Source organism: Meles meles, chromosome X (assembly GCF_922984935.1).
Source record: "Meles meles chromosome X, mMelMel3.1 paternal haplotype, whole genome shotgun sequence".
NCBI lineage: Eukaryota > Metazoa > Chordata > Mammalia > Carnivora > Mustelidae > Meles > Meles meles.
This window is the reverse complement of record NC_060087.1, coordinates 51,119,563-51,696,278: the sequence shown is the minus strand read 5'-3', so window position 1 is coordinate 51,696,278 and position 576,716 is coordinate 51,119,563. Positions and strand designations below refer to the sequence as shown.

Sequence of the window (576,716 nt, the reverse complement as noted above, 5' to 3'; positions counted from 1 at the left end):
TAAATGTCTGGTGGGATTCCCCTGGGAAACCATCCAGCCCTGAACTCTGGTTTGTTGGGACATTTTTGATTAATGATTCCATTTCTTTGCCGGTTATGGGTCTGTTCTGGTTTTCTATGTCTTCCTGTTTCCATTTTGGTAATTTATATGTTTCTAGGAATTTATCCATTTCTTCCAGGTTTCCCAGTTTGTTGGCATTTAATTTTTCACAATATTCTCTTATGCTTATATTTTTGTTGTGTTGTGCCCTCTCTTCTTTCATTTGTGATTTTACTTTGTGGGAGTCCTTTCCTTTTCTTTCTGGTAATGTCTTGCTAGACTTTTGTCAATTTTGTTAATGCTTTCAATGAAACAGCTCCTAGTTCTATTGATCCCGTGAGACCCACATGGCCCTGAGCAGGGGGGACCTGTCCAGGCTGAGGAGGTGTCTGGCAAGTCCCACTTGCTTGTGCTCTTCAGCCTGTTCTTTGGGCTCTTTGTGTCCATCTGCTGGGTCATCTATGAGGTGGTGGCCCTCTACCTCCCCTGAGAGCTGCTGCCTTCTTCAGGGGTTCTGGGATCTACAAGGACACACAAGTTGGACAGACACCCTCTGTGGACTTTGATCCTTGCCAGTGACAATCTATTGGCTACAGAGGAGCCCATGGGCCAGAACAAAGTGGGATGTGCATCCCTCGGCACACCTAAAGCTAGGCCTCAGCCCCTACAGGTGGCCTCAAGCAGCATCGTAACCTGAGCTCCCTCGAGGACCCAGGTGCACTGGAGCCCCCATCCTCTGCTTCCTCTTGAGGTCTTCTGGGGTTGAGTTGGTTGAGCCCCCAGGGCCCTTGCCTTCACTTTATACCTGGGAGACCATCAAAGGGACCAGAGCTCTCCTTTTCCTCAGAGTCACCTGGAAGGACCTTCCCAACTCTGGCCTTCTCCCACCTGCAGCCTGGCCTGATGGCTGTAGGGAAAAGTTGCTGGTGTTTTTTCTTCCCTGTGGGGGAGCTGAGTGGCATCCTCTCTCCTCGGTAGCTTCTGGTTGATCATTCCAAGGCCCTTTCCTGTCCCAGGGACAACTGCTCTCATGCTGACTCCGTGTTCAGAAATCAAGATGCCATTTTTAAAATCAATGCTGCACAATTATTTATTTTCATTATTAAATGACACATTTAGTTTGTTGATTAGGTAAATACATATGCATATAGTCAACCTTTAATTTTCCCATATAAGACATTATTGAACACCTGCTATATGCAAGCCATGGTTATATGTGGTAGAGATAGAGCAGGGAATGAAACACACAAAAAACTCCATGCTCTTGGCACTGACATTCCAGAGGGGTAAGATAGACAGCAAATAAGAAAATACAGTGTATTAGATGATCAATCTATAAAGACAATTAAACAAGGTGGCAGTTAAGAGTGCAGGGTGTTCTCTTTTCTTTTGGATTAGTTTGACCAGTGGTTTACCAAACTTATTGATTCTTTCAAAGAGCCAGCTTCTAGTTTTTTTTTTATGTGATCTACATACAGTATCTCTAGTTCCTAACTCATTGATCTATACTCTCATCTTGATTATTTCCCTTCTTGTGCGTGGGGTTGGTTTAATGTGTTGTTGATTTTCAAGGTTTCTAAGATGTAAAGAGAGTTGTTTTATTCGGGGTTTTTCAATTTTTTGCATGTAGCTTGGATGGCTATGGACCACCTTTGCTGTATCCCATCAGTTTTGGACCAATGTGTCTCCATTCCATTGGTTTCTATGAATTGTTTAAGTTCTTATTTGATTTGTGGTTGATCCAAACATTCTCGAGCAGTATGGTGTTTAACTTCCAAGTGTTTGAATTCCTTGCAAACTTTTTCTTGTGGTTTATTTCCAGTTTCAAAGCATTGTGGGCAGAGAATAGGCATGGAATACTCTCAGTCTTTTGGTATCAGTTGAGCTCTGATTCGTGACCCAGTATGTGGTCTCTTCTGGGAAAAGTTCAATGTGTGCTCGAGAAGAATGAGTATTCTGTTGTTTTAGGATGGAATGTTCTGTTTATATCTTTGTGATCCATCTGGTCCAATGTGTCATTCAAAGCTCTTATTTCTTTATTGCTTTTCTGCTTGGATAATCTGTTTATTACTGAGAGTAGTGTGTTAAGATCTCCTACAATTAATATGCTTATATAAATATGACTCTTTATTGTGATTGACATTTGGCTTTGGTAGTTGGTTGCTCCCATATTGGGGGCCTAAATATTTACAATTGTTAGATCTTCTTGGGGGATAGACTGTTTAAGAATTATGTAGTGTACACCTATATCTCTGACTACATCTTTAGCTTAAAATCTAATTTATCTGATATGAGAATCACTAACCCAGCTTTCTTTTGAGGCCCGTTGGCATGAAAGATACTTCTCCATCCTTTCAATTTCACTCTTGATGTATCTTTAGGTTCCAAATATGTCTCTTGTAGACAGCACATGGACGGGTCCTGTTATTCTATCCAGTCTGCAACCCTGTGCCATTTTATGGGAGCATTTATGGGAGCATTCATGTTGAGGGTGATTATTTAAAGATAAGTTTTTATTGACATCATGTAGCCTGTGAAGTCCTTGTTTCTGTAGATTGTCTCTGTAAATTTCTGTTCTATGTCACTCTTGGGTTCTTTCTTCTTTTGTTGAACATCCCTTAATATTTCTTGTAGTGCCAGCTTGGTGATCTCATGTTTTAAACCTTGCTGGTGTTGGAAGCTCTTTATCTCTCCATCAATTCTGAATGTTGTCCTTGCTGGATAAAGTGTTCTTGACTGCTTGCTCTTCTCATTAATTCCCTAAATATGTCTGGCCAGTCCTTTCTGGCTTGAGAGATCTGTGGACAGGTCTGATGTTTTTCTTATGGATCTCCCTCTGTGCTTCAGGAATCTCTTTCCCCAGCTGCCCTTAATACATGGTCTCTGAATTTATGTCTCGGGAATTTTGCAATCATGTGCCTAGAGATCTTTCTAGCTACATTGACCTTTGGTGTTGTCCTCTCTGCCTCTAGGACATGAACACTTGTTCCATTCCCCAGATTGGGGAAATTTTCATGCAGAATTTGTTCAACTATATCTTCTAGTCTTCTCCCTTTCTCCACGCTCTCAGGGATCCCATATTAAAATGGGATCCCTGATGTTGGAATGTTTTATGACTTCTACTATTTCCCTCATTCTGTTTTCATTGCTTCCAAGCTATTTTTTTCCAGGCCTCCTCCTGATCCTTTTTCTCTAGCAGTTTGTCCTCTAGATCACTAATTCTATCTTCTGCCTCAGTTACCCTAGCTGTTAGAGTATTTAGATTAGATTGGATCTCACTGATAGAATTTTTAACTTCTGCAAGGTCAGCTCTCACTTCTTCCCTTAGAGATTCTATTTTGTCACTAATAGTTTTCTCCAACCTAGCCATTGCCTGGATAATTGTTATCCTGAATTCCCTTTCTGACATCCTGTGTATGTCCATATCCAATAGTTCTGTTGCAGAGGGCACAGTCTATGAATTTTTCCTGCATTGGATGTTCCTCCTCCTAATCATTTTGATGAGAGGTGGTTGAGGGGATGTATAGCTTAATATATCAACTACAATCCAGACAATGTTCACCCTGGAAACTTTCAGAGCAATCAGAAGTCCCCACCAAAAAGAAAGAAAAAAGAAAAAGAGAGAGAAAGAGAACAAAAAATAAGATAGAAAACTGCCACAATGAATCTCAAAAATTAGATTTATAAGGTACATAAACAATAACGAACAAACAAAAAGACTAACAAAAGTAAGTGACAAGAAAAAAAAAGAAGAACCCAGCCAAAATGAACTCCAAGAATAAGATTTGTATAATACCAGAACAAAAACAAATAGAAATACTGACAGAAGAATAAGATGGGGGGGGGGTTATAAACCCTTAATGTGGTTGAGGAAGGTTATTTCAGTTCTTCCTGGATGTATCTTGTTAACTTTATTAAAAGACTCAACTTTCCAGAGATACAGGAAATTAAAATTGGTTTATATATAGGGGTACTATTGAATAGGAAAAAAAGGATTACCTTGAGGCTTATATCTATATGTATATTTTTTAAAAAGAAAAGAAAAAGAAACACAGGTATATGTGTGAAAAAAGTGCAAGTTAAAAAATTATTATGGAATATGTTTTATTAAACCTCTATTTGTAATGTTAAATAGGTTCAAAGAATTAAAAGAATCATGATAATGGATTTTAAAAAAAGAGAGAAAAGTTTTATCTATTTAATATATAGGTTTTGGGGCAATACTGAGAGCTTAATATATTGTTTTCCCCAGATGCTGGGGTTTTACAGTTTTATGGGGACCGTTTGGTGGTTGTCCTCTTGTTATTTTGGCTTTTATTCTGAGGGAGGGGCCTGTTGCATTGTTTTCCTTTCAATCTTTCTTGGGTTGAGTTGCCCTGCCAGCTATGAAGGTGATGGGCTCTGTGGAAACCAGTTTTCCAGGCTTTTGTTCTCTGGACGTTTTTGGTCTTTGGCAGCTTTTTGCAGGTTTTCAGAGGGTCAGAGCAAAGAAAGAATCTGTCTACACCCAGACTTCCCCCTCAGAGAGAAGCCTCAGACTGTTTCCCTCTATTTGTTCCAGAACACACAGACTACCTCTCTGCAAACTTCACTAAACACCGCAGCCTCCCACAGGTGGTGTGCACACCCAGCCACCATCTCAGTCATCACCCGAGGCCTCCACTTGTCTCTGCACCCCTGTGCCACTAAAATCATGAGCTATATTGGTCTGGGGATCTTGCTTTCAGTGGCTGCCTTTGCCATGACTGCTGTCTGAAGTCCAGGCCCACGCTGGGGCACTCAGACTCTGGAATCACACAGGTCGAGGAATGCTGCAGGCTCAGACCCCTTGGCCAGTCGCAGAAGGCTGTGGTCTACAGAAGTCTGTGGCTAGGGGCCACAGACTGGAGGTCCTGCTGGACTCTCTTTGGCACAGGTGGTTTCTGTTGGTGACAATCCTGGGAATGTGGACTTAGGCCCTTGCCCATGACTCCCTAATTCCACCAGTTGCCCCTTAAGATCTTTTGCTCTTTTTGAGTGCTTTTAACCAGACTCCAAGTTAATGCTGGTTCCCAATCACAGGCCACTTTCGTATTGGGATATTACTTTCCAATGGCTCACTTCTGGTGGCTCCCTCCCCCTTTTGTTTATCCTTTGATATCAGTCCAAATATTCCCACTCCACTTTACCTCTCCACTGATGTCTTCTGCTCCTGTAGAGATTCAAAAGTGTGTAATCTTACATCACAGGCCGATTTCATGGGTGCTCAGAGTGTTCTGGTATTTAGCTCACTTTATGGGACCAGTTGAAACAGGGTCTCCTACTTCTTTGCCATCTTGCTCTTCCCTCCTCACAAGATTTCAACAGATCTCACAAGATATTCTCCAAGATAAAATGACTTCTGGCTAAGGAAGAAGTTACTTTTTTTTATGGGGTGTTGTGAGGCAAATACAGACAGTTTTAATGTGTTGAAAGCCTGAGAAAGCCCCCCAGGGAGCTGTCCATGTGCTCACTTTTCCAGCTCGGGGGATAAAACATTGCTTCTTCTTTCTCCTCATGCTCCCTTGTTTCTATCACCTCTGGTTGAGTGTGAATAAGGTCCACAGGGCCCATTAATCCTGAATTCAATTCTACCATCTTATGTGCTCTTCATTCTGGATGCTCTAACACTAGATTCTTAGGTGTGAGACACCTTATGTCTTCCTGCAGGTTTTCTGTGGGAGCAATTATGGAACCAGAAATCCTGAAAACTCTGCCCATCCCTGGTATGTGAGTTCCCTACTGACATAAGGATTGCAAAGCAGGCCCTGCTAGGGAGTGCCAGATACTCCGAAGGGCCCAGAAGTTTGTCCACTGATCCAACAGGTTTGGGCCCTAGATCTTGCTGGCTAGGTCCCAGATCTCCTGAGATTTGGATGTAATCTCTTGAGATATGGATTGATATCACAACAGGTTCAACCTTGTGTCTCACAGACCGTTCCTGAAATCCCAGGGTATTTGAGTGAGTTTTCTCAGGGTGTGAATTGAGATCAGGTGAGATGTGCCCCTTGGAGATCTCATGAGATTCAGATGCATCCTCCTGATATTCAGACTGAGATCATATGAAGTTTGATTCTTTTTCTCACAGAATGGACCTGAGATCCCAGGAGGTTTGAATGGGTTCTTCTGAGTTTTGGACTGACATCATGTGAGATTTGCCCATGAATCTCACCGATCTAGCTCAAGATATCATGAGATTTCGATGAGTCCTCCCAAGATTTAGACTAAGAACATGTGATAATTGCCCCTGGATCTCACTGACTGGGCCCAGAATATCACAGGATTTGGATGAATTCTCCTGAGATTTAGACTGAAATCAGGTAAGATGTGCCCTAGATCTTGCTGACTGAGCTGGAAATATCATGATATTTGGAGGAGTTCTCTTGATATTTGGACCTAGATCATGTAAGATTTGCCCCTGGATCTCACTGACCAGTCATAAGTTCTCACAAGATTTGGAGAGTTCTAGCAAGATTTGGACTGAAATCACACAAGATTTGCCCCTGGATGTCACTGACTGGGCCCAAGATCCCCAGCTTTTTTGTTTTAGGAATGCCAAATATTTACAGAGTCTGCAAAGCAGGCATCATCCAGCACTAGCTATGAAGCTGCATAGGAGTCAAGGCTAGGGTCTCCCACCTCCAAAAAGATCCCATGAGATTTCCCCACAGCTCTCTTGAAATTTTGCCACAGATATTGTGAGATTAGGCCAAGCCTCTCAGGAGATTTTGGCCACATTCAAACCAGTTGCCTTTGAATCTCACAATTCTATCTTACTGAATGAAGATAAAAGTTGGATGATGTTTTCTATGCAGCATTCTTTCCTGGAGATAAAAACATATGGCACTTCCCTTATACTTCAAGACATACATTTGACTATGCCCCCTATCATCATGAATCAAGGTATCAGTGGATGGATATCCAGGATCTATAAAGAACTCCACAAACTCAATACACAAAACAGATAATCATATTAAAAAATGGGCAGAAGATATGAACAGACACTTCTCCAACGAAGACATACAAATGGCTATCAGACACATGAAAAAATGTTCACCATCACTAGCCATCAGGGTGATTCAAATTAAAACCACATTGAGATACCACCTGACACCAGTTCGAATGGCCAAAATTAGCAAGACAGGAAACAACGTGTGTTGGAGAAGGTGTGGAGAACGGGGAACCCTCTTACACTGTTGGTGGGAATACAAGTTAGTGCAGCCACTTTGGAGAACAGTGTGGAGATTCCTGAAGAAATTAAGAATAGAGCTTCCCTATGACCCTGCAATTGCACTGCTTGGTATTTACCCCAAAGATACAGATTTAGTGAAAAGAAGGGCCATTTGTACCCCAATATTTATTGCAGCAATGGCTACGATCGCCAAACTGTGGAAAGAACCAAGATGCCCTTCAATGGATGAATGGATAAGGAAGATGTGGTCCATATACACAATGGAGTATTATGCCTCCATCAGAAAGGACGAATACCCAACTTTTGTAGCAACATGGACGGGACTGGAAGAAATTATGCTGAGCGAAATAAGTCAAGCAGAGAGAGTCAAGTATCATATGGTCTCACTTATTTGTGGAGCATAACAAATAACATGGAAGACATGGGGAGATGGAGAGGAGAGGGAGTTGAGGGAAACTGGAAGGAGAGATGAACCATGAGATACTATGGACTCTGAAAAACAACCAGAGGGTTATGAAGGGGCGGCGGGGGGGTTGGGTGGGGTGGGAGGTTAAGGAACCAGGTGGTGGGTAATAAGGAGGGCACGTACTGCATGGATCACTGGGTGTGATGTCAAAACAATGAACACTGTTATTCTGTAAATAAACAAATAAAAATAAATTTTTAAAAAAATTGTTCATCATCACTAGCCATCACGGAGATTCAAATCAAAACCACATTGAGATACCACCTTACACCCGTCAGCATGGACAAAATTAAGAAGAGAGTAAACAGCGTGTGTTGGAGAGGATGTGGAGAAAGGGGAACCCTCTTACACTGTTGGTTGGAAAGCAAGTCGGTGCAGCCACTTTGGAAAACAGTGCGGAGATTCCTCAAGAAATTAAAAATAGAGCTTCCCTATGACCCTGCAATTGCACTGCTGGGTATTTACCCCAAAGATATAGATGTAGTGAAAAGAAGGGCCATCTGTACCCCAATGTTTATTGCAGCAATGGCTATGGTCGCCAAACTGTGGAAAGAACCAAGATGCCCTTCAACGGATGAATGGATAAGGAAGATGTGGTCCATATACACAATGGAGTATTATGCCTCCATCAGAAAGGATGAATACCCAACTTTTGTAGCAACATGGATGGGACTGGAAGAGATTATGCTGAGTGAAATAAGTCAAGCAGAGAGAGTCAATTATTATATGGTTTCACTTATTTGTGGAGCATAACAAATAACACGGAGTACATGGGGAGATGGAGAGGAGAAGGGAGTTGGGGGAAATTGGTGGGGAAGATGAACCATGAGAGTCTGTGGACTCTGAAAAACAATCTAAGGTTTTGATGGGGCGGGGGGGGGTGGGAGGTTGGGTGAGCCTGGTGGTGGGTATTATGGAGGGCATGTATTGCATGGAGCATTGGGTGTGGTGCATAAACAATGAATTCTGGTATAATGAAAAGCAATTTAAAAAATAAAAAATAGAGGAGTCAAGATGGCGGGGAAGTAGGAGGAGGCACCATTTCAACCTGTACCCTAAAGTGAGCATATTACCTACCAAAGAACTCCAACCACACATGAAATCAGCCTGAGATCAGAATTATACACGTCTGGATCTCTACTGGAGCAGAAGGTGCCAGTGGCAGGTAAAGCAGACTGGGAGCATCGGAAAATATAGGAAGATAAACAAAAGGGGAAGAGAGCCACCAGAGGTGACCCATTGGAAAGTAACACCCCAACACGAGAGTGCTCTGCGTCTGGGGACCAGCGTTAACTTGGAGTCTGGTTGAAAGCACTCAAAAAACAAAGAGCAAAGGATCGCAGGGGGGGTAATAGTGGGAACCTGGGTGGTTAGGGTCAGGGACCTAAGTCCCCGGACCCAGGAAAGCCTCCCCTGGTGCTGAGCCAGAGAGAGTGCGGCGGAGAAATCAGGTCTCCGTCCCTGAGCCTCCAGTGCACCTGAATACCAGTGCGCCCGAGAACGAGTGGGGTCTGGCTCCCGTGAGGGGCTGGGAGCCTGGCCAGACGGCAATCCTGAAACGCGCGTGTCCCACACCCTCCCTTGGGATAAGTGCTCATAGGCGCTAGCCTGGAGCTCTGGCAGCCGGAAAAACCAGACATTACCAGCCCCGGACAGCGGGAAAATCTCAGTGTGCGATCTCTGCTCGGAACCTCTCTGGCGGTCTGGAGCTACCTAGACAGCCACCACTGCCCTGGTTTTGGGTACAACGAGGAGCTCCTGCATCCCCAGGGACCAAACCAACTCTGCCAGCAGCTTTTGCAAAACAGTCTGAGGCTTCTCTCTGAGAGGGAGGTTGGGGTGCTGTTTGCTCTCCTCTAAACCTCCAAAAACCATCAAAAGCTGTCAAGGCGAGAGAAAGCAGATGAAAGAACATAAAAACCCCCAGAGAACAAAAGGCTGAAAAAAACAGTTTCCTGAAAAAAAAAGAGCTCACCCCCTTGAGGGGAGCAGGAGTACTTAACTCAGGGAACATCATTGTCTGAAAACCCATGTGGCAGGCCCCTCCCCCAGAAAACCAACCAGGAAGGAAGAAAAAACAAAAAGACTACAAGAGAACAACCACCACTACTTCATAAATACAACTTTTATTTTTAAGTCTTTACCAATATTCTGGTTCTTTTTTTTATACATACAGATAATTTGTTAACATATTTACCATACACTGAGATGTCCAGTACATCAACTTCCTTAATAACCTTCTAACCTGAACTTTTTGATACATACACCCGTGTTTTTCTTTTGTTTTTCTATTTTTTTAATTCTTTTTAATTTTAACTTAGTTTAGTCTAGTTTATTCTTTTTTAATTTTTATTTTCTACTATACATATAGAGTTAAACTTCAAGGTAATCCCCTTTCCCCAATCAATGCTACCCCTATAGGCAAACCAGTTTCTAATCCCCCTGAAACTTAGGAAAGTTGAGTCCCTTAACAAAAACATCAAGATACCTTCAGGAAGAATCAAAATAACATTCCTCACCCAAACTGAGAATCTATAACCATTCTCCCAATTTTTCCTTCTGTCAGTGTTTCTGTGAATTTGTGTTTGTCTTGATAATATATAAATCTTATACTTGGGGTTCTTTCTGATGAGGTTCTACCCTTTTTTTTGCTTATATAAACATATATTTTTCTCTTGTCATATACTTTTATCACTCTTTTTTTCTGTCTGTTTTTGTTTGTATACTCCACAAATCTTACCTTGTGGCCCATTTGGGCTGAGCCTTCTCTTTTATTTTCCCTTTTTTTCCTATCTCTCTCTCTCTCTTTTTTTCCCTTTTTTCTTTCCCCCTTTTTTTTTCTTTCTTCTTCTCTATTTCTTTTTCTTTTCTTTTTTCTCTCATTTGGGTGGGGAATCCTGATTGCACAGAAGCGTTCCAGGGTGCACATTGACTGCACCACAATCGATAAGTCCAGCTGCATCTGTTTAGTCATCTCTTACCAAAATGACTAGGAGGAGGAATACCCAACAGAAGAAAAAAACAGAGGATGGGCCTTCTGCAACAGAGCTAATGGCTATCGACATAGACAATATGTCAGAAAAGGAATTCAGATTAACAATTATCCAGGCAATAGCTAGGTTGGAGAAAGCATGGATGACCAAACAGAATTGATTAGGGCAGAATTGAAAGCCACAAGGGATGATGTTCACAATGTTAGGGCAGAACTGAAAGCCACCAGGGATGATGTTCAAAATGCTCTCAATGAGTTCCAATCCAATCTAAATTCTCTAACAGCTAGGGTAACTGAGACAGAAGATAGAATTAGTGATCTGGAGGACAAACAGATAGAGAGAAAGGATAAGGAGGAAGCCTGGAACAAACAGCTCAGAAGCCACGAAAACAGAATCAGGGAAATAAACCATGCCATGAAACGTTCCAACATCAGAATTATTGGAATCCCTGAAGGGGAAGAAAAATAAAGAAGTCTAGAAGATATAGTGGAAGAAGTTGTTTATGAAAAATTTCCCAATCTCACGAATGCAAACAACGTTCATGTACTAGAGGCAGAAAGATTTCCTCCCAAGATTTTAGATTCTTGAAAGTCCTCACGGCACCTTATAGTTAGAATGGGGAATTATGTTTCAAGAGAGACCGTCTTAAAAGCAGCTAGGACAAAGAAGCTTCTTACATACAGAGGAAAGCCCATTAGAATAACGTCAGACCTTTCCACAGAGACCTGGAAAGCCAGGAAGGGCTGGCAAAATATATTCAGAGTACTAAATGAGAAGAACATGCAACCAAGAATACTCTATCCAGCAAGACTGACATTTAAAATGGATTGAGAGATAAAGAGTTTCCAAGAACGGCAAGGCTTAAAAGACTATGCAACCACCAAGCCGACGCTGCAGGAAATATTAAGGGGGGTCCTATAAAAGAGAAAAAATCCTAAGAATATCATTGAACAGAAATATAGAAACAATCTACAGACAGAAAGACTTCAAAGGCAACACGATGTCAATAAAAACCTATCTCTCAATAATCACTCTCAATGTGAATGGCCTAAATGCGCCCATAAAACGACACAGGGTTGCAGATTGGATAAAACGACAGGACCCATCCATATGTTGTCTACAAGAGACCCATTTTGAACCTAAGGATACACCCAGACTGAAAGTGTAGGGATGGAGAAGCATCTTTCATGCCAATGGGCCTCAAAAGAAGGCCGGAGTAGCGATTCTCATATCAGATAAATTAGATTTTAAACTAAAGACTGTAGTCAGAGATACAGAAGGACACTACATAATTCTTAAAGGGACTATCTGCCAAGATGATCTAACAATTGTGAATATCTATGCCCCCAATATGGGAGCACCCAATTACATAAGAAAACTATTAATCAAGATAAAGAGTCATATTGATATGAATACAATAATAGTAGGAGATCTTAATACGCCTCTCTCAGAAATAGACAGATCATCGAAGCAGAAAATCAGTAAAGAAATAAGAGCATTGAATGAAACATTGGACCAGAGGGATCTCATAGACATATACAGAACATTCCACCCTAAAACAACAGAATACTCATTCTTCTCAAGTGCACATGGAACCTTCTCCAGAATAGACCACATACTGGGTCACAAAGCAGGACTCAACCGATACCAAAAGACTGACATTATTCCCTGCATATTCTCCGATCACAATGCTTTGAAACTGGAGCTCAATCACAAGGAAAAGTTCAGAAGGAACTCAAACACCTGGAAGCTAAAGACCACCTTGCTTCAGAATGCTTGGATCAACCAGGAGATCAAAGATGAACTTAAACAATTCATGGAAACCAATGAGAATGAAGACACTTTGGTCCAAAACATATGGGATACAGCAAAGGCGGTTCTAAGGGGGAAATACATAGCCATCCAAGCCTCCCTCAAAAACATTGAAAAATGCAGAATATACCAGCTGTCTCTACACCTTAAAGAACTGGAGAATCAACAACAAATCAAACCAACTCCACATGCAAGAAGGGAAATAATCAAGATTAGAGCAGAGATCAATGAGGTAGAAATGAGAGATACAGTAGAACGTATCAATGAAACTAGAAGCTGGTTTTTTGAGAGAATCAATAAAATCGATAAACCATTGGCCACACTAATCCAAAAAAAAAGAGAGAAAGCCCAAATTAATAAAATTATGAATGAAAAGGGAGAGATCCCAACTAACACCAAGGAAATAGAAACAATCATCAGAAATTATTACCAACAGTTATATGCCAATAAGCTAAGCAACCAAGATGAAATGGATGCATTCCTGGAAAGCTACAAACTCCCAAAATTGAACCAGGAAGAAATTGACAACCTGAATAGACCGATATCTAGTAATGAGATTGAAGCAGTGATCAAAAACCTCCCAAAAACAAGAGCCCAGGACTTGATGGATTCCCTGGGGAATTCTACCAAACTTTCAAAGAAGAAATAACACCAATTCTCCTGAAGCTGTTCCAAAAAATTGAAGCAGAAAGACAACTTCCAGACTCTTTTTATGAAGCCAGCATTACCCTGATCCCCAAACCAGGCAAAGACCCTACCAAAAAGGAGAAAATCAATCAGTGTGATAGAACACATCAATAAGAGAAGAGAGAAGAACCACATGGTCCTCTCAATTGATGCAGAAAAAGCTTTTGACAAAATCCAGCATCCGTTCCTGATGAAAACGCTTCAAAGTATAGGGATAGAGGGAACATTCCTGAACTTCATAAAATCTATCTTTGAAAGACCCACAGCAAATATCATCCTCAATGGCAAAAAGCTTGCATCCTTCCCGTTGAGATCAGGAACACGACAAGGATGCCCACTCTCACCACTCTTGTTCAACATAGTATTAGAAGTTCTAGCAACGGCAATCAGACAACAAGAGAAATAAAAGGTATCCAAATTGGCAAGGAAGAAGTCAAACTCTCTCTCTTCGCAGATGACATGATTCTTTATATGGAAAACCCCAAAGACTCCACCCCAAACTACTAGAACTCATACAGCAATTCAGCAACGTGGCAGGATACAAAATCAATGTACAGAAATCAATGGCTTTCTTATACACTAACAATGAAAATACAGAAAGGGAAATTAGAGAATTGATTCCATTTACTATAGCACCGAGAACCATAAGATACCTGGGAATAAACCTAACCAAAGAGGTAAAGGACCTGTACTCGAGGAACTACAGAACACTCATGAAAGAAATTGAAGAAGACACAAAAAGTTGGAAGACTGTTCCATGCTCTTGGATTGGAAGAATAAACATTGTTAAAATGTCTATACTGCCTAGAGCAATCGATACTTTTAATGCCATTCTGATCATTTTCCACCAATATTTTTCAAAGAGTGGAGCATATAATCCTAAAATTTGTATGGAGTCAGAAGAGACCCCGAATTGCTAAGGCAATGTTGAAAAACAAAAACAAAACTGGCGGCATCACGTTACCCGATTTCAAGCTTTACTACAAAGCTGTGATCACCAAGACAGCGTGGTACTGGCATAAAAACAGACACATAGACCAGTGGAACAGTGTGGAGAGCCCAGATATGGACCCTCAACTCTATGGTCAAATAATCTTCGACAAAACAGGAAAAAATATTCAATGGAAAAAAGACAGTCTCTTCAATAAATGGTGCTGGGAAAACTGGACAGCGATATGTAGAAGAATGAAACTCGACCATTCTCTTACACCATACACAAAGATAAACTCGAAATGGATAAAAGACCTCAACGTGAGACAGGAATCTATCAGAATCCTAGAGGAGAACATAGGCAGTAACCTCTTCGATATCAGCCACAGCAACTTCTTTCAAGATATGTCTCCAAAGGCCAAGGAAACAAAAGCAAAAATGAACTTTTGGGACTTCATCAAGATCAAAAGCTTCTGCACAGCAAAGGAAACTGTCAACAAAACAAAGAGGCAACCCACAGAATGGGAGAAGATATTTTCAAATGACAGTACAGACAAAAGGTTGATATCCAGGATCTATAAAGAACTTCTCAAACTCAACACACACAAAACAGATAATCATATCAAAAAATGGGCAGAAGATATGAACAGACACTTCTCCAACGAAGACATACAAATGGCTATCAGACACATGAAAAAATGTTCACCATCACTAGCCATCAGGGTGATTCAAATTAAAACCACATTGAGATACCACCTGACACCAGTTAGAATGGCCAAAATTAGCAAGACAGGAAACAACGTGTGTTGGAGAAGGTGTGGAGAACGGGGAACCCTCGTACACTGTTGGTGGGAATGCAAGGTAGTGCAGCCACTTTGGAGAGCAGTGTGGAGATTCCTCAAGAAATTAAGAATAGAGCTTCCCTATGACCCTGCAATTGCACTGCTGGGTATTTACCCCAAAGATACAGATGTAGTGAAAAGAAGGGCCATTTGTACCCCAATGTTTATTGCAGCAATGTCTACGGTCGCCAAACTGTGGAAAGAACCAAGATGCCCTTCAACGGATGAATGGATAAGGAAGATGTGGTCCATATACACAATGGAGTATTATGCCTCCATCAGAAAGGATGAATATCAAACTTTTGTAGCAACATGGACGGGACTGGAAGAAATTATGCTGAGCGAAATAAGTCAAGCAGAGAGAGTCAAGTATCATATGGTCTCACTTATTTGTGGAGCATAACAAATAACATGGAGGACATGGGGAGATGGAGAGGAGAGGGAGTTGAGGGAAACTGGAAGGGGAGATGAACCATGAGAGACTATGGACTCTGAAAAACAACCAGAGGGTTATGAAGTTGCGGCGGGGGGGGGGGGGGGTGGGGGGTGGGAGTTTGAGGAACCAGGTGGTGGGTAATAGGGAGGGCACGTACTGCATGGATCACTGGGTGTGATGCCAAAACAATGAACACTGTTATGCTGTAAATAAACAGATAAATATAAATATATAAATAAATTAATAGAAATAAAGAAATAAAAAACAATTAAAAAAAGAATAAAAATTGAGAAAAAAAAATAACAAGTACTCAAATAAATAAATAAATACTTAGCTATCCTATGACCCTGCAATAGCACTACTGTGTATTTACCCCAAAGATGCTAATGTAGTGAAAAAAGGGCCCTATGTACCCCAATGTTCATAGCAGCAATGGCCACAGTTGCCAAACTGTGTGTCAAGCCAAGAAAACCTTCCACAGATGAATGGATAAAGAATATATGGTCCATATATACAATAGAATATTATGCCTCCATCAAAATGAATGAATGAATATGCAACTTTTGTTTCAACTGGACGGGCATGGAGGAGATTGTGCTGAGTGGAATAAGTCAAGCAGAGAGAGTCAATTATCATATGGCTTCACTTACTTGTGGCACATAAGGAATAACATGGAGGACATTAGGAGAAGGAAAGGAAAAGTGAATTGATATAAATCAGAGGTGGAGACAAACCATGAGAAATTAACTGTGGGATTTGGAGGGATTGGGGGTTGGGGAATGGGTGAGCCTGGTGATGGGTAATAAGGAGGGCACATGCATGGAACACTTGGTGTGGCGCAAAAACAATGAATCTTGGAACACTGAAAAAATAAAATGAAATAAAATATTAAAAAAAGAAGAAGAAATGTTGTGGTTTTGAAAATATGCGAGGAATAATACCCATTTTTGTTTGCAGTTGAGACATGATTTGTGACCAAGAGTGTGATCTATTTGGGAGAAAATTCCATTTGCAATCAAGAAGAATGTGCATTTTGTTGTTTTAAGAGGGTATGCTCTGTATATATCTGAAGTCCCTCTGGTCCAGTGTGTCATTTGAAGTCCTTGTTTCCTTGTTGATCTTCTAATTATATGATCTGTCCATTGCTCTGAGAGGGGTGTTAAAGTAACTACTGCTATTATTATCAATGTGTTTTTTTAGCTTGGTTATTAATAGGTTTATATAATTGGGTGCTATTAGGGGCATAAATACTTAAAATTGTTAGATCTACTTGTTGGATAGAGCCTTTCAGAATGATTTTGTGTCTCTCTTCCTCCCTTAATACAGTCTTTGATTTGAAATCTAATTTGTCTGATATGAGTATTGCTACCCTAGCTTCTTTTGATGCCCATTATCATGTGAAATGTTTCTTTACCCCCTCAATTTCTAATCTTGAATTGTCTTTAGTTCTAAAATGAGTCTTTTTTAGACAGCATATTGATGGGTGTTGCTTTTGTAATCCGTTCTGATACACTGTGTCTTTTGATTGAAGCATCTATCCCATTTACATTCAGAGTAACTATTGAAGGATATGAATTCAGTGCCATTGTTTTACATGTAAATTCCATGTTTCTGTAGATTGTCTCTGTTTCTTTCTGGTCTATGTTACTTTTGGGCTCTCTCTTCACTTAATGGGTCACCTTTAATATTTCTTGCAGGGCTAGTTTAGTGATCACAAATTCTTTTTTTTTTTTTTTTAAAGATTTTATTTATTTATTTGAAACAGAGAGATCATAAGTAAGGCAGAGAGCAGACAGAGAGAGAGAGGAGGAAGCAGGCTCCCCCCGGAGCAGAGAGCCTGATGTGGGGCTCGATCCCAGGACCCTGAGATCATGACCTGAGCCGAAGGCAGTGGCTTAATCCACTGAGCCACCCCGGCGCCCCTAGTGATCACAAATTCTTTTAGTTTTTGTCTTTCCTGGAGTACCTGTATCTCTCTTTCCCTCCTCAATGACAATGTTGCTTAATAAAGTATACTTGGATGCATTTTTTTTTCTTATTTAGTAACCTGAATATATCATGCCACCCTTTCTGGCCTGCCACATATCTGTGGATAGATCTTCCACCAGCCTAATATTTCTACCCCTGTAGTTTAAGGATCTTATGTCTTGAGCTGCGTTCAGGATTTTATCTCTGAAATTTGCAAGCTATACTATTATATGCTGGGTATGTTAGTCTATTTGTGTTGATTTTGATAGGGATCCTCTCTACTTCTTGGGCTTGAATTCACATTCCTTCCCCAGATTAGGGAAATTATCAGCTATGATTTTCTCAAATATACTTTCTGTCCCCCCGTCTCTTTCTTCTACCTCAGGGAATCCAGTAATTCTTTTTTTTTTATTTGTTTATTTACAGCATAACAGTGTTCATTGTTTTGGCATCACACCCAGTGCTCCAGTAATTCTAATATTGTTTTGCTTTATGGTATTACTGATTTCTCAAAGCCTCCCCTCATGTTCTTTTAGTTATTTTTCTCTTTTCCTCAGCTTCCTTCCTTTCCTTCAACTTGTATTTTATGTCACCAACTCTCTCTTCTGCTTCATTGACCCTAGATCATCCAATTTAGACTGCTTCTCATTTAAAGATTTTTAATTTCATCCTGATTAGATTTTATTTCTGCACTACGAGATTGTCTAGCGTCTTTTATGGTTTTTTCAAGCCAAGCTAGTAACTTTATAATCTGTATTCTGAATTCCAGCTCTAACATTTTACTTATATCTGTATCAGTTCTGTGGAAGACAGCATTAGCTCTGGTTCTTTGTTCTGGTGTAAATTCTTCCTTCCAGTAATTTTTTCCAGAGAAGAAAGGAATGAACAGGAGAACAAAATGAAAAATATCAACTATAACCCAAACAAAATACACCTTAGACAAATTGGACGAGGTCAGAAACCAAAAAACAAATGAAAAAAGAAAAGAAAAATAAATAGTGCAGAGAGAAAGAGGGAATGCATTCTCAGGTTGATCCACTTGGTATTGGGCATATTTTGGTCTGTTTGTTACAAGACACTCAGCCACAAAATTGTAAAGAAAACAAAACTAACATATACACAAAAAATAAAATTGAATATATTGAAAAGAAGCCAAAAATGAAGACCATATCTATAAAATGTAAATTTAAAAATTAAAGTTAAGATACAGTTAAAAATCAGGAGTTGATAAAATAAGAAACTAGTTGAAATGAAAACAAGAAAAAAGACAAGGAAATTTTTTTTAAAGATTTTATTTATTTATTTGACAGAGAGAGATCACAAGTAGATAGAGAGGCAGGCAGAGATAGAGAGAAGGAAGCAGGCTCCCTGCTGAGCAGAGAGCCCGATGCGGGACTCGATGCCAGGACTCTGAGACCATGACCTGAGCCGAAGGCAGCGGCTTAACCCACTGAGCCACCCAGGCGCCCAAGACAAGGAAAATTTTAAAGTAAAAGATAAACATGTCTGGAAAAAAACCCTCAAATTCAATATACTATTTTTCCCTATCGCTGGATTTTTGCAGTCCTGTGTGTTCTGTGAACTTGGTATTTGCCTTTTGTTTCAGCTGGTCTTCTGCGGAAGGGGCTTGCTACTCTGATCCTCATGTATCTTTGCCTGGGCAGAGTTGCACCACCCCTTGCCATGGGGCCAGACTCAGTGTAAGCTGCTTCTGGTTGCTCTATGTGACTTTTGTTCCCTAAAGGCTTTTTGCAGCACTTTAGAAGATGAAAAAAAGGTTAAAAAATGGTGCAGTGATCTCCAGCCCCAGGGCTGAATAATCATGTCCCCACTCTTTAGTGCACCTTAAAGGAAAGGCAGTCAATCCCTCTTGGTGCACCAAACTCTGCAGACTCTTGTGGTGCACACTTGCATACTCTTTAGAGTATGAAAATACAAATGGCCATGCCCTGATCTCTGACCTCAGAGCTGAAAAATTCTGGTGCCCTCTCTTCAGTAAAGCCTCAGGAGTAAGTGGTCTTCACTTTTGTGTGTGCCAAACTCTGCAGACTCCTGCTGTGCATGCCCACACTGATCCTCCTGGGGGGACGCAATGGGTCACTGCATGTCTGCCCTTTGTAGGACCACAACACGGAGAATGTTGGCCCAGTTGTACCAGGGTTCACTGTTCTTAGTGAACAGAGCTGAGAGGTCCATCCTGGGGTGGCTGATCCTAATTAGTGTCTTTGTTCCAGTGCTTAGGAACTCTGCCAGCTCAGGCACCCTCATTTGTTCTGTGACCCCTCAGGGGATCCTAAGACCCTGCCCCACCCAGAATTCTGCCCTTCTTTACCACTTGAACACTTTTCAGGAAGGGGTGTCTCTCACTGGAGCAAATTTTAAATGTTACAATATTGTGCCCTGGAGGTTTATCACTTTCTGGTAGCTTGTTTATGGAGGCTTCCTCCTCCTGCTTTATATCTTCCAATATATCCTCCCAGATTCACTTCTCTGCACCTTGCACCTTGCAAAAAGTGGTTGATTTTCTATTTGTAGAATTCCAGCAACTCTTTTCTTATATCTAAGTTTGAATTCATAGGTGTTTAGAATGATTTGTTAGTTATCTAGCAAAATTCAAGGGACCAGATAAAATAAGGTCACCTACTTTTATGTCATCTTGCCCCCTCAATGCCTAAGTGTTCTATATTTTTTAGTACAGATTGTTTACCTCTTTTGTTAGGTTTCTTCCAAATTATTTTATGGGTTTTGGTCCAATTGTAAATAGGATTATTCAATATCTCTTTCTTCTGCTTTATTATTGGTGACATGAAACTGACTTCTGTATATTAATTTTATATCCTGTGACTTTGGTGAATTCCTGTATAAGTTGTAGCATTTTTTTGGTGGGATTCATAATTGTTATTTGACATAGTTCTGGAAGTCTCAGCAATCAGACAACAAAAAGAAATAAAAGACATCCAATTTGGCAAGCTAGAAGTAAAACCCCCACTCTTTACAGAAGACATTACGCTCTATTTAGAAAACCTAAAACTTGGGGCGCCTGGGTGGCTCAGTGGGTTAAGCCTCTGCCTTCAGCTCAGGTCATGTTCTCAGGATCCTGGGATCGAGCCCCTCATTGGGCTCTCTGCTTAGTAGGGAGCCCGCTTCCCCCTCTTTCTCTGCCTGCCTCTCTGACTTCTTGTGATCTCTCTCTCTTTCTCCCTGTCAAATAAATAAAAAAAAATTAAAAAAAAGAAAAACATAAGACTACACACACACACACACACACACACACACACACACACAAACTGTTAGAACTGATACTTGAATTCAGTGAAGTCGCAGGTACAAAATCAACTTACAGAAATCTGTTGCGTTTATATACACAAATAATGAAGGAAAAGAAAGGGACAAAGGAAATCAATCCCATTTACAATTGCACTAGATATAAGATACCTAGGAACAGACATCTTGTATGAAAACGATAATATACTGATGAAAGCAATAGAAGATGACACAAAGAAATGGGGAAAAAAACAGTCTATGATCGTGGATTAGAAGGACAAAAATTCTTGATAACTTTTGTGGGTATAATGTGGTTAAACCACTTAGTCTTTCTGGGCCTCAGTTTCTTCATCTACTAAATTATGGATTAGATTAGATAAGCTTTAACTCTGCCGTTCTACTATTGGTTTACAAACCACTGTTGGGTTTTAGATAAGAAAGGACTATGCATGCAGCAACTTGTGCCCTGGGTGACAGGGTTTTATAGGAAAGGGAAACTGAAAGAGTCCTGAATTTAGCAATATTTTAAGATGGGCAAAATAATATTGAAGGGCAAGCAAGTCATCAGCAACTAGAGGCTTTCAGCCTTCCATCCTCTCTGAGAATGTGTCTGATGGAGATCTTTGGCCGTGTCTCTACTGGTTTCCTGAGTTGGTCTGTGTTTTCATCCCTCTCTCAGGCTAAATCAGGCTCTCTGTGCCCCCCAGGGCCTTAGACACCAGGTGTTTCTTCTTAAGACCAGACAGACAGGCTGATGAGGATGTCACTTATCAAGGAAGCACCTCAAAGAATGTATACCAGAGTGCACTGGTATTACTGAAAATGGTCCAGATTCACTGTCCACTTGAGCAACTTTATGAAAGGTGGAGTTTTCATCCTGATATTTGTTGAGTTAAGACTTTATATTGAGGGGCGCCTGGGTGGCTCAGTGGGTTAAAGCCTCTGCCTTAAGATCAGGTCATGATCCCAGGGTCCTGGGATCAAGCCCCACATTGGATTCTCTGCTCAGCAGGGAGCCTGCTTCCCCCTCTCTCTCTGCCTGCTTCTATGCCTACTTATTATCTCTGTCTGTCAAATAAATAAATAAAATATTTTTTAAAATACTTTATATTGAGGACTTTTGGCATGTTATCACTTTGAATCCTCATACCAGCTTAATGAGGGGAACATTTTCCCTCATTTTACAGATGTAGAAACTAAGGCTGGGAGAGAGGAAGTGGAATTCCCATCATCATAGAAAGGATGTGATAGGACTGAGTTATAAGTTTTGTGCCTATAACTCCATGATTTGAAACTAAATCTAAAATGTAGGGATAGACACCTGCATTGCTCAGTTGGTTAAAAGTTCAACTCTTGATTTCACCTCAGATGATCTCAGCATTGTGATATCAAACCCTGCATCCAGCTCTGCACTGGACATGGATCCTCCTTAAGATTCTCTCCTCCTCTCAGAGATGAACCATGAGAGACTATGGACTCTGAAAAACAACCTGAGGGTTTTGAAGGGGCGGGGGGTGGGAGGTTGGGGAAGCAGGTGGTGGGTAATAGAGCACGTATGGCATGGAGCACTGGGTGTGGTGCAAAAACAATGAATACTGTTATGCTGAAAATAAACAACAACAACAAAAAAAGATTCTCTCCCCCTCTCCCTCAGTCCTCCCCATTGCTTGTGCTCACTCTCTCTCTCCCTCTAAAAAAAGTTCAGAAAGGTAGTCAGGTAACCTATTTTTCCTCTCTGCTGAGGAAGAGTAAAAGTAAGTCATATGAGACAGATGGGATGATTAGCTATGAGCCCAAATGAAGGAATCCACCACCACCATTATTACCTTCTTCTTAAACAGTCTTTAAAGCACTAGTTTCCTGTGTCTTGTTCTTATGATGTGGATTAGCCTATTTGTCTTTCTACAGAAAGTGAAAAATCTAGAAACAGCCCATACTCTACTGGAACCATTTGGAGGAAAGTGGGCATTATTCCCCCAGGTCTCATTTGCCCCAAAGCTCCATTCTCTTTTCCTTATACCACACTGTCTGGAATGGGAGAAGGGGTCATGATCTACTTACTAGGTGGTTTTCCAGATTTCCTTAAGGCCTGAATCTAATGCCTCTCCTCCTCTAGAGTATCAAACACATTGCTAGTGCCAACCTTCTGCTAGCTGTGTTACTTTTGTCACGTTTCTTAGTCTCTCAGCTTCCTCAATTGTGAACTGGAGATAATAATTCCAACCTCTTGGTGCAGTTTTAAATGTTCAGCTAATTAATACATAGCAAAATCTCTGCTATGTAGCAAGCATTCAATAAATGGAGATAGGTACTTATAAAATTAGAAAGTAAAACATAATCTAGGAATTGTTAATTGAGTGTTTTGACACGCCAAACACTTTTGTACTTCGAGGGACAGTGTGGGTGGTGATTAAATAACATAAGCTCTGGCATCGAATGCACCTTGTTTGAATCCTGGCTCTAACTGTGACCTTGGGTAAGCTCTTGATACTCTCAGCCTTCTTTTCTGCATTTAAAATGGGGATCATGAGGGATGCCTGGGTGGCTCAGTGGGTTAAAGCCTCTGCCTTCGGCTCAGGTCTTGATCCCAGGGTCCTGGGATCAAGCCCCGCATCAGGCTCTCTGCTCTGAAGGGAGCCTGCTTCCTCCTCTCTCTTTGCCTGCCTCTCTGCCTAGTTGTGATTTCTCTCTGTCAAATAAATAAAATATTTTTTAAAAATGGGGATCATGATAGCCATGTGAAGAGGATTAGTGAGATACATATAAATAAAGTGCTTAAAACAGTGCAAGTTTCAGAATAAGTGCTGAAGATATATTACTCATTATCACCCTTATTGTGTTTAGGCATTATCTCAGTTAACACTCATAGCACTTATATAACGCAGAAAGCTGATTGCAAGATTGATATTTATTTATTTTTTTAAGATTTTTTATTTCTTCATGTAACAGAGAAAGAGAGATCACAATTAGGCAGAGAGGCAGGCAGAGAGAGAGGGGGAAGCAGGCTCCCTGCTGTGCAGAGAGGCCGATGTGGGGCTTGATCCCAGGACCCTGGGATCATGACCTGAGCTGAAGGAAGAGGCTTAACCTGCTGAGCCTGGCCAGACGGCAACCCTGAAATGCACACGTCCCACACCCTCCTTTGGGAGAGGTGCTCATAGGTGCTAGCCTGGAGCTCTGGCATCCAGAAAAACCAGACAATCCCAGCCCAGGACAGCGCGAAAATCTCAGTGTGCGACCTCTACTTGGAACCTCTCTGGTGGTCTGGAGCTGCCTAGACAGCCGCCTCTGCCCTGGTATTGGGTACAACGAGGAGCTCCTTCATCCCCAGGGACCATGACTCAGAACTGACTCTGCCAGCAGCTCTGCAGAGCATTCTGAGGCTTCTCTCTGAGGAGGAGGTCGGGGTGCAGTTTGCTCTCCTCTAAAACTCCAAAAACCATCAAAAGCTCTCAAGGCGAGAGAAAACAGATGAAATAACATAAAAAACCCCAGAGAACAAAAGCCTGAAAAAAACAGTTTCCTCAGAGTCCATCCCCTTGAGGGGAGCGGGAGGACCTAAATCAGGGAACATCATTCTCTGAAAACCCACATGGCAGGCCCATCCCCCAGAAAACCAACCAGGAAGGAAGAAAAAAGAAAAAAAAGACTACAAGAAAACAACCACCACTACTTCATAAATGCAACTTTTATTTTTAACTCCTTACAAATATTCTGGTTCTTCTTTTTCTAAAACGTACAGATACTTTTTTAACCTATTTACCATCACACTGAGATGTCCACTACATCAACTTCCTTAATAACCTTCTAACCTGAACTTTTTGATACATACACCCGTGTTTTTCTTTTGCTTTTCTATTTTTTAATTCTTTTTTGATTTTAGCTTAGTTTAGTCTAGTTTATTCTTTTTTAATTTTTATTTTCTACTATACATATAGAGTTAAACTTCAAGGTAATCCCCTTTCCACAATTAATGCTACTCCTATAGGCAAACCAGTTTCTAATCCCCCTGAAACTTAGGAAAGTTGAGTCCCTTAAAAAAAACATCAAGATACATCCAGGAAGAATCAAAATAACCTTCATCGCCCTCACTGAGAATTTATAACCACTCTCCCAATTTTTCCTTCTGTCAGTGTTTCTGTGAATTTGTGTTTGTCTTGGTAATACATAAATCTTATACTTGGGGTACTTTCTGATGAGGTTCTTCCCTTTTTTGGCTTATATATATATATTTTTTTTTTTCTCTTGTCATATACTTTTATCAGTCTATTTGTCTGTTTTTGTTTGTATACTTCATAAATCTTACCTTGGGGGCCATTTGGGCTGAGCCTTCTCTTTTATCTCCCATTATTTTCCTGTCTCCCCCTCTCTCTTTTTTTTTCCTTTTTTTCCTTTCTTCTTCTCTATTTCTTTTTCTTTTCTTTTTTTCTCTCATTTGGGTGGGGAATCCTGATTGCACAGAAGCATTCCGGGGTGCACCTTGACTGCACCAAAATCGATAAATCCAGCTGCATCTGTTCAGTCATCTCTTACCAAAATGACTAGGAGGAGGAATACCCAACAGAAGAAAAATACAGAGGATGGACCTTCTGCAACAGAGCTAATGGATATGGACATAGACAATATGTCGGAAAAGGATTTCAGACTAAAAATTATCCAGGCAATAGCTAGGTTGGAGAAAGCCACGGATGACCAAGAGAATTGATTAGGACAGAACTGAAAGCCACCAGGGACGATGTTCAAAATGCTCTTAATCTAATCTAAATTCTCTAAAAGCTAGGGTAACTGAGACAGAAGATAGAATTAGTGATCTGGAGGACAAACAGATAGAGAGAAAGGATCAGGAGGAAGCCTGGAACAAACAGCTCAGAAGCCACGAAAACAGAATCAGGGAAATAAATGATGCCATGAAATGTTCCAACGTCAGAATTATTGGAATCCCTGAAGGGGAGGAAAAAGAAAGAAGTCTAGAAGATATAGTGGAAGAGGTTGTCTATGAAAATTTTCGCAATCTCACGAATGGAAACAATGTTCATGTACTAGAGGCAGAGAGATTTCCTCCCAAGATTTTAGATTCTCGAAAGTCCTCACGACACCTTATACTTAAAATGAGGAGGTATGTTTCAAGACAGACCCTCTTAAAAGCAGCTAGGACAAAGAAGCTCCTTACATACAAAGGAAAGCCCATGAGAATAACGTCAGGCCTGTCCACAGAGACCTGGCAAGCCAGGAAGGGGTGGCAAAATATATTCAGAGTACTAAATGAGAAGAACATGCAGCTAAGAATACTCTATCCAGCAAGACTGACACTCAAAATGGATGGAGAGATAAAGAGTTTCCAAGACCGGCAAGGCTTAAAAGACTATGCAACCACCAAGCCGACACTGCAGGAAATATTAAGGGGGGTCCTATAAAAGAGAAAAAATCCTAAAAATATCATTTAACAGAAATATAGAGACAATCTACAGAAAGAAAGATTTCAAAGGTAACACGAATTCAATAAAAATGCATAGCCATCCAAGCCTCCCTCAAAAAAATTGAAAAATCCAGAATACACCAGCTGTCTCTACACCTTAAAGAACTAGAGAATCAACAACATGTCAATCCAACTCCACACGCAAGAAGGGAAATAATCAATATTAGAGCAGAGATCATTGAGGTGGAAAACAGAGATACAGTAGAACGTATCAATGAAACTAGAAGCTGTTTTCTTTAAAGAATCAATAAGATTGATAAACCCTTGGCCACACTTATCTGAAAGAAAAGAGAAGAGGCCCAAATTAATTAAATTATGAAAGAAAAGGGAGAGATCACAGCTAACACCAAGGAAATAGAAACACTCATCAGAAATTATTACCAACAGTTATATGCCAATAAGCTAAGCAACCTAGATGAAATGGATGCATTCCTGGAAAACTATAAACTCCCAAAATTGAACCAGGAAGAAACTGACAAGCTGAATAGACCGATATCTAGAAATAAGATTGAAACACTGATAAAAAACCTCCCAAAAAACAAGAGCCCTGGGGCGCCTGGGTCACTCAGTGAGTTTTAGCCTCTGCCTTCAGCTCAGGTCATGGTCTCAGGGTCCTGGGATCGAGCCCCGAGTCAGGCTATCTGCTCAAGCGGGGAGCCTGCTTCCTTCTCTATCTCTGCTTGCCTTTCTGCCAACTTGTGAGCTCTGTCTGTCAAATAAATAAATAAAATCTTAAAAAAAAATGAAAACAAGAGCCCAGGCGCCAGGGTGGCTCAGTGGATTAAGCCACTGCCTTCAGCTCTGGTCATGAACTTAGGGTCCTGGGATCAAGCCCCGCATCGGGCTCTCTGCTCCGCAGGGAGTCTGCTTCCTCCTCTCTCTCTCTGCCTGCCTCTCTGCCTACTTGTGATCTCTCTCTCTGTCAAATAAATAAATAAAATCTTTAAAAAACAAACAAACAAAACAACAAAACAAATGAACAACAACAACAACAACAACAAACAAGAGCCCAGGACCTGATGGATTCCCTGCGGAATTCTACCAAACATTCAAAGAAGAAATAACACCAATTCTTCAGAAGCTGTTTCAGAAAATTCAAGCAGAAGGAATACTTCCAGGCTTATTATGAAGCCAGCATTACCCTGATCCCCAAACCAGGCAAAGACCCTACCAAAAAGGAGAATTTTAGACCAATATCACTGATGAATATGGATGCTAAAATTCTCAACAAGATCCTAGCAAACAGGATCCAGCAGCACATTAAAATGATTATCCACCATGACCAGGTGGGATTCATCCCTGGTTTACAAGGTTGGTTCAACATTCGTAAATCAATCAATGTGATAGAACAAATCAATAAGAGAAGGGAGAAGAACCACATCATCCTCTCAATTGATGCAGAAAAAGCATTTGACAAAATGCAGCATCCATTACTGATTAAAACGCTTCAAAGTATAGGGATAGAGGGAACATTCCTGGAATTCATAAAATCTATCTATGAAAGACCCACAGCAAATATCATCCTCAATGGGAAAGAGCTTGCAGCCTTCCCGTTGACATCAGAAAACGACAAGGATGCCCACTCTCACCACTCTTATTCAACATAGTATTAGAAGTCCTAGCAATGGCAATCAGACAACAAAGAGAAATCAAAGGTATCCAAATTGGCAAGGAAGAAGTCAAACTCTCTCTCTTCACAGATGACATGATTCTTTATATGGAAAACCCCAAAGACTCCACCCCCAAACTACTAGAACTCATACAGCAATTCAGTAACGTGGCAGGATACAAAGTCAATGTACAGAAATCAGTGGCTTTCTTATACACTAACAATGAAAATACAGAAAGGGAAATTAGAGAATCGATTCCATTTACTATAGCACCAAGAACCATAAGATACCTGGGAATAAACCTAACCAAAGAGATAAAGGACCTGTACTCGAGGAACTACAGAACACTCATGAAAGAAATTGAAGAAGACACAAAAAGATGGAAGACTGTTCCATGCTCTTGGATTGGAAGAATAAACATTGTTAAAATGTCTATACTGCCTAGGGCAATCTATACTTTTAATGCCATTATGATAAAAATTCCACCGGTATTTTTCAAAGAGCTGGAGCAAATAATCCTAAAATTTGTATGGAATCAGAAGAGACCCCGAGTTGCTAAGGAAATGTTGAAACACAAAAACAAAACTGGCGGCATCACGTTACCCGATTTCATGCTTTACTACAAAGCTGTGATCATCAAGACAGCGTGGTACTGGCATAAAAACAGACACATAGAACAGTGGAACAGATTGGAGAACCCAGATATGGACCCTCAACTCTATGGTCAAATAATCTTCGACAAAACAGGAAAAAATATTCAATGGAAAAAAGACAGTCTCTTCAATAAATGGTGCTGGGAAAACTGGACAGCGATATGTAGAAGAATGAAACTCGACCATTCTCTTACACCGTACAACAAGATAAACTCGAAATGGATAAAAGACCTCAACGTGAGACAGGAATCCATCAGAATCCTAGAGGAGAACATAGGCAGTCACCTCTTCGATATCAGCCACAGCAACTTCTTTCAAGGTATGTCTTCAAAGGCAAAGGAAACAAAAGCGAAAATGAACTTTTGGGACTTCATCAAGATCAAAAGCTTCTGCACAGCAAATGAAACAGTCAACAAAACAAAGAGGCAACCCACTGAATGGGAGAAGATATTTGTAAATGACAGTACAGACAAAAGGTTGATATCCAGGATCTATAAAGAACTCCTCAAACTCAACACACACAAAACAGATAATCATATCAAAAAATGGGCAGAAGGTATGAACAGACACTTCTCCAACGAAGACATACAAATGGCTATAGACACATGAACAAATGTTCATCATCAATAGACATCAGGGAGATTCAAATTAAAACCACATTGAGACGCCACCTGACACCAGTTTGAATGGCCAAAATTAGCAAGACAGGAAACAACGTGTGTTGGAGAGGATGTGGAGAAAGGGGAACCCTCTTACACTGTTGGTGGGAATGCAAGTTAGTGCAGCCACTTTGGAGAACAGTGTGGAGATTCCTGAAGAAATTAAGAATAGAGCTTCCCTATGACCCTGCAATTGCACTGCTGGGTATTTACCCCAAAGATACAGATGTAGTGAAAAGAAGGGACATCTGTACTCCAATGTTTATTGCAGCAATGGCTACGGTCGCCAAACTGTGGAAAGAACCAAGATGCCCTTTAAAAGATGAATGGATAAGGAAGATATGGTACATATACACAATGGAGTATTATGCCTCCATCAGAAAGGATGAATACCCAACTTTTGTAGCAACATGGACGCGACTGGAAGATATTATGCTGAGTGAAATAAGTCAAGCAGAGAGAGTCAAGTATCATATGGTCTCACTTATTTGTGGAGCAAAACAAAGAACATGGAGGACATGGGGAGATGGAGAGGAGAGGGAGTTGAGGGAAACTGGAAGGGGAGATGAACCATGAGAGACTATGGACTCTGGAAAACAACCAGAGGGTTTTGAAGGGACGGGGGGGTTGGGGTGGGATGTTGAGGAACCAGGTGGTGGGTAATAGGGAGGGCATATACTGCATGGAGTACTGGGTGTTGTGCAAAAACAATGAACACTCTTACGCTGAAAATAAATAAATAAAAAAATAATTTAAAAAAGAAAAGGACAAGATAAAAATATACATATGGAGAGAGAGACAGGGATAAAAAGAAAGATAAAAGAGAAGTCTCAGCCCGAATGGGCCCCATGGTAATATTTATGACATATACAAACAAAAACAGACAAACAGAAAGACTGATAAAATGAGAAGAGAATATATATATATATATATATATATATATGCAAAAAAAAATAAAAGAATGAACCTTATCAAAGAAAACCCCAAGTATAATATTTATATACTATCCAGACAAACACAAATACACAGAAATACTGAGGAAGGAAAAAATGGGAGAGTTGTTATAAATTCTCAGTGTGTGTGAGGAAGGTTATTTTGATTCTTCCTGGATGTATCTTGATATCTTTGTTAAAGGACTCAACTTTCCTCAGATAAAGGGGGATTAAAAATTGGTGTACTTGGGCACCTGGGTGGCTCAGTGGGTTAAGCCTCTGCCTTTGGCCCAGGTCATGATCTCAGGATCCTGGGAACGAGCCCCGCATCGGGCTCTCTGCTCAGCAGGTAGCCTGCTTCCTCTCTCTCTCTCTGCCTGCCTCTCAGGCTACTTGTGATCTCTCTCTCTCTCTGTGTGTCAAATAAATAAATAAAATCTTTTAAAAAAATGGTGTACCTATAGGGGTTGCATTGATCGGGGAAAGAGATTACCTTGAAATTTATCCCTTTGTGAAAGTTAAAAATAAAAATAAAAAACAATAAACTAAACTAAACTAAAATTAAAAAAAATTAAAAATAGAAAAGCAAAAGAAAAACACGCATATATGTATTAAAAACTTCAGTTTAAAATGTTGTTATGGAATTTGATGTTCTGGATATCTCACTGTGATGGTAAATAGGTTAAAATTATTTATATAAAAAAATGAACCAGAATAGTGAGAACAAATTAAAAATAAAAGTTGTATCTATGAAGTAGTGGTGGTTGTTTTCTTGTCATCATTTTTTCTTTCTTTTTTTTTTCCTGGTTGGCTTGGGGGGGGGCTGCCACATGGGTTTTCAGGCAATGTTCCCTGAGTTAAGGCCACTTGCCCCCCTCAAGGGTGTGGACTCTGAGGAAACCAGTTTTTCAGGCTTTTCTTCTCTGGAGGTTTTTATGTTTGTTTGTTCGTTTCTTTTTTCTCTTGCCTTGACAGCTTTTGATGGTTTTTGGAGGTTTACAGTAAAGCAGAATGCACCCAGACCTCCCTCTCAGAGAGAAACCTTGGTCTGTTCCCCTCTGTGTGCTTCAGAGCACAAAAGATCCCTCTCGGTCGCTGGCAGAGCAAGTTCCAAGTCACGGTACCTGGGGACACAGGAACTCCTGCTTATACCCAAATCCACGACAGTGGTGGCTGACTGGGCAGCTCTGGACCACCAGAGAGGTTCCAAGCAGCGATTTCACACTGAGATTTTCCTGGCCTTGGCTGGGAGTGCCTGGACTTTCTGGGTCTGAGAGTTCCAGGCTGGCGCCTGAACAGACGTCTCTCAAGGAAAGGCATAGGGTACAAATCAAACTCTGATAGCACGGCATGGCATGGAGAATGCAGAAAGGCTGCACTTCTGCTGGCTGGTGAGGCTCCCAGCCCCTCACAGGAGCCAGACCCCACGTGTTCTCAGGCGTTCTGTCAGCTCGGGGACCAAGACCTAGTTTCTCTGTCGCACTCTCTCTGACTCAGCACTAGGGGTGGCTTTCCAGGGTCCGGGGACTTAAGCCCCTGTATCTAACCACCCCGATTCCCACAATTTCCCCCCACGATCCTTTGTTCTTTTCGAGTGCTTTCAACCAGACTCCAAGTTAATGCTGGTCCCCAGATGCAGGGCACTCTCGTTTTGGGGTATTACATTTCAATGGGTCGCCTCTGGTGGCTCCCTCCACTTTTTGTGCATCTTCTGATATCAGTCTGACGTTCCCACTCCGCTTTACCTGCCCACTGGCATCTTCTGCCCCCGTAAATATCCAGTCGTGTATAATTCTGACCTCAGGCTGATTTCATGGGTGATTGGACTGATTTGGTAGGTCATCAGCTCACTTTAGGGAACAGGTTGAAATGGTGCCTCCTCCTACTTCCCCGCCATCCAATTTTCCAGTTCTTTAAGGTGTAAAGAGAGCTTGTGCATTCTTGAATTTTCAATTTTTTTTTTTAAAGTCAGACTTGGATGGCTATGTGTTTCCCCTTTAGGACCACCTTTGCTGTATCCCATAGGTTTTGGTCCGTTGTGTCATCATTCTCATTGGATTCCATGAATTGTTTAAGTTCTTCTTTGATTTCCTGGTTGATCCAAACATTCTTAAGTAGAGTGGTCTTTAGCTTCAAGGTGTTTGAATTCCTTCCACACTTTTTTCTTGTGGTTGAGTTCCAGTTCCAAAGCATTGTGGTCTGAGAATATGCAGGGAATAATCTCAGTTTTTAGGTATTTTTTGAGCCTTGATTTGAGACCCAGTATGTGGTCTATTCTCGGGAAATTTCCATATGCGTTCGAGAAAATGAGTATTCTGTTGTTTTATGGTGTAATGTTCTTTATATATCTATGAGGTCCATCTGGTCCAATATTTCATTTAAAGCTCTTGTTTCTTTATTGGCTTTCTCCTTGGATAATCTGTCTATTGTTGAGAGTGACATGCTAAGATCTTCCACAATAAATATGTTCATATCAATATGACTCTTTATCTTGAGTAACAGTGGTCTTATGTTGTTGGCTGCTCCCTTAAATATTTACAGTTGTTAGATTGGAGGAGTCAAGATGGTGGAGAAGTAGCAGGCTGAGACTACATCAGGTAGCAGGAGATCAGCTAGATAGCTTATCTAAACATTGCAAACACCTGCAAATCCAATGGGAGATTGAAGAGAAGAAAGAACAGCAATTCTAGAAACAGAAAATCAACCACTTTCTGAAAGGTAGGACTGGCAGAGAAGTGAATCCAAAAGGACAGGAAGATAGACCGCTGAGGGAGGGGCTGGCTCCCGGCAAGTAGCAGAGCAATGGAGCACAAAATAAGGACCTTTAAAAGTCTGTTCCACTGAGGGACATTGCTCCAGAGGCTAAACCGGGGTGAAGCCCATGCAGGGTCAGCGTGGCCCCAGGTCCTGCAGGGTCACAGAAGGATCAGGGGTGTCAGAGTGTTGCAGAGCTCGCAGGTATTAGAATGGAGAAGCTGGCTACAGAGACAGAGACGAGGACTGAACTCTCAGCTCGGGGTTGCCTTGAACCGGTCACAGGCTGGGTGAGATCGGAGCGCAGCTGGAGGCCAGGGATATGGGAGTGATTGGGTGCTGTTCTCTGAGGGTGAACTGAGGAGTAGGGCCCTGGGCTCTCGGCTCCTCCGGGCCGGAGACTGAGAGGCCGCCATTTTCATTCCTGTCCTCCGGAACTCTACGGAAAGTGTTCAGGGAACAAAAGCTCCCGAAAGTGAACCCGAACCCGAGTGGATTACTTAGTCTGGCCCTCGGCATGGGCGGGGCAATTCCGCCTCAGGCAAATACACTTGAGAGTCACTACAACAGGCCCCTCCCCCAGAAGATCAACAAAAAATCCAGCCAGGATGAAGTTCATCTACCAAGGAAAGCAGGTTCAATACCTAGGACAGCATCGGAATTCCAGAGGAGGAGAAAGCAAAGGACGGAACTCATGGCTTTCTCCCCATGATTCTTTAGTCTTGTGGTTAATTTAAATATTTTATTCAATTCTTTTTCTTTATTTTTTCTTCTGCTAAATTTTTTAAACTTTTACACATTTCTTTTTTAACGTTTTTAAAATATATTACCTAATATATATATTTTTTCTTTCTTATAATTTTTCTTTATTTGTTTTCTTTTTTTAATATTTTTCTTTTTTTTTTCTGAACCTCTTTAATCCCTTTTCTTCCCCCAGTGATTTGCGGTCCTTCTGATTTGTTTAGAGAGCATTTTTCTGGTGTCTTTGCCACACTTTTAGTATTTTACTTGCTCCTTCATATACTCTTATTTGGTCAAAATGACAAGGCAGAAATATTCAACACACAAAAAAGAACAAGAGCCAGTACCGAAGGCTAGGGACCTAATCAATACAGACACTGGCAATATGTCAGATCTAGAGTTCAGAATGACGATTCTGAAGGTTCTAGCCGGGCTCGAAAAAGGCATGGAAGATATTAGAGAAACCCTCTCTGGAGATATAAAAGCCTTTTCTGGAGAAATAAAAGAAATAAAATCTAACCAAGTTGAAATCAAAAAAGCTATTAATGAGGTGCAATAAAAAATGGAGGCCCTCACTGCTAGGATAAATGAGGCAGAAGAAAGAATTCGTGATATAGAAGACAAAATGACAGAGAATAAAGAAGCCAAGCAAAAGAAGGACAAACAGCTACTGGACCACGAGGGGAGAATTCGAGAGATAAGTGACACCATAAGACGAAACAACAATAGAATAATTGGGATTCCAGAAGAATGAGAAAGAGAGAGGGGAGCAGAAGGCCTATTGGAGAGAATTATTGGAGAGAATTTCCCTAATATGGCAAAGGGAACAAGCATCAAAATCCAGGAGGTGCAGAGAATCCCCCTCAAAATCAACAAGAATAGGCCCACACCCCGTCACCTAATAGTAAAATTTACAAGTCTTAGTGACAAAGAGAAAATCGCGAAAGCAGCCCAGGAAAAGAAGTCTGTAACATACCATGGTAAAAATATTAGATGGGCAGCAGACTTATCCACAGAGATCTGGCAGGCCAGAAAGAGCTGGCATGATATATTCAGAGCACTAAAAGAGAAAAACATGGAGCCAAGAATACTCTATCCAGCTAGGCTATCATTGAAAATAGAAGGAGAGATAAAAAGCTTCCAGGACAAACAAAAACGGAAAGAATTTGCAAACACCAAACCAGCTCTACAGGAAATATTGAAAGGGGTCCTCTAAGCAAAGAGAGAGCCTAAAAGTAGTAGATCAGAAAGGTACAGAGACAATAGACAGTAACAGACACCTTACAGGCAATATAATGGCGCTAAATTCATATCTCTCAATAGTTACCCTGAATGTTAATGGGCTAAATGCCCCAATCAAAATACACAGGGTATCAGAATGGATTAAAAAACAAAACCCATCTATATGTTGCCTACAAGAGACTCATTTTAGACGCGAAGACACATCCAGATTTAAAGTGAGGGGGTGGAAAAAAATTTACCATGCTAACGGGCATCAGAAGAAAGCTGGGGTGGCAATCCTTATATCAGATCCATTAGATTTTTAGCCAAAGACTATAATAAGAGATGAGGAAGGACACTACATCATCCTCAAAGGGTCTGTCCAACAAGAAGATCTAACAATTTTAAATATCTATGCCCCTAATGTGGGAGCAGCCATCTATATAAACCAATTAATAACAATAATAATATAATAATAGTAGGGCACTTTAATACTACCCTCACTGAAATGGACAGATCGTCGGAGCAAAAGATCAGCAAGGACATAAAGGCCTTAAATGAAACACTGGACCAGATGGACATCACAGATATATTCAGAACATTTCATCCCAAAGCAACAGAATACACATTCTTCTCTAGTGCGCATGGAACCTTCTCAAGAATAGATCACATCCTGCATCACAAATCAGGTCTCAACTGGTATCAAATGATTGGGATCATTCCCTGCATATTTTCAGACCACAATGCTCTGAAGCTAGAACTCAATCACAAGAGGAAATTTGGAAAGAACCTAAATACATGGAGACTAAACAGTATCCTTCTAAAGAATGAATGGGTCCACCAGGACATTAAAGAAGAATTGAAAAATTCATGGAAACAAATGATAATGAAAACACAATGGTTCAAAATCTGTGGGACGCAACCAAGGCAGTCGTGAGAGGGAAATATATAGCGGTACAAGCATTTCTCAAGAAACAAGAAAGGTCTCAAGTACACAACCTACACGTAAAGGAGCTGGAGAAAGAATAAGAAAGAAACCCTAAACCCAGCAGGAGAAGAGAAATCATAAAGATCAGAGCAGAAATCAAGGAAATAGAAACCAAAAAAAAAAAAAAAAACCACAATAGAACAAATCAATAAAACTGGGAGCTGGTGCTTTGAAAGAATTAATAAGAATGATAACCACCTGGCCAGACTTATCAAAAAGAAAATAGAAATGAGGGGGAGTGAAGATGGCGGGGAAGTAGGAGGAGCCACCATTTCAACCTGTACCCTAAAGTGAGCTGATTACCTACCAAAGAACTCCGACCACCCATGAAATCAGCCTGAGATCAGAATTATACACGTCTGGATCTCCACAGGAGCAGAAGACGCCAGTGGCAGGTAAAGCAGACTGGGAGCATCGGACTGATATTGGAAGATAAACAAAAGGGGGAGGGAGCCACCAGAGGTGACCAGTTGGAAAGTAATACCCCAACACAAGAGTGCTCTGCGTCTGGGGACCAGCATTAACTTGGAGTCTGGTTGAAAGCACTCAAAAAACAAAGAGCAAAGGATCATGAGGGGTAATAGTGGGAATCTGGGCTGATAGGTTCAGGGACCTAAGTCCCCGGACCCAGGACAACGCCACCTGGCGCTGAGCCAGAGAGAGTGCAGCAGAGAAATCAGGTCTCCATCCCTGAGTCGCCAGTGCACCTGAACGCTAGCGTGCAGGAGAACGAGTGGGGTCTGGCTCCCGCGAGGGGCTGGGAGCCTGGCCAGACAGCAATCCTGAAAAGCGCTCGAACCACACCCTCCCTTGGGATACGTGCTCATAGGCGCTAGCCTGGAGCTCTGGCATCCGGATAAACCAGACATTACCAGCCCCGGACAGCGGGAAAATCTCAGTGTGTGATCTCTGCTCGGAACCTCTCTGGCGGTCTGGAGCTGCCTAGACAGCCACCGCTGCCCTGGTTTTGGGTACAACGAGGAGCTCCTGCATCCCCAGGGACAGTGACTCAGAACCAACTCTGCCAGCACCTTTGCAAAACATTCTGAGGCTTCTCTCTGAGCGGGAGGTCGGGGTGCAGTTTGCTCTCCTCTAAATCTCCAAAAACCATCAAAAGCTGTCAAGGCGAGAGAAAGTAGATGAAAGAACATAAAAACCCCCAGAGAACAAAAGGCTGAAAAAAACAGTTTCCTCAGAGCCCACCCCCTTGGGGGGAGCAGGAGGACCTAACTCAGGGAACATCATTGTGTGAAAACCCACGTGGCAGGCCCCTCCCCCAGAAAACCAACCAGGAATGAAGAAAAAAAAAACACTACAAGAGAACAACCACCACTACTTCATAAATACAACTTTTATTTTTAACTCATTACCAATATTCTGGTTCTTTTTTTTCTAATACATACAGATAATTTTTTAACCTATTTACCATCACACTGAGATGTCCAGTACATCAAATTTTTAATAACCTTCTAACCTGAATTTTATTTATTTGTTCATTTGTTTATTTACAGCATAACAGTGTTCATTGTTTTGACATCATAACCAGTGTTCCGTGCAGTATGTGCCCTCCCTATTACCCACCACCTAGTTCCTCAACCTCCCACCCTCCCGCCCCTTCAAAACCCTCTGGTTGTTTTTCAGAGTCCATAGTCTCTCATGGTTCATCTCCCCTTCCAGTTTCCCTCAACTTCCTCTCTACTCCATCTCCCAATGTCCTCCATATTATTTCTTATGCTCCACAAATAAGAGAGACCATATGATACTTGACTCTCTCTGCTTGACTTATTTCGCTCAGCATAATCTCTTCCAGTCCCGTCCATGTTGCTACAAAAGTTGGGTATTCATCCTTTCTGATGGAGGCAAAATACTCCATTGTGTATATGTACCACATTTTCCTAATCTATTCGTCCGTTGAAGGGCATCTTGGTTCTTTCCACAGTTTGGCGACCGTAGCCATTGCTGCAATAAACATTGGGGTACAGATGGCCCTTCTTTTCACTACATCTGTATCTTTGGGGTAAATACGCAGCAGTGCAATTGCAGTGTCACAGGGAAGCACTATTCTTAATTTCTTCAGGAATCTCCACACTGTTCTCCAAAGTGGCTGCACTAACTTGCATTCCCACCAACAGTGTAAGAGGGTTCCCCTTTCTCCACATCCTGTCCAACACACGTTTTTTTTCTGTCTTGCTAATTTTGGCCATTCTAACTGGTGTCAGGTGGTATCTAAATGTGGTTTTAATTTGAATCTCCCTGATGGCTAGTGATGATGAACATTTTTTCATGTGTCTGATAGCCATTTGTATGTCTTCGTTGGAGAAGTGTCTGTTCATATCTTCTGCCCATTTTTTGATATGATTATCTGTTTTGTCTGTGTTGAGTTTGAGAAGTTCTTTATAGATCCTGGACATCAACCTTTTGTCTGTACTGTCATTTGCAAATACCTTCTCCCATTCCGTGGGTTGCCTTTTTGTTTTGTTGACTGTTTCCTTTGCTGTGCAGAAGGTTTTGATCTTGATGAAGTCCCAAAAGTTCATTTTCGCTATTGTTTCTTTGCCTTTGGAGACATAACTTGAAAGAACTTCCTGTGCCTGATATCAAAGAGGTTACTGCCTATGATCTCCTCTAGGATTCTGATAGGTTCCTGTCTCACGTTGAGTTCTTTTATCCATTTCGAGTTTATCTTGTTGTACGGTGTAAGAGAATGGTCGAGTTTCATTCTCCAACATATCACTGTCCAGTTTTCCCAGCACCATTTATTGAAGAGACTGTCTTTTTTCCATTGTATATTTTTTCCTGTTATGTCGAAGATTATTTGACCATAGAATTGAGGGTCCATATCTGGGCTCTCCACTCTGTTCCACTGGTCTATGTGTCTGTTTTTATGCCAGTACCACGCTGTCTTGGTGATCACAGCTTTGTAGTAAAGCTTGAAATCGGGTAACGTGATGCCGCCAGTTTTGTTTTTCTTTTTCAACATTTCCTTAGCAATTCGGGGTCTCCTGATTCCATACAAATTTTAGGATAATTTGCTCCAGCTCTTTGAAAAATATCGGTGGAAATTTGATTGCAATGGCATTAAAAGTATAGATTGCTCTAGGCAGTATAGACATTTTAACAATGTTTATTCTTCCATTCCAAGAGCATAGAACAGTCTTCCATCTTTTTGTGTCTTCTTCAATTTCTTTTGTGAGATTGGGAAAATTTTCATAGACATCTTCTTCCACTATATCTTCTAGACTTCTTTCTTTATCCTCCTCTTCAGGGATTCCAATAATTCTGACGTTGGAATATTTCATGGCATCGTTTATCCAGATCTGTTAGGGCAGAACTGAAAGCCACCAGGGATGATGTTCACAATGCTCTCAATGAGTTCCAATCTAATCTAAATTCTCTAAAAGCTAGGGTAACTGAGACAGAAGATAGAATTAGTGATCTGGAGGACAAACAGATAGAAAGGATCAGGAGGAAGCCTGGAACAAAAAGCTCAGAAGCCAGGAAAACAGAATCAGGGAAATAAACGAATGCAAACAACGTTCATGTACTAGAGGCAGAGAGATTTCCTCCCAAGATATTAGATTCTCAAAAGTCCTCACGACACCTTATAGTTAGAATGAGGAATTATGGGGCACCTGGGTGGCTCAGTGGGTTAAAGCCTCTGCCTTCGGCTCAGATCATGATCCCAGGGTCCTGGGATCGAGGCCCATATCGGGCTCTCTGCTCTGCAGGGAGCCTGCTTCCTCCTCTCTCTCTGCCTGCCTCTCTGCCTAGTTGTGATTTCTCTCTGTCACATAAATAAAAAAAAATTAAAAAAAAAAGAATGAGGAATTATGTTTCACGAGAGACCCTCTTAAAAGCAGCTAGGACAAAGAAGCTCCTTACATACAGAGGAAAGCCCATTAGAATAACGTCCGACCTTTCCACAGAGACCTGGCAAGCCAGGAAGGGCTGGCAAAATATATTCAGAGTACTAAATGAGAAGAACATGCAACCAAGAATACTCTATCCAGCAAGACTGACACTCAAAATGGATGGAGAGATAAAGAGTTTCCAAGACCGGCAAGGCTTAAAAGACTATGCAACCACCAAGCCGACACTGCAGGAAATATTAAGGGGGGTCCTATAAAAGAGAAAAAATCCTAAGAATATCATTGAACAGAAATATAGAAACATTCTACAGACAGAAAGACTTCAAAGGCAACACGATGTCAATAAAAACCTATCTCTCAATAATCACTCTCAATGTGAATGGCCTAAATGCGCCCATAAAATGACACAGGGTTGCAGATTGGATAAAACGACAGGACCCATCCATATGTTGTCTACAAGAGACCCATTTTGAACCTAAGGATACACCCAGACTGAAAGTGAAGGGATGGAGAAGCATCTTTCATGCCAATGGGCCTCAAAAGAAGGCCGGTGTAGCAATTCTCATATCAGATACATTAGATTTTAAACTAAAGACTGTAGTCAGAGATACAGAAGGACACTACATCATTCTTAAAAGGACTATCCGCCAAGATGATCTAACAATTGTGAATATCTATGCCCCAATATGGGAGCGCCCAATTACATAAGAAAACTATTAATCAAGATAAAGAGTCATATGGATATGAATACAATAATAGTAGAAGATCTTAATACGCCTCTCTCAGAAATAGACAAATCATCGAAGCAGAAAATTAATAAAGAAATAAGAGCATTGAATGAAACATTGGACCAGAGGGACCTCATAGACATATACAGAACAGTCACCCTAAAACAACAGAGTACTCATTCTTCTTAAGTGCACATGGAACCTTCTCTGGAATAGACCACATACTGGGTCACAGAGCAGGACTCTACCGATACCAAAAGACTGACATTATTCCCTGCATATTCTCAGATCACAATGCTTTGAAACTGGAACTCAATCACAAGGAAAAGTTCAGAAGGAACTCAAACACCTGGAGCTAAAGGCCACCTTGCTTAAGAATGCTTGGATCAACCAGGAGATCAAAGATGAACTTAAACAATTCATGGAAACCAATGAGAATGAAGACACTTCGGTCCAAAACCTATGGGATACAGCAAAGGCGGTTCTAAGGGGGAAATATATAGCCATCCAAGCCTCCCTCAAAAAAATTAAAAATCCAGAATACACCAGCTGTCTCTACACCTTAAGGAACTGGAGAATCAACAACAAATCAAACGAACTCCACATGCAAGAAGGGAAATAATCAAGATTAGAGCAGAGATCAATGAGGTAGAAACGAGAGATACAGTAGAATGTATCAATGAAACTAGAAGCTGGTTTTTTGAAAGAATCAATAAGATCGATAAACCACTGGCCACACTAATCCAAAAGAAAGGAGAGAAAGCCCAAATTAATAAAATTATTAATGAAAAGGGAGAGGTGACAATGAACACCAAGGAAGTAGAAACAATCATCAGAAATTATTATCAACAGTTATATGCCAATAAGCTAAGCAAACTAGATGAAATGGATGCATTCCTGGAAAGCTACAAACTCCCAAAATTGAACCAGGAAGAAATTGACAACCTGAATAGACCGATATCTAGTAATGAGATTCAAGCAGTGATCAAAAACCTCCCAAAAAACAAGAGCCCAGGACCTGAAGGACTCCCTGGGGAATTCTACCAAACTTTCAAAGAAGAAATAACACCAATTCTCCTGAAGCTGTTCCCAAAAATTGAAGCAGAAGGAAAACTTCCAGACTCTTTTTATGAAGCCAGAATTACACTGATCCCCAAACCATGTAAAGACCCTACCAAATCAGAGAATTTCAGACCAATATCACTGATGAATATGGATGCAAAGATTCACAACAAGATCCTAGCAAACAGGATCCAGCAGCACATTAAAAAGATTATCCACCATGGCCAGGTGGGATTCATCCCTGGGTTGTAAGGTTGGTTCAACATTCGCAAATCAATCAATGTGATAGAACAAGTCAATAAGAGAAGAGAGAAGAACCACATGGTCCTCTCAATTGATGCAGAAAAAGCATTGGACAAAATCCAGCATCCATTCCTGATGAAAACGTTTCAAAGTATAGGGATAGAAGGAACATTCCTGAACTTCATAAAATCCATCTATGAAAGACCCACAGCAAATATCATCCTCAATGGGAAAAAGCTTGCAGCCTTCCCGTTGAGATCTGGAACACGACAAGGATGCCCACTCTCACCACTCTTCTTCAACATAGTATTAGAAGTTCTAGGAACGGCAATCAGACAACAAAGAGAAATAAAACGTATCCAAATTGGCAAGGAAGAAGTCAAACTCTCTCTCTTCGCAGATGACATGATTCTTTATATGGAAAACCCCAAAGACTCCACCCCCAAACTACTAGAACTCATACAGCAATTCAGTAACGTGGCAGGATACAAAGTCTATTTACAGAAATCAGTGGCTTTCTTATACACTAACAATGAAAATACAGAAAGGAAGTGAGCCTGGATGGCTCAGTGGGTTAAGCTGCTTCCTTCTGCTTAGGTCATGATCTCAGGGTCCTGGGATCGAGTCCTGCATCGGGCTCTCTGCTCAGCAGGGAGCCTGCTTCCCTCTCTCTCTCGGCCTGCTTCTCTGCCAACTTGTGGTCTCTCTCTGCCAAATAAATAAATAAAATCTTTAAGAAAAAAAAGAAAATACAGAAAGGGAAATTAGAGAATCGATTCCATTTACTCTAGCACCAAGAACCATAAGATATCTGGGAATAAACCTAACCAAAGAGGTAAAGGACCTGTACTCGAGGAACTACAGAACACTCATGAAAGAAATTGAAGAAGACACAAAAAGATGGAAGACCGTTCCATGCTCTTGGATTGGAAGAATAAACATTGTTAAAATGTCTATAGCAATCTATACTTTTAATGCCATTCCGATCAAAATTCCACCAGTATTTTTCAACGCGCTGGAGCAAATAATCCCAAAATTTGTATGGAATCAGAAGAGACCCCGAATTGCTAAGGAAATGTTGAAAAACAAAAACAAAACTGGCGGCATCACGTTACCCGATTTCAAGCTTTACTACAAAGCTGTGATCACCAAGACAGCATGGTACTGGCATAAAAACAGACACATAGACCAGTGGAACAGGGTTGCGAGCCCAGATATGGACCCTCGACTCTATGGTGAAATAATCTTCGACAAAACAGGAAAAAATATTCAATGGAAAAAAGACAGTCTCTTCAATAAATGGTGCTGGGAAAACTAGACAGCGATATGTAGAAGAATGAAACTCGACCATTCTCTTACACCATACACTAAGATAAACTCGAAATGGATAAAAGACCTCAACATGAGATAGGAGTCTATCAGAATCCTAGAGGAGAACATAGGCAGTAACCTCTTCGATATCAGCCACAGCAACTTCTTTCAAGATATGTCTCCAAAGGCCAAGGAAACAAAAGCAAAAATGAACTTTTGGGACTTCATCAAGATAAAAAGCTTCTGCACAGCAAAGGAAACAATCAACAAAACCAAAAGGCAACCCACGGAATGGGAGAAGATATTTTCAAATGACAGTACAGACAAAAGGTTGATATCCAGGATCTATAAAGAACTTCTCAAACTCAACACACACAAAACAGATAATCGTATTAAAAAATGGGCAGAAGATATTAACAGACACTTCTCCAATGAAGACATACAAATGGATATCTGACACATGAAAAAATGTTCATCATCACTAGCCATCAGGGTGATTCAAATTAAAACCACATTGAGATACCACCTGATACCAGTTCGAATGGCCAAAATTAGCAAGACAGGAAACAACGTGTGTTGGAGAGGATGTGGAGAAGCGGGAACCCTCTTATATTGTTGGTGGGAATGCAAGTTAGTGCAGCCACTTTGGAGAATAGTGTGGAGATTCCTGAAGAAATTAAGAATAGAGCTTCCCTATGACCCTGCAATTGCACTGCTGGGTATTTACCCCAAAGATACAGATGTAGTGAAATGAAGGGCCATCTGTACCCTAATGTTTATTACAGCAATGGCTACAGTCGCCAAACTGTGGAAAGAACCAAGATGCCCTTCAATGGATGAATGGATAAGGAAGATATGGTCCATATACACAATGGAGTATTATGCCTCCATCAGAACGGATGAATACCCAACTATTGTAGCAACATGGACGGGACTGGAAGAGATTATGCTGAGCGAAATAAGTCAAGCAGAGAGAGTCAAGTATCATATGGTTTTACTTATTTGTGAAGCATAACAAATAACATGGAGGACATGGGGAGCTGGAGAGGAGAGGGAGTTGAGGGAAACTGGAAGGGGAGATGAACCATGAGAGACTATGGACTCTGAAAAACAACCAGAGAGTTTTGAAGGGGCTGGGGTGGGTGGGAGGTTGAGGAACCAGGTGGTGGGTAATAGGGAGGGCACGTACTGCCTGGAGCACTGGGTGTGATGCCAAAACAATGAATACTCTTATGCTGTAAATAAACAAATAAAAAAAAGAAAAGAGAAAGGACTCAAATAAATAAAATTATGATTGAAAGAGGAGAGATCACTACTAACACCAAAGAAATATAGACAATTATAAGAACATACTATGAGCAACTCTACGCCAACAAATTTGACAATCTGGAAGAAATGGATGCATTCCTAGAGACATATAAACTATCACAACTGAAGCAGGAGGAAATAGAAAACCTGAACACTCCCATAACCAGTAAGGAGATTAAAACGGTCATCAAAAAATCTCCAAATAAACAAAAGCCCAGGGCCAGAGGGCTTCCCAGGGGAATTCTACCAAAATTCTACCAAAAAAATTCTTTTAAAGAAGAACTAATTCCTATTCTCCTGAAACTGTTCCAAAAATTAGAAATGAAAGGAAATCTTCCAAACTCATTTTATGAGGCCAGCATCACCTTGATCTCAAAACCAGACAAGGATTCCACCAAAAAAGAGAACTACAGACCAATATCCTTGAGGAACACAGATGCAAAAATTCTCACCAAAATACTAGCCAATAGGATTCAACAGTACATTACAAGGATTATTCACCACGATCAAGTGGGATTTATTCCAGGGCTGCAGGATTGGTTCAACATCTGCAAATCAATCAATGTGATACAACCCATTAATAAAAGAAAGAACAAGAACCATATGATACTCTCCATAGATGCTGAAAAAGCATTTGACAAAGTACAGCATCCTTTCCTGATCAAAACTCTTCAAAGTGTAGGGATAGAGGGCACATCCCTCAATATTATCAAAGCCATCTATGAAAAACCCACCGCAAATTCATTCTCAATGGAGAAATACTGAAAGCTTTTGCGTTAAGGTCAGGAACACGGCAGGGATGTCCATTTTCACCACTGCTATTCAACATAGTACTAGAAGTCCTAGCCTCAGCAATCAGACAACAAAAGTTATTAAAGTCATCCAAATCGGCAAAGAAGAAGTAAAACTATCACTCTTCGCAGATGATATGATACTATATGTGGAAAACCCAATAGAGTCCAGTCCAAAATTGCTAGAACTTGTACAGTAATTCAGTAAAATGTCAGGACATAAAATCAATGCACAGAAATCAGTTGCATTTCTGTACACCAACAACAAGACAGAAGAAAGAGAAATTAAGGAGTCAATCCCATTTACAATTGCACCCAAAACTATAAGATACCTAGGAATTAACCCAACCAAAGAGTCTAAGAATCTATATGCAAAAAACTATAAAGTCCTCATGAAAGAAATTGAGGAAGACACAAAGAAATGGAAAAATGTTCCATGCTCCTGGATTGAAGAATAAATATTGTGAAAATGTCCATGCTACCTAAGCAATCTACACATTTAATCCCTATTAAAATACCATCCATTTTTTTCAAAGAAATGGAACAAATAATCCTAAAATTCATATGGAACCAGAAAAGACCTCGAACAGCCAAAGGAATATTGAAAAAGAAAGCATAGGTTGGTGGTATCACAATTCCGGACTTCAAGCTCTATTACAAAGCTGTCATCATCAAGACAGCGTGGTCCTGGCACAAAAACAGACACATAGATCAATGGAACAGAATAGAGAGCCCAGAAATAGACCCTCAACTCTATGGTCAATTAATCTTCGACAAAGCAGGAAAGAATTCCCAATGGAAAAAAGACAGCCTCTTCAATAAATGGTGCTGGGAAAATTGGACAGCCACATGCAGAAAAATGAAGTTGGACCAGTTCCTTACACCACACACTAAAATAGACTAAAAATGGATGGAGGAACTCAATGTGAGAAAGGAATCCATCAAAATCCTTGAGGAGAACAGAGGCAGCAGCCTCTTCAACCTCAGCCGCAGCAACAGCTTCCTAGGAACATCAGCAAAGGCAAGGGAAGCAAGGGCAAAAATGAACTATTGGGATTTCATCAAGTTCAAAAGCTTTTGCACAGCAAAGGAAATGGTTAACAAGACCAAAAGACAACTGACAGCATGGGAGAAGATATTTGCAAACGACATATCAGATAAAGGGCTAGTGTCCAAAATCTATAAAGAGCTTAGCAAACTCAACACCAAAGAACAAATAATCCAATCAAGAATTGGGCAGAAGACATAAACAGACATTTCTGCAAAGAAGACATCCAGATGGCCAACAGACACATGAAAAATTGCTCCACACCACTTGGCGTGTGAAATACAAATCAAATCCAAAATGATATATCACCTCACACGTGAAATACAAATCAAATCCAAAATGAGATATCACCTCACACCAGTCAGAATGGCTAAAATTAACAAGTCAGGAAATGACAGATGCTGGTGAGGATGCGGAGAAAGGGGAACCTTCCTACACTTTTGGTGGGAACAAATGCTGATACAATCACTCTGGAAAATAGCATGGAGGTTCCTCAAAATGTTGAAAATAGAAATATCCTATGACCGAGCAATTACACTACTGGGTATTTACCCTAAAGATACAAACGTAGTGATCCGAAGGGCATGTGTACCCGAATGTTTATATCAACAATGTCCACAATAGCTAAACTATGGAAAGAACCTAGATGTCCATCAACAGATGAACGGATAAAAAAGAGGTGGTATATATACACAATGGAATACTATGCAGCCATCAAAAGAAATGAAATCTTGCCATTTGAGACAACATGGATGGAACTAGAGGGTATCATGCTTAGTGAAAGAAGTCAATCGGAGAAAGACAACTCTCATATGATCTCCCTGATATGAGGAAGGGGAGATGCAACATAGGGTGGTTAAGGGGGTAGGAGAAGAATAAATGAAACAAGGTGGGATTGGGAGGGAGACAAACCATAAGTGACTGTTAATCTCACAAAACAAACTAAGGATTGCTGGGAGAGGGGTGTTGGGAGAAGGGAGTGGGGTTATGGATATTGGGGAAGGTATGTGCTATGATGAGTGCTATGAAGTGTGTAAACCTGGTGATTCACAGACCTGTACCCCTGGAATAAAAATACATTATATGTTTATAAAAAAATAAAAGATTAAAAAATAACTACATATATTTGATCAATTGCCAAGATCCAATAATAATAGCTTTAAGTTACATCCCTCTCAAGTACATTTGTATTTAAATACTTAAATGCAAACCTTTTGCTTTCCTTGGTACAAAGGATTAGCTGTGATCTTCTTCAATCTTAAACTAGTGGAGTCCAAATTAATGAAGTTTTATTTTGTAAGTTCCTTAATATTTGATGGCCCAGTGTGATAATGTATATTCTATGCCTTTGATAATGACAAATCTGTAAGGAATGCTGTTTGTGACTTGGTCTAATCTATCTCTCCTGTCTTTCTCCCCTTCAGCTGGAAATAACTGGCCAGGCCTCCTTCTGTGCCTTTGTGCCCCGTCCCTTGCCCTGACCATGGAGACTCTCCACAGCTGCCTGACTGCCTCTGTTTCTAAGCTGGTGCCCAGTGGTTACATGGTTCCAGGCTTCCCAGGTCACCCTGATATAGAAGATCTGGCTAGGGCGGTAAAGCTAGAGGAATCTGAATATTGTGACCAGGGTGACTTGAGTCTCAGGGAAAAGAGTGATCAGAATAAGAAGAAAAGCAAGGCCAACAAGATCTGAAATTTTGTGAGCCCCAGAAAAGGACCCCCTCAGTCAGGGGAACTGACCACAGTCCATGATTTTACTGGAAGCCACCTCCAGGCCATCAGAATTGAGAACCAAAATCACATTACTTGATCAAATGAAATTATTTGAGAGGCTGTAGACTTCAACTGGAGCATCTAAGAATACTCCTTTTAGGAACAGAAAGGCCCTGGAACCCCCCAAAGCCTCAGGTATCTACCAGATGAGGAAGGCAGAGGAGGCCATAAAGCCCTTCTGGCATTCCTATGCTGGCCACTTTGAGGGCTTGGAACCCTTACTTGCATGTGTGCAGAAACTGGTGCACACCTCCAAGGAGGTGAATCAGAAAGTGCTAGCTTTTGATGGCTGTGGCATCCAAGGGAAGAAGACTCTTGGGAGGAAGAGGACCCTGAGCAGCCCAGTGGCAGCAGGCAGCCCAGGAGCTACCTGAAAAGCATATTCCCTGCGGACCATTACTACCTACATACATATGGGGACTCCGGAATCCAAGAATTCAAGTCTGCCATCAAGGGCCCCACCTTGGGAGGGCATGTGGAAGGAAGCAATGAAGCAATGAGGGCAACACTGCGCACCTACGCCAAGACAAGACCATGTCTTTTGGTGCTGTTACCAAGTTCTTCGGTGGCCCAGAAGTAGAGGGCATTCTCCCTGCAAGAGTTGCAGGTGGGTCACTACCCTGAGTCTTATTTTGTCAGTGGCAGTAAAGGATTCATCCTGGAGGGTGCCACCTCTCAGGTCCCCTATCCACTCGACCTGCCCTTCTAGCCCCTGTGGGACAGTGTCATTGGGAGGTGCTCGTGCTGCCAATGCAAGGCCTTGCATGCCTCACCACCTTCAAAAATGAGCATTGAGAGTGAGGAGATGCCAGGCAAGGCCCTCATCACTTCTGCTTTGGCTTCAGCCTTGGCTTCAGCTCTCTGAGTTCCAGGATGATGCAATGGCACAGAATGGCTTCAGCAGCCACTACTGTTGTATGAAACTACTGTTTCATGAGGGAACACTCTTCCTCCAAGGAGCTCAATGAAGACACTGAGACTGTGGTCAGCTTCCTCAAGGAAGGTGACATCCCTGGAGAGTCCCCTGAGATGGGAAACCTGTGTCAGGAGGGTCACCACTGATGCTATCATGGAGAAACTATAGGAGAAGCCTACTAAGATGGAGGAGCAGGAGATCTGCAGGGTGCTTAAGGGGTACAGCCAGGCAGGGCAGATCCAGGAGTCCAACTTGGATATGGGTGCAGTGAAGGCAGAGAGTAAAGCCAGCAAGGCTTATACTGGAGTCCCCAGTATTCAGGTGAAGTGGAAGATGGCTCTTCCCAATCACTATTTGAAGCATTCAGAACCCCCAAAACAGCTAAACTCCCATGGCCTCCCCATAGCCCCACCTTTCAACAGGAATATCCCAGGAGGAATCGGTCTACCAGTCAGGTGTCTGGAACTTGATTGATACCAAAATCCTGGGCAATTTTTGCTCTTTCTTTGGACATAATTCCTGTAGTTACACCTCAACTCAACCTAGAACCAAAACTGAAGCTCTGGGAATGGAACCCGTGTGACTTGGATCACATAATGATGCCTAAGACAACTATTTTCCTTAGGCTGTGGGACATTTCCCTGGCTTTGCAATCTTCTCCTCCCCCACCAGCAGGAAATGAGTCCAGAGACTGGGGAAGAGGAAAGTCTCTGGGCTGAGTATCAGGAGACCTGGATTTATGTCCCAGCTCTGTGCCCTGTTGTCTGTATAACTTTAAGACAAGTCCTTTCATCTTTCTGGACCTCAGTTTCCTTATGGAAGGGAGGGTGCTGTCTAGGTATCTCAGAGATCTCTAGGCACCTTCTGGTAAAGCACTGTATGCTATTTGACCTGAATAATGTAGGCAGAGGACAGCCCTATAACATTCTTCTCAGAACATTCATTGAGTGGAAGCTTTATGTCTAGTATTTTTCAGGGTGTTGTCATGTACATTGTTTCGATTTAATTCTTAAAATAACCTTGTGTAATGGGAGTGATTATCATCATTTTGTCAGTGAGGAAACAAACTTAGAGAAGTTCAGTAACTTGCACAAAGTCATTCACACTGTGACAAAATTTGGATTCAGACCTCAATTTTGACTCCAACTTTAGTGCATTTGTCTAGCTCACTAGTTTTCAGAGGGTTCAATTTGAGTGGTGACAAGTAGGTGCTAGAATTATAGTAGGAGGAATGTTGAATAAACAACAGAAGGAAATTTCTGGCTTTGAGACTTAAGAATGTTGATAAAGGGATACTCTATAGTTTCTACAGATAATTTTAGGGTAAAGCATTTTTTAAGGGAAATTAATTACAATTCTTATTCAGGGAAATAGGAGGTCTAGCTTGATAGTTTTCAATCAATCTCATCTTTCACATTCCACTTTCAGAAAATTGGACCCCATCAGGAAAGAAGCAATAAGTCTTTTTTTAAAGAAAAGGATATTGGGGCACCTGGGTGGCTCAGTGGGTTAAGATTCTGCCTTCGGCTCAGGTCATGATCTCAGGGTCCTGGGATTGAGCCCCACATCAGGCTCTCTGCTCAGCAGAGAGCCTGCTTCCCCTCTCTCTCTGCTTGCCTCTCTATCTACTTGTGATCTCTCTATATATACCAAATAAATAAAATCTTAAAAAAAAAGAAAAAGAAAAGGATATTAATGCATCTAAAAGCACTCTTTTCTATATTTATAGTTTTCAGTAATATTTAAAGACACAAAAATTAGAATAATGCTATTGGAAGCAAATTTAATTGCAGTGGTTTTATAGACCAATCAAGCAAGTAGACAAACATACCTAATGACTCCATTGGCTGATAGTTAAAATTTGTTAGTTTATGTCAAGGTTACCAGTCACTAGGAAGAGGGTCACAGATGAGTGTACCTTACTAAGGGACTGTGTGGACTAGGTGCAGAGATGCCTTGTTGGTTCTTTAAAAGAACATGCTTTGGAGTCAAAATACTTGAATGTGATTTGCCTTCTAATCAGTGAAATGGGACAAAGCACTCCATACCTAAGAGGGCTGCTATGGGGATTCAAATGAGCCAGAGTATGTAAGGTGCCTAACCTAGCACCATTTGTGACATGTTGAAGGCATCCACAGAGTGGTATCTCTTGTCATTATTGAAATTTGGTAAATTATTAGCTGAACAATGTGCCACCAGAGAAATAATTCAAGACAGTACTATGCCAGCAGTTGGTTAATGCAGTTGAAGGAGCAGTGTCTAAGTTCAGAAAATTGGCTTCTAGTTTCATTTCCACCCCTGATTTGCTTCGTGACCTTGAGAAAGATTCTTTCCATCAGTTTCTCCATCTGAACCAGAGAATTTGCACCGGATAATTCCTAAGGATCTTTCCAGCCTATCTCTAGTTATTTCCTCCCGCCTAAGCCCTTAATTGTTTCTCTGAGTCCAATGGGAGATTCCTGCTGCCCAGTAGCTTGTTTCAGAATAGCTTTTCTGGGCAGGTTTCCTATGCCCTCTGCTGGTTGCTGAGAGATGCTGACTATCATTCCTTGGAGTGCTATAAGCACCTATTCAGATAGGGACTGGAGTCCAGGGAAAAAGCGAAGTGGAGTGGAAAAACTGAATGTTAGGGGGCATTGATGCAGGTCAGGGGTACAGTTGACAATATGGTTCAATCCCTTCATTTTATACTGAGTCCCAAAGAAGGGAAAGAATTTCCCAACACAGAGAAACTGGAAGACAAGAGGATCTGAGAGTTTTAGTGTTGGCTCTGCCACAAATCCTGACAAAATCCCTTCTATCTTTGGGTTTTAGCATTCTTCTCTGCTGACTGGAAATCCTCATCCTACTTTCAGGCACCTTGCAGGTCTACTATGAAGCTAAGTTGAGGTAATGAATATAAAAACAATTCATTGTTAACTAAGAAAGGCTACATGATTGCAATATACCATTATAAGAAAATGGATTTGCATTGACATAGATGGCACTGGAGGGGATTATGCTAAGTGAAATAAGTCAAGAAGAGAAAGACAATTATCATATGGTGTCACTTATATGTGGACCATAAGGAATAGCATAGAGGACATTAGGAGAAAGAAGGGAAAAATGAAGGGTGGGCATCAGAGGGAGAGATGAACCATGAGAAAATATTGACTCTGGGAAAATAAACTGAGGGTTTTAGAGGGGAGAGTGGTGGGGAGGATGGGTTAGTCCGGTGATAGGTATTAAGGAAGGCATGCATTGCTTGGAGCACTGGGTGTTATACCCAATGAATCATGGAACACTACATCATCAAAAACAAATGATGTACTGTGTGGTGATTAACACAACATAATAAAATAAAAAGAAAAGAAAATAGAAGTGAAAAACCTGACTAGCAGAATGGCTTAGATCCATTTGTAATTGTATTTCCCAGGGAAACAGGTTTGACTGACTTCATCCAGAGTGTTTTATTTTTGAAGTCTATTCATCTGACCTTCCAGAGCTAAGTGGCTCCTGAAACTATAGCTGTTTTGGCCCAGATTTGGGTGTGGTCAAGCCCAGAAGGTGGTGCAGCTTCAAGAAGATGATGTGAGAAGGCAGGGTGGGTTCCTCTTCAGAGCTTTTCATTTGAGGAGTTTTTCAAGGGTCAATGGGGACTGTAACTTCTTTGTGTGTCACTCCTTGAATTAGGAAAATGAGGAAAGTAATACCAATGATTGTACCTAAAATTTACACAGTGCTCATTATGTTCCCAGGTACTGTTGTCAGCCTTTTACATGCATGAGCTCATTTCACCACGTAACTACCCTATGAGTCAGGGACGATCGCCTGCCTTATAGGGTTGCTCACATACTTGTAACTACTTGTAACAGTGTTTGGCCAAGAATCATTGAGACATGCTGTTAGCTATTTGCATTGGTTATTAAAGGCAAATGCCGCAGAAAGGGACTGTACTTCAAGTCTGTTATTAGCTAACACCTTAGTGAGAATTAGAATGCAAGTCGAGGGAGGGAGAGGAAGAATAAGCATTCTTTAGATTTGTATAGAAATTTATACTTTGAAGATTGTTTTCTCATATATAAATTGACTTGTAAAACTATTATCATTATTTCCATATGATATGAGGAATTTGACTCATGATATATGAGGGGCAAAACAATAAAGTTGACGTCAAAATGCCTAGATTCAACATTGAGATACCACCTGACACCAGTTCGAATGGCCAAAATTAGCAAGACAGGAAACAACGTGTGTTGGAGAGGATGTGGAGAAAGGGGAACCCTCTTACACTGTTGGTGGGAATGCAAGTTAGTGCAGCCACTTTAGAGAACAGTGTGGAGATTCCTCAAGAAATTAAGAATAGAGCTTCCCTATGACCCTGCAATTGCACTGCTGGGTATTTACCCCAAGGATACAGATGTAGTGAAAAGAAGAGCCATCTGTACCCCAATGTTTATTGCAGCAATGGTCACGGTCGCCCAACTGTGGAAAGAACCAAGATGCCCTTCAACGGATGAATGGATAAGGAAGATGTGGTCCATATACACAATGGAGTATTATGCCTCCATCAGAAAGGATGAATACCCAACTTTTGTAGCAACATGGATGGGACTGGAAGAGATTATGCTGAGCGAAATAAGTCAAGCAGAGAGTGTCAAGTATCATATGGTCTCACTTATTTGTGGAGCATAACAAAGAACATGGAGGATATGAGGAGATAGAGAGGAGGAGGGAGTTGAGGGAAATTGGAAGGGGAGATGAACCATGAGAGACTATGGACTCTGTAAAACAACCAGAGAGTTTAGAAGGGGTGGGGGTGGGTGGGAGGTTGAGGAACCAGGTGGTGGGTAATAGGGAGGGCACATACTGCATGGAGCACTGGGTGTGGTGCATAAACAATGAACACTGTTATGCTGAAAATAAACAAATAAAAAAAATGCCTAGTTTCAAAGCCCTGGCTTTTTTACTTTATTGGGTATGAGAGTTTAAAAAAAATAAAAATAAAATAATAAAATTTAAACTCAATTAGACAAGTACATCATTAATTTCCGATGTATGTGATTTTTGGTAAGTAATTTAACCACTTTGATTCTTGGTTTCCTTCATTTGTCTACTGGAAATAAGAAGTCTCCCCTCTTTCCTTCCTAGGAAAGAAAGAAAACGTAGATATATTGAATACCTACTATGTGTTTTTACTTCTATTATCTTATTTGATCCCCTCAGTGTCCCTGCTTTATTGATCTAATCACCACTCTAATTTATTATGCTTCTGCCTACAGATGGTAATCATGACCATATTCAGAAGCAGCTAGGGCAGTGGCTATTGTTCCTGTCTCACTGTTGAAGAGATGGATCCTTGTTTAAAGATGCAATGTGATAGATGTTGGATAAAGACATAAGGATCATGATCTTTATGTCAGTGCTGGATCTCTATACTGCCTGTCACTGCATTCTGGGATTTCTTGAGAATTTTTGATCCCAATTTCCCCCTTCTCTTAGCCACTATACATTTCAAAGTGGTGGCACAAAATTTGGACTGTGAAGGAAATTACAGTCAGGATTTGCTGACCAATTTGCCAGCTATCCTTGCCTCTCTCATCTGCTCTCCTTGCCCAGCCATTGGCTCTTCTACTCGTTGTGGGTTCAGCTTCTTTTTCATGGTGAAGAAGCAGGGAGGACTGGGCAGGGTACTTCCTGAGTGAGCGAGTCTGCTTCCCTGCTGTAGGTTCTGCTATCCAGACTATAAGGGACATTTAACAAAGTCCAAAATGAGTATCAGATCAAGATATTTCTGGACACCCAAAATTATGAAGTTGATGCTATAGGAGCTTCAGTTGGGGCAGGAAGGTAGTAAATATCCTTTAAGAACATTAGGGGTCACAGCGATTGTAACCTTAATTCAGGATGGGCTTTCGCAAAAGTATGAGTGGCTGCTTTCCACCTTTCTTTTCTTTTCTTTCTTTCTTCCGGCTTTGGGGGCCATTGCCCCTGCCCTCTGAGCTTCAAGCTGCTTTGTTCTGGTCCCTTCCCAAGTTGCAATTTCCAAAAGGTTTTGTCTTGTATCAGGTAGGATGTGTCTCTCTAAATATACCTTCAAGTCCTAATCCTCAGTAAGTGTGCATGTGACCTTATTTGGAGATAGGGTCTTTGCAAGTTAAGATGAGGTCACACTGAATCTTATTACTGGTGTCTTTATAAAAGAAGAATTTGGACATACAGATAGAGACAGACACAGGGAAGAAGGCTATGATATGATGGAGACTGGAGTGATGCACATGCAAGCTAAGGAATTCCAGAGATTTCTGGGAGTCACCAAAAGCTGGGAAGCAAAGCAATATCTTCCCCTAGAGACTTCAGAAAAAGCACGGCCCTGCAGACACCTTGATTTCAGACCCCTGGCCCCCAGAACTCTAAGAAAATAAATTCTGGTTGTTTTAAACCACTGAAGTTGTGGTAATTTGTTACTGAAACTTTAGGAAATTAATATGCCTTCTGTCACATAAAGCAGATCTCTGACTTCACATACAGTCTGGAAAGCAATCTGCTTAGGCTAATTCATGTGGAGATCTGTTTTCATTCTCACAGAGAAGTGTAAACCCCTACCCCCACAATGATGCTGCTGAAATTGGTGGACTTTCAACCACTGTGACCAGTGAGATGGAGATGGTCAAGTCAAATAAAAGAAAGAGGATTTGGGTGTATCCCAAAAATCTCACCACAGAACTTGATTGCGTGTTCTGTAGGTAGTTGCCCTTCCTTCTATCCAGAATCCGGTGCTCTAGTGGCTTCCACTAATGGACCTCAGGCTTTTGTGTTTGCTTTTTTTGTTTTTGTTTTTGTTTTCCCATCTAGTCAATGAGAGGATTACACTGTATGACCTAAAAGAGGGCTTTCAATCCTAACAGTTTATGTATCTACAAAAAAAGTAAATAAGTTAAAATTAGGGGAATGGTGAAAAGCAGATGTGCATACATGTCTTAGGATTCATACAGATTCAGAACAGTCTCCCGTACCTTTCATGACTCTATTTTCAGTACTCCCCAGTGACTTTCACTGTGCGTAAGGATGAATCAACTTTGGGAGCTGGTATTTGCCTTTGGAAATTGGGTTAGCAATTGGGCTGAGACCCTTCACTGAGTCATCCAAACTTATAGATGCCCCACATCCAGTCATCTCAAAGGTGAATGATACATGTGGAAGAAACCTATACTGCATTCATAGTGACTTAAGAGTGTTGAGGAGGGGGGCGCCTGGGTGGCTCAGTGGATTAAGCCGCTGCCTTCGGCTCAGGTCATGATCTCAGGGTCCTGGGATCAAGCCCCGCATCGGGCTCTCTGCTCTGCAGGGAGCCTGCTTCCTCCTCTCTCTCTGCCTGCCTCTCTGCCTACTTGTGATCTCTCGCTCTCTGTCAAATAAATAAATGAAATCTTAAAAAAAAAGAGAGTTGAGGAGGAACTTGAAGGATGTAGGTGTCCAGGAACTACTTTTATCTTGTCTGGAAAGTCAGAGTGGTGGGTCTGTGGTCAGAAAGGCCTACCACTTACTAGTTATATGACACTTGGACAACTCACTTATCCTTTTTGAGCCTTGGTTTCCTTATTGTAAATTGTGCTACTATCTCTTATGGAATAGCTGTGAAGACTGAATGAGATAGTGTGCATAAATATCTTCAAAATGATATCTGATACATACTAGGAATTCCATAGATATTTCACAGATGTTAGTTTCTTTACCCTTTTTTTCCATTTGGAGGTCAGGATTTTGGAAAATGAAGAACTTGGGATGAAAACAGCTATGTTGCTAACAAAGGATAATTGAATTTAGCTAAGATGTCTTTATGCAAGAAAGTTTTTTTTTTCTCTGTCTCTCTGACTCTCTCGCTCTCTCATTCTCTCTCTTTCACACATACACATACACATTTTAAAGAACTTTATTATATATTTTAATATATGTGCATTATCTCATTTTCTCATCTTAACAACTCTGCAAGGTAGGTATTATTACTATATTATTAGTATTCCTTTCATGCAGATGAGGGAAATGAGACTCTGAGAGATGGAATCATTTGTCCCAGGTCTCACACTGAATAAAGGTTAAAGCCTATAACAAATGCAGAATCCTTACTCCTTCTTACTCCTTGTATGGTATACAATACAAACCAAGCACACATATACACAAAAAATGCCTTTAAAAAGCAGAAACAAACAGATTTTTTTTTAAATTTTTAAAGTAATTTTATCTTTTTATTGATATATGAATGACATGACATTAGATTAGTTTCAGGAATACAATGTAATAGTTTGATATTTGTATGTATAAATATTGTATATATTTGCATATATTGTACATACGATATTTGTATATATTTAACTTATAACATATATATAACTTAATTTATATATTTATATAAATTTACATTTATATATTTATATATACAATATATAACTGAAATATATTTCCATTATCAGTCCAGTTAACATCTGTCATCATATATAGTTACAATTTTTTTTTCTGATGAGAATTTTCAAGATCCTCTCTCCTAGCCACTTTCTATCTACAGTTTTTTTAATACTTACAGTAAGAGTAGTGTTTTAGTGTCCTGAAGGCTGAAAATGTCATAGAAAAATTTGTAATAATACCTAATATGATGATTGGATGTGGGGTAGCTATGAGTTTGGATGACTCAGTGAAGGGTCTCAGCCCAATTGCTACCTCAATTTCCAAAGGCAAATGTGAATTTCAAATACTTTTAGCATTGAGCATTTATTTTCAAAACACTCTTTAAATACATAAAAAAAAATATCAAGCAATCTGATCCGCCCCGTTTTGTTTTTCTTTTTCAACATTTCCTTAGCAATTCAAGGTCTTTTCTGGTTCCATACAAATTTTAGGATTCTTTGTTCGAGTCCATTGAAAAATGCCAGTGGAATTTTGATCAGGATGGCATTGAAAGTATAGATTGCTCTGGGCAGTATACACATTTTTTTCTTTCTTTTCAGCTTAACAGTATTCATTGTTTTTGCACCACACCCAGTGCTCCATGCAGTACGTGCCCTCCCTATTACACACCACCTGGTTCCCCCAACCTCCCACACGCCGCCCCTTCAAAACACTCAGGTTGTTTTTCAGAGTCCATAGTCTCTCATGGTTCATCTCCCCTTCCAATTTCCCTCAACTCCCTTCTCCTATCCATCTCCCCATGTCCTCCATGTTCTTTGTTTTGCTCCACAAATAAGTGAAACCATATGACACTTGACTCTCTCTGCTTGACTTAATTCACTCAGCATAATCTCTTCCAGTCCCATCCATGTTGCTACAAAAGTTGGGTATTCATCCTTTCTGAAGGAGGCATAGTACTCCATCGTGTATATGGACCACATCTTCCTTATCCATTCGTCCATTGAAGGGCATCTTGGTTTTTTCCACAGTTTGGTGACCGTGGCCATTGCTGCTACAAACATTGGGGTACAGAAGGCCCTTCTTTTCACTACATCTGTATCTTTGGGGTAAATACCCAGCAGTGCAATTGCAGGCTCACAGGGAAGCTCTATTTTTAATTTCTTTTCTTTTCTACTTAAATATTTTTTCTTTTTTTTTTAAATTTTATTTTTTTATTTGTTTATTTACAGCATATCAGTGTTCATTGTTTTGGCATCTCACCCAGTGCTCCATGCAGTACGTGCCCTCCCTATTACCCACCACCTGGTTCCTCAACCTCCCACCCCCCACCCCTGCCCCTTCAAAACCCTCTGGTTGTTTTTCAGAGTCCATAGTCTCTCTCATGGTCCATCTCCCCTTCCAGTTTCCCTCAACTCCCTCTCATCTCCATCTCCCCATGTCCTCCATGTTCTTTGTTATGCTCCACAAATAAGTGAGACCATATGATACTTGACTCTCTTTCCTTGACTTATTTCGTTCAGCATAATCTCTTCCAGTCCCGTCCATGTTGCTAGAAAAGTTGGGTATTCATCCTTTCTGATGGAGGCATAATACTCCATCGTGTATATGGACCACATCTTCCTTATCCATTCATCTGTTGAAGGGCATCTTGGTTTTTTCCACAGTTTGGCGACCGTGACCATTGCTGCAATAAACATTGGGGTACAGATGGCCCTTCTTTTCACTACATCTGTATGTTTGGGGTAAATACCAAGCAGTGCAATTGCAGGGTCATAGGGAAGCTCTATTCTTAATTTCTTCAGGAATCTCCACGCTGTTCTCCAAAGTGGCTGCACCAACTTGCATTCCCACCAACAGTGTAAGAGGGTTCCCCTTTCTCCACACCCTCTCCAACACACGTTGTTTCCTGTCTTGCTCATTTTGGCCATTCTAACTGGCGTCAGATGGTATCTTAATGTGGTTTTAATTTGAAACTCCCTGATGGCTAGTGATAATGAACATTTTTTCATGTGTCTGATAGCCATTTGTATGTCTTCATTGGAGAAATGTCAGTTCATATCTTCTGCCCATTTTTTGATATGATTATCTGTTTTGTGTGTGTTGAGTGTGAGGAGTTCTTTATAGATCCTGGATATCAACCTTTTGTCTGTACTGTCATTTGCAAATATCTTCTCCCATTTCGTGGGTTGCCTCTTTGTTTTGTTGACTGTTTCCTTTGCTGTGCAGAAGCTTTTGATCTTGATGAAGTCCCAAAAGTTCATTTTTGCTTTTGTTTCCTTGGCCTTTGGAGACATATCTTGAAAGAAGTTGCTGTGGCTGATATCGAAGAGGTGACTGCCTATGTTCTCCTCTAGTATTGTGATGGATTCCTATATCACGTTGATGTCTTTTATCCACTTAGAGTTTATCTTTGTGTACAGTGTAAGAGAATGGTCAAGTTTCATTCTTCTACATTTGGGGTCCAGTTTTCCCAGAACCATTTATTGAAGAGACTGTCTTTTTTCCATGGTATCTTTTTTCCTGTTTTGTCGAAAATTATTTGACCACAGAGTTGAGGGCCCGTATCTGGGCTCTCCACTCTGTTCCACTGGTCTATGTGTCTGTTTTTATGCCAGTACCATGCTGTCTTGGTGATCACAGCTTTGTAGTAAAGCTTGAAATCAGGTAACATGATGCTGCCAGTTTTGTTTTTGTGTTTCAACATTTCCTTAGCAATTCGGGGTCTCTTCTGATTCCATACAAATTTTAGGATTATTTGCTCCAGCTCTGAAAAATACTGGTGGAATTTTGATCGGAATGTCGTTAAAAGTATAGATTGCTCTAGACAGTATAGACATTTTAACAATGTTTATTCTTCCAATCCAAGAGCATGGAACGGTCTTCCATCTTTTTGTTTCTTCCTCAACTTCTTTCATGAACATTCTGTAGTTCCTTGAGTACAGATCCTTTACCTCTTTGATTAGGTTTATTCCCAGGTAGCTTATGGTTCTTGGTGCTATAGTAAATGGAATCTATTCTCTAATTTCCCTTTCTATAGTTTCATTGTTAGTGTATAAGAAAGCAACTGATTTCTGTGCATTGATTTTGCATCCTGCCACATTACTGAATTGCTGTATGAGTTCTAGTAGTTTAGGAGTGGAGTCTTTTGGGTTTTCCATATAGAGCATCATGGCCTCTGTGAAGAATGAGAGTTTGACTTTTTCTTTGGAAATTTGAATATTTTTATTTCTTTTTGTTGTCTGATTTCTGTTGCTAGGACTGGTAGCACAGAGAGGGAGATGAACCATGAGAGACTGTGTACTCTGAGAAACAAACTTCGGGTTTTGGAGGTGAAGGAGGTGGGGGTTAGGTGAGCCTGGTAGTGGGTAATAAGAAGGGCATGTATTGCATTGAGCGTTGGGTGTGCTACATAAACAATGAATCTTGGAACACTGAATAAATAAAATAAAATTAAAAAATAAATACATAAAAAAGAAAAAATACATTAAAAAGGTTTTATTTTGCATGGGATGATGAATTACTGCATTTAAAGTGCTATCTTGGGGTGCCTGGGTGGCTCAGTGGGTTAAACCCTCTGCCTTCAGCTCAGGTCATGATCTCAGGGTCCTGGGAGAGAGCCCTGCATATGGCTCTCTGTTCAGGAGGGAGCCTGCTTCCTCCTCCCTCTCTCTGTCTGCCTCTCTGTCTGCTTGTGATCCCTGTCTATCAAATAAATAAATAAAATCTTAAAAAATAAAGCACTATCTTATGAAGTTTTCTTATTTCAGTTCTAGTATAGTTAACATAGAGTGCTATACTAGCTTCAGGTATACAATATAGTGATTCAACAATTCTATACATCATTACACAGTGCTTATCATGATAAGTGTCCTCTTAATCTCCTTCACCTATTTCAGCCATCCCCTTTTCTTCCTCTCTTATATGCTTTATTTTAAGTGAGTACTCTCAGTTAACGTTATTTTTTTCAACAAGAACATTTTTCACTTGAAGTATATTTCAGAATACACGGTTGCAAAATATATATATAAAACATCCTATCCAAGAAAAAGAGAATACACATTCTTCAAGTACACCCGGAAGAATACCCTGGTTAAATCACATAAAAGGAGACCTAACAAATATTATAAATTTAAGAAAACTGAAATCATATTTCAAGCCATAATGGTATAAAATTAAAGATCAAGAATAAAACAAAGCTGGAAAATCTGCAGTATAAATTGTGGAGGCTGAGAAAATTAAGGCCATGACATTCCTCAGACACCTCTAACTGCCCTAAAATAAAAACAAATAGTTAACTTGCAGAGATTACAATCCTGCAAGACCGGAGTCTCCCTTGGTTTACAAATGTCCTTGAGATGTACAACAAAGAAGTTACCTTATCAATAGCCCAATTTCCAGAGGCACACATAACTCAGTTACTCAAGCCCTAACATCACCCTCCCCTCCATAAAAACTGAAGGAGGCTGAGGCTGAGGCAGAAGAAAATGGAAACAAAGTTAACCCTAAATCTCATTAACAAGAACACTTGATAGGAGAAATGTGACATTCCACCAGGAAACTCCCAATTGTCGTCATGTTAGTGCTTCATCAAGGGAGAAACGGCCTTGATTTGAAAATAACCAGGCCTCCAATATCCTGACAGTCTTTTCTACCCTGATAGCCCTTCTGAACATCCCCTTTGTCCTCACTTCCTGCTGAGCCAGCAGTCGTGGCACAATTATCTACTGCCAAGTCCACCCCCACTCTGCCTTTAAAAACTCTGACTGTAATCCGGTTCGGGGTCCAAGTCCCTACTCCGCTGTGTCAGGTATACTTGTGCCCAAGCTTAAGCTTCTCAAATAAACCCTCATGTGATTGCATCGGTGCATGGCTCCTTGGTGGTCTCTCAGACGCGAAAACTCAGGCATAACATAAATATTAAATAATTAATAGGTAAATGTTACCACACCACTGCACAAGCAATCAGCCACATAACAAATCAAATGTCAAATCAAAATATGTCTCAAAACAAAAGAAAAAGAAAACACAATATATCAAAACCTATGGAATGCATCAAAAGCAGATGTTAGAATGAAATTTATTCTGTAAATGCTTATATTGAAAAGGATTCAAAAAGCAATTTAACATTATACCACAGAGGACTAGAAAAAGTACTTAGCTGTAATTTATTAGAGGAAAGAAGTAACAAAGAAGAATCAGAAATAGAGAACAGAATCAACAATAGCATAACATTGAAAGTAACGACTTATTTTTAAGATTTTTTTAATTTTTTTTTTATTTGACAGAGAGAAATCACAACTAGGCAGAGAGGCAGAGAGAGAGGAGGAAGCAGGCTCCCTGCTGAGCAGAGAGCCCGATGCGGGGCTCGATCACAGGACCCTGGGATCATGACCTGAGCCAAAGGCAGAGGCTTTAACCCACTGAGCCACACATGAGCCCTGAAAGTAATGACTTTTTTATTAAAAAAAAAATGGCAATGCTCCCTAACAAAAAGGAGAATTTCAGACCAATATCACTGATGAATATAGATGCAAAGATTCTCAACAAGATCCTAGCAAACAGGATCCAGCAGCACATTAAAAACATTATCCACCATGACCAGGTGGGATTCATCCCTGGGATCCAAGGTTGGTTCAACATTCACAAATCAATCAATGTGATAGAACAAATCAATAAGAGAAGAGAGAAGAACCACATGGTCCTCTCAATTGAAGGAGAAAAAGCATTGGACAAAATCCAGCATCCGTTCCTGATTAAAATGCTTCAAAGTATAGGGATAGAGGGAACATTCCTGAACTTCATAAAATCCATCTATGAAAGACCCACAGCAAATATCATCCTCAATGGGAAAAAGCTTGCAGCCTCCCCACTGAGATCAGGAACACAACAAGGATGCCCACTCTCACCACTCTTATTCAACATAGTATTAGAAGTCCTAGCAACGGCAATCAGACAAAAAAGAGAAATAAAAGGTATCCAAATTGGCAAGAAAGAAGTCAAACTCTCTCTTGTCACAGATGACATGATTCTTTATATGGAAAACCTCAAAGACTCCACCCCCAAACTACTAGAACTCATACAGCAATTCAGTAACATGGCAGGATACAAAGTCAATGTACAGAAATCAGTGGCTTTCTTATACACTAACAACACTAACAATGAAAATAAAGAAAGGAAAATTAGAGAATCGATTCCATTTACTATAGCACCAAGAACCATAAGATACCTGGGAATAAACCTAACCAAAAAGGTAAAGGACCTGTACTCAAGGAACTACAGAACACTCATGAAAGAAATTGAAGAAGACACAAAAAGATGGAAGACCGTTCCATGCTCTTGGATTGGAAGAATAAACATTGCTAAAATGTCTATACTGCCTAGAGCAATCTATACTTTTAACGCCATTCCAATCAAAATTCCACTGGTATTTTTCAAAGAGCTGGAGTGAATAATCCTAAAATTTGTATGGAATCAGAAGAGACCCCGAATTGCTAACGAAATGTTGAAACACAAAAACAAAACTGGGGGAATCACATTACCTGATTTCAAGCTTTACTACAAAGCTGTGATCACCAAGACAGCGTGGTACTGGCATAAAAACAGACACATTGACCAGTGGAACAGAGCGGAGAGCCCAGATATGGACCCTCAACTCTATGGTCAAATAATCTTTGACAAAACAGGAAAAAATATACAATGGAAAAAAGACAGTCTCTTCAATAAATGGTGCTGGGAAAACTGCACAGCGATATGTAGAAGAATGAAACTCGACCATTCTCTTACACCGTTCACAAAGATAAACTCGAAATGGATAAAAGACCTCAGTGTGAGACAGGAATCCATCAGAATCCTAGAGGAGAACATAGGCAGTAACCTGTTCGATATCAGCCACAGCAACTTCTTTCAAGATATGTCTCCAAAGGCCAAGGAAACAAAAGCGAAAATGAACTTTTGGGACTTCATTAAGATCAAAAGCTTCTGCACAGCAAAGGAAACTGTCAACAAAACAAAGAGGCAACCTACAGAATGGGAGAAGATATTTGCAAATGACAGTACAGACAAAAGGTTGATATCCAGGATCTACAAAGAACTTCTCAAACTCAACACACACAAAACAGATAATCATATCAAAAAATGGGCAGATGATATGAACAGACATTTCTCCAACAAAGACATACAAATGGCTATCAGACACATGAAAAAATGTTCATCATCACTAGCCATCAGGGAGATTCAAATTTAAACAACATTGAGATACCACCTGACACCAGTTCGAATGGCCAAAATTAGCAAGACAGGAAACAACGTGTGTTGGAGAGGTTGTGGAGAAAGGGGAACCCTCTTACAATGTTGGTGGGAATGAAAGTCAGTGCAGCCACTTTGGAGAACAGTGTGGAGATTCCTGAAGAAATTAAGAATAGAGCTTCCCTATGACCCTGCAATTGCACTGCTGGGTATTTACCCCAAAGATACAGATGTAGTGAAAAGAAGGGTCATCTGTACCCCAATGTTTATTGCAGCAATGCCCACGGTCACCAACTGTGGAAAGAACCAAGATGCCCTTCAACAGACGAATGAATAAGGAACATGTGGTCCATATACACAATGGAGTATTATGCCTCCATCAGAAAGGATGAATACCCAACTTTTGTAGCAACATGTACGGGACTGGAAGAGATTATGCTGAGCGAAATATGTCAAGCAGAGAGTGTCAAGTAACATAGGGTCTCACTTATTTGTGGAGCATAACAAAGAACATGGAGGACATCGGGAGATGGAGAGGAGAAGGGAGTTGAGGGAAATTGGAAGGGAAGATGAACCATGAGAGACTATGGACTCTGAAAAACAACTGGAGGGTTTTGTAGCGGAGGGGGTTGGGAGGTTGAGGAACCAGGTGGTGGGTAATAGAGAGGGCACATACTGCATGCACTGGGTGTGGTGCAAAAACAGTGAATACTGCAAATAAATAAATAAAATATATTAAAAAATGGCAATGCTTTAACTACATTAACTAAGAAAAAAAAGAGAGAAGACTCAAAATCAAAATGAAAAATAGAAAATACAGCAGATAACCACAGAAATATAGTGTGATAACTTTACTGTATACTGACTGATCAGATAACTCTGAGGGGAGAAAAACGGATAATTTCTAAAAACACACAAATTGGGGTTCCTGGGTGGCTCAGCATGTTAAGCCTCTTCCTTCAGCTCAGGTCATGATCTCAGAGACCTGGGATCAAGTCCCACGTCAGGCTTTCTGTTCAGCAGGGAGCCTGCTTCTCCCTCTCTCTCTGCCTGCCTCTCTGCCTATATGTGATCTCTGTCAAATAAATAAATAAAATCTTTTTAAAAAACACAAATTATCAAGATTGAATCATAAATCTTGAATTCAAGAAAGAGGAAATCTTCTTAGACCAATAGCAAGAAGGAAAGCTAAATTAGGAATCAAAAGTCTCCCAGCACAGAAAAGTCCAAGATCACATGATTTCCTTGGTGAATTCTCCCAAACATTTAGTACTAATAGAGACAATCTTTATCAAAAGCTTACAAATAATGGAATAGAAGGAATACATTAAAAATCATTCAGTTAGCCCAGTACTACCCTGATATCACAGCAGGATAAAAACAATACAAGGACAAAAACGTCTAGTTTGTCCCATGTAAGTATCACTACCCTCTTTCTTTTTATTTTGTCATCATTTATTTTTGATGTAGTGTTCCATGATTCATTGTTTGCATGTAATATCCAGTGCTCCATGCAAATCATGCCCTCCTTAATACCTGTCACCAGGCTAGCCCATCCTCCCTCCCCTCTAAAACTCTTAGTTTTTTTTTTTTTTTAAGATTTCTTTATTTGACAGATAGAGACCACAAGTAGGCAGAGAGGCAGGCAGAGAGAGAGAGAGGAGGAAGCAGGCTCCCAGCCAAGCAGAGAGCCTGATGCGGGGCTCGATCCCAGGACCCTGGGATCATGACCTGAGCTGAAGGCAGAGGCTTTAACCCGCTGAGCCACCCAGGCGCCCCAAAACTCTCAGTTTTTTCCCCAGAATTCATAGTCTTTCATGTTTCGTCTCACCTTCTGATTCACCCCCCCTTTATTTTTCCCTTCCTTCTCCTAATGTTCTCGATGCTATTCGTTATGTTCCACAAATAAGGGAAACTATAAGATAATTGTCTTTATGTGCTTGACTTATTTCACCCAGCATAATATCCTCCAGTTTCATCCATGTTGATGCAGAAGTTGGGTATTCATCCTTTTTGATGGTTGAATAATATACCATTGCATAGATGGACCACATCCTCTTTATCCATTCATCTGTTGAAGGGAATCTCAGCTATTTTCACAATTTGGCATTGTGGACATTGCTGCTATGAACACTGGGATGCATGTGGCCTTTCTTTTCACTACATCTGTATCTTGGGGGTAAATACTCAGTAATGCAATTCCTGGGTCATAGGGTGCTACCCTTTCTTTAAATCAGTTGCCTGATTTTCATTTTCTCCACTGCTTGATGTCTTTTAGGCTTTTGGTAGTTGGATATTTGCTTGCATTTGTTGATGATACATGGTAACCCTGCCTGGATTTGGGAACTGGACCAGATGATATTTTAAATTCTGAAGCTCTGCTCTTTAAGCCAAGTTTCAGCCCACTTTCTGTCTTCATTAACTAAACCTAATTGGTTTTCTTGCAGACTTTCCTTCCATTACTGAACCATCATGAAGGACTTCACCCCTCAAAACCCTCTTGGAGAAATGACATTCTCTGCCCATCTTGCAGAGGATCCTCATGGAGCTGGAACACATGAGCTTGAGAAGAACCAGGAAGCTTTGCACGGGTGTGCTTTTTATGTCCTGGTTTCTGTGATGGGACAGAACAAGGAGTCCTTATGCATAGACAGCTGTCTTGAAATTTATCCTCCTTCATCATCTCTCCCCCATCACACAGTGCTCTTCCTCAATGGTACCTGAAAATCCACCATTAGCAATGCCTTGTTATAGACTTTTTTCTCTTCATGCTCTTCTATTAAAATGTGAATTTCCTTATTTGGGGAGCCCTTTAACTCAAAGCACTCAAATATACCATCTTCCTAAAGCCTATTTTCCCCAGTCGCTCTGTACCTAACAGTTTCCAGGTCTCATAAGATCCAGTTATGTCAGCACGCCTGTGTGGCTCAGTGGGTTAAGCCTCTGCCTTCAGCTTAGGTCATGATCCTGGGGTCCTGGGATCAAGCCCCACATTTGGCTCTCTGCTCAGTGGGGAACATGTTTCCCCCTCCCCATCTGCCTGCTTCTCTGCCTACTTGTGATCTCTCTCTGTGTGTCAAATAAATAAATAAAACCTTTTAAAAAATCCACTTACATCCTCCACACTTTCCTCAACACTCTTTTATACATACTCTTGACCTCAAAGGAACCAGTATGTAGTCCCCAGGCCCCATGGGACCATCCTAGCCCTGCCTCTCTTGCATCTTGCCTAGACTTACTCTTTGTGGATCCAGGTTCTTTCCTCTCCTCCACTGACCACTGACCATGGAAAACCCCTCAAGGTTCAAGGCAGCTTCATTTCACCCACTCAAAACGTGGAGGCTTCCCTGGCCTTAAATGTTGGAATGAAAAGCCTTGGTTCCATTTAAACTCACCTGTACTGGAATTGCCAACCACCTCCTCCCCCCCAGAAGGACTAGGTGGTGGACACAAACCAAGTCATCAATCAGCAGCAGATGCTGGTCCTGTTTTGAAAGTCCTCTGCCTTGGGAATAAGGCACTTTCTCACAACTCCTGGGGAGGTCAGGACTGTAGTGCAATGCAGGTTTTCTGGTCAGAGTTTTTCCTCTTCTCCCTTCTTGGGAAGTGATCCCAACCACTGGAAATTTAAAAGTGTGTGTGTGTGTGTGTGTGTGTGTGTGTGTGTGTGTGTGTGTTTAAGCAGCCATTAACCACTTCACTACCAGTTTATCAAAGTGCACCCGTCTCCCCCCACTAGCCCTCTGATGTCGGGAACAGACGACAGCCCCCTTGGGGAAATGCCTGGCAAAGCTAATGTTAATACCTACCTTGTGGAAATGTTCTGAGGTTATTTATAAATAACCCCATGGGTGGGAAAATGTACTCCTGAGATTGGCACAGGTCCTGACATCACCTTAGCAGCCACTCTCACCTCTGGGATATAAGTAGCTCCCACATTGTGTCTCTGCTTATCAAGGTCCCAAACAGACACTTGGGCTAAAGATATCACTAGGAAGGAGGATGACATCAGGATCCTATTTCAGAAGCCAGTTGTCATTTATCTCCTCTTATATCCCTGACCCTGCTGGCAATGGGATCCAAAGATCCCATTCCCATTATGTTTAGTAACTTTTTTTACCTCTATCTTGCTCAGATTCTGAAAGATTCAGCTTGTTTTCTAGTGCTCAGTCTCTGTCCTTCCATATTCCTCCACATATACATATACCAGTCCCTCCCTCTCATCTTTTAACCTGAAGGTTCCCAGGACAAACCAGTATAGTGGAAATAGGATCAACTTCAAGTTGGATAGATCCAGGTTCAAATTCCTATTCTGCCACCTTGGCAAGTTGCATAATTTCTCTGAGCCTATTTGCCCACCTGAAGAATGAGATGTTGGATAACATTTGCGTGGGATCATTGTGAGTATTGAATGATATAGAGTCTATGAATGTCTCTGCCACAGTTTCTGGAATGCAGGGGTACTCAGTCATGAGATATTCCTTCTCACCACTGCCTTTTACCAATTCTATGTGCCCAAGGACTTACCCAAAGACACACATACACACTATCATGGGGTTCAACCTGAATATGCCCTAGCACATGAACTACTTGTTCTCATTATTCACTCATTCACTCAGCAAACATTTCTTGAGCAGAATCAGAAACGTAGTGAAGTTTGCCTTCTGATAGCCTGCTGTGCTGGAAAGGGCAAAAGTTTTGAAGTCGAACATATCTGTATTTGAATTTTGGCTCTGTCATTTACTAACTGTGTGACCTGGAATAAATCATTTTATCACTTTGAGATTCAATTTTGTTATCTGCAATTATTAGAGTAGTAATTTGAACCTTATAGGGAATATTTTAAGGCTTGATAGGGCTAAAAAACATAAAAAAATTTTATCAGTTCTGCATTGCTATACTACTAGATGGGAATGATAATGGCAATAACAGTAAACCAGTTAGAGATAGGAAATATGTCTTATACCAATCCAAGCCCATTAAATAGTTGATAGTCTATAAATATCTGTTGATGCCAATGTCAGAGCTCAGGATTTACTTTCCAAATTAAGTGGAGGGGTTCTTCTACTTGAAAGGATCAGAATCCTATAAGCAGCCCCACTACACGCGTATTGATGGATACACAGCTCTCTACATATTGCTGAGCTCTGTTCAAACCACTTGAAGATTGACTATCTCAGAGGCCTATTCTGGCAGAGACGTTCAGATCATTCCCCACTTAGGCCCTGTCCCTCCCAGTAGGGGTTGGTGTTAATCTAAAGGGTATAGCTAGACAAACCTAACACCACTTGAATGAATGGTCCTGGAGTAGATGGAAGCAATCTTATGCAAGACACTGGTTTCTGAGAAGGTAAGAAGACACTGATATATTTACCCATTATTTGAGTATTTCTGTAGTGATGGTATCATTTAGCCAAGTTTGATATTTGAACTGGGTTGTCAAAAGACCTGTGTCCTCTTGTTGGGCTTCTGTATATAATCATGTGTAATCAATTTTAATTATTCTACTTCTGTGAGCCTCACTAATCTCATCTTGAAATTGGGGGCAGTGTTGTTTGGCTGTTCTGAGATTTTACAGATTTCTGTCCTCAGATTTCACCTCCTAATTGGGTCTGATTGGGTACTTGGTTTCTCCTTTTACTCCTTCCTACCTTCCTTCCTTCCTCTTTTCTTTTCTTTCCTATCCTTTCCTTTCTTTTCTTTTCTTTTTTTTTTTGACACATCCACTACTCACATTTACTCTTAACAAGTGGGTTTACAGAAAGGTATGAAAATTTACAACTGTTTATGTCACTTTTTGTAAGTGTTCAGAGAGGCAAGAAATTAGATCTAATGGTGGAAACAAAGTTTTAACAATATGTTTTAATTAGCTAAGCCCTCCATATCACATAAGACTTCAAGTACTAAGGAATTGTGCAGACCTGGAATTCTTACTTTGTAATTCGAGACAAGAGCCCGAGGTTCATCCTTTTCCAAGATATTCCCTGAACAATGTAATGGGTTTTTTCTTGACTAATTTCAACCCAGTTTCCCCCCCACCACTGGCCTCATGTAAATATAATCTTCCCTTCTATTCTCCAATCACTTCAGTCCTGGTCGTTCTGAAATATGGGCCAGGGTGACCAGCAGTCAGCCCTCTCTAAAAGGAGCTGAAGTCTGGACTCAACCTAAAGGGTATTCTATCACCATAGGTAATTTGGACTAAGACTCCAAGACACTAGAAACCTGCAGGAAAATTGGTGGGTACTGGAAGCCCAGTGGACCAAGAAAACAAGCAAGTTAATAAAGTAAGACCTCTTTCTTAGTTCCATTAGAACTTGTCAGGCCTCTAGAACCATTTATTTCCACCTAGCTTTCCTTTTTCTAGACATATTACAACTGTTGAAATTTCCAACATGAGGAATGGAAACAATTTAAAAAATAGGTTTCTGGACTATGTTATAGCTCTGTAAAAGTTGGAAGCATTAAACTTTTTCCCTGAAGTTAAGTTTTCTGAAATAAATCAGTAACTTTTTGTGGCTTTCAAGCAACCTACTGCTGCTGTTGTCTTTGACTGCCTTTCCCATGGCATATGAGGGAGCTATAAGATTTTAAACCCTGGGTACCTTGGTTTGCTTTTATTACACTCTTTCCATTATCATCTTCAGTACTAACCAGTGACATATTTATGGGTATTTCCTTGGAGAAAATGTTTTTTTATAAATGCAGATATAATACCTGGTGTTTAATAATAAACTATATGTTAATTAAATGAATTTAAATAAAATAAAAAAGCAAAGGTTCACATAAATACTCAACAAATGTGGATTTAAAGACCTGGAGGTAAAGAAGCCTGCAAACACTGTATTCCTAGCTTCTGAGGTAGAGTTCAGGGATTCATCAGTTGGATATAACACCCAGTGCTTATTATATCACATGCCCTCCTTAATGCCCATCACTTGGTTACCTCATCCCCCAACCACCTCCCCTCCAACAACTGCTTGTTTCCAATAGTTTTTTATTTTAATTTTATTTTTTCAGTGTTAAAATATTCATTAGTCATGCACCACACCCAGTGCTCCATGCAATACATGCCTTCCTTAATACCCAACACCAGGCTCACACATCCTGCCATCTCCCTCCCTTCCAACCCTCAGTTTGTTTCCTATAGTTAAGAATTTCTTATGGTGTGGGAGTCAAGACGGCGGGGAAGTAGGAGGAGGCACCGTTTCAACCTGTACCCTAAAGTGAGCTGATTAACTACCAAAGAACTCCGACCACCCATGAAATCAGACTGAGATCAGAATTATACATGTCTTGATCTCTACAGGAGCAGAAGACGACAGTGGCAGGTAAAGCAGAGTGGGAATGTTGGACTGATATCTGAAGATAAACAAAAGGGGGAGGGAGCCACCAGAGGTGACCGATTGGAAAGTAATACTCCAATAGGAGAGTGCCCTGCATCTGGGGACCAGCATTAACTTGGAATCTGGTTGAAAGCACTCAAAAAACAAAGAGCAAAGGATCGCAGGGGGCGAAATAGTGGGAATCTGGGCAGTTAGGGACAGGGACCTACGTCCCCGGACCCAGGACAGCCTCCACTGATGATGAGCCAGAGATAGTGAGGTGGAGAATTCAGGTCTCCGTCCCTGAGCCGCCAGTGTGCCTGAACGCCAGAGTGCCCAAGAACGAGTGGGGTCCAGCTCCCATGAGGGGCTGGGAGCCAGGCCAGACAGCAATCCTGAAATGCGAGCATCCCACACCCTCCCTTGGGAGAGGTGCTCATAGGCATTAGCCTGGAGCTCTGGCATCCGGAAAAACCAGACATTCCCAGCCAGGGACAGCAGGATATTCTCAGTGTGTAATCGCTGCTTGGAACCTCTCTGGCGGTCTAGAGCTGCCTAGACAGCCACCGCTGCCCTGGTATTGGGTACAATGAGGAGCTCCTGCATCCCCAGGGAAAGTGACTCGGAACCGACTCTGCCAGCAGCTCTGCAGAGCATTCTCAGGTTTCTCTCTGAGAGGGAGGTCTGGGTGCAGTTTGCTCTCCTCTAAACCTCCAAAAATCATCAAAAGCTGTCAAGGCGAGAGGAAACGGATGAAAGAACATAAAAACCCCCAGAGAACAAAAGAACTGAAAAAAACAGTTTCCTCAGAGCCCACACAATTGAAGGGAGCGGGAGGACATAACTCAGGGAACATCATTGTCTGAAAACACACGTGGCAGGCCCCTCCCCCAGAAAACCAACCAGGAAGGAAGAAAAAAAAATAAAAGAAGAAAACTACAAGAGAACAACCACCACTACTTAATAAATACAACTTTACTTTTTAACTCTTTACCAATATTCTGGTTCTTTTTTTTAATACATACAGACAATTTTTTAATCTATTTACCATCACACTGAGATGTCCAGTACATCAAATTACTTAATAACCTTCTAACCTGAACTTTTTTATACATACACCCGTGCATTTTTTTTGCTTTTCTAATTTTTTAAAATTCTTTTAAAATTTTAACTGAGTTTAGTCTAGTTTATATTTTTTTAATTTTTATTTTCTACTATACATATAGAGTTAAACTTCAAAGTAATCCCCTTTCCCCAATCAATGCTACCCCTATAGGCAAACCAGTTTCTAATCCCCCTGTAACTTAGGAAAGTTGAATCCCTTAACAAAAACATTAAGATACATCCAGGAAGAATCAAAATAAACTTCCTCGCCCACACTGAGAATTTATAACCACTCTCCCAATTTTTCCTTCTGCCAGTGCTTCTGTGAATTTGTGTTTGTCCTGATAATATATAAATCTTATACTTGGGGTTCTTGCTGAAGAGGTTCCTCCTTTTATTTTCCTTATACATATATACATTATTTTTCTATTGTCATATACCTTTATCAGTTTATTTGTTTGTCTGTTTTTGTTTCTATACTTCATAAATCTTACTTTGGGACCAATTTGGGATGAGCCTTCACTTTTATCTCCCCTTTTTTTCCTCTCTCTCTCTCTATTTTTTTTCTTTTTTCTTTTGCTTTTTAATTTCTTTCTTTTTCTCTATTTCTTTTTCTTTTCTTTTTTCTCTCATTTGGGTGGGGAACCCTGATTGCACAGAAGCGTTCCAGGGTGCACCTTGACTGCACCACAATCGATAAATCCAACTGCATCTATTCAGTCATCTCTTACCAAAATGACTAGGAGGAGGAATACACAACAGAAGAAAAATACAGAGGATGGACCTTCGGCAACAGAGCTAATGGATATGGACATAGACATATGTCAGAAAAGGATTTCAGACTAACAATTATCCAGGTAATAGCTAGGTTGGAGAAAGCCATGGATGACCAAACAGAATTGATTAGGGCAGAACTGAAAGCCACCAGAGATGATGTTCACAATGTTAGGGCAGAACTGAAATCCACCAGGGATGATGTTCAAAATGCTCTCAATGAGTTCCAATCTAAACTAAATTCTCTAAAAGCTAGGGTAACTAAGACAGAAGATAGAATTAATGATCTGGAGGACAAACAGATAGAGAGAAAGGATCAGGAGGAAGCCTGGAACAAACAGCTCAGAAGCCACGAAAACAGAATCAGGGAAATAAACGATGCCATGAAACGTTCCAACGTCAGAATTATTGGAATCCCTGAAGAGGAGGAAAAAGAAAGAAGTCTAGAAGATGTGGTGGAAGAAGTTGTCTATGAAAATTTTCCCAATCTCACGAATGCAAACAATGTTCATGTACTAGAGGCAGAGAGATTTCCTCCCAAGATTTTAGATTCTCGAAAGTCCTCACGACACCTTATAGTTAGAATGAGGAATTATGTTTAAAGAGAGACCCTCTTAAAAGCACCTAGGACAAAGAAGCTCCTTACATACAGAGGAAAGCCCATTAAAATAACGTCAGAACTGTCCACAGAGACCTGGCAAGCCAGGAAGGGCTGGCAAAATATATTCAGAGTATTAATGAGAAGAACATGCAACCAAAAATACTCTATCCAGCAAGACTGACATTTAAAATGGATGGAGAGATAAGGAGTTTCCAAGAATGGCAAAGCTTAAAAGACTATGCAACCACGAAGCCGACACTGCAGGAAATATTAAGGGTGGTCCTATAAAAGAGAAAAAATCCCAAGAATATCATTGAACAGAAATATAGAAACAATCTACAGACAGAAAGACTTCAAAGGCAACACGATGTCAATAAAAACCTATCTCTCAATAATCACTCTCAATGTGAATGGCCTAAATGCACCCATAAAACGACACAGGGTTGCAGATTGGATAAAACGACAGGACCCATCCATAGGTTGTCCACAAGAGACCCATTTTGAACCTAAGGATACACGCAGACTGAAAGTGAAGGGATGGAGAAGCATCTTTCATGCCAATGGGCCTCAAAAGAAGGCCGGGGTAGCGATTCTCATATCAGATAAATTAGATTTTAAACTAAAGACAGTAGTCAGAGATACAGAAGGACACTATATAATTCTTAAAGGGACTATCCACTAGGATGATCTAACAATTATAAATATCTGCACCCCCAATATGGGAGCACCCAATTACATAAGAAAACTATTAATCAAGATAAAGAGTCATATTGATATGAATACATTGATAGTAGGAGATCTTAATCAGCCTCTCTCAGAAATAGACAGATCATCGAAGCAGAAAATCAATAAAGAAATGAGAGCATTGAGTGAAAGATTGGACCAGATGGACCTCATAGACATATACAGAACATTCCACCCTAAAACAACAGAATACTCGTTCTTCTCAAGTGCCCATGGAACATTCTCTGGAATAGACCACATACTGGGTCACAAAGTAGAACTCAACTGATACCAAAAGACTGACATTATTCCCTGCATATTCTCAGATCACAATGCTTTGAAACTAGAACTCAAGCACAAGGAAAAGTTCAGAAGGAACTCAAACACCTGGAAGCTAAAGACCACCTTGCTTAAGAATGCTTGGATCAACCAGGAGATCAAAGATGAACTTAAACAATTCATAGAAACCAATGAGAATGAAGACACTTTGGTCCAAAACATATGGGATACAGCAAAGGCGATTCTAAGGGGGAAATACATAGCCATCCAAGCCTCCCTCAAAATAACTGAAAAATCCAGAATACACCAGCTGTCTCTACACCTTAAAGAACTGGAGAATCAACAACAAATCAAACCAACTCCACATGCACGAGGGAAATAATCAAGATTAGAGCAGAGATCAATGAGGTAGAAACGAGAGATACAGTAGAACGTATCAATGAAACTAGAAGCTGGTTTTTTGAAAGAATCAATAAGATCGATAAACCATTGGCCACACTAATCCAAAAGAAAAGAGAGAAAGCCCAAATTAATAAAATTATGAATGAAAAGGGAGGGATCACAACTAACACCAGGGAAATAGAAACAATCATCAGAAATTATTACCAACAGTTATATGCCAATGAGCTAAGCAACCTAGATGAAATGGATGCATTCCTGGAAAACTACAAACTCCCAAAATTGAACCAGGAAGAAATTGACAACCTGAATAGACCGATATCTAGTAACGAGATTGAAGCAGTGATCAAAAACCTCCCAAAAAACAAGAGCCCAGGATCTGAAGGATTCCCTGGGGAATTCTACCAAACCTTCAGAGAAGAAATAACACCAATTCTCCTGAAGCTGTTCCCAAAAATTGAAGCAGAAGGAAAACTTCCAGACTCTTTTTATGAAGCCAGCATTACCCTGATCCCCAAACCAGGCAAAGACCCTACCAAAAAGGAGAATTTCAGACCAATATCACTGATGAATATGGATGCAAAGGTTCTCAACAAAATCCTAGCAAACAGGATCCAGTAGCACATTAAAAAGATTATCCACCATGACCAGGTGGGATTCATCCCTGGGTTGCAAGGATGGTCAACACTCGCAAATCAATCAATGTGAGAACAAATCAATAAGAGAAGAGAGAAGAACCACATGGTCCTCTCAATGGATGCAGAAAAAGCATTGGACAAAATCCAGCATCCGTTCCTGATGAAAACGCTTCAACATATAGGGATGGAGGGAACATTCCTGAACTTCATAAAATCTATCTATGAAAGACCCAAAGCAAATATCATCCTCAATAGGAAAAAGCTCGCAGCCCTCCCGTTGAGATCAGGAACACGACAAGGATGCCCACTCTCACCACTCTTGTCCAACATAGTATTAGAAGTTCTAGCAACGGTAATCAGACAACAAAGAGAAAGAAAGGGTATCCAAATTGGCAAGGAAGAAGTCAAACTCTCTCTCTTCGCAGATAACATGATTCTTTATATGGAAAACCCCAAAGACTCCACCCCCAAACTACTAGAACTCATACAGCAATTCAGTAACATGGCAGGATACAAAGTGAATGTACAGAAATCAGTGGCTTTCTTATACACTAACAATGAAAATACAGAAAGGGAAATTAGAGAATCGATTCCATTTACTATAGCACTAAGAACCATAAGATACCTGGGAATAAACCTAACCAAAGAGGTAAAGGACCTGTACTCAAGGAACTACAGAACACTCATGAAAGAAATTGAAGAAGACACAAAAAGATGGAAGACTGATCCATGCTCTTGGATTGGAAGAATAAACATTGTTAAAATGTCTATACTGCCTAGAGCAATCTATACTTTTAATGCCATTCTGATCAAAATTCCACCGGTATTTTTTAAAGAGCTGGAGCAAATAATCCTAAAATTTGTATGGAATCAGAAGAGACCCCGAATTTCTAAGGAAATGTTGAAACACAAAAACAAATCTGGTGGCATCACATTACCCTATTTCAAGCTTTAGTACAAAGCTGTGATCACCAAGACAGCATGGTACTGGCATAAAAACAGACACATAGACCAGTGAAACAGAGTGGAGAGCCCAGATATGGACCCTCAACTCTATGGTGAAATAATCTTCGACAAAACAGGAAAAAATATTCAATGGAAAAAAGACAGTCTCTTTAATAAATGGTGCTGGGAAAACTGGACAGCGATATGTAGAAGAATAAAACTTGACCATTCTCTTACACTGCACAGAAAGATAATCTCAAAATGGATAAAAGACCTCAATGTGAGACAGGAATCCATCAGAGTCCTAGAGGAGAACATAGGCAGTAACCTCTTCGATATCAGCCACAGCAACTTCTTTCAAGATATGTCTCCAAATCCAAGGAAACAAAAGCAAAAATGAACTTTTTGGACTTCCTCAAGATCAAAAGCTTCTGCACAGCAAAGGAAACAGTCAACAAAACAAAAAGGCAACCCACGGAATGGGAGAAGATATTTGCAAATGACAGTACAGACAAAAGGTTGATATCCAGCATCTATAAAGAACTTCTCAAACTCAACACACATAAAACAAATAATCATATCGAAAAATGGGCAGAAGATATGAACAGACACTCCTCCAGTGAAGACATACAAATGGCTATCAGACACATGAAAAAATGTTCATCATCACTAGCCATCAGGGAGTTTCAAATTAAAACCACATTGAGATACTACCTGACACCAGTTAGAATGGCCAAAATTAGCAAGACAGGAAACAACGTGTTGGAGAGGATGTGTAGAAAGGGGAACCCTCTTACACTGTTGGTGGGAATGCAAGTTAGTGCAGCCACTTTGGAGAACAGTGTGGAAATTCCTCGAGAAATTAAGAATAGAGCTTCCCTATGACCCTGCAATTGCGCTGCTGTGTATTTACCCCAAAGATACAGATGTAGTGAAAAGAAGGGCCATCTGTACCCCAATGTTTATTGCAGCAATGGCTATGGTCGCCAAACTGTGGAAAGAACCAAGATGCCCTTCAACGGATGAATGGATAAGGAAGATGTGGTACATATATACAATGAAGTATTATGCCTCCAACAGAAAGGATGAATACCCAACTTTTGTAGTAACATTGACGGGACTGGAAGAAATTATGCTGAGCGAAATAAGTCAAGCAGAGAGAGTCAAGTATCATATGGTCTCACTTATTTGTGGATCATAACAAAGAACATGGAGGACATGGGGAGATGGAGATGAGAGGGAGTTGAGGGAAACTGGAAGGGGAGATGGACCATGAGAGAGAGTTTGGACTCTGAAAAAAACCAGAGGGGTTTGAAGGTGCGGGGGTTGGGAGGTTGAGGAACCAGGTGGTGCATAATAGGGAGGGCAGGTACTGCATGGAGCACTGGGTGTGATGCTTAAACAATGAACACTGTTATGCTGTAAATAAACAAATGAAAAAAAAAAGATTATCTACCATGACCAGGTCGGATTCATCCCTGGGTTATAAGGTTGGTTCACCTTCACAAATCAATCAATGTGATAGAACAAATCAATAAGAGAGGAGGGAAGAACCACATGGTCCTCTCAATGGATGCAGAAAAAGCATTGGACAAAATCCAGCATCCGTTCCTGATTAAAATGCTTCAAAGTATCGGGATAGAGGGAACATTCCTGAACTTCATAAAATCTATCTATGAAAGACCCACAGCAAATATCATCCTCAATGGGAAAAAGCTTGCATCCTCCCCATTGAGATCAGAACCATGACAAGGATGCCCACTCTGACCACTATTGTTCAGCATAGGATTAGAAGTCCTAGCAACAGCAATCAGACAACAAAGTGAAATACAAGGTATCCAAGTTGGCAAGGAAGAAGTCAAACTCTCTCTCTTCGCAGATGACATGATTCTTTATATGGAAAACCCCAAAGACTCCACCCCCAAACTACTAGAACTCATACAGCAATTCAGTAACGTGGCAGGATACAAAGTCAATGTACAGATATCAGTGGCTTTCTTATACACTAACAATGAAAATACAGAAAGGATAATTAGAGAATCGATTCCATTTACTATAGCACCAAGAACCATAAGATACCTGAGAATAAACCTAACCAAAGACATAAAGGATCTGTACTCGAGGAACTACAGAACACTCATGAAAGAAATTGAAGAAGACACAAAAAGATGGAAGACCATTCCATGCTCTTGGATTGGAAGAATAAACATTGTTAAAATGTCTATACTGCCTAGAGCAATCTATACTTTTAATGCCATTCCGATCAAAATTCCACCTGTAGTTTTCAAAGAGCTGAAGCAAATAATCCCAAAATTTGTATGGAACTAGAAGAGACCCCGAATTGCTAAGGAAATGTTGGAAAACCTAAACAAAACTGGAGGCATCACATTACCTGATTTCAAGCTTTACTACAAAGCTGTGATCACCAAGACAGCATGGTACTGGCATAAAAACAGACACATAGACCCGTGGAATAAAGTAGAGAGACCAGATATGGACCCTCAACTGTATGGTCAAATTATTTTCGACAAAACAGGAAAAAATATACAGTGGAAAAAAGACAGTTCCTTCAATAAATGGTGCTGGGAAAACTGGACAGCTATATCTAGAAGAATGTAACTCAACCATTCTCTTACGCCTTACACAAAGATAAACTCGAAATGGATAAAAGACCTCAGTGTGAGACAGGAATCCATCAGAATCCTAGAGGATGACATAGGCAGTAACCTCTTCGATATCAGCCACAGCAACTTCTTTCAAGTTATGTCTCCAAAGGCAAAGGAAACAAAAGCAAAAATGAACTTTTGGGACTTCATCAAGATCAATAACTTCTGCACAGCAAAGGAAACAGTCAACAAAACAAAGAGGCAAACCACGGAATTAGAGAAGATATTTGCAAATTACTGTACAGACAAACGGTTGATATTCAGGGTCTCTAAAGAACCCCTCACACTCAACACACACAATACAGATAAGCATATCAAAAAATGGGCAGAAGATATGAACAGACACTTCTCCAATGAGGACATACAAATGGCTATCAGATATATGAAAACATGTTCATCATCACTAGCCACCAAGGAGATTCAAATTAAAACCACATTGAGATACCACCTGACACCAATTAGAATGGCCAAAATTAGCAAGACAGGAAACTACATGTGTTGAAGAGGATGTGGAGAAAGGGGAACCCTCTTACACTGTTGGTGGGAATGCAAGTTGTTGCAACCACTTTGGAGAACAGCGTGGAGATTCCTCAAGAAATTCAGAATAGAGCTTCCCTATGACCTTGCAATTGCACTGCTGGGTATTTACCCCAAAGATACAGATGTAGTGAAAAGAAGGGCCATCTGTACCCCAATGTTTATTGCAGCAATGGCTATGGTCGCCACACTGTGGAAAGAACCAAGATGCCCTTCAACGGATAAATGGATAAGGAAGATGTGGTCCATATACACAATGGAGTATTATGCCTCCATCAGAAAGGATGAATACCCAACTTTTGTAGCAACATGGATGGGACTGGAAGAGATTATGCTGAGCGAAATAAGTCAAGCAGAGAGAGTCAAGTATCATATGGTCTCACTTATTTGTGGATCATAACAAATAACATGGAGTACATGGGGAGATGGAGAGGTGAAGGGAGTTGAGGGAACTTTGTAGGGGAGGTGAACCATGAGAGACTGTGGACTTTGAAAAACAACCTGAGGGTTTTGAAGGGGCAGGGGATGGTAGGTTGGGGGAACTAGGTGGTGGGTATTTGGGAGGGCACGTGTTGCATGGGACACTGGGTGTGGTGCTAAAACAACGAATACTGTTATGCTGAAAAAATTTTTTAAAAAAGAATATGGATAGGATTGGAATGAAAAAAATGAATGAGTTTCTTATGGTTTGCCTCTCTCTCTGATTTGCTCTTATGTTATTTTCCCCTTCCCCGATGTTCATCTGTTTTGTTTCTCAAATTTCACACATGAGTGAAATCATATAATTGTCTTTCTCTGATTGACTTATTTCACTTAGCATAATACCCTCTAGTTCATCCACATCATTCTAAATGATAAGATTTCATTTTTTGATGGAAGAATAATATTCCATATCACATCTTCTTTTTCTATAGTTTGGCCATCAACATTTTTCACAGAACTGGAATAAATAATAGTAAAATTTGTGTGGAATTATGTGAACATTTTTAAGTGTAGCTTTCTTGCTATATCTCTGGGCATGTGGATGTCTGTCCACATATGCATGTATATGCATTTTAGCCCATCTACATGCCTGTTAAACTACTTCTTTGATGCATTACACGTGTCCCTGAGCATCATGACCATGACTACAATATATGTTTTATTTCTTAACTTAATTCTCTGTGTGTGCCTGTGTTTGTGTATACATACACACTCACACACGCACACACACACACACACACTAAGTTACTTTTGTCTGGGTATATCTTTGGGTGTTTTAACATCTGGTGCTTTTTTGCATATGTTTGAATCTAGTGAGCCTGTCCATTTGCATCTTTTTGCTTGAGGGTGTGTACAAATACCTGCTTTCCAGTGTGTCTTTGTATCTTCATAAGCCCGTCTATCTGGGAGCAAATGTGTTTGGACATATAAGGATACAGCTCTATGGAAAAACCTTGGTGAGTGATGAAAGCTGAGAATGTAACCCCCAGAGATATCTGGCCTAGTAGCTTAGCTTTCCCAACTACCACTCACCCTCTTGAATGTTGCCACTCAGAAATAGGTTTGTAGTCATAGTAGTTCAAGCTTGTTTCATGACAGCTACCATTTAGAAATTCTTGGCCAGGGAGAAGTGTTATGAATTTGAGTTACTTTGTTTTATTTTAGTTTGATAGTTAACGTGATTCCCCATTCCATATTTCAACTTTGGGAAGATTGTAGAATATCTGTAGTAGGTCTTAAAGAAAATAAATCTAGTCATATTCTGCCTCTACCACCCCACCTTCTGGTGTTTTCTCTATGGCTCCAGCTTGGCTGGCCTTGACCTTGGACGACTGAGAATAAGCTGATGGTCTCAGACAGAAAAAAAAAAAAGTGCTATGATACTGACAAGTTAGGAAGCTCTGATGAGGATATGCTGGAGACAAGACCAGTGTCCAGGCCCCCATTTTCTGAAAGAAAAATGTTGTTGGCTTCCATTCAGTGTATTTTCTTTTCTCTTTTTCAACCTTTATGTTTCGCCTGTCAAAAAGCCAGCCAAGCTTTCTCTGAGAAGTTAAGCCATATACATACATTATTGGAGACTTCTACTGTGGGAGTACAAGGCAGGTATTGATGTCCTTACTTGACAGAGGCAGAGAAGTTTAAAGTTTACCTTAGAGAAGTTTAAAAATATTTGTTTAAAGTCATCTAGCTAACTATCGACAAAACCAGAATTGGAACTTGGGTGTCTTGATTAACAGGTCTGTTCTCTTTTTAGTACATCTACCTGGATTATTTTCATGGCCTTGGATTTAAAAGTTCATTTTTTGTAGAATACAGACAATTTTTGGTTAGCGTTATAACTATATAATTCATATATACTAAAATTCACCAGGTTTAAGTCGACAATTTATGTTTTGACAAATATGTATAGTCATCTAATCACGAAAACCATCATGATACAGAAACATATTCATCACTCTAAAAAGTTCCCCCATGTCTGTTTATAAAAGCCCTATCTCTCCACCCTCCTGGCAACCACTATCTTCTATTTCTGTAATTTTACCAGAATGTTAAAACTGAATGGGAAGAAATCAGAGAGGGAGACAAACCATGAGAGACTCCAGGAAAGAAAGTGAGGGTTACAGAAGGGAAGGGGGAGATGGGTTAACCAGATGATGGGCTTTAAGGAGGGTATGTGTAGTGATGAGCACTGAGTGTTATACACAACTAATGAGTCATTGAACACTACATTGGAAACTAATGATGTACTATATTTTGGCTAATTGTACATAATAATAAAAAATATTTTTTAAAAAATAAAGATAAAGAATGTTAAAATTAGAAATAACAAGTTTGTTTTCAAAAAGTTGGGAGGACACACTGGGAGCTTCATGTTGTCTGATTTCAAGCTTTACTACAAAGCTGTGATCACCAAGAAAGCATGGTACTGGCACAAAAACAGACACACAGACCAGTGGAACAGAGTAGAGAGTCCAGATATGGACCTTCAACTTTATGGTCAAACAGTCTTCGACTAAGCAAGAAAAAATATACAGTGGAAAAAAGTCTCTTCAATAAATGGTGCTGGGAAAATTGGACAGCTATGTGTACAAGAATGAAACTCAGCCATTCTCTTACACCTTACACAAAGATAAAATCGAAATGGATAAAATACCTAAATAGGAAGCAGGAATTCATCAAAATCCTAGAGAAGAACATAGGTGGTAACCTCTTTGACATCAGCCACAGCATCTTCTTTCAAGACATGTCTCCAAAGGCAATGGAAACAAAGCGAAATTCAGGGAAACATCAGGGAAATTCAAATCCAAACCACATTGAGATACCACCTGACACCAGTTAGAATGGCCAGAATTAACCAGACAGTAAACAGCATGTGTTGGAGAAGATGTGGATAAAGGGGAACCCTCTTACACTGTTGGTGGGAATGTAAGTTGTTGCAACCACTTTGGAAAACAGTGTGGAGATTTCCTAAGAAATTAAAAACAGAGCTTCCCCATGACTCTGCAATTGCACTACTGGGTACTTACCCCAAAGATACAGATGGAGTGAAAAGAAGGGCCACCTGTACCCCAATGTTCATAGCAGCAATGGCTACAGTTGCCAAACTGTGGAAAAAAACAAGATGCCCTTCAACAGACGAATGGATAAAGAAGATATGGTCCATATATACAATGGAGTATTATGCCTCCATCAGAAAGATGAATACCCAACTTTTGTAACATGGACGGGACTGGAGGAGATATTATGCAGAATGAAATAAGTCAAGAAGAGAGAGTCAATTATCATGTGGTTTCACCTGTGAAGAATAAAGAATAACATGGAGTACATGGGGAGATGGAGAGAAGAAGTGTGTTGGGGGAAATCAGAGGGGGAGACAAACTATTAGAGACTGTGGACTCTGAGAAACCAACTGGGGGTTTTGGAAAGGAGGGAGGTGGGGGGTTTGGTGAGCCTGGTGGTGGGGATTAACGAGGGCACGTACTGCATGGAGCACTGGGTGTGGTGCATAAACAATGAATTTTGGAACACACACACACAAATAAAATAAAATTAATTAATTTAACGTAATGATTAAATGTAATAGTTTAAATGTAATGTAATGATTAAATTAAAATAATGTAATTTAAGGTAATGATCCCTGTTCTAAATCTTGCAAACTTACAGGAAGTGAAATTGTTTTCTCTAAGCCATCTAGTAAGTTTGTTTATTCATTTATTTATTTATTTAGAAGCAGAGACTGTGTTCCAGGAGCTGAGCTGGGTGCTGATATACACAATTTAAAAAGAAATCTGTGCTGGCAAGAAGTTCACAACCTAATCAGAGAAAGAAAAAAAAAAACAAATAAAAAATTTCAAAAAAAATCAAAAACAACAACAACGACAAAAACAAGCCAGTGAGGAATCAGAGCAATGTGATAACCTGAGAAAAAGACTTGAAACGAGGTCTATACAAGAACTGCTTAATTCTGTTTGAAGAAAACATGGAAACAGATTCTGAATCCCAGAGTAGGTGTTCTTTTTTTTCTTCAGCTTTTATTTAAATGCCAGCTGGTTAACATAGAATGTAATATTATATTCAGGTGTACAATGTAGTGATTCAGGACTTCCATTCAACACCCAGTGCTCTTCACAGCGAGAACACTCCTTAATCCCCATCATCTATATAATCCATCCTCCCATCAACTTCTCCTCTGGTAACCATGTTTGTTCTCTATGTTTAATAGTCTCTTTCTCAGTTAGCCCCTCTCTCTCTTTTCCTTTCTTCATTTGTTTAGTTTCTTATGTCCCACACATGTATGAAATCATATGTTATTTGTCTTTCTCTGACTGACTTATTTCACCTAGCATAATACTCCATCCAAATCTTTATAAATGGCAAGATTTCATTCTGTTTTATGGCTGAATAATGTTCCATTGTACACATATACAAGCACTTACTTATCCATTCTTCATGAGTCAGTGGATACTTGGGATTTTTCCATAATTTGGCTAAGGTAATAATGCTGCTACAAACTTCAGGTGCATGCATGCCCTTGAATTAGTGTTTTTGTATTATTGGGTAAAATACCTGGTGATGGAATTGTTGCATAGTAAGGTAGCTCTATATTTATTTATTTATTTATTATTTATTATTAACATATAATGTATTATTTGTTTCGGGGTACAAGTCTGTGATTCCTCAGTCTTACACAATTCAAAACATAAGGTAGTTCTACCTTAAACATTTTGGGGAACCCCCATACTATTTTCCAGAGAGGCTGCACCAGTTTGCATTCCCACCAACTCCGCAAGAAGTTTCCTCTTTCTCCAATCCTTGACAACACCTGTTGTTTCTTCTGCTGTTGATTTTAGCCACTCTGACATGTTTGAGATGCTATCTCATTGTATTTTTGATTGTCATTTCCTTGATGATCAGAGATATTGAGCATATTTTGTTGTGTCTGTTAGCCATTTGTATGTCTTTTTTGGAAAAAATATCTCTTTGCATCTTCTGCCCATTTTTAAATTATTCATTTTGGGGGTGTTGAGTTTTATATATATATAATTTTATATTTATTTTTTTATATTATATTATCTTATATTTATATTTTATATAAACACATATTTATATAAAAATGTAACAATATATAATATTTTATATATTTGTATATAAATATATTTATATATTTAATATATTATTTTATATAAATATATATATTTTAATAATATAAAAATATATAATAACTATAATATATTAAATATATAAATATTTATATATAAAATATATTTTATATATATTTATACATATATTATTTTATATATTTATATATTTTTATATTATGTTATAATATATAAATTATATATTATATTTATATAATCTTTATATATTTTGGATACTAATCCTTTATCAGATATATCACTTCGCAAATATCTTCTCCCATTCAGTAGGTTACCTTTGAGTTTTGTTGATTGTTTCCTTCACTGGGCAGAAGCTTTTTATTCTGAGGTAGTTTACTTTGATTTTGTTTCCTTGCCAGAAGGAGACATATCTAGAAAGATGTGCTGTAGCCAATGTCGAAGAAGTTACTGCTGGATTTGGATGGTTTCAGACATTTACGTCTTTTATCTATATTAAAATTATTTTTGTGTATGATGTAAGAAAGTGGTCCAGTTTCATTTTTCTGCATGTTGAAATCCAGTTTTCCCAAAACAATTTGTTGAAGAGACTGTCTTTTTCCTATTGGATATTCATTCCTTCTCTGTTGAAAATTAATTGACCATAAAGTTATGGGTTCATTACTGGGTTTTCTATTCTGTTCCATTGATCTATGTGTCTGTTTTTCTGCCAGTACCATACTGTCTTTGTCACTAGAGGTTCATAATATAACTTGAAGTCTGAAATTGTGATGCTTCCAGTTTTGCATTTCTTTCTCAAGGTTGCTTTGACTATTAGGGGACTTTCATTGTTCCAAACACATTTTAAGATTGTTTGTTGTAGGGACACCTGCATGGCTCAGTCAGTTAAGCATCTGCCTTCAGCTCGGATCATGATCCCGGGGTCCTGGGATCTGGTCCTGCATCGGGCTCCTTGCTCCGCCGGGGACCTGCTTTTCCTCTGTCTGCTGCTCTCCCTGCTTATTCTCTCTCTCTCTCTCTCCTCCCAACAAATGTATAAATAAAATCTTTTAAAAAAAAGATTGTTTGTTGTAGCTCCATGAAAAATGCTGGTGCTATTTTGATAAAGATTACATTAAGGGCCGCCTGGGTGGCTCAGTGGTTTAAGTCGCTGCCTTCGGCTCGGGTCGTGATCTTGGGGTCCTGGGATTGAGTCCCGCGTCCAGCTCTCTGCTTGGCAGGGAGCCTGCTTCTCTCTCACTCTCTCTGCCTGCCTCTCTGCCTACTTGTGATCTCTCTCCATCAAATAAATAAATAAAATCTTAAAAAAAAAGATCACATTAAATGTGTAGATTGCTTTGGGTAGCATACACATTTTAACCATATTTGTTCTTCCAATCCATGAACATGGAATATCTTTCCATTTCTTTTTGTCGTCTTCAATTTCTTTAATCAGTGTATTATAGTTGTCAGAGTACACATTTTTTACCTCTTTAGTTAAGTTTATTCTTTTTTTAAAAAAAAGATTTTATTTATTTATTTGACAGATAGAGATCACAAGTAGGCAGAGAGGCAGGCAGAGAGAGAGAGAGAAAGAGGAGGAAGCAGGCTCCCTGCTGAGTAGAAAGCCTGATGTGGGGCTCCATCCCAGGACCCTGGGATCATGACCTGAGCTGAAGGCAGAGGCTTTAACCCACTGAGCCACCAAGGCGCCGCACTGGTTAGGTTTATTCTTAAGTATCTTATGGGTTTTGGTATAATTTTAAATGGAATTAATCCCTGTTTTCTATTTCTGCTGCTTCATTATTGGTGTATACAAATGCAACAGATTTCTATACATTGATTTTCTATCATGCAATGTTACTGAATTCATTTATCACTTCTAGCAGATTTTGGGTAGAGTTTTTCATGTTGTCTATATAGAGTATCATGTCATCTGCAAATAGTGAAAGTATGACTTCTTTCTTGCCAGTCCGAATGCTTTTTTACTTCTCTTTGTTGTCTGATTGTTGTGACTAGGACATCCAATATTATGTTGAATAACAGTGGTGAGATTGGACATCCCTGCGTTTTTCCTGACCACAGAGAAAAAGCCCTCACTTCGTCCCAATTGAGGATGATATTAGTTGTTTTTTTCATATATGGCCTTTATTATCTTCAGGTAGTTTCCTCTAACCATAATATGTTGAGGGATTTTTTTTGTTTGTTTATTTACAGGCTAACAGTGTTCATTGTTTTGTCACCACACCCAGTGCTCCATGCAGTACGTGCCCTCCCTATTACCCACCACCTGGTTCCTCAACCTCCCACCCCCCCCACCCCGCCCCTTCAAAACACTCTGGTTGTTTTTCAGAGTCCATAGTCTCTCAGGTTCAACTACCCTTCCAGTTTCCCTCAACTCCCTCTCCTCTCCATCTCCCCATGTCCTCCATGTTCTTTGTTATGCTCCACAAATAAGTGAGAACATATGATACTTGACTCTCTCTGCTTGACTTATTTCGCTCAGCATAATCTCTTCCAGTCCCGTCCATGTTGCTACAAAAGTTGGGTATTCATCCTTTCTGATGGAGGCATAATACTCCATTGTGTATAGGTACCACATCTTCCTTATCCATTCGTCCATTGAAGGGCATCTTGGTTCTTTCCACAGTTTGGCGACCGTAGCCATTGCTGCAATAAACATTGGGGTACAGATGGCCCTTCTTTTCACTACATCTGTATCTTCGGTGTAAATACCCAGCAGTGCAATTGGAGGGTCATAGGGAAGCTCTATTTTTAATTTCTTGAGGAATCTCCACACTGTTCTCCAAAGTGGCTGCACGAACTTGCATTCGCACCAACAGTGTAAGAGGGTTCCCCTTTCTCCACATCCTCTCCAACACAGGTTGTTTCCTGTCTTGCTAATTTTGGCCATTATAACTGATGTCAGGTGGTATCTCAATGTGGTTTTAATTTGAATCTCCCTGATGGATAGTGATGATGAACATTTTTTCATGTGTCTGATAGCCATTTGTATGTCTTCATTGGAGAAGTGTCTGTTCATATCTTCTGCCCATTTTTTGACATGATTATCTGTTTTGTGTGTGTTGAGTTTGAGAAGTTCTTAATAGATCCTGAATATCAACCATTTGTCTGTACTGTCATTTGCAAATATCTTCTCCCATTCCGTGGGTTGCCTTTTTGTTTTGTTGACTGTTTCCTTTGCTGTGCAGAAGCTTTTGATCTTGATGAAGTCTCAAAAGTTCATTTTCGCTTTTGTTTCCTTGGCCATTGGAGACATATCTTGAAAGAAGTTGCTGTGGCTGATATCGAAGAGGTGGCTACCTATGTTCTCCTCTAGGATTCTGATAGATTCCTGTCTCACGTTGAGGTCTTTTATCCATTTCGAATTTATCTTTGTGTACGGTGTAAGAGAATTGGTCGAGTTTTATTCTTCTACATATCGCTGTCCAGTTTTCCCAGCACCATTTTTTCCATTTTATTTATTTTTTCAGCGTAACAGTATTCATTGTTTTTGCACAACACCCAGTGCTCCATGCAAAACGTGCCCTCCCCATTACCCACAACCTGTTCCCACAACCTCCCACCCCTGACCCTTCAAAACCCTCAGGATGTTTTTCAGAGTCCATAGTCTCTTATGGTTCACCTCCCCTTCCAAATATTTTTTTAATAAACATATAATGTATTTTTATCCCCAGGGGTACAGGTCTGTGAATCGCCAGGGTTACACACTTCACAGCCCTCACGATAGCACGTACCCTCCCCAAAGTCCATAGCCCCCTCCCCCTCTCCCAATCCCACCTCCCCCCAGCAACCCCCAGTTTGTTTTGTGAGATTAAGAGTCATTTATGGTTTGTCTCCCTCCCAATTTATTGAAGAGACTGTCTTTTTTCCATTGAATATTTTTTCCTGTTTTGTCGAAGATTATTTCACCATAGAGTTGAGGGTCCATATCTGGGCTCTCCACTCTGTTCCACGGGTCTATGTGCCTGCTTTTATGCCAGTACCACGCTGTCTTGGTGATCACAGCTTTGTAGTAAAGTTTGAAATCGGGTAACGTGATGCCGCCAGTATTGTTTTTGTGTTTCAACATTTCCTTAGAAATTCGGGGTCTCTTCTGATTCCATACAAATTTTAGGATTATTTTCTCCAGCTCTTTGAAAAATATCGGTGGAATTTTGATCAGAATGACATTAAAAGTATAGATTGCTCTAGGCAGTATAGACATTTTAACAATGTTTATTCTTCCAATCCAAGAGCATGGAACAGTCTTCCATCTTTTTGTGTCTTCTTCAATTTCTTTCATGAGTGTTCTGTAGTTCCTCGAGTACAGGTCCTTTACTTCTTTGGTTAGGTTTATGCCCAGGTATCTTATGGTTCTTGGTGCTATAGTAAATGGAATCGATTCTCTAATTTCCCTTTCTGTATTTTCATTGTTGGTGCATAAGAAAGCCACTGATTTCTATACATTGACTTTGTATCCTGCCATGTTACTGAATTGCTGTATGAGTTCTAGTAGTTTGGGGGTGGAGTCTTTGGGGTTTTCCATATAAAGAATCATGTCATCTGCGAAGAGAGAGAGTTTGACTTCTTCCTTGCCAATTTGGATACCCTTTCTTTCTCTTTGTTGTTTGATTACCGTTGCTAGAACTTCTAATGCTATGTTGAACAAGAGTGGTGAGAGTGGGCATCCTTGTCGTGTTCCTGATCTCAACGGGAAGGCTGCAAGCTTTTTCCCATTGAGGATGATATTTGCTGTGGGTCTTTCATAGACAGATTTTATGAAGTTCAGGAATGTTCCCTCTATCCCTATACTTTGAAGCGTTTTCATCAGGAATGGATGCTGGATTTTGTCCATTGCTTTTTCTGCATCCATTGAGAGGACCATGTGGTTCTTCTCTCTTCTCTTATTGATTTGTTCTATCACATTGATTGGTTTGTGAATGTTGAACCAAACTTGCAACTCAGGGATGAATCCCACCTGGTCATGGTGGATAATCTTTTTAATGTGCTGCTGGATCCTGTTTGCTCGGATCTTATTGAGAACCTTTGCATCCATATTCATCAGTGATATTGGTCTGAAATTCTCCTTTTTGGTAGGGTCTTTGACTGGTTTGGGGATCAGGGTAATGCTGGCTTCAAAAAAGATTCTGGAAGTTTTCTTCTGCTTCAATTTTTGGGAACAGCTTCAGGAGAATTGGTGTTATTTCTTCTCTGAAGGTTTGGTAGAATTCCCCAGGGAGTCCTTCAGGTCCTGGGCTCTTGTTTTTTGGGAGGTTTTTGATCACTGCTTGAATCTCATTACTAGATATTGGTCTATTCAGGTTGTCAATTTCTTCCTGGTTCAATTTTGGGAGTTTGTAGTTTTCCAGGAATGCATCCATTTCATCTAGGTTGCTTAGCTTATTGGCATATAACTGTTGGTAGTAATTTCTGATGATTGTTTCTATTTCCTTGGTGTTAGTTGTGATCTCTCCCTTTTCATTAATAATTTTATTAATTTCGGCTTTCTCTCTTTTCTTTTGGATTAGTGTGGCCAATGGTTTATCGATCTTATTGATTCTTTCAAAAAACCAGCTTCTAGTTTCATTGATACGTTCTACTGTATCTCTCGTTTCTACCTCATTGATCTCTGCTCTAATCTTGATTATTTCCCTCGTGCATGTGGAGTTGGTTTGATTTGTTGTTGATTCTCCAGTTCTTTAAGGTGTAGAGACAGCTGGTGTATTCTGGATTTTTCAGTTTTTTTGAGGGAGGCTTGGATGGCTATGTATTTCCCCCTTAGAACTACCTTTGCTGTATCCCATAGGTTTTGGACTGAAGTGTCTTCATTCTCATTGGTTTCTATGAATTGTTTAAGTTCATCTTTGATCTCCTGGTTGATCCAAGCATTCTTAAGCAAGGTGGTCTTTAGCTTCCCGGTGTTTGAGTTCCTTCTGAACTTTTCCTTGTGCTTGAGTTCTAGTTTCAAAGCATTGTGATCTGAGAATATGCAGGGAATAATGTCAGTCTTTTGGTATCGGTTGAGTCCTGCTTTGTGACCCAGTATGTGGTCTATTCTGGAGAAGGTTCCATGTGCGCTTGAGAAGAATGAGTATTCTGTTGTTTTAGGGTGGAATGTTCTGTATATGTCGATGAGGTCCATCTGGTCCAATGTTTCATTCAATGCTCTTATTTCTTTATTAATTTTCTGCTTCGGTGATCTGTATATTTCTGAGAGAGGCGTATTAAGATCTCCTACTATTATTGTATTCATATCAATATGACTCTTTATCTTGATTAATAGTTTTCTTATGTAATTGGGTGCTCCCATATTGGGGGCATAGATATTCACAATTGTTAGATTATCTTGGCGGATAGTCCCTTTTAAGAATTATATAGTGTCCTTCTGTATCTCTGACTACTGTCTTTAGTTTAAAATCTAATTTATCTGATATGAGAATCACTACCCCGGCCTTCTTTTGAGGCCCATTGGCATGAAAGATGCTTCTCCATCCCTTCACTTTCAGTCTGCGTGTATCCTTAGGTTCAAAATGGGTCTCTTGTAGATAACATATGGATGGGTCCTGTCGTTTTATCCAATCTGCAACCCTGTGTCGTTTTATGGGCGCATTTAGGCCATTCACATTGAGAGTGATTATTGACAGATAGGTTTTTATTGACATCGTGTTGCCTTTGAAGTCTTTCTGTCTGTTGATTGTTTCTATATTTCTGTTCAATGATATTCTTAGGATTTTTTCTCTTTTATAGGACCCCCCTTAATATTTCCTGCAGTGTCGGCTTGGTAGTTGCATAGTCTTTTAAGCCTTGCCGGTCTTGGAATCTCTTTAACTCTCCATCCATTTTAAATGTCAGCCTTGCTGGATAGAGCATTCTTGGTTGCATGTTCTTCTCATTTAGTACTCTGAATATATTTAGCAAGCCCTTCCTGGCTTGCCAGGTCTCTCTGGAAAGGTCTGATGTTATTCTAATGGGCTTTCCTCTGTATGTAAGGAGCTTCTTGGTCCTAGCTGCTTTTAAGAGGGTCTCTCTTGAAACATAATTCCTCATTCTAACTATAAGGTGTCGTGAGGACTTTCGAGAATCTAAAATCTTGGGAGGAAATCTCTCTGCCTCTAGTACATGAACATTGTTTCCATTCGTGAGATTGGGGAAATTTTCATAGACAACTTCTCCCACTATATCTTCTAGACTTCTTTCTTTTTCCTCCCCTTCAGGAACTCCAATAATTCTGACCTTGGAACGTTTCATGGCAACGTTTATTTTCCTGATTCTGTTTTCGTGGCTTCTGAGCTGTTTGTTCCAGCCTTCCTCCTGATCCTTTCTCTCTATCTGTTTGTCCTCCAGATCACTAATTCTATCTTCTGTCTTAGTTACCCTAGCTTTTAGAGAATTTAGATTAGATTGGAACTCATTGAGAGCATTTTGAACATCATCCCTGGTGGCTTTCAGTTCTGCCCTAACATTGTGGACATCATCCCTGGTGGCTTTCAGTTCTGCCCTAATCAATTCTGTTTGGTCATCCATGGCTTTCTCCAACCTAGCTATTGCCTGGATAATTGTTAGTCTGAATTCCTTTTCTGGCTTAATGTCTATGTCGATAGCCATTAGCTCTGTTGCAGAAGGCCCATCCTCTGTATTTTTCTTCTATTGGGTATTCCTCCTCTAGTCATTTGGTAAGAGTTGACTGAACAGATGCATCTGGACTTATTGATTTTGGTGTAGTCAATGTGCACCCTGGAATGCTTCTGTGCAATCAGGATTCCCCACCCAAATGAGAGAAAAAAGAAAAGAAAAAGAAATAGAGAAGAAGAAAGAAAAAAAAGGGAAAAGAAAAAAGGAAAGAAAAGAGAGAGAGAGATTAAAAAGGGGAAGATAAAAGAGAAGGCTCAGCCCAAATGCCCACAAGGTAAGATTTGTGAAGTATACAAACAAAAACAGACAAACAAAAGACTGATAAAAGTATATGACAAAAGAAAAAAAATATATATATATAAGCAAAAAAAAGGGTCAGAACCTCATCAGAAAGAACCCCAAGTATAAGATTTATATATTATCAGGACAAACACATATTCACAGAAACACTGGCAGAAGGAAAAATTGGGAGAGTGGTTATAAATTCTCAGTGTGGGTGAGGAAGGTTATTTTGATTCTTACTGAATGTATCTTGATGTTTTTGTTAAGGGACTTAACTTTCCTAAGTTACAGGGGGATTAGAAACTGGTTTGCCTATAGGGGTAGCATTGATTGGAGAAAGGGGATTACCTTGAAGTTTAACTCTATATGTATAGTAGAAAATAAAAATTAAAAATGAATATACTAGACTAAACTAAGTTAAAATTAAAAAAGAATTAAAAAAATAGAAAAGCAAAAGGAAAACATGGGTGTATGTATCATAAAGTTCAGGTTAGAAGGTTATTAAAGAATTTGATGTAGTGGGCATCTCAGTGTGGTGGTAAATAGGTTAAAAAATTATCTGTATGTATAAAAAAAAGAACCAGAATATTGGTAAAGAGTTAAAAAGTAAAGTTGTATTTATGAAGTAGTGATGGTTGTTCTCTTGAGTCCTTTTTTTTTTTCTTCCTTCCTGGTTGGTTTTCTGGAGGAGGGGCCTGTCACGTGGGTTTTCAGACAATGATGTTCCCTGAGTTAGGTCCTCCTGCTCCCCTCAAGGGGGTGGGCTCTGAGGAAACTGTTTTTTTCAGGCTTTTGTTCTCTGGGGGTTTTTATGTTCTTTCATCTGCTTTCTCTCGCCTTGACCCCTTTTGATGGTTTTTGGAGGTTTAGAGGAGAGCAAACTGCACCCTGACCTCCCTCTCAGAGAGAAGCCTCAGAATGTTTTGAAAGAGCCGCTGGCAGAGTGGGTTCTGAGTCACTGTCCCTGGGGATGCAGGAGCTCCTCGTTGTACCCAAAACCAGGGCAGCGGTGGCTGTCTGGGCAGCTCCAGACCGCCAGAGAGTTTCAGAGCAGAGATCGCACACTGAGATTTTCCTGCTGTCCCGGGCTGGGAATGTCTGGTTTTTCTGGATGCCAGAGCTCCAGTCTAGTGCCTATGAGCACCTATCCCAAGGGAGGGTGTGGGACGTGTTAGTTTCAGGATTACCATCTGACCAGGCTCCCAGCTCTTCACGGGAGCCAGACCCCTCTCGTTCTTGGGCGCGTTGGTGCTCAGGGATGGAGACCTGATTTCTCTGCCACACTCTCTCTGGCTCAGCGCCAGGGGAGGCTGTCCTGGGTCCGGGGACTTAGGTCCCTGACCCTAACTGCCCAGGTTCCCACTATTACCCCCCGTGATCCTTTGCTCTTTGTTTTTTGAGTGCTTTCAACCAGACTCCAAGTCAATGCTGGTCCCCAGACACAGAGCACTCTCGTGTTGGGGTATTATTTTCCAATCGGTGACCTCTGGTGGCTCCCTCCCCCTTTTGTTCATCTTCTGATATCAGCCCAACGTTCCCAGTCTGCTTTACCTGCCACTGGTGTCTTCTGCTCCTTTAGAGATCCAGACGTGTATAATTCTGATCTCAGGCTGATTTCATGGGTGGTCAGAGTTCTTTGGTAGGTAATCAGCTCACTTTAGGGTACAGGTTGAAAATGTGCCTCCTCCTACTTCCCCGCCATCTTGACTCCCCCCTGTTCAGGGATTTTATCATGAATGAACATCGTACTTTGTCAAAGGTTTTTCCTGCTTCTGTTGAAGTGATCGTTTGATTCTTCTTTTAATTTTTTTTTGATCATATGGTCCTTATTCTTTCTTCCATTAGTGTGGTTCATCACATTCCTTGATTTGCAAATACTGAACCACACTTGCAACCAAGTAATAAATTCTATGTGATCATGGTGCATGAATTTTGTAATGTATTATTGAATTCAGCTTGCTAGTATTTTACTGAGAACTTTTGCACCTATCCTTATCAGGGATATTGGCCTGCACTTTTTTTTTAAGAGGAGTTTTTACCTGCTTTTGGTACCAGGGTAATGCTGACCTTATATAATGAATTTGGAAGTTTTCCCACCTGCTCTATTTTGTTAAATAATTTGAGAAGAGTAGTTTTGAACTCTTCTTTAAATGTTTGGTAGAATTTGCCTGTGAAACCACCTGGTCCTGGACTTGTTTGTTTGGAATTTTTTATTACTAATTAATTAATTAATTAATTACTCATGTTCAGTTAGCCACTGTATAGTACATAATTAGTTTTTGATGTAGTGTTCAGTGATTCATTAGTTAAGTATAAAACCCAGTGCTCATCACACATGTGCCCTCCTAAATATCCATTACCCTGTTACCCCCTCCCCCCATCATCCTCCCCTCTGAAACCTCCAGACTGTTTCTCAGAGTCCATAGTCTCTCATGGATCATCTACCTCTCTGATTTCTCCCCCTTTGGATTTCCTTCCCTTCCCCTATGGTCCTCCATGCTATTGCTTATGTTCCACTTATGAGTGAAACCATATGGTAATTGTCTTTCTCTGCTTGGCTTACTTCACTTAACATAATCCTCTCAAATTCCTCCCACGTCAGTGCATATGGTGGGTATTCATCATTTCTGATGGCTGAGTAACATTTCATCGTGTATATATACCACATCATTTTTGTCCTTTCATCTGTTCAAGGGCATTTCGGCTCCATCGACTCTGACTAATGTGGACATAGCTGCTATGAACGTTGAGGTGCATGTGCCTCTTCTTTTCACTACATCTGTATCATTGGGGTAAATACATAATAGTGCAATTGCTGGGTCATAGGGTTCTTAACATCTTAACCTCCACAATGTTTTCCAGAGTGGCTGCACAAGCTTGCATTCCCACCAAAAGTGTGAGGGTTCCCCTTTCTCCACATCCTCTCCAACATTTGTTGTTTTTTGTCTTGTTAATTTTTGCCATTCTAACTGCTGTAAGGTGTTATCTCATTGTGGTTTTGATTTGTATTTCCCTGATGGCTTATGATGTTGAACATTTTTCATGTGTGTGTTAGCCATTTGTATGTCTTCATTGGAGAAGTGTCTGCTCAAGTCTTCTGCCCATATTTTTGACTGGGTTATTCATTTTTTTTTCCATTTTATTTATTTTTTCAGCGTAACAGTATTCATTCTTTTTGCACAACACCCAGTGCTCCATGCAAAACGTGCCCTCCCCATTACCCACCACCTGTTCCCCCAACCTCCCACCCCTGACCCTTCAAAACCCTCAGGTTGTTTTTCAGAGTCCATAGTCTCTTATGGTTCGCCTCCCTTCCCCAATGTCCATAGCCCGCTCCCCCTCTCCCAATCCCACCTCCCCCCAGCAACCCCCAGTTTGTTTTGTGAGATTAAGAGTCATTTATGGTTTGTCTCCCTCCCAATCCCATCTTGTTTCATTTATTCTTCTCCTATCCCCCTACCCCCCCATGTTGCTTCTCCATGTCCTCATATCAGGGAGCGTATCATGCTTAGTGAAATAAGTCAATCGGAGAAAGACAACTATCATATGATCTCCCTGATATGGGTTATTCATTTTTTGAGTGCTAAATTTGAGGAGGTCTTTACAGATCTTGGATATCAGCCCTTTATCTGTAATGTCATTTGAAAATATCTTCTCCCATTCCGTGGGTTGCCTCTTTGTTTTGTTGACTGTTTCCTTTGCTGTGCAGAAGCTTTTTATCTTGATGAAGTCCCAAAAGTTCATTTTTGCTTTTGTTTCCCTGGCCTTTGAAGTTGTTCCATGTCTTGAAAGAACTTGTTGTGTTATTCCTTATGTTCCATAAGTGAAACCATAAGATAGTTTAATTTCTGTTCTTGACTTATTTCACTCAGCATAATATCCTCCAGTTCCATCCATGTTGATGCAAAAGTTGAGTATTCATCTTTTCTGATGGCTGAGTAATATTCCATTGTATATATGGACCACATCTTCTTTATCCATTCATCTGTTGAAGGGCATCTCTGCTCTTTCCACAGCTTGACTATTGTGGAGACTGCTGCTATTTACTTTGGGGTGCATGTGCCCCTTCAGATCACTACATTTGTATCTTTAGGGCAAATACCCGCAGTGCAATTGCTGGGTCATAGGGTGTCTCTATTTTCAACTTTTTGAGGACTCTCCACACTGTTTTCCAAAGTGGCTGCACCAGCTTGCATTCCCACCAACAATGTACGAGGATTTCTCTTTCTCTGCATCCTCGCCAACACCTGTCATTTCCTGACTTGTTAATTTTAGTCATTCTGACTGGTGTGAGGTCGTATCTTACTGTGGTTTTGGTTTGTATTTCCCTGATGGTGAGTGATGTTGAACACTTTTTCATATGTCTGTTGGCCACATTCAAATTAATTATTGAGAAATACTTATTTTTTTGCCATTTTATTATTGTTTTGTCGTTATTTCCAGAAAGTTTCTCTGATCCGTTCTTGACGTTTCACTTTTGGTGTCTGTTTTCCATTCAGAGTCCCCTTTAATATTTCTTGCAGGGCTAGTTTAGTGGTCATAAACTCCTTTAGTTTTTGTTTGTTTGTTTTTTGTCTGGAAAAATTTTCTTTCTTTCTATTATGAATGGTGGCCTTGCTGGATAAAGCATTCTTAGCTGCAGATTTTTCCATTTCAGCACATTGAATGTATCACGCCTCTCCCTTCTGGTCTTTTGGATTTCTTTTAGGAGATCTCCAGTTAACTTTATTTTCTTTTTTCCTTGTAAGGTAAGGACTCCTTTTGTCTTGCTTCTTTAAAGGCTTTCTTTTTCCTATATCACTATATTTTACCAATTTAATTACAATATGTTTTGGCTTTGGCCTGTTTTTGTGGATTTTGATGGGAGTTCTCTGTGAATCCTGGATCTTGATGTCTTTTTAGTTACCAAATTAAGGAATTTTTTAGCTATTATTTCCTCAAATAAATTTTCTGCCCCCTTTGCTCTCTCTCCTTTTTCTTGGACTCTTATAATATGAATTTTATTGTTTTTGATGGAGTCACTGAGTTTCCTAAGTACGTTGTTTTGTTACATAATTCTTCTTTCTCTCTTTTGCTCAGCTTTATTACTTTCAATTACTTTGTCTTCTAGGTCACTAATCCATTCCTCTGCTTTTCCAGACTGCTGTTAATTGCATCAAGTGTATTTCTAATCTGGGTGCTTGGGTGGCTCAGGGGGTTGGGTCTCTGCCTTCAGCTCAGGTCATGATCTCAGGGTCCTGGGATCGAGCCCCATGTCGGTCTCTCTTCTCAGTGGGGAGCTTGCTTCACCCTGTCTCTCTGCTTGCCGTTCTGTCTACTTGTGATCTCTCTCTCTGTCAAATAAATAACATCTTTTATTTTTAAGTGTATTTCTAATCTCAGTTATTGCATACTTCATCTCTGGCTGAGTCTTCTTTAAGGTTATAATGTTCCCACTGATTTTTTTTTTAATTTTTTTTTTCTCAAGCCCAGTGAGTGTCCTTATGGTTGTTGCTTTAAATTCCCCATCAGGGATGTTACTTATGTCTGTTTCACTTAGATCTCTGGAATGGTCTTATCATGTCCTTTCATTTGGGATAAATTCCTCTATCCTGGCATTTTGTCTACATCTCTGCCTTTTTTTCTGTGTTAAAAAACCCAGTTATGTTTCCTGCTCCTGAATGTAATGGACTTATCAAGGAGAGGTTATGTATATTACAGGAGCTTCCGATTGTGAGGGACTCAAACATAGGAGTTGATGTATGTGTCATGAAATTGTTATGCTGCCAGCTTTGCTGTAGTTTACTATTAACTTTAATGCTAGATGAACCTCAGTCTTCTGGAAGAGAAGGTTTTCTCACTCAACCACTTGCCATAAGATTCATAAATTGGGTTCTGGAGCCAGACAGGGGTTCCCATCTACAGCTTGGCTAGGATAAGGATCCAAAGGGTCTTTTTTTTCCCCCTCCTGACACCACCCAATTTTTTGATTCTCTAACACCAAATGGGCATCCTACAATTCAATTGTGTAACTAACTACACAGAATTAACATCAAACTACAAAGGTTTAAGATCTCAGTCCCACAAAACTGCTCTCACTTAGAAACATGTCCCTGAGTTACTCAAAATTATGTCCTACTTTGGCATAAATTTTGGGATTCCCACTACCCACCCAAGGTTCAAGAATTCACTAGAATGCCTCACATAACTCAGGAAAGTAATTTACTTATTATTACTGGTTTCTTGCAAATGATATAATGCAGAAACTGCCACATGGAAGATACGTGAAGGGCAAGGGAGGGAAGGAGAAGAGTGAAGCTTCCATGTCTTCTCTAGGCACACTACACTCCCAGCACTTTGATGTGTTCACCAACCAGAAAGCTCTGTCAGTATTATTGTTTAAGGGGGTCGATGGAAGTTTCATCATGTCAGCCTAATTAATTGGCCACTGGTGACTGAACTCAGTCTCAGCCCTTCCCAGGGAATCAGGAGTTGGGGCTGAAAACTTCAACACTCTAATATCATGGTTTGGTCTTTCTGGCAGCCAGCCCCATACTGAAGCTACCTAATCCCCAGCCCCCACTCTCACCTTTACAAGTAATCTCATTAACATATAAAAGATACTCTTGTCACTTCTTACTCTTAAGATCCCAAAGGTTTTAGGAGCTCCTGCACCAGGAACCATAGACAAAGACCAAATATTTATTTTTTTAATTTAAATTCAATTAATTAATATATAGTTCATTATTAGTTTCAGAGGTAGAAGTTAGTGATCGATCAGTTGCATACAACACCCAGTCCTCATTTTTTCAAATGCCCTCCTTAATGCCCATCACCTAATTACCTAATCCCCTCACCCACCTCCCCTCCAGCAACCCCCAGTTTATCTCCTATACTTAAGAGTTTCTTGTGGTTTGCATCCTTCTCTGTTTTCAACTTTTTTAAAGATTTCACTTATTTATTTGACAGAAAAAGACACAATAAGAGAGGGGACACAAGCAAGAGGAGTGGGAGAGGGAGAAGCAGGCTTCCTGCTGAGAAGGGAGCCCAATGCAGGGCCAAATCCAACACCTGGGATCATGACCTGAGATGAAGGTAGATGCTAATGACTGAGCCACCCAAGCACCCCCTCTGGTTTCATTTTGTTTTACTTTCCCTTCTTTCCCCCATGTTCATCTGTTTTCTTAAATTCTATGTATGAGTATTTTTCTTTCTCTGACTGACTTATTTCTCTTTGCATAATACACTTTATACTACAGGACCCAAAGACCTCTTCTGATAACAACCCACAGAAAAAGTAGAAAATAAAGAATGAGGAGCGCTGGGCTCTACTAGTCAACCCTTGCCTTGGGTTACTTGAGGGCTCTTCTTTTCTCTCCCATCCCTATGCCCCAGTTTCTTCCTCTGGACATAAGATCCTTTAAGATTTACCAAATTATGTTCTGGTGGCCAAAGGGGTCCATCATAGCTGTCCTCATAAAGCCAGGACCCACCATTGTCTGGGTTGCTCAGGAAATGGGTGCTCCAGGTCCAGCAAGAGCAGCATTAGACAGAGCACAGAAATCAGAGATATTCTTTTCCTTCTGCCCCACTTAGTCCCAGGGCTGGGATCTCTCCTCTGATCTTGATTATTTCCCTTCTTGTGAGTGGGGTTAGCTTAATTTGTTGTTGATTCTCCAGATCTTTAAAGTGTAAAGAGAGCTGGTGTATTATGGATTTTTCAGTTTTTTTTTTTTTTTTTTGAGTGAGGTTTGGATGGCTATGCATTTCCCTCATAAGACTGCCTTTGCTAAGACTGACATTTAAAATGGATGGAGAGATAAAGAGTTTCCAAGACCAGCAAGGCTTAAAAGACTATGCAACCACCAAGCCGACGCTGCAGGAAATATTAAGGGGGGTCCTATAAGAGAGAAAAAAAATCCTAAGAATATCATTGAACAGAAATATAGAAACAATCTATAGACAGAAAGACTTCAAAGGCAACACGATGTCAATAAAAACCTATCTCTCAATAATCACTCTCAATGTGAATGGCATAAATGCGCCCATAAAACGACACAGGGTTGCAGATTGGATAAAACGACAGGACCCATCCATATGTTGTCTACAAGAGACCCATTTTGAACCTAAGGATACACCCAGACTGAAAGTGAAAGGATGGAGAAACATCTTTCATGCCAATGGGCCTCAAAAGAAGGCCGGGGTAGCGATTCTCATATCAGATAAATTAGATTTTAAACTAAAGACTGTAGTCAGAGATACAGAAGGACACTATATAATTCTTAAAGGGACTATCCAATAGGATGATCTAACAATTATAAATATCTGCACCCCCAATATGGGAGCACCCAATTACATAAGAAAACTATTAATCAAGATAAAGAGTCATATTGATATGAATTCAATAATAGTAGGAGATCTTAATACGCCTCTCTCAGAAATAGACAGATCATCGAAGCAGAAAATTAATAAAGAAATAAGAGCATTGAATGAAACATTGGACCAGATGGACCTCATCGACGTATACAGAACATTCCACCCTAAAACAACAGAATATTCATTCTTCTCAAGTGCACAGGGAACCTTCTCCAGAATAGACCACATACTGGGTCACAAAGCAGGACTCAACCGATACCAAAAGACTGACATTATTCCCTGCATATTCTCAGATCACAATGCTTTGAAACTGGAGCTCAATCACAAGGAAAAGTTCAGAAGGAACTCAAACACCTGGAAGCTAAAGACCACCTTGCTTAAGAATGCTTGGATCAACCAGGAGATCAAAGACGAACTTAAACAATTCATGGAAACCAATGAGAATGAAGACACCTCAGTCCAAAACCTATGGGATACAGCAAAGGTAGTTCTAAGGGGGAAATACATAGCCATCCAAGCCTCCCTCAAAAAATTTGAAAAATCCAGAATACACCAGCTGTCTCTACACCTTAAAGACCTGGAGAATCAACAACAAATCAAACCAACTCCACATGCAAGAAGGGAAATAATCAAGATTAGAGCAGAGATCAATGAGGTAGAAACGAGAGATACAGTAGAACGTATCAATGAAACTAGAAGCTGGTTTTTTGAAAGAATCAATAAGATCGATAAATCATTGGCCACACTAATCCAAAAGAAAAGAGAGAAAGCCCAAATTAATAAAATTATGAATGAAAAGGGAGAGATCACAACTAACACCAAGGAAATAGAAACAATCATCAGAAATTATTACCAACAGTTATATGCCAATAAGCTAAGCAACCTAGATGAAATGGATGCATTCCTGGAAAGCTACAAACTCCCAAAATTGAACCAGGAAGAAATGGAAAACCTGAATAGACCTATATCTAGTAATGAGATTGGAGCAGTGATCAAAAACCTCCCAAAAAACAAGAGCCCAGGACCTGACGGATTCCCTGGGGAATTCTACCAAACCTTCAGAGAAGAAATAACAATTCTCCTGAAGCTGTTCCCAAAAATTGAAGCAGAAGGAAAACTTCCAGACTCTTTTTATGAAGCCAGCATTACCCTGATCCCCAAACCAGGCAAAGACCCTACCAAAAAGGAGAATTTCAGACCAATATCACTGATGAATGTGGATGCAAAGATTCTCAACAAGATCCTAGCAAACAGGATCCAGCAGCACAATAAAAAGATTATCCACCATGACCAGGTGGGATTCATCCCTGGGTTGCAAGGTTGGTTCAACATTCGCAAATCAATCAGTGTGATAGAACACATCAATAAGAGAAGAGAGAAGAACCACATGGTCCTCTCAATGGATGCAGAAAAAGCTTTTGACAAAATCCAGCATCCGTTCCTGATGAAAACGCTTCAAAGTATAGGGATAGAGGGAACATTCCTGAACTTCATAAAATCTATCTATGAAAGACCCACAGCAAATATCATCTTCAATGGGAAAAAGCTTGCAGCCTTCCCGTTGAGATCAGGAACACGACAAGGATGCCCACTCTCACCACTCTTGTTCAACATAGTATTAGAAGTTCTAGCAACGGTAATCAAACAACAAAGAGAAAGAAAGGGTATCCAAATTGGCAAGGAAGAAGTCAAACTCTCTCTCTTCGCAGATGACATGATTCTTTATATGGAAAACCCCAAAGACTCCACCCCCAAACTACTAGAACTCATACAGCAATTCAGTAACATGGCAAGATACAAAGTCAATGTACAGAAATCAGTGGCTTTCTTATATACCAACAATGAAAATACAGAAAGGGAAATTAGAGAATCGATTCCATTTAGTATAGCACCAAGAACCATAAGATACCTGGGCATAAACCTAACCAAAGAAGTAAAGGAACTGTACTCGAGGAACTACAGAACACTCATGAAAGAAATTGAAGAAGACACAAAAAGATGGAAGACCGTTCCATGCTCTTGGATTGGAAGAATAAACATTGTTAAAATGTCTATACTGCCTAGAGCAATCTATACTTTTAATGCCATTCCGATCAAAATTCCACCGATATTTTTCAAAGAGCTGGAGCAAATAATCCTAAAATTTGTATGGAGCCAGAAGAGACCCCGAATTGCTAAGGAAATGTTGAAAAACAAAAACAAAACTGGCGGCATCACGTTACCCCGATTTCAAGCTTTACTACAAAGCTCTGATCACCAAGACAGCGTGGTACTGGCATAAAAACAGACACATAGACCAGTGGAATAGAGTGGAGATCCCAGATATGGGCCCTTATCTCTATGGTCAAATAATCTTCGACAAAACAGGAAAAAATATTCAATGGGAAAAGGACAGTCTCTTCAATAAATGGTGCTGGGAAAACTGGACAGCGATATGTAGAAGAATGAAACTTGACCATTCTCTTACACCGTACACAAAGATAAACTCGAAATGGATAAAAGACCTCAACGTGAGACAGGAATCTATCAGAATCCTAGCGGAAAACATAGGCAGTAACCTCTTCGATATCAGCCACAGCAACTTCTTTCAAGATATGTCTCCAAAGGCCAAGGAAACAAAAGCAAAAATGAACTTTTGGGACTTCATCAAGATCAAAAGCTTCTGCACAGCAAAGGAAACAGTCAACAAAACAAAGAGGCAACCCACGGAATGGGAGAAGATATTTGCAAATGACAGTACAGACAAAAGGTTGATATCCAGGATCTATAAAGAACTCCTCACACTCAACACACACAAAACAGATAATCATATCAAAAAATGGGCAGAAGATATGAACAGACACTTCTCCGATGAAGACATACAAATGGCTCTCAGACACATGAAAAAATGTTCATCATCACTAGCCATCAGGGAGATTCAAATTAAAACCACATTGAGATACCATCTGACACCAGTTAGAATGGCCAAAATGAGCAAGACAGGAAACAACGTGTGTTGGAGAGGATGTGGAGAAAGGGGAACCCTCTTACACTGTTGGTGGGAATGCAAGTTAGTGCAGCCACTTTGGAGAACAGTGTGGAGATTCCTGAAGAAATTAAAAATAGAGCTTCCCTCTGACCCTGCAATTGCACTGCTGGGTATTTACCCCAAAGATACAGATGTAGTGAAAAGAAGGGCCATTTGTACCCCAATGTTTATTGCAGCAATGGCTACAGTCGCCATACTGTGGAAAGAACCAAGATGCCCTTCAACGGATGAATGGATAAGGAAGATGTGGTCCATATACACAATGGAGTATTATGCCTCCATCAGAAAGGACGAATACCCAACTTTTGTAGCAACATGGACGGGACTGGAAGAGATTATGCTGAGCGAAATAAGTCAAGCAGAGAGAGTCAAGTATCATATGGTCTCACTTATTTGTGGAGCATAACAAATAACATGGAGGACATGGGGAGATGGAGAGGAGAGGGAGTTGAGGTAAACTGGAAGGGGAGATGAACCATGAGAGACTATGGACTCTGAAAAACAACCAGAGGGTTATGAAGGGGCGGCAGGGTGGTGGGGGGGGTGGGAGGTTTAGGAACCATGTGGTGGGTAATAGGGAGGGCACGTACTGCATGTAGCACTGGGTGTGATGCCAAAACAATGAACACTGTTATGCTGTAAATAAACAAATAAAAATAAATATATAAAATAAAAAAAAGACTGCCTTTGCTATATCCCATAAGTTTTAGATTGAAGTGTCTTCATTCTCATTGGTTCCCATGAATTGTTTAAGTAATTATTTGATTTCCTGGTTGATCCAAACATTCTTAAGCAAGGTGGTCTTTAGCTTCCAGGTGTTTGAATCCCTTGCAAAAGCTTTCTTGTGCTTGAGTTCCAGTTTCAAAGCATTGTGGTCTTTGGTATCAGTTGAGCCCTGATTTGTGACCCAGTATGTGGTCTATTCTGGAGAAGGTTCCACGTGTACTCGAGAAGAATGATTATTCTGATGTTTTAGGGTAGAATGTTCAGTATATATCTATGAGGTCCTTCTGGTCCAATGTGTCATTAAATGCTCTTGTTTCTTTACTGATTTTCTGCTTGGATGATCTATCTATTATGGAGAGTAGCATGTTAAGATCCCCTACTATTAATGTATTCATATCAAAATGACTCTTTATCTTGATTAATGGATGTCTTAAGTAGTTGGCTTCTCCCATATTTGGGGCATAAATATTTACAATTGTTAGATCTTCTTGGTGGATAGACCCTTTAAGAATGATGCAGTGTCCTTCTTTATCTCTGACTACAGTCTTTAGTTTAAAATCTAATTTATCTGATATGAGAATCGCTATCCCAACCTTCTTTTGAGGCCCATTGGCATGAAAGATGTTTCTCCATCCTTTCACTTTCAGTCTGGATGTATTCTTAGGTTCAAACTTGGTCTCTTGTAGACAACATATAGATAGGTCTTGTTTTATCCAATCTGCAACCCTGTGCCACTTTATGGGAGTGTTTAGACCTTTCACATTGAGAGTGATTACTGAGAGATTTTTTAAAAATATTTTATTTATGTATTTGACAGAGATCACAAGTAGGCGGAGAGGCAGGCAGCGAGAGAAAGGAGGAAGCAGCCTCCCTGCTAGGCAGAGATCCCAATGCGGGTCTCAATCCCAGAACCCAGGATCATGATCTGAGCCTAGGACAGAGGCTTTAACCCACTGAGCCACCCAGGAGTCCAGAGAGCTACGTTTTTATTGACATTGTGTTGCCTGTGTAGTCCTTGTTTCTATAGATTGTCTCTGTAAATTTCTGTTCTATGACACTCTTGGGTTCTTTCTTCTTTTATAGAACCCCCCTTATTATGTCTTGTAGTGCCACGTTGGTGGTTTCATACTCTTTTAAACTTGCTGGTCTTGAAAATGCTATCTTTCCATCTATTTTGGATGTCAGCCTTTCTGGATAAAGTATTCTTGGCTGTATGTTCTTTTCATTAATGCCCTGAATACATCTTGCCAACCCTTTCTTGCTGGCTAGGTTTCTTTGGACAGGTCTGATGTTATTCTGATGTACCTTCCTCTGCAAGTAAGGAATCTCTTCCCCCTAGCTGCTCTCAAGAGCTCCTGTCTAAAATTATGATTCATCAGTTTCACAATGAGGTGTATCAGGGTCTTTCTATATTCTATGATCTTGGGGGCAAGCCTTTCTGTCTCTAGTACACAAACGCTGGTTCCATTCACCAGATTGGGAAAATGTTCATGGAGGATTTCTTCATCTATGTCCTCTAGTCTTCCTTCTTTCTCCTCCCCCTCAGGGATTCCAATAATTCTGACATTGGAATGTTTCATGGCGTCATTTATTTCTCTAATTTTGTTTTCATGGCTTCTAAACTGTTTGTTCCAGGCCTCTTCCTCATCCTTTTTCTCTATCAGTTTGTCCTCTAGATCACTAATTCTATCTTCTGCCTCAGTTACCCTAGCTGTTAGAGAATTTAGATTACATTGGAACTCATTGATAGCATTTTTAACTTCTTCTCTGGTGGCTTTCACTTCTGCCCTAATTGATTCTATGTTGTCATTGATGGTTTTCTCTAACCTAGCCATTGCCTGGATAATTATTAGCCTGAATTCCCTTTCTGACATACTGTTTATATCCATATCTAATAGCTCTGATGGAGAGAGCACAGTCTCTGAAGTTTTCCTCTGTTGGGCATTCCTCATCGTAGTCATTTTGGTGAGAGATGACTGAAGGGATGTGTAGCTCAATGTATCAACCATGATACAGGCAAGGTGCACCCTGGAATGCTTCTGAGCAATTGGGAGTCACCACCAAAAAGAAAGAAAAAAATAGAGAAAAAGAGAGTGATAGGGGAAAAAAAAGAAACAAAAGAGAAGACATAGCCATATTGAGTCCCAAAGCTATGATTTATAAGGTATACAAACAAAAATAGAGCTTCCCTATGACCCTGCAATTGCACTGCTGGGTATTTACCCCAAAGATACAGATGTAGTGAAAAGAAGGGCCATCTGTACCCCAATGTTTATTGCAGCAATGGCTATGGTCGCCAAACTGTGGAAAGAACCAAGATGCCCTTCAACGGATAAATGGATAAGGAAGATGTGGTCCATATACACAATGGAGTATTATGCCTCCATCAGAAAGGATGAATACCCAACTTTTGTAGCAACATGGACGGGACTGGAAGAAATTATGCTGAGTGAAATAAGTCAAGCAGAGAGAGTCAAGTATCATATGGTCTCACTTATTTGTGGAGCATAACAAAGAACATGGAGGACATGGGGAGATGGAGAGGAGAGGGAGTTGAGGGAAACTGGAAGGGAGATGAACCATGAGAGACTATGGACTCTGAAAAACAACCAGAGGGTTTTGAAGGGGCGCGGGGGTGGGAGGTTGAGGAACCAGGTGGTGGGTAATAGGGAAGGCACGTACTGCATGGAGCACTGGGTGTGATGACAAAACAATGAACACTGTTATGCTGTAAATAAACAAATAAAAAAAAAGTCTAGTTAGCAGACTTTTTCTTTTTTAAGATTTTATTCAAATATCCTGGCTGACTTCCTGGACCTCTCATTTAGGTTTGCATATATTTTTCTGATGCCATTAAAGTTGAATCTGAACCAAATACTCAACTATAGAAATGTGAATGTTTAAAATTAAGAATCTATTGAAGTTATCAACTAAACTTTCAAATTTTCTGATAATCTCAAGAAATTAAGAATAGAGCTTCCCTATGACCCTGCAATTGTACTGCTGGGTATTTACCCCAAAGATACAGATGTAGTGAAAAGAAGAGCCATCTCTACCCCAATGTTTATTGCAGCAATGGCTACGGTCGCCAAACTGTGGAAAGAACCAAGATGCCCTTCAATGGACGAATGGATAAGGAAGATGTGGTACCTATACACAATGGAGTATTATGCCTCCATCAGAAAGGATGAATACCCAACTTTTGTAGCAACATGGATGGGACTGGAAGAGATTATGCTGAATGAAATAAGTCAAGCAGAAAGAGTCAAGTATCATATGGTTTCACTTATTTGTGGAGCATAACAAAGAACATGGAGGACATGGGGAGATGGAGAGGAGAGGGAGTTGAGGGAAACTGGAAGGGGAGATGAACCATGAGAGACTATGGACTCTGAAAAACAACCAGAGGGTTTTGAAGGGGTGGGGGGTGGGAGGTTGAGGAACCAGGTGGTGGGTAATAGGGAGGGCACGTTCTGCATGGAGCACTGGGTGTGGTGCAAAAACAATGAACACTGTTATGCTGAAAATAAACAAATAAAAAAAATTTTTTTTCTGATAATATAAAAAAACAGACAAACAAAAAGACTGACAAAAGTAAATGGCAAGGAAAAAAGAACCCAGCCAAAATGAGCCAAAATGAACCCCAAGTATAAGATTTATATAATACCAGAACAAAAACAAATACACAGAAACATTGACAGAAGAAAAAGATGGGACGATGGTTATAAATCCTCAGCAGTGGCAAGGAAGGTTATTTTGATTCTTCCTGGCTGTATCTTGATATCTTTGTTAAAGGACTCAACTTTCCTGAGATAAGGGGAGATTGATACTGGTTTATAAGTAGGAGCAGTATTGATTGGGGAAAGAGGATTTCCTTGAAGCTTATCTCTATATTAATATTAAACAAAATTGAAAAACAAAAGAAAAACAGATGTATATATCCAAAAAGTTCAAATTAAAATGTTATTATGGAATTTGTTGTATTTAACCACTTGTTATGATGGTAAATATGTTAAAATTTTTAAAAAATTAAAAAGAATGAGAATGGTGGGAATGAATTAAAAAAATAAAAGTTGTATCTATGAAATATACAGGTTTTATGTCAATACCGGGAGCTTAATATCTTCTTTTCCCCTGATACTTTGGTTTTACAGTTTTATGGGGACCCTGTGGTGGTTATGCTCTCAGTTTTTTTGCCTGTATTTCTGAAGGAGGGGCCTGCCTCATTGTTTTTCAGGCAGTCTTGCTTGGATTAAGTCCTCCTGGCCCCTATAAAGGGGCTGGGCTGTAAGGAAATGGGTTTTTCAGGTTTTTGTTCTTTGGAGGTTTTTTCTTTGTTTGGTTGTTTGTGTTGTTTTGTTTTGATTTGATTTGTTTTACCTTGGAGGGTTTTGGCAGTTCCTTGGATGTTTAGAGGAAAGCAAACTGCACCCATATCTCTGTTTCAGAGAGAAGCCTCAGTCTGTTCCCCTCTGGTAGGTCCAGAGCACACCAACACCCTCTCTACCTTCTCTCACCAGCAGACATGTCTCCAGCCACCATCTCAGGGGGTGCAAGAGCTCCTGATTGTCTCTGTACCTTAGTGATATTAAAACCACAAGTGATATTGGTCCAGGGAACCCACTTTCAGTGCCTGCCTTTGCCGGATGCTGTCGGGGTTGGTCCAGACAGCCAAAGTGATCCCAACCAGAGATAGAGCACTGAGATTTTCATTTCAGCCCAGGCTAGGAGTGTTCAGACTCTTGGCCAGTCCTAGATACCACTGGTAGCACCCACACAGCCTGCACAGACCTCTCTCAGGGGAGAGTGTGGAGCGTGGCTCAGGGCCCAGTCCCACAGTGTGTGTGCAGAGTGTAAAAGGCTGTGGTTTTAGAGAATGCTGGCTGGCGTCCACCCATACTCTCTCAGTCTACCCAGACTCTCTCACACATACGGGTGGCTCAGGGACCATGGCCTGGAGGCTTCGCTGCACTCTCTCTGGCATGGGTGGTCACCAGCAGTGACCATCTTGGGTCCATCCTCTTAAGCCCATGCCCACGACTGCCCAATTCCACCAGTTGCCCCTCTTTTTGAGTGTGTTTTATTGCACTTTTTGAGTGCTTTTAACTAGACTCTAAGTTAATGCTGGTCCCCAATCACAGAACACTCTCGTATTGGGGTATTACTTTCCAATGGTTGCTTCTGGTGGCTCTCTCCCCTTTCTGTTTATCCTCCAATATCAGTCTGACTATTCAAAACTGCTTTATCTCACCACTTGAGTCTTCTGTCTCTGTAGAGATCCAGAAGTGTATAATCCTACATCTCAGGCTGATTTCATGGGTGTTCAGAGTGTTCTGGTAGATAATCAGCTCACTTTAGGGGACCTGTTAAAACAGGTCTCCTACTTCTCCACCATCTTGCCCCCTCATGTACAGTGTTGTTTGAGGCAGAGAAAGGAAGTACAAGACTTCTGAAAGTTGTTTCCATTTACTATGATGTCTGTGACAAAATAGCTTTCACATTTGGTTGAGAGCCACTATTTTTATTGATCTATCGAAACTAACCCAAAAGTGCTGAATCACGTGATGAAATATTTCTGACACTGTGGCTTCAAGGCCACACTAAGCAGCATAGCCAATGGAACTTTCTTGAGATTCTGGAAGAGTTCCATACTCCACTACCTCCTTAGACTCTGAGCTGAATGGGGCATTGCCCAAATACAGAAATCTGTGAAGCTAAAGACTAAGAATAGGATTGACTGATTAATTTATTTTCATCTACTTGGTAAGCACTGCTTGAGTGTGTCCTTTGTTCCGAGTCCTGTACTAAGTCCTCAGGATACAGGGAAGATTCAGTACTCAGCCCTGACTAAAAAGGGCTTCTATTCTACTGGAGAAAAGAGACATGGTTTCTTCTAACTTGAAATCAGCTCCCCTTTGCCGTTATCTATTAGTCAGAATTCTCCAAAGGAAAAGACCCTATGCATATTTGTGTGTGTATGTATATATATATATATATATATATATATATATATATATATACACATACACACACACACACACACATATATATATATATACACATATACATGAATATAAAGATATGAATTATAAGGAATTGGTTCACATGTTTGTGGAGGTTGTCAAGTCCAATCTGAAGAGTAAACCAGTACGCTATAGACCCAGGGTGCAAGCCTAAGTTATAAGGCCGTCAGAGAAGAAGAGGAATATATAGGCTGGAATATGGCAGAGTAGGAGGACCCTAAGCTCACCCATGGATAAAACCAACTAACATTCACATCAATGTGCATAACCCAGAAAATAATGTGAAAACTGACAAAACAAACTCCACAACTAAATGTAAAGAGGTCATACCAAAGAGGATAGGAAGGGTGGAGATGCAGTGGGGAGCTAAAGGGACCAATGGGACTGTCCACGGGAGGGAAGTCCCCACAGGTGTGGAGGTGAGAGGAAAAGCAGTTATCACATCAGGGAGCAAACACAGGGAAGAGAAATCCCCATAATATTTAGCTTTGAAAACCAGAGGGACCAAATTTCATGAGTTCTTACAACTAGCTGAACTTAAAACCTGGAATTTTAAAAATCAGTGGGATCAGTTTTGGGAGACCTAAGGGTGCAAGATGTAAATGAGACCTTTCCTTAAAGAGAAAGCACAATGTATATCCCCTGGAGATACAGCATAGAAGCAGCAGTTTGAAAAATATCTGGGGTATATGAGGGGGTTGTTTACTATTCTCACAGCATGTCCTGGAGAGACAGAAGTACTTGGGAGATTCCTCCAGGAATAAATGAATTGGCAAGTGCCATTTCTCTATTCCAGGCCCCAGCACAAACAGGGCCACTGGCAGGAATCAGTGCAGCACTGAGACTCACTAACTAACTTGCTAAGAGCATGCCAAGACTCCCCACACCCACAGGTTTGGTGGGTCTTCCCCCTGCAGCCAGACATGCTTCTGTCCTGACACTGCAGATTGACTCCCCCAGAAGACCAACCCAAACCCTGTTAACACTGTGCATCTCATCCCTTCACACACAAGGGATCCACCACCTTCAATATGCTTTTGGCCAAAGCCCATCCAAAGTGGTGTCACAAGCCTGGGAGTGTGCAAACAGCCAAGACAGAGGCCAACATTACTATAAAGTGAATTACGCCCTAGGGATAGGGGAAGACAACAATACACACAAGTCAACTTGGATCGAACAGTGAGCTGGGGGCACACAGGTGGTCTGACTGTGGGCCCACCCACCAATGAAAGTTTCTCAGGAGGAAGCACAGGGAAAGTGTCATGTAGTTTGTTGCTACTGTGTGTCTGACAAATGCCTGGTCTGATGCAACTCAACACCAAAAGTAACCCCAGACTGGGGCATCAGTACCACAGGGAACAAACACTGCCCACAACAGGCAAACAGCCACTGCAGATGATAGGACTGAAGGAAAATGCAGCTCAATCACAACAGCAGGGTGCACTCAACACATATAGAAGACTGCTGAAATACCAGGTTCTGGGGAACAGGGGACACTACACAATAGGGGACTATAGGACCTCTTCTTAATAAAGTCTCTAATTTCAAAAGCAGAGACATAGCTGACTTTTCTAACACAGAAATAGACACAGAAACTTAGATAAAATGAGGAGTCAGAAGAATATATCCTAAATGAAAGAAAAGGACAAAGTCACAACAAGAGACCTAAGCAAAACAGAGGTATGTAATATGCCTAATAGAGAACTTAATAATCATAAAGATACTTACTGGACATGAGAAAACAGTGGAGGACATCACTGATACCCTTAACAAACACATAAAAAAGAACAAATCAGGGGCGCCTGGGTAATTCAGTGCATTAAGCCTCTACCTTTGGCTCAGGTCATGATCCCAGAGTCCTGGGATTGAGCCCCACATTGGGCTTTCTGCTCAGCAGGGAGCCTACTTACCTTCCTCTCTCTCTGCCTGCCTCTCAGCCTACTTGTGATATCTGTCTGTCAAATAAATAAATAAAAATCTTTTTTAAAAAGAAAAAATCAGTGATAAAGAACACAGTAAATGAAATTTTAAAATATACTAGATGGAATAAATAGTAGACTAGGGGAAGCAGAAGAATGAATCAGTAACTGGAGGGCAGAGTAATGAAAGTAATCAAGATAAACAAATGACAGAAAATGTATGCAAAATGAAAATAGTCTTGGGGAACTCAGTGACAACATCAGGCATAATATCATTCACATTACAGGGAACCCAGATGGAGAAGAGAGAAAAAAGAGGAGCATAAAATGTATTTGAATGAGTAATAGCTGAAAACTTCCCTAATCTGGAGAAAGAAACAGAAATCCAGATTCAGAAGGCACAGGGATCTCCCAATAAAATTGAAGGCTACAAGACATATAATAGTTAAAATGTCAAAAAGAGACAATAGAGGAATTTTAAAGGCACAGGAGCAAAAAAAGAAAAAAAATAATTACATACAAAGAAAGCTCTGTAAGGATATCAGGGGACTTTTCTGCAGAAAATTTGCAGGCCAGAAGATGGTGGCATGATATATTTAAAGTGCTAAAAAGGAAAAAAAAATATGCAGGCAATAATTTATCTAGCAAGGCTATCATTCAGAATATAAGGAGAAATAGTTTCCCAGACTCTCCCCCACAAAAAGAATAAAGTTAGAGTAATTCATGACCATTAAACCAGCCCTAAAAGAAATGTTAAAGGGGACACTGATTGGAAATGAAAGACCATAAGTAAGAGTAAGAGAAGTAGGAAGCACAAAAGCCATAAAAGTAAATGTGTCCATAAAGAAAAGTGAAGAGACTCACAAAATGAAAGGACAAAAAATATGATGCCATATACATAAATCATGAGGAAGAAGAGTAAAGAATGGGTTCAAACTTAGGCAACTATAAACTTCATATAGACTGTTATATGCAGAAGATGCTATATACAAGCCTAATGGTAACCACAAATTTTTTTAAAAAAGCAATATATGCAAAAATAAAGTTATATATATATATATATAATATTGTATGTATTATTTTGTATATATTGCTTTATTTTTGTATATATTGCTTTTATATATATATATATATATATAACTGAAGAAAACCAACTAATCAAGAAAGAGTAGAGCAAAGGAAGAAAGGAACAAACAAGTAACAAAATGATAACAAATGCATACCTATGAATAATTACATTGAATATAAATGGACAAAACGTTCCGATCAAAAGGTGACAAAACAGGTTTAAAAAAAACAAGAGCTATGTAAAGATGCCTACAAATGACTCATTTCAGACTTAGAGACATATGGAGTTTGAAAGTGAAGGGATGTAGAAGAATTTATCATGCAAATGTATTTGAAAAGAAAGTCAGGGTAACAATACTTATATTGGACAAATAGGCTTTAAAACAAAGACTGTAACAAGACACACAGAAGGTCACTATATAATAATAAACAGAAAAATCCAATAAGAATATATAACAATTGTAAATATTTATGTACTCAATATGGGAGCACCAAAACACATAAAATAGTTAATAAAAAACATGATGGAGCATCCCACTTCCATCAATGAACAGATAATCAAAACAGAGAATCAACAAGGAAATAGTGTTTCTGTGTGACACACTGAACCAAATGGATTTAACAGCTATATCCAGAACATTCCATCCTAAAACATCAGAATACACATTCTTTTCAAGTACATAAGAGACATTCTGCAGAATAGATCACATATTTAGTCACAAAAACATCTCAACAAATTCAAAATTTTGAAGTCATACCATGCATCTTTTCTAACCACAACACTGTGAAACTAGAAATAAAACACAAGAAAAAATCTGGAAAGACTACAAATACATGGTGATTTAATAATATGCTATGAAGCAATGAATAGATCAACCAAGAAATTAAAGAGGAAATTAAAAACAAAAACACATGGAGAGAAATGAACCATTTGGACCATTAACCATTGTGTTAATGGTCCAAAATCATTGGAATGCAGAAAAAGCAGTTCTGAGGGAAGTTTATAACAATACAGACCTACTTCAAGAAGCAAGAAAAATCTCATATAAATAACATAACTTACACCCAAAGGAGCTAGAAAAAGAATAACAAACAAAACCCAAAACCAGAAGAAAAAATGAAATGATAAAGATCAAAAATAAATGAAATAGAAACTTTAAAAATCAATAGAGAAGATCATTGAAACCAGGATCTACTTCTTTGAAAAGCTATAAATAAATAAATAAATAAATAAATAAATAAAGGATGTGATAGACCGCTACTCTGAAGACTATAAAACTTTTATGAAAGAAATTGAAGATGACAAAAGCAAATGGAAAGATATTCCATGGTCATGGATCAGAAGAACAAATATTGTCAAAATGTCCTACTACCCAAAACAATCTACAGATATAATCCTATTCCTATCAAAATTCCAACAGTAGTTTTCACAGAGCTAGAACCAACAATCCTAAAATTTGTATGGAACCACAAAAGACCCAGAGAGCCAAAGCAATCTTGAAAAAGAAAAACAAAGAAGGAGGTATCACAGTTCCAGACTTCAAGTTATACTACACATCTGAAGTAAACAAATCAAAACAAAACCAGTAAAGCACTGCCACAAAAATAGACACATAGATAATAGAAAAGGATAGAGGTCCCAGACACAAACCCACTATTATATGGTCAATTAATATTTGACTAAAGGACACACTCAACCCGTATCCAATGGGAAAGGACAGTTTCTTCACAAATTGTGTTGGGAAAACGGCTCGGCAACATACAAATTAAGAAACTGGACCTCTTTCTTACACCATACACAAAAATAAACTCAAAAAGGATAAAAGATCTTAATTTGAGACAGGAAATCATAAAAATCCTAGAAGAGAGTACAGGCAGTAAGTTTTCTGATTTGATTATAAATTTTTTGAAGATATGGCAAAATAAACTATTGGGGCTATATAAAATAAACAACTTCCAGGAGAATTTAAGATAGCAGAGGAGTAGAGCACCCTAAGCAACTACTGGAAGAAACAATATAGCTAAATTAAAATGACAAGACCTACATTTATCAACTTGGGTAAACATAAGAAAATCCTATATAGGAGCGCCTGGGTGGCTCAGTGGGTTAAGCCTCTACCTTTGGCTCGGGTCATGATCTCAGGGTCCTGGGATCGAGTCCCGCATCGGGCTCTCTGCTTGGTGGGGAGCCTGCTTCCCCCTCTCTCTGCCTGCTGCTCTGCCTACTTGTGATTTCTCTCTCTGTCTCTTTCTCTCCCTGTCAAATAAATTTTTTAAAAAGTCTTAAAAAAAAGAAAATCCTATATAATGTTTATGGACACAGAAATAAGTAACAAATGTATACATCTCTTCATGGGCATAATAACTACTGAATTCAAGGGAAGTTATGATGGCAGAGGAGTAGGAGGATCCTAAGCTTGCTTTGTCACTCTCACACAGCTAAATAAATATCAAATCATTCTGAACACCTGGGAAATTGATCTGAATACTGAGAGAAAAAAACTGCACAATAAGATGTAGAAAAATGTCCACACCAAAGAAGGTAGGAGTTGTGGAGAGTTTATTTGAGGGATTAAATAACTGCAGGTGCTGTGGAGGGGAGGGATCCCTGATCGTGGATAGAAGAGCATGGGAAAAAGAAACTGAAAGCATGTATATGGGATTGCACAAGAAAAACTCTTCCCCCAAATCATTGACTGAGAAAAGGAGAGGGGCTCACTACAGCAAGTTTTCATAAGCAGCGAAGTGTAAAGTCTGATGTTTTAGAAGTTCATGCCATCACCAAGGTCATGCCTGGTGGGTTTAGCATTGCTCCTGTAGGGAAGGAGGGCAGAGACCTAGGAGTGGGCATCTTGGTCTAAGGATCCCCTGGGTCACATGGGGAGAAACAGTTCCCTTTCTTGGAGTGCACTTGGGAGTGGAGAACAGAGACATTGGCTGAAGGCAGCAAACCTTGGTGCCAGATTTTGCTGCACTTTACTATAAACTATTAACTGCTGTGCAGTTATTTGACCAATTTCTGGGACAAACTGGTACCAGCAACAGCATGGGAGACACTCCCCTAGAAATTCAACGTGGGTCAGCATAATGTGGGTCCCTAAAACTTGGAGTTTTGAAACCTAGCCATGAGTCTGTGATAAAATACAGGAGTTCAGTGCTACCTGGAAGGCAGACAGCTTGGACACAGGTGGTGAAGGCAGGGATAAAAACAAGAGCTAGGGACATGTAAGGGGTGATGAGGGCTTTTGTCCTTATTGCCTTTCTTCTGTGAGGGCTTCTTGAAGAGTAGCAGGCACAAAATTCCCACTTTGGGGACAAGAGAGTGGGTTGACACCATTTTCCCCCTTCCCATCAGCACTGACCAACTTCAGTGAGCAGCACAACACCAACTAGTAGAGGCTGGAGACACTTACATGAAGCTCAGCCCCCCGTGCCCTGTAGGTGTACCTCCAGTAGTGCAAGTCCACCTAAGAATCATGATAACATGTCCCTTCTTCAGAAGACCAGCACAAAAACATTGAATGCACCAAGGGTGCTACTCATAGAGTGCTGCAAATCTTCAGCTCTAGGGGAAATAGGATCTAGTTTCTTTTTTGTTGTTGTTATTATTTTAATCTACCTTCCTTTAACAAGCAGACCAAAACACACCTAGTTAAAACTTGCCACACAGTGAACAAGATCCAAACATCACCTAATGCAGGCAAGGGAAAATGCTGCAGAGGTCTGACCTGAGGAAAGGAACACCAAAACAAAACAGTAGAGTGCACACTTTGAAATGCCTCCTGAAGCGTGAGGCCCAAGACAGTATAAGACCTCTTTTTTTGTTGTTTCTTTTGACCTCTTCCTAATATAACCATTACTCTCAGGAACAGGAATACAACTGACTTTCCTAACAATCATACACACACACAGTGACCTAGACCAAATGACAAGGCAGAGATATTCAGGCCAAATGAAAGAAGAGGAGCTAACAGCCAGGAATTTAATACAAACTGATGTAAGTAAGATACCTGAACCGGAATTTGAAAGAACAATCATAACTGTATTAGTTGGGCTTGGGAAAAGCATAGAAAACATGAGAGAATTCCTCACAGCAGAGATAAAGAAACTTAAAACTACTCAGGCTAAAATGAAAATTGCTATAACTGAGATGAAAGCTGAAGGGATGCAATGACAAGGAGAATGGACAGTGCTTATGAAGGAATCAATGATATAGAAGGTTAGATTATTGAAAATGAAAAGTTGAAAAGAAAAGGTAAAGAAAAGTATTGGATCATAAACGTAGACTTAGGGAACTCAGTGGCTCCTGAAAGCATAATAACATTAATATCATAGCAGTCCTGAAAGAATAAGAGAGTGAAAAGGGGGCAGAATGTTTATGTGAGCAAATTATAGCTAAAAACTTTCTTGACTGGGGAGGGACAATGAAATCCAAGAAGCACAGAGAACTCTCATTAAATTCCACAAAAGCTAGCCATCACCAGGACATATCGTTCTCAAATTCACAAAATACACAGACGAGGAAAGAATTCCAAAAGTAGCAAGGGGAAAAAAGTCCTTAACCTACAAAGGAAGGCAGATTGGGTTTTCAGTAGATTTATCCACAGAAACTTCACAGGACAGAAGATGGTGGAATGATATATTCAATGTGCTGAATGGGAAAAATATGCAGCCAAGGAGATGTAATTCACCAAAGCTGTCATTCAGAATATAAAGAGAGATAAAGCATTTCCCAGACAAATAAAAACTAAAGGAGTTCATGATGACTAAACCAGCCCTGCAAGAAATCTTAAAGGGCACTCTTTGAATGGGGGAAGAAAAGACTAGAAACAAAAAATATTAGGAAGGAACACAGAACATCACCAGAAACATCACTTCTACAGACAACAAAATGGCACTAAATTCATACCTATCAATAATCGCTGTGAAAGTAAAGGGACTAAAAAGACATAGGATATCAGAATTTAAAAAGTTAAGTCCTATCTATATGCTGCCTACAAGAGACTCATTTTAGATTAAAGTTACCTGTAGATTGAAAGTGAGGGGAAGGAGAAATATTTTTCATACACATGGACATAAAAAGAAAGCTGGACTAGCAAAACTTCCACCATATAAACTAGACTTTAAACCAAAGTTTGTAACAAGTGATGAAAAAGGGCATTATATCATAATTAAGGGGACTATCCATCCAGATGATCTAACAATTGTAAATAGTGCTGCCCATAACATGGAAACACCTAAATATATAAATAAATTAATAACAAACAGGAAAAAACTCATTGATAATGCAATAATAGTAGGGACTTTAAAATTTGCCTAACAACAATGGATATATCTAAGCAGAAAATCAACAAGGAAACAATGGCTTTGAATGACACACTGGACCAGATGAACTTAACAGATACATTCAGAACATTTCATCCTAAAGCAGCAGAATACACATTCTTTTTGAAAGTTCATGGAATATTCTCCACAATAGATCACATACTGGGTTGAAAATCATTCCTGAACAAGTACAGAAAGTATCATGCCATGCATATTTTCAGACCACAGTGCTATGAAACTTGAAGTCAACCACAGGACAAAATTTAGAAAGGCCACAAATACATGGAGGTTAAAGAACATCTTACTAAAGACTGAAGGGTTAACCAAGAAATCAAAGAAGAAGTAAAGAAATACATGGAAGCAAATGAAAATGAAAACATGACAGTCCAAAACTTTTGGGATGCGGTAAGGCAGCCCTAAGAGGGAAGTATACTGCAATACATGCCTACCTCAAGCAAGAAAAGTCTGAAATATGCAACCTAACTCTATACCTACAGGAGCTGGTAAAGAAACAGAAAAAAAAAAGAAAAACTTAAAAGAAGCAGTAGAAGGGAAATAATAAAGATTAAAGCAGAAAAAAAATAGGAAAAAAATCAAGTAGAATGGATCAATGAAATTAAGAGCTGGTTCTTTGAAGAGTTAATAAAATTGAAAAACACTTACCTGGACTAATAAAGAAGAAAGAGAACAGATCCAAATAAATAAAATCCTGAATGAAAGGGAGAGAGCACAACAAACAACACAGAAATACAAACTATCATAAGAGAACATTATGAAAAATTATATGCCAACAAACTGGCAATCTGGAAGAAGTGGTTAAATTTCTAGAAACATACAAACTATCAAAGCTGAAACTGGAAGATATAGAAACCTGGACAGACAAACAGCAAAGAAATTGAAGTGGCAATCAAAAATCTCCTAAAAACAAGATTCTAGGGCCAGATGGCATCCCAGGGGAATTCTACCAGATATATTAATAAGAGTGAATACCTATACCTCTAAACTGTTCCAAAAAGTAGAAATGGAAAGAAAAGTTCCATATCTGTTTTATGAGGCCAGTTTTATGAGTCCTGGATTTCAAAACCAAAAAAAAAGACCCCACTAAAAGGAGAATGACAGGCCAATATCCTTGATGAACATGGATGCAAAAATTCTCAATACAATACAGAAAATGAAATCAACAGTGCATTAAAAGAGTTATTCACCATGATCAAGTGGGATTTATTCCTGGGCTGGAGGGGTGGTTCAATACTTGCAAATCAATTGACATGATACACCCCAGTAATAAAAAAAAAAAAGGATAAGATATGATCCTCTCAGTAGATGCAGAAAATCATTTGATAAAATACAGCATACATTTTTGATAAAAACCTTCAACAGTGTAAGGATAGAAGGAACATACCTCAAAATCATAAAGGCCATATACAAAAGACCCACAGCAAATATCATGCTCAGTGGACCTAATAAGATCAGTAAAAAAAACAAGGATTTCCATTCTCACCCAAATTATTTAACATCATACTGAAATTCCTGACATACCAATTGGAAAACAAAGAAGAATAAAAGCCTCCAAAACAGCAAGGAAGAAGTTAAACTTTCATTATTTGCAGACAACATGACATCCTATGTAGAAAACCCAAAAACATCCACCGAAAGATTGCTGGAACTGATACATGAATTCAGCAAAGTCACAGGATATAAAATCAATACTAAGAAGTCAATTTCATTTCTATACATTAATAACAAAGCAGCAGAATAAGAAATCAAAGAACTGATCCCATTCAAAATTTCAGGAAAAGCAATAATATACCAAGGAAGAAACCAAACCAAAGACGTAGAAGATCTGTATTCTGAAAACTATAGAACACTTAGGAAACAAAATGAGGAAGACACAAAGAGATGGAAAAATATTCCATGCTCATGGATTGGGAGAAAAATTTTTTTAAAATGTCTAGGCTACCCAAAGCAATCTACACATTTAATGCAAACCCTATTAAAATATCACCAGCATTTTTCACAGAGTTGGAACAAACAATTCTAAAATTTGTATAGAAGCAGAAAAGATCCTGAATAGCCAACATAATGTTGAAAAAGAAAACCAAACCTGGAGGCATCACAATGTCAGACCTCAAGCTGTATTACAAAGCTGTAATCAAGATAGTATCATACTGGCAAAAACAAACAAACAAAAAGCAGACACATAGATCAATGGAACAGAATAGGGAACCCAGAAATGGACGCTCAACTCTATGATAAGCTAATCTTCAACAAAGCAGGAAAGAATATCTAATGGAAAAAAAGACAGTGTCTTCAAAAACGGTGTTGGGAAAATTGTACAGCAACATGCAGAGGACTGAACCTGGACCATTTTCTTACACCATACACAAAAATACATTCAACATGTATGAAAGAACTAAATGTGACACAGAAATCCATCAAAATCCTAGAGGAGAACAGAGGCACAAACCTCTTTTGACTTTTCCCAAAGCAACTTCTTACTAGACACATATCCAGAGGCAAGGGAAACAAAAGCAAAAATGAATTATTGGGACTTCATTAAGTCAAAAAGAAAAGGAAACAATCAACAAAATTAAAAGGGAGCCTACAGAATGGGAAAATATATTTGCAAATGACATAAGAAACAACAAGCTAGTGTCCAAGATCAATAAAGAACTAATCAAACTCAGCACCCAACCAAACAAAAAAACAAACAATCCAGTCACAAATGAGCAGAAAACATGAACAGACACTTCTCCAAAGACATACAGATGGCTAATAAACACATGAAAAAGTATTTAACATCACTCATCATCAGGAAAACACAATTCAAAACCACAATGAGATAGTTGGCTAGGATGTGGAGAAGGGGGAACCTCATGCATGGTTGGGAGTAATGCAAACTGGTGGAGCCAATCTGGAAAACAGTATGGAGGTTCCTCGAAAAGTTAAAAATAGAACTACCCTGCAACCCAGCAATTGCATAATTGCATTACTAGGTATTTACAAAAAGGATACCAAAATACAGATTGAAGGGGTGCATGTGACCTGACATTTATAATAGCATTATTGATAATAACCAAATTATGGAAAAAGCCCAAATATCATCAACTGATGAATGGATAAAGAAGATGTGGCATATATATATATATATATATATATATATATATATATACACACACACACACACACACATGCACACACACACGTATATATAATGGAATATTACTCTGTCATCAAAAAGAATGAAGTCTTGCCATTTGCAACAATGTGGATGGAAGTAGATTGTATTATGTTCAGTGAAATAAATCAGTCAGAGAAAGACAAATGGTATGATTTCACTTATATGTGGAAGTTAATAAAACAGCTGAACATATGTGAAAGGAAAGAGGGACTCAAACCATAAAAGGCTCTTAATGACAGAGAGTTAGCTGAGGGTTGAAGGAGGGAGGTGGAAGAGGGATGGGCTAAATAGTGATAGGTACTAAGGAGAGAATTTTTGTGATGAGCACTGTGAGTTTTATGTATGTCAGTGATGAATAACTAAATTCAATTTCTGAAACCAATATTACTGTATATGTTAACTAACTAGAATTTAAATAAAAACTTGAAAAAATATTAAAATCTTCTGCACATATACAAATGGCTAACAGACACATGAAAAAATGTTCATCATCATTAGCCATCAGGGAAATTCAAATCAAAACCACATTGAGATACCACTTTATACCAGTTAGAATGGCCAAAATCAACAAGACAGTAAACAACATGTGTTGGAGAGGATGTGGAGAGAGGGGAACCCTCTTACACTGTTGATGGGAATGCAAATTAGTGCAGCCATTTTGGAAAACAGTGTGGATAGTCCTTAAGAAATTAAAAATAGGGCTACCCTATGACCTTGCAATCGCACTACTGGGTGTTTACCCCAAAGATACAAAGTGATAAGTAGAGCCATATATACTCCAATGTTCATAACAGCAATGACCAAAGTCGCCAAACTGTGGAAAGAGCCAAGATGTCCCTCAACAGATGAATGGATAAAGAACTTGGAGGGGGAGATGAGCCATGAGAGACCATGGACTCTGAAAAACAATCTGAGGGTTTTGGAGAGGGGGGAGGTGGGAGGTTGGGTGAGCCTGTTGGTGGGTACTATGGAGGGCATGTATGGCATGGAGCACTGGGTGTAATGCATAAACAGTGAATTCTAGAACACAGGAAAGAAATTAAAAAATAAAGAAAAATTAAAGAAAAAAAGAACAGATGGTGCATACATACAATGGAGTATTATGCCTCCATCAGAAAGGATGAATACCCAACTTTTGTATCAACATGGATGGGACTGGAGGAGATTGTGCTGAGTGAAATAAGTCAAGTAGATAGAGTCAATTATCACATGGTTTCACTTACTTATGGAGCATAAGGAATAACTCAGGGGACTTTAGGTGAAGGAGAGGAGAAGGGAGTTGGGGGAAATCAAAGGGAGAGATGAACCATGAAAGATTGTGGACTCTGAGAAAAAACTGAGGATTTTGGAAGGGAGGGCTGGGGGGTGGCAGAGTCTGGTGGTGGGTATTAAGGAGGGCACGTATTGCATGGAGCACTGGGTGTGGTACATAAACAATGAATCTTGGAACACTGAAAAAATAAAATAAAATTTTAAAAAATATTCTATACAGTGAAGGAAACAATCAACAAAACTAAAAATCAACCTGATGCATCAGAGAAAATACTTGCAAATGATATAACAACTCTGATAAAGGGTTGCTATACAAAATATATAAAGAACTGATAAACTGGGGTTCCTGGGTGGATCAGTGGGTAAAGCCTCTGCCTTCAGCTCAGGTCATGATCTCAGGGTCCTGGGATCAAGCCCTGCATTGGAATCTTTGCTCAGCGGGGACCATGCTTCCCCCTCTCTCTTTCTGCCTGCCTCTCTGCATACTTGTGATCTCTTTCTCTGTCAAATACATAAATTAAATCTTTTAAAAAAAGAACTGATAAACCAACCTCCAAGAAACAAATAATCCAAATACAAAATAAGCATAAGACATGAACAGAAATATCTTCAAAGAAGACATGCAGATGGCCAGTGGAACCATGAAAAGATGTTTAACATAGGTCATCACCAGGGAAATGCGAATTGGTATCACAATAAGATATTACCTAACACTCGTCAGAACTGCTAAAACGAAAAACACAAGAATCAAGTTTTGTCAAGGATGGGGAGAAAAAGGAACAGTGTACACTATTGGTGAGACTGTAAACTGGTACAGTCATTGTGAAAAACAGTATAAATTTTCCTCAGAAATTAAGAATAGAACTACCATCTCTCATGGTTCATCTTCCTCCCTTCAATTTACCCCAATTCACTTTCCCTTTCCTTTTCCTAATGTCCTATATGTTATTCCTTATGCTGCACAAATAAGCGAAACCATATGATAATTGATTCTCTCTGCTTGACTTAGTTCACTCAGCATAATCTCCTCCAGTCCCGTCCATATTGATACAAAAATTGGATAGTCATCCTTTCTGATGGAGGCATAATTCTCCATTGTATGTATGCACCATCTCTTCTTTATCCCTTCATCTATTGAAGGGCATCTTGGCTCTTTCCACAGTTTGGCGATTGTGGGCATTTCTGCTGTCAACATCAGAGTACATATGGCCCTTCTTTTCACATCTGTATCTTTGGGGTGAATACTCAGTAGTGCAAATGCAGTGTCATAGGGTATCCCTATTTTTATTTATTTATTTATTTATTTTTTCAGCAAAACAGTATTCATTGTATTTGCACAACACCCAGTGCTCCATGCAATACGTGCCCTCCCTACTACCCACCACCTGGTTCCCCCAAACTCCCACCCCCGCCCCTTCAAAACCCTCAGGTTGTTTTTCAGAGTCCATAGTCTCTTATGGTTCACCTCCCCTTCCAATTTCCCTCAACTTTCTTCTCCTCTCCATCTCCCAATGTCCTCCATGTCATTTGTTATGCTCCACAAATAAGTGAAACCATATGATACTTGACTCTCTATGCTTGACTTATTTCACACAGCATAATCACTTCCAGTCCTGTCCATGCTTCTACAAAAGTTGGGTATTCATCCTTTCTTTTTTTTTTTTAATAAACATATAATATATTTTTATCCCCAAGGGTACAGGTCTGTGAATCACCAGGTTTACACACTTCACAGAACTCACCATAGCACATACCCTCCCCAATGTCCATAACCCCCTCCCCCTCTCCCAACCCCACCTCCTCCCAGCAACCCCCAGTATGTTTTGTGAGATTAAGAGTCATTTATGGTTTGTCTCCCTCCCAATCCCATCTTGTTTCATTTATTCTTCTCCTATCCCCCTAGCCCCCATGTTGCATCTCCACATCCTCATATCAGGGAGATCATATGATAGTTGTCTTTCTCCAATTGACTTATTTCACTAAGCATGATACGCTCTAGTTCCATCCACGTCATTGCAAATGGCAAGATTTCATTTCTTTTGATGGCTGCATGTTATTCCATTGTGTATATATACCACATCTTCTCTATCCATTCATCTGTTGATGGACATCTAGGTTCTTTCCATAGTTTGGCTATTGTAGACATTACTGCTATAAACATTCGGGGGCACGTGCCCCTTCGGATCACTACGTTTGTATCTTTAGGGTAAATACCCAGTAGTGCAATTGCTGGGTCATAGGGTAGTTCTATTTTCAACATTTTGAGGAACCTCTATGCTGTTTTCCAGAGTGGTTGCACCAGCTTGCATTCCCACCAACAGTGGAGGAGGGTTCCCCTTTCTCCGCATCCTCGCCAGCATCTCTCATTTCCTGACTTGTTAATTTTAGCCATTCTGAGTGCCCTATTTTTAATTTTTTGAGGAATCTCCACACTGTTTTCCAAAGTGGCTTCAACAACTTGCATTCCCACCAACAGTGTAAGAAGATTCCCCTTTCTTCACATCTTCCCCAACACTTGTTGTTTACTGTCTTGTTAATTTTGGCCATTCTAACTGGCATAAGGTGGTATCTCAATGTGGTTTTGGTTTGAATTTCCCTGATGGCTAATGATGATGAACATTTTTTCATGTCTGTTAGCCATTTGTATGTCTTCTTTGGAGAAGTGTCTGGTTTTGTCTTCTGCCCATTTTTTGACATGATTATCAGTTTATTTGGGTGTAGATTTTGAGGAGTTTTTTTATAGATCTTGGATATCAGCCCTTTGTACTGTCATTTGTGAATATCTTCTCCCATTCCATGGGCTGCCTCTTTGTTTTGTTGATTATTTCCTTTGCTGTGCTGAAGCTTTTTATCTGAATGAAGTCCCAGAAGTTCATTTTCACTTTTGTTTCCTTTGCCTTTGGAGACATGTTTTGAAAGAAGTTGCTGTGGCTGATGTCAAAGAGGTTACTTCTTATGTTCTCCTTTAGAATTTTGATAGATTCCTGTCTCACATTGAGGTCTTTCATTCATTTTGAGTTTATCTTTGTGTATAGTGTAAGAGAATGATTGAGTTTCATTCTTCTATACATAGCTGTCCAATTTTCCAGCACCATTTATTAAAGAAGCTTTCTTTTTTCTACTAGATATTTTTTTTCCTGCTTTGTCAAAGATTATTTGACCATAGAGTTGCAGGTCCATAGCTAGGCTCTCTACTCTGTTCCAGGGGTCTATGTGTCTGTTTTTGTGCCAGTACCATGCTGTCTTAGTGACTGTGGCTCTGAGAAAAAAATCTGAGGATTTTGGATTGGAGGAGGTGAGGGGATGGGTGATCCTGGTGGTGGGAATTAAGGAGGTGATACATAAACAAGGAATCTTGGAACACTGAAAAAATAAAATTAAATTTAAAAAAAAGAATAGAAGTACCATATGGTTCAGTAATTGCACTACTGTGCATTTATCCAAAGAATATGAAAACACTAATTTGAAAGGATGTTTGCATCCCTGTGATTACTGAAAAATTATTTCCTATAGCCAATTAACAGAAGCAGGCTAAGTGTCCATTGGTAGATGAATAGATAAAGAAGATTATACACACACACACACACACACACACACACACACACACATATTTCCACCCTAAAAACAAATGAGATCTTGACATGTGCATTTTCATGGATGGCTCTAGAAAGTATAATGCTAAGCTAAATAAATCAGTCAGAAAAAGACAAATTCCACATGAATTCTCTCATATGTAGAATTTAAGAAACAAAACAAATGAAGAAAGGGAAAAAAGAGGCAAACAAAAAAACCAGTCTCTAAACTGTGCAGAACAAACAGATGTTTACCAGAGGGGAGGTTGTTGGATGGTTTGGTAAAATAGGTGAAGGGGATTTGGAGTACACTTATCTTGATGAGCACTAAGTAGTATGTGGAATCATTGAATGACTATATCATACACCCAAAACTAATGTAACACTGTACGTTAAATACACTGGAGTTAAAATTAAAAAGTAAACAAAATGAAAATAAATATAACTTAATAGTAGAAATAAAATAAAATTAAAATAAATAAATAAAATTACATAACAAAAGAAGAAGACTAAGCAAAGTTCCAGGTAATGTCTGAAGCAGTCCTCTGGAGAATTTTTTCTTGGGAGAGGTGTTTTTTTTTTCTTTTCTCCATCTAGGTCTTTAATTGATTTTATGAGGTCCACCCACGTTATGGAGGGCAATCTGCTTTACTGATTAAAATGTTTACCTTGGGGCACCTGGGTGATTCAGTCAGTTAAACATCTGCCTTCTGCTCAGGCCATGATCCCTGGGATCCTGGGATCAAGACCAGCATCAGACTCCCTACTCAGAGGGGAGTCTGCTTCTTCCTCTCCCTCTGCCCACCCCCTCACTCATGTTCTCTCTCCTTTTCTCTCTCAAAATAAACAAAATCTTTTTGAAAAACAAATAAAATGTTAATCTCATGGAAAACACCCTCAAAAAAACCCACTCACACAAACATATTTATAACAAAGTAAGAAGAAATATAACAATTAAAGACCTCATTTCTCTAACTGGTCAGATGCTTATAGCTTATATTCATAACCACCTTCTCCACTATCTCTTCAATATTCCCTTTGCACTTCAGCTGTTTGGGGTTCTTTACCTGATGGGGTGACCCAAACCTTCATTTCTGAAAGGCCATTAGTAGTAGCCCTGCCTGGATTGAGCTGTTAATAGTTTTCCATTGATTCTATTCACAGTGCATGGTAATAGTAAGAGACACCCATAGGGATCTCCTATACTCCAGTAGAGTACTTCCTTACTCTGTTGCAAAGTAACATTACAATTTCTACTTGGTAGTCAGGATTAGTCACCCCAGCAATACATTAATCCCTATTTTTGCTTTTTGTTTTAGAGGAAAATTTAGAGAATCTAAGTAGAAGATTTATATGTGTGCTATGAACTCCCAGATGATGAGTTACATCTGACTGGTGGGGTAAGGGGCAGAGGAAGATCATATAAAATTTCATGGAGGGCTAACTTTTAAGCTGGAACTTGAAGGACCTTCTGGAAGCCCAGTGCTGACTTAAACCAGAGTCTGTGAAGGGTCATTAAAGGGAGGATATTAAGGTCATTAGTTGAACAACTGATATGTGCTCTGCTTTAGCCAAGAGAGTTAAAGCCCATGCTTAAACTGGGAAATCTGAGGAGGTGGAAATCTTTATCTTGCCAGGACCAAGTGTCCTTCACTCCATCTTCTCCCCACCTACAACAGTGCACTTTGGGGGAAAATCTCAGGATCAATCCACTTTTCCTCAATATGGTATACAAAATAATGCCACCCAAATATGTCCTCTCTCCATTCTCCAGAGACGTGAATATGTTAACTTATATGGCAAAAAATACTTTGTAGATGTGGTTATTTTATGGATCTTAAAATCAAGAGTTAGTTCTGTCTTATCCAGATGGGCCCCAAATAAACAAAAGTATCTTTATAAGGAGTAGAGAGGAAAGGCAGAAAGAGATTTTACAAGGGATGCAGGAAGGTAAGAGAGAGATTGCAATATGCTAATTTGCTGACTTAGAAGATGTGAGGAAGGGGCTTTGATATAAGGAATTCATATGTTTTTCAGAACCCTGAAAAAAACAAGAGAAGAGATTTTTCCCTAGAGCCTCCAAAAAGAATGCATGAATGTTCCAGAAGGAACAGCTCCTTGATTTCAGCTCAGTAAGACCCATTTTGGAATTCTTACTTCTAGAATTGTAAGGTAATAAATTTGTGTGTGTGCTTTTTTGTTTTATTATGTTATGGTAGTCACTATATAGTATATCATTAGTTTTTGATGTAGTGTTTCATGATTCATTGTTTGCATATAAGACCCAATGTTCCATGCATTACATGCCTTTCTTAATAGCCATCATGGGGCTAACACATCTCCCACCCGCCTCCTCTGAAACCCTCAGTTTGTTTCCTGTAATCCATAGTCTCTCATGGTTCCTCTCCCCTTCTGATTTCCCCCCTTCATTTTGCCCTTCCTTCTCCTAATGTTCTATTTTTTTTAAAGATTTTATTTATTTATTTGACGGATAGAGATCACAAGTAGGGAGAGAGGCAGGCAGAGAGAGAGAGAGAGAGAGAGGAGGAAGAAGGCTCCCTGCCCAGCAGAAAGCCCGATGCGGGGCTCGATCCCAGGACCCTGGGATCATGACCTGAGTGAAAGGCAGAGGCTTTAAGCCACTGAGCCACCCAGGTGCCCCTCCTAATGTTCTTGATACTACTCCTTATGTTCCACAAGTAAGTGAAACCATATGATAATTGTCTTTCTCTGTCTGACTTACTTCACTTAGCATAATCCCCTCCAGTGCCATCAATGTCAATGGAAATGGTGAGTATTCATCCTTTCTGATGGCTGAGTGATATTCCATTGTATATATGGACCACATCTTTATCCATTCATCTGTTGAAGGTCATCTCAGCTTCTTCCACAGTTTGGCTATTGTAGACATTGCTGCTATGAACACTGGAGTGCATGTGGACCTTCTTTTCACTACAACTGTATCATTGGGGTAAGTAACCAGTAGTGCAATTGCTGGATCATCAAGTACCTCTATTTTTAATTATTTGAGGAACCTCCACACTGTTTTCAAAGTGGCTTTACCAACTTGCATTCCCACCAACAGTGTAAGAGGGTTCCTCTTTCTCCACATCCTCTCCAACATTTGTTGTTTCTTACCTTGTTAATTTTTGACATTCTAACTGGTGTAAGGTGGTATTTCATTGTGGCTTTGATTTGAATTTCTGATGGCAAATGATTTTGAAAATTTTTTTGTCTGTTAGCCATTTCTACTTTTTTTTTAAGATTTTATTTATTTATTTGATGGAGAGACAGAAAGAGAGGGAACACAAGCAGGGCATGTGGGAGAAGGAGAAGCAGACTCCCCACTAAGCGGGGAACCCAAAGTGGGACTCGATCCAGGATACTGGGTTCATGACCTTAGCTGAAAGCAGATGCTGAATGACTGAGTACCCAGGTGCCCCTGTAAGCCATTTCTATGACTTCTTTGGAGAAGTGTCTGTTCATGTTTTCTGTCCATTTTTTTTTATTTGTGTTTTTTTTTTTTTTTTTTTTTTTGAGTGTTGAGATTGAGAAGTTCTTTATACATCTCGGAAACCACCCCTTTATCTATGTTGTCATTGCCAAACACCTTCTCCCATTCCGTGTGTTACCACTTTGTTTTGTTGACTGCTTTGCTGTGCAGAAGCTTTTGATCTTGATGAAGTTCCAACATTTTTCTTGTTTCCTTTGTCTTTGGAGACGTGTCTTGCAAGAAGTTGCTGTGGCCAATGTTGAAGAGGTTACTGCCTATGTCCTCCTCTAGGATTTTGATAGATTCCCATTTCACTTTGAGGTCTTTCACCCATTTGGAGTTTATCATTGTGTATTGTGAAAGAGAATGATCGAGATTCATTCTTCTGTATATAGCTGTCCAGTTTCCCCAGCACAATTTATTGAAGTGACTGTCTTTTTTTTTCCGTTAGATACTTTTTCCTCCTTTGTCAAAGATTACCTGACCATAGAGTTAAGGGTCCATTTCTGGGCACTCTATTCTGTCCATTGGTCTATATGTCTATTTTTGTGCCAATACCATGCTGTCTTGGGGCTCACAGCTTTGTAATATATCCTGAAATCAGACAATGTGATGTCCCCAATTTTGTTTTTCTTTTTCAACATTTCCTTGGCAATTCAGCGTCTTTTCTGGTTCCATACAAATTTTAGGATTGTTTGTTCCAGCACTTTGAAAAATGCCATTGGTATTTTGATTGGGATGGCATTGAAAGTATAGATTGCTCTGGGCAACATAGCTATTTTAACAATGTTTATTCTTCTGATCCATGATCATGGAACCTTTTCCCATCTTTTTCTGTCTTCTTCAGCTTCCTTCATAAGTGTTCTGTGGTTTCTAGAGTATAGATCCTTCCCTTTCTTGGTTCAGTTTATTCCAAGGTATCTTATGGTTTTTGGTGCTATTGTAAATGGAATTGATTCCCTAATTTTTCCTTCTACATGTACATTTTTAGTGTATAGAAAAGCAAAGCAACTGATTTCTTTTTTTTTTTTTTAAATTTTATTTATTTATTTGACAGATAGAGATCACAAGTAGGGAGAGAAGCAGGCAGAGAGAGAGAGAAGGAAGCAGGCTCCCCGCCAAGCAGAGAGCCCGATGCGGGACTCGATCCCAGGACCCCGAGATCATGACCTGAGCTGAAGGCAGCAGCTTAAACCACTGAGCCACCCAGGCGCCCCAAAGCAACTGATTTCTGTGCATTAATTTTTGTATCTTGCCACGTTACTGAGTTGCTCTATGAGTTTTAGTAATTCAAGGGTGGAATCTTTAGGATTTTCCACATAAAGTGTCATTTCTTCTGGGAAGAAAGAGAACTTGACTTTGTCTTTGTCAATTTGAATGTCTTTTATTTCTTTTTGTTATTTGATTGCTGATACTAGAATTTTTGGTACTATGTTGAAAAAGAGTGGTGATAGGGGGCATCCTTTACATGCTCCTGATGGTAAGGGAAAGGCTCTCAGGTTTTCCCCATTGAGAATGATATTTGCTGTGGGCTTTTCATAGGTGCTTTTTATAAAATTGAGGAATGTTCGCTTTACCCCTACACTCTGAAGAGTTTTAATCAGGAAAGGATGCTGTATTTTGTCAATTTTTTTTTCTGAATTAATTGAGAGGATCATATGGTTATTGTCTCTCCTGTTATTAATGTGTTTTATCACACTGATTGATTTGCAAATGGTGAACCACCCATGCATGCCAGGGAATAAATCCCATCTGGTCATGATGGATAGATAATCTTTTTCATGTACTGTTGGATGCTATTAACTAAGATCTTGTTGAGAATTTTGGTATCTATACTCATCAGGGATATTGGCCTGTAATCTTCTTTTTGGTGGGGTCCTTGCCTGGTTTGGGGATCAAGGTAATGCTGGCTTCATAGAATGAGTCTGGAAGTTTTCCTTCTGTTTCTATTTTTTGGAACAGTTTCAGGAGAATAGGTATTATTTCTTCTTTGACTGGTAGAATTCCCCAGGGAATCCATCAGGCCCTAGACTCTAGTTTTTTGGAGGGCTTTGCTCAATGCTTGAATTTCATTACTGGTTATTGATCTATTCAAATTGTCAATTTCGTCTTGTTTCAGTCTTGATAGCTTATTATTATTGGCATATAGTTCTTGATAATAATTTCTGATAATTGTTTCTATTTCCTTGGTGTTAGTTGTGATCTCTCCCCTTTCATTCATAATTTTATTAATTAGGATCTTTTCTGCTTTCTTTTGGAGAAGTCTGGCCTGTGGTTTATCAATCATATTAATTCTTTCAAGGGATCAACTTTTAGTGTCATCGATCTTCTCTACTGTATATCTAGTCCTTAAGTCATTGATCTCTCCTCTAATCTTAATTATTTCTCTTCTTCTGCATGGTTTAGGCTTTATATGTTGTTCTTTCTTCAGTTCTTTAAGGTGTAAAGTTAGATTGTGTATTCAAGATTTATTTTTATTTTTATTTTTATTTTTTGAGAGAAGCTTAGATGACTATATATTTCCCCCTTAGGATCACCTTTGCAGTATCCCATAGGTTTTGGACCAATGTGTTTTCATTCCTCTTTTTTTCCATGACTTGTTTAAGTTCTTCTTTGATTTCCAGGTTGACCCAAACATTCTTAAGGAGGATGATCTTTAGTTTTCAAGTTTTGATTTTTTTCCAAATTGCTCCTTGTGATTGAGTTCCATTTTTAAAACATCGTGGTCTGAGAATATGCAGGGGATAATTTCAATCTTTGGATATCGGTTGAGACCTGATTTGTGACCCAGTAAGTGGCCTATTTCAGAAAAAGTTCTGTGTGCATTTTGAGGAGAATGATTATTTTGTTGTTTTAGGGTGCAATGTTCTGTATATATCTATGAAATCCATGTGGTCCAGGGTGTTACTCAAAGCTCTTCTTTCTTTGTTGATCTTTTGCTTAGATGATCTGACTACTGCTAAGATCAGAGTGTGAGGTCTCCCACTATTAAAGTATTGTTTTTATTATTATTGTTATTATTTTTATTACAGTCTTTTTATATTAACATATAATGTATTATTTGTTTCAGGAGTACAGGTCTATGAATTTTTAGTCTCACGCCCCTAACAGCACTCACCATAGCACATACCTTCCTCAATGTTCATAACCCAGCCACACTACCCCCCACCCCAGGCAGCCCTCAGTTTGTTTCCTGAGATAAAGAGTCTGCTATGGTTTGTCTCCTTCCCTGGTCGCATCTTGTTAAAGTATGATCATGAATATATCTCTTTATTTTGGTTAACATTTGGCTTATGTACCTGGCTTCTCTCGTGTTGGGGGCATAGATATTTATAGTTGTTATATCTTCTTTATGAATAGACTTTAAAAATTATGTAGTGTCCTTCTATATCACTTACTACAGTGTTTACCTTAATATCTAATTTGTCTGATATAAGAATTGCTAACCTAGCTTTATTTTGAGGTCTGTTGGAATGAAAAAATGTTCTCTATCCCCTCACTTTCATTCTATATGTATCTTTAGGTTCAAAAGTGTCGCTTGTAGACAGTATATGGATGGGTCATTTTTTTTTTTTTTTGGAACTGAAGTAATTTTTAATTAAGGTATTTACATTATTTTTCAGACCTAATACTATTGCATACTCAACAGACTATAGTGTAGTGTAAACATAACTTTATACTCACTGAAAAACCAAAAAATTCATTTGACTTACTTGGGGTGCCTGGGTGTCTCACTTGGTTAGTATCCAAATCTTGATTTCAGCTCAGGTCATAATTTTGGCTCAGGTCATGATTTCAGGGTCATGAGATCAAGGCCAGGTACCAGGCTCTGTGTTGAGCATGGAGTCTATTTAAGTTTCTCTCTCCTCCTCCCTTTGCCCCTCTCCTGCCTGCTTGCATGCATGCATGCTCTCTCTCTCTCTTTCTTTTTTATTTCTTTTCGGCATAACATAATTCATTCTTTTGCATGACACCCAGTGCTCCATGCATTGCATGCCCTCCATAATACTCACCACCAGGCTCCTCCAACCTCCCACCCCCTGCCCCCTCAAAACTCTCAGGTTGTTTTCAGCGTCCATAGTCTCTCGTGGTTCATCTCCCTTCCAGTTTCCCTCAACTCCCTTCTCCTCTTTAACTGCCCATGTCCTCCATGTTATTTGTTATGCTCCACAAATAAGTGAAACCCTATGATAATGGACTCTCTCTGCTTGACTTATTTCACTCAGCATAACCTCTTCCAGTCCCGTCCATGTTGCTACAAAAGTTGGGCATTCATCCTTTCTGATGGAGGCATAGTACTCCATTGTGTATATGTACCACATTTCCCTTGTCCATTCATCTGGTGAAGGGCATCTTGGTTCTTTCCACAGTTTGGTGACCGTGGCCATTGCTGCTATAAACATTGGGGTACAGATGGCTCTTCTTTTCACTCCATCTATATCTTTGGGATAAATACCCATCAGTGCAATTGCAGGGTCATAGGGAAGCTCTATTTTTAATTTCTTGAGGAATCTCCACACTCTTCTCCAAAGTGGCTGCACCAACTTGCATTCCCACCAACAGCATAAGAGGGTACCGCTTTCTACACATCCTCTCCAATGCACTATGTTTTCTGTCTTCCTAATTTTGGCCATTAAAACTGGGATTGTTCCTTGCATATTCTCAGATCACAATGCTTTGAAACAGGAGCTAAATCACAAGGGAAAGTTTGGAAGGAACTCAAACACCTGGAAGCTAAAGACCACCTTGTTTAAGAATGCTTGGATCAACCAGGAGATCAAAGAAGAACTTAAACAATTCATGGAAATCAATGAGAATGAAGACACTTCAGTCCAAAACCTATGGGATACAGCAAAGGCGGTTCTAAGGGAGAAATACATAGCCATCTAAGCCTCCCTCAAAATAACTGAAAAATCCAGAATACACCAGCTGTCTCCACACCTCAAAGAACTGGAGAATCAACAACAAATCAAACCAACTCCACACGCAAGAAGGGAAATAATCAAGATTAGAGCACAGATCAATGAGGTAAAAACCAGAGATACAGTAGAACGTATCAATGAAACTAGAAGCTGGTTTTTTGAAAGAATCAGTAAGATCGATAGACCATTGGCCACACTAATCCAAAAGAAAAGAGAGAAAGCCCAAATTAATAAAATTATGAATGAAAAGAGAGAGATCACAACTAACACCAGGGAAATAGAAACAATCATCAGAAATTATTACCAACAGTTATATGCCAATAAGCTAAGCAACCTAGATGAAATGGATGCATTCCTGGAAAACTATAAACTCCCAAAATTGAACAAGAAACAAATTGACAACCTGAATAGACCGATATCTAGTAATGAGATTGAAGCAGTTATCAAAAACCTCCCAAAAAACAAGAGCCCAAGACCTGACGGATTCCCTGGGGAATTCTACCAAACTTTCAAAGAAGAAATACCACCAATTCTCCTGAAGCTGTTCCCAAAAATTGAAGCAGAAGGAAAACTTCCAGACTCTTTTTATGAAGCCAGCATTACCCTGATCCCCAAACCAGGCAAAGACCCTACCAAAAAGGGGAATTTCAGACCAATATCACTGATGAATATGGATGCTAAGATTCTCAACAAGATCCTATCAAACAGGATCCAGCAGCACATTAAAAAGATTATCCACCATGACCAGGTGGAATTCATCCCTGTGTTACAAGGATGGTTCAACATTCACAAATCAATCAATGTGATAGAATAAATCAATAAGAGAAGAGAGAAGAACCACATGGTCCTCTCAATTGATGCAGAAAAAGCATTTGACAAATGCAACATCTGTTCCTAATTAAAGCACTTAAAACTATAGGGACAGAGGGAACATTCCTGAACGTCATAAAATCTATCTATGAAAGACCCACAGCAAATATCATCCTCAATGGGAAAAATCTCACTGCCTTTCCATTGAGATCAGGAACATGACAAGGATGCCCACTTTCACCACTCTTGTTCAACATAGTATTAGAAGTCCTAGCAACGGCAATCAGACAACAAAGAGAAATAAAATGTATCCAAATTGGCAATGAAGAAGTCAAACTCTTTGTCTTCGCAGATGACATGATACTTTATGTGTCATGTCTTTTTAATCCAATCTACAACCCTGTTCCATTTATTGGAGCATTTAGGACACTCATGTTGAGAGTGATTATTGAAAGATATGATTTTATGGTCATCGTGATGCCTGTGAAGTCTTTGTTTCTATAGATTGTCTCTGTAACATTCTATTCTATATCACTCTTGGGATCTTTCTTCATTTATAGATGCCCTGTCATACTATGTTGAACAGGAGTGGTGAGAGTGGGCATCGTTGTCGTATTCCTGAACTCAACGGGAAGGCTACAAGCTTTTTCCCATTGAGGATGATATTTGCTGTGGGTCTATCATAGATAGATTTTATGAAGTTCAGGAATGTTCCCTCTATCCCTATACTTTGAAGTGTTTTAATCAGGAATGGATGCTGGATTTTGTCCAATGCTTTTTCTGCATCCATTGAGAAGACCATGTGGATCTTCTCTCTTCTCTGATTGATTTGTTCTATCACATTGATTAATTTGCGAATGTGGAACCATCCTTGTAACCCAGGAATGAATCCCACCTGGTCATGGTGGATAACTTTGTAATGTGTTGCTGGATCTTATTTGCTAGGTTCTTGTTGAGAATCTTAGCATCCATATTCATCAGAGATATTGTTCTGAAATTCCCCCTTTTTGGTAGGGTCTTTGCCTGGTTTGGGGATCAGGGTAATGCTGGCTTCATAAAAAGAGTCTGGAAGTTTTTCTTCTGCTTCAATTTTTTGAAATAGCTTCAGGAGAATTGGTGGTATTTCTTCTTTGAAAGTTTGGTAGAATTCCCCAGGGAATTCGTCAGGTCCTGGGCTCTTGTTTTTTGAGAGGTTTTTGATCACTGCTTCACACTTGTTACTAGGCATCGGTCTATTCAGTTTGTCAATTTCTTCCTGATTCAATTTTGGGAGTTTATAGTTTTCCAGGAATGCATCCATTTCATCGATGTTGCTTAGCTTATTTGCATATAACTGTTGGTAATAATTTCTGATGATTGTTTCTATTTCCCTGGTTTTAGTTGTGATCTCTCCCTTTTCATTCATAATTTTATTAATTTGGGCTTTCTCTCTTTTCTTTTGGATTAGTGTGGCCAATGGTCTATCGATTTTACTGATTCTTTCAAAAAACCAGCTTCTACAGAGAGAGTCAAGTATCATATGGTCTCACTTATTTGTGGAGCATAACAAAGAACATGGAGGACATGGGGAGATGGAGAGGAGAGGGAGTTGAGGGAAACTGGAAGGGGAGATGAATCATGAGAGACTATGGACTCTGAAAAACAACCAGAGGGTTATGAACGGGTGGTGGGGGAGGGGTGGGGGGGTGGGGTGGGAGGTTGAGGAACCAGGTGTTGGGTAATAGGGAGGGCACGTACTGCATGGAGCACTGGGTGTGATGCCAAAACAATGAACACTGTTATACTGTAAATAAACAAATAAAAATAAATAAATAAATAAATAAATAAATAAATAAATAAATAAAAACCACATTGAGATACCACCTGACACCAGTTAGAATGGCCAAAATTAGCAAGACAGGAAACAACGTGTGTTGGAGAGGATGTGGAGAAAGGGGAACCCTCTTACACTGTTGGTGGGAATGCAAGTTGGTGCAGCCACTTTGGAGAACAGTGTGGAGATTCCTCAAGAAATTAAAATTAGAGCTTCCCTATGACCCTGCAATTGCACTGCTAGGTATTTACCCCAAAGATATAGATGTTGTGAAAAGAAGAGCCATCTGTACCCCAATCTTTATAGCAGCATTGGCCACCATCGCCAAACTGTGGAATGAACCAAGATTCCCTTCAACATACGAATGGATAAGGAAGATGTGGTCCATATACACGATGGAGTATTATGCCTCTATCAAAAAAGATGAATACTCAACTTTTGTAGCAACATGGATGGGACTGGAAGAGATTATGCTTAACGAAATAAGCCAAGCAGAGAGTGTCAAGTATCATATGGTTTCACTTATTTGTGGAGCATAACAAAGAACATGGAGGACATGGGAGATGGAGAGGAGAAGGGAGTTGAGGAAAACTGGAAGGGGAGATGAACCATGAGAGACTGTGGACTCTGAAAACAACCTGAGGGTTTTGAAGGAGCGGGGGTTGGAGGTTGGGGAACCAGGTGGTGGGTAATAGGGAGGGCGCGTACTGCATGGAGCACTGGGTGTGGTGCAAAAGCAATGAATACTGTTACACTGAAAATAAATTTAAAAAAATAAAAATAAATATAAAAATAAGCTATTAATGTAGCAAAAAAAAAGAATATGAAGTGATTTATACTTGGCTTTGGAAAAGCTAGAGATCCTAGCACATAAACAAATACTGCTCTATTTTGTTATTTCACGGTCACATGTGTGATTTTCATTGTCTAATTAAATTATAGACTCCCTGAAGGTGAACATCTTCTCTTATTCTTTGTTTGTACTTTTTGCAGTGCCTTAATACAGGGCAAACAGATTGGATAATGGTGAAATTGTTTTTGTATTGAAATAAATCTTAAAAATGAAAAAACAAAACAAATATTGTAAGTTTGAGTTCTTCCTTGCCAATTTGGATGCCATTTATTTATTAATTAATTAATTTATTTATTTATATAAATGCTGTGGCTAGAACTTCCAATAGTATGTTGAATAAAAGTGGTAAGATGGACATCCCTTTCTTATTTCTGACCTTATGGGGAAAGCTCTTAGTTTTTACACATTAAGTATGATGTTCCCTGTGGGTTTTCATATACAGCCTTTATCATATTGAGGTATATTCCCTTTAAACCTACTTTTTGAAGTTTATCATTATTATTATGAATGGATGTTGTACTTTGTCAAATGTTTTTTCTTTACCTGTTGAAATGATCATATGGTTCTAATCCTTTTTATTACTGATGTGATATATCATTTTGATTGACTTGCCAATATTGAAACACCCTTGCAACACAGAAATAAATCCCACTTGATCATGATGAATGATTTTTTTTAAGCAGGTGGATTTTTTTTAATATTTTATTTATTTGACAGAGAGAAATCACAACTAGGCAGAGAGGCAGGCAGAGAGAGGAGGAAGCAGGCTCCCTGTGGAGCAGAGAGCCCGATGTGGGGCTCGATCCCAAGACCCTGGGATCATGACCTGAGCCAAAGGCAGAGGCTTTTTTTTTGATGTTGTTGTTTATTTACAGCATAACAGTGTTCATTGTTTTGGCATCACACCCTTTCAAGAACCTAAAATCTTGGGGGGAAACCGTTCTGCCTCTAGTACATGAACGTTGTTTCCATTCGTGAGATTGGGAAAATTTTCATAGACAACTTGTTCCACTTTATCTTCTAGACTCCTTTCTTTTTCCTCCCCTTCAGGGATTCCAATAATTCTGAAGTTGGAACGTTTCATGGCATGATTTATTTCCCTGATTCTGTTTTCGTGGCTTCTGAGCTGTTTGTTCCAGGCTTCCTCCTGATCCTTTCTCTCTATCTGTTTGTCCTCCAGATCACTAATTCTATCTTCTGTCTCAGTTACCCTAGCTTTTAGAGAATTTAGATTAGATTGGAACTCATTGAGAGCATTTTGAACATCATCCCTGGTGGCTTTCAGTTCTGCCCTAATCAATTCTGTTTGGTCATCCATGGCTTTCTCCAACCTAGCTATTGCCTGGATAATTGTTAGTCTGAATTCCTTTTCTGACATAATGTCTATGTCGATAGCCATTAGCTCTGTTGCAGAAGGTCCATCCTCTGTATTTTTCTTCTGTTGGGCATTCATCCTCCTAGTCATTTTGGTGAGAAATGACTGAACGGATGGAGCTGGATATATTGACTGTGGTGCAGTCAAGGTGCATCCTGGAATGCTTCTGTGCAATCAGGATTCCCCACCCAAATGAGAGATAAAAGAAAAGAAAAAGAAATAGAGAAAAAAAAAAAAGGAAAAGAGAGAGAGAGAGATAGAGACAAAGAGATAAAAGAGAGGGGGAGACAGGAAAAGAAGGAAAGATAAAAGAGAATTCTCAGCCCAAATGGGCCCCAAGGGAAGATTTATGAAGTATACAAACAAAAACAGACAAACAAAACGGCTGATAAAAGGGTATGACAAGAGAAATATATATATATATATATGCAAATAAAAGGAAGAACCTCGTCAAAAAGAACCCCAAGTATAAGATTTATATCCTATCAGGACAGGGGTGCCTGGGTGGCTCAGTGTGTTAATGCCTCTGCCTTCGGCTCAGGCATTGATCCCAGGACCCTGGGATCAAGCCCCACATCTGGCTCTCTGCTCAGCAGGGAGCCTGCTTTCTCCTTTCTCTCTCTGACTGCCTCTCTGACTGCCTCTCTGCCGGCTCTCTCTCTGTCAAATAAATAAAATCTTAAAAAAAAGATTTATATACTATCAGGACAAACACAAATACACAGAAACACTGGCAGAAGGAAAAGATGGGAGAGTGGTTATAAATTCTCAGTGTGGGCGAGGAAGGTTATTTTGATTCTTCCTGGATGTATCTTGATGTCTTTGTTAAGGGACTCAACTTTTCTAAGATAAAGGGGAATTAAAAATTGGTTTGTCTATAGGGGCAGCATTGACTGGGGAAAGGGGATTACCTTGAAGTTTAACTCTATATGTATATTATAAAATAAAAATTAAAAAAGAATAAACTAGACTAAACTAAATTAAAATTTTTTAAAAATTAAAAAAAAAAGAAAAGCAAAAGAAAAACACGGGTGTATGTATCAAAAAGTTGAGGTTAGAAGGTTATTAAGGAATTTGATATACTGAACATCTCACTGTGATGGTAAATAGGTTAAAAAATTATCTATATGTATAAAAAAATGAACCAGAATAGTGGTAAAGAGTTAAGAATAAAAGTTGTATTTATGAAGTAGTGGTGGTTGTTCTCTTGTCTTCTTCTTTGCTTTTTTTTTTTTCTTCCTACCTGGTTGGTTATCTGGGGGAGGGGCCTGCCACGTGGGTTTTCAGTCAATGATGTTCCCTGAGTTAGGTCCTCCCACCCCCCTCAAGGGGGTGGGCTCCGAGGAAACCGTTTTTTTCAGGCTTTTGTTCTCTGGAGGTTTTTATGTTTGTTCATCTGTTTTCTCTCGCCTTGACAGCTTTTGATGTTTTTTGGAGGTTTAGAGGAGAGCAAACTCTACCCAGACCTCCCTCTCAGAGAGAAGCCTCAGAATGCTCTGCAGAGCTGCTGGCAGAGTAGGTTCCGTGTCACGGTCCCTGGGGATGCAGGATCTCCTCCTTGTACCCAAAACCGAGGCAGCGGCAGCTGTCTGGGCAGCTCGAGATCGCCAGAGAGGTTCCAAGCAGCGATTGCACACTGAGATTTTCCCGCTGGCCCCGGGCTGGGAATGCCTGTTTTTTCCGGGTTCCAGAGCTCCAGGCTAGCGCCTGTGAGCACCTCTCCCAGGGGAGCGTGTGGGACACACGTGTTTCAGGAATGCTGTCTGGCCAGGCTCCCAGCCCCTCATGGGAGCCGGACCCCACATGTTCTCGGGCGAGCTGGCAGCTCAGGGACATAGAGCTGGTTTTTTCCGCCACACTCTCTCTGGCTCAGGGCCAGGGGAGGCTGCCCTGGGTCCGGGGACTTAAGCCTCTGTCCCTAATGGCCCCAATTCCCACAATTTCCCTCCGTGATCCTCTGCTTTTTTTTTTTTTTTTTTTTTTTTTTGAGTGCTTTCAACCAGACTCCAAGCTAATGTTGGTCCCCAGATGCAGGGCACTCTCGTATTGGGGTATTACTTTCCAATCGGTCACCTCTGGTGTCTCTCTCCCCTTTTTGTTTATCTTCCAATATCAGTCCGATGTTCCCACTCTGCTTTACCTGCCCACTGGCGTCTTCTGCTCTTGTAGAGATCCAGACGTGTATAATTCTGATCTCAGGCTGATTTCATGGGTGATCAGAGTTCTTTGGTAGGTAATCAGCTCACTTTAGTGTACAGGTTGAAACGGCACCGCCTCCTATTTCCCTGCCATCTTGACTCCGTTTCCTCCATCTCCTTACTTTCAATCTTCAGGTGTCATTAGGTCTGAAATTAGTCTCTTGTAAGCAGCATATTGATGGCTTTTGGGTTTTTTTGGTTTTGTTTGTTTGTTTTTTGTCCAATCTGATAGCTTTTTTCTTTTATTTGGAGCATTGAGCCCATTAACATTCAGAGTAATTATTGAAAGACATGAATTTAGTGCCATTTTATTACCTGGTAAAGTGGCTGTTTCTGTAGATTGTCTCTCATTCTGGTTTATGTTACTTCTGGGCTGACTCTTCACTGAAGGGATTCTTTAGTATGTCTTGTAGGGCTGGTTTAGTGTTCACAAATTCCTTTATTTTTTGTTTATTCTGGAAATTCCTTATCTCTTCTTCTATTCTGAATTATAGCCTTGCTGGATAATTCTTGGTGGCCTATTTTTCCCATTTAGAACATATTATATATTGTGTGAATATATATTGAATATGAATTCCATAAACATATTCCACGAATATATTATTCCAGTCCTTTCCAGCATGACAAGTCTCTGTGGACAGGCCTTTTATCAGCCTTTTATTTCTACTCTTGTAATTTAAAGATCTCTTGTCTTGAGCTGATTTCATGATTTACTCTTTATCTCTGAAATTTGCAAGCTTCACTATCATATGTCGTGTTTTTCACCTATTTTTATTGATTTTGAGGTGGGTGCTTTGTGCCTCCTACACTTGAATGTGTTTCTTTCCCCAGATTTGGGAAGTTATTAGCTACAATTTGTTCAAATAAACTTTATTCCCTGCTCTCTCTCTCTCTATCTCTCTCTCTCTTTTTCTTCTGGGACCCCTATTATTTAAATATTATTTCACTTTATGGTATCACTGATTTCTGTCTCATTTAGTGATCCAGTAGTTGTCTTTCTCTCTTCTTTTCAACTTCTTTAATCTCCATCATTTTGTCATCTCTATCACTGACTCTCTCTTTTGACTTATTTTATCCTTGATATTACAGCATCCGTATTTTTACTGTATTTCAGTAAAAATATTTTTAATTTTGGCCTGATTAGATTGTAGTTCTATTATTTTTATTATAAGGCATTTTCAAGCATCTTCTATGTTTTCTTCAAGTCCAGCCAGTATCTTTATAATGCTTGTTTTAAATTCTAGTTTGTACATCTTCTTATAACCATATTGCTTAAATCCCTAGCATTGAGTACTACCTCCTGTTCTGTATTTTGTGGTGAATTTCTCTGTCTCATCATTATTTCCAGAAAAGAAAAGAAGAAAGAGAGAGGAGAAAACAGTACCCCCACCAAAAAAAGATTAAAAAAAAATAACAAACCAAACAGGAAGAAAACAAAAGTCAAAAAAATAAGAAAAAATCAAACCAGAAACAAAAGAGAACAAAACAAAATACTAGATCCTGGGTGTATTTTGGTCAGCTTGTTAATAAAAACTAGATCCCAAAATAGGAAATAAAAAATATATATATTTATAAAAATAAATAAAGTAAGATAAAATAAAATACAATGAATGGAAACCAAATTTTTTTGTGTGTGTATATATATATATACATATAAAATATATATAATATAATATATATAAAATATATATGTGTGTGTGTGTGTGTGTGTGTGTGTGTGTGTGTGTAACCCCTGAAACTCTAAAGAATACACTATAAAAACCCACAAATGTGGGGCGCCTGGGTGGCTCAGTGGGTTAAGCCTCTGCCTTCGGCTCAGGTCATGATCTCAGGGTCCTGGGATCGAGTCCAGCATCGGGCTCTCTGCTTGGCAGGAGGCCTGCTTCCCCCCCTCTCTCTGTGCCTGCCTCTCTGCCTACTTGTGATCTCTGTCTGTCAAATAAATAAATTTAAAAAATCTAAAAAAAAAAAACCCACAAATGCTGTATACTGTTTCCCCCTAGAGCTAAAGTTTTGCAGTTCTCTGTAATCAATAAACTTGGTACTAGCCAGTTGTTCCTGCTGATCTTCTCAGGGAAAGGCCAGTTCTGCTGATTCTCAGGTGCTCTCATCCTGGTGGAATTGTGCCTCTCTTCCCTGGGGGCTGGACTCTATTTAAGCAGTTCTGGATTACCCTATGTGGTGCTCTTTTTCTCCCTGGAGGTTTTCAGTAACAATGAGAGAGATGAAAATGGTGGTGCTCTCTCTCTAGCTCCAGAGCTGAAAGTTTCCACCCCCACTCTTCAGTGAGCCCTTAAAGAAAAGCATCCAATCACTTTTGTCTCTCTGCTTTCCGTGTGAACTCTGTGTTCACTCAGCCAGTGACCAAGTGTTTTTATCTCAGGCACACAACTAAGCTTCAAGTTGCCAAATTTTATGAACCCGCTCAGGGCAGGTCCCCCCACAGGGGAGGGGAGAAGGCCTCATCATGGTCTGCTTCTTGCTGGGTCCCTGCCCAGAGAGCAGTGGCACCACTGTGCAGTGGTTCAGTTTATGGCAACACTGAGCAGAAAGCTGGCACCTAGACTTACTGTTTTTCAGTTGGTTTCCCTGTTCCAATGCCTGGGAATTCTGTCACATTCAGGAACTCTCTGTTGTTCTTGTGACTCTGGGGATCCTGAGACCACACTATCCCACCTGGGATTCCACCCCACTCTGCCACCTGAACAGCTTTAAGCAAAGGACATCCCCCACCATAGCAGACTTCTAAAAGTTCCAATTTTGCACTCTGCAGTTTATATAATACTTTGTAGCCTCCTTAAGCCAGCTCCCTCCCACTGCCATATATTCTAATATATCTTCACAGCTCCTACCTTCCAAAAAATAGTTGTTTTTCTATTTGTAGAATTGCAGCATTTCTTTTATTAGCTCTCCCATTGTTTTCACAGGTATTCAGAATGATTTGATAACTATCTAGCTGAATTCCAGGGACCAGACAGACTTAGGATCCTCTACCCCTCCTCCATCTTAATTCCTCCTTCGACCCCACTTCTAATTGTGATTATCTTCCTATGTCTGACACATCTGCAGTTAATGCCTTCAATGAAATCTTGACTCTCTCAATGTCATACATGAATGTTGGAATCAATCTTCTCCAAATTCCTGATGAATGTTGATATTTTGATCTCTTTCTATTAATCACAAATGTTTTTAATATCATCTAGAATGGTGAGTTCTTTCCAGAAGGGTTTCAATTTACATTGTCCAGATCCATTAGGGGGATCACTATCCATGGTAGCCAAAACCTTACAAAATGTATTTCATAAATACAAAGATTTTAAAGTCAAAATTAATCCTTGATCCATGGGCTGTACAATGGATATTGTGTTAGCAGGCATGAAAACAATGTTAATCTCATTATATATCTCCATCAGAGTTCTTTAGTGACTGGGTGCATTGTCAATGAGCAGACATATTTTGAAAGATTTTTTTCTTCTGAGTGGGTCTCAACAGTGGGCTTAAAATATTCAGTATATCAAGAGGAAGAGATAATACGGTGAAAGAGTAGAAGGACCCAAGTTGTCTCAGTTTTTGAGTACAACTAGATAGTTATCAAATAATTCTAAACACCCAGGAAATCAATTGGAGTTCTGACAAAATAAATGATGCAAGTCCATAAGTAGAGAAGTGACCACTTTTAAGAAGGTAGGAGATGTGAAGGTGAGATATAGCTGAAAATAAGCTGGTAGGGAGGGAGCCAGCTTATGGAGGTATTGTAAATTATTATAAGTGGAAGGTAGAGTGCAAAATCGAGACCATTAGAAATCTACAAGAATGGTTAAACTGCCTGTCTTAAAGGTGCTCTGGTAGTGAAGTGACACAGAATCCCAGGCGTGACAGCATGGTCTGAGGATTCCCTGGGTTGCAAGAAGAATGCAAAACACCTAAGTGAGCTATGTTTCCCAGGCATAGGAGCATGGAAGCCAGCTGAGAACAGCCAGTCTAGGTGATGGATTTCTGCTCTGTGTTGCCATAAACTATGAACTACTGCATAGTTCTGTTATTGTTTTCCTGGGATAGGTCCAACAAAATACAGAAGCATGGTTAGACCCTCTGTGGGAGAAACAGCATGGGTCCATGCCAAGTGAGTCCTGAAAATTTGGAGTTTTGAAACTCAGTCACATGTCTGAGATAAAAAAAAGAAGAAAAAAGAAAGAAAAAGAAAAAAACAAAACCCTCAGACACAAGCAGGGTGGCCTCAGAGTTCTGACGGAAAGGGGGAGACATGAGTGATTCATTGCTCTTCTATGAACAATTTTCAGCTCCAGGGTTAGAGAACAGAGAGCAGCAGTGCACTGCCATATTCATCCCACCCAACAGTGCTAGAAGGCTTAAGTGAGCAAAACAGCACCACCTAGTGGTGTCCAGAGCTGCTTACATCACACGCTGTCTCCCTGTGCATTTGAGGTGCATTTCCACTAAGACAAGTCCACCTGAGAATCATGGCAACTGGTCCCTCCCCCAGAAGACCAGCATAACTAGGTCACACCAAATTTACTGATCATAGAGAACTGCAAAGATTCAGCTCTAGGGGAAAAGATTATGTAGCATTCTTTGTATTTTTATTCTTTAGCCTTTATTATTATTTTCCGGTTATTTTCCTATTTCTCAGTCCTTTTTTATTCTTTTGTAATTTTATTTTTATATATACTATATATACACACTGTTTCATTTTTAGTGTAGTTTATTACATATTCTTTCTTTCTTCCTTTCTTAATCTAGCTTCTATTAACAAACAGAACAAAGAACACAGAGGATCTACTTTTTGTTTTGTTTTGTGTTCTTGTTGTTTCTTTTTCTTTCTTCTTTCATTTTCTGGACAAAATTATGAAACAGGAGGAATTTACCCCAAAATAAGAAACAGGATGTATTATTCACATCCAGGGGTTTAATCAACAGAGATATAAGTAATATGTCTGAACTAGAATTTAAATCAATCTTATAAAGATACTAGCTGGGCTTGATAAAAACATAGAAGACACTAGAGAATCCTTTACTGTAGAGAAAAATAACTAAAGTATAGTCACGTTGAAATTGAAAATGCTATAACTGAAAGGTAATTCCAAGCAAAGGATATAAAATGTGTATGAACAAAGCAGAAGAATAAATCATTGATAGAGAAGAAAAAAATATGGAAACTAATGAAGCTGAAAGGAAGAAGTAAATAAAACTCTTAGATAAAAAGGTGGATTTGGAGAACTTAGGGATTCCATAAAGCAAAATAATATCCATTTTATAAGAGTCCCAGAAGAGGAAGAGCAGGAAAAATGGGCAGATAGTTTATTTGAACAAATTGTAACTGAGAACATCCTTAATCTGGGGAAGGAACAGGCATGCAAGTCTAAGAGGCATAGGGAACTCCCCTCAAAATACACAAAAATAGGTCAATGTCATGATATATTATAGTGAAATTTGCAAATTAAAAGATAGAGAGAGAACACTGGAAGCAGCTAGGGAATAAAGGCCCTTAACCTGCAAGGGTAGACACATAAGGCTGGCAGCAGACCCGTCTCCAGAGACCTTGCAGTCCAGCATGAACTGGCACGATATATTCCACATGCTAAATGGGAAAAATATGGAGCCAAGAATACTTTATCCGGAAATTTTGTCATTCAGAAAAGAAAGAAAGATAGAGTTTCCAAGACAAAATAATAGTAATAATAATAATAATAATAATAATTAATAATAATAATAAAGGAGCTTGTGAACACTAAACCACCACTGCAAAATACATTAAGGAATTAAGGGTGACCCTTTGAATGGAAAAAGACAAAAAGTAACAAAGAACAGAAATAAGCAGAGACACTCTATAGGAAAAGAGACTTTATGGGTAATACAATGGTACCAATTTCATATTTTTCAACAATTACTCTGAAAGTAAATGCTCCAATAAAACACATAGGGTATTAGAATGGATTTTAAAAAAAAATGATCAGGGCGCCTGGGTGGCTCAATTGGTTAAGCAACTGTCTTCGGCTCAGGTCATGACCCTGGAGTCCTGGGATTGAGTCCTGCATCTGGCTTCTTTCTCAGCAAGGAGTCTGCTTCTCCCTTTGACCTCTCCCCTCTCATGCTCTCTCTCTCACTCTCTCTCTCAAATAAATAAATTTTTAAAATAATTTTAATTTGTATTGATTTATTAAATTTCTTTTCAGTGTTCCAGAATTCATTGTTTAAGCACCACACCCAGTGCTCCATACAATAGGTGTCCTCCACAATACCCACCACCAGGCTCACCCAACCCCCCACCCCCCTCCCATCCAAAACCCTCAGTTACTTCCTCAGAGTCCACAGTCTCTCATGGATCATCTCCCCCACCAATTTCCCCCAACTCCCTTCTCCTCTCCATCGCCCCATGTCCTCCATGTTATTCCTTATGATCCACAAATAAGTGAAACCATATGATAATTGAATCTCTCTGCTTGGCTTATTTCACTCAGCATGATCTATTCCAGTCCCATCCATGTTGATACAAAAGTTGGGTATTCATCCTTTCTGATGGAGGCATAATACTCCATAGTATATATGGACCACATCTTCCTTATCCATTCATCCTTTGATGAATTCATCGTTTTTCCGCTGTATATTAGTCCAAGATTAGTTGACAATAAAGTTGAGGGTCCATATCTGAGCTCTCTACTCTGTTCCACAGGTCTATGTGTCTGTTTTTATGCCAGTACCATGCTGTCTTAGTGATCACAGCTTTGTAGTAAATCTTGAAACCAGGCAACATGATGTCCCCAGGTTTGTTTTTCTTTTTCAACATTTCCTTAGCAATTCGGGGTCTCTTCTGTTTCCATACAAATTTTAGGATTGTTTGCTCCAGCTCTTTGAAAAATGCTGGTAGAATTTTGATTGGAATGGCATTGAAAGTATAGATTGCTCTAGGCAGTATAGATATTTTAACAATATTTATTCTTCCGATCCATGAGCATGGAGTAGTCTTCCATCTTGTTGTGTCTTCTTCAATTTCTTTCATGAGTGTTCTGTAGTTCCTTAAGTACAGATCCTTTACCTCGTTGGTTAGGTTTATTCCCAGGTGTCTTATGGTTCTTGGTGCTATAGTAAATGGAAGGGAATCTCTAATATCCCTTTCTATATTTTCATTCTTAATGTATAAGAAAACAACTGGTTTTTGTGCATTGACTTTGTATCCTGCCACATTACTGAATTGCTGTATGAGTTCTAGTAGTTTAGGGGTGGAGACTTTTGGGTTTTCCATATAAAGTATCATGTCATCTGCGAAGAGAGAGAGTTTGACTTCTTCATTGCCAATCTGATTACCTTTTATTTCTCTTTGTTGTTTGATTACTGTTGCTACAACTTCTAACACTATTTTGAACAAGATGGTGAGACTGGGCATCATTGTCGTGATCCTGATCTCAAAAGGAAGGCTGTGAGCTTTTTCCCATTGAGGATGATATTTGCTGTGGGCTTTCCATAGATAGATTTCATGAAGTTGAGGAATATTCCCTATATCCTGGTACTTTGAAGCATTTTAATCAGTAATGGATGCTGGATTTTGTCAAATGCTTCTTCTGCATCCTTTGAGAGGACAAGGTAGTTCTTCTCTCTTCTCTTATTGATTTGTTCCCTCACATTGATTCATTTGTGAATGTTGAACCACCCTTGCAACCCATGGGTAAATCTCACCTGGTCATGCATTGGTCTCCTTTCTCAACAAGGAATCTGCTTCTCCCTCTGACCTCTCCCCTCTCATGCTCGCTCTCTCTCTTTCTCTCTCTCTCTCCCAAATAAATAAATAAATAAATAAATAAAATATTTTTTAAAAAATCCAAGACGATTGATATGCTGCATACAAGTGACATATTTTAGACCCAAAGACACCTCCAGATTGAAAATAAGGCTTTAAAGTACCATTTACTATGCTAAAACATATCAAAGAAAGGTGGAATATCCATCCATATATCAGACATACTGGATTTTTTTGGGGGGAGGCAAACTGGATTTTAAATTGAAGACTGTAATAAGAGATGAAGAAGGACACTATATACTAATAAAAGGGTCTATCCAACAAAAAGATCTAACAATTGTAAATATATATGCCCTTAACATGGGAGCAACAACATACCTGAATAAATAAAAATAAAAATAAAACACGTCACTGATAGTAATATGATAATAGGGATTTCAACACCCCACTCAAACAATGAACAGCTCACTCAAGCAAAAGATCAATAAGAAAACAGGGGCTTTGTATGGCACATTGGATATGGTGGACTTAAACAGATATATTCAGAACATTTCATCCTAAATCAGCAGAATACACATTATTTTTTAGTTTTCAGATTCTCCAGAATAGAACATACTGGGTCATAAATCAGGACTCAACTAGTACAAAATGATTAAGATAATACCATGCATATTTTCAAACTACAATGTTATGAAACTTTAAATGAACCACAAGGGAAAAAAAAAACTGGAAATACCCCAGTACATGGAGGTTAAAGAATATCCTACTAAAGAATTAATAGGTCAACCAGGAAATTAAAGCAAAATTTTAAAAAATACATGTAATCAAATGAAAAAAATAAAACCACACAGCCGTCAAAAACCTCTGGGATGCATTAAGAGGGAAGTACATAGCATTACGTACCTCTCTCAAGAAGATGGAAAAGTCGAAATACACAACCTAACCTTACACCTAAAGGAGATATAAAAGGAAGAGCAAATAAAGCCTGAATCCAGCAGAAGAAAAATAATAAAGATTAGAGCAGAAATCAATGATTAAAAATCAAAAACACAGTATTCTACTGAAATCAATGAAACTAAGAGACGGTTATTTGAAAGAATTAACAAGATTGATAAACTCCAAGCCAGACTTACAAAAAAGAAAAGAGAAAGAACCCAAATTAATAAAATCACGAGTGAAAGAGGAGAGATCACAACCAACAACAAGGAAATACAAACAATTATAAGAGCATTTTATGAGAAATTATATGCCAACAAGTTAGGCAATCTGGAAGAAACAGACATTCCTAGAAATATATAAACTCTCAAACCTGAAACAGGAAGACACAGAAAATATAAACAGACCCATAACCAGCAACAAAATTGAAGCAGTAATCAAAACTCTCTTCACAAACAAGATTCCATGGCTGGATAGCTTCCCAAGGGAATGCTACCAAATATTAAAGAAGAATTAATACCTAACCTCTGAAACTGTTACCAAAGAAATGAAAAATGGAAGGAAAGTTTCCAAGCTCATTCTATGAGGCCAGCATTACTTTGATTCCTAAAACAAAGACCCCGATAAAAAGGAGAGTCAAAGACCAATATCCTCAATGAACATGGATGCAAAAATTCTCACCAAGATATTATCTGATAGAATCCAACAGTACATTAAAAGGATTATTAAACAGGACCAAGTGAGATTTATTCCAGGTCTTCAGGGGTGGTTCAACATCCACAAATCAATGTGATACAACACGTTAATAAAAGAAAAGATAATAAATAAAATCTGGAAAAATTTAAAAAATAAAAGATAAGAATATTATGACACTCTCAATATGTGCAGGAAAAACATTTGAAAATACAGCATCCATTATTGGTAAAATCTCCCCACAATGAATGAATAGATGCAACACAATGTAACATTGTAAAAGCCATAGATAAAAAATTCACAACAAACATCATTCTCGATAGTGGAAAAAACTGAGAGCTTTTCCCCTAAGGTCAGGAATGCAACAGGGATGTCCACAATCACCACTGTTATTCAACATAATACTAGAAATCCTAGTATTTCTAGGCAGTATTTCCTCAGCAATCAGACAACAAAAAGAAATAAAAGGCATCCAAATAGGCAAAGAAGAAGTCAAACTCTCACTCAAATTCCAGATATGAATGAAATCATACAGTATTTGTCTTTCTCTGACTGACTTATTTTGCTTAACATAATACCCTCCAGTTCTATTCACATCATTGCAAATGGCAAAATATCATTATTTTTGATGGGTGAATAATATTCTATTGTATATATGCACCACATCTTCTTTATCCATTTATCAATGAACATCTGGAGTCTTTCCATATTTTGGCTGTTGTGGACATTCCTGCTTTCAACCAGAAATATCAGTGTGCATCTGCCCATTTGAATCACTATGTTTGTATCTTTTGAATAAATACATAGTGCAATTGCTAGCTCATAAGGTGGTACTATTTTTTAACTTTTTGAGGAACCTCCTTACTGTTTTCCAGAGTGGTTTTACCAGTTGCATTCCCACCAACAGTATAAGAGGCTTCCCCTTTCTCTGCATCCTAGCCAATATCTGTTGTTTCCTCAGTTGTTAATTTAACCATTCTTACTGGTGCTAAATGGTACCTCATTGTGGTTTTGATTTGTATTTCCCTGATGCTGAGTGATGTGGATCATTTTTTCATGTGCCTTTGGCCACTTTAATGTCTTCTTTGGAGACGTGTCTGTTCATGTCTTCTGCCCATTTATTGACTGGAATTTTTTGTTGTTTGGGTGTTGAGTTTGATATGTTCTTTATCGATTTTGCATACTAGCCCTTTATCTGCTATGTCATTGCAAATATCTTCTCCTATTCTGTCAGTTGTCTCAGTTTTGTTGATTGTTTCCTTAGTGTGCATAAGCTTTTAATCTTGATCAAGTTCCAATAGCTCATTTTTGCTTCTGTTTCCTGTGCCTCTGGAGATGTGGCTAGCAAGAAGTTGCAGGATTCTGATGGATTCCTGCCTCACGTTGAGGTCTTTTATCCATTTCGAGCTTATCTTTGTGTACAGTGTAAGAGAATGGTCGAGTTTCATTCTTCTACATATCGCTGTGCAGTTTTCCCAGCACCATTTATTGAAGAGACTGTCTTTTTTCCATTGTATATTTTTTCCTGTTTTGTCAAAGATTATTTGACCATAGAGTTGAGGGTCCATATCTGGGCTCTCCACTCTGTTCCACTGGTCTATGTGTCTGGTTTTTTTTTAAGATTTTTTTAAATTTATTTATTTGAGAGAGAGACAGTGAGAGAGAGCATGAGAGGGGAGAAAGTCAGAGGGAGAAGCAGACTCTCCAAGGAGCAGAGAGCCCGATGTGGGACTCAGTCCCAGGACTCTGGGATCATGACCTAAGCTGAAGGCAGTCCCTTAACCAACTGAGCCACCCAGGCGCCCTATGAGTCTGTTTTTATGCCAGGACCATGCTGTCTTGGTGATCACAGCTTTGTAGTAAAGCTTGAAATCGGGTAACGTGATGCCACCAGTTTTGTTTTGTTTTTCAACATTTCCTTAGCAATTCGGGGTCTCTTCTGATTCCATACAAATTTTAGGATTATTTGCTGCAGCTCTTTGAAAAATACCGGTGGAATTTTGATTGGAATGACATTAAAAGTATAGATTTCTCTAGGCAGTATAGACATTTTAACAATGTTTATTCTTCCAATCCAAGAGCATGGAACGGTCTTCCATCTTTTTGTGTCTTCTTCAATTTCTTTCATGAGTGTTCTGTATTTCCTTGAGTACAGGTCCTTTACCTCTTTGGTTAGGTTTATTCCCAGGTATCTTACGGTTCTTGGTGCTATACTAAATGGAATTGATTCTCTAATTTCCCTTTCTGTATTTTCATTGTTAGTGTATAGAAAGCCACTGATTTCTGTACATTGACTTTGTATCCTGCCACATTACTGAAATGCTGTATGAGTTCTAGTAGTTTGGGGGTGGAGTCTTTGGGGTTTTCCATATAAAGAATCATGTCATCTGCGAAGAGAGAGAGTTTGACTTCTTCCTTACCAATTTGGATACCTTTTATTTCTCTTGTTGTCTTATTGCCATTGCTAGGACTTCTAATACTATATTGAACAAGAGTGGTGAGAGTGGGCATCCTTGTCGTGTTCCTGATCTCAATCGGAAGGCTGCAAGCTTTACCCCATTGAGAATGATACTTGCTGTGGGTCTTTCATAGATAGATTTTATGAAGTTCAGGAATGTTCCCTCTATCCCTATACTTTGAAGGGAGAAGGTGAGTTCTTTTTTTTTCAAAGATTTTATTTATTCATTTGACAGAGAGAGAGATCTCAAGTAGGCAGAGAGGCAGGCAGAGAGAGAGGAAGGGAAGCAGGCTCCCTGTGGAGCAGAGAGCCCGATGCGGGGCTCGATCCCAGGACCCTGAGATCATGACCTAAGCCAAAGGCAGGGACTTAATCCACTGAGCCACCCAGGCGCTCCCGGAGGCTGGATTTTGTCAAATGCTTTCTCTACATCAATTGAGAGGATCATGCGGTTCTTCTCTCCTCTCTTATTGATTTGTTCTATCACATTGATTGATTTGCGAGTGTTGAACCAACCTTGCAACTCAGGGATGAATCCCACCTGGTCGTGGTGGATAATCTTTTTAATGTGCTGCTGGATCCTGTTTGATAGGATCTTGTTGAGAATCTTTGCATCCATATTTATCAGTGATATTGGTCTGAAATTCTCCTTTTTGGTAGGGTCTTTGCCTGGTTTGGGGATCTGGGTAATGCTGGCTTCATAAAAAGAGTCTGGAAGTTTTCCTTCTGCTTCAATTTTTTTGGAACAGCTTCAGGAGAATTGGTATTATTTCTTCTTTGAAAGTTTGGTAGAATTCCCCAGGGAATCCATCAGGTCCTGGGCTCTTGTTTTTTGGGAGGTTTTTGATCACTGCTTCAATCTCATTACTAGATATCGGTCGATTCAGGTTGTCAGTTTCTTCCTGGTTCAATTTTGGGAGTTTGTAGCTTTCCAGGAATGCATCCATTTCATCTAGGTTGCTTAGCTTATTGGCATAGAACTGTTGGTAATAATTTCTGATGATTGTTTCTATTTCCTTGGTGTTAGTTGTGATCTCTCCCTTTTCATTCATAATTTTATTAATTTCAGTATCCTAGAGGAGAACATAGGCAGTAACGTCTTCGATATCAGCCACAGCAACTTCTTTCAAGATATGTCTCCAAAGGCCAAGGAAACAAAAGCAAACATGAACTTTTAGGACTTCATCAAGATCAAAAGCTTCTGCACAGCAAAAGAAACAGTCAACAAAACAAAGAGGCAACCCACGGAATGAAAGAAGATATTTGCAAATGACAGTAGACAAAAGGTTGATATCCAGGATCTATAAATAACTCCTTAAACTCAACACACACAAAACAGATAATCATATCAAAAAATGGGCAGAAGATATGAACAGACACTTCCCCAATGAAGACATACAAATGGCTATCAGACACATGAAAAAATGTTCATCATCACTAGCCATCAGGGAGATTCAAATTAAAACCACATTGAGATACCACCTGACACCAGTTAGAATGGCCAAAATGAGCAAGACAGGAAACAACATGTGTTGGAGAGGATGTGGAGAAAGGGGAACCCTCTTCCACTTTTGGTGGGAATGCAAGTTAGTGCAGCCACTTTGGAGAACAGTGTGGAGATTCCTCAAGAAATTAAGAATAGATCTTCCCAATGACCCTGCAATTGCACTGCTGGGTATTTACCACAAAGATACATATGTAGTGAAAAGAAGAGCTATCTGTACCCCAATGTTTATTGCAGCAATGGCTATGGTCGCCAAACTGTGGAAAGAACCAAGATGCCCTTCAACGGATGAATGGATAAGGAAGATGTGGTCAATATACACAATGGAGTATTATGCCTCCATCAGAAAGGATGAATACCCAACTTTTGTAGCAACATGGACAGGACTGGAAGAAATTATGCTGAGCGAAATAAGTCAAGTACAGAGAGTTAAGTATCATATGGTCTCACTTATTTGTGGAGCATGACAAATAACACGGTGGACATGGGGAGATGTAGAGGACAGCGAGTTGAGGGAAACTGGAAGGAGAGATGAACCATGAGAGACTATGGACTCTGAAAAACAACCAGAGGGTTTTGAAGGGGCAGGGGTGGGTGGGAGGTTGAGCAACCAGGTGTTGGGTAATAGGGAGGGCATGTACTGCATGGAGCACTGGGTGTGGTGCAAAAACAATGAACACTGTTACACTGAAAATAAAGAAATAAAAAAAATTGCAGCCTGAGTCAAAGAGGTTGCTGCCTGTGCTCTCTTTTGGGTCCAAGGCGGCTCCGGGAATGCAGGAGGAACAATAGAAATGACTGCTGGGCCACCATCTTCAAGCACTCTCCCTTCCTTAACCCTTGACTCTCCCGCCAAAAGTATGTATGCCCACGTCAGGTCTCCATAGGTAACCCGATACCTATGCAGGAAACAGGAGCATCAGGACTCCACCATACCCTCTGATCACCAGATACCTTACCATGTATGGATGTGAACCCATGCCTTGTCTTGGCCTGACAAAAGACCCCGCTGACTCCCTCCCAGAACGACATTCCCGATTCTCCTTTCCAGAGTCGCGGAACCTTGCCCAAGAGTGCCGACCTCCTCCCAGCGCAACTTTCTGGACTCCCCTTCTCCTGAGTCCTGAAACTTCACCAGACAGTGCCTTTAATAAATCTTGCCTTGTGCCTACCTTGCCTGGTGTTGTGTTTACCTTGCCTGTAAAACCTTACACTCTCCTCTAGAATTTTGATGGATTCCTGGCTCACATTCAGCTCCAGCATCCATTTTTAAAAGATTTTCTTTATTTATTTAACAGAGAGTGTTTGTGTGTGGGGAGGGGGAATGGTAAGTAGAGGGAGAAGGAGAAGCAGACTTCCTGCTGAGCCGGGAGCCCAGTGAGGGCTAATTCCAGGACCCTGGGATGATAAACCTAGCTGAAGGCAAATGCTCAACTGCCTGAGCCACCCAGGAACCCTTCCTTCATCTCTTTTGAATTTATGTTTGTATATGCTCTAAGAAAGTGACTTCTTTTAATTCTTCTGAATGTGGCTGTCTAATTTTCCCAAAACTATCTGTTGAAAAGACTGTCTTTTTTCCATTGGATATTATCTCCTGATTTGTAAAAGATAGTTGACAGTAGAGTTGAGGGTCCATTTCTGGGTTCTGTATTCTGTTCCACTGACCTATGTGTCTGTTTTTGTGCCAGGATGATCCTGTCTTGATGATTACAGCTTTGTACTACAGCTTGAGCTCTGAAATTGTGATGCCTCCAGCTTTTCTTTTCTTTCTCAATATTCCTTCGTCTGCTTGGGGTAATTTATGGTTCCATACGAATTTTAGAATTGTTTGTTCCAGCTCTGGTAGTATTTTGGTAGAGGTTGCATTAAATGTGTAGATTCCTTTGGGTAACATAGACATTTTAACAATATTTATCCTTCCAACCCGTGAGCATGGAAATTTTTTTTCCAATTATATTTTTCTTTTTAAATTTATTTTTTCGACAGAGAGAGATCACAAGTAGGCAGAGAGGCAGGCAGAGAGAAAGAGGGAAGCAGGCTCCCTGCTGAGCAGAAAGCCTGATGCAGGACTCGATCCCAGGACCCTGAGATCATGACCTGAGCTGAAGGCAATGGCTTAACCCACTGAGCCACCCAGGTGCCCCAAGTTTTTTTTCAATTCTTAATGTCTTCCTCAATTTATTTCCTAAGAGTTCTATAGTTCAGAATACAGAAGCTTTACTTATTTGGTTAGGTTTATTCCTATGTACCTTTCAGTTTTTGGTGCAACAGTACATGGGATCAATTCTTCAATCTCTTTCTTCTGCCTTATTGATAGTGTATAGAAAAGCAACTGACTCAGTTTTGTTGACTATTTGCTTTCCTGTGAAGAAGGTTTGTTTATTAAATAAACCTTTAATATATAATTTAATTTATATATTTAATTTAATATATAATTTAATATATAATTATTAAATAAACCTTTAATTATACAATAAACCTTTAATTAATAAAATAATTATTGTTTATTATTTTATTTAATTTCTTTTCAGTGTACCAGAATTCATTGTTTATTCGCCACACCCAGTGCTCCAAGCCATACGTGCCCTCCATAATACCCACCACCAGCTCACCCGACCTCCAAACCCCTGCCCCTTCAAAACCCTCACATTGTTTTTCAGAGTCCACAGTCTCTCATGGTTCATCTCCCCCTCCAATTTCCCCCAACTCCCTTCTCTCCATCACCCCATGCACTCCATGTTATTTATTAACCCCACAAATAAGTGAAACCGTATGATATTTGACTCTCTCTGCTTGGCTTATTTCACTCAGCATAATCTCTTCCAGCCCTGTCCATGTTGATATAAAAGTTGGGTATTCATCCATTCTGATGGAGGCATATTACTCCATAGTGTATATGGACCACATCTTCCTTATCCATTCGTGCATGGAAGAGCATCTGGGTCCTTTCCAAAGTTTGGCGACCATGGCCATTGTTGCTATGAACATTGGGGTACAGATGGTCCTTCTTTTCACTACATTTGTATTTTGGGGGTAAATACCCAGTAGTGCAATTGCAGGGTCATAGGGAAGCTCTATTTTTAATTTCTTAAGGAATCTCCACACTGTTTTCCAAAGTGGCTGTACCAACTTGCATTCCCACCAACAGGGTAAGAGGATTCCCCGTTCTCTACATCCTCTCCAACACACATTGTTTCCTGACTTGTTAATTTTGGCCATTCTAACTGGTGTAAGGTGGTATTTCAATGTGGTTTTGATTCGAATCTCCCTGATGGATAGTGATGATGAACATTTTATCATCACATACAAAGGAGATAGCCCTTTATATGTCTTCATTGGAGAAGTGTCTGTTCATGACTTCTGCCCATTTTATGACATGATTATCTGTTTTGTGTTTGTTGAATTTGAGGAGTTCTTCATAGATACTGCATATCAGCCCTTTTTCTGTATTGTCATTTGTGATTATCTTCTCCCATTCTGGGGTTTCCTCTTTGTTTTGTTGACAGTTTCCTTATCTTTGCAGAAGCTTTTGATCTTGATGAAGTCCCCAAAATTAATTTTCGCTTTTGTTTCCTTTGCCTTTGGAAACATATCTTGAAAGAATTTTCTGTGGCCACTGTGAAAGATGTTACTGCCTATGTTCTCCTCTAGGATTCTGATGGATTCCTGCCTCACATTGAGGTCTTTTAGTCATTTCGAGTTTATCTTTGTATATGGTGTAAGAGAATGGTTGAGTTTCATTCTTCTACACATAGCTGTCCAAATTTCCCAGCATCATTTATTGAAGGGAATAATCTCAGTCTTTTGGTATTGGTTGAGCCCTGATTTGTGACTGAGGATGTGGTCTATTCTGGAGAAGTTTCCATGTACACATGAGAAGAATGAGTATTCTGTTGTTTTAGGGTGGAATGTTCTGTATATATGTATGAGGCCCATCTGGTCCAATGTGTCATTCAATGCTCTTGTTTCTTTATTGATTTTCTGCTTCGATGATCTGTCCATTACTGAGAGTGGTGTTTTAAGATCTCCTACTATTAATGTATTCATATCAATATGACTATCTTGATTAATAGTTTTCTTATGTAATTGGGTTCTCCCATATTGGGGGTGTAGATATTTACAATTGTTAGATCATCTTGGTGGATAGTCCCTTTAAGAATGATGTAGTGTCCTTCTGTATCTCTGTATCTTCTGTAACTTCTGTATCTCTGACTATAGTCTTTAGTTTAAAATCTAATTTATCTGATATGAGAATCGCTACCCCAGCCTTCTTTTGAGGCCTATTGGCATGAAAGATGCTTTTCCATCCCTTCACTTTCAGCCTGGATGCATCCTTAGGTTTGAAATGGGTCTCTTGTAGACAACATATGGATGGGTCCTGTCGTTTTATCCAATCTGCAACCCTGTGTCGTTTTATGGGCACATTTAGGCCATTCACATTGAGAGTGATTTTTGAGAGCTACGTTTTTGTTGACATCCTGTTACCTTTGAAGTCTTTCTTTCTATAGATTGTCTCCACATATTTCAGTTCAATGATACTCTTAGGATTTTTTCTCTTTTATAGAACCCCCCTTAATATTTCCTGCAGGGGCTGCTTGGTGGTTGCATACTCTTTTAAACCTTGCCAGTCTTCGAAGCCCTTTATCTCTCCATCCATTTTGAATGTCAGTCTTATTGGATAAAGTATTCTTGGCTGCATGTTCTTCTCATTTAGTGCACTGAATACATCTTACCTTTCTCACTTGCCAGGTTTCTGTGGACAGGTCTGACGTTATTCTGATGGGCTTTCCTCTGTACGTAAGGAACTTCTTTGTCCTAGCTGCTTTGAAGAGCTCCTGTCTACAATTTTGATTCATCATTCTCACTATCAGGTATCTTGAGGTCTTCCTAGATTCTGTAATCTTGGCGGGAGACCGTTCTGCCTGTAATACATGAACGCTGGTTCCATTTGCGAGATTGGGAAAATTTTCATGGAAAATTTGTTCAACTATATCTTCTAGTCTTCTTTCTTTTTCCTCCCCTTCAGGGATCCCAATAATTCTGACGTTGGAATGTTTCAAGGCATCACTTATTTCCCTAATTCTGTTTTCGTGGCTTCTAAGCTGTTTGTTCCAGGCTTCCTCCTGATCCTTTTTCTCTATCTGTTTGTTGTCCAGATCACTAATTCCATCTTTTGTCTCCATCACCCTTGGTTTTAGAGAATCTAGATTATATTGGAACTCATTGAGAACATTGTGAACATCATCCCTGGTTGCTTTCAGTTCTGCCCTAATCAATTCCATTTTGTCATCTATGGCTTTCTCCAACCTAGCTATTGCCTAGATAACTGTTAGCATGACTTACCTTTCTGACATAGTGTTTATATCCATAGCCATTAGGTCTGTTGCAGAAGGCCCAGCCACTGAATTTTTCTTCTGTTGGGCATTCCTCCTACTAGTCATTTTGATGGGAGTTGCCTGAACGGATGTAGCTGAATGTATCAACTGTGGTGCAGGTCTCGTGCACCCTGGAATGCTCTGAGCAATCAAGAGTCCCCGCCCAAAAGAAGGAAAAGAGAAAGAAAAAAAAAAGAGAGAGAGAGAGAGAGACAGGAAGAAAAAGAAAGATAAAATAAAAGAGAAGGCCCATCCCAAATGGGCCACAAGGTAAGATTTATGAAGTATACAAACAAAAACTGACAAACAAAAAGACTGAAAAAAGTAGATGACAAGAGAAAAGAATATATATAAAAACTAAACAAAACAAAAAGAACCTTGTCAAAAAGAACCCCAAGTATAAGATTTATATACTACCCAGACAAAAAGAAATACACAGAAACAGTGGTGGAAGAAAAATATTGGAGAATGATTATAAACTCTAAGTGTGGTCAAGGACAGTTACTTTGAGTCTTCCTGGATGTATCTTGATATCTTTGTTAAAAGACTCAACTTTCCTAAGATAAAGGGGAATTAAAAACTTGTTTTTCTATAGGGGTAGCATTGACTGGGGAAAGGGGATTACCTTGAAATTTAACTCTATATAAATATTAAAAATAAAAATTAAAAAAATATAAACTAAACTAAACTAATACACTAACAATGAAAATACAGGAAGGGAAATTAGAGAATTGATTCCATTTACTATAGCACCAAGAACCATTAGATACCTGGGAATAAACCTAACCAAAGAGGTAAAGGACCTGTACTCAAGGAACTACAGAACACTCATGAAAGAAATTGAAGAAGACACAAAAAGATGGAAGACCGTTCCATGCTCTTGGATTGGAAGAATAAACATTGTTAAAATGTCTATACTGCCTAGAGCAATCTATACTTTTAATGCCATTCCGATCAAAATTCCACCGGTATTTTTCTAAGAGCTGGAGCAAATAATCCTAAAATTTGTATGGAATCAGAAGAGACCCCGAATTGCCAAGGAAATGTTGAAAAACAAAAACAAAACTGGCAACACCACATTACCCGATTTCAAGCTTTACTATAAAGCTGTGATCAACAAGACAGCATGGTACTGGCATAAAAACAGACACATAGACCAGTGGAACAGAGTGGAGAGCCCAGATATGGACCCTCAACTCTATGGTCAAATAATCTTCGACAAGACAGGAAAAAATATACAATGGAAAGAAGAGAGTCTCTTCAATAAATGGTGCTGGGAAAACTGGACAGCGATATGTAGAAGAATGAAACTCGACCATTCTCTTACACCATACACAAAGATAAACTCGAAATGGATAAAAGACCTCAATGTGAGACAGGAATCTATCAGAATCCTAGAGGAGAACATAGGCAGTCACCTCTTCGATATCAGCCACAGCAACTTCTTTCAAGATATGTCTCCAAAGGCCAAGGAAACAAAAGCAAACATGAACTTTTGTGACTTCATCAAGATCAAAAGCTTCTGCTTTTGAAACAGTCAACAAAACAAAAAGGCAACCCACGGAATGGGAGGAGATATTTGAAAATGACAGTACAGACAAAAGGTTGATATCCAGGATCTATAAAGAACTTCTCAAACTCAACACACACAAAACAGATAATCATATCAAAAATGGGCAGAAGATATGAACAGACACTTCTCCAATGAAGACATACAAATGGCTATCAGACACATGAAAAAATGTTCATCATCACTAGCCATCAGGGAGATTCAAATTAAAACCACATTGAGATACCACCTGACACCAGTTAGAATGGCCAAAATGAGCAAGACAGGAAACAACGTGTGTTGGAGAGGTTGTGGAGAAAGGGGAACCCTCTTCCACTGTTGGTGGGAATGCAAGTTAGTGCAGCCACTTTGGAGAACAGTGTGGAGATTCCTCAAGAAATTAAGAATAGATCTTCCCAATGACCCTGCAATTGCACTGCTGGGTATTTACCCCAAAGATACAGATGTAGTGAAAAGAAGGGCCATCTGTACCCCAATGTTTATTGCAGCAATGGCTATGGTCGCCAACCTGTGGAAAGAACCAAGATGCCCTTCAACGGATGAATGGATAAGGAAGATGTGGTCCATATACACAATGGAGTATTATGCCTCCATCAGAAAGGATGAATACCCAACTTTTGTAGCAACATGGACGGGACTGGAAGAGATTATGCTGAGCGAAATAAGTCAAGCAGAGAGAGTCAAGTATCATATGGTCTCACTTATTTGTGGAGCATAACAAATAACATGGAGGACATGGGGAGATGGAGAGGAGAGGGAGTTGAGGGAAACTGGAAGGGGAGATGAACCATGAGAGACTATGGACTCTGAAAAAAAACCAGAGGGTTTTGAAGGGGCAGGGGTGGGTGGGAGGTTGAGGAACCAGGTGGTGGGTAATAGGGAGGGCACATACTGCATGGAACACTGGGTGTGGTGCAAAAACAATGAACACTGTTATGCTGTAAATAAACAAATAAAAAAATTAAATTAAAAAACAAAAAAAATAAAAATTAAATTAAAAAAAACAGAAAAGTAAAAGAAAAACACAGGTATCTGTATCAAAAAGTTCAGGTTAAAAGGTTATTATGGAATTTGATGTACTGGACATCTCAATGTGATGGTAAATCTGTTAAAAAATTATCTATAAAAAAATGAACGAGAATAGTGGGAACAAGTTAAAAATAGAAGTTGTATCTAGGAAGTAGTGGTGGTTGTTCTCTTGTCTTTTTTTTTTTTTTGGTGGCTTTCTGTGGGAGGGGCCTGCTGCGTGGTTTTTCAGGCAGTGTTCCCTGAGTTAAGTCCTCCTGCCCCCCTCAAGGGGGTGGGCCCTGAGAAAACCGGTTTTTCAGGCTTTTGTTCTCTGGAGGTTTTTTTGTTTGTTTGTTCATTTGTTTTTTCTCGCCTTGGCAGCTTTTGATGGTTTTTGGAGGTTTAGAGGAAAGCAAACTGCCCCAGACGTCCCTCTCAGAGAGAAGCCTCAGTCTGTTCCCCTCTGGGTGCTCCAGAGCACATAAATTCCCCCTCTGTGCTGGCAGAACACATTCCCAGTCATGGTCTCTGGGGTCACAGGAACTCTTCCTTGTACCCAGATCCATGATAGCTGCAGCTGTCTGGGGATCTCCAGAGCACCAGAGAGGTTCCAAGCAGCAATAGCACACTGAGATTTTCCTGCTGGCCCTGGCTGGGAGTGCTCAGACTCTCTGGGTCCCAGAGAGTGCAGGCTAGCACCTGCAGAGACCTCTCTCAGGGAGGGGTGTAGGGTGCAACTCAGACTCTGGTAGCGCAGTGCACGCAGAGAGTGCAAAAGGCTGTGGTTTTGCCAGCTGGGGAAGCTCCCTCACCCTCACGGGAGCCACCACCCAGATGCTCTCAGGTGTGCTGGCAGCTCAGGGACCAAGATGGTACTTCTTTGCCATACTTTATCTAGCTCAGCACCAGGGGTGGCTGTCCTTTATCTAGGGACTTAAGCCCCTGTCCCTAACCGCCCGGATTCCCACAATTTCCCCCCATGATCCTTTGCTCTTTTTGAGTGCTTCCAACCAGATTCCAAGTTATTGCTGGTCCCCAATCGCAGTGCACTCTCATATTGGGGTAATACTTCCCAGTGGGTCACTTCTGGTGGCTTCCTCCCCCTTTTGTTTATCTTCCGATATCAGTCCGATATTCCCACTCCACGTTACCTGCCCACTGGCATCTTCTGCCCCATAGAGATCCAGAAGTGTATGATTATAATCTCAGGCTGATTTCATGGGTGATTAGAGGTCTTTGGTAGATAATCAGCTCACTTTAGGGTACAGGTTGAAAGGGAGCCTACTCCTACTTCCCTGTCATCTTGTCTCCCCCTTCATAGATTTTTTTTTTATGATATTGAGGAATGTTCCCTCTATTTCTATACTCTGAAAGTTTTATTAGGAAAGGATGTTGTATTTTCTCAAATGCTTTTTCTGCATCAATTGAGAGGATCATATGGTTCTTGTCTTTTCTTTTATTGATGTGCTCTATAACGTTGATTGAGTTGAAAGTGTTGAACCACCCTTGCATCCCAGGCATAAAACTCAATTTGTCATGGTGAATAATCCTTTTAATGTACAGTTGGATCCTATTAGTTGGGATCTTGTTGAGTATTTTAGCATCTATGCTCATCAGGGATATTGGTCTGAAATTCTCCTTTTTGATGAGGTCTTTTCCTGGTTTTGGAATCAGGGTAATGTTGGCTTCATAGAAGGAATTTGCAAGTTTTACTTCTGTTTCTATTTTGTGGAAGAAGTCCAGTAGAATAGCTATTATTTCTTCTTTAAGTGTTTGGTATAATTCCCCAGGGAATCCATAAGGTCCTGGACTCTTGTTTTTCAGGAGGTTTGTGATCACTGCTTAAATCTCTTTACTGGTTTGTGGTCTATTCAGGTTGTCAGTTTCTTTCTGTTTTAGTCTTGGTAGTTTGTACATTTCCAGGAAGGCATCCATTTCTTCCAGGTTGCTTAATTTATTGGCATATAATTATTGATCATAATTTCTGATGTTTGTTTCTATTTCCTTGGTATTAGTCGTGATTTCTCACCTTTCATTCATAATTTTGTTAATTTGGGTCCTTTCTCTTTTCCTTTGGAAAAATCTGGACAGTGGTTTATCAATCTTATTAATTCATTCATAGAAGCAACTTCAAGTTTTGTTGATTGGCTCTACTGCATTTCTGGTTTCTAATGCATTGATCTCTGCTCTAATCTTAATTATTTCTCTTCTCACACATGGCTTAAGTTTCATTTGTTGTTTTTTCTCATGTTCTTTAAGGTGTAAAGTTAGTTGGTGAATTCGGGATTTTTCTATTTTTTTTGAGTGAGGCTTGGATAGTATGCATTTCTCCCTTAGGACCGCCTTTACCGTATCCCCAAAGGTTTTGGACAGATCTGTTTTCTATGGTATTTATGAAATACTAAGGTATTTCATAATATACTAAGGTATTTCATAAATACCTTACTATTTCATAAATACTATGATGAATGGGTCTGGAAAATTACTAGGGTTTGGGGGTTGGGACAGGTAGGCCCCTCAGGATTTAGTCATTTGGATTAAAGGTGTAGTATGCCTTATTTAGTTGGCTAGGGAGTTCTGGCAAGGAAAGAAAGTTCTCTAAAACAAAGTATAAATGATATTTCTCACACTGGTAACCTGCATCTAGAACCAGAGCAGAGGTCCTAGAGACCAATGAATCAAAAGACTTAAGGGTCCTTGGAGCCACAGAACAATCTAGGAATGGGGGCTGGAAAATCTGTTTATATCATTTTCTCTGCTTCTATATGTGTTTAAATGTTCAAAACTAGATCTCCCTCAATCTAAAGTGGAAGTGGCTTGATCTACCCTCAAGAGAAACTCAAGTAGGCCTGGGTTACTGAAGATAGGATATTAAAGCTATATAGAAACATATCAAAATGGCATTAATGGGATTGATGTAAAGATGGACTTTAAACACCCACAACCTCATATATGAACCTCATAAATACCCCTCCCAGGTATGATTTCAGAATTCTGGAACACATCAAAATCACTGGAGTGATCTATACCTCTTCTTTTTTTTTTCAGTATTTAAATTTATTTATTTTTTTCAGCATAACAGTATTCAGTGTTTTTGCACAACACCCAGTGCTCCATGCAATACGTGCATTCCCTATTACCCACCACCTGTTCCCCCAACCTCCCACCCCCGACCCTTCAAAACCCTCAGGTTGTTTTTCAGAGTCCATCGTCTATTATGGTTTGCCTCCCCTTCCAATTTTTTTTTATAAACATATAATGTATTTTTATCCCCAGGGGTGAGTGCTGTGAAGTGTGTAAACCTCTTCTTTTTTAACTTTTTTTTTTTGGTTTGTTTATTATGGGAACTTTGAAACATATACAAAATAGAGAAAACAGTATAATGAACTCCCACATACTTACTATCCAGCTTTAAAAAAATAGTAATTTATCAATTCCTCCACCCATTTCCTCACCACACTTCTCTAGATTATTTTGAATCAAATCTTTGGCATTCTATCATTTTGTCCAAAACCAGTATTTGTTTCTAAATAACAAGGATTACAAACATTATAACTACAATACCATTATCAAACCTAAAAATATACTAAGAATGATTCCTTAATAACATCCAATAATCAGTGTTCAGATTTCCTTGATTGCCTCACAAATGTTATGTTACAGTTATATTCCCATAAAGATCTTAATAAGTTCCATACATTAAAATTGAATGGCATGAGATTGGATAAAACGACAGGACCCATCCATATGTTGTCTACAAGAGACCCATTTTGAACCTAAGGATACACCCAGACTGAAAGTGAAGGGATGGAGAAGCATCTTTCATGCCAATGGGCCTCAAAAGAAGGCCGGGGTAGTGATTCTCATATCAGATAAATTAGATTTTAAACTAAAGACTATAGTCAGAGATACAGAAGGACACTACATAATTCCTAAAGGGACTATCCGCCAAGACGATCTAACAATTGTGAATATCTATGCCCCCAATATGGGAGCACCCAATTACATAAGAAAACTATTAATCAAGATAAAGAGTCATATTGATATGAATACAATAATAGTAGGAGATTGTAATAAAGGGACTATCCGCCAAGACGATCTAACAATTGTGAATATCTATGCCCCCAATATGGGAGCACCCAATTACATAAGAAAACTATTAATCAAGATAAAGAGTCATATTGATATGAATACAATAATAGTAGGAGATTGTAATAAAGGGACTATCCGCCAAGACGATCTAACAATTGTGAATATCTATGCCCCCAATATGGGAGCACCCAATTACATAAGAAAACTATTAATCAAGATAAAGAGTCATATTGATATGAATACAATAATAGTAGGAGATTGTAATACGCCTCTCTCAGAAATAGACAGATCAGCGAAGCAGAAAATTAATAAAGAAATAAGAGCATTGAATGAAACATTGGACCAGATGGACCTCATAGACATATACAGAACATTCCACCCTAAAACAACAGAATACTCATTCTTCTCAAGGGCACATGGAACCTTCTCCAGAATAGACCACATACTGGGTCACAAAGCAGGACTCAACCGATACCAAAAGACTGACATTATTCCCTGCATATTCTCAGATCACAATGCTTTGAAACTGGAGCTCAATCACAAGGAAAAGTACAGAAGGAACTCAAACACCTGGAAGCTAAAGACCACCTTGCTTAAGAATGCTTGGATCAACCAGGAGATCAAAGATGAACTTAAACAATTCATGGAAACCAATGAGAATGAAGACACCTCGGTCCAAAACCTATGGGATACAGCAAAGGCGATTCTAAGGGGGAAATACATAGCCATCCAAGCCTCCCTCAAAAGCATTGAAACATCCAGAATACACCAGCTGTCTCTACACCTTAAAGAACTGGAGAATCAACAACAAATCAAACCAACTCCACATGCAAGAAGGGAAATAATCAAGATTAGAGCAGAGATCAATGAGGTAGAAACGAGAGATACAGTAGAACGTATCAATGAAACTAGAAGCTGGTTTTTTGAAAGAATCAATAAGATCGATAAACCATTGGCCACACTAATCCAAAAGAAAAGAGAGAAAGCCCAAATTAATAAAATTATGAATGAAAAGGGAGAGATCACAACTAACACCATGGAAATAGAAACAATCATCAGAAAATATTACCAACAGTTCTATGCCAATAAGCTAAGCAACCTAGATGAAATGGATGCATTCCTGGAAAGCTACAAACTCCCAAAATTGAACCAGGAAGAAAAGGACAACCTGAATAGACCGATATCTAGTAATGAGATTGAAGTAGTGATCAAAAACCTCCCAAAAAACAAGAGCCCAGGACCTGACGGATTCCCTGGGGAATTCTACCAAACTTTCAAAGAAGAAATACCACCAATTCTCCTGAAGCTGTTCCAAAAATTGAAGCAGAAGGAAAACTTCCAGACTCTTTTTATGAAGCCAGCATTACCCTGATCCCCAAACCAGGCAAAGACCCTACCAAAAAGGAGAATTTCAGACCAATATCACTGATGAATATGGATGCAAAGATTCTCAACAAGATCCTAGCAAACAGGATCCAGCAGCACAATAAAAAGATTATCCACCATGACCAGGTGGGATTCATCCCTGGGTTGCAAGGTTGGTTCAACACTCGCAAATCAATCAGTGTGATAGAACACATCAATAAGAGAAGAGAGAAGAACCACATGGTCCTCTCAATGGATGCAGAAAAAGCTTTTGACAAAATCCAGCATCCGTTCCTGATGAAAACGCTTCAAAGTATAGGGATAGAGGGAACATTCCTGAACTTCATAAAATCTATCTATGAAAGACCCACAGCAAATATCATCCTCAATGGGAAAAAGCTCGCAGCCTTCCCGTTGAGATCAGGAACACGACAAGGATGCCCACTCTCACCACTCTTGTTCAACATAGTATTAGAAGTTCTAGCAACGGCAATCAGACAACAAAGAGAAATAAATGTATCCAAATTGGCAAGGAAGAAGTCAAACTCTCTCTCTTCGCAGATGACATGATTCTTTATATGGAAAACCCCAAAGGCTCCACCCCCAAACTACTAGAACTCATACAGCAATTCAGTAACGTGGCAGGATACAAAGTCAATGTACAGAAATCAGTGGCTTTCTTATACACTAACAATGAAAATACAGAAAGGGAAATTAGAGAATCGATTCCATTTACTATAGCACCAAGAACCATTAGATACCTGGGAATAAACCTAACCAAAGAGGTAAAGGACCTGTACTCGAGGAACTACAGAACACTCATGAAAGAAATTGAAGAAGACACAAAAAGATGGAAGACTGTTCCATGCTCTTGGATTGGAAGAATAAACATTGTTAAAATGTCTATACTGCCTAGAGCAATCTATACTTTTAATGCCATTCTGATCAAAATTCCACCGATATTTTTCAAAGAGCTGGAGCAAATAATCCTAAAATTTGTATGGAGTCAGAAGAGACCCCGAATTGCTAAGGAAATGTTGAAAAGCAAAAACAAAACTGGCGGCATCATGTTACCCGATTTCAAGCTTTACTACAAAGCTGTGATCACCAAGACAGCGTGGTACTGGCATAAAAACAGACACATAGACCAGTGGAACAGAGTGGAGAGCCCAGATATGGACCCTCAACTGTATGGTCAAATAATCTTCGACAAGACAGGAAAAAATATACAGAGGAAAGAAGAGCATCTCTTCAATAAATGGTGCTGGGAAAACTGGACAGCGATATGTAGAAGAATGAAACTCGACCATTCTCTTACACCATACACAAAGATAAACTCAAAATGGATAAAAGACCTTAACGTGAGACAGGAATCTTTCAGAATCCTAGAGGAGAACATAGGCAGTCACCTCTTCGATATCAGCCACAGCAACTTCTTTCAAGCTATGTCTCCAAAGGCCAAGGAAACAAAAGCGAAAATGAACTTTTGTGACTTCATCAAGATCAAAAGCTTCTGCTTTTGAAACAGTCAACAAAACAAAAAGGCAACCCACGGAATGGGAGGAGATATTTGAAAATGACAGTACAGACAAAAGGTTGATATCCAGGATCTATAAAGAACTTCTCAAACTCAACACACACAAAACAGATAATCATATCAAAAAATGGACAGAAGATATGAACAGACACTTCTCCAATGAAGACATACAAATGGCTATCAGACACATGAAAAAATGTTCATCATCACTAGCCATCAGGGAGATTCAAATTAAAACCACATTGAGATTCCACCGGACACCAGTTAGAATGGCCAAAATGAGCAAGACAGGAAACAACGTGTGTTGGAGAGGATGTGGAGAAAGGGGAACCCTCTTCCACTGTTGGTGGGAATGCAAGTTAGTGCAGCCACTTTGGAGAACAGTGTGGAGATTCCTCAAGAAATTAAGAATAGAGCTTCCCTATGACCCTGCAATTGCACTGCTGGGTATTTACCCCAAAGATACAGATGTAGTGAAAAGAAGAGCCATCTGTACCCCAATGTTTATTGCAGCAATGGCTACGGTCGCCAAACTGTGGAAAGAACCAAGATGCCCTTCAACGGATGAATGGATAAGGAAGATGTGGTCCATATACACAATGGAGTATTATGCCTCCATCAGAAAGGATGAATACCCAACTTTTGTAGCAACATGGACGGGACTGGAAGAGATTATGCTGAGCGAAATAAGTCAAGCAGAGAGAGTCAAGTATCATATGGTCTCACTTATTTGTGGAGCAAAACAAAGAACATGGAGGACATGGGGAGATGGAGAGGACAGGGAGTTGAGGGAAACTGGAAGGGGAGATGAACCATGAGAGACTATGGACTCTGAAAAACAACCAGAGGGTTTTGAAGGGGCGTGGGTGTGGGAGGTTGAGGAACCAGGTGTTGGGTAATAGGGAGGGCACGTACTGCGTGGAGCACTGGATGTGATGCCAAAACAATGAACACTGTTATGCTGTAAATAAGCAAATAAAAAAAAAAGAATTGGACTGACCCTAGGAGGTCATCTTCCTCCTCCAGCCTTTCTAAGAAATCCCACAATTTCTTTACCTTCCAGTTCTGCTTCCTTCTTCACCAATCTTCACTACCGAGCAGTCTTTTCTCTGACTTAACTCAAACTCTTGCTGATAAAGTATAGACCCATTTTCTCTCTCTCTTTTTTTTCCTTTGTGGAGAGGAAGAGAAGCTCTTAGCTGTAGCAAGTAACTGAAGGACCTAGTTCTTAGTTCAGTCCTTCATTATGTCCCAGGCTGATGATTGCACCAATATCTCTGTCTCATTTCTCATTGCTCTCATGATCATCATCCAGTCTGTGTCCAGATTAATCTTCACAAGGTGCAACACTGCTCATGTTAGAAAAGCTGTAAAATATTGTGGTCAGAGTCTGGGTTCTAGAAGCCAGACTTCCTGTTTGAGCAACTATCCTGGTTCAACTTCTTCTTAGCTGTGTGACCTTAACTTCCCTGGGACTGAGTTTCCTCATTTGTAAAATCATATATTGTGATGATTAAATGAGTTGTTATATGTCAGGCACTTAGAACAGTGTCTGGCACATAGTTTTGGCTTTGGTTAATGACATTTCTTCTGCTGGAACTAACCATTGCCTATTATCCTCCACTTGTGTTTTTGAAATCCTACCATGTTTCTAAGGCCAGTTTAAGTGCTGCTTCCTCCCTGAAGCCTTTCCTGAGCTTTTGCAACCTCTTTCTCTGCTACATTTCCAGAGAATTTTTGTGTTTGTACAGCTTTTATGACATCCCCGCATATTGTCATATATTATCCTTGTTTACATGTGACATCTCAATGGTACTCCCTTAAGAAAAATTGCCACACACCTGCCAGTTTGCCCAGTGCTCAATCAGTGGGAATGATATTATTCCTATATGCTTTGTTGTTTAAACAGTGGCTCAGTCCTAGCTGCAAATTGGAATTACCTAAGGATCTTCAAAAACTAGAAATTGTGATGTCATTGCTCTGAGGTGGGGCCTGAGGGTTCGCATTTTTGCAGTCTCCACAAGGTGATTTTGATATATACCCTGGGCTGAGAATCCCTGGTTTAAAAGTTTTAGTAACAATATTGTTCTTATATAACCCTCACAACAACATTGGTGGGTTACACTGTGGAGTAACATTAATAATATTTTATAAATGAATAAACTAAGTCTCAAAAAGGCTAAAATGACTAGTCCAAGGTTACACAGACTTTGAATAGCAGGATGGGGAAGTACAGAAAGAGTTTGTAACTCCAAGTTCAATGCTTTGTCCTTCAGAAGACAGATTTCTTAGCTTCTCCTACCATATTGGTTGCTCCTCAAAAATCAAGAACTGTGTCTTAAAGGTTAGGAATATTTTTTTCAAGGATAAAAACATATCCTCAAGGTCAGAGAATGTGTTTTATTCTAAGTACTCAGAGCATGGGTACTGAGTGGTGAAAGGTGAAGAATGAAATGTATCAATCACTCATGAGGAAAGAATATAGAGAGGAGAGGTGGATTAAGTTGGCACTGGTGAGGAATACTGGGACAAACATTTTTTTAAAGATATTTATTTATTTATTTATTTGACAGAGAGATCACAAGTAGGCAGAGAGGCAGGCAGAGAGAGAGGAGGAAGCAGGCTCCCTGCAGAGCAGAGAGCCCGATGCGGGGCTCGATCCCAGGACCCTGAGATCATGACCTGAGCCGAAGGCAGCGGCTTAATCCACTGAGCCACCCAGGCGCCCCTGGGACAAACATTTTGAAGAGAGACATTCCCTCCTCTCTTAGTAGTCTTTTCTCTGACTTCTTTCCTCTCTCTCTCTCTCTCTCTCTCTCTCTCTCTCTCGCTCATCTGCATTTGTCCTCTTAACTTGGGATAGTACCATATATGCTCTTTACTGTTCACTAAGAGCATACCTCTTCTTATGTCCTGACTTCCACTTTCTCCACAGTTTCAACATGCCTTGACCATTATCCTCTTTCCCTTTTTCATTCTCCATTTATATCTTTAGTCTTGCGTGGACACAGGCAAGTTATTTTATCTTATAATGACTTATAGGTCATAAGTCCCTCCACAGCCATAGCCCCTCCAGTCTAGATATCTTTCGGTAAACGCTCTTCAGAAGCGAGGCCTGTATGCCTGCAAACAGCAATCTCCAATGTGAGGGACATTGCCAAAAAACTTTGTTTTCTTTAGCAGATTATTATGGTGCTGTCATTTTAGCACTTACCTCAAACTAAGTTTCTTCCTTCCTTCTTTCTTTCTTTCTTTCTTTCTTTCTTTCTTTCTTTCTTTCAATACATATCAGAGAGAGGAGAAGAAAGAACTGGAGGGGAGAAGAAGGGAGGGAAGAGGAGAAGATGGAATGGGAAAAGGAGGAGAGGGGAGGGGGAGGAGAGAGGGCCAAAAGCAGGCCTGGGAAGGGGGTTGATATGGCAATCTTGGAATGCTTGATTCTTCTCTCAGTGTGAATCAACACTTGTCAACCCAGTAAAGCTTGATGAAGATAACACTTAACCGCCATCTGATGTCCTTTTTTTTTTTTCAAGTTCACCAAGGAGCCTCAGTGAGATGCTCAAGATAGGGGTTCTCAGACAGATTATAGACACTCTGGAATTGAGTGACCTCTCCGAAGTCACAAGGTGAGTTTATTGCTCAGCCAGAACTAGAACTTCCCTTTCCTCTTAGCCGTCCTGCTCCTCTTTTACTGAACTACTGGGCTTGAAGTGTCCTCTAACCCCCTGCACTTTTTTGGTCTTAAAATCAACCATTGGATCTTCCTTTGAGGAGCCTTAAAGGCATTTTTTTAGGTTGTTATGGCACTAAGAAAATGTAAATATTCTCTTAGAGGGATCACCCCTTAAGTGCATAAGTAGAATAGGGAGAATGCAAGAGACAAACTTTCTTTACAATTTTTCTAAGGATAATATCCCAGACATCAGGCTTTTCTACACCCAGGCATATACTTTCATTTCCTGGGGTCATTTACAGACAGTAACTCTCTTTTGGAGGAATTCTCATCATTGGAATTTCAGCACCATAATAGGCTGAAATATATGGGACATATAGGGGAACTTATCTCATATATCACCTCTTATAGGGAGCTGCCTGTTCCAGCCCTGCACATGGTCAGCTATGATTGAATGCATGGCGGTGATTATCAATTCAGCTATTTTGGGGTTTAGTTTAATTTTGTTTAGTTGCAAGGCCTTGGTAATCTGAATGCTTTCTCTCTCTCTCTCATGCACACACACACACCAACACACACATGCACACACACACACACACACACACACTCATCGTTTCATCCTTCTTATGTGACTTTCTCAACCATTGGCTCTTCTCTGGGTGGTGATTCTTTGAGTCATATCCTCAGCCCTACACATGGTTAGGAGAGAGGGGAGGCAATGGCTCTCTACTTGAAAAACAATTTCAGGTTGGGTGCCATGAATGTGTGTTGGTGAGTGTATGTACCCTTCAAATGTTCTAAGGGGATGGGATATTATGCACTAATTTCCTATATCTAATTTTCCCAGAAGCAAAGTGACTGCATCAGGAATGAAAAAGCCCATTTATTCATAATACAGGAAAAAAGACTCCCTTTCCCCAACTCCCAAGGGCCATTATTTGGTGTAGTGTAGGTATAGTAAATATGCTATCCCTGCTCAATCTATACCCAAAGCAGACATCAATAATCAATGATACGGATGTCTGGGTGGCTCAGTATGTTAAGCAGATGGCTCTTGATTTCTGCTCAGATCACGATCTCAGGGTCTTGGAATCGAGCCCTGCATAGAACTCCATGCTGGGCATGGAGCCTGCTTAAGATTCTCTCTCTCTCTCTCTCTCTCTCTTTCTCCCTCTGCCCATCCCACCCCCACTTCTTGTGCTCTATCTCTCTCTCAAATAAAATAAATCAGTCATAGCCCTCTTTTCCAACAAGCCCTAATGCAACCTTCCAATCCTCAACAAACACTCTAGGCATCCACCATCCAATTGATCAAGAGCTGTATCAGACAAGAAACCCATTCGCTTTCTTTGAAGTGAGCAAAAGGGCAGGGGTTTAGAATCAGAAAGCTTGAGTTCTCCTTTCACTTCTGCCACTTACAAGCTCTATAAACTTTGGCGTTTTACTTCTCAGAGCCTCAATCAGTGAAAAGGGAAATTGGGATGGTCATGAAAATTCAGTGTGATAAAGCACTGGGAACATACTGGATTTCCGTGCCTGATATTGCTGAATTCCAGAATCTCACATTTAACATCTACCTTTTGGGTTTTTCTTTAAAATGGAGCAGGGGCATGTGAGGACTTTTTAGCAGCTGGTGTGGCAAAGACTCCAGGGAAGAGATTCAAGGTCCCAAAAGACAAACCTTACTGATATTAGCATTTTTCTAAAGCCAGACGCTGGCAAAGAGATCTTATTTCCCTTGACCTTTGGGCATCTGAACTTTTTATCCCCAACCTGCTCCTTCTCCAGCATTTCCTAGCTCACTATTTTATTTCCTAAGTAACTAATAAATTTTCAAGAAATTTAATCAGAATGAAACATTACATTGTCAAAATATACTTTCCTGCTTTCTTCCTACATCTTGGAGTGTTCTATTATATGTTCCTTTTCTGGTTTCTCTCATTTTGTCCAACCATTACCTATACAGGTTCCTAGGCCTTATATCCTAGGTTGACTCAATTCAAAAGCTGTCTTTGGTCATTGTCAGCCACTCCTAGAACTTTAACTCCTAGTTGGATAGTTTGCTAAGCCTTCCATTAAAAAGGTCACAACTGGGTGGCTTAAAAAATGGAAACATGCCTTACACCGTTGGAACCTAGAAGTCTAAAATCAAGGAGCAATAGGTTGGTTCTTTTTGAGGGCTATAAGGAAGAATCTGTTCCTTGCCTTTTCCCTAGCTTTTTGTGGTTTGGTGGAAATTTTTGGCATGTCTTGGCTGTTGCTGCATTATCCCTATCTCAGCCCTTCATCTTCACTTGGCATTCTCTCCATGGGTATATCTGTGTTCAAATTTCCCCTTTCTATAAGGACACCAACAATATTGAATTAAGGGCCCACCCTACACCGTCATGATCTTATCTTAGCAATTACACCTACAATGATCTTATTTCCTTTTTTTTAAAGAATTTATTTATTAGAGAGAGAGTAAGCATCATTAGGGGGCAGAGGGAGAGGGAGAAGCAGGCCCCCTGCTGAGCAGGGAGCATCATGTGGGGCTTGATTCCAGGAATGTGGGATCATGAACTGAGCTGAAGGCAGATGCCCAGTGGACTGAGCCAACCAGGGGCCCCTACAATGAACCTATTTCCAAGTAAGTATATATTAATAGGCACTAGAGTTTAGGACGTCAACATATGAATTTGGGGAGGACACAGTTCAGTCCATGGCACCCATCACCCAATACATTTTCCCAAAGGCCATCAATATTATTATGTCTACTGATATTCAGACCCATGTATCAACTGCCTGCTGGACTAGTCCTCTACATGTCTGTCCCTCAGGCATCTCCAACTCAATCTAGATGCTTTTCCTGTTACCACTACTAGTACCTCACTTAACTTGGCTCTCCTGAGTGATATCTGTTTTTTGTTTTATCATTTTCTCAGCCATGTAACTATGAAACCTCACAGTCTTCTCTGACTCCCTCTTTTTTTTTTTTTTTCATTATCCCCATATAATCATTTGGCAGGTATTACAGTTTCTGGCTTTATTATATCTTAATTACATCTTGCCTTGATTCGCATTTGTCCTAATTAAAGGCCTTCATTGCTTTCTCACCTGGAGTGGGACAGTAGCATCCCAGCTGCTCTTTCTGCCTCCCATCCTACCTGGCTCTGGTCTAACTTCCTGACATACAAGGGTTACTATTTTCAAGCAAAATTCTTCCAGTGGCTTCCCTCCTCATAAATAGCTGCTTTACCATTTATTTTCCTATAACAATCCTACTCTCCATGGCGCCCTTTAATTACATTCACCTATTTAGATGGTTAGCTGAAGGCCACCTCTCTAAAAAGGCCCTCTGTCATGTGACCATTTTCTTTCCAGTTGTTTTTTTTTATTAATTTCTTTTAAGCATTGTTTATGTACTACGCCCAGTGCTCCATGCCATATGTGCCCTCCATAATACCCACCACAAGGATCACCCAACCTCCCACCCCCTACCCCTTCAAAACCCTCAGATTGATTTTTAGGGTCTATACTCTCCCATGGTTCATTTCCCCTTCCAATTTCCCTCAACTCCCTTCTCCTCTCCATCTCCCTATGTCCTCCATGTTATTTGTTATGCTCCACAAATAATTGAAACCATAGGATAATTGACTCTCTCTGCTTGACTTATTTCGCTCAGCATAATCTCTTCCAGTCCCGTCCATGTTGCTACAAAAGTTGGATATTCATCCTTTCTGGTGGAGGCATAATACTCCATCGTGTATATGGACCACATCTTCCTTATCCATTCATCCGTTGAAGGGCATCTTGGTTCTTTCCACAGTTTGGCGACCCTGGCCGTTGCTGCTATAAACATTGGGGTACAGATGGCCCTTCTTTTCACTACATCTGTATTTTTGGGATAAATACCCAGTAGCACAATTGCAGGGTCATAGGGAAGCTCTATTTTTAATTTCTTTTTATTTCTTTAAAGCATAACAGTGTTCATTGTTTTTGCAACACACCCAGTGCTCCATGTAACATGTTCCCTCACTAATACCCACCTCCTGGTTCCCCCAACCTCCCACTCCCTGCCCCATGAAAACCCTCAGGTTGATTTTCAGAGTCCATAGTCTCTCATGGTTCACATCTCTTTCCAATTTCACTCAACTCCTTTCTCCTCTCCATCTCCTCATGTCCTCCATGTTATTTGTTATGCTTCACAAATAAGTGAAACAATGATAATTGACCGCTCTCTATTTGACTTATTTCACTCAGCATAATCTCTTCCAGTTCCATCCATGTTGCTACAAAAGTTGGGTATTCATCTTTTCTGATAGAGGCATAATACTCCATCGTGTATATGGACCACATCTTCCTTATCCATTTGTCCATTGAAGGGCATCTTGGTTCTTTCCAGTTTGGCGACCATGGTCATTGCTGTTATAAACATTGGGGTACAGATGGCGCTTCTTTTCACTACATCTGTATCGTTGGGGTAAATACCCAGTAGTGCAATTGCAGGGTCATAGGGAAGCTCTATTTTTGATTTCTTGAGGAATCTCCACACTGTTCTCCAAAGTGGCTGCACCAACTTGCATTCCCACCAACAGGGTAAGAGGGTTCCCCTTTCTCCACATCCTCTCCAAACACACGTTGTTTCCTGTCTTGCCATTTTGGCCATTCTAACTGGTGTAAGGTGGTATTTCAATGTGGTTTTAATTTGAATCTCCCTGATGGCTAGTGATGATGAATATTTTTTCATGTGTCTGATAGCTTTTTGTATGTCTTCATTGGAGAAGTGTCTGTTCATATCTTCTGCCCATTTTTTGATATGATTTTGTGTTTTGTGTGTGTTGAGTTTGAGGAGTTCTTTATAGATCCTGGATATCAACCTTTTGTCTGTACTGTCATTTGCAAGTATCTTCTCCCATTCTGTGGGTTGCCTCTTTGTTTTGTTTACTGTTTCCTTTGCTGTGCAGAAGCTTTTGATCTTGATGAAGTCACAAAAGTTCATTTTCGCTTTTCTTTCCTTTGCTTTTGGAGACATATCTTGAAAGAAGTTGCTGTGGCTGATATCAAAGAGGTTACTGCCTATGTTCTGCACTAGAATTCTGATGGATTCCTGTCTCACATTGAGGTCTTTTATCCATTTTGAGTTTATCTTTGTGTATGGTGTAAGAGAATGGTCGAGTTTCATTCTTCTACATATTGCTGTCCAATTTTCCCAGCACCATTTATTGAAGAGACTCTCTTCTTTCCATTGTATATTTTTTCCTGTCTTGTCAAAGATTATTTGACCATACAGTTGAGGGTCCATATCTGGGCTCTCCACTCTGTTCCACTGGTCTATGTGTCTGTTTTTATGCCAGTACCATGCTGTCTTGGTGATCACAGCTTTATAGTAAAGCTTGAAATCGGGTAATGTGATGTCACCAGTTTTGTTTTGTTTTTCAACATTTCCTTAGCAATTCGGGGCTTCTTATGATTCCATACAAATTTTAGGATTATTTCCTCCAGCTCTTTGAAAAATGCTAGTGGAATATTGATCAGAATGGCATTAAAAGTATAAATTGCCCAAGGCAGTATGGACATTTTAACAATGTTTATTCTTTTGAATCAAGAGCATGGAATGGTCTTCCATCTTTTTGTGTCTTCTTCAATTACTTTCATGAGTGTTCTGTAGTTCCTTGGGTACAGATCCTTTACCTCTTTGGTTAGGTTTATTCCCAAGTATCTTATGGTTCTTGGTGCTATAGTAAATGGAATTGATTCTCTAAATTCCCTTTCTGTATTTTCATTGTTAGTGTATAGAAAAGCCACTGATTTCTGTACATTGACTTTGTATCCTGCCACGTTACTGAATTACTGTATGAGTTCTAGTAGTTTGGGGTTGGAGTCTTTTGAGTTTTCCATACAAAGAATCATGTCATCAGCGAAGAGAGAGAGTTTGACTTCTTCATTGCCAATTTGGATACCTTTTATTTCTATTTGTTGTCTTAATGCTGTCACTAGGACTTCTAATACTGTGTTGAACAAGAGTGGAGAGAGTGGGCATCCTTGTCATGTTCCCAATCTCAACTGGAAGGCCGCAAGCTTTTTCCCATTGAGGATGATATTTACTGTGGGTCTTTCATAGATAGATTTTATGAAGTTCAGGAATGTTCCCTCTATCCTTATACTTTGAAGTGTTTTAATTAGGAACAGATGCTGGATTTTGTCAAATGCTTTTTCTGCATCAATTGAGAGGTCCATGTGGTTTTTCTCTCTTCTCCTATTGATTTGTTCTATCACAATGATTGATTTGCAAATGTTGAACCAACCTTGTAATCCAGGAATGAATCCCACCTGGTCATTGTGGATAATCTTTTTAATGTACTGTTGGATCCTGTTTACTAGCATGTTGTTGAGAATCTTAGCATCCATATTCATCAGTGATATTGGTTTGAAATTCTCCTTTTTGTTAGGGTCTTTGCCTGATTTGGGGATCATGGTAATGCTGGCTTCATAAAAAGAGCTGGAAATTTTCCTTCTGCTTCAATTTTCTGAAACAGCTTCAGGAGAACAGGTGTTATTTCTTCTTGAAAGTTTGGTAGAATTCCCTATGGTATCTCTCAGTTCCTGGGCTCTTGTTTTTTGGGAGGTTTTTGATCACTGCTTCAATATTGTTACTAGATATTGGTCTATTCAGGTTGTCAATTTCTTCCTTGTTCAATTTTGGGAGTTTATAGTTTTCCAAGAATGCATCCATTTCATCTAGGTTGCTTAGTTTATTGGCATATAACTGTTGGTAATAACTTCTGATGATTTTTTCTAATTCCTTGGTGTTAGTTTTGATCTCTCCCTTTTCATTCATAATTTTATTAATTTGGATTTTCTCTCTTTTATTTTAGATTAGTGTGGCCAATGGTTTATTGATCTTTTTTTTTTTTAAAGATTTATTTATTTGACAGATAGAGATTACAAGTAGGCAGAGAGGCAGGCAGAGAGAGAGAGAGGAGGAAGCAGGTTCTGCGCTAAGCAGAGAGCCTGATGCGGGGCTCGATCCCAGGACCCTGGGATCATGACCTGAGCTGAAGGCAGAGGCTTTAACCCGCTGAGCCACCCAGGCGCCCCTGGTTTATTGATCTTATTGATTCGTTCTACTGTACCTCTGGTTTCTAACTCTGGTTAGAACTCTCTGCTCTAATCTTGATTTCCTTTCTTGCGTGTGGAGTTGGTTTGATTCGTTGTTGATTCTCCAGTTCTTTAAGGTGTAGAGACAGCTGGTGTATTCTGGATTTTTCAATTTTTTTGAGGGAGGCTTGGATCACTATGTATTTCCCCCTTTGAACCGCCTTTGCTGTATCCCATAGGTTTTGGACCGAAGTGTCTTCATTCTCATTGGTTTCCATGAATTGTTTAAGTTTTTCTTTGATCTCCTGGTTGATCCAAGCATTCTTTTTTTTTTTTCTTTAATCCAAGCATTCTTAAGCAAGGCGGTCTTTAGCCCCCAGGTGTTTGAGTTCCTTCCGAACTTTTCCATCTGATTGAGCTCCAGTTTCAAAGCATTGTGATCTGAGTATATTCAGGAAATTATCTCAGTCTTTTGGTATCGGTTGAGTACTGCTTTGTGACCCAATATGTGGTCTATTCTGGAGAAGGTTCCATGTGCACTTGAGAAGAATGAGTATTCTGTTGTTTTAGGGTGGAATGTTCTGTATATATCTATGAGGTCCATCTGGTCCAATGTGTCATTCAATGTTCTTGTTTCTTTATTGATTTTCTGCTTCGATGATCTGTGTATTCCTGAGAGCGGCATATTAAGATCTCCTACTATTATTGTATTCATATCAATATGACTTTTTATCTTGATAAACAGTTTTCTTATGTAATTGGGTGCTCCCATATTGGGGGCATAGATATTTACAATTGTTAGATCATCTTGGTGGATATTCCCTTTAAGAATTATGTAGTGTCCTTCTGTATCTCTGACTAGTCTTTAGTTTAAAATCTCATTTATCTGATACGAGAATCACTACCCCGGCCTTCTTCTGAGGCCCACTTGCATGAAAGATGCTTCTCTATCCCTTCACTTTCAGTCCGGGTGTATCTTTAGGTTCAAAATAGGTCTCTTGTAGACAACATATGGATGGGTCCTGTCGTTTTATCCAATCTGCAACCCTGTGTCATTTTATGGGCGCATTTAGGCCATGCACATTGAGAGTGATTATTGAGAGATAGGTTTTTATTGACATCAAGTTACCTTTGAAATCTTTCTGTCTGTCGATTGTTTCTATATTTCTGTTCAATGATATTTTTAGGATTTTTTCTCTTTTATAGGACCACCCTTAATATTTCCTGCAGTGTCGGCTTGGTGGTTGCATAGTCTTTTAAGCCTCGCCGGTCTTGGAAACTCTTTATCTCTCCATCCATTTTGAATGTCAGTCTTGCTGGATAAAGTATCCTTGGCTGCATGTTCTTCTCATTTAGTACCCTGAATATATCTTGCCAGCCCTTTCTGGCTTGCCATGTCTCTGTGGACCGGTCTGATGTTATTCTGATAGGCTTTCCTCTGTACATAAAGAGCCTCTTTGTCCTAGCTACTTTCAAGAGATTGTATCTACAATTATGGTTTTTCAATTTTACTATCAGGTGCCTTGATGGTTTTTTAGAATCTATAATCCTCGGGGGAAACCGTTCTGCCTCTAGTACATGAACGCTGGTTCCATTCGTGAGATTGAGAAAATTTTCATGTAGAACAGTTCCACTGTATCTTCTAGACTTCTTTCTTTCTCCTCCCCTTTAGGGATTCCAATAATTCTGACATTGGAATATTTCATGGCATCATTTATTTCCCTGATTCTGTTTTCGTGGCTTCTCTGCTATTTGTTCCAGGCTTCCTCCTGATCCTTTCTCTCTGTCTGTTTGTCCTCCAGATCACTAATTCTATCTTCCATCTCAGTCACCCTAGCTTTTAGAGAATTTAGATTAGATTAGAATTCATTGAGAGCATTTTGAACATCATCCCTGGTGGCTATCAGTTCTGCCCTAACATTGTGAACATCATCCCTGGTGGCTTTCCGTTCTGCCCTAATCAATTCTGTTTGGTCATCCATGGCTTTCTCCAACATAGCTATTGCCTGGATCATTGTTAGCCTGAATTCCCTTTCCGACATATTGTCTATGTCGATACCCATTAGCTCTGTTGCAGAAGGCCCATCTTCTGTATTTTTCTCCTGTTGGACATTCATCCTCCTAGTCATTTTGGTGAGAGATGACTGAACAGATGTAGCTGATGTATCAACTGTGGTGCAGTCAAGGTCCACCCTGGCATGCTTCTGAGCAATCAGGATTCCCCACCCAAACGAGAGAAAAAAGAAAAGAAAAAAGAGAGAAAGAGAGTGAGAGACAGGAAAAAAGGGAAGATAAAAGAGAAGGCTCATCCCAAATGGGCTTCAATATAAGATTTGTGAAGTATACAAACAAAAACAGACAAACAAAAAGACTGATAAAATAATATGACACCAGGAAAAAAATATATATATAAAAGCAAAAAAAGGAAGAACCTCGTCAAAACGAACCCCAAATATAAGATTTATATACTATCAGGACAAAGAGAAATACACAGAAACACTGGTGGAAGAAAAAGATGGGAGAGGGGTTATAAATTCTCAGTGTGGGTGGGGAAGGTTATTTTGATTCTTCCTGGATGTATCTTGATATCTTTGTTAAAGGACTCAACTTTCCTAAGATAAAGAGGGATTAAAAATTGGTTTACCTAGGGGTGCCTGGGTGGCTCAGTGGGTTAAGCCTCTGCCTTCGGCTCAGGTCATGATCCCAGAGTCCTGGGATCAAGCCCCGCATCGGGCTCTCTGCTCAGTAGGGAGCTTGCTTCCTCCTCCCTCTCTGCCTGCCTCTCTGCCTGTGATCTCTGTCTGTCAAATAAATAAATAAAATCTTTAAAAAAAAAATTGGTTTACCTATAGGGGTAGCATTCATTGGGCAAAGGGGTTTACCTTGAAGTTTAACTCTACCTGAATATTAGAAAATAAAAATATAAAAAAGAATAAACTAAACTAAACTAAAATTTTTTAAAAAATTTCTAGCCCTTTATCTGATGTGTCGTTTGCAAGTATCTTCTCCCATTCTGTCAGTTGTCTTTTGGTTTTGGTTTTGTTAACTGTTTCCTTTGCTTGTGCAAAAGCTTTTGATCTTGACGAAATCACAATAGTTCATTTTGCCCTTGCTTCCCTTGCCTTTGCCGTTGTTCCTAGGAAGATGTTGCTGCGGCTGAGATCGAAGAGGCTGCTGCCTGCATTCTCCTCAAGGATTTTGATGGATTCCTTTCTCACATTGAGGTCCTTCATCCATTTGGAGTCTATTTTCATGTGTGGTGTAAGGAAGTGGTCCAGTTTCATTTTTCTGCATGTGGCTGTCCAATTTTCACAGCACCATTTATTCAAGAGGCTGTCTTTTTTCCATTGGACATTCTTTCCTGCTTTGTAAAAGAATAGTTGACCATAGAGTTGAGGCTCTATTTCTGGGCTCTCTATTCTGTTCCACTGATCTATGTATCTGTTTTTGTGCCAGTACCATGCTGTCTTGATGACGACAGCTTTGTAATAGAGCTTGAAGTCCGGAATTGTGATGCCACCAACTTTGGCATTCTTTTTCAATATTCCTTTGGCTATTCGAGGTCTTTTCTGGTTCCATATAAATTATAGGATTATTTGTTCCATTTCTTTGAAAAAAAAAATGGATGGTGTTTTGATAGGGATTGCATTAAATGTGTAGATTGCTTTAGGTAGCATTGACAATTTCACAATATTTATTCTTCCAATCCAGGAGCATGGAACATTTTTCCATTTCTTTGTGTCTTCCTCAATTTCTTTCATGAGTACTTTATAATTTTCTGCGTATAGATTCTTAGCCTCTTTGGTTAGGTTTATTCCTAGGTATCTTATAGTTTTGGGTGCAATTGTAAATGGGATTGACTCCTTAATTTCTCTTTCTTCTGTCTTGTTGTTGGTGTACAGAAATGCAACTGATTTCTGTACATTGATTTTATATCCTGACACTTTATTGAATTCCTGTACAAGTTCTAGCAGTTTTGGAGTGGAATCTTTTGGGTTTTCCACATATAGTATCATATCATCTGCGAAGAGTGATAGTTTGACTTCTTCTTTGCCAATTTGGATGCCTTTAATTTCTTTTTCTTGTCTGATTGCTGAGGCTAGGACTTCTAGTACTATGTTGAATAGTGGTGATAATGGACATCCCTGCTGTGTTCCTGACCTTAGCAGAAAAGCTTTCAGTTTTTCTCCATTGAGAATGATATTTGCAGTGGGTTTTTATAGATGGCTTTGATAATATTGAGGAATGTGCCTTCTATCCTTACACTTTGAAGAGTTTTGATCAGGAAGGGATGCTGTACTTTGTCAAATGCTTTTTCAGCATCTATGGAGAGTATCATATGGTACTTGTTCTTTCTTTAATTAATGTGTTCTATCACATTGATTGATTTGCGGATGTTGAACCAAACCTGCAGCCCTGGAATAAATCCCACTTGATCGTGGTGAATAATCCTTTTAATATACTGTTGAATCCTATTGGCTAGTATTTTGGCGAGAATTTTTGCATCTGTGTTCATCAAGGATATTGGTCTGTAGTTCTCTTTTTTGGTGGGATCCTTGTCTGGTTTTGGGATCAAGGTGATGCTGGCCTCATAAAATGAGTTTGGAAGTTTTCCTTCTATTTCTATTTTTTGGAACAGTTTCAGGAGAATAGGAATTAGTTCTTCTTTAAATGTTTGGTAGAATTCCCCTGGGAAGCCATCTGGCCTTGGGCTTTTGTTTGTTTGGAGATTTTTGATGACTGTTTCAATCTCCTTACTGGTTATGGGCCAGTTCAGGTTTGCTATTTCTCCCTGGTTCAGTTGTGGTAGTTTATATGTCTCTAGGAATGCATCCATTTCTTCCGGATTGTCAAATTTGTTGGCGTAGAGTTGCGCATAGTATGTTCTTATAATTGTCTGTATTTCTTTGGTGTTGGTTGTGATCTCTCCTCTTTCATTCATGATTTTGTTTATTTGGGTCCTTTCTCTTTTCTTTTTGATGAGTCCGGCCAGGGGTTTATCAATCTTATTGATTCTTTCAAAGAACCAGCTCCTAGTTTCATTGATTTTTTCTATTGTTTTTTTTTTGGTTTCTATTTCATTGATTTCTGCTCTGATCTTTATGATTTCTCTTCTCCTGCCGAGTTTAGGGTTTCTTTCTTGTTCTTTCTCCAGCTCCTTTACGTGTAGGGTTAGGTTGTGTACTTGAGACCTTTCTTGTTTCTTGAGAAAGGCTTGTACCGCTATATATTTTCCCCTCAGGACTGCCTTTGCTGTGTCCCACAGATTTGGAACCATTGTGTTTTCATTATCATTTGTTTCCATGAATTTTTTTCAATTCTTCTTTAATTTCCTGGTTGACCCATTCATTCTTTAGAAGGATGCTGTTTAGTCTCCATGTATTTGGGTTCTTTCCAGCTTTCCTCTTGTGATTGAGTTCTAGCTTCAGAGCATTATGGTCTGAAAATATGCAGGGAATGATCCTAATCTTTTGATACCGGTTGAGACCTGATTTGTGACCCAGGATGTGATCTATTCTGAGAAGGTTCCATGTGCACTAGGGAAGAATGTGTATTCTGTTGCTTTGGGATGAAATGTTCTGAATATATCTGTGATGTCCATCTGGTCCAGTGTGTCATTTAAGGCCTTTATTTCCTTGTTGATCTTTTGCTTGGATGATCTGTCCATTTCGGTGAGGGGAGTGTTAAAGTCCCCTACTATTATTGTATTATTATTGATGTGTTTCTTTGATTTTGTTATTAATTGGTTTATATAGTTGGCTACTCCCACGTTAGGGGCATAGATATTTAAAATTGTTAGATCTTCTTGTTGGACAGACCCTTTGAGTAGGATATAGTGTCCAAAATCTATAAGGAACTTAGCAAACTCAACACCCAAAGAACAAACAATCCAATCAAGAAATAGGCAGAGGACATGAACAGACATTTCTGCAAAGAAGACATCCAGATGGCCAACAGACACATGAAAAAGTGCTCCACGTCACTCGGCATCAGGGAAATACAAATCAAAACCACAATGAGATATCACCTCACACCAGTCAGAATGGCTAAAATTAACAAGTCAGGAAATGACAGATGCTGGCGAGGATGGAGAGAAAGGGGAACCCTCCTACACTGTTGGTGGGAATGCAAGCTGGTGCACCCACTCTGGAAAACAGCATGGAGGTTCCTCAAAATGTTGAAAATAGAACTACCCTATGACCCAGCAATTGCACTACTGGGTATTTACCCTAAAGATACAAACATAGTGATCCGAAGGGGCACGTACACCCGAATGTTTATAGAAGCAATGTCTACAATAGCCAAACTATGGAGAGAACCTAGATGTCCATCAACAGATGAATGGATAAAGAAGGTGTGGTATATATACACAATGGAATACTATGCAGCCATCAAATGAAATGAAATCTTGCCATTTGCGACGACGTGGATGGAAATAGAGCGTAACATGCTTAGTGAAATAAGTCAATCGGAGAAAGACAACTGTCATATGATCTCCCTGATATGAGGACATGGAGAAGCAACATGGGGGGTTAGGGGGATAGGAGAAGAATAAATGAAACAAGATGGGATTGGGAGGGAGACAAACCATAAATGACTCTTAATCTCACAAAACAAACTGGGGGTTGCTGGGGGGAGATGGGGTTGGGAGAGGGGGAGTGAGTTTTGGACATTGGGGAGTGCTATAGTGAGTGCTATGGTGAGTTCTGTGAAGTTTGTAAACCTGGCGGTTCACAGACCTGTACCCCTGGGGATAAAAATACATTATATGTTTATAAAAAAAAAATTGGAAGTGGCGGCGAACCTTAAGAGACTATGGACTCTGAAAAACAACCTGAGGGTTTTCAAGGGTCGGGGTGGGAGGTTGGGCGAACAGGTGGTGGGTAATAGGGAGGGCACGTTTTGCATTGAGCACTGGGTGTTGTGCAAAAACAATGAATACTGTTACGCTGAAAAAATAAATAAATAAATAAAAATTTTTAAAAATTAAAAAATAGAAAAGCAAAAGAAAAACATGGATGTATGTATCAAAAAGTTCAGGTTAGAAGGTTATTATGGAATTTGATGTACTGGACATCTCACTGTGATAGTAAATAGGTTAAAAAATTATCTCTATATACAAAAAATGAACCAGAATAGTGGGAACTATTTAAAAATAAAAGTTTTATCTATGATGAATAATCTTTTTAATGTGCTGCTGGATCCTGTTTGCTAGGATCTTGTTGAGAATCTTTGCATCCATATTCATTAGTGATATTGGTCTGAAATTCTCCTTTTTGGTAGGGTCTTTGCCTGGTTTGGGGATCTGGGTAATGCTGGCTTCATAAAAAGAGTCTGGAAGTTTTCCTTCTGCTTCAATTTTTGGAACAGCTTCAGGAGAATTGGTGGTATTTCTTCTTTGAAAGTTTGGTAGAATTCCCCAGGGAATCCGTCAGGTCCTGGGCTCTTGTTTTTTGGGAGGTTTTTGATCACTGCTTCAATCTCATTACTAGATATCGGTCGATTCAGGTTGTCAGTTTCTTCCTGGTTCAATTTTGGGAGTTTGTAGCTTTCCAGGAATGCATCCATTTCATCTAGGTTGCTTAGCTTATTGGCATAGAACTGTTGGTAATAATTTCTGATGATTGTTTCTATTTCCTTGGTGTTCGTTGTGATCTCTCCCTTTTCATTCATAATTTTATTAATTTGGGCTTTCTCTCTTTTCTTTTGGATTAGTGTAGCCAATGGTTTATCGATCTTATTGATTCTTTCAAAAAACCAGCTTCTAGTTTCATTGATACGTTCTACTGTATCTCTCGTTTCTACCTCATTGATCTCTGCTCTAATCTTGATTATTTCCCTTCTTGCATGTGGAGTTGGTTTGATTTGTTGTTGATTCTCCAGTTCTTTAAGGTGTAGAGACAGCTGGTGTAGTCTGGATTTTTCAATGTTTTTGAGGGAGGCTTGGATGGCTATGCATTTCCCCCTTAGAACCGCCTTTGCTCTATGAAGCAGTGGTGGTTTTTCTCTTGTCTATTTTTCTTTTCTTCCTTCTTCCTTCCTGGCTGGTTTTCTGGGTTGGGTCCTGCCATGTGGGTTTTCAGTCAATGATGTTCCCTGAGTTAAGTCCTCCTGCCCTCCCCCCCTTAAGGGGGTGGGCTCTGTGGAAACCGGTTTTTCAGGCTTTTGTTCTCTGGAGGTTTTTATGTTTGTTTGTTAGGGTTTGTTTGCTTGCTTGTTTGTTTTTCTCTTGCCTTGACAGTTTTTGATGGTTTTTGGAGGTTTAGAGGAAAGCAAACTGCACCCCAACCTCCTTTTAAGAGAGAAGCCTCAGATTGCTACCCGTGGGTGTTGCGGAGCTGCTGGCAGAGCATGTTCAGAGTCAAGGTCCCTGGGGATGCAGGATCTCCTCCTTGTACCCAAAACCACAGTGGCGGCAGCTGTCTGGGCAGATCCAGACTGCCAGAGAGGTTCCAAGCAGCAATTGCACATTGAGATTTTCCCGCTGGTCCGGGCTAGGAGTGCCTGGTCTTTCCGGGTCCAAGAGCACTGGGTGGTGTGCACTGGGTCTAAGAGTGCCATGCTGCCACGCACCTCTCCCTGGGGAGGGTGTGGGGCACGCACGTCTCAGGTTCTGCCATCTAGCTAGGCTCCCAGCCCCCCACAGGAGCCGGACCCCATGCATTCTCAGGTGCGCTGTTAGCTCAGGGAACAAGACATGGCTTCTCTGCCACACTCTCTCTGGCTCAGCGCCAGGGGAGGCTGTCCTGGGTCCGGGGACTTAAGCCCCTTTCCCTAAATGCCTCAATTCCCACAATTTCCCCCCACGATCCTTTGCTCTTTTTGAGTGCTTTCAACCAGACTCCAAGTTAATGCTGGTCCCCAGTCACAGGGCACTCTTGTATTGGGGTATTACTTTCCAATCGGTTGCCTCTGGTGGCTCCCTCCCCCTTTTGTTTATCTTCCGATATCAGTCTGACATTCCCACTCCTCTTTACCTGCCCACTGGCACCTTCTGACCCCATAGAGATCCAGACGTGTATAATTCTGATCTCAGTCTGATTTCATGGGTGATAGGAGTTCTTTGGTAGGTAATCAGCTCACTTTAGGGTACAGGTTGAAACAGGGCCTCCTACTTCCCTGCCATCTTGTCTCCAACGTTTCTTTTTTTAAAACTTAATTGAGTTTTAATTTTTTTTTCAGTGTTCCAAAATTCATTGTTTATGCAACCATACCCAGTGCTACATGCAATACATGCCCTTCATAATACCCACCTCAGGGTCACTCAACCACCCACTCCCCACCCCTTCAAAACCCTCAGTTTGTTTCTCAGAGTCCACAGTCCTCATGGTTTGTCTCCCCCTCCAGTTTTTGCCAATTAACTTCTCTTCTCCATCTCCCAACATCTTCTTTTTGTGTCTTCTTCAATTTCTTTCATGACTGTTCTGTAGTTCTTCTAGTACAGATCCTTTAGTTTTTTGGTTAGGTTTATTCTCAGGTATCTTATGGTTCTTGCTGCTATAGTAATTATAGTATAGGAATTGATTCTGTAATTTCCCTTTGTATTATTTCATTGTTAGTGTATAACAACGTGTTGTCTTATGCTCCACAAGTAAGTGAAATCATAGGATAATTGACTCTCTCTGCTTGAGTTATTTCACTCAGCATAATCTCTTCCAGTCCCATCCATGTTGATACCAACTTGGATATTCATCCTTTCTGATGAAGGCATAATACTCCATAGTATATATGGACCATATCTTCTTTATCCTTTCATCTGTTGAATGGAATCTTGGCTCTTGCCACAGTTTGACTATTGTGGCCATTGCTGCTATAAACATTGGGGTACATATGTCCCTCCTTATCACTGCATCTGTATCTTTGGGATAAATACCCAGCAGTGCAATTGCAGGGTTGTAAGGTAGCAGTATTCAAAATTGCTTAAGGAATCTTCACACTGTTTTCCAAAGTGGCTGAACCAACTTACATTCCCACCCACAGTGTAAGAGGGTTCCCCTTTCTCCACTTCCTCTCCAACACTGTTGTTTACTGTCTTGTTAATTTTGGCCATTCTCACTGGTATAAGGTGGTGTCCCAGTGTGCTTTGGATTTGAATTTCCCAGATGGCTGATGATGATGAATATTTTTTCATATATTTGCTAGCCATTTGTATGTCTTTGGAGAAGTGTCTGTTAATGTCTTCTGCCTATTTTTTACATGATTGCCTGTTTTTTTGAGTCTTGAGTTTGAGGAGATCTTTATGAATCTTGGATATCAACCCTTTGTCTGTAGTGTCATTTGCGAATATCTTCTCCTATTCCTTGGGTTCCCATTTTGTTTTGTTGACTGTATACTCTGCTGTGCAGAAGTTTTTGATTTGAGGAAGTCCCAAATGTTCATTTTCACTTCTGTTTCCTTTGTCTTTGGAGACATATCTTGAAAGAACTTTCTGTGGTCGATGTTGAAGAGATTACTGCTTATGTTCTCCTCTAGCATTTTGATAGATTCCTCTTGCCTCACGTTGAGGTCTTTTATCCATTTTGAGTTTATCTTTGTGCATGGTGTAACAGAATGGTCGAGTTTCATTCTTGTACATATAGGTGTCCAATTTTCCCAGCACCATTTATTGAAGATACTGTCTTTTTTTTTTTTGATACTGTCTTTTTTCCACTGTATATTTTTTCCTGTTTTGTCGAAGATTAGTTGACCATAAAGCTGTGGGTCCATATTTGGGCTCTCTACTCTGTTCCACTGGTCTATGCCAGTTTTTTTTGTGCCAGCACCATGCTGTCTTGGTGATCACAGCTTTGAAGTAAAGCTTAAAATCCGGCAACGTGATGCCCCCAATTTTGTTTTTCTTTTTCAACATTTCCTTAGCAATTCAGGGTCTCCTCTGATTCCATACAAATTTTAGGATTCTATGTTCCAGCTCTTTGAAAAATGCCAGTGGAATTTTGATTGAGATGGCTTTGAAAGTATAAATGGCTTTAGGCAGTATAGATATTTTAACAATGCTTATTCTTCCAAATCATGAGCATGGAATGCTCTTCCATATTTTTGTGTCTTCTTCAATTTCTTTCACGACTGTTCTGTAGTTCTTCTAGTACAGATCCTTTACTTTTTTGGATAGGTTTATTCTCAGGTATCTTACGGTTCTTGCTGCTATAGTAAATGGAATTGATTCTCTAATTTTCTTTTGTATTATTTCATTGTTAGTGTATAAGAGAGCAACTGATTTCTTTGGACTGATTTTGTATCCTGCCACATTACTGAATTGCTGTATGAGTTCTAGTAGTTTGGGGTGGAGTCTTTTGGGTTTCCCACATAAAGTATCATATCATCTGCAAAGAGAGAGAGTTTGACTTCTTCTTTGCCAATTTGAATACCTTTTGTTACTCTGGTTGCTGTTGCTAGGACTTTAGTACTATGTTGAACAACAGTGATGAGAGTGGACATCCTTGTGGTGTTCCTGATCTCAAAGGGAAGACCATCAGCTTTTCCCCATTGAGGATGATATTTGTTGTAGGTTTTTCATAAATAGATTTTATGACGGTAAGGAATGCTTCCTCTATCCCTACACTTTGAAGAGTTTTAATCAAGAACAGATGCTGTACCTTTTCAAATGTTTTTCTGCATCAATTAAGAGGACCATGTGGTTCTTCTCTCTTCTCTTGTTGAATTGTTCTTTCACATTGATTGATTTGAAAATACTGAACCATCCTTGAAACCCAGGGATGAATCCCACCTGGTCATGGTGGGTGATTCTTTTAATGCACTGTTGGATCCTATTAGCAAATCTTGTTGAGAATCTTAGTATCCATATTCATCATGGATATTGGTCTGAAATTCTCCTTTTTGGTAGGGTCTTTGCCTGATTTGGGGATCAGGGTAATGCTGGCTTCATAAAAAGGGTCTGGAAATTTTCCTTCTGTTTCTTTTTGTTGAAAGAGCTTCAAGAGAATAGGTATTATTTCTTCTTTGAATGTTTGGTAGAATTCTCCAGGGAATCTGCAAGGTCCTGGGCTCTTGTTTTTTGGGAGGTTTTTTGATCACTGCTTCAATCTCGTTATTAGATATTGGTCTATTCAGGTTGTCAATTTCTTTCTGATTCAGTTTTGGAAGTTTATAGCTTTCCAGGAATGCATCTATTTCACCTAGGTTGCTTAACTTATTGGCATATAATTTTGGATAATAACTTCTGATGATTGTTTCTATTTCCTTGGTGTTAGTCGTGCTCTTTCCCTTTTCATTCATAATTTTATTAGTCTGGGTTCTCTCTCTTTTCTTTTGGATTAGTTTGGCCAATGGTTTATCGATCTTATTGGTTATTTCAAAAAACCAGCTTCTAGTTTCATTGATGTGTTGTACTATATCTCTAGTTTCTATCTCATTGATCTCTGTTCTAATCTTCATTTTTTCCCTTCTTGTGTGTGAGATTGGCTTAATTTGTTGTTGATTCTCTGTCTTTAAGGTATAAAGACAGCTGGTGTATTCTGGATTTTTCAATTTTTTTGAGGGAGTTTTGGATAACTATGTATTCCCCCCTTAGGACTGCCTTTCCTGTATCCTGTAGGTTTGGGGCTGAAGTGTCTTCATTCTCATTGGTTCTCATGAATTGTTTAAGTTCTTCTTTGATTATCTGGTTTATCCAAACATTCTTAAGCAGGGTGGTCTTTAGTTTTCAAGTGTTTGAATTCCTTTCAAACTTTTTCTTGTGGTTGAGTTCCAGTTTCAAAGCATTGTGGTCTGAGAATATATAGGAAATAATCTCAATTTTTGGTATCGGTTGAGCCCTGTTCTGCGATCCAGTATGTGGTCTATTCTGGAGAAAGTCATGTGTGCTCAAGAAGAATGAGTATTGTGTTGTTTTAGGTTGGAATGTTATGTATATATCTATGAGGTCCATCTGGTCCAATGTGTCATTCAATGCCCTTCTTTCTTTTTTGATTTTCTGCTTCGATAATCAATTACTGACAGTGGCATGTTAAGATCCCCTACTATTAATGATTTCATATCAATATGACTCTTTATCTTGATTAACAGTTGTCTTATATAGTTGGCTGCTCCTGTATTGGAGACATAAATATTTACAATTTTTAGATTTTCTTGGTGGATAGACCCTTTAAGAATGATGTAGTGTCTTTTTTTTTAATCTCTGACTATAGTTTTTAGTTTAAAATCTAATTTATCTGATATGAGAATCGCTACCCCAGCTTTGTTTTGAGGCCCATTGGCATGAAGGATGCCTCTCCATCCCTTCACTTTCAGTCTGACTGTATCCTTAGGTTCAAAGTGGGTCTCTTGCAGACAACATCTGGACGGGTCCTGTTGTTTTATCCAGTCTGAAACCCTGTGCCATTTTTTGAGAGTGTTTGTTTAGGCCATTTACATTGAGAGTGATTATTGAAAGATATGTTTTTAATTGACATCATTTTGACTGTGAAGTCTTTGTTTCTATAGATTGTCTCTGTAAATTTCTGTTCTTGGGTTCTTGACAATCTTGGGTTCTTTCTTCTTTTATAGAACCCCCATTAATATTTCTTGAGGTGCCAGATTGGTAGCCACCTACTCTTTTAAACCTTGCTGGTCTTTTTAAACTCTTTATCTCACTATCCATTTTCAATGTCAGCCTTGCTGGATAAAGTATTCTTGGCTGTATGTTCTTCTCATTTAGGGCCCTGAATATGTCTTGTCAGCTCTTTCTGGCTTGGCAGATTTCTGTGGACAGGTCTGACATTATTCTGATGGGCCTTTCTCTGTACCTAAGGAATCTCTTTCCTCTAGTTGCCCTCAGGAGCTCCTTTGGAAAATTATGATTCTTCAGTCTCCCAATCAAGTGTCTTGAGGTCTTTCTAGATTTCTTGATCTTGGCAGGTGTTCTTTCTGCCTCTAAAACATGGCTGGTTCCATTCCCCAGATTGGGAAAATTTTCATGGAGAATTTGTTCAACTGTATCTTCTAGTCTTCTTTCTTTCTCCTCCCTGCAAGGATCCGTATAATTCTGTCATTGAATGTTTCATGGCATCATTTATTTCCCCAATTCTGTTTTCAAGTCTTCTGAGCTGTTTGTTCTAAGCCCTCTCTCAGTTTGTCCTCCAAATCACTAATTCTATATTATGCCTTGGTTACCCTCACTGTTAGAGAATTTAGATTAGATTGGATCTCATTGATAACATTTTTAACTTTTTCCCTGGTGGCTTTCACTTCTGCCCTAATTGATTCCACGTTGTTATTAATGGTTTTCTCCAACCTAGCCATTGCCTGGATAATTGTTACCCTGAATTCCCCTTCTGACATATGGTTTATGTCCATATCCTATAGCTCTGATGGAGAGGACACAGTCTCTGAATTTTTCCTCTGTTGGGTGTTCCTCCTCCTAATCATTTTGGTGAGAGGTGGTTGAGGGGATGTGTAGCTGAATATATCAACCGTGATCCAGGTAAGGTGCATTCTGAACGCTTCTGAGCAATCGGAAGTCCCCACCAAAAAGAAAGAAAAAAGAAAAAAGAAAGAGAGAAAGAGAGAGGCAGAAAAAACAAAAGAGAAGACCCAGTCAGAATGGGTCCCAAAGGTAAGATTTATAAGGTATACAAAGAAAAACAGACAAAGTAAATGGCCGACTAAATGACAAGGTAAAAAAAAAAAAAAAAAAAAAAAGAACTCAGTCAAAATGAACACCAAGGATAACAATTGTATAATACCAGAACAAAACAAAAATACTGCAACACTGATAGAAGAAAAAGATGGAAGAGTAGTTATAAATGTTTGATGAGTTTGAGAAAGTTTATTTTGTTCTTTGTGGCTATATCTTGATATCTTTGTTAAAGAACTTATCTTTCCAGAGATAAAGGGAGATTAAAATTGGTTTATATATAGGGGCAGTATTAATTAGGGAAAGAGGATTACCTTGAAGCTTATATCTATGTGTATATTAAAAAGAAAAGAAAGAGAACAATACAGGTATATGTATGAAAAAAGTTCAAGTTAAAAGGTTTTTATGTTATATGTTGTATTAAATCTCTAGTTGTAGTGGTAAGTAGTTAAAAAATTAAAAAAGAATAGTGTGAATGAATTAAAAATAAAAGTTGTATCTATGTAATATACAGGTTTTAGGACAATACCGGAAGCTTAATATATTGTTTTCTCCTGATATTGGGGTTTTAAAGTTTTATGGGGACTCTGTGGTGGTTGTCCTCTAGTTCTTTTGGCTGGCTTTCTGGGGGAGGGGCCTGCAGTGTTGTTTTTCAGTCAGTTTTGCTTGGGTTGAGTCATCTTGTCCCCTATCAAAGGGCTGGTCTCTATGGAAACCAGTTTTTCAGGCTTTTGTTCTCTGGAGGTTTTTGTTCTTTTGCAGCTTTTTGAAGCTTTGTGGAGGTTTAGTGGAAAGCAAACTCCACCCAGACCTCTGCCTCAAAGAGAAGCCTCAGTCTGCTTCCCTCTGGGTCACCAAGAACAGAAAGACTCCCACTGTGCAACCTTTGATGAGCTGTGCAACTTCCCACAGGCAGTGCAAATCCCCAGCAACCATCTCAGGGATTGCCCAAAGGACCCACCTGTCCCTGCACCCCTGTGCCAAACCTGCAAGCGATATTAGATATTGATCCAGGGAGCCTGCCTTTGCTGGGACTGCTGTCTGGGGTAGTTCCTTCAAGTCTGGGCTGGGAGTATTCAGTCTCTCAGCTGGTCCTAGAGACTACCGGCTAGCGCCCGCGCAGAGCACTCTCATGAGCAGGTGGGGAGCTTGGTTGAGACCCTGGTCATGCAGTGAGTACAGAGTGCAAAAGCCTGTGGTTCTAGAGAGCACCCACCAGACTCCCTCAAGTCACGCAAACTTGGGGCCTCTGGGACCAGGAATTGTAGGCTCCCTGCCACGCTCTCTCTGGCATGGGTGGTCACCAGCAGTGGCTGACCTGGGTCTCTGGGCTTTGGCCTGTGTCCATGACCACCAGATTCCACCAGCTGCCCTTTAAGATCTTTTGCTCTTTTTGAATGCTTTTAACTAGACTCCAAGTCAATGCTGGTCCCCATTCACAGGGCATTTTCATATTGGGGTTTTACTTTCCAGAGGCTTGCTTCTGGTGGCTCCCTCCCCCTTCTGTTTATCCTCGGATATTGGTCCAATTGTTCCCAGTATGCTTTACCTCTTCACTGGCATTTTCTGCCCCTGTAGAGATTCAGTAGTGTATAATCCTGTATCTCAGGCTGGTTTAATGGATGTTCAGAGTGTTCTGTCAGATAATTAGCTCACTTTAGGGGACCCACTGAAACAGGGTCTCCTACTTCTCCACCATCTTGTCCTTCTCTCCACGTCATTAGTTTTTGCTGTAGTGTTCCAAGATTAACTGTTTATGTATAACACCCAGTGCTTCATGCAATGCATGCCCTCTTTAATATCCACCACCAGGATCACCCATTGCCCCACCCCCTGCCCCTCTAAGACCCTCAGTTTTTTTCCCAGGGTTCATAGGCTCTCATGGTTCATCTCCCCATCCAATTTCCCCCCTTCACTTTTCCCTTCCTTCTCCTAATGCCCTCCATGTTATTCCATATGCTCCACAAGTAAGTGAAATCATACGATAACTGACTTTCTCTGGTTGACTTACTTCAGTCATCATAATCTCCTCCAGTCCCATCCATGTTGATGCAAAAGTTGGGTATTCATCCTTTCTGATGGCTGAGTAATATTCTATTGTATACATGGACCACATCTTCTTTATCCATTCATCTGTTAAAGGGCATCTCAGCTCTTTCCACAGTTTGGCTTTTGCAGACATTGCTGCATATTTTGATTTACTATCCCTGGAATTGTCATTGGGGGAAATACCTGGTCTCTTATCAATCTCTGTTGTCAAGACTTCCTTAGATAAAACCTATTTGCTTCATCCAATTCACTTAGAAATCTTTTTATTTTTAATATTTTATTTATTTGACAGAGAGAAATCACGACTAGGCAGAGAGGCAGGCAGAGAGAGAGGAGGAAGCAGGCTCCCCACGGAGCAGAGAGCCCAACGTGGGGCTCGATCCCAGGACCCTGGGATCATGACCCGAGCTGAAGGCAGAGGCTTTAACCCACTGAGCCACCCAGACGCCCCAATTCACTTAGAAATCTTAAGGCAACTGAAAGTTCTATTGCACTCAACATTTTTTTTTATAAAGCACTCAACATTTTTTAATGTGTTGTGTTCAAGTGATATTCACATAATAATGGTTAGTATCATTGTCTAGTTCAATTATTTCTGGTAACTTTTTAGCAAAGGTTGTGGGGAGGATCTGGGGGCTTGGAATGGGTCAAATTTAAGAGGAAATTCTTTAGAGGGGAGTATAGGAAACAGAGGGCTGATGACAGAATGAGTATAACATTAATCATAGGAAACTTCTATTTTTGAGTTCTTGCAGGTACAAAATATATCATTAGATCTACACACAATCAAATTAGAGGTGTTATCTTTTCCATTTTATAGTGTGGAACAGTGCTGATACACTTTTTTTTTCCATTTTATTTATTTTTTCAGCGTAACAGTATTCATTCTTTTTGCACAACACCCAGTGCTCTATGCAAAACGTGCCCTCCCCATTACCCACCACCTGTTCCCCCAACCTCCCACCCCTGACCCTTCAATACCCTCAGGTTGTTTTTCAGAGTCCATAGTCTCTTATGGTTCGCCTCCCCTTCCAAAATTTTTTTTTTAAATAAACATATAATGTATTTTTATCCCCAGGGGTACAGGTCTGTGAATCGCCAGGTTTACACACTTCACAGCACTCACGATAGCACATACCCTCCCCAATGTCCATAGCCCCCTCCCCCTCTCCCAACCCCACCTCCCCCCAGCAACCCCCAGTTTGTTTTGTGAGATTAAGAGTCATTTATGGTTTGTCTCCCTCCCATGAAACAAGATGATACACTTTTTCTTTAAAATGCCAGATAGTAAATGTTTTAGACTTTGCAGACCAGATTATGCCCTGTTTCGTATTTTTCTTTCTTTTTTTTTTAACAACACTTTAGAAATGTATAAAAACTGGACATGGACAGGATTTAACCCACACCTATTAATGGTTGGTGTAGAGGGTTAAGAACTTGTACACTGGAGACAGCATGTTTAAAATCCTGGCTTGACCTCTAATTAACTGTGCAATTGAGCAAGTCATTCAGCCTCTCTCTGCCTCAGTTTCTTCACCTGTAAAAATGAGATAATTACAGAACTCATCTCACAGGGTTGTTGTGGTGTTTTGATGAACCATTTATTATTTTGTAGGTGCTTAGAACAGTGCCTCACAGGCAGTATTTGTTGAATAAATAAGAAAGCCTAGAACTGGTCTTGTTACAGGAGAGGCATGATAGGGGAGTGAGGCCTCTCTAGTATGTTTCTGATGACACCCTATGCAAAACTACTCCCTCTACATCTGTGACTGGTAGGCCAGTACACTACTCCAGCTGCTCTTTCTGTATCATATGCCTCAGATGGCACATCAACCGTACAGGATTCCTGGCCAATCCAGCACAGGTCCATGTGACTTTCAAACTGGAATGTTGATGCCACACTATCTCTATGCCACTCAGGGAGCTGTTAGTTAAGGAACAAACATTTACTCTTCCCTGAGAACACATTCTACCACTGTATCAGCTTGGCATGGGACTGGCTCTCTGTCTGATCCCTAAAATAACCTTTCTCAGAAGCACTTGGCAAAGTTGACCACTCCCTCATCCTTGAAATGCTGTCTTCCTTGGTTTTCAGAACACCACAATTCTGGTTTCATTCCTACCTCATTGATTACTCCTTCTCAAACTCTTATGCTATTTTCTCCTCATTTCCCCATCCTCTATATGTTAGAAGTTCCCAGGGTGCAGTTCTTGGGCCTCTTCTCCATTTAAATTCTTTTTTTTGGGGGGGGGGGTGACTTCATCTAGCCTCATAGATTTAAATAACACTTATACATTAATGCCTCCCAAATTTATATCTCCAGCATGGCCTCCCTTGACACATATATCTTATTGCCTACTTTACAACTCCACTTGGATATCTAATGAGCAACCTGAGCTCTTATAAAACCCCAGATCTGCTTCTCCTACACTCTTCTCTGCCTCCAATAACAGTAACTTCCAGAGGCTTCTTACTAGATGCTCAGACCAAAATCCTTGATGATTCATTTTTTCTCACACCCCACATGCAATCCCTCCAGAAATCCTATTTGCTCTACCTTTGACATTCATGTAGAATCAATTACTTCTCACAACTCCCCCTGCTACCACCCTAATCTAAATCACCATCATCTGTCACTGGAAGTACATTATTCTCCTTACTGTTCTTTCAGTTTCCCCCCTTTACCTCTTGCAGTCAATTCTTTACACAGAAGCCAGAGTCAAGTTAAATCGTGTCACATGTCAGTCCTCTATTTAAAACCCTTCACATGCCTCCCAACTCCCTCAGACTAAAAGCCTAATCCTCCCAATAAACTACAAGACCCTACATGATCAGGCCTCAGTCACCTCCATGACCTTATTTCCCACCACCGTGCTCACTCCATTCCAGTCACACTGTTCTCCCCTCTTCTTCAAATCCACTGGACATATTCCAGCCTTAAGGCCTTCTTTGCTATTTCTTTCACCTATAACACTCTGGCCTCAGATATCTGCACTGTGTCTCTTTCTTAGTGAAATTTTCCCTCATTATCCTTGTAAAAATTGCACACTTGCTACTCCCATCCTCTCATGGCATTTTTCCCTCTCAACAACAGTTATAATCATCTGACATACCATAAGTGTTATTCATTTGTTTCTTTATTGGTCTCTCCCTGCTATAATATAAGCTCCATGAAAGCAAGGATTTTGACTGTTTCATTCACCAAAAAATCCCCAATGCCAGGAACGGGAAGTGCCTAGCACACAGAAGCTACCCAGTAAACATATTTTAAATAAATAAATGAAAATAACTGCTCTCCCCCAATGCCTCCTTATATTGCTTTCCCTCTCTCCAAGAATGTAAAGTAGACCTAATGATCCTGAAAGGATCCTGGGGCAAGGTCACAGAGGAATCACACCCCAAAAGGAGAGAAAGAGTGATAGGAAATAAGCAAGTGGTCTTATTCCTATTGTATTTCATTCGCCTGGCTGCCAGTGTTTCATGAGACTTTTTCAAACTAGGCCCTGAGCTTTGGAGACTGCATATTTTCACTGCTCCTAACCCCCCAAACTGGGCCCCATTTTCCTCCTGGCCATCCTGGATATTAGGCCCCCAAATCTTGCTCTATGACAGGATAAGATTCCTCATAGTTGTGAAGCAAAATGCACATCTGTCTGCTGGTAGAGAATAAAGGTTGTGTGGAGCCATTAGGTGCATATGTGTGTGTGTGTGTGTGTGTGTGTGTGTGTGTGTGTGTGTGTGAGTGACACTACTGTACATAGTTTACATCATATCTGTATTTATTGTGTATTGGTATTAGTCCATGTGGCCTGAAATAAGTCTAGCAAGGTCTTTCACTATTCTTAGTGTTCTTACTGTAATCCCTTTAACATTACCCCTACCCCAACCCCCAGTTAATCACCATCACCAGAGCTAACTTGTGCCAAGGCACTGGGCTAAAGACTAGTCATTTGTTTACTCCTCACAGTAACAATTTGATACAGGTATTATTGTGGAGGCCGAGAAAATTAAGGCCATCCCACCTCAGGTTTAGCTTTAGCATAAGTACAGCCATCTTGGCAAAGCAAAAGCTGGCACCTTGCACCCCCTCTCCACCCACTCCCCCACCCCCCACCTCCCCACCCCCATAGTATGTGTGACATTCCTTGGCCACCTCTGGCTGCCCTGGGGGAAAAGCAAATAGTTAACTTGCAAAGATCATAATCCTGCAAGGCAAGAGTCTCCCTTGGTTTACAAATGTCCTAGAGATTTACAACAAAGAAGCTATCTTAACAATAGCACAATTTCCAGAGTCAAATAACTCAGTTCTTCAAGCCCTAAATATAGTGTCAGCCGATCATTCCCAAGCATATGACCCACTGATATACATCTAAAGGGTCTCATGAGAAGATCTTTATTATTGGTAATGTATAACCTTTTCTCCAGACAACAGCTAACCCCTCAAGGTCCTGGAGACCTGCTTCCAAAATTCATTAGAGACTTACATCATCCATAACCCCTTTGTCCTCACCCACTGCCAAGTCCACTCTTACTCTGTCTTTAAAAACTCTGACTGTAATCTTGTTTGGGGTCCAAGTCCCTACTCCGCTGCATCGGGTATACTTGGGCCCAAGCTTAAGCCTGTCAAATAAACCCTCGTGTGATTGCATTGATGCTTGGCTCCTTGGTGGTCTCTCAGATGTGAAAACTCAGGCACAATATTATTCCTGTTATCCACATGAAGAAACATTCAGAGAAGTAAAGTAACTAACTCAAGTATTTATCTTGCTGCTATCTGATGTTGGTTTAGTATAACATATTTCTTTTTTAAAATTATGTTATGTTAGTATAGCATATTTCAAACTGTTCTGACTGTGAGACCCACATTAAAAATATATATATTCTATATCACAACTAACATACAAAATTTAAACAGACTTTTCATGGAATAATACTCTTACTATTTGGTTTGTATTCTGGTATTTTCTCTTCAGTTAAAAAAAAAACAACACATGATCAGGACATGCCTAATTGATTTTTACCACCCAAATGGGTCTACTTCACCATTCGTTAAAGGCTTGCAAAGCACCTTTTGTGAAAATCACTGCTTTAGGGTGGGTTTCCTCCTCTTTTAAGCTTATCTGTGTTTCTTAGAGACCTACAAAATGTCTCCAACCTCAAAGAGGGTCATTCTAATCATGGGATGTGAGAACTCAAGAGAGACATGGTGGGGGAAAGATGGAGGCACTTTTAGCGTGCCTCAGAATGCCAGGTGAAACTTGCTTACTCTGCTCCTCTCAGAATCTGCTCAGTCCTTTATGCTCACTGTTATGCCCCAATAATGGGTCCGTGATTAAAGGAGCGAGACTGATATAAAGCGAAGGTCAAGCAAAGCTTTATTTCACGCCAAGCATCAAGAATCTAACTGAATGTTCGGGGACGCACCTCTTACAAGAGAGGGCGACCCTTCTCTGTTTCACAGACTAGCTTTTAAGGGCAAAGGCTATGCGATTGGGCCTGGCCACGCACAGGTGGCCAATGAAAATGTAACACACAAAGGAAACTCCACAGTGATGCTAGGTGACCAACTGAATTACAATTTACCCTAGTAGACATTTGAACAAGTCTATTACACCTTGATTAGGATTGGTGCCAAAAAGGCTCCCAGAGGGCCGGGGTCCCTACTCCTTGGTAGCTAAGGAGACAGTATGCAACCCCCCACTGATCGGATGTCTCCACTGGGCCTGACCCACCCTTATATCTGGGCTTTGTTACCTGGAGCTGGTTTCCAGGACTTGTTTCCAAGTAAATCCCCTGGGGGAAGGGGAGCAGAGACAGTTTCTAAATAGGTCCTTACATTCACTTCTTTGAGCATAAAATCCTTCAACAAGCATTTTCTGAACACCTCAAACTAGGTGCTCTGCTAGAGGCTATGAGGAAGCAAAATTATGTGGGGGAGACAAGCTTTTAAATAGCTAACTACATAAAGTAAGCGGTAGCAAGTGACATAGAAAGGGTGCCCATGAAATGTCATGAGCACACAGGAAAAGGGACATGGATTTTAACTTGAGTTAAAACTTTAGAAAAGAGGTGGCTTTTGAGCCAAACCTGGAAGGGTGGCTAGGATTTACACAAACAGAAACAGGAGAAATGAAATTCTTAGAGTTTTTTTTAAAAAGAAAAGCATATGAGCTGGAAAATGTGGATGTTTAGAAAGACTAAAGAGCATTTAGAAGGGGATTTCAGGCCAGGTTGTGGAGAATTGTGAAATTTTGCTAAGGAGTTTGAACTTTGTCTTATAGGCATAAGGAGTCATTAAAAGTGTTTCTAACTGGCAGCAGTGTGAGAATGGGTAGGAAGGCAGCAAAAAAAGAGGTAGGTAGACACCTAGGAGGCTGATATAATGGTCTAGGAGGGACATAAATGAGGGTCTGACCTGGAGTAGTAGTTATGGGTATGTAAAGGAGGGGGCATACAGAAGAAATGGCATTGGGGTAGAAGCAACAGGACTTTGCAACTAATTATATGTTTATATGTAGAGGTGATATCTTCTCTCCTCCTTCCTGGTTCGCCCCTCCCCTCAGGGCTTCCATAGCAGCCTAATGAACTCTATGAATTCATCCATAGCAGGAAAAGGAAGTGTGGGTATGGGTGGGTGTCTCCTTACCTACAAGTAAGGAAGAGGAGACAGTTCGTCATAGGCAAGCCAGGAGGCCAGGCTGGGTGGAACCAGCTTATCCTGTTGCCATAGCATTTCAGAAGATCATAGATTTTTAGATCTAGAAAGGGACCTCAGGATCCTGCTGTGCGGATGTCTACTGTGAAGAGGGGCAAATGAGAATGGAAGTGTCTAAGGAGGAAGGAACCTTTAGGAAAAGTCTCAGACTTGATACTTGATCCCTTAAGCTCACCTCTTCTCCCTTCCTCCTCTTCTTTCTCCCCCTCTTCCCTCTTCATCTCAATTTCATATTCCTTTTCATCCATCACTGTCTCTTCCACCTCTGTACTCACCTCTTACTTTTCTTCCTTTTCTTCTCATCTTCCTCTTCAACTTCCTCCTCATCTTTTTCTCCTTCTTTGTCTCCCTCCTCTTCACCCTTCTTTCCCTAACCCTCCTTAGGATATTCACCAATGAAACAAGTTCAAATGTCAGCACTTGGAACCTGAAAGGTATCTCAAGCCATCCCAGGTAGGGGAAGACAGATCCCCTAAAATGAGCCTCATTTCCCATTAAACAGATATCTTGCTAACTTTCTTTGTAATGTTTGTCCTGAATAAGCACTACTCTGGCTGGGGAAATCTCTTTTTCTCTTTATACCACTTCCCTGGAGAATGGTTTACTGGGCCTGTTGAACAGAGGTTTAGCGTTCACCCAATGCTGTGAATGAAGGTCAGTGAGAGATGGGGCTAGAAGTCACAGCTCTGCTCTCCACTTCTTGCTCTTTCTACAATTTTCTTAATTCTGAAATTTTGATCCATGAACCAGCAGCATATCACGTGGGAGTTGTTTTGTTTTTTAGAAATGCAGAACTTCAGGACATACCCTGCACTTACTGAATCAGAATTTTCATTTTAACAAGAACTATATGTGAAAATTAAGTTTGAAAAGCCTTGTTCTGCATAGATTATATCCCTTTATAGGCACTGTCATTTCTAGAGCAACACATTCTGGGTTTTCCTGGAACTGTAGAGAGGTAAATAAGCTGAAGAGCCCTGGAGTGCAGAGATCACCCCTCAGGCATTTGTAGAGACTAGGCAGGGGCCTGTAAGCAGGGACTCTGGCTCTAAAGGAGGCTGCTGTTATCCAGCTCCAGCTGATTACTGCAAAGTAGGAATACTAGCCCAGGACTACCAGATTTTCTGATGTCTTAAAAGAAGCTAGAATTCTAGATTATTTTATAAAATATCCTGAATATAATTATATATATATATAATTTATAGTATAGTATAGTTTAACATCCAACAAACTTAAAGCACTGTGGCAAGCTGTGGCCAGACTTTCTGTTTATAGCCTCTGAAGTAGTCTAGGCTTCTTTGTTTGTTTTTAGCAGCAGGGACTCTTTGTTTAATCACAATCTTACCTAGAAGCTTAATGTATTAAACAGATGAAAGAAGAACCACTTTGGTTGAAGTGGGGCCCAGAGATCCTCCCACTCATCCTCCCCCATGTACTACAGGGCAAAAAGTAGCCTCTGAAGGGCACTCCCTACATTCTATAAAAGCACATGTCAGAAAGCATTGAGAAACTCTAGCAATACCATTTGACAAATGAAAAGACTGAGTGTCTTGTCCAGCAATTTAGCAGTCACCAGACTTCCAGTCCAGTGCTCTTCTCATCTTGGTTCACTGACTTCTCTGCATGGTTCTCTAGCGCAACCCTCAATTGATGGAGGATTCATTCTATAGAATAGCTGGCAAGTACTCTCCCAGATTTCGCTTGGATGACTTCAGTGATGGGAAGCTCATCACTTCATAAGATTGCACATTAACATTTGGGTTTGGCTTACCTGAAATCTTCAAACAGATAAATATTGTTTGTGAGCTCTGTAGGTCCTGAATCTGCCCAAGTGGTTTAAGTAGCACTTCAACCTAGATAGGGGTTAAAACTGCTCATCTAATTGAAATTCCTTTATGAAGTTATTTCAGTTTCTGCCTTCATACTGAAAATGAGTAGTGGACTGGAAAGCAAATTCCTTGGATAGACAGGAAGTTGTTGGAGGCCAAAGGCATGACATGGGGGACAAAGAAGAGGGAGCTAAAGAGGAAAGAGGTGAGTGCTAGGAAAAGGGATGGTAAACTTGAAGTCATTTATACTAACTTGATAGTAAAGAACCCATGGATAGCTTAGAGAAGGAGAATAACTACTGCATCCCTAACCACAGTGAAAGGAATATGGTTTTCATCTGTCTGGTCCCTATGATCAAGCTGAAGTGGCCCTGTGGGGAGGACCAAGGCCACTGGCATTCCGAGATAGTTCTTTCTGTAGCAGCCCATTAAGCAGCTTCTCACTCAGTTTCCACACTCTACCTGTTGAGGCTTAAAGAAAGACAAGTATAGCTACTTCTTCCCGGTCCTTCCCTGAGCTGCTTGGAGCTTGCTTCAAATGACTATAGAGTCTTTTCTCTGGCTTGGGTCTCCAAGGTCAGGTAGCTGCTTGGAAAACCTAGGAATGAGGAATTGCATTCCCAGGTGAATGGCTGTTTTAGCTGATATTCCCACAGAGAAAATAAGAGCCCACATGCCCAGCAAATCTTCTTTCCCAAATTAATAACCCTTACTGTCCTCAACATCTCTGACTATTAATGTTCTAAATACAGATGAAGATGTTTCCTATTCTTTTTTAGGCAAAATATTATCTCAATGACTCCAACATAGAGATAGGAGTTTGGTCTAGAGCCAGGCTTCTCACACTTTAATGTGCATGTGTATCACTTGGAATTTTGTGAAAATACTGATTCTAGTCAGTAGGTCTGAGGTGGGCTTTGGATTCTGAACTTCTCATATGATCCCAGGTGATGCTGATGCTGTAGATCTGAAGCCCAAACTTTGAGTAGTAGCTAGGGGACAGACACCCTTAGGAATTTATCCAGCTAAATTTTATTTTTCAAAGTCTAAACTAGATTATGTTTAATCTATACATACTTTTACTATTATACTAACATCTTACTTTGAATTCTTGCCTGTGCTAGCTTATTTGGGATGACATCTATCATGTTTCCCATTTCTTCATCTCCTGCCTTCACAACTCCCAGCTTCTTGGAAGCACATGCCATCTGCCTCAGCCACCCACTATTCCTTCTTTTTGCTTCCATCTCTTGACATTCTGGCCCTGCCTGCTTCTCTGACATCTTCTCCTACCACTATCTTATATTCCACTATATTCTGTCATGCTGACCTTCTTGTGATTTGTGCACATATCAGTTTTATTTTCATCTCTCAACATTTGCTTTTGTCATTTGTTCATGTTTGGAATGCTTTTCCCCCAGATCTTTACATCAATATTTTCTTCTCATCATTCTGGCATCAACTCAGATGTCATCTCCTAAGAGAGGCCCTCCTTGGCCATTTAGGTAAGACAGTGTTTTTCTTCCTCATTTACCTTCAATTATATCACCTCATATATTATTTTTGTAACTATTCAATACCCAAGATTATTTACTGGTTTTTGGGTTCATTGTCTAAATCCATTCATTAGAAATAAGTTCCTTGAAGTTAGAGACCTAGTTTGTCTTGTTTACTACTGTATGTCTACTACCTAGAACAGGACTTGGCATGTAGTAGGTACTTTACACATAATTCTTGGCTGATTGTCTTTCTGGACATTCTTCCTCACTAAATGAAGACTTTAACTCTTGGATTATCACTGTCTTCATCTTTCTCTTGCCTCTCTAACCTCAACACTCCCTATTAGATGGCCTATTCAGCCATGGCCTCATTTTCAACAACCTTTTTCCTCACTTCACTAAACCTGGCAAACTCCTAAGGTAATACCTTAGATCTAGGTTTCTTACAGAATCTTGATTTCAGGCATCTTTTCTCTGATCACTGCCCTACTTTTACATCTCACTTACTCTGGGACCTCTATTCCAGCCAACAATTCTTCCACATCATCAAGATCTCCAGTTACTGATCCTAATGTTCCATTAACCCTACCCCAGTACTCATCATACTCATCATACCTCCTACTGTCTTCTTTTCTTTGTCCAGTTTAGATCCCCTGGTCCATTATTATAATCACTCCCTTGTGCAACTCTATTGTCCATTTATTTTTGCATTATATTTTTCTGGAAAATGTCCCCTAGATTCTACTAAACAACCTATCTTCTCTATACCTGAGGTTAAGCAACAGAATGGACTGGATAAAAGTCCAACAGCTTGGGTGACTGATTTTGTTTTACCACAAGCTTCAGCTGGGCATGCAACACTTCCTGCAAACCCTACAATATGTCACTAATATGTTTGCTTTTCCATTCTCTCTTACAGTGTTTCTCAACCCTAGTTGCACATTTAGGATCATCTAAGGAATTTATAAAAATCCAGATGCCCAGGCTGTATACCTAATTCTGATGAAGTCATAATCCCTGAAGGTGGGATTTAGACAGCAATGTTTTGTTTATTTTGTTTTGTTTTTAAACTCCCCTGGTGATTTCAGTTTGCAGCCAAGGTTGAGAACCACTGTTCTCTTATGCTCTGAACCCCAGCCTCCCAAACTTCTCAAGGACTTTGCTCCTGCAAGTATCCCCTTTGCTACACCAATGCTTTTTCAGACTTTGATTTACATGCAGATCACCTGGGGATCTAGTTAAAATGCAAATTCAGTAGGTCTAAGGTGGAGCCTGAGTTTCTGCATTTACAACAAGTACCCAGGTGATGATGATGCTGTTGATCTGTAGACCATGCTTCAAGTAGCAAGGTTTTATATTTTCAGCCTCTCCTCATTCCCATAATCATATAGGCATGCTCCTAACCTCATGTTAAAAGAAAAAAAAATTGTTTCCTTGACCTCATATACCCATTCAAATATTACCCTATTTCTCTTATTCCCTTCAGAGCAAAACTTCCCAAAGTGTTTTCTGTACTTGTCTCCACTTTACTTCTCATTCACTCTTCAAGTACTCCAGAATGACTTCTGTTACCCTAGTGCCCATGAAACTACTCTTGTTAAAGCCATCGATGGCAATCATGTTGCCAATACATTGGACATATCTGTCATCATCTATTCAACTTCTCAATGTCATTCCTTAAAACTTTTTTTCACCTGAATGTAATTTCTTCTGATTTCCTACCTTACTGACCACTACTTCTCAGTCTTCATTTTTATTCTTTTATTCTTCTTTTTTTCTATTCAACTCTAGTCAATCATTGGAGAGACTCAAGGCTTGGTTCAGGGCCCTTTTCTATTTATACTCTCTCCCTGGATGATCACATCCTGTTGTGTGACTTTATTTATTTTTTTAAAATTTTAAAGATATATATATATATAATTTTTTAAAAAGATTTTATTTATTTATTTGACAGAGAGAGAGATCACAAGTAGGCAGAGAGACTGGCAGAGAGAGAGAGAAGCAGGCTCCCTGCTGAGCAGAGAGCCCGATGTGGGACTCGATCCCAGGACCCCGAGATCATGACCTGTGCCGAAGGCAGCGGCTTAACCCACTGAACCATCCAGGCACCCCTATAGTTTTTAAAAATTTATTTGATAGAGAAAGCATAGGCAGGGGGAGCAGTAGAGGGAAAAGCAGGCTCCCTGCTGAGCAGAGAGCCTGATAATGTGGGGCTTGATCTCAGGACCCAGGCAGATGCTCATCCTGGGATTGAGCCTTGAGCCAGAGGCAGACACTCAACTGACTGAGCCACTCAGGCACTCCCCTATTGTTTGACTTTAAATACCATTTATATGATGTACTCTAGTTGAATTTAAATAAAAATGAATGAATAAATAAATACATGAATACATAAATAAATACATCTATATGATGATGACTCTAAAGTGTATATTTCCAAGCAGATCTTCTCTCCTGAGTTCCAGGATTGTGTATTCAATTGTCTTTCTTACATCTCCTCTAATATGACTAATTGACAGTTCACAGTTTTTAATACATCCAAAATGGGAGTTTTGATTTCTTTCCTTCCTCAAACCTGCACTTATTCCACTCTTCCCACATCAGCAAATGGTGCCACCATCTACCTAGTTGCATAAGCCAAAAACCTGGAATCATCTATTATTCCTCTTTCTGTTCCTTCACATACCACATCCAACCCATTGCCAAGCTGTGATGTTTCTACATCAAAAATATATTCTGAGAATGTTTACCTCTGACTGCTGTCTTCATTGACCTTCCAGTATATTTACATCCTCTCTCTCCTGGATGACAGCAACAGCAACAGTTTCAACTTCTTGTCTCTCCTTTAATCTATTTTCCACACAGGACACTTTTTTATAAATATAAATCAAATCAATGTATTCTCTCCCTTAAACCCACTCAATTCCCTCCCTTCTCTTTCTGTTGCCCTTAGATTAAAATACAAATTTTCTGCTGTGAGTTTCAAGGCTTTATGTAACCTGGTTTCTGCCAAGTTTGTTTCCTATAACTCTCTCCCTTTCTCTCCAGGTTTCAGACTAATTGTGCTTCTAACTCCTAGGACACTAAGCCCATTCAAACCTTTGTACTTTTGGACTTTGTTTTCTGTGCCTAGAAAAATTTCTCCCTACCTCTTTATTTGGCTGGCTTACTTTAAGCCTGTAAGCCTCAACTAAATGTCATCTCCTTGGAGAATCATTCTTTACCTAAATTCTCTCTCCCCTCCCCCACTATCTTTTCACTTTCTTTCATAGCACTTATTACTTATCACCATCTGTATCAACATATTTATTTATTTACCTTATTTACTTGTTTATTTTTAAACTTACAAAAGAATGAATAAGAATAGGTATTGATCTATGTACTAAATAATATCATTTTTTCAAAACAACATGGGTTATAGTACAGATGTTAGGCTTAGGCTCTCAATACTAGCATTATTGTAGTTGTATACTTCTAATTTTTGTCCTTTTTTTAAAACTATTGCATTCAACTCACTGTTGAGAATCAAGAGTCTGAGTTTTCAGTCCAGCTCAGCCACTAATTTTATGACTTTGGATGTCCTGGGTGGCTCAGTGGGTTAAGCCGCTGCCTTCGGCTCAGGTCATGATCTCAGGGTCCTGGGATCGAGTCCCACATCGGGCTCTATGCTCGGCAGGGAGCCTGCTTCCCTCTCTCTCTCTCTCTCTGCCTGCCTCTCTGCCTACCTGTGATCTCTCTCTCTCTCGCTGTCAAATAAATAAATAAATAAAATCTTAAATATATTATTTAAAAATATACCTTAAGGAGGTATATTTTCTTATTTGTAAAATAATAATGTTGGAGGAGATAATCTTTAAGATCTTGCCAACTCTGATTTATGGATAAGTGATTGCTTAACACTATTAGGTATACAAAAATTAGTGTGTTCATTGTTATGGTTGGGGAACCTGAGGCACAAAGAAACTGGGTACTGTCGTAGGTTACCCATCAGTATTGAATTCAGCTTTTCACTCAGTTCTGCACACAGGTAAAGACCAGCTTAGGCTGGTGCCTCTGCCCTTCAGAAGCCACAGAATCACTGTGGACTCAAATAAAAAGAATGTGGTAGACAAGGGCAGACAAGGGTAGACAACTAAGACTGTCTTGCTCCTTAGGCTGCTCATGGCTGAAGAGAGGACAGCATTGGGCACTTGTCCACTAGAGATTTGGTGCCAGGCTAAGTACCAAATAGGCTTCTACGAGATCACAGGGCTTTAAGGGAGAGATCTGGGACAAGGAGATTGTGGAAACCCCTTTCCAAAATGTCTGTTATCCTGTCCTGAATGTTTACTGGTTGCCAGGCCGTGTGGTAGATACTTTTTCTCCACTGATAAATTCATCAAATCTTATGAAGCAGGCACTATTATTATCCCTATTTTACAGATAAGGAAACTTTCAAGATATAGGACATTAAATAACCTTCCCAAGTAAGTAACAAAGCCAATAACTGAATCCAAGCAGTTCTGGCACCAGAGCTTTTAGTCTTACCTACTACATCATATCACCTCTAACTGGTCATAGGTATGTAAGTCATACAGAATTCAATAACCTCTATACTTCTGGGATGAACATTTATTCTTCAGAAAGTGTTTCTAGGCACAAACATTAACATTAACACAGGGCTGTCTGCTCTCAGATCTATTCTCTACTCTTCTTTATCACACTAAATTTCTTAGGCTCTCTTGTCCTCTCACTTCTTTTGTCCAATGGGAGACACCTGAGGGAGACTTGTGAGCAGGTAGAAGGAAGAAACCAGGGTATTTCCTTTATTTCCCACCCCTGTGCTTCAGAGAGATATATTCTGGAAATGGCTGTATCTCCTACACAATTCCAGCATCTGCTTAACTACTCCTCCATTCATGGCTTCTGAACCATCAGGCCACCCACCCCTTGCTTTTAGTTTCAATTTAGCACCAGTTTCCCGGTCCTGGCAACATTACCTTTCACATTATCTATCTAGCCCTATGGGTGGTAGCAGTTTTCTGTGGTTGTTAAATGTTGGCTTTCCTCACCATCTCCTGTTTGATTTTTAGCTCTGCAGGTAAGATATATTTCAAGATATATTTCCTATATTAAATGCTCTTTCTTTAAAAGATCTAGGGTTGTTTCTATTTTCTTGACTGGATTATGCATGATATAGTTGTCTATAACTTGTTGTCTATAGTTGTCTATAATTCTACAATCCCAGGACTATTCACTATCACATAAATTAGTTCATAATCCTTGAAAGTATATATCATAACCTTTAATTATCCTGTTTGTTTACTTATTTGTTGTCTATTTTCCTCTGTTCAAAGTAGATTGTAAAGTTCATGAAGAACTCTGTCTTGCATCCTGAGCTTCTATCACAATTCTTGGCACATAGGGATTCAATATTATTGAATGAATGCATCCCTCAAAAATATCCAAGTTTTTATTACAGTCGCCACTGTAGGAAATACCAAGGTGAATGATGCATTGTCTCTGATTTAAAACAAAACAAAACAAAACATCTTATAATTCTATTTAGCTGTGCTACCTTGGGCAAATATCTTTCAATCTTTGGGCTTCAGTGTTTATGTATTTAACAGGGAGCTAATTAACACTCCCTGTCATGTTCTTCTTACAGGGTAACTGTAAGGACTACATGGAATAATAATGGGTGTGAATGTGACCAACAATGTCAACACTCAGCAGCTTAAAAGTGTCAGCCTGGGTTGCATTGCACAGATTTAGGGACATTATGAACAGGTGGGTGGTTTCTCCGTTTGCCTGTTTTGCTGCTGTTGTTTTGACTCATTCTCAGCAAAATAATTAAATGGAAAATTCATCCATCAACAAGCTACCTTTCACATTCCTGAGGATGTGAAGTAAAATCCTGGAATGGTTTGTGTCCCTCTGCGCGCGCGCCGGAGGGGTGCGCACGCGCACCGGCTCTCTTGCGTTAGCAAAAAGAAGCTTGGAAAGCTGCAGAGGGTAAAGTTGAGGCTTTATCTTTTTTGTGTGACCTTAGATAGGTCTCTTCCATCTTCTAAACCCCCATTTATTTATCTGTAAAATGAAGATACTAATGCCTGTGTTCACAGGGTTGTTCTGAGAAGCGAAAGTAATGAGGATGAAAGCCCCAGAAGAGTACACAATAGGAGAGAGGATCAGAGGGGAGTATGCAGAGGGGAGCTGGGGGAAGGGAGGCAAGAGACTGTTGGCATGGCTACACTGGGGCAGGATCTTATTATTTCAGAGGCTGGCCCAACACCTCTGGCAACTTTAGAGAGGACTTTTAGCTGACTCGACACAACTGACACAACTGGGGAGCCCCACAATAAACAGCATCTAACTACAACACGGGTGGGGAGGCAGGAAAAGCTGGCCTCCGCCTATTCCCCAGTGAAGGTCATTTTCACTCTCCCTCTCCCTGCACCCCACTTCCCAGTTCTGAAGCCTTGGCAGGGGACAAAGGCAGTCGGTTGGGACCCTCCTCCTACGCTTCTCCCAGTCAAGCACCTCTGGAGCTGGAGGGCGGAGAGGCAGAGCCTGCCAGCTGGGAAGGAACAACCTGACTGAAGGGGAGGTCCGGGGCGGAGGGGATTGGGCTGTAGGGCTGTGGAGGAGGGGAGGCGGAGGGGGCGCTTGGGCTTTCATTCGATCCAGCCCTGCCAGCCCAGCCTGCCTGAGACAACTGGCGCCAGCCACGCAGGCCTCAGAGAAGCCGGACTTCACGGGCACCATGCAGTGGATAAGGGGCGGATCAGAAATGGTGAGTGCATATAACCTCGGCTTACCCTCCCTGAACCTCAGTCCTCTAGCCTCACCGCGGGCTTCTACACCCGCCGCCGCCCTGCAGTGAGCCCCCTGGCTTCTGCCCACCGCCCTCTCTGTCACTGTCCTTGAGACAGTATGGAGCTTGCTGTGGCCATTTTAGGAGTCCTTGTTCAATCGCCTGCTGAAGAAAGACCCCTCCTATCCCCGTCTGCATCCCTACCCACACCCCCCATTGGGGTGTAATGAGAGTGGGGGTTACCTGGAAGGCCAAGGAGGCAAGGGGGTGCTGGCAGAGGGTCTCCCTGGGAACAGTGAGTCTTGAAGGTGCCGGTGAGCTGGTATGGGTTTGGGAGGGAGAGGGTAATCAAAAAGCCTGGGATTGTGGAGAAGGCAGTATGGAAGAGCTTCATGGTCCCCCAAATAGGCTGCATGTACCCCTTCACCCTGGCCAGTCTCAGGGCTTGAGGGCCAAGGAGTGACTCTCAAGGATGCTGCATAGGGGGGCCCTGGAGCTCTTTCTTGCCTGGGCTGGAGTCACCCTGTCCACTCGGGGTTTGTAAAGGAGAGAGACCTGCAGAAACCCTCATCCTGGAAATATGTCTGCCCTCTTCAGTTAGAAAAGCTCTTTCTCATTCCCACCCCCATCTAAGGAGTGTGTGCTTGTGGGTGTGTGTTTAGTATTATCTTCCAACAGTTCATTCTATGCTATGGTGCTCCCTTCTCCACCTGGAGACCTTGGAATGACTTCCCTTGAAGAGAGGAAATGGTGGCTGCATCATGATGCGTCTCTCACTCAGCCAGGGGTAGCTCAAATCTGGTCAGGGACTCTAAGGGGTTGGAGGCATGGGCAAGAGGGTCTTAGAGGGCAGTTGCGTTGGGGCAGCAGCCGTTGTTGGCAATCTTAGCCCACACTTCTGCACTGCCAGCGACAACCCACAGCTGAAGGAAAGTAGCCTGAAGCAGTTGGGTAAAAACTGATATTTAACTATTTTTTTACTCCTGTTCTGGAAGGGAAGAGGAATTTGGTATGGATTAGGACTGTATTCAGAGGAGCTGTCCTCCTTTCCTCATGGTTTACTTAGGATTCTATTTCACTGGTTCTTAAAGGCAACCAGTTTATATTCCTATATGCCAGAGCTTTAAGAGACTCTTTCCAGACTTCTCTCCTTCCCTGGGGTCCCATCAAAGCTGTTTCAAATGTTTGTAGAACCAGAAAAGACCTTCAAGTCTTTGTCATCCATTCAGGAAAGCTGCAGCCCAGAGAATGGGAGAGACTTGCCCAGGGCCACACAGCTCCATGAAGGCAAAGCCGTGTCTAGCACAGGAGTCTTCTGTATTTTCATCATTGTCCCTCTCCACTGCTTCACAAAATCATCAGTTCAAGTGGTGCTGATAGGCAGAGAGGAACAAATAGTAATGATCTTGGGAAATATTTCTTTCAGGATGCACTAATGCCATGAAATTTGCCTGAAAAACAAAACAAAACATGACAGTCCTGGTATTTCTGGCAGCTGAGTATGGGTGAGACCTCCCACCTCTTCTAAATATATTTTAGTATAGGGGTCCAGAGCCACCCATTGACAACAGATTAAATTAATGGGAGAAATCTGAAGTTTTGCCAATTGTGTGTGAGAGAACAGATACCTTGTAGAGACTATGGAATTAAAGATTGATTGATGGGGAATTCTTACAATATTCTTAGGGGACTTGAGTGGTGAATATTATATGATGAAAGCATTTATTTAACCATTTGCCAGAATTCAAGAAAATTTATTCCATTCTGGAGGCAGGAAACCTCTAGTTTTTGCCCTGCTATTGTTTTGATGGGAATGTTTGAATCTCAGTTTTCTCACCTGTTAAATGGGGCTATTAATGATGACCAAAATTCCTTGGAGATCTGAGATTCCAGATTCCTAAAAGTAAATGTTGGACAAAATGTAACCAGTGGCTCATTTTGGAAAAAAAAATAGGGACTATTTGTTTAGCAACCATTTTATAATGTGGCCACTCAAAAGGTCTTTACTCCTTGTTCTTTCATTTGCAAAATGCTTGAAATTTGTATTAGGCTTTTTATAACTGGAATTTCTTTTTAGAACATTTGACTACTTTAACTGGTTGCACGTGTCACATGTGAATGAAAGTCCTTGAACATGAAACACCAGTAGGGATTTTACAGAATAAAATCTGTCTCAGTAGAGAGTGTTAAAAAAAAAAAACCTGTGAGTTCACATTTGATGGTAAATTGTTTAGTATATTTATTCATAATTTCTGTTTGCAATGCAGTTTGTGCTGACTTAGGCCTAGAGTGGAAAGAATACTGGTCTCAGAGTCACAAGTCTGAGGCTGAAGTCCTGGCTTTTATACTTCTCAGTTCTGAAACACTTGCCAATTGTCAGACTTCTTTCATCTCAGTTTTCTCATCTATAAAATGGGTGTAAAATACCTTATTTCATAGATGTTATTGAGGTTGTTAATTCATTAAAAATACAGAGTATCTACTATGAGTTGGCACTGATTTTGGTGCTGGGGAGATAGCAGTGAACAAAAACAAGTTCTGCATTCTCATGGATCTTACATTCTGGGAGTTGGGTGTTCACTAAACAATTACACAAATTAGTATGGCAGGAGGTGCTAAGCACTAAGAAGAAAAAGAAAACCCGATAAAAGAATAGAGAGAGGGGCGCCTGGGTGGCTCAGTGAGTTAAAGCCTCTGCCTTTGGCTCAGGTCATGATCCCAGGGTCCTGGGATCCAGCCCTGCATCAGGCTCTCTGCTCAGCAGTGAGTCTGCTTCCTCCTCTCTCTGCCGGCCTCTCTGCCTACTTGTGATCTCTGTCTGTCAAATAAATAAACAAAATCTTAAAAAAAAAGAATAGAGAGAAATAGGGGATGGGATGATATATTAGACAGATGATTTAGAGTCTCTCTGATTAAGTGACATTTGAGCATAGATGTGTAGGAAATAAACAAGCTCTGCGCAGATATTTAGAAGAGGGTTCTAGACATAAGAAACAGCTGGAGAAGGGGGCTGGAGAGAGGTAGAGGACAACTTTCTTGTTTAAGGAACAGCATGGAAGCCAGTTTCCCTGGGGACATTTAATCTGAGTGAGATGGGTAGCTTTTGGAAGGTTTGAATATATAAAGAACATAATCTGCCTTAAAATTTAACAGAATAAATTGAGTGAAGCAAACGTAAAAGGTGTAAGGAACCTCTTAAAATAGTCCAGGTTAGAGGGGATGGTGGCTTGGGCAAGGGTAAAATGGCTGTACCCAGATTCCTTTGTAGATAATTTGTGTCTTTTTCCTTTCATCACCCATCGGATTCTCATACAGCTGAGTGTGGGTCTAGAATGAATGAAGAATGGGTGGATGTAGGCAAAGATATTTCATCTCTAAGTCAATGATCAAATGATCTGCTTTGGGTTTCCGGCCTCTGATGGGGCGCCAGCAAGCCAGTTCCTTGCTTTCTAAAATTCTGTAAAATAAGATTAATTATATTATTACTACTTTAGAGATGTGGTATACTTAGCTTTTGTGATATCTGGAATAACTCATTTTAATATTCTCATTTATATGACAAAAGTATTTTCAATAATAATCATGTAGTAATAATTATTTTATTGTTTTGATTTTAATTTTAAAATAATTAGCAATGAAAAAGAGGAATGAACTTCAGTTTAAATTCAGTAACATCTCACATATAACCTAAAATGTGCACTTACTAAACAAAAATAGTACACATTGCATTTTGTATTCTTTTTGGTGTTTTAAATTTTAAGCACAAATAAAAACTCCAATTGGTCAAATAGAATGACAGAATTGTAGTGACTTACATTCTGTTTCTTTGACTTTACAAACAGTGCTATCATTGTTTACTTTGAACCTACTATTTAAATGATGAAACATGTAATACCAGAGGGATTGTAGACATGAAATTCACCCAAAGCTACCTTGAATAATTCTAAAGATTTGCAAGTGAAAGGAAATGAGGGAACACCTAGAAAGTCTGTGTATATGGTGGGGGGAGGGGAACAACTGAATCCATTTCCTTGTAGAATGCAGTGTTATTAAAGGACAAGTAATATAAGGTGATGATTTAAAACTCAATAATAACAACAGTAGCTTAGAACTTCGACCAACAAAAGGTTTTCTACAGAGAGGTGTATACTATTATGGACATTGTTTAAAATTACTGATTCATAGTGATAAAAATAATTTGACTTTTCATTTTAAAAAAATTCTATAGATAGTGCATTCCTTCATGGCCTGCACTAAGAGTTGCCCACTTCCACTGTCCCACACTTAGTATGCCACTGCTTTGGAGAATATGAAATCATAGACTAAATTCCATGCCAAATTTCATGTGACCTTTATAAAATCCACAATGTTGGAGTTGGTAGAAATCTCTACATAGGTAAGATAAAATGGCCAATTAGTAAGTTTAATAGTTGGCTTGATTCTGCTATGAATAACAGAGTCTAACTACACTGGCTTAAAACACACAGGTTTTATTTTACATAAAGGAAGTCAGGAGATAGGCATACCAGGGCCAGTATGGCAACTTCATGAAGCTTTTAGGAACATCTCTCCTGCACTATCCCAGCATTTGGCTTTCATTGTTGAAGTTGCTTAATGGTCCCGAGATAGATGTGGAAGCTCCAGAATATCTGTTAACATCCACAATTTAAGAAACAGGAAGGTTAAAAGAAGAGGAAAAGAACTTCACTATCCTTTTTAAATAAATCTTCCTAAAGGTCCTATTTAATATTTCTACTTATATCTCATTGGCCAGAACTGAGTTACAAGAATGTTTCCAGCTGCAATGGAAACTTGGGAAAGTAGTCATGTAAACTGGGTGGCAGTGTGCACAGCCAACAATCAGGGGCAAAGTTTCTGATACAAAGGAAGAAGGGGAAAGTGGGCTGTGGAAGACAATCTACAGTCATTGTCACAGTTAATTCACATTTATATCTGCCAGTGTAAAACCGCAGAATCTCAGGACTTGAATTTGGCTTTGGACTATGAGCCATAGCCTGATTGATGCTGCCATAGGCAAAATACTGCCATCAATTTGGTGAAAGATCAATTAAGATGTGACATACCCTAGTCTTCCTTTGCTTCCTCCTAGTGGCAGAGTCTTCTTTTGAGACCAGATGAATAAGGATATCCCTTCCAGAAATGGGGAATGCAAAATGAGGACTAGTGTTTAGGGAAGAGGTGGAGAGAGGAGATGGCGAGTACAGTATGAGCCATGTTTAGTCTGAGATGCTTGGATAGCCGTGTATGGGGCATATCCAATAGGCAGTGGGTGACCTATATATCAAGCTCAGTGGATTGGGAGGTATTAATGACAGTTGAAGTTCTGACAATAGATATATTTCAAAATGCAGTTCAGCCTGGGGAAATGAGAGGTGGGAACAAAATTTGAGCCTCCTCCTTTTTTGAGGTGTTCTCCTAAACTAGAACAGATCCAGTCCACTCTGTTATCTACTTTCCAGAATTTGATGGCAAGTATAGTTTCAAGCTTTATTCTTTATAATACTTATGTTACTTCTGGGATGCCTCAGCTATAATGTCCAAGCTGATGGACACTGGGAATAATTTAGTCCAAGTCCTTAGATCACGGGTCAGCAAACTACAGTCTGCTGGTCAAATCTAGCCTACAGACTAAGAATGGTTCTATATTTTTAAATAGCTGGAAAAAAGAGTGGAAAAAAAAGAATAATACTTTGTGACACATATATGAAATTACATGAAAATTTATATGAAATTCAAATCTCAGTGCCCATAAATTAAGTTTTATGGGAACACAGCCATGCCCATTCTGCTTTTATGATACAAAGACAGAGTTGAGTGGTTGTCAGAGACCACATAGCCTGCAAAGCTTACAACATTCACTATTTGACCCATTACAGAAAAGGTTTGCAGACCCCTTCCTGAATGCCCCTCAGTAACCGGGAAAAGAATCCACATATCTCAATTCTCAGTTAAATGTGCCTTCTGTAGTCTTCGTTAGTAGGGGGCAAGGGAATGGAAGCTCACATGTTTTATGCCAGTTACACTAAATATAATCTCAGCCAATCCTCACATTAGCCCCTACAAAATGGGTTTTAATATCCACATTTGTTAGTTTATAAGGTCTTGTAACAAATATTTGCTGAGCATCTACCATGTAATAGGTACTCTTCTAGTGATTGGGGATACAGCAGGGAATGAAACAGAAAAATATCCCTGCCCTTTGGGAGTTCATAACCTAGTCTGGCTTAGAAACAGGGATAGAGAGTTTAAGTACCTTGCTCAGGGGTAACTAAAGGGCAGCATCAGATTTCAAACCAAGATCTGATTTTAAAAACCTTACTCTTTCCACAACCTACCCACCCAGCTACAACCCATTCACCCCCGTCCCTCTATCCATTCCTCATCCACTCATTGATTTACTCACCCATGCACACATCAATTTATTTGGTCCATCCATCAGTTTATACATTTATCCAATGTATTTATTGATTATTTATAAACTGCTAGGTGCTGGTGATACAACAGGCAGAGTTCTCTAGCTTTCATCACTCCATCTTTGTATTAGCAACTTTGTATAATGTTTGGAAGCATAGACCCTGGAACCAGATTCCCTGAATTCAAATACTTGTTCTGGCCACTTATTGTCTCTGTGGTCTTGGGCAGCCTACTTAACCCCTCAGGGAAGATAGTAGTACATACCCATTTGATAGTGTTGCTGTGAAGATTAAATGAGTGGATGCATATAAGGTACTTTGAAGAATGCCTGGAGGAGAATAAAAGCTATAAAAATATTTATTATTTTAATATTTATATTCCCTTCAGAGCCCAAGCCCATCCCATTTGGCTCAGAACCACAGCTTCATTTGTTTGCAATTGCCAACTAATCATACAACATTTCTCAGGGTCCTTCTAGCTAATCTGAAAAGAAATTTATGTCAATACTTAATAACAACTCAATATGTTCCCCTCCCCATGTAATAGATGCATGACAAAATTTATTTATCCTGAATAGGCAATATATGCACATGGTACAAAATTCAAAAAGCAGGGAAGGGATTGAGGTAAAAATTAAGTTTTCATAAGTTTTTTCTTTTTTTTTTCCCCTGCTCCTGGTCCTTGGTCACACAGTCTATAGACAGCCACTGTCATAAGTTTCTTAGGTGTTTGCATAGATATATCCTACGCCTTTTGAAGCATTTACTTATGTGTGTATATATATATATATATATGTGTGTATATATATATATATATATATGCACACACACACACACTTTCTTTTCTTTATACAGTTAGCATATTCAACAATTCTGTTCTTGCCTATTTTTCAATTAACAATACTCTTGAAGATTATTCCATATCATTACATGCCGATATGCCTCTTTTTGTATGGCTACATAGGATTCTACTGTGTCCTTTATTGATCTCCAGTCATTTGCCATGATAAACAACGCTGCAATGGATTTTAACAGGTCTTTTAAGAAAATGAATGTTTATCAAACAGCTACTTCCAGAGCACTATCTCAGGCTGAGGTACAGGATGGTCAAGACAAGATTACTTTATGCCTTCAGGAGCTTATAATTCAGTAGGAGAGATAAAAGTCAGCCTGGGTAAAATGCTGTAGAAGGTACAAAGATGGTGATATGAGTACAGGAAAGAAAATACATGGTTGAGGGGATTCAGAGGATTGGGCATGACTTCCTAGAATAGAAGTATTTAAGCTGTACTGTCAAGCCTTTCAGATAATAGTGTTGGCCTGGTGTGGAGAGTAGACGTAGGTGAAACAAAAAATGTTCCCAGCAGAGAGAACAATATTAGACAAAGAACTGAGGCATGAAAATGATAGTATGTTCTGGAAATACAATATGGGTGCTCTGGTGTGGCTGGATCCAGTAATTATGGCAAGATGAACTGGGGCTACATCAAGAAGGACCTCGAATCCTTGAATGTCAGGCTTGAAAGCTTTGCCTAGATAGAAGGGGTAATGACATGTTAAGACCGAGTGATGGAGGGTTCCTGTCATTGCACAAATGGAGAGGTAAGAGAAGGGGAGAGGGTGCCTTGATAGCTGGAGGTAGTACACACACACACACACACACACACACACACACACACACACACTCTATCCTAGCCCAAGCTGTCAGGCAGGAGGAGTTCCCTCTTAGCATTTTTGTTTTATTCAGGTATTCAATTGATTGGATGGGACACATCCACATTGGAGAGGACACTCTGCTTTACTCAGTCTGTAGATTCAGATGTTAATCTCATCCAGAAACACTCAGAATAATGTTTAACCAAATGTCTGGGTACCCTGTGGCCCAGTCTAGTTCAAGTTGATACATAAAATTAACCATCACATAGCCTTGCTTATCTTCTGAGTCTGCTGTGAGAATCAGATGAGTGAGTAAACAGGAAAGGACTGTGTGATCTCTGCTATTTTCCACCCATGTAAGGAGTAATTCGTATGACAGGACAGAGGGGTATACACTTGGGTGGGCAGAATACAATCTTTTCTTCTGCCCTGAATTCAGACCTCAGAAGACCAGACCTAACTTTTTGCTGAGTATTAAGAGATGCAATAAGAATTTCATTCACGGGGTGCCTGGGTCCTCAGTGGGTTAAGCCTCTGCCTTAGGCTCAGGTCGTGATCTCAGGGTCCTGGGATCGAGCCACACATCAGGCTCTCTGCTCAGCAGGGAGCCTGCTTCCCCCTCTCTCTCTGCTGGCTGCTCTGCCTACTTCTCTCTCTCTCTGTCAAATAAATGAATAACATCTTAAAAAAAAATAATTTCATTCACTAGGGACAAATCCTCCCACCCAAGCCTGAAGCTTCCTGAATTCTCTGTTTGAGAGATTGAGAAAGGCCCCAAATGCATGACATGATTAAAAGAACTTCTTAGGAGCCCATTGCTTTGAGAAGTTTTCTCATCATGTTATTTTTGATGTGTCTATGTGTGTGTTAGAACATGACTAGTTCTGCAAGTGATTAAGTTGTTCAGTAATGGAAACCAGGCAGTTGGTAGAAATAAATGCATTCAGCTAGGTCTAAGAAGCCCTATTGTCATGAGGAAACATTTTGTCAAAGAGTCTCAGGGAAGTGACATTAAGTTGAGTCAACCGTGTAAAGAATCTGGGAAAGATCCTAATAACTGGATTTTAATAAAAAAAAACAGACAATGAGGTTTGTGGGGGAGTTTGGGGGAGGCAGCAGGAATAGCATGTACAAAGTCCTTGAGGTTGAAATAATCTACTATTCTTGAGGGATAGAAAGAAAGCCAGTATGATTGGAGCACAAGGAGAGAGGGACAAGTGGCATGATAGAATGGTAGAGAGTCAGGCAGGGACCAGCTCACACAGGGTTTTGTAGGCCCAGGGAGGGTGTGCATCAGCTATCCTCAAAGATAGCATAATTCCATGGTTAACAGCACACACTCTGGAACTAGATTGCCAAGGTTCAAATTCTGATTCTGCTACTTAGTTTTGTGACCACGAGCATGTTCTCTAAACTTTCTGTGCCTCAATTATACCCTCTCAAAAATGGGGTTAATAATGGTACTACCCATAGTGTTATGGGGATTGAGTTAATAAGCTTGGTGTATGTGACAGTGCTGGACACTGGCAAGGGCTATTTATTCCAAGTACAATAGGAAGCATTTGAAGCAGTGGAATGATTGGGTTGACTTACTAATCTAAGAAGCTGACTTTTACAAACTCTATAGAGAGTGGATTGAGGAGGACAAAAGTGGAGATGGCAAGCCCAATGAAGAGACTGCTGCAGAAATGAAGTCAGTGAAGTTGGGGAGAGAGGGAAAATTTAATATCAATTCTGGAGATAGAATCAATGGTAATTGCTGCTGGATTGATTGAAAGAGGTGTAGGACAGGAAGGAAACAAGAAAGATGATCCTTAATCCTCTGGCTCTGCCACTGACTAGCCATGTAATTGTGGACAAGGGATTTAACCATTCTAATCTTCAGTTTCCTTTTGTATTAGTCAGTGTTCTCCAGAGAAACAGTAGCAACAGGGTGTGCATGTGCATGTGTGTGTGTCTAGAGGAAGAGGGAGTGAGATTTTAAGGAATTTGTTCATGTGACTACAGAGGTACATGTCCAAAACCTGTGGGGTAGGCCAGCAAAGCTAAGATTTGCAGTCTGAGTCCAAAGGCAGTCAGCTGGCACAATTCTTCCTTGTTCAGGGGAGTTCAGTCTTTGCTCTATTAAAGCCTTCAACTGATTATATTAGCCCTACTCAGATTATGGAATATTATTTTATTCGAAGTCCACTGATTAAGTGTTAATTTCATCAAAAATACCTTCACGGAAATATTCAGAATAACGTTTGACCAAATATCTGGGCATCGAGGCCCACTCAAGTTGACACATAAAATTAACCACCATACCTTATCTATGAAACCTGGTTATTGGTACTATGTGAGGATGAAATGACTTAAACCCTGTAAAGCACTTGGTACAGTGTCTTTCACATAGCAAGGGCTCAGTTGATGATAAGCTTTATTATTTTAATACAATAATAATTTCTCACATTTCTTTTGGTGTTTTGCATTTTCAAAGCACCTTCACACATATGAATTGATTGATATAAGTCTCACAACAGTGTTTGTACTTTAAAGCTGGGGAAACTAAACCTGGGAGAGATGAAATATCTTCTCCACTCACCTATCTCAAAACGGAGTCAGGATGAGAAATAGGTCTGTTAGTTTATAGTAACTCTTCAAGCATTAGTCTCCTCACTTACCAGAAGTGGATGTTTGCATGGCCTCCTTCATTCCAGAGGTGAGGGGTACCAGTGATAGGATCATGAATGCAATAAGGCTTGAGAAAAATAGCTAGTATTTACCAGGCCAGCATTTATTTTGTGCCAGGCACTTTTCTAAGTGTTTTGCATGTGTATGTAATTTTTTCCAAATATCCTATGAGGCAGACACAATTCTGTGGGACTCTCAGGCCACATACTGAGAATTCAAATAACCTTTTCTCCTTTTTCCCTCACCACTATATAGTCCAGAGATGGTGAAAACTCAGGGAAACCTTTTGAGTGTTTATGAGTTTTGGGGTGTGTAAAGGGCAATGAGGCCTGACAGAGCACCTTTTGTGTACATAGCAAACACTCTGAATATTTGTGGAATGGAAGAATGTGCTGATGAAGTAGTGAACCCCAGGCTACCTGTGGCCACCATGCCTGGAGTTGGCCCAGGAAAGGCATTTGTAGTAAATGTTCCCTTGGGGAGGTAAGATGTCCCTGAACCAGCTAGGAAGTAAGGTGAGGGGAATAGACTGAAATGGTGAAATGGTGAACTTCAGAAGTCCTTCCTGGGAAAAATTAACTTCTCTGGATATTAGTTTTCTCATGTGCAAAATAGGCCATTTCTCTCTTTCATTGTCTCTGTCTCTCCTTGTCTCTGTCTCTCTCTTTCTACACCCCCCCATACACACCACATATACATTTATTCATTCACTTATTTGATAACATTTATTGAACATCTGCTATGTACCAGGCACTGTTCTAGGCACTGAATGGCGAACAAAGCAAACAAAAATCCTGTCCTCATGGAATAGATTTCTGTAGGGAAAACCCATGCTAAGCAAATGATTAAATAGTACATACTATGTTAGTTCTAAGTGCTGATGAGAAAAAATACAACAGGAAAGAGGAATAAGTATGTGTGTGGATGGTTCAAATTTTAAATTCCTATTTCCTGCTGTACTTCACTCTGAAGGTTGCCATGAAGTTGAAATGCCATAAAAGGTTGCAATATTTAGAAAGTTGTGAACTTCCATTTAAATGTAATTTGCAGTTATTCTTGGAGAGATAATTTTCTCTTGATTTTTATTTGTTGTTTCCTTCTCTGTCATCAGTGCAGCAAGAGTTATGGTCTGGAGGACAGGAAATTTGGGTTCTAAGCATGGCCCTGGAATGACAGTTTCTTAAAATTCCAAAAGTACTTTTCTAAGAACTTGGTCTTATGACTCTTAATCCTTTGTTCTTTCCATTCTCCCACGAAGGTGTGAGAGCTAGGGTAAGTTACTTTCCCTCTGAGAAGCAGAGTGTTTACCTTCTGTAAAATAGGAATGATTACCCCTCAGCCCTTGATAGCCTTCTTGGGCTGTTATGAAGTATAAACCATATAATGGGGATAAAAGGGCATTATATGTAATAATATGAGCCTGTAAGGGCAGGTTGTCAGGATCTGGAGAATTGCAACTCCTGTTTAAGTGAATTGTATTGTACTTTGTAAACTGGGCATATGTGTGTATGATGGAAATCGATACTTCAGGGCTGGGTGCCACTTTCCTTTCTGAGAAGCTGCTAGGGATGGTGGGGCATCACTGTGCCTCAGAACCTCCTACAAATAGGAACAGTTACATGGAAACACTTGACAATGGAGTGGTAACCACTGGTAGGAGGACACTTTTGTTAGAGAGGTGGGAACCAGGACTCATCTCCTGACATTTAATATACAAAATCTTATGAAAAAAAAATACACAAATAACTCATGGCCTTTAAAGACCTTCATTTACCTTTTAGATGTGATCTCCTTCAGAATGATGTAGGGGGCACTAGGGATCCTTGAATAGGTAGAATCTCCATTTAGTATGCCCCCTAACTTTACTATAAACAATTCTTCACATTTTATTACATTTATTTTATTTTATTTTCAATTTTTATTTAAATTTTACTTAACATACAGCACAATATTTGTTTCAGGAGTAGAACTCAGTGATTCTTCACTTATATACAATACCTAATGCTCATCACAACAAGTGCCCTAGTCAATACTCATCATCAATCTAGCCCATCCCTGACCCAACTCCCTCCATCAACCCTCAGTTTGTTCCTTATCATTAAGAGACTTACAGACTATTTCCCTCTGTTGGTTTGTTTTTCCCCATCCCATATAGTCATCTGATCTCATTTTTTAAATTCCACAGATGAGTGAAATCATGTGGCATTTGTCTTTCACTGACTGACTTATTTCACTTAGCATAATACACTCTAACTCCATCCACTATATTGCATATGGCAAGATTTCATTATTTTTGATGGTTGAGTAATATTCCATTATACACACACACACATACACAGACACACACAGACACACATACACACACACCTTTGTTATCTATTCATTATTTGAAGGTTATTTGGGTTCTCTCCATAGTTTGGCTATTCCTGATAATGATTTTACAAGCATTCAGGTCTTTGCACCCCATCAAATTTGTATTTATTTATCTTTTGGGTAAATACCTAGTAATGAAATTGCTGGGACATAGGGTAGTTCTATTTTTATTTTTTTTCTCTTTATTTTTTTAATTTAAATTCAATTAGCCAACATATAGTACATCATTAGTTTTTGAGGAAACTCCATAATGTTATCCAGAGTGAATGCACTAGTTTCCATTTGCACCAACAGTGCAAGATGGTTCCAGTTTCTCTGCATCTTCCCAACACCTGTTGTTTCTTTTGTTGTTAATTTTAGCCATTCTGACAGATGAGAGGTGGTATCTCATTGTGGTTTTGATTTGTATTTCCCCTATGACTGATGATGATGAACATTTTTACATGTGTCTGGTAGTCATCTGGATGAGATCTTGGATACTAGCCCTTTATATGACATATCATTTGCAAATATCTTCTCCTATTCCATAGGTTGCCTTTTAGTTTTGTTGACTGTTTCCTTTGCTATGCAGAAACTTTTTATCTTCATGAAGTCCCAAAAGTTCATTTTTGTTTCCCTTACCATTGATGATGTGTCTAGCAAGAAGTTGTTGTGGACAAGGTTGAAGAGGTTACTGCCTGTGTATTTTCTAGGATTTTGATGGATACCTGTCTCACATTTAGATCTTTCACCCATTTTGAGTTTATTTTTCTGCATGTTGTAAAAAAATTGTCCAGTTTCATTCTTCTACATGTGGCTGGCTGTCCATTTTTCCCAGCACCATTTAATGAAGAGAATTTTTCACTGGATATTCTTTTTTTTATTCGTTTATTTGTTTATTTACAGCATAACAGTGTTCATTGTTTTGGCATCACACCCAGTGTTCCATGCAGTACGTGCCCTCCCTATTACCTGCCACCTGGTTCCTCAACCTCCCCCCACCCCCGGCCCTTCAAAACCCTCTGGTTGTTTTTCAGAGTCCATAGTCTCTCATGGTTCATCTCCCCTTCCAGTTTCCCTCAACTCCCTCTCCTCTCCATCTCCCCATGTCCTCCATGTTCTTTGTTATGCTCCACAAATAAGTGAGACCATATGATACTTGACTCTCTCTGCTTGACTTAATTCGCTCAGCATAATCTCTTCCACTCCCGTCCATGTTGCTACAAAAGTTGGGTATTCATCCTTTCTGATGGAGGCATAATACTCCATTGTGTATATGGACCACATCTTCCTTATCCATTCATCCGTTGAAGGGCATCTTGGTTCTTTCCACAGTTTGGCGACCGTGGCCATTGCTGCAATAAACATTGGGGTACAGATGGCCCTTCTTTTCACTACATCTGTATCTTTGGTGTAAATACCCAGATTCACTGGATATTCTTTCCCGCTTTTTTGAAGATTAGTTGACCACAGAGTTGAGGGTCAATTTCTGGGCTCTCTATTCTGTTCCATTGATCTATTATCTGTATTTGTGCCAGTACCATACTGTCTTGATGATTACAGCTTTGTAATACAGCTTGAAGTCTGGCATTGTGATGCTACTGGCTTTGGTTTTCTTTTTCAACCAAGAAAACTTTGTTTTCTTTCCCTGGGTGTACATTGCTCTGGGCAGGATAGACATTTTAACAATATTTTTTCTTCCAATCCATGAGCATGGTATGTTTTTCCATTTCTTTGTGTCTTCCTCAGTTTCTTTCATTAGTGCTCTATATATTATCCCTTTGGTTACATTTATTCTTAGGTATTGCACTAGCTGGTGGCAATTATAAATGGGAGCAGTTCCTTTTTTTTTTATTTGTTTATTTTCAGCGTAACAGTGTTCATTGTTTTTGCACCACACCCAGTGCTCCATGCAGTACGTGCCCTCCCTATTACCCAACACCTGGTTCCTCAACCTCACCCCCCCCCCCCCGCCCCTTCAAAACCCTCTGGTTGTTTTTCAGAGTCCATAGTCTCTCATGGTTCATCTCCCCTTCCAGTTTCCCTCAACTCCCTCTCCTCTCCATCTCCCCATGTCCACCGTGTTGGGAGCAGTTCCTTAATTTCTCTTTCCTCAGTTACATTGTCAGTATATAGAAATGCAACTGATTTCTGTGCATTCATTTTGTATCCTGCCTCATTGCTGAATTACTGTATGAGTTCTAGCAATTTTGTGGTGGAGTCTTATGGGTTTTCAACATAAAGTATCATGTCATCTGTGAAGAGTGAGAGTTTGACTTCTTTGCCAATTTGAATGCCTTTTATTTCTTTTTGTTGTCTGATTGCTGAGGCTAGGACTTCTAGGACTATGTTGAACAATAGTGTTGAGAGTGGTCATCCCTGTCATGTTCCTGACCTTAAGGGAAAAGTTTTCAGTTTTTCCTCATTGAGAATGATATTCACTGCGGGCTGTTCATAGATGGTTTTTATGATATTGAGGTATGTTCCCTCTATCCCTACACTGTGGATAATTTTAATCAGGAAAGGATGCTGTATTTCATCAAATGCTTCTTCTGCATAGACTTAGAGGATCATATGGTTATTATCTCTTCTTTTTTTAATGTGATCTATCACACTGATTGATTTTTGAATGTTGTACCACCCTTGCATCCCAGGCATAAACCCCACCTGGTTGTGGTGAATAATCTTTTTAACGTTCTGTTGGATGCTATTGGCTAGGGTCTTGCTGAGAATTTTGGTATCCATATTCCTCAGGGATATTGGTCTGTAATTCTCCTTTTTTATGGGGTCTTTGTCTGGTTTTGGGATCAGGACAATGCTGGCCTCATAGAATGAGTTTGAAAGTTTTCCTTCCATTTCTGTGTTTTGGAACAGCTTCAATAGAATAGGTATGATTTATTCTATAAATGTTTGGTAGAATTCCTCTGGGAAGCTCTCTGGCCCTGGACTCTTGTCCTTTGAGAGGTTTTTGACCACTGCTTCAATTTTGTTACTGGTTATTGGTCTGTTCAGATTGTCTATTTCTTCCTATTTCAGTCTCGGTAGTTTATAAGTTTCCAGGAATGCACCCATTTCTTCCAGATGGCCTAGTTTGTTGGCATATAGCTGCTGGTAATAACTTCTAATAATTGTCTCTTTTTCCTTGGTATTGGTTGTGATTTCTCCCCTTTCATTCATGATTTTGTTAATTTGAGTCCTTTCTCTTTTCTTTTGGATAAATCTGGTCAGAGACTTACCAATCTTCTTAATTATTTCAAGAACTAGCTTCAAGTTTTGTTGATCTGTTCTATTGTTCTTCTAGTTTCTATTTCATTGATTTCTGCTACAATCTTTATTATTTCTATTCTCCTGCTTGGTTTAGGCTGTATTTGCTGTTCTTTCTCCAGATCCTTTGGGTGTAAGGTTAGCTTGTGCATTTGATTTTTCTAACTTTTTGAGAGAGGCTTGGATGGTTCTATACTTCCCTCCAAGGACCACCTTTGCACCGTCCATCTAAGGACCATATGTTCTGAACTGATGTGTTTTCATTTTCATTGGTTTTCATGATTTGCTTAAGTTCCTGCTTAATTCACTGGTTGACCAATTTATTCTTTAGTAGGATGCTTTTTAACCTCTAAGTGTTTGCATCCCTTCCAAATTTTTCCTTGTGGTTGAGTTTGTTTTCAATGCATTATGGTCTGAAAATATGCATGGAATCATCTCAATATTTTGGTACAGGTTCAAACCTGATTTGTGACCCAGTATGTGATCTATTCTGGAGAAAGTTCTTTGTGTACTGGAGAAGAATGAGTATTCTGTTTTTTTAGAATGGAATGTTCTTTATATATTTACAAAGTCCATCTGGTTTAATGTGTCATTCAAAGCTCTCATTTCTTTGTTGATCTTCCACTTAGACTATCTTTTCATTGTTGTGAGTACAGCGTTGAAGTCTCCTACTGCTAATGTATTATTTTCAGTAGCTTTTTAAATTTTGGCTATTAGTTGATTTATGTAATTGTTTGCTCCCATGTTGGGGGCATAGATATTTCTGGTTGTTAGACTTTCTTTTGGATAGACCCTTTAAGTATGATATAGTGTTCCTCTATATGTCTTACTACAGTCTTTGGTTTAAAATCTAATATGTCTGATATGAAAATTGCCATCTTGGCTTTCATTTAAGGCCTGTTGTCATGAAAAATGGTTCTCTCTCCCCTCACTTTCAATCTGGAGGTGTCTTTGGGTTCAAAATGAGTCTCTTATAGACAGCATATGAATGGGTCCTGCTTTTTTATCCAATCTGCAAGCCTGTGCCATTTAACAAGAGCATTCAGTCCATCCACATTAAGAGTAATTATTGAAAGATATGAATTTAGTGGCATTATATTGCATGTAAAGTTCCTGTTTCTATAAATTGTCTGTTAATTTCTCATCAATATTACTCTTGGGGTCTTCCTTCTTTTTTAGAATCCCCCTTAGTGTTTCTTGCAGGTCTGGCTCCGTGATCACATATTTTTTCAGTTTCTGCTGCTCCTGGAAGCTCTGTGTCTTCTGTCCGTGCTTGGGTGTCATTCAGAAAGTCTTGCTAGATAAAATATTCTTGTTTTTTAAAGATGTTATTTATTTATTGGACAGACAGAGATCACAAGTAGACAGAGAAGCAGGCAGAGAGAGAGGAGGAAGCAGGCTACCTGCTGAGCAGAGAGCTCGATGTGGGGCTCAATCCCAGGACCCTGGGATCATGACCTGAGCCAAAGGCAGAGGCTTTAACCCACTGAGCCACCCAGGCATCCCTGGATAAAATATTCTTGGCTGCATGTTCTTCTCATTTAGTGCCTTTAATATGTCTTGCCAGCTATTTTTGGCTTGCCAGGTCTCTGTGGATAGGTCTGATGATGTTCTGATATTCCTTCCTCTTTATGTAAGAAATCTCTTCCCCGTAGTTGCTCTCAGGATAGCTTCCTCGACTCTAAGATTTGAAAGTTTCACTATTATATGTTTGGGTGTTGATCTATTTTTATTGATTTTGGGAGTGGTCTCATTTGCTTCTTGGACACAAATGCTTATTTCCTTCTCCAGAGTAGGGATGTTCTCAGCTATGATTTGCACAAATATACCTTTTAGTCCTCCCTTTCCACCCCCTAGGGACCCCAGTAATTCTGATATTGGAACATTTTATGACATGATTGATCTCTCTAAGTCTGTTCTCATGTGCTACTAGCTGTCTGTTCCTATCTTCCTCAGGTTCCTTCCTTTCCATCAGCTTATCTTCAAGACACTAATTTGTTCTTCTTTATCATTTACCCTGGCTGTGAGAGTATCCAGTTTAGACTGCATCTCATTTACAACATTTTAAAGTTCTGTCTGATTAGATTTCATTTCTGCCCTTAGAGATTCTATATTGTCACTAATGCTTTTCTTAAGCCTAGCTATTGACTTCATGATTGCTACCCTGAAGTCTATCTCTGACATCTTACTTATATCTATATCCATTAGACCTGTGGTAGAAGACATTGTCTCTGGTTATTTTCTTTGTTGGGAGTTCCTCCTCTTAATCATTTCGTTGAGGGATGGTTGAGGGAATGTACAGAATCCAAAATATCAACCACTATCCAAGCGTAATGCACCTTACAAAAAATCCAAAGTGGTCAAAAGCTACCACAGATACAACACCAAATCCAAGATGATCGAAAACAATAAAAAAGAAAGAAAAAAGAAAAGAGGAAATTAAAAAGAGGGAAAGGGAGGTAAATTGTATCTCAGGCTGGACATAGCAAGGTGATCTGCCTGTTCCTGCTTCATTTTTGTTCTCTGTGTTAGAGCATAGTATATCTCAAAATTACAAAGAAATCAGAACTTATATATCAAGATTAAACTGAGTAGAGTGAATAATGGGCTAGTATGGGACATAAATCTAAAAAACATATGTGAAAAAAAAGTTAAGAAGTCACTTAAAAAGATATGTTGCAAATGCACTGCTGGGTATTTATCCCCAAAGATTCAGATGTAGTGAACAGAAGGGTCATCCGTACCCAATGTTCATAGCAGCAATGGCCACAGTTGCCAAACTGTGGAAAGAGCCAAGATGCCCTTCAACAGATGAATGGATAAAGAAGGGATGGTCCATATATACAATGGAATTTTATGCCTCATCAGAAAGGATGAATACCCTTTTGAATCAACATGGATGGGACTGGAAGAGATTATGTTGAGTGAAATAAGTTAAGCAGAGAGAGTCGATTATCATATGGTTTCACTTACTTGTGGAGCATAAAGAATAACACAGAGGACATTGGGTGAAGGAGAGGATAAATGAGTTGGGGGAAACTGGATGGGGAGACAAACCATGAGAGACTGTGGTCTCTGAGAAACAAACTAAGGGTTTTGGAAGGGAGGGAGGTAGATGTTTGGGAGGGTCTGGTGATGGGTATTAAGGAGGGCATGCATTGCATGTAGCACTGGCTGTGGTGCATAAACAATGAATCTTGGAACACTGAAAAAATTAAATTAAAAGAAAAAAATAAAAGGAAATTATTTTAAAAAATACACTGGGATATAATCTATTTGAAATTGGAGCAGGGTTTAAAAAAATAAGAAAAGAAGCTAAAAAAGGAATGTAAAATTTTAGCCTGAAGTATAAACAAGTCATGAGAGAACATCTGGAGCACCCTATATTATTTTTCCCTGGTGCTGGAGTCTTACAGTCCTGTAAGAAATAGGCTTATCATTCATCTGTTCTTGCATTCTGTCCCCCTGGGGGAGGGGCCTGCTGCTTGGCTTCTTTGTCATCTTTGTCTGGGTAGAGTTTCCCCACCCCTCATCACGGGGGGGGGGTAGGCTTAATGTGAGCTGTTTGGCTGGCAGCTCCCCCCCCCATCTTTCTGCTTCTCTTGAGTGAGTCAGAGCAAACATCACTATGCAGGATTCTCCAGCCCAAAGTCAGTCACAATGTCACAGTCCCTGCCCCCCCCCCCCCCAATCAACAAGCCTTCCAGGTCAATCTGTGTCCATCTCTGCACTTACCAAACTCCACAGACTCTAGCAATTCTTGCCCACTGCATCTCTCCCAGGGGAGTCATGGGGACCTGTGAATATCTCTGTGCCTTGTGACTCCACAACTGCCAGTGGCTGTGGGCTTGCACATGTGTACCCTCTTCCACAGCTCCTAGGTCCTGCTGGTGCCACCCCAGCATCTCTTTGTGGGCCACACCACCCTGAGTGCTGTCCCTGTCATGGGCACAAGCCATTCTATATCTCCCTTAGGATCTTAGACAGCCCACACCTTCTAGTCCTTTTCAGGGTGGTCAGGCAGAGGGCTGTCTCCCTACTGGCTCTGCTTGTGGTATGTGGTGCCCAGAGCTGAAAGTCCCCTCTGGGCTCACTGACCTTAACCAGTCTCCCTGCTCCACAGCTTGGGGATTCTATTGGTTCAGTCTCCCCTGTTCTTTCTGAATCTCCTGGAATCCTGAGGGCACAATGATCCCCCTAGAATTCTGCCCTGTTTGTCCCCCTTTTCAGTGGGGGAATGCCTCTCACTACAGTAGATTTCCAAGGGTGCTGATTTTTTTTCCTCTGGGGTTATATCACTTTATGGCAACCAGCTTATGGACACTCCCTTCCCCTCCACTTATCTTTGGATATTTCCCCTGAAGATTCAAAGTTCTTCACCTCCTTCCTTGCAAAAAGTAGTTTTCTTGCTGTGGAGATCCAAATAAATCTTCTCATATCTTAGGTTGAATTCATGTGTATTCAGAATAGTTTGATCATTATCCAGCTAAATTGGAGGGACCAGATGAAATGAGGTCCCCTACTCAGCCACCAACTTGCCCCCCTCCAGGAGACTTTAGTTAGTTTCTTTGCTAGTAATTGGTATGTTTGAATTTCTATTTCTTCCTGTTTTGGTTTTGATAGTTGGTACATTTCTAGGAATTCATCCATTTCTTGCAGATTTACCAGTTTTGTGGCATATAATTTTTCATAGTATTCTCTTATATTTTTTGTATTTCTGTGGTGTTGGTTGTGATCTCTCTGGTTTCATTCATGATTTTACATTTCGGTCCTTTCTCTTGTGTTTTGATATGTCTGGCTAGGGGTTTATTAATTTTATCAATTCTTTTGAAGAACTAGCTCTTCATTTCATTGATCTGTTCTACTTTTTTTTATTATTCCTATATTATTTATTTCTGCTCTAATCTTTGTTTCTTTTTGTGCTGACTTTAGGCTTTTTTTGCTGTTCATTTTCTAGCTCCTTTAGGTATAATGGTATGTTGTGCATTTGAGAGTTTTCTTGCTTCTTGAGGCTTGTATTGCAATATACTTCCTTCTTCAGACTGACAGCCTCTGCTGCATCCCAAAGGTTTTGGACTCCCATGTTTGCATTTTCACTTGCTTCCATGTATTTTTAAAAATTTTGTCTGTAATTTCCTGGTTTACTCACTCATTCTTTTGTAGGATGTTCTTTAACCTCCATGTATTTGTGGTCTTTCCAGATTTTTTTTCTTGTGCTTGAATTCTAGTTTCATAATGTTGTGATCAGAAAAGATGCATGGTATGACTTCGGTCTTTTTGAATTTGTTGAGGCTTATTTTGTGAACCAATATGTGACCTATTCAGGAGAATGTTCCATGTGCACTTGAAAAGAATGTGTATTCTCTTGTTTTAGGATGGAATGTTCTAAATATACCTGTTAAATCCATCTGTTCCAGTGTGGCATTTAAAGCCATTTTTTTCTGGGGCATCTGTGTGGCTCAGTGGGTTAAGGCCTCTGCGGTCGGCTCAGGTTGTGATCCCGAGGTCCTGGGATGGAGCCCTACATTGGACTCTCTGCTCGGCAGGGAGCCTGCTTCCTCCTCTCTCTCTCTCTCTGCCTGCCTCTCTGCCTACTTGTGATCTCTCTCTATCAAATAAATAAAATCTTTAAAAAAAGATAAAGCCATTGTTTCCTTGTTGAATTTCTGTTTAGATATCTGTCTGTTGATGTAAGTGGGGTGTTAAAGATCCACTATCATTGTACTATTATCAATTAATTCTTTTGTGTTTGTTATTAATTGTTATGTATTTGGGTGCTCCCACATGGGTGCATAAATATTTACAATTGTTAGACCTTCTTGATGGATAGAACGCTTAATTATGATATAATGCCGTTTTTCATCTTTTGTTACAGTCTTTATTTTAAAAATCTAGTTCAACTGATGTTAGTATGGGTACTCCAGCTTTCTTTTGACATCCATTAGAATGATAGATCATTCTCTAGCCCCTCATTTTCAGTCTGCAGCTGCCTTTAGTTCTAAAATGAGTCTCTTTTATGTAGCATATAGATGGATCTTATTTTTTTAATCCATTCTGATACCCTATGTCTTTTGATTAGGGACATTTATTTCATTTACTTTAAGAGTGATTATTGAAATATATGAAATTAGTGCCATTGTATTACCTGTAAAGTTGGTGTTTCCAGCAAATGTTCTCAGGTCCTTTATAGTTATTGTTGCTTAGAATTTCTTCTTTACTCCGATAGTCCCCCTTATAATTTCTTTTTTTTTTTTTTACTTAATTTATTTATTTTTATTTGCTTATTTACAGCATAACAGTGTTCATTGTTTTGGCATCACACCCAGTGCTCCATGCAGTACGTGCCCTCCCTATTACCCACCACCTGGTTCCTCAACCTCCCACCCCACCCCACCCCCTCCCGCCGCCCCTTCATAACCCTCTGGTTGTTTTTCAGAGTCCATAGTCTCTCATGGTTCATCTCCCCTTCCAGTTTCCCTCAACTCCCTCTCCTCTCCATCTCCCCATGTCCTCCATGTTATTTGTTATGCTCCACAAATAAGTGAGACCATATGATACTTGACTCTCTCTGCTTGACTTATTTCGCTCAGCATAATTTCTTCCAGTCCTGTCCATGTTGCTACAAAAGTTGGGTATTCGTCCTTTCTGATGGAGGCATAATACTCCATTGTGTATATGGACCACATCTTCCTTATCCATTCATCCGTTGAAGGGCATCTTGGTTCTTTCCACAGTTTGGCGACCGTAGCCATTGCTGCAATAAACATTGGGGTACAAATGGCCCTTCTTTTCACTACATCTGTATCTTTGGGGTATATACCCAGCAGTGCAATTGCAGGGTCATAGGGAAGCTCTATTTTTAATTTCTTCAGGAATCTCCACACTGTTCTCCAAAGTGGCTGCACTAACTTGCATTCCCACCAACAGTGTAAGAGGGTTCCCCTTTCTCCACATCCTCTCCAGCACACGTTGTTTCCTGTCTTGCTAATTTTGGCCATTCTAACTGGTGTCAGGTGGTATCTCAATGTGGTTTTAATTTGAATCTCCCTGATGGCTAGTGATGATGAACATTTTTTCATGTGTCTGATAGCCATTTGTATGTCTTCGTTGGAGAAGTGTCTGTTCATATCTTCTGCCCATTTTTGGATATGATTATCTGTTTTGTGTGTGTTGAGTTTGAGAAGTTCTTTGTAGATCCTGGATATCAACCTTTTGTCTGTACTGTCATTTACAAATATCTTCTCCCATTCCGTGGGTTGCCTCTTTGTTTTGTTGACTGTTTCCTTTGCTGTGCAGAAGCTTTTGATCTTGATGAAGTCCCAAAAGTTCATTTTCGCTTTTGTTTCCTTGGCCTTTGGAGACTTATCTTGAAAGAAGTTGCTGTGGCTGATATCGAAGAGGTTACTGCCTATGTTCTCCTCTAGGATTCTGATGGATTCCTGTCTCACGTTGAGGTCTTTTATCCATTTCGAGTTTATCTTTGTGAACGGTGTAAGAGAATGGTCGAGTTTCATTCTTCTACGTATCGCTGTCCAGTTTTCCCAGCACCATTTATTGAAGAGACTGTCTTTTTTCCATTGAATATTTTTTCCTGTTTTGTCGAAGATTATTTGACCATAGAGTTGAGGGTCCATATCTGGGCTCTCCACTCTGTTCCACTGGTCTATGTGTCTGCTTTTATGCCAGTACCACGCTGTCTTGGTGATCACAGCTTTGTAGTAAAGCTTGAAATCGGGTAACGTGATGCCGCCAGTTTTGTTTTTGCTTTTCAACATTTCCTTAGCAATTCGGGGTCTCTTCTGACTCCATACAAATTTTAGGATTATTTGCTCCAGCTCTTTGAAAAATATTGGTGGAATTTTGATCCGAATGGCATTAAAAGTATAGATTGCTCTAGGCAGTATAGACATTTTAACAATGTTTATTCTTCCAATCCAAGAGCATGGAACAGTCTTCCATCTTTTTGTGTCTTCTTCAATTTCTTTCATGAGTGTTCTGTAGTTCCTCGAGTACAGGTCCTTTACTTCTTTGGTTAGGTTTATGCCCAGGTATCTTATGGTTTTTGGTGCTATAGTAAATGGAATCGATTCTCTAATTTCCCTTTCTGTATTTTCATTGTTAGTGTATAAGAAAGCCACTGATTTCTGTACATTGACTTTGTATCCTGCCACGTTACTGAATTGCTGTATGAGTTCTAGTAGTTTGGGGGTGGAGTCTTTGGGGTTTTCCATATAAAGAATCATGTCATCTGCGAAGAGAGAGAGTTTGACTTCTTCCTTGCCAATTTGGATACCTTTGATTTCTCTTTGTTGTCTGATTGCCGTTGCTAGAACTTCTAATACTATGTTGAACAAGAGTGGTGAGAGTGGGCATCCTTGTCGTGTTCCTGATCTCAACGGGAAGGCTGCAAGCTTTTTCCCATTGAGGATGATATTTGCTGTGGGTCTTTCATAGATAGATTTTATGAAGTTCAGGAATGTTCCCTCTATCCCTATACTTTGAAGCGTTTTCATCAGGAACGGATGCTGGATTTTGTCAAATGCTTTTTCTGCATCAATTGAGAGGACCATGTGGTTCTTCTCTCTTCTCTTATTGATGTGTTCTATCACATTGATTGGTTTGTGAATGTTGAACCAACCTTGCAACCCAGGGATGAATCCCACCTGGTCATGGTGGATAATCTTTTTAATGTGCTGCTGGATCCTGTTTGCTAGGATCTTGTTGAGAATCTTTGCATCCATGTTCATCAGTGATATTGGTCAGAAATTCTCCTTTTTGGTAGGGTCTTTGCCTGGTTTTGGGGTCAGGGTAATGCTGGCTTTATAAAAAGAGTCTGGAAGTTTTCCTTCTGCTTCAATTTTTTGGAACAGCTTCAGGAGAATTGGTGTTATTTCTTCTTTGAAAGTTTGGTAGAATTCCCCAGGGAAACCGTCAGGTCCTGGGCTCTTGTTTTTTGGGAGGTTTTTGATCACTGCTTCAATCTCATTACTAGATATCGGTCTATTCAGGTTGTCAATTTCTTCCTGGTTCAATTTTGGGAGTTTGTAGCTTTCCAGGAATGCATCCATTTCATCTAGGTTGCTTAGCTTATTGGCATATAACTGTTGGTAATAATTTCTGATGATTGTTTCTATTTCCTTGGTGTTAGTTGTGATCTCTCCCTTTTCATTCATAATTTTATTAATTTGGGCTTTCTCTCTTTTCTTTTGGATTAGTGTGGCCAATGGTTTATCGATCTTATTAATTCTTTCAAAAAACCAGCTTCTAGTTTCATTGATACGTTCTACTGTATCTCTCGTTTCTACCTCATTGATCTCTGCTCTAATCTTGATTATTTCCCTTCTTGCATGTGGAGTTGGTTTGATTTGTTGTTGATTCTCCAGTTCTTTAAGGTGTAGAGACAGCTGGTGTATTCTGGATTTTTCAATGTTTTTGAGGGAGGCTTGGATGGCTATGTATTTCCCCCTTAGAACCGCCTTTGCTGTATCCCATAGGTTTTGGACCGAGGTGTCTTCATTCTCATTGGTTTCCATGAATTGTTTAAGTTCATCTTTGATCTCCTGGTTGATCCAAGCATTCTGAAGCAAGGTGGTCTTTAGCTTCCAGGTGTTTGAGTTCCTTCTGAACTTTTCCTTGTGATTGAGCTCCAGTTTCAAAGCATTGTGATCGGAGAATATGCAGGGAATAATGTCAGTCTTTTGGTATCGGTTGAGTCCTGCTTTGTGACCCAGTATGTGGTCTATTCTGGAGAAGGTTCCATGTGCACTTGAGAAGAATGAGTATTCTGTTGTTTTAGGGTGGAATGTTCTGTATATGTCTATGAGGTCCATCTGGTCCAATGTTTCATTCAATGCTCTTATTTCTTTATTAATTTTCTGCTTCGATGATCTGTCTATTTCTGAGAGAGGCGTATTAAGATCTCCTACTATTATTGTATTCATATCAATATGGCTCTTTATCTTGATTAATAGTTTTCTTACGTAATTGGGTGCTCCCATATTGGGGGCATAGATATTCACAATTGTTAGATCGTCTTGGCGGATAGTCCCTTTAAGAATTATGTAGTGTCCTTCTGTATCTCTGACTACAGTCTTTAGTTTAAAATCTAATTTATCTGATATGAGAATCACTACCCCGGCCTTCTTTTGAGGCCCATTGGCATGAAAGATGCTTCTCCATCCCTTCACTTTCAGTCTGGGTGTATCCTTAGGTTCAAAATGGGTCCCTTGTAGACAACATATGGATGGGTCCTGTTGTTTTATCCAATCTGCAACCCTGTGTCGTTTTATGGGCGCATTTAGGCCATTCACATTGAGAGTGATTATTGAGAGAATGGTTTTTATTGACATCGTGTTGCCTTTGAAGTCTTTCTGTCTATAGATTGTTTCTATATTTCTGTTCAATGATATTCTTAGGATTTTTTCTCTTTTATAGGACCCCCCTTAATATTTCCTGCAGTGTCGGCTTGGTGGTTGCATAGTCTTTTAAGCCTTGCCGGTCTTGGAAACTCTTTATCTCTCCATCCATTTTAAATGTCAGTCTTGCTGGATAGAGTATTCTTGGTTGCATGTTCTTCTCATTTAGTACTCTGAATATATTTTGCCAGCCCTTCCTCGCTTTCCAGGTCTCTGTGGAAAGGTCTGACGTTATTCTAATGGGCTTTCCTCTGTATGTAAGAAGCTTCTTTGTCCTAGCTGCTTTTAAGAGGGTCTCTCTTGAAACATAATTCCCCATTTTAACTATAAGGTGCCGTGAGGACTTTCGAGAATCTAAAATCTTGGGAGGAGCTCTTTCTGCCTCTAGTACATGAACATTGTTTCCATTCGTGAGATTGGGAAAATTTTCATAGACAACTTCTTCCACTATATCTTCTAGACTTCTTTCTTTTTCTTCCCCTTCAGGGATTCCAATAATTCTGACGTTGGAACGTTTCATGGCATCGTTTACTTCCCTGATTCTGTTTTCGTGGCTTCTGAGCTGTTTGTTCCAGGCTTCCTCCTGATTCTTTCTCTCTATCTGTTTGTTCTCCAGATCACTAATTCTATCTTCTGTCTCAGTTACCCTAGCTTTTAGAGAATTTAGATTGGACTGGAACTCATTGAGAGCATTTTGAACATCATCCCTGGTGGCTTTCAGTTCTGCCCTAACATTGTGAACATCATCCCTGGTGGCTTTCAGTTCTGCCCTAATCAATTCTGTTTGGTCATCCATGGCTTTCTCCAACCTAGCTATTGCCTGTATAATTGTTAGTCTGAATTCCTTTTCTGACATATTGTCTATGTCGATAGCCATTAGTTCTGTTGCAGAAGGCCCATCCTCTGTATTTTTCTTCTGTTGGGTATTCCTCCTCCTAGTCATTTTGGTAAGAGATGACTAAACAGATGCAGCTGGACTTAGCGATTGTGGTGCAGTCAATGTGCACCCTGGAACGCTTCTGTGCAATCAGGATTCCCCACCCAAATGAGAGAAAAAAGAAAAGAAAAAGAAATAGAGAAGAAGAAAGAAAAAAAAAGGGGAAAGAAAAAAGGAAGAAAAAAAAAGAGAGAGAGAGATAGGAAATAAAGGGAAGATATAAGAGAAGGCTCAGCCCAAATGGGCCACAAGGTAAGATTTGTGGAGTATACAAACAAAAACAGACAGACAAAGAGTGATAAAAGTATATGACAAGAGAAAAAAATATGTATATATAAGCAAAAAAAAGGGAAAAACCTCCTCAGAAAGAACCCCAAGTATAAGATTTATATATTGTCAGGACAGACACAAATTCACAGAAACACTGACAGAAGGAAAAATTGGGAGAATGGTTATAGATTCTCAGTGTGGGTGAGGAAGGTTATTTTGATTCTTCCTGAAGGTATCTTGATGTTTTTGTTAAGGAACTCAACTTTCCTAAGTTACAGGGGGATTAGAAACTGGTTTGCCTATAGGGGTAGCATTGATTGGGGAAAGAGGGTTACCTTGAAGTTTAACTCTATATGTATAGTAGAAAATAAAAATTAAAAAAAGAATAAACTAGACTAAACTAAGTTAAAATTAAAAAAATAGAAAAACAAAAGAAAAACACGGGTGTATGAATCAAAAATTTCAGGTTAGAAGGTTATTAAAGAATTTGATGTACTGGACATCTCAGTGTGATGGTAAATAGGTTAAAAAATTATCTGTATGTATAAAAAAAAAGAACCAGAATATTGGTAAAGAGTTAAAAATAAAAGTTGTATTTATGAAGTAGTGGTGGTTGTTCTCTTGTAGTCTTTTTTTTCAGCCTTCTGTTCTCTGGGGGTTTTTATGTTCTTTCATCTGCTTTCTCTCGCCTTGACAGCTTTTGATGGTTTTTGGAGGTTTAGAGGAGAGCAAACAGCACCCCAACCTCCCTCTCAGAGAGAAGCCTCAGACTGTTTTGCAAAAGCTGCTGGCAGAGTTGGTTCTGGGTCACTGTCCCTGGGGATGCAGGAGCTCCTCGTTGTGCCCAAAACCAGGGCAGCTGTGGCTGTCTAGGCAGCTCCAGACCGCCAGAGAGGTTCCGAGCAGAGATCGCGCACTGAAATTTTCCCGCTGTCCCGGGCTGGGAATGTCTGGTTTTTCCTGCTGCCAGAGCTCCAGGCTAGCGCCTATGAGCACCTATCCCAAGGGAGGGTATGGGACGCGCGCGTTTCAGGATTGCCGTCAGGCCAGGCTCCCAGCCCCTCACGGGAGACAGACCCCACTGGTTCTCAGGCGCACTGGCGTTCAGGTGCACTCGCGGCTCAGGGACCGAGACCTGATTTCTCCACCGCACTCTCTCTGGCTCCGCGCCAGGGGAGGCTGTCCTGGGTCCGGGGACTTAGGTCCCTGACCCTAACCGCCCAGGTTCCCACTATTACCCCCCCCCCCCACCGTGATCCTTTGCTGTTTGTTTTTTGAGTGCTTTCAACCAGACTCCAAGTTAACCCTGGTCCCCAGACGCAGAGCACTCTCGTGTTGGGGTGTTACTTTCCAATCGGTCACCTCTGGTGGCTCCCTCCCCCTTTTGTTTATCTTCCGATATCAGTCCGATGCTCCCAGTCTGCTTTACCTGCCACTGGCGTCTTCTGCTCCAGTAGAGATCCAGACATGTATAATTCTGATCTCAGGCTGATTTCATGGGTGGTCGGAGTTCTTTGGTAGGTAATGAGCTCACTTTAGGGTACAGGTTGAAATGGTGCCTCCTCCTACTTCCCCGCCATCTTGCTCCCCCTCTGAATGGAAAATATCCCCCTTATAATTTCTTGCAAGGATGGTTTAGTGGTCACAAATTCCTTTAGTTTTTGTTTGTCTGGAATAGTCTTTCTCTCTTCTGTATTCTGAAAAATAGCCTCGCTGGATAAAGAAATCTTGGCTGCATATTTTTCCTATATAACATGTTGAATATATCATGCCACTTTCTTCTGGCCTGACAAGTTTTTGTGGACATATTTGCTGTGAATCCTATCTCTCTTCCTTTGTAGGTTAAAGTTTTTCCCCTTTCTGCTTTTGGGATTCTTACCTTTGCTGTGTATTTTGTTCATTTGACTCTGATATGCCTTGCAATGGTTAGCTTTTGATGAATTTAATGGGGGATTTTCTGTGCTCCTTGAATTTTGATGTGTGTGTTCTTCCCCAGATTAGGGAAGCTTTCAGCTATAATTTTCTTCAATAAATTTTCTGCCACTTTTCCTCTTTCTTCATTTTCTGGGACTCTTATGGTATGGATGTTGTTGTTTTAATATGTCACTGAGTTCCTTAAGCCTACCTTCGTGATTTATTACTTTTCTTTCCCTCCTCTTTTCAGCTTCATTATTTTTCTATAATTTTATCACTGATAAATTTTATTCAGTGAATTTTATATCAGTGAATTTTATATCAGTGAAATTTTATATCAGTGAATTTTATGAATCAGTGATTCATCCCTCTGCTTCATCCATCCTCATTTTTTTTTGGCTTCCTTTTGGGGTTGTATCTCAATTATAGCATTTTAAATTGTAGCCTGATGAAGTTTTATTTCTTTTATCTCTGCAGTAAGGATTCTCTAGCATCTTCGATGCTTTTTTCAAACCTAGCTAGTATCATTATAATTGTTGTTTTAAATCAAGTTCATACATTTACTTATATCTGTAGTGATTAAATCCCTGGACATTTCTTCTTCCTGTTCTTTCTTTTGGGGTGAGTTTCTCTATCTCTTCAGTTTTTCCAGAGAAGAAAAGAGGAAAGAAAAAAAATCTAGATCTTGGGTATGTTTTAGTCTGCTTGTTAAAAGAATCTAGAACCAATAACAATAATAAAATAACTGTTAGGGTACGGAGTCGACCACCCCTCAATGAGACAGAGAACACTCTCGATAATGCATGTCACACAGCGAGGTTTATTCCAGCTAGCTGGGGTCCAAGTATCTGCCCGGTGCAGCCGTTTCAACAAGGACCCCGAGCCCTCAAAGCCATGGGTTTATGTAGCATTTTTAAGGCACTTTTTCATAGCTACATACATATCTTGTGCCGCACTTTGACAGTTTAACTTTGTTTAACTTCTTGCCACCCCGGCGTCACCCTGGCGGTTAAGTGAGATTTAGGTTCAGAAGAAATTTAACTTTATTTACCCTTCCCTCCGCCTCAACCTCCTTCAGTTTTATGGTGGGGAGGGTGATCTTAGGCCTCAAGGAGCTGAGCTATTTGTCTCTGGAAATTGGGCTATTGAGAAGATGACTTCTTTGTTGTAAATCAGGTTTGTGATCTCTGCAAGTTAACTATTTGTTTTTTATTAACATCTGGCCCCTGTGGCGCCACCACCTAACCGCCCTGGTGGTATATGATTAAGTTGTTTTCCCAGGTTTTAGCTAGTTTCTCTTATCTCAAGTCACATACGCAGTATGGCCTGTTAGGGATGCTCAGTAAAATGGCTTCCTGGGCTTCAGGATGGCCATTCTTATGCTAACCCACTCTTACAGTGCAAGGTGCCAGCTTTTGTCAAGATGGCTGTACTTATGTCAGGGCTAGACTCAGGTGGGTACAGTCTTGTTTTTCTTGGCCTCCACACCTGGAGCTGGTTTCTGGGACTTGTTTTTAAGTCCTCTGGGGGAAGGGAGCAGGGACAGTTTAAGGGTTAAACAACAAAGTTACTGTTTAACCTCAATTGAAGCCTCTGGCTAAAATAGAAATATAAAATATGTCCTACAATAACAGAGAATGAAAATAAACCAAAAATATATAAAATAAAAATTAAAAAATAAAGGAATTAAAAATAAGAAAATAACTGAGAAAATAATAATTAAAAACATTTTTAAAAAGTAAAGAGGAAGCTAAATCCTATTTCCCCTAGAGCTGAAGTTTTGCAGCATTGTGATCAGTAGACTTGGTGTGAGTGAGTTGTTTATACTGTTCTTCTGGGGGAAGGGCCTATTGTGCTGGTTCTTAGGTGGACTTGCTGTAGTAGAAATGTGCCTTCAGGGCTTGGCAGAGTGGGGCTTGTTGTAAGTGCCTCCAGCTTTCACTACGTGGTGCTGTTTTGCTCCATGATGGCTTTCAGCACTGATAAGCCGGATGAAAATGGCGGTGCCCAACCCTCTAGCCCCAGTCCTGAGAGTTCATGCTCTCCACTCTTCATGGAGCCCTCACAGAAGAGCAATCAATCACCCCTTTTATGTTCCTGGTTTCTGTCAGTACTCTGTGTTCACCCTGACTGTATCCAAGCTTTTTTTATCTCAGGCATGTGACTGAGTTTCAAAATTTGAAATTTTAGAGACTCCCATGGTCTGGACCCACAGTGATCCTCTGGGGGAGGGTCTTGTCATACTTTTGCAATTTGCCAGCCCATCCTAGAAAAGCAGTCGTGTGACTGCACAGCAGTTCAGTTTAAGACAACAGAGCAGAAACCCAGCACCAAGACTTGTTGCTCTAAGCTGGCATCCCCATTCTTATGTCTAGGAATAGCACATTAGCACCATCGATTCTTCTTGTGACCCAAAGGATCCTCAGACCATGCTGTAACTCCTGGGATTCTGCCCTGCTTTGACACTTGAGCACCTTTAAGCCAGACATATCCTCCATGGTAGAAGACTTCTAAAATTTCAGATTTTATGCTCTGCCACATATAACCTTTGGCGGTAGCCTCCATAAGCAGGGCTCCCTCCCCACCATAATACCTGCAGTTATATTGCCCCCAAGTCAATTCTTTGCAACTCTTACCTTCCAAAATGTGGTTGCATTTCTATTTGTGGACTTACAGGTTTTTTTCTCTTCAAATTACAGTATTTGTTAGTATTTACTGAGTGTTATTTTATGCCAGACATTTTTAAATTGCTTTGCATGTATTCACGCTTTAATCCCTCATCAACAACTGTATAAATCTGTGTTTCACAGATGAGGAAACTAGGGTGGTGAGTGTAGGAGCTTGCTGTGAGTGAAGGACACTATACCATTCTCTACATTTTCAAGATGAGAAGAGTGAAGCTCAGAGACATTAAGTAGAGAGAGAAGGAAAGATGGAAGCAGACTATGAGGAACCTAGTCTCACCTCATCAGATGAATACAACTAGAGAGCAAATCATTGTAAATACCCCAGAAATTGACCTGAAGATGGTAGAACAAACTCTACAACTAAAGGTAGAAAACAGGCCACATTGAAGAAGACAGGGTGTGTGGAGATATGGTTTGGGAAAAAAAATAAATCATGGGTGCTGCAGACTAGAGCACACCTAATTAAAATTCACATTTGGGCCAGGGACCAAACAATTCCCATCCCATAACAGGCAAAGAGATCCTCTGCAGACAACTGGCCTGAGGATAAAACAGCCAGAACCCAACAGTAGAGCACATGCAGCATGCATTGGAGATACATAAGACACTACACTTCAGGGCACTATAAGACTCTTCTTCATGAGGCCATTGTGTTCAAGAAGAGGGGACCTAACTGCCTTCCCTAATACAGAGACTTAGACAAATTGAGAGGACAGAGGAATTTGTCCCAAATAAGAGAAGAGGACAAGGCCATGACCAGAGACCTAAGTGAAACAGAAATAAGTAACATGCTTGATAGAGAATTTAAAGGAATAATCACAAAGATACTGGACTTGAGAAAATAATGGAAAGCATCATTGAGACCCTTAACACAGAAATATGGAAAAACATAGCAGAGATAAAGGGCTAAATAAACAAAATGAGATGGAATAAACAGCAGGATGGAAAAAGCAGAAGAACGAATTAATGACCTAGAAGACAGAGTAACGGAAAGTAATTAAGCTGAACAAAAGAAAGAAAAAGTAACTATGCAAGATAAGAATAGACTTAGGGAAATCAGTGAATCCATCAAATGTAATAGCATTCATTATAGAAGTCCCAGAAGGAGAAGAGAGAGAAAGGGGGACAGAAAAATTTTTTTGAAGACACGATGGCTAAAAATTTCCCTAATCTGGCAAAAGAAACAGATATCAGATCGAGGATCACAGAATCAAACAAAATCAAAAAAAGAAGATCCATAGCAAGACATACTATAATTAAAATGTCAAAATATGGGGTTCTTGGGTGGCTCAGTCTGTTAAGCATCTGCCTTCAGGTCAGGTCATGATCTTAGGGTCCTGGGATCAGGCCCTGTGTCAGGTTCCTTGCTCAATTCAGAATCTGATTCTCCTTCTCTCTCTGCCCCTCCTTTCCTCTCATGTTCAAGCCTCTTTCAAATAAATAAATAAAATATTTAAATAAATAAATAAATATTTTGATAATATGAATAAATAAGAATCTTTTAAAAATGTCAAAAATAGTGATAAAGAAAAAAAAATTAAAAGCAGCAAGATGAAACTGGATATTTTTTTTTCCATTTTATTTATTTTTTCAGCGTAACAGTATTCATTCTTTTTGCACAACACCCAGTGCTCCATGCAAAACGTGCCCTCCCCATTACCCACCACCTGTTCCCCCAACCTCCCACCCCTGACCCTTCAAAACCCTCAGGTTGCCCCAACCTCCCACCCCTGACCCTTCAAAACCCTCAGGTTGTTTTTCAGAGTCCATAGTCTCTTATGGTTCGCCTCCCCTCCCCAATGTCCATAGCCCGCTCCCCCTCTCCCAATCCCACCTCCCTCCAGCAACCCCCAGTTTGTTTTGTGAGATTAAGAGTCATTTATGGTTTGTCTCCCTCCCAATCCCATCTTGTTTCATTTATTCTTCTCCTATCCCCCTACCCCCCTATGTTGCTTCTCCATGTCCTCATATCAGGGAGATCATATGATAGTTGTCTTTCTCCGATTGACTTATTTCACTAAGCATGATATGCTCTAGTTCCATCCACGTCGTCGCAAATGGCAAGATTTCATTTCTTTTGATGGCTGCATAGTATTCCATTGTGTATATATACCACATCTTCTTTATCCATTCATCTGTTGATGGACATCTAGGTTCTTTCCATAGTTTGGCTATTGTAGACATTGCTGCTAGAAACATTCGGGTACACGTGCCCCTTCGGATCACTATGTTTGTATCTTTAGGGTAAATACCCAGTAGTGCAATTGCTGGGTTATAGGGTAGTTCTATTTTCAACATTTTGAGGCACCTCCATGCTGTTTTCCAGAGTGGTTGCACCAGCTTGCATTCCCACCAACAGTGGAGGAGGGTTCCCCTTTGAAACTGGATATTTATATATCAAGGAAACCCCATAAGGTTATCAGGAGATTTTTGAGCAGAAACTTTCCATGCTGGAATGGAGTAGCATGATATATTCAAAATACTGAATGGGAAAAATATGCAGCCCAAATTACTCTATCTAGGATGTCTGTCATTCAGAAGAGGAGAGAGAGTTTCCCAAACAAAAACTAAAGAAGTTCATGACCCCTAAAACAGTGAAACAGTGAAAGGAAAATCCAACAGTAAAAGTATGAAGGTAGGAAACACAAAAGCAATAAAAATGAATGTTTTTGTAAAATATCAGTCAAAAACTCACAAAATAGAAAGGTATATGACACCATATACCTAAAAAATTGGGAGGAAAGGAGTAAAGAATGGGTTCAAACTTAAATGACCATCAACTTAATATAGACTGTTTTATGCAGAACAGGTTCTATACAACCTAATGGCAACGATATATCAAAAAATGCCTGGGGTGCCTGTGTGGCTCAGTGGGTTAAGCCTCTGCCTTTGGCTCAGGTCATGATCTTGGTGTCCTGGGATCAAGCCCCACATCTGGCTCTCTGCTTAGCAGGGAGCCTGCTTCCCCCTCTCTCTCTCCCTACCTCTCTGACTACTTGTGATTTTTCTCTCTCTGTCAAATAGATAAAAAAAACTTTAAAAAATTGCCAGTAAATATGGAAAGAATAAAGAACAAGAAATCCAAATATATTATTGGAGAAAACCAGCAAGCCATGAAGGAAAGACAAGAAAGGATCAGAAAATATCTTCAGAAACAACCATAACAAACACATATCTATCAATAATTACTGTGAATCTAAATGACTAAATGCTCCAATCTAAAGACATAGAGTGTGTCTTTCATTTTTGAAAAGATGAGAGTGTATAAGACATAGGGTATCAGAACAGATTTAAAAAAAAAATGACCCATCTATATGTTTCATACAAGAGACTCATTTTAGAACCAAAAATACCAGCAGACTGAAGGTCAGGAGATGTAGAAAATATCATACATATGGATGTCAATAGAAAGCTGTAGTAGCAATACTTATATCAGAAAAAAATAGACTTTAGAATAAAGGCTATAACAAGGGACAAAGGAGGACATTGATAATAAAGGGATCAATCCAGCAAGAAGATACAACAACTGTAAATATTTATACACCCCACATGGGAGCACCCAAATATATAAAAGTTAATAACAAACATGAGGGAACTAATTGATAAGAGTAAAATGACAGTAAGGCCTTTAACACTCCACTTACATCAATGGACAGATCATCTAAACAGAAAATCAACAAGGAAACAATGACTTTGAATGCCACACTGGAACAGATGGATTTAACAGAGAACATTCCATCCTAAAACAGCAGAATACACGTTCTTTTCAAGTGCACATGGAACATTCTCTAGATTAAGTCACATATTAGCCCACAAAACAAGCCTCAACAAATTCAAAAAGATCAAAGCATACCATGCATCTTTTCTGTTCACGACACTATGAAACTAGAAGTCAACCACAAGAAAAAATCTGGAATGATCACAAATGTATGGAGGTTAAATAAAAGGCTACTAAACAATGAATGAGTCAACCAGGAAACAAAAGAAGAAATAAAAAATACATGGAAACAAATGAAAATGAAAACCAAATGGTCTAAAACTTTTGGATGCAGCAAAAGTGGTTCTAAAAGGGAAGTTTAAAAAATATAGCCTTACCTCAAGAAGCAAGAAAAGTCTGAAATATACAACTTAATCTTACATCTAAAGGAGCTAGAGAAAGAACAACAAACAAAACCCCAAAACAGTAGAAGGAAGGAAATAATAAGTATTAGGGCAGAAATAAATGATATAGAAATTTAAGAAAATAGGAGAAATCAATGAATCCTGGAGCTGGTTCTTTTAAAAAAATTAATAAGTTGATAAACCCCTAGCCAGACTTATCAAGAAAAAAAGAGAAAGGACTCAAATAAAATCTCAAATGATAGAGGAGAAATAACAACCAACACAGTAATATAATTATAAGGGAATATTATGAAAAATTATATGCCAACAAATTGGACAACCTGGAAGAAATGAATAAATTCTTAGAAATATCTAACCCACCCAAACTGAAACAGGGAGAAATAGATAATTTGAACATACCTATTGCCAGCAAGGAAATTGCATCAGTCATCAAAAGTCTCCCAACAAACCCAAGTCCAGGATCAGAAAGCTTCGAAGGCAAATTCTACCAAACATTTAAAGAAGAGTTAATAGCTATTCTTCTCAAACTATTCTAAAAAATAGAAAAAGAAGGAAAACATCTAAATTCATCCTATGAGACCAGCATTAGCCTGATACCAAAACCAGATAAAGACACTACTACAAAAAAGAATTACAGGCCAATATCCCTAATGAACATAGATGAAAAATCTTCAACAATGTACACAGGTGCACACACACACACACACACACACACACACACACACACACACACACAATGAGATATCATTCAGGCATAACAAATAATGGAATCTTGTCATTTGCAACAATATGGATGGAGCTACAGAGTACAACGCTAAGTGCAGTAAGTCAGAGAAATAAAAATACCATATGATTTCACTCATATGTGTAAGTTATGAAACAAAATAGGTGAACAAAGGATAACAAGAGAGACAAACCAAAAAGCAGACTCTGAACTATGGAGACTTACTTGATGGTTACCAGAGGAGAGGTTGATGGAGGGATAGGTTTAAGTAGGTGATGGGGATTAAGGAGTGGGTTTATCATGATGAGTACCAGTTGATTTATGGAATTGTTGACTCACTATATTATACACATGAAAGTAATATAACACTGTATGTTAACTAACCAGAATTAACAGAAAAACTTTTTAAAAAGACATTATCTTGTTCCAGGTCACACAGCCAACAATTGGCAGAACTAAGGTTGAGCCTCAGCAGACTGGCTAGTGCCTGAGTTCTCAGCTATCAAGCTACACTGCTTCTAAGTCTAGGGCTGTTCCTGGCCTACTTAATTGAAACAGTAAAGGGGGAGTAGGGAAGAGAGAGAGAGAGTATAAGCAAAACCCTATGCTTAATTTGATAATGAGTTCTTGGTGTCTGACTGCCCAGTAGTTTACTATTTAAGTGAAGCCCATAAATATATAATTTGGACGTGGGGGTAAGAGGGGGTAGCTGGTTGAATGAGTCATGTGTTCCCAAAATGGAACTGTCAAGGAGATTAAGCTACAAAACTAAATATTGGGCCTGATACTAAGGGAAGCATTCACTGGTCATACCACTCTTAAATTGATGCATGATTGGGTTTGGCTGCCCCAGAAAGATCTGAGCCTGATAGAAAAGCATTGTACTTCTTCTGAAGAGGCTTGTAGCCCCTTGTTTCTCTTTTTCAATGAATCCTTTCTACCTTGGGCACAGGCAGATTGTCTGGTCCATTGGCTTACTTGAAATAGAACTGAAATGAGTTCCCTTGGCCTCTCTCCCCCTACAAAACAGGCCTGAAATAAATCCATGGAAGGGAACTGCTGTTCCTAGGCATTTATTCAAATATGTATTCAGTCATTGGTTACATGAAGTTGGTGTAGGCAGTGATTCTTGAGGGAAGGGATTCTGGGTGGTGGTTTTGAGTGGAGTCTTTGCCAACTGGGAACAGAAAACCAAAGAAGTCTGAAATTCTAAGCCTGTACCTGGAACATTGGTATTCACAGGCTGTAGTAGAGAATGCCTTCTTTTTTAAAACTTTTATTTATTTTTTTTAAATTTCTTTTCAGTGTTCCAGAATTCATTGTTTATGTACCACACCCATTGCTCCATGCAATACGTGCCCTCTATAATAACCACCACCAGGTTCAGCCAACCTCCCCACCCCCGCCCCTCCAAAACCCTCAGTTTGTTTTTCAGAGTCCACAGCCTTTCATCTTTCGTCTCCCCCTCCAATTTCCTCCACCTCCTTTCTCCTCTCCATCTCCCCATGTCCTCCATGTTATTCCTTATGCTCCAAAAATAAGCAAAACCATATGATAATTGACTCTGTCTGCTTGACTTCATTCTCTGACACATTTTCTCTACATCCAACATTGTGAGTCAGTAGAGTTATCCTTTTATTCACTCTTTCATTTATTCATTCATTTAGTTATTCAGTCATTAAAAAAAATTTGTTGAATGTGAAGTACTGCTCTATATGCTGGAGATACAACAATGAAAAAATAAATCTCTGCCTTCATGGAGCTTACAGTTTATAAAGGGAGACAATAAATCAATAATCAAATAATTATATAACTTTTCATATAGTGAAAGATCTAGAAAGAAAATCATGATAATAGGATAGTAACGCAGTGATACAGTTTCAAAGAGGGTGGTCAGGGAAGGATTCCTTTTGAAAAGATGAAAGAGCTAAACTTACAGAGGGCTAGGAGAAAAGTTTTCAGACAGAGTCAAATTCTTAACCCTATGTCTGATTCTCCCCTAAAACTCCACCCTTCACAACCAAACAATTCTGTGCATCCTTATTCTTCAATTTAAGCAATCACTCATCACCCTTTCCTCAGGCTACCTTGATACCAACTTCATGCCTTCCACCTTTGGTAAGGCAGCTGAAATTTTAAAACAATGCTTTATATTAAATTACAACTGAAAACAAGTCATAGCTTTTTGAGCTTTAAGAGACTTGTTTGAGGTCAAACCAAGAAGCAGAGGCTGGACTTACATCTGAAGTTTTACCTTCTTATCCATTGCATTTTTTTCACTTTTCCATGAACTTCTCAAGGCATGGTGGGAGCACAGCAGCACACATGAGCATCAGATATTTTAGTTGAATGTGAGCTTACAGGTAGCTCTTCCTAGGATTTAGAATATGGGAGATGATAATTCCATTCCCCGTTGTCACTCCCACCTGGATATGTGTTCTGTGGTATGTTGGACAAATTGATGAGCAACCAGCCTGGGGAGGATTGCAAACCATACCACAAGGAAGAGCTTAAAAGAAATGGTCATGTTTATTTTAGAGAATAAGTGGTGTGTGCTTGTGTATATGGGGGGCGGTAAGAATCAGAGTTTGAACCCATGATAGATATCTTGAAACATTTAAGAAGACTATTGTTTAGTACTTGGCTTTTTCTGTATGGCCAGAGGACAGTGTTCTAACAAATCGTTGAAACCACTGAATGATGAATTTCAACTCAAAACAAATAATAGCTTTGAAAGCTTCAGAGTGAACTTCCTGTTACTGAAAATATTCTGGCAGCTGCTGGACAGAACTCATAAGAGATAGTAAGATTTGGAAATATTTCTTACTTGTGTGGCTATGAGTTGATGTAAACATTCTGAACCTTAGTTTCTTACTCTTTAAAGTAGTGATAACAATTCCTTCTTCTCAGGCTTCTGGGGAAGATTAAAGAAAATGGTATATTGAAAGGCCTATCACCATGCATGCCAAAAGTAGGTGATTCTTCCTTCTCCTTCCATTCCCCCTACCTCATCACATAGTGTAGAGAGGATTCCTATGTAGGGAGATTTTATTTCCATTTTGAATATAAAGATGCAATAATTCATTCTATAGTCATCAACAACTTTATTCATTATCTGATTATGCTTAGGACATTGGAATGACATAGACATGGAAATTATGTGTGTGGCTGTGTCTCCCACTGGACTGGAAGCTTCCTGAGAACATCTCTGTACCCCTTTGCTGTCAGAATAAGTGCTTACTGGGGCACTGGGTTGGCTCAGTCAGTAGAGCATGAAACTCAGGGTCATGAATTTTAGCCCCACATTGGGGTAGAGAGAAGTGAGTTGGGGGAAATCGGAGGGGGGGACAAACCATGAGAGACTGTGGACTTTGAGAAACAAACTGAGGGTTTTTGGGGGGGTGGGGGGTTGGGTGAGCCTGGTGGTAGGTTTTATGGAGGGCACGTATTGCATGGAGCATTGGGTATGGTGAATAAACAATGAATTTTAGAACACTGAAAAAAAATAAAATTAAATTTAAAAAAGATTAATAATAATAATAATAAGTGCTTATTGCATTTAACTGATTTTGGAGGAGCAGTGATCTCTGTGCTGAATAATTGAACTAACCAGGAGTCTTAGTCCTCAGGGAGCTGATTCTCTTAAATAGGGTGGACATGAACAAATATGCAAAAGCATCTAGTCGTATCAGTAGCTGAGACATGAGCATACAAGATTTAATATCTTTAGATTGTGGCAAACGTGGAGATTATCAGGTGGCTTGGGTGGGGCTGAATGGCAATAAGTGAGTAGCAGAGGGATCAGGATAAAATGTGGAACTTTCCTTGGATATACTTCCTGGAAGAAGTGTGACTTTGGGAGCTATTTGAGCCATGAGAGACAAAAGACAACAGACATTGGCTTTTCCCTGAAAGAAGGCAAAGATTTAAGACTTGCACCTGGGAGGTAGGCCACTGGGATTCAGATCAGAACATTGAAATGGCTTATTCCTATGACCCAGGAGACACCTTGTCAGATGCTATTGGAAGATAGGATATGTGTTATTTAGTGGCATTTATGTAGCACAGTGTCTAAGAGTATAGGCTGTAGAGTCAGACTGTTTGGATTTTCATCTGGGCTCCACCACTGACTAGCCATGTGACTTTGGGCAAGTTATTTACCACTGTGCCTCAATTCCCGCATCTGTAAAATAAGGACAGTAATAGTATCTACCTCATAGGACGATTGTGAGGATTAAGGGTTAATATATGCAAAAAGTTTAGTATAGTCCCTGGCATAGAGTAAGCACTTTATAAGTATTATTATCTAATGAATGGTCTTTAGATCCTGAGATATATATTGGGTGCTCATAGTAATTTCAGTGTGAGTTTGGGAATATTTATATTCCATACCATTTCATGGATTGATTAACTCCTCAGCAGTGGCTGTGGCAGAAGTGGTGAAAGCATCTGGCTCAAAGAGATAGAATAACTTTCTGCCAACTGCAATTGTGCCAGAGATGAATGGCACAATGGCACAATGAATGGTCTTAGGAGAGAAGAACCTTTTTGTTGTTGTGGGTGTTAGAGTTGAGACTAGATAACTATTTACTGGGGATACTGCAGGAGGATTGAAAGATGGAAGTGGGATTTTGCTATACCTCAAATTCTCTGATTTCTTGGTACATTGTCAGCAGAAGTGTTAGCTATGGGGTGGGGATACTGCTGCTGAAATATGGGGGACTTGTCTAATTTTTTTTTTTTTATATTGTACGCAGAGTTGGGTGGTCACTTCACTCAGAATGCTAACTGCACATGGATGGAGCTGAGATCAAATTTCATGTTCCAGGGTCTAAAATCTCCCAAAAGTCTTTTGAGACTCAAGTGACAAGGGTTTTTTGGTTTCTGGTTTGCCAGAAATTAGCTGTGTAACCTTGGGCATGTTGTTTCTATTCTCTGGGCCTCAGTTTTCTAACCTAGAACATAAGTTTTAGACTAGATTTTCTCTGTGGTCTCTTCATCTCTGGCTTTCTATGTTGGAAGATATAACTCTCTGAGTGGAAACAAGTGGATGAAGAAGACATTCGTGTATTCAGCAAATGTTTATTAAGCATCTGCTAAGTGGTAGGCACTGTGCTGGGCTTGGGAGAGAAAGCAGTGAATAAGATAGGCGTGGTTTCTGCCCTTTTAGCTCCACAGTCTAGTGCAGGAAACAAAGAAGAAAAAGAAACATTATTATACAGTTTAATAAGTATTCTAAGGGGGCAAATACAGGGTCCTGGGAGAGAAGAATATTATCCAGAATAATTCTGAAGCAAGAACCAGAAAAAACCTAGAGGAGGTGGAATTTGAATTTTGAGATGGGGGCTCAGGAAGAATAGCAGCAGATGGATAGTTCTTAAGGCAAAAGTACTCGATGGTTATGAGAACTATGGTAGGCTCTGTTTAGCTGGAGAGTGCAGAATGAGAAGGAACTGGTGAAATCTGAGGTTAGAAAGACCAAAGGGCACAAGATTAGCAAGGCATTATATGGCATTTGCCATAAAGGCAGTAGGGAAATATGGAAAGCCTTTAAGTAGAGGAGTTATATAATTCAGGTTTCAGCTGCAGAAATTAAATCACTCTAGTTATTTTCAGTAGAAAGATCCCTAATACAGAAAACCAGGTACTTCTAAAATTGAGGTAAGGGCTGGAGGGACAACCTTTAGGCTAGGCTTCTAGGAATAACTCCCAGGATACCAGGGGAACTGTTTTCTGTGCCACAAGCAGGAAGTGAGGCATCAGGGACTTTGGAAACACACCACCTTATCTGAAGCCTAGGAATCAAGAATCTGCCACTGCCTTAACTCTTGAGTAGAGTATCATCATGACTTCTAGATACTCACTAGCAAATAATAATAATTAATAATAATAATATAGAATAAAATAAAATCATCCCATTCTATGGCTCCTCAAATACACAAAGCCAGTGACCAGACACTGGGGCCTTTGGGAAAGTAAAACGGCTGCAGAAAACCCTAAAATCTCCATCACTATGCTTGCCAACAGAAGCAGCAGGAATATGGCTTCTGCGTCATTACCTCCTTCCAAATATTGTGTGTATGCATATGATTACCAGAAATAAATCACATCCAGAACACTGGATGCAAAGGAGCCTAAGAAGTGACAGCCTGTTGTAGGTTTTTGGTTTTGAGATTTTCAGCAATATAGGAGGGCAGGCTAGAAAGAGGGTGGCATGGATCCTGAGCAACCAATCTATAGTAACTAACATAGGACTGATAGCAGCAGAAGTGCTTTTGAGACAGATAATTTGGGCAGGAGAGTAGAGGCTGAATTGGGGAGAGAGAGCAGCACAAGAGATCAAGTAATGGATGGTAATGGAATAAAAAATGATGAGGAGCTGATTAAAAATACTGGTAGCAGGGAGACAAGAGGAAGGACACATGAAGGAGAGTTTAAGGAGGAAGAGAATTACCATGACTTAGGGGACTGGGTGGCTGGAAGCAAGATGAATGAGAAGAAAGACTTATGGATATCTCCTGGGTTTTTGCAAGGAGACATTCCTACAAGAGAGGGAACTCAGGGGGAAAGAGGAAGGTGGCATGGATGGGAAAAGATGATTTCAATTTTAAGTTAGAGGTTCTTGTGACATATTCAGGAGGAGATATCTGTAAGGCGGTTGGAAATTCGTCTTTGGAATTCAAGAGAACTACCTGGAACTCATCAGCAGAGAATTGTAAGGTGTACGCAGGCAAGGATTTTGTTCCCCCTAGTGTTCAGCAACTTCATTGAAAGGAGGTGCATCAATGTGTAACGTAGTTGAGAGTTCAAGCTTTGGGAATGGATGGGTCCACCATTCAGTGCAAGTGTGGAATAAAGATAAGGGGACTGAGATTATAAGAACCCTGAGAAATCATGGCCTTAAATGATTGAATGAAGAAGAACCCAGACAGGAAGTAAAGACTGTATAACCAGACAGGTCATGTGGATGATGTCACCAAGGCAAAGGGAGCATTTCAGGAAGGAGAAAGGCTTCAGTGGAATCAAGAATGAGAGAAGTCAGGGAAAAGAAAGATGGAACATTGGCCATACCATTTAGTAACAAATTGATCATTTGTTTATATTCACAAAAGGTCCTAGTTTCCTATGCAATGATGGGAGTGAAAGCCAGGCTGCTGTGGATTAAAGGGTCAATAGACAATGAAGTGGAGATAGGATATAATTGGACTTTCAAGGGCAAAGGGAACAAGAAACAGTAGGTATTGGCAAGGATATGGAGAAAGAGAAAACCTCTCGCACTGTTGGTAGGGATGCAAACTTATGCAACTACTATGGAAAACAGTATGGAGAGTCCTCAAAAAGTTAAAAATAGAACTACTCTATGATCCAACAATTGCACTACTAGGTATTTGCCCAAAGAATACAAAAATACTAATTCAAAAGGATACATGCACCACAATGTTTATAACAGCATTATCTACAATAGCCAAATAATGGAAATAGCTCAGGTGGCCACTGATTGATGAATGGATAAAGAAGATGTGGTATATATACACAGCCATTACTCAGCCATAATAAAGAAGGAAATATTGTCATTTGCAATGGCATGGATGGAGTTAGAGACTATTATGTTAAGCAAAATGAGTCAGTTAGAGAAAGACAAATACCATATAATTTCACTCATATGTGGAATTTAAGAAACAAAACAAATGAACAAAGAGAAAGAGAGAGAGAGAGAGGGAGAGGGAGAGAGAGAGGGAGGGGCAAACCAAGAAACAGACCCTTAGCTATGGAGAATAAACTCAGGGTCACCAGAGGGGATACCTGTGGGAGGATGGGTTAAATAGGTGATGGGGATTAAGGAGCACACTTGTTGTGATGAGCACTGGGTGACATATGGAAGTGTTGAATCACTATATTGTACACCTAAAACTAATATTACACTATATGTTAAATTATATGCAAACAATGAATTATGGAACATTGCATCAAAAACTAATGATATATTACTGTATGGTGACTACATAACATAATAAAAATAAAATAAAATATAAAAAATAAAGTTTAAAAAGAAATAACTGGAATTCAAATAAAAACTTAAAAAAAACAAGGATAAAGTTTCTAGTTGCTTACATTATGGTACTGTGCTGATCACTACTATCTGTCTCAACATAACCTAGCAGAGTAGCTTTTTTTTTTTAAGATTTTTTTAAATTTATTTATTTGACAGAGAGAGAGAGAGATCACAAGTAGGCAGAGAGGCAGGTAGAGAGACAGGAGGAAGTAGGCTCCCTGCTGAGCAGAGAGCCCATGTGGGGCTCGATCCCAGGACCCTGAGATCATGACCTGAGCTGAAGGCAGAGGCTTAACCCACTGAGCCACCCAGGCGCCCCTAGCAGAGTAGCTTTTAAACTATTTTGGCATTACCTGCTATAAGAAATAAATTTTACAGTGCCTGGGTGGCTCAGTTTGTTAAGCATCTGACTGGTTCAGGTCATGATCTCAGGGTCCTGGGATTGAGCTCCATATCAAGCTCTATGCTCAGTGGGGAGTCTACTTCTCCCTCTCCCTCTGACCTTCCCCCAACCTCTGCTATCTCTCTCTCTCTCTTCAATAAATAAAATCTTTAAAAAATAAATTTTACATCACAATTAACACATTTATATTTATATATAAGTGAAACAAAAGCTTGATTAAACCATAATTATATGGACATTTCATATAAATAGAAATATACAAAAGCCTTTTTTTCTGGCTTTTTCACTTAGCATAATATTTTCAAAGTTCATCTATACTATTGTAGTAACAGTACTCCACTCCTTTTTATGGTGGAATAATATTTCATGGTATGGATATACCACATTTTGTTTATCCATTCATCAGTTGATGGACATTTGAGTTTTTTTCCATCATTTGGCTATTGTGAATAATGCTATTATGAATGTTCATGTACAAGATTTTATGTGTACATTTTTTCCCCATTTCTCTTAGGTATATACACAGAAATGGAATTGTTGGGTCAAATAGTAACCCTATGTTTAACTTTTTGAAGAACTATCAGACTGTTTTCCAAAGTGGCTTCAACCATTTTTACCAGCAGTGTTATGAAGGTTCTGATTTTTCCACATCTAGCTTTTCTATTATAACCATTCTTGGGGTATCTTATTACAAATACTGCTGTAGTAAATATCCTGCATTTGCATTTCCTGCATTTGACTTACATTCTCTTGATGGCTAATATGATGAACATCTTTCCATGTGCTTACTGACTATTTCTTTGGAAAAAAATGTTATTCAGAACGTTTGCCAATTTTTTATTTGGGTTATTCTTTTTATAATTGACTCGTAAGAACTCTTTATATATTCTAGGTATAAGTTCCTTATCAGAGATATAACTTCTAAACGTTTTCTTCCATCCTGTGTGTTGTCTTTTCATATTCTTGATAGTATCGTTTGAAGCATAAAAGGTTTTAATCTTGATGACATCCAATTTATCTATTTTGTTGTTGTTTTTCATGTCATATCTAAGAAACCATTGCGAAATTCGAGATCACAAAAATTATCCCTATTGCCCCCATTTTGTTAAAATTCTCACAATATCATTATAACATCTAACCAAGTAATTATAATTCCTATTATCATCAAGTATCCAACCTGTTCAAATTTCCAGTTGTTTCACAGATATCACAAATGTGTGTGCACAGATACACGCACGTGTGTGTGTGTGCGTGCGCACACGCACACACACACGTGTTCCACCTAAGTCAAAATTTTTCCTTCCTATTTCTTTGTTAAAAATCCAGGTTGTTGGCTCTGTAGTTGCTTTGTTTTTGTTTTTTAATCTTTACCTCCACATTGCAATTTAATATGTTTTTCTGTCCTGTGTGTTCTATAAATTCATTATTGATCTAGAAGGTTGATCTGATTCAGGGTTTATACATTTGTTTTGGCATAGGTAGTGTTATAAACCAAAACCTTTGAAGTGAGAACTTATTTGGGTTTTATTCTATTTTGTAGGGCTATGGGCCATATTGTTTATGACTTGCATTCACTCAGAATTTCCAGTCCTTTATTTAAGATGAGTGACTGTTCTAGCCTCAACGATTTCTAGAGAATAAATAGCAATTCTCATTCCTTTTAGACTCTATAGTATTCTAGGAGTTCCAGAACTTAGCTTGTCCTATTCCTGGCTAATCTAGTTTCTACCTTCTTCCACCAATATATGTCTGCTCACTTTTACAGTCCTAGGGTGTAAGAGGAAGAAGGGCTTAGAGGTTTACTGAAATTGCATGTATTTTTTCTGAGATGAAGTTTCAGAGGTTTCACTGAATTTTCAGGTAGGTCTAAGTCCTCATGTGACAGAAAGGAGATGGAGGCCAGGAGAGGGGAAAGGAGTTGCCTAAAAGTCATAAAGCAAGCTTAAAATAGGTCTGGGAGTAAATCTGAAACCTTCCCACCCAGGGCTTTTTCCTAGTTCCAGACATAGAATCAGGAACATATAGCAGGGCAGTGATTACAAACATATTGCAAGTTTTGTAGAGGCTTTTCAACTGCAAACTTGGCGTCTTTTCATAATACCCAGCTTGCTGGAAGAGTGCATTCATAGTCTAAAGAACCATAAACAGGAAAGAAAATTGACCTGCAAGTGCAGGGATATCAGAGAAGGCCAAACAGAATTGGATTTTGAATAATTTGTAGTGTGTCCTTGTGGTTCTGTCAACAGCACTGTTTTTTGTTTTTTTTTTGTTTTTCTGTTTTTTTTTTTAAATGTGTATAGCTAATTGTGAGTTGCCTGTAAATACTTAGGCAGTGGCCAAAGAAACCTTTGCTATCTCCCAAGTCCAGACTCCAAAATAAGAGGATGCCAAGGCATGCCTCCTCCCCACCCACCCATCTCTTTTTTCTGTTCCTTTTCCCTCTTCTTCAACCTTTTTTTCCCTTATTTTCCTTCACCCTTCTCTTTCTTTACTTTATTCCTATTTCTTCTCCCATCTTTCCTTCTCTTCCCCTTCTATTAGTCTTCCCTTTTATCCTCTTTCCCTCCCTCCTTCCCTGCCACGCCCTCTCCTTCCCTCCCACTTCTGTGTGCACCCTCCCCCTTCTTCTCCCTACATCCTCCTCAACCCACCCCCAACAAGCTCTCCACCCCCACCCCAAACCGGCGGCCATTGGCTCCCGCTAGTGGGGGGTGGGGGAAGGGAAGGCTTGGGCCCTCCGATAGGTTGCCGGGGCTAGCACACCAGCTGAAGTCCCGCCCCACCCAGCGAGTAAACGCACGGCTGCAGCATTTGCTATTGGCCGAGGGGATTGTCAACAGCTCCGGCGGCTCCTCACGCAGGCGCCCACAGTCGCTAGGTGAATAAAAACACCGCCTACGGGCTGCGGGGGGTGGGGAGAGGAGAGGGAGAGAGCCAGCAAGGCTGGATTTAAATGAAAGGCTGGAAGCCGGGAGCCCCGCGGAGACAGCAAGCAAGCAGGCTAGAAAAACGAGGAAACTAGGAAAGCGAGCGACCTAGAGGGAGTAGGGGAGACCGCGACTGACCTCTAGCCAGGCAGGTGGACAGACGCACGCCCGGACAGACAATCGAGCAGGCGCAGGAGAACCTCGCACTGGTTCCTCCCGCCTTTCCCTTGAAAAGCCAGGATTTTGCCTTTTGCTTGGCGCCCGAGAGAGAATGCTGGATTCTGCCGACTTCAGCGCGAGCTAAGATTTCTCAGCTAGGGAAGAAAAATCAGCTTAATCCTGAGAAGGGGGAAAGCAATCTCTCCTGTCCCCATCCTACCCCCCCCCCATACCAACCTCGGGCGCCAAACCCTGCCCTTCCCCAACCATCCGACTCCCTTCTAGCATGGTGGCTGTATGGACAGTCTGACAGAACAGAGACTGACATCTCCCAATCTGCCGGCCCCCCACTTGGAACACTACAGTGTTCTGCATTGCACCATGACCCTGGATGTGCAAACTGTAGTTGTTTTTGCCGTGATTGTAGTCCTCCTGCTTGTCAATGTCATACTCATGTTTTTCCTGGGAACGCGCTGAATGGAGTCCAGCTTCCTGAGCTGTTGCGAACTCTCGCTTTGATTTCATCCTGAGAACCACCGAGAATAAAAAAGAGACAGACAGACAGAGACAGGGAAAGAGAGAGAAAGCAAGCTTTCTTACTCAGGGGGGAAAACGTTTTGAGCTTCAACATGGCCTCGCTGTGATATGTATGACGTTGGTATATTATCTCTCCCTAAATCTTTTGTCATGTCTTGTCTTTTAAATATTCCTGTGAATGTAGTTGCTTATTGCTTGAGTAAAGTAGTTGATAAAGAAATGTATTCTATTTAAGTGTGCGTGTGTGTGTGTGCATTCTCCATCTATGTGGCGTTCACGGAGTAAGATCTGCGTCCTTAAACAGTGGCTTTGCTGTGTGTGGTGTTTATGTTTTTCAGTTCATTTTCTTGAAAACAACCTGTAATTTCCGTCAAGGAATTTTAGTCAAAAATTATCTCTTGGTATCAGGAGTGAATTTGGGTTTGTGTATGGACAAAGATGGTTGTGGGAAGAGCGTTGTGGATTTTTGACATCTTAGGAAAGACAGTCCTGCCCTGGATGTTAAGAGGGAATAAAAATGGAACAAGGAATGTATTCAGGGAAAATGATTCTTTAGTTTCTAATGATAAGTAAGAATTTGAGAAGTGCTATGTTGGGGTGCGTTGAGCTGGCAGTTGGTGACTGTGTCCTTTGACTCAATTTGCTGTCCAGGGTTTAGTTCATAGTTTCCAATTTGGAAATAAGCCATCTTTAAAACATTTCTTAAAGCATTAAATGTCACTTTCTTTGGAATTACAGACTGAGGCATTTAAGTCTTCTTTGATGTTTATGAATTGGCAAGAAGAGATACTGACAAGAGCTGTTTGGGTTCATTTTCCCAAACAAGATTGTACCCCTGGATTTGAGTTTGTGGATTTTCTCTGTGTGTCCTCTGAAAAAACAACAAAAGCCAGCTCTTTACCCACCTTGGGAATAATAGTACTTGTATATGCCTCTTTTGAATAATCTTATTTGCAATGATGTTCTTGAACTATGTTTTTAAATAGAACTTTCTAGTGCTAATGGTAAAGTGGTGGGTTTTGTTTGCTTTCTTGCTCTTTAAAGATCAGAGGTCTCTAACTGAAGGATTTCCATAACAAAATGAAAGTATGTATCATGCTAAATTAAGAGTTTTGAGCACCCCCCCAAAAAAAAAGTCTGCGTGGAATGGCCTGAGAGCTGGGGAGAACAGGAGCTAGAATCAACATTCAATTTTGACATATATTTGCATTTCTGTATCAGATGGTAGTGGTGGTGGTTGCTGTCATTATTGCTCTTATTTTTATATATTTTTTCTGCTGGAAAAGCCAGGAAATGGTCTCTGATGCTAAGGTACATGATACTTATTTTCCCCCTACCTCCTCCCACTGATTGGCAGGTATTCCATTCTATGTTTACCTGACTTGAAATAGCGCTGTTTCTGGCCCATGTAACAATGAATCAGGGTGCATACAGTCTACATGCATGTTCCCCCTACACCCATGGGGATGGTTACTCACATGTGATGTACAAATCTGCTGGCATAATGCTGTCAAGTTCCATGTCTTATTGTTCAATCTCTTTGGAAATGATTATGAAGGGAAAGGGTCTGTGAAGGGGGCACTTGAAATTGTCCTGATCTCAGAACCCAGAGAATATTATTTAATGGCGTCAAAAGAGGTTTTGAGCCTCAGGGTGTGTGCTCTTGGCTCCGTGTGGGTAAAAGCTTTAAAAAAATATTATTAATATTATTCTGTTGGTACCCTGGTATAAGCATGATCTTGGAAGTTTGCTTATTCTTGGGAATCTGGGAAGATTCTTATTTACTCTCTGGTTCCTTTGTTGGGAGGTGGCTGTATTGAACTGAACTTGTTTATTTGCAAAGAGAATCTTGTGATTCCTCTTGCCCCACCGCATACTCTTAGCTCCAGTGGTATTATTTAAAATAAGGTTATGTTGTGGTTGGGCACTTTGTTTTGAGACACGTTGGACAGGAAAATCTCTAGGCTGAGCAGCTACAGACTTGGGTACTCCCTGTTGAGAGATTATTTGACCTTGGGCATTTTTTTTTCCTTCTCAATGTGTTTGGGCTTCCCTGTAACATTGGCATTTGGGGATGATTGGGCTAGGTGGCCTCCAAGTTATTGCATTCGGTGATTTTGGGTGCCCAGAGGTACTTGAAATCAGAAGGGGATGAACTGGAAAGACAAGTGAAAAGGAAAATGAAATATTTATCAATGGGTGATGGGGCAGGTTGGAAATACCTGGTTGCTGGTATCTGGACAAACTTGAGAATTTTTACCTAGCTGTATGGGAAGAAAACTGGACTATAGCAATGGAATGCTTTTTGCTTTTTTCCCCCCCTTTAAGGTGAGAAGGGTTCTCTAAAGCTAGTCTTTGAGCCAGGATTGTGGCAAAGTAGGGTCATGAAATGCCACAACCTTCACCTCTGGGTACCTGACAGACCCTTGGCAGAGAACCTTTGTGACCGTATGTGTGTAGGGTGTGTGGCAGTATGTTTGTGGGTGTGTATGCACACCCTTCTGTGTGTATAGAGGGGAGAAGGTGCACACTCTTGAATGTGGGTGGGGGTTGGTTGTGCTAGGAATGAGGAAAAATAGCAGGGCATGCATTGAGTGTTCCATAGTTCTGAATGGCCTCCTTGTGCTAGGGCCTGTAAGGATTTGACGGGTGCCAGATTGGATGGGTATTTCCCCTACACTTCTCCAACCCCCCTACCCCACAGCCCCTGAGGCTAAAGGAGTTGCTTGACTGAGCCCTTCTATCAGTAATTTAGCTGGCAAAATGGGTAAGCATTTTTCAAATTAACTTATCTCTAGGCAAATAAGGAGATGTTGCTAGCCAGATGGCAGGCCACCCAAGAGCAGCTAAAAGGGAGTTTGGGAAGTAGAGAACCAAAGTTGGCAGCATGACTTTTTACTTCTGTGAATCCTAAAGGTTTGGCATTTCTCCTTCATACTTGTGAGGATATGCAAAAAGAGAAGAGTGGGAGAAAATGAAAAATGCAGCCCAGAGGAGTGGAATCCTCTGCATTTGACTTTTTATTCTTCCCTCTTCTGCCTCTTCTCCCTCTTCCATTTACTCTCCCCTCTGATACAGCCTCCTCTACTCTGCCCCCATTCCTGCTCTAAGTGGGTGGTTGGTGGGAGAAGGAGGAGTAGGAAGAGAAGAGGGGTTTTCATCTCTGATTGTCCCAGCTTTTTCCAACTAAGTTTCTAGCTTCCTTACCTCCTCTCTGACCTCTTTGGGTAGAGGATAAGCTTTTGCTCTTAGAAAGGACAAAATTCCAGCTCAGAAATTTTCCCTCCCAGCTCCCCACCAGGGGATTCAAGAGCAGCCCTTTACCAGTATCCTAGCAACCTCCAGCATCACTCAGCTCCTGCTGAGCTCTGGAGCCCACCCTTTAAAGGTCCAGGCACAAAGTGCTGTAGGGAAAGGGAGCTGGAGCCCAGCAGGACTTGGAGAGATGCTTTTGGGTGGGGTGGTGAACGAAGAAGAAGCGAGATCCTCATTGCCTGCAAATGCCTAGAAAACACATCCAGAGAAGGTATATTAGCCTCATTAACCATACTAGCCTCATTCCAATCATTGGGACTGTTTACTGGAAGGCTCCTGGGTTCAAATTCTTTTCTCCTTTCTTCCAAATGCCTTCTTAAGATTAACTGAGTCATTTCACAATCTAGTTTAGTGCAAGGAAGTCTGTAGACCCTGAAAAATATTTTTTTAACCCTGACTTTTGGCTGAGGCAGAGAGGAGGTGAAGGGATAGTATGGTGGGACAAACTGAGCAGTGTTTTTCCTCTATTGAGACAGCCCCTATCTGTCAGAACCTGTAACATCTACTTGTGTAATGTGCCCCAGTTTTGTCGGTGGCTTAGGAAACTCTGCTCAGGCTGGCTGCTATATGGAATTTAGGGGATTTTGTTTCTATGTCATTGGTTTCTGAGTAGTTTCCAAATGGGAAGGCTGGGCAAATTAGGAAGGCCATTTTGATTGTGGGCCTGGTGAACAGGTTGGGCTTGGCCTTGGCTGATTCTCTCATTCACCACTGTGTGTGATTAAGTGTTGAGAGCTTTGTCTGTTATCTTGGCCTTTGCTCCCTTTGGCATATGGAATGTTTGCTCTGGACTAGGACATAATTGGAAATTGAACCTGTTCTCCCAAAATAACTGGTTCCTTAGAAGATCTCACACTAAACTTCTGGATCCAGCCCCAGTAGCTTTGCCCCCTAAATGATATGGAGGCGAGGGATTTCATACTTTCTGGCTTTTATTTCTAGTTCTGCAACTTGTTCTAGGCCAACTGAGGTTCTGGCTTTCTAAGAATCCTTGATCAAAGTTTAGCTCTTCTGATATCTGCCCAGAGTGTCTTCTGTCATTAGGTGGGTCTAGCTCTCAAGAACATTTAGTTAAGCATGCTTTACCTTGGCATCAAAGTACACAGTGGAAAAGCTATGAAGGGGAAGTGCCTAGAGGATAGAGAAGACTTGGGATGCAATCCAGTAATGACAGTACTAGTAATCCCTTGTCAGTGCATGGGTCTGTGGAATTTACAAAGCAGTTTCACATCTTTTCTAATTTTGTGCATCACATCACCCTTGTGAAGTGGGTAGGGATGATTGTTATTCCCTGTTTTACAGTTGAGGTAAGTAAAGGTCAGAGATATTGGTGCCATGGACATAGGTCTGCCTTTCAAATGGAGAGTGGGGAGAGTCAGAGTTGATCATCCCCAACTAGTGTGAAGCTGAATGAGGTCAGGTGGAGAGGTAGGTTTGTGAGTCATTTCTGAAGTCATACTATCTCCCTCAGCTTACTCATATTTTTAGTGCTTTTTCATATTTTTCATTTTCATAGCAATTTTACACAGAATTTCTCATTCAATAAAATGACTTTTTATCTTAAATATATATCAGGAAATCTCTTTTAGTCTTATGAAAACTCAGTATTTGGAATCTCGAAGGAGAAAGCAATGTGAATTGGTGAAACCTAAAATACAGAATGTTTTGAAGGAGCTGCAGTTTTCATCCAATTGTCTTTCCTTTCAAAATACTCTTATTTTTCTATATTTCTTTATAAATGTGTTGCCCAGAACTGATTATACTACTGTGCTACTCTAGGTGCTACTTGATAAGGATTAAGTACAAAGGGACTTTGATCTGTCTGTGAAATATCTAATAATGTTGCCTTCTACTGGTTCTCAGCTCTCTCTGAATATTCAGATCAGTTGGGGAGTTTTAATATCCATTCCAAGTTCCCACTCTGAAAAATTCTGATTTAATTGGTGTGAGATAGGTCCCTGGCAACTTTTTTTTCCTAAATTAAAAATTGAAGTCTCCCCAAAGTAATTCAAATGTGCAGTCAGCATTAAGGACCATTGTACTACCTTTTTGGAGTGTAGGATCAAAGGCTTTACTGTTTAGCCCAGTCTTCTACTCTGTTGTGGAATTGGTTCTTTGAGACTTTTTGAACCCAATTCATTAAATTTTATTTTGTTTGGTTCGTCAGTTTATTATTTATTTATTTATTTGTCAGTTGCATATAACACCCAGTGTTCATCACATCATGTGCCCTCCTTAATGCCCATCATCTAATTACTCCATCCCCCCCACCCACCCCCCTCCAGAAAAACCTCATTTTTTTTCCCCCTATACTTAAGAGTCTCTTATGGTTGGTCTCCCTCTCTGATGACTTCCCAGGCTGAATTGTTTCTATTAACCCGTGGTTCTCAGGCCTGGCTGCACATTAGAATCACCTGGGAAGTTAACAAGACTAATTCCCAGAATCTCTGGGGGAGATCTGGTGAGGCCCTGGTATCAATATTTTTTAAAAGCTCCATGAGATGACAGGAATGTTCAGCCAGGGATGAGGATGACTGCTATGTTAAAAGGAAATGTCAGATCAGCCTGAATCTAGCTTATCACACACGTGAATAGGCAGGCTTTGCAGATGGTGAGATTTTATTCTAGGATTGTGGGGGCCTTGATGAATTTGCGGGGCTTGTGCCCACTCTAAAAAGGACTCAATCCTAGAGAATGAGTAGTCTGGGGACCTATCTGGATTTAAAATTATTAGTTATGAGATGGTTTGAACCCTTTAGGAAAAAGAGTCCCTGTGCATTTGCTGTAATAGTGGGGAAGATACTGTTTACTGTTCATTTGCTGGCTGACCTTGGGTAAATTACTTCTCCCCTCTGACATTTGGATTCCTCATCTGCAAATAAGATTAGGCAGATTAGATAGTTTCAAAGATTTCGTCTGGCTCTAATGATGTGTGCTTACTTTGTGATTAATAAAAATGATCAAAATGATTAAGAATATTATTATTCAAAACCTGTAGGTAATCCACAGATCCCTTATAGCAGGGTTGGAATGCATAAGGTGATTTTGGGGGTAATAGACTTGCCTTCCTAATTATATTAGGGTTAAGTTTCTTCTAAAACACTCAACTATAGGTTGTATTCATCGTGTACACAGTAGTTGCCAGCAGGGAGGGGAGCCCTACACTGAGCTGAGTGGCAGTGGGATGCCAGTTTGAGATTTAGCAGTCATTAAAAAAACATGTTTTGTGGATAATTGAGAACTGCCTCTTGTAGATAAAATATCCGTCTCATAGCTCTGGGAAAGGAGGATAGGGGCTGGCTGTTTTGACAGCCCAGGACTCCTTCCTGTGGTATTTTAAGTAGCCATTTATTTAGTTAATACCAATATTGTTAATAAGAATTTTTATTTTAACAAATAAAGTTCCCTAGTTATTTCATTGGCTACTTCCAAAATCTGGAAGTGGTTGAGGAAACTGAGGCATAAAGAGATTAAGTGACTTACTCAAGGTCACACAGTTCAAGAGGTGGTAGTTCTTGACCTAGAACCCAGGCCTCTTGATACCACATCTTGCAGTTCTTCTTCCAGTGTAGCCTAATAGTGGACCCTGGTGAGAATATGGTCATGACTCAGAATTGAAGAGGTTCCACTAACATAGAGCAGAACTCAGGAGGAAGTTTAAAAGAAAGGGGGAAAGGGCTAACCTGGAGGAAAAAGGAAACATTAAGAGAGGGATGTGTTTGAGGTAAGTTCTTTCTTGCCCTTATCATTCTTCTGTGCAAGTTTTCCCTGACAAAAATTGACCATTTGGTCTTTGAGCATTAAGGTTAAGCATTGGTAGCAGAGGAGAGGGAAAGTAATGCATCCATAGCAGAGACAGTGTATGGAAGGCGGACCTTCAGTAGGAAATAAAAACACTGGAAGTGGCCTTGGGGCCCCTGGAAGCAAGCCATGATTCTGTTCCTACCTTGCTGCCAGAACTTCATCAAGGCCCTTCCCCACTAGGCCTCAGTTTCCATGTCATTAAAATGAGGAGTGGATTCAGTAGAAGATCCATGTTCTCAAATGAAATTTGAGCCAGAAACTTCTATATAGAACAGGAAAAAGCAGAACTAGTATGATGGAAATCAGCCTAGGACAGAGTCTAGAATTTCAGGTAATCATTTTGCCAGTGTAGACCTTAGTTAGTCACTAGTGGAATTGGGATTAGGAGAGTGGGGATGGCTCTTCCCAGTGCAGACAGACTGCTTGGAAGATGGGGCAGCCCTGGGTGGGAGAGGGGGTTCAGGCAGAGATAAGAATTTACCTTGGAGATCTGCAGCATGCTTCTCCCTTTTTCATTTCCTATTTTACAAGTGAAAAAATTAAGGGAAAAGGGACTTTTCCAAGGTTTCAGAGATGGGCCTGAGATCCTGACCCCTCAAATCAGGCCTTTATCCTCTGTAACCTACTACCTCTGCTGTAGGATGCTGGCTTAGTGCTCCTTTGGCTATATCAGAGACCTAAATGCACTCTCAAGTCTGGCTGGAGAAAGCAAGCTGACACAGAAACTGGGAGAACAGTAGTATTATATAACCTACCAGAGGGAAGCAGGCCTGTTAGCAGACCTTGAGGTACCAGGCAGTGAGATGAGGGACAGAAGAGGAATCCTAGAATCTCCTGCAGGTTACATTAGTTCTCCCAAGGAAGAGAGCCCTGGATGCAGCACTGTGTTGTGCAACCATCTACCCTTAGGACGAAGAAGAGCTCTGGGAATAGTTTTGGCAACTCTGATCTCTCTGCCTGCCTGCCTCCATTAGAGGAGGGGGAGCCATGTACCTTCATGCCCAGCTGGCTGCAGGAAGGATATGCTAAGAGCCCACCCTCCACCCCCTCAGAATGTGGTGCCTAAAGGCAGTAGCTACTTTTAGCTGTACCTCCCACAGCCTCTGTTCCACCCACTCTCTTCCTTCCTCCTCCCTCTGTGAACCCTGCTGGTTGGCAGGAGGGCTGGGCAGTAGTGGGTGCTTTGGTATTACCAAAGAGGCAGGCAAGGGAGAGCCAGGCATCCCTAGGAGTGGCTATGGTAGACCTAGTATAGTGGGAGGGCTCAGAACAAACACAGAATTAAGAATTAAGAATTTGTGGTTAAGGCCCAAAGGGAGTGGAGGGATTTACTAATTTCCTTTGCACTTGCAACCAGTGAGGTGTTTGTCTTTAAGAATATAGGTTGAACTGCACAGGAAGGTTCAGGAAGATTTATTGGACAGAATGCACATAGACACTTTCTGTACTTGGGTTTAGAGAAAGACTACTGAGGCTAGTGATACTCACTTGCTTCTTGACTCTCCTTCTTGAACATTGTTTTACACTGATCATTGGGTTTTACAGATTATCTCTCTTGATCTTCTCTGTGGCCCTGTGAAGTAGGAAGGGCAGGGATTATCATTTTACAAATGAGAAAAATGAGGCTCAAAGAGTTATTGTCATATAACTGATCTGGGCTCAAGCTCTGAAGTTATAGTGCCATTTAAAGTCATTCCAGATAGCTATACCTTCTAGAAAAGGGGTATTGCAGCTGTTCTCAATCTAATTCCTTTATTGTGGAAGCTGGAAAACCAGGCACAGAAAGAGCAAGGACTCATCCAAGGAAATACAGTATGTTTGTAGTAGTACTGGAACTAGAACGTTGCCTAGCAAGGATGTGAGTTCCTGGACCTATGACTTACAAGCTGCTCTTGCCTTTCAGGGATGGTGAGGGAAATCTGTATAGTGTGATGGGAAGCAATAGGTCACTGAACTAGTAATCTATCATTTTTAGCTCTGTGATCTTGGGCAAAGTACTTAGCCTCTCTGAGTTAGTTTTCTGCTAATTGGAGCCGAAAATCCCTGAGAACTCTCTGGGTCAGAAATCTCTGTGTGACTGCTATAATGGAGGGGACTGATGCTCAGTAGCCCTTTACAAAGGTTTTGTAAATGAAAGACAGATGCATGACTTAAGAGAGCCTGCAAATATGAACTCAGTCATTGGGTGACCTTGAACAAATATCCTTGTCTTTTTGCCTTATTTCTGCATCACAGCATGAAGGACTTTTTTTTTTCTTCCCTCCCTTAAAAGTATAAAAGTCCTATGACCTGGCTCATGTCTTGGGTCCTTGGTGGAAAGCTGGATTTTTTTTTTATAGGAAGCTTTCTTTTTTTTTTTTTTTTTTTTTTTCCATTTTATTTATTTTTTCAGCGTAACAGTATTCATTCTTTTTGCACAACACCCAGTGCTCCATGCAAAACGTGCCCTCCCCATTACCCACCACCTGTTCCCCCAACCTCCCACCCCTGACCCTTCAAAACCCTCAGGTTGTTTTTCAGAGTCCATAGTCTCTTATGGTTCGCCTCCCCTCCCCAATGTCCATAGCCCGCTCCCCCTCTCCCAATCCCACCTCCCCCCAGCAACCCCCAGTTTGTTTTGTGAGATTAAGAGTCATTTATGGTTTGTCTCCCTCCCAATCCCATCTTGTTTCATTTATTCTTCTCCTATCCCCCTACCCCCCCATGTTGCTTCTCCATGTCCTCATGCTTAGTGAAATAAGTCAATCGGAGAAAGACAACTATCATATGATCTCCCTGATATGAGGACAGGAAGCTTTCTTTTATTTACCCTCAGCTCCATCTCCCCTACCAGTCCACACACATACTGCTATGAATAGCAGAGGAACATTCTCTCTCCCTGTCTCCTGCAAAGCTAAAAGAAGTTCTTGGAAAAAAGCCAGAATTAACTGTGTTTTTATTTAGTGCCTTCTCAAGTCCATCAAGTCAGAGCCATCTAGGCACTTGGCAATTAAAAATCAATTCTTGGCCCCCAGTTTCTTGGCTAGGACTTGTGATGAGCGTTACTGAGTTTTCATGATATGATTAAGAGTTGTGTTAGAAATTTTACAAGCTTCTGACAAATGACCTGCTTAGAACAAATCAACATCCTTCACCTTTGCCTACATCATTTTATTTGGAATATTCTCATTGCTCTAGGGGTCTGGGTGAGAAGATAAGGACCATTGTATAGTCCTGCCACATTGGCCTTTTCTCCACAATGCTATGAGGTGAGCAAGGCCAGGATTATTTCCCATTTTATGATTAAGGAAATTGAAACTCAGAGAATTGCTCATATTAACTCAGATCAGTGCTGCCTTTTAAAAGCAGTGGTGTGCAAGGAAGAGCTTAGCATGTTATCAACCCATCCATACCAAATGGGCAAGGAGATTGTTCTAAAGATGCCTTCTGTACTTTGTTTCTATCTAAGTCTTTTTTTTTTTCTAAGTCTTGTTATAAAAATTAGTCAGTAGCAGATAGAACCAGGCAGATGTCACTAGATCATTCTGGCTGGTTGGCATTGAACTAATTGGCAATTCAGATACATCTATTTGACCTATGGTATGTCACCTCAAATATCATATCATCCAGAGATGAATGAGAGGCCTTGCCAAATGCAGAAGGGTGGCCCTAGATTTTATGGCCCTTCATGTTCAGTTTGGAAGTTTTCTTTCTGTGAGGTATATTTGGGATACACATGTGGAGTACACTTTCACATTGACATGCTTGGAGCACAAACATTCGGTTAGCCATGGAGTACACTTACACTTGGGCATACTCTCTACAGGCAGAGTATATACACAAAGATACACATGATGCATTCTTATGCAAATTTATATGTGTGGACACACATGGATGCATATAAAGCACAACTGCACACCGAGATGCACATAAGGCATGCTGAGATGCACATTCAGATGTGCTCTTACCCCCAGGACATACACTCTTATTCCTGAGATACACTTTTAAGGAGTTACTTGAACAGACCATCCTCCCCCCATGAGACACATTTGAACACACCTATGGTACACACTCACATGCCCCCCACATCCCTGTGGGACACACTTTGATCCAGAACATATGCTACCCTTAGGACCAGCTTGTTGTCACAGTTTTCCAAATAGGTAGAACAAGGCAATGGCCCCATCAGGAATAAAATGGATACTCAAGATGGTATGTGTTATAGCAGGCTCTTCAAGGCAAACACAGTTTACAACTGAGCCCTCAGATGTTGAACTAATAAGCAGATGGAGAAGATAAATTGGCAGTGATCAATGCAGAAAGATATCCTGCTCTTCCATCCCTGATCTACTTAACAAACCACCATGGAATAATTCGATTTTGAATAATGCCCTAGAAAACATAAAGTAACTGAGTATTAAAGTTCATTCTTTTCTTAGGAATGAAGTAATAACTTGGCCAGATCAAATGTATTTAAGTTGTGGGAGGGAGGATGCATAAGGAGGGGCACAGAGTCCCAACTTCTCCTGTTTCAGTGGTAGGTAGAGAAAACAACCACATTCTTTTTTTTTTTTTAACTTTTATTGTTTTATGTTAGTCACCATAAAATACATCATTAGTGTTTGATGCAGTGTTCCAAGATTTTTTTTTAGTTTTATTTGCATTTATTTTATGCAGAATTTACTATTTACTCCCAGACTATAACTTTTTGTTTCTTCAGTTTCTTCTGGGATATCTTTTTCTTTTGTGCAACCTTCTCTTCTGGTTTAAGAACAGTCTGCTCTTTTTCAGTAAGGATCATCTCAATGTGGCAGGGAGAGCTCATGTATGGGTTAATCCATCCATGAGCCTTGTAATTTCTATGCTGCATCTTGGGAGGGTGGTTGTTCTGCTCAATGACCAGAGAATCTGCATCTAAACCCTAAGTTCAGCATTACTTTCTGCATTTTTAAGCATGTGCAGTAAAAATTCAATACTCTTTTGGGGGCACTGGCCTTGTTTCCAGCCCCACTGTTTGGCCTGGGCACACCTCATCCACCATCTCCACCATTGTAGCGATGGAATGGCAAAGGGGTACATGCTTCTGCAAAGTGACATCCTTCAGATACTTGGTGACTTTTCAGATATGCATATCCTCGAGTGCCTGGGCTGTTTCATGTATGTTCTTGAAGTGAACACAAAGATTTGAACTTCTTGCTTTTTGTGATTTGTTAGGGTTTTCTGTGTCAAATCAACAGTGAGCCATTTTCAGAGATCACTTTAGGCCTCTTGAATAGCCACATTCTTAATGACCACAACCCTGCCCCTAGGCATAACAGCTTGAGCCATCTGGCCCCACTAATGAAGACCTGCTATTTTTAGAGTTTCTCAAGCTGGAAACCAGGTCGGGATGTCCTGGGGAGGCCTTTCTGGCCTTTAATAATCAAAGGCTGGAGCTGAAAGGAGAGAATCCTAGGCTGGGTCTGGATTGAATGGTATGAAGCAGTGAAGAGGTTAGAGTGTGCCAGGTTTGCCCCAGCAAACCTCAGAGCAGCAGCCTCAGAGTCTGAGCAGGATACTGTTGACTGTCACAGCCTTATGCTCATTTCTCAACTTTGGACTTGAGATCAAGAAACATGAATTCCAGTTACTATTCTGCAACTTACAGTGTGCCTCAGTCAGGTTTCCCTCCTCTGTCTGGCTCTTATTTGGCCTGTAGGTAAAATAGCCAGTATATCCCTGAGATGCTGGCAAAACTCAAAGAAAGAGTTGAGACAATGCTTTGCAGATGTACTTATTCTTCACCCACAAAGCTATACCTCCATCCCTAAGCTAGTCTCACCCACCAACTACCAGGCCTGACCCCTCTCACAGTAGCCATAAAAAGAAAATGGGATTGAGGGAAGGAAACCTCATAGCATTGTTGTTGGGCAAAGTCATGCTGGAGTCACCCTCACCGTTATAGATACTTTTCAATGCTAGGTCAATCCTTTCCCAGAGAACAGGTTTGCAACATTTAGGTGATCATATAGTTTTGGCTCCTTGGAAACCCTAGGCAGTGAGGAAAAGTGGAGGACATCAGGATCAATGACTTTTTCCTGTACTAGGAAAAGAAAGGTCAGACCACCTATACCTGCCACCTGCCAGAGGAAACAATTTAGAATGGCAGTTCTGACCCGGGGAGAGTGCCTTATTCCATTTTGCACTCAGGGTCATTTCACCTGCTTTGATGAAAGGCAGTGGGTCAGGAACTACACTATATAGCTCAAGTTCAGATTTCTCTTCACCCCATATATTGTGGGCAAAGTTCTTCTAAGCCTCAGTTTTCTGGTCTGTAAAATGGGCTTAACTGTAAATCTCAGGATTGTTGGGTGCAAGAATTCATCATGGCAAAGGATAAGAAAAGTGCCTTGTAAAATGTTGAACATGTTTTGATGCTGTTTGGATTGTTAAGAATCCATCCAGCTCATTATTATAGGTAGTTTAGAGGTAATTCAGGAGCTTGTCTTTGCTTTTTTTCTCACTCCTTCCCCATGTCCTTCTTTTAAGCCAGTATTGGCTCCATTTTACAGATGGGGATACTGAAGACTAGAGAAGGGAGGGACCAGCCTGATGATGTAGGATTAGGTAGTGGTGGATTCAGGATTAGAAACCATGCTTTCAGATCTATCTAGCTTCAAGCTACCAGCCGGCTTAAGTTAATACATGTTAAAAACTTAGGTTTGTCTCTGAAACATAGTGGTGGGGGGCCGCTATCTGGGGCCCAGCCTTCCCCAGCAGTACCCTGCTTCCCCACAAGAGACACACTGACCTTTTGTCCCTTCTATAGCAGCTCATGTCCTACTCACCTGTGGGTTAGAAGCTGTGAAGTATTGGAGAAGATGCTAAGCTGTTGTGAGAGGGAGTTGTGTTGCCCATTTAAGCTACTTCAGAAGAGTCCCTGAAGGCAATTATCCTCCTTGGCTACCCCCACCTCCTCATAGCTTCCTGGGTACAGAAGCTTTGTGTGGCTGACCTGCATAAGGGCTTGGGTCAAAAGGTATCTGAGAAAATGTTTGAGGGCCTTGTTCTGTGGAGTATTTTGCCAGCTCTTGAGGGAGAAGATAGTGGAAATCCAAGAACCAAAGCTGGAAAATTCCCTTGAGACAGGCTGATTCTCACCTGGCTTTGATGTGGACATTACATCTCAGCTGGGCTGACTTCTCTCATTTAGTGTTTTTCCTTGTACACCACAGACTCTTGAGCTGGGCCAGATTTCCTGGAGCCTTTCTAGATTGTTTATTTTTGCCTTTCTGAGCCCAGGACAGATACATTTAAAAAAAAATTATAATGTTATGTTAGTCATCATACAGTAGTACATCATTAGTTTTTGATGTAGTGTTCCATGATTCATTGTTTGTGTATAACACCCAGGACAGATACATTGGGACTGATTGGTGAGAGGAAGGAGATGGAATAATCTGTGGAGCTCATGCGTTGGTGCTAGACATTGGGGAAGATGGCCTTTTGTGTTTTCTTCATCTGTCCTGCCACTAATACATTATTTTCCTATGGCCCCCTGATTGGCTGTAGGAACCTAATTGAAAGTGTTGTTTTTCACTTGTGCTGCTAAAACCTATAGGCTAACTATGGTAAGGTCCTTTCTAGGGCATTAGACAGTTTCTGGGGTGTGGAAACTAAAGGGAAAATGAGAGAGATACCTTCCATTCTTCAAGTTTGAGAGCCCAAAGAGGTGAATAGGAAAGGGTGAGCTGCCAAAATCCTGCCAAGAAGCAGCCACAGAGTTTCCCCAGCTCTCTTGACTCTAGACATGTCCTTTTTTATTATTTTAGTCTTGAATAAGAAATACATTCATGTGGTCAAAATCTAAAAGATACCAGTGTGTGTACAATGGGAAGTCTCCCTCCTGCCCCTCCCCTTCAGCCACTTGGCTTCCTCTGCGGAGGCCACCAGTGAGTCCTTCCACAGAAATGTTCTATGGATATACAAGCATGTATAGATATATTCATTTTTCTCTTTTTATGGTAATATATTCACTGTTCTATGACTTATTATACTTTGGATGTTCTTTGACCCTGTGGGGCATGAGGATGTGTCATGGAGAGCAGAGGTTAAGAGCACTGGTTCAAAAGTAAAACCACTAGTGTTTTGGTTCTGGCTCTATGTGACCTCCAGCAATCACATCATCTCTTCAAAACTTGGTTTCTTCATTTTTGGATGGGGATCAAATAAGTTAGTTTATGTAAAAACTTAGATTTACCTCTGACACATAGTAAGCACTCAGCCACATTTTATTATTAGAAGAAAAGCATTGTACTATGAGTCAGGAAATCTAGGTTCTCTTCTAGCCTCTGCTCCTGGGATAGCTGAGTGACATCCTTTGACATCCTTTGAGATATTTTCTTATCTTTAAAAATGTAAGATCTCATTCCTACTCTGCTTATCTTCTAGAGTTGCTAGGAGGATCCAGTGAGCTCATGAATATGAAATGATGTGAAAGCAACTTAGAAACTGTATTGTGCTTAAGCACATGGAAATGGTGCTACTTAACTCTTTTCACAGAAGCCACTTTGGATAACTCAAACCCAGTGGCCTGAACTGCGTGGAGAAGGCGTTGCCCTTTCTTCTGACGGTACAACCCAAAGGCTATTCCTGAACTGGAGCTCTGTTCTGGGTCAAGATAGTTCATGGTAAAATCAAGAGTCAAGTTTTGTCTTTTGACCTTTTTTTTTAATCTCACTTCATCCCTCTTCTGAATTCCTTGTTTCCACATTTTCTTTGCCTCCTCTCTGTTCCTTTTACCTCCCTTCTGTCTCTTGTCAAAACCTGCTTATAGCTTATTTTCAAACTTTTTATTTAAATTCTGGTTAGTTAACATATAATGTAATATTGGTTTCAGGAGTAGAATTTAGTGACTTACCACTTACATATAATACCCAGTGCTCATTATAACAAGCATCCTTCTTAATACCCATTAAATAAATAAAATGTATAATAATAATAATAATAATAATGATAATAACAACAATAATAGTAAGAATCCACTGTCAGGCTCTTGAACATGACACAGAGTTAAGAAGAATAGGTTCAAGTTCTAGCACTGTACTGGATGCTTTGTTCCTCAGTTTCCCTGGGCCTTTCTTCCTCTGCCCTCATCTCCTTCACCTAGCTTAAATAGAATTTGTCTTGCATCAGCCTGGATGACCTACTTGAAGTTCTGTTGTTACAAGCACAACTACTTTTTATTCAGACAAAGACCCAATACTATCCCTCCTAGGCCTCGAGGGTGAGTCTGATTGTGCTTGTGTCCTCTTTGACAGCTTAAGTTTAGATGTTACATCCATCCCTCTGCCAGAAGGGAAGCCAACTCAGCCATTTTGTCCTCTGGTGCCTTGTCCAGTTGCTGCTCACCAAACACCCCTGCCATCCACCCATCCACTACTTACCATGTCTGCTGGAAACCCAGGATTGTGCTAGACTCTGCTAGAGACATGGCCCATCCCTGAACAGGAATCATTGCTGACAGAGATCAAAGGCACTGCTTCTTGCCTTGGCCAATGTCTTTTCTCTTACTGTGAGTCAATAGGCAGAGGGAAATCAGTAAGCCACTGGAAACCATCTTCTACTTTCTGATGGGCTCTTTAAACATACATTTCCTTTTTGGGTTGTAAGGACTCCCTAGGAGGATATTACATTCCCTTTGAAAAGGCTCAGAGTCTTTACAAATCTGTGTCCTGGGTGGGCATGCTTAATAGACTTCAAGGTGGTTTAAGTTGATTGAAATATATTTATTTTTCCTGTTCTCCAGATATAGGAGCAAGTCAAAATGCTCCTATAAGTGCTATTCCTATTCTCACCACCTTAGAGCAGATGGCCATGTTTAAAGACCACATTAGAACCATTAGTTCTAACCTATCTCTCCCTCTGCTCCTCCCCCCACCTACAGCCCTCCTTCCCTTAGAATGTTTTAACACGACATCTGTCAAATGAATAAAAAAATGACTTTCCTTTCTTCTCTCTGCCTTGCCTACCCACCCTCTGGCTGTGGTGTTGATGAATATGGAACTATTCATGTGGGAGGCATGGAGGACAGATTCATCATGTAGTTCTAGCCCCCTCCTGCTCCCCTTCTGTAAACCTAGAGGAGCCCCACCCCCACTGCTTCTCAGAAAATTTCAAGGCTGGCCTTCAGGTCACAATCCAAGAGAAGATAAGGATTACAGGGCTGGTCCCAGTAGAACCACATGAAGTAATTCAAGAACCCAGGTTCAGAATCTTAGATAGGTCTAAGTCACCTCAGGGGTTGGGGTTTTTTCGGGCTCCCTGCCTCTTCCCTGGGTCTGGCCTGGCCATTTCTCAAGGATTGAAGGCAGCAAAGAGAAGCTAATGGGTGGCTGGAACTTAGTACCCATGGCAAGACAGCGAGTCCAAGAAGAAGATCACAATGCCCAGGGCAGGAATATTTTGGAGATGGAGCCAAGTCTGCCTCAAGAGACAGGAATGGTCAGGGTAACCTCCAGTTCAAGAAGTATGCTTCTGACTCAGCTCATGGAGAGAGCATTGCTGAGTCATTGTTTCTTTGTTTATTTGTTTTACTAATAATTTGTCTCTTAGAATATTAGAGTCTGATTTGAATAGATTGAGCATAGCTCTTGGAAATTGCTTCTATACTACAGCATAGAGATATCCTGCAAGGATTTTTCCATTAGGGCCACTGGGGGGCCTCAGGGTGAAGATCAGGGCAGGGGTGGGAGGGAATAGGAGTTCAAGAGAGCAGGTGCAGATAGCCTCTCAAGGCAGACCGAGAAGATTCTCCTGGACAAGCTACTGTAACTCCTTGGCCTGCCTGGAATCTAATACAAGGAGAAGCCAGGAGACAGAGTTTCAGAAATTCTGATTTCTTCCAAATGATCCAGTGCAGTAAGAGAAAATTCTTGTATTTCAAACTTTGGCTCTAATAAGTTTAAAACACTTGTTTCAATATGATATATGATTCATGATCACTTGGGCTGCTTTTTAGAAATTCTGTGGTGATTCTGAGCAGCAGGTCTGTGAACCACACATTGAAAGACTGTCTAATGTGCTCAAGACACTGGGGTGATGCCAAAAGATCCAAGAATAACCTGACAGTAACTACTATTTCCAGTGTTTTGGACATTCAAGCTGATGTTTATCAGATTGGGAGGTGCCCTGGGTGAGAGACTTCTCTAGCCAACAGGGGCATGCTTGGTTGGTCATCCAGAAACATGTTTTCTCAGTGATATGTCCAATCCTTGACCTATTTGGCTGCATCTTCTCTAAAGGACTTTATTTCTTCAACAAGACCAAACGCTTAACATCATGAACTTTGGGGCAGTACCTGGGTCTTACTGGGCCTGTCAGGTTGAGCTAGTGGCCAAAGTTTCATATCAGAAGAGTCCATTGCTAAAGTCCAGACCAAGCAAGTAACTCCACTTCTTTCATATATGTTTGGTCACTTATAGCTAAGATCACATGTAATCTCTTTGGAAGAAGTACAGACAGGTGTTATTCTTTGTCTATAATGAGTGAGAAAATGTCCTTCATACCTTAAGAAGCTTATTTTGGCTTCCCAAACTTTTAGGTCCTGACAGGTGTAAGTTGGCTTGCAACCAAAGTACATATTGGCCTTTGGTTCAGGTGATCCATCTTGCTCTTACTGAACCTGACTCTTATCTAGGCTCACCTTTCCAAATCAAGCGATCCAGCTAGGTTTTGTGTCTGCCAGGTGTTGCTGAAACTAACCATTGGTCTTTTATTTTATTTTCTTTTTTTTAAAGATTTTATTTATTTATTTGAGAGAGAGGAAGGAGAGAGTGAAAGCATGAGCCGGGGGAGGGGTCAGAAGGAGAGGAAGAAGCAGACTACATGCTGAGTGGGAGCCTGACATGGGGCTCGATCCCAGGACTCCAGGATCATGACTTGAGCTGAAGGCAGATGCTTAACTAACTGAGCCATCCAGGCACCTCAGATCTTTCATTTTCTTAAAGTGAAAAATGGATGGTACAATGATACATTGAAGGAAGCCGGTGTGCAGTGACTCACAAATCACATGAACAAAGTAGGAAAATATGATCCTGTCATGAAAAGATGATATTTGCATACTTCCTTTCAGTACATTTAGAGCCATCATCATTTGAATTCATTAATTATTCTGCTCAGAAATGAAATTATTTAGTTATGGGTGATAGCAATATCCAGGTTAAAGCTGAAATCAGCCAGGTGTGAATTATTAAGTTGTAGGGAAGAGAAAAATCAATTCTTGGGATTTAAAAAATATTCATAGTGGTGTTTTTCTTACTTGGCATCTTTTCTCCTTTCCCTGTTTTCTTTATCTGCTATCTTCTCCTTTCCCTGATGACCATCCAGCACCTGTGCCCATCTTCAGCAAAACTAGCAGCCCACCCCACAAGCCACTTGGCCATAAATCCTATCAACAACAGACTGTCCTATAGACAACCTGGTACATACTACATAAATAATTTTCTTAGCCCTATAGTATGTTATGCTACCTGACAGATGCTAATTCTGTTGTTGTGATCTGAGAACGTGCCTGATTTTAAGGCTCAGGTTGTAGAGACTAAAAACTGTGCTATGCATTATGAATTAAGCAGATTGTTTAGATCTTCATAAGTGTACATCTGATTGTTTAGAGAATAACACTCTGGTTGACAACTTAAATAAGTCCATATTGCCTCATTATCTTCTTATCCTACTTAAAAATTAGTGAAAGAGGCAAAGGAAGAAAGAATACAAACTGGAGTCATCAGGTGAGGGATTAACAAACAGTCAGGTGAAGATGACACAACTAGCAAGAGGCAGCCTAGCTCTAGTGTTCCTGTACTTAACCATGGCTAAGGCTTTGTCTGAGTCAGAGGCACAGAGGTAAGACTACATCTGCCTGCAAGAGAAACAGTTTGGCCAGAGTGGAAGGTCCCTTCCATGGTAAAGATAAGGGTTGGGGCTTTGAAAAATTGACAGGAGAGTTGTTACGGCTCTGGATATCTGGGATCCACATTTTTTTCTATATTGGCAAGGCCTGGCATTGGGAGTACTCCTTACATGATCCAAAATATCCTTTCTCAGATATATCAACCACTGAAGAAAACCTTTAGGATAGGCAGGGAGCCCAGCCTACAGGGTGCCATGGGGATCCCTGGGAAGAATGAGACATCAGGAGAGGCAAGGATGAGCCTAAACTATGAAGGTCCTCCAGAGCAGTGGTTCACCAAGTGTGTCTCTACACCAGCAGCATAGGCATCACCTGGAGACTTGTTTGAAATGCAACTTCTCAAGTCATACTTAAGAGCAACTGAATTAGGGGTGCTTGGGTGTCTCAGTTGGTTAAGCATCTGCTTTGGCTCAGGTCATGATCCCAGGGTCCTGGAATTGAGTCCTGAGGTAGGCTTCCTGCTCAGTGGGGAGCCTGCTTCTCCCTCTCCCTGTGCCCCTGCCCCCAACTCATTCTCTCCCTCTCACTCTGCTGTCTGTTTCTCTCAAATAAATAAAATTTTAAATAGAGACCAACTGAATCAGACACTTAGACTTGGGGGGCCCGGTATGTTTTAACAAGCCCTCCAAGAGGTTGAGAACTACTACTGAAGGTCATTCACAGGGTGGGCTTGTATCCCTGGAAAGAGAAACCAGCTGGAAGCCTTCTCTCTTTGCTTTCTTGTGGGAGATTGGCAAAAGCCAAGCTATAGAATAGAGTAAGGCCTACTAAAGATTCAAATCTGTTCTACCATCTAGTAACTGGGTTACTGGGGGCTATTTTGTCAATGTCACAGGTTATCTTCAGTAAAGATGGGAATATTAATGCTTATCTTAAAGAGTTATGGAGGCTGAGATCACAAAGCCCCTTGCCCAATGCCTGAAATGTGTGTTTAACAAATACAAGTTTTTCTTCCTCCCCATTTTACTTTGTCACTTCTTCCCTGCCTTCTTTCCTTCCACCTGAAATGGTCCACAGGCCACTCCAAGTTAGCTGTAGACACATGCCACATTGTTGACCAGAGACTAGGCTTAGAAGGCAATCTCTTAGAGGTCAGTGCCTCCAGGGTATGGTGATCACATTTTCAGGGTAAAAATCAGGTAACATATGTCTGATAACAGATGTATCTACTTATAGTATCAGTGGGCTAGAATATTTGAAATTAGGATTATCCTGGGAAATCTAGACAAAAATAAATAGGATCTCATTCCTCTTTTAAGAAAAATATTGTGACTTACCCCTCCCCATCATCTCATTCATATCCAAAGTGTCTTTGGTGTAGGGGTGCAGAACACTCTGTGTCCCACTCACAAGTCTGAGCAAGAATCAACCTATATTTGGTTCTATACCTGAAATGTCCTGGGGATTAGGAATTATTTTTTAGAAGTCACATCAGCACTTTCCCAAGGCCAGGAGCTACTTGGGTACCTTGCTGGAGTAACTTAGCACAATCTCCTGGCTTTATGTTGGGCTTGCAGGATGAAAGCGTGGGGATAATTGGGAAATCAAGGCTTTTTCGGGGGAGAGGAGTATAAAACAGTTTATGATATAATGAATTTAACCCCTGATAGAGCCACTCCCAAATGGCCTTTGTCTTTTTCCTTTTATAGCTCTGTACTATATGGTAATATGATCAGCTCCTGCTACTTAAAACTCTTACTTAAAACTCACTTTCATGAGATTACACTCCTTGGTATCCTAGTTATATACTGAGAGTTTCTTTTGGTTTGTTTTTCTGGCTCCTCTTCTCTTCCCGACCTCCCATTACTGCTGTTTCCCTAGGTTTCTGGTCTTAGGATTTTCTTACAGGGCAAATTCTTTTGTTTCCACAATTTCTGGGCCAGTGACCTCAAAACCTATACAACCAATCTCTCCCGACATCTCTCGAACTTCAAATCTACCTGCATATCCTGATGGCTCTCTATATTCAACACACTGAAGAGAAAATTTGTCATCTTTTTTCCCTGCTCCCAAACCAGCATTTCTTCGTGTAACTTAACCTCATGCTTTAATTATCCCACTTTGGCTTGAAATACCACCTTCACCCTGAAATCAACTTTGACTTCCTCCTTTTCCTCAGATTAAAGAGCCTTCAAAAAGGACTCCAGACTACCTTTCCATCTCTCCTTCCCCAACTCCCCCAACCCCTTCTTCCCAGCCTTTTCCAAACTCTACTACCTGTTTGCCATCAAATTCCCTATAGTCTTTACCTATGAGTCTTTATGTAATCTCATTCCTCATTGCTCTGCCTCAAATTCCTTTCCTTCTCCCTCCTGGATCTGTTACAATCCTACCCATTCTTTAAGGTCTATCTTCAGTGTCACATCACATGTGCTCTTGTTGTCTCTCTGATTTCCTCCCATTCAGTTTTACCTCCCTTCCCCTATGATTCTCTGCACTAGTTCTTAAATTCCACATGTGGGTGAAAACATATAATTGACTTCCTCTGGCTGACTTATTTCACGGAGCATAATACCTTCCAGTTTTTAACACTTTTAAAACAACTCAGAGGATAGGCATGTAGCATACCCTTATTCCTGCTTATATTTGTGATTGGAGACTACAGGAGCCCCATACAGCTACCAGCCTCTTCTGGATTACTCTTCTCTCATGTCTGCACACATATCCATCAACTCTTTGTTGAATATTGTTTAATAGGTAGAGAAACTGACTCAGTGGCACCATAGTTTGTAAGAGCAGAGACTCTAGAGCCATACTGTAGCTACATTTGAATTATGTCTTTAATACTTATTGTCTGTGTAAATTTTGGAAAATTATTTAATCTCTCTGAGCTTCAGTATCCTTACCTGTAAGATAGGAATAATAATACTATTTCCTCGAAGAGCTGCTGTGAGGCTTTAATGAATTAATGTGTGTGAAGTTCATGGACTAGTGCCTGACATGTAACAAGTACTCTATACTAGCTAATAACATCATCATCATTATAATGGCACCTTTAGCAAGTAGCAGAGGAAGGTCTTAAATCCAGGTGTTAACAATCCTACCCATCCTTTAAGGTCTATCTTCAGTGTCTATCTTCTACCTTCTCTATCTATAGTGTTACTTTGAGGAAAGCATGGTCTAGGAAGCTGGCCATCTGATGACTGCAGGCAAGTTCTCTTGCTGTATTGTACCTGATCAATGAAATGGCTTAAGGGTGACAACCTTTGAAATGCTATTTAGTTCTGACTGCTTTTGACTCCAGGTAGGCCCTGACAACAGGTTTACCAGTTGGTTTATAGCCAACGAATCCTGGATTGTCCTTGTCTAGGATATAGCTGAGCTCTATGATCTGAGGGCCCAGGCAGGTAAGCTGGACTAAATGGGGACAAGAATGAGCCCACTGCTGCTGGGAAAAGCCAAACATGAAGTTGGTAAAAAGATGACGGCACTATAGAAAGAGCACAGGCAATGGAATCAGTCAGATCTGGGCCTAGGGTACCTCATACAGCGTCACAGATAGCATCCTGAGCTGAGGGCTGGTAACTGATGCCAAGATATGCTTGACTTTTGGTAAAAAGCCAAGGTAATAGCTTTAAGTCACAGGCCTTCATCGTGCTGTGGGTTGGGGCTGTATGTACTTACTGAGCTCTAACACCACCAGTTGGAACCCATCTCCGGTAGAAGAGGGAATTTTTTTTTTTAATGAAGATTTATGTTATTAAGGCCAGCTACCAGCAAGTCTCCACTGAGACCAGAACAAGAATAAATTAACTTTTAGTGCAATTGGAAGAAAGCAGGTTCATCATAAAACAAAACAAAACAAAACATCTCATAGGCAGGACAATTGGTGACTAAAGGTGGCTGTCCATATCTCTCTCTTTGTAGTTCTTTACAAATAGGAGTCATCTGTTTTCTGATATTATAGATGGAGTTCTATGAGTTCCTTGTAGCATTGATAGTATGGTATCATGGGTATTAGAACACATGTAATCAGAAGGCCAGGCTCCATAATTTATTACTTGTATGATTGAACAAAGAACAGGTCACCTATCTGAGCCTTAGTTTCCTTATCTTTAAAATATGGGTAATACTAAGACCTAGTCATTCAGTAAGGATCAAGTGGTGAAGTAGATATGAAAATACTTTATAAATAGTAAAGGATGAGATCCTTGAAAGATGGTGTTATAAAAGACCCCATTGGAAATCTCATTTGCATCCATGCTGAGGAGCTCCCAGTATGCCTTACCTAACCAACATAATTACTTAACTAAGTAAAAAGATCAGTACGTGGATGTGTTTTCTTATGTATGTAATGTGTTAATTTCATAACCATGGGTTATTCTCCAGTTGGTAGATTGAAAGGCATACCTATGTAAGAGGATGCATGTTTCATATTCTTTCTCTGTTGTTCGAACTGTTTTGTCTTTGGTCTTGTGGAGCTACAGTTACCTTGGGTAATCAGTCCTTCCTCAAAACAGACTGATAGAAAAATTGACTTCTAGAGAACATGTTCAGAAATTTAGTGCTAGAGAAAGAGTTCTTCAATCTTTTGCCTTGACAAGCCATATGTTCTTTGTCCTGGGATCTGTTTCTCCAAATGCCAGGAAGATTGATGGCCTGTATAAGTTGGAACCAGTTGGGGAAAAAGGAGAACAAACAACACAGGGATCAAGATGGCAGCCAGAAATAGAGGCAGACTCTTTCTTCATCTTCATCCCTATCACTGTGCTAAGACAAGTGTTATGAGTGTGTGTGTGTGTGTGTGTGTGTGTATGTATGTATGTAATGTGGTAATGAATAGATGTCTTCCTGTTGTTTTCTGTAGCCCAGTCCCACTTGTCACAAACTTTAATGACCAGGGTTAAGGTCTTTGCACAGCCCCTGCCTTGCTGGGTGATCCTGAACTCAGCCCTTAAATCCACTGTGGCTCAATTATGCCATTCATCAAATGTGGGATTCAATCTAGACTCTTTATGTATCTCACAGGGTGGTGGTAACAAATCACTGAGTGAATCTGTACCAAGGTTGAGTTTCTTGGAAGCAAGGCATCACAGAAAGCCATATTCTTTCATACCCATGACCTCTCTGGATGGCATCATATGTGGGTGAGAACAGGAGGCTGCAGGACTGGAGTCCATTGTGTGTGAGGAATGCCATGGTCTGTAACCCCTTGGGGGTGGGATACAGTAGTGTTCAATAATGTACTACTGGCTTTCAGTTGGTCAGTTCCAAGGAGGAGCAGGACAAGGGGAAGAACACAGAAAATTTAGAGCAAATATGTTTTAGTTTCATTTTAGCCTTTGATTTCAACCTCTTCACCCATTCCAGACCCAGGGGCACCTTGATGCATCAAAGGAAGATGCACTGAACTTTCTTTTTTCTCTGGGGTAAAAACTCATGAGTAGGAGTAAAAACATGAGACCTGTGTAGTCCATATTCACATTCTGGGCCATTCCACCTACTGGCTAATGGAGAGTTGACAAGTATTGTTTGTCTTGTGGTCCAGTGGAGCTTGTGCTCCTAGTGCCATCTTCTTCTCCCCAACCCTTCACCATCAATATGTCAGTATTTCCATAACTACTAGAGTTCTGTGGGTGGGGTAAGGGGCAAGTAAGGTAGCTAGCTGTGTGGACTGAACACATTCTCATTTTGTCTCCTAAGCTGATCACTGGAGATTCCATCGTTAGTGCTGAGGCAGTATGGGATCACGTCACCATGGCCAACCGGGAGTTGGCATTTAAGGCTGGCGACGTCATCAAAGTCTTGGATGCTTCCAACAAGGATTGGTGGTGGGGCCAGATCGACGATGAGGAGGGATGGTTTCCTGCCAGCTTTGTGAGGGTGAGTGTCAGTCTTCACTCCTCTCTCTTAAGCCTTCACTTTCTTCTCCTGTCTCCTTGGCTACCTACCTTTGACTTTCCCCTCTCCAGCCTTTGTTCTTCTCCTCATTTCTCTCCTGGTGGCTCTTCTCACATTTCCCTTACCTTTTTTGGTCTTTTACCCAAGACATGGGCCTCCTTTAATCTTTCCCCTTCTAATTTTGAGTTATTTTCTTTTTTTTTCTCCGTGATTATTTTAACAATCCCCATATTTTGTCTGCCTCCTACCTGTTGTGACTTTGTACAAATCACTTCCCTTTTGGTCTGGATGGTTTTTGAAGTCTCGTTTAACTCTATATTGCTGTGAACTTACATTTTTTTATCTCTCTTCCTTTCTGCTTTTATTATTTTCCTTGTCTCCCCTCTTTTGTTCTTTCTTTTTATAAATCCCTCTCTTCCCTTCCCCTCCCTCCTCACTCCTCTCTGTCTCCTTTGCCTTCTTTTTCTTATTTAGGGAAGTGTGAATACCCCCATGTGTTGTCTTCAGCTGTTAATATAAGACTGTGGGCTCCCTACCCTCTCAGGGGCTACAGTTTACTGATTGCAGATTTTATATTGAGTCAGGTGGCTGGGATCTAAAATGTGTCGAGGGTGGGAAGCAGGCAGCTTGATAGTGCTTATAAGACCTTGGCCCTTTTGACATTGTGCCATGAAGAATCTGGCCTTTAATGGAACAGACTCTTGAGAAAGGGCTCCTTACCAGTTTCTGTTTCTTCTAGGTCACCAATTGGCAAGATACTACAGGGTAAGAGCACTGGCCTGGCATCCCAGCTCTTGCGAATTATGAGCTAGAATCTGTTCTTTGGTATTTGTGAGCTCTGATTTTCCCCATCCACAAAATGATGTTGATAGTTCTTTAATCCCAGTGGATATCACAGTGAATGAGATCATGCACATGGAAACAACTTTGTAGCAGTACAAGTACCCGAGCTACATCAGGATGTCTTATGATCATCCTTACCATAGCTTATCATCTTTTGTTAATTTCTTCTGTAGAATACCTGATGTCAAACAAAAGATGAGAGTAGTTTGGGCTCTTGGAAGATAAAGGGCCTCAAGACTACAATGATGATATTGTGACATGAGTGAATGAGCAGATTATTTGAAATCAGAGAACCTGAAAGGCAATATCACCTTCACTACTTCCCAACTCCTTGGCTTTTGGCAAGACTTAATTCCCTGAACCTTGATTTCTTCATCTCTAGAATAGGGATAACAGACTTTTTATGATGATTAAATGAGATCACATAGGGGAGTAAAGTGTTTAGCATAGTGCTTGGCACACACTGGGTACTTGGCAAATAGTAACTTGCTTTATCATCATTATTAGCCTCCTCATATTACCACCACTACTTTATTAGCCCCCAAAGGTCTATGTATCAAGGCTGGCCTTAATGGTTAAATGAGGCCTCCTTCCTTGGAGGGGTGTAAACCCAAGAAACACTGTTATCTGGTTAGAATGATTTAGATGAGGACAGTACTCAGAAGCAGAGGGATGGACAAAATGATTTCTCATCCTCTTCTGTCCTGGGAATCTCCTAATGAAATATCCAATCCTTTTTCCTCTACCTATGTGACATCTTCCGTCTGAGTCTTCAAATGTTATCTCTGTCCTAGCTCAGCCTTGCTGCTTGATGAATTGGTCTCAGGGGTAGTCAGAAAGAACACATCAGTAACCATGGCCCTTTGGGATGAGTGTGAGGTCCTATAAAGAAACAGCTTGTGTATCTTGGGCTAACAGATCCTTCTTTAAATGGAGGACTAAACTGTCATTCCAATTCAAATGTATTTCACTTTCTGTGGAATGTCATTTTTAAAAATTATTTATTTGAAAGAGAGAGCACAGGCAGGGAAAGCAACAGAGGGAGAGAGAGAACAAGGCTCCCCACTCAGCAGAGATCCTAGGACCCTGGGATCATTACCTGAGCCAAAGGTAGATGCTTAACCAACTGAGCCACCCAGGTACCCCAAAATATCATTTTTTATAATAAACAGGAAATCAAGGGATGGGGCAAAATGATTGAGCAAAGCAGAATGATTCAGAGAGGCAAATGGCAAAGCCAGGCTTTGGCTTACTAATGAACTGACATTTATGCTTCTGCATGCAAGGTCAGGAGAAGTGTTTCTCTAAGCACACGGTCCCAGCAGCCACATGCATGGGCTGAAGCTGACCTTTGAGAAGACTATTGGCTGACTCAGGCATGCATGGTATGGAGTCTAGCCTAGTGGTTTTTCAGTCTTGTCTACATGATGAAATAAATCACTTGGGCAGCTTAAAAAAATCAATACTCAGGCTCCAAGCTAGTTAAATCAGAATCTTTGATGTTAGGAACCACTGGTCTATACTAGCACAGTCCAGTTGAAATATAATGTGAGCCAAAAATGCAAGCTACAAATATAATTTAAATTTTTCTAATAGCCATAGTAAAAAATTAAAGTAAAAAAAATTGCAGGTGAAATTAATTTTAATATATTTTTCTTAGCCCAATGTATCTAAAATATTATCATAGAACATCATATATTATCATTATGAACATTATTTTTTTTTCAAAGATTTTATTTATTTATTTGACAGAGAGAGATCACGAGTAGACAGAGGGGCAGGCAGAGAGAGAGGAAGGGAAGCAGGCTCCCTGCCGAGCAGAGAGCCTGATACGGGGCTTGATCCCAGGACCCTGAGATCATGACCTGAGCCGAAGGCAGCGGCTTAACCCACTGAGCCACCCAGGCGCCCCCATTATGAACATTATTAATAAATATATTTTTCTAAGTATTTGAAATCTGGAGTGTATTCTATACTGACAACAGATTTTCATTCATATTAGTCACATTTCTTTCATGTGTTCATTAGCCACATGTGGCTAGTTGCTACTGTATTAAATAGCACAAGTGTAGACTGAGGACTGTGATAATAGACCAGGACCATTAATGATAGGGCCCAAATTATAACTTAGAGATCAAATATTCTGTCTACTATAGTAATGTTTATTCTTTGAGAAACTAAGATAGCATTTCATGTTGCCTGAGATTGTTTTCAGAATGAGCATTTGATCATTGTGAACCTTTTTGCTTAACAATAGTTGAATGGTCTTTTCATCTCTCCAGGGGAGTACCATAGAACCTTAGGGGCCCACTGTTCTGGTATCATCAGTAAAAAGAAATGGAGTCAAGCTGTTGCATGAATGATATGAATATTATCTCACAGATATAACTTCAATTCTCCTTAATGAGTATTTATGTTTAGGTTTACATTTCTGGTAAAATTCTGTGATATACAAGGTATTAAATGATGGAGGTTATGTAGGCTTCTTCCTAGTAGATATATTTTTTTAAAGATTTATTTATTTATTTATTTGACAGGAGAGAGAGAGAGAAATCACAAGTAGGCAGAGAGGCAGGTAGAGAGATAGGAGGAAGTAGGCTCCCTGCTGAGCAGAGAGCCCCATGCGGGGGCTCGATCCCAGGAACCTGAGATCATGACCTGAGCTGAAGGTAGAGGCTTAACTCGCTGAGCCACCCAGGCGCCCCTTCCTAGTAGATATTTTTAAAGTAAAATCACTATCACCATTATTCTACATTGATTTTCATCGATGGTAGAATGGTCTTATGGAAATGGTAGTAAAAATATTAAGAAACAAGAGACCTGAGTCCTAGTCATGGCTCTCCCAACCATTTAGTATATGATCATGGGCTTTTATTTACTCCATCTCTGAAGCACTCTCTAGAATTTATTCAAGCTCCAACATGTCTTGATAGGACATTGAGAGGAATCATACTGAACTACTGAATCTTCTTTAGTGTTGATTTAGTTGGTAGGTAGATGGGTGATTTCCTGGGATACTGTAACCTTCATGTTATGGGACAGTTGCCTGCTTTATTCAGACTCACTGGGAGCTGAGATTCAGTAGCTCCTTGAAAACACTACCCTAGGTTATTTGGCATATAACATGAAAGTATAGTAGGTAGTAAAACACTTTCTTCTGAATTCCATACCAGCTGGACACCTTTGTAGATCTTTGAACCAACTTGGTCACTGTAGCATCCCCATTCCCTTCCTGGAAGTCCCATTGTTGTGTGAGCATCCCAGTCCTAGGATGAATAATCAAGGGTGCTTAGGGTGGTTTTGTCCAAGCTAGCCCTACTTTTTTTTTAAGATTTTATTTATTTATTTGACAGCGAGATAGAACACAAACAGGCAGAGTGGCAGGCAGAGGTAAGAGGTAAGGTAAGGGTAAGGTAGACTCTCCACTGAGCAGGGGGCCTGATGTGGGGCTCGATCTCAGGACCCTGAGATTATGACCTGAGCCAAAGGCAGCTGCTTAACTGACTGAGCCGCTCAGGTGCCCCTAAGCTAGCCCTACCTTTCATTAAGCAGACTAAATCCAGTGTGCAATCTAAGAAAGCCAGATTCTTTTTCCCCTCAAAGTTTTTCTTTAAATTCCAGCTAGTTAAAATATAGTGCAATATTAGTTTCAGATGTAGAATTTAGTGATTCATCACTTATATACATGACCCACAGCTCGTCACAAGTACCCTCCTTAATACCCATCAACTATTTAACTCATCCTCTCACCCACCTCCCCTTCTGTAGCTATCAGTTTGTTCTCTATAGTTAAGAGTCTGTTTTTTGACTTTCCTCTCTTTTTTACCCCTATGTTCATTTGTTTCTTAAATTCCACTTACTAATGAAATCATGTTATTTGTCTTTCTCTGGCTGATTTTTTTTTTTAAGATTTTTATTTTTATTCATTTGACAGAGATCACAAGTAGGCAGAGAGGCAGGCAGAGAGAGAGGAGGAAACAGGCTCCCCGCTGAGCAGGGAGCACGACGCGGGGCTCGATCCCAAGACCCCGGGATCACGACCCGAGCCGAAGGCAGAGGCTTTAACCCACTGAGCCACCCAGGCGCCCCTCTGGCTGATTTATTTTATGTAGCATAATACTCTCTAGCACTATCCATGTCATTGCAAATGGCAAGATTTCATTCTTTTCTATGGGTGAGTCGTCTTCCATTATTCACACATACCCCCACATCCTCTTTTTAAAATTTTTTCTTACACAGAGAGAGAGAGCACAAGCAGGGGGAATGGCAGGCAGAGGGAGAGAGAGCAGCAGACTCCCCACCAAGCAGGGAGCCCAGCGGAGGGCTTGATTCTAGGACCCAGGCATCATAACCTGAGCCAAAGACAGACATTTAACCGAATGAGCCACCCAAGCACCCTCCCTGCATCCTCTTTATCTATCCATCAGTTGATGGACATTTGGGCTCTCTCTATAGTTCAGCTATTTTTTGAAAATGCTGCTATAAACATCAGGATACATGTATCCCTTTCAGTCAGTAGTTTTGTATCCATTGGGTAACTAACTAGTAATGTGTTTACTGGATTTTAGGGTAGTTCTATTATGAACTTTTTAAGAAACCTCCATACTGTTTTCCAGAATGGCTGTACCAGTTTACATTCCTACCAACAATGCAAGGGGGTTCCCCTTTCTTCACATCCTTGCCAAAACCTGTGGTTTCTTGTGTTGTTAATTTTATCCATTCTGACAGGTGTCTGGCACTATCTCATTGTAGTTTTGTTTGTATTTCTCTGATGATCAGTGTAATTGAGCATCTTTTCATGTATCTGTTGGCCGTGTATGTGTCTTCTTTGGAAAAATGTCCATCCATATCTTCTCCTTATTTTTTACTCTGGATTATTTGTTTTTGGGTGTTGAGTTTTATAAGTTCCTTATATATTTTGGATACTAATCCTTTATTATATATTTCATTTGAAAATATCTTTTCCCATTCTGTAGGTTGCCTTTAGATGGGTGGATCACCCATCTACCTATCATTGATTATTTCCTTTGCTATGCAGAAGCTTTTTATTTTGATGAAGTCTCAGTAGTTTATTTTTACTTTTGTAAGAAACCCAGATTCTTGCTTCTGTTGTGCTGTTAGAAGTGCAGCTTGAGCAGTTTCCTATACATCTTTGAAACTCAGTTTTCCTCCTTGTAAATTGGGGATGATTGAGTCTTGTGAAAACTGTTAATGATATGTTAGTGATATGTTTGTTACCTATAATTAAGAACTTTGGTCCTATTTTTGCTACTTTACAGGAAATTGCTAGGTATATGTGTCTTCTACAATGTCAAATATCTGCCTCTCTTGTTGTTCAGAATTTTATTCTCTCTGTGTGTGTGTTCTCGGATTTTCTCCCTTCTGAACATGGGATAAGGTTTCACAGGAGCACTGCAGGAGTTGATTTACCTTCCCAGCTGTTGGTCAGGTTAAGTAAATTACCACTTGTTGAACATTGGTCCCCATATCTAACTGTTGACATCTTTAGCTGCTTTCCTGGGCTGATTTCCCCCTTGGGAGTTTAAAGCAAGTTGCTGGGATATGATGGTATCTAGAAGTTACAAATCCCACCCCTGTGGTAGGATTTTTACATACTGAACCCTAACCTCAAATCATTCAGGCTCTTTTTCTTTGTCACTGTGTAAAAAAGGGCTTTGTTTCTGACTCTGGGCCATGGTCTCGGGAGGACATACTCCCCACTTGAGGACAGGATGCACACAGGGCACATGACCACCTGTTATTGGTGGTGGTTATGTGAAGCCTGTGTGATAAAACATGGTTTTGGTCAGAAAGTAGAGCCCGTTCAGATGTCATCAGCATGTATTTTCCTTGTTTCCTCAAATTCTAGATTTCTTTGGTTTATGTCCTGGCTTGGGGCAGGGGATGAAAGGATGAAGTAATTAGTTCATTACTGTCATTCCTTGCAATTGTACAGATCAGATGTCACACAAATAGAACTTATGTTTATGGGGAAGCTCACTGTTTTAGAGTGTTACTTGGCTTTTAATTATGTAGAATCTCTTTAACTATATTTTAGGAAAGATAGTCACTTGTATGAAAACTTATACTAAGTAGATTTAGAGATAGAAAGACTCATTTTGGTCAGCAGTGGGCAACTTAGATATTTGTAGGGTCTAGGCCAGTTACTTACATGAGTAAAGCAATCTGAGACTAGAGTATGCATGGCTTTACATCCAGTTGGAAAATCTCTGCCTTCTAAAGTGAACAAAAGTGATTTGGATGGTTCTCATTGGTGAGATAGGGTGTAGGAAGGAGGAAAGTCCAGTGGGCTGACATCCTCCAGTTTTTTTCCAAGAAAATCCAGAAATTGGATTTTATGTAAAAATCTCCATATTTTAAAAATGTTGACCAGTGACTGACTTTTTTTGAAAAGAAACACTGTGAGGGACAAGTGAAACACATCTGTGGGCTAAATTGTCTCTCCAAGTCCTAGCTTGTGGACACTGATCATCCAGACCACCTCACTGTATAAATTATGAGGAGACAAATCCAGAGAATGGAAGTGACTTGATTACTCATGTACAGAGTTAGTGGAAAAGGCAGCACTTATATCTAGACCTCCTGAATTTTAAGACAGTTTAAAATCTTTGTCTAGTAAGTACAGTGTCTCAGCTTCCTTAGATATGATTTTTTATCATTTTTTTATCCTGTGAATGGGCCATAATTTCCTATTTCTTTTATTATTATTATTTTTAAAGATTTTATTTATTTATTTGACAGAGATCACAAGTAGGCAGAGAAGCAGGAAGAGAGAGGGGGGAAGCAGGCTCCCCACTGAGCAGAGATCCCGATGCAGGGCTTGATCTCAGGACCCTGGGATCATGACCTGAGCCGAAGGCAGAGGCTTTAACCCACTGAGCCACCCAGGCGCCCCCATAGTTTCCTATTTCTTTGCATACCTTTGTATGCTTTTATGCATTTCTGAATTTTTTTTGTTAAAACTGGACATTTTGAACATTATAGTGTGGTAACCCTAGAAATCAGATTCTCCACCTTCCCCAGGGTTTCTATTGTTGGTCGTTCTGTTGTTGTCTATTTATTTAGTGAATTCTCCAAACCGCCCCTCCACCGAATAAATAAATTAAAAACAAAACAAAACAAACAAACAAACAAACAAAAAAAATCACAGACTGTATTCCTTATCATGTGTGGTCACTAAAGTCTCTGTTCTGTTTTCTTGTTGGTCAGCCTATGACCTGAGAGATTTTTTTTTAATACTAAACTAAGAAAAAACAACAAAAAACAATGTCCTGGTATTTGCAGCTTAGCTCTGAGCTGGGACACTTCTTCAGTACTACTCCAGGCTGCCCACAGCTCTGCCTTAGTTTTCTTTTCTTACTTTGCTGCTTGCATGGGACCCACAGATCCTCCAAAAAGTGCAAGCCTACAATCTTTTCATGCATCTGGTCCAATGCATGTACCTTGTGCCCCATTTCCTCAGTATGTACAGTGGCCCTTCCCAGTTCTTATTCTCCCAAGAAATGTCTTCTTCAGTCTTTACCTTCCTGTGCTGTGTTGGGTCTGTTCTCTGTTCTCACCTTCTGCCATGCCTAACTCTAGGTGATCAGGAGCAATGTATGTCTTTAAATTTTTCAATAGAGACAGTCACAGGCTAGAAAGCCACTTTAGCTCAAGGGGGTGAGGATACAAAGAAAAGGTCAGCCACTGTGTCTGTCCTTCAGGGCCAAACAGGTCAAAACACACAGCCATAGCATTTTAAGAGTAAGGCAAGACCATTAGTCTGGCACCAACAAGTTGCAAGAGGAATATGGACCACCTTCCTTTCAGCTGCTGGGGTGTAGACAAATGAGCAAAAATGCCTCTATATTCTATTATCACTTTCTAGCTTTCTCTTTCTTTATCAAGAAAATCCCTGGTTACAATAAGTTTTGGATCAGAGTCTGGAATTCTGAAAACGTTGGTTCTGTCAGTCTTCTCTAGCTAAGGATTATTTCAGTGGAGGGACTGTTTTTTTTTTAAAGATTTTATTTATTTATTTGACAGAGAGAGAGATCCCAAGTAGGCAGAGAGGCAGGCAGAGAGAGGAGGAAGCAGGCTCCCTGTGGAGCAGAGAGCCCGATGCGGGGCTTGATCCTAGGACCCTGAGATCATGACCTGAGTCAAAGGCAGCGGCCCAATCCACTGAGCCACCCAGGCGCCCCGGAGGGACTGGTTTTTGTGCATCCTAATCTACAATTTTTAGTGATGTTATGCCCCTCTTGAACCTTAATCCTGTGCCTTCTGGGCTGTTGAATCAGGAAAGGATATACTTGGTCTCCTAAGAAGACTGCTAACACTTGAGGACCTACCTCCCATTCCAGGCTAATGGCAACAGTGTTTTGCTTTCTTGTGATGAGTTCATTTATGTCAGGCCTTGTTTATCCACTCAAGCTTCAAATGGAGATAGGTCTTTGCCTTAACCATCTATGTAGACAGTCTTATTTGTGGTTCTAGAGGTGACTCATTACAGGATCTGTGATATTAGTAGGAAGGTCCTTTCTCCCTAGATTACAGAGATTTATCTCCTCCATAGTAGAATTTCCAATGGCATTATTAACACTTAATATACAGTCACATAATCCATTTTACTGGCTTCTTACTGCACATGCTTTGGATGAGATCATCCAGGGTATCCTTTGGCTAATTAGAAGTGCATTTTTTTAAAATATGGAGACATCTGTAGCTCAATGAATACCTTAAATCTGGCTGTTACCTGACCCAGGGGATTTCCAAATTCAAGTCTCTCTTAGAATCCCCCAAATTTAAAGCAACCTTGAGGGCCATATAGTATATCCCATGGCTTCCAGGCAGGACTTATAACCGAATCATTCTGACCCTCTGAGAACTGGCCAACATCTGTCAGGAAAACCTGAACTACTTGTCTACTTCCTTACTTAAAACTGATAATCCTTATGCTGTAGTCTAAGCTAATTTCTTGAAACACATTGCTTTTTTTCAGTAGGCAAATGATATTTAAGGGCCAGCACCAGTAGAAGAAAGTCTGCATTATTCTCTTGGTGGCAGATCTTTCCTCCTGAGGCCCAGTTCTTGATCCATAAAATGAATCAGTAATTTGATTGGCTACCTGAGTTAAAAGCTGTGATCTGGCCCCGAGGCCTGTTTTTCTCTTTGTATCCAATCCCTGGTTTCATTTAAAGATTACCATGTGCCGACCTAGTAAAATGTCTATACTACCTTGGTGGTATTGATCACCTGAGATGAGGAAGACCATGATTGACTGAATGCTCTTTGAAAAGTAAGAAATTTTGGAAAATAATAATTGTATGTATGATTTTCTTTTTCATCAATACAGATATCATTATGAGTCAGGGTAAACCTCATTTTCTCCTCATGGCTTCTCATTGCTTGTGCTATTAATATCTCCTTGCTGGTATTTACTAAGCCCTGAACCAAAGTAACTGTTCAGCACTTAGCACAGCTGCCTTCTTGGGCCAGGAAGACAAGGGCTAAAAGTATCTGACATCTCAAAAGGCCTCTTTCCAGGTACCCTGTCCTGCTTATTGGAGGATTACCAGAGAAACCATGCTCAGAAGCTCAGGGGTTTCTTTTGTAGTTTTAAGAAGTGAGTCTTCTTTGAAAAACCTTGATTTGGGATATTTTAGTGTTGAATGAGAGAATTGATATTTTCTACTTTAGCTCTGTTCCCAGAATGGATTTGATTCCTCAAGTTGACACAGGGTACTAATTTCTGGAGAACATGAACACTAATTACAAATCTCCAGGATATGAGTGTTGGAGCAAAGAGTTTGGGGGCTCAGTCTTCATATGGACTATTCCTGTTAGAGATCCAGTCATGAGGGGGTCTGACACCTCCTGGTCTAAATACATATAGGTACCATTTTCTTTCAGAGATATATATATGTACTGTTGCCATTCAGAGGATATGGATAAAGCAAAGTAGACTAGAACCTTAAACAAGAAGGCAGATATCACCATTAAGGATGGTACTCCCTGAGCATGGTGGGCTGGACTGATCAATTGAATGTATGTGTCCTTAAGGGACCTAAATATCCTCCCCCTTCCTTGATTAGGATTGGAACTCAGATTCATGGTACCTGAGTCACAGGCTGACTTTTCCTAAGTCTTTTGCCTTAGAAGAACCAAGAACACAGGCAGATGATACTAAGAAGACAGGAGAGGCAAATTAATAGGGAATTTTAGGCAGAAACTATACTAGCCTTTTGAGGTTGAATGGTTTTTCTCTGTTGCAAATGTTCCATGTGTGCATAACAGAGATCAGTTTGTGTGTGTTGAGCAGGGGGTATTCTCTGTAGAGGAATAGGGAATGGTAGAGCTCCTGGGTTTGGAGAGATAAAACATTGGGCATATTATTGTGCAGGAAGAGCACAGTGAAAGTAGCAGGAACACTGGGCTGTGAAGTCATAGACCTGATTTGAAGGGCCAGCTCTGCTTCCAATTCTCTGGGGAATCTGAGGCAGGGAACTTTCCTTTTCTGGGCCTCAGTCTCAAATGACAACTCAAGGGGTTGGACCAGATGGTTTCTAAAGGCATTATCTGCACCAATCTGAGGTTTTTTCATGATTCTAGAGTCAGGATTACCTGTGTTTACCAGTCTGCATCCACTGAGAACAGTACATCAAATTAATTTGATAGAGCTGCCCAATGGAACAGGAAGGATTTGGCTCAATGCTACAGTTGTTGATTAGAGGGTGGGGAGACCTTTGACATATTAACAGGTAACATCTTATCCCCCGGTGAAGAGGCTGTTACTGTGAGGCACCGACCAGTTGGTACTACCTGGGAGGATGACACAGGGTAGCATGATGAACCAGTTCAGCTCAGAAACTGCTTTCCTGTTCTTTGAGCAGACAGACTCTAAGTTAAGAATCAGTTTTCTCTTGATCTCTGCCAAAGTTACCCATATCTATTGACTAGGAAGCTTCCAGAGGTGTGAATATTCAGACCTCAAGTTCACCTCCTTATATAGACCTCTCCCACTGTCTCTCTGAAGCCAGGTTGCTCTTTATTAAGAATCATAGACTTTCATTTTGTAATTATAACTTTGTTTTAGGATATAGACTGTTTGAGAGAAAATAAGTATTAACTTTAGCCTATTCAATCCGAAGTATAAATGATTGATATCAAATCTTTGCCTGAGAATGATTTGGAGAGGAGAAGGGACCATGAGAGAAGCAAGGAAAGGAACTAAGCAAAGAAAAAAAGAAAAAGGTGGATGGAAATAAAAATGTTCACAGAGACACCATGGGAAGAGAGGGCTATAAGCATACACACTTTCCCAGCAGCTCCATTTCCATGGGGGCAGCTCACCTTCCACGTGGTTAAGGCTCCATGCCCCATAGGAAATACTTCAAATTCTAGAAGACTGGACTGAGAGTCAGATAGTAGTGACTTCACATCTTATATCCAGTGCTTGTGAGTGGTATGATCTTTAACATATTTCTTCATATCTTTGAACCTTTAATTTTTCTCATCTGTAAAATGAGTGGTGAGCCCTGCTTTTTCTCAGATATCAGACCCTGACATTTGAAAAACATGCGACAGTTTGATATTGACTTTGCAGACATGGCTATGATTTACCCTCTCTCATGTAAGAATTCTAAGTTTAGCAGAACAGGACAGAGAGGTGCAAATTCTGGTTACAGATGAATACCAGAGTACAGAGACCAACTTCTCCAGAGACCCAGGTTACTTAGAGTAGTTCCTAAAACCTCAGCTTCTTGGGGCTCACAATCCAGTGCTTTCCCCATTCCCCATGAACATGGGGCTCAAAAGACCTACTTGTTATGAAATGAGGTTAGCAATTTTGAGGTCTATGTCCCCATGAGAGACTAGGCTTGCTCTTCCCTTGAAAGAGAAACTTGAAAGTTGAGTTTAGTTTCTTGAGGGCTAGAGGCCAGTGCAGAAGACAGCCACCCAGCAAAAGAGTGCTACTGGTACTGTCAGGACCACTAGATCATGATAGCTTAGCCCTGGCAGTTCTCTTTTGGTTCCTTCTTGTCCTGTGGTTCGAGTTCCAAGATGGCAGGGTTATTAGCTCTCTCATGATGGCATGTTTCTGTCCTCTCCTAGGGCCAAAATTACCCCTGGCTAAGCCTTACAAAAGCCAGGCTTGTCAGTAACATTGCCTAGGCTGCTAGTCTCCAGGCCTCTTTATGACTTTGTAAGGGCCAGCCTTTACCTTTCTTGATCCCCTCAGAGAGATCAGGACACACCTTAGATAGACCCTGGCTATGAAATCTCCAAGTCTACCAAGTTTGGGTTTATGTCTATTTCTTTTTTATCTTTCCTTCCCATCCTTGGTCTTACCAGTTGCAGTCATTGAGATAACTTGTTTCCCAGGGCAGTACATCTGGTCAGGTGATCTGCTTTGCTATGTGGGTATCAAACATGGGTGTGGATGAGTTGGGACTACAATAAGTCAGAACAAAGGGTCAGCACTAAATCTCTGCCAATCTCAAAGATCTAGAATTCTAATCCCTGGACAGCAGTTACTGGTTTAAGTTGGGGTGTCTCCTAAAAGATCCTGAATTTCCTAGCTGATCCCAGTCATAAGTCATCAGTCATAAGATGCCATTCCAAGGAACTATATCATGAAGAGAAACCTCAGCAAACCATCTTCTTCCCTTTGGCCTTTGCTACTTTTCCAAAAGCTTTTCTTCTAGCCTATACTTGCTCTATTTCTCTCTCTCTCTGTGTTTTTTAAGGTTTTGTTTTTTTTTTATTTGAGAGAGAAGAGAGAGAGAGAGAATCTCAAGTAGACACTGTGCTGACCATGGAGCCTGATGTGGGGCTTGATTTCATGATCCTGAGGTTAGGACCTGAGCTGAAATCAAGAGTCAGATGCTTAACCAACTGAGCTACCCAGACGTCCCTTTTCTTTCTTGATTGGGGACATACTGGAGACTATTCCCTGCTTGTCCCCTACTTGTATCTCCAAATACAACCCTTCAGCTCTGGAACAGAAATAACTAGAGTTCACAAGTAGATCCATTCAGCTTAATTTCTATTCCCTCACATAAAACATTAAACTGACATGGCTGTTTGGATGAGGTATGACAGCATTGAGAGGGAGGCTGGGAAGGAGGTTTTCTATAACAGAATGTCTAAAGTGGCGCTAGGCCCAGGTGCTTCCCCCTTGATCCTTCTAGAGGAGTGGTGCTAGAGAAGGCAAAACAAAGGCCTCCTGGAAATGCAGATGATGTCCTAAAAGGTAGAAGGAAGGCCTTATCTATATCATAAAAGGCCAATTCTCTGTTTCACTTTGATTTTCTTATTTTTTGCTGAGAAAATATGCAGCTATATAAGGAGAAATATATTTGAGGTGGTTAGGGCTCAGAGTTCCTTGTTAAAAAGTAGTTGAAGATAACATTTGGGGGATCTAACTTTTCTACCCCTCCTTCACTCCTACCACCAGCACTTCAGAACCACCCACCTTACCACTCATCCATTGCCCCCTACCCAGCAGTAGAAGACCCAGAAGGTATAATTGCCCCTAAACAGATAATAGATAACTAAACAAAATAACTGCATCAGCTTTCTTGGCTTTGCGAAATACAAGATAGAAATTAAACAGATAACAGGGACAGAGGTGGGTAATGGGAGAGCAGAGCCCAAGGAGAAAAGGAGGGAATGAATGGGAAGAGGTAGGGGGTTCATTCCCTGGAAGGACTTCTGTCACTCTCACCATTATTACCATCACTACCAAGTGTTTAGGGAGCCCCTCCTTACGAGTGGACCCTCCATGGCTTTAGCATGCTCAATTAAAAGCAGTATTTCCTCAGCCTGGAATCCCATCCTCCCATTACATTTACTAGCTAAACAGATGTCATAATGGAGAAACCTTTTTATTATGATAGTTCCTTTAATTATCTAGGGGCTTTCTTTAAACTTTCATCCATCACTTAAGACATGTCCTATCTCTTGAAAGTCTCTCATCAGCAGTATTTCTCATCCCCATTACAGATAGGGGATGAGGGAATAGAGGCCTCAAATTAGATATAACTTCCTAGAGTTATATAGCAAGTTAGAACTGCAGAGCAGAACCAAATCTCTAATTTAGCCCTTTTGGTTGTTTAGCTCAGTGTTGTTTCTATTAATCCTAGTAAGCTGCCTACTAGAAGTTGTTTTTTTAATTGCATTTTGTTAGTCACCATAAAATACATCATTAATTTTTGATGATAGAAGTTTTTGCTGTTTGAAAATGCTTAGAAACAGGCCTTAAAAAATAGGATGAATATCACTGTAATTGGATTTGTGCTAATAATATGTCTTGTGGACCATTTATTTAGCCTTCAACATTGATATGTTATCGGTATATTGTTTGTTTTCATTCTCTAGGAGTCATTACCTGTGACTGCCCATGGACCTTGCTTAGGGAAAGAAATTCTTGCTGATGTTTGTGTTTGACTGGACTTGAATTGGATCCAGCCAAAAGACTTGGATTGCATCCTTCTTAAAATGATCTGTGAGCAATGGATGTTGACTCATATAACCAGGGAATTTTAGGGTTTGGGGAGATTTAAAAAAATATCATCGATTGTGGTTCCATACAAATTTTAGGATTGTTTATTCTAGTTCTGTAAAAAATGCTGGTGGTATTTTGATAGGGATTGCATTAAATGCATAGATTGCTTTGAGTAGTACAGACATTTACAATATTTGTTCTTCCAGTCCATGAACATGGAATGTCTTTCCATTTTTTTGTGTCATCTTCAATTTCTTTCATCAGTGTTTTATAGCTTTCAGAGTACAGGTCTTTCACCTCTTTGGTTAGGTTTATTCCTGGTATCTTACAGTTTTTGGTGCAATTATGAATGGGATCTATTCCTTGATTTCTCTTCCTGCTGCTTCACTTCTGTTGTATAGAAACGCAACAGATTTCCATACATTGATTTTATATCCTGCCACTTTATTAACTTTGTGTATTAATTTTAGCATTTTTTGGTGGAATGTTTTGGGTTTTCTATATAAAACATCATGTTATCTGCAAATATTGAAAGTTTTACTTCTTCCTCACTGATTTGGATACCTTTTATTTCTTTTTGTTGTCTGATTGTCGTGGCTAGGACTTCAGTACTATTTTAAAAAACAGTGGTGGAAGTGGACATCCCTGTCTTATTTCTGACTGTAGAGGAAAAGCTCTAAGTTTTTCCCTGTTGGGGATGATGTGGGTTTTTCATATATAGCCTTTATTATCTTGAGATATGTTTCCTCTAACCCTACTTTGCTGAGGGATTTTTATCATGAATGGATATTGTACTTGGTCAAATGCTTTTTTTTTTTTTTAATTAATTTATTTTTATTTGCTTATTTACAGCATAACAGTGTTCATTGTTTTGGCATCACACCCAGTGCTCCATGCAGTAAGTGCCCTCCTCATTACCCACCACCTGGTCCCTCAACCTCCCAACCCCCCCACTCCCCCGCCGCCCCTTCATAACCCTCTAGTTGTTTTTCAGAGTCCATAGTCTCTCATGGTTCATCTCCCCTTCCAGTTTCCCTCAACTCCCTCTCCTCTCCATCTCCCCATGTCCTCCATGTTATTTGTTATGCTCCACAAATAAGTGAGACCATATGATACTTGACTCTCTCTGCTTCACTTATTTCGCTCAGCATAATTTCTTCCAGTCCCGTCCATGTTGCTACAAAAGTTGGGTATTCGTCCTTTCTGATGGAGGCATAATACTCCATTGTGTATATGGACCACATCTTCCTTATCCATTCATCCGTTGAAGGGCATCTTGGTTCTTTCCACAGTTTGGCGACCGTAGCCATTGCTGCAATAAACATTGGGGTACAGATGGCCCTTCTTTTCACTACATCTGTATCTTTGGGGTAAATACCCAGCAGTGCAATTGCAGGGTCATAGGGAAGCTCTATTTTTAATTTCTTCAGGAATCTCCACACTGTTCTCCAAAGTGGCTGCACTAACTTGCATTCCCACCAACAGTGTAAGAGGGTTCCCCTTTCTCCACATCCTCTCCAGCACACGTTGTTTCCTGTCTTGCTAATTTTGGCCATTCTAACTGGTGTTACGTGGTATCTCAATGTTGTTTTAATTTGAATCTCCCTGATGGCTAGTGATGATGGACATTTTTTCATGTGTCTGATAGCCATTTGTATGTCTTCGTTGGAGAAATGTCTATTCATATCTTCTGCCCATTTTTTGATATGATTATCTGTTTTGTGTGTGTTGAGTTTGAGAAGTTCTTTGTAGATCCTGGATATCAACCTTTTGTCTGTACTGTCATTTACAAATATCTTCTCCCATTCCGTGGGTTGCCTCTTTGTTTTGTTGACTGTTTCCTTTGCTGTGCAGAAGCTTTTGATCTTGATGAAGTCCCAAAAGTTCATTTTTGCTTTTGTTTCCTTGGCCTTTGGAGACTTATCTTGAAAGAAGTTGCTGTGGCTGATATCGAAGAGGTTACTGCCTATGTTCTCCTCTAGGATTCTGATAGATTCCTGTCTCACGTTGAGGTCTTTTATCCATTTCGAGTTTATCTTTGTGAACGGTGTAAGAGAATGGTCGAGTTTCATTCTTCTACCTATCGCTGTCCAGTTTTCCCAGCACCATTTATTGAAGAGACTGTCTTTTTTCCATTGAATATTTTTTCCTGTTTTGTCGAAGATTATTTGACCATAGAGTTGAGGGTCCATATCTGGGCTCTCCACTCTGTTCCACTGGTCTATGTGTCTGTTTGTATGCCAGTACCACGCTGTCTTGGTGATCACAGCTTTGTAGTAAAGCTTGAAATCGGGTAACGTGATGCCGCCAGTTTTGTTTTTGTTTTTCAACATTTCCTTAGCAATTCGGGGTCTCTTCTGACTCCATACAAATTTTAGGATTATTTGCTCCAGCTCTTTGAAAAATATCGGTGGAATTTTGATCGGAATGGCATTAAAAGTATAGATTGCTCTAGGCAGTATAGACATTTTAACAATGTTTATTCTTCCAATCCAAGAGCATGGAACAGTCTTCCATCTTTTTGTGTCTTCTACAATTTCTTTCATGAGTGTTCTGTAGTTCCTCGAGTACAGGTCCTTTACTTCTTTGGTTAGGTTTATGCCCAGGTATCTTATGGTTCTTGGTGCTATAGTAAATGGAATCGATTCTCTAATTTCCCTTTCTGTATTTTCATTGTTAGTGTATAAGAAAGCCACTGATTTCTGTACATTGACTTTGTATCCTGCCACGTTATTGAATTGCTGTATGAGTTCTAGTAGTTTGGGGGTGGAGTCTTTGGGGTTTTCCATATAAAGAATCATGTCATCTGCGAAGAGAGAGAGTTTGACTTCTTCCTTGCCAATTTGGATACCTTTGATTTCTCTTTGTTGTCTGATTGTCGTTGCTAGAACTTCTAATACTATGTTGAACAAGAGTGGTGAGAGTGGGCATCCTTGTCGTGTTCCTGATCTCAACGGGAAGGCTGCAAGCTTTTTCCCATTGAGGATGATATTTGCTGTGGGTCTTTCATAGATAGATTTTATGAAGTTCAGGAATGTTCCCTCTATCCCTATACTTTGAAGCGTTTTCATCAGGAACGGATGCTGGATTTTGTCAAATGCTTTTTCTGCATCAATTGAGAGGACCATGTGGTTCTTCTCTCTTCTCTTATTGATGTGTTCTATCACACTGATTGATTTGCGAATGTTGAACCAACCTTGCAACCCAGGGATGAATCCCACCTGGTCATGGTGGATAATCTTTTTAATGTGCTGCTGGATCCTGTTTCCTAGGATCTTGTTGAGAATCTTTGCATCCATATTCATCAGTGATATTGGTCTGAAATTCTCCTTTTTGGTAGGGTCTTTGCCTGGTTTTGGGGTCAGGGTAATGCTGGCTTCATAAAAAGAGTCTGGAAGTTTTCCTTCTGCTTCAATTTTTTGGAACAGCTTCAGGAGAATTGGTGTTATTTCTTCTTTGAAAGTTTGGTAGAATTCCCCAGGGAATCCGTCAGGTCCTGGGCTCTTGTTTTTTGGGAGGTTTTTGATCACTGCTTCAGTCTCATTACTAGATATCGGTCTATTCAGGTTGTCAATTTCTTCCTGGTTCAATTTTGGGAGTTTGTAGCTTTCCAGGAATGCATCCATTTCATCTAGGTTGCTTAGCTTATTGGCATATAACTGTTGGTAATAATTTCTGATGATTGTTTCTATTTCCTTGTTGTTAGTTGTGATCTCTCCCTTTTCATTCATAATTTTATTAATTTGGGCTTTCTCTCTTTTCTTTTGGATTAGTGTGGCCAATGGTTTATCGATCTTATTGATTCTTTCAAAAAACCAGCTTCTAGTTTCATTGATACGTTCTACTGTATCTCTCGTTTCTACCTCATTGATCTCTGCTCTAATCTTGATTATTTCCCTTCTTGCATGTGGAGTTGGTTTGATTTGTTGTTGATTCTCCAGTTCTTTAAGGTGTAGAGACAGCTGGTGTATTCTGGATTTTTCAATGTTTTTGAGGGAGGCTTGGATGGCTATGTATTTCCCCCTTAGAACCGCCTTTGCTGTATCCCATATGTTTTGGACCGAGGTGTCTTCATTCTCATTGGTTTCCATGAATTGTTTAAGTTCATCTTTGATCTCCTGGTTGATCCAAGCATTCTTAAGCAAGGTGGTCTTTAGCTTCCAGGTGTTTGAGTTCCTTCTGAACTTTTCCTTGTGATTGAGCTCCAGTTTCAAAGCATTGTGATCGGAGAATATGCAGGGAATAATGTCAGTCTTTTGGTATCGGTTGAGTCCTGCTTTGTGACCCAGTATGTGGTCTATTCTGGAGAAGGTTCCATGTGCACTTGAGAAGAATGAGTATTCTGTTGTTTTATGGTGGAATGTTCTGTATATGTCTATGAGGTCCATCTGGTCCAATGTTTCATTCAATGCTCTTATTTCTTTATTAATTTTCTGCTTCGATGATCTGTCTATTTCTGAGAGAGGCGTATTAAGATCTCCTACTATTATTGTATTCATATCAATATGGCTCTTTATCTTGATTAATAGTTTTCTTACGTAATTGGGTGCTCCCATATTGGGGGCATAGATATTCACAATTGTTAGATCGTCTTGGCGGATAGTCCCTTTAAGAATTATGTAGTGTCCTTCTGTATCTCTGACTACAGTCTTTAGTTTAAAATCTAATTTATCTGATATGAGAATTGCTACTCCGGCCTTCTTTTGAGGCCCATTGGCATGAAAGATGCTTCTCCATCCCTTCACTTTCAGTCTGGGTGTATCCTTAGGTTCAAAATGGGTCTCTTGTAGACAACATATGGATGGGTCCTGTCGTTTTATCCAATCTGCAACCCTGTGTCGTTTTATGGGCGCATTTAGGCCATTCACATTGAGAGTGATTTCAGATGCTTTTTTTGAGTCTATTAAAATCATCATATGGTTCTTATCCTTTCTTTTATTGATGTGGTGTATCACATTGATTAATTTGAACCACCTTTGCAACCCAGTAATAAACCCACTTGATCATGCTAAATGATTTTTTTATAAATATATTGTTGAATTCAATTTCTAGTACTTTTTTGAGATTTTTTTGTATCGTAACAATCCAAAAACTTGTATGGAACAACAAAAGACTCTGAATAGCCAAAGCAACCTTGAAAAAGAAAAACAAAGCTGGAGGTATCACAATTCCAGACTTCAAGTTGTATTACAAAGCTGTCTGATCAAAACAATATGGTACTGACACAAAAATAGATACATAGATCAAGAGAACAGAATAGAAAACCCAGAAATGAACCCACAACTATATGGTCAATTAATCTTTGACAAAGTAGGAATAGATATGCGTAGGGAAAAAGACAGTCTCTTCAACAAATGGTGTTGGAAAAACTGGTCAGCAACATGCAAAAGAAAGAAACTGGACCACTCTCTTACACCATACACACAAATGAATTCAAAATGGGTTAAAAACCTTAAAGTGAGACATGAAACTGTGAAAGTCCCAGAGGAGAATACAGGCAGGAACTTCTTTGATATTGACATTTGATATGGGAGTATAGAATTCTCTTTTAAATAGTGATTTTATATACTTTGGATATGTATCCAGAAAAATTGCTAGATCATATAATAGTTCTACTTTTAATTTTTTGAGGTACCTCCAAACTGTTCTTGCATAATGACTGTACCAATTTACATTCCTACCCATAGTTCACAAGAGTTCACATTCCTCCACATCCTAACGCTTGTTACCTTTTGACTTTTTGATTAGCTATTCTAACATGTATGAGGTGGTATCTCATTATTGTTTTGATTTTCATTGTTGTTAGAAAAGATACTTGAAATGATTTCAGTCTTCTTAAATTGGTTAAGACTTGTTTATGGCCTAACAACACATGGTCTGTCCTGGAAAGTATTCCATGAGCACTTAAGGAGAATGTGTATTCTGTTGCTGTTTGATGGAATCTTCTGTGTATGTTTATTAGATACATCCAGTCTAAAGTGTAGTTTAGGTTTAATGTTTCTGAATTAATATTCTCTTGGATGATCTATAAATTGTTGAAAGTGGAATACTGAGGTCCCCTACTATTACTTATTGCTGTTTTTCCCTTCAGGTCTGTTAGTATTTGCTTTATATATTTAGGTGTTCAAATGTTGAGTGCACATGTATTCACTATTGTTACTCCTCTTGATATATTTACCCCTCTATGATTGTATTATTACCTTCTTTGTCTCTTTTTATAGTTTTTGACTTCTAATCATTTTTTAAAAGATTTTATTTATTTATTTGACAGACAGAGATCACATGTAGGCAGAGAGGCAGGCAGAGAGAGAGGGGGAGGCAGGCTCCCTGCTGAGCAGAGAGCCCAATGTGGGGCTTGATCCCAGAACCCTGGGATCATGACCTGAGTTGAAGGCAGAGGCTTTAACCCACTGAGCCCCCCAAGTGCCCTGTAATTTTTTTTTCTGATATAGATATAGCTACCCCTATTCTCTTTTGGTTTCCATTTTCATGGAATATCTTTTTTCCATTACTTTACTTTTAGCCTGTATACATCCTTTTCTTTTACTTTTTAAATTCATGTATGATTAACATACAGTTTTATATTAGTTTCAGGTATACAAAATAATGATTCAAAATTTCTATATATTTATTAGTGTTTATCAAGTTTAGTGTATTCTTGGGGCACCTGGGTGGTTCAGTCCAACTCTTGATTAAGCATCCAACTCTTGATTTTGGCTCAGGTCATGATCTCGCGGTCCTAAGATCAAGCTTAAGATTCTGTCTCTCCCTCTGCCCTTCCCCTACCCATTCTCACACACATGTGTGTATACACATACGTGTTCCTCTCTCCAAAAAAAGAAAAACAAAATAAGTGTATTCTTAATCTCTGTTATCTCTTTCATACATAACACATCCAATTCCTTTCTGATGATCACCAGTTGATTCTGTGTTCAAGAGTCTATTTTTGTTTGTCTCTTCTTTCCTTTGTTCATTTGTACTGTTTCTTAAATACCTGAATAGACATTTTTCCAAAGAAGACATACTGATGGCCAACAGATACATGAGAAGATGTTCTACATCTCTAATCATCAGGGAAATGCAAGTTAAGACCACAAAGTGATATCACTTTACACCTCTCAGAATGGCTAAAGTAAACAACACAAGAAATAACAAGTGTCAGCAAGGCTATGGAAAGGAACCTTTGTACAGTGTTGGGGGGAATGCAAATTAGCACAGTCATTGTGAAAACAGTATTGAGGTTCTTAAAAAACAAAAAAAAAAATGGAATTACCATATGACCCAATAATTCCACTACTTCATATTTACCCAAAGAAAATGAAAACACTAATTCACAAAGATTTGCGAACTGCTGTGTTTCCTGCAATATTATTTACAATAGTCAAAATATGGAAGCAATATAGATTAGATGAATGGTTAGATGAATTAGATGAATGGTTGTAACAACTTGAATGGACTTAGAGGATATAATGCTAAGTGAAATAAGTCAGAGAAAGAAGAAAAAAAACCATATGATTTCACTCATGTAGAATTTAAGAAGCCTAAATATATCCTTAAAGGTGAAGTCAATCTCATAGGCAACATATAGTTGGGTCTTATATTTTATCCAGTCACTCTGTCTTTTGATTAGAGATTTTAATGAATTTCCACTTAAAGTAATTATTAGTAAATAAGTACTTGCATAAATAAAATCTTAAAAAAAAAAAAAAGGGCACCTGGGTGGTTCAGTGGGTTAAAACCTCTGCCTTCGGCTCAGGTCATGATCCCAGGGTCCTGGGATTGAGCCCCACACTGGGTTCTCTGCTCAGCAGGGAGCCTGCTTCTTCCTCTCCCTCCCTCTGCCTGCCTCTCTGCCTACTTGTGAGCTCTGTCTGTCAAATGAATAAATAAAATCTTAAAAAAAAATAAGTACTTGCAATTGTCATTTTGTTCATTGTTTTCTGGGTATTTTACTGATGCTTTCTTTCTTTCTTCTTCTCTTGATTTCTTCTTTTGTGATTTGATGATTTCCCATACTGGTGTGCTTTGATTCCTTTTTATCTTTTGTGTAATTACTATAGGTTTCTGTTCTATTGTTACTGTGAGGTTAACACAAAACACCTTAAGAGTTTTTAACAGTCTTTTTTTTTCTTTATTTTCAGCGTAACAGTGTTCATTGTTTTTGCACCACACAGTGGTCCATGCAGTATGTGCCCTCCCTATTACCCACCACCTGGTTCCTCAACCTCCCACCCCCCCCCCCCGCCCTTTCAAAACCCTCTGGTTGTTTTTCAGAGTCCATAGTCTCTCATGGTTCATCTCCCCTTCCAGTTTCCCTCAACTCCTTCTCCTCTCCATCTCCCCATGTCCACCGTGTTATTTGTTATGCTCCACAAATAAGTGAGACCATATGATACTTGACTCTCTCTGCTTGACTTATTTCGCTCAGCATAATCTCTTCCAGTCCCGTCCATGTTGCTACAAAAGTTGGGTATTCATCCTTTCTGATGGAGGCATAATACTCCATTGTGTATATGGACCACATCTTCTTTATCCATTCGTCTGTTGAAGGGCATCTTGGATCTTTCCACCGTTTGGTGACTGTGGCCATTTTAACAGTCTTTCTTAAGTAGAATAACAACTTAAGTTTGTCCAAATACAAAAGCTCAGTGCTTTTACCCTCCACACGTTTTATGTTTTTGATGCCATTCCTTACATTTTTTCCTTTTTTAAAAGTTTTTATTTAAATTCCAGTTAATTAACATACAGTGTAATATTAGTTCAGGTGTACAACATAGTGATTCAGTACTTCCTTACATCTTTTTATATTGTGTATCCATTAACAAAATATTGCAACTATATTTTTTATAATTTGATATTTAGTCTTTATAGTAGAATTAAGTGATTTACATACCACCATATTACAATATTAGAGTATTCTTAGTTTAACTATATATTTACTTTTACCAGTGAGTTTTATACTTTGATACAATTTTCTGTTCCCAGTCAGCATCCCTTTTTTCAGCTTGAAGAATTCCCTTTAGCATTCCTTGTAAGACAGTTCTAGTGGTGGTGAGCTTCAGCTTTTACTTATCTGGGAATGTCTTTATCTTTCTTTCAATTGTTTGATGGCTTTGTTGGGTAAAGTATTTTTGATTGGCAGTATTTTTCTTTCAGTAATTTGAATAAACCATCCTCCTTTCCTCATCTGCAAGGTTTCTGCTGAGAAATCCACTGATAGCCTTATAGGGATTCTTTTGTATGTGATGAGCTCCTTTGGTACTTTCAAGATTCTCTCTTTGTCTTTGATTTTTGACATTTTTTTAAAAGATTTTGTTTATTTGGGACAGAGAGAGAGAGTGCAAGCATGAGCAGGGGGAGGGGCAGAGGGAGAGGGAGAAGCACACTCCCCGCTCAGCAGGGAGCCAGATGTGGGGCTTGGTCCCAGGACCCTGAGATCATGGCCTGAGCTGAAGGCTGATGCTTAACCAACCAAGCCCACCTAAGCAGCTATGATTTTTTATATTGTTATTATAATGTTTCTCAGTGAAGTCTTTGAATTGAACCTGACTAGGAAACTTTGAGCTTCATGTTCCTGGTGTCCATTTCTTTCCCCAGATTTGGGAAGTTTTCAGCCATGGTTTCTTTCTTTTTTTTAAATTTTATTTATTTATTTGACAGACAGATCACAAGTAGTCAGAGAGAGAGAGACAGAGAGAGAGGAGGAAGCAGGCTCCCCACTGAGCAGAGAGCCCGATGTGGGGCTCGATCCCAGAACCCTGGGATCATGACCCGATCCGAAGGCAGAGGCTTAACCCACTGAGCCACCCAGGCGCCCCCAGCCATGGTTTCTTTAAACAAGTTTTCCACAAGAGACATCTAGTTCCTCCTATCCCACACATTTTGAACAGTTTTATTGTCAAAGTTTTTAAGATATATTTATTTGAGGGAGAGAGAGAGAGAAGGGGAGAGGCAGAGAGAGAGGGAGAGAATCTTAAGCAGACTCCCCACTGACCACAGAGCCTGACATGGGGCTCAAATCTCATGACGCTGAGATCATGACCTGAGCCAAAATCAAGTCACTCAACTGAATGAGCACCCTAGGCTCCCCATTGTCATGTTTTTCATGTATGCCAAACTGGTGGCTGTAAAATATCTTGTTGTGGTGTTACTTTACCTTTTAATATATCTGGACAGTGAGCCATTTTCATATGATTATTAATCATTCATGATTCCTTCAGTGTGTCTCAAATTTTAATGTCAATTTTAATCTCTCTCAAAAAAGCTTATTTTCTTCCAAAGGATTATGCATACTTTCTTAGGCTTACTTTTAGGAGTTATATATTGTTTTATAATTATAAATATAATTGAAAAATCATATTTTTCCCTGGATGATAATCTGCTAATTTAAAGAAAACTGTTGACTTTTATATATTGATTTGGCAGCTTCCAACTTTGCCAAAGGCATCTACTTTTGTTGACTAGGAAGAATGATGTCATCTATGAAGTGTTTCACTGTGCCGACCCCCATTCTAGCTTGAGCTCTCACTTTAAGGTGAGCCTTGTCATAGGCAAAGGATGTCAACTTCTCCTATCCAGACTAAGTTTCCCTTAGTGACAGCTGTTTAGAATCTCCCTGTTGGGGCATCTAGGTGGCTCAGATGATTAAGCATCTACCTTCAGCTCAGATCATGATCTCCAGGTTCTGTGATTGAGCCCCATGTTGAGCTCTCAGCTCAGCAGGGAGTCTGCTTCTCATTCTCCATCTCCCTCTCTCCCTGCTTGTGCTATCTCTGCCTCTGTCTCTTTTTCTCTCTCTCTCAAATGAATACATAAAATCTTTTAAAAAATCTGCCTACCACGGAAATGACATTTGGAATGTGAGAGATTTGTGGAAATTATGAAGGTTATTACAAAAATGCCTCCTAAGTCCCTTTCCTGGCTAGAGAGAACAGTTTTTCCCAGATGCCATGTTTCCTTGTGGTTCTAGGGCAGATGGTGTCAACTTAGAGGATAATAATAATAATAACAGTTAATATTTAACTCTGTGCTGGGGACTATTCTAAGGGTTTCATATGTGTTAGTCTATTTCATCTTCATAATAATCCTATGAAGTAGATCAATATTATTATTCTCTATTTTATAGCTGAGGAAATAGGATCAGAGATATTAAGTAACTTATTCTGCATTACTCAGCAAGACAATTGTAAAGTCATGATTTGAACCCAGATTCTGAAGTCCATATCCTTCAATGCTGTCATAGTCTCTCTTAATTTTGGCCTGAGTCTCAAGACCTTTCTTGAATCCTGACTGCTGCTTATTTGCTGTGAGCTATGTATCATCCTGTCTGGCTTTAGATTTCTCATGTAGAATGTAGCATTAATAAAGGTATATTTGTCTGCCTTGCAGGGCTGTTTTGAAATGGGAAGACACTGTTCTTGAGCTAGGCTTTCAGAGAAGCCAAGAACAAAGAAGAATGGTAGGAAACAGTAGGAGAAAGTCTTCTTGTACGGAGGGTGGAGGGCAGCCATTAGAAGGATACAAGGGTAGAGGTATATATAAGTAGGGTGTGTTAGAATGATCATCAAGAGCCACCTGACTGATGTTACTGGTCTTTGTTAGGGAGGAGTGGAACTCAGTGGACTAGGTCCATTCTAACATGTTAATAAGCAACCATGAATGTTGAGACAGGACATTCACACAGGTCTTGTCTTGTATTTTATCTTTCCCTTTCCTTTCCTGTCTTTTTTTTTTTTTGTCTGTTGTATAACCAAAACTTTTATACTTTCTTTGCTATGGTTGAAGCTCATTGCTCACTGTGTCTAAGCTGGAAAAGGAAAACAATTTGTTAGCAGTTTTATTATAATGATCTTTCATGTAATTAGTGACGGTTATTAAATCATTTTCCCTTGAGGGGCAAAGAATGGTTTTTGTGCCTGATTATAGATGTCATGCTGTTTGGCTTTGTGCCAGATAGGAATGTAAAATGCTTCCTGGTATGCATGGTCAGGCATCTCTAAGCATATCTGATTCTCCTGGAAGCTGGGACTGAGGCTCCAAGACAGAGGTGGGAATATGTGTGCAAGAAGTGGGAGTTGTGCCTACAGCACACCAGGTTTCTTTCTGTTACCCACCTCCACCTTGCAGCCGCTTTGCCATTGATCAACTGTTGTGGCAGAGAAGGGGGTTTCAGTGATCTGTGTTAATGGAAGAATTCATTTCCTCCGACCCTATTCTCTTGTCTGTCTTTTGCCCTGTTGCTGAGTTTTTTGGCTGGTGCTTTCATAAAACAGAGGCACATTAGAGGGCCCTGCTCATAATTAGAGCTACCTGAAAAAGGAAAGTGCTGTCTTGGGAAATAGCAATTTCATCACTGGTTGTGTTCAAGCATAATGGCTAGGTAATTGATTGGCAGCAGATGTTGTCAAGGGGGTTTATGTGCTGATTAGGGAGATGAGGGTGTATGGACTTGGAGACCTACCATTTCCTTTATAACTCCAATCTAACAACTCTGAGATTCTGTCATTTAATGTTACTGGCAGTAACCCTTTACTTTCTCAGAGGATGGATCACTTCTTATTCCTCTCTGGCTGACTAGATTTGACCTTTGAAAATATTGAGGTAACATTTAGACAGTATTGTTTACCCATTCTCTTCTCAGAAACATCACACTGTTAGAGCCAGGGCTAGGCTGGCATTCTGTGACACTGCTTAAGCCCCTGTTGCACTTTTCACAGGTGCTAAGGCATCATGCTGGGACAGGAGAGAACTGGATGTTATGGCACCTCTTCTTTAAGAACTACTAAACCATTTGCAGGGAGAGGCTACTAATTATGTTAAAGAGTGTGTATCAGGAGACGAATTAGCATGAGTTTAACATGTGGAACAATGAACTCACTGGAGTATGTGTATAGGTATATAAAAGCATGGGGAAACGTCAGCCAGGATTATACAAATTTATAACCATGATTTCCTTACAAAAAGTGGAAAATAATTAGGATGAGGAGTAGCCAAAGGGAGACTTTCACCTTATCTAGACTATTTTAATATTTTTATTTTTTACAGAGATATATTATATATTCCCAAAACTTACCATTTTATTTTTATTTATTTTTATAGTGTTATTTTAGTCACCATACGGTTCATCATTAGTTTTTGATGTAGTGTTCCATGATTCATTGTTTGCATATAATACCCAGTGCTCCATGCAGTCCCTTGCCCTTCTTAATACCCATCCCCAGGCTCACCCATCCCCCCACCTCCCTCCCTTCTAAAACCCTCATTTTGTTTCCTGGCATCCATAGTCTCTCATGGTTTGTCTCCCATTCCAATTTCTCCTTCTTCATTTTTCCATTCTCCTACTAATGTCCTACACATTATTCGTTATGTTCCATAAATAAGTGAAACCATATGATAATTGACTTTCTGTTTGACTTATTTCACTTAGCATAATTTCCTCTAGTCCCATCCAAGTTGATGAAAAAGTTGGGTATTACTCAAACTTACCATTTTAAAGTGGGTTTTAGTATAGTTGACCCTTGAAAAACATGGGTTTAAATAGTATAGGTCTACTTAACACATAGTTTTTTTTTAAGATAAATACAGTACAGTCCTGTAAATGTATTTTCTTTATGATTTTCTTAATATTTTTCTGTAACTTACATAATTGTAAGAATACTGTATATAATACATACAACATACAAAATATGTGTTAATCAACTTTTTATGTTATTGGTAAGGATTCTGGCCAACAGTAGGCTATTGATAGTTAAATTTTTAGAGTCAAAAGATATACACAGATTTTCGACTGTGTGGGGAGTTGGCACCCCTAACAACTGTGTTGTTCGACAACCGCATATTCATTGTGCAACAATCACCACTGACAATTCCAGAACATTTTCTTCACTCCCCCAAAATAACCCTGCAACCATTAGCACTAACTCCCCATTTTCTCCTCCCTCTAGTCCCTGGAAACTACTAATATGCTTTCTGTCTTTATGGATTTGTCTCTTTGGGGCATTTTATATAAGTGGTATATAATATGTGGTTATTTGTGTATCTGGCTTCATTTACTTAGCATACTGTTCTGAGTTTCATCTGTATTGTATTTTATTCCTTTGTATTGCCAAATCGTATTCTATTTTGTGTTTGTGTATATTTGTATGTGTGTGGGTGTGTTCACATACATACCATATTTTGGTTTATCAGTATATCAGTTGAACTTTTTGATTGTTTCCCCATTTTGGCTATTACGAGTATTGCTGCTATGAATATTTGTATACCAGTTTTTGTGTGAACATATATTTTCAGTTGCCTTGACTATATACCTAGGAGCAGAACTGCTGAGTTATATTATATGGTAACAATACGTTTAAATTTTTGAGAAACTGCCAAAATGATTTCTACAGTAGTTGTACAAATTTATATTCCTGCCAGCAGTGTATGAGGGTTCCAATTTCTTCATATCCTCCTCAACACATGTTATTGCCCATTTTTTATTATAACCAGCCTAAAAATGATACCTCATTGTGGTTTTGATTTATATTCCCCAGATAGCTAGTGGTGTTGAACATCTTTACATGTGTTTGTTGGCCATTTATGTATCTTCTTTGGAAAAATGTTCAGATACTATGCCCATTTTTAAATGGGCTATTTTCCTTTTTATTGTTGAGTTCTATATATTCTGGATACTAGATCCTTATCAGATATAATATATGAAAATATTTTCTTCCATTCTGTGCTTTGTTTCACTTTCTTGATGCTATCACTTGCAAAACAATTTTTTTTTAATTTTAATAAAGTCTAAATTTTTTCCTTTGGTTGCTTTTGTTTTAGATGTCATATGCAAGAAACTGTTGCCAAATCCGAGGTCACAAAAATTTCCTTCTGTGTTTTCTTTGACATACTTTATCATTTTAGCTTTTACATTTAGGTCTTTAATCCATTTTAAGTTAATTTTCATATGTAGTGTGAGGTGTGGGTCCAAGTTTATTCTTTTGCATGTGGATATCCAGTTGCCCCCTCACCATTTGTAGACAAGACTACCCCTTTGAATTGTCTTGACATCTTTGAAAAATATCAGTTTAGCATAAATGTTGGATATATTTCTGTACTCTCATCTATTTCATTGATCTTTAAATCTGTTATTATGCCAGTACTACAGTCACTTGGTTATAGTAAGTTTTGGCATCAGAAGTGTGAGTCCTCCAACTTTGTTCTTTTTCAAAATCATTTTGGTTATTCTGGTCCTTTGAATTTCTGTATGAAATTTAGAATCAGCTTATCAATTTCTGCCAAGAAGCAAGCTGAGGGTTTTGATAGGGATTGTGTTGAATCTGAATCAATTTGCATAATATTACCATTTTAACAATATTAAATTTTCCAATCCACGAACATGAGATATCTTTTTATTTAGTTAGGTCTTTACTTTCTTTCAGCAACGTTTTGCAGTGTTCATTGTGCATGTCTTACACTTCTTTTGTAAAATGTATTCCTGAGGATTTTGTTCTTTCTGATGCTACTTAAATGGGATTGTTTTCTTAATTTTATTTTCAGAAAAACAGTTGACTTTGTATGTTAATCTTATATCCTGCAACATTGATGAATTCATTTATTAGTTATAACAGGATTTTTGTGTGTGTGGATTCCTTAGGATTAAATATATATATATGATTATAAAAATTTATATAAGTATATATATTAAAATTATGCATATGTGAATAGTTTTAATTTTTCTTTCTAATCTGAATGTTTTTTCTCTAATTGCTCTAGCCCTCAGTATACATGTTGCATGGAAGTAATGTCTGTTCTTGATTGTAGGATGAAAGCATTCAGCCTTTCATCATTAAGTACATTAATTAAGGTGTTCCATAAATTTCTATCAGTTGTTTGAGTAAGCTCTTTTTTATTCCAAATTTGTTGAATGTTTTCTTTTTTATCATGAAAAGGTGTTGGATTTCTCTAAGTGTTTTTTCTGTGTCTATTGAGATGCTTATGTATTTTTTCAAACCTTTATTCCATTAATATAGTGTATTACATTTACCGATTTTCATGTGTTGAATCAACCTTGCATTCCTGGTATGAATTCCATCTGGTAATGCGGATTTTTTTTTTATTTGTTTATTTACAGCATAACAGTGTTTTTCAGAGTCCATAGTCTCTCATGGTTCATCTCCCCTTCCAGTTTCCCTCAACTCCCTCTCCTCTCCATCTCCCCATGTCCTCCATGTTATTTGTTATGCTCCACAAATAAGTGAGACCATATGATACTTGACTCTCTCTGCTTGACTTATTTCGCTCAGCATAATTTCTTCCAGTCCTGTCCATGTTGCTACAAAAGTTGGGTATTCGTCCTTTCTGATGGAGGCATAATACTCCATTGTGTATATGGACCACATCTTCCTTATCCATTCATCCGTTGAAGGGCATCTTGGTTCTTTCCACAGTTTGGCGACCGTAGCCATTGCTGCAATAAACATTGGGGTACAGATGGCCCTTCTTTTCACTACATCTGTATCTTTGGGGGAAATATCCAGCAGCGCAATTGGAGGGTCATAGGGAAGCTCTATTCTTAATTTCTTCAGGAATCTCCACACTGTTCTCCAAAGTGGCTGCACTAACTTGCATTCCCACCAACAGTGTAAGAGGGTTCCCCTTTCTCCACATCCTCTCCAACACACGTTGTTTCCTGTCTTGCTCATTTTGGCCATTCTAACTGGTGTCAGGTGGTATCTCAATGTGGTTTTAATTTGAATCTCCCTGATGGCTAGTGATGATGAACATTTTTTCATGTGTCTGATAGCCATTTGTATGTCTTCGTTGGAGAAGTGTCTGTTCATATGTTCTGCCCATATTTTGATATGATTATCTGTTTTGTGTGTGTTGAGTTTGAGGAGTACTTTATAGATCCTGGATATCAACCTTTTGTCTGTACTGTCATTTGCAAATATCTTCTCCCATTCTGTGGGTTGCCTCTTTGTTTTGTTGACTGTTTCCTTTGCTGTGCAGAAGCTTTTGATCTTGATGAAGTCCCAAAAGTTCATTTTCGCTTTTGTTTCCTTGGCCATTGGAGACGTATCTTGAAAGAAGTGCTGTGGCTGATATCGAAGAGGTGGCTACGTATGTTCTCCTCTAGGATTCTGATAGATTCCTGTCTCACGTTGAGGTCTTTTATCCATTTTGAGTTTATCTTTGTGTACGGTGTAAGAGAATGGTCGAGTTTCATTCTTCTACATATCGCTCTCCAGTTTTCCCAGCACCATTTATTGAAGAGACTGTTTTTTCCATTAAATATTTTTTCCTGTTTTGTCGAAGATTATTTCACCATAGAGTTGAGGGTCCATATCTGGGCTCTCCACTCTGTTCCACTGGTCTATGTGTCTGTTTTTATGCCAGTACCACTGGTAATGTGGATTTTTTAAAAATATATATGTTACTGGATTTGATTTGGAAGTATTTTGTTGGGAATTTCTGCATTTCTATTTTTTGAAAGCTTGTGAAAGATTGATGTTAAATGTTTGGTAGACTTCACTAGTGATGCCATCTGGTCCTGGTTTTTTTTTTTTTGTTGTTATTTTGTTTTTCTTTTTCCCATGTAAGAAATTTTTTTCAAGATTTTATTTATTTATTTGACAGTGAAAAAGAGAGAGGGAGAGAGCACACAAGCAGGAGTAGTGGGAGAGAGAGAAGCAGGCTCCTTGCTGAGTAGGGAGCCTGATACGGGGCTTGATCATGACCTGAGCTGAAGGCAGACTCTTAACCAACTGAGCTACCCATGTGCCCCAAGAAGTTGTTTTTTTTTTTTTAAAGATTTATTTATTTATTTATTTGACAGACAGAGATCACAAGTAGGCAGAGAGGCAGGCAGAGAGGGAGAGAGGAGGAAGCAGGCTCGCCACCAGAGAGCCTGATGCAGGGCTTGATACCAGGACCCTGAGATCATGACCTGAGGCGACGGCAGAGGCTTTAAACCACTGAGCCATCCAGGTGTGCCCCCCCCCCCAAGAAGTTTTCAATACTCTTTACTTGTCATAGGTCTATTCAGATTTTCTATTTCCTCTTCAGTCATATTGTGTAGTTTTTATGATTCTAGGAATTTATTTCATCAGGTTATCTAATTTTTGGCATACAGTTGTTCATATTGTTCCCTTTAATCATTTTTTAAAATTTTCTGTTAGCTTGGCAGTAATATTTAGTCTTTTATTCCTGATTTTAATATTTTGAATCGTCTTCTTTTTCTTTAACTTTTTACAAAGCAAATGTATTCCTGTATCTATTGTATAATTAAAAAAAAGCAAAGAAAAAAAAGGAAGATATGTACAAAATAAAAAAGCATATTAAAATGGGGATTTGGGTAAGTTGGTAATTCCCTGACATTATTTCTCCTCTATGGGCTTAAGTTTCTTATCAGGAAGTTGAAATGTTGGTTCATTGTTGCTGAAGTGGTTGAAAGCCTCTGTATTCTATTATTTATATGATCACGTATGGGATTAAAGACCATGGTTGGGAATATTTGTAGACAGAAAGTAGACCAGTTTGCAGAAGCCCAGTCTTCCTGGAGGACATAGTAGAAGCTAAGGATGGAAATGAAAATTGAAGCCAAATTATGGTAATGTTTGAATTCTAGGGTGAGAGATTTGGACTTGGTGATGGGGAACTATTGAGGATTTTGGAGGCTGAGACTAGCCAATCAATGTGATAGTTAAGGAAATTGTTCTGATAATGAGACATGGGAGGAATTGGAGTTGGGAGATAACCCAAGGAATTCACCTAGGGAGAGGGGACCATGACAGTGGAAATGGAATAGGAAGAGATGAAGACCAGTGATATTCTCTCATTTGGAAAGCACTCCCTGGAACTGCTGAGGCAGCAGGGATGGGGAGGAATTAGTAATCTTGCTCATCCTTGTGTCTCTTGTAGTTAGTGGTGAGGCAAAGAATAGGTTCAAAATAGACTTTTGTTAAATTGCATTGCATTAACCCAAATTTGCTTAGCGTTCAGTAAAGGTTAAAGCAAATAGTCTTCAAGTACTCTGAGAAGACTTCCAGGAAAGTCTTTCAACTTGCCAGTCTCTAGACATTTGCTTGTCTGAATCCCACTCCCACAGATATCCTGTGTTCCTTCCCACTGGAACTGTTTCAGAGAGTCATCTCATTCCAGCCACCCAAAAGCCAGTATTTTGAATTGACTTGTATTAAACTCCTGAGAAGAAAATAAATGTTTCATTTTAAATCTCTTAAAAGTCCACCTCTTGTACCCTTTTTATAACAGAGTTTAGCTTACATTGTGAAAAGCTGGGAAAACCTAATGAATTATTATAGGATGAGGCTTTTATTGTTTCACATAGATGACATGTATATGATGTGCTTGCTTCAATGCCTTAGAATCACCTTTTTGAACAGATCTGTTCCTTGACTAATCATCCCTCATCATTGCCTATTGATTGTATTATAGGGCAGCTGTTAGCATATTGAAGACACAAAGTTGACCTTTGAAAGATGGAGAGATTTCCAATAGAACATTTGTAAAGGATGAAAGTTTCTGAATGGAGATACATTTTTGCACATTTAGCTGTGTATGCAAAGTGCATTAAAATGAAGTGTTCTCGATGGAGTATTATGCCTCCATCAGAAAGGATGAATGCCCAACTTTTGTAGCAACATGGACGGGACTGGAGGAGATTATGCTGAGTGAAATAAGTCAAGCAAAGAGAGTCAATTATCATATGGTTTCACTTATTTGTGGAGCATAACAAATAACATGGAGGACATAGGGAGATGGAGAGGAGAAGGGAGCTGAGGGAAATTGGAAGGGGAGATGAACCATGAGAGACTATGGACTCTGAAAAACAACCTGAGGGTTTTGAAGGGGCGGGGGGGTGGGAGGTTGGGGGAACCAGGTGGTGGGTAATAGGGAGGGCACGTATTGCATGGAGCACTGGGTGTGGTGCAAAAACAATGAATACTGTTATGCTGAAAAGAAATTTAAAAAAATTAAAAAATAATAACAAGAGAAAAATGACATTGAAAAAAATGAAGTGTTCTTTACTTGCTATGGCCTATGACAAATACATAGACTATATGCTGGTGATATTTCTAGGTTTGCTGGGTGGTAACCACCCCCCCATCCTCTATGATGCAAAATGATAGGGAGAATACACAGAGTTTAGAAATAACTAATGTTCCTCTAGCTCCATCCCAAAACCTCTGTCCTCCTAAGGCCACTCACCAGTAGGCCTTTCTGGTGGCAGAAATAGTAATGCATCTAAATTGCTTGTGGGGCGCCTGGGTGGCTCAGTGGGTTAAGCCGCTGCCTTTGGCTCAGGTCATGGTCTCGGGGTCCTGGGATCGAGTCCCGCATCGGGCTCTCTGCTCAGCAGGGAACCTGCTTCCCTCTCTCTCTCTCTGCCTGCCTCTCTATCTACTTGTGATCTCTTTCTGTCAAATAAATAAATAAAATCTTTAAAAAAATTTAAAAAAAATTTAAAAAATTAAAAAAAATTTAAATTGCTTGATCTCAGGCTTTGGAGGCAGGAAAGTAGAGAAAGTTTGTGCAGGGGAAAGGGGTATGGAAGGGAAAGATGGACTGTTGATTAAAGCTGTTGAGACAACTGACAAGCTCTTTGTCTAAGTAACCTTGCAGATTTTACCACTCCTCCTAGCATTCCACCCTTACCTTTTTCCCTGACCCCCTGGCCTTCCTTCTTCTTAGGACTAGGGAGATAAGCCATCTCCCTGATTTAAGCTGTCATCCCAGATCCAGAAACATCTCACACAGCCTCCCCAAAGGAGGTTTTCCTGCATCCCTTTGCCTTCATGTTTTGGGATGTATAGTTTCAACATTTACCAGCTCTATCTATTTCTGATGATTCTGATAATTCTCAAATCATCTTGGCCCAAGCCCTTCCCTACTCTTTCCTGTTTTCCATAAAACCAGAGGTGCAGGGGCGCCTGGGTGGCTCAGTGGGTTAAGGCCTCTGCCTTCAGCTCAGGTCATGATCCCAGGATCCTGGGTTCGAGCCCCACATCGGGCTCTCTGCTTGGCAGGGAGCCTGCTTCCTCTTCTCTCTCTGTCTGCCTGCCTGCTTGTGATCTCTGTCTGTCAAATAAATAAATAAAATCTTTAAAAAAAAACAGAGGTGCAAAGATACTAGTACCGTCATTAAGAGCACACGCTTTGAAGTCAGACCACCTCATTCCTATCCCAGCTTTTCTGCTTTCCTAACTGTGTGACTTGGGAGATATTCCTTAACTTTTCTAAACCCCAGTCTCCTCTTCTGTGAAATAGAGGTAATAATGGTATATGCTAGCAGGACTAAGTAATACAGTTCATTGAAAACTCTTTGCATAGTGATTGCTGTGTAGTAAGTGCTCAATCAACTGTTGCTCTTATGTGGTTTGGGGACATTTTGTCATGTCCACCCCAACATTGAAGATGTAGAGATCTTTACATACCTAAGGCATTTTATAGTCAAATTTTAATTATTTGTATATCTTTTGGTGTAAATTAACACCGAAGGTCCCATTTTCAGGATGCTCAGTCCAGTATCCAATTTTGGTCTCCATGCTCATAGGTATTATGTTTGATCAAGTTGTGGCACATGCCTGAGCTAATGTAGATTCATCCGTTGTTGTTTTTTTTTTTTTTTTAAATCCAACTGCTACTTAGATATGCTCAAGCACAGATGAGTTCTGTTTGGGGCACCTGGGTGGCTCAGTCAGTTAAGTGTTTGCCTTTGGCTCAGGTCGTGATCTCGGGGCCCTGGGATTGAGCCCCACATCATCTCCCTTCTTAGCAGGGAGTATGTTTCTCCCTATCCTTCTGTGTACTCTCTCTCTCTCTCAAATTAAAAAAAATGGGTTCTATTTGATGTAACTCTTTTGTCGTCTGGAATCTTAGATAAGAAACCTCTCGGAGATGATTTAGTTGTATCATTCTGCATCCTCCATTTTACAGATAGGTCATCAGAGGCCTAGAGAGGATTAAAATCATGCATAAAGCCAGCAAGCTACCATAGAGTCAAACCAGGGGCCTCTGGTTGAGTGTTCTCTGAATACTTGAAGAATTTAGTTTATCCTTTTTCTTAACCTGGCTAGAAACTTTTCAAAGAAGGAAACTATTATTATTCTTTTGCCTGCTTCCACAGCTCTGGGTGAACCAGGAGGATGGGGTGGAGGAAGGGCCCAGTGATGTGCAGAATGGGCACCTGGACCCCAACTCAGACTGCCTCTGTCTGGGCCGGCCACTACAGAACCGGGACCAGATGCGAGCCAATGTCATCAATGAGATCATGAGCACCGAACGTCATTATATCAAGCACCTCAAGGACATTTGTGAGGTAGGCCCAGCTATGATAGTATATGTGGGGGCGCCCAGGGTGGGGTAGAGGACATTTTCATGAAGAACCAACAACTCTGCTGAGCTTTTCTGTGACATTCCCAAGATATTGAAAAGAGTAGCTGGATTGGCCTCCTATATTCTGCTCAGTAGGTGAAATAGCTCCCTTGGAGCTTCTCAGTCCCTGTATCAGTTTCTCTTTCTCTGTCTAAGTTTCATCCTCATATTCCTTCTCTCTCTGTGTCTCCCTGCTTCCCTCCCCCCACCTTCCCTTCCCTCAGTCTCTACCTCTATGCTTTTAGCTTCTGATTGGTTGTTGCCACACCACGTAAAAGCCTGACTTTATTCATTAAAGCACAGACACATCTCACTCCAACTCAGTGTTTCACAAACCTAAATGTGCACAACAGTCCCTGAAGTGTTGTTGAACATGCAGATTCTATCCTCCTCTGCCTCCCCAAAGTTGTGAAATCTCAGTCTGGGGTAAACCAAGCCATCTCTATGTCTAACAGGCATTTCTATTGAAACTGATGCTATTGGTCCTCTTCCTTCACTTGAAGAACACTGGTTTTGGGTTTGAGCAGAACAGTGCTTAGGGGGAGTAATCTGGAGAAGGTAAGGATGGAGTAGATAAGTCCCAGCTCCTTCAACATGCCACTTTGCTCCCCAGGAGATGTGGCTCCATATTCCCTGACTCTATCCCTTCCATCTCTCTAACCTGAGTAAGAATGAGAGCCCTTTTTCTCATCCTCTCTTGAGCTCATGAGACAAGCTGACATTTTCAAAGGGCATGTTACTGAACAGTTTGGAATACCAATGGGAAACGGAGGAAAGAATGTTTTAAAAAATCTCTCTCTCTCTCTCACTCTCTCACACACACACATATAATATTCTGCTTGACCCAGGGAAAAATCTACTTTGAATATGTTTATCCCCTTCTTTCCAGATGAGGGGTCAGGTCCTACTTTCTGTCCCCCAAGTGCTATTGAGTGAGGTCAGGACCTGCTCTGGAATCAATAGTGCAGGTTTAACACTTTCAAAAGTTCTTGTTTCTTTAGAATATTGTTACCTAATAGAACTTTCTATGGTGATAAAATACTTCTGCATTCTCCAATGCGGTAGTGACAAGCCAGCCTTCTATGGCTATTGAGTGGTTGAGACATGGCTAGTACGATTGAGAAATGGAATTTTAAATTTTATTTAGTTTTAATTTAAATAGACGTGTGACGAAATGGCACCCACATTGGACAGTGCAGATCTAGAAAGATCAAATCCAGGGACTATGAGCCTTAATTTTCTTCACCTCAACTCATTTTTTTCCCTCCCTTCTGGGAAGGTTAATGGTTATCTCCACTTCCCCTTCTATGAAGCAGTAGAGTAGAAAGAACAACGGCTGTGGGGACATGGAATGCTCACTTTCACATCCTGACTTAGTCACTTAGGAACTCTGTAGCCTTGAAGTTGCCCTTTAACTCCTCTGACTTTAGATTTTTCTGATTTGTCCAGTGGGCTTAACTATACCAAACCCTTAAGTTTTTGATAAACTAAGTAAACATAATATTATAGTCATTTGTAAAAAAGTATTTTTCTTTTCCTTTCCTTTTCATCTATTCACCCAACCATCCATGTCTCTCTTTTATCTTTTCCTCTTCCTTACCTTCATACAAATAGCTGAAAATTACCCTCTGAAATGTACTATGTGGCATTGGGAATCAAACCACTAATATGTCATTCATTCAGCAAACATATAATAGAGTTCTGGTCCACACTAGCCTTGGACATAGCTCTTACCCTCAAAGTGTTCTGCTCTAGACTGGCATCTGAATCACCTGGGGGCTTGTTAGAAATACAGAATCTTTAGGTCCACTCCAGACCTACCAAGTAAAATTCTGCATTTTAACAAGGTTCCTATTTGACTTACATTATATATTAAAGGAGCACTGCTATAAAATGTTAGCTGTCTTGTAATGGCATAGGGTCTGTATGTTCTTTACCTGACAGCTGAGGGATGCTATCAAGATCTAAGTTGGGTCATATAACTCCTCTGCTCAAAACCATATGATGGCTGACAATCTCTCCTTGAGTAAAAGTCAGGTCCTTAGGGGCGCCTGGGTGGCTCAGTGGGTTAAAGCCTCTGCCTTCGGCTCAGGTCATGATCTCTGGGTCCTGGGATCGAGCCCCGCATCAGGTTCTCTGCTCCGCGGGCAGCCTGCTTCCTCCTCTTTCTCTGCCTGCCTCTCTGCCTAGTTGTGATTTCTCTCTGTCAAAGAAAAAAAAAAGTCAGGTTCTTACTATTACTTACAAATTCCTGTGTGATCAACATATTCTTACCTCTATGACTTCATCTCCTTCACCTTTCCCATATTCTGTCCGTACTCCAGACACTCTGGTCTCTTGCTGTTCCTAAAAAAAAATGTCTGTCATACCCCTTGCAACAGATTTTGGAGTGGCTTTTCTTTCTGCCTAGAGCACTCCTGCTCCAGATATCTTCATGGCTCCCACCTTCACCTCCTCCAAGTCTTTATTCAGATATCACCTTCTCCTTGAGATCTTCCTTGAACTTTCTATTTAAAGTTGTAATTGTACTGTCTCTCCCTCTTTCCTGCTTTATTTTGCTTTATTTTGCTCTATTTTACATATTGCTATCTGATATATTGTATGTTTTCCTTACATGTTTTCTTTATTGCTCTTCTTTCCTATAGAGTATAAATTCCATGAAGGGAGATTTTACCTGTTAATTTACTGATATTTCCCCAATACCTAGCACAGGGAGGGTCATTGCAAAGTAAACTGTCTGCACCAAGATCTCCAGCTCAGAGAGAAGCCACAGACTGCTCTTCTTTGAATCTTCCAGAACACACTGTCTCCCCCTTTGGAGAGGAACCTAGAACAGTTTCTGACACATAGTACGTGCTCAGTAAATACTGTTGGAAGTTAAAATTAAATACAAGTGCTCAAGGGGGGCAAGATGGCAGAGGAGTAAGGGACCCTATTTCAGTTGGTCCCCTGGATTGAGCTGGATATCTACCAGAGCTCTCTGAATACCCATGAAATCAGCCAGAGATGTAAGATTACACACTTCTGGATCTGTATGGGGGCAGAGGCTCATCAGTGGAAAGGTACACAGGACAGAGTTGGGATTGCACAGACAGATATCAGAGAATAAACAGAAGGGTGAGGGAGCCACCAGAAGTGAGCCATTGGAAAGTAATACCCCAATGTGAAAGTGCTCCTGCATTTGGGGACCAGCTATAGCTTGGAGACCAGTGACTACGAGATGGAAAGGGACTGATAACAGCACTCAAACAAAACAAAGGGACTTAAGGGAGAATTGTTGGGACCAGGTGGCCACAGGCACAGACCTAAGCCCACTGCCCTGGAACCAGCCATAGATGCTGCCTGCCCATGCTTGAGAAGATCTAGCTGGACATGAGTCAGCAGTCCTGGGAATGACAGCCACCAGGACGGGGTTCACCCAGACAAGTATCACTTGCGTTTTTGATGGCACAGGGGTACAGAGACAAGCAGGGGCCTCAGATGACCACTGAGAGGGTCACTGAGGGTGCTCATTGCCTGTGGCAGTCTACAGTATTCAACAGGGTTTGCAGAGGTGGAGACAGTGTGTTCTGGAGGATTCAGAGAAGAGCAGTCTGTGGCTTCTCTCTGAGGCAGAGATCTGGGTGCAGACAGTTTACTTTGCTCTGACTCTCTCTGAAAAGTCATGGAAAGCCACCCAAGAACAAAAGCCTCCAGAGAACAAAAGCCCATAAAACTGATTTCCACAGAGCTCTGCCCCTTGATATGGGGCAGGGCAACTCCACCCAAGCAGGATAAACTGAAAAACAACACCACAGGCCCCTACCTCAGAAGACATGCTGAAAGAACAAGAGGACAACAAACACAGGGTCCCCCATAAAACTGTAAAAACCCAATACCAGGGGAAAAGAGTATATTAAGCTCCTGGTATTGCCTCATAGACTATATTTCTTAGAGACAACTTTTGTCTTTCTTTAAAATTCTTTCTCATGATTCTTGCCATTTCAACTAGATGTTTAATAAAACATATTCCATAATAACTTTTTGACTTGAAGTTTTTCATACATATAATGTTTTTCCTTTTTCTTTTTTAATATATATATATAGATAGATATAGATAGATAGATAGATAGATAGGTACAAATTTCAGTGTAGTGCTTTTTTCCCCGTTCAATACTATCTTTATATATATACCAGTTTTAGTTATCCTTATCTCTGGGAAGTTGAGTTCTTTAACAAAGATAACAAGATACACCCAGGAAGAACTGAAATACCTTTCCTTGCCAACATATCAGGGATTATAACCACCCTCCCTTTTTATTTTTATTTTTATTTTGTCAGTATTTTTGTTTATTTGTTTGCTTTTGTTTTTGTACTTTATAAATCTTACATTTGGGACTCATTTGGGCTGTTTTTTTTTCTTTTTCTTTTGTTGGACTTCTGTTTGTTTTGTTTTTGTACTTTATAAATCTTATTCTTAGGGCTTATGTTGGCTGGATTTTTTTTTTTTTTCTTTTTGGCGGTAACATCTGATTGCTCTGAAACCTCCCAAGGTGCACTTTGCCTGGATAGTGATTGTTATTTTTAGCTGTGCATCACCTCAACCACAACTCAACAGAATGACAAGTAGGAGGAATTCCCAACAAAGGAAAGACTTAGAGACAAGGGCCTCTCCAGCATATCTAATGGATGGATATGGATCTAAGCAAGATGTCAGAAATAGACTTCAGGATAGCAGTTACATAAATAGTGAGGCTAGAGAAAGCTATTAATGGCATCAGAGATTTGTTAATGGCAGAAGTGAGAGCAGATCTGGCAGAACTTACAAATGCTATCAATGAGATCGAATCTAATTTAGATACTCTAACAGTTAGGGTAAATGAGACAGAAGAATGAGTGATCTTAAAGACAAACTGATAAAGAAGAAGGATCAGGAAGAGGCCTGGAACAAACAACATAAAGTCCATGAAAACAGAATTAGAGAAATCAATGAAACCATGAAATGTTCCACTATCAGAATTACTGGGATTCCTGAGGGGGTAGAGAGAGAGAAAGGACTAGAACATATACTTGACCATATAGTAGCTGAGAACTTCCCTAATCTGGGGAATGAAAGAATCAGTTGTATCCTAGAGGCAGACAGGACAGCCTCCAAAGATCAATGAGGGCAGATCAGTCCTCTGCATGTGATGATAAAACTCACAAATCTTAGAACCAAATAAACCATTTTAAGGGCAGCTAGGGAGAAGACATTCCTCACATACAGAGGGAGGAATATCAGAATAACATCAGACCTGTCCACAGAGACCTGGCAAGCCAGAAGGGGCTGGCAGCACATATTCAGGGTAATACATGTGAACAATATGCAGCCAAGAATTTGTTATTCAGCAAGGCTGTCATTGAGAATAGTTGGAGAGATAAGCTTCCAGGACTGGCCCAGATTGAAAGAATATGTGACCACTAAGCTTACCTTGCAAGAAATATTAAGAGGGTTCTATAAAAGCAGAAAGACCCCAAGAGTGATACAGAACAGAGATGTACAGAGACAATCCATATAAATAAGGACATCACAGGCAAAATGATGAAAAATCCTATCTGTCAATAGTCACTCTCAATGTGAATGGCCTAAATGCTCCCGTAAAATGGCACAGATGGCAGACTGGATGAAAAGACAGGACACATCCATATGCTGTCTACAAGAGACTCATTTTGAACCTAAAGATACATCCAGATTGAAAGTCAAATGATCTTTCATGCCAACAGACTACAAAAGAAAGATGGGGTAGCAAATCCCGTATCAGACAAACTAGATTTTAAGATAAAGACAGTAGTAAGAGATACAGAAGGAAACTATATCATTCTTAAAGGGTATATCCAACAAGAAGATGTAACAATTGTAAATATCTATGCCCCCAACATGGGAACAGCCAACTGTTAACCAAAATAAAGAGACATATTGATAATAATATTAATTGTAGGAGATCTTAACACTCCACTCTCAGCAACAGACAGATCAACGAAGCAGAAAATCAAAGAAACAGGAGCTTTGTTTTTTTTTTAATATTTATTTGACAGAGAGAAATCACAACTAGGCAGAGAGGCAGGCAGAGAGAAAGGAGGAAGCAGGCTCCCTGCGGAGCAGAAAGCCCGATGCGGGGCTCGATCCCAGGACCCGAAACAGGAGCTTTAAATGACACACTGGATCAGATGGACCTCATAGATATATACAGAATATTCCACCCCAAAACAACAGAATACTCATTCCTCTCGAGCACGCATGGAACTTTCTCCAAAATAGACCACATACTGGTTCACAAGTCAGGTCTCACCAGTAGCAAAAGACTGAGTTTATTACCTCCATATTCTCAGACCACAATGCTTTGAAACTGGAACTCAACCACAAGAAAAAGTTTGGAAGAAATTTAAATACTTGGAAGCTAGAGACCATCCTGCTCAAGAATGTTTGGATCAATCAGAAAATCAAAGAACTTAATCAATTCATGGAAACCAATGAGAATGAAGACACATTGATTCAAAACCTATGGGATAGAGCAAAGGTGGTCCTGAGGGGGGAAAACATTCCCATCCAAGTCATCCAGTCAAAAAAAAAAATAGAAAAATCTATTTCTATTTCTACATAGAATACACAAACTATCTTTAAATCTTAAAGATCTAGAGAATCAACAAAAAAATAAACTTAACCTGGGCACGAGAAGGGAAATAATATTAGAGCAGAGATCAATGAATCAGAAACCAGAAATACAGTAGAACAAATTAACAAAACTAGAAGCTGTTTCCTTGAAAGAGTTAATAAGTTTGATAAACGACTGGACAAACTTATCCAAAAGAAAAGAGAAAGGACCCAAATTAATAAAATTATGAACAAAAGGGGGAGATCATGACTAACACTAAGGAAGTGGAAACAATCATCAGAAATTATTATCAATTGCTATGCCAGTATGTTAAGCAACCTAGAAATGGCTGCATTTCTAGAAATCTATAAACATCCAAGACTGAAAAAGGAAGAGCTTGACAACCTGAAAATACCAATAACTAGTAACAAGATTGAAACAGTGATCAATAACCTCCCCAAAACAAGAGTCCAGCACCTGATGGATTCCCTGGAGAATTCTACCAAACATTCAAAGAAGAAATCACACCTATTCTCCTAAAGCTGTTTCAAAAATATAGAAAGAGAAGGAAAACTTCCAGACTATTTCTATGAGGCCAGCATTATTTTTATCCCCAAACCAAGCAAAGACCCCATAATAAAGGAGAATTTCAGACCAATATACCTGATTAATATGATGCCAAATTTCTCCATAAGATCCTAGCTAATAGGATCCAATAATACATTGAAAGGATTATGCATTGTGACCAGGTGGGATTTATCCCTGGGATGCACAGGTGCTTCAACATTCATAAATCAATCAATGTGATAGAACACATAAAGAAGAGAAGAGACAAGAACCATATGGTGCTCTTAATTGATGCAGAGAAAACATTTGACAAAATACAGCATCCTTTCCTGAATAAAACTCTTCAGAGTATAGGGATAGAGGGAACATTCCTCAATTTCATGAAATCAATCTATGAAAAAACTACAGTGAATATCATTCTCAATGGAGAAAAGCTGAGAACCTTCCCATTGAGATCAAGAACACGACAAAGATTCCCACTCTTGCCGCTGTTGTTCAACTTAGAATTAGACGTCCTAGCAACAACAATCAGAAAACAAAAAGAAATAAAAAGTATTTAAATTGGCAAAGTAGAAGTCAGCCTCTCTCTCTTTGGAGATGACATGGTACTTCATGGGGAAATTCCAGAAATCTCCACCCCCAAATTACTAGAACTTATACAGCAATTCAGTAACGTGACAGGGCACAAAATCAATACACAAAAATTAGTTGCTTTCTCATACATGAACAATGAAACCACTGAAAGATATATTAGAGAATCAATTCCATTTACAATAGCACCCAAAACTATGAGAATAAACCTAAGGAGGTAAAGTATCTGTACTCTAGGAACTACAAAACACTCATGAAAGAAACTGAAGAAGACATAAAAAGATGGAAAAACATTGCATTCTCATGGATCAGAAGAATATATATACTTTGTACTCTAGAAACTACAGAATACTTATGAAGGAAACTGAGTAAGACTCAAAAAATTAGAAAAAAAAAATGTTCCTTGCTCATGGATCGGAAGAATAAACATCATTAAAATGACTTTGCTGCCGAGAGCAATCTATACTTTCAATGCCATCCCAATCAAAATACCAACAGCATTTTTCAAAATGCTGGAACAAACAATTGTAAAATTTTAATGGAACCAAAAAGGACCCCAAATCACAAAGGAAATGTTGAAAAAGAAAAACAAAGCTGGGGGCATCATGTTGCCTGATTTCAAGCTATATTACAAAGCTGTGTTCAGAAAGACAGCATGGTATTGCCACGAAAACAGACAAATAGAACAGTGGAAGAGAATAGATAGCCCAGATACGGACCTTCAACTGTATGGTCAACTAATCTTTGACAAAGCAGGAAAAGAATATGCAATGGAAGAAAGACAGTCTCTTCAATAAATGGTGCTGGTGAAATTGGATAGCTATATACAGAAGAATGAAACTCAAACATTTTCTTACACTATACAGAAAGATAAACTCTACATGGATAAAAGACCTCAATGTGAGACAAGAATCCATCAAAATCCTAGAGGAGAACATAAGCAGTAACCTTCTCAACATCAGCCACAGCAACTTATTTCAAGACATGTCTCCAAGGGTATCTCAGTAGCTCAGTTGGTTAAGCGATTGCTTTCAGCTCAAGCCATGTTTCTGTAGTTCCAGAATTTTTTCCCCCATTGGGCTCCCTGAGAGCACTTCTCCCTCTGACCTTCTTCCCTCTCATGCTCTCTCTCTCTCTTTCTCTCTCTCTCTCTCTCTCTCTCATTCTCTCTCTCTCCCATAAATAAATAAAATCTTAAAAAAAAAGACAGATCCCCACAGGCAAGGGAAACAGAAGCAAAAATGAACTTTCAGGAGTTTGTCAAGATGAAGACCTTCTGCACAGCAAAGGAAACAGTCAGTAAAACAAAGAGACGACCCACAGAATCGGAGAAGATATTTGCAAATGGCACTACAGACAAAGGGCTGATATCCAAGATGTATAAGGAACTTCTTAAACTCAACATCCAAAAACAGATAATCAAGTCAAAAATTGGGCAGAAGATGTGAGCAGACACTTTTCCAAAGAAGACATACAAATGCCTAATCAACACATGAAAAAGTGTTCGCCATCATTAGCCATCAGGGAAATTCAAATTAAAACCATATTGAGAGTAACAGTATTCATTCTTTTTGCACAACACCCAGTGCTCCATGCAAAACGTGCCCTCCCCATTACCCACCACCTGTTCCCCCAACCTCCCACCCCTGACCCTTCAAAACCCTCAGGTTGCCCCAACCTCCCACCCCTGACCCTTCAAAACCCTCAGGTTGTTTTTCAGAGTCCATAGTCTCTTATGGTTCGCCTCCCCTCCCCAATGTCCATAGCCCGCTCCCCCTCTCCCAATCCCACCTCCCCCCAGCAACCCCCAGTTTGTTTTGTGAGATTAAGAGTCATTTATGGTTTGTCTCCCTCCCAATCCCATCTTGTTTCATTTACTCTTCTCCTATCCCCCTACCCCCCCCGTGTTGCTTCTCCATGTCCTCATATCAGGGAGATCATATGATAGTTGTCTTTCTCCAATTGACTTATTTCACTAAGCATGATACGCTCTAGTTCCATCCACGTCGTCGCAAATGGCATGATTTCATTTCTTTTGATGGCTGCATAGTATTCCATTGTGTATATATACCACATCTTCTTTATCCATTCATATTGTTACACTGAAAAAATAAATAAAATGAAAAAAAAAAAAAGCTAAATACCACATAGCTGAAATATCTGTTGTGTTACCAGAGATAATAGTAACACTGGTAACATACCTTTAAATTTTCAACCCATTAAACTTATTCTGTGTCAAAACTGGTTCCTGAACATCGTTAACCTGTGAGGTAATTTGTGTGTGTGTGAGTTAAAGAGAAACATGTTTAACTTTGTTTGTGGCTAAACTTTATCACAACTGCCACTGAAGATTTTTTTAGGATACCCTAGTAAAATGTATCTGACAAGTATTCCAGAGAAAGAATGAGAAACCCAACACTTATTAAAATTCCTTATACACCCATGGCCTTACTAGTTTTTTATGGAGGTGTAACTGGCATACAGAAAACTAGTTATGATTAATGTAGACAATTTGGTGAGTTTGGACGCGTGTACACACTCATGTTACTATCACAATCCAGGTAATAAATATATCCATCATCAAAAAAAAAAACAAAAAACAAAAAAACCATATTGAGATACCACCTTACACCAGGTAGAATAGAAAAAGTTGTCAAGAAAGAACAAATGTTGGAGAAGATGTGGCAAAAGGGGAACCCTCTTACACTGTGGGAATGCAAATTGGTGCAACTACTTTGGAAAGTAGTGTGGAGGTTTCAAAAATAGAACTATGTATGACCCAGCAATTGCACTACTGGGTATTTACCCCAAAGATACAGATGTAGTGAAAAGAAGGGCCATAAGCACCCCAATGTTCATAGCAGTAATGCCCACAATAGCCAAAATGTGGCAAGAGCCAAGATGCCCTTCAACAGACGAATGGATAAAGAAGGGATGGTCCATATATACAATGGAATATTATGCCTCCATCAGAAAGGATGAATACCCAACTTTTGTATCAACATGTATGGGACTGGAAGTAAATAAGTAAAGTAAGTCAAATAAGTAAAATAAGTCAAACAGAAAAAGCCAGTTAGCATATGCTTTTACTTATTTGAGGAAGATATGGTATAGCATAGAGGACATTAAGAGAAGGGGAAAATGAAGGAGGAAAAATCAGAGTGGGAGAAGAACGATGACAGACTATGGACTCCAGGAAACAAAATGAATGTTTGGGAAAAGAGGGACATAGGGGAAATGGTGAGCCTGTGGTTGGGTATTAAGGAGGGCAGGGATTGCATGGAGCACTGGGTGCTATATGCAACCAATGAATCATGGAGCACTACATCAAAAACTAATGATGTACTGTATGTTGACTAACACAACACAATAAAAAATAAGAAAAAATATAGTTGCTTACATTCATGTATTATCTTCGGCAAAGTATATGTACATCTTATGCCATGTGATTTTCCCATAGGGCAGATGATACTAGCCTTATTCCTATTTTCTAGATTAACAGACTTAAGTCTCTAGTATACAAAATTACCTTTTCAGAGTTCTCACAGGCACTGGCCCAGTAGAGTCCTTTAGTCTTAGAAGGATCTTTTGTTCTCAGCTCCCAAACATCTTGGCTTCTTCTTATAGGTCACAAGCTCGGTACAGCAACAGAGGTATTTATCCTTTCTGATGGCTGAGTAGTATTGCATTGTATATGTGAACCGCATTTTCTTTATCCATTCATCTGTTGAAGAACATCTTGGCTCCTTCATAGCTTATCTATTATGGATATTGCTGCTATGAACATTGGGGTGCATGTGTCCATTCCTTTCACTATATCTGTATCTTCGGGGTTCATACCTAGTATGTAATTGCTGGGTAATATGATAGCTCTATTTAATTTTTTGAGGAACCTCCATACTGTTTTCTAGAGTGACTGGAACAGCTTACATTCCCACCAGTGGTGTAAGAGGGTTCCCCTTTTTCCACATCCTCGCCAGCATTTGTGGTTTCCTCTCTCATTAATTTTTGCCATTCTAACTGGTGTGAGGTGGTATCTCAATGAGGTTTTGATTTATATTTCCCTGATAGCTATTGATATTGAACTTTTTTTCATGTGTCTATTATCCATTTGAATGCCTTCTTTGAAGAAATGTCTGTTCATGTCTTCTGCCCATTTTTTGGCTTGATAATTTATTTTCTGGATGTTGAGTTTGAGAAGTTCTTTATATATCTTGGATACTAGCCCTTTATCTGTAGTGTCATTTGGAAATATCTTCTCCCATTCCGTGGGTTGCCTCTTTGTTTTATTGACCATTTCCATTGCTGTGCAGAAGCCTTTTTATCTTCATGAAGTCTCAAAAATTCATTTTTGGTTTTGTTTCCCTTGCCGTTGGAGACGTGCCTTTAAAGTTGTGTGGCTGATGGTCTCCTCTAGTATTTTGATGGATTCTTGTCTCACATTGAGGTCTTCCATTCATGTAGAGTTTATCTTTCTGTATGGTGTAAGAGAATGGTCGATTTCATTCTTCTATATATAGCTGTCCAATTTTACCAGCACCATTTATTGAAGAGACTGTCTTTCTTCTATTGGATGTTTTTTCTGCTTTGTCAGAAATTAGTTGACCATGGAGTTGAGGGTCCATATCTGGGCTCTCCATTCTCTTCCATTGATCTATTTGACTGTTTTTGTGGCACTACCATGTTGTCTTGGTGATTATAGCTTTGTAATAAAACTTGAAATCAGGCAATGTGATGCCTGTGAATCTTTATTTTTCTTTTTTAACATTTCCATGGCAATTTGGAGTCTTTTTTGGTTCCATGCAAATTTTAGGATTATTTGTTCTAGCACTTTAAAAATGTCACTGATATTTTGATTGGGATGGCGTTGAAAGTATAGATTGCTCTCAGCAGCATAGATATTTTAACAATGTTTATACTTCTGATTCATGAGCATGGAATGTTTTTCTAAGATTTTTTGTGTCTTATTCAGTTTCCTTAAGTATTCTATAATTTCTAGAGTAGAGATCATTTCCCTCTTTGTTTACGATTATTTCAAGTTATCTGAAGGTTGTTGGTGCTATTGTAAATGGAATGATTTCCTAATTGCTCTTTCTGCAGTTACATTGTTAGCATATAGGAAAGGAAATGATTTCTGTTCATTCATTTTATATTCTGCCACATTGCTGAATTGCTGTAAGAGTTCTAGTAATTTGGTGGTGGAGTCTTTCAGGTTTTCCACATAAATTATCATGTCGTCTGTGAAGAGTGAGACTTTGACTTCTTCTTTTCCAGTTGGAATACATTTTATTTCTTTTTGTTTTCTGGTTGCTGTTTCTGGGACTTGTAGTACTATGTTGAACAATAGTGGTGAGAGTGGGAATCATTGTAATGTTCCTAATGTTAAAGTAACAGCTCTCAGCTTTTCTTCATTGAGAATGATGTTCACTGTAGGCTTTTCATAGATGGATTTTATGAAATTGAGGAATGTTCCCTTAATCCCGATGCTCCGAAGAGGAGCATAATCAGGAAAAGGTGCTATATTTTGCCAAATGCTTTCTCTGCATCAATTGAGAGGACCATGTGGTTCTTGGCTTTTCTCTTATTTATGTGTTCTATCACACTGATTGATTTATGAATGTTGAAGCACACTTGCATCCCAGGGATAGATCCCATCTGGTCACAATGCATAATCGTTTCAATGTATTCTTAGTTCCTATTAGCTAGGATCTTGTGGAGAATTTTGCATCCATATTCATGGGGATATTGGTCCATAATTCTACTTTTTATGGGGTCTTTGCCTGGTTTGGGGATCACGGTAATGCTGGGTTCATAGAATGAGTTTGGAAATTTTGCTTGTGTTTCTTATTGTTGAAACAGCTTCAGGAGAATAAGAATTATTTCTTCCTTGAATATTTGGTAAAATTCCCTAAAGAATCCATCAAACCCTGGACTCTTGTTTTTTGGGAGGCTATTATTTTTTTTTTATCACTGCTTCAATCTCATTCCTGGTTATTGTCTATTCAGGTTATAAATTTTTTCCTGTTTCCATCTTGGTTGTTTGTAGATTTCCAGGTAGGCATCCATTTCTTCCAGGTTGCTTAATTTATTGGCATATGGTTGTTGATAATAATTTCTAATAATTCTTACTATTTCCTTGGTGTTAGTCATGATATCTCCCCTTTCATTCATAATTTTATTAATTTGGGTTCTTTCTCTTTTCTTTTGGATAAGTCCAGCCAGTGCTTTATTAATTCCTTCAAAGATCCAGCTTCTTGTTTTGTTGCTCTGCTCTACTGTATTTCTGGTTTCTAATGCACTGATCTCTGCTTTAATCTTAATTACTTCTCCTCTTATGCATGGCTTAGGCTTTATTTGCTCTTTTTTTCTCCAGTTCTTTAATATCTAAAGTTAATTTGTGTTTGGGATCTATTTTTTGAGTGAGAGTTGGATGGGTATGTATTTTCCCCATCGGACTGCCTTTGCTCTATCTGATATGTTTTTGAGTCAATGAATCTCTATTCTCATTGGTTTCCATGAATTAAGTTCTTCTTTGATTTCCTGGTCAACCCAAACATTCTTGAGCAGGATGGCCTTTAGCTTCCAAGTGTTTGGATATCTTCCCAACCTTTTTTTGTGGTTGAGTTCCAGCTTCAAAGCATTGTGGTCTGAGAATATGCAGGGAATAATCTCAGTCTTTTGGTATCAGTTGAGACCTGATTTGTGACCAGTATGTGGTCTATTTTGGAGAAAATTCCATATGCTTTCAAGAATGAGTATTCTGTTGTTTTAGTGTGGAATTTTCTGTATATATCTATGAGGTCCATCTGTTCCAATATGTCATTCAAAACTCTTGTTTCTTTGTTGATTTTCTGCTTAGATGATCTGTCTATTATTTAGAGTGGCATGTTAAGATCCCCTACAGTTAGTGTGTTCTTATCAATTTGACTCTTTATTTTAGATTTTCTCAGTGGACAGACCCTTTAAGAATGATGTAATGTCCTTTTTTATCTCTGACTACAGTCTTTAGTTTAAAATCCAATTTTTCTGCTATGAGAATCACTACCCCAGCATTCTTTTGAGGCCCGTTGGCATGAAAGATGGTTTTCCACCCCTTCACTTTCAGTCTGGATGTATCTTTAGGTTCAAAATGCATCTCTGGGATGCCTAGGTGGCTCAGACAGTTAAGCCACTGCCTTCGGCTTAGCTCATGATCCCGGGGTCCAGGGATCGAGTCCCGCATCAGGCTCCTTGCTTAGCAGGGAGCCTACTTCTCTCTCCACCTCTGCCTGCTTGTGCACACTCTCTCTCTCTCTGACAAATAAATAAATAAAAATTAAAAAAAAAATGTGTCTCTTGTAGACAGCATATGGATGGGTCATGTTGTTTTACCCAGTCTGCAACGTGTGTCATTGTATGGGATCATTTAGGCCATTCACATTGAGAGTGATTATTGAAACATAAGTTTTTATTGAAATCATATTGCCTGTGAAGTTCTTGTTTCTATAGATTGTCTCTATAAATTTCTGTTCTATATCACTCTTGTGGTCTTTCTCCTTTTATAGAATAGCCCTTATTATTTCTTGGAGGACCAGCTTGGTGGTCACATATTCTTTCAGTTTCTGCTGGTCTTTTCTCTCAGTCTAAGAATGTCTTTCCATCCATTCTTAATGATCGCCTTGGTGGATAAAGTATCATTGGGTGCCTGTTCTTCTCATTTAGTACCCTGAATATTTCTTGCCAGCCCTTTCTGGTTTGCCCAGTCTTTGTGGAAAAGACTGACATTATTCTGATATTCCTCCCTTTGAATGTATGAAATTTCTTCCCCCTTGCCACCTTCAAGACTGTTTCCCTGGATCTAAGATTTGTAAATTGTAGTATTATATGTTGTGGCATCAGTCTGTTCTCATCGAACTTGGCAGGGGTCTTCTCTGCCTCTTGGATACAAATGCTTGTTTCCTACCTGAAATTAGAGAAGTTCCCAGCTCCTATTTGCTCAAAGATATCTTCTAGACACACACCCCCCCTGTGTCCCTCTCTACCCACTCAGGGATCCTGATAATTCTGATACTGGAATGTTTCATTAAGTTACTAATCTCTCAGTGTGATTCCTTGCATTTTACCTTATTTTTACCATGCTATCTCAATTTCCTAGTTTTATATCATCTTATACCCTATCTCACTAATTTGTTCTTCTTCCTCATTTACCATGGCAGTCAGAGTATCCAGTTTAGAATGCATTTCATTCATAGCATTTTAATGTTCCACCTGATTAGACCTCATTTCTGCCCTTAGAAATTCTATATTGTTAATATTTTTCTCAAGCCTAGATATGGCCTTGATAGTTGTTACTCTGAAGTCAATTTCTGACATCTTGTTTATATTCTTATCTATTCTGTGGCAAAGGCCACAGTGAATCATTCCTTTCTTGGGAGTTCCTCCTCTTAGTCATTCTGTTGAGAGATGCATGAGGGAATTACAAAGTCCGTTTTATTGACCATAAACCAAGCAAGATGCACCTGTTTGGGACCTCAGGGTTGTTGGCCTCTTGTTCTTCTAGCCTGTCTTCTGGGGAAGGGGTCAGTTGTGCTATTACTCAGGCAACCCAGTTTGGGCAGAGTTGCCCTGCCTCCATGGTGGGGAGTGGTAGACTTGGTGAAAACCATTTTGGGGGGACTTTGTTTTTAATTTCATTTATTTATTTATTTATTTATTTATTTTTTCAGCATAACAGTATTCATTGTTTTTGCACCACACCCAGTGCTCCATGCAATACATGCCCTCCCTATTACCCACCACCTGGTTCCCCAACCTCCCATCCCCCGCCCCTTCAAAACCCTCAGGTTGTTTTTCAGAGTCCATAGTCTCTCATGGTTCATCTCCCCTTCCAATTTCCCTCAACTCCCTTCTCCCCATCTCCCCATGTTCTCCATGTTCTTTGTTATGCTCCACAAATAAGTGAAACCATATGATACTTGACTCTCTCTGCTTGACTTATTTCGCTCAGCATAATCTCTTCCAGTCCCGCCCATGTTGCTACAAAAGTTGGGTATTCATCCTTTCTGATGAAGGCATAATACTCCGTCGTGTATATGGACCACATCTTCCTTATCCATTCGTCTGTTGAAGGACATCTTGGTTCTTTCCACAGTTTGGCGACTGTGGCCATTGCTGCTATAAACATTGGGGTACAGATGGCTCTTCTTTTCACTCCATCTGTATCTTTGGGGTAAATACCCAGTAGTGCAATTGCAGGGTCATAGGGAAGCTCTATTTTTAATTTCTTGAGGAATCTCCACACTGTTCTCCAAAGTGGCTACATCAACTTGCATTCCCACCAACAGTGTAAGAGGGTTTGGGGGGGCTTTTGTTCTCTGGTGGCTTTCCCTGGTGGCTTTCTGCATCTCTTCTGAGAGAGTAGAAATGACCGTATCCAAACTTCTGTCTCAGAACAGAGTGATCACTATTTTCCAGAAAGCCCTCCAGGCCATACTGACTCTTTGTCTCTGCTCCTAAAAACTGCAGCATCCTCGTGTGCACACCCCACAGCAGCACTCCCAGCCCTCACTTCTAGGTCCAGGCATGTCTTTGCTCTGTGTGCTTCTAAAACCACAAGCCACCTGAGTTCATACATGCACTCCCAAAGCTCCAGGTTTCAGTCTAAATTCTGCCCTAAATTCTTTCCCTGCTGCTACCCATCTGCGAGCCTATGCCTGGTCCCCAGCATGGAAGTATTTTGCTTTTCCAGTGCAAGATCATGGATGCTCCCCTCCCCTTCCATTTATCTTCCGATATCTGCCCATAGAATCACAACTTCCAGATTCATACCTTGACTCTAACCATCAGAGATACTCTTTTTGTAGAGATCCAGATGTATCATCTTACATCTCAGGCTGATTGCATGGGTGTTCAGGATGGTCTCATAGATATCCAGTTCAATTCAGGGTACTGGTTGAAATAGGGTCCCCTACTCCTCCACCGTCTTTTCCCCTATCCTCTCTTTTTAACTTCCTAAGGAACTCCCATACTGTTTTCTAGAGGGGCTGCCCTAGCTTGCATTCTCACTAACAGTGTAAGAGAATTCCCCTTTCTCCACATCCATGCCAACATTTGTTGTTCCGTGTCTTGTTGATTTTAGCCATTCTAAATGATATAAAGTGGTATCTCATTGTGGTTTTGATTTGTGTTTCCCTGGAGACAAGTGATGCGGAACACTTTTTCATTTGTCTGTTGGCCATTTGTATTTCTTTTGGCAAGTGTCTTTTCATGTCTTCTGTCTATTTCTTGACTGGAATATTTGTTTTTTTAGGTGTTGAGTTTGAGAAGTTTTTTTATAGAACTTGGACATGAACCCTTTATCTGTCAGGTCATTTGAAAATACCTTTTCCCATTTCATAGGTTGCCTTTGAGTTTTGTTGACTGTTTCCTTTGCCATGCAGAAGATTTTTATCTTGATTGAGTCCCAGAAGTTCATTTTTGCTTTTGTTTTCTTTGCCTTTGGAGCTGTGTCTGGGAAGAAGTTGCTGTGTCCAAGTTCAATGATGTTGCTGCCTGTGTTTTCCTCTAGGATTTCATGGACTCTTTCATCCATTTTAAGTTTGTTTTTGTGTATGGTGTAAGGAAGTCATCAATCTTTATTTTTCTACATGTGGATGTCCAATTTTCCCAACACCATTTGTTGAACAGACTGCTTTCCCCATTAGATGTTCTTTTTTTTTTAAGATTTTACTTATTTATTTGACAGAAAGAGATCACAAGTAAGCAGAGAGGCAGGCAGAGAAGAGGAGGAAGCAGGCTTCCTGCTGAGCAGAGAGCCCGACACGGGGCTTGATCCCACGATCCTGAGATCATGACCTGAGCCGAAGGCAGAGGCTCCATTAGATGTTCTTTCCTGCTTTGTCAAAGATTAGTTGACCATAGACTTAGGGGTCCATTTCTGCATTTTATGTCTGTTTCATTGACCTATTTCGGTTTTTGTGCCCGTACCATGCTGTCTTGGTGATTACAGCTATGTAATACAGCTTGAAATCCAGAATTGTGATGCCACCAGCTTTATTTTCTTTTTCTACATTCCTTTGGCTATTTGGGATCCTTTCTGTTTCCATACAAATTTTAGGATTATTTGTTCCAGCTCTGTAAAAGATATTGATGGCATTTTGATAGCGATTGCATTGAATCTATAGATTGCTTTGGGTAGCATATATTTTTTTTTCAATTTTAAATTTTTTAAATTTCTTTTCAGCGTAACAGAATTCATTGTTTATGAGCTACACCCAGTGCTCCTCCATAATACCCACCGCCTGGCTCCCCCATCCTCCCACCCCCCACCCCTTCAAAACCCTCAGATTGTTTTTCAGAATCCATAGTCTCTCATGGATCATCTCCCCTTCCAATTTCCCTCAACTCCCTTCTCCTCTCCCATCTCCCTATGTCCTCCATGTTATTTGTTATGCTCCACAAATAAGTGAAACCATATAGCATAGATATTTTAATAATATTCTTCCCATCCCTGATTATGGAATTTTTTTCCATTTATCTGTTTCTTCTTCTTTTTCTTTCATAAGTGTTGTATAGTTTTCAGAGTACAGATTCTTTACCTCTTTCATTAAGTTTATTCCTAGATATGTTTTTTGGTGCAATTATAAATGGGATTGATTCCTTGATTTCCCCTTCTTCTGCTTCATTTTTAGTGTATAAAAATATATCTGGCCTCTGTGCATTGATTTTATATCCTATATCAGTTCTAAATTCCTATATCAGTTGTAGCTTTTGTGGAGTCTTTTGGGTTTCCTACATAGAGTATCATGTCATCTGCAAGGAGTGGGAGTTTGACTTCTTCTTTGCTGATTTGCTTTTTTTTTTGTTTTCTGATTGTGTTGGCTAGGACTTCCAGTATTATGCTGAACAACATTGGTGAGAGTGGACATCCCTACTGTGTTCCTGACCTTAGGGGAAAAGCTTTTTTTTTTCCCCATTGAGGATGATACTTTTTTCCCCTATATGACTTTTATGATATTAAGGTGTGTTCCCCCTCTCCCTAGGCAGTGAGAGTTTTTATTAAGAAAGGTAGTTTTTCTGCAGCTACTTAGAGGATCGCAAGATTTTTAGATTCTTAAACTTTTTTTAAAAAATTTTATTTGTTTGCCAGAGAAAGAGGTCACAAGTAGGCAGAGAGGCAGGCGGGGGAGGGGGGAGCAGCTTCCCTGCTGAGCAGAACGCCTGATGCAAGGCTCTATCCCAGGACCTTGAGATCATGACCTGAGCCAAAAGCAGAGGCTTCACCCCTGAGCCACCCAGGCATCCCAGACTCTTAGATTCTTGTCCTTTCTTTTATTCCTTTCATGTATTACATTGAATGTTTGGTCGATGTTGAACCAACCTTTCAGGCCAGGAATCAATCCCACTTGGTCATGGTGAATAATCATTTTAATGTACTGTTGAATTCTAATAGCTAGTATTTTGTTGAGAATTTTTGCATCCATTTTCATCAGGGATATGAGTTTGTAATTCTCCTTTCCAATGATGTCTTTGGTTTGGGGATCAAGGTAATGTTGGCCTTGTAGAATGAGTTTGCCAGTTTTTCTTCCATTTCTATTTTTTGAAACAGGTTCAGAAGTGTATGTATTATTTTTTAAATGTTTGCTAGAATTCTCCTGGGAGGCTGTCTGGCCCTGAACGCTTGTTTCTTGGGAGATTTTTTTATTACTGAGTCAATTTCTTTACTGGTTATGGGTTTGTTCAACTTTTCTATTTCTTCATGTTTCAGTTTTGGTAGTTTATGTTTCTAGGGATGTATCTATTTTTTCAGTTGCCTAATTTGTTGGCATTTAATTGCTCTTAATATTCTTCTAACATTGTTGCTGTTTCTGTGGTGTTGGATATGTTCTCTCCTCTTTCATTTATGATTTTATTTATTTTCCTGCTAGATTTAGGCTTTATGTGTTGTTCTTTTTCCAGCTCCTTTAGGTATAAGTTTAGGTTGTATGTTTGAGATTTTCTAGTTTTTTGAGAAAGTCCTGTATTGTTATATGCTTCCCTTTTAGGACTGCCTTTGCTGCATCCCAAAGTTTCTGAACTGTTGTGCTTGCATTTTCATTTGCTGCATGTATTTTTTAAATTCTTCTTTTATTTCCTGATTGAGCCATTAATTCCTTAGTAGGATACTCTTTAACCTCCATGTTTGTGGTCCTTCCATTTTATTTTTTTTCCTGTGATTGACTTTCAGTTTTAAAATATTGTAGTCTGGGGCGCCTGGGTGGCTCACTGGGTTAAAGCCTCTGCCTTCGGCTCAGGTCACGATCCCAGGGTCCTGGGATCGAGCCCCACATCTGGCTCTCTGCTCCTCGGAGATCCTGCTTCCTCCTCTCTCTGTCTGCCTCCCTGCCTACCTGTGATCTGTCTCTCTCTCTGTCAAATAAATAAGTAAAATCTTAAAAAAAAACGTTAAAATATTGTAGTCTGACCCAGTATATGATCTGTTCTGGAGAATGTTCCATGTGCACTCAAGAAGGATATGTATTCTACTGCATTAGAATTAAATGTTCTGAATATATCTGAAGTCCATCTGTTCTAGGTCATCCTTCGAAGCCCTTGTTTCCTTGTTGATCTTCTGCATAGATGATCTTTCCATTGCTGTGAGTGGGGTGTTAATGTCCCCTACTATTATTGTATTATTATTTCTTTTACTTTGTTGTTAATTGATTTATATATTTGGCTGCTCCCATGTTGGGGCATATATATTTTTAATTGTAGCTCTTGTTGGATAGATCTCTTTATTATGGTATAGTCTCCTTCTTCATCATTACAGTGATTGGGTTAAAATATAGTTTTTCTGATATAAGGATGGATATTTTGATGTCCATTGCCATGATAAATTGTACTCCATCCACTCATTTTTTTTTATGTTCAGTTAGCTGCTGTATAGTATATCATCAGTTTTTGATGTAGTGTTCAATGATTCATTAGTTACACCCAGTGCTCATCATAACATGTACACTCCTTAATACCCACCACCATCTCCTCATTTTCAATCTGGACATGCCTTTGGCTCTAAGACGAGTCTTCTTTAGCAGCACATCAATGGTTCTTTTTTTTTTTTTAAATCCATTCTAACATTGTGTGTCTTTTGATTTGAATGTTTACTCCATTTGCATTCAGAGTAATTATTGAAAGAGATAAGTTTAATGTTACTGAGTGCAATGGTTTTTCTCCCCCTCTGTTTTCATTTCATTTTATTTTTCCTTACCTCTTATGTCCCTGTTCCTTAGATTGTCTCTGTTTCTTTCTGGTCTTTTTCTTTTTTTTTTCACTTTTGGGCTCTTTCTCTACTCAGTGAATCCCCTTTAATATTTCTTGCAGGGCTGGTTTAGTGTTCACAAATTCCTTTAATTTTTTGTGTCTTGGAAACTCTTTATCTCTCCTATTCTGAATGATAATCTTAATGGATAGGGATGCCTGGGTGGCTCAGTCACTGGGTGTCTGCCTTTGGCTTGGCTCGTGATCTGGGGTCCTGTGATAGAGCCCCACGTCAGGCTCCCTGCTCCATGGGGAGCCTGCTTCTCCCTCTCCCACTCCCCTTGCTTGTGTTCCCTCTCTCTCTCTCTGCTAAATAAATAATTAAATAAAATCTTAAAGAGATAATTTTACTAGATTCTATTAGAGTATTCTTGGCTGCAGTTTTTTTCATATTCCTAATGCAGAATATAGCATGTCACCCCTTTCTGGCTTGTCAAGTTTCTGTTGAGAAATCTCTAGCTAGCCTTATGGATCTTCCCTTATAAGTTAAGGAGTTCTTTTGTCTTGTTGCTTTTTAGAGTTTTTCTTTATCACTGTATTTTACCAAGTTACTTACAATATGTCTTGGTGTTTTGTTGACTTTGTTGATTTTGATGGGAGTTCTCTGCCTCTTCAACCTGGATGTTTATTTCCTTACCCAGATTAGGTACATTTTTAGCTCTTATTTCTCAAAATAAGCTTTCTTTTTTCTTTCTTTTTTTCTTTCTTTTTTCTTCTGGAAGTACTATAATATGAATGCTATAATGTTTGATAGTGTCACTATGTTCCTTCTGTATTCTCATGTAACATAATTCTTCTTTGTCTCTTTTGTTCAGATTCATTATTTTCCGTTATTTTGTTTTCTGTATCACTAATTATTCCTCAGCCTTTCCAGCCTGGTGTTTATTGCACCTGTCCAGTTTCAGTTACTGCATTCTTCATTTCTGTTTTCTAAATCTTTTTTCTCTGCGGGAAGTTCCTCTCTGAAATCTTCCATTCTTTTCTCTAGCCCAGTGAATATCCTTATTATTGGTGCTTTAAATTTCCCATCAGGCTTTTTTTTTTCTTTTTCTAACATCTGTTTCACTTTGATCTCTGGCCACAGCCTTCTCCTCTTCTTTCATTTGGGATAAATTCCTACATCTTGGCATTTTGTCTAATTCTCTGCCTTCTTCTCTGTGTTAGAAGTGCTAATTATGTGTCCTGCTCTTAAAATAATGGCTTTTTGAAGAACAGATCATCATGTAGTGTTCAGGGCCTGGTCCTTCAGGGAGTGTCTCTGGTATGTGCTTAATGTCCTCTGCTGTTGCATTTTGGCTGCGCTATCCTTCAGGGCAGTCATTTGCAATGGCTCTCCCTGCCTGCAGGGGGCAGTGTTTGGTCCTTGGCCTGAATATGGCTAGTTTTAACTAGGTGTGTTCTGGCCTGGTTAAATGAAACCTGATACTACTTCGTGAGAATTGAGGCCTTGCAGAACTCTCCGACTGGGACACATGGTGTGGGCAAGGGTTTGTGTTGGTCTTCTGGGGTAGTGGCCTTCCACACTGGGACTTGGGCAAAATTGACTGAAGATGGCTATTCTGCCAGAGCTCAGGGATGTGGGACTTGGTATAAGCAAATTAGGCAGCCAGTGGGCTCCTTCTAGCTGGTGGCTCCCTGCTTATGCTGAGGATCAGGGGAGGAAAATGTTGCCAACCATCTCCTTTGTGTCCTGAGAGGTCTCTCCATGAATGCTGCCTGTCAGAGAAGAGCCAATAATCTCCTTCCTGTGTGACCCAGGTGTTCTTCAGAGTTCTTTTCATGCTGTTTGCCTCTGTTTTTTGTTTTTTTTTGTTTCTTTGTTTCCTTTTGCCTGCCTTCTCCCCAGGAACAGTGCAGTGCTCTTCTTCCTCTATCCCATCCAAGTCTACTGACTTTTTAAACGCAGGCTTTAGATATGTGGTGTGGGCAGGGGTTTCTGCTGGTCTTCTGGGGAAAGGGTCTGCTTCACTGGGACTAAGGCAAATTTGAGAGCACAGGGGTATGTGATTTGATGTAACCAAGTTAGGCAGCCACAGTCAGTGCTGTGCTGATTTTGGTAGGTGGCTCTATGTTTATGCTGACAGTCAGAATAGGGAAATGATGCCTGCCAGTTCCTTTGTTCCTGGAGAGGTGTCTCAGTGAATGCTGCCTCACAGGAACCTCTAAGAAGAACAAATAGTCTCCCCACTGTGTGCCCCAAGTGTTCATCAACTGTTTCCAAACCTTCTGCCCTAGGTTTTTTTGCCTGCCTTCTGTCCAGGAGTAGGGTAGTGCTCTCTGGGCTCTATCCTAACCAAGAACAGTGACCTTTAAAACTTCAGGCTTGGGGCGCCTGGGTGGCTCAGTGGGTTGAGCCGCTGCCTTCGGCTCAGGTCATGATCTCAGGGTCCTGGGATCGAGCCCCGCATCGGGCTCTCTGCTCTGCAGGGAGCCTGCTTCCTCCTCTCTCTCTGCCTGCCTCTCTGCCTACTTGTGATCTCTCTCTCTGTCAAATAAATAAATAAAATCTTTAAAAAAAAAAATAAAAAAATAAAACTTCAGGCTTTATGTCCCAGTGGTTACAAGAACTTGCCAAATTCAGCCCCTTTTGTTTTCCAAGCCAATGGCTTTGGGAAAAATTTCTCCCTCTGCATCCCCATGTATGTTCCACTCTCTCTCCCCCTTCTCTGCAACCACTGCTCCCTCCTCCCTTCAGGGTACCTGCAATATGTTTCTTCTCTAAACCATGCCTCCACAGTTCCCACCCTCTTTGATGTGACTTCTTCTCTCCCTAGTTGTGGAGTTTGTTTTGTCAGTATTCAGGTCAATGTCTGGCTATTTAGGGAGATTTGAAAATTATCTAGTGTACATAGGACAAGGAGAGCCTATAGTCCTCCTACTCTGCTGTCATCTTCCTTCTCTTTTCTTCACAGTCTTTAAAAAAAATTATTTAAATTTAACTTAATTTAATTAACATATAGTGTATTATTAATTTCAGAGGTAGAATCCAGTGATTCATCAGTTGCATATAACACCTGGTGCTCATGCATCAAGTGCCCTACTTAATGCCCATCACCTAGGTACTAAATCCCCCCACCCACTTCCCTTCCAGCAACCCTCAGTTTGTTTTCTATAGTTAAGAGTCTCTTATGGTTTGTCTCCCTCTGTTTTCATCTCATTTTCCTTCCCTTCTTCTATGTTCATTTGTTGTATTTCTCAAATTCCACAGATGAGTTTAATCATATGGTATTTGTCTTTCTCTGACTGACTTATTTTGCTTAGCATAATACCATCCAGTTCCATCCACACTGTTGCAAAGGGCAGGATTTCATTATTTTTGATGGCTGAGTAATATTCCATTGTCTATATCTACCACATCTACTTTGTCATTCATTTGTGTATAGATTTCTGAACTCTTTTTATATTTTGGCTATTGTAGACATTGCTGCTATGAACATTGGAGTGCATGTGCCCCTTGGAATTACTATGTTTATATCCTTTGGGTAAATATCTAGTAGTGCAATTGCTGGGTTGTAGGGTAGCTCTATTTTCAACTTTTTGAGGAACCTCTGTGCTCTTTTCCAGAGTGGCTGTACCAGCTTGCATTGTCACCAATAGTATAAGAGGGTTCCCCTTTTGTTGCATCCTCAGAAACATCTGTTGTTTCTTGAGTTGTTAATTTTAGCCATTATGACTGGTGCTAAGTGGTATCTCACTGTGGTTTTGATTCATATTTTTTCATGTGTCTGTTGGCCATTTGTATGTCTTCTTTGGTGACGTGTCTGTACCTGTCTTCTCCCCATTTCTTGACTGGATTTTGGGGAGGGAGTTTGTGTGTCAAGTCTGATAAGTTCTTTATAGATTTTGGATAGTAGCCCTATATCTGATAAGATACTTGCAAATATCTTCTGTCATTTTTTAGGTTGTCTTTTAGTTTTGTTGACTACTTTCTTTGCTGTACAGAAGATTTTTATCTTGATGAAGTCCCAATAATTCATTTATGCTTTTGTTTCCCTTTCCTTTGAAGACATGTCTAGCAAAAATTTGTTGCATCCAAGGTTAATGTGGCTGTTTTCCTCTAGGATTTTGATAGATTTCTGTCTCACATTTAGGTCTTTCATCCATTTTGAGTTTATTTTTGTTTATGGTATAAGGAAGTGGTCAAGTTTCATTCTTCTGCATGTGGTTGTTGAATTTTCCCAAAACCTTTTGTTGAAGAGACCTAGATAGTCTTTCTAATCATCATATCTAATAACTGTATCAAGCTAAATGCACCAAAATATATTTATATCTAGCATTAGCTTTTATGAAAAAGAGTTTTAAGAAAAATAGTTGACACAACACTCTAGAGTCCCCCCATCTTATGGACAGTTACATTTCTCCTTATATATAGTTAAAATTTCCTTGCTACAAGGAAACAAAAGCAAAAATGAACTTTTGGGACTTCATCAAGATCAATAGCTTCTGCACAGCAAAGGAAACAGTCAACAAAACAAAAAGGCAACCCACGGAATGGGAGACGATATTTTCAAATGACAGTACAGACAAAAGGTTGATATCCAGGATCTATAAAGAACTTCTCAAACTCAACTCACACAAAACAGATAATCATATCAAAAAATGGGCAGAAGACATGAACAGACACTTCTCCAATGAAGACATACAAATGGCTATAGACACATGAAAAAATGTTCATCATCACTAGCCATCAGGGAGATTCAAATTAAAACCACATTGAGATACCACCTGACACCAGTTAGAATGGCCAAAATTAGCAAGACAGGAAACAATGTGTGTTGGAGAGGATGTGGAGAAAGGGGAACCCTCTTACACTGTTGGTGGGAATGCAAGTTAGTGCAGCCACTTTGGAGAACAGTGTGGAGATTCCTGAAGAAATTAAGAATAGAGCTTCCCTATGACCCTGCAATTGCACTGCTGGGTATTTCCCCCAAAGATACAGATGTAGTGAAAAGAAGGGCCATCTGTACCCCAATGTTTATTGCAGCAATGGCTACGGTCGCCAAACTGTGGAAAGAACCAAGATGCCCTTCAATGGATGAATGGATAAGGAAGATGAGGTCCATATACACAATGGAGTATTATGCCTCCATCAGAAAGGATGAATACCCAACTTTTGTAGCAACATGGACAGGACTGGAAGAGATTATGCTGAGCGAAATAAGTCAAGCAGAGAGAGTCAAGTATCATATGGTCTCACTTATTTGTGGAGCATAACAAAGAACACGGAGGACATGGGGAGATGGAGAGGAGAGGGAGTTGAGGGAAACTGGAAGGGGAGATGAACCATGAGAGACTATGGACTCTGAAAAACAACCAGAGGGTTTTGAAGGGGCGGGGGTGGGAGGTTGAGGAACCAGGTGGTGGGTAATAGGGAGGGCACGTACTGCATGGAGCATTGGGTGTGATGCCAAAACAGTGAACACTGTTATGCTGTTATTTACAAACAACAAATAAAAAAAATTTCCTTGCTACAACATATATAATCTAACAGAAAGAAAATGATGTTCTTAATAATGGTAATAAATAGTATATTTAGGGAATTTAGGAAACTGCTTTGACATCTCTATCAGTTCTTTCTGTAACAGAACTCACTTTTTTCCTTCTTTTTCTTTCTGTTATATTCCATAGTGGTGTTTAGCTCTAGCATCCGTGCTATACTTTGGGGATGTGATGCTAATTTGTTAATTCCCTGAGACCTTTCAAATAGGAGCAGTGAGCAGAACTACTAGGTATTTTCTGAACTGGCTTCTCAGGGGATGAATGAGCTGTCCAAGCTGGTTTCTTATGTCTTCCAGTGTGGTTACTTACCAGTACCTACTATTTATGCAGAAATGACATGCTGATATGACATTGTTACCATTTTTTCCAGCTGTGCTCACAGGTCTATCTTAGGGAGGAACACTGGGAAAGGGATGAGGAAATCTGTGCCCCTTCACCCAAGGTCAAAATGGAAAAGTTCCTGCCAGATAATATGCTCACTGCTTTCCTTTCTCCACTATGGCTAATACACTTCCAAAGGTGATAGGGTGAGAGAAAGAGAGTTGGGGGGAAGGAGACAGAAGCAAGCAACTCTGGGAGTTGCATTCTGGCAGGTAGTTTATTTTTCTGCCCCTTAGTCAAGGGATGATTACTAGGGAGGCAGAATTTTGGGGATTACTTCAGTAAAAGAAGTAGCACTTAGGGTATTCTGGAAATAGAGGACATATTTCTCCTTGTCAGGAATTAAATATGAATGAATACAGGACATCTTGAGCATGTCGACCGAAGAGAACACCAGCCATTAGTTAAACATCAGCATAGGCACAGACTATTAATTTGCAAGTTGTTGAAAGACACTTAGTATTTAATGGCTGAATTGGAAGGTGGGAAGTGATCATGAAAGGGAGATTTTGCTTGATGGTGGTAAAGGGCATTGATGTCAGGAATGAGGATTTTCCTGGGGTATGCCTAGATGATGGTTACGTTGGAAGCTCTATAAAGAGGAGACAAAGTGGAAGTGTAGACAATTGTTAGTCACCATAACGTTCTTCATTTGGGCCCCAACACTTAAGGTGTTACAAAAATCACATTTAACTTTTAGATGAAAGTAAATGACCATAGGGGCACCTGGGTGGCTCAGTGGATTAAAGCCTCTGCCTTCAGCTCAGGTCATGATCCTAGGGTCCTGGGATTGAGCCCTGCATCTGGCTCTCTGCTTCACAGGGAGCCTGCTTCCTCCTCTCTCTCTGCCTGCCTCTCTGTCTAGTGGTGATTTCTCTCTGTCGAATAAATAAAATATTTTAAAAAAAAGAAAGTAAATGACCATAATTTAGTCTCACCAAGAATATTTTCATGCACTAATAATATCTAATGAACACAGTGGCCATTAGCAGTTTACACCAGTTGGTTCGGAATGGAAGTTAGTTTGTTTGTTTGTTTTTTTAATTCTTTCTTTCTTTCTTTCTTTCTTTCTTTCTTTCTTTCTTTCTTTCTTTCTTTCTCTTTTTACCCTGACTTACAGTGTGCACTGAGTCTGGTTGTATTATCTTAGTACTCTCTTATCAGATCAAAAATCTCTTTCATTGAATTTATCCTTTTATCAGTGGCTAGCTGTATTAATTCATATGTTTATTCATGAATGTGTTCTGAGTACTCACTCTGTTAAACACCATGCCCAGGCCCTTGTGGACTTATTGGCCAAGCTCATCCAAATGATCTTTGCTGGTCAGCTATCTTTAAGGAATGGTTTGTATTTGTTAATTCAAAGTTTTCCTGACTCAGCTTCTGTTTCCAAATTTTTGTCAATGTTATTAATACATTTTAGATTGGTCCTATAAGAAATGGGAAATTTTGAGATGTTAATGGATCTAGCTAAATCTAATAACTCCTAAAATGAGTAAAAATATTTGTGCTTGATCAGCTTCTGAGAAAGGGCCCTATGACTTTTTGGGTCCTTGTCATAGAGAATGGTGGAGAAAGCTCTATACTCTGGATTCTGCACTCTGAAGAACTTTGCTTGTGATCAAGCTTTCCTAATTATTCACTGGTAGATGGACTTCCTTCTTTCACCTCAATTTCCTCATATGAAAAATGAAAATGATCATTCTGTGTCAATTTCATACAGTAGGAATTGAACCTTCTTAGTGCTTAATAAATGATAAAGTTCCTGGAGTCAGGAACATCCTCATCCTGGACTTCTCCTTTGTTTGCAGGGCTACTTGAAGCAATGCCGGAAGAGAAGAGACATGTTCAGTGATGAGCAACTGAAAGTAATCTTTGGGAACATTGAAGACATCTACAGGTTTCAGATGGGCTTCGTGAGAGACCTGGAGAAACAGTACAACAATGATGACCCCCACCTCAGTGAGATAGGACCCTGCTTCCTGGAGCACGTAAGCATCTTCCTCTTGGAAAGGGTTTTGAGAGGGGATAGGAAGAGATGGAAGGATTGTCTGAACTGTATGGTCATGCTCAGCTTCTTTTTCCTGTGGTGGGGGATAGATTCCTACAACCCTTATGTAACCTTCTTGCCAGGGTGTGAGGACTTAGGAAGGTACTGTTATTTGGTATAGGACTTTTTCTTAACCATTCCCTTCCCTTTTCCTCTCCTTCAAGAAACCTACTGGTAGAATTTTCTTCACTTTCTTTTTTTCTGTACCTGTTGGGATCAGTTTCTATGGGACTTATTGTTTTGGAAACTACATGGAAAATCCAGGGATCTGAGAAGTGTAGTCAGCATGAAAGTAGACTCCTTTAAGGCTAAGAGGAGAGCAAAAAGGTAGAGGAAAAGGGATCATGTGACTTAGAGGAAGGAGCAGTAGGAAACAGGAGAGCAAGGATTTGAGTCCTGTGTCTGTAATGACTGTCTAGGTAATTTTGGGTAAGTCCCTTACCTTCTTTGGGCTTCCTCATCTGGAATATAAGAAGCATTCATTGTACACTTCTGTGCTTCTCTAATATTTTGGGAGGGTTTCATTCACAGGGGACTTGGTTGTTCTTCCAACTCTTCTCCTTTGCATAAAATATTCATTTTTAAAGAGGTATTATGTGCACATGATACAAAATGTAAATGACACAGAAAAGTGTGCAACTAGGAGTAAATCTTTTTGCAAATTGCCCATACGTTTGTTGGGGGACTATTGCATAAGACTGCTCTTATGTTCAGTGATTTCTTAGAAAGATTCACAGGAATCAGTATATAGTCATACTTGTGGTTATGATTTATTATAGCTAAAGGATGCAAAGAAAAATCAGCAGAAAGAAAAGGCACATGGCACAAAGTCTGGAGAAATCTAGGGACAAGTTTTCAAGATACCTCTCCCAGTGGAGTGACATAAGATACACTCAATTCCCCTTGCAATGAGTTGTTACAACATATGTGAAATGTTTTCTATCAGAGAACTCATTAGGGAATCAGTACCCAAGATTTTTGTGGGGGACTGGTCATGTGGGCATGCTCTGCCTAGAATGAACCAAAGTTCCAGATTCTCAAATGAGAAGCAGGTGTTCAGCATAAGCCACATTATGTATATAAACTGTGTAGGCATAGTGAGCCACTCATGTCAGGGAATGATGAGACCCCTCTTGAGATCCACGTTCCAAGATACCAGCCAAGAGCCAATCTTCCAAGGAGGTCTTTCTAAGAATCGTAGTCTCAGGCCTGATAAGTTAACTTTTTCTGCACAGTATTTAAAATGGTTCAGCCATGTCAGAAAGCACCAGGGCAGTATTTATATGTATATGGCATAGTGTTGACATAGTATATGACAAAATATGTATGACATAGTGTTTACATATATATCCCAGGGAAATTCTTACAGAAGTTCATGAGGGAGCATTTGCAAGGCTGTTAATTGCATCTTGGTGTTGTGTGTGGTTGAGTGCAATTAGAAGCAATTTAGGTATTTACCACCAGAGGATGAGTAAAAAACATATAGGGGATGCTTACTGTGGAGTAGTATGTTGCAAAGAACAATAGACTAGATGTATGTAGTTAAGTAAACAACAGACTAGATGTATGTAACTTATAGTAATATATAGAGATATCATAATCACAGTGTTGATTGGGAAAGTAGAATGCCAATGCCCTGTGCATTGTGGTATGCTTAACAGCATTCTTGTTCTCTACCAACTGAATGCCAGTAGTACCCCAGCACCACTGAGTTGTGACAACAAAAATGTCTCCAGACATTGTCCAGTGTCCTCTGGAGGATAAAAAGAACCACTGATCTGTTGAAATGATCACAGTGCTTCTACCCCTTTAATCTATTAAAGCGTTGAATTTGGATTGAATGATTTTTATATGACAAATTATTGTATTGCTGGAATGAAGCCTACCTGATCATGGTATACATGGTATATTATCATTTCTTTTACATGTTAGTTTGCCTTTTAAAAAATATTAGATTGTTTACCTTCTTATTCACTTCTACAATATAATTTTTATCAGCTTTGTTTAGATGTCATTTACATACAGTAAGATTCACCAATTTTTGTGTATAATTTGATGAATTTTAACAAATATATATAGTTGTATAATGACTGTATAATCAAGATACAGAACATTTCTACCACTTCATTAAGTTTTCTTATTCTCCCTTTGTAGCCATTCCCTGTTCCCACTCCTGGCTAAACAGTGATATGCATTCAGTCACCATAATTTTACTTTTTCTACAGTGTCGTCTAAATGGAATGATACAGTAGTAGTCTTTTTGTTTAGCAACTTTTACTTACCAGAATGCCTTTGATATCATTCTGTTGTTGCATGTATCAGTAGTTGGTTCTTTTTTATTAATAACATTCTGTTGTATGAATATACCACCCATTCATTCACTAGTGCATTTCGGAATATCTGGGTTGTTTGCTAGGTTCCTTCCATCTGTGGGATTACTAGGTTTCATGATAGGTGTCTTTTGTTGTTTGTTTTTTAGCCATTCTAATAGGTATATAGTGACAGTTCCTTGTGATTTTAATCTGCATTTACCTAATTGCAAATCATGTAAAGCATTTTTTCATTTATTTATTTGCCATCTGTATAAAGTCTTTGGTGAAATGTCTGTTCACGTCTTTTCCACACTTCTAAGCAGGTTGTTTGTTTTCTTATTCAGTTTTGAGAGATTTTTAATTTATTGTTCATAAGTAGCTGGTCAGATATGTGAATTGGAAAGATTTTCTCCCAGTTTGTGGCTTAGCCTTTCACAGTGTCTTTGAAAAGCATAAACTTTCAATTTTGTTGAAATTCAGTTTATTACTGTTTTCCTTAATGATTCATGTCTTTTTGGGTCTTATTTAGGAAAACTTTGCCTAACCCAAGGTCACAAAATTTTCTCCTGTTTTCTTATAAAAGTTATGTTGTTTTGTTTATTATATGTAGGTCTCTGAGCTTTTATCAGGTAATTTTTATATATGTTGCAAAATAAGGGTCACAGTTAATTTGTTTCCACATGGATATCTAGTTTTGTTCCAGCATGGCTTATTGAAAAAACTTAACTCCTACACTGAATTACATGGGGACTTTGGTCAAAAATCAGTCATATATATATAAGGGATTATTTTTAAGGACATTATTGTATTCCAGTGACCTGTGTGAATATTCATATCCAAATACCATATTGTTTTTCCTTATTGCTATTTTTAATTGAGATATAATTGGTATATAATGAATTAGTTTCAGGTGCACAGCATGATGATTTGATATTTGTATATATTGCAGAATGATCACAAAATGATCACAATAAGTCTAGCTAACATCTATCACCATACATAGGTTAAAAAATATCACACTATCTTGATTAATGTAGCTTCATAACAAGTCTTAAAAGCAGGTAGTGTAAGTGTTTCAAATTAATTTTTCTTCAAAACAATTTTGGCTATTATAGGTGATTTGTTTTTCTATATAAATTTATCCCATCACAAGGAATATATTTTTTGAGCCTGATATGGTGCTTGAACACATGAACCTGAGATCAAGACTTGAGCTGAGATAAAGAGTCAGACTCTTAACCAACTAAGCCACTCAAGCACCCCTTTCTTTTCTCATTATTGTTAAATATATGAGATGATGGCTGTTATTATTATATAATCATTTCACAATATATATTCAACAATCATACTGTACACCTTAAATTTATACAGTGATGTATGTCCATTTTTTCTCAATAAAACTGGGAGGAAAATCAGCTTGCTAAGTTCTACCAAAAAACAAACAAGCAAAAAAACACTGCCAACATTTTGATTAGGATAGAATTAAATTTGTAGATTTAATTTTTGGAAAATTTGTAGGCTTTCAGCTCTGTGAACAAATACCTATCTATTGATGTTCCTATAATTTCTTCTAGCATTGTTGCTAGTTATCATGGTATAAATCTTGACCTTATTTTTAAAAATTGATTTCTAAGGTTTTTTTAGTTTGTTTTTTGTGGTTTATTTGTTTTTGTTTTTGTTTTGTTGTTGTTGCTATTGTAAAGAGTATTTTTATTTTAATTTCCTATAGTTTGTTGCTATGATAAATAAATAATTGATAAACACAAGGTAAGTACAATTGATTTTTGTGTATTGATGTTGAATCCTGACATATTACTGAATTTAATAATTGGTTATAGTATTTTTTGCAGATTCTTTAGGATTTTATACACATATAATCACATATCATTTCTGAACAAAGACAGTTTATTTCTTCATTTTTTTCAATTTTTTTTTACAAATAGTTTATACACAATGCTACATTAGTTTTTATTTCCTTATATCCAATCTATATACCTTCTGTTTCTTTTTCTGGTCTTATTACCCTGGTGAAATAGTAAAAGCAGACATCTGTACTTGATCTGAGGGGCAAGCATTCATTATTTTACCATTAAGAATGATATTAGCAAGGGGCGCCTGGGTGGCTCAGTAGGTTAAAGCCTCTGCCTTCAGCTCAGGTCATGATCTCAGGGTCCTGGGATCGAGCCCCACATCGGGCTCTCTGCTCCGCAGGGAGCCTGTTTCCTCCTCTCTCTCTGCCTGCCTCTCTGCCTAGTTGTGATTTCTCTCTGTCAAATAAATAAAATATAAAAAAAAGAATGATATTAGCAAAAAAAACCCCCAAAAATTAAAAATTTAAAAATTTTAAAGAATGAAATTAGCTTTAGTTTTTTTCATGGTTGGCCTCTTTCATATTGCAGGCTTCTCTTTCTAATCTTAGAATCTAATCATATATGTGTTTTTTCAAATGTTTATATATCTACAAAAATGATCATATGATTTTTCATTTTAATATGTTAATGTAGTGAATTGGATTGGGATAAATCCCTCTTAATCATGGTGTATCTTACTTTTAATACACTCTTTTGCCTTTTTTAAAAAAATTAGGTTGTTCTTAAAAGGTGACAGGCAAACCAATACTGCATAATGAGAATAGGGTTTAGAGAACTCAGTGACTCCATCAAGTGTAATAACATTTGCATTACAGGGATCCCAGAAGAAGAGGGTGAGGGGCAGAAAATATATTTGAAGAAATAATAGCTGGAAAATTCCCAAATCTGTGGAGGGAAAAAGAGATCTAGAATCTGGAAGTACAGAGATCCCCCCAACAAAATAATTCAACCCAAGGAGGTCATTACCAAGACATACAGTAATTAAATTGACAAAGAAAAACCCAAAGACCGTAAGAGGATTTTTCAGCAGAAATTTTGTATACCAGAAGGAAGTAGTCTTAATATTCAAAGTGCTGAAAGAAAAACAAAATCTTCAGCGAAGAATACTTTATACAGCAAGGCTATCATTCAGAATACAAGGAGAGGTACAGTTTCCAAGGCAAACAAAAGTTAAGAGAATTCATGACCACTAAACCAGACCTACAAAATATGTTCAGGGGCATTCTGTAAGTAGAAACCAAAAACCCTAAGTAAGAGTATGACAAACCGGGAATACAAAAGCAAAAAGTGATTAATTGTAGCTGTAAATTCAACCAAGACAAACTCAAAACAAAAGGATATATGATACCAAATATCTGAAGTGTGGAGGGGAGAGGAGTGAAGAATGAGTTCAAAATTAAGCACCCACAGCTTAATATACACTGCTATATGCAGAGGATGTTACATATAATCCAAATGGTAACCACAAATCAAAAACCAGTAAAAGATATGTAAGTAATACAGTAAGGAACCCAAGTATATCACTAAAGAAAAACAGTAACCATGGAAGAGAGAAGAAAGAAATAAGAGAAAAACTACAAAAATAACCATAAAGCAGATAATGAAATGCCAATAAATACATATCAATAATTGCTTTGAATATAATGGACTAAATATTCCAATCAAAAGATAGGGTGACAGCATGAATTAAAAAAAAAAGATCCAGCTATATGCTGCCTACAATATACTCATTTCTGACCTAAGGACACCTACACATTGAAAGTGAGGGGATAGAGAAATATTTATTATGCAACTGGATTCAAAAGAAAACCAGAGGGGCGCCTGGGTGGCTCAGTGGATTGGGCCGCTGCCTTTGGCTCGGGTCGTGGTCTCGGGGTCCTGGGATCGGGCCCCGCGTCGGGCTCTCTGCTCCGCGGGGAGCCTGCTTCCTGTTCTCTCTCTGCCTGCCTCTCTGCCTACTTGTGATCTCTCTCTGTCAAATAAATAAATAAAATCTTTAAAAAAAAAAAAGAAAACCAGATAGCAATACTTAAATCGTACAAAATGGGCTTCAAAATGAAGTCTATAAAAAGAGAAAAAGAAAGATACTAAACAATGAATTCTAGAACATTAAAAAAACTAAATTAAATTAAAAAAATAAAGATACTATACAGTAATAAATGGGACAATCCAACAAGAAGATGTAAGAATTGTAAATATATATGCACCCAACATGGCACATCCAAATATATAAAACAGTTAATAATTAACATAAAGAAACCAATTCATAGTAGTATAATAATAGTAGGAGATGTTAACACCCTGCTTACAGTGATCCACACAGAAAATCAACAAGAAAACAGTGGCTTTGAATGACATATTGGAACAGATGAATTTAACAGATACAGTCACAACATTCCATCCTAAAACAGCAGAATACACATACTTTTCATGTGCACATTGGACATTCTCCAGAGTAGATCACACACTGGTTCACAAATCAGGACTCAACAAATAGAGAAAGACTGAGATCATATGATGCTTCTTTTCAGACCATGACACTATGAAACTTGAAGTCAACCACAAGATAAGATTTGGAAAGACCAGAAATACATGGAGGTTAAAGAAAATCCTATTAAAGAATGAATGGGTTAACCAGGAAATTAAAGAAGAGATTAAAAAAAAATACATGGAAGCAAATGAAAGTGAAACAGAACCCTCAAAATCCTCTGGAATGCAGCAAAAACAGTCATAAGAGGGAAGAATATAGCAATACAGGCTTTCCTCAAGAAACAAGGAGAAGACAGTCACTTCAATAAGTGGTGCTGGGAAAATTGGACAGAAGAATGAAACTCGACCATTCTCTTACACCATATACAAGATAAACTCAAAATGGATGAAAGACCTCGACATGAAACAGGAATCCATGAAAGTCCTAGAAGAGAACATAGGCAGTAACCTCTTCAACAATGGCCACAGCAACTTCTTTCAAGACACATCTCCAATGGCAAGGGAAACAAAAGCAAAAATGAACTTTGGGGACTTCATCAAGATAAAAAGCATCTGCACAACAAAGGAAACAGTCAACAAAACAAAGAGGCAACCCATGGAATGGGAGAAAATTTTTGCAAATTACAATAGAGACAAAGGACTGATATCCAAGATCTATAAAGAACTTCTCAAACTCAACACCCAAAAAACAAATAATCTGGTCAAAAAATGGACAGAAGACAGGAACAGACACTTCTCCAAAGAAGACATCCAAATGGCTAACAGACAGATGAAAAATGCTCAACATCACTACCCATCACAGAAGTAAAAAAGCCACAATGAGAAACCACTTTTCACCAGTTAGAATGGCAAAAATCAACAAGGCAAGAAATAACAAATGTATCCGAAGATGCGGAAAAAGGGGAACCGTCTTACACTGTTGATGGGAATGCAAGTTGGTACAGCCACTCTGGAGAACAGTATGGAGTTTCCTTAAGATGTTAAAAATAGAGCTACCCTGTGATCAATAATTGCACTACAGATATTTACCTAAAAGATAGAGATGTAGTGAAAAGAAGAGGTACATACACCCCAACGTTCATAGCAGCAGTGTCCACCATAGACAAACTGTAAGAGTTGAGATACCCTTCAACAGATGAATGAGTAAAGAAGATGTGGTACATATATATATAGTGGAATATTTCTCATCCATCAGAAAAGATGATTACATTTTCATCAGCATGGATTTTCATCCATGAAATTTCATCCATGAAAATTACATTTTCATCCATTTTCATCAGCATGGATTGAACTAGAGGTATTATACTAAGCAAATCAGTCAATTAGAGAAAGACAATTATCTTATGGTTTCACTCATATGTGGAACATAATGAATGGTGTGGAGGACCATAGGAGAAGGGAGGGAAAAACTGAAGGGAGAAATCAGAGAGGGAGATGAACCATGAGAGACTCTGGACTATGGGAAACAAAATGAGGGTTTCAGAGGGGAGTTATTAGCCAGGTGATGGGTATTAAGGAGGACACATGTTCTGATGAGCACTGGGTGTTATATGCGACTAATAAATCATTGAACAGTACATCAAAAACTAATGTTGTAACACACAGTGGCTAACTGAACTTAATAAAAATAAAAGAAAAAGAAAAAAATGAAGCAAGAAAAATCTCAAATACACAAACTACACCTAAAGAAGCTAGAAAAAGAACAATAATAGAAACCCAAAACCAGCAGAAGAAAGGAAAGAATAAAGATGAGAGCAGAGATAAATGATACAGAAACAACAACAAAAAATACAATAGGGAGAGAAGAAAGATCACACCTAACACAACAGAAATACAAACAATTTTCAAGAGAATATATGAACAACTATATACAACAAACTGGGCAATCTGAAGGAATGGATAAATTCCTAGAAACATATGAATTGCCAAAACTAAAAAAAAGAACAAATATAAAACTTGAACAGACTGATAACCAACAAAGAAATTGAATCAGTAAACAAAAATCTCCCAATAAACAATGTCCAGGGCCAGATGGCTTCCCAGGAGAATTCTACTAAACATTTATTTTTTAAATATTTTATTTATTTGCCAGAAAGAGAAAGTGAGAGAGCAAGCACAAGCAGGGGGAGCCTCAGGTAGTGGGAGAAACAGGCTCCCTGCTGAGCAAGGGACCCAATAAGGGACCTGATCCCAGGACCCTGGGGTCATGACCTGTGCTGAAGGTAGACATTTGACCGACAGAGCTATCGCTCTAATAAACATTTAAAGAAGACTTAATACCTATTCTTCTCAAACTGTTACAAAAAATAGAAATAGAAGGAAAACTTCCAAGAGCATCCTATGAGGACAGCATTACGTTGATTCCGAAACAAGACAAAGATGCCACTAAGAAAGAGAACTATAAACCAATATCCCTGATGAATATGGACACAAAAAATTATGAACAAAATACTAGCAAATTGAATCCAACAGTATAGTAGAAGAATCATTTTCCATGATCAAGTGGATTGCAAGGACAGTTCAATATTTACAAATCCATCAAGGTGATATACCATATTAATAAGAGAAGAGAAAAGAAATATGATCATATGCTCTCAATAGATGCAGAAAAAACATTTGACAAAATACAACATTCATTCTTGATAAAAACCCTCAGCAAAGTAGGGTGAGAGGGAACATACCTCAACATCATAAAGACCATATTAAAAAAATCCACAGCTGATACCATTCTCAAAGGGGAAAATTGAGTGCTTTTCATCTATGGTGAAGGACAAGACAAGGATGGACGTCCACTGTCACCATTATTATTTAACATAGTACTGGAAGTTCTAGCCTCAGTAATCAGGCAACAATAATAAATAAAATGCATCTAAATTGGCAAGGAAGAAGCAAAACTTTCACTATTTATAGACAACATGATACTCTATGTGGAAAACCTGAAAGATTCCACCAAAAAATTGCTAAAACTGATACATGAATTCAGTAAATTCACACAATACAAAATCAAAATACAGAAATCTGTTGCATTTCTGTACACCAATAAAGAAGCAGTAGAAAGAGAAATTAAGGAATTGATCCTATTTACAATTGCACCAAAGACATAAGATACTGAGGAATAAAGCTAACCAAAGAGGTGAAAGACGTGTACTTTGAGAACTGTAAAACACGGATGAAAGTAATTGAAGAGGACACAAAGAAATGGAAAGACATTCCGTGTTCATGGACTGGAAGGAAAACATTGTTAATGTCTATACTACTCAGAGCAATCTACACATTTAATGCAATCCCTATCAAAATACTACCAGCATTTTTCATTCAACTACTACAAACAATCCTAAAATTTGAATGGAGCCACAAAAGACCCCAAATAGCTGAAGCAATACTGAAAAAGAAAAGAAAAGCTGAAAGCAACACAACTCTGGTCTTCAAGCTGTATTACAAAGCTGTAATACTCAAGACAGTATGGTATGGCACAAAAGCAGACACAGATCAATTGAACAGAATAGAAAACACAGAAATGGACCCACAAGTGTATGGTCAATCTAATCTTCAACACAGCAGGAAAGAATATCCAATGGGAAAAAAAGTCTCTTCAACAAATGATGTTGGTAAAACTGGACAACACCATGCAGAAGAGTGAAACTAGACAACTTTCTTACACCATACACAAACTTAATTCAAAGTGGATGAAAAACCTAAATGTGAGAAAGGAAACCATCAAAATCCTAGAGGAGGGCACAAACAGCAACCTCTGTGGCATAGGTTATAGCAACTTGTTACTATACAAACCTCTGGAGGCAAGGGTAGCAAAAGCAAAAGTGAACTCTCGGGACCTTATCAAAAGAAAATAGCTTCTGCACAGTGAAAGAAACAATAATCAAATTAAAAGGCAACGTTCAGAATGAGAGAAGATATTTGTAAATGACGTATCTGATGAAGGATTAGTGTCCAAAATCTATAAAGAACTTATCAAGCTCAATACCTAAAAACTAAATAATCCAGTTGAAAATGGGCAGAAGACATAAATAGATATTTTTTTTCCCAAAGAATACATACAGATGGCTAGCAAATACATGAAAAGATGTTTATCATCATTCATCATCAGGGAAATGAAAACAACAGTGAGATGTCATCTCACAATTGCCAGAATAACTAAAGTAAATAACACAGGAAACAACAGATGTTGGCAAGGGTGTAGAAAAAGGGAGAACCCTCTCACACTAATGGTGGGAGTGCAAATTGGTGCAGCCACTCTGCAAAACGGTATGGAGGTTCCTCAAAAGGTCGCAGTAGAACTACCCCAGGATCCAGCAGTTGCACTACTAGGTATTTAGCAAAGTTTATATTAACACTAATTCAGATGGATACATGCACCTGATGTTTATAGCAGCATTATTGTGGAGAGTCCAAATATTGGACTAGCCAAATTATGGAGAGTCCAAATATCCATTGACTGATGAATGGATAAAGAAGTATACATACGTGTGTGTGTGTGTGTGTGTGTGTGTGTGTGTGTGTGTGTGTGTGTACATACACAATGGAGTATTACTCAGCCACAGAAAGAACAAAATCTTGTCAGTTGCAATGACATGGATGGAGCCGGAGAATATTAGTCTATGGGAAATAAATCAGTCAGAGAAAGACAAATACCATATGATTCCAGTCACGTGGAATTTAAGAAATAAAACAGGTAAACATAGGGGGGAAAAGAGGCAAACCGTAAAACCAACTCTTAACTATAGAGGACAAATTGAGGGTTGCTGGAGGAATGGTGGGTTACCAGATGTGTTAGGTGGGTGATGGGAATTAAGGAGAGCACTTGTGATAACCACTAGGTATTTTATGTAAGTGGTGAATCACTAAATCCTTTTCATGAAGCAAATACCACACTGAATGTTAACTAACTGGAATTTATAATAAAAACTTGGAAGAAAAAAAACCTTTTAGAATTTCTTTTTCTTTTTTTAAAATTTTTATTTATTTTTTCAGCATAACAGTATTCATTGTTTTTGCACAACACCCAGTTCTCCATGCAATACGTGCCCTCCCTATTACCCACCACCTGGTTCCCCCAACCTCCCACCCCCGACCCTTCAAAACCCTCAGGTTGTTTTTCAGAGTCCATAGTCTATTATGGTTAGCCTCCCCTTCCAATTTCCCTCAACTCCCTTCTCCTCTCCATCTCCCAATGTCCTCCATGTCATTTGTTATGCTCCACAAATAAGTGAAACCATATGATACTTGACTCTCTCTGCTTGACTTATTTCACTCAGCATAATCACTTCCAGTCCCATGCATGTTGCTACAAAAGTTGGGTATTCATCCTTTCTTTCCTTTTTTTTTTTTTTTTTATAAACATATAATGTATTTTTATCCCCAGGGGTACAGGTCTGTGAATCGCCAGGTTTACACACTTCACAGCACTCACCATAGCACATACCTTCCCCAATGTCCATAACCCCCTCCCCCTCTCCCAACCCCACCTCCCCCCATCAACCCCCAGTTTGTTTTCTGAGATTAAGAGTCATTTATGGTTTGTCTCCCTCCCAATCCCATCTTGTTTCATTTATTCTTCTCCTATCCCCCTAACGCCCCATGTTGCATCTCCACATCCTCATATCAGGGAGATCATATGATAGTTGTCTTTCTCCGATTGACTTATTTCACTAAGCATGATACCCTCTAGTTCCATCCACGTCATCGCAAATGGCAAGATTTCATTTCTTTTGATGGCTGCATAGTATTCCATTGTGTATATATACCACATCTTCTTTATCCATTCATCTGTTGATGGACATCTAGGCTCTTTCCATAGTTTGGCTATTGTAGATATTGCTGCTATAACCATTCGGGTACACATGCCCCTTCAGATCACTGTTTGTATCTTTAGGGTAAATACCCAGTAGTGCAATTGCTGGGTCATAGGGTAGTTCTATTTTCAACATTTTGAGGAACCTCCATGCTGTTTTCCAGAATGGTTGCACCAGATTGCATTTCCACCAACAGTGTAGGAGGGTTCCCCGTTCTCTGCATCCTTGCCAGCATCTGTCATTTCCTGACTTGTTAATTTCAGCCATTCTGACTGGTGTGAGGTGGTATCTCATTGTGGTTTTGATTTGTATTTCCCTGATGCCACGTGATGTGGAGCACTTTTTCATGTGTCTGTTGGCCATCTGGATGTCTTCTTTGCAGAAATGTCTGTTGATGTCCTCTGCCCATTTCTTGATTGGATTGTTTGTTCTTTGGGTGTTGAGTTTGCTAAGTTCCTTATAGATTTTGGATACTAGCCCTTTATCTGATATGTCGTTTGCAAATATCTTCTTCCATTCTGTCAGTTGTCTTTTGGTTTTGTTAACTGTTTCCTTTGCTGTGCAAAAGCTTTTGATCTTGATGAAATCCCAATAGTTCATTTTTGACCTTGCTTCCCTTTCCGTTGTCAATGTTCTAGGAAGATGCTGCTGCAGCTGAGGTCGAAGAGGTTGCTGCCTGTGTTCTCAAGGATTTTGATGGATTCTTTTCTCACATTGAGGTCCTTTATCCATTTTGAGTCTATTTTCGTTTGTGGTGTAAGGAAGTGATCCAAGTTGATTTTTCTGCATGTGGCTGTCCAATTTTCCCAGCGCCATTTATTGAAGAGGCTGTCTTTTTTCCATTGGACACTTTCCTGCTTTGTCAAAGATTAGTTGACTGTAGAGTTGAGGGTCTATTTCTGGGCTCTCTATTCTGTTACATTGATCTATGTGTCTGTTTTTGTACCAGTACCATGCTGTCTTGATGATTACAGCTTTGTAATACAGCTTGAAGTCCGGAATTGTGATGCCACCAACTTTCGCTTTCTTTTTGAATATTCCTTTTGCTATTCGAGGTCTTTTCTGGTTCCATATAAATTTAAGGATTATTTGTTCCATTTCTTTAAAAAAATGGATGGTATTTTGATAGGGATTGCATTAAATGTATAGATTGCTTTAGGTAGCATAGACATTTTCACAATATTTATTCTTCCAATCCAGGAGCATGGAACATTTTTCCATTTCTTTGTGTCTTCCTCAATTTCTTTCATGAGTACTTTATAGTTTTCTGCATATAGATTCTTAGCCTCTTTGGTTAGGTTTATTCCTAGGTATCTTATAGTTTTGGGTGCAATTGTAAATGGGATTGACTCCTTAATTTCTCTTTCTTCTGTCTTGTTGTTGGTGTACAGAAATGCAACTGATTTCTGTGCATTGATTTTATATCCTGACACTTTACTGAATTCCTGTACAAGTTCTAGCAGTTTTGGAGTGGAGTCTTTTGGGTTTTCCACATATAGTATCATATCATCTGCGAAGAGTGATAGTTTGACTTCTTCTTTGCCGATTTGGATGCCTTTAATTTCTTTTTGTTTTCTGATTGATGAGGCTAGGACTTCTAGTACTATGTTGAATAGCAGTGGTGATAATGGACATCCCTGCCGTGTTCCTGACTTTCACGGCAAAGCTTTCAGTTTTTCTCCATTGAGAATGATATTTGCGGTGGGTTTTTCATAGATGGCTTTGATAATATTGAGGAATGTGCCCTCTATCCCTACACTTCGAAGAGTTTTGATCAGGAAGGGATGCTGTACTTTGTCAAATGCTTTTTCAGCATCTATTGAGAGTATCATATGGTTCTTGTTCTTTCTTTTATTAATGTGTTGTATCACATTGATTGATTTGCGGATTTTGTACCACCCTTGTAGCCCTGGAATAAATCCCACTTGGACGTGGTGAATAATCCTTTCAATGTACTGTTGAATCCTATTGGCTAGTATTTTGGTGAGAATTTTTGCATCTGTGTTCATCAAGGATATTGGTCTGTAGTTCTCTTTTTTGGTGGGATCCTTGTCTGGTTTTGGGATCAAGGTGATGCTGGCCTCATAAAACGAGTTTAGAAGTTTTCCTTCCGTTTCTATTTTTTGGAACAGTTTCAGGAGAATAGGAATTAGTTCTTCTTTAAATGTTTGGTAGAATTCCCCTGGGTAGCCGTCTGGCCCTGGACTCTCGTTTGTTTGGAGATTTTTGATGACTGTTTCAATCTCCTTACTGGTTATGGGTCTGTTCAGGTTTTTTATTTCTTCCTGGTTCAGTTGTGGTAGTTTATATGTCTCTAGGAATACATCCATTTCTTCCAGATTGTCAAATTTGTTGGCGTACAGTTGCTCATAGTATGTTCTTATAATTATCAATATTTCTTTGGTGTTAGTTGTGATCTCTCCTCTTTTATTCATGATTTTATTTATTTGGGTTCTTTCTCTTTTCTTTTTGATAGGTCTGGCCAGGGGTTTATCAATCTTATTGATTCTTTCAAAGAACCAGCTCCTAGTTTCATTGATTTTTTTTACTGTTTTTTTTTTGTTTGTTTCTATTTCATTGATTTCTGCTCTGATCTTTATGATTTCTCTTCTCCTGCTGCGTTTAGGGTTTCTTTCTTGTTCTTTCTCCAGCTCCGTTAGGTATAGGGTTAGGTTGTGTACTTGAGACCTTTCTTGTTTCTTGAGAAAGGCTTGTACTGCTATATATTTTCCTCTCAGGACTGCCTTTGCTGTGTCCCACAGATTTTGAACCGTTGTGTTTTCATTATCATTTGTTTCCATGATTTTTTTCAATTCTCCTTTAATTTCCTGGTTGACCCATTCATTCTTTAGAAGGATGCTGTTTGGTCTCCATGTATTTGGATTTTTTCCAGCTTTCCTCTTGTGATTGAGTTCTAGCTTCAGAGCATTGTGGTCTGAAAATATGCAGGGAATGATCCTAATCTTTTGATACCAGTTGAGACCTGATTTGTGACCCAGGATGTTATCTATTCTGGAGAATGTTCCATGTGCACTAGAGAAGAATGTGTATTCTGTTCCTTTGGGATGAAATGTTCTGTATATATCTGTGATGTCCATCTGGTCCAGTGTGTCATTTAAGGCCTTTATTTCCTTGTTGATCTTTTGCTTGGATGATCTGTCCATTTCTGTGAGGGGAGTGTTAAAGTCCCCTATTATTGTATTATTATTGATGTGTTTCTTTGATTTTATTATTAATTGGTTGATATAGTTGGCTGCTCCCACGTTATGGGCATAGATATTTAAAATTGTTAGATCTTCTTGTTGGACAGACCCTTTGAGTAAGATATAGTGTCCTTCCTCATCTCTTATTATAGTCTTTGGCATAAATCTAATTGATCTGATATAAGGATTGCCACCCCAGCTTTCTTCTGATGCCCATTAGCATGGTAAATTTTTTTCCACCCCCTCACTTTAAATCTGGAGGTGTCTTCGTGTCTAAAATGAGTTTCTTGTAGGCAACATATTGATGGGTTTTGTTTTTTTATCCATTCTTTTACCCGGTGTCTTTTGATTAGGGCATTTAGCCCATTAACATTTAGGGTAACTATTGAGATATATGAATTTAGTGCCATTATTAGCCTGTAAGTTGACTGTTACTGTATATTGTCTCTGTACCTTTCTGATCTACTACTTTTAGGCTCTCTCTTTGCTTAGAGGACCCCTTTCAATATTTCCTGTAGAGCTAGTTTGGTGTTTGCAAATTCTTTCAGTTTTTGTTTGTCCTGGAAGCTTTTTATCTCTCCTTCTATTTTCAATGATAGCCTAGCTGGATAGAGTATTCTTGGCTGCATGTTTTTCTCGTTTAGTGCTCTGAATATATCATGCCAGCTCTTTCTGTCCTGCCAGGTATCTGTGGGTAAGTCTGCTGCCAATCTAATGTTTTTACCGTTGTATGTTACAGTCTTCTTTTCCCAGGCTGCTTTCAGGATTTTCTCTTTGTCACTAAGACTTGTCAATTTTACTATTAGGTGATGGGTATGGACTTATTCTTGTTGACTTTGAGGGGGGTTCTCTGCACCTCTTGGATTTTGATGCTTGTTCCCTTTGCCATATTAGGGAAATTCTCTCCAATATTTCTTTCCAATAGACCTTCTGCTCCCCTCTCTCTTTCTTCTTCTTCTGGAATCCCAATTATTCTAATGTTGTTCCGTTTTATGGTGTCACTTATCTCTCGAATTTCCCCTCCTGGTCCAGTAGCTGTTTGTCCCTCTTTTGCTTGGCTTCTTTATTCTCTGTCATTTCGTCTTCTATATCAATAATTCTTTGTTCTGCCTCATTTATCCTAGCACTGAGAGCCTCCATTTTTGATTGCACCTCATTAATAGCTTTTTTGATTTCAACTTGGTTAGATTTTAGTTCCTTTATTTCTCCAGAAAGGGCTTTTATATCTCCAGAGAGGGTTTCTCTAATATCTTCCATGCCTTTTTTGAGCCCGGCTAGAACCTTCAGAATCATCATTCTGAACTCTTGATCTGACATATTACCAATGTCTGTGTTCATTAGGTCCCTAGCCTTCAGTACTTCCTCTTGTTCTTTTGTTTGTGGTGATTTTTTCCGCCTTGTCATTTTGTCCAGATAAGAGGATATGATGGATCAAATAAAATACTAAAAGGGTGGCAAACCCCCCAGAAAAATGCCCTGTAACCACATCAGAAGAGACCCCAAATTGTGGGGAGAGAAAGGGGATAAAAAGAGGTTCAGAAAAAAAAAGAAAACAATTTAAAAAATAAAACAAAGAAATAATATAAAAAAGAAAGAAAAAATATATTTTTTAGATAAACTAGTCAAAAAACATTAGAAAAGGGTAAAAGTTTTTAAAAATTTAGCAGAAGAAGAAAAAAGAATGACAAAAAATTGAAAAAAAAATTGAATTAACCACAAGACTAAAGAATCATGGGGAGAAAGCCATGAGTCCTGTGCTTTGCTTTCTCCTCCTCTGAAATTCCGCTGCTGTCTTAGGTATTGAACTTGCTTTCCTTGGTAAATGAACTTCGTCCCGGCTGGATATTTTGTTGATCATCTGGAGGAGGGGCCTTTTGTAGTGACTCTCAAGTGTCTTTGCCTGAGGCGGAATTGCACCACCCTTACCGGGTGCCGGACTAAGTAATCCGCTCGGGTTCGCTTTTGGGATCTCCTGTTCCCTGAAAGCTTAACGTAGAGTTCCGGAGGACGGGAATGAAAATGGCGGCCTCCTAGTCTCTGGCCCGGAGGAGCCGAGAGCCCGGGGCCCCACTCCTCAGTGAGCTCTGCGACACTCCGACACCCCCGATCCTTCTGTGAACCTGCAGGACCTGGGGCCACGCTGACCCTGCGTGGTCTTCACCCTGGTTTAACCTCTGGAGCAATGTCCCTCAGTGGAACAAACTTTTAAAAGTCCTGATTTTGTGCTCCGTTGCTCCACCACTTACCAGGAGCCGGCCCCTCCCCCCGCGGTCTATCTTCCTGTCGTTTTAGATTCACTTCTCCGCCAGGCCTACCTTTCAGAAAGTGGTTGATTTTCTGTTTCTAGAATTGCTGTTCTTCTTCTCTTCAATCTCCCATTGGATTTGTAGGTGTTTGCAATATTTAGATAAGCTATCGAGCTGATCTCCTGCTACCTGATGTAGTCTCAGCCTGCTACTTCTCCGCCATCTTGACTCCTCCAAATAAGAATCTTTTTTTTTTTTTGAGGAAGAGAGTTTTATTTAAGCCCAAAGAAGGACAGCAGCCCAAGATAACAGTCTTAACGTGGAAGAAAGTGTTCCAGAAAAGAAATGTTTAATACAGGGTTATATATGTTTTTTTTTTGTTTTGTTTTTTGTCAAGAGTCAACAAATCATCATGATGAAGGACATTTCAGAAAATTACAAACTTAGCTTCAGAGCTATGGAAATAGAACTTGGGGAGATTTTTACTCCTATCTCTAGTTTGAAATATTTCTTTTTTGGTATTTGCTGCAAAACAGATGCACAATGTGTGCTCAAGGCATATAAAGAGCCCATACTTTGACGTTTGATGAAGTCTGATTCTTATAAAATTTAGCTTCCCTTGGAGCCCAGGAGCAGGGTCCACAAACATTTTCCTTTATCACTAGAGAAGAAAAAATAAATAAAATCCAAAACCAGCAGAAGGAAGGGAATGAAAAAGATGAGAGCCAAAATAGATGATATATTAACTAAAAAATCAATAGAACAGATCAGTGAAACTAGGAGCTGGCTCTTTGAAAAGATCAACAAATTTGATAATCATTTAGCCAGACTCATCAAAGAGAGAGAGAGACAGAGAGGGCTCAAATAATTATAATCATAACTGAAGGAGGAAAAATAACAACCAACACCACAGAAATACAAACAAATGTCTAAAAAAATATGAAAAACTGTATGCCACCAAATTAGGGAGCATAGAACAAATAGAACAAATGGATAAATCCCTAGGAACACATAATCTACCAAAACTGCAAGAAGTAGAAAACTTGAACATACTGATTACCAGCAAGGAGACTGAGTCAGTAATCAAAAAAACTCCCAACAGGGGTGCCTGGGTGGCTCAGTGGGTTAAAGCCTCTTCCTTCAGCTCAGGTCATGACCCCAGAGTCTTGGGATGGAGCCCCACGTTCCGATTCTCTGCTCAGCAGGGAGCCTGCTTCCTCCTCTCTCTCTGCCTGCCTCTCTGCCTACTTGTAATCTCTGTCTGTCAAATAAATAAAATCTTTAAAAAAAAAAAAAAACCTCCCAACAAACAAAAGTCCAGGATCAGTTGGCTTCACAGGAGAATTCTACCAAACATTTTAAGAAGAGTCAATATATATTCTTCTTGAAATATTCCAAAAAAAATAAAAGAATAAAGAAAACCTCTAAATTCATTCTGTGAGGCCAATATCACCCTTACACTAAAACAAGATAAAGGCACCAGAAAGAGAGAGAGAGAGAGAGAGAACGCTACAGGCCAATATCCCTGCTGAGCATGCATGCAAAAATACTCAAAAAATATTAGCAAACAATAATCAACAATATGTTAAAAAAATCATCTACCACAATCAAGTGGGATTTATTCCTGGGATACAAGCATGGTTCTATATTCTCAAATCAACCAACATGATGTATCACAACAATAAGACAATTGATAAAAACCATATGATCATTTCAATAGATGCAGAAAAAGTGCTTGACAAAGTACAGTATCAAATCATGATAAAAGCCTTCAAGGATGTAGGTTTAAAAGGAATATATTTTAACATAATAAAAGCCGTATTTAAAAAACCCACAGCTAACTTCATACTCACTGGGAAGAACCTGAAACCTTTCTTCCTAAGGTCAGGAACAAAATAAGGATGTCCTCTCTCACCACTTTTATTCAACGTATTATTGGAAGCCCTAGCTATAGCAGTTAAACAACAAAAAGAAGTAAAAGGTTTCCAAATAGGTAAGGAAGAAGTAAAACTTTCACTATTTGCAGGTGACATGATATTCTAATTAGAAAACCTGAAAGACTCCACCAAAAGCCTGCTAGAACTTATAAATGAAGTGAATATAAGTGAATATAAGTGAAGATGCAGGATGCAAAATCAATGCACAGAAATACGTTAAATTTCTGTACACTAATAATGAAGAGGCATTAAGAGAAATAACGAAAACAATCTGATTTATAACTGCACCAAAAATAAGATAGCTAGAAATAAACCTAACCAAAGAGGTGAAAGACCTGTAGTCTGAAAACTACAAAACACCAGTGAAAGAAATTGAAGATGATACAAATAAATGGGAAAACATTCCATGTCCATGGGTTGGAAGAATGAATATTGTTAAAATGTCTCTACTACCCAAACAAATCTACATATTTAATGCAATCCATATGAAAATAACAACATTATTCACACAACTAGAACAAATAATCCTGAAATTTATATGGAGCTACAAAATACCTCAAATAGCCAAAGCAATTTTGAAAAAGGAAAGCAAGGTTGGAGTTATCACAATTCCAGACTTCCCATTAAATTATAAAGTGTTAGTAATCAAAACTTTATGGTACTAGCCTAAAATAGACACATCGATCAATAGAACAGAATAGAAAACCCAGAAATAAACCCATAATTATATGTTCAGTTACCTTTGACAAAGCAGGAAAGAATCCAATGGGGAAAAGACAGTCTCTTCAACAAAAAACTGATCAACTACCTGCAAAAGAATGAAACTAGACCACTTTCTTACACTATAAACAAAAGTAAATTTAATATGAATTAAAGATCTAAATGTGAGACATGAAACCATAAAAATCCTAGAAGAGAGCACAGGCAGTAATGTCCCTGATACCAGCATAGAAACTTTTTTTAGGTGTGTCTTGTGAGGCAAAGGAAACCACAGCAAAAATAAACTATTGGAACTATATAAAAATAAAAAGCTTCTACACAACTAAGGAAACAGTCAACAAAAGTCAAAGACAACTTACTGAATGGGAGAAGATATTTGCAAGTGACATTTCTGATAAAGGGTTAGTATCCAAATTGTGTAAAAAACTTATACAACTCATCACCCCAAAAGGCAAAATATCCAATTTAAAAATGGATAGAATACATGACAGACATTTCTTCAAAGAAATACAGTTGACCAACAGACAAATGAGAGAATGCTCAATATCACTCATCATCAGCAAAAATCAAAACCACAATTAGATACCATCTTAACCCTTTCAGAATGGCTAAAATAACACAAGAAGCAAAGGTGCTGGCTAGGATATAGAGAAAAAGGAACCTTCTTGCACTATTGGTAGGAATGCAAACTGGTGCAGCTCTGGTGGAAGAAGTATGGAGGTTTCTCAAGAAGTTAAAATTGAACTATCCTATGATCCAATAATCACACTACTTGATATTTACCCCCCAATTCCAAAAATATTAAAAGGATATATGCACCCCTACATTTATAACAGCATTATTTACAATAGCCAAGATATGGAAACATACCAAGTGTCCATCGATAAATGGGTAAAGAATATGTGGTGTGTAAGACACACACACACACACACACACAGAAGAATGAAATCTTGCCATTTGCAAAGACACAGATGGAGATGGAAGATACAATGCTAAGTAAAATAAGTCAGTCAGAGAAAGACAAATACAATGTGATTTCACTCATATGTGAAATTTAAGAAAGAAAACAAATGAGCAATGGAAAAAAAATAGAGACAAACCGAGAAACAGACTCTTACCTATAGAGAACAAATTGATGGTCACCAGAGAGGAGGTGGGTGGGTGGATGTGTTAAATAGACGGTGGGGATTACAAAGTGCCTTTGTTGTGATGAGTACTGGGTGGTGATGTATGTATGGAATTGTTGAATCGCTATATTTGTACACCTGAACTAACACTGTATGTTAACTAAGTGGAATTAAAATAAAAACTTGAAAAAATAAAATCCAGTGCCAGAATTTTACTGCTGTAGTGTTTTCACTTTTGTGAGGAGCAGTGTTCTGTCATTACCATTTTTTAATAGAATTTCACTACTATTCCTACTTATTTTTTAGTATTTTTTACTACTTTTTTTTACTTTTCCTATTTAATTTTTTGTCTACTTCCCAAATAATTTCTTTATTTTATTATAAAAAATTATGAATCAATTTAGGAAAGATTCACATTGTTACCATTTTAATATTCCTAGGTAAGGATAGGATCTATTTTTTCATTTCTCCAAAACTTATTTTGGAATTATCAGTAAACCTTTTTTTCCTCCATTTTCCCTGTGCTCATAGCAAGATGGATTCTGGATATACTCTGAATATTGTAACAACCACCTGGATGCCTGCATGGAACTCTCCAAACTAATGAAGGATAGCCGCTATCAGCACTTCTTTGAGGCCTGTCGCCTCTTGCAGCAGATGATCGACATTGCTATTGATGGTTTCCTTTTGACTCCCGTGCAGAAGATCTGCAAGTATCCCTTACAACTGGCTGAGCTCCTCAAGTATACTGCTCAGGACCATAGGTAAAAGAAAAAAGGAAGCAGGGGTTAGGAGAGCCTCATCTACATGTTGGTCTTTATTGAGAACATATGTCCTTTAGGTTTTTTGAGTTTCCTTCTGTTAACTTCTCTGCACAATGGGATGGTAATATATTATTGCTTATCTCGCAAGGTTATTCTATGTGTAAAGCAAAGGAATGCTTGTGAGAGTTTCTTATAAAGATGGGAATCACAATGCACAAAAAATCAGTATGCATTATCATTATGGCACAACTTAACACCCTGCCTTTAGGGAGCTTAGCTGGGTCCTCAGCCGTAGGTTTAGCTAAGGGAAATAATCTAGATAGAATAATTGTTCAGCTATCTATTCTGCTCTGTTTGATAGATTCAGTATCCTAGTAATAGCCTGCATAACTTGTAGTGACCTTAGATTTCTTCTTCAAGCTGATATCTCTGGTATTAAACAGTCTTTTCCACCCTCTTCTGCCTCATCCCAACTGTGCCTTCTCTCTTTAAAAAAATATTTGTTTATTTGACAGAAACAGATCACAAGTAGGCAGAGAGGCAGGCAGAGAGAGAGGGGGGAAGCAGGCTCCCTGCTGAGCACACAGGCCAATGCAGGGCTCGATCTCAGGATCCTGAGATCATGACCTGAGCCGAAGGCAGAGGCTTAACCTACGGAGCCACCCAGGTGCCCCCACTGTGCCTTCTCTGTAGACTCAGAGCATGACTGGGGGGGGGGGGGTAAAGAGACTTAAGACTTCTCCTGAAGTTTTTTTTTTTAATTTTTCAGTAGTTTTTTTTTTAAGAAAACCAACCCAAAAATGACCAAGAAGCTTATCTGTCTCTGAATGGAAATGACCTACCAATAAATGAGCCTACCAGTAAAGTATATGCTGAGAGTCATTTCCATCAATGAGTGAACCACCCCCCCCCCCACTCTTTCACATGCTTTACTTTATGACCTAGAGCCCTCGGCCTTTTTATAGCCTGCCTTTAATTAGTATTAAATCCCTGATCTTTGACTCATTCAGCTCTCTTCTTGATTAAACCTTCCAAGAAGAAAGAAGACTATTGTCCAATTTCCTTTAGCTTTATGCCTAATTCTCATTAGACCCACTTTCTACTTTCACTTGGCTCCATTATCTGGTTTCCTTGGAGCTGACTTCCAGGCCTAGTTGTATAAGGCCACAGGTATGGGTCAGTTGGTTTTCTTTATGCTAAGCTCAGGGCCAGTCCCTGTGTTCATGTTTAAGTTGATGGTGTTTCTTTAGCAAATAATGGTCATGTGCTTCAGTTTCCAGAGCCTTGGACAAATTTCAGATTTGAATCCAAATGTGGTAACACTGGACTCTCCCTTTGTATGAGAATACCACCATTGGTACCTCTGCCTGCCATGCTGTGTTGGCATGTAAAGGACCTCACAAATGAGGACTCTGCTCCCTCCTCCCTGAGTCTGTTTATTAGCTGGGGGACAGTGGGCATACTCATTAGAAATGAAATTTTTCAGGTGACCAAATGTTATTTTAGAAGACTTAATACAGACCATTGCTAGAATGGAGTCCCAAGTTTTCTAAGGATACGGTTTCTTGTGAGAGCTAATAGGACACTGAAGAACTTCCACTGAAGTTAGGATATTTTAAAAATAAAAATGGACAATACTTATGGCACCTAAAATGAAAAGCCCTTAAAGGAGGTCTTCTAGTCAGACTTCCTCATTTCATGGGTACAAAGACTGAGGCCCAAAAGGCAAGTCTGTGTGGCAAAGCAGGGACACAAAGTATGGACAGTGGTCTGGAAACCTAGCTTTGTAAAGATCCCTCCAGGTAATTATCATACCCAAAATATTTTATGAGCCATTGCACTAGCCTTTCTGGAAGGCCTCTTCCAGTTCTGCCAGCCCATGATGTCATGAACCTAAATTACCTGCACAGTTATACTGTGTTAATGGACCATAAGTGATCATTATTGTACCTGAATCTCAGAGGAGGAACCTTCTGAGCAACAATTTTAAATCCAGGATATTCAAAGAGTGGTTCTCAAATGTTTTTGTATTACAGTTCATCTGTCACATACTTCTGAGTATCTAATTTATGGAATCTAGCAGTAGGCTCTAAAAATCATACTTGTAGAATGACAATAGTAATAGGTAAATTATATATTATACAGTTGCTTTTAAGAGCCCCAGAAAGACCATTTTCAAAGCACAGCCCAAAACTATGTGAGTTTCTTAAGCCAAAACAACCTAGGACATTACTGAGTTTAGTGGGAGTCAATAAGATATGATATCTACTTGGGATTTAATATCCCTGTGGTCCTTCATCTTGTTATCTGAATCCCTGCCTCAAGGTCTTCTTGTCCTCTGGGTCCCTGGTCCCCTCTCTTTCTACCCCCAAAGCTCTAGAGTGCTAAGAGAGTGGCTCAGGCACTGGCAGGATACATAAATACATGTCCTCCTTCAGGGTGACCTGTCAGACCCAGCACTATGCCTTAGGCCTTGGGGCATCTCTTTTGGCAGGTTTCAAGAAGCTGTATTAAGATGACTACTCCTGTGATGCACATCAGAGTAGCTTGGATTTGAAGTCAATTAGAGGCTGCTGCCAGTTTGAAGACTTAGTCAGATAGGTGTTTGGACAAGTAGGTCTGAAATGCCAGCAGTCAGATTGGCCTCTATGGGAGATTAGATGGATGGAGAGTAATAAACTGCTTTTGCTTACCGAAGAGTGATGTGTCTCTACCCTGCCTTCCAAACTTTCTTATGCTGACACGAAGGAGGGCTATTTCAGAAGGAGTTTAGCTGGCATGTCTGGAACAAGACATTCTTGGTTCAGTAGATCTTATCGAGGGACTGGATCCAGACCTCATCTGAAGGATTAGGGGCTTTAAGAAAGATTTAGGTGAGACCACATCTATTCACTTCTCTCACTCACTCGTAAAGCTAGTGGGGCAGGTTAAAAACAGCAACCTTCCCCCTCTAACCATTGTAAGAAAGGCAGTCAGCTAAAAATGACAAAGGTTAAATGACATTATGGCACAGTGACCATAATGAATCCATGGCTGAGTAGCAGTACGTGGGGTCTGAGTTAATAGGCATTCTCATTCCAGTGTTGTCCAGTGGAACTCTCTACAATAATGTAAATGATTTATATCTGTGCTAAACCATGTAGTAACCACTGGCCATAATGACTACTGAGTACTGAGAAATGTAGCTGGTTCAATTGGAGTACAAAATTTTTAACTATATTTAATTTTAAGTGAATGTGGCTAGTGGCTACTATATTGGACAGTGTAACTTTATGATTTACCTTCTCCAAAGTGGTGTAAATCATTTTCCTGGTGTCCTAAAATCAGAGAGTGGAGTGGGCCAGGGAGATAGTAAATGGGCCCAAAGAATAGGGACACTTATGTTAGCAACTTTTACTCTGCACCTACCCCTTCTATCATCACCCTACTCTGCTTCCAAATGGTAGGCTCAGATAACCTTGCCGGGGAGAAACCTTGATAGTCATACAGAGCTCAATATATTGCCCATAGGCTGGAGCAAATAACTGTGAAAAGATAAAATATAACAAGAATAAATGTTAGAATAGCTAAAATTAACAAGACAGGAAACAACAAATGTTTGTGAGGATGTGGAGAAAGGGGAACCCTCTTAAACTATTGATGGGAACACAAGCTGGTACAACCACTCTGGAAAATAGTGTGGAGGTGCCTCCAGATGTTAAAAATAGGACTAACCTATGACCCATCAATTGTACTACTGGGTACTTACCCCAAAGGTATAGATATAATGAAAAAAGGGGGTACCTGCACCCCAATGTTCATAGCAGCAATGTCCACAATAGCCAAACTGTAGAAGGAGCCTAGATGTCCTTCAATGGATGAATGGATAAAGAAGTTGTGGTTCAGGGGTACCTGGGTGGCTTAGTCAGTTAAACATCTTCCTTCTTCCCTGATCCCAGGGTCCTGGGATTGAGCCCTATGTTGGGCTCTCTGCTCAGTGGGAGCCTGCTTCTCCCTCTCTCTGCTATTCTCCCTGCCTCTACTCTCTGTCAAATAAATAAATAAAATCTTAAAAAAAAGTTGTGGTGCATATATACAATGGACTATTACTCAACCATCAGAAAGGATGAATACCTACAATTTACATCAACATGGATGAAATAAGTCAGAGAAAGACAATTATCATATGGTTTCATGGATGTGGGGAATATATGGAATAGTACAGAGGATCATAGGGGAAGGGAAGAAAAACTGAATGGGAAGAAATCAGAGAGGGAGAAAAACCATGAGAGACTCTTGACTCTGGGAAACAAACTGAGGGTTACAGAAAGAGAGGTGGGTAGGGGGTGGGGTAACTGGGTGATGGGCATTAAGGAGGACACATGATGCGATGAGCGCTGGGTGTTATATACAACTAATGAATCATTGAACATTACATCAAAGACTAATGACATACTATATATTGACTAATTGATTTTTTTTTTTAAGAACAAATGTGCGGTTTTGCAGTTTGGTCTAAGAAATCAAGACAGAGACAAAGTTCAAGGACAGGCTTAGAGAGATGCAGCTTCTAGCCAGGCTATTTTAAAAATATGTTTATTTTAGAGAGCAGGAAAGCGGGGAGAAGGGCAGAGGGAGAAGCTGACTCCCCACTAAACAGGGAACCTAATGTGGGGCTTGATCCCAAGACCCTGGGATCATGACCTAAGCCAAATGCAGACACGTAGCCCATCAAGCCACCTACGTGCCCCTAGACAGCGTAATTTAAAGAGATTTAGGAAGCATTAGTCAACCATGAGTTCAATATAAGTCAGCAGTTGGGTCCAGAAGAAAAACTGTTAATCACTAACATTTATTAAGGCTCAGAATAGCCAGACTATGGAAAGAACCTAGATGTCCATCAACAGATGAATGGATCAGAATAAATAAGACTTTAAGAAAGGTTTTTTTTTTTAACAAAGTTGTCTTGAGACAGAATAAATTGGTTAGGATGTACAGGGAGCATCACACCACTGGAGGTGATAAAATTTAGTAGCACTTGAAGACTATGATCTGGCAGGTATTCATAGAACACAGGAGACCATCTAAGAGGAAGTGCTACATGGTGTCTGACCTGGCAGTTAGAACTGCCTTCTCTGTGCCTCTTATTATTCAACCACCCCACACTTCAATGTATTAGGAAAGAAAAAGACAATTGCTGTGTATGTCTTTTTCCTCCTTTCTTTTTTCTAATTAGTGCTGGGACAGTGAGCAGGTTAATGACCACAAAGCATGCTTAGCTTTTCTAAGGAAAGATTAGATAAGACTGAATCATAATTCATCCTCTTGCCCTCTCTGTCTATTATAACTTCACCAAATGGCTGTGATCTCACTTTCAATCTGCTTTTCATAGGGGCAATTTGATTGGAAGTCAGATCAGACAAGCAGAGAAAACTGGGCAGGACAATATAAACTTTAACAAGTAGGCCATCCAAAGTCCCAGGAAACTGATCCTAAAGTTGCACCTCTGGGAGTAGAGGTTTTGAGAGGTAACCCATGTGGTGTCTATTCTAGAGAAATGTTTCATTTGTACTAATAATACTGCTAACATTTACTATAGGCCATGAGTAAAACAGTTTATGTGGATGATTAAACCCTCAACAAACCCTCCTATAGTTCTCCCATTTCACATATGAATAAACTGAGTCATTGAGAGAGTCAGTGAGGCTTGCCAAAGACCACTACTCAGTGACAAAACTGGGATCTGAGCCCAAAGAGTATAGATCCAGAGTCTTTTCTTAGCCACTGTGCTACATCCTATCTGTATATTGTACTGGAGGAAAAGAGTAAATATTATTTCACAGTGATTTTGGATAGAGTTCTCTAGAAATACACAGGGTTCCCTTCTTGATCCTTGGCTGATTATATCAGACTGGATACAAAAATAGAGCTATAAGAAAGATAAGGGTCTATTTTCCTTTTATGTAAAAAAAAAAAAAAAAGTCTGCAGGTCGGCAGTCCATGACTGCTGTGGGAGGTCAGTGGTCATCAAAAACTTGGGCTCCTTCCAACTTTCTGTTATCTCTCCCTAGGAATAGGGACTATTTCTTATGGTCCAAGATAACTGCTGGAACTTCAACCATCACATCTACATTCCAAGCATCAAAATTGAGTAAGGGCTAAAGAAGCATATGCTATCTTCCTTAAAGGAGGTTTCTGAAAATCTCTGCCCAGAATTTCTATTTGCATATCACTTGACTCATCACATAATTACCCATTATTGTAAAGAGATAGGAAATGTAATATTTTAATCAATGTGGCATGGGTTCCATCTGAAAATCAGGGCTCTGTTACTAAGTAGGAAGAGAAGAATAGATGTTAGGGTTGGCACCAAACACATTGGTTCTCTAACACATTGATACATCCAACTTGTACTTTTGTGTCTTCACAGTGACTACAGGTATGTGGCAGCTGCTCTGGCTGTCATGAGAAACGTGACTCAGCAGATCAATGAGCGCAAGCGGCGTTTGGAGAATATTGACAAGATTGCCCAGTGGCAGGCATCTGTCCTAGACTGGGAGGTAGGATCCTCATGAACAGGGGCACTGGGGAGTCTGAATAGCTTAGCTAGAACATCACATCTTAGCCAAAGATGGATGAAAAGGAATTAAATTTAAAGAGCAGCAGAAAGGATTTAGATTAGAGCCAAGGCAAAACTTTCTACTAATGAGAGGTGTTGTATAATTGAGTAGCTTTCTAAGAAGGTTGGAAAAATCTTTGAAGCAACACTTCATTAAGAAAAGAAAGGTTCATCTCTTTGGGTGTTGCCAGGAAAAAAAAAATGGATCGACTCAATAGGCTTTTAAGCTCCTTTCCAGTCCTGGAGTTTTATCACCTCCAGGTGAACACTTGAATAAGAAGTAGTATGTACTAATTCACTCCCGGACACAGAATATGAAGTTGGTTCTCTCTCTGATGCAGGCCAACCAACATACATCTTTTTTCCATTGGTGAGATTACCTTTCCCTGACACATTTACTAGGTCTACCCAAGCTTGCACCCTTGAGGCCGAGGTCATCATTCCTGCTGAATTGGCAGACCAAATTCTGTTTTGTTTTGTTTTTTTATCATTTGCTTATAAAAATAATTCCCGGCAGCCTCCTATTTCATTGGAAACAGCCACAACTTCTCTGAACTCAGAAAGTCTTCAGTGAATGAGGTCACTAAAGCCTTATTTCCTAGAAACTCACTTGCAAAAGCTATATACAACCGAACAAATAAACTGAGATTTTGCTTCTGTTCATGCCACTGCTCTGTTGAGGTTCTTTGTGTTTCTATTCAATAGAAACAGAGCTGTAGAATTATAAGGCCTCAAAGGTAAGTGTGTTGAGTGCACCATTTAGTGTTTATCTCTTGTGCCCACCAAGAGAACCAGGGGTCATGGCATTTTACATTTATCTCTCAGATGCAGATTGTGAAATCTGACAGTCTGTAGGCTCACATAACCATGATGGGAAAGGCTGGTCATACTACCAGGAAGAGGGCAGAGCAAACTTAAGCTTCATAGTCACAGTGTAGAAGTTGAACCAGTTCCCTTTTCCACTTGCCTCAATTCTGGTATCATTTCCTGTGATTGAGAGGTAGTATCTCCCTAACATTTCATGCAGTAGCACATTCTAAGAAGATTAAGCATCAGCCTTGCAAACAGCTATTTTACTTAAGTCCAGAAAAAAAAATCATCTTTCATTTATTCTGTTACCTCTGATCCTTCTTAATATAGATGGCTGTTAAAGACCACAGTTCTGAGCATTTGGCGTATTTTTTAGTCTTCTTTAAAGGATAATGTTGCCATAAGAGTAGAAAACAAGGTGATTGTTTGAGATGAAGAGAATGGAATGAACCTATATAAAGAGACTCTTGCTCTTAAGAGGAAACCAACACTGGCCCAGACTTATTAGGGAATCATGGTTCTCCTTCCCTTGTGTCTGACTTACTTTGGCTAGTTGCCTGATCAAAAGCAAAAAGCTAGACTAAATGACCTCTAACAAGCCCATCAACTCCAAGGGACTCTGAAATTGTGTCTGGTTATCAGGCCTCTTTTTCTCTCCTCCTGCAGGGTTCTCTGTAAAAAGAGGTCCCTAGAAGCAGTTGTTTTCATATTCCCTGGCACATTTTCCCTCTTCCTATGCCTACGAGATCTATTTCCTCCATATGCTCTGAGCATCCAGTAATTGAAGGTAGAGCCACGGAAGACCAGCAATAGCTTGAAATTCCTTGGCCTATCCAGGGAGCCTTACTAATACCAAACCCAAAAACACTGAACTATGATTTAAAGACTCAGCATCTAAGAAAGAATTCCATATTTTTTTCTAGAAGTAGGGGATGGGAAAGAAAATGGTAATTTTGAGCCAGGATCGACGGGAGAACAGTTACTCTCTGCCTCCATTGTTAGCATATGTATAACCCTGACACCCTGCTACTTGGTGAAGTCCTTCTTCATCTAATTTGGTAGGAAGAAAAATTCCTTATGGTTCCTTTTTCAGACTCTAGGTTCACTGTGGAATGTCCTAGCTCTAAAGGAAACTTTTCTCCATCTAATCCTGATGGGTACATTTGAGAGAGGAGGCCTAAAGTGTCTTATGTTTGTCATATCTAGACTTCAAGGCTTCTAGAATGTCAATCACCAGGGCTTTTAGGGACTACTCTTCCCATCAACAATTCTGTCCAGGGACGTGCACGCATGTGCATGCACACATACACACACACACACACACACACACACACACACACACGTTGTAATGATGGTGAAAGTCTGAGAAGCCTATTCTTGACCAAGACCACAAAGCTAAAATTTTAGTCTGTTCTGCAGTTTCTCTCTGTGGTATTCTTTTCATTGCGGCCTACATACTCTTTTTTTTTATTTGTTTATTTTCAGCGTAACACTGTTCATTGTTTTTGCACCACACCCAGTGCTCCATGCAATATGTGCCCTCCCTATTACCCACCACCTGGTTCTTCAACCTCCCACACCCTCACCCCTTCAAAACCCTCTGGTTGTTTTTCAGAGTCCATAGTCTCTCATGGTTCATCTCCCCTTCCAGTTTCCTTCAACTCCCTCTCCTCTCCATCTCCCCATGTCCTCCGTGTTCTTTGTTATGCTCCACAAATAAGTGAGACCATATGATACTTGACTCTCTCTGCTTGACTTATTTCGCTCAGCATAATCTCTTCCAGTCCTGTCCATGTTGCTACAAAAGTTGGGTATTCATCCTTTCTGATGGAGGCATAATACTCCATTGTGTATATGGACCACATCTTCCTTATTCATTCATCCATTGAAGGGCATCTTGGTTCTTTCCACAGTTTGGCGACCGTAGCCATTGCTGCAATAAACATTGGGGTACAGATGGCTCTTCTTTTCACTCCATCTGTATCTTTGGGGTAAATACCCAGCAGTACAATTGCAGGGTCATAGGGAAGCTCTATTCTTAATTTCTTGAGGAATCTCCACACTGTTCTCCAAAGTGGCTGCACTAACTTGCATTCCCACCAACAGTGTAAGAGGGTTCCCCTTTCTCCACATCCTCTCCAACACACGTTGTTTCCTGTCTTGCTAATTTTGGCCATTCTAACTGGTGTGAGGTGGTATCTCAATGTGGTTTTAATTTGAATCTCCCTGATGGCTAGTGATGATGAACATTTTTTCATGTGTCTGATAGCCATTTGTATGTCTTCATTGGAGAAGTGTCTGTTCATATATTCTGCCCATTTTTTGATATGATTATCTGTTTTGTGTGTGTTGAGTTTGAGGAGTTCTTTATAGATCCTGGATATCAACCTTTTGTCTGTACTGTCATTTGGCTGCCTACATACTCTTTTCAACCTTCTGCTTCCCATACCCCAGTTGCTTTCCTTTGTGATACTGCAGGGACTTGTTTTTGCAGTAAAGGTCCATATCTAAGCAAGCAGTAAGAATTCCTTGAGGGGAAATATCCAAACCCTAGTATGGCTAAAGGTTAGTGAGTACTGGAGAACCACCCCGACAAGGCAATAAGACATATCCACTCCATGGCTTGCTAGCTATTGACATAAGTAGCCAAACCTTACTGGTTCCCTGGTAGAGGTTTTTTGTATGTTCTACTTGTCCAAGCAGTTGCACAAGCAAAGAAAGGTCCCACCAGCTTGGTGAGGGCTGCTGTGGACAAGCCTTGCAAAACAAGAAAATGATTTCTTTCCTTCCCCCAGAAGTTTGAACAAACAGGGTGGCTGTCAAAGCATCCACATATTTCAGCTTTATTTGTCAAACTAAAAAGAAGAGTCATGGAAGAGATCTTCAGGGCTTAATCTACTTTGAAGAGTAATTGGGAAAGATTATTGAGGGTTGGCAGCATACAGGCAATTGGTACCTACTCAGTAAATCAGAATATCTGAATAGAGAGTAGGAGGCCTTGTTTTATATCCAGACCTGAACCTGCTTCAACTTATTCCATAAATATTCAGGATTTTTTTTTCAGCTCTAGTTATCAACCCTCCTCCCTGCCCCCCCGCCCATGAGGACTAGAGTTCATGAAGTACCCTCTGCTCTGTCCCACCGCCCAGGGCTCCTAAAAAATAAATGGATCAGTAAAAGTATCACCCATACATCAGAGTAATAATCCATACCTTAGAGCAGCTTGAGAAAGCAACAGGGAGAAGAATCTGTTCTCATAGACTATAGTTTTAGGGGAATTTACATTTCTAATTTCTCTGATGCTGATGGTTGAGCTATCACATTGCTGCCATTCACACTCACTAGATCCACTTGAAAGTAAATGAAAAGGAACATATCCCTGGCAGCTTCCTTTTAATCTCCACCCCACCAAAGATTTTTACCATGAGCTCAAATTTATACCTCATGTTTTAGAATTTGACTGTATATGATTGTAGTGACACCACTCCCCTAACAACCTGCTTGTGAAATACCCAAAAACCTGTTCCAGTTTACCATTGGATAATTCAATCCAAAACGTTGGAGGAAACACAGACACCCAATATCATAGAAACAGAAAAACGTCTATTTAAAAAGCTAAGTTAGTTTGATGAGGCATACTTCTGGGACCAGGAGATCAAGTGTAAAGCTGGTTGGGTTTGTTATTTTCCTGCTATCCTGTGAATAGGCAACATTGAAAATGAACTATATGAAAAGTAGGGTATTTCCCTTGTCCTTCTTACCCTAGATCTGTTCAGGCTGCAGCCTCACATCAGAATAATCGGCCTATAACTAGAATGAGATGTTAGACATTGGGCTATTGAGATGAATGAGTGGCCTTGGTTTTCCACTGGGGCAAATATGTTCCAGGCAGAAGGAACAGTGTATGCAAATTCCTGGAGGAATGGAAGAAAACAGCATATACATAGGGGAGGTGACAATGGGAAGGGATTGTACTTTTGGGGGCAAGGCAAGGTAAATATATGGTGCAAGTGGGGTGGAGAAATCTGAACTCTGAGAGGGCCATTTCCCTTGTATGATCTGATTTTTGCTCTCAAACAGCCATGTGAAGTGAAACAAGCAGGAACTGTTGTATTATCCATTATTCAATTGAGAAAATAGATTGAGAGTGTTTAAGCTACTCCCCAAGGGTACAGAGTGAGTTGGTGACAACACTGGGCCCAGAACCCAAGTCTTCGGAGATTCTCACCTCATAAATCTTCCAAGGTAGCTAGTTGTTCCACTAAGGATTATCATTATACTGTTCTTTGGTGGCTTTGGAGGGAGTCTGGCCTGGATTCTGGATTCTTTGGGCAGCTTACTTCCAATTTCTCTGATCTTGGTTTTGGGGGTAATAAAAATACATTCCTCATTGGGTTCTTGTGAGTATTAATGGGAATATGTGACATAGCATATAGAATGCACAATGATAATCAAGAGAACTTACAGTGTGAAGTGTACTTTCCTAAGCACTTTACATGTTTTAACTTACATAATCTACACAACAGCCAAATGAGATTGGTACTGTTATTACTCTCATTTTAAAAATGAAAATCAGTGTAGGGAATGCATTTTGAAGATGAGGAAATGTAGTGCAGCTCACTGTCATCCTCCCTAGACACAATTTGACCCTTTCCAGGGTTTAGATTGTCTGCAATTGGCAGGACTTGGCTATAGCCAGCACCAGTGTGGGGTTGTCAGTGGTCTGCTGATCTCTTCCTTCAGAGCAGCTGGCCAGCCCAGAAACAAGATGGCCCTCCCTCTCCCTCTAGATTCACAGTCTTTGCAGAATCAAGTTCCACTTGAAGTTCACTCAGTAATATACTTTACATGCCTTTTATAGTCTTTTGATTATCTTTTTTGTAGAAATAAAAATTGACCTTAGAATTTAAAAAAAAATGAAGATGAGGAAACTGGCACACAGAAAGGTGACATCAATCAGCTTGGTGAGCATAAGGGTGTTTTCTTTCTTCCTCTCTTCTCCTCTCCTCTCTTTCTTTCTCTCTCTCTTCCTTCCCTTCCCCTTCCCTTTACTTACTCTTCCCTTCCTTACCCTTTCCACTTCCCTTCCCTTCCCTTCCCTTCTCTTCCCTTTCCTTTCCCCTTCCCTTCCTGTCCCTTTCCCTTCACCTTCCTTTCCCTCCCCTTCCCCTTCCCCTTTTCCTTCCCTTTCCCTTTTCTCCTTTCCGTTCCTTTCCTTTCCTTTCCTGGCTGGTACAGTGGCTGTAACTTTGAAAGTCAACCTGAAAAAAAAAAAGTCATCTTGACCAACTTTGTTTGGGCTTAGCCTGTTTTTATGGCTTTCTTTCATTTTATATATATCCAAAATGGACTGTAGCACATCTTCCTGGCCTGTCTCAGGGTGGGACGTGGCAGACAGGTACCACTCTCAGCTTCCCATACATGTAACAGGAAAGCCCCGCACAAATCCCTCACCCTGAGAACTTCTTCTCCCAGAAGTTCTGTGTTAGTATGTGGGTCCTTTGAGGATGAATGTTTACTCAAGTTCCAAGGAACCCCTGAAATGGAATCTGGAGTCACAGTATCTGTGAGCTTTCTTTTTGAGGTTATATTATTACAAAATATTTCCACTGAGCTGCCCTTTTCCTTCTCATCACTTAGACTGAAAAAAGTAGTATGCTAAAGAATACCATTTCCAGCTACCCCTCTCTTTGGCCCACTGCCCTGTCTAGGCTGTCCTAATTATTTACAGAGGTAATGTAGGGATCTCCATCTCTAACCTTGACTTGAAAATTTGGGGTGTAAGGATGAGATCTTAACTTTGGAGTATCAGGGCTAAGACCTTAGAGATCATCCTCATGTACCACATTTAACATCTGGAAAAACTGAGACCGAGAGACAGGAAGGGACTGACTGGTCTAGAGACAGCCTAATGTAGTGGCAAGAAGGAGTATACTTTCTGGAGCCACAGAATTGGGGTTGGGTCATGGATATCTAGCTAATGAGCTGGGTGATCTTAGCTGATCACCTGACATTTCTTGGACTGTAAAATGAGAGTAAGACCACCTCCCAGGCTTCTTGTACACCTCAGAAGAAATAGAGCGAAAGTATGTAGTAAAAGTCTGATGCATATAGGTGTTAATATATATTTTTAGAGAGGGGGAGGCGGGTCAAAGGGAGCAGGAGAGAGAATCTCAAGCAGGATCCACACCTAGCATGGAGCTCGACCTGGGGCTCAGTCTCACAGCCCTGAAATCATGACCTGAACCAAAATCAAGAGTCAGAGCCTCAACTGACTGAGCCACCCAGGTACCCCGTAGATGCTAATATTAATTCTCCTGCATCCTGAACCACTGATTTTTATCCCTATCTTTATATAGGTCCTGGAACACACCCTGTGCCCAGGGCTTTGGTGTAGTTTGCCTCATGTTCCATGAGTTCTGTGTACAACCTGCATTGGTTTCCTCCACTGACTGTAAACTTCTTGAGAAGAGGTGCCAAATCTGTCTTGGCATCTGATATATATCCCATGTACCTCTGACCTAGCAGAGTTACTGTGAAAAAGGGGCCTTGGAATCTCTGTAAAATTGAAGAACTGAATTAGCTAGAAGTCAGATGTGTTGGTACTTTTTTTTTTTTTTTTCCTGTCTGACTATACAGCAAGAAGGGGAAGTAGTTTCAGGCTATGAATAATGTGGTTGTGAAGTTTCCTATTTCCTATTCCTATTTAATCAATGTATTTTAATAAATTGACAGAAGAAAAAAAATTTAAGAGACTGAATGTATTCTCTCTTTCACTTTCTATCATTGTCTCCTTGCCCTCCCTTGTCCCCTTTTTTACTCATTTGGAAAACAGAGAGACTTCCATTATTTCCTTAGGGTTACTCTTCAGATATAAGAAAGAAACTAAAAGAATAGATCTGGGATGAAGGACTGATGCAGAAAGTGAAATTAATAGAGAAAAAGACAAGGAAATTGAGAGAGAGAGAAAGAGAGAAACCTCATGGAACCAGAATGAACCTTGGTGCCTATTGGGCTAGAGAGCAACTGGCATAGAAGGAATATAACAGTCCTGAGAGGTAAGGCTCATTTGGCCCAAGGGTAAACAAGATTATGGGTCTTTGCCACTCATGGAACCTTTTAAGGATTCCCAGGAGTTCTCTCTATCCCTCTTTCCCCACTAGGCCTTTTCTGTACCCCTCTTGCCCCAGTCTATGCCTAGTTTTCAGTGCTTCAAGGCAGGTGACAGGTTCATCCCTTCTGCCTGGCTGCCTCTCACTATCACATGTTCTTCCCAGGGTGAGGACATCCTAGACAGGAGCTCGGAACTGATCTACACTGGGGAAATGGCCTGGATCTACCAGCCCTATGGCCGGAACCAGCAGCGGGTCTTCTTCCTGTTTGACCACCAGATGGTCCTCTGCAAGAAGGTAACCCCAAACCCTTCTTTCTTGAGGGAGATGGAATATGGGCATCTCAGGAGCATCAGACCCTCCTTCTCCATTATCCCCAGCTCCCAGTGAAGTGGTCATTGTAGTAGGTGGGAAAAGATGCCAGTGGCTTCTAATTTTGTGACTCCTTCTTTAACTTTTGCTATTTTTCCCTCTTTGTCAATTTTCTTTAAAAAAAATCTAGAATAAGACTCTTTGTTCTCTTTCTTCTTGTCTTCTGTGATGGCTGTCTCTGCTCCACTGCATTTATCTTATTGCCCTGTTACTGTAATTATGCATGTGTTTTGTTATTTTCTTCCAGAGATGATTATATTGGAAATTATTTTGCTGCTTTGGGGAATTTTTCCTTTTCTTCTCCTTTTTTCCCCCAGAGGAGGGCTGGAGATCCCCTTTCCTTTCTCCTCAGTCACCCATTAATATTCCACAGCTCTGAAGTTGTCCCAAACAGTTTTTTCTCTGTATATGTTGTTTTTAATTATACCCTCCTGGACATACTCTGTTGTCCTCTGTTTCATAACTACTAGTTATTTATGTTAGTTCCATTGTATTTTAGGAGGGTCAGGCACTGAATAGAGTATAAAAATGCTGGAAAGAGGACTTCTTCTGTTCAAGGAACTTTCTGCATTGGGTCATTTCTTCTTGTACTGAAGGTCCAGACTTGGAGGATGATTAGGGACTCAGAAATGTAACAATAGCAAGAAAGGTTAGGGATAGAGCAGAAAAGAGATGCAGATTTGAAATCAGAATATCTGGGCCCTAGGCTCTACTGTCTCTAACCTTGGGCCAGTTTTTTTTTTTAACTTTATGTTCATATTTTCCTCAGCACCAAATCAGGCTGATGATAGAGTTCATCTCAGGATGCGTTGAGGAGGACCACCTAAGGTAGTGGGAAGCAGTGAAGTATAGTGTTAAGAGCATGGGTTCTAGGGCCAGCCAGAAGGGTATCAACTTTTCCCATGAGCTGTGTCTTCTCTGTGCCTCACATTTGCAGAATGGAAATCGTAATGGTATCTATAGAGAAGTTTTAAGGGTTAAATGAAACAATATAGTTGCAGTGCCTAGCACATAGTATTTAGTAAATTTTAGCTATTGATATTTTTAAATTACTGTATATTTGGCGTTACTATTCATTCATTCAGCAAATCTCTTTTGAGAGACAGTATATGCAATAGTTGAACAAGCACAGATTTTTGAGCCAGGTAGTCTGGACTCAAAGTCCAGATCTACCATTTAGTAGGTTTTGTTCCTGAGTAAGCTTCTTAGCTGTTCTCTCTATAGTACCTCATAAAATGGGGTTATAACAGTATCTAACTTATAGTATTGTTGTGAAGATTATCTGTTAATAAGTGCAAAGCATTTAGCTGCTGAGGGATGAATGCATGAAGAAAATGTGATGCATGCATACATATACACACACACACATACACACACAAAACCACACATACACACACACATTGTGGAATATTATTTAGAGGAGTGCCTGTCATTTGTGGCAACACCGATGAACCTGGAGGACATTATGCTAAGTAAAATAAGACAGAGAAAGGCAAATTCCTTATGATCTCACTTTATATGGAATCTAAAGCAGTTGAAATCATAAAGGCAGAGTGGTCATTACCAGGGACTGGTGGGGATTTGGGAAATTGAGAGTTACTGGTCAAAAGATGAAAACTTTTCATTATGCAAGATGAATAGATTTTGGTGAGCTAGTGTACAATACAGTGCCTATAGCTAACAATACTATCTTGTGTACTTGAAACTTGCTGAGAAAGTACATCTTAAGTGTTCTCATCACAAAAAAGTAACCATGTGAGATATATATGTTAATTAGCTTGATTGTAGTGATCATTTCACAATGTATACATATAACAAAACATCACATTTTATACCTTAAATATATATAATCTTTGTCAATTATACCTCAATAAAGCTAGGGAAATGCAAAGCATTTGGAATAGTGTCTAGCATATGATATATGCTAAGTGTTAACTGTTACCATGTTGTTGCTGTTATTATTCTGTTATTAAGAATGTACTCTAGATGCTGGAATGAAATAATGAGAAAAATAATTCCAGTCCCATCCCTGTGTGCCTTCCTCTGGAGAGAAAACCCAGGGTGGTCAAGGCTAGGGGTGGGCAGTAACTAGGGTGCCTCTCTAAAAAGACCTTACTGACAAGCAAGTGAGACAGACCGCAGTCCCTAAGAGTTGCATTCCCCTGATTGCAGCATCTGTCATTTATACAAAATGTTTGCAGTGTCTTACTAAACCCCATGAATACCCAGTGAAGTCAAATTCAATTATCTCCCAACTGTTTAAGTTATATAATGTCAGGAATTGGAGTAGGCTCCTTGCTGGATCCATGGCTAGGCTTGGTGCTTGTCTGCAGACTGTCAGGGACCTTCTGGAGAAGCACTGGCACCCTTGATATCCTCCAGCTTGGATGAATGTAAGGGAAAAAGAGGAAGGTTGGCATGCTATGAGGCAGGGAACTTGCGATGACCTAAATAGCATCTGTGGTGAACACCTGTTCACCATGTGCCTATGAAAGCACTCAGACCACCATTAACATGTGGCATTTGGACAGCCTGGTCCCAATGAGACCTTAGACAACCAGGACTCCAGAGGGCTTTTTCCCCTTGCCATGTCCAGAAGCTGAGCAGAGAAACTTCTGAGGATTTGTCAGCTGCTTTTCCCTGGGAAGCCCCTGAGTGAGGCAAGAGCAAGGAGGGTATACTAATTCAGCACAACTTAATGAGCAGACTACAAGCTGTGTAATGGAACTAATGTAACTCAGGAGTATGGTGGCTGAATTTGAGTTGTATAAGAGTCTTCATTATCAGTGCTAGCATTCAGAAAAGGGAAACTGCAACAACTTGAGCTAGAGATGCCTTTAGGGAAGACTTGAGGAGGAATAATGTGTAAAATTGACCTGAAGGCTGGAATTGGATTGGAATAAGAGGTATTGTTGGGGCAGGTAGGACACATTACTGTGAGCCTAAGTATAGATCTGCGACCACCCCCACCCTGAAAGGGTATATGGAATTTCCAAGGACATAGAGGTAGCTATGTAAAGTTTAAAATATTCAGTTACTTTTGCTTTGATTTATTTTTGTCACAATATTTAATTTATTTTGAAAGTTTAAATGGACCAAAGAAGAAAGTGAGATTTTTAGGTTCATCAAAAGAGTTTTGAAGGCTTACAAAAACAATTAGTCTGGGTGTGCCTGGATGGCTCAGTTGTAAAGCATCTCCCTTCAGCTCAGGTCATGATCCCAGGGTCCTGGGATCAAGCCCAGTATTGGACTCCCTGCTTGGTGGGGAGCCTACTTCTCCCTCTCCTACTCCCCCTGCTTGTGTTCTCTCTGTGTCAACTCAATCAATCAATCTTTAAAAAAACAAAAACAAAAGCAAAATTTTTCTGGGACCAAGAAAGCTTGGCACCATATTTATTAGACAAAGCAGGCCTCATGACCTGGAAATTGCATGTTTAGATTTGAGCTTTACAAAATTTTTATTAATTTTATTTTTTTATTTGTTTATTTACAGCATAACAGTGTTCATTATTTTTGCATCACACCCAGTGCTCCATGCAGTACGTGCCCTCCCTATTACCCACCACCTGGTTCCTCAACCTCCCACCCCCCCGCCCCTTCAAAACCCTCTGGTTGTTTTTCAGAGTCCATAGTCTCTCATGGTTCATCTCCCCTTCCAGTTTCCCTCAACTCCCTCTCCTCTCCATCTCCCCATGTCCTCCATGTTATTTGTTATGCTCCACAAATAAGTGAGACCATATGATACTTGACTCTCTCTGCTTGACTTATTTCGCTCAGCATAATCTCTTCCAGTCCCGTCCATGTTGCTACAAAAGTTGGGTATTCATCCTTTCTGATGGAGGCATAATACTCCATCGTTTATATGTACCACATCTTCCTTATTCATTCATCCATTGAAGGGCATCTTGGTTCTTTCCACAGTTTGGCGACCATAGCCATTGCTGCAATAAACATTGGGGTACAGATGGCCCTTCTTTCCACTACATCTGTATTTTTTGGGGAAATACCCAGCAGTGCAATTGCAGGGTCAGAGGGAAGCTCTATTCTTAATTTCTTGAGGAATCTCCACACTGTTCTCCAAAGTGGCTGCACTAACTTGCATTCCCACCAACAGTGTAAGAGGGTTCCCCTTTCTCCACATCCTCTCCAACACACGTTGTTTCCTGTCTTGCTCATTTTGGCCATTCTAACTGGTGTCAGGTGGTATCTCAATGTGGTTTTAATTTGAATCTCCCTGATGGCTAGTGATGATGAACATTTTTTCATGTGTCTGATAGCCATTTGTATGTCTTCGTTGGAGAAGCGTCTGTTCATATCTTCTGCCCATTTTTTGATATGATTATCTGTTTTGTGTGTGTTTAGTTTGAGAAGTTCTTTATAGATCCTGGATATCAACCTTTTGTCTGTACTTTCATTTGCAAATATCTTCTCCCATTTCTTGGGTTGCCTTTTTGTTTTGTTGACTGTTTCCTTTGCTGTGCAGAAGCTTTTGATCTTGATGAAGTCCCAAAAGTTCATTTTCGCTTTTGTTTCCTTTGCCTTTGGAGACATATCTTGAAAGAAGTTGCTGTGGCTGATATCGAAGATGTTACTGCCTATGTTCTCCTCTAGGATTCTGATAGATTCCTGTCTCACGTTGAGGTGTTTTATCCATTTCGAGTTTATCTTTGCTTTACAAACATTTTTAGAGAAAATTGAGGCACAGAGAGGTAAAATGGCTTTCCCAATGCCATAGCTAGTAGGTTAAGCAGCTAGGAGTCTGTATAACTCGCAGTCTTTCCATGCGTGTTGCATGCTGCTTTGTGGCCTTGGCTACAATTTTCTGATGGAAATATTTGAACAGTAGGTCATTCTTAATAATCCCTATCACATCCCTACACTTGGCTTTATGACTAATCATATGCTTGAAAACTCACATTCAACACTTTGGGGAGCTATAACGAGTAGGCAAAGGGAGAACCTTAATGACACATTTCTCTAGTCCTATTCCCCTACCATAGAAGCAGAACTCTCTCAAGTTTCTTGTTATCATTATACACCTAAAGAAAAATAGGAGTTTCAGTTGATGTTTTTAATTTAGCTCTGAGATCATGTACATTCTTTCCTGTTTCAGGAAACTAGTAAAGATTCTAAAGGCTGACAAGGATTATGACACACCAACTCAGAGTTAAAGGAAGCTGTAGGTGATGCTGGCAGGCTGGGTCCAGAGACCCAAAGGGGATCCTGTAGGACTAACCAAGAGTGTTCTTGGCTTCATAAAGGATGGAAATAAACCATGAGCCAGCAGGAAGTGAAAGCAGAGATTCCTAAAGATAGAGAGAGAGCAGATACAGTCAGAGTTTCTGGGAGACTAAGAAAGGAAAGGTGGGAGTCTCATTTGTTCAGGGTCCAGGTGGTTTTATTGCAGATGGTGCTCTGATATAGTTGTCCTCTCAAGCATCTAGGTACCAGTTTGAACAAGGACAAGGGCCCAGATATTATTCTTTGGTGCCAGAGGGCCTTGGTATTGAGAGGTCTAGCCATGGTTGTCTAGAATACACACATGGTAGCTTTGTCCAGTCATACTCACCTTGTCCTTCTTTAAATGTTTCCTATTCTCAAGAAATCATTAACTCCTGTCCTTTATAAGGAGGACATATGCTGTTTGCATTACAAAGCATGTGTAAAGTAGGATAGGGATGGATGTCCTAGCAAGAATAGAAGCAGAAAAAGGAGGGAAAAACAGATTTTTATGGAGTCCTTCAGTTTCCCTGTCTCATTGGCTGAAGTTAGGAATAGTGGGTGGTTAAGTCTACCTATTCTAGTCAGGTGGGTACCTACCTATTAGCTGTACAGTCTAGACCTAGCTTCCCAGGTCTATGTGTATTTGAATTAAGTGTTTTAAGGCAGGTTTCAGGCCTTTATGAGATCAAAGTAGATTACATCAATCTATTCTCCTTAGCTTGTCCTGCTTTTGTAGTTAGATTGGACTGACAGGGCCCACTTTTTATGCACATGTCTCATAAAGTGTTCCTGAGGACTGTGGAAGTCAGTGCATGGGAACAACCCCATCCTTTTGGCCAAGATTGAGCTTGTCTATTTTGAGTATGGTAAAAGGAACCCAGGCTCTGAATCAGTCTTGGAGCAACATTGACTCCCTCTGTATAGCTGACTTTTTCCTCTCCTTTGAACTTGATGCCAGAGACACTCAACAAATCAGAACCCATCTGTACTCAGCACAGCCTATTTATATGCACAATTATTATGGGATGAAAAGAACAATGTAGACATTGTTTCTTGCAAATCAATTCAACAACACCTGTATTTCACAGTCTTGGACTTTGAAATTGACACAGGTATGTTGGGAATTCTTTTTTTTTTTTTTCCATTTTATTTATTTTTTCAGCGTAACAGTATTCATTCTTTTTGCACAACACCCAGTGCTCCATGCAAAACGTGCCCTCCCCATTACCCACCACCTGTTCCCCCAACCTCCCACCCCTGACCCTTCAAAACCCTCAGGTTGTTTTTCAGAGTCCATAGTCTCTTATGGAGGTTCCTCAAAATGTTGAAAATAGAACTACCCTATGACCCAGCAATTGCACTACTGGGTATTTACCCTAAAGATACAAACATAGTGATCCGAAGGGGCATGTGTACCCGAATGTTTATAGCAGCAATGTCTACAATAGCCAGACTATGGAAAGAACCTAGATGTCCATCAACAGATGAATGGATAAAGAAGATGTGGTATATATACACAATGGAATACTATGCAGCCATCAAATGAAATGAAATCTTGCCATTTGCGACGACGTGGATGGAACTAGAGCGTATCATGCTTAGTGAAATAAGTCAATCGGAGAAAGACAACTATCATATGATCTCCCTGATATGAGGACATGGAGAAGCAACATGGGGGGGTAGGGGGATAGGAGAAGAATAAATGAAACAAGATGGGATTGGGAGGGAGACAAACCATAAATGACTCTTAATCTCACAAAACAAACTGGGGGTTGCTGGGGGGAGGTGGGATTGGGAGAGGGGGAGCGAACCATATGTTGGGAATTCTTAAAGACAGCCCTCCCCAGACATAGCAAAACACCCAGTTTACCATACAGTGTGAAGAGTTAGGATTACAAAAGCAAATTCTTTGCAGGTAGCCTGCAGCTGAAAAGTGAGGCATGTAAAACAATTCGGCAGAATAGGAATAGTTTAACCAAACTGTATAATGTTAACAAAAATTAATGAGTATTTCCGATTCTGTCAAATTGTCTAAAAGGCCAAATATATACAAAGAGGAGGGAAAGTTGGTCAGAATGAGTTGGCTACTGGAAGACATCTCTCAGTACAAAGGATTTTCTTGGCCAGACTTAGTCACACCACATTTCCCAAGAATAGATGTGTGTCATGGGCATGTATGAAGGTGCACAGATGAGTTGTGTCTTTCCACTGTCAGCTTTATTCAGTCATAAAGCAAAGTTAATCACAATTATAAAGCAGGTTTAGGATTCCAAAGTCAATGACATTTCACCATGTGGTAAAAATTGGCTTCTTACACATCAAACGGTAGGACATAAGACAAAGCACACAACAAATAACAGAAGGGGTGTAGGAAGTTAATGAACCAAACATGAAGTCCGTCTGTGTGTGTGCAGTTGAGATAAGGCCTCAGTCTGGTCTTGGTCAGCCCTCAGCACTTACTGCTTATTATGTTCAAGCAGTGAAGGATCTCGGTCCTGGTCAGAGATCAGTCGGGTAGAGCCTTTGGTGGCAGTTGCCTTTTTTAAGTGGTCAGACACAGAGACTTCATGTCTGAAGAGTCTGATAATTTGCTGCAAAAATCCTCCCCCTTTTGAAGGGATTTAATTGGGTCTGGGTCCCTGCAGACCTTCTCTGGTTCAACTCATTATCAGTTCTAGGGTGCCAGCTGTTGCTGGTCCCAGCAATATCTTGTAGCTGCAGTACATTTAACTACCTGCATCATCACATGACACAGATCCCTGCTTGACATGAGAGACTCCAGTTTGCTCTCTACAGTGTTCCCTCAGGGGGAGTTGAGAGCAGTCCTAAGAGAAGGAGGAGCTGAAAGACCACTCTGAGAGATACTTATCAGACCTTACATTCCACAGATCCACAGGTCATTTTGTCCATCCCTCTTTTTTTAATTCATAAAATATTTGACATTCAGGGGCACCTGGTGGCTCAGTGGGTTAAGCCTCTGCCTTTGGCTTAGGTCATGATCTCAGGGTCCTGGGATTGAGCCCCACATGAGGCTCTCTGCTCATCAGGGAGCCTGCTTCCCCCTCTCTCTCTCTGCCTGCCTCTCTGCCCATTTGTGATCTCTCTGTCAAATAAATAAATAAAACCTTTGAAAAATATTTGACAGTCAAAAAGAAACATAGATTATATAATGGGTACCTATGTACTTACTCTCCAACCTAAGAAATAGTTCATTACAAATACATTATTTCTCCTCTCCCTCTCTGCTCTTTACCTTTCTTTTCCTTCCTTCCATCTTCTTTCTCTCTGTACTCTCTTGAATTTGCATGTGTCATTGTCATATTTTTGTATAAGTTCTGTAAATATATATGCATTCCTATATATTATGTGGCATTCCTTTGTAGGTTTTTAAACCTCATATAAGTGGAATAGATAGAGATGAGATAAGGCTGCATAGGAAAGAAACCACGGGATTGATGAGCATGGGATTTAAGGTTCCTATGACATCATAGCTTTTATTTATTTTTTAATTTTTTTATATTTTATTTAAATTCAATTAATTAACATATAGTATATTACTAGTTTCAGAGGTAGAGTTCAGTGATTCATCAGTGGCATATAACACCCATTGCTAATTACATCATATGCCCATCTTAATGCCCATCACCCAGTTACCCCATCCCCCCCATCCACCTCCCCTCAGCAACCTTCAGATTGTGTCCTATAATTAAGAGTCTTTTATGGTCTGTCTTCCTCCCTGATTTTGTCTTATTTTATTTTTCCCTCCCTTCCCCTATAATCCTGTTTTGTTTCTTAAATTCCACATATGAATGAAATCATATGATAATTTTCTTTCTCTGATTGACTTAATTTGCTTAGCATAATACCCTCTAGTGCCATCCACATAGATATAAATGGTAAGATTTCATTGTTTTTGATGGCTGAGGAATATTCCATTGTGTGTGCATGTGTGTGTGTGTATACACACCATATCTTCTTTATTCATGAGTCTGTTGATGAACATCTCAGCTCTTTCCATAGTTTGGCTATTGTGGACATAGCTGCTGTACACATTGGGGTGCAGGTGCCCCTTTGGATCACTATGTTTATATCCTCTGGATAAATACCTAGTAGCATAATTGCTAGGTCATAGGGTAGCTCTGTATTTAACTTTTTGAGGAACCTCCATACTGCTTTCCAGAGTGGTTGTAACAGCTTGCATTCCCACCAGCAGTGTAAGAGGGTTTCCCTTTCTCTGAATCCTCACCAACATTTGTTGTTTCCTGAGTTGTTCAGGAATCCTGAATCCTATTGTTAAGCCATCCTGGCTGGTGTGATGTGGTATCTCATTGTGGTTTTGATCTTTATTTCCCTGATGCCAAGTGATGTTGAGCATTTTTTTTCATGTGTCTGTTGGTCATTTGTATATCTTCTTTGGAAAAATGTCTGTTCAGCATCTTAGCTTTTATTTTTTTCCTTTTTAAAAATTTTTTTTAATTTCCTTTCAGTGTTCCAGAATTCATTGTTTATGCAATACACCCCGTGCAATACGTGCCCTCCACAAAACCCACCACTAGGCTCACCCAACCGCCCACCTCTCTCTCCTCCAAAACCCTCAGATTGTTTTTAAGAGTCCACAGTCTCTCATGATTCGTCTCCCCTCCAATTTCCCCCAACTCCCTTCTCCTCTCCATCTCCCCATGTCCTCCATGTTATTTCTTATGCTCCACAAATAAGTGAAACCATATGATAATTGACTTTCTCTGCTTGACTTATTTCACTCTGCATAATCTCTTCTAGTCCCATCCATGTTGATACAAAAGTTGGGTATTCCTCCTTTCTGATGGAGGCATAATACTCCATAGTGTATATGAACCACATCTTCCTTATCCATTCGTCTGTTGAAGGGCATCTTAGTTCTTTCCACAGTTTGGCGACCGTGGCCATTGCTGCTATGAACATTGGGGTACAGATGGCCCTTCTTTTCACTACATTCATTTCGTTGGGGTAAATACCCAGTAGTGCAATTGCAGGGTCATAGGGAAGCTCTATTTTTCATTACTTAAGGAATCTTCACACTGTTTTCCAAAGTGGCTGCACCAACTTGTGCATTCCCACCAACAGGGTAAGAGGGTTCCCTTTTTTCTATATCCTCTCCAACACGTATTGTTTACTATCTTGTTAATTCTAGCCATTCTAACTGGTGTCAGGTGGTATCTCAATACGGTTTTGATTTGAATCTCCCTGATGGCTAGTGATGATGAACATTTCTTCATGTGTCTGTTAGCCATTTGTATGTCTTCATTGGAGAAGTATCTGTTCATGTCTTCTGCCCATTTCCTGACATGATTATCTATTTTGTGTGTGTTGAGTTTGAGGAGTTCTTTATAGATCCTGGATATTAGCCTTTTGTCTGTTTTGTCATTTGTGAATATCTTCTCCCATACCATGGGTTGCCTCTTTGTTTTGTTGACTGTTTCCTTTGCTGTGCAGAAGCTTTTGATCTTGATGAAGTCCCCAAAATTCATTTTCACTTTTGTTATCTTGAAAGAAGTTGTAGCACCATAGCTTTTAAATTGAGTAGCAGGTTCACCAAAATTTAATGTATTATTAAAAGTAAGTAAGTAAAAAAATGAGGAATAAGAGCACCCTGTGTGAACTAATGATGAGTACCTCATAGACTGAGAGTATTAATCCAATTCTGGATACCAGAGACTAAAACAACAATAATAAAAGATAGGCTATATATTGTTTGTGTCCATCTACACTTTTATGTTTTTCATGTGGTAATATTTGTGAGATTCATTCAAGTCAATATATGAAGTTATTTATTCACTCTTACCCCCACTTCCCCTGCTAGACTAGGCCTTCTCCAAAATCCTCCAGAGTGCTAAGTGTTCAACCATTTCCTTGTAATCCTTCCTGGCCAGCAGCCTGTGGCCACCTTGGTACTCTTACTGCTCATCCCAAGTCTGATATGCAGGTCTCCTTAGCCTGCTTGAATTTCCAAGTTCACCCAAGACAAACATCTAACTTATTTCATATTCTGGAGGGCTTACAAATATTCTGGGAAAGAAAAGACCCATGGTAGCAATGCTTGTGTGGTTTACTACATCCTGCTCCCCATATGTGTGTCTTACAAACACATACAAGGATTGATGCTGTGGTCTGAGACAGAGTCCTTGGTTGTAGGACAAAGGCTTTCTCTAAGAGCATCTAGTTTACCAATGTATCAATGTCATACTGCTAAACTAACCTGCCTAAATTTGACCAAACCCACCCCATATGGTACTCCAAAACAATGACAGCCTTAGCATCCTGCTGTGCCCATGAGCCAACTCTCATGGAACTACTGTCCACATTCCTCCAGTAAAAAGCCTTTTCTTCCTTCTTACCTAGGACCTGATCCGAAGAGATATCCTGTACTACAAAGGCCGCATTGACATGGATAAATATGAAGTAGTTGACATTGAAGATGGCAGAGATGATGACTTTAACGTCAGCATGAAAAATGCCTTCAAGCTTCACAACAAGGAGACTGAGGAGATACATCTATTCTTTGCCAAAAAGCTGGAGGAGAAAATACGCTGGCTCAGGGCTTTCAGAGAAGAGAGGAAAATGGTACAGGAAGATGAAAAAATTGGTAAGTGACCTGAGAAGAGAAAGAAGAATATAGCTATGAAGAGCATAGAGGATTTGAATTAGTTTTCATTTTTCCAGAAGCAGAGGGAAGATTTCTGTTGCAAACTGACCTAATCTATTTTGGTGGTCTCCTATTACTATTATTAGGTCCTTTTTGCTAGATATCAGTTTCTACTAGTCAGAGTTAAGTGAGAGTTATAATTTGCCCCCTTCACAGTCTCATGCCTAGATAAGACTATTACACTGGAGGCAAGCCTCAATCTCAATTCTCCCAAGCATACAAACATTTATTAGCAAATAAACACAAAAGAAGTCATACAACCTGTTCTGTAATCTCAGTGAAGTCCCATTTTTGTTCTTAGATACATGGCAGCATCTTCTGTGAAGAGGTTAGTCAAGGAAGAGTTGGTGATATTATAGCAACAGGCTTCAACTAACTTTCTACTTAGAGTCTGGTGACAAAATCCTCTGATGGAGAATAAGACATAATACCTGTTTTAAATCTTGAGCTTAAGGCTTCCTTCTGAAGGGTAAAAGCTAGAAGGCTCACTAGATTTTTTTTTTATCTGCCCCTTCAAAACCCTTCAAGAGGTGATTTCTTAACACATTAAACACTCAGAAGTCTTTGCTCCAGAGACTACTACTTCCAGCAGTTCAGTCACTTTAATACAGGAGGCCTAATTAGCCTAACACATATTAAAAATGAATTTTCATTGGTAAAATGAATGTTTTTCAAGATGTACACTAGCCACAAATATCTTACAGTCTACTTAGCCCTCAAAATACCTGGGTATTAAAATCTAGTGAGCCTTACGGTCGCCAAACTGTGGAAAGAACCAAGATGCCCTTCAATGGATGAATGGATAAGGAAGATGTGGTACATATACACGATGGAGTATTATGCCTCCATCAGAAAGGATGAATACCCAACTTTTGTAGCAACATGGACGGGACTGGAAGAGATTATGCTGAGCGAAATAAGTCAAGCAGAGAGAGTCAAGTATCATATGGTCTCACTTATTTGTGGAGCATAACAAATAACATGTAGGACATGGGGAGATGGAGAGGAGAGGGAGTTGAGGGAAACTGGAAGGGGAGATGAACCATGAGAGACTATGGACTCTGAAAAACAACCAGAGGGTTTTGAAGGGGCGGGGTGGGGGGTGGGAGGTTGAGGAACCAGGTGGTGGGTAATAGGGAGGGCACGTACTGCATGGAGCACTGGGTGTGATGCCAAAACAATGAATACTGTTATGCTGTAAATAAACAAAAAAAAAAAAAAGAAAAGAAAGAAATCACCTCTTGAGTGTGTACGCCGATTAAGGCACTTCAGGTGTTAACTAAATGCCCCTAGAGCACAGATTAAAATTAATGTGCATGTATATATCACACTCTCTGTATAAAAACATTTTAAAATAAATTGTAGAAAATATAGCTGGGTCTAAAACCATGATCACTTGCATGATTCTGTTACACTAAACCATATATATATATATATATATATATATATATATATATATTTTTTTTTTTTTTTTTTTTTTTTTTTTTTTGCTTTAAATAGGTTGTTCCCCTTTTCCAGAGGGTATATAACTAGTAGAAGGATTTTTCATGCTGCTTTCCAGCTGGGGGATTTAGGTGCCATTGACAATAGCTTTGTGGTTTATAAAGTACTATGTAGTCTCTTGCTCATGGTCCTGCTATTCTAGCATAAAAATACCAAACAGCCAAGCTTTGTAATTCATTGAGAAGACACAGTTTCTGTTTTTGCCCCACTCTTAATGAGAGTAGGATTTTTAAAAAATTTTTATTGTGCATGTTAGTCACCATACAATACATCATTAGTTTTTGATGTAGTGTTCCAAGACTCATTGTTTACATATGACACCCAGTGCTCCATGCAACATGTGCCCTCCTTAATACCCACCACCAGACTCACCCTTCCCCCACTCCCTCCCCTCTAAAACTCTCAGTTTGTTTCTCAGAGTCCACAGTCTCTCATGGTTCATTTCCCCCTCCGATTTCCCCCCCACTTCACTTTTCCTTTCCTTCTCCTAATGTCCTCCATGTTATTCCTTATGTTCCACAAGTAACTAAAACCATATGATAATTGACTTTCTCTGATGGACTTATTTCACTCAGCACAATCTCCTGCAGTCCCATCCATGTTGATGCAACAGCTGGATAGGATTTTATATTAAAACACTTATATGCTCAAGCTGGTAGAAACTGCTTCTAGAAAAATGGGCCTACGCATTGAGTCCTGGTGCAAATGGATTCTTCTCTCTTTCAGTGTTGGGATTTAAATGGTTCAGAGATAAGGAAGGATGATCAGAAAGACACTACTTAATCTAATACTAGTTCTTTCCTCAGGTTTTGGGTAGAGTGCACATTAATAATTCATTTTGATGAACCATGAGAGACTGTGGACTCTGAGAAACAAACTGAGGGTTTTGGAGGTGAAGGAGGTGGGGGTTAGGTGAGCCTGGTGGTGGGTACTAAGAAGGGCACGTATTGCATTGAGCGTTGGGTGTGCTACATAAACAATGAATCTTGGGGGGCTCCTGGGTGGCTCAGTGGATTAAGCCGCTGCCTTCGGCTCAGGTCATGATCTCAGGGTCCTGGGATCGAGCCCCGCATCGGGCTCTCTGCTCTGCAGTGAGCCTGCTTCCTCCTCTCTCTCTGCCTGCTTCTCTGCCTACTTGTGATCTCTGCCTGTCAAATAAATAAATAAAATCTTTAAAAAAAAAAGAATCTTGGAACACTGAAAAAATAAAATTAAATTAAAAAATAAATACATAAAAAAGAAAAAAATACATTAAAAAGGTTTTATTTTGCATGGGATGAAGAATTACTGCATTTAAAGCACATCTTGGGGTGCCTGGGTGGCTCAGTGGGTTAAAGCCTCTGCCTTTGGCTCAGGTCATGATCCCAGGGTCCTGGGATCAAGCCTTGCATCAGGATGTCTGCTCAGTAGGGAGTCTGCTTTCTCCTCTCTCTCTGCCTGCCTCTCTGCCTACTTTTGATCTCTGTCTGTCAAATAAATAAAATCTTTAAAAAAAATAATTCATTTTGAGTCCCATTGAAGCCAAATAGCTTTTAACATATGAGTGTTGCAATGGGACATGAGGTAGGATCATACAGAAATACTGTTGGACTGTTTCTTTCAGTGGCAGGCAGCATCAGCCTCTCATTCCACCTAGGTTGTTAGACCTATTAAAGGAATTGTCTTAGTGTGCTTTATGCAGACCCTAGGTCAACTAGAAGATCCCCACCATTCTGTCTGGTTCCATTGTGATATTTCCCACATAATGCCCTAATAACCTGTAACTTTAAGAATCTGCTTCTAATAACAAAGCCTCCAGAAAGTACATTCTTTTTAAAATATTTTTTCAAGTTTTAATTTAAATTCCAGTTAGTTAACATAAAGTGCAATGTTAATTTCAGGTGTACAATTTAGTGATTCCACACCTACACGCAGCACCATATGCTCATTATAAAAACTGTACTCCTTAATTCCCATCACCTATTTAACTCCTCCACCAGACCACCACCCATCTGGTAACAATTCCTTTGATCTCTATATTAAAAAAAAATCTCTTTCTGGTTTCCTTCTCTCTTTTGTCCCCCCCATGCTCATTTTTTTCTTAAATTCAACATATGAATGAAAGCATATGGTATTTGTCTTTCTCTGATTTATTTAGCTCAGCATAATACACTCAAGCTCCATCCATGATGTAGTACACACACACACACAGGAATATTGCTCAACCATAAAAAATAACAAAAACTTGCCATTTGAAATGACATGGATGGAGCTACAGGAATTACTTTCTGACAAACCTATATTAACTTTTTAAAAACATTCTTTTTTTTCTAATTACAATGATATCACTTTTGTTGTAGGCAATTTTGGGGAAAAATACAGAAAAATAGAAAACTAAAAATCACATTAAAACATTCTACCCAGAAAGAGATAACTTTTATAAATATTTGATATATTTCTTTCCTGTTCTATTGTGTATAAATAAAATACTAGGGCTAAGATGGCTGAATCTTTCTTTATGTCTCCCCCAAACTCTACCTCTCCATGATGAACAGTTCTAATTTTATATCCTCATTTTACATTTAATGTCATATCATTAGCATTTCTCTAAATCATTTATTTTTTTAAATTTGTATTATTTTATTTAAAGTCAATTAATTAACATATAGTATATTATTAGTTTTAGAGGTAGAGTTCAGTGATTCATCAGTGAGATATAACAATCACTGCTAATTACACCACGTGCCCCCCTTTATGCCCATCACCAAGTTACCCCATTCCCCCCATCTTCCTCCCTTCTAGCAAACTCAGATGGTTTCCTATAGTTAAAGGTCTCTTAAGGTATTTCTCTCTCTCTAATTTCATCTAATTTTATGTTTCCCTTCCTACCCCTATGTTCATCTGTTTTGTTTCTTAAATTTTACATGAGTGAAATCATATGGTATTAGCCTTTCTCTGACTGACTTATTTCACCCATAGTAATACCCTCTATTTCCATATATATATATATATATATATATGTGTGTGTATATATATATACATATATATACACACACATATATATATATATATATATATGTATACACACACATACATACATACCACATCTTCTTTATTGATTCATCTGTTGGTGGACATATGGGCTCTTTCCATAGTTTGGCTGTTGTGGACATTGCTGCTATAAAGATTGAGGTGCCCCTTCAGGTCACTATGTTTATATCTTTTGGATAAATACCTAGTAGTGCAGTTGCTGGGTTGTGGGTAGCTCTATTTTTAACTTCTTCAGGAACTTTCCAGAATGTCTGTACCAGCTTGCATTCCCACCAACAGTGTAAGAAGGTTCACCTTTCTCCACATCCTTGCCAACATCCTTGTTTCTCATAAGTTAATTTTACCAGTCTAAATGGTGTGAGATGGGATCTCTTTGTGGTTTTGATTTGTGTTTCCCTGATGCCAAGGGATTTGCAACATTTTTTCATGTGTCTGTTGGCCATTTTTATGTCTTCTTTGGAGATATATCTGTTCATGTCTTCTGCCCATTTCTTGAGTAGATTTTTTCTTTTCTGGGTGTTGAGTTTAATAACTTCCTTATGAAACTTGGATACAAACCCTTTATCTGATAAGACATTTGCAAATATCTTCTCCTTTCTGTAGATTGTCTTTTTGCTTTGTTGATTTTCTTTTGCTGTGCAGGAGTTTTTTATCTTGATGAAGTCCAAAAAGTTCATTATTGCTTTTGTTTCCCTTGCCTTTGAAGACATCTTGAGTAAGAAGTTGCTGTGGCCAAGATCAAAGAAGTTGCTGCCTGTGTTCTCCTCTAGGATTTTGATGGATTCCTGTCTCAACATTTAGGTCATTCATCCATTTTGAGTTTGTTTTTGTGTATGGCATAAGAAAATTGTCTAGTTTCTTCTTCTGCACATGGCTGTCCAATTGTCCCAATACCATTTGTTGAAGGAACGTTTTTCCATTCCATGGTTTTTCCTGATTTGTTAAAGATTAGTTGATCATATAGTTGAAGCTCCATTTCTGGGTTCTGTGTTCTATTCCATAGATCTGTGTGTCTGTTTTTGTGCTGGTACCATACTGTCTTGATGATTACAGCTTTATAATGTAGCTTGAAGTCTGGAATTTGATGCCACCAGGTTTGATTTTATTTTTCAACATTCCTTTGGCTATTTGGAATCTTTTCTGGTTCCATACAATGTTTAGGATTGTTTGTTCCAACTCTATGAAAATTTCTGATGGTATTTTGATAGGGACTGCATTGAATGTGTGATTGCTTTAAGTAGCATAGGCATTTCAACAGTATTTATTCTTCCAATTCATGAACACAAAATGTTATTCCATTTCTTTGTGTCTACCTCAATTTCTTTCCTAAGTGTTCTATAGTTTTCAGAGTACACATCTTTATCTCTTTGGTTAGGTTTATTCCCAGGTATCTTATGAGTTTTAGTGCAATTGTAAATGGGATCAATTCCTTAATTTCTCTTTCTTCTGAAAAGTGAGAATTACAGAACAATGTCCCTGACGAACATGAATGCCAAAATTCTCACCATGATAGTAGCCAGTAGGATCCAACAATACATAAAAAGGATTATTCACCATGACTAAGTGCGATTTATTCCTGGGTTTCAAGTGTGGTTCAGCATCTGCATATCAATCAGTGTGATACACCACATTAATAAAAGTAAGGACAAGAACCCTATGCTCTTCTCAATTGATGTAAAAAATGCATTTGGCAAAATACAGTATACTTTCTTGATTAAAACTCTCTACAGTATAGGGATAGAGGGAACATACCCCAATATCATAAAAGCCATATATGAAGAAAAGTGAATATCATCCTCATTGGGGAAAGATGGAGAGCTTTTCCCCTAAGGTCAGGTACATGACAGGGATACCCAATCTCACCACTGCTATTCAACATAGTATAGAAGTCCTAACTTCAGCAACCAGACAACATAAAGAAATAAAAGGCATCCAAATTGACAAAAAATACGTAAAACTTTCATTTTTCACAGATGACATGATACTCTTATGTAGAAAACCCAAAAGACTCCACCAAAAAATTGTTAGAACTCATGCAGGAATTCAGCAAAGGGGCAGGTTATAAAATCGTTGTACAGATATCAGTTGCATTTCTATATCATAAATCAATCAATTTTTTTTTAAATTATGTTCAGTTAACCACCATATATTACATCACTAGTTTTAGGTGTATCTTCAATGATTCATTAGTTGCAAAAAACACCAGTACCCACAACAACACATGCCCTCATTAATACCCATGACCTGGATACCCCATCACCTCATGCCCTTCCCCCTCTGAAACCCTCAGTTTATTTCCCAGAGTCCACAGTCTCTCATGGTTTGTCTGCCCATCTGACTGCCCCCTTCAGGTTTCCCTCCCTGCCTGTATGATTTTCTGTGTTATTCTTTATGTTCCACATATGGGTGAAACCATATGATAATTGTCTTTCTCCACTTAACTTATTTCACTTAGCATAATCCCCTCCAGTTCCATCGATATTGATATGAATGGTAGGTATTCATCCTTTCTCATGGCTGAGAAATATTCCATTGTATGTATGTATATATATATATGTGTGTGTGTGTGTGTGTGTGTGTATGTGTGTGTGTGTATATATGTGTGTGTATATATATATGTATATATATAAATGGATAAAGAAGATGTATATATGTATACATATATATAGAGAGATGTATACATATATACATCTTCTTTATCCATTTATATATATGCTCTTCCAAAAGGGAATGGATAAAGAAGATGTATACATATATATATATGCATATATATATGCATATATATATATGTATACATCTTCTTTATCCATTCCCCTTTGGAAGAGCATCTCAGCTCCTTCCACATTTTGCCTATTCTGTACATTGCTGCTATGAGCATTGGGGTGAAGGTGCCCCTTCTTTCCACTACATCTGTATCCACCTAGTAGTGCAATTGTTGGGTCAAGGGGGAGCTGTATATTTAACATCTTGAGGAACCTCTATACTGTTTTTCAGAGCGGCTGGACCACTTTGCATTCCCATCAATAGTGAGAGAGGGTTCCCATTTCTCCACCTTCTGGCCAGTGTTTGTTGTTTCTTGCCTTGTTACTTTTTGCCATTCTAGCTGGTATAAGGTGGTGTTTCATTGTAGTTTTAATTTGAATTTCCCTGATGGCTAGTGATATTGAGCATTTTTTCATGTGTCTGTTAGCGATTTGTATGCCTTCCTTGGAGAAGTGTCTGTTCATGTCTTCTGCCTATTTTTTACTTGATTTTATTTTTATTTTTTGTGTGTTGAGTTTGAGAAGTTCTTTATAGATCTTGAATACCAGCAGCTTTTATTTATTATTTTTTATTATGTTATGTTAGTCACCATACAGTACGTCATTTGCTTTTGATGTAGTGTTCCAAGATTCATTGTTCACATATAACACCCAGTGCTCCATTCAAAACATGCCCTCCTTAATACCCATCACTGGGCCAAACCATCCCCTGAACCCTTCACTGCTAAAACTGTCAGTTTGTTTCTCAGAGTCCATAGTCTCTCATTATTCATCTACCCCTCTGATTCCCCCCTTCATTTTTTTCCTTCCTTCACCTAATATCCTCCATGCCATTCCTTGTGTTCCACAAGTAAGTAAAATCATAAGATCATTGCCTTTCTGTACTTAACTTATTTCATTCAGCGTAATTTCTCCAGTCCCATCCATGTTGATGCAAAAGTTGGGTATTGATCCTTTCTGATGACTGAGTAATATTCCATTGTATATATGGACCACATCTTCTTTATCCATTCATCTATTGAAGGGCATCTCGGCTGTATCCACAGATTGGCTATTGTGAACATTGCTGCTATGAACATTGAGGTGCATATGACCATTCTTTTCACTACGTCTGTATCTTTGGGGTAGCTTTTATCTTGTTGAAGTCCTGAAAGTTCATTTTTGCTTTGTTTTCCTTGCCTTTGTAGATGTGTCTTAAAAGAAGTTGCTGTGCCCAATGTCAAAAAGATTACTGCCTATGTTCTTCTCTAGGATTTTGATGTATACCTGTCTTACATTGAGTTTATCTTTTTGTATGGTATAAGAGAATTGATTTTGGGAGGGGTCCTCTCGGCCTCTTGGAGAGAAATTCCTGTTTCCTTCCCCAGAATTCTTCCTTCTTTATTTCTGTATATAGCTGTCCAATTTTCCTAGCACCATTTATTGAAGAGACTGTGTTTTTTCAATGAGATATTTTTCCTGCTCTGTCGAAGATTAGTTGACCATAGAGTTGAGGGTCCATATCTGGGCTCTCTATTCTGTTCCATTGATCTATGTGTGTTTTTTTGTGCCAGTACCATGATGTCTTGGTGATCACAAATTTGTAAGGTAGCTTGAGATCAGGCAACATGGTGCCCCCAGCTTTGTTTTTCTTTTTCAACTTCTCCTTGGCTATTCAGGGTCTTTTCTGCTTCCACACAAATTTTAGGATTGTTTGTTCCACCTCTTTGAAAAATGTTATTGGTATTTTGATTTGGATGGCATTGAAAGTGTAGATTGCTCTGGGCACCATAGTTAACAATGTTTGCTCTTCTAATTCATGAGCATTGGAAGTTTTTCCATCTCTTTGTTTCTTCCTCAATTTCTTTTATAAGTGTTTTGTAGTTTCTAGAGTACAGATCCTTTACCTCTTTGCTAAGTATCTTATGGTTTTTGGTGCTCTTGTAAATGAAAGCATTCCTTAATTACTCTTTCTACACTTATAGCATTAATGTATTGAAAAGAAACTGATTTCTGTGCATTGATTTTTGTATCCCACCATATTGCTGAATTGCTGTATGAGTTCTAGTAATTTGTGGTGGAGTCTGTTTAGTTTTCCATATAAAGTACAGTGTCATCTGTGAAGAGAGATTTTGACTTGTTCTTTGACAATTTGAATGACTTTTATTTCCTTTGGTGTTTGATTGCTGATTCTAGGACTTCTAGAACTATGTTGAGCAATAATGGTGAGAGTTGGCATCTCTGTCATGTTCCTGACCTTAAGGGAAAAGTCCTCTGCTTTTCCCATTGAGAATGATGTTCAGTGTGGGCTTTTCATACAAGGTTTTTATGAAATTGAGCAATGTTACCCCATCCCTACATTCTCGAGGGTTTTAATACATAAAGAAGGCTACATTTTGTCAAATCATTTTTATACGTCATTTGAAAGGATCATATGGTTCTTGTCTTTTGTTTTATTAACGTGCTCTATCGCGTTGATTGATCTGTGAATGTTGAACCATGCTTGCATCCCAGGAATAAAATGTACCTTCTCATGATGGATAATTCTTTTAATGTACTGTTAGATCCTATTGGCTATAATCTTCTGGAGTATTTGGGCATCCATGTTCATCAGGGATATTGGCCTGTAATTCTTTTTGATGGAGTCTTTGCCTGGATTGGGGATCAGGGTAATGTTGGCCTCATAGAACAAGCTTTGAAGTGTTCCTTCTGTTTCTATTTTTTTTTATTGTCACGAATTTTATCTTTTTGTATTTATTTCTTTACTTATTTATATTTTTATCATGTTCATAAGCCACTATATAATACATCATCAGTTTTTGATGTAGTTTTCAACAATTCATTAGTTGGCTGTAACACCCAGTGCTTACCACCACACGTGCCCTTTTTATTTTTGTTGTTTATTTACAGCATAACAGTGTTCACTGTTTTGGAATCACACCCAGTGCTCCATGCAGTACGTGCCCTCCCTATTACCCACCACCTGGTTCCTCAACCTCCCACCCCCACGCCCCTTCAAAACCCTCTGGTTGTTTTTCAGAGTCCATAGTCTCTCATGGTTCATCTCCCCTTCCAGTTTCCCTCAAATCCCTCGCCTCTCCATCTCCCCATGTCCTCCATGTTATTTGTTATGCTCCACAAATAAGTGAGACCATATGATACTTGACTCTCTCTGCTTGACTTATTTCGCTCAGCATAATCTCTTCCAGTCCCGTCCATGTTGCTACAAAAGTTGGGTATTCATCCTTTCTGATGGAGGCATAATACTCCATCGTGTATATGGACCACATCTTCCTTATCCATTCATCCATTGAAGGGCATCTTGGTTCTTTCCACAGGTTGGCGACCATAGCCATTGCTGCAATAAACATTGGGGTACAGATGGCCCTTCTTTTCACTACATCTGTATCTTTGGGGTAAATACCCAGCAGTGCAATTGCAGGGTCATAGGGAAGCTCTATTCTTAATTTCTTGAGGAATCTCCACACTGTTCTCCAAAGTGGCTGCACTAACTTGCATTCCCACCAACAGTGTAAGAGGGTTCCCCTTTCTCCACATCCTCTCCAACACACGTTGTTTCCTGTCTTGCTCATTTTGGCCATTCTAACTGGTGTCAGATGGTATCTCAATGTGGTTTTAATTTGAATCTCCCTGATGGCTAGTGATGATGAATATTTTTTCATGTGTCTGATAGCCATTTGTATGTCTTCATTGGAGAAGTGTCTGTTCATATCTTCTGCCCATTTTTTGATATGATTATCTGTTTTGTGTGTGTTGAGTTTGAGAAGTTCTTTATAGATCCTGGATATCAACCTTTTCTCTGTACTGTCATTAGCAAATATCTTCTCCCATTCCTTGGGTTGCCTTTTTGTTTTGTTGACTGTTTCCTTTGCTGTACAGAAGGTTTTGATCTTGATGAAGTCCCAAAAGTTCATTTTCGCTTTTGTTTCCTTTGCCTTTGGAGACATATCTTGACAGAAGTTTCTGTGGCTGATATTGCAGAGGTTACTGCCTATGTTCTCCTCTAGGATTCTGATAGATTCCTGTCTTGCGTTGAGGTCTTTTATCCATTTCGAGTTTATCTTTGTATACGGTGTAAGAGAATGGTCGAGTTTCATTCTTCTACATATCGCTGTCCAGTTTTCCCAGCACCATTTATTGAAGAGACTGTCTTTTTTCCATTGAATATTTTTTCCTGTTTTGTCGAAGAATATTTCACCATAGAGGTGAGGGTCCATATCTGGGCTCTCCACTCTGTTCCACTGGTCTGTGTGTCTGTTTGTATGGCAGTACCACGCTGTCTTGGTGATCACAGCTTTGTAGTAAAGCTTGAAATCGGGTAACGTGATGCCACCATTTTTGTTTTTGTTTTTCAACATTTCCTTAGAAATTCGGGGTCTCTTCTCATTCCATACAAATTTTAGGATTATTTGCTCCATCTCTTTGAAAAATACCGGTGGAATTTTGATCGGATGGCATTAAAAGTATAGATTGCTCTAGGCAGTATAGACATTTTAACAACGTTTATTCTTCCAATCCAAGAGTATGGAACAGTCTTCCATCTTTTTGTGTCTTCTTCAATTTCTTTCATGAGTTTTCTGTAGTTCCTCGAGTACAGGTCCTTTACCTCTTTGGTTAGGTTTATTCCCAGGTATCTTATGGTTCTTGGTGCTATAGTAAATGGAATTGATTCTCTAATTTCCCTTTCTGTATTTTCATTGATAGTGTATAAGAAAGCCACTGATTTCTGTACATTGACTTTGTATCCTGCCACGTTACTGAATTGCTATATGAGTTCTAGTAGTTTGGGGGTGGAGTCCTTGGGGTTTTCTATATAAAGAATCATGTCATCTGCAAACAGAGAGAGTTTGACTTCTTCCTTGCCAATTTGGATACCTTTTATTTCTCTTTGTTGTCTGATTGCCGTTGCTAGAACTTCTAATACTATTTTGAACAGGTGTGGTGAGAGTGGGCATCCTTGTGTTTCTGATCTCAGCGGGAAGGCTGCAAGCTTTTTCCCATTGAGGATGATATTTGCTGTGGGTCTTTCATAGATAGATTTTATGAAGTCCAGGAATGTTCCCTCCATCCCTATACTTTGAAGCATTTTCATCAGGAACGGATGCTGGATTTTGTCAAATGCTTTTTCTGCATCAATTGAGAGGACCATGTGGTTCTTCTCTCTTCTCTTATTGATTTGTTCTATCACATTGATTGATTTGCGAATGTTGAACCAACCTTGCAACCCAGGGATGAATCCCACCTGGTCATGGTGGATAATCTTTTTAATATGCTGCTGGATCCTGTTTGCTAGGATCTTGTTGAGAATCTTTGCATCCATATTCATCAGTGATATTGATGAATTCTCCTTTTTGGTAGAGTCTTTGCCTGGTTTGGGGATCAGGGTAATGCTGGCTTCATAAAAAGAGACTGGAAGTTTTCCTTCTGCTTCAGTTTTTGGGAACAGCTTCAGGAGAATTGGTGTTATTTCTTCTTTGAAAGTTTGGTAGAATTCCCCAGGGAATCCGTCAGGTCCTGGGCTCTTGTTTTTTGGGAGGTTTTTGATCACTGCTTGAATCTCGTTACTAGATATTGGTCTATTCAGATTGTCAATTTCTTCATGGTTCAATTTTGGGAGTTTGTAGCTTTCCAGGAATGCATCCATTTCATCTAGGTTGCTTAGCTGATTGGCATATAACTGTTGGTAATAATTTCTGATGATTGTTTCTATTTCCTTGGTGTTAGTTGTGATCTCTCCCTTTTCATTCATAATTTTATTAATTTGGCTTTCTCTCTTTTCCTTTGGATTAGTGTGGCCAATGGTTTATCGATATTATTGATTCTTTCAAAAAACCAGCTTCTAGTTTCATTGATACGTCCTACTGTATCTCTCGTTTCTACCTCATTGATCTCTGCTCTAATCTTGATTATTTCCCTTCTTGCATGTGGAGTTGGTTTGATTTGTTGTTGATTCTCCAGTTCTTTAAGGTGTAGAGACAGCTGGTGTATTCTGGATTTTTCTATTTTTTGGAGGGAGGCTTGGATGGCTGTGTATTTCCCCCTTAGAACTGCCTTTGCTGTATCCCATAGGTTTTGGACCGAAGTGTCTTCATTCTCATTGGTTTCCATGAATTGTTTAAGTTCACCTTTGATCTCCTGGTTGATCCAAGCATTCTTAAGCAAGGTGGTCTTTAGCTTCCAGGTGTTTCAGTTCCTTCTGAACCTTTCCTTGTGATTGAGTTCCAGTTTCAAAGCATTGTGATCTGAGAATATGCAGGGAATAATGTCAGTCTTTTGGTATCAGTTGAGTCCTGCTTTGTGACCCAGTATGTGGTCTATTCTGGAGAAGGTTCCATGTGCACTTGAGAAGAATGAGTATTCTGTTGTTTTAGGGTGGAATGTTCTGTATATGTCTATGAGGTCCATCTGGTCCAATATTTCATTCAATGCTCTTATTTCTTTATTAGTTTTCTGCTTCGATGATCTGTCTATTTCCGAGAGAGGCGTATTAAGATCTCCTACTATTATTGTATTCATATCAATATGACTCTTTATCTTGATTAATAGTTTTCTCATGTAATTGGGTGCTCCCATATTGGGGGCATAGATATTCACAATTGTTAGATCATCTTGGTGGATAGTCCCTTTAAGAATTATGTAGTGTCCTTCTGTATCTCTGACTACAGTCTTTAGTTTAAAATCTAATTTATCTGATATGAGAATCGCTACTCCGGCCTTCTTTTGAGGCCCATTGGCATGAAAGATGCTTCTCCATGCCTTCACTTTCAGTCTGGTTGTATCCTTAGGTTCAAAATGGGTCTCTGATAGACAACATATGGATGGGTCCTGTCGTTTTATCCAATCTGCAACCCTGGGTCGTTTTATGGGCGCATTTAGGCCATTCACATTGAGAGTGATTATTGAGAGATAGGTTTTTATTGACATCATGTTACCTTTTAAGTTTTTCTGTCTGTAGATTGTTTCTATATTTCTGTTCAATGATATTCTTAAGATTTTTTCTCTTTTATAGGACCCCCCCCCCCCTTAATGTTTCCTGCAGTGTCGGCTTGGTTGTTGCATAGTCTTTTAAGCTTTGCCAGTCTTGGAAACTCTTTATCTCTCCATCCATTTTAAATGTCAGTCTTGCTGGATAGAGTATTCTTGGTTGCATGTTCTTCTCATTTAGTACTCTAAATAAATTTTGCCAGCCCTTCCTGGCTTGCCAGGTCTCTGTGAAAAGGCCTGACGTTATTCTAATGGGCTTTCTTCTGTATGTAAGGAGCTTCTTTGTCCTAGCTGCTTTTAAGAGGGTCTCTTGTGAAACATAATTCCTCATTCCAATTATAAGGTGTCGTGAGGACTTTCAAGAATCTAAAATCTTGGGAGGAAATCTCTCTGCCTCTAGTACATGAACGTTGTTTCCATTCGTGAGATTGGGAAAATTTTCATAGACAACTTCTTCCACTATATCTTCTAGACTTCTTTCTTTTTCCTCCCCTTCAGGGATTCCAATAATTCTGACGTTGGAACATTTCATGGCATCATTTATTTCCCTGATTCTGTTTTCGTGGCTTCTGAGCTGTTTGTTCCAGGCTTCCTCCTGATCCTTTCTTTCTATCTGTTTGTCCTCCAGATCACTAATTCTATCTTCGGTCTCAGTTACCCTAGCTTTTAGAGAATTTAGATTAGATTGGAACTCATTGAGAACATTGTGAACATCGTCCCTGGTGGCTTTCATTTCTGCCCTAATCAATTCTGTTTGGTCGTCCATGGCTTTCTCCAACCTAGCTATTGCCTGGATAATTGTTAGTCTGAATTCCTTTTCTGACATATTGTCTATGTCGATAGCCATTAGCTCTGTTGCAGAAGGCCCATCCTCTGTATTTTTCTTCTGTTGGGTATTCCTCCTCCTAGTCATTTTGGTAAGAGATGACTGAACAGATGCCGCTGGACTTATCGATTGTGGTGCAGTCAATGTGCACCCTGGAACGCTTCTGTGCAATCAGGATTCCCCACCCAAATGAGAGAAAAAAGAAAAGAAAAAGAAATAGAGAAGAAGATAGATAAAAAAAGGGAAAAGAAAAGAGGAAAAAAAAAAGAGAGAGAGACAGAGATAGGAAAAAAAAGGGAAGATAAAAGAGAAAGCTCAGCCCAAATGGGCCACAATGTAAGATTTGTGAAGTATACAAACAAAAACAGAAAAACAAAAAGACTGATAAAAGTATATGACAAGAGAAAAAAAAATATATATATATTTTATTATATATATATATTTTATTATATATATATATTTTATTATATATATATATATTTTATTATATATATATATATATATATATTTTATTATATATATATATATATATAAGCAAAAATGGAAGAACCTCATCAGAATGAACCCCAAGTATAAGATTTATATATTATCAGGAGAAACACAAATTCACAGAAACACTGACAGAAGGAAAAATTGGGAGAGTGGTTATAAATTCTCAGTGTGGGTGAGGAAGGTTATTTTGATGCTTCCTGAAGGTATCTTGATGTTTTTGTTAAGGGACTCAACTTTCCTAAGTTACAGGGGGATTAGAAACTGGTTTGCCTATAGGGGTAGCATTGATTGGCGAAAGGGGATTACCTTGAAGTTTAACTCTATATGTATAGTAGAAAATAAAAATTAAAAAAGAATAAACTAGACTAAACTAAGTTAAAATTAAAAAAGAATTAAAAAAATAGAAAAGCAAAAGAAAAACTCCGGTGTATGTATCAAAAAGTTCAGGTTAGAAGGTTATTAAAGAATTTGATGTACTGGACATCTTAGTGTGATGGTAAATAGGTTATAAAATTATCTGTATGTATAAAAATATAGAACCAGAATATTGGTAAAGGGTTAAAAATAAAAGTTGTATTTATGAAGTAGTGATGGTTGTTCTCTTGTAGTCTTTTTTTTTTTTTTCTTCCTTCCTGGTTGGTTTTCTGGGGGAGGGGCCTGCCATGTGGGTTTTCAGACAATGATGTTCCCTGAGTTAGGTCCTCCTGCTCCCCTCAAGGGGGTGGGCTCTGAGGAAACTGTTTTTTTTCAGGCTTTTGTTCTCTGGGGGTTTTTATGTTCTTTCATCTGTTTTCTCTCGCCTTGACAGCTTTTGATGGTTTTTGGGGTTTTAGAGGAGAGTAAACTGCACCCCGACCTCCCTCTCAGAGAGAAGCCTCAGAATATTCTGCAAGAGCTGCTGGCAGAGTGGTTCTGAGTCACTGTCCCTGGGGATGCAGGAGCTCCTCGTTGTACCCAAAACCAGGGCAGCAGTGGCTGTCTGGGCAGCTCCAGACCGCCAGAGAGGTTCCGAGCAGAGATCACGCACTGAGATTTTCCTGCTTTCCCGGCCTGGGAATGTCTGGTTTTTCCGGATGTCAGAGCTCCAGGCTAGGGCCTATTAGCACCTATCCCAAGGGAGGGTGTGGGACGCGTGCATTTCAGGATTGCCGTCTGGCCAGGCTCCCAGCCCCTCACGGGAGCCAGACCCCACTCGTTCTCGGGCGCGCTGGCGTTCAGGTGCACTGGTGGCTCAGGGACGGAGACCTGATTTCTCCGCCGCACTCACTCTGGCTCAGCGCCAGGGGAGGCTGTCCTGGGTCAGGGGACTTAGGTCCCTGACCCTATCCGCCCAGGTTCCCACTATTTCCCCCCCGTGATCCTTTGCTCTTTGTTTTTTGAGTGCTTTCAACCAGACTCCAAGTTAATGCTGGTCCCCAGATGCAGGGCACTCTCGTATTGGGGTATTACTTTCCAATGGGTCACCTTTGGTGGCTGCCTCCCCCTTTTGTTTATATTCTGATATCAGTCTGACACTCCCAGTCTGCTTTACCTGCCACTGGCATCTTCTGCTTCTGTAGAGATCCAGACGTGTATAATTCTGATCTCAGGCTCATTTCATGGGTGGTCAGAGTTCTTTGGTAGGTAATCAGCTCACTTTAGGGTACAGGTTGAAACGGTGCCTCCTCCTACTTCCCCGCCATCTTGACTCCCCTGTTTCTAATTTTTGAAACAACTTCAATAGAATAGGTATGATTTCTTCTTTATATATTTGGTAGAGTTCCCCTGGGAAGCTATCTGGCCCTGGACTCTTGTTTGTTAGGAGGTTTTTTGATAACTGCTTCAATTTCCTTATAGGTTATTAGTCTGTTCAGATTCCTAATTTCTTCCTGTTTCTGTCTTGATAGTTTATAAGTTTCTAAGAAAACATCCATTTCTTCCAGGTTCCTTAATTTGTTGGCTTGTAGCTGCTTTTAATAATTTCTAATAATTCTTTCTACTTACTAGGTGTTAATCATCTCTCCCCTTTCATTCATGATTTTATTAATTTGGGTCCTTTCTCTTTTCTTTTGGATAAGTCAACCAGAGGTTTATTGATCTTATTAATTCTTTCAAAGAACCGTCTTCTAGTTTCATTGATCTGTTCTACTGTTTTTCTGGTTTCTATTTCATTGATCTTTGCTCTGATCTTTATGATTTCTCTTCTCCTGCTTGGTTTAGGTTTTATTTACTCTTCTCTCTCCAGGTCCTTCAGGTGTAAGGTTAGTGTATGCATTTGGGATTTTTCTAATTTTCTGAGAAAGGCTTGTATGGCTATGTATTTCCTCCTTAGTACTGCCTTTGCGGTATCCTGTAGGTTTTGGACCCATGTGTTTTCATTCTCATTGATTTCCATGAATTATTTAAGTTCTTTTTTAGTTTTCTGGTTGATTCATTCATTCCTTATCAGGATGTTCTTTAACTTCCACATGTTTGAATTCCTTCCAATTTTTTCTTGTGATTGAGTTCTACTTTCAAAGCATTGTGGCCTGATACCATTCAAGGAATAATCTCAATCTTTTGGTATCAATTGAGACCTGATTTGTGAACTATTCTGTGGTGAACTAGTTCTGTGTGAACTATTCTGGGGGAAGTTCCTTGTGCATTCGAGAGGAATGAGTATTCTGTTGCTTTAGGGTGGAATGTTCTATATCTATGAAATCCATCTGGTCCAGTGTGTCATTCAAAGTCTTGTTTCTTTGTTGATCTTCTGTTGGATGATGTGTCCATTGCTGAGAGTGGAGTTTTGAGGTCTCCTACTATTAATGTATTCTTATCAATATGATTCTTTGTTTTGGTTAACAGTTGGCTTACGTAGTTGGCTGCTCCCACGTTGGGGGCATAGATATTTACCATTGTTAGATTTTCTTGTTGGGTAGACCCTTTAAATATGATATAGTGTCCCTCTACATCTCTTACTATAGTATTTGGTTTAAAATCTAATTTGTCTGATATGAGAATTGCTACCTCAGCTTTCTTTTGAGGTATCTTGGCATGATAAATCGTTCTCCATCACCCCACTTTCAATCTGGAGGTGCTTTAGTTTCAAAATGAGTCTTATAAACAGCATATGGCTGCATCCCGTCTTTTTATCCAGTTTGAAACCCTGTCCCATTTCATGGGAGCATTTAGGCCATTCACATTGAGAGTAACTATTGAAAGATACGAATTTACTGCCATCATATTGTCTGTAAAGTCCCTGTTTCTATAGATTGTCTCTGTAAATTTCTGGTCTATATTACTCTTGGGGTGTTTATTTTATAGACCCCCACTCAAAATTTCTGGCAGGGCTTGGTTGGTGGTCACATATTCTTTCAGATTCTGCTCTTCGTAGGATCTCTTTGTCTCTCTGTACATTCTGAGTGACAGCCTTGTGGAATAAAGTATTCTTGGCTATATATTCTTCTCATTTAATACCCTGAATATGTCTTGCCAGCCCTTTCTGGCTTGCCAGGTCTCTGTGAACAGTTCTGGCATTATTCTGATATTCCTCCCTCTGTGCCTAAGAAATCTCTATCCCCTTACTGCTCCCAGCATAGCTTCCTTGGCTGTAAGATTTGCAACTTTCACTATTATATGCCGGGGTGTTGGTCTATTTTTATTGATCTTGGGAGGGGTCCTCTCTGCCTCTTGTACACGAATTCTTGTTTTGTTCCCCAGATTAGGGAAGTTATCAGCTGTGATTTGCTCAAATATACCTTCTAGTCCTCTCTCTCCACCTCCTCAGGAATCCCAATAATTCTGACACTGGATCATTTCATGGCATCATTGATCTCTCTAAGTCTGATCTCATGGGCTTCTGGCTGCTTATCCCTATTCTCCTTGGCTTCCTTCCTTCCTGTCAGCCAATCCTCTAGATAACTATTTTGTTCTTCTGCCTCATTTACCCTGCCTGTTAGAGTATCCAGTTTAGGGTACATCTCATTCATAGCATTTTTAAGTTTGGCCTGATTAGATCTCATATCTGCCCTTATAGATTTTATATTGTCGCTAATGCTTTTTGCAAGCCTAGCTATTGACTTCATAATTGCTACCCTGAAGTCTATCTCTAACATTTTGCTTATGTCCATATCCATTATATCTGTGGCAGAGACCATTGTCTCTGATTCTTTTCTTTGTTGGGAGTTCTCCTCCTAGTCATTGTTTTGAGGGATGGTTGAAGGAATGTACAGAGCCCAAAATATCAACCGTGACCCAAGCAAGATGCACCCTAGGAAAATATGGAGTGGTCAGAAGCCACCACCACCCAAAAAAAATAACCAAAATGAAAAACAAGAATAATATTTATAAAAAAAAATTAAAAAGGTGTTGAGAGGAAGGAGGCATATAATCTCTCAGTGTGGGCAAATTTGTATGTTTCAGTTTTTCCTGAGTGTATTTTGGTCTGTTTGTTAGAGAACATTACTCCCTAAAATTATAAGTAAAATATAATGTGTGTGTGTGTGTGTGGACACATATATATGTGTGTATATGTATATACGTGTGTATATGTATTTATATACATATATATGTGTGTATATATATACATACACACACATATATACACACACACACACACATATATAAATACTGAGTAGGGGAATAAAGGACTATAATGAAACATATATCTATGAAAATATAGGTGTAAAAAAGTACAAGTTAAAAAGCTACTATGAAATCTAAGTTGATATCTTAAATATTAATATGTTAAATATCTACTTTAAATAAGAACAAGGTAAAAAGAAAAAAAAACAGAAGAAGCATAAGGGAAAGAATAAAAATAAAAGAGAGTTGTATCTGAAAAATAAACAAGCTGTGAGGAAATGCCTGGAGCTAAATATACTATTTTCCTCTGGTGTTGGGATTTTGTAGTCATGGGGACCACAAAGTTGTGGTCCTCTTGTTCTTCCAGCCTGTTTTCTTGGGGAGGGTCCTACCACAGTTTCTCAGACAACCCTGCTTGGGCAGATTTGCCCTGCTTCCTTTGGGGAAATACTGTTCTCAGTGGAAACCCATTTTTTTGAGCTTTTGTTCTCTGGCAGCTTTCTGCACCTCTTCTAAGGGTCAGAGCAAAAATGGCCACACCCAAACATTTGTTCTAGAGCAGAGAATTTGATGTCTTCTCTCTTCACTAAACCCTCCAGAACACAGTTTCCGTTTCTGCTGTCTCTGATGGTGTGCACCCACAGTGACTGTCTCAGAGGTCATTCCAGGTGCCCCGGCATGTCCCTGTCTTTTGTGCTTCTAAAACTGGGAGCAGCCATACACAACCCACAGCTCCTGGATCATGTCTGGGTGCCACTCTAAAGCCCTTTTCTGGCTGCTACTGTTCTGTGAATTTTTTCCGTCCCTGGCACAGAGGATTTTGCACTCTGGTATTATATAAATTTCCAGGAACCAGCTTATGGAGGCTCCCTCCCCCTTTTGTTTATCTTCTGATATCTCCCTGCAGATTCACGACTCTGCCCTTTCTACCTGGTGATAGGCAGTGTTTTTCTGCTTGTAGAGATCCAGATATATATTCTTACATCTCAGGCTTATTTTGTAGGTGTTCAGAATGATTTGTTAGATATCTAGCTAAATACAGGGGGCTGGTTGAAATGGGGTCCCCTACTCCTCTGCCATCTTGCCACTCCTGAGATTAATATTTTTAATTATTATTTTTATGGCTGTCATATGCCTTTACCATAATGTTTTTTTTTCTTTTAATGATAAAATGAATACATGGCCTTAATAACCACTTAAACACATACCAAAGTTTAATAAAGTTTAACATTATTTTCCCTTCTGTTACTCCTATGCTCTGTGAGATAATCAGTATAATTGTGGTATGCCTATTTCTATACTTATGTTCATATAAGCATATATACAGATAAGGCTTTTTAAAAACTTTTTTGCTTACAAAATTATACCAAACATATACTCTGTAACTTGTTTTTTTTTTAAACTTAATTTATCACAAGTAACTCTCTAGATGAGGAATATAGAATCTAATTCCTTCTATCAATCCGGGTTCAACCAGAGAAGCATAACTCATAAACAATGTATTATTAAGAGATTTATTATAGGAATTGGCTTATGTGATTACAAAACCTCGCTAAGCAACTCCAATATCTATGGAGCAGGCAGTCAAATGCAAGATCAAGGGCAGGCTTAAACTCATGGGCCTAGTCCAAAGCTGTCATCTATAGGCAGGAGGATCATGAGAAGGTTGACTCCACATACATGGGCTAAGCTGAGAGATAATTTCTTCTTCTTTGTGGGGAGACCTCTACCCTGTTTTTTTATGTGATAAAAACACTGTGAACTCTATACTTTTAACACATTTTTAAGTGCATAATATAGTAATATTAATCATAGACTCAGTGTTATACAGCAGGTCTACAGAACTTACTCATATCTTGTATAAATGGAACTAGAGAGTTTTGATAGGATTGCTTTGAATTTGTAGATGAACTTCACCAGAATGGATATTTTAACAATATAAAGTCTTCCAGTACAAAAACAAAAAAGCAAAGCAAAACAAAACAAAACAAAAAAACAAAAAAAACTAAAGACCAGTATCACCAATGAACACACATGAAACTATCTTTGATAAGACAGCAACAGTGGTGCCTGGGTGGCTCAGTGGGTTAAGGCCTCTGCCTTCAGCTCAGGTCATGATCCCAGCATCCTGGGATCAAGCCCCACATCAGGCTCTCTGCACAGCAGGAGGCTGCTTCCCTTCCTCTCTCTCTGCCTGCCTCTCTGCCTACTTGTGATCTCTGTCTGTCAAATAAATAAAATATTTTAAAAAGCAACAAACAGAATTCACCAGTACCATGAAAAATCATACACCATGACCAAGTCATATTTGTCCCTGGGATGCAATGATGGCTTAACATGCAAATCTATTAATGTGATATAATTAAATGAAAGATAGAAATCACATCATCATATCTATAAATGCAGAAAAAAGGATTTGACATAATTTAGCATTTTTTTCCTGATAAAAAACTCACAACAAACTCTGTATAGAAGGAATTTACCTGGACATAATAAAGGCTATCTATGAAAAGGCCTACAGCTAACATCATACTCACAGGGGAATAACTAAAAGCTTTTTCTCATAGATCAATGACAAGAAAAGGATGCCCATTTTTACCACTTCTATTCAACATAATAGTGGAAGTCCTAGCCAGAGAAAATTAAACAAGAAAAAAAATAAATAAAAGGCATCCAAATGGTAAAGGAAGAAGTAAAATTATTTCTGTTTGTAGATGACATTATTTTATATATAGAAAACTTTAAAGACTCCAGAGGGGAAAAAAAAAAGCTTTTATATCTAAGAAATGAATTCAGTAGAGTTGACGGGTACAAAATCAACATACAAAAATCAGTTGTGTTTCTATAAACTAACAATGCACCATCTGAGAAAGAAATGAAGCAAACAGTCCCAATTATAATCACATCAAAATGGATGTGATTATACTTAGGAATAAACCAAGGAGGTGAGAGACCATACACCAAAAACTATAAAATCTTGCTGAAACAAATTAACACATAGACAATATTGTTAAAATGTCCATTTTACCCAATGTCAGCTATAGATTTAATGTGAACTTATCAAAATTCTAATGGTATTTTTTACCAAAATAGAATTAACAATCCTAAAATTCATGTGGAACCACAAAAGACCTATCATAGCTATAAATATTTGAGAGAGGATAACAAAGCTGAAGGTATCATGTGAAAATATATTACAAAACTACATGAATTAAAACACTACGGTACTGGCATAAATATAGGATATAGACCAATGGAATAAAATAGAGAGCTTAGAAATAAACCCACACATATACAGTTAATGTATTTTTGGCAATAGTACCAAGAATACACAATTGGGAAAGGAGTTTTCTTCAATAAATGGTGCTGGGAAAACTGGACATCCACATGCAAAAAAATGAAATTGAATTCCTACCTTATACCATACGTGAAAATTAACTCAAAATGTGTCAAAAACATGACTGTATGACCCCAAACTGTGAAAATCCTAGAATAAACCATAGAGAAAGACCTTCTTGGCATTCATCTTGGTAATGATTTTTTTGGATATGATACCAGAAGCACAGTCAACAAAACAAAACTACAGAAAAATAAAATGCTTTTGAACAGCAAAGGAACAGAATGAAAATGGCATATGAAATATTTGCATGTTATGTATTTGATAGAAGGTTAATTTCCAAAATATATAAGGAACTTTTACAGCTCAATAGCAAAATATCAAATAACTTAATTTTAAAAATGGACAAAGGACTTAAATAGACATTTCTGTTACTTCATTACTTTTTACTATTGATTTTTTCTTTCTTTTGAGACTTAAAAAATCTCTTATTGTAATCTCTTATCTTTTGACTCATTATCTCCTTGTCTATGTTTTTGCTTTTGGTTGAGAAATAGTTTTCCAATTCACACCATACTTTATTCATCCATTCTTCGTTTAACAACTTCTTAACTCATGTTCTCATTTTATTTATTTATTTATTTATTTATTTATTTATTTATTTATTTATTTTCAGCATGACAGTATTCATTGTTTTTGCACCACACCCAGTGCTCCATGCAATACATGCCCTCCCTATTACCCACCACCTGGTTCCCTAACCTCCCACCCCCTGCCCCTTCAAAACCCTCAGGTTGTTTTTCAGAGTCCATAGTCTCTCATGGTTCATCTCCCCTTCCACTTTCCCTCAACTCCCTTCTCCTCTCCATCTCTCCATGTCCTCCATGTTCTTTGTTATGCTCCACAAATAAGTGAAACCATATGATATTTGACTCTCTCTGCTTGACTTATTTCACTCAGCATAATCTCCTCCAGTCCCGTCCATGTTGCTACAAAAGTTGGGTATTCATGTTCTCATTTTTTTGCCTCTGTTTAGTATGAAATGCATTGCTATAGCTAAATATTTGTTCAAGTGCTCACCATTTATTTATTTATTTGATTTTCAAGACTTTTGCTATATCTTGCCAAAATTACTCTTTCAGAAAAGTTGTACTAATTTGTACATTAAAGAAAGGTCTATGTTTTTATAACAGAATCATGTATTTTTATGTTATAGGCTTTGAAATTTCTGAAAACCAGAAGAGGCAGGCTGCAATGACTGTGAGAAAAGTCCCTAAACAAAAAGGTAAAGCTGCCTATAACCACCATCACCCCAGCTGCCCCACTTACTCTCTTTGTGAGACTGGGAAGCCATAAACTATGTGATTTGCATATCTCTAGGTTTGTTTCCAGGCTGATGTTCACTTAGTGTGTTGGCGAGTGTTTGGGTCTCCAGGTGTCCCTGATAAGAGGTGGCAAATGGTCTTAAAGACATAAGGCTTAGGAGTAAATACTGTAAGGTAGTTAGGTCCAAAGACAGTTCTTTGGGTACAGGAAAAAATAGAATTTCTATTTCTTTTCCTTTTTACATAAGTAAAAGAGAAAAACTAAACTTTATTCATAATTTAGAGACAGACCATAATAACTAAATTTTATTAATAAATATATTTGGAATATGTATACAGTTTTCTTTCATTTGTTTGTGGGCATTTTCAAGATTAGGAGTCTCAAATCAGAATGGAGAACTTCATACTGAACCAAGACAGAAGATTCAGATATTCATTCTCTTTCTCTGAACCATAAAGTACTTTAAAAAGGAAAATAGGGGCACCTGGGAGGCTTAGTCTGTTGATGGCTCAGGTCATGATCCTCAGGTCTTAAGATTGAGCCCCACTCGGGGCACCTGGGTGGCTCAGTGGGTTAAAGCCTCTGCCTTCAGCTCAGGTCATGATCCCAGGGTACTTGGATCGAGCCCCACATCAGGCTCCATGCTCAGCAGGGAGCCTGCTTCCCCCTCTCTCTCTGCCTGCCTCTTTGCCTGCTCGTCATCTCTGTCTGTCAAATAAATAAATTAAAAAAAAAAAAACTGTCTTCCCCTGCCACATCCACTTTATACCCCCTCCCTGGCTTTGATTTAAAAAAAAAAAAAAAGATTGAGCCCCACATTGGGCTCCACCCTGGGTTTGGAGCCTGCTTGAAATACTCTGTCCCTCTCTCTCTGACCCTCCCTTCCCACCCTACGCACATGTGCCCACACTAGCACTCTCTCTCTAAAAAAAGGAAAATACCTTAAGAATCAATTTTATTATCAAATGAAACTTTATTTTCGCATTTTTCATGAACTAGACATAATTGAAATGCTTAGTTGAACAAAAGAAAGTAATTCATGAAGCCTCTTCAGTACCATTTTATTTTATATAAGTACTTTAATTTTAGCCTCATTTTCAGATGAGGAAACAAGATCTTTGGGGTGAAGTGATTGTGAACTTAACTCATCTTGATTATAAGTCCACTGTTCTTACCTCACTATCTTAGGGTTCTACTGGCTCTCTGTGCTGGGAAAGAACAGCTCACTTTTTTGTCTCACCTCAATTACTGACAGTTGCTTCTGTTGCTGACCACCACTGTCATTTTCCCCACGTGTAGGTGATCTTAATGAGACCTCACTTTCCCTAGGCCCTTCCTCTGCTTTCTCAGTAGTCTCTTTAGTTCAGAATGAGTCACCATACAAAATGATTAGATTCAAGTTGCCTAAAATTCCAGTGACCACATAAAGCACCCTTAATTATTCCCAAATGAAGCTCCTTTCCACCAAGGAAGCTGTGTGCCTGTGAATATCTGATCTCCAATTAAACAGTGCACCTAGCTGCAGCCCCTCTGGCTAGACCTGTCTTCCTTTTAACTGTTTATTGTATCTTGCCCTTGGGAAGCACTCACTGGCTCTTTCTCTCATCATGGAAATGTGATTATCTTCAGACAGGGAATTAAAAGCAATCACTCCTGACCTCCTGGGAATGAAAACATGAGAGATAGTGTTAAAAAGCTATCTGGAGTTAATGTCAGTGGAGATATGATCTGGATGACTAGGGAAGCCCTATGAGAGACTGTGCTCCTTCCTTAGACATAGATATAAGCAGAACAGAATCCCAGCCAATTGGGGAATCCTCAAGCTATAAAGAGCCTACTGGGCTTCCTGCTTCCTGGAGGCTCTTAAACCTTGAGCTTCTCTTACTCTGATCCCCTCCACCGTCCTCACCACACTGACATTCATGATGGGATGGGACCCATTTACCTCAGTTCAGATTCCCTCAAGCCTATCTGAGGCTGGCAGTTTGTGTGTGTGTGTGTGTGTGTGTGTGTGTGTGTGTGTGTGTGTGTGTGTGTTGTGATTTTTTGTTTATTTGTTTGCTTTCACTATGAACTCTTAAAGCACAACCATAAACAACAAATCAGAAAATAGTCTAGCTCACTTATACCAAGCTTTTGTGTCAGGTTCCTTTTCCACCTGTCTAGTCACAAGGCTATTCCTTCCAGGTCCTCTCTTACTCCCCAGTATCTAAACATTGGTTCACATGGGCAGCCTTCCACCTTAAATGATTCTAAAGTTTTCAAACTCATTTATTTTCAAACCTCCCAAAATTCCTACAAATCTTCCTCTTTATTTATATTTCTAGTTTTTAAGACTGTCCTAGTCCAGGACTATTATGACTGATATATTTTGAGACTCAAGGTAACTACACATGTGGAAACAATTGTCAAACCTAGGAATTCAATAATTATGTACATGGGAAGAACAAGAAGGGAATTCTTCCAGATACCCATAAAAGCCAGTTTCTTTAACCTTTCCAGTGACTGCTTCCTGGAAGTGATGGGAACATTGTTGTTAAGATTTCTTTAAGGCAGATGTAATTGGATAGGAAATTATTCTAGTGTTCTCTTCTGACCTCATCTATAATGCCATGGGTCCTTATCAACTCAGTCTACTTCTCTGGAGGAGGGGAATTCTATCTGTAGGATAAGCAAAGAGGACAAAGCCTAGCTCCAAGGAAGGCATTTTTACTTTATGTTTACCTTTTATACTGTCTTAGTTTTAAGAATTTATGTATAACTTATTTGAATTTTAATACTAATTCCTAGTCTATCAACCCATTTCAGTCTGTAATCATGGAGCTACATAGGGCCATGAGCAAAGAGCCCATCCACAGAGGCTATAAGGGCTATCTCAAAAATCAAATGAACTTCCTAAAGTAACTAAAATAATCTTGAAAAAGAAGAGTAAAGTTGGGGTGCTCAGTCTATACTGATTTTAACACAAATTATATGGGTACAATAACCAAGACAGTGTGGTATTGGGAGAAGGATAGACATATTGTATTAGTGGAAGAGAACAGAGAAACCAGAAATAGACCTATATAAATATACCCAAGTAATTTTTGATAAAGATGCAGAAGAAATTTAGTGGAGGAAGGGTAGTCTTTTTAACAAATTCTGCCTCAGCCACAGATCAAAAATAAACTTCACCCTAAACTCATACCTTACAAAAATGAACTCAAAATACATAATGGGCTTAAATTTAAAGCTACAAAACTTTTTTTTTTTAAAGGAGAAAATCTTCATCTAGGGCTAGGCAAAGAAGTTCTTAGACTTCATACCGAAAGCTTGAACCATGAAATGAAGAATTGATAAAATGTACCTCATCAAAATAGACATTCTTGCTCTATGAAAGATCACATGAAGAGGATGAAAAGACAAGTTATAGGCTAGGAAAAATATTTGCAAACCATGTATCCGAGAAAAACACTATTATCTAGAATACATAAAAAACTATCAAAACTCAGCAGTAAAAAAAAAAAAAAATACACCCTCCAATTTGAAAATGGGCAAAAGATGGATATTTTACTCTAGAGGATTATATGGATGACAGTTAAGCACATGAAAAGGTGTTCAACATTATTAGTCACTGGAGAAATGCAAATGAAAACCACAATGAGATGCCACTACATACCTATTAAAAGGGCTAAAATAAAAAATATTGACAACACCAAATGCTGGCAATGTTTTAAAGAAGCTCAATCATTTATACCTTGCTGGTGAGAATGCTAAATGGTACAACCACTCTGGAAAATAGTGTGATGGTTTCTTAAGACACAAAACATACCACTACCATATAACCCAGAAAGTATACCTGGGTAGTTGTCCCAGAGAAATGAAAACTTACTTTTACCAAAAAACAAAACAAAACAAAGAAAAACCTCTATATATTAAATAATTTGAATTTAAATAAAATCTTGGAGGAAAAAAATAACCTCTAAACAAATGTTTATAACAACTTTGTTCATGATAGCCCAATCTGGAAAGATCCCAGATGTCTTTCAGTGGGTGAGTAATTATGGAATGTCCATACCATGGAATATCACTCATGAATAATAAGGAGCCAGGTATTGGTACATGCAACAACTTGGGTGAATATCCAAAGAATTACACTGAGTGAGAAAAGCCAATCCCCAAAAGTCTCATATGGTATGATTCTATTTATATAACATCCTTGAAATATTGTCATTTGCTAATGGAGAACAGATTAGTGATTGCCAATGGTTAAAGGGGAGTGGAGAGGTCAGGAGAGAAGTAAGTGTAGTTATGGAAGAGTAACTAGTGATTTCCTGATACAGAAATGTCCTATCTCTTCTCTGTGTCCTGTAACAATGTTAATATCCTGGTTGTAATACTGTACTACAGCTTTGCAAAATGTTATCATGGAAGAAACTGAGTAAAGGCTACAAAGCATATCTCTGTATTTTTTCTTACAACTGCATGTAAACCTGCAATACTTTCAAAATAAAAAGCTTAATTGAGAAATTAAAATGAACACTTCCCAAACTTTCTCCCTAGTATTCTCATATCATTTGTTGGTACCCAGTACACTCATATTTCTGACACTCACCACCTTTGAAAATACCCTGTTAGAGGACATCATCAAAATGGCAGAATAATTTTCTACTGTCTTCACCCTAATAAAAAATAATTGATTTTGACAGTCATCCACAGATGAGTGTGCTTTTGTGAAAATTCAAAAGTCCAGCAGAAAAGTTCCAGACTACTCATGGAGAAAAAAAAAAACAAAACAACCTTGATTAGATGCATAGGAAAAGAGGCCAGTCAATAAAGACTAGAGGAAGTGAATGCTTTTTCAAATGCAAAGGCAGCAACCCAAGACTACAAGGAACATGAAGAATTAAGGAAACTTGATATTACCAAAGGAACGCATTTTTTAAGAAACAGACCCCCCAAGGATATGGACATATGCAATTTTTTTCCAGTAAACATTTCAAAATAGTTTTTTAAAGGAAGTTCAGTGTGCTACAAGAAAGCATAGAGAAACAATTCAACAAATTCAGGAAAACCGTACACAAAACTAGAAATTTAACAGAGACTAAAAATCATAAGAACCAAACAGAAATTATAGAACTGAAGAATACAATGAATGAAATAAAAAAAATGCAATAGAGAACATCAACAACATATTCAAACAAGCAGAAGAAATAATTTCTGGAGTCAAAGATAGGTCATTTGAAATCGTCCAGAATAGAACAAAGAAAAAAGAATTTTAAAAAGTGAAAAAAGCTGATGTGAGTTATGGTATAAAATTAGGGGAAGCATTCCATAAAATATTGGACTCCCAGGAGAAGAAAAGAGGGAGAAAGCTTGTTTAAAGAAGTAACAGCTGAGGAATTTCCAATTCTGGATGGGTATTTGAATATTCAGCTTCACGAAGTTCACTGGTTTCCAAACAATATCAACCCAAATGTTCTTCAAGATACACTATAAAACTGTCCAAAATCAAAGACAAAGAGAAAAGATTAAAAGCAGCAAGAGAAAAAAAATCCTCATATACAAGGGAACCCACATAAGACTATTCAAAGACTTCTCTGTAGGAACCTAGCAGACTAGGAGAGAGTGGGATGTTCTTTCAAAGTTCTGAAAAAAGAAAACTGTCAACCAAGAAGTTTATACCCAGGGAAGTTTAGAAATGAAGAGAGAGAAAGACTTTCCCAGAGAGAAGGAGAGATGGAGAGAGAGTGAGGGCTAGATATTGAGAGAGAGAGAGAGAGTTCATTACAACTAGACTTATCTTACAAGAAATGCTGAAAGGAATTTTTCAAGTGAAATGAAAGGGTTCTAAGTAGTAACATGAAAATATAAACACACAGGTAAAGAAAGTATTTTATTCAGAATACTCTAATACTCTAATATACTCTAATATTGTGGTATGTTAATTACTTATATTTATAAGGATAAAGTATGAAATGATTAAATGATTAAAATGATTAAAAATAACTAACTACAATAATTTATTAATGAATAACAATAAAAGATGTAAATTGTGGCATCAAAAACATAGTATGTGGGGTTGGGGAATAAAATGGTAGTTTTATTATGTATCCAAAGTTAATTTGTTATCAGCATAAAATGAACTATTGTAACTCTAAGGTGTTTTATGTAAGTCTCATTGCAACAACAAAGCAAGCATTTAACAGTAGATACACACACACAAAAGAGGTTAATCGAATCATACTAGTTAGGAAAACCATTGACTCATAAAGGAAGATAGCAAGAGAGGAAGAAAAGAACAAAAAAATTGCAAAACAGAAAGTAATTAATAAGATGACAATAGTAAGTCCTTACCTATCAATAATTACTTTATTATTTTTCTAGGTTTTTTTTAAAAGATTTTATTTATTTGACAGACAGAGATCACAATAGGCAGAGAGGCAGGCAGAGAGAGAGGAAGGGGAACAGGCTCCCTGCTCAGCAGAGAGCCCGATGTGGGGCTTAATCCCGGGACCCTGGGATCATGACCTGACCGAAGGCAGAGGCTTTAACCCACTGAGCCACCCAGGTGCCCCTCTAGTTTATTTTTTATTTAAATTCAAGTTAGTTGGCATATAGTGTAGTACTGGTTTCAAGAGTAAAATTTAGGATGGTTGGTTTATGGACATTGGGGAGGGTATGTACTATGGTGAGTGCTATGAAATGTGTAAGCCTGGTGATTCACAGACCTATAACCTTGGGGCAAAGAATACATTTTATGTTAATAAAAATAATTTAGAAAAGAGTAAAATTTAGTGATTTGTCACTTACATATAACACCCAGTGCTCATCCCAATAAGTGCCTTCTTTAATGCCCATCACCCATTTAGCCCATTTGCCCACCCCCCAGCATGCAAGTGGATTCAGTTCTCTTATCAACATGCATAGAATGGCTGAATAGATAAAAATACCAGACACAACTATACACTGCCTACAAAGGACTAAGTTCATCTTTAAGGATACACATAGCCTCAAAGTTAAGGGATGGAAAAAGATATTCCACACAAGTGGAAACCAAAAATAGAGCAAGGATATTTATCTGATACTTATAACAGATAAATAGACTATAAGTAAAAAACATCACAAGAGACAAAGAAGGTCATTATACAATGATAAAGGGTTGATTCATCAAGATATAATATGTATGTACCCAGAACATGAATATATAAATTGTAACTATATATGCACCCAGTATGGAGTACCTAAATATATTAAGCAAATGCTAACATATCTAAGGGAAGAAATAACAATATAATAATAGCAACAGTTGATAGATCACCTAGATAAAATATGACTAAGAAAACATTGGATTGGAAATGTATTTAGACCAAATAGACCTAAGAGACATATAAGGAACTTGCCATCCAATAGCAGCAGCTATTTTCTCAATACAAGTGGAACATGCTCTACAATAGTATGTGTTAGGTCACAAAACAAGTCTTACAAATTTAAGAAGACTGAAATCAGATTAAGTATCACTCAACCACAATGGTGTGAAACTAGAAATCAACAGGAGGAAAACTGGAAAGTGCACAAATATGTGGAAATTAAACAACACACTCTTGACCAACCAATGAGTTAAAGAAGAAATCAAAAGGGAAATTAAAAAAAAATCTTGTGATAAATGTAAGTGAGAACACAATAAACAAAGTTATTGGATGTAGCAAAATCAGTTCTAGGAGGGAAGTTAATGGCCATAATGCTAACACAAAGAAAAAAATCAAATAACGTAAATTTACACTTCAAGAAACAAGCAAAAGAAGAAAGTTTCAGTCCAATGTTGGCAGGAAAAAGGAAATAACAAAGACCAGAGGAGAAGTAGAGACCAGAAAAACAATAGAAAAGATCAGTTAAATTAAGAGTTTGTTTTCGAAAAGATAAACAAAATTGACAAACCTTCAGCTAGACTAAAAAGTGGGAGAAGACATAAATAAAATCAGAAATTAAACAGATGTTACATATAATACCACAGAAATGGAATCATGAGAGTGAGTCTGTGAACAAGTATATACTAACAAATTGGATGACCTAGAAGAAATGAATAATTTCAAAAAAAAAAAACATACAATGTATGAAGATTGAATTACAAAGAAAGAACATACTAAAAATGAGCAAAAAAGATTGAATTAATAAGAAGAAACCTCCCAACAAAGAAAAGCCCAAGAATAGATAGGTTCTCTGGTGGATTGTACAAAGAATTTAAAGAACATTGATCCTTCTCAAACTCTTCAAAAATACTGAAAAGAAGGGAATACCCCCAAACTCATTTTATGAGACCAGCATTACACTGATACCAAATCCAAATAAGGACTCTATAGGAAAAGAAACCCATAGGATTATATTCCTAATGCAAAATTTCTTAGCAAAATACTAGCTAACCAAATACAATAGCATATTAAAAGGATCATACAGCATCATCAAATGGGATTCATTATTGAGGTGCAAGATGTTAATATGCCACATTAATAGGAAGATAAAAATCATTTAATCATCTCAGTAGATTCTGAAAAAGCATATACTTTCATGATAAGAACTGTCATCAAATTATGTATAGAAGGATCTATGTCAACATAATAAAGACAATACATGGCAAATCCATAGCCAACATCATATTTAATGGTGAAAGTTTGAAAACTGTTTTTCTAATATAAGAACACAGTAGTGCCCTATCTCACTAGTCCTATGCAACATAATACTAGAAGTCTTAAGCAGAGAGCAATCATGCAAGAGAAAGAAGAAAACTGTATCCAAATCAGAAAGGAGGAAGTAAAATTGATTCTGTCTGATGATGACAAGATTTTATGTATTTAAGAGCATCTATAAAACACCCACAGCTAACACCATGCTTAGTGATGAGAGACTGATGTTTTTCCACTAAGATTGGGAACAAGGCAATGATGCCCCATCTCCTCACCTCTATTCAGTATTGTTCTAGGGATTCTGGCCAAGGCAATTAGGCAAGAAGCAGAAACAAAAGGTATTCAGTTTGGAAAGGAAGAGGTAAAATGTAGCTTTATTTGCAAATAACACAATCTTACATATAGAAAACCCTACAGAATACACACACACACACACACCACTATTAGACTTAATAAATGAATTCAGCAAAGTTGCAGGATATAAGATCAATATATAAAAATTAATTTTATTTCTATACACATTAAAAATCTTGAAATTAAGAAAATCCATTTATAGTATTAAAATATTTAGCAATAAATTTAATAAAACAAGTATAAAACTTATTCTCTGTACACTAAGACATTGTTAAGATATTTTGAAAGTTCTATATAGCAAAACATTGCATGTTCATGAATTATAAGACTTAATGTTGCTAAAATGGCAATATTCTGCAAATTGATCTATAGATTCAAAATAATATCTCAATTACAGCCAACTTCTTTGTAGAGACTGACCAGCTGATTATTTTTAGTTATTTTTTGAGTATTGTTCACACACAATGTTACATTCATTTCAGGTGTACAACATAGTGATTCAATTTCTCTATACATTATGTTGTGCTCACAAATGTAGCTGCCACCTGTCACCATACAATTCTATTATAATATAATTTACTGTATTCATTATTCTGTGCCATGATTTATTCTTTCCATAACTGGAATGCTGTATCTCCCACTTCCCTTTATGCACTTACCTACCCCACTTTCCTCTGACAACCATCATTTCTCTGTATTTACAGGTCTGAATCTGCTTTTTGTTTGTTTGCTCATTTGGCTTGTTTTTAGATTCCACAAAAGAGTAAAATTGTATGGTATTTGTCTTTCCAAGTCTGACTTAGTTCACTTAGCATAATACCCTCTAGGTTTACCCATGTTATTGCAAATGACAAGATCTCATCCGTTTTTATGGTTGTATAATATTCCATCGTGTGTGTGTGTGTGTGTGTGTGTGTGTGTGTGTATCTTTTTTATCCATTCTTCTACTGATGGACATTTAGATTGATTCCAAATCTTGGATATTGTAAATAGTATTGCACTAAACATAGGGATGTATGTATATATTTTTTGAATTAGTGTTTTTTCTATTGGTTTAACATCCAATTATTGGGTAATATAATATTTCTGTTTTGAATTTTTTGAGGACATTCCATACTGTTTTCCACAATCACTGTATCAATTTACATTTCTATCATCAGGACACAAGGGTTCCTTTTTTTCTGCATCTTCGCCAGCAGTTGTTTTTGTCTTTTTTATTTTAACCATCCTGACAACTGTAAGGTGATATCTCATAGTGGTTTTTATTTGCATTTCCCTGATGATTAGGGATGTTGAGCATTTCTTAATGTGTCTGTTGGCCATCTGCATATGTTCTTCAGAAAAACTGACAAGCTGATTTTAAAATTCATATGGAATTACAAGGGAACCAGAATGTCTAAAACAATCTTGAAAAGGAAGAACAAAGAAGGAGGACTCACGTTCTGATTTCAGAGTGTGGTCCTTACTCAAACATCATCAGTAACATGTAAGAATGTATTAGAAACAAATTATCAGGCTCTTCCCCAGACCTACTATGGGTGATTCTGATACAGGTTCAAGTTTAAGAACCATAACTGGCCTAGACTGAAAATTAGATTAACTATACAAGACAATTTGATTTGCTTTTTCACCTCCCCATTTTCTGGACACTTATTAATTTCTTAATTCATAGAAGATAAAAGGAAAGATAAAACATATTGATGGAGATGATATATAAAACCTTATTTCCTAATTAGAAGGATCGTCCTTTCCACTTTCCACTCTGTATTTATCTGTTCCAACCAGTCATTTTGAATGGGACCATTGGCTGGTCTAACTTGATTTGCACTTGATACTTATTTGTCTAATGACTCGTTGCTACTGGTAAAATCTTTAGCACACAAATGTGAACATTTAGAATACAGTATGAATAAATGTTTTGAACAGAGATTAAGTTTCATTATGCCTGGCATGGTGTGCTTTATAGCTCTGATTTTAGTTTGAGGACTCAGGGAAGGCAAATAGGTTTCAGAAGGTAAAGAAAGAAAGGGCAAGTGTGGTGGGAAATATATTCCACATCTGGCAGATTAAGACAAGAGAGCTAAATTAGTCAGAAGTTTTATAGCAAGGAGAACAGAAGAGTATAGTGCTCAAGCATAATTAAACTGTAGATCCCTCACTGGGGAAGAAGAGGGCTAGGGAACAGTGGGGCTGGCAGAAGGTCTGGACAGGAGAGACCAGGAATTGGAGGGAACACTGTGATAAAAGCCCAGAGGGTAAATCAGGGCTAGGGGCTCAGACCTAAGGACCAGTGGCATAGACTACTAAAGGGCTGGAGTTGGCACTCACGGAAAAAACAAGAAAAAGGAGAAGGAGAAGAAGGAGAAGAAAAAGGATTTTGTATGTGGAAAATCCTAAAGACTCTACCAAAAAAAAACCTGTTAGATTTAATCAATGAATTCAGTAAGATTTCAGGATGCAAAACCAACATACAAAACTCGGTAGTATCTATACACCAACAATGAATTATTCAAAAAACCAAAATAAAACAATCCATTTATAATAGTACCAAAAATGATAAAAATACTTAGGAATAAATCCAGCCAAGGAGGTGAAAGATGTGTTCACTGAAAACTCTTAACATGTTTATGAAGAAAAAAAATTAAAAAACAAAAAATGGAAAATATCCTATGCCTCTAGATTGCAAGAATTAATATCATTAAAAAATCTGAACACCCCAAACCATCTATAGGTTCTGTGCATTTCCTATCAAGATTCAAATGATATTTTTTATAGAAATTTTAAAAAAAAATTCTAAAATTTGTATGGAACCATAAAAGACCCTGAATAGCCAAAACAATCTTGAGAAAGAACAAAGCTGGAACCATCACGCTTTCTGACTTCAAGTTATATTACAGGGGTGCTTGGGTGGCTCAGTCAGTTAAGCGTCTGCTCTGCTCAGAACAGGATCTCCGGGTCCTGGGACTAAGCCCTGAATCTGGCTCCCTGCTCAGTAAGGAATTTGCTTCTCCCTCTCCCTCTGCTGCTCTCCCTGCTTGTGATCTTCTGCTCTCTCTCTGTCAAGTAAATAAATAAAACCTTTTTTTTTTTTTTTTTTTAAAAGCTGTATTACAGAACTATGATAATCAAACAGTTTAGCACTGGGAAAAATACAGATACACAGAACAATAGAAAATAATTTAGACCCCAGAAATAAACCCATGCATATACAATCAAGTAAAAATTGACAAGGGAGCCAAGAATAGTCAATAAAGAAGGACAGTCTCTTCAATAAGTGGCTCTAGGGAAATTAGATACTCAGATACAAAAGGATGAACTAGACCCCTATGTTATACCACTCAAATGGTTATAAAACAACATGGGAGAAAAATCTTCTTGACATTGGTTTTGGCAATGAATTATTGGACATGACACATAAAGCACAAGTAACAAAAGAAAATCAAGTAAGATCACACAACACTGAAAGGTTCTGCACAACAAAAATGAACAAAATAAAAAAAGCAACCTCCGGAATGGGACAATAATTGCAAACTACATATGTGATAAGGGGTTGATATCCAAAATATTTTAAAAATTTAATTTATTTTACTACTCAATAGCAAAAAAAAAACCCAAAAAACAAAAACAAAAATCAAACAAACAAACAAAAAACCATGAATAACTTAATTTAAAAACAGGAAAAGGACCTGAATAGATACTTTTCCAAAGAAAATATTCAAATGGTCACTAAATACATGAAAAGGTACACAATATTACATTAATCATCAGGAAATTTAAATATGCACAGTGAGATATCTCTTCACACATATTAGAATGGCTATCAAAAGACAAGCAATACCAGTTAGAATAGTCAAAATTAACAAGACAGGAAACAAGTGTTGGAGAGGATGTGGAGAAAGGGGAACCCTCTTACACTGTAGCTGGGAATGCAAGTTGGTGAAGCCCCTTTGGAAAACAGTGTGGAGATTCCTTTAAAAATTAAAAATAGAACTACCCTATGACCCTACAATTTCACTACTGGGTATTTAACCCAAGGATACAGATGTAGTGAAAAGAAGGGCCATATGTACCCCCATGTTCATAGCAGCAATGGCCACAGTCACCAAACTGTGGAAAGAGCCAAGATGCACTCCAACAGACAAATGGATAAAGATATGGTCCATACACTCTTCAATGGTGCTGGGAAAATTGGACAGCTATATGTAGAAGAATGAAACTCGACCATTCTCTTACACCGTACACAAAGATAAACTCGAAATGGATAAAAGACTTCAACATGAGACAGGAATTCATCAGAATCCTAGAGGAGAACATAGGCAGTAACCTTTGCAATATCAGCCACAGCAACTTCTTTCAAGATATGTCTCCAAAGGCAAAGGAAACAAAAGCGAAAATGAACTTTTGGGACTTCATCAAGATCAAAATCTTCTGCACAGCAAAGGAAACAGTCAACAAAACAAAAAGGCAACCCACGGAATGGGAGAAGATATTTGCAAATGACAGTACAGACAAAAGGTTGATATCCAGGACCTATAAAGAACTCCTCAAACTCAACACACACAAAACAAATAATCATGTCAAAAAATGGGCAGAAGACATGAACAGACACTTCTCCAATGAAGACATACAAATGGCTATCAGACACATGAAAAAATGTTCATCATCACTAGCCATCAGGGAGATTCAAATTAAAACCACATTGAGATACCACCTTACACCACTTAGAATGGCCAAAATGAGCAAGACAGGAAACAACTTGTGTTTGGAAAGGATGTGGAAAAAGGGGAACCCTCTTACACTGTTGGTGGGAATGCAAGTTGGTGCAGTCACGTTGGAGAACAGTGTGGAGATTCCTGAAGAAATTAAAAATAGAGCTTCCCTATGACCCTGCAATTGCACTGCTGGGTATTTACCCCAAAGATACAGATGTAGTGAAAAGAAGGGCCATCTGTACCCCAATGTTTTAGCAGCAATGGCCACTGTCGCCAAACTGTGGAAAGAACCAAGATGCCCTTCAATGGACGAATGGATAAGGAAGATGTGGTCCATATACACTATGGAGTATTATGCCTCCATCAGAAAGGATGAATACCCAACTTTTGTAGCAACATGGACAGGACTGGAAGAGATTATGCAGAGTGAAATAAGTCAAGCAGAGAGAGTCAAGTATCATATGGTTTCACTTATTTGCAGAGCATAACAAATAACATGGAAGACATGGGGAGATGGAGAGGAGAATGGAGTTGAGGGAAATTGGAGGGGGAAATGAACTTTGAGAGACTATGTACTCTGAAAAACAACCTGAGGGTTTTGAAGGGGCGGGGGGGGGGGCGGTTGGGGGAGCCAGGTAGTGGGTATTAAGCAGGGCACGCATTGCATGGAGCACTCGGTGTGGTGCAAAAACAATGAATTCTGTTACGCTGAAAAGAAATAAAAATACCAAAAAATAAAAAAAAGATATGGTCCATACATACAGTGGAATATTACATAGCCATCAGAAAGGATGAAAACCAAACTTTGGTATCAACATAGTCAGGACTGGAGGAGATTATGCTGAATGAAATAAGTCAAGCAGGGAAAGTCAATTGTCATATGGTTTCATTAACTTGTGGAACACAAGGAATGGCATAGATGGTATTAGGTGAAGGAAGGTAAAAATGAAGGGGGGAATCAGAAGGAGAGATAAAAAATGAGGATTGTGGACTCTGAGAAGCAAACTGATGGTTTTAGCAGGGAGGGAGTGGGGGGATGGTTTGGCCCAGCGATGGGTATTAAGGAGGGCACGTTTTGCATGGAGCACTGGGTGTGGTGCTTAAACAATGAATCTTGGTACACTGAAATAAAATAGAATGTTTAAAAAAAGACAAACAATAATAAGGATTACAAGGATATGGAGAGAAAGGAACCCTTGTGTACTGTAAGTATGTAAGTTAGTACAGCCAGTATGGAAAACAGTATAGGAATTCATAAAAAAAAAAAATTAAAAAAAATAGAACTACGATATGATCCAGCAATTCCAGTTTGGGGTATATATCTAAAGGAAATAAAATCACTGTATCAAAAAAAAAAATCCGCTCCCTATGTTCATTGCAACATTATTCACAATAGCCAAGACATGGAAATAACCTAAATGTCTTTTGGCAAACAAATGGATAAAAATAACTATCAATAAAGTACACACACACACACACACACATACACACACACAGAATATTACTCATCATAAAAGGAGAAAATCCTGCCTTTTGCCACATCATGAATGAACCTGGAAGATATTATTCTAAGTGAAATAACTCAGAGAAACACAAATACTCTATGATCTCATTTATATGTGGGATGTAATAAAAATCAAACTCATAGAAACAGAACAGATTGGTGGTTGCCAGATGTAGGGGGTATGCAGTGGGGGATATGTGTAAATGTAGTCAAAGGGGTATGTGGTGGGGGATATGGGTAAAGGTAGTCAAAGGATACAAAACAAGTAAGTTCTATATAGCATTGTCACTAAAGTTAATAGTACTATAGTGCAAATTTGAAAGTTTCTAAGAGAGTAGATCTTAAAAGTTCTAATCCAAAGGAAAATATGTAACTATGTGAGGTGATAGATGTGAAGTAACTTTAACATGGTTATCATTTTGCAGTATCAAACATATCAAACATCAAATCATTATGTTGTACACCTTAATCATATACAAGGTAATATGTCTATTTTAGCTCAATAAAACTGACAGAAAAAAAGAAGATATACAAAATCTGAGCAACCAATAATGACTAAGTAGATTGAATTAATAATCAAAAACCTCCCAAAAAGAAAAACCTAGGACCAGATGGTTTCACTGGTGAATTCCATAAAACATTTAAAATAGAATTAATACCAGTCTTTCTGAAACTCTTCCAAAACCTTGAAAGGAACACTTTCAAGCTCATTTTATGAGGTCAGGGTTACACTGACACAAATGTTATATAAAAACAATACAAGACAATACAAGCCAATATTTCTGATAAATATAGATACAAAAAGTTCTCAACAAAATACTAACAAACCAGGGCGCCTGGGTGGCTCAGTGGTTTGAGCCTCTGCCTTCAGCTCAGGTCATGATCTCAGGGTCCTGGGATCGAGCCCCGCATCGGGCTCTCTGCTCAGTGGGGAGCCTGTTTCTCCCTCTCTCTCTGCCTGCCTCTCTGCCTACTTGTGACCTCTCTCTCTGTCAAATAAAATAAATAAAAATATAAAAAAATACTAACAAACCAAGTTCAACAGCACATTAAAAGGTTTATACACCAATATCTAGTGGGATTCATCTCTAGGAAGCAGGGATCATTCAATATATGCAAGTCAAAAAATGTGATATACCACATTAACAGAATATAAGATAAAATCACATCTCTACAGATGCAGTAAAAGCATCTGAAAAAACCAACATATAGAATATCATTAGTTTTTGATGTATTATTCAATGATTCATTAGTTGTGTATGACATTGAGTGTTCATCACATCATATGCCCTCTTTAATGCCCATCACCCTGTTACTTCATCCTCCCACCCACTCCCCTTCTGCAACACTCAGTTTATTTCCAAGAGTCAAAAGTCTCTCATGGTTTGTCTCCTTCTCTGATTTATTCCCATTCAGTTTTCCTTCCCTAGCCCTATGGTCCTCTCCATTATTCCTTATATTCCACATATGAATGAAACCATATCAACATATTTTCATGATAAAAACTCTCAATAAATTTTATATACAAGGAACATACTTCAACATAATAAATGTCTTATGTAACAAGCATGCCATTATTAACAATCATGCTCAATGGTAAATAGTTGAATGCTTTTCCTCTAATATCAGGAACAAGACAAGGATGCCAACTCTCACCACTTCTATTCAACATACTATTGGAAGTCCTACCCAAAGCAATCAGGCAAGAAAAAGGCATGAAATTCAGAGAGGAAGAAGTAAAATTGTCTCTGTTTACAGATGACATGATTTTATATAAGAAAAATCTGAAGACTCTCCTAAGAAATAATATTTTTTAAAAAGCCAATCTGGAAAAAAAAAGAATACTAGAATAATAATGGAAGTCAATAATGTTTCAGGATGCAAAATACAAGTACAAGAATCATTTGTGTTTCAGTAAAAATGAACATTGAAAAGATAAATTAATGTAACAATCCCATTTGCAGTAACACAAAATAGGATAAAGTACTTAGGAATGTATTTAACCTAGGAGGTTAAAAATCTGTATACTATAAACTATTGCATATTTATAAAAGAAATTGAAGAAAACACAAATAAATGGAATGATATTCCATATTCATGGATTTTAAGATTTAATGTTGTGAAAATGCCCTTACTATCCAAGGTCATCTGTACATTTATTGTAATCCCTATCTCAAATTCCATGGTATTTTTCACAGAAGTAGATAAATTATAAAATTCATATAGAACCAAAAAAGACCCCAAATAACCAAAGCAATCCTGAGAAAGAACGAAACTGGTGGTGTCATGCTTTCTGATTTCAAACTTCATTCCAACATTATAGTAATCAAAACAATATGGTGCTGGCATAAAACCTGACATATAGACTAATGGGAGAGAATCAAGATCCAAAGTATGAACCATAAACCCATAGTCAGCTAATATTTATCAGGAGGCCAGGGATACTCAGTGGGGAAGGGTAGACCCTTTTATAAATGGTATTGGGGAAAATTGGATGTTCATGTGCAGAAGAATGTATTAGACCCCTATCTGTATAGACTGCTCAGAAAAATTAACTCAAAATGAATTAAAGACAAGTGTAAGGCTGAACCCCATAAAAAATCCTAGAAGAAAATATAGGGAAAATACTCCTTGACATGGTTTTAATAACAAGTTTTTGAATATGACACCAAAAGCACAAGCAATGGAAAATATAAATACTATATGATATCACCTATATTGGAATCTAAAAACAAAGTTATAGAAATAGAAAGTAGATTGGTGGTTGCCAGGGGCTGAAGATGGGGAAGTATCAAGATGTTGGTCAAAGGGCACAAACTTTAGTTATAAGATGAAGAATTCTGGGGGTATAATATACAGCATATGGTAAATATAGTTAATATTTTAACTTGGGAATTTCTAAGAGCATAGTTCTTAAATGCTCTTAACACAAATAAAGGTGATTTTGTGAAATGATGGATATACTAACTAACCTTATTGTAGTAATCATCTTGTAATGTATAGATAGATAGATGATAGATAGATATTGCACATTGCACACCTGAAACTTACAGAATGTTATGTATCAATTATATCTCAATAAATCTGGAAAACAAAATAACCCAAACAAAGCAAAATATACTGGCTTTTAGAAAATAACTCATTGGTTCCTATTGAAGTGCCAGTGGCAGACTATGGCTCAGTATGATACTACTTCTAAGGTAATGAGATCAAGTCATCAAACAAAGGCAAACAAAGAAGTTGCAATGTTGAAATTTCAGACATTGGTTAGCAGATGAGGAAGCTATTTGGGATCAACAGAGAGGTCTTTGTTGCATTCTGAATCATGTGCTGTATGATTTTATGTTCTGAATATAGGTTAGGATTGAACTTTAAATTTACCCCTCCCAAAACACACACACCCTGGAATCCCCTATTCGTGTGAATTTTGCTTTGAAGTTTGTAAATACTTCTATTAAAGTTGCAGTTTTGAATTTTTCCCTTTGAAAAGTCAGAGATCTATTCCAAGTCTTACTTGTGTTCCATGAATCATGTCTTCTTTGCTTTCTCCCTCATTTACCAATGTTACTTTCATATTAAATGTGGTTTCCTCACTATACCCTGGTGTAGAATACTGGACCACTTTTACCTTAACTTTTAGAAACCCATTTTCAACCAAAGACATGATTTGAAGTCAGGCTCTTTTGACACTTACAGGGATAGTTGAGTGGGGAGAAAACCAAATTCCTTTGAAATTAAATGGAAATTGTTGGGTGATTTGCAGGACCAAGTCTGGCATAATGGATCATGGTGTCTTGAAAAGAGCTCTTGGGGAGCCTAGGTGGTGCAGTCAGTTGAGCATCCAACTTTTGGTTTTGGCTCAGGTCATGATCTCATGGCCCTCCCCTGCTTGGAGTCTGCTTAAGTTTCTCTCTCCTCTCCCTTTCCTTCTGCCCCTCCTCTTGCCCCTGCTCTAGCTTTCTCTCTCTCTCAAATAAATAAATCTTAAAAGAAAGAAAGAAAGAAAGAAAGAAAGAGCCCTGAACTGAGAAATCAAAGAATATGGATTCTATCCCTTGCTTCATGACCTTGGGTATGACATTTCACCCCAGATCTCAGTATCCTCATCTGTAAAACTACTGGTGACAACACCACAAGATTCTCAGTGATACCTGAGTAAACGGGAAAGTGTGTGTTGTTCCAAAATCTGTTAAGGAATGCACTTCTTCCTTTGGATGATTTTCAGTTCCTGTCCACACTCTCTAATATAGGCTGCCTTTAACTGTCTGCTCAAAGTGGTCACTGGGTAATTTGAGAAGCTCCTTGCTACTTAACTTACACTCTTTTCCCTTTGCTCTCCCATCTACTCTAGGTGTCAACTCTGCCCGCTCAGTTCCTCCTTCCTACCCACCACCGCAGGACCCGTTAAACCAGGGCCAGTACCTGGTCCCCGATGGCATCGCTCAGTCACAGGTCTTTGAGTTCACCGAACCCAAGCGCAGCCAGTCACCATTCTGGCAAAACTTCAGCAGGTTAACCCCCTTCAAAAAATAATAACTACAGGGAGGCAGATAATTTTAAAATAAAGTAAATACAATTATATTTATAGATGGACATTTTTTGGAGAAGCACTGTTGAAATTTATATATATATAAATATATATACAGATATATATTTATATATAGAGAGACACATATACATACACACAGACCCTTGAATACACACACACACACACACACACACACACACACACACACACACACAGAAGGACCAAAAAAAAAGTTTTCTGTTGTTTTGGGGACGTGAAATCTATAGTTGGTAGGAAGAGGTACCAATGACTTCTAAATATTTGATCCCTTCTTAGAAGTTTTCTGTTTTTATCCTGTCTCCCTCCACTTTATTTTCAGAAATTGACATTTCTATGTGTTCCTTTTCTTGTTGAGATAAACTCTTTGCTCCCCTGTGAGTGATTCATTAACTTGTCATTATTACCATAGATGTGTTTGTATTTTTTTTCCTTTCCTGATGATACTGATGCTGATAACTTTTGTGAGATTAAGAGTCATTTATGGTTTGTCTCCCTCCCAATCCCATCTTGTTTCATTTATTCTTTTGAATTTACTTTGATGTGATAGAGTTTGGGAGCGTGTAATTTCTTTTTTTTTTTCCTTTTTCCTTTTCAACCTCAGCTGACCATCTGTGAATGTTTCTACAGCCCAGCAGTTGCCCCAGACAGCTTTTTCCCTGCATCTTCTGTCCTCAGTCATGCCAGTCTAGACATGCTCTGTTGTGCCCTGTGACATAACTGCTCGATATTTCTATTGCTTTCACTGTGTTTTGGATGTTGTAGAGGGATCAAAACCAAACAGAATCAAGGGAGAGTCAGTATAATAATTCTGGAGAGGACTTCTGTTCAGGGAACATTCTGCATTTGGGCTCTTCTCCTAGAACTGGGGGATCCCATGTTATAGCACTGCTGGGTCATGAGCAGTTTTGCATCTGGGGTTTAGCTTGAGCCAATTATTCTCTTCTTCAAGCTGCTTTGATTATGGTGTTCCTTTTAGGCCTCTTCCTCCCCTAACCTAAAAGATCTGAACTTGAAGCAAAGGGACTGAGACTCTGCTGCCCTGTGGGAGGAATTCAACTGCCTATAGTACCAAGTAGGCTCAAAGTTGGGGTTCCCCACTGGAATAATTTCAGGGGCCTGGTCATCCCTGCTTCCATTTTCAGATTACAGGGAGCATTTATGGGAGCTTATGAAGGGTCAAGACAGAGCCCATCTGACCAAGATCATCAGCTGCCTTCAAATTATTGACCTGGAGAGGATCCAAGGCTGACCATAACCTCTTAAAGGAAGGAACAGGAATGGTCATGGAAAGAGGCAGCCTTAGTCCAAAATATGTACCTGCAGTTGCTACCACTCAAGTTATGTGAGACTTCCCCCATTGTTAACAGATTGCATGGACAATCTTCCATGATTCCTTCCTTCTCCTCTCCCTGTTGTCCGTCTTTTTCCTGTTCTCCTGGCACAGGAAAATTGCTGCTATTAGCATAGTTAAAGAATTTCTCTTATTCTAAGAAGGCCCTATTTCCAACATTCACCCATCCCAGGACACTGGAAACAAGTAAGTGTGGAGCTCAGGGAGACTTCTCTATGGAGAAAATATCTGAGATAGAGATAATACCCTCAGGCTGATTTTTGGCAGGCTTTAATACTTAGGCAAAATTAACTTCTCCCACTAAGAGGCAAGCTCCCTATTGGGTGCAGGAGTACCTATTTCTCCTCCTCACATAGCCCTTCAGGTTGACAGACCTTGAACAGCAAAGAGAATGGAGTACAAAGGAGCGAGAATGGGCCCTGCTATGGAAAACCACTATAATGAGGAAGCTAGAAATTGTGAGTTTGTTCTGGACCCTAGGAGAAAACTTCATCATGAAAGGACCTCAGCTTACTAAGCAGCAGCCATGGCTGCATGAGGCCCTAAGTACAGCTGAATTGATTGCTGCTCTATGCCTCCTGACACAGACCAGGCCCTGCCCAGCCTGGGAATTATTCCTCTGTGGGAATCAAATTACAAGCTGTTGCTTTCATTCTGCCACATTCAAATAGGACTTGTGGGGTAAGCCAAGGGCAAGCATGAGCTGGGCAGAGGGCTGGGGCTCGGGACTGGCCACAACTGCTCAGCAAATGATCCAGCTACTTAAGTCCCACCTTGGCAAGGAACCTGGTATCCAGTGCCTAAGCTACAATGGCTTCCCTGGCAAAGAGCATTATTTTAGTGGCTGTGTAGGCCTCCCTTAAGTAAACATTCTTTTCCTACTTTCCATTCTTCTCCACTAGGCTTAACCTTGATATGTTTCTCCAAGGGCTAAGGAGTGAACCAAGAGGGAATGCTTAATCAATTCCCTGGGCCTACTACATCTCTTAGCCAAGTACCCTTGCCCTCACTCCATGCCCTTTTCCCCTGAACCTGTGCCCAAAGCTCCAGGATCAGGAATATTACCTCTTGCCATCCACCTCTCATCTACACAAACTGCTGGCCTCACCAGATGCCAATAACTTGTGAAAACAACCAGAAATCAGTTTACCATTGGTTGGAGTGTTCCCCCAGCCTATGGCAACAAAGCAGACCAGTGACTAACAGCCCCAAGGGGAGCCCTGTTATCTGGAATCAGGGTCCAGGTCTATTCTGTGTTCCCACAGCAGTGCTATCCCCCAAGAACTCTGTAATCTCTTCTATGTGTGCATGGCCCCCAAGATCCCCTTTTCTCAACTCAACGAGGCCTGGATTTGCTCTCCAAAAGGCTTTGCTAGTGTGTTTTATGGGCCCTGCTGTAGGATGGTCCTAACACAGAAATCTAACTCCTCTTTCTCTCTTCCTCTTTCCTCTTCTCTCTATGTGTATAACTCTAATGGATTTACCAAGGACAGCAAGAGAGTTCTAAAAATTCTAGTGTGAAGCCGAATAGTGATCTTTTAGTGCTTTGGGGCTGGGGTGGGCTGGGGTGGATGGATGGGTAACAGTGATTTTGATTACCCCTGCTGCTCTGCATTTGCCAGTTTATTATTTTGTTTCTTCTGATTGTTTGACCCTGTCAAACAAGTGTCAAAGTTGTGTGTTTAAAAAAATGTTTAACAACAAAACCATGATGTTGTAATGACACAAAGCCTTATGAAAATATTTATGGAGTTCAATAAAAGAAGTAAAAAGACACTTCTAGGCAGAGTCTTCTTTCCTATGTGTGTGCATTTCACTAATTGCAAAATAAAGAGAATTGTCCTGATGGGGAAAAGCTTATCCCAACCTAGTCTTGGCCTGCCAGCCCTGCTGTTCCATTGTCAGGCATCTCATGGGCTGCCTGTGACCTTCCATGTCCTTTCTGGAAGACAAGTTTGATCATGTAATCAGGGACACTTAGAGTGTCTTTATACATGGGGCAGTTCTTCATGTCACCTGTCCCTTTGATAAGACTTGAGAGCCCATTCCTGACCCCATTCCTTTTCCTTGGAGCTACAAATCCAGTACCTGCCCTGGGTACTCATGGGAGCTTAAAAGCTGCTTTTTGAATCTAGTCAGAAGCCATATCATATTCTGGTTCTTTCTCCTTAGAGGTAGACCCATTCCTTATCTATCCCCCAAAATGAGTGTAGTGACCTTACTGTTGTATTCATCATCCTGTTGCCTGCAAGTCAATGCTCCTTGCTGCCTGCAAGGCTCCCATGTAGTGTCTTATCCTGCCCATCAGAGATACAATAGTGGGTTTGTTCTGATGCTGCCTCACCTGCCTGTCTCCAGAGTGACTAGACTCTAACTCTAATAAAATGCTTATGTACTGAAAGGGACCGGGTAATTGTTCTAAGCTACAGAGTTAGGAGGAAGAGCAGATATTGTGCCTCTGGGTTAGGGTGTGAACCCTGTCTATTAGGACTAAGGGACGTCCTTAATCCTGGATTTGGAGAATGTAATTATTAAAACATCTCCCTCAATAAACTTTGCCCTTTCTCTGTTTCTTGGCTCTCGCATAATTTAACCTCTTTTTCTACTGTCCCCACTTTTTCTCTTTGCCATGGGGTCTGCAATCCTTTTTCAACAAACTCAGAACACTCAGTTCTCAGATGTCCATTTTCCATCTTGCCAGTTCTCAGCTTCATCAGCTTTCAAAGGTGAATTTCAACTATGTCCTGCAGAGCAAGAGGACTGCCTCTGGTCTGAATATTCCCTGACTACCTTCTGAGGGTCCTAGAATGGAGATTGGGGAGATAAATCCTGGGGGGGTCTTACATATGGGATGCAGCTGATGCTCTCCTAAGTTACCTAAAATCAAGACTTTCTCATCATCAGAAGAATTATTTCTGGAAGCTCCACATGGTCCACATGATCATTCATATTCTTTACTACCATAAATAATGGCTCTAATACTTACAAGCTTATTTACTAAGAGCATTTACCCACTTGCTGCCCTCAGTTTTGTTACAAACCACCCTATATTCGCTGTTGAGAGTGCCACCGTATTCATTGATGAAAGTGCCACTTACCTAATTAAGTTTCCAATTTGCCTTTTCTAAGTACTAAATTTCTCCCCTTGAATGAGGACAGAAGAGGAAGGTAGAAGACAGTAGGAGGCTTTTAAAGGGGAGGGCCTTAGCCAATCCCAAGATCATTGTACCAAGGATGAAGGTTTATTATTCTACTTTTCCCCAGTATCTTCTGGGAAGCTCAGGGGTGGAGATAGATATCTGTGGTGTTCCCATATGGCCAGAACTAAAACAGAGAAAGGAGACTCTTCCCAGTTTCCAGGAAAGGTCTCTTCCTAGAATAAGTCCCCCTGACATATCTATAGCCTGGGAAGTTTCCCACCAGGTCTGATGTAGGATGCTAATGCATTGTTTATATACAACAGTTGCTCCTATTTTCAATGACCTTTCAATATATAGGGTCTCATGTAATCCCCTTGACAACCATTTGGCAATGTGGATATTAACTGCATTTAACACAGGAGAAGCCAGAGGTTCATTTAAAGTGAGTAGTCAAGGTTCCCCAGCTTGTGAGTATTCATCACGAAAATTCACCCCCATTCAAACTGATCTCAGAGCTACTTACTCTCAGAGTATTTCTGGAACTGTGTGTGTTGGGAAAGCCTAGAATCAAAAATATGAAATGATCTGATACAAATGAATTTCACTCCTGCACTCTCCTTGAGAGCCCTCTTAAGTATTCTAATACAGACCTCCAACATGTGAATGCAGCTATAGGTTTTTGTCTCTAGTACCAAGAGCAAGTGGGATAAGGACCAAGGCTTCAGCTTACTTCAGTATTTTAGTTATTGAGGCCATCACTGTGCTGCTTGGCCCACTTAGCTTTTGCCCATTTTGGATTTCCGTATTCATGCTGACCTACTCACTACCAGCTCCCAGAGGCTTCTGTCCTAAGATATGGGACTGATGAGGTTGATCTTGTTTGCCCAGGCCCGAGGTAGCAAAATGAATCTTCTTAGCATTACCCCAAGTCCCACCACCTGCAAGAATATAGTTAAGCCTGGCCATAGGTAGATTAGATCAACTGGGTTTGCAAAACAGTTGAAGAGGGATGTTTGGTGGTAAGACTCATGTCCCCTGGAAGCACACTATTCTAGTATAATCTCCCCCATTTCTGTCTTGGGCTGTGACCTCCTTCTCCAGACATGTCACAGGGACACTATTTTCTCATATAGTTGAGAAAGAGGGGGAGAGAAGAAATGTACATGGGAAGGCAGTAGCTCTGTGTTCTCTAGGACCCTCTATTATTTCTAATTAGCTAACCAATAGGTCATTTAAGGTAGCTTCCTAGACAAGACTGTGTTCATCTTCACAGCAAACATGCTTCTCCACAGACCTGTCAATCCAGAATCTGTAAACCCTGAATCAGATTCAATCCACATATCCTGATAATGTAATCTGGGCCAGTATAGTAGGTATAGTATAGTAGGTACATTAGAGATACCAAGATGACTAACGTCTCTCCACAGTCACTCAGAATTTAGTGAGAACTTATAAGCATGGGTCATAACAGGGATGGATGGGAGTCTGGAGGCACTCAGAGAATGGAATGGTTAATTCTGATTGAGGAAATCTTTGTAATCAGTCAGGATAAATTTGGTTATGCTGAAGAAAAAGATATTCCTAAAATCTCAATGGGTTAACATATAAGAGTTTATTTCTTGCCCATGCAAATCTTTCTATATGTCTAGGTAATTCTCCATATCAGCTATCTGCCGTATGATAGTACACAGTCTGGGGTGCTTCTGCCTTGTTACACCTCCATCTTAACACATACTTCCATAATCACTACAGCTGGAGAAAGGGCCCTAGAGTGTTTCCCATTTATACTTAAATTCTCTATCCCTGCTTCCAGTCACAGCCCAAAGGACCAGAACTGATCACATGGCCTCATCCAACTTCAAGGGAACAGGAAACTACAAAAGTCCTGTAAGTTCTGAAGGGCAGGAGAAATAGATATGGATGAATATTGAAAACCTCTACCAAAGAAGGAAAAGTTTAAACTAGGCCTCAGACAACAGGGACAATTCTACCATGTGAAGGTTAGAGCTACTGAAATGTTAAAGAAGCAATCCACACAAAGTCATCCTTCTGACACCAAGTCCCTGGGTCTCCAAGACCACCCTTAGTTTTGATAATTCACTAAAAAGACTCACAGAACTGTTATATTCATGGTTTTTAAAACTTATAGGGTGCAGACTAAAATCAGTTAAGGGAAGAAATCAGGGAAAACTCCAAGAAAGTATCATATGGAGAGTTTTAATTGTCATTTCCCTGTGGACTTGGAACATTATTACTTTTTTGGCATTAATACATGACAATTTTCATGGAATTTTGCTAGGAAGAGAAGTTTACCCAGGCTTCTTGAGATTTTATCAGGTCTCCATCACTGTCCCTGTGACTGATCTCCAGTCTCCAGCCTCCTCAAGAAGTGGGCTGATGCCAGGTAACCCAGAATCTCCCCTAAATCACATCATTGGTGTGGCCCAAAACCCCACCCTAAATCACATTGTTAGACTCTCAGGCAACACAAGGCTCCCAGTCAAACAAAAACACCCCTATCAGACCCAACATTCCAAAGGCTTAGAGACTACCCAGAAGCTGAGGGTAAAGGCCAGATCTCTCTTTAGGCAAGGACAAAGTCTTTATTTACACATATGTGGAAAATTCATAAGGAAGGAGGTTGAAAAGTGAATTAAAGATATTCTAAGTGATGAGAATGACATGATTAAAATCCTGGCAGATTAAATCACACGAGTAAAAGACTCCATATTCATTTATTCATCCAACAAATATTTACTGGCATGCCTAGTACTTCCAGGTTCTGAAATATAGAAATGAAGAAATTAAATACTGCACCTACTTGCATTGTGCTTATGAATGATAAATAACTTTCAAGTACAAATTTCTCTGTGTGAATTTGGGGGATAAATGAGAGTCTCCAAGCTCTCATAGCAAACTAACGACATGTGGAGCTTCAGCTGAGCCCCTCATAAATGTCCAGCCTCCCAGTCACCAGTTTCCATACCCTTATCTCCTGTTCAGCCTTAGCTAAGGCAACCCACACTCATACACACACACACACACACACACACACACACACACACAATGGACTGACTATATATGATTTCATATATAATATCTAGAATATATATATAATGTCTAGATTATATATATATATATTTAGATTATATATAATTTTATAATATCTAGAAGATAGAGATAGATATAGATACCTATATCTATCTATCACCTATCTATCTATCTATCTAATCTAGCAGGCCAGGATTACTGCAGGCCTGGGAATTACTGCAGGCCTGGGAATTACTGCTTTTCTTATCCTGGAAATAGCCTTTAACCAATGACTGATGAGGGAAGGTAAAATTGCCCCGATTCCTTTGTTCCTTAGATGTGATAATTCAAAAGTGTGTTTGACACTTTTCCCTGGAGCTTTTCCAGAGATTAAATTTCAGTTCCCCACTGTAGTAACTAGTTTAATAACACACTCCTTACTGGCTACCTTCACTTACATGTATAACTTCCCTTCTCCCCTCACATTAGAAGATGGGCTTCTTGGGAAGATTCAGCTAAAACACATGAATCCATGCTCACTATATATTGTGTGAAGTGTTACACATTCTCACTGAAGTATTGGGGTTTTGTTTGTTTGTTTGTTTTATTTTTTGGTTTTGGGGTTGGTTGGTTTGTTTTTTTTAGTTCAGAACTGTCTCTGGCTGTATAAAATAGGAGCCTTCAAATAAGGCTTTCCTCTTCCTAGGTGAGACTCAGTAAGAGACAACTATTTAGACAAAAGGAAAGAAAGGAATGGTAGCATTTTGGCAGCTGCTGAGAGAGGGGTCTTCTCTTTGGGGCCCCATGATGGTCAACAACTGTGCTGTGTTGTGTGGCCTTTGACAAGACACATCTTCTCTTTGAAAAGACACTTAATCTCTTTGAATTTCCCTACTTTGCAAAGTGGAGAAAACAAGGAGTTCTGACAAATTTTACATAAAGATTCATCAAGGAGGTCAAGATGGCGGGGAAGTAGGAGGAGGCACCATTTCAACCTGTACCCTAAAGTGAGCTGATTACCTACCAAAGAACTCCGACCCCCCATGAAATCAGCCTGAGATCAGAATTATACACATCTGGATCTCTACAGGAGCAGAAGATGCCAGTGGCAGGTAAAGCAGACTGGGAGCATCAGACTGATATCTGAAGATAAACAAAAGGGGGAGGGAGCCACCAGAGGTGACCGATTGGAAAGTAATACCCCAACACGAGAGTGCTCTGCCTCTGGCGACCAGCATTAACTTGGGGTCTGGTTGAAAGCACTCAAAAAACAAAGAGCAAAGGATCACGGGGGGGGGGGGGCGCGATAGTGGGAACCTGGGCGGTTAGGGTCAGGGACCTAAGTCCCCTGACCCAGGACAGCCTCCCCTGGCGCTGATCCAGAGAGAGTGTGGTGGAGAAATCAGGTCTCCATCCCTGAGCCGCCAGTGCACCTGAACGCCAGCGCCCCAAGAACGAGTGGGGTCTGGGGTCTGGCTCCCGTGAGGGGCTGGGAGCTCGGCCAGACGGCAGTCCTGAAACGCGCCCGTCCCACACCCTCCCTTGAGATAGGTGCTTATAGGCCCTAGTCTGGAGCTCTGGCATCCGGAAAAACCAGACATTCCCAGCCCAGGACAGCAGGAAAATCTCAGTGTGCGATCTCTGCTCCGAACCTCTCTGGCGGTCTGGAGCTGCCTAGACAGCCGCCACTGCCCTGGTTTTGGGTACAATGAGGAGCTCCTGCATCCCCAGGGACAGTGACTCAAAACCAACTCAGCCAGCAGCTTTTCCAAAACATTCTGGGGCTTCTCTCTGAGAGGGAGTTCAGGGTGCAGTTTGCTCTCCTCTAAACCTCCAAAAACCATCAAAAGCTGTCAAGGCCAGAGAAAGCAGATGAAAGAACATAAAAACCCCCAGAGAACAAAAGGCTGAAAAAAAACAGTTTCCTCAGAGCCCACCCCCTTGAGGGGAGCAGGAGGACTTAACTCAGGGAACATCATTGTCTGAAAACCCACGTGGCAGGACCCTCCCCCAGAAAACCAACCAGGAAGGAAGAAAAAAAAAAAAAGACTACAAGAGAACAACCACCACTACTTCATAAATACAACTTTTATTTTTAACTCTTTACCAATATTCTGGTTCTTTTTTTTATACATACAGATAATTTTTTAACCTATTTACCACCACACTGAGATGTCCAGTACATCAAATTCTTTAATAACCTTCTAACCTGAACTTTTTGATACATACTCCCGTGTTTTTCTTTTGCTTTTCTAATTTTTTAATTCTTTTTTAATTTTAACTTAGTTTAGTCTAGTTTATTCTTTTTTAATTTTTATTTTCTACTATACATATAGAGTTAAACTTCAAGGTAATCCCCTTTCCCCAATCAATGCTACCCCTATAGGCAAACCAGTTTCTAATCCCCCTGTAACTTAGGAAAGTTGAGTCCCTTAACAAAAACATCAAGATACCTTCAGGAAGAATCAAAATAATCTTCCTCACCCACACTGAGAATTTATAACCACTCTCCCAATTTTTCCTTCTGTCAGTGTTTCTGTGAATTTGTGTTTGTCCTGATAATATATAAATCTTATACTTGGGGTTCTTTCTGATGAGGTTCTTCCTTTTTTTTTTTTTTTTTTGCTTATATATATATATTTTTTTTCTCTTGTCATATACTTTTATCAGTCTTTTTCTTTGTCTGTTTTTGTTTGTATCCTTCATAAATCTTACCTTGTGGCCCATTTGGGCTGAGCCTTCTCTTTTATCTTCCCTTTTTGTCCTATCTCTCTCTCTCTCTCTCTTTTTTTTCCTTTTTTCTTTCCCCCTTTTTTCTTTCTTCTTCTCTATTTCTTTTTCTTTTCTTTTTTCTCTCATTTGGGTGGGGAATCCTGATTGCACAGAAGCGTTCCAGGGTGCACATTGACTGCACCACAATCGATAAGTCCAGCTGCATCTGTTCAGTCATCTCTTTCCAAAATGACTAGGAGGAGGAATACCCAACAGAAGAAAAATAGAGAGGATGGGCCTTCTGCAACAGAGCTAATGGCTATCGACATAGACAATATGTCAGAAAAGGAATTCAGACTAACAATAATCCAGGCAATAGCTAGGTTGGAGAAAGCCATGGATGACCAAACATAATTGATTAGGGCAGAACTGAAAGCCACCAGGGATGATGTTCACAATGTTAGGGCAGAACTGAAAGCCACCAGGGATGATGTTCAAAATGCTCTCAATGAGTTCCAATCTAATCTAAATTCTCTAAAAGCTAGGGTAACTGAGACAGAAGATAGAATTAGTGATCTGGAGGACAAACAGATAGAGAGAAAGAATCAGGAGGAAGCCTGGAACAAACAGCTCAGAAGCCATGAAAACAGAATCAGGGAAATAAACGATGCCATGAAACGTTCCAACGTCAGAATTATTGGAATCTCTGAAAGGGAGGAAAAAGAAAGAAGTCTAGAAGATATAGTGGAAGAAGTTGTCTATGAAAATTTTCCCAATCTCGGCAGCTGCTGAGAGTGAATAGCATCAGGACATCCTTCTTGGTACCCTAGAAATTCTATTAAGGAAGTGGTGGTACTGAAGCAAGGCAATGCACTAAAATCATTTTCAAATTACAGGGTCATGATATCAGTTTAGTTGAGTATAACCAGAATTTTTAAAAAATGAAATAATAAACTGGAATGGAATAGAATAGGAAAGAATAGAGTGTTCAGGTTAAAAAAAAAACTTATGTAGCGTTTTAAATTTGGAAGGTATGAGTACTGCATGAATATTAAATTTTTAGAGTAGATTGTCAAAAAGGATATTTCAGAAACACTGGTGTAGAGCCAGAATGCCTCAGTTCAAATCCTTGTTCCTTTTTTTAAAATTAAGTTCAATTAGCCAACATACAGTACATCCTTAGTTTTTGATATAGTGTCCAATGATTCACTACTTGCATATAACAAATGCCCAGTGCTCATCAAATCCTAATTCTACTGTGTGTTGGCTATGTGACTTTGGGTAAATTACTTAACTATTTCATGCCTCGATTTCCCTATTTGTAAAATAGAGATTATAATAGTATTTCTCTGTGACTGAAAAAACTGTTGATAGCCTTCCAGTATACATGTAACCCTTCTTATTTGCAACTTGAACCACAATTTTGTTTGAAACAACAATGTGCTCAGTTAAATACCATTTTCTTCTGCAGGAAGAAGTAGCCATAAAACCAACATCTGATAAGGAAATGTAAGAGAACGTCTGCTGGTAGGGGGCTAGTTTCTGATAAATATTTTGTTCTCCTGATAAAGGGAAAAAATATGGCTGGCATCAACACTTCTATTCCTCTCCCTCTTTTGAGTGTAGATATGATGCCTGGAACTAGGACAGCCATCTGTAAACATGAAATAACAAGCCTGAGGCTGAAGGCCTGTATGCTAAGGCTGGTAGCAAGGAAAGATGGGAAGAGATTAGTTCCCTGAGGTCATCAATAAACTTTAGAAATAAGCAGTAACCACCAACCTCTGGATTGCTGCTGTGTGAAGAAAGGAAGCTCCAATTTAATGAAGTCATAGTTACATGATTTTTGTGTTACTTGAGGTCAAAAGAATTTCTGGCCTTCATAGGGATTTGTTATTTAAGATAAAATAAGTTAATACATGTCAAGCATCTACAACAGCTCAATAAAAGGAAGTCTTTTATTATTATTATTATACTAAATGTGAGGTTCAAGGAAGGGAAGGAGGGGAGTAAGTTTTCCAGGATCATAGTTCCCTCTTTGTAAAGTGAAGATGGTGACTCAAAGGCTGCTAGAACCCTGTCCAGCTCCCTGTGCCCTGGAAGATCAAAATGGTACAAAGGAATCTTGAGAGTTTTACTCTGTAATTTTCGGGCTCAGCACATCCTCACTACTCATTGAAGTTGGAAGCCCAACATGGCTGAGATGGGGGACCTTTCTTAGATTCTTCTGCTGTTCTCAGTTCTGAGAAATAAAAATAGCTCATCACATCTGGCATTCACTTGGACTTTATACCTACCCAGAGAAATACTGAGATCATTCCCTTTATTTGATAAAGTGTAGATTTCTATAAAATACAAACCATTCTTATTTTTAGGTTGCCAGGTATTTCCCTTCAGGTACTGTCCCTTGAAGACAGATGTGAGGGTTGAAGAGGGTCTTCCCATCCATAAAAATCCCTGGTAACAAGCCTACCAATCAGACTCAACCATAGAACCATCAGTATCCACAGGATGTTGTTACACTCCCATATGACCATGATCATGGAGGTAATCTTATTAGACAGGAGAAGGTTTTTACCTGCCAAAACCAGGTGGAAAAGGTGCCTGGTCCTTCAAATGAACAGAAAACAAATGCAAAGCTACATGGAACATGAAGAAGAAGGAAAATATGACACCACAAAAGGATACTAATAAAGTTCTAGTAACCAACCATAAAGAAATTGGTGGGGGGAGAAATGGAGATGTATAAATAAACTGCTTGACAAATAATTCAAAATAATTGTCTTAAATAATGGGCCACAAGAGAACATGGATACACAACTAAATGAAATCAGGGAAACGATATATTAAAAAAATGAGATTAATAAAGGAAGAAAAACCATAAAAAAGAACCAAACAGAAATCCTGGAGATGAAGAATACAATGACCGAACTGAAAAATGCAATGAAGAGATTAAACAGTTGATACAATCATGCAGAAAAAAGAATTATTGGACTCACTCTAAGATAAATCATTTGAAATTATCCACTCAGAGGAACAAATAGGAAAACAAATAATGAAAAAGAATGAAGAAAACCTATTGAATTATGGAACACTATAAAGTTAATTTTATATGCATTATGTCCCAGAAGGAGCAGGAAAATAGGGTTCAATGATGCTTTTAACCAGAGGAGGGCAAGATGGCAGAAGAGTAGCAGACCTCATTTCATCTGGTCCCACGAATTTAGCTGGATATCTATCAAACCATTCTGAACACCCACAAATTCAGTCAGAGGTATAAGAAAATATATGTGGAAACCTACAACCATAAAAATGACTGCATTTTGCAAGGTAGGAGTTGTGAATCTATGGGAAAATATTGGAAGATAACCAGAGAGGTTATAACCTCCATAGGCTGGCTACCAGAAAGTGATAAAATGGCAGAGCACAAAATCGGAACCCTTAGAAATCTGCTCTAGTGAGAGACATCCCTTTCTGAAAGGGGTTCAGGGAGTGGAAAAAGGCAGAATGCTAAGTGGTTCACTGTGGTCCCAGAATCCCAGGAGACACAGAAAGAATGGGGGTGCCTGAACCAATAGTGTCCAAGCAGCAGAGTAGGGAAATTGGTTATAGTCAGCAAGCTCAGGAGGGACTCTCAGCTCCAGGCACCATAAACTGCAAGCTGGGCCAGTAGGGAGACTGCTCCTTGCCTGAGCACCCAGAAAACGACTGGAATGTGCAGGTCAGTTACCAAATCCTGGGAGGGTCAAAATGGATGTTCCTATGACCAGGCAACAACTCTCAGGGTGGCAGAAGCCCTGGAAAGGACAGTAAGATAGCACCCACCCATGACCTGGGAGTAGTGGTACATGGTGTTTGCATGAGCCCACAACTGCTTGCAGTCACACAGAAATAAAGCGAAGTGTCACTAACAGGCCCTGGGGACTAGCCCCCCCACCCTGAAGAGTTATAGTGGGGGTGATCCACGGGATTCTGTGGGTTTGGTGCACACATAAGTGGAGAGGGTTTGACCTGGAGGATTTATTGAAGTAGGGGGACCCTGATCCTATGGCTCTGGATCAGAGATCCTGGCATGGTCATTTTTGCTCTGACCCTCTGAAGAGGCACAGAAAGTCGCTGGGATGGGGGGGAGGCGTCTAAAAAAAAAAACACACACACAGAGGACCAGCTTCCACTGAGCCCATCCCCCTGATAAGGGGTGGAGCAAATCCAACCTCACAGAGACACCTGAGAAGTCACCCAGCAGGCACATCCCCCAGAAAACAGACTGGAAGAACAGGTGAAAGGCAAGCTTATGGATTCCACAATACTGTAAAACTGCCAAGTGAAATAATATGCTGAGCTCGAGGTGTTTCCTCATGACTTGTTTACCCTTCAGGCTAAAATTTTACATTTTTTAACCTTTAAATAATTTCAAATAGATTCTTATTTCCCAACTTAAGTTTTTAAGTCACTTTTTAAATTTTATTTTTCTCACATTTACATTTTATAGATTTATGCCTTATTCTAGTCCTTTTCTCACTCTATTTTATTTTTCTATATATAAGTTCTGCTTTCTTTGCAATTTTTGAATATAATGTCTTCTAACTTACAAACCAAAATTCAATCAGGAGCAAGAAGATCAACCTGTTTTGTCCACCCTGTGAGATTATAATCTCACCCCCCCTTTTTATTGTTTTGTTTCAGATTGGCTCTTTTTTTTTCTTTTTTCCTTTTTTTTTTTAGTATCTGTGGTGGCTTATGAACACTTCAGATCTTTTCTAGGGTGTATTTTGCTTGAGTCGTGGTTGATATTTTGGACTCTGTTCATTTGCTTACCCATCTTTTGCTAGACATAATGACTAGGAAGAGAAACTCAGAACAAAGAAAAAGACCAGAGGCAACACCCCCTGCCACAGAGCTAATGGATATGGATATAACTAAGATGGCAGAGATAGAAGTCAAGATAGCAATTATACAGTTAATGGCTAGGCTTGAAAAAAAGCATAAATAACAATTCTAAGTGTGGAAATGTGATCTAATCAGGTCAAAATTAAAAATGTTATGAATGAGATGCAGTCTAAATTGGATACTCTAACAGTCAGGGTGAATTAGGCAGAAGAGAGAGTAAGTGATCTAGAGGATAGGCTGATGGAAAGGAAAGAAATTGAAGAAAAGAGAGAAGCACAGCCTACAACTCATGAAGAAAGGCTTTGAGAATTTAATGATACGTTCAAATGAACCAATATCTGTATTTCTGAGATCCCATAGTGGATGAGGCAGGGGTGGCTAGAAAGTATATTTGAGAAAACTGTGGCTGAGAATTTCCCTAATCTGGAGAAGGAAAAAAAACATCCAGGTCCAAGAGGCAGAAAAGACCTCTCAAAAATCAAGAAAAATAGATCAACACCCCAACATATAATAGTGAAGCTTACAAATCTTAGAGCCAAGGGAACTATCCTAAGAGAGGTTAGAGAGAGGAGATTACTTATATACAAAGGGAAAAACATCAAAATAGCATCAGACCTATCAGAGAAACCTTGTAGTCCAGAAAGGACTGATAAGATATATTCAAGGTATTAAATGAACAGAACATGCAGCCAAAAATACTTTATTCATTAATACTATAATTCAGAATGGACAGAGAGATAAAGAGCTTCCAGAATGAGCAGAAACTGAAAGAAAAATGGAGATACTGTGAGCGAAGAGAGATGCTAAGGATACCATAGACCAGAAAGAAGCAGAAACAGGGACTTTATAGGCAAGACAATGGCACTAAGTTCATATCTTTCAATAGTTACTCTGAATGTAACTGTTAGTATTAAATCCCTGATATTTTACTTACTCAGCTCTCTCCCTGATTGAACCTTCCAAGAAGAAAGAAGACTGTTGTCCAATTTCCTTTAGCTTTCTGCCTAATTCTCAATAGACCCCCTTCTTACTTTCACTTGACCCCATTATCTGGTTTCCTTGGAGCTGACTTCCAGGCCTAGTTGTATAAGGCCACGGGTATGGGTCAGTTGGTTTTCTTTATGCTAAGCTCAGGGCCAGTCCCTGTGTTCATTTTTAAGTTGATAGTGTTTCTTTAGCAAATAATGGTCATGTGCTTCAGTTTCCAGAGCCTTGGACAAATTTCAGATTTGAATCCAAATGTGGCAACACTGGACTCTCCCTTTGTGTGAGAATACCACCATTGGTACCTCTGCCTGCCATGCTGTGTTGGCTGTGAGGGAGGCAGGTAATAAAGGACCTCACAAATGAGAACTCTGCTCCCTCCTGCTTGAGTCTGTTTACTAGCTGGGTGATAGTGGGCATACTCATTAAAAATGAAATTTTTCAGGTGACCAAATGTTATTTTAGAAGACTTAATACAGACCACTGCTAAAATGGAGTCCCAAGTTTTCTAAGGCTATGGTTTCTTGTGAGAGCTAATAGGACACTGAAGAGCTTCCACTGAAGTCAGGATATTTTAAAAAATAAAAATGGACAATACTTATGGCACCTAAAATGAAAAGCCCTTAAAGGAGGTCTTCTAGTCAGACTTCTTCATTTCATGGCTACAAAGACTGAGGCCCCAAAAGCAAGTCTGTGTGGCAAAGCAGGGACACAAAGTATGGACAGTGGTCTGGAAACCTAGCTTTGTAAAGAGTCCTCCAGGTAATTATCATGCCCAAAATGTTTTATGAGCCATTGCACTAGCCAGTCTGGAAGGCCTTTTCCAGTTCTACCAGCCCATGATGTCATGAACCTAAATTGCCTCCACAGTTATACTTTATGGTGCTAAATGACCAGAAGTGATCATAATTGTACCTAAATCTCAGAGGAACAACATTCTTACCAATTATTTTAAGTCTTAGTCTTAATCTTTGAGTTCTTTCCAAATTTATTCCTGTGACTGTGTTCCAGTTTCAAAGCATTGTGGTCAGTAATCTCCCAAAAACAAGAGTACAGTGTCAGATGGCTTCCCAGGGACAATACCAAACATTTAAAGAAGAAATCTTGTCTATTCTATGGAAGCCATTTCAAAACTAGAAATAGAAGGAAAACTTCCAATCTCATTTTTTGAGGGCAGTATTACCTGATCCCAAAACCAGACAAAGACCCCATCAAAAAGGAGAATTATAGATCAGTATCCCTGTTGAAAATGGATGTCAAAATACTCAACAATATCCTAGCCAATGGGATCCAACAGTACATACAAAGGATTATTCACCACAACCGGGTGGGGAATTTATTCTTGTGGTGCAAGGCGATTGAACATTCACAAAGCAATCACCATGATAGAGCACACTAGTGAAAAAAAGAGACAATAACCATATGATCCTCTCAATTGATGTTGAAAATGCATTTGACAAAATACACCATTCTTTCTTGATTAAAACATTTCAAAGTATAGGGTTAGAGGGAACATATCTCAATATCATAAAAGCCATCATGAAAAGCCCACAGCTAATATTCTCAATGGGGAAAAACAGAGGTTTTCCCCTAAGGTCAGGAACATGACAGGGATGCGCACTCACACAACTATTGTTCAACATAATACTAGAAGTCCTAGGATAAGCAATCAGACAACAATAAAAAAATGAAAAGGATTCAAATTGGGAAAGAAGAAATGAAACACTCTCTTTGCAGATGACATGAAACATTTTGTGGAAAACCAAACCAACTTAAACTCAAAATTGTTACAACTCATAGAGCAATTCAGCAACACGATAGAATATAGAAGTCATTGTACAGAAATCTGTTACATTTCTATACAATAAAAATGTGATTATAGAAAGAGAAATTAAGGAATTCATCCCATTTACAATTCCACAAAGAACCATAAGATACCTAGGAATAAACCTAACCAAACAGTTAAAGAATCTATATTCTAGAAACTACAGAACACTTATGAAAGAAACTGAGGAAGACACAAATGGATGGAAAGACATTCCATGCTTGTGGATTGAAAGAATAAACATTGTTAAAATATCTATGTTACCATGGGCAATATACACAATCAATGCAACCCCTATCAAAACACCATCAATATTTTTAGAAAAGCTGGAAAAACAATCCTAAAAATTTGTATGGACCCAGGAATGATCACAAATTGCACAAGAAATGTTGAAAATGAAAAGCAAAGCTGGTGGCATTACAATGCCTGACTTCAAGCTATATTACAAAGCTGGAATCATCAAGACAAAATGGTGCTGGCACAAAAACAGACAATGGAACAGACAATGGAACAGAAAAGAGAGCCCATAAATGGACCCTCAATACTATTGCCAACTAAACTTCAACAAAGCAGGAACAAATATCCAGTGGAAAAAAAGACAGTCTCTTCAAAAAACGGTGCTAGGAAAATTGAACAGTCCCATGCAGAAGAATGAAACTGGACTATTATCTTACACCATATACAGTAATAAACTGAAAATGGATGAAAGGCCTAAATGTGAGAAAAGAATCCATCAAAATCCTGGAGGAGAACACAGACAGCAATGTCTTTGACCTTGGACACAGCCTTTTCTTGAAGACACTTCTCTAAAGACAAGGGAAACAAAAGCAAAAATGTACTATTAGACTTCAAGATAAAAAGCTTCTACCCAGCAAAAGAAACAATCAACAGAACTAAAAGGCGACCAGTGGAATGGAGAATATATTTGCAAATGGCATTACAGAGCTTATATCCAAGATCTATAAAGAATGTCTCAAACTCAAAACCCCAAAAAACAAAAGAATCCAGTCAGGAAATGGGCTAAAGACATGAACAGACACTTCCCTAAAGAAGACATACAAATGAGATTAAGAGTCATTTATGGTTTGACTCTTAATCTCACAAAACAAACTGGGGGTTGCTGGGGGGAGGTGGGATTGGGAGAGGGGGAGCGGGCTATGGACATTGGGGAGGGGAGGCGAACCATAAGAGACTATGGACTCTGAAAAACAACCTGAGGGTTTTGAAGGGTCAGGGGTGGGAGGTTGGGGGAACAGGTGGTGGGTGATGGGGAGGGCACGTTTTGCATGGAGCACTGGGTGTTGTGCAAAAAGAATGAATACTGTTACGCTGAAAAAAATAAATAAATAAAAAGGGAAAAAAAAAAAAAAAAAAAAAAGAAGACATACAAATGGCTATCAGACACATGAAAAAAATGGTCCACATCACTTGTCATCTGGAAAATACAAATCAAAACCACAATGAGATACCACCTTTCACCAGTTAGAATGCCAAAAATTAATATAACAGGAAACAACAAGTGTTGATGAGGACTTGGATAAACAGGAACCCTCCTACATTCTTGGTGAGAATGCAAACTGGTACATCCACTTTAGAAAACAGTATGGAGGTTCCCCAAAAGTTAAAAATGGAGCTACCCTATGGCCCAACAATTGCACAATGAGTTATTTACCCTAAAGATACAGATGAAGTGAAAATATGGGGCACAAGCACCTCAATGTTCATAGCAGCAATGTCCACCATAGCCAAACTGTGGAAGGACCTGAGATGCCCTTCAACAGATGAATGGGTAAAGAAGATGTGGTTCATTACTACAATGGAATATTATGGCCATCAGAAATGGTGAATGTCTACCATTTACATCAACATGGATGGAATTAGAAGGGATTAGGTTATGTGAAATAAGTAAAGCAGAGGAAGACAATTATCATATGCTTTCACTCATATGTGGAGTATAAGGAATAATGCACAGGACAATAGGAGAAGGGAGGGAAATCTAATGTGAAGAAATCAGAAAGACATACAAACCATATGAGACACTTAATTCTAGAAAACAACCTGAGGGTTATGAAAGGGAGGTGGAGGAGGAAATGGGATAAATGGGTGAAGGGCATGTGATGTGTTTAGCACTGGATTTACAGCAAACTGATGAATTTTTGAGCATTATATAAAAATAATTATGTAGTATACATTGGCTAATTGAATTTAAATTTTAAGAAAAGTCTATTTTTTTCATTTTATTTTATTTCTTTTCAGTGTTCCAGAATTCATTCTTTATGTACCATACCCAGTGCTCCATGCAATACATGCCCTCCATAATACCCACCACCACACTCACCCACCCCCACACCCCTAAACCCTCAGTTTTTTTCCTCAGAGTCCACAGTCTCTCATAGTTTTTCTCCCCCTCCAATTTCCCCCAACTCACTTCTCACCTCCATCTCCCAATGTTCTCTGTGTTATTCCTTTTGCTCCACAAGAAAGTAAAACCATATGATAACTGACTCTCTCTGCTTGACTTATTTCTTCCAGTCCCATCCATGTTGCATACAAAAGTTGGGTATTCATCCTTTCTGATGGAGGCATAATACTCCATTGTTTATATGGACCATATCTTATTTATCCATTCATCCATTGAAGGGCATCATGGTTCTTTCCACAGATCGGCCACTGTGGCCATTGCTGCTGTGAACATTAGGGTACAGATGCTCCTTCTTTTCACTACATCAGTATCCTTGGGGTAAATAACCAGTAGTGCAATTGCAGGGTCATAAGGAAGCTCTATTTTTAATTTCTTAAGGAATCTCCACACTGTTTTCCTAAGTGGCTGCACCAATGTGCATTCAAACAACAGTGTAAGAGAGTTCCCCTTTCTCCTCATCCTCTCCAACACTTGCTGTTTACTCTTTTGTTATTTTGGTCATTCTCACTGGTGTAAGGTGGTATCTCAATGTGGTTTTGATTTGAATCTCCCTGACTCCTAATGATGATGAACATTTTTTCATGTGTCTGTTAGCGCTACTCTTGTACATCATCTCTGGAGAAGTGTCTGTTCATGTCTTCTGCCCATTTTTTGACATGATTATCTGTCTTGTGTGTGTGGATTTTGAGGAATTCCTTATATATCTTGGATATCAGCCCTTTGTCTATAGTGTCATTTGCAAATATATTCTTCTATTCCGAAGGTTGCCTCTTTGTTTTGTTGACTGTTTCCTTTGTTTTGCAGAAGATTTTGATCTTGATGAAGTCCAAAAAGTTCATTTTGGATTTTGTTTCCTTTGCCTTTGGAGACATATCTTTTTTTTAAAAAAGATTTTATTTTTTATTTATTTATTTGACAGATAGAGATCACAAGCAGGCAGAGAGAGAGAGAGAGGAGGAAACAGGCTTCCCGCTGAGCAGAGAGCCTGATGCAGGGCTCGATCCCAGGACCCTGGGATCATGACCTGAGCCGAAGGCAGCGGCTTAACCCACTGAGCCACCCAGGTGCCCCTTTGGAGACATATCTTGAAGGAAGTTGCTGTGGCTGATGTCCAAGAGGTTACTGCCTATGTTCTCTTCTAGGATTTTGATAGATTCCTGCCTCACACATAGGTCTTTTATCCATTTCGAGTTTGTATTTGTGTATGGTGTAAGAGAATGATCAAGATTCATTCTTCTGTACATAGCTGTCCAATTTTACCAGCACCATTTATTGGAGAGACTCTCTTTATCCCACTGTATATTTTTCCTGTTTTGTCAAAGATTACTTGACCATCGAATTGAGGGTCCATATCTGGGCTCTCTACTCTGTTCCATTGGTCTATATGTCTGTTTTTGTGCCAGTACCACACTGTCTTGAGGATCACAGCTTTGTAGTAAAACTGGAAATCAGGCAACATGGTGCCTCCAGTTTTGTTTTTCTTTTTCAACATTTCCTTAGCAATTCAGAATTTCTTCTGGTTCCATACAAATTTTAGGATTTTTTTTTCCAGCTTGTTGAAAAATGCTGGTGGAATTTTTACCAGGATGGCATTGAAAGTATAGTTTGCTCTAGGCAGTATAGACATTTTCACAGTGTTTACTCTTCTGATCCATGAGCATGGAATGCATTTCCATCTTTTTGTATCTTCTTCTTTTATGAGTCTTTTGTACTTCCTTGAGTACAAATCTTTTACCTCTTTCATTAGGTTTATTCCCAAGTATCTTATCATTCTTGGTGCTATAGTAAATGGAATTGGTTCTCTAATTTCCCTTTCTATATTTTCATTGTTTCTGTATAAGAAAGCAATTGATTTCTGTGCATTGATTTTGTATCCACATTACTGAATTGCTGTATGAGTTCTAATAGTTTTGGGGTGGCGTCTTTTGGGTTTTCCATATAAAGTATCATGTCATCAGCGAAAAGGGTTTGACGTCTTCATTGCCATTTTGGATACCTTTTATTTCTCTTTGTTGTCTGATTGCTGTTGCTAGGACTTCTAATATTATGTTGAACAAGAGTGGTGAGAGTGGGCATCCTTGTCGTGTTCCTGATCTCAAAGAGAAGACCATTAGCTCTTCTCATTGATGATGATATTTGCTGTGGGTTTTTCATAGATAGATTTTATAAAGTTGAAGAATCTTCCCTCTATTCCTATACTTTGAAGTGTTTTAATCAGGAACAGATGCTGTATTTTGTCAAGTGTTTTTCTGCATCTATTGAGAGGACTATGTGGTTCTTCTTCTTACTAATTTGTTCTCTCACATTGATTGATTTTTGAATGTTAAACCATCCTTGCAACCCAGGGATGAATCCCACCTGGTCATGGTGGATAAACTTTTTAATGTGCTGTTGGATCCTATTAGCTAGGATCTTGTTGAGAATCTTAGCATCTATATTCAGCAGGTATACTGGTCTGAAATTCTCCTTTTTGGTGGAGTCTTTGCCTGGTTTGGGGATCAGTGTAATGCTGGCTTCATAAAAAGGGCCTGGAAGTTTTCCTTCTGTTTCTATTTTTTGGAACAGCTCCAGGACAATAGGTATTATTTCTTCTGTGAATGTCTGGTAGAATTCTCCAGAGAATCCCTCATGTCCTGGGCTCTTGGTTTTTGGAAGGTTTTTGATCACTGCTTCAATTTCATTAGTAGATATTAGTCTATTCATGTTGTAAATTTCTTCTGGATTCAGTTTTGGAATTTTATAGCCTTCCAGGAATGATCCATTTCATCTGGGTTGCTTACCTTATTGGCATATAACTGTTGAAAATAATTTCTTTTTTTTAAAGATTTTATTTATTTATTTGACAGAGAGAGAGCGAGAGATCACAAGTCAGCAGAGAGTCAGTCAGAGGGAGAGGGGGAAGCAGGCTGTCCGCTCAGCAGGGATGCTGAGGCAGATGCGGGGCTCAATCCCAGGACTCTGAGACCACGACCCGAGCTGAAGGCAGTGGCCCAATCCACCGAGCCACCCAGGCACCCCAAAAATAATTTCTGATGATTGTTTCTATTTCCTTGATGTTAGTCATGATCTCTCTCTTTTCATTCATAATTTTATTAATTTGGGTCCTCTCTCTTTTCTTTTGGGTTAGTTTGGCCAATCATTTATCGATCTTATTAATTCTTTCAAAAAAACAGCTTCTAGTTTCATTGATGCATTCTACTGTATCTCTAGTTTTGTCTCGTTGATCCCTGCTCTAATTTGATTATTTCCCTTCTTGTGTGTGGGGTTTGCTTAATTTGTTGTTGGCTCTCCAGGTCTTTAAGGTGTAAAGACAGCTGGTGTATTCTGGATTTTTCAATTTTTTGAGGGAGGCTGGGATGGCTATGTATTTCCCCCTTAGGACCATCTTTGTTGTTTCCCATAACTTTTGGACTGAAATGTCTTCATTTTCATTGCTTTCCATGAATGGTTTAAGTTGTTCTTTGATTTCCTGGTTGATCCAAGCATTCTTTTTTAAAAAAATATTTTATTTATTTGACAGAGAGAAATCACACTAGGCAGAGAGGCAGGCAGAGAGAGAGGAGGAAGTGGTCTCCCTGCGGAGCAGAGAGCCCGATGAGGGCCTCGATCCCAGGACCCTGGGATCATGACCTGAGCGGAAGGCAGAGGCCTTAATCCACTGAGCCACCAAGGCGCCCTGATCCAAGCATTCTTAAGCAAAGCAGTCTTTAGCTTCCAGGTGTTTGAATTCCTTCCAAAATTTTCTTTTGTCTGTGTTCCAGTCTCAAAGCATTATGGTCTGGAAATATGCAGGGAATAATCTCAGTCTTTTGGTATTGGTTGAGTCCTGATTTATGACCCACTTTGTGGTCTATTCTGGAGAAAGCTTCATGTGCACTTGAGAAGAATGAGTATTGTGTTGTTTGAGGGTGGAATGTTCTATATATATCTATGAGGTCCGTCTGGTCCAATGTGCCATTCAAGCCTCTTGTTTCTTTATTGATTTTATGTTTGTATGATCTATTACTGAGGGTGGCATATTACAATCCCCTACAGTTTATGTATTCATATCAACACGACTCTTTATTTTGATTAACAGTTGTCTTATGTAGTTGGCTGCTTCCATATTGGGGGCATAAATATTTATAATTGTTAGATCTTCTTGGTGGATAGACCCTTTAGGAATGATGTAGTGTCCTTCTGTATCTCTGACTACAGTCTTTAGTTTAAAATCTAATTTATCTGATATGAGAATCACTACCCCGGCCTTCTTTTGAGGCCCATTGGCATGAAAGATGCTTCTCAATCCCTTCACTTTTGGTCTGTATGTATCCTTAGGTTCAAAATGGGTCTCTTTTAGATGACATATGGATGGGTCCTGTCATTTTATCCAATCTGCAACCCTGTGCTATTTTTTGGGAGCATTTAGGCCAATCACATTGAGAGTGATTTTTGAAAGATTTGTTTTTATTGAAATCATGTTGCCTGTGAAGTCCTTGTTTCTATAGATTGTCTCTTTAAATTTCTGTTCTAAGACATTCTTGGGTTCTTTCTTTTTTTACAGAACCCCTTAATATTTCTAGTAGTACTGGCTCGGTGGCCACATAATTTTTTAAGCCTTGCTGGTCTTGGAAGTTCTTTATCTCTCCATCCATTTTGAATGTCAGCTTTGCTGGATAAAGTATTCTTGGCTGCATCTTCTTCTCATTTAAGGCCCTGAATTTGTCTTGCCAGCCCTTTTTGGCTTGCCAGGTTTCTGTGGACAGGTCTGACATTATTCTGATGTACCTTCCTCTGTAAGTAAGGAATCTCTTCCCCCTAGCTGCTCTCAATAGTTCCTGTCTAAAATTATGATTCATCAGTTTCACAATTAGGTGTCTTGAGGTCTTTCTAGATTCATTGATCTCGGGGGTTGTACTTTGTGCCTCAACGACAGGAACACTGGTTCCATTCCCCAGATTGGGAAAATTTTCATGATGAATTGGTTCAACTGTATCTTCTAGTCTTCTTTATTTCTCCTTACCCTCAGGTTTCCCAATAATTCGGATATTGGAATGTTTTATGGTGTCATTTATTTCCCTATTCTGTTTTCATGGTTCTAAGCTGTTTGTTCCAGGCCTCCTCCTGATCATTTTTGTCTTTCAATTGGTCCTCTAGATCACTAATTTTATCTTCTGTCTCAGTTACCCTAGCTGTTAGAGTATTTAGATTAGATTGGATCTCATTGACAGCATTTTTAACTTCTTCCCAGGTGGCTTTCTCTTCTGTGCTGATTGATTCCATGTTGACACTCTAGCCATTGCCTAAATAATTGTTACCTTGAATTCCCTTTCTGACATACTGTTTATGCCCATATCCAATAGCTCTGATGGAGAGGGCACTGTGTCTGAATTTTTCCTCTGTTGGGTGTTCCTCCTCCTAATCATTTTGGTGAGAGGTGGTTGAGGGGATGTGAAGCCAAATATACCAACTGATCCAGGCCAGGAGGACCCAACTGCACCAGTTTCCCCTTAAGATCTTTTTGAGTGCTTTTAACCAGACTACAAGTTAATGCTTGTCCCCAATCACAGGATACTCTCTTATTGGGTTATTGCTTTCCAATGGGTCACTTCTGGTGGCTCCCTCCCCCTTCCATTTATCCTCTGATATCAGTCTAGTCATTCCCAGTATGCTTTATCTCTTCATTGGAGTCTTTTGCCCCCATAGAGACCAAGGAGTGTATAATCCTACATCTTAGGCTGTTCATGGGAGTTCAGTGTTCTGGTAGATAATTAGCTCATTTTTAGGGGACCAGTTGAAACAGGGTCTCCCACTTCTCCACCATCTTGCCCAAGCTTTCCAAGAAAAGTGTATTTAAATACATAATTATGTAAAACAGATCCAAGATTTCAAAAGAGCCCCAAATATACTGAGTATTAAGAGGTTTTTCATTGATGAACAATATAATTATTAAAAATGAAAACAAAGAAAAATTTGTAAAACAGCTAGAGATAAGTGGCTTGTCACATGATCCAACTCATTAAGCTATAGGGGAATTCTCAGCAGAAACCTTACAGTCTAGGGAGAGCAGAAGATATATTTAAAGTGCTGGAATTACTTTTAGAGCAAAAATACTATACGTGTCAAAGTTGCATTTCAGAACTTAAGAAGAATTAAAGACATTTCCCGATGAAGAAAAAACTAAGGGAGTTCATCACCTCTAGACCAGGCTTGCAAAAGTGGCAAAAACAGTTCTTTAAGTTGAAATGAAAAAAACACTAATGAGCAACATGAAACATATGAGAGCAAAAAAGGCGAACCATAAGAGACTATGGACTCTGAAAAACAACCTGAGGGTTTTGAAGGGTCAGGGGTGGGAGGTTGGGTGAACAGGTGGTGGGTAATAGGGAGGGCACGTTTTGCATGGAGCACTGGGTGTTGTGAAAAAACAATACTGTTACACTGAAAAAATAAATAAATTAAAAAAAACACTCACAAGCAAAAGTATGTATATAGTCAAATTTAAATTTATCTAATACAGGTACATAAAGCATTTTCAACTCAAGAATAAATTTAAAATCATTAAGATAACTCTAGCTATGATAACTTGGTAATTGATACATAAAACAAAAGGTGTATATTGTGACATAAATAACAAAATTTGGGAGGAAAATTACAGTGTAAAGTTTTTGTATGTTATTAAAGTTGTTATTTGGTTGACTATACTCTTACAATTACAATACGTTTTATGTAAGCCTCATAGTAACCATAAAACAAAAACCTATAGTAGAAACACAAATAAAAAGAAAGAAATCAAGCATACCACTACAAAAAAGTAAAACACACACACACACACACACACACACACACACACACACACACACATGACATCAAGAAAGGCAGAAAAGAATAAAGGAATTACAAATAGAAAAAAATAAGATGATAGCTAGGGATTTGAGATGGCAGAGAAGTGGGGGGATCCTGAGGTTTTCTCAATCCTCAAACACAGTTGTATTAAGGTAAGATCTCTTGGAACACCCAGGAATTTGATATGAGGTTTGAAGAAGGATCTCCACAGTTGGAGGGAGACAGCCTGGCAGGTGTAAGGTGCATGGAAGTGAATCGCGGGAGAGAAAAACTTCAGTGCCATGGAGGAGCGAAAACCCTTTTTGTGGGGAGAGAAAAGGAAGAGAGAGAGAGGGGGATGGGTTTGTTGAGAGACTGCAGCAATAGGTTCACACAGAAGACGCCCTCTTGGACCACAGACTGAGGAGACAGGGGAACTGAGTGTCACAGGGTTTTGTTTTTTTGTGTGCTTTGTTTTGTTTGTTTGTTTTAAAACATCGAGTATATCTCAAACTCTGAGGTTTTAGAAGTGTATTACTTTCACCAAATCAGAGCTGTAGTGCCCATTTCTGGGGAGGAGAACTCTGGCCCAGGAGTGTGAACAAATGGGGTAGGGACCTCCTGAGTCGCACTGGGAAAGATCCTTCCCCTTCCTGGAGTACATTTGGAAGAAGACATATTGCTTCTTCAAGGACAAAAGACTCTGCAGACACCAGCAAATAACCTTTCATTGGCAGGAGACCAAGTCATGTGCAGAGGGTGGATAACCTAAGTGCTGCTTTTGTGATGCCACATCACAGGTTCCACACACCCTACAGGTGTGAGACTGATTTTCTGAGAAACAGGGAACTAGTCAGAGTACAATGAGGCTCAAATCCTGAGGAGGGATCAGATCCAAGTGATGCTGGCTCCCTTGATATTTGGAATTTTGAATTCCAGGCTAGTCAAAGCTGGAAGACTGTGGTTCTGGGCACGCTGATGGCTCCTGCTTTTCTGTGAGGGCTTTCTGAAGCACTGGGGGTGTGAGATCCCCTGTCTTGGGCTGACGGAATGGTGTGGCAACATTTTACCCTCACTACCAACACTGCCTCACTTACGAGAGCAATGCAGCAGCCAACAGAAGTGAGAGCTACTTACTTCAAATCTCTAGCCCCCAACCCACCCCATGCTTGGCAAGTGATTATTTATTTATTTATTTATTTATTTATTTATTTTCAGCGTAAGAGTACTCATTGTTTTTGCACCTCACCCAGTGCTTCATGCAATATGTGCCCTCTCTATTACCCTCCACCTGGTTACCCAACCTCCCACCCCCCGCCCCTTCAACTCTCAGGTTGTTTTGCAGAGCCCATAGTCTCTCATGGTTCATCTCCCCAACCAATTTCCCACAACTCCCTCTCCTCTCCGTCTCCCCATGTCCTCCATGTTCTTTGTTAATGCTCCACAAATAAGTGAAACCATATGATACCTGACTTTCTCTGCTTGACTTATTTCGCTCAGCATAACCCCTTCCAGTCCCATCCATGTTGCTACAAAAGTTGGATATTCATCCTTTCTGATGGAGGCATAATACTCCGTCGTGTATATGGACCACATCTTCCTTATCCATTTGTCCGTTGAAGGGCATCTTGGTTCTTTCCACAGTTTGGCGACCGTAGCCATTGCTGCAATAAACATTGGGGTACAGATGGCTCTTCTTTTCACCACATCTGTATCTTTGGGGTAAATACCCAACAGTGAAATTGCAGGGTCATAGGGAACCTCTGTTTTTAATTTCTTGAGGAATCTCCACACTGTTCTCCAAAGTGACTGCACCAACTTGCATTCCCACCAACAGTGTAGGAGGGTTCCCCTTTCTCCACAACCTCTCCAACACACGTTGTTTCCTGTCTTTCTAATTTTGGCCATTCTAATTGGTGTAAGGTGATATCTCAATGAGGTTTTAATTTGAATCTCCCTGATGGCTAGTGATGATGAACAGTTTTTCATGTGTCTGATAGCCATTTGTATGTCCTCATTGGAGAAGTGTCTGTTCATATCTTCTGCCCATTTTTTGATATGATTATCTGTTTTGTGTGTGTTGAGTTTGAGGAGTTCTTTATAGATTATGGATATCAACCTTTTGTCTGTACTGTCATTTGCAAATATCTTCTCCCATTCTGTGGGATGCCTTTTTGTTTTGTTGACTGTTTCCTTTGCTGTGCAGAAGCTTTTGATCTTGATGAAGTCCCAAAAGTTCATTTTTGCTTTTGTTTCCTTGGCCTTTGGAGACATATCTTTTTTTTTAAATTTTATTTCTTTATTTGTTTATTTACAGCACAACAGTGTTCATTGTTTTGGCATCACACCCAGTGCTCCATGAAGTATGTGCCCTCCCTATTACCCACTACCTGGTTCCTCAACCTCCCACACCCAGCCCCTTCAAAACCCTCTGGTTGTTTTTCAGAGTCCATAGTCTCTCATGGTTCATCTCCCCTTCCAGTTTCCCTCAACTCCCTCTCCTCTCCATCTCCCCATGTCCTCCATGTTATTTGTTATGCTACACAAATAAGTGAAACCATAAGATACTTGACTCTCTCTGCTTGACTTATTTCGATGAGCATAATCTCTTCCAGTCCCATCCATGTTGCTACAAAAGTTGGGTATTCATCCTTTCTGATGGAGGCATAATACTCCATTGTGTATATGGACCACATCTTCCTTATCCATTCGTCCGTTGAAGGGCATCTTGGTTCTTTCCACAGGTTGGCGACAGTGGTCATTGCTGCAATAAACATTGGGGTACAGATGGCCCTTCTTTTCACTACATCTGTATCTTTGGGGTAAATATCCAGCAGCGCAATTGGAGGGTCATAGGGAAGCTCTATTCTTAATTTCTTGAGGAATCTCCACACTGTTCTCCAAAGTGGCTGCACTAACTTGCATTCCCACCAACAGTGTAAGAGGGTTCCCCTTTCTCCACAACCTCTCCAACACACGTTGTTTCCTGTCTTTCTAATTTTGGCCATTCTAACTGGTGTCAGGTGGTATCTCAATGTGGTTTTAATTTGAATCTCCCTGATGGCTAGTGATGATGAACATTTTTTCATGTGTCTGATAGCCATTTGTATGTCTTCATTGGAGAAGTGTCTGTTCATATCTTCTGCCCATTTTTTGATATGATTATGTGTTTTGTGTGTGTTGAGTTTGAGGTGTTCTTTATAGATCCTGGATATCAACCTTTTGTCTGTACTGTCATTTGCAAATATCGTCTCCCATTCCGTGGGTTGCCTTTTTGTTTTGTTGACTGTTTCCTTTGCTGTGCAGAAGCTTTTGATCTTGATGAAGTCCCAAAAGTTCATTTTCGCTTTTGTTTCCTTGGCCTTTGGAGACATATCTTGAAAGAAGTTGCTGTGGCTGATATCGAAGAGGTGACTACCTATGTTCTCCTCTAGGATTCTGATAGATTCCTGTCTCACGTTGAGGTCTTTTATCCATTTCGAGTTTATCTTTGTGTACGGTGTAAAAAATGGACGAGTTTCATTCTTCTACATATCGCTGTCCAGTTTTCCCAGCACCATTTATTGAAGAGACTGTCTTTTTTCCATTGAATATTTTTTCCTGTTTTGTCGAAGATTATTTGACCATAGAGTTGAGGGTCCATATCTGGGCTCTCCACTCTGTTCCACTGGTCTATGTGTCTGTTTTTATGCCAGTACCACAATGTCTTGGTGACACAGCTTTGTAGTAATGCTTGAAATCGGGTAACGTTATGCCACCAGTTTTGTTTTTGTTTTTCAACATTTCCTTAGCAATTCGGGGTCTCTTCTGATTCCATACAAATTTTAGGATTATTTGCTCCAGCTCTTTGAAAAATACCGGTGGAATTTTGATCAGAATGTCATTAAAAGTATAGATTGCTCTAGGCAGTATAGACATTTTAACAATGTTTATTCTTCCAATCCAAGAGCATGGAACCGTCTTCCATCTTTTTGTGTCTTCTTCAATTCCCAAGGATTCACCCAGACTGAAAATGAAGGGATGGAGAAGCATCTTTCATGCCAATGGGCCTCAAAAGAAGGCCGGGGTAGCGATTCTCATATCAGATAAATTAGATTTTAAACTGAAGACTGTAGTCAGACATACAGAAGGACACTACATAATTCTTAAAGGGACTCTCCACCAAGATTATCTAACAATTGTAAATATCTACGCCTCCTTGTCATATTCCTGATCAGAGGGAAGGCCGTCAGCTCTTCCCTATCGAGAATGACATTAGCTGTGGGTTTTTTATATGTAGATTTTATGAAGCTGAGGAATGTTCCCTCTATCCCTATACTTTGAAGAGTTTTAATCAGGATCAGATGCTGTATCTTGTCCAGTGCTTTCTCTGCATCAATTGACAGGACCATGTATTTCTTCTCTCTTTTCTTATTGATGTGTTGTATCACATTGATTAATTTGCAAATGTTGAACCAGCTTAGCAACCCAGGGATAAATCCTCCCTGGTCGTGGTGCATAATCTTTTTAATGTACTGTTGGATCATATTGGCTAGGATCTTGTTCAAAATCTTGGCATCCACATTCATCAAATATATTGGTCTGAAATTCTCCTTTTTGATGGGGTCTTTGACTTGTTTGGGGTTCATGGTAATACTGGCTTCATAGAAAGAATCTGGAAGATTTCATTCTGTTTTTCTTTTTTGAAACAGCTTCAGAGCAATAGGTATTATTTCTTTTTTGGATGGTTGGTAGAATTATCCAGGGAATCTGTCAGGTCCTGGGCTCTTGCTTTTTGGGAGGTTTTTGATCACTGCCTCAATCTTGTTACCAGATATTTGTCTATTCAGGTTGTCAATTTCTTTCTGATTCAGTTTTGGAAGTTTATAAGTTTCCAGGAATGCATTCTCTTCATCTAGGTTGCTTAAATTACTGGCATAACTGTTGATAATAATTTCTGATATTTGTTTCTATTTCCTTGGACTTTGTTTTGGTTTCTCCCCTTTCTTTCATAATTGTATTAATTTGAGTCCTTTCTCTTTTCTTTTGGGTTTGTATGGCTAGTGGTTTATTAATCGTATCCATCTTATTTATTCTTTGTTGGAACCAGCTTCTAGTTTCATTGATGTAGACTACTGTATCTCTAGTTTCTAACTCATTGGTCTCTGCTCTCATCTTAAATACTTCCCTTCTCATGTGTGGGGTTGGCTTCATTTGTAGTTGATTCTTCAGTTCTTTAAGGTGTAAAGATAGCTGGTGTATTCTGGATTTTTCAATTTTTTTTTTGAGTGAGGCTTGGATGCCTATGTATTCCCCCCTTAGGACAGCCTTTGCCTTGTCCCATAGGTTTTGGACCATGTCTTCATTCTCGTTTGTTTCCATTAATTGTTTAAGTTCTTTGATTTCCTGGTTGATCCAAACATTCTTAAGCAGGGTGGCCTTTAGCTTCCAAGTGTTTGAATTCCTTCTAAATTTTTTTGTGGTTGAGTTCCAGTTTCAAAGCATTGTGGTCAGAAAATATGCAAGGAATAGCCTCAATCTTTGAGTATTGGTTGAGCCCTGATTTGTGACCCAGTATGTAGTCTATTCTGGAGAAAGTTCCATGTGCACTTGAGAAGAATGAGTATTCTGTTGTTTTAGGGTGGAATATTCCCTATATATCTATGAGGTCCATCAGGTCCAATGTATCATTTAATGCTCTTGTTTCTTAATTGATTTTCTGCTTGGATGATCTATTACTGAGAGTGGCATGTTAATATCCCCTACTACTAATATATTCAGATCAATATGACTCTTTATCTTGATTAACAGTTGTCTTATGTAGTTGGCTGCTTCCATATTGGGGGCATAAATATTTATAATTGTTAAATCTTCTTTGTGGATAAACCCTTTAAGAATGATGTAGTGTCCCTCTTTATCTCTGACTACAATCTTTAGTTTAAAATCTAATTTATCTGATATGAAAATCACTACCACAGCTTTCTTTTGAGGAACATTGGCATAAAAGATGCTTCTCCATCCCTTCACTTTAAGTCTGGATGTATCTTTAGATTCCAAATGGGTCTCTTGTAGACAGCATATGGATGGGTACTGTCATTTTATCCATCAATGTTATTCTTCTGATCCATGAGCATGGAATGTTTTTGCATCTCTTTGTGTCTTCCTCATTTTATTTCATGTGTGTTCTGTATGGAACAAGAAAAGACCCTGAATCACTAAGGAAATGTTGAAAAGAAAATCAAAGCTGCGTGCATCACGTTGCCCGTTTTCAAGCTTTATTACAAAGCTGTGATCACCAAAACAGTGTGATACTGCACAAAACCAGACACAGAGACCAATGGAACTGAGTCAAGAGCCCACATCTGGACCCTCAACTCTATGGTCAACAAATATTCGGCAAAACAGGAAAAAAAATATCCAGTGGAAAATAAGGCAGTCTCTTCAATAAATGCAATAAATGGTGCTGGGAAAACTGGACAGCTATGTATACAAGAATGAAATTCGACCATTCTCTTACACCATACATGAATATAAACTCAAAATAGTCCCTTTCATTTATCCAGATAACTATTAGATCATTCTGAACACCTATGAATTCAACCTGAGATGTAAGAAAATAATTGCTGAAATTCTACAAATAGAAAGTGACCACTTTCTGCAAGGTAGGTAGGATGGAGACATGAATCTGATGGGTTATATCAGAATATAATCAGCAGGGGGTGGGAAGCTCTATTAGCGGGTAACCCAAAAGAGATATAGGCCTGGATTGCAACATCAGAACCTTTGAAAATCTGCTCCAGTGAGAGAAAGCCTGTAAGGAAAGATGATCAGATGGTAAAGTGGGGCAGAATTCTAGGTGGGACAGTGCTGTTTCAGGATCCCTGAGGTCACAGAAAAAAAAGGGGTTTCCTGAGCAGACAGAGGTCCCAAGCATTAGAGTGGGGTAAACTTGTGAGGGTCAGTGAGCTGGGAAGGGGCTTTCAGCTTGGTTAGCCATAAACCTTGGAGCTGCAGCATTATTGGGTGACAGGTCTCTAGCTGGGGCCCTGCAAAGGACAGAAAGGCAGCTGCTGTCTGCCTTCCCCCGGGAGGAGCAGAGTGAGAGTGCTCGCTACATGGCAATCACTGCAGTGTAAGGGTTACTGTGAAATACAGAAGAGTGGTAGCCCTATTCCTTCTCCTAGGAGAGGTAATGAGGGAGCAATCACAGCCAGGCAATTGCTCATTGTGCAGGGGGCTTTCAAGTGACAGAAATGAAGGAGCCCTCTGCCTTCTACCAGGATGATAGGTGCAGGCATGCACTGCAGGATTATACAGAGTTTGGTAGACAGAATATTGAAGACTGCTTATCCTGAGGATTTGCTGGAGACAGGAGACCACAGTCTCTTGTCCCTGGGGCTCAAAATAGGGGCACAGCCATTTTTGTTTTTTATTTTCTAGAGAGGGGCAGAAAGCCTATAGGAAACAACCAGTGGCAGCTCCCACTGAACCTGGCCCCCAGGCAAGGGGCAGTGCAACTTTCCCCAGAAGAAGAGCTGAAACAGGAGGGGAACAACAAATTTACAAGAAACACAGGACTGAAAATCTCCAGGGTTAAGGGAAAATAATATATAGAATTTGAGTTTTTTCCCCATGATTTGGTTATCATACATTTAAAAATTTTCCTTTTCTTTTTTCCCTTTTCAACTAGTTTCCTATTTTATCAACTCTTTATTTTTAAGACTTTTTGACTTTCATTTTTTACATTTATATTTTATAGATAATGTCTTCATTTTTTTAATTCCTGTCAGTGTATTCAATTTTATTTTTGAAATTATATAAGTTTTGCTTTCTTTACCCTTTTGGAATTTACTGTCTTCTGACATACAGCCAACATATACCCAGACCAAGGGAATCACCCTGTATTGTGTACCTGGGGATTATATTCTCTCTTTTCACTGCACCTTTTTGTTTTTGTTTCTGACTTCTTCAGATTTGTCTAGTGTGTATTACATTTGGATCATGGTTGATACATTTGATTTTGTTCACTCATTTATTCAATCTTCTCTGGGAAAAATGACTAGAAGGAGGAAGTTACAACAAACAACAGAACCAGAGGTAATACTCTCTGCCACTGATAGGGATATCAGTAAAATATTTGGCTTGGAATTCAGGATAACAATTATAAAGTTAATAGCTGGGTTTGAAAAAAGCATGAATACACTAGAGAATTTCTTAATCCAGAAATGAAATCTAATCAGGGCAAAATTCAAAATGTTCCAACTGAGATTCAGTCTAAATTGGATGCTCTAACAGATAGGTTATAAGAGGCAGAAGAGACTGTAAGGGACTTAAAAGACAAATAGAAGGAAAAGAAGGAAGCAGATTAAAAGAGAGAAGAAGACCTAATGGGCCATGAGGGAAGGCTTCAAGAAATCAACAATGCCATAAAATGAAACAATATTAGACTTTAATTAGAGTCCCTGAGACAGAAGAAAGAAGCAGAGGTCCAGAAATGTATATTTCAGCAAATCACATCTGAGAATTCCCGATCTGAGGAAGCAGACACCCATTCAAGTCCAAGAGGTAGAGAGGACTCCTCCCAAATTCAATAAAAAAAGATTAACAAACAGACATGTAATAGTGAAAATTGCAAATCTCAGAGATAAAGAGAAAAATCCTGAGAGCAGCTTGAGACAAGATGTACTTAACCAGTAGGAGTAGGAGCATTAGACTGGCAGATAATCTATCCACAGAAATCTGGGCAGCCAGAAGAGGATAGCATGATATATACAGAGTACTAAATGAGAAAAACGTGCAGCCAGGAATACTTTATCCAGCAAGTGTGTCATTCAGAATGGAAGGAGACATAAAAAGCTTCCAGGAAAAACAGAAACAAAAAGAATGTGTGACCGCTAAACCAGACCTGCAAGCAATATTAAGGAGCATTCTATAAGCGAAAAGAGAGCCCCAAAGTAACAAAGAGCACAAAGAAACATAGACAGAATCTACAGAATCTACAGAAACAGGGACTTTACGGTAAATACAATGGCACTAAATTAATACCCTTTAATAGTGTGATGGTAAATGGGTTAAATGTGCCAAACAAACAAACAAACAAACAAAAAACATGGTATCAGATAAGATAAAAACGCAAGACCCATCCATGTGCTGTCTACAGAGAACCATTTTATTTTGGTTTTGGTTTTGTTTTTGTAAGTGTTTTATTTCTCATAATGTTCAAATAGCCAACATAGTTTTTCATGTAGTGTTCAACGAATCATTAGTTGTGTACAACACTCGGTGTTCGTCACAATACGTGTTCTCCTTAATAAACATCACCTGGTTACCCCATCACTCTACGCACCTACCTTCTGTAACCCTCAGTTTTCCAGAGTCCAGAGCCTCTCACAGTTTGTTTTGCTCACTGATTTCTTTCCATTCGCTTTTCCCTACATCCCCAATGGTCCTCTATGCTATTCCTTATGTTCCATATATGAATGAAACCATATGATAATTGTCTTTCTCAGCCTGACTTATTTCACTTAGCATAATATCTTTCAGTTCCATCCATGATAATACAAATGGTGGGTATTCATCCTTTCTAAAGGCTGAGTAATAATCCCTTGTAGATATGTACTACATCCTCTTTATCCATTCATCATTTGAAGGGCAACTTGGCTTCTTCCACTGTTTCACTATTGTGGACGTTATAGTTATGAACATTGGGGTGTATGTAACCCTCTTTTCACTACACCTGTATCAATGGGGTAAATACCCAGTAGTGTAACTGCTGTGTCATAGGGTAGCTCTATTTTTAACTTTTTGAGGAACCTGGCTGTACCAGCTTGCATTGCCCCAACAGTGTAAGAGAGTTCCTCTATCTCCACATCCTCAAAATATTTATTGCTTCCTGTCTTATTAATTTTTGCCATTCTGTCTGGTGTAAGGTGGGATCTTGTTGTTGCTTTGATTTGAATTTACCTGATGGCTAGTGATGTTGAGTATATTTTTTTCATGTGTCTGTTAGTCATTTGTATCTCTTCTTTGGAGAAGTGCCTGTTCATATCGTCTGCTCATACATTGACTGGATTATTTGTTTTATGGGTGTTGATTTAAAAATGTTCTTAATACACCTTGGATATCAGCTCTTTATTTCTAATGTCATTTACTAATATTTTCTTCCATTCCACAAATTGCCTCTTAGATATTTTGATTATTTTCATTGATGTGCAAAAGCTTTTTACCTTGATGAAGTTCTAAATGTTCATTTTTTTTGCTTCTGTTTCCTGTGACTTTAGAGAATTGTCTAGAAAAGAAGTCATTGTAACTGATGTCCAAGATGTTCCTGCCTATGTCCTCCTCTAGTTTTTTAAAGGATTCCTGTATCACACTGAGGTCTTTCAACCATTTTGAATTTATCTTTGTGTATGGCATAATAGAATGCTACAGTTATAGTCTTATGCATGTGGCTTTCCAATTTTTACAGCACCAATTGTTGAAGACACTTTTATCCAGTGGATATTTTTTCCTGATTTGTCAAAGATCAGTTTAACATAGAGTTCAGGGACTAATTCTAGGGTCTATATTCTGTTCCACCAATCTATGTGTCTGTTTTTTTTCCTATACCATGCTGTCTTGATGATCACAGCTTTGTAATATAGCTTAAAGTCAGGGATTGTGAGGCCCCCAGGTTTAGTTTTCTTTTTCAAAATGCCCCTGACAATTGAAGGTCTTTTCTGGTTCCATACAAGTTTTGAGGATTGTTTGTTCCATTTCTGTTAAAAATGTTGATGATATTTTGATAGGGATTGCATTGAAAGTGTACATTGCTCAGGGTAGCACAGACATTTTCACAATGTTTAGTCTTCCAATCTATGAGCATGGAATATTTTTCCATATCTTTGAGTCTTCCTCAATTTCTTTCCTAAGTGTTATGTTGCATCTAGAATATAGATCCTTCACCACTTTTATTAGGTTTATTCCTAGATATCTTATGTTTTGTGGTATTATTGTAAATGGAGTCAATTTCTTAATTTTTCTTTCTTCAGTTACATTGCTAGTGTATAGAAATACCACAGATTTCTGTACGTTGATTTTGCACCATGCTGAGTTGCTGAATTCTATATGAATCTAGTAAGTTGAGGGTGGAATCTTTGGTGGTTTCCACATAAAGTATCATATCATCAACAAAGAGGGTGAGTCTAACTTCTTCTTTGTCAATTTGAATGCCTATGATTTCCTTGTGTTGTCTGGTAGCTGAGGATAAGACCAATGTACTATGTTGAACAAAAGTGGTGAAAATGGGCATCCCACTCATCATCCGACCTTAAGGGAAATGTTTAGTTTTTCCCCATCAAGAACAACATTCACTGTGAGCTCTTCATAGATGACTCTTATGATATTGAGGTATGTTCTCTCTATATCTATATTTTGAAGAGTTTTGATCAGGAATAATGCTGAATTTTGTCAAATGTTTTTTTTTCTACATCAATTGAGACAACCATATGGTTCTTGTCTCTTGTTATGTAAATGTGATCTATCACAGTGATTGATTTGGGAATGTTGAACCACTCTTGCATCCCAGAATTAAATCCCACCTGGTCATGGTGAAAAATTATTTTAATGTACTGTTGTATCCTGTTGATTAGGATCTAGTTTAGTGCTTTGGCAGCAATGTTCATGAGGGATATTTTTGTATAATCCTCCTTTTTAAAAAGAACTTATTTATTCATTTGAGAGAAAGAGAAAGAGAGAGAGAGCATGAGAGGGGAGGGGGGTCAGAGGGAGAAGCAGACTCCCCATGGAGCTGGGAGCCTGATGTGGGACTCGATCACAGGACACCAGGATCATGACCTGAGCCGAAGGCAGTTGATTAACCAACTGAGCCACCCAGGTGCCCCCTAAAATTTTCCTTTATGATTGGGTCTTTTTCTGGTTTTATGATCAGGGTAATGCTAGCCTAATAGAATGAGTTTGAAAGTATTCCTTCCATTAATATTTCTTGCAACAGCTTCAGGAGAATAGGTATGATTTCTTCTTTAAATACTAGGCAGTAGTATTTCACTGTGGTAACTATTCATTGTGGGGTTCATAGATGGTTTTTACGATGTTGAGGAATATTACCTATACCTTTATACTTTCAACAGTTTTAATCAAGAATGGATGTATTTTGTCAAATGCTATTTCTGCATACATTGAGAGGATCATATGCTTCTTGTCTTTTATTGCTGTGTTCTACCATGTTGATTGTCTTGTGAATGTTGAACCACCCTTGCATCTCAGGCATAAAACCCACTTGGTCCTTTTAATAAACTGTTGGATCCTATTAGCTGGAATCTTGTTAAGAAGGGTCATCTGTACCCCAATGTTCATAGAAACAATGGCCACAGTCACCAAACTGGAAAGAACCAAGATGCCCTTCAATGGACAAACGGATAAGAAAGATGTGGTCCATATATACTATGGAGCATTATGCCTCCATCAGAAAGGATGAATACCCAACTTTTGTATCAAGATGGACGGGACTGGAAGAGATTATGCTGAATGAAATAAGTCAAGTAGAGAAAGTCAATTATCATATGGCTTTGCTTATTTGTGGAGCATAAGGAATAACACGGAGGACATGGGGAGATGGAGAGGAGAAAGGAGTTGGGGGAAATTGGAAGGGGAGATGGACCACGAGAGACTGTGGACTCTGAAAAATAATCTGAGGGTTTTGGAGGGGTGTGGGGTGCGAGGTTGGGTGAGCCTGGTGGTGTGTATTATAGAGGGCATGTATTGCATGGAACACTGGGTGTGGAGCATAAACAATGAATTCTGGAACACTGAAAAGAAATTTAAAAAAATAAAAATTTAAAAAAAAGAATTTTGGTGTCCATGTTCATCAGGGATATTGGTCTGCAATTCTCCTTTTTGTTGGGGTCATTGCCTCATTTTGGGATCAGGGTAATGCTGACGTCATAGAGAAAGTTTGGAAATTTTCCTTGAGTTTCTATTTTTTTTTTGAATAGCTTCAGTAGATTAAGTATCATCTCTTCATTAGATGTTTGGTAGAATTCTACTGGGAAGCCACTTGGCCCGGGACTTTTTTTGGGGGGTGGGACGTTTTTGATTACAGCTTCAATTTTGCTACTCTTTATTGGTCTATTCAGCTTGTCTATTTCTTCCTGTTTCAGTCTTGGTAGTTTGTAAGGTTCCAGGAAAGCATCCATTTCTTCCAGGTCACTTAATTTGTTGGTATATAGTTGCTGGTAATAATTTCTAATAATTGCTTCCATTTCCTTCATGTTAATTGTGATCTCTCCCCTTTCACTTATAATTTTATCAATATAGGACATTCTCTTTTCTTTTGGATAAGTTTGTCCAGTGGTTTATTGATCATATTATTTCTTTAAGTAACAAGTTTCTAGTTTTGTAGATCTGTTCTACTGTTTTTCTGGTTTCTATTTCATTGATCTCTGTTCTAATCTTTATTACTGTTTTTCTGGTTTCTATTTCATTGATCTCTGTTCTAATCTTTATTACTTCTATCCTCTGCTTGGTATAGGTTTTATCTGCTATTATTTCTCCAGCTTCTTTAGGTGTATGGCTAGTTTGTGCATTTGGTATTTTTCTACTTCCTTGAGAGAGACTTGGATGGCCAAGTATTTCCCCTTTAGTACCACATTTGCAGTATCCCATGTTTTCAGCCAATGTGTATTTCACTCCCATTAGTTTCCATGAATTGATTAAGTTCTCCTTTAATTTCCAAAAAAAGATGGAAACATATTCCATCCTCATGGATTAGAAGAATAAACTTTGTTAAAATGTCCATCCATCCCAGAACAATTTATACTTTCAATGATATCCCTACAAAAATAACACTGAATTTTTCCAAGACCTGGAACAGAAAATACTAAAATTTGTATGGAACAAGATATGACCCTGAATCATCAAGGGATGATGAAAAATAAAAACACAGCTGGGGTCTTCACATTACATGACTTCAAGCTATATTACAAAGCTGTGATCACCCAAACAGCATGGTATTGACACAAAAACAGACACATAGGTCAATTGAACAGAGTAAAGACTGAAGAAATGAACCCTCAAATCTATGGTAAACTAATTTTCAATGAAGCAGGAAAAAAAATCAAAGGGAAAGAGCCAGTCTCTTCAATAAATGATGCTGGGAAAATTGGACAGCTATATACAGAAGATGACACAAGAAATGCTTTATAAAAAAGTACCCAGAGATGCAGAGAATTTTAAAAGCAAACCTAAGAATTCATCAAAACTTTAAAATTCACAGAATGATAAGTTTGTGATTTTTTAAAACATTTTATTTATTTACTTGAGAGAGAGAGAGTACGAGTGTGGAGGGGTTTGGAGCAGAGGGAGAGGATGAAGCAGATTCTTCTGCATCCCCCAGGACCTTGGGATCATGACCGAAGCCAAAGGCAAATGCTTTACTGATTACACCACCTAGGCATCCCAAATTGTGATTTTTTTTTTTTTTACTATTGCTTCTACTATAACATATAAACTCCAAAATTTGTAGAGCTGGAGGGAAATGCAATCTTCTGAAACATGTTCACATTTTTTAAAAGATTTTATTTATCTGACAGAGAGAGAGATCATAAGTAGGCAGAGAGGCAGACAGAGAGAGAGGGGGAAGCAGGCTCCCCACCAAGGAGAGAGCCCAATGTGGGGCTCGATCCCAGGACCCTGAGATCATGACCTGAGCTGAAGGCAGAGGATTTAACCCACTGAGCCACCCAGATGCCCCTACATGTTCACATTTTTAAAACAGGATTCAGGAGAATGAATAATACTACATTGTCAGGGCATTTGTTTTACTCATTGAGAAATTGATAAAAGGGGGAGACAAGATGGCAGAGAAGTAGGAGGAGGTGCCACTTCAACCTGTCCCTTAATGTGAGATGATTACCTACCATATAACTCTGATAACCCATGTAATCAGCCTGAGATTAGAATTATACACTTCTGGATCTCTATGAGGGCAGAAGGTGTCAGTGGGCAGGTAAAGTGGAGTGGGAACATCGGACTGATATTGGGAGATAAACAAAAGGGGGGAGGGAGACACCAGAAGCAACCCACTGGAACGTAATACCCCAATATGAGAGTGCCCTGTGACTGGGACCAGCATTAACTTGGAGTCTCATTGAAAGCACCCAAAAAGAGCAAAGTATCTTGGGGGAAATGGTGGGAATCTAAGCGGTTAGGGACAGGGGTTTAAGCCCACTGATGCAGGACAGCCACCACTGGTGCTGAGACAGAGAGGGAGCAGCTAAGAAGCCAGGTCTTGGTCCCTGAGCCACCAGCACACCTGAAAGCATCTGGGTGGCAGGACCCCTGAGGGTGAGGGAGCCTTGCCTGCCCTGCCAGGAGAACCAAAGCCTTTTGCACTCTTCATGCTTGTGCTATGTGACCAGAGTCTCAGTCGTGCCCTACACCCTCCCCTGAGAGAGGTCCCTGCAGTCGCTAGCCTGTGCTCTCTAGGACCCAGAGACTCTGAGCACTCCCAGCCCAGGCCAGCATGAAAATCTTACTGCACTATTGCTGTTTGTGACCTCTCAGGCAGTCTGGAGCTGCCCAGACAGTCGTGGCTAGTACAAGCAAGAATTCCTGTGACCCCAGAGACAATGACTGGGAATGTGCTCTGCCAGCAGCAGAGGGGGAATTTATGTGCTCTGGAGCACCCAGAGGGGAACAGACTGTGGCTTCTCTCTGAGAGGGAGGTCTGGGTACAGTTTGCTTTCCTCTAAATCTCCAAAAACCATCAAAAGTCGCCAAGGGGAGAGAAAACAAATGAACAAACAAACAAAAAACCTCCAGAGAACAAAAGCCTGAAAAACCGGTTTCTTCAGAGCCCACCCCCTTGATGGGGGCAGGAGGACTTAACTCTAGGAACATCATTGCCTGAAAACCCATGCTGCAGGCCCCTCACCCAGAAAACTAACCAAAAGTAAAAAATAAAAATAATTTTTTTTTAAAAGACAAAAGGAAAACCACCACGACTTCATAGACACAACTTTTATTTTGAATACATTCCCACTATTCTGGTTCTTTTCATTTTTAAATATAACTTTTTAACGAATTTACCATCACAATGAGATGTTCAGTACATCAAATTCCATAATAACCTTTTAACCCGAACTTTTTGATACATATACCTGTGTTTTTCTTTTGCTTTTCTATTTTTAAATTTTAATTTAATTTTATTATTATTATTATTATTTTTTAAATTAATTAATTTATTTTTATTTGCTTATTTACAGCATAACAGTGTTCATTGTTTTGGCATCACACCCAGTGCTCCATGCAGTACATGCCCTCCCTATTACCCACCACCTGGTTGCTCAACCTCCCACCCCACCCCACCCCCTCCCGCCACACCTTCATAACCCTCTGGTTGTTTTTCAGAGTCCATAGTCTCTCATGGTTCATCTCCCCTTCCAGTTTCCCTCAACTCCCTCTCCTCTCCATCTCCCCATGTCCTCCATGTTATTTGTTATGCTCCACAAATAAGTGAGACCATATGATACTTGACTCTCTCTGCTTGACTTATTTCGCTCAGCATAATTTCTTCCAGTCCTGTCCATGTTGCTACAAAAGTTGGGTATTCGTCCTTTCTGATGGAGGCATAATACTCCATTGTGTATATGGACCACATCTTCCTTATCCATTCATCCGTTGAAGGGCATCTTGGTTCTTTCCACAGTTTGGCGACCGTAGCCATTGCTGCAATAAACATTGGGGTACAAATGGCCCTTCTTTTCACTACATCTGTATCTTTGGGGTAAATACCCAGCAGTGCAATTGCAGGGTCATAGTGAAGCTCTATTCTTAATTTCTTCAGGAATCTCCACACTGTTCTCCAAAGTGGCTGCACTAACTTGCATTCCCACCAACAGTGTAAGAGGGTTCCCCTTTCTCCACATCCTCTCCAGCACACATTGTTTCCTGTCTTGCTAATTTTGGCCATTCTAACTGGTGTCAGGTGGTATCTCAATGTGGTTTTAATTTGAATCTCCCTGATGGCTAGTGATGATGAACATTTTTTCATGTGACTGATAGCCATTTGTATGTCTTCATTGGAGAAATGTCTATTCATATCTTCTGCCCATTTTTTGATATGATTATCCGTTTTGTGTGTGTTGAGTTTGAGAAGTTCTTTGTAGATCCTGGATATCAACCTTTTGTCTGTACTGTCATTTGCAAATATCTTCTCCCATTCCGTGGGTTGCCTCTTTGTTTTGTTGACTGTTTCCTTTGCTGTGCAGAAGCTTTTGATCTTGATGAAGTCCCAAAAGTTCATTTTCGCTTTTGTTTCCTTGGCCTTTGGAGACTTATCTTGAAAGAAGTTGCTGTGGCTGATATCGAAGAGGTTACTGCCTATGTTCTCCTCTAGGATTCTGATAGATTCCTGTCTCACGTTGAGGTCTTTTATCCATTTCGAGTTTATCTTTGTGAACGGTGTAAGAGAATGGTCGAGTTTCATTCTTCTACATATCGCTGTCCAGTTTTCCCAGCACCATTTATTGAAGAGACTGTCTTTTTTCCATTGAATATTTTTTCCTGTTTTGTCGAAGATTATTTGACCATAGAGTTGAGGGTCCATATCTGGGCTCTCCACTCTGTTCCACTGGTCTATGTGTCTGTTTTTATGCCAGTACCACGCTGTCTTGGTGATCACAGCTTTGTAGTAAAGCTTGAAATCGGGTAACGTGATGCCGCCAGTTTTGTTTTTGTTTTTCGACATTTCCTTAGCAATTCGGGGTCTCTTCTGACTCCATACAAATTTTAGGATTATTTGCTCCAGCTCTTTGAAAAATATCGGTGGAATTTTGATCGGAATGGCATTAAAAGTATAGATTGCTCTAGGCAGTATAGACATTTTAACAATGTTTATTCTTCCAATCCAAGAGCATGGAACAGTCTTCCATCTTTTTGTGTCTTCTTCAATTTCTTTCATGAGTGTTCTGTAGTTCCTCGAGTACAGGTCCTTTACTTCTTTGGTTAGGTTTATGCCCAGGTATCTTATGGTTCTTGGTGCTATAGTAAATGGAATCGATTCTCTAATTTCCCTTTCTGTATTTTCATTGTTAGTGTATAAGAAAGCCACTGATTTCTGTACATTGACTTTGTATCCTGCCACGTTACTGAATTGCTGTATGAGTTCTAGTAGTTTGGGGGTGGAGTCTTTGGGGTTTTCCATATAGAGAATCATGTCATCTGCGAAGAGAGAGAGTTTGACTTCTTCCTTGCCAATTTGGATACCTTTGATTTCTCTTTGTTGTCTGATTGCCTTTGCTAGGACTTCTAATACTATGTTGAACAAGAGTGGTGAGAGTGGGCATCCTCTTCGTGCTCCTGATCTCAGCGGGACGGCTGCAAGCTTTTTCCCATTGAGAATGATATTTGCTGTGGGTCTTTCATAGATAGACTTTATGAAGTTCAGGAATGTTCCCTCTATCCCTATACTTTGAAGCGTTTTAATCAGAAACAGACGCTGGATTTTGTCCAATGCTTTTTCTGCATCCATTGAGAGGACCATGTGGTTCTTCTCTCTTCTCTTATTGATTTGTTCTATCACATTGATTGATTTGCGAATGTTGAACCAATGTTGTAACCCAGGGATGAATCCCACCTGGTCACGTTGGATAATCTTTTTTTTTTTTTTTTTAAGAATTTATTTATTTATTTGACAGACAGAAATCACAAGTAGACAGAGAGAGAGGAGGAAGAAGGCTCCCTGCTGAGCAGAGAGTCTGATGTGGGGCTTGATCCCAGGACCCTGGGATCATGACCTGAGCTGAAGACAGAGGCTTTATCCCACTGAGCCACCCAGGTGCCCCGCTGGTGGATAATCTGTTTAATGTGCTGTTGGATCTGGTTTACTAGGATCTTGTTGAGAATCTTAGCATCCATATTCATCAGTGATATTGCTCTGAAATTCACCTTTTGGTAGGGTCTTTGCCTGGTTTGGGGATCAGGGTAACACTGACTTCATAAAAAGAGTCTGGAAGTTTTCCTTCTGCTTCAGTGGAACAGCTTCAAGAGAATTGGTGTTATTTCTTCTTTGAAAGTTTGGTAGAATTCCCCAGGGAATCCTTCAGGTCCTAGGCTCTTCTTTTTGGGGAAGTTTTTTTTTTTTAAGATTTCATTTATTTATTTGACAGAGAGAGATCACAAGTAGGCAGAGAGGCAGGCAGAGGTGGGGGTGAGCAGACTCAACACTGAGCAGAGAGCCTGATGCTGGGCTTGATCCCAGGACCCTGAGATCATGACCTGAGCTGAAGGCAGAGGTTTAACCCACTGAGCCACCCAGGTGCCCCGTTTTTTGGGAGGTTTTTGATCACTGCTTCAATCTCATTACTAGATTTTGGTCTATTCAGGTTGTCAATTTCTTCCGGGTTCAATTTTTGGAGTTTATAGTTTTCCAGGAATGCATCCATTTCAACTAGGTTGCTTAGCTTATTGGCATATAACTGTTGGTAAAAATTTCTGATGATTTTTTTCTATTTCCTTGGTGTTCGTTGTGATCTCTCCCTTTTCATTCATAATTTTATTAATTTGGGCTTTCTCTCTTTTCTTTTGGATTAGTGTGGCCAATGGTTTATCGATCTTATTGATTCTTTCAAAAAACCAGCTTCTAGTTTCATTGATACGTTCTACTGTATCTCTGGTTTCTACCTCATTGATCTCTGCTCTAATCTTAATTATTTCCCTTCTTGCATGTGGAGTTAGTTTGATTTGTTGTTGATTCTCCAGTTCTTTAAGGTGTAGAGACAGCTGGTGTATTCTGGATCTTTCAATTTTTTTTTTAATGGAGGCTTGGATGGCTATGTATTTCCCCCTTAGAACTGCCTTTGCTGTATCCCATAGGTTTTGGCCCGAAGTGTTTTCATTCTCATTGGTTTCCATGAATTGTTTAAGTTTTTCTTTGATCTCCTGGTTGATCCAAGCATTCTCAAGCAAGGTGTCCTTTAGCTTCTAGCTGTGTGAGTTCCTTCTGAACTTTTCCTTGTGATTGAGCTCCAGTTTCAAAGCATTGTGATCTGAGAATATGCAGGGAATAATGTCAGTCTTTTGGTATCGGTTGAGTCCTGCTTTGTGACCCAGTATGTGGTCTATTCTGGAGAAGGTTCCATGTGCGCTTGAGAAGAATGAGTATTCTGTTGTTTTAGGGTGGAATGTTCTGTATATGTCTATGAGGTCCACCTGGTCCAATATTTCATTCAATGCTCTTATTTCTTTATTAATTTTCTGCTTCGATGATCTGTCTATTACTGAGGCATATTAAGATCTCCTACTTAATATATTCATATCAATATGAGTCTTTATCTTGATTAATAGTTTTCTTATGTAATTGGCTGCTCCCATATTGGGGGCATAGATATTTACAATTGTTAGATCATCTTAGTGTATAGTCCCTTTAAGAATAATGTAGTGTCCTTCTGTATCTCTGACTACAGTCTTTAGTTTAAAATCTAATTTATATGATATGAGAATCGCTATCCTGGCCTTCTTTTGAGGGCCATTGGCATGAAAGATGCTTCTCCATCCCTTCACTTTCAGTCTGGGTGTATCCTTAGGTTCAAAATGGGTCTCTTGTAGACAACATATGGATGGGTCCTGTCGTTTTATCCAATCTGCAACCCTGTGTTATTTTATGGGTGCATTTAGGCCATTCACATTGAGAGTGATTATTGAGAGATACGTTTTTATTGACATCGTATTACCTTTGAAGTCTTTCCGTCTGTAGATTGTTTCTATTTGTCTGTTCAATGATTTCCTTGGGATTTTTTCTCTTTTATAGGACCCCCCTTAATATTTCCTGCAGTGTCGGCTTGGTGGTTCCATAGTCTTTTAAGCATTGCCAGTCTTGGAAACTCTTTATCTCTCCATCCATTTTGAATGTCAGTCTTGCTGGATAGAGTATTCTTGGCTGCATGTTCTTCTCATTTAGCACTCTGAATATATTTTGCCAGCCCTTCCTGGCTTACCAGGTCTCAGTGGACAGGTCTGATGTTATTCTAATGGGCTTTCCTCTGTATGTAAGGAGCTTCATTGTCTAGCTGGTTTCAAGAGGGTCTGTCTAGAATTGTAATTCTTCATTCTAACTATCATGTGTCACGAATACTTTTAAGAACCTAAAATCTTGGGGGGGGGGACCATTCTGCCTCTAGTACATGAACGTTGTTTCCATTCGTGAGATTGGGAAAATTTTCACAGACAACTTTTTCCACTATATCTTCTAGACATCTTTCTTTTTCCTCTCCTTAGGGATTCCAATAATTCTGATGTTGGAACGTTTCATGGCATCATTTATTTCCCTGATTCTGTTTTCATGGCTTCTGAGCTGTTTGTTCCAGGCTTCCTCCTGATCCTTTCTCTCTATCTGTTTGTCCTCCAGATCACTAATTCTATCTTCTGTCTCAGTTACCCTAGCTTTTAGAGAATTTAGATTAGATTGGAACTCATTGAGAGCATTTTGAACATCATCCCTGGTGGCTTTCAGTTCTGCCCTAATCAATTCCATTTGGTCATCCATGGCTTTCTCCAACCTCGTTATTGACTGGATAATTGTTAGTCTGAATTCCTTTTCCAACATATTGTCTATGTCGATAGCCATTAGCTCTGTTGCAGAAGGTCCATCCTCTGTATTTTTCTTCTGTTGGGTATTCCTCCTCCTAGTCATTTTGGTAAGAGATGACTGAATGGATGCAGCTGGATTTATCTATTGTGGTGCAGTCAAGGTGCACCCTGGAATACTTCTGTGCAATCAGGGTTCCCCACCCAAATGAGAGAAAAATTAAAAGAAAAAGAAATAGAGAAGAAGAAAAAAAACAAGAAAAGAAAAGAAAAAAGGAAAAAGAGAGAGAGAGACAGGAAAAATAGGGAAGATAAAAGAGAAGGCTCAGCCCAAATGGGCCCCAAGTTAAGATTTATGAAGTATATGGGGCGCCTGGGTGGCTCAGTATCTTAAACCTCTGCCTTCGGCTCAGGTCGTGATCTCAGGGTCCTGGGATCAAGCCCCGCATCAGGCTCCCTGCTGAGCAGGGAGCCTTCTTCCTCCTCTCTCTCTGCCTGCCTCTCTGCCTACTTATGATCTCTCTCAGTCTGTCAAATAAATAAAGTCTTAAAAAGAGGTTTATGAAGTATACAAACAAAAACGGACAAACAAAAAGACTGATAAAAGTATATGACAAGAGAAAAAATATATATATATAAGCAAAAAAAGGAAGAACCTCATCAGAAAGAACCCAAGTATAAGATTTATATACTATTAGGACAAACACAAATACACAGAAACACTGGCAGAAGGAAAAGTTGGGAGAGTGGTTATAAATTCTCAGTTTGGGTGAGGAAGGTTATTTTGATTCTTCCTGGATGTATCTTGATGTTTTTGTTAAGGGAATCAACTTTCCTAAGATACAGGGGGATTAAAAATTGGTTTGCCTATAGGGGTAGCATTGATTGGGGAAAGGGGATTACCTTGAAGTTTAACTCTATATGTATAGTAGAAAATAAAAATTAAAAAGAATAAACTAGACTAAAGTATTTTAAAATAAAAAAAATTAAAAATAGAAAAGCAAAAGAAAAACACAGGTGTATGTATTAAAAAGTTCAGGTTAGAAGGTTATTAAGGAATTTGATGTACTGGACATCTCAGTGTGATGGTATATAGGTTAAAAAATTATCTGTTTCTTTTTTTTTTTTTTAAGATTTTATTTATTTATTTGACAGAGAGAGAGATCACAAGTAGGCAGAGAGGCAGGCAGAGAGAGAGGAGGAAGCAGGCTCCCTGCAGAGCAGAGAGCCCGATGCGGGGCTCGATCCCAGGACCCTGAGATCATGACCTGAGCCAAAGGCAGCGGCTTAATCCACTGAGCCACCCAGGCGCCCCATAAAAAATTATCTGTTTCTATATAAAAAAATGAACCAGAATATTGGTAAAGAGTTAAAAATAAAAGTTGTATTTATGAAGTAGTGGTAGTTGTTCTCTTGTAGTCTTCTTTTTTTTTTTTTTTCTTCCTTCCTGGTTGGTTTTCTGGGGGAGGGGCCTGCCACGTGGGTTTTCAGACAATGATGTTCCCTGAGTTAGGTCCTCCCGCCCCCCTCAAGGGGGTGGGCTCTGAGGAAACCGTTTTTTTCAACCTTTTGTTCTCTCGGGGTTTTTATGTTCTTTCATCTATTTTTCTCTTGCCTTGACAGCTTTTGATGGTTTTTGGAGGTTTAGAGGAGAGCAAACTGCACCCTGACCTCCCTCTCAGAGAGAACCCTCAGAATGCTCTGCAGAGCTGCTGGCAGAGTAGGTTCTGAGTCACAGTCCCTGGGGATGCAGGATATCCTTGTTTTTACCAAAACTAGGACAACGGGGGCTGTCTGGGCAGCTCCAGACCGCCAGAGAGGTTCCAAGCAGCGATTGCACACTGAGATTTTCCCGCTGTCCCGGGCTGGGAATGTCTGTTTATTCCGGATGCCAGAGCTCCAGGCTAGCACCTGTGAGCACCTCTCCCAGGGGAGGGTGTGGGACGCGCGCATTTCAGGATTGCTGTCTGGCCAGGCTCCCAGCCCCTCACGGGAGCCAGACCCCACTCGTTCTTGGGCGAGCTGGCCGCTCAAGTGCGCTGGAGGCTCAGGGACCAAGACCTGATTTCTCGCTGCACTTTCTCTGGCTCAGCGCCAGGGGAGGCTCTCCTGTGTCCGGGGGCTTAGGCCCCTGTCCCTAACTGCCCCAATTCCCACTATTTCCCCCTGCGATCCTTTGCTTTTTTTTTTTTTTTTTTTTTTTTTTTTTTTTTTTTTGAGTGCTTTCAACCAGACTCCAAGTTAATGCTGGTCCCCAGACGCAGGGCACTCTCGTATTGAGGTATTACTTTCCAGTTGGTCACATCTGGTGGCTCCCTCCCCCTTTTGTTTATCTTCTGATATCAGTCCAACATTCCCACTCTGCTTTACCTGCCACTGGGGCGTCTTCTGCTCCTGTAGAGATCCCGACATGTATAATTCTGATCTCAGGCTGATTTCATAGGTGGTCAGAGTTCTTTGGTAGGTAATCAGCTCACTTTAGGGTACAGGTTGAAACGGCGCCTCCTCCTACTTCCCCGCCATCTTGACTCCCCCCAGTGATGTGCTTTTTTAAAAAAGATTTTATTTATCTATTTGACGGAGAGCGAAGTCACAAGTAGGCAGAGAGGCACACCGAGCGATGGGGGGAGGCAGGCTACCCACTGAGCAGAGAGCCCAATGCAGGGCTTGATCCCAGGACTTTGAGATTATGACCTGAGCTGAAGGCAGAGGCTTAACCCACTGAGCCTTCCAGGTGCCCCTAGCGATGTGTTTTCATTCTTTTCTCACTTCCTTTTATGTGTGTGCTAGATATATTTTCTTTGTAGTTACCATGAGAATTACATAAAACATCTTAAAAATAAAACATATTTAAAAGTAATGGGAACTCAAGTTAAATCACATATGTAAGTTGTTTATTTACAGAGTTGCCCCACTTATTTTAAGTTATAGATATCACAAATCACATGTTTATAGATGATTTACTCATTACATAGAGTTGTGGTTGCTTTTATGGCTTTGCTTTTTAAATTATATTCCAGAATTAAAAGTGGGTTTAACACCAATATTAGTATATATGAGATTCTATATTTGTTCATATATTTACTTTTATCTGAAAATTTTATATTTTCATATGGCATCATGTTTTTATCTTGTATCTTTTTGTTTCAGTTTGAATTTATCATTTCTCATAGAGCAACTCCAGAGTTAATGAATTCCTTCATGTTTTGTTACTATTTTTTAAATCTTGGAAGGCTGTAATTTCTTCATTACTTTTTTTTTATTAATTTATTTTTTCAGCGTAACAGTATTCATTGTTTTTTCACAACACCCAGTGCTCCATGCAAAACGTGCCCTCCCTATTATCCACCACCTGTTCCCCCAACCTCCCACCCCTGACCCTTCAAAACCCTCAGGTTGTTTTTCAGAGTCCATAGTCTCTTATGGTTCACCTCCCCCTCCAATTTTTTTTTTTTGAGAGTTTTTCCTATATCTGTATTCTTGGCTGAAATTTTATTCACTCATCTCTTTTTTTAAATTTAATTGCAGCGTTACAGTATTCATTGTTTTTGCTCCACACCCAGTGCTCCATGCAATACGTGCCCTCTCTATTACCCTCCACCTGGTTCCCCAACCTCCCACCCCCTGCCCCTTCAAAACCCTCAGGTTCTTTTTCAGAGTCCATAGTCTCTCATGGTTCATCTCCCCTTCAAATTTACCTCAACTACCTTCTCCTCTCCATCTCCCCATGTCCTCCATGTTCTTTGTTATGCTCCACAAATAAGTGAAACCATATGATACTTGACTCTCTGCTTGACTTATTTCACTCAGCATAATCTCTTCCAGTCCCGTCCATGTTGCTACAAAAGTTGGGTATTCATCCTTTCTGATGGAGGCAAAATACTCCATCATGTATATGGACCACATCTTCCTTATCCATTCATCCCTTGAAGGGCATCTTGGTTCTTTCCACAGTTTGGCGACCATGGCCATTGCTGCTATAAACATTGGGGTACAGATGGCTCTTCTTTTCACTACATCTGTATCTTCAGGGAATTTTATTCACTCCTCTTTTAAATGTATTATCCAATTGCCTCTGGTTTCCATGGTTTTTGTTGAGAAATCCCTGATAATTTCATAAAAGGTCCCTTGTACACGATAAATCACTTCTCTCTTGCTGCTTTCAAGTGTTTTGCTTTGTATTTGTCTTTCTACTATTGAAGTAGTTGATTTGTCTTTTTACTATTTTGTCTATTTACTATTTACTATTTGATCTATTTGTCTATTTTATCTATTTACTATTTTACTATTTTTACTATTATTTACTATTTGTCTTTCTACTAATGAAGTGTGTCTCAATATGTATCTTTTCAGGTTTCATTTGGGTGAAATTCATTGAGCTTATTAAATTGGCTTATCCATTTCCTTCCTCAAATTTTGTGAAGTTTTTAGCCATTTTTATTTACATATAATGTATTCATTTTTTCAGTGGTACAAGTCTGTGATTCATCACTCTTACACAATACCCTCCCCAATGTCCATCACCCAGTCACCCCATTCCTCCCAACCCCTCTACTCCAGCAACTTTAATTTTGTTTCCTGAGATTAAGAGTTTCCTATGATTTGTCTCCCTCCCTGGTTTCCTCTTGTTTCATTTTCCCCCTCCCTTCCCCTATGATCCTCTGTCTGGTTTCTCCAATTCCAGATATCACTGAGATCATATGATAATTATATTTCTCTGATTGACTTATTTTGCTTAGCATAATACCCTCTAGAATGTAATGTATATATATATATATAAAGGGATGGAATATGACTATAAAGATGAAAATGTTTTTAAAAAGATTCTAAAAAAGGAATTGATAATATAAGAATTTGGTGAAAAAAGAAAAAAAGAGAAAAGAATGTTGTAAGGCTGAAGACTAAAACAAAGTCATGTGCTAGATTTAAGGTATATTTTGATCTACTAGAAGAAACTGTATCCCAAAATTTTAAAGAAAGAAAAACCTGTATGTATACAAAAAAAAATAAAGTCAAATAAAATGAATGAATAGAATATGACTGTAACAAGGAAAATTTAAAAAGATTTTTTAAAAAGGTATTGATAAGATAAAATAGTTAAAAGAGGCTAAAATTGGAAAGAGGAAAATTTAAAAAATAGAATACGAAAATATAAAATACTTTGAAAGAGTAAAGAATCATGGGAGGAAAGCTATGAATTCTATGTCCTATATTCCCATACCTCTGAAGTTTTGTAGTTCTCATTGATTGGTGAACTTAGTCTTGGCTGGATGTTCTTGTTGATCTTCTGCGGGAGGAGCCTGTTGTACTGATTCTCAAATATCTTAGCCCGAGGCAGAATTGCACTGCCCTTGCCAGGGTCCAGGCTAAGTGGCCTTGTTCAGGAAACAAATCTGCTTGGGTTTGCTGTCGGTGGCTTCTCTTCCCTAAACACTTTCCATACAGCCTTGGAGGAGAAGAATGAAGATGGTGGCCTCCCAATCTCCAGTCCAGAGGAGCTGAGAGCTCGGGGCCCCACTCCTCAGTGCGCCCTCAGAGAAAAGCAGTCAATCTCCCCTGTCTCTCTGGTCTCTGGCTGCACTCTGTGCTCACCCAGCCTGTTACCAACATTACTGTCTCTGGTGCATGGCCCCATTTGGAGTCTCCAAACCCAGCAGATTCCTGCAGTGAGGTCCTGCACTGCTCCTCCCAGAGGAGGAAGGAGGGGGTCTCCCCGGATATGCCACCTGTGTGCTCCCTGCTCAAATAGCAGTGGCCCAACTGTGCCTTGGATCATGGTTTAAGGTAATCCCGAGCTGAGAGCCCACTCTTCATCTCCGTCTCTGCAGCAAGCTTCCTTGCTTCAAGACCTGTGAGTTCTGTCACACTCAGGAACCCCCAGTCTTTCTGAGACCCCACAGGTCCTGAGAACATACTGTCCCCTCCAGGGCTACCACCCTCCGCTTAGCCTCTGGACGGACATCCTTCCGTGGAGCAGACTTCTAAATGTTCCAATTTTGTGCTCTGCTGCTCTAACGCTTGCCGGGAGCCAACCCTTCTCTCCATGGTCTCTCTTCCCATATATTGCCTCAGATTCACTTCTCTGCACACCCTTCCTTCAAGAAAATAGTCGATTTTCTGTTCCTAGAATTTCTTCTCTTCTTCTCTTCTATCTTCTCTTGAGTTTGTAGGTGTTCAGAATGGTTTGACAACTATCTAGCTGAACTCCTAGGACCAAATGATATTTAAGTCTCCTACTCCTCTGCCATCTTGCTCCTATGATTTTCTTTTTCAAGGTTGCTTTAGCTCTTCAGGGTCTTTGTGGCTCCATTCAAGTTTTATGGTTGTTTTCTCTAGCTCTGTGAAAAATATTTTTATTTTAACAGTGATGCAATAAAATTTGTGGATTGCTCTGGATAGTACAAACATCTTAACAATATGTGTTCTTCCAACCCAAGAGCAGGGAATGTCTTTCCAATTCCTTGTGTCATCTTCTATTTCATCAGAATGCAGGTCTTCCGCCTCTTTTGTTCAGTTTAATCTTAAGTATCTTATGGATTTTGGTGCAATTATAAGTGGGATGATTCCTTAATTTCTTTTTCTGTTTCTTCATTATTGGTGTATAGAAATACAAAGGATTTCTGTACACTGAGTTTGTATCCTGCAAATTTACTGAATTTGTTTATCAGATCTAGCAATTTTTTGGGTGGAGTTTATTGGGTTTTCTACATACCATATCATGTTTACAAAGAGTGAACTTTTGACTTCTTCTTTGCTGATTTGGATCCCTTTTATTTATTTTTGTTGGCTGATTGGTGAGGCTAGAACTCTCAGTACTATGTTAAATAACAGTGGTGAGATTGGACATCCCTCTCTTCTTCCTGACCTTAGAGGAAAATCTCTCATCATTCCCCAATGAGGATGATACTAGTTGTGAGTTTTTCATATATAAACTTTAGGATGTTGAAGTAATTTCCATTTATGCCTACTTCGTTGAGGGTTTTTTTTTTTTTTTAATGGATGCTGTACTTTGTCAAGTGCATTTCTCTGCATCTGGTGAGAGAATCACATGGTTCTTCTTTCTTTTATTAATGTGGTGTATTGTGTTGATTGATTTGTGAATATTGAACCCACCTTGCAACCCAGGAATAAATCTTCCTTGATTGTCATCAACGATTCTTCTAACGTACTGTTGGTTCCTATCAACTAGTATCTTGTTGAGAATTTTTGGATCCTTATTCACGAGGGATATTGGACTGTGGTTCTCTTTTTCACTGGGCTCTTTGTCTGGTTTTGGAATCAGGGTAATGACGGACTCTTAGAATATTTTTAGAAGTTTTCCTTCCATTTCTATTTTTTTTGAAATGATTTGAGGAGAATAGGTATTAACTCTCCATCATGTATGTATGTATGGATGGATGTATGTGTGCATTTTGGTCATCTGGCTTTTATTTCTGGGTAGTCATGATACTTCTCATTGCATCTCACAATTTTCCTGGGAAGGGAAAGAATAGTAGAGAAGGTGGACATCTTGTCCCCCACCTGAGGGGCATGGAAAGTAGTAATAATATCCAACTGTGAGGAACAACGTGTGGCAAGGCAACAAGGCACCTTGTGCCTGGGTTTGGATTATGGCTAACAGCCTTTTGGCCTGAGTTCACCTCATTAACATGAGGTCTCTATGGAATGGGCAATAACAAAGTCAGTAAGCCCATAAGTCCCACTCATGGGGCAAGTGATAGCAGGGGTGTACTCTTCCTTCCCAAGGAACTCAGACTGAATTAGGGCTGGACAAGCCCACAGAAACTAGTGTCAGAGAAAGTAAAGTTGTGACACCCATCTTTCATGTTGTAGAAGGAGACCTCACCAGCATCATAGTCTGAAGAAATCCTCAGCAGCTGGAGAAGAGTCCTCTGGGGGAGGGCAGTCACTGGGGAAGTAAGAGCCCAGTGTTCTTTCCCACACCACAAGGACACTGCCCAGAATCCATTCCAGGTGGCCAAAATTACTCTACCTTTTTCTGCACACTGAGTTCTGGAGGTGTGATCAGGAGTTCAGGGATTCTGATTCCTTCCTGTCTATTCAATATGTCCCTGATGTCCTGTAGGAGCTCCCTGGTAGGCTGCTGCTGCTTCACTTCCAGCTGGGTGATCAGGCTACTCAGGTGGGAGACATTGCAGATCTGGTGTTGGCACCACTGATGCTGTTGTAGATAGCCAAATCTAGGTCCTCAAGATGGGCCAGGAGGCGATACTTCAAGGATTGAGAGAGCTGTTCAAAATTCCAGACCATCTCCCTCTCCATCTCGTTCTGGCTCAAGAGTTCAACTCATGTCTGCTCCCTCTGGGCCCAGTGCCTCTTCTTTAAGTCTTCTGTCTTTCCAGGTGGTCCAGCTGGTTCTTGATTTGCTCCATGATGCCCTCCACCACTTCCACGAACTGCAGCAGGCTTGGCCAGTGCACTTGCAGAAACAGCTGCACGCCAAGCAGATGGGCATCTGGTCCACCTCGTGGTACACCTTCATGGGTTCATGGTGCTTCTCCCCCACACCCATCTGAGCCTCAGGCCCCAATGACTACTAAGTGCACGTCTGCTTCACCAGCTGTGTCAAGTTGGCTGGGTGCCGGTTGGGTCTCAATTGCCTCTGCAAGAAGGTCTCCTGGCACTGTGGGTACATGTTGGTTTCTGGTGAGGCATGAGCAACAGAGGTTGTGGCCACAGTTGGGCATCATGGGGTGGCAAAATACTGTAGACACATGGGGCAGGTAGTCTCCTGTTGCAAGCAGTAGGCCATGCTCCAGGAGGCCATGGTGTGTGCCTGTAGGGACAGACTCACATGGGACCTGGCGCCCAGCTGTGTCTGGAGCCCAACTCTGCAACAAACCCTCCCAATTGCCACTTCCTGGCAGCACAGGAAGGCAGACAGTAGAGGGCTGCACCTCTGCCCAGATGGCAAACACATGCACTGGACCCCACTGTTACTGGCCATTCCTTTGCAGGGTGCCTCAGTGAGTGAGCATGATATACCACCTCCCAGTGGAGTCCTGTGGCAGCATGAGGGGGGCCCCCAAAGTGGGCTGCTTGCTGGAGTGAGGCAGCCATTGCTCAGATCCCCTTAACTCTTCTTGAAATGTACGGTAGAATTCAGCTGTGCTCATCTGGCCCTGGACTTTGGTTTGTTGCTTGATGTTTGATTACTGTTTTAATTATTATTACTATTGTTGTTGTTGGTTATGGATCAGGTTTTCTTCTTGTTTCAGCATTGGTAGTTTAGAAGTTTCTAGGAAAGTATCAATTTCTTGAGCTTGCTCAATATCTTTCCATATAGTTTTTAAAAATATTCTCTTATAATTGTACTTCTGTGGTGTTGGTTATGATTTCTCCTTTCTCATTCTTGATTATATTTATTTTCTTTTTTTTTCCTTTCTGATAAGTCTGGCTAGTGGTTTATTAATTTTGTTAATATTTTTCAAAAACCCATCTCCTGGTTTCATTGATCTCTTCTTTTTATTTTAAATTTAAATCCAACGAGCCAACATAGAGTATACCATTAGTTTTTCATGTAGAGTTCAACAATTCATCAGTTGTGTATAACACCCAGTGTTCATCACATCACATTCCCTTCTTACTGTACATCACGCAATGACCCTATTACTACACCCACCTCCCCTCCAGCAATTCTGTTTGTTTCCTGTAGTTAAGAGTGTCTCATGGCTTTTCACCCCTTTGATGACTTCAAATCAGTTTTTCCTCCCTTCTCCTATAATTTTCTGCCCTGTTCCTCATATTCCACAAATGAGTGAAACCATATGATAATTGTTTTTTCTAATTGACTTATTTCACTCAGCTGAACGCCCTGGTTCTATCCACATCAATGTAAATTGTAAGGATTCATCTTTTCTAATGGCTGTGTAATATTCTGTTGTGTGTATGTATGTACATGTCTGTATATATATACACACACACACACATATATACCACATCTTCTTTATGATTCATCCATTGAAGGAAACCTCAGCACCTCTACAGTCTGGCTATTGTGGATATTGCTACTCTAAGCATTGGAGTACAAGTGCCCTTCAGTTTAATGCATTTGTATCTTTGGTATAAATGCCTAGTAATATGATCGCTGGCTCTTGGGGTAGCTGTATTTTTAACATCTTGAAGATCCTCCATACTGTTTTCCAGAGTGGCTGTACCAGCTTGCATTCCCACCAAAAGTGTACGAACATTCCCCTTTCTCCACACCCTCGCCAACATTTCTTTTTTCCTGTCTTGTTAAATGTAGACATTGTAACTGATGTAAGGTGATATTTCATTGGGGTTTTGATTTGAATTTCCCCCGGGACAAGTGATATAGAACATTATTTCATGTGTCTGTTGGCCATTAGGATGTCTTCTTCGGAGAAATATCTGATCATGTCTTTTGCCCATTTCTTGACTGGATTATTTGGGGGGGGTTGGGTGTTGAGGTTGAGATGTTCTTTATAGACCTTGGAGTAAAGCCCTTTATCTGATATGTCATTTGAAAATATCTTCTCCCATTTTGTTGGTTGTCTTTTGGTTTGGTCGACTGTTTGCTGTGCAGAAGTTTTTTGCATGGTGATGTCCCAATAGCTCATTTTTCCCTTTGTCTCCCTTGCCTTTGGATTTCTGTGTAGCAAGAAGTTGCTGTGGCCAAGGTCGAAGAGCTGCTGACTGTGTTGTCCTCTAGAATTTTGATGGATCCCTGTATCACATTTAGTTCTTTCATCTGATATGAATTTATGTTTGTGTATTGTATAAGAAAATGATCTAGTTTCATTCTTCTCTGTGTGGATGTCCAATTTGCCCAACATTATTTGTTGAAAAGACAGTCTTTTTTCCATTGGATAACCTTCCTGATTTGTGGAAGATGAGTTGAACATAGAGTTCAGGGCCCATTTCTGTTCTCTCTATTCAGTTCCATTGATTTATGTATCCTTTTTGTGCCATTACTATACTACCTTAATGATTACAGCTTCGTAATATAGCTTGAGATCTGGGATTGTGATGCCATCTGCTCTGGGTTCCTTCCTTCCTTCCTTCCTTCCTTCCTTCCATTTGATTTCAGTGTTCCAGAATTCATTGTTTATGCACCAGACCCAGTGCTCCAGGCAATATGTGCCCTCCATAATACCCACCACCAGGCTTACCCAACCCCTGACACCCCTCCCCTCCAAAACCCTCCAGAAATCTTTGTTTCTCAGAGTCCGCAGTCTTTCATGGTTCGTCTCCCTCTTCAATTTCCCCGAACTCAGTTCTCTTCACCTCCACATGTTCTCCGTGTTATTCCTTATGCTCCACAAATACCTGAAACCATATGATAATTGACTCTCTTTGCTTGATTTATTTCACTCAGCATAATCTCCTCCAGTCCCATCCATGTTGATAAAAAAGTTGGGTATTCATCCTTTCTGATGGAGTCATAATACTCCATAGTATATGTGGACCACATATTTTTCATTCATTCATCCATTGAAGGGCATCTTGTTTCTTTCCATTGTTTGGCCACTGTGGCCATTGCTGCTATGACATTGGGGTACAGATGGCCCTTCTTTTCATGACATCTCTAACTTTGGGGTAAATACTCAATAGGGCAATTACAGGGTCATAGGGAAGCTCTATTTTTAATTTCTTAAGGAATCTCCACACTGTTCTCCAAGGTGGCTGCACCAACTTACATTCCCACCAACAGTGTAGGAGGCTTCATCTTTCTCCTCATCCTCTCCAGCACATGTTGTTTACTGTCTTGTTAATTTTGGCCATTCTGACTGGTACAAGGTAGTATCTCAATGTGCTTTAGATTTAAATCTCCCTGATGGCAATTGATGATGAACATTTTTTCATGTGTCTGTTAGCCATTTGATTGTCTTCTTTGGAGTAGTGTTTGTTCATGTCTTCTGTCCATTTTTCGACGTGATTATCTGTTTTGTGTGTGTTGAGTTTGAGGAGTTCTCTATAGGTCTCGGATATCAGCCCTTTGTCTGAACTGTCATTATCAAATATCTTCTCCCATTCTACGTGTTGCCTCTTTGTTTGGTTTACTGTTTCCTTTCCTGTGCAGAAGCTTTTGATCTTGATGAAGTCCCAAAAGTTCATTTTCGCTTTTGTTTCCTTTGCCTTTGGAGACATATCTTGAAAGAACTTGCTGTTGTCGATGTCGGAGAGGTTACTGCCTATATTCTCTTCTAGGATTCTGATGGATTCCTGTCTCACATTGAGGTATTTTATCCATTTCGAGTTTATCTTTGTGTATGGTGTAAGAGAGTGGTCCAGTTTCATTCTTGTATACATAGCTTTCCAAATTTCCTAGCACCATTTATTGAAGAGACTGCCTTTTTTCCACTGTATTTTGTTTCCTGCTTTCTCAAAGACTATTTAAGCATAAAATTTAGGGTCCATATCTGGGCTCTCTACTCTATTCCACTGGTCTATGTGTCTGTTTTTGTGTCAATACCATGCTGTCTTGGTGATCACAGGTTTGTAGTAAAGCTGGAAATCAGGCAACATGATGCCCCCAGTGTTGTTTTCTGTTTCAACATTTCCTTAGCAATTCGGGGTCTCTGCTGGTTCCATACAAATTTTAGGATCATTTGTTCCAGCTCTTTGAAAAAATGCCAGTGGAATTTTCATCAGAATGGCATTGAAATCATAGATTGCTCTAAGCAGTATAGACATTTTAACAATGATTATTCTTCCGATCCATAAGCATGGAAAGGTCTTCCATCTTTTTGTATTTTCTTCAATTTCCTTCATGAGTGTTCTGTAGTTCCTCGAGTACAGATCATTTACCTCTTTGGTTAGGTTTATTTACAGGTATCTTATGGTTCATGGTGCTATAGTGAATGGAGTTGATTCTCTAATTTACGTTTCTATATTTTATTGTCAGTGTATAAGAAAGTAACTTATTTCTGTAAATTGATTTTGTATCCTGCCATATTACTGAATTGCTCTATGAGTTCTGGTAGTTTGGGGGTGGAGTCTTTTGTGTTTTCCATATAAAGCATCATGTCATCTGTGAAGAGAGAGATTGTGCCTTTTTCACTGCCAATCTGAATACCTTTTATTTCTCTTTTTTGTCTGTTTGCTGTTGCTAGGACTTCTAGTACTAGGGAGAACAGGAGTGGCAAGAGTGGGCATCCTTGTGTGTTCCTGATCACAGTGGGAACACAGTCAGCTTTTCCCCATTTAGGATGATATTCTCTGCGGGTCTTTCATAGGTAGATTTTATGAAGTTGAGGAATATTCCCTCTATCCCAGTACTGTGAATCATTTTTATCAGGAACGGATGCTGGATTTTTTAAAATGCTTTTTCTGCATCATTGGAGGGAACCATGTGCTTTTTCTCTCTTCTGTTATTGATTTGTTTTTCAATACTCCTCTGGTTATTCCAGGTCTTTTTGTGTTCCAGACAAATTTAAGGTTATTCGTTCAAAGACTGGAAAATGCATATTGACAGAGATTGCATTTAATATGTAGTTTGGGGCACCTGGGTTACTCAGTGGGTTAAGCCGCTGCCTTCAGCTCAGGTCATGATCTCGGTGTCCTGGGATCAAGTCCCGCATCGGGCTCTTTGCTCAGCACGGAGCCTGCCTCCCTCTCTCTCTCTCTGCCTGCCTCTGTATCTACCTGTGATCTCTCTCTGTCAAATAAATAAATAAAATCTTTAAAAAAATATGTAGTTTGTTCTGTGTAGCATAGTAATTGTAATATTTGTTCTTTGAATCCATGAGCATGGAATGTTTTCCCATTTCTTTGAGTCTTCCTCAATTCTATCATATGGACTCTGTAGTTTTTAGAGTATAGATTATTTACCTCTCTGGGTTTATTCCAAGTTATCTTGTGTTTATTAATGTAATTGTAATTAATTGTAAATTAATTGTAATTATAAAATAAAATCGTCTTTAATTTATCTTTTTTCAATCTCATTATTAATATATAGAAATGCAACTGATTACTATGCATTCATTTTATATTCTGCCACTATGCTGAATTCCTGTATGAGTTCTGGCAATTTGGGGTTGGTGCATTTTGGATTTTCCACATGATGTATCATGTCATCCGTGAAGAGTGAGAATTTGACTTCTTCTTTGCCAATTTGAATACATTTTATTAATTTTTGTTGTGTGATTGCTGAGGGTAGGACTCCTAGTACTATGTTGAGCAGCAGTGGTGATAGTGGGCATCCCTGTCGTGTTCTTTACCTAGGGGAAAAGGTCTCAGTTTTTTCCCACTGAGAATGATTTCACTGTGAACTTTTCATTCATGTCTTTTACGATATTGAGGTATGCTCCCTCTATCCTTACACTGTGAAGAATTTTAATCATGAAACTGTGCTGTATTTTTTTCCAAAAACTATGTCTTCATCAATTGAGAGGTTTGTATGGGTTTTTTTTGTCCTTTCTTCTATTAATGTGACATATTAAGATGATTGATCTGTGAATGTTGAACTACTCTTGCAGCCCAGGATTAAGTCCCCGTTGGTTTTGGTAAATAATACTTCTTTTTTTTAAAGATTTTATTTATTTATTTGACAGAGAGATCACAAGTAGGCAGAGAGTCAGGCAGAGAGAGAGGAGGAAGCAGGCTCCCTGCTGAGCACAGAGCCCGATGCGGGGCTCGATTCCAGGACCCTGAGATCATGACCTGAGCCGAAGGCAGAGGCCCAACCCACTGAGCCACCCAGGCGCCCCGGTAAATAATACTTCTAATGTCCTGTTAGATCCTATTGACACACACCTTGATGATAATATAGCATCCATATTCATTGGGCATATTGGTTTGTAATTCTCACTTTTGGTGGTTTTATCTGGTTTGAGGATCAAGGTAATGCTGGTCTCAGAGAACGGGTTTGGTAGTTTTCCATCCGTATTGATTTTTTTTTTTAAACAAATTCCAAAGAATACATATTAATTCTTCTTTAAATGTTTGGTAGAATTCCAATGGAAAGCCATCTGGTTATGGACTCTTGTTTGTTTGGATATTTTTAAATTATTGCTTCAATATCCTTGCTATTTATGAGTCTTTTCAGGTTCTCTATTTCTTCCTGTTTCAATTTTGGTAGTTTTTAGGTTTCTAGGAATGCATCCATTTCTTCTATATTACTGAATATTTTGGCATCTAGGTGCTCATAATATGTTCTTAAAATTGTATTTCCTTGGTGTTGGTAATGATGCATCCTGTTTCATTTATGATTTTATTATTTTCAGTCTTTCTAACCTCTTTTTTTTCATGTTATGTTAGTCCATATACCGTATATCGTTCGTTTTTGATCTAGTGTTCAATGATTCATTATTTGCATATAACACAGTGTTCTTTACAACAAGTGCCCTCCTTAATATCAATCCCCTGGCTACCCTAACCCATACCCACCCCCCGAGAAACCCCCAGACTCTGTCCTGTAGTCCATAGCTTATCATGGTTCTCTCCCTCTCCGATTCCCCCCCACTTCAGTTTTCCCTTTCTGCCCCTAATGTCCTCTGTGCTATCCCTTATGTTCTACATATGGATGAAACTATATAATTGTCTTTCTCTGCTTGACGCATTTCACATACCATAATCCCCTCCAGTTCCACCCATGTCAAGCAAATGATAGGTATTCATCCTTTCTGATAGTTGAGTAAAATTCCATTGTATATATGAAACATATCTTATTTATCCATTCATCTCTGTTGAAGGGCATCTCAGCTTCTTCCCTGTTTGGTTATTTTGCAAATTGCTGCTATAAACATTGCAGTGAAGGCGCCCTTTCTTTTGACTACGTCTGTGCCTTTGGGGTAAATATCCAGTAGAACAATTGCTGGGTCTTAAAGTGGCTCCATTTTTAATGTCTTGAGGAACCACCACATTGTTTACCAAAGTAGCTGTACCAGCTTGTATTCTCAGAAGTAGTGTAAGAGGGCTCCCCTTTCTCTACATCCACTCCAAGAATTTATTTTTTTTTTTCCTATCCGGTTGAATATTGCCTTTCTAACTGGTGTAAGGTGGTATCTCAGTGTAATTTTGTTTTGAATTTCCCTGATAGCTAATGATATTGAACATTTTTTCATGTGTCTTTTAGCCACATGAAAACTATCTATTCATGTCTTCTGCCCTTCTTTCATCCACTTTGAATTTACATTTCTGTATGGTGCAAGAGAATGATAGAGTTTCATCCTTCTGTATATAGCTGTCCAATTTTCCCAGCAACATTTATTGAAGAGACTATCTTTTTCCATTGGATTCTTCCCCTGATTTATAGAAGATTAATTGGCCATGGAGCTGATAGTCCATTTCTGGAGACTTTGTTCCATTCCATTGGTCTATGTGTCTGATTTTGTGACAAAACCATGGTGTCTTAGTGATCACAATTTTGTAATATAGCTTGAAATCAGGCAATGTGATGGCCCCCAGCTTGTTTTTTTTTTTTCTTTTATAAGATTTCCTTGGAAATTCCAGGTCTTTTCTGTTCCCATATAAATTTTAGAATTGTTTGCTCCTGCTCTTTGACAAAGGTCAATGGTATTTTAGTAGGGATGGTGTTGAAAGTGTACACTGCTCTGGGCAGCATAGACATTTTACCAATGTTCTTTCAATCCATGAACGTAGAATGTCTTTCCATAATTTTGTATCTTCCTCAGTTTCTTTCATAAGTGTTATGTAGTTTCTAGTATATAGAAACTCTACCTCCTTGGTTAGGTTTAGTCTTAGTTATCTTATGGTTTTGGGTGCTATTGAAAATGGAACTGATTCCCTAATTTCTCTTTCTACAGTTACATTGTTAGTATATAGAAAAACAACTGATTTCTGTGCATTGATTTTGCATCCTGTCACGTTGATGAAATGCTGTACAAGTGCTAGTAATTTGCCGGCAGAGTCTTTTGGTTTTTCCACATAAAGTATCATATCATCTGTGAGGAGAGTTTGACTTCTTCTTTGCCAATTTGAATAGCTTTTATTTCTTTTGTTGTCTGATTGTTGATGGTAGGACTTCTTTTTTTTAAGATTTTATTTTATTTATTTGAAAGACAGACATCACAAGTAGGCAGAGAGAGAGGGAAGCAGGCTCCCCGCTGAGCAGAGAGCCTGATGTAGGGTCTCGATCCCAGGACCCTGGGACAATGACCTGAGCCAAAGGTAGAGGCTTTAACCCACTGAGCCACCCAGGTGCTCCAGTAGGACTTCTTTTACTCTATTGAACAATAGTGGAGGAGTGAGGTTCCTGGTTCTGTTTCTGAACTTGAGGTAAAATTTCTCAGCTTTCCCCCATTGAGAATGATAATTGCTGCAGTCTTTTCATAGATGTTTTTTTGAAATTGAGGAATATTCCCTCTATCCCTACACTCCTAAGAGTTTTAATCAGGAAAGGATGATGTATTTTGTCAATTTTTTTTTCCTGCATCAATTGAGAGGATCCTTTCATTCTTGTCTTTTCTTTTATTAATGCATTCTATCACATTGATTGACTTGCAAATGTCGAACCACACTTGCACCCCAGGAATAAATCCCACCTGGTCCTGAAGGATATTACTTTTAATGGGTTGTTGAATCCTATTGGCTAGGATTTTGTTGAGTATTTTGGCATCCATGTTCACCAGGGATATTGGTGTCTGTAATTCTCCTTTATGATGGGGTCTTTGTTGATAATAATTTCTAACAATTGTTTCCATTTCCTTGGTGCTCATAGTGATCTCTCCCCTTTCACTCCAAATTTTATTAGTTTCGGTCCTTTCTCTTTTCTTTTGGACAAGTCTGTCCAGAGGCTTATTGATCTTATCATTAATTATTTCTAAGAAGAAATTTCTAGTTTCTTTGATCTCCTCTCAGTCTTTTGGTATTGGTTGAGACCTGATTTGTGACCCAGTATGTGGCGTATTGTGGAGAAAGTTCCATGTGCAGTTGAGAAGAATGAGTATTCTGTTGTTTTAGGGTGGAATATTCTGTATATATCTACAAAGTCTGTCTAGTTCAATGTGTCATTTACGGTCTTCTCTCTTTGTTAATCTGAGGCTTAGATGATCTTTCTATTCCTGAGAGTGGGGTGTTGAGGTCTCCTACTATTAATGCATTATTATTAATATATTCTTTGTTTAGGTTAGCAATTGGCTTATGTAGATGATTGCTCCTATTTTGGGGGCATAGATATTTGCAATTGTTAGATCTTCTTGGATAGACCCTTATTTACTACACACTTTCGCTTAAGTTCTAATTTGTCTGATATGAGAATTGATACCTCAGCTTTCTTTTCAAGTCTGTTGGCATAAAAAATGGTCCTCCATCCCTTCACTTTCAGTCTGGATGCATGTTCAGGTTCAAAACACTCTATTGTAGACTGTATATGGATGGGTCATGTGTTTTTATCCAATCTGTCACCCTTTGCCTTTTCATGGGAGAATTTAAGCTGTTCACATTGAGAGTGACTATTGAAAGATATGATTTAAGTGCTGTCATATTGCCTGTGAAGTCCCGGTTTCTATAGATTATCTCTGTAAATTTCTGGACTACACTACTCTTGGTGTCTTCGGTCTTTTATAGAATCCCTCTTAATACTTCTTGCAGGGCTGGCTTGGTAGTCTCATATTCTTTTAGTTTCTGCTGGTCCTGGAAGCTCTTTGTCTCTCATCTATTCTGCATGGCAGCCATGCTGGATAAAGTATTCTTGACTTCATGTTCTTCACATTTAATATCCCAAATATGTCTTCTCAGCCTGCTCTGGCTTGAGAGGTTTCTGTCTACAAGGGTGGGGCACCTCCACCCAATCAAGGACGCCTGAGAAGCTGAACAGCAAACCTCTCTCCCAGAAGATAGACAGCAAGAATGAGTGAAATATAAGTTTATTTCTTACAGGACTGTAAAACTTCAGCACCAGGCGAAAATAATATAGGGAGCTCCAGGCACACCCTCATGACTCGCTTATGCTTCAGGCTAAAATTTTTCATTTTTTATTTATTTCTTTTCCTTACTTTTGTTTTCTTTTTACCATGTTCCTGTTTCAAATAGATTATTTCCCAACTTATGTTCTTAAGTTGCTTTTTCACTTTTCTTTTCTTTTATTAAGATTATATTTATTTATACAGGTTTGATGTTTTCCTGATGTTCCTCCATCTACATGTAAGAAATCTCTTCCCCATAGCTGCTCAAAGATTGTTTCTTTGGTTTTACGATTTGCAAGTTTGACTATTATATGTTGGGCCTTGGTCTGTTCTCCTTGATTGTGGGAGGGGTCCTCTGTGCCTCTTGGTCTGAACGATCATTTCCTTTCCTACAATTTGTTCAAATATACTTTCTACTCCTCTTTCTCTCCACACTCCTTCAGGGGTACCAATAATACTGACATTGGAATGTTTCATGGCCTCAATAATATCTCTCAGTCTGATCTCATGGGCTTTTCACTGTTTATTGCAGGCGTCCTTGGCTTCCTTCCTTTCTATCATCTTATCTTCTAGGTCACTATTCATTCCTCTGGCTCATTTACCCTTGCTGTCAGGGTGCCCAGTTTAGACTGCATCTCATTCATGGCATTTTTAAGTTTGGCCTGATTAGCTCTCCTTTCTGTCTTTAGAGATTCTATATTGTCATGAATATTTTTCTCAAGCCTATATATTGACTTCATAATTGCTACCCTCAAGTCTATCTCTGGCATCTTGCTTCTATCCATATCCATTAGGTCCGTGACAGAGGCGATAGGCTCTGGTTCTGTTGAGGGGTGTTGGAGGGAATGTAGAGATTCCAAAGTATTAATCACTACCCAAGCAAGTGCACCCATTTTATGGGGATCCTAGGATTGTAGTCCTCTTGTTCTTCTAGCCTGTCTTCTGGGGGAGGGGCCTGCCACACTGTCACTCATGCAGACTTGCTTGGGCAGACTTGTTGTGTTCCCTGTCTGGGGGTGGGCTCAATGGAAACCAGTTCTTTGAGCTTTTGTTCTCCCCAGCTTTCTGCATCTTGTCTGTCTCTTTACAGAGTCAGAGCAGAAAGGACTGCACCCAAACATCTGATCCAGAGCAGAGAAATCATAGTCTGCTCTTCTGTGAGCCCTCCAGGACACACGGCTTCCACTGCTGCCTGCACTGCTAAAAACTGTAGCCTCCCACAGGGATGAACGCATGCCCACAGCAACTTTCCCAGTGGTAGTTCCCAGGCCGGGGTGTGTCTCTACCCTTTGTGCTTCTAAAACTGCAAACCACCCCAAGATCATGCGTGTGCACCTGCAGCTCCTGGATCCTATCTGGGGGCTGTTGTAAAGCCCTTTCACCACTGCTACCACTCTGTGAGTCTGTGCCTGGTACCTTCCCATGGTATGCTTCTGCACTCTGGTGTGATACCACCTTCCTAGTGTCAGCTTATGGAGGCTCCTTACCTCCTCCATTTATCTTCTTATATCTGCTTGCAGAATCACAACTCCTCCCTTCATACCTCGAGATACTGGAGATTTTCTACTTGTAGAGATCCAGATATATATTATTACATCTCAGGCTGATTTCGTGGGTGTTCATCATGGTTTGGTAGGTATCCATCTAAATTCAGGGGACTGGTTGAAATAGTGTCCCCTCCCCCTCTGCCATCTTTCCCAGACTGGTGTCCTTTCTCTTTTCTTTTGGATAAGTATGGCCAGAATTTTATTGATCTTATTAATTCTTTCAAGGAACCAGCTTCTTGTTTCATTGATGTGTTGCAATGTTCTTTTTGTTTGAGTTCATTGATTTCAGCTCTAATCTTTATTATTTCTCTTCTCCTACTTGGTTTATGCTTTATTTGCTGTTGTTTAGCCAGGTGCTTTAGGTGTAAGGTTAACTTGTGTATTTGAGACTTTTCTTAATTTTTGAGAAAGTCTTTTGCTGGTATGTAGGACTGTCTTTGCTGCACCCTAAAGGTTTTGAACAGTTGCATTTTCATTTTCATTTGCTTTCATGAATTTTTAAAAATTCTCTTTTAATTTCCCTTCTGACCTTTCATTCTTTAGTAGGAGCTTCTTTAACCTCCAGGTATTTGAGTTCCTTCCAAATTTCCTCTCGTGATTGACTTCAGATTTCAAACTTTTGTGGTCTGGTAGTAGGTAGGGAATAATCCTGAACTTATGGTACCAGCAGTGACCTGATTTGTGGCCTAGTATGTTATCTATTCAAGACAATGTTCCATGTGTACTCAGGAAGAATGTGCATTCTCTTGCTTTAGGGTGGGATGCTTTGAATATATCTCTGAAGGCCATCTGGTCCCCTGTGTAATCCAATGCCCTTCTTTCCTTTTTGATCTTCTGCTTAAATGATCTGTTCTTTGCTGTGAGTGGGGCATAAATTTCCTTACTATTATTGTATTTTTATCAATGTGTTTCTTTAATTTTGTTATTAATTGGTTAATACAATGGGCTGCTCCTGTGTTAGGGGCATAAATATTTACAATTGTTTGATCTTCTTGTGGAATAGACCCTTTAAGTATGATATAGTGTCTCTCTTCATCCCTTACTACAGTAACTGGTTGAAAATCTGATTTTTCTCGTATAAGGATTGCTACTCCAGCTTTCTCTTGATGTCCTTTAGCATGACAAACTTTTTTCCACCCCCTCACTTTCAATCTGGAGGTGTCTCTGGGTCTTAAACAAGTCTCTTGTAGACAGCATATGGATGGGCCTTGCATTTTTTATTTTGATTGCCTTTGTCTTTTGATTGGAGCATTTAGCCCATTTACATTCTGAGTAACTATTGAAAATATGAATTTAGTGTCATAGTCTTACCTGTAAAGTCCCTCTTTCCCTAGATTATTTTTGTTTCTTTATGGTCTATGTTACTTTTGGGCTCTCTTTTGGTTCACAGGATCCCCTTTAATATTTCCTGGAGGGCTGGTTTAGTGATCAGAAATTCTTCCAGGTTCTGTTTGGCCTGGAAGCTCTTTATGTCTCTTTCCGTTCTGAATGACAGCCTTCCTGGAAAAAATATTCTTGGCTGCATGTTCTTCTCATTTACTGCTCTTTATATAGCAAGTCATTCCTTTCTGTCCTTCCAGGACACTCTAGATAGGTCTGTTGCCAGTTTATGTTGCTAACATTGTATGTTAAGGAAATCTTGTCTTGAGCTGCCTTCAGGATTTTCTCTTTATTTCTGAAATTTTCATGTTTCACTATTATATGTTGTGGTGCTGATCTGTTCTTACTGATTTTGAGGAGGGTTCTCTCTACCTCCTGGACTTCAATGCCTGTTTCCTTCCCCAGATTAGAGATGTTATCAGCTAAGATTTGTTCAAATATGCCTTCTGTCCCCCCCCCTTTCTTCATCCTCTAGGACCTCAATAACTCTAATATTGTTTTTGCTTTGTGGTATCAGTGATTTCTGGAAGTCTCCCCTCATGATCCATTAATTGTTTTTCTCTCTTTTCCTCAACTCCCTTCCTTTCCATCACCTTGTCTTCTATATCACTGACTTTCTCTTCTGCCTCATATACCCTAGCTCTTCAAACATCCATTGTAGACTACATCTCAGTTATTGCATTTTTCATTTCAACCTAATTAGATTTTATTTCTGTACTAAGATATCCTCTAGTCTTAGGCTTTTTTTAAGTCCCAGCTAGTAATATTATAATCCTTTTTCTAAATTATAGTTCTAAGATTTTACCTATATCCATATTGATTAGATATATGGCACAGAGTATTATCTCTAGTTCATTCTTTTGGTGTGAATTTTTCCTTCTCATCATTTTGTACAGAGAAGAATGAATGAGAGAACAAAATCAAAAGTGTCAACCACAATCACAGCAAAATACACACTAGACACAACTGAAGAGGTCATAAACCAAAAACTAAAGGAGAAACAAAAAGGAATACAGAGAGACTATCATCTCATTGGTGGACAATACAGGATAATCCATTGGTCCAAGGTGTATTTTGGTTTGCTTCGTTAGAAGACATGAAATCCCAAAACTGTAAAGGAATAAAAACATATATATGAGAAAATTGAATACAGTGAAAGGAAGCAAAAAATGAAGGATAAATCTATTAAATGTAAATATAAAATCAAAAATTGAAAAAAAAAGACAAAATCAAAGAGTTGGTAAAATGAGGAACTGTTTGAAAAGAAAATAAATGAGAAAGAAAAAGAAATTTTAAACTGAAAGACTATCATCTCATGAGGACAACACCTCAAATTCTATACACTATTATCCCCCTGAACTGAAGTTTTTGTTTTGAATGATCCATAAACTTGGTATTCAACTGATGCTCCTGTTGGTCTTCTCAGGAAGGGGCCTGTTGCACTGATTCTCCCCCGTCTTGGCCTGGGAGGAGTTTCACCACCCCTTGTCAGAGAATCAAGCTCTGTGGGTTCCTGTATATGGCTTCCCCACCGCCAAGGCTTTTTGTATCACTGTGGATGTTTGAAAAAAAAAGGGGGGGCAGAATGGTGATGCCCCTCTGTCCATCCCAGAGTCAAATGGTTGCTGTCCCCACTCTTCCATGCACCCTCAGGGAAAAGAAGCCAATCCCTTTTGTGTGGGCCAAACTCTGCAAACCCCTGTGGGGCACACTCCGGCAAATCCTATGGGGGTTGAGGGGGAGTCTCACTGCAGCCCTGTGACTCCCTGTGCTTCTTCGTGGGGGGAAGTTGCCTGATTGTTTGCACTCCAATGCCCCTTCTCTCAGGAGAAGGAGCAGGGCCTCTCAGCAGTTGTCACTTGCTGGTTACCTGTTTGAAGAGTGGTTACCCAATCTCACTGTGGTTCAGTGTTTATGGCAACACCCAGCTGAGGGTCCACTCTGAGGCTCACTTTTTACACCTGGCTTCTCCTGCTCCAATGCTTGGGAACTCTGCACATTCAGGCACACCCATTCTTTCTGTGACGCTGGGGATCCTAAGACCACACTGTCCCATCTAAGATTCTGCCCCACTGTGCCACCTGAGCATGTAACAGGCAGGGATGTACGTCTCTCACATGAGCAGACTTCTAAAAGTTCTGATAGAAATTAACTCCACTGTTATATCACTTTCTGGTAGCCAGCTTACAGAGGATCCATCCTCCTGTGGTCATCTTCCAATATATCCCCTCAGATTCATGTTTCCATACCTCCTACTTTGCAAAAAAGTGGTCTCTTCTCTATTTGGAGAAGTGCAGCAATTCTTTTTTTATATATTAGGTTGAATTCACAGGTGTTCAGAATGATTTAATTTATATCTAGATGCATTCAAGGGACCAGAAGAAACATTGGTCCCCTATTCTGCTATTTTCTCTCCCTCTTTTCATTGATTTATCCTATGCTTGTGTGTGTGTGTGTGTGTGTGTGTGTGTGTGTGTGTGTGTGTGTGTTTTCTATGACACTTAATTCTGGTCTAATATTTATTATTTCCCTTCTGCTGGGCTTAGGTTTCATTGTTCTTTTCCTAGCTCCTTTAGGTGTCAGGGTAGATTGTTTAATTGAGATTTTTCTTGCTTCTAGTGGTAAGAATTTATTGGATGTACTCTCATTTGCAAATATCTTCTCCCATTCCATGGGTTACCTCTTTGCTTTGTTGACTATTTCCTTTGCTCTGCAAAAGCTTTTGATCATGATGAAGTAACAAAAGTTCATTTTTTCTTTTGTTTCCTTTGTCTTTGGAGACATATCTTGAAAGAAGTTGCTGTGGCTGATATTGAAGAGGTTACTGCCTATGTTCTCCTCTAGGATTCTGATGGATTCCTGTCTCACGTTGAGGTCTTTTATCCATTTAGAGTTTATCTTTGTGTACAGTGTAAGAGAATGGTCGAGTTTCATTCTACTACATATAACTGTCCAGTTTTCCCAGCACCATTTATTGAAGAGTCTGTCTTTGTTCCACTGTATATTTTTTCCTGCTTTGTCGAAGATTATTTGACCATAGAGTGGAAGTCCATATCTGGGCTCTCTACTCTGTTCCACTGGTCTACATGTCTGTTTTTATGCCAGTACTATGCTGTCTTGGTGATCAAAGCTTTGTGGTAAATCTTGAAATCAGGTAATGTGATGCGTCAGTTTTGTTTTTGTTTTTCAACATTTCCTTAGAAATTCGGTGTCTCTTCTGATTCCATACAAATTTTAGGATTATTTGCTCCAGCTCTTTGAAAAATATAGATGGAATTTTAATTGAAATGGCATTAAAAGTATAGATTGCTCTAGGCAGTATAGACATTTTAACAATGTTTATTTTTCTGATTAAGAGCAAAGAATGGTCTTCCATCTTTTTGTGTCTTCTTCAATTTCTTGCATGAGTGTTCTGTAGTTCCTTGAGTACACATCCTTTATCTCTATGTTTAGGTTAATTCCCAGGTATCTTATGGTTCTTGGTGCTATAGTAAATGGAATCAATTCTCTAATTTCCATTTCTCTATTTTCATTGTTCTTTTATAAGAAAGCCACTGCTTTCTGTACATTGACTTTGTATCCTGCCACATTGCTAAATTGCTGTCTGAGTTCTAGTAGCTTGGGGGTGGAGTCTTTTGGGTATTCCATATAAATAATTATGTCATCTGCAAACAGAGAGAGTTTGAATTCTTCATTGCCAATTTGGATACCTTTTATTTTTCTTTGTTGTCTGATAGCTGTTGCTAGGACTTCTAATACTATGTTGAACAAGAGTGGTGAGAGTCGGCATCCTTGTCGTGTTCCTGATCTCAACAGGAAGGCTGCAAGCATTTGCCCATTGAGGATGATATTTGCTGTCGGTCTTTCATAGATAGATTTTATGGAGTTCAGGAATGTTCTGTCTATCCCTATACTTTGAAGCATTTTAATCAGGAACGGATGCTGGATTTTGTCCAATGCTTTTTCTGCATCAATTGAGAGGACCATGTGGTTCATCTCTCTTCTCTTATTGATTTATTGTATCACATTGATTCATTTCTGAATGTTAAACCATCCTTGCAACCCAGGGATGATTCCCACCTGGTCATGGTGGATACCCAGGATCTATAAAGAACTCCTCAAACTCAACACACACAAAGCAGATAATCATATCTAAAATGGGCAGACAATATGAACAGACACTTCTCCAATGAATACATACAAATGGCTATCAAACACATGAAAATGTTCATCATTGCTAGCTACGATAGAGATTCCAATTAAAACCACATTGAGATACCAACTTACACCAGTTAGAATGGCCAAAATTAGCAAGACAGGAAACAACATGTGTTGGAGAGGATGTGGAGAAAGGGGAACCCTCTTACACTGTTGGTGGGAATGAAAGTTAGTGCAGCCACTTTGGAGAACAGTGTGGAGATTCCTCAAGAAATTAAAAATAGAACTTCCATATGACCCTGCAATTGCACTGCTGGGTATTTACCACAAAGATACTGATGTAGTGAACAGAAGGGCCATCTGTACCCCAAAGTTTATAGCAGCAATGGCCACGGTCGCCAAACTGTGGAAAGAACCAAGATGCCCTTCAATGGATGAGTGGATAAGGAAGATGTGTTCCATATACACGATGGAGTATTATGCCTCCATCAGAAAGGATGAATACCCAACTTTTGTAGCAACATGGACGGGACTGGAAGAGATTGTGCTGAGTGAAATAAGTCAAGCAGAGAGAGTCAATTATCCTATGGTTTCACTTATTTGTGGAGCATAACAAATAACATGGAGGACATGGGGAGATGGAGAGGAGAAGGGAGTTGAGGGTAATTGGAAGGGGAGATGAACCACGAGAGACTATGGACTCTGAAAAAGAACCTGAGGGTTTTGAAGGGGATGGGGTGTGAGGTTAGGGGAGCCTGGTGGTTGGTATTATGGAGTGCTCCTATTGCCTAGAGCACTGGGTGTGGTGGGATGTTGGGGGAACCAGGTGGTGGGTAATAGGCAGGGCACGTATTGCATGGAGCCCTGGGTGTGGTACAAAAACAATGAATACTGTTATGCTGAAAAGAAATAAAAAATATACTTAAAAAAAGACTTTATTGGTATATACCTACCTCTTAGGACTGCTTTTGCTGTTTTGCAGATGTTTTATCATTATGTTCTTTTTATCATCAGTTTCCATGAACTTTTAAAATTTTCTTCTTCAATTTCTTATTAAGCAATTCATGATTTAGTAGGATTCTCTTTAGCCTCCATGTATTTGTGGTCTTTCCATTTTTTCCTCCCTTGTGATTGAATTCAAGTTCATAGCGTTGTGAGGAGAAAATATGCATGGTATGATATAAACCTTTTTGTATTTGTTGAGAGCTGATTTGTGAACTGGTATGTGATCTATTCTGGAAAATGTCCCATGTGCACTTGAAAAGAATGTGTTCTCTGCTGCTATATGATGGGAAGTTCTGAATATATGTGTTAAGTCCATCTGGCCCAGATTGTCATTCAAAGCTATTATTTCCTTCCTGATTTTCTGCTTAGATGATCTGCGCATTGCTGTGAGTGGAATGTTAAAGTCCCCTACTATAATTGTATTATTATCAATGACTTTATGTTTATTATTAATTGCTTTAGGGATTTGGGTACTCCCAAGTTGGCAGCATAAATATAAATATTAGATCTTCTTGTTCAATGGACCCCTTTGTAATGCTGTAGTGTACCTCTTCATCTCTTCTTATGTCTTTGTCTTAAATTCTAGTTTGTCTGATAGTATTGCTGAGTGAGCTTCCTTTTGACATCCATTTGCATGGTTAATCTTTCACCATCCCTAATTTTCATGTACATGTGATTGTAGGTCTCAAATAGTTCCCTTGCTGGCAGCATATAGATGGGTCTTTTTTTTTTCTTTTTAATTCCATTCTGACATGCCATGTCTTTTGATTAGAGTATTTACTCCATTTTTGGCCATTTTGTTACTTTTTTGTTCTTTTTTATGTTAATATACTATGTTCCTTTCTAGTCTTTCTCAGTTTCATTTCTTTTTTTTTTTATTATGTTATGTTAGTCACCATTAGTTTTGATGTAATGTTCCATGATTCATTGTTTGTGTATAAAACACAGTGCTCCAGGCAATACAATACATACCCTCCTAAATGCCTGCCAGCAGGCTGACACATGCCCCCACTCTTCTCCCCTCTAAAGCCCTCAGTTTGTTTCTCAGAGTCCCCAGTCTCTCTCGGTTCATCTACCCCTCTCATTTCCCCGACATTCACTTTTCCCATCCTTCTCCTAATGTACTCCATGTTATTCCTTATGTGCCAAAAGTAAGTGAAACCATGTAATAATTGATTTTTTCTGCTTGATTTCTTTCTCTCAGCATAATCTCCACCAGTCCCATCCATGATGATGCAAATGTTGGGTATTGATCCTTTCTGATGGCTGAGTAATATCCCACTGTATGTATGGACCACATGTTCTTTATCTATTTATCTGTACAAGGGTATCTTGGCTCTTTCCACAGTTTGGCTCTTGTGGACACTGATTCTGTTAGGGTCCATGTTCAAAGGAATGAGAGTGACACAAAGCGAAAGTCTAGCAAAGCTTTATTTCATGCCAAGCATCGAAAATCAAACCAACCAGTCAGGGCCATCTCTTAGAAAGAGGCGACGATGACCAGGACACCAACCCTGATTGCTTCCCTTACCCGACGATTCCCCCTACCCAACAATTCCCCCTACCCAATGATTCCCACTACCCCACGACTCCCACTACCTAACAACGGCTTCTACCCCATGGTCCCCCCCGGTTAGCCGGCATAAGCTTAACTCTCCTCAGTGCCTCCTCTATGGTCTGCTGAGTGTATTTCACATTATTCGGAAAGAATGCCTCATAGGAACTTCCGAATCCATAGATATTGAAGTAACAGCCCATAGGCAAACTCTTGAGCAGCAAAATCAGTGTTTCCTTGGCTGCCTCTATGTGTAGCTGAGAGTTATCCTGTTTACTTATGGGGGACTGCATATTTCCTGAGTGGTCTATGAGCAAGATGAATTCTTCAGAGATGACAGGGGACTGAGCTTCTGGGATATTTGGGTAGAAACACACCATCACAGATGGATCTTTCATGAAACCATCTGAGTGGTCTCCAGGTTGCCCCATCTCCACAGCTACAGTGGGGTATGCACCTCACTGTAGTAAATCAGGAGTTCCACATCTCGATCGAATTTGTGTCCATCAGCCAAGGAAACCTGGGCAGAAGTCTTATCTTCTCCAAGGTACTTGGTAGGACTGAAGGGGCACTTGGACTGGACCCTCTCAATGCCATGTTGGGAACTGACGGTGGCAACCATGCTGAGTGTATAGGGCAGGTCCTCCAAAGGAATGACAGGAGTCTTCATATCAAGGCAACTGTCCTCAAATGATCCAGAGCCACGGTATCAAGGATTCAAGACAGCTGGGAGCACGTAGAACAGGGCTCTATCTGCTTCCAAGGGGAGCTCCTGCACATACTTCAGGGTGATTGCTACATTCGACCCTGGGTGCAGCTTCCCCACACTGCAACAGAAGACGTCCTTGGAGTACTTGTCCTCCTCCAGTAGGAAAGCTTGGCGGCGGTTGCTGATGGCACTCTCATAGATGCTGTGGGCCTTTGTCTTCTCCCTTAATTCTGCTTTAATTTTCTCCCCATCCAACTCAGCCTCAAAGCTGTAGACAGCTGAGTCATCATCCATGGGGAACACAAAGAAGGTCTCCAAAGGAACTTCCTCCTCATTCTTATAGTTTAAGGTAGCACACACACCAGCCACAAACTCACGAATAGACAAGGTCAAGAGATGCCCTTCAGGGGTACTGGTTCCTCTCTGCAGGTTAGTAGGCCACCCTGGAGCACCATGGTGATGCAGGACTACAAGGGTGGCTTCCAGGTGAAGAGAGAGCAGAGAGCAGTCTCCTACTGTTAGGGTCCATGATCAAAGGAACGAGATGGCGCTCCTGGTGGCACCACTCCCCCACGAGGCCACTTCCCAATGATGATGCTCCGGCAGCGCTGCTCCCCAGCGAGGCCACTGCCAGGCTGGCGAGGCTGCTGCCCGGCAAACTGATGAACACTGCTCCCCGATAAACTGATAAATGGGAAAAAAAAAACAACAACCCTCACACTACCTCACAGACTGACCTTTATAGGGATGGTCAAGCCCGGCCAACACACAGGTGGCCAATAGGACTGCAGCACACAGGGAAAGCTGCACAGTCACGCTCGGTCAACAATACGGGTGGCCAATAGAATTCCAATTTACCATAGTAAATATGTGTGCACCCCACTGATTGGACGTCTCCATCCGGCTGGCCCGCCCCTACATCCGGGGTCTGCAAGCAAGTACCTCTGGGAGGGGCAGGGTCAATCCAAGCCCACAACAAAAGGGCTCCCTCCACCCAACCAGGCCCCTACAGTTTCTATGAACATTGTGAAGCACTCATGAATGAAATTGAAGAAGGCACAAAATGTGGAAATACATTCCAAGCTCATGGATTGGAAGAACAAATACTGTTAAAATGTCTACATTGCCCAGAGTAATCTATGCTTTCAATGCCATCATGATCAAACCACCAATTTCATTTTTTTTAAGATTTTTAAAAAGATTTTATTTATTTATTTGACAGACAGAAATCACAAGTAGGCAGAGGCAGGCAGAGAGAGAGGAGGAAGCAGGCTCCCCGCGGAGCAGAGAGCCCAATGTGGGGCTCGATCCCAGGACCCTGGGACCATGACCTGAGCCAAAGACAGAGGCTTTAACCCACTGAGCCATCAGGTGCCCCTCCCCCAAATTTCTTTTTTCAAAGTGCTGGAACAAACAATCCTAAAATTTGTATGGAACCAGAAAAGACCCCGGATCACCAAGGAAGTGTTGAAAAAGTAAAACCAAGCTGGGGCATCACATTGCCTGATTTCAAGCTTTATTACAAAACTGTGATCACCAAGACAGCAGGGTACTAGCACAAAAACAGACACATAGAGCCGTGGTACATAATAAAGAGCCCAGATATGGTCCCTCAACCTTGTGGTCAAATAATCAACAAAGCAGGAAGAAACATCGTGTTGAAAAAAGACTGTCTCTTCAAAAAGACAGTGCTGGGTAAATTGGACAGCTACATACAGAAGAATGAAACTCGACCATTCTCTTACAGCATTCACAAAGATTAACTCAAAATGGATGAAACACCTCAGTGTGAGACAGGAATGCATTAAAATCCTAGAGGATAACTTACACAGTAACCTCTTCAACATCGGCCACAGCAAGTTCTTTCAAGACACCTCTCCAAAAGCAAGGGAAACAAAAGCAAAAATGATCTTTTAGGATTTCATCAGGATAGAATGCTTCCATACAGCAAAAGAAACAGTCAACAAAACAAAGAGGCCACCCATGGACTGGGAGAAGGTATTCACAAATGACACTACAGACAAAGGGCTGTTATCCAAGATCTACAAAGAACTTTTCAAACTCAACACCCAAAAAACCAGATCATCAAGTCAAAAAATGGGTGGAAGACATGACACTTCTCCAAAGAAGACATACAAATGGCTAACAGACACATGAAAATATGGTCATCATCATTAACCATCAGGGAAATTCAAATCATATCCACATTGCAATGCCACCTTACACCAGTTAGAATGGCAAAAATTGACAATGAATGTTGGAAAGGTTGTGGAGAAAGGGGAACCCACTTATACTGTTTGTGGGAATGCAAGTTGGTGCAGCCATTTTGGAAAACAGTGTGGAGGTTCCTTAAAAAATTAAAAATAATGCTACCCTATGACCTGACAATTGCACTCCTGAGTATTTACCCCAAAGATACAGATGTAGTGAAAAGAAGGGCCATATGTACTCTTTGTTAGTTTTGGTCTGTCCTTCCCAGTCAAAGAGTCCCCTTTAGTATAACTTGCAAGGCTGGTCTAGTGGTCACAGACTCCTTTAGTTTTGGTCTAGAAATTACCTACCTGAATTAGGTAATTCAGAATGACGAATTATGAATGGTAGCTTTGCTGGATATAGTATTCTGGGCTGAATATCTTTTCCCGTTCAGCACCTTAAATAATTCACGTCACTTCTTTATGGCTTGGCGCGTTTCTGTGGAAAGATCTGTTTTTGAGTTTATTTGTCTGCCCTTGTAAGTTAAGGACTTCTTTTGTCTTGCAGCTTTTAGAATTATTACTCTATCTCCATATTTTAGAAATTCAGCTATGGTATGTCTTGCTGTTGGTCTGCTTTTATTAATTTTGGTGGGAGTTTTTGTGCCTCCTGTATTTTGAAATCTGTTTCTTTCTCCAGATTTCAGAAGTTTCGGGTATAATTTCCTCAAATAAACCTTCTGCCCACTTTCCCCTCTTTTGTTATTCTGTGACTCTTATGACATGAATATTATTATTCTGAATGGAGTCATTGAGTTCCCTATGTCTACATTTGTGATCCATTCTGTTTCTTTCCAGCTTCATTATTAGATTCCATTATTATAGTTTCTACATCACTTATTTGTTCCTCTGCTACTTCCATCCTTGTGGTCATTACATCCAGTCACTTTGAATCTTGGTTATTGCATTTTCATTTCAGCCTGAGTAGTTTTTAGCCTTTCTTCTCTGCAGTAAGGGACTCCCTGTCATTTTCTATGCTTTTCTCAGGCCCAGCTACTATCCTTATGATTGTTGCTTTAAATTCTAGATGAGGGATATTACTTATAACTGTTTCTATTAGATCCCCAGATGTGATCTTCTCTTGTTCTTTCTTTTGGGGAGAATTCCTCTATCTTGGGATTTTGTCTAGGTCTTTGTCATCTTCTTTGTGTTAGACAAGCCCATTAGGTCTTCTGCCCTTGAAAGTAAAATGTTCTTATGAAGCAGAGATCATGTAGCGACCAGGGCCTGGAAATTTAGGGATTATCTCTAGGTGTGCTGCTTGTGCCTGGCTGTTTGTTGTTGTTCTGTTTTGTTTTGTTTTCTGCTCTATCCTTTGGGCCACTTGTCTGCAGATGCTCTCCTTTTCTGCTCTGGGCATTATTTCATCCCTGGCCTGAATGTGGTAAGTTTTAAGTAAGGGTGTGCTGGTATGCTTGTGAAATGAGACCTGAGAGCACTTCCAGCAGAATTGAGGCCCTCCATGCCTCTGTTCGGGCAACATGTATCAGGCAGATGTTTGTGCTGGTATTCTGAGGGAGGGACCTGCTGCACTGGGACTGAGGCAAGCTTGACTGAGAAGGGCAGTCCTACCAGAGTGTGCGGGGTGATGCCTCGTGCATGCACATTAGATAGCTGGTGTCAGCACTTCACTCTTTCCCACAGATGTCTCTGTGTTTATGCTGATTGCTGGGTAAGAGAAATGACTCCAACAATCTCCTTTGTTCCCCCGGATGTGTCCCAGTGTACGCTGCCTCTCAGGGATACACTCTGAATAGAGTGAATTATCTCCTCCTGTGTGACCCAAGTGGTTCTTCAGATCACTGTTCCCATGCTCTTGGCCCTTTTGTTTCTTTGTCTGCCTTCTCTACAGGTGTAGTGCAGTGCCCCCTGGTCTCTATCCCAGCCAAGCCAACTGACCTTTAAATCTCCAGACCTAACGTCCTGATGGTTACATGAAGTTATGAAATTCAGCCCCTCTCATTTTCCAAATCAGTGGCATTGGCGAAACCTTATCTTTATGCCTTTCCCTGTGTGTTCCTCACTCTCTCTTGCCCTTCTTTGTGACTGTGGCTCCCTCCCCTCCACAGTACCTGACATCTCTTTCTCTCCTAAACCATGTCTCCATGTTTTCTACCTTAGTCAGTGTGGCCTCTTCTCTCCCTTTACTTATGGAATTTGTTCTGTCAGTCTTCACGTTGATTTCTGGGTTATTTAGGATTCAGTAGTTACCTCTTTGTGTTCCTGGGCGAGCCTAGGGTCCTCCTACACCTCCATCTTCCTCTCCCTTGCTGTTGCTCTATATTTTTGAATCGTTTTGTTGTTGTTCTCTTGGTAAACAAAACTAATATCTTAACTTATAACACTGTAGATTAATACCAGATTATTTTCAGTAGATATGAAAACTTTGCTCCTATATTGCTTCATCACCCTGTTTATGTTGTTATGGTCACAACTTACATCTTTATACTAACTATATCCATTAACGTAGATTTTAAATTATTGTTTTATTCATTTGTGTTTCAATCTGATTGGAATAAAGAGGAGTTATGAATGACAATGATGTTAATATGAATCTTCATATAATGACTTTTATATTTACCTATGCAAATATATATCTTTACTGGTGTTCTTTATTTCTTTGTGTAGATTTGAGTCACTCCTTAGTGACCTTTCAATTCATCCTGAAGGATTGCTTTTAGCACAACTTATAAGGAAGTTTACTAGTGACAAACATATTTTGCTTAGTTTATATTTTCTTAATTCTTCATTTGTCTTCATAATAAAAGTAACTATACTTAGTGGGATGACTATGAAAAAGGTAATACTCATTCTTCCTGGATGTGGAAGTACAAATGTTACTTTGTATATATATGATCTGCCTAGACTTACATCATTACAAGTCTAAATAAAAAACTTTTGGGCCATATGATGTCATTAAAATAGCCAGAAGGTAACATGTTTTCATGGACAAAACACCACTGGGAATAATGCCAGAACATGGGAGTGAGGCTGAAGCAAATACCTGTACCACAAAGATGGAGATGGATCACATTAGAAGGGTAATAGGAGCAACTACACAGTGACCACTCAGCCCATCCTCCAGGCTGCTGAAGGTCGCTCTGAGCCTAAAATTCTTCTTGTGAGCAAAGAGAGCCTGGGACATATGTCTGGGTCTCCCGCACTGCAAGTTACTTCCTGAGAGTCCTACTCTGATTTTGCCTAATGGGGATTGTGGGGGAAATCAGTCAAGTTTGATCACTGGGAATTAGATTATGATGGAAAAGTGGGGAAGGGCCTGCAACATCGTCAGTTGAATCTTGGCAGAACAAGGTCATATCTGTAGCAACCAAGTAGTAGTCTCAACCAGTGGCCCTTTTTATCTACAGAGCCAAGACTTGGTGCAGTCTGATTAGGGACCTTGTCAAAACACAGGTCCTCATCATTTGGAACATCAAACAAAGAGCCTTGTAGGACCTAGACTCTGATCAGTCTGGAGGTAGGAGTGATAATTCATAGCCCTATCCATGGCTGAGTGTTGTTCCTATTTCCATATGACCAGAAAGCCTGACTGAAACACCTGGGACACTGCTTGGATCTGGGTCTCCTCCTCTGCAAGGGCAGAGGGGATCACATAACCCTATCCACTCCTGAGCATAACTCCTGGCTCCCTACAACCAGAAAGCCTGTCCAGAACACCTGGGAAGCTGTATAGTCCAGTAATGCTGAGTAGAGAAACCAGCTAGGAGAGATGATTGTTTGCATAACAATCTTCGTGGGCCCCTTTGGTCAGAGAATTTAGGGAACAGGTTATTGTGGGTCAAGCCCAGGAACAAAGAGTTTTGTCACAGTTAGAGCTGGCTCTCCTGCTCCACCTGGGCAGGGGAGTTAATTCATAGTCCCACCCTCTGCTAAGTGTGGCTTCTCAAAAAAAGGAGCCTGATCTGAGCACCTGGAAAGCTGCATAGCTTTCAATGATCCAAAGTCTCCCCACAAAGAAAAACCCAGTACAGGGTGGCTTTGCTGGTGACTCTAAGGTTGAAAGACATTACTCTTTCTACATGACCTCATATATAGGGTACATTTTAAATCTTGTTTTTATTAATTTTCCTTTGAGCATAGTAAGGAGTTGCAGTGCAAGTCTGGAAAGCAAGTAATTCCTGAGATACAAAAATACCTTTTTTAATTACCTTTCACTTTATTATGTTTCACAGATGTTATTCTTTTTAAAATTTGAGGTTTGTGGCAAGTCTGCATTAAGCAAGTATATTGGCACCATTCTCCCAACAACATTTACTCACTTTGTGCCCTGTGTCACATTTTGGTAACACTCACAACATTTCAAACATTGTCATTATTATGATATAATAATGATATAAATATTACTATACTTGTTATGGTGATGAGTGTTCCTTGATGTTTATGTTATGATTGTTTTGAGGCATGATGGACCACACCTATATAAGATGGTGAATGGAATAAAAATAAATGTGTGTGTACGGGGACATGTGGGTGGCTCAGTTGCTAAGTGTCTGCTTTCAGCTCAGGTCATGATCCCAGCGGCCTGGGATCGAGTCACTCATCAGGCTCCCCACTCTGCAGGAAACCTGCTTCTCCCTCTCCCACTCCCCCTGTTTGCATTCCCTCTCTAGCTGTGTCTCTCTCTGTCAAATAAATAAAATCTTTTAAAAAGTGTGTATATTCTAACTGCTCCACTGACCACTTGCTCCCATTTTTTTTTCTTCTCATCATTGGAGTTCCCTATTCCATAATATACAATATTGAAATGAATCCAGATAATAAGCCTACAATGACCTCTACATTTTCAAGTGAATGAATGAGTCATACATCTCTTACTCTAAATTAAAACCTAGAAATTATTAAACTTAGTAAGGCAGGTATGTTAAAAGTGAAGATATACCAAAAGCAAGGGCTCTTGTACCAAAAAGCAATCCAAGTTATGAACGCAAAGTAAAAGTTGTTGAAGGAAATTAAAAGTGTTACTCAGGTGAACACATGATAGATAAGAAAACAAAACAGATATTGCTGATATGGAAGAACATTTCAGTGATCAGGTTAGGAGATCAAACCACCTAGAATATTCCCTCAAGCCAAAGTCTGATCCAGAAAAATGCCCTAACTCTCCTCAGTTCTGTGAAGACTGAGAGAAGTGAGGAAGGTGCAGAAAATTTTGACACTGGCAGGGGTTGTTTCATAAGACTTAAGGAAAGAAAGTATCTCAAAAACAAACAAACAAACAAACAAACAAACAAAAATTACAAGTGGAAGTATCAAGTGGTGATGCAGAAGCTGCAACAAGTTATTCGGAAGATCTAGCTAAGATAATTAATCAAAGTGGTTACACTAAATAACAGATTTTCAGTGTAGCTGTAACAGCCTTATATTGGAAGAAGATACAATCAAGGACTTTCATAATTAGAGAAGAAAAGTCCATCCCTAGCTTCAAAACTTCAAAGGACAAGCTAACTCTCTTGTTAGGGGCAAAGAAAGTTGGTAACATTCAGGTGAAGCCAGTGCTTATTTACCATTCTGAAAATCCTTTAGAATGATGCTAAATCTTTTGCACAGTAAAGGAAACAGTTGAAAGAACTAAAAGGCAACCTACAGAATGGGAGAAAATATTTGCAATTATCTTCTCAGATAAAGGGCTGGAATCCAAAATCTGTAAAGAATTTATCAGTGGGCAAGATGGCAGCAGAGAAGGGGACCTCGTTTCATCTGGTCCCTTGAATTTAGCTGGATATCTACCAAACCATTCTGAACACACACAAATTCAACCTGAGATTAAGAAGATTTGTCTAGATCTCTACAAGCAGAAAAAAATGACTACTTTTTACAAGGTAGGAGGGTGGAATCTTGAATCTTCAAGGAAACTTTCAGAAGGTAAATAGAGGGAAGAGAGAACCTTCATAAGCTGGCCACTGGAAGGTGATGTAAAATTGGAGCAAAAAATCATGACCCTTAAAAATCTTCTCCAGTGAGAAACATTTCTTTCTGAAAGGGAATGGGATGTGAATGGGGCAGAATTCTAGGTGTATCATTGTGGTCTCAGGAATCCAGGAAACTCAGAAAGTACAAGGGAGCCTGAACTTATAGAGTTCCCAATAAGTGGAGCAGGGAGACTGGTTATGGGTAGTAAGCCTAGAAAGGAATCTCAGCTCCAGTCACCATAAACCACAAGCTGGTTGGCTAGGGAGACTTCTTGCTGCCTGACCACCCTGAAAAGGGCTAGAATGTGCAGGATCTTTAACATCCCAGGGGAGGTGTAAGGGAGTTGGTAACTTTGGTAATACCACAAGGGAAAAAAAAAAAAAAAAAAAAAAAAAACAAACAACCTCAGGGCAGTTTGGCCCATGAAAAGACACTGAGGTGGCACCCAGGAGGGAACTGGGAGCCTCAGAATTGGAAGTACATGCAAGCCCATGGAAGATTGCAAATGCAAAGTACAATGCACAGAAAAGCTCAAGGGTCCCTGGAACCCCCCTAGGAGTGTTACAGCAGGTGTGAATAATATGAGTCTGTGGAGTTTGGTACACACAAAAGTGGAGACGGTTTGACCTGAAGGATTTATTGATGAAAGGGGACCACGACCTTGTGACTCTGAGCCAGAGGTTCCCACAGTGATATATTTGTTCTGACCTTCTAAAGAGAAGGGGAAACCCAGCAGGGAATAAAACAAGGGTGGGGCACCTCCACCCAATCAAGGATGCCTGAGAAGCTGAACAGCAAACCTCTCTCCCAGAAGATAGACAGCAAGAATGAGTGAAATATAAGTTTATTTCTTACAGGACTGTAAAACTTCAGCACCAGGCGAAAATAATATAGGGAGCTCCAGGCACACCCTCATGACTCGTTTATGCTTCAGGCTAAAATTTTTCATTTCTCATTTATTTCTTTTCTCTTCTTTACTTTTGTTTTCTTTTTTTTTTAAAGATTTATTTATTTATTTATTTGACAGAGATCACAAGTAGATAGAGAGGCAGGCAGAGAGAGAGAGAGGGAAGCAGGCTCCCTGCCGAGCAGAGAGCCCTATGCGGGACTCGATCCCAGGACCCGGAGATCATGACCTGAGCCGAAGGCAGCAGCTCTAACCCACTGAGCCACCCAGGCGCCCCCTTTTGTTTTCTTTTTACCATGTTCCTGTTTCAAATAGATTATCTCCCAACTTATGTTCTTAAGTTGCTTTTTCACTTTTCTTTTCTTTTATTAAGATTATATTTATTTATTTGACAGAGAAAGAGTGAGAATGCAAGCAGGGAGACAAAGTTGAGGGAGAATCAGGACCCCACTGAGCAGGGATTCCGTTGTGGGGCTCAATCCCAGGACCCCAGGGTCATGACGTGAGACAAAGACAGCCACTTAACTGACAGAGCCACTCGGGAGCCCCTCACTTTTATTTTTTTCACATCTACCTTTTATAGTTTTAGGTCCCATACTGGCCAGTTGTTCAGTATTCAATTTTATCATATATATATATATATATATATATATATATATATATATATATACACACTGACTTCTTTCAATTTTGATGTATATTGTCCTTTTACACACAGACCAAAAATCAGTCAGGAATGGGCAAATGACTCTGCTTTCTCTACCCTGAGAGATTATAATCTTCCTTCCACCTGCCCTTTTTTTAATTTTTTTTGGATCATCTTGGCTTTGTTTGTGCATTTCTGGGAGATTCCAAACAATTTGGAATTTTTCGAAGGTGCACTTAACTTGGGTTATGGTTGATATTTGAACTCTGTGAATTCACTCAAGCATCCCACAATAGAATAACTGGGAGGAGGAACTCTTTTTTTTTTTTCTTTTAAAGATTTTATTTTTTTTATTTTTTTTACATTTCTAATTAATTTATTATTTTATTTATTTTCAGGGTAACAGTATTCATTGTTTTTGCACCACACCCAGTGTTCCAGTCAGTACCTGCCCTCCATATTACCCACCACCTAGTTCCTCAACTTCCAAACCCCCGCCCCTTCAAAACCCTCTGGTTGTTTTCAGAGTCCATAGTCTCTCATGGTTCATCTCCCCTTCCAGTTTCCCTCAACTCCCTTCTCCTCTCCATCTCCCCATGTCCTCCATGTTCTTTGTTATGCTCCACAAATAAGTGAGACCATATGATACTTGACTCTCTCTGTTTGACTTATTTCGCTCAGCACAATCTCTTCCAGTCCCGTCCATGTTGCTACAAAAGTTGGGTATTCATCCTTTCTGATGGAGGCATAATACTCCATCGTGTATATGGAACACATCTTCCTTATCCACTCATCCATTGAAGGGCATCTTGGTTCTTTCCACAGTTTGGCGACCGTGGCCATTGCTGCTATAAACTTTGGGGTACAGATGGCCCTTCTGTTCACTACATCAGTATCTTTGTGGTAAATACCCAGCAGTGCAATTGCAGGGTCATAGGGAAGCTCTATTTTTAATTTCTTGAGGAATCTCCACACTGTTCTCCAAAGTGGCTGCACCAACTTGCATTCCCACCAACAGAGTAAGAGGGTTCCCCTTTCTCCACATCCTCTCCAACACACGTTGTTTCCTGTCTTGCTAATTTTGGCCATTCTAACTGGTGTCAGGTGGTATCTCAATGTGGTTTTAATTTGAATCTCCCTGATGGCTAGTGATGATGAGCACTTTTTCATGTGTCTGATAGCCATTTGTATGTCCTCATTGGAGAAGTGTCTGTTCATATCTTCTGCCCATTTTTTGATATGATTATCTGTTTTGTGTGTGTTGAGTTTGAGGAGTTCTTTATAGATCCTCGATATCAACCTTTTTTCTGTACTGTCATCTGCAAATGTCTTCTCCCATTCTGTGGTGTGCCTCTGTGTTTTGTTGACTGTTTCCTTTGCTGTGCAGGAGCTTTTGATCTTGATGAAGTCCCAAAAGTTCATTTTCACTTTTGTTTCCTTTGCCTTTGGAGACATATCTTGAAAGAAGTTGCTGTGGCTGATATCAAAGAGGTTACTGCCTATGTACTCCTCTAGGATTCTGATGGATTCCTTTCTCATGTTGACCTCTTTTATCCATTTGGGAGGAGGAGCTCTTAACAGAAAAAGAAACAGAGACAGTGTTTTCTGCCAGAGAAATAATGGATCTGGGTATAAGAATGCTGATAGAGATAGACTTCAGGATAGCAATCATGAAGACAATATCTAGGTTTGAAAAAAAAAATTAGTGGCAGTATAGAATCTCTGAGGGCAGAAAGAGATGTAGTCAGGCCAAAATTAAAAGTGCTATGAATAAGTCACAGTCTAAACTGGATAGTCTAAAAGCCAGGCAAAATGAGGCAGAAAAGAAAATCACTGATATAAGAGATAAGCTGATAGGAAGGAAATTGAAGAATACAGAGATAGGCAACTAGTAGCCCACAAAAAGATATTAAGAGAAACTAATGATGTCATGAATCATTCCAGTGTCATAAAGATCGGGATCCCCAAGGACGTGGAAAGAGAGAGGACTAGAATGTATATGTGTGCAAATCATAGCTGATAACTTCGCTAATCTGGGGAAGGAAGCAAGCATTTGTGTCCAAGAGGCAGAGAGGACCCCTTCCAAAATCAGTAAAAATAAATCAACACCATGACATATAATAATGAAGCTTACTCAACTTACTGCCAAGAATCTATTCTGAGAATAGCTATTGAGAGGAGGTTCCTTACACATGTAGGGAGGAATATCAGAATAACACCAGACCTATCTCCATAAACCTGGCAATCCAGAAAGCACTGGCAAGACATATTCAGGGTACTAAATGAAAAGAACATGCAGTCAAGAATACTTTATACAGCAAGGTTGTCATTCAGTACAGATGGAGAGATAAAGAGCTCTCAGGACAGGGCGAATCTGAAAGAATACCTGACTAGGGCAACAAGAAATATTAAGGGAGATTCTGAAGTCATGAAAGACCGAAAGAGTCACCTAGATCAGAAAGGAACAGAGAAAATCTACAGAAATAAGGACTTCACAGAAAATAAAATGGCAAGAATTCATTTCTCTCAGTACTTACTGTTAATGTAAATGGGTTGAACGCTCAAATGAAAAGACACAGGGCTTCTGATTGGATAAAAATGCAGGACCCATCCATATGCTGTCCACAAGAGACTTATTTTCAACCTAAAGACACTTCCAGATATAAAGCGAGAAGATTGAGAACAATTTAACACACCAAACGACCACAAGAGAAAGTTTTGGTAGCAATTCTCATAACAGATAAATGAGATTTTAATCCCAAGACTTCAGTAAGAGATGTACAAGACACTCTATCATACCTAAAGGGTCTATCCAAGAAGAAAATCTAATAATTATAAATATCTTTGGTGCAACATGGGAGAAGCCAACTGCACAAAACAACTATTAACCAAAATAAAGAATCATACTGAAAATAATAAAAAAATCCATCTTCACTAATACAAAGATCATCTAAACAGAAGATCAACAAAGAAACAAGAACTTTAAATAACACATTGGACCAAATGGACTTCATAGATAAATACAGAATATTCTACTCTAAAACAACAGAATACATATTTTTCTTGAGTGCCATCAGAACTCTCTGCAAAATAAATCAATGTGATAGAACAAATCAATAAGAGAAGAGAGAAGAACCACATAGTCCTCTCAGTTGTTACAGAAAAAGCATTCAACAAAATACAGCATTGGTTCCTGATTAAAACTTTTTGAAGTATAGGAGTAGAGGGACCATTCCTCATCTTCATCAAATCTATCTCTCAAAAACCCACAGTGAGTATCATTCTCAATGGGGAAAAGCCAACAGCCTTCCCTGTCACAACATGGATGCCCACTCTGGCAACTGTTGTTCAACATAGTACTAGAAGTACTAGCAACATCAATCAGACAACAAAAATAAATTAAAAGTATTCAAATTGGCAAAGAAGTTAAACTCTCTCTCTTCACAGATGACATGATACTTTATATGGAAAGTACAAAAGATTCCACCCCCAAACTACTAGAACTCATACAGCAATTTAGTTATGTGGCAGGATACAAAAGCAATGCACAGAAATCAATTGCTTTCTTATACACTAACAATGAAAATACACACAAGGAAATTAGAGAATAGATTCCATTTACTATAGCACTAAGAACCGTAAGATACCTGGGAATAAACCTAACCAAAGAGGTAAAGGGTCTGTTCTCAATGAACTACAGAACACTCATGAAAGAAATTGAAGAAGACATAAAAAGATAGAAAAGCATTCCATGCTCATGTATCAGAAGAATAACCACTGTTAAAATATCTATACTTTCCAGAGCAGTCTATACTCTCAGTGCCACCCTGGTCAAAATTCCACCAGCATTTTTCAAAGGGCCTGAACAAACAATCTTAAAATTTGTATGGAATCAGAGGAGACCCCAAATTGCTAAGGAAATGTTGAAAAAGAAAAACAAAGCTAGTGGCATTATGTTGCCTGATTTCAAGCTTTACAGCAAAGCTGTGATCACCAAGACAGCATGGTACTGGCACAAAAACAGACACATGGAACAGTGGAACAGATTAGAGATCACAGATATGGACCCACAACTCTATGATCAACTAGTTTTTGACAAAGCAAGAAAAAAAATTCAGTGGAAAAGACTATCTCTTCAATAAATGGTGCCAGAATAATTGGGCATTATGTATAGAAGAATGAAATTTGACCATTCTCTTACACCATTCACAAAGATACATTCAAAATGGATGAAAAACCTCAACATGAGACAGGAATTTATCAAAATCCTAGAGGAGAATATGGGCAGTAACCTCTTCAACATTGCCAACAGCAACTTCTTTCTAGACATGTCTCCAAAGGCAAAGGGAACAAAAATGAAAATGAACTTTTGGGACTTCATCAAGATCAAAAGCTTTTGCACAGCCAAGGAAACAGTCAACAATACAAAAAAAAGCAACCCAGGGAATGTTAGAAGATATTTGCAAATGACACTACAGACAAAGGGCTGATATCCAAGGTCTATAAAGAAGTCCTCAAACTCAATACCCCCCAAAAAACACAGATGATCATGTCAAATTATGGGCAGAAGACATGATGACCAGATACTTCTCCAAAGACATAAAAGTGGCTAACAGAAACATGAAAAAAATGTTCATTATCATTAGCCATCAGGGAATTTCAAATCAAGACCCCATTGAGATACCACCTTACACCAGTTAGAATGGCCAGAATTAACAAGGCAGGAAACAACTAGTGTTGGTGAGGATGTGGAGAAAGGGGAACCCCCATACACTGTTGGTGGGAAAGCAAGTTGGTGCAGCCACTTTGGAAAACAGTGTGGAGATTCCTTTAAAAAATTAAAATGGAACTTCCAGGATTACCTACCAAAGAACTCTGATCACCCATGAAATCAGCCTGAGATTAGAATTATACACTTCTGAATCTCTATGAGGGCAGAAGATGCCAGTGGAGAGAAGCATTCCAGAGTGCACCTCGCCTCCACCATGGTTGATAAATTCAGCTACATATCCATTCAGCTATCTCTCACCAAAATGACTAGGAGAAGGAATGCCCAACAGAGGAAAAATTCAGAGACTGGGCCCTCTCCATCAGAGATTTTGGATATGGACATAAACTGCATGTCAGAAAGGGAATTCAGGATAACAATTATCCAGGCAAGAACTAGGTTGGAGAAAGCCTTTGATGACAAAATGGAATTGATTAGGGCAGAAGTGAAAGCCACCAGGGATGATATTAACAATGCTCTTAATGAGTTGCAATCAAATCTAAATTCTCTAAAAGCTAAGGTAACTGAGGCAGAAGATAGAATTAGTGATCTGGAGGACAAACGGCTAGAGAAAAATGATCAGGAGGAAGCCTGGAACAAACAGCTTAGAAGCCATGAAAACAGAATTAGGGAAATAAATGAAAGCATGAAACGTTCCAAAGTAAGAATATTGAAATCCTTGAGGGGGAGAAGAAAGAAAGAAGACTGGAAGATATTGTTGACCAAATTCCCCATGAAAATTTTCCCAATCTGGGAAATGGAACCAGCGTTCATGTCCTAGAGGCAGAAAGGTCCCCCACCAAGATCATAGACTCTAGAAAGACCACGAGACAGCTAATTGTGAAAATGATGAATCATAATTGTAGACAGGAACTCTTGAAGGCAAGCAGACAGGGTGAATAAATTCCTTATGTACAGAGGAAAGCCCATCAGAATAATGTCAGACCTGTCCACAGAAACCTGGCAAGCGAGAAAGGGCTGGAAAGACATATTCAGGGCACTAAATGAGAAGAACATGCAGCCAAGAATACTTTATCCAGCAAGAATGACATTCAAAATGGATGGAGAGATAAAGAGCTTCCAAGACCAGCAAGGTTTAAGAGTATATGACCACCAAGCCAGCAGTGCAAGAAATATTAAGGGGGGTTCTATAAAAGAGGTAAAAAAAAAAAAGCAAGAAAATAATTGAACAGAAACAGAGACAAACTACAGAAAAAAAAAAGACTTTACAGGTAAGAAGATATTAATAAAAACATACCTCTCAATAATCACTCTCAACGTGAATGGCCTAAATGCATCCATAAAATGGCATAGAGTTGCAGATTGGATAAAACGATAGGACCCATCCATATGTTGTCTACAAGAGACCCATTTTGAACCTAAGGATACATCCAGGCTGAAAGTGAAGGGATGGAGAAGTATCTTTCATGCCAACAGGCCTCAAAAGAAGGATGGGGTAGTAATTCTCATATCAGAAATATTAGATTGTAAGCTAAGGACTGTAGTCAGAGATACAGAAGGACACCACATCATCCTTAAAGGGACTATCCACCAAAAAGATTTAAAAATAGTAAATATTTATGCCCCCCAAAATGCACCCAATATTAACAAGAAAACTGTTAATCAAGATAGTCATATTGATATGAATACATTAATAGTAAGGGATCTTAACATGCGACCCTCATTAATAGACAGATCATCCAAGCAGAAAATCAATAAATAAACAAGAGCATTGAATGACACATTGGACCAGAGGGACATCATAGATATATACAAAACATTCCACCCTAAAACAACAGAATACTCATTCTTCTTGAGCCCACATGGAACTTTCTCCAGACTAGACCACATACTGGGTCACAAAACAGGGCTCAACCAAAACCAAAAGATTGAGATTATTCCCTGCATATTCTCAGGTCACAACGCTTTGAAACTGGAGCTTAGCCACAAGGAAAAGTTTGGAAGGAATTCAAACATCTGGAAGCTAAAGACCACCTTGCTTAAGAATGCTTGGATCAACCAGTAAATCAAAGAACAACTTAAACAATTTATGGAAACCAATGAGAATGAAGATACTTTGGTCAAGAACTTATGGGATAGGGGCGCCTGGGTGGCTCAGCAGGTTAAAGCCTCTGCCTTCGGCTCAGGTCATGATCCCAGGGTCCTGGGATCGAGCCCCGCATCGGGCTCTCTGCTTGGCTGGGAGCCTGCTTCCTCCTCTCTCTCTCTCTGCCTGCCTCTCTGCCTACTTGTAATCTCTATCTGTCAAATAAATAAATCTTTAAAAAAAAAAAAAGAACCTATGGGATATAGCAATGGTGGTTCTAAGGGGGAAATACATAGCCATCCAAGCCTCCCTCAGAAAAATTGAAAAATCCAGAATACACCAGCTGTCTCTACACCTTACAGAACTGGAGAATCAACAATAAATTTATGCAACCCCACACACATGAAAGGAAATAATCAATATTAGAGCAGAGATCAAGGAGACAGAAATCAGAGATACAGTAGAACACATCAATGAAACTAGAAACTGGTTTTTGAAAGAATCAATTAGATCGATAAACCAATCAATAAACCAATCGATAAACCAATGGCCAAACTAATCCAAAAGAAAAGAGAGAAAGCCCAAATTAATAAAATTATGAATGAAAAGGGAGAGATCACAACTAACACCAAGGAAGTAGAAACAATCTTCAGAAATTAATATCAACAGTTATAGGCCAGTAAGTTAAGCAATGTAGATGAAATGGATGCATTTCTGGAAATCTATACACTTCCAAAAATCAGGAAGAACCAGGAAGAAATTGATAACCTGAATAGAATGATAACTAGTAATGAGATGGGAGCAGTGATCAAAAACCTCCCAAAAAACAAGAGCCCAGGACCTGATGGATTCCCTGGGGATTTCTACCAAATTTCAAAGAGAAATAACATCAATTCTCCCGAAGCTGTTTCAAAAAATTGAAGGATCCAACAGCACATTAGGAAGATTATCCACAATGACCAGGTAGGATTCATCCCTGTCTTTCAAGTATGGTTCAACATTTGCAAATCAATCAATGTGATAGAGCAAATCAATAAGAGAGGAGAGAAGAACTGCATGGTCCTCTCAATTGACGCAGAAAAGTTATTTGACAAAATCCAGCATTCGATCCTGATGAAAACTCCTCAACATATAGGGATAGAGGGAACATTCCTCAACTACAAGAAATCTATCTAAGAAAAACCCACAGCAAATACCATCCTCAATGGGAAAAAGCTGATAGCCTTCCCTTTGAGGTCAGGAATATGACAAGGGTTGTCACTGTTACCACTCTTGTTCATTATATTATTATAATTCCTAGCAACAGCAATCAGAAAACAAAGAGAAATAAAAGGTGTTCAAACTGGAACTGAAGAAGTCCAACCCTCTCTCTTCACAGATGACATGATACTTTATAAGGAAAACCCAAAAGACTCCACCCCCAAACTACTAGAACTCATACAGCAATTTAGGAATGTGGCAGGATAAAAAGTCTATGTACAGAAATCAATTGCTTTCTTATACACTAACAATGAGAACACAGAAAGGGAAATTAGAGAATTGATTCCATTTACTATAGCACCAGGAACCATAAGATACCTGGGAATAAACCTAATCAAAGAGGTAAAGGATCTGTACTCAAGGAACTACAGAAAACTCATGCAAGAAATTGAAGAAGACACAAAAGGATGGAAGACCATGCCATGCTCATGGATCGGAAAAATAACCATTGTTAAAATGCCTATACTACCTAGAGAAATCTATACTTTCAGTGCCATTCTGATCAAAATTTCACTGGCACTTTTCAAAGAGCTGGAGCAAACAACCATAAAATTTGTATGGAATCAGAGGAGACCCCAAATTGCTAAGGAAATGTTGAAAAAGGAAAACAAACATGGGGGCATTATGTTGCCTGATTTCAAGCTTTACTAAAAAGCTGTGATCACCAAGACAGCATGGTACTGGCATAAAAACAGGCACGTAGACCAGTGGAACAGATTGGAGAGCCCCGATATGGACCCTCAACTCTATGGTCAAATAATCTTCGACAAAACAAGGAAAAAAATATACAGTGGAAAAACGACAGTCTCCTCAATAAATGGTACTGGGAAAATTGGACAGCTATATGTAAAAGAATGAAACTCAACAATTACCTTATGCCATACACAAAGATAAACTTGAAATGGATAGAAGACCTCAACGTGAGACAGGAATCCATCAGACTCCTAGAGGAGAACATAGGCAGTAACCTCTTCGATATCAGCCACAGCAACTTCTTTCAAGATATGTCTCCAAAGGCCAAGGAAACAAAAGCAAAAACGAACTTTTGGGACTTCATCAAGACCCAAAGCTTCTGCACAGCAAAGGAAACAGGTAAGAAAACAAAGGCAACCCACAGAATGGGAGAAGATATTTGCAAATGAGAGTACAGACAAAAGGTTGATATCCGGGATCTATAAAGAACTCCTCAAACTCAACACACACAAAACAGATAATCATATCATAAAATGGGCAGAAGATATGAACAGACACTTCTCCAGTGGAGACATACAAATGGCTATCAGACATATGAAAAAGTGTTCATCATCACTAGCCATCAGGAAGATTTAAATCAAAACCACATTGAGATACCACCTTACATCAGTTACAATGGCCAAAATTAGCAAGACCGGAAAAAACATGTGTTGGAGAGTATGTGGAGAAAGGGGAACCCTCTTATACTGTTGGTGGGAATTCAAGTTGGTGCAGCCACTTTGGAGAACAGTGTGGAGATTCCTCAAGAAATTAAAAATAGAGCTTCCCTATGACCCTGCAATTGCACTGCTAGGTATTTACCCCAATGATACAGATGTAGTGAAAAGAAGGACCATCTGTACCCCAACATTCATAGCAACAAATCTCACAGTTGCCATACTGTGGAAACAACCAAGATGCCCTTCAATGGACAAATGGATAAGGAAGATATTGTCCATATACTCTATGGAGTATTATGTCTCCATCAGAAAGGATGAATTCCCAACTTTTGTAGCAATATGGACGGGACTGGAAGAGATTATTCTGAGTGAATAAGTCAAGCATAGAGAGACAATTATCATATGGTTTCACTTATTTGTGGAGCATAAGAAATAACAAGAAAACAAGAGGACATGGAGAGATGGAGAGGAGAAGGGAGTTGGGGGAAATTGGAGGGAGAGATGATCCATGAGTGACTATGGACTCTGAAAAGCAATCTGAGGGTTTTGAAGGCTGTGGGCAACTGGGTGAGTCTGGTCGTGGGTATTATGCAGGGCATGTATTGCATGGAACACTGGGTGTGGTACATAATCAATAGTTTCTGGAATTCATTGATTCCACTGAAACACTGAAAAGAAATTAATAAAAGAAAAGAAAAGAAAATTTAAAAAAATAGAGCTTCCCTATGACCCTGAAATTTCACTACTGAGTATTTGTACAGATGTAGAAAAAAGAAGGGCCATCTGTGCCCTCATATTCATATGAGCAATGGCCATAGTCTCCAAACCATGGAAAGAGCCAAGATGTCTTTCAACAGATCAATGAATAAAGAAGTTGTGATCCATATATAAAATGGAATATTACACCTCCATCAGAAAGGATGAATACTCACCTTTTGTATCAACATGAATGGGACTGGAGGAAATTATGCTGAGTGAAATAAGTCAAGCAGAGAAAGTCAACTATCATATGGTTTCACTTACTTGTTCTGTGTAAGGACTAACATGGAGGACATTAGGAGTAGGAAAGGAAAACTGAGTTGGGGGAAATTGGAGGGGGAGATGAAGCATGAGATTGGACTCTGAGATACAAATTGAGGGTTTTGGAAGGGAGGGACTCACGGGATGGGTTAGCCTGATGGTGTATATTCAGGAGGACATGTATTGCATGCAGCACTGGGTGTGGTGCATAAACAATGAATCTTGGAACACTGAAAAAAATAGGTTTTTTTATTTGCTTTTTAAAGCACTTTCTGCAGAATAGACCACATACTGGGTCACAAATCAGATTTCAACCACTATTGAAAGATTGAGATTATTCCTTGCAAGTTATCAGGCCAAATCTTTTAAACTGGAACTCAATCAAATGGAAAAAAATTGTAAGAAATTCAAATACATCGAAATTTAAGATCTTCCTATTAAAAATGATTATGTTAACCTGGAGACTTTAGAAGAACTTCATCGTTTCATGGGAACTAATGAGAATGAAAACACATTTGTCCAAAACCTGTAGGATGCCACAAAGACTGTCCTAAGAGGGAAATACCTAGTCATCCAAGCCTCTTTCAAAAAATTAGAAAAATCCCAAGTGCACAAGCTAACCTTAAACCTAAAGAGGCTGGAGAAAGAACAGCAAATAAAACTTAAACCAAGCAGAAGAGAAATAATAAAGATTAAAACAGAAATCAATTAAATAGAAAACAGAAAACAGAACAGATCAAGAAACTAGATGACAGTCCATTGACACAATTAATAATATCAATAGATCTCTGGCCAGACTTAACAAAAAGAAAGAGAAAATGACCCAAATCAGTAAAATAAAAAATGAAAAGGAAGAGATCACGACTAATATCAAGGAAGTAGAAACATTTATAAGAAATTATAACCAGCCACTATATGCCAACAATTTAAATAACCTGGAAGAAATGGATGCTTTCCTGGAAACTTATAAAGTACCAAGACAGAAAGAGGAAGAAATAGACAACCTGAATAGGCCAATAACCAGTAAGAAAAATGAAACAATACTCAAAAACCTTAAAAAAAAAACAAAAAAAAACCCAAAAAACAAAAAACAAGATTCCAGGGCCAAATGGCTTCCCAGGGTATTCTATCAAATATTTAAAGAAGTAATCAACCCTATTTTACAGAATGTATTTCAAAACACATTCTAGAGGCCAGCATTACCCTGACCCCAAACAAGGCAAAGACCCAATCAGAGAAGAGAATTACAGACCAATATCTCTGATGAACATGGATGCCAAAATAATCATCAAGATCCTAGCTGAGGGTCGCCTGGGTGGCTCAGTGGGTTGAAGCCTCTGCTTTCGGCTCAGGCCATGATCCCAGGGTTATGGGATTGAGCCCTGCATCGGGCTCTCTGCTCCACGGAGAGCCTGCTTCCTCCTTTCTCTCTGACTGTCTCCCTGCCTACTTGTGATTTCTGTCTGCCAAATAAATAAATAAAATCTTTAAAAAAAGATCCTAGCTGATAAGATCCAACAATACTTTAAAAGTTTTATGCACCACAGCCAGGTGCGGTATATTCCTGTGATGGAGGGATGGTTAAACATTCACAAATCAATGGATAAAGCATATTAATAAAAGAGAAAACAAGAACTATATAATCATCTCAACTGATGCAGGAAATGCATTTGACAAAGTACAGCATATTTTCCAGTTTAAAATTCTTCAAAGTGTAGGGACAGAGAGAACATAACTCAGTATCATAAAAGTCATCTATGAAAAGCCACAGCAAACAACATTCTCAACAGGGAAAAGCTAAGAATGTTTCCCTCAAGGTCAAGAACATGACAGGGATGCCCACTCTCACAATTATTGTTCAATAGTACTAGAATTCCTCGCATCAGCAATCAGACAGCTAAAAGAAATGAAAGGCATTCAAATTGGCAAGAAAGAATTCCAAATCTCTCTCTTCACAGAAGACATAATACTTTATATGGAAAACCCAAAAGTCTCCACCCCCAATTTATTAGAATACATACAGCAGTTGAGCAATGTTGCCGGATACAAAATCAATGCAGAGAAATCAGTTGCATTTGTATACACTGACAATGTAACTGTAGAAAGAGAAATTAAAGAATAAATTCCATTTACAATAGCACCAAAAACCATAAGATATGAATAAACTTAGCCAAAGAGATAAAGGATCTACACAAAGTACAGGACACTTATGAAGTAAATTGAGGAAGAAACAAAGAGATGGAAAAACATTCCATGCTCATGGAGTGGAAAAATAAACTTTGTGAAAATTTGTATGCTTCCCAGAGCAATATATACTTTCAATGTCATCCCTATTAAAATACCATTGGCGGGCGCCTTGGTGGCTCAGTCATTAAGGTTCTCCTTTGGCTCAGGTCATGATCCCAGGATCCTAGGATCAAGCCCTCCATCAGGCTCCCTACTTGGCAGAAAGCCAACTTCTCCCTCTCCCACTCCCCTGCTTGTGTTCCCTCTCTTGTTGTGTCTCTCTCTGTCAAATAAATAAGTAATAACCTAAACAGACCTAAAAGAAACAATCCTAAAATTTGTATGGAACCAGAAAAGATCCCAAATCACCAAAGGAATATTTAAAAAGAAAAACAAAGCTGGAGGTGTCAGGTCACCTTTCTTCAATCTCTATTACAAAGCTGTGATCATCAAGACAGCATGGTATTGGCACAAAAACAGACACATAGATCTGTGCCAAAGAATAAAGACCCCCATAAATGGACCCTCAACTCTATAGTAAACAAATTTTTGACAAATCAGGAAAAAATATTCAGTGGAAAAAAGTCTCTTCAATAAATGGTACTGGGAAAAATGCACAGCCACATACAGAAAATGCTGCTGAACCATTCTTTTATACCATACACAAAGGCAAACTCAAAATGGATTTGTGAGACAGGAATCCATCAAAATCCTAGAGGAGAAATAAGCAGTAACTTTTTTTTTAATTTTATTTATTTATTTGACAGAGAGAGATCACAAGTAGGCAGAGAGTCAGGCAGAGAGAGAGGAGGAAGCAGGCTCCCTGCGGAGCAGGGAGCCCGATGCGGGACTCGATCCCAGGACCCTGAGATCATGACCTGAGCCAAAGGCAGCGGCTTAATCCACTGAGCCACCCAGGCGCCCCAGCAGTAATTTTTTGACATCAGCCTCAGCTTCTTTCAACACATCAGCCACAACATCTTTCAAGATATATTTCCATAGGCAAGGGAAACAAAAGCAAACATGAGCTTTTGGGACTTCATCAAGATAAGATTTTCTGCACAGCGATGGAAACATTCATCAAAACAAGGAGGCCATCCATGGAATGGGAGATTTTTGCAAATGACATTTCAGATAAAGTGCTGGTATCCAAGATCTATAAAGAACTTCTCAAACTCAACATCCAAAAACAATCAAACCAAAAAGTGAGCAGAAATCATGAATTGACATTTCTCCAATAAAGACATACAAATTGGTAACAGACATGAAAAATTTCTCAACATCATTAGCTATCAGGGACATTCAAATAAAAACCTCAGTGAGATACCACCTTTTGCCAGTTACAATGGTAAAAATTAATGAGGCAGGAGACAACAAATATTGGTGATGATGTGGAGAAAGGAGAACCCCTTACACTGTTGGTGGGAATGCAAGTTGGTACAGCCACTTTGAAAAACAGTATGAAAGTTCCTCAAGACATTAAAAATAGTTACCCTCTGACCCAGCAATTGCATTGCTGGGTATTTACCCCAGAGATACAGATGTAGTGAAATGAAAGGACACTTGCACCCCAATGTTCATAGCAGCAATGTCCACAATAGCCAAACTGGAAATAACCAAGATGCTCTTCAACAAATGAATTGATAACGAAAGTGTGGTACATATATACAATCAAATAACTCAGCCATAAGAAAGGATGAATACCTACCATTTGCATCAACATGGATGGAACTGGAGGGGATTATGCTAAGTGAAATAAGTCAAACAGAGAAAGACAATTATCATATGGTTTCACTCATATGTGGAATATAAGGAATAGTACGGAAGACCATACAGAAGGGAGGGAAGGAAATCAGAGTGGGAGAGAAACCACAAGAGACTCTGAACTCCTGGCAACAAACTGAGGTTTTCAGAAGGAAGGTGGGTGGGGGAATGGGGTAGCTGTGTGTTGGGTATTAAGGAGGGAACATGTTGTGATGAGTACTGGGTGCTATACACAACTAATGAATCACTGAACACTACATGAAAATCTAATGATGTATTATATGTTGGCTAATTGGACATACTAAAAAACAAAAATAAAAAATATTTAAAATATAAAATAATAAATAAATAATTGCTTTTTAGTATTAAAAATGAAGATAATCTAGATGCTGTTTCTGCTAGAACTGAAGGTATTCGTTATTGTATAATCAGTAGACTTGGTACATGTGAGGGTTTTGTACTCATTTTCTACTGTGAGGTTTTTGCACTGTTTCTTAGGAGGACTTGCCCTAATGGAGGTGAACCTGAATGGTGCAGGATGGCATGACTTGGTGTAGTGGCTCTGGCCACCACTTGGTGGTACTGTTTTACTCACTGAATTTTGTCAATATTGATGGGAAGGGAGGGAAAATGGCTTCACCCCACTCTCTCCTCTCCTAAGATGCGGGTTAGCACCCACTAGTCAGAATGCCCTCACAACATAGTAAACAATCTGGTGTCCCTGGCTTCTGTCAGATCCCTGCTTTCACATTACCTGTGTCCAAGTTGTCCACCTGTCAAGCAACACAGCATCCTGTTTTATCTCAGGCACACAACTGGGTTTCAAAACTCCAAATTTCAAAACCTCCCCCATGTCATGGACCTGCACTGATCCTCTAGAGTAGAGTCTCACTGCACCATGGCCAGGTGCCAGTTTGTCCCAGAAAACAGTTGCATGGCCACACAGCAGCTTGGAGTTTATGATAAATCACAGTAGAATTCTAGCACCAAGCAGCCCCTGGGTGGCTCAAGTGGGTTAATCCTCTGCCTTCAGTTCAGGTTATGATCTCAGGGTCCTGGGATCAAGCCCCGCATGGGGGTCCCTGCTTAGTAGGGAGCCTGCTTTCCTCCCACCACCCTCTCCTGCTCCCCCTGCTTGTGCAATCTCTCTGTCAAATAAATAAACAAAATCTTAAAAAAAAAAAAGAGAGAGAGAGAATTCCAGCACCAAGTCTCACTGCCTTCAGCCTACATCTTTATTCCTATGCTGGTGGTGAATGGGGCAGCTCAATAGTGCTGCATGGTCTTCTGTCTCTGGAGAGGCTCTGACACATCTCCCAAATGCCATCCAAGAAGGGGGACTATTTCTCTCCCTGTGACACAGGGGATCCTCAGACCATGCTGCCCACTCCCGGGTCTGTGCTCTCCACCCCACTGGAGCACCACTAAACCTGCCAGGCATGACCTCTAAAATTTCAATTTGTGCTCCATTTATAATGACTTGTGGTATTCAGCCATTCTCCTTCACCCAGTCAGTGGTTTGGGGGAAGAGTTTTCTTGTGCAGTCCCTTGAGTGTGTTTTCATTTTCCTTTCACTCCTTCTCTCTCTCTCTTTCTGTCTTTCCCCCTCTCTCTTCTGTCTGTGTTCAGGGTTCCCTTCCATCTACAGTGCCCATGGCTCTTTTCTCCCCCAAATCAACTCTCTGCAGCTCCTGCTTTCTGGGAGTTGGTCACCTTTCTACTTGTAGCTGTGCAGCTTTTCCTCCTCAGTCCTCAGATAGATTACTTGGGTGCTCAGAATGTTTTGATAATTATCTAGCAGTGTTCATGGGACTAGAATAGCTTAGGGTTACCCTATGCTTCTGCCATCTTAACTGCTCCCTGGGTCATACGATAATTCAAAGTTTATCATTTTGAAAAATAACCACACTATGTTCCAAAAGAGCTGCATCACTTTATATTTTAAAAGCAATAAATGGGTGTTCCAATTTCTGCATATTTTTACTAGTAATATTTTCCCTCCATTTTCATGATTATTGGAATTCTAATGTGTGTTAAGTGGTATTCAATTGTCTTTTTGATTTGTGTTTCCTTAATGACTAATTATGTTGAGCTACTGTTGTTTATATTTTCATTTGTATAGTTTCTATGGAGAAAATGTGTATTCAAATAATTTGGCCATTTTTAATTCGTTTATTTGTGTTTTCATTGAATTGTAAGAGTTCTGTGATATACTGTGTATACACAGGCCTTCATTAGGTGCAAGATTTGCAAATATGTACAAATATGTGTCATCTGATGTGTATTTACTTTTAAATTTTCTTGGTGGTGTTCTTTGAGGCAAAATGTTTTAATTTTGATGAGAACCAATTTATTTATTCTTTCATTTCCCAATTTTTAAAATTTGTTTTAACTTAAATTCTGGTTAAATACAGTGTAATGTTAGTTTTAGGTGTGCAATACTGTCATTTGTGGGGTTTTTTTTTTTGAGACATATTTAAAAAACTATTGCCTGGGGCACCTGTGTTGCTCAGTGGGTTAAGCCTCTGCCTTCAGGTAGGTCATGATCCCAGGGTCCTGGGATCAAGCCCCGAATTGGGCGTCCTGCTTCCCTCTCTCTTTGCCTGCCTCTCTGCCTATTTGTGATCTCTGTCTGTCAAATAAATAAATAAAATCTTAAAAAAAAGAATTAAACACATTAGTGTATAATTTGATGATTTGTTCTACTCATACATTGTAAAATAATTATAACTTCCAAAATAACAAAATCAGTTACTGTGTTTTTTTCCTGTGGTAAGAATGCTTAAGATCTATCTAGCTAAGTGAATTTCATCCATACAACAAAGTTTTAATTATAGTCATTTTATTGTACATTATATCTCTAGTACTTTTTCATCTTGTGTAACTGAAAATGTACTCTTTGACTGACATCTTTGAATTTCCCCACTTCCCACCCTGGTAAACAACAATTATTACCTATTTAAATTTGACATTTTAAAAGATTACATATGTAGGAGTGAGATTTAAATTTAAATTAGATTTTTTTAAGATTATATACATTAAAGTGAGACCATGCATAATTTTTTTTTCTGTATTGCCTTATTTCATTTAACATAATGTCTATCAGGTTCATCCATGTCCTTCCAAATGGTGGGATTTCCTACTTTCAAAAAATAATGCATGTAATATACCACACACATGTTATATGTATACATATATACACATGTTTATACATGTAATCGTGCATGTATATATGAGTATGTACATATGTGTATATATACATATATATGTACATATGTATATATATATACACACACACATATGTGTGTATATATATATATAATATAATATATAAATATACTCTTACTTAATTGGTCTAGTTAAAGATTTGTTGATTTATGTCCCTTTTCATAAAACCAACTCTTAGGTTTCTTGATTTTCTTCTATGTTTTTCTTGTCTATTTTATTTAGTTTTGCTCCAATTTTTATTACATCCTTTCTTCTGATAACTTGGGCTTATTTTATTATTCTTGTTCTACATTCTTGATGTATGAAATTAGGTTATTTGAGATATTTCTTCTTTTTTAATGTAGGCATTTTTTTGCTATGAACTTCTGTTCTATTACTGTGTTTAGTGCACTACATAGATTTTGGAATGTTGTGTTTTCAAATTCATTTGTCTGAGATACTTTTTAATTTCCCTCAGATTCTGGTTTGACCCATTGATTGGTCAAGCATGTGTTGTTTTGTTTCCACTTATTTATGAATCTCCCTCTTTTTTTTATGTTATTGATTCCTATTTTCATTCAATTGTGTCTGGAAAAGATTCTTGGAATTATTTCAATTTTCTTAAATTTGTTGAAACTTTTACTCTGACCTAACATGTGATCCATTTTAGAATATGTACCATATGCACATGATAAGAATGTCTATTATGTTATAGTTTTTTAAAAAATTTTATTTGTTTATTTGAGAGAGAATCAGAGAGGAGAGAGAGAGCATGAGGAGGGGGAGGGTCAGAGAGAGAAGTAAACTCCCCGCTAAGCAGGGAGCTCAATGCAGGACTTAATCCTGGGACTCCAGGATCATGACCTGATCTGAAGGCAGTCATTTAGCCAACTGAGTCACCCAGGCGTCCCAATGTTATTGGTTTTTAACATTTGTATTGACAGATTCTTTTTTTTTTTCTGTAATGATCCTTTAAGCTGTTTGTTTGTTTGTTTTTAATTCAGTATAATTATCATATGATGCTATATTAGTTTCAAGTATACAATATAGTGATTCCACCATTCTTCCGATTACCACTGCTCATCAAGGTAAGTGTAAGTGTATTCTTCTTTGTGTGTGTGTGTGTTTAGGCTTTTTACAAGATACTTTATTTTTTAAAGTTTTTGCTTTAATTCCAGTTAGTTAGCATACAATGCTGTGCTAGTTTAACGTGCACCATACAGTGATTTAATAATTCCATACATCACCTAGTGCTTATCACAACAAGTGCACTCCTTAATCCCCATCACCTATTTCACCCATCCCTCCACCAACCTACCCTCTGATAACCATCAGTTTGTTCTCTATAATTAAGAGCCTGTTTCTTGATGTGTGAGTCTCTCTCTTTTTCCCTCTTTACTTATTTGCTTTGTTTCTTAAATTTCACATGAGTGAAATCATATGGTTTTTGTCTTTCTTTGACTTATTTTGCTTACCATTATATTATCTAGCACCATCCATGTTATTGCAAGCGTCACGATTTCTTCCTTTTTTATAGCTGAGTAAAATTCGTGTGTGTGTGTGTACATATACCACTGCTTTTTTAAAAAGATTTTATTTATTTATTTGACAGAGATCACAAGTAGACAGAAAGGCAGGCAGAGAGAGGGGGAAGCAGGCTCTCCACTGAGCAGAGAGTCCAATGTGGGGCTTGATCTCAGAACCCTGGGATCATGACCTGAGCTGAAGGCAGAGGCTTTAACCCCCTGAGCCACCCAGGCACCCCTATACCACTTCTTTATACACTCATCAGTCAATGGACCCTTGAGCTGCTTCCATATCTTGACTACTATATAATGCTGTTATAAACATAAGGGTGCACATATCCCTTTGAATTAGTGTTTCTGTATTCTTTGGATAAATACCAACGGTGTGATCGCTAGATCATAGGGTAGTTCTTTTTTTAAATTTTTGAGGAAACTCCATACTGTTTTCTACAGTGGCTGGACTGGTTTGGATTCCCACCAACAGTGCAAGAGGATTCTTTTTTCTTCATATCCTCCCCAACACCTGTTGTTTCTTGTGTTGTTGACTCTATCCATTTCCTGACAGGTGTGAAGAGCTATCTCACTATAATTTTGATGTGTATTACCTTGATGATGAGTTATGTTGAGCATCCTCTCATGTGTCTTTTGGCTATCTGTATGTCTCGTCCTCCTCCTCCTCCTCCTTCTTCTCCTTCTTTTTTCCCTTTTTTATTTTTATTTTTTTAAGATTTTATTTATTTATTTGAGAGAGAGAGAGAGAGAGGGCATGAGAAAGAGAGAGCATGAGAGGAAAAAGAGGTCAGCTGGAGAAGCAGACTCCCTGCAGAGCAGGGAGCCTGATGTGTGACTCGATCCTGGGACTCCAGGATCATGACCTGAGCCAAAGGCAGTATCTTAACCAACTGAGCCACTCAGGCAGCCCTTCTTACCTTTTAAAATATTTTTTTATTATGTTAGTCAGAGGTAAGTGTACTCTTAATCTTTTTCACCTATTTCATCCCTCACCCAACAATGTCTCCTATGGTAACCTCCACATTGTTCTCTGTATTAAAGAGTCTGGTGTTTGTTTGTTGTCTTTTTTCTCCCCTGTCCTATTCTTTTGTTTCTTAAATTCCACATATGAGTGAAATCGTATCTATCTCTGACTGACTTATTGCACTTAGCATTTTACCTGATAGATCCCTCTATGTTGCTAAAAATGGAAAGATTTCATTCTTCCTTATGGATGAATAATATCCATTGTGTGTATAATATAACCACATCTTTTCATCCATTCATCTCTTAATGAACAATTGGGTTACTTCCATATCTTGGTTGTGGTAAATAATGCTGCAATAATCATAAGGGTGTATATATTTTTAATTTTTTAAATATTTAAAAAAAATTTTCAGTTTATATATCTTTTTATTTTTTTATTTATTTTTTTTGTATATATCTTTTTAAATTCAGTTATTTGTGGAACATAAGAAATAGCATGGAGGACATTAGGAGAAGGAAGAGAAAAATGAAGAGAGAGAAAACAGAGTAGGAGACAAACCAGGAGACTCTGGGATACAAAGTGAGGTGGGGGGATGGGTGAGCCTGGTGATGGGTATTAAGGAGGGCACAGATTGCATGGAGCACTGGATGTTATACACAAACAGTGAATCATGGAACACTACATCAAAAACTAATGATGTACTGTATGGTGACTAATATAACACACACACACACACACACACACACACACACACACACGCACATACACACAAAAGAAAAACACAAAGCTGTGATCATCAAGACAGCATGGTACTGGCACAAAAACAGACACATAGATTAGTGGAACAGAATAGAAACTCCAGAAATGGACCCTCAACTCTGTGATCAACTAATTTTTGACAAATCAGGGAAAAAATTCAGTGGAAAAAAGACAGTCCTTTCAATAAGTGGTGCTGGGGAAATTAGACAGCTACATCTAGAAGAATGAAACTCGACCATCCCATTACACCATACACAAAGATAACCTCAAAATGGGAAGGGGTTTCCATTGGTCTTCTGACAAGGAGCCTGCCGCACTGGGACTGAAAAAAACAATACTTAGAATGCCTGGACAGGAAGAGCAAATGCACGTGGGACCTGGTGTCAGCTAGTAGCCATGTTCGCACAGTGCTGTTAACTGAAGGTGGTTTTGTGTTTATGCTAAGAGGTGGGGGAGGTGTCAGCAAGATCCTTTGTATCTGGAGAGAAGTCTCTGTACTTTCTTCTCTCAGGCAAGTGCTCCCAGAAGAGCAAATAATCTTGCCCCTGCATATCACAGTTGTTTTTTAGACTGCTCTTTTCATGTTGTCTGCCTTTGAATTGTTTACCTGCCTTCTTCCAGGAGCAGGACAGTGCCCTCTTATCTCTATCCTTGGCAAGCCTGTTGACTTTTCTTAAAAAATTAAAGATTATATTTATTTATTAGTCAGATAGAGATCACAAATAGGCAGAGAGGCAGGCAGAGACAGAGAGGAGGAAGCAGGCTCCCAGCTGAGCAGAGAGCCCAATGTGGGGCTCCATCCCAGGACCCTGGGAACATGACCTGAGCCAAAGGCAGAGGCTTTAACCCACTGAACCACCCAGATGCCCCAAGCCTGTTGATTTTTTAAAACTCAAAACTGTAAGGAAATCATGTGGGTAGGGGCTTTTTATGATCTTCTGGGGGAGGTTCTGACTGAGCTGGGATTGAGGGAGTTTTGATTGAGAAGGGCAGTCACACCAGAGTGGAGGCCAGAAGCAAGAAGGTTAGGCAACCAGTGTCAGGGTTGAGCTACTCTTGACAGGTGGATCTGCATTTATGCTGAGGGGCAGGAGATGGAAATGTTGCTGCTGTCTCCTTTGTGCCCCAAATAGCATCTCCATGAATGGTATCTCTCATAGACATAGTCCAAGAACAAATCATCTCTCTCCTATGTTCACCAGTCATTTCTCATATCATGCCATCTGCCCCTTGTTCTTTGCCTGCTTTCTCTCTAGGAGTAGGGCAGGACTCTCAGGGCTCTATCCCAGAGAACTTTGCTAATCTTTAAAACTCCAGTCTTCATTTGGGTGGGGAACCCTGATTGCACAGAAGCATTCCAAGGTGCACCTTGACTGCACCACAATCGATAAGTCCAGCTGCATTTGTTCAGTCATCTCTTACCAAAATGACTAGGAGGAAGAATACCCAACAGAAGAAAAATACAGAGGATGGACCTTCTGCAACAGAGCTAATGGCTATCGACATAGACAATATGTCAGAAAAGGAATTCAGACTAACAATTATCAAGGCAATAGCTACGTTGGAGAAAGCCATGGATGACCAAACAGAATTGATTAGGGCAGAACTGAAAGCCACCAGGGATGATGTTCACAAAGTTAGGACAGAACTGAAAGCCACCAGGGATGATGTTCACAAAGTTAGGGCAGAACTGAAAGCCACCAGGGATGATGTTCAAAATGCTCTCAATGAGTTCCAATCTAATCTAAATTCTCTAAAAGCTAGGGTAACTGAGACAGAAGATAGAATTAGTGATCTGGAGCACAAAGAGACAGAGAGAAAGGATCAGGAGGAAGCCTGGAACAAACAGCTCAGAAGCCACGAAAACAGAATCAGGGAAATAAACGATGCCATGAAACGTTCCAACGTCAGAATTATTGGAATCCCTGAAGGGGAGGAAAAAGAAAGAAGTCTAGGAGATATAGTGGAAGAAGTTGTCTATGAAAATTTTCCCAATCTCACGAATGGAAACAACGTTCATGTAGTAGAGGCAGAGAGATTTCCTCCCAAGATTTTAGATTCTCGAAAGTCCTCATGACACCTGATAGTTAAAATGAGGAATTATGTTTCACGACAGACCCTCTTAAAAGCAGCTAGGACAAAGAAGCTCCTTACATACAGAGGAAAGCCCATTAGAATAACGTCAGAACTGTCCACAGAGACCTGGCAAGCCAGGAAGGGCTGGCAAAATATATTCAGAGTATTAATGAGAAGAACATGCAACCAAGAATACTCTATCAAGCAAGACTGACATTTAAAATGGATGGAGAGATAAAGAGTTTCCAAGACCAGCAAGGCTTAAAAGACTATGCAACCACCAAGCCGACACTGCAGGAAATATTAAGGGGGGTCCTATAAAAGAGAAAAAAATCCTAAGAATATCATTGAACAGAAATATAGAAACAATCTACAGACAGAAAGACTTCAAAGGCAACACGATGTCAATAAAAACCTATCTCTCAATAATCACTCTCAATGTGAATGGCCTAAATGCGCCCATAAAATGACACAGGGTTGCAGATTGGATAAAACGACAGGACCCATCCATATGTTGTCTACAAGAGACCCATTTTGAACCTAAGGATACACCCAGACTGAAAGTGAAGGGATGGAGAAGCATCTTTCATGCCAATGAGCCTCAAAAGAAGGCCGGGGTAGCGATTCTCATATCAGATAAAATAGATTTTAAACTAAAGACTGTAATCAGAGATAGAGAAGGACACTACATAATTCTTTTTTTTTCTTACCTTTTTCTTTTATTTGTTTATTTACAGCATAACAGTGTTCATTGTTTTGGCATCACACCCAGTGTTCCATGCAGTACCTACCCTCCCTATTACCCACCACCTTGTTCCTCAACCTCCTACCCTCCCGCCCCTTCAAAACCCTCTGGTTGTTTTTCAGAGTCCATAGTCTCTCATGGTTCATCTCCCCTTCCAGTTTCCCTCAACTCCCTCTCCTCTCCATCTCCCCAGGTCCTCCATGTTCTTTGTTATGCTCCACAAATAAGTGAGACCATATGATACTTGACTCTCTCTGCTTGACTTATTTCGCTCAGCATAATCTCTTCCAGTCCCGTCCATGTTGCTACAAAAGTTGGATATTCATCCTTTCTGATGGAGGCATAATACTCCATTGTGTATATGGACCACATCTTCCTTATCCATTCATCCGTTGAAGGGCATCTTGGTTCTTTCCACAGTTTGGCGACTGTAGCCGTTGCTCCAATAAACATTGGGGTACAGATGGCCCTTCTTTTCACTACATCTGTATCTTTGGGGTAAATACCCAGCAGTGCAATTGCAGGGTCATAGGGAAGCTCTATTCTTAATTTCTTCAGGAATCTCCACACTGTTCTCCAAAGTGGCTGCACTAACTTGCATTCCCACCGACAGAGTAAGAGGGTTCCCCTTTCTCCACATCGTCTCCAACACACGTTGTTTCCTGTCTTGCTAATTTTGGCCATTCTAACTGGGGTCAGGTGGTATCTCAATGTGGTTTTAATTTGAATCTCCCCGATGGCTAGTGATGATGAACATTTTTTCATGTGTCTGATAGCCATTTGTATGTCTTCGTTGGAGAAGTGTCTGTTCATATCTTCTGCCCATTTTTTGATATGATTATCTGTTTTGTGTGTGTTGAGTTTGAGGAGTTCTTTATAGATCCTGGATATCAACCTTTTGTCTGTACTGTCATTTGCAATTATCTTCTCCCATTCCGTGGGTTGCCTCTTTGTTTTGTTGACTGTTTCCTTTGCTGTGCAGAAGGTTTTGATCCTGATGAAGTCCCAAAAGTTCATTTTTGCTTTTGTTTCCTTGGCCGTTGGAGACATATCTTCAAAGAAGTTGCTGTGGCTGATATCGAAAAGGTTACTGCCTATGTTCTCCTCCAGGATTCTGATAGATTCCTGTCTCACGTTGAGGTCTTTTATCCATTTCAAGTTTATCTTTGTGTACGGTGTAAGAGAATGGTCGAGTTTCATTCTTCTACATATCGCTGTCCAGTTTTCCTAGCACCCTTTATTGAAGAGACTGTCTTTTTTCCATTGAATGTTTTTTCCTGTTGTGTCGAAGATGATTTCACCATAGAGTTGAGGGTCCATATCTGGGCTCTCCACTCTGTTCCACTGATCTATGTGTCTGTTTTTATGCCAGTACCACGCTGTCTTGGTGATCACAGCTTTGTAGTAAAGCTTGAAATCGGGTAACGTGATGCCACCAGTTTTGTTTTTGTTTTTCAACATTTCCTTAGCAATTCGGGGTCTCTTCTGATTCCAAACAAATTTTAGGATTATTTGCTCCAGCTCTTTGAAAAATATCGGTGGAATTTTAATCGAAATGGCATTAAAAGTATAGATTGCTCTAGGCAGTATAGACATTTTAACAATGTTTATTCTTCCAATCCAAGAGCATGGAATGGTCTTCCATCTTTTTGTGTCTTCTTCAATTTCTTTCATGACTGTTCTGTAGTTCCTCGAGTACAGGTCCTTTACCTCTTTGGTTAGGTTTATTCCCAGGTATCTTATGGTTCTTGGTGCTATAGTAAATGGAATCGATTCTCTAATTTCGCTTTCTGTATTTTCATTCTTAGTGTATAAGAAAGCCACTGATTTCTGTACATTGACTTTGTATCCTGCCACGTTACTGAATTGCTGTATGAGTTCTAGTAATTTGGGGTTGGAGTCTTTGGGGTTTTCCATATAAAGAATCATGTCATCTGCGAGGAGAGAGAGTTTGACTTCTTCCTTGCCAATTTGGATACCTTTTATTCCTCTTTGTTGTCTGATTGCTGTTGCTAGAACTTCTAATTCTATGTTGAACAAGAGTGGTGAGAGTGGGCATCCTTGTCGTGTTCCTGATCTCAACGGGACAGCTGCAAGCTTTTTCCCATTGAGGATGATATTTGCTGTGTGTCTTTCATAGATAGATTTTAGGAAGTTCAGGAATGTTCCCTCTATCCCTATACTTTGAAGCGTTTTCATCAGGAACGGATGCTGGATTTTGTCAAATGCTTTTTCTGCATCCATTGAGAGGACCATGTGGTTCTTCTCTCTTCTCTTATTGATGTGTTCTATCACACTGATTGATTTGCGAATGTTGAACCAACCTTGCAACCCAGGGATGAATCCCACCTGGTCATGGTGGATAATCTTTTTAATGTGCTGCTGGATCCTGTTTGCTAGGATCTTGTTGATAATCTTTGCAACCATATTCATCAGTGATATGGGTCTGAAATTCTCCTTTGTGGTAGGGTCTTTGCCTGGTTTGGGGATCAGGGTAATTCTGGCTTCATAAAAAGAGTCTGGAAGTTTTCCTCCTGCTTCAATTTTTTGGAACAGCTTCAGGAGAATTGGTGTTATTTCCTCTTTGAAAGTTTGATAGAATTCCCCAGGGAATCCATCAGGTCCTGGGCTCTTGTTTTTTGGAAGATTTTTGATCACTGTTTCAATCTCATTACTAGATATCAGTCTATTCAGGTTGTCAATTTCTTCCTGGTTCAATTTTGGGAGTTTGTATTTTTCCAGGAATGCATCCATTTCATCTAGGTTGCTTAGCTTATTAGCATATACCTGTTGGTAATAATTTCTGATGATTGTTTCTATTTCCTTGGTGTTAGTTGTGATCTCTCCCTTTTCATTCATAATTTTATTAATTTGTCTTTCTCTCTTTTCTTTTGTATTAGTGTGGCCAATGCTTTATCAATCTTATTGATTCTTTCAAAAAAACTAGCTTCTAGTTTCATTGATACGTTCTACTGTATCTCTCATTTTTACCTCATTGTTCACTGCTCTAATCTTGATTATTTCCCTTCTTGCATGTGGAGTTGGTTCGATTTGTTGTTGATTCTCCAGTTCTTTATGGTGTAGAGAGAGCTGGTGTATTCTGGATTTTTCAATGTTTTTGAGGGAGGCTTGGATGGCTATGTATTTCCCCCTTAGAATCGCCTTTGTTGTATCCCATAGGTTTTGCACTGAAGTGTCTTCATTCTCATTGGTTTCCATGAATTGTTTAAGTTCATCTTTGATCTCCTGGTTGATCCAAGCATTCTTAAGCAAGGTGGTCTTTAGCTTCCAGGTGTTTGAGTTCCTTCTGAACTTTTCCTTGTGATTGAGTTCCAGTTTCAAAACATTGTGATCTGAGAATATGAAGGGAATAATGTCAGTCTTTTGGTATCGGTTGAGTCCTGCTTTGTGACCCAGTATGTGGTCTATTCTGGAGAAGGTTCCATGTGCACTTGAGAAGAACGAGTATTCTGTTGTTTTAGGGTTGAATGTTCTGTATGTGTCTATGAGGTCCATCTCGTCCAATATTTCATTCAATGCTCTTATTTCTTTATTAATTTTCTGCTTCCATGATCTGTCTATTTCTGAGAGAGGCGTATTAAGATCTCCTAATACTATTGTATTCATATCAATATGACTCTTTATCTTGATTAATAGTTTTCTTATGTAATTGGGTGCTCCCATATTGGGGGCATAGATATTTACAATTGTTAGATCATCTTGGCGGATAGTCCTTTTAAGATGATGTAGTGTCCTTCTGTATCTCTGACTACAGTCTTTAGTTTAAAATCTAATTTATCTGATATGAGAATCGCTACCCCGGCCTTCTTTTGAGGCCCATTGGCATGAAAGCTGTTTCTCCATCAGAAGGACACTACATAATTCTTAAAGGGACTATCCGCCAAGATGATGTAACAATTGTGAATATCTATGCTCCCAATATGGCAGCACCCAATTACATAAGAAAATTATTAATCAAGATAAAGAGTCATATTGATATGAATACAATAGTAGTAGGAGATCTTAATACGCCTCTCTCAGAAATAGATAATCAAAGCAGAAAATTAATAAAGAAATAAGAGCATTGAATGAAATATTGGACGAGATGGACCTCATAGACACATACAGAACATTCAACCCTAAAACAACAGAATACTCATTCTTCTCAAGTGCACATGGAACCTTCTCCAGAATAGACCACATACTGGGTCACAAAGCAGGACTCAACCGATACCAAAAGACTGACATTATTCCCTTCATATTCTCAGATCACAATGCTTTGAAACTGGAACTCTATCACAAGGAAAAGTTCAGAAGGAACTCAAATACCTGGAAGCTAAAGACCACCTTGCTTAAGAATGCTTGGATCAACCAGGAGATCAAAGATGAACTTAAACAATTCATGGAAACCAATGAGAATGAAGACACTTCAGTCCAAAACCTATGGGATACAACAAAGGCGATTCTAAGGGGGAAATACATAGCCATCCAAGCCTCCCTTAAAAAACTTGAAAAATCCAAAATACACCAGCTGTCTCTACACAATAAAGAACTGGAGAATCAACAACAAATCGAACCAACTCCACATGCAAGAAGGGAAGTAATCAAGATTATAGCAGAGATCAATGAGGTAGAAACCAGAGATACAGTAGAACATATCAATGAAACTAGAAGCTGGTTTTTTTGAAAGAATCAATAAGATCGATAAACCATTGGACACACTAATCCAAAAGAAAAGAGAGAAAGCCCAAATTAATAAAATTATGAATGAAAAGGAGAGATCCCAACTAACACCAAGGAAATAGAAACAATCATCAGAAATTATTACCAACAGGTATATGCCAATAAGCTAAGCAACCTAGATGAAATGGATGCATTCCTGGAAAGCTACAAACTCCCAAAATTGAACCAAGAAGAAATTGACAACCTGAATCGACTGATATCTAGTAACAAGATTGTAAGCAGTGATCAAAAACCTCCCAAAAAACAAGAGCCCAGGAACTGACGGATTCCCTGGGGAATTCTACCAAACTTTCAAAGAAGATATAACACCTATTCTCCTGAAGCTGTTTCAAAAAATTTAAAAAAAGGAAAACTTCCAGACTCTTTATGAAGCCAACATTAACTTGATCCCCAAACCAGGCAAAGACCCTACCACAAAGGAGAATTTCAGACCCATATCACTGATGAATGTGGTTGAAAAGATTCTCAACAAGATCCTAGCAAACAGGATCCAGCAGCACATTAAAAAGATTATCCACCATGACCAGGTGGGATTCATCCCTGGGTTGCAAGGTTGGTTCAACACTCGCAAATCAATCAATGTGATAGAACAAATCAATAAGAGAAGAGAGAAGAACCACATGGCCCTTCAATGGATGCAGAAAAAGCATTTGACAAAATCCAGCATCCGTTCCTGATGAAAACGCTTCAAAGTATAGGGATAGAGGGAACATTCTTGAACTTCATAAAATCTATCTATGAAAGACACACAGCAAATATCATCCTCAATGGGAAAAAGCTTGCAGCCTTCCCGTTGAGATCAGGAACATGACAAGGATGCCCACTCTCACCACTCTTGTTCAACATAGTATTAGAAGTTCTAGCAACGGCAATCAGACAACATAGAGAAATAAAAGGTATCCAAATTGGCAAGGAAGAAGTCAAACTCTCTCTCTTCGCAGATGACATGATTCTTTATATGGAAAACCCCAAAGACTCCAACCCCAAATTACTAGAACTCATACAGCAATTCAGTAACGTGGCAGGATACAAAGTCAATGTACAGAAATCAGTGGCTTTCTTATACACTAAGAATGAAAATACAGAAAGCAAAATTAGAGAATCGATTCCATTTACTATAGCACCAAGAACCATAAGATACCTGGGAATAAACCTAACCAAAGAGGTAAAGGACCTGTACTCGAGGAACTACAGAACAGTCATGAAAGAAATTGAAGAAGACACAAAAAGATGGAAGACCATTCCATGCTCTTGGATTGGAATAATAAATATTGTTAAAATGTCTATACTGCCTAGAGCAATCTATACTTTTAATGCCATTTTGATTAAAATTCCACCGGTATTTTTCAAAGAGCTGGAGCAAATAATCCTAAAATTTGTATGGAATCAGAAGAGACCCCAAATTGCTAAGGAAATGTTGAAAAACAAAAACAAAACTGGTGGCATCACGTTACCCGATTTCAAGCTTTACTACAAAGCTGTGATCACCAAGACAGTGTGGTACTGGCATAAAAACAGACACATAGACCACTGGAACAGAGGAGAGCCCAGATATGGACCCTCAACACCCTCAACTCTATGGTGAAATAATCTTTGACAAAACAGGAAAAAATATACAATGGAAAAAAGACAGTCTCTTCAATAAATGGTGCTGGGAAAACTGGACAGCAATGTGTAGAAGAATGAAACTCGACCATTCTCTTACACCGTACACAAAGATAAACTCGAAATGGATAAAAGACCTCAACGTGAGACAGGAATCTATCAGAATCCTAGAGGAGATCATAGGCAGTAACCTCTTCGATATCAGCCACAGCAACTTCTTTGAAGATATGTCTCCAAAGGCCAAGGAAACAAAAGCAAAAATGAACTTTTGGGACTTCATCAGGATCAAAAGCTTCTGCACAGCAAAGGAAATAGTCAACAAAACAAAGAGGCAACCCACGGAATGGGAGAAGATAATTGCAAATGACAGTACAGACAAAAGGTTGATATCCAGGATCTATAAAGAACTCCTCAAACTCAACACACACAAAACAGATAGTCATATCAAAAAATGGGCAGAACATATGAACAGACACTTCTCCAGTGGAGACCTACAAATGGCTATCAGACACATGAAACAACGTTCATCATCACTAGCCATCAGGGAGATTCAAATTAAAACCACATTGAGATACCACCTGACACCAGTTAGAATGGCCAAAATTAGCAAGACAGGAAACAACGTGTGTTGGAGAGGATGTGGAGAAAGGGGAACCCTCTTACTCTGTCGGTGGGAATGCAAGTTAGTGCAGCCACTTTGGAGAACAGTGTGGAGATTCCTGAAGAAATTAAGAATAGAGCTTCCCTATGACCCTGCAATTGCACTGCTGGGTATTTACCCCAAAGATACAGATGTAGTGAAAAGAAGGGCCATCTGTACCCCAATGTTTATTGCAGCAATGGCTATGGTCGCCAAACTGTGGAAAGAACCAAGATGCCCTTCAACGGATGAATGGATAAGGAAGATGTGGTCCATATACACAATGGAGTATTATGCCTCCATCAGAAAAGATGAATACCCAACTTTTGTAGCAACATGGACGGGACTGGAAGAGATTATGCTGAGCGAAATAAGTGAAGCAGAGAGAGTCAAGTATCATATGGTCTCACTTATTTGTGGAGCATAACAAAGAACATGGAGGACATGGGGAGATGGAGAGGAGAGGGAGTTGAGGGAAACTGGAGGGGGAGATGAACCATGAGAGACTATGGACTCTGAAAAACAACCAGAGGGTTTTGAAGGGGCCGGAGTTTCGGAGGTTGAGGAACCAGGTGGTGGGTAATAGGGAGGGTATGTACTGCATGGAGCACTGGGTGTGATGCCAAAACAATGAACACTGTTATGCTGTAAATAAACAAATAAAAAATATATAAGAAACAGCAAGTTTTGGCAATGTTGTAGAGAAAGTGAAACCCTTGTGTACTGTGGGTAGAAATTAAAATGGGTGTTGCCACTGTGGAAACAGTTTAGAGGTACCTTAAAGAATTAAAAAGAGAACTACCATATGACCCAGCAATCCTACTACTGTGTATTTATCTAAAGAAAACTGAAAAATAAAAACATTAACTCAAAAAGGAAAAAAAAAAAAACCTCCAGTCTTCAAACCCCACTCACAAAAATTAGCCCTTTTTATCGTTCCAATCAATGACTTTGGGGAAGTGTTCCTCTTGTGCATTCCACTGTGTGCTCTTTCTCTCGCTTTACTCCATGACCAGAGCTCCACCTCCTGCAGCACCTGAGATCCATTTTTCCCCCAAATCACATACTCCTACTTTTTTGATGTGGTCTCTTCTCTCCCTCTAGTTTTGCAGTTTCTTCTGTCAGTCCCCAGGTCAATTTCTTGGGTAATCAGAATGATTTGATAGATGTGATTGAAAGATGAGACAAGCCCGAGTCTTCCTACTGTGCTTCCATCTCAATTAACCCTTGACATTCATTTAAGACCTAAATACCTGAAAATTGAAAGTGACAGGGTAGAGAAACATTTATCATGCAAATGTATGTCAAAAGAAATCTGTAGTATCAATATTTATATCAGAAAAACTAAATATTTTCTTATTGTATTGTTTTTATCTTGCTTTGGTATCAGGATATTGACCTCATAGAATAATTTTGATTGTGGTCCTTCCATATCATTACTTGTAGTATTTTGACAAAGATTATCATTAACTACTTTTTTAATGTTTGGTAGAATTCACCAGTAAGACCATATGGTCTTGGGCTTTTCTACACTGGGAGATTTTTATTTCCTAATTACATTTTCTTTCATTATTGATCTAAGATATCCTACTTCTTGGATTCAAGATTCATGATTCAGTCTCAGCCACTTTTCTGTTTTTAAGAATTATCTGTTTTTCCCCCCTGTTATCTGATTTGTTAGTACATTCTGTTATCACACTATGTATTTCTGTGGTATCTTGTGTTTTTTTTTTCTTTCTCTTACAAGCAAGCTATTTAGGTTTTTTGTTTTTTTTTATTTTGTTTTTGTTTTTTAATGACAGGTTGTTCTATTCCTCATTGTATGTGGAGTATTGAAACATACTATTATTATTTTATTGCTGTCAATTTCTGCCTTCACATTTGTCAATATTTGCTTTATGTGGTTAAGCGGTTTGATTTCCTGTGTTTGTATAATTGTTACAACTTCATGGTGAACTGACTCTTTTATCATTATATAATGGTTTTTATCTCAAAAGATAGGTTTTCTATTTAGTCTGTTTTGTCTGATATAAATATAGAAAATTCTGCTTTCCTTGAGTTACCATTTGAAAAGAATATCTTTCCTTCTCTTCATTTTCAGCTTCTTTGTCTCTTTGTTTCTAAAGTGAATTTCTTGTAGGACTTCTGGGGAAGATGGTAGTGTAGAAGGATCCCAGGCTCACCTTGTTCAATGCATACACCTAGATAACACACATGTAAGCATCAATAACCCAGAAAGTGACCCAAGGACTGGAAGAAGAGACTCTCCAGAGCTAAACGTAGAGAAGAGGTTATATCAAAAAGTATAAGAATGGCAGAGACATGGTCAGGAACCCAATTAACCTGTGGGACTCTATTCATGAATAAGGGATGCCACTGGCAGACAGAGGAGAGGAACAGGCCCCACACCAGGCACACCAGACATGAAGAACTGACACTGGGAAGGTGAACTCTTATAATAACATTTGGCTTTAAAACCAGAAGGGCTTAACTTCGTGCACCTTTATAGTCTGTAGGGTTTAACACCTAGAAATTTAAAAATCAGCAGGCTTTGTTCCAGGAAAGCTGAAGGTTCATAGGAAACTGAGTTCACACCTTTAAAGAGACAGCACTACAAACAACCTGATTGACACACAAAGCAGCAGCAGTTTGAAAAATGCCTGTGGTATACAAGAGAGGATTTGTTTAAAAATCTCACAGGATGTGCTGGAGGGACAGAAATCCCTGGGAGACTTCTTTAAGAACAAAAGAGCTGGCAGCTGACATTTTCTTCCTCTGCCCCCCAGCCTAGATACACAGACACCTTCAAGAACCAGCACAATATGAACACTTTCTACCTAGATTGCTAATAGTGTTCACTGTCCCCTCTCTCTTCTGTGGGCCTGCCCCTTCCAGTATAGCCTCAACAGCAGTTTTCTGTTGTAGCTATAGGTCCCCTACCACAGCACACCACCATGGACCTTGGTAGCATGACAAGCCCTACCTCCACATGCTCTGCTAGACCCTCACCATCCAACATGGCCCTAGAAGGAGTACATTCAAAGCAGTGTTGCAAGTGTGGCTGTGTGCAAGCAGTCCCAACAGGGGCCAGGACAACCCCAATGTAACTCTTAACCTAGGGAGAAAGGAAACACACACAAACACACACACACACACACACACACACACACACACACACACCATTTCAACAGTGACCCCAGCAATGTACTCAGGTCAGACATTGGGTCTCACTATAGGCCCTACCACCCACCAACAAAAGCTTCTCGGAAAACAGTACAGGGAGAGTAACCTGTGGCTCCATGCCACCTCAGCTTAGGCAAATGCCTTCTTTGACTGAGCTCATGGCAAGGTTGACCCCAGATTGACCCCTAAAAACATAGAGAACCAAACCTGCCCACAGCAGACAAAGACAGTCATTCCAAACAACTGGATTAAAAGCAAACTTGGCTCATCCAAAATAGTAGGGTGCATGAAACACACATAGAAGACACCTCTGAAGTGCCAGTTTCTGGTGAAGAGGGGAGAGTTCATTGCAAAGCACTACAGGACCTCTTCTTCATAAGGTCACTGCTTTCAAGTGCAGGAGACAGATAATTTTCCTCACACATAGAAAAAGATACAGAGAATTAGTATAAATGGAGAGATAAAGGAATATACCCTAAATGAAAGAAGAGCAAAAGCCCAACAAAAGAGTTAATGAAAGGGAGACAAATAATATGCCTGATAGAGAACTTAAAATAATGGTCATAAATCTACTCACTGTACTTAAGAGTGCAAAACCTCATTAAGACCTTAACAAAGAAATAGTAAACATAAAAAAAAGATCCAATCAGAGATGAAGAACTCAATAACAGAAATCCAAAGTAAACTAGAGGGAAATAAATAGACTAGAAGGAACAGAAGAGCAAATCAGCTACCAGAGGACAGAATAAGGGAAAGCAATCAATCTGAACAGTAAAGTTAGAAGAAAGATGAAAAAAAGAAAAAAGATCAAGGGGACTCAATGACACCATCAAGCAAAATAGCATTCAAATTATAGGGATCTTAGAAGGAGAAGAGAGTGAAAAGTGAGCAGAAAACTTATTTGAAGAAACGTTTGAAAACTTCTTGAATCTGGGGAAGGACACAGAAATCCAAATCCAAGAGGCATAGAGATCCCACCCAAATTAACCCAAGGAGGTCCACATCTAAACACATAGTAATTAAAATTGCAAAAAGTTGTGATAAAGAATTGAAGAACAGGAAGAGAAAAAAAGTTATGTACTAGGGAAATCCTGTAAGTCCATCAACTTTTTTTTTCAGGCATTTTCAAAGATAGAGGGTAGTGGCATAATATATTCAAATTGCTGAAAGAAAAAAAACTGCAAACAAAAATACTATATCCAGTGAAGATATCTTTCAGATTAGAAAAAAAGAAAAACAAACAAAGAGTTTTTCACACAAACAAAACTTAAAGAAATTCATCACTGCTAAATCAGCTTACATAAAATATTAAAGGGCATTCTTTGAGTGGAAAGGAAAGACCATAAGCAGGAGTAATAAAAGTAGGAACCACAAAAGCAGAAACATCACCATATCTACAAAAATCTGCCACAGCATTCACAAAATAAATAGATGTAAATAATGACATCACGTAGCTAAAATATGAATGGGAAAGGAATAAAAAATGTAGCGTCTATAGAATGTGTTCAAACTTAAGCGACCATCAAATTAATAGACAGCTATATGCATAAGATAATATATAAATTTAATAATAACTACAAAAGAAAAACCTGTAATAGATATTCAAATAGATAAGACAAAGTAATCTAAGTATTTAGCTAGTGAAATTCAATCAATCCTGAGACAAGAGAGTAAGAGAAGAAAGGAACAGAGAAGAGCAACAAAGCAACCATAAAACAGGTATTTAAATGGAAATAAGTACATACATATCAATAATTATTTGAATGCAAATTGACTAAACATCCCACTCAAGATAAAAAAGCCAGACCCAGGGGCGCCTGGGTGGCT

The 576,716-nt window shown here is 39.5% G+C and overlaps 1 protein-coding gene and 3 pseudogenes across 12 annotated transcripts; 1 reads left to right on the top strand and 3 right to left on the bottom strand.

The window, feature by feature from the left end:
• The first annotated feature begins 216,111 nt into the window (after nucleotides 1-216,111).
• On the top strand, nucleotides 216,112-456,396 carry ARHGEF9 (Cdc42 guanine nucleotide exchange factor 9). Of its 12 annotated transcripts, none has more exons than XM_045995752.1 (11): nucleotides 216,115-216,261; nucleotides 291,500-291,679; nucleotides 329,173-329,364; nucleotides 359,155-359,334; nucleotides 381,641-381,873; nucleotides 388,283-388,412; nucleotides 396,559-396,690; nucleotides 408,367-408,610; nucleotides 433,363-433,431; nucleotides 453,054-453,213; nucleotides 453,871-456,396. In XM_045995752.1, exons 1-11 carry the CDS (start codon nucleotides 216,232-216,234, stop codon nucleotides 453,872-453,874), a joined length of 1,554 nt encoding a protein of 517 aa, XP_045851708.1. In that variant the 5' UTR covers nucleotides 216,115-216,231; the 3' UTR covers nucleotides 453,875-456,396. The 12 variants fall into 12 exon arrangements, with proteins under 12 accessions (XP_045851716.1, XP_045851708.1, XP_045851707.1 ...); XM_045995755.1 differs by lacking the exons at nucleotides 216,115-216,261; nucleotides 453,871-456,396 and adding exons at nucleotides 265,118-265,919; nucleotides 290,825-290,943 and having other exon boundaries at nucleotides 453,054-453,725; XM_045995751.1 differs by lacking the exon at nucleotides 453,871-456,396 and having other exon boundaries at nucleotides 453,054-453,725.
• LOC123935203 lies at nucleotides 277,595-278,053 on the bottom strand (annotated as a pseudogene).
• A 53,576-nt stretch (nucleotides 456,397-509,972) lies between the features above and the next one.
• LOC123934653 lies at nucleotides 509,973-510,776 on the bottom strand (annotated as a pseudogene).
• A 19,752-nt stretch (nucleotides 510,777-530,528) lies between these two features.
• On the bottom strand, nucleotides 530,529-531,684 carry LOC123934652 (annotated as a pseudogene).
• Between the last annotated feature and the right edge of the window lie 45,032 nt (nucleotides 531,685-576,716).

Coding starts and splice junctions, on each gene's coding strand:
- ARHGEF9 (XM_045995751.1), top strand. CDS start 216,232: ATGCAGTGGATAAGGGGCGGATCAGAAATG. Junction 359,335..381,640: donor GACCCTGCTTCCTGGAGCAC/GTAAGCATCTTC, acceptor CTGTGCTCATAG/CAAGATGGATTCTGGATATA. Junction 388,413..396,558: donor CATCTGTCCTAGACTGGGAG/GTAGGATCCTCA, acceptor TGTTCTTCCCAG/GGTGAGGACATCCTAGACAG.